This window comes from Corvus hawaiiensis, chromosome 13, assembly GCF_020740725.1.
Source record: "Corvus hawaiiensis isolate bCorHaw1 chromosome 13, bCorHaw1.pri.cur, whole genome shotgun sequence".
NCBI lineage: Eukaryota > Metazoa > Chordata > Aves > Passeriformes > Corvidae > Corvus > Corvus hawaiiensis.
In genome coordinates this window covers 10,885,341-11,436,802 of record NC_063225.1, presented here as the reverse complement: position 1 = coordinate 11,436,802, position 551,462 = coordinate 10,885,341, and the positions used below count along the sequence as shown (strand labels likewise).

The window sequence follows — 551,462 nt, the reverse complement described above, 5'->3', positions numbered from 1 at the left end:
TGACGCGCGGCGCCGCCATCTGCCATTGGCCGGCGCGCAGCGCGCGCCCCGCCCCGCTCCCACCCCGGCGTGCCCGTGAATGAACGGCAGCCCCGGGGCCGCGCGGTCCCAGCGCCCGCCGCCGCCACCGCGGGGCCGCGAACGGGGACCGGGGGGAGCGGGCACCGGCCCGAGGGCATCGGCAGCGCCGCCGGCAGCGGAGGGAGCGGTGGCCTCGTGTCCCACCCCACGCGGCCACGGCGACAGGGTGCCTGTGGGGAGCGGGTTCCTCCTTGTCGTCCCCCCCCCCAAAGAATCCTTCCCCAAATACAGAATAAATAAATAAACTCCTTTAAAACAGCGATTCCCGCCCCCCGCGCGCAAATCCCGCGGGCACAGCATCCCCGGGACACGTGCCTGGAGAATCGAATCCGGGGGTTCGGAGCTGGGGGGCTTTGCCCATCCTCACTCCAGCCCCAGGGAGACAGGGAAGTTTCCCCCACCCTTGGATGGATCGGTGGGAACCTGCTGGAGAAAAAGCTTGGGACCAGCTTAAGGACCTCACTAATGAGCAAAAATTAATCTGGGCAGTTAATCCCCCAGAAGTTGGGCAGTTAAGGGAAAAACACCCTAAACCAAACCAATGAAATTATTTCAGCCAACAAACCCTGTGCAACCTGAATGTTCATAGTTTTGCTCTTAGAATCTTTTGGGTGGCTTTTTCCGTACCTGAAGGCTTCTGTCCAAATTTCTGTCCACGTTTACCCAAACCTCCCCTAATCCACTCAAGAACATAATTTAAATGCACTGGATAAAGACAGTACCATTGTTTTACGGCAAACTTAATCAGTGTAACATCAAATACTCCATTTAAAATCCATAGGTGTGTGCCACCGACGTTTGCACCAATACAAACACAGAATGTTTTGATTTTGGGTCGCTTTTGACCTGTAGGACCAGGGGCAAAGCTCCTTGTCCCCTGCCATTTTGAGGTGGGGTTTAGGAAATGTGCAGCTTGCCTGGTTAAAAATATAAAAACTCATATAAAACCTGTGAGGGACCTGCTGCCTCTGACACTGCTCAGCTCTCAGCCACCTGCAAGCAGCTGCGTTTCACACCTGTACCATGGTTTGGACTAAAGTCACCCAACACCCCAATGTGGTAGGGAAATGCCTTTTTTTCACAGTGAAAAGGCACAAAAGGCACCAAAAAAAAAAAAATTCAGCTTCAGACATGGAAGTAGCAACTGGGATTTCCTGGATCTCATGGAATCATGGAATGGTTTGGGTTGGAAGGGACCTTAAAGCCCATTTGGGTTCACCCCTGCCATGGGCAGGGACACCTTCCACTATCCCAGGTTGCTCCAAGCCCTGTCCAGCCTGGCCTTGGACACTTCCAGGGATGGGTCTCCAACCCTGGTGGGATCCCTGCCCATCCTGAGGCTGCTCCAGAGAGGTTCCGACGCTTGTTTAAAGTCCACATGGATCACCCTGTCCTGCATGACCCCAAGATTCACCTCCCTCAACACAGCTGATGCTTTTCTTTCCAACACTGCCTTTCCAAACTGTCACCCAAATTACAATATGTCCCAAATGTGCAATTACCAACATTTAAATATATATAAATCTTAAATATAGCACTGCTAAAGCTAAGAATAGGTTATTATCCCAACAAGCAACGTCTCACCGCTTATCCAACGCTCTATAATCATGGAGTGTGCAATATGGCAGGAAGAACAATGGGGCTTTCATGGGATCTGGAGCAGCCGAGCATCTCCACGGGCACAGGTATGCAGGAACAGCCCCGATTCCACCCGGAATGCCATCCATCCCAGCTCCTGCAACAACAGCACATTGTTCCTGCCCTAACATGGGCAGCAAAAACAGAGCCCTCAATTGTGCTTGTCACAATGCACATATAATTTATAGTAATGTTGGTTATTAAAGGATTTCTAGTGATTAACAGCAATGTGCTCTTTCACTGCCTCCCCCCCCCACCTTTTTTTTTTTTTGTCAGTCATAATAACAAACATTCCTGGGAGATGCTCTGGAACACATCCTATAGGTCTTGGCAGAAAAGCTGGAGAGAAGCTTTTGAAAGCCTGCCAGTGTTATCTGACATGGATCTCCCAGGTATGATAGAAAGCCAAATCCTCCTGGGTCCAAGAGGACTGTGGGTGGCCAGGAGGGCACCAACCTCTTCCCAAAGCCAAACTAGAGCTGGGATGGGGAAAAAAGGGGGAGAGGGACCAGCCCTGCCATTGCAGCACCCTCAAAGGCATTAGTAGAGCCCAAAACCAGACTGTGGCACTCCAGGTGTTCAGTAAAGGAAATTAATCTCATCGTTTTCTGCTTTTTTTCTGATCTCTAGTATTTGATACATTCCTGGTAAAAAAGAAGAATGCAGGGGTAAAAATCACAAAAGGAATAATTGCCACTTAAATAATGCTGTAAGAGCTCAACTTGTAGGTTATTTCAATGCCTTGAAAATGGGGGGGAAATGGGGACCCCCAAGGGGTGGTGGGGGCTGGGGGACACATTGCATCTCCTTTTCCCCCCAGAAATGGGGGCTCGGAGTGTCTGAGCACAACCAGAGAAACCACCACAAACCTGCTGCTCCAGAGCCAGGGGCTCTGCCAAAAACTAAAATGCCTCATAAAATCCTGCTGGTTTTGCTGGAAGCTGATTTTGAAAGGAACCAGAGAAAAAAGGTTTTGACAACATCAGAATGTCCCGTTTCCTTTGTTTTCATGACATTGCCATGATTTTCCAGTTCAAACTGACTTTTCATTTTACTCTTGCAAATGTTATACCCTGAGTGGTAACACACTGTGATAGGACCTTGGACCCTCTTCGAAATGGAAAAAGCTAAAATCAGAATGAGGCATTTTGATAAATCCACAGTATAAAAAAAAATTATGTTTCAAGAATTTTCTTCCATGGAGAATTTCCCAACTGTTGGACTCCGCACTCCCAGACCTCCTTGGCATCTTGAAACCTTTTGGGGCAGAGATGTGATCTCACCTCAGGATCTCAGCCTGTGCTCCCATCCTGGAGGAGCTGCAGCCTTGGCAAAAACCACCCTTCCCATGGGATGTAACCACATTTTGCCAACTCTCCTGGGGCATAAAATTGTACGTTTGGGTTGGAAGGAACCTTAAAGTTCATCTCATTCCAGCCCTGCCATGGGCAGGGACACCTTCCACTATCCCAGGGTGCTCCAAGCCCTGTCCGACCTGGCCTTGGACACTGCCAGGGATCCAGGGGCAGCCACAGCTTCTCTGGGCACCCTGTGCCAGGGCCTCCCCACCCTCCCAGGGAACAATTCCTTCCCAATATCCCATCTATCCCTGCCCTCTGGCACTGGGAAGCCATTCCCTGTGTCTTGTCCTTCCATTCCTGGTCCCAAATCCCTCTCCAGCTCTCCTGGAGCCCCTTTAGGCCCTGGAAGGGGCTCTGAGGTTTCCTTGGAGCCTTCTCCTCTCCAGGTGAACAACCCCAGCCCTGTCCTGCTCAGGGCAGTCCCAGTGTGTGACAACCCTGCAGAGAACCTGGGACATCAGTGCAGGACCTTCTGCCTTGCCAGGGGATGCCCAGGTCAGTGCATTTACATCCCAGCCCAGTGGTCACTTTTGCACTTTCTTCCAATTGGGATCAAAGTTTCACCATCCTTTGATCCCACCCAAATCCCACCGGATCCAGTGGCACCATGGTGAGGCTGCACCTGCTGCCCCTGGGGCTCAGGGGTGGGGGGCAAATCGGGGCCACAGCAGCCAAATTGCTTACGGATGGATTGAAATTAAATATCCTCCAAAATTTATCATAGTCGGGAAGGAGAAAAAAAGAAGCAAAATCCAACAGAAATTCACCAAATACTGCATTTCACCAGAAATAATTGTGAATGGGTTAATGGAAACTCCGCAAGGCAGGAGCTGCTGAGTTTCCAGGCTTTTCAAGGCCCTTCCCACGAGTATCTGCTGTGGGTGGGGACAAGCTGACTCACAATTTCCAGGGCTGTAGTAACATTTCAACACCCCGGCACTCCAGCCTTGGGGACTGATGGCAAAGAGCACGTTCCCAGCAGAGTGGTTGGGAAGCTTTTTGACAAAATGTTTTCTTGGGTCAGAAAATGTCACTTCGGCAAAACCAGAATTTTTTGGGTTTTTTTTTTGCTTTTTTGGTGGCAAACTACCAGTTTCCACGAAATGTTGCTTGGAAAAGTTTTCTGGGAGCAAGCCTGGATTTCTAGTCAAACCCACAGAGGTAAAATCATCTCCCCAGAGGTCCTCGGGGTGGGTGATGGCACCCATCTGTGGTGGTACCCATCCCAGAAAGGTCCCTTGCTTGGAGCAGGTACATGGACTTCTTTAAATCCCTTCTGGGTGGAGCTGGGCCAATTTGTGAAAAATAATTAAGCAGTTACACAAGGAGAAGGAGATCTGAGATAGGGAGTGTTGGATTCAGTTCCCTGGCTTGGCTCTGGACAAACAAGGATTGAACCACAAGTCAGGCCAGTGCCACGAGTACAGGATTATCCCCTGTGCTGCTGCTTTCATTTTTTAGGAAAACAAACTCAAGCCATCCCAGAAAAGCCCTGCTGCAATCCAAGGAAAGCACTGGTGTCTCATGTTTTGTAGGACAGGAAGAGTGCCTTCATCCAAACACAATGCCAGCCTCCATGGAGAGAAAAATGGGCCTTTTCTCCTGAAGGAAAGATTAATTTCCATTTTTCCCATGGCAGAACAAGCCAGATGCACACCTTGGCTCTTGCTCAGTCACAGGGTGAAACATGAAGCAGGAGAAGCATCTTCTCCTGTAATTCCCAGTGGTGCTGAAAATCCCATCTGGGAAGACCAATTCTCTCCAAGCAGCCTCGGATACCTTCAGAAAATGCAGAGTCAGCTCAGCAAAGCAGAAAAGGATGAAGGGCCCCAGGAAGTGTGCCCAGGCTTCCCTTTGCCGGTGGCATGGGAAGGTGATCTGTGAGCATGTGCCACTGGCACGGGGCTGCTGTCAGACCTGCCCCTGTCCCTCCTGCTGCCGCTGACTGGGGCTCTCTGAGGCCTTTTGAATGGATGAGAAAATGAGGCATGTGGGTGGAGAGGATGGAGACCTTGATTGCTGAGCCTCAATCTAGTGCTTTATCCAGGAGGACTTCCTGCCTCGTGGTGCATTGGAATGTCCAGAGAATCCCACAGTGGTGTGAGCACAGGGATTGCTCCTGGGATTCACATGAGGAGGGGACAGTGCAAGATCCTCCCAGTACCTGCAGGGAGCCTACAGGAAAGATGGAGAGGGACTTCTTACAGGGACCTGGAGCGACAGGACAAGGGGAAACGGATTCAAACTGACAGTGAGTAGGGTTAGATGGGATATTAGGAGGAAGTTCTTTGCTGTCAGGGTGGGGAGGCCCTGGCACAGGGTGCCCAGAGAAGCTGTGGCTGCCCCTGGATCCCTGGAAGTGTCCGAGGCCAGATTGGACAGGGCTTGGAGCAGCCTGGGATAGTGGAAAGTGTCCCTGCCCATGGCAGGTGGTGGAACAAGATAAGATCCATTCCAACCCAAACCATTCTGGGATTCTGTAAGATGAAGAAGGGGATGGGGAAGAAACGTCACCTTCAGCCACTCCAAAAATGATGCAGCCTCTGAGGCTCCTGCAGGAGAGAGATGCACATGCTGAGTCCAGCCACTGCTCGCATGGCATTTTGGGAATTTGTCCCATCTACCTCAGCCTCAATCCTTCCTTCCCCAGCCTCAGAAGGACCAGCAGCCCCTAAACCTTTCCTGTCCTCCTCCGGCTACAGGACCCCAGTTCTGTCACATGAACCAGCTGCTCTCCTCACATGGGAAAGGAATTACAACCAGAGGACTCATCTAGAAATCACACCCCCGTAACAAACACACAGGAGTTTGTCCTTTTATCAGCATTTATTCAGCAGCCTGTGGAGACAGTCTGCCTTTCTGGAGTCTTTTCCAAGCAGATAACACCCAGTCCTGAAACTGCCCTTTATGTTCTTGTTGGCTTGGCTTTGGTGAATTGTCATTTTCGAGCTGGAAAGGGACTATTTGAGTAAGAAAAACAGCTCTGTTTGCTGCCACCATGCTGATCCAGCAACAAACTGTGTAACATGCCAAGCCCAGTGTCCTTAAAAAAAAATAAATCTACCCCTCTCCATGTTTACCCACACAATTTGCAAACACAAAACTGCAAGTTCCCCAGGGGGTAGGATTAAAAAAAGGATTATTCTATTTGGAGCTGGTCCAGAAAGCAAAGGGAGTATATATAAATGTATATGTTTATGTCCAAAATGGATTTTAATTGAGGTTTGTTGTGTCCAGTGGTGCTCTGCTAGAAGCAGGAGCTAAAAACACAGTGGGGCTGGAGGAGAAGGAAGTTTGAGGAAGACATCAAAGCAGATCTGAGAAAGGTCATCCCTAAATGGCAACCTGTCCATTTCTGCAATAGTTTGCTCTCCTATTTATGATGGTATTTTCTGGGAAGAGCTGGTCAGAGCCAACTAGGGCAGGCTTGTAAAAAGATAATTTTTCTCCCTTAGAAAACACAAAGACAGACAGACTGGGCTGCTGGCTTTTCTCCCTGCCCAAGATCTGCTGCCCTGGGCAATTTGTTCTGTTGCAGCAGCTCTTTGCTGGAGTGAGTGGCGTCTGGGCAGCTTCAGAGCAGACGCCAGTCACTCCAGTAAAGAGCTGCTTACCACAGCTTTGGTAAATATTTTCTGCAGTGGTGCAGCAGTGTCTCACAGAGCAGCACTGTTATTTCGTAGGCATCTCCAATAATAACTCCGAGAGAAGCAGCCACAAGACATTAGCAAAAGCTGCTGCCACTGACCAAAACTTTGGAGAAGCAGGAACAGAAGTGGGCAGAGAATAGAAATAGGGACTGAGTCACTGGCTGGAGAGACAGCAAGGGAAAATTGGAAAAGGCAGGCTTCAAAAGCTGGTCCTGGGACACAGCTGCAGGATCAGCACACACTGGGCTGATGCTTCCCCAAATTTCTCACAACCTCTAAATGGGGATATGAAAATCATTATGGGAAAAAGAGAATATTGTCTTCCCTGTTTTGAATCTGGACCAAAGGTAGCCAGAGGCACTCATTGCTGAAGTACCAAAGCTACATCTCTTTTTGTGTTGAAACAGCATTTTGAGTGTCCCTGCTGGCAGCTGGCTGTGGGATCTCCAGGGCTGCTTTTCCAATAGAAAGCAGGATTTGAGAGGAAAGGAGTTGACCCTGAAGTCATTGGCACCGCTGGGTGTTACTGAGAGCAAATCACCCTTAAATAGACACCAGGACACAGCAGGACGCAGTTTAGTCCAGCAGCGGCACAGTTGCTTCTTAAACACCCAGCACAGGAGCAGGCTGTGCTGAGAGGGCAGATGGTGGTTGGAAGCCAGTCAGGTCTCCAGGGGATCTTCTCCATCCCATGGAATGAGAAAACCCCTCCCTGGCTGGCAACCCCCAGGGTTAGTCCTTCTGTTCCTCAAACTGTGCTGGGAGCCCACCTCTGTCCAGGAAAACGCTGGCTCTGACATCCCAGGCTGTTGGGAGATGATCAGGAGCAGCAGCTCCTTCCCCAAGGCTCTGTGGGTGCCAGCAGCACCTCTTCCTGCTGCACAGGGATCCTGGCTACCAGCACGGCCACTCACAGGCATGTCAGGCAGCTCTGGGGTGCACGTGCCCTCTGCAGACCCCTTTCCATCCTCTTGGAGCCACGACTGGGGTTTTCCAGAGCTGGACATGCATTTCTGACACTAAACCCTTTCACTGGTGTTTTGGTGAGCCAAACCCCCAGAGGGCGTGAGCTGGTGCAGCTGTCACCTTCCCCAGACAGGTCCCAGCCAAATTCTGACCTTTATTTACCTTCTGAGGTGGGCTACGGCCTGGAACACCTCACTGCCCAGCCTGACCCGGCACGCTTGCTCCTGCCCACCTTTCCTGAAATCCAGGGATGCAAAACTGACCTGCTGTCTGCAAACAGCTTCCCACGGCCCACCAGGGCATCCTGGGATGAGAACGAGAGGATGGAGCACTGACTGGAGAAGGGACTCAATAGAAAACAAATTTTAGGGAAATGAGTGGGGTTTAGCTCCCAGCCTCTTCTCATTCAGCTGGTAAATGATTGATGCACAGTGACCAGATGTGGTGAACCGAGACCAAAACAGCAACGAGAGAAGAGGAGTGTGGAAGAGCTCGGCAGAGGGATTGGGTGCTGGATCTGCAGGAACCAAATCCCAGCAATTCTTGTCCCACTTTTCATGGGACCATCCCTTTCTTCACTGAGCTTCACCCAGCCCTGGGGTATGCACAGCAGCTGGTCAGCACCCGCTCAGGACAAGGGAGAAAAGACGACTCTCAAAGCCATGTTAGGAGAAAATTTTTGGCTGCAAGACCTGCCAACACCTCCCGAAGCCACCCTCAGCTGAGAGCTGTGCCTGTGACAGTGACAATGACCCAGCTCCCACTGCCACCCCCATTCCTGTACTCTCCAAGCAGGTGGGATGTGCAGGAGGACAGATGGACATCGGCCATCCCAACAGGAGCTGTTGCCATCATCACTACCCAGACAACAAACGCTCCTCATGTGGCCATAAAGCCAGGGTGGCATTTTTATTAGCTGAGGTTTCCTCTTTTTTTTTTTTTTTTCTCCTTTTTTATGGCCTTATCCACAAATGCCGAGAGCCAGAGGGAATTATTTGTTACTTACATTAAAGCAAGAAGCCCTCAGACCACAGTGCTACAACCACTCCCCATATCATTATTTTCTTCTTTTTGGATTTATATGAAGCTCATTATTAAACCTGAGCTAACACAGACATCCTAACAAGGCACCCAGTGCTAATAACTGCTAAACAGCATTATTAATTATTGTAATTACAGCATTTAATTGATGATATTAAAGAGAATACTTGCCTACTTTTCCAACCCCCAAAAAATCCACAAATGTAGCTTATTAACACTAATTCTATTCTTATTGGTAAAACTATTGTTAGATTTCAAAGACAGCAAGTTTGGCCCCTAAAAAAATGGCTCATGCTGGGATGGTGGGGCATGTTCCCAGACTCTGGTGTCACTTAGCTGGGATGGAGTGAGTTCAGCAAAATGAGGAATTCTGTCCCTGAAACCTGACAGCAGCAGTGCCAGGGGCCTTTAGGAGGGGCACAAATCTGTATACCCACTTAAAAGTTACATCTCTCCTCACATCCCCTCTCAATTTGATTGCAGGGGTGCAGGCGGGTCCATAAAGGCTTGGGGAGCCAGGATCCCCTCTCCAAAGGGTGGTTCTGTGCAGTAAGTGGGAATGGGAATGTCAGGAAGCAGGGCTCCCCTGTGGTGAGTTGTGGGTGCAATATAGGGCTGGGATCCTGTGACAGCCTCTCTCCTCACTGCCCCTTGTAACGTTCAGTGGAATTATTCATGCTGAGCCCAGTCACCCAAACGGCCGCATAAACACCGAGCTGCACTTTAATTAAAGATGAGCCGAGATAAAAAGCTACACAAACCAATTTTAAACAATTAAAAATAATATTAGAGGCGTTTGTCTCCCCAGTCTGCATGTGTCCTGAGCAGCTAGGGAGCCTTGCTGCGTTTTTACCGTTGTCAGGACTTTTTGCAGCGATTCCCTGAGCAAGGATGAGCCTGCGTCCAGACGTCTCTTTGCTCCAAAGAGTTAAGATTTCGCTTGTCAGGCTGTTTTTGTTTCTATTCACATGTCAGTGCCTGTCATTTATTTAGTCAATGGGACATGTCCAAGGGATGGAGACAGACTGGGTTAGTCATTCTGACCGTGGGTCGCCAGTCACTGCGAACTGCCTGAGGTCATTTCCAAAAGCGTCAGGAACAATGAGAGGGAAGCTGGGCCCGGGAGACCTGCAGGAAACGCCGCGGAGATTAAAGACAGAGATAGTCCTTTGCAAAAGTACACTGGAGGAATGTTCCCTATGTTCTGTCAACAGAGTTTCTTCCTCGCTCAAGACTGTCTATTTTAAGTCTGAGCTCGCACCAAAAATGGAAATCCTTGCTCAATGGCTATCAGTGGATCTTGGGTTTCTGGGGCTGCCTCAGCCGAGGAAATGAACCCTCCAGCTCGGCTGGAGCAGCTTCAAACGATCCCTCCTTGCAGCAGCTCCGTGTCTGGCTGAAGGATGGAGCTGGAGCCATGGTACTGCCCTATTGTCCATGAGCATCATCCCGATGGGGTCCCCACAGTGTCCAGAATCACAGAATGGGTCAGGTTGGAAGGGATCCCCCTCATCTGGTCCAACATCCCTGCTCAAGCAGGGTCATCCCAGAGCACCTGGCCGAGGACTGCATCCAGAGCTGGGGCACATGGGTGCTGGGAATTGCATCCCAGCCCTCATGGCAGCATTGAGCCAAGCAGGACTGGCAGGGCCACAGCTCAGGCTCCATCCACGCCTCTAGGATACTCTCCTGCTTTAGGGAAGGGACTGGAAAAGAAGCACTGAAACACAACCATAAATATTTGCTGCAGCATCTTGGGCTGAACTCAAGCCCCGTGACTGCAGATTTGGGGGAACGGGAAATTCCTCTGGCAGCCAGCTGGGCCTCAGTGCAGGGCTGAAACACAAGAGCAGTTTGAGGTGCAGAGATGCACTTTTTGCTTTTTAAGCAGAATAGGCCAGGCCACCCTTACTTAACACATAAGATTCCTCTGGGTGTTTTGGAAAACACTAACAACAACCACATGATTGGTGTAAAACGCTGCCTTTTCCGTCCAGACACACTATTGTTTGCAGATAAATACATTCCATCGAGCTTTTTTTCTATCCTGACTTTCTGCATGTGGTTTCTGCATCTCAGGAAGATGGGAATGGGGCTTTGACCATGGTGGTGGCCCAGGAGGAGCCACCACAACCTGCTGGCCTGGGAATTGGTGATGGGGACTCAACCCTGCCCTCAGTGAGGGTACAACAGCCAGAGCTATGGGAGAGGGATGGAAGGAAGGGTCAGGGAAAGGAGCTGCACAGTAGATCTGAGCTGCTCTGCAGAGATAGGGGAAAGCAGAAAATGTATTTTTTAGAATACAAACATCCCTCCCGGACACACAAACATGAGAAAATCCAAATTCCTCAGCATGGTATTTATGAAGCCAGTCAGAGACATGATACAGGCCAGCTCCGGTAGATTTCTCCACGTGTCGTTAAAGATTCAAATTACAGAGTAATTTTCAGCCTTTGAAGGCATTGGAGTGGGTATGGTGAGCCCGAGGGCTGCTCGGGGCAGGGTCTGTCTGTGCTGCAGACGGAGATAACGCAGAGCCACCGGTGCAGCGAGCCCGGAGTCAGGAGCCAGCCAGGAATGACAGAGGCACTGAGGGAATTGGCTCTGCCTGCAGATAAGGGAAGCATCCTGCTTGAAGCATGGGGTAAACAACTTTTCATACACAAGTGACTTATCTGGAGAGTCCCACAGGAGGAAGCGGCTCTGGCCGAGGCTCTGCAGGCACATCTGTGCGGTGTGACATGGTGGGGATGGCGGCCCAGCCATGGCCCGACCCACCCAGGGGTTTTGGGGAGCCCAGGGGATTTGGGGAGCCTGGCTGTTCATGGGTGCTGGGGGTAAGGCTCAACCAGCTTGCAGAAGGGAATGCAGATTGATGGATTTGTCTCCAGGAGGGGGACCAGGGCCCCTGGTCCAGAGGTGGCCTCATGGTTGCACAGGTATGGATTGAGCCACCCAAATGAAAAATCATAGAACAGCTGGGCAAAATCAGAAAGACTTCAAAAAGAGACTTAAATGCTCTTTTTAAGTACAAAGCCAACACCAATCGTTGTCCCCACTAATGACACAGAATACTGGATAAAATTCAGGTGTGTTTTCATTGATAAGGCCAGGAAAGCACTCTCAAGCTGGAGACAACAATCCCCAGTTGTTTCATCACAGCTGAAGAAGGCCGGTTGTTTCATCATGGCAGGATAAGATTTGAGAGAAAGAAGGAGATCACAGCCACTCCCTCGTGCTCCCTGTGTAGCTGCAGGGTTCATCTCTGAGCTCTGACACCTTGCTGAGCATCATTCCCACGTGGCACCCGGGGGGAGCCGGCCACAACCTCAGCCCTTTGTGTTTTTTTGGGGAGAGGAGATGGAGCCAGGAGGGAGCAGGAGGAGCTGCTCTCCAGTTCAGAGCCTGATTTATGGCTGAGGCCTCAGGCAAATCCCTTACTGGCTTTGTGGTTTCATTTCCCCATCTCTACAGTCTCTTTCACGGGTCATGTGTGAGGGGGAATTAACAGTCAAACTTTGTTTTTAATAAATATTTGAAGGTTTGTCTCGTGTTTTATGAATATTTCTGAATGATCTTCCTGCCCTTGCATAAGGGTCTCTCCCTGCCAGCTCTTTAATCCCAGCTCCTCTCCCTGGCGTGGAGCGATGCCTCTGCTGCAGATTTGGGCTTTCATTGAGCGACAATTAAGCTGCCTCAGTTAAATGTAAAGGCATGTGAAGAAAGTTTTCTGCTGCCAGTTAAGTGCTGGGTGCCAGCAGCAACCACCTAACTTAAGGGTTCCTCTGCAAAAACTCAGCCAAAGCAGCACCCAGCACCCAGCACCGAGCTTTGAGTGACCCTCAGCACTCCAAAATTCCCCATTTATGTGTGAAGCATGAGTAAAACTCTGTTTTCATCAACACAGCATGATTTGGAAGTGAAAGCATGGGTTTGAAGCTCCTCTGAGCTGAGGCCAGTGGAAATTCAGTGTGGGTTTGACCCCAGCACTGTGCACGCTTTAGTCTCTGCCTGTTTATTGTTAAACTCATTAAAACCATCAGGGTTTTTGCATCTTAAAAGTGTTTTCTGACTTCATAAAATATGTGAATGCTTAAGAAAGAATCTGTGTGCAACTGTGTAAATAGTGACTAAGGAGGAGGAATTCTGTGGTGTTCAAAGGGAGTGAAAGGAGCTGACGAGCCTGTGGTGTAATGAGTTAATTTGCCTCCAGCCTACCTGGTGCCCAGCTCAGCCTCCCTCAGATGTGGCTGCTGATGGGCCTCGTGCTCCTCCACCCAGATGAGTGATTTTAAGCTAAAGATTCAAAATTAGCTGTCTCTGACGTGCCCCAGCCCAAGGTCAGTCACTTCCTTTCAATATGGATGTGGAATTTCCATGAGAAGAAATTTGAAGAATTTCAGAATGAAGCGTTTTGACTCTTGAGTTGAAATCATCTCCATTTCTAACCAACACTTCATTCTAATTTTAAAGTGCTGTAAAGTTTGGAAAGCAACTCCAGCCATGCATTCAACCAACATTTTTGTTCAAGTCCTCATTTCCCAGAAAATAGTTTGGTTTATTCAGAACTAGAACAAAAATTTGCAACTGCCAATAAACCATTTCCATCCCAGATTTAATGTAATAAACTTTCTGGAACTGCTGGAAGTTGAAGATGTCATTAAATGGATACCTTGTACTGTCACCAAGATTCATGGAATTCCCCAAACTCATCCCAGGCTTCAGCAGAGCTGTTCAAGGGATGTTTACAGCTTATTCTCCTCTTGTAGGAAAATGATCCCAAGCTCTAAACCTGATGGGAGCCACCTTGCTGTCTGCCATGTTGAAATATGGCAGTGAAAAAAGCCAGCAACGCTCAAACCACTGCAGAATCCCAGTGGAACGAGACAGATGAGGAATATTTTATATTTAGGAGGAGGAGAGGGAAGGCAGGAGCTGTATGATGCTGGGTTTTTCATGATAAAGAACATTTCTCCCTGCCATGGGAAAAGTTCCATGTTTTATTTTCCTGAGGAACAATGGTCTCCTGTGTTTCCCACCAGGTTGCTTACGATGCAGAGCTGGAGCAATCCTACTTCCCCTCTCCATGTCCTTTTCAGCCCATGTGGCTTTATTTGCCAGGATGGGAAGAAGACTTGGAAAGCACAAACAAAAATCCCACAACATCAGTTGCAAGAAGAAACAACTGAGTTAAGGACTGTATTCAATGATTGGACTTTATATTGGATATTGAGAAGGAATTCTCCCCTGTGAGGGTGCTGAGGACCTGGCACAGGGTGCCCAGAGAAGCCATGGCTGCCTCTGGATCCCTGGAAGTGTCCAAGGCCAGGTTGGACAGGGCTTGGAGCACCCTGGGATAGTGGAAGGTGTCCCTGCCCATGGCAGGGCTGGAATGGGATGAGCTTTAAGGTCCCTTCCAACCCAAACCATTCTGGGATTCTCTGATCTTAAAGGTCTTTTCCAGTCTGAACGATTCTATGATTCCAACGTCATCCTCCTGAGCTCTCCCGAGCTAAGAGGTCTCCTTTAATCTTCACAGTCCCTGGAAGAAGAGCTATCTGCCTGCCTGTTCTTTGGCTGTTGTCTTCACCTGGATCTTCTGTCCCTCCTCTGCCCCCTGCTCCACCGTCTCCCCATGTCTGAAGCACCTGAGCACTGTGTGAGGTGAGGAACCACCAGTGCTGATCAAACCAACGGCAGAGGGCTGGAAAAGGAGTGCGCTGCGTCCCAAATGGAGGAGTCTCACAAAACCTCAGGTTTAAGACACAGGGAAATGTTCCACTGCACTGCTGTACCTGGGGCAAGTCTCAGTGCCCAGCACACACCTGGCCAGCAATGATGGGAATTCAGGGATCCCACTGCCTACTGAGGGAATGAGCACTTGGAACCCAACAAATAACAGACTGTGATGCTGCCTGGGAAGTTCCCCCTTTGATTCTCTTGCTGAATCCTTAAACCAGTGACTTGGCCAGGAACAGAGTCGTTTTCAGCAGTCAGTCACATTTTGTCCCCAAATGCTCTCTCTGGCCTTGGGTTTGACCTCACCACCCTCCTCCTGCCAGGGCTGCTCTGTCCTGGGTCTCCTCTGCTTCGTGTGAGAAGGTGGAACAATGCAGCTCTCTGAGCACCCCTCCAGCATGGAAGAGTTGGACATTGTTTTCTTTTCCTGTTTTGTTTTGCATGGAATAACTCCCCTCTATGGAGTCACTTCGGCTCCAGAAACAGACTATTAATAAACTTAACTGCCTTGGGGAGCCCAAGCCAAACACTGGCCTTAGAGGGGAAAAAATAAAATCTACAATTGCACAGAGCCTTTTCATCCCTGTGAACCTTCTGAGGGACATGTAATGATTATCCACCACATCACCATGTCAGTGGTGGCTCTGGGAGCCACTGCAGCCCAGCCTGCCTGTGCTGGCCCTGGGCTAAATGAACTCTGTAGGCACAGCAGAGGCTTTCTCTAAGTTGGAGCTGTTTGGTAGCTTCCATCAGCTTGTTCTTGGTTCACAAATAAATGGTGCTATCAAAGGGGACAAGGGGTGGCCCTGTGTTAAGGCACAGAGCTGAAGTCATGGACCTTGTCAGGAGGTTGAGACACAGCTTTGGTATCAAGGTTTTTTCTCTGCTGGCCCCATCACGTTCTGCAGAACATAAACTTTAGGTTTTAAAAAGAAAAACAGCTCCATTATTTGGGAGTCCAAGGTCCAATTCAAGCAGCCAATGGGGATGAAAAAACAGTTGAAGTCTGTGCTCCCCATTCAATGTTAAATCTTACTGCAGGCACAGGATCAGACTCTCAGGCTGAAGCCGCTTTGGACCAAGGGTGTCCAGCAGCAGGAAACTGCCAGGGATCACAGGAAGAGGCTGAGACTTACTTTGGTAGTGGGTGAGATGGTCTTTAGAATATATGAGTACAACATCCAGCCTAGAGATGGGACCATGGAAACACAAATGGAAGAAGACCATGTGCCAGATCTTGCTCCAAGTGATACTTGAAGCCAATGGAGTTGCTCTGGATCTGTGTTAGAGAAGCCAAAACCAGATTTTAGCACCAATTCTGGAACGGGATGCATGCAAAACTGACATGGTTGTAAGACTGACAGAGAAGGCTGAACACCAAGTCCATGTGCCATTCTGGTATGGACCTCCCAAAGAACACAGGGGTTTAATTATTTTCCTTTCAAAAAATTATAAAATTAATAGAGATCTGAAACGAGAAAAAACACAAGCCAAGCGTTCAACTTGGACTCACAAACCACAAACCAGCACCTGCCCCTTGCCCAACTCCCAAAATAAACTTGAGCCTTAAATTCAGTAATTTTTGAAACAACGTGTTTTTCACTCAAAGTCCCCAAGTAACTACAGGTTTCACTTTCTTCCATCATCTCCAGCATCAAGAAAGCCTGGCAGCGTCCCTTCCATGTAACAACTGCCTCTCCTTGGCATTAACCTGCCCCCAGACAACACTGAGGTGGGTCACCTCTATTTTCCTGCCTATCCTTCATTGAAATCACTGCTTGCCCAGGACGAGGGCTGGTGCCTTCCCCATGATCACTTGTACTTGCTCCTGGCCTTGAGAACACCTTGTTCATGTGCTTCCCCTGACAGACTGGGAGCATGTTCCCCTCTCTCCCCGTGGATGAGGCTTTGCCTCTTCCACCAGCTTCATGTACCTGATGTGCAGGGACTTGCTTTGGCACCATCTCATTAGCTGCTGTTAGCATCACTTATCCTGCTGGAGTTTCTTCCCACTGAGCAATGAAACATTCCGAATCCAGGCAGATTAAAGAGAAACACATTTCATCATCCACCCCTCAGCTTCAACCACTCCATTAGAAGGCAAAAGGCGTTTGGATTTGGGAATTGCTCACGGCTCCATCGGAGTGGAGATGGAGACACAGCTTGACAGATCTCAGCTCCATGCGGATGTTTGGCTGTGAAAATGATTTTCATGGTGCTTTACCTCAACCTGCTGCAGATGTTTTGTACCCTGGGAGAGCCCAGCCTAAAGTGCTGCTGCTTCCAGACACTTCCCAAGGCTTTCCATGCCAGGTCAGCTGGACCCACAGCTGCTGTCCAGCCTCCTCCCCCAGCTCAGTCTGGGACACCAGGAAATCATACCCAGCATGGCCTTATCCAGAACACACTTCTCATGTGCTAACCTGGTCTTTTAAGCTTGTGTAGCTGCTCTCAGTGGATGTGACCATGTGCACACATTTGCCAGCCATGGCAGGGGCTTTTAAAGTCACCACCTAATTTAGTTGTGCCACAGGTGAGGGGCTCCATGAACATTCCAGCTGGGAGGAGAGCAGCCTCTGGGCACACTGCTGGGGAAGGATCAAACTACAGCCCAGAAGATGTGACACCAAAGAATTTACTGGCAGGATGTAAATACTCTGTCAGAAGAAGCTGGAATTAGAAGTTGCTTTTTTGTTGTCACCCAGAAATCCCATCACAAGGTGAAAATAGGGAGGAAACCAGAGTTTCAGTATTTCCGCTGCTCATGGGGCAAGTTATTTTTATTATCACAATAAAAAAAGATTCTGCCTTGAGAGGTTTGGGGAGGTACCGCTGGCTTTCTAAAACCTCTCTCTGGAAAAGGTAGTGACCACTAACCCCAGGTAAAACATATCAGTCTCCCTCCAGCCTTGATCTCTCCCCAGATTTTCCCATATCCCTTGCTTTGCCTGATCCCTGGATCCTCTTGGAGCAGGGGCTCTCGTGTGCCTGCCTGGGACACTGCCAGCTCCTGAGCTCCAGAGGACCCTGCTATAAACCATAAATAGTGTCAATGAAGTTCCCACTTTCCTGAGACATGGCTGGACACAACAAAGCAAGAACAGAGGCAGAAGCACGAAGGAGCCCGTCCGTGCTGCTCCTCTCTGCCACGACAGTGAGAACCAATTTAGATTCAAACTGAGCATTTCACTTGCCACCAAAATAAGCAACTTATGGAATTGCTATGCTCCCCAAACCACAGGGTTGTTTTAATGACCTTCCATTTAAGCATTAAGGAGTGAAATGTCTAATCCTGTTGAGTGTGTAAAAACGTGACTCATTCCCCCAGCACTGTGAGCTGCCTCCTTTTTGGCAGCTGCTCCGTACGGCAACGAGAGCAGCCTTCAAAATGGCAGGGCTTGGATCTGCTCACCTGGAATGAGAAAGAAACTCTAACTGCAGGTAAAACCTCATTTAATGTGTGTGTGCAATATTAATCCAGTTGCCAAGCAGCGAACAGGAGGTGCAGTAAAGGAAAGAGAGAAATCCCTGTGAATACGGATGTGCTCTCAGAATCATGGAATCCTGGAAGGGTTTGGGTTGGAAGGGAACTTAAAGCTCATCTTGTCCCCATGGGTAGGGACTACTACTACTACTACTACTACTACTACTACTACTACTACTACTACTGCTACTTCCACTATCCCAGGGTGCTCTAAGCCCTGTCCAACCTGGCCTTGGACACTTCCAGGGATGGGGCAGCCACAGCTTCATTCCTTCATACAGGACCATGCTCTTGCTGGGTTTATCAGATCTTGCCCAGTGGTTAAGACCAAGATCTGCCCTGTCTGAATAAAGAGAGAAAGGTGATGATTTGGAGTAAAACTGGATTCAAACTTCATAGAAATCCCCGAGTGTCCTGCCACTGGCAGCCCTGAGTTTCCCACCAGGCTGAAGGTGGACAATGTGATGGGAGAAAATGTATCACTGTGCCTGTGATCATCCCCCATGTGGGTCGGTTCTGCTGTTGGAAAAGGTGATGGCCTTCAAGTCAGTTCCTTAAACTGACCTGTGATATAAACAGTGAACAAACAAGCAGCAACAACCCATGGCTGTGTGTCCAACTACATCTGTCATTCATGTAACCACTTGTTTGCCCATGTTGCAAGATGCTACTGGGGCAATTAACGGGGTGAACTTGCCCCTAATGGGTTTTTTCATCAGCAGAACCCAAACCACTGAGCCCTCGCAATTCTCCAAGCAACACAGTTGCTGCCTTAGTCTTTCAGTTGAAAAGGGATAATTGTAGTGTCAAGGAGAGCTCTCAAGATCTCCCACGAGATGTTCTGGAGCTCGCAGGATCAGGTCCTAAGCATGCATGATTCACTGAAATAAACAGTGGTCTGCGTGTTTAAACTTGGCTTTCAAACTGGCTCCCAGAAAAGAAGGGCCCACACTCCCTGCAGCAGCAGCATCCGACAGGATGTCCCTAATAGAGGTGGTTGGAATCTCCTTCAAAATGAAAGTTTAGAATTTCAACTTGCTTCTAAAGCCTGGCTAACACACACAGAAACGCAGATCCCAGCAGGCATGCAAGAAATGCATTCGTATTTCTTTTTCCTTTCTCTTTTGGCTCTTCCCTGGCTGGAGGAGGTGATGCCCAGACCCAGCCAGCCATGCATGGGATGTTGGAGCTACTGCCACGGATCAGTCCCACAAAATCAAGCTCCTTTCCTTTTTATATTAAGCAATGCACTGCACCTGAGTTGTACACACTCAAGAACCCACTCAAACACCTCCAGCTTCACACACTTTGTTAAACTGGCAGCTCAAAGAAATCAGAAACAAACCTAATGTGAAAACTCACAGTTACCTCACTGCAAAATTGCTGGCATAGTTACTCCATGGAAAAGACATGAAAATCAAGACACTTTTAAAAAGAGACAGAGGAAGTACAAAGCATGAGAAAAACAAAACAATCCCCAAATAAATGCACTGCAATGAGCCCAGGGATGTCATTTACTGAGTGCAACGTTTGTTGCAAATGTCACTCCTGTTTTTCTTTTCTTTTTGAAGATCAGTTCAGTTAAACTGAATTTCACACTTACTCCATGCAACATCTGACTGTGTGTCTTGTCCAGCCTTCCAGGTGCCAGACAGGAGACCTCTGGCACCCCTGCCCTAGCTGCCAATAAAGGCCTGACACCTGGATTTAGGGATTTAAGGCTAAGGATTTTCTGTAGGAGGCTCTTCCATGCCGATAGTTATGAATCTCCAGGGTTGCATAGACATTTCTATCAGTGCTGGCCATCACTCAAATCCTTGCAAACAATGACTAACAGGAGCCCACACATGGCTCTGAGGGAGCTGTGCTCTCCAGCCTGGCTGTGTCACACGTGTGGGGTCGAGAGACCTTTGGGATCTTTGGGAGGATGCACATGGTTCCTTCAAAACCAAGTAACTCCCATTCTGGTCTGTAGGACCAGCTACAAGTGTCACCTACTGCTTGGCACACATGTGGGAATCCACTCTGCCGTGGGAACACTGTTTGGGGCACCCAAGCTGAAAAGTCCAGAGCAAACTTGGGTCAACGTCCCCACAGTCTGGTCACGCCGCTGATAGCAGCTCTGACAGCCTGTGAGTCACCCAGAAAAGATTAGAGGAAAGTTCCCCTCTGTTTTAATGAATGAATAAGCTCTAAGGTTTTTCTAGGGTGTGGAAAAAGATAAGGCTTAAGGAGGAAATGCAATTGTCTGTGGAGCCTTCAGGTCTACCAAGAGCTTCCAGCACGTTCCTAGAGACAGATGGCATTTGATCCTATAAGTCATAGGTGCCTTTGAATCATGTTCTGGACTAACTGGAACCAGTGTACCTGAAATCCTGGTTGCAGTGCATTTCACTGGGGAGGGTTTATAGGTTTTATGAAGGTCATCACCCACTGCCAAGTGCTGAAAGACTTTAAAAGGATCATTCATTTGAGCTACAGCATGCAGGGAAGCTAATGGTGGAAAAAACTCTGCTGAGCCTACCTAGATCCCTGCAGAGATGGCTGTGGCACCAGGAGCATCTCCCATATGCCCAAGTAAATGGCAGAGACGGGCTGTGAGCCCTATTCCCCTATTCCAGCTCCCCAGCAACAGCAGAAAGCAGCAGTGGCCACACAGGTTGAGGCAGCTGATTTTGCTGGCTTACCTGTCTAGAGGTTTGGATGTTATAGGGTGGGAGGCCCATGGAAGGGCATCTCTTTGGGTCTGTGCAATAGGTTTGTGGACCAAACCCACCAGCACTACACAAAGCCTCAGGTGAGCAAGAACCTGCTCTACTCCCACCACAGAGCTCAGAGCTCAAACTGGAGCAGCCTGGAGCTCCATAATGTCCATGCTGACGCCACCTTCATTGTGCCCTGCAGAGGCCTTGGAGGGCTCAGCCCACCAGTGACTGGGGCTGCTGACCTGTCAGGGCAGCGCTGGCACCGATCTCCCATGGGAACCCTGGCGGTGCCCTTGTGGAGCATCCCTGAGTGGGTCCTTCACTGCAGGTCATTTTCATCTATTTCTGTCTCTACTGTGAGCATGGGGTTTGAAGTGGCTTATCCCATGGGGTGTGCTGTGGCCAGGCAGGCTCCCACCCTGAGGAGCCTGGAACACCAGCACCATCCAAGGTCTTCTGCTGGCATCGTGTCTAGAACCGCACAGGAGAAGGTTCCAGCCTGGGCAGGCACCAGGAGCTGTGTGTGGCTGCCACAGGATCCCTCACACTGAACTTTCGGACTCCTTGCAGTATGAAACTATAAATTATCCCTGCTCTGGCCCCTCAAGATGCCTGTGAAAGATGCAGCCAGGAATGCTCAAGTTCACCCAATGGGGAAACGTCGTGTTACGTGAAGATTGCAGCCTCCCCCCTTATCTGCGAGGCAGTTGATGAAGGGCCTGGCGTCAGTCTGGCAACTCTGATGGCTCCCATTTAGCACCACGAGAGAGCTGCCTATCAGCAGGACGCTGGGGCAGATAGCAGACAGGACTATCTAATCACATACCTTTTGCATTAGTGCTGCCATATATTCCTTCCATTTACAATCAGGAGACTGGGCTGCACTGAATTTTCACAGGAATGAACTGTCAACAACCCCATCCTTCCCAAGGCCTAAAAATGGGAGCTTTATCACAGAGGCCAGTAGACTTCTTTTCTTAGACTTCCAGGCAATGGCCGGAGCAGACTTGGAGCCCCCACGAGCGAGACATTAAGGAGACCTTTTTGAGATAACAGCAGTTCATTTGGCTCTCTCAAGAATGCCTCATGGCTGTTCCTTTTCAAAGCAGAAGTAAGGAAACCAGCTCAATTAGAGCATATCAAGAAACTTTGTGTCTCCTGGTTTGTTTACCTTTTATCAGTACTCTTAATATGCTTTCCTGCTTTTCCAAGGGGAGTAGGAGGGCTTTGCTTTGGAAGATCACATTAGAAAAATCAACTAAGAGGCAGTTTTTTAAAGTAACAAATCAGAGTTATTAACATGAGGGCAAAGTTTCTGCTAACTTGATGTTTCACTGCTTCTGGGTGCATGATTAAGTTTCATTTTACAGAAGGAGATAGTTGTGCTCAGCACATGTTGCCAACCTATAATCTCTCAGGTCATGTTTAAATAGTCTGTGCAACCATTAGTTCTTCTGTGAGCCAAATACACATTAGGACTTGTCCTAAATGAAGTGCCTGGTGAAACATCCTCTCCAAGAATGGCATCTCACAACATTTTTCCAAACCAAGCCCTGACTCGGCAGCAGACTCAAGTTCAGCAGCTCTCGGAGCCTACATTATGCCATTAATTGAGGGCATAATTAATGATGGCCAAATCTCACAAAAGTGCCAAATTAGATTTCACTTGAGACAAGCAGATGTATTTTGGATGACTGGAGCAGGCCAAACCCTGCCTGCCACTGAAGCCTGGAAGTCTGGTCACAGACGGAGAATCAGATTTGCAGCCTTCACATGACTCAGCTCTCCAAGCTGGAATCAGAGGCTCAAATCCCCCTGACCAGAGATCTGGACACACAGTTCCCTGCAGTGCTTCTGAAAATAAAGGTTTTCTTTTGGAAGTTGGTTGGTTGATCCTACATTTACATAAAAGCTTTTGTGTCTCCTGCACCTCTCACCTTCTGCAGGTGAGGTAGAACCCTGCCAGTGCCCTGCACTGCCACACAGATCATTCTTGTGCTGAGAAGGGAAAATGATAACAGGAAAAGGAGACAAATCCTTCATTAAAATCTGACTTTAATCCACTGAAAACCTTGGATAAATGTTCAGAGGATTTTTTATATTGCAGTGATTTAGTTCCCATCTGCTGCATCCCAGCACCACCCTGAGCTGTCCAAACCTTGCTTTGTGTCCTCTGCTTACCTCCACCGTATTTGAAACTTTACTGGTTCACTTCGGGATGGTTTAGGAAAGGGGAAACACAAAGTTTGGCCAGTGAAGTCCGGCTTCCAGCTATCTCCATGTGTAACTTAGGGGTTGGGCTATTAAACATCCAGCCTCACCCTATCCCTCCAGAAAACTAATTTTATTCATTTCCCACTGGGAGATAAAATGCAGGTCTGCTCCCATTCCAGAGTTCTTTGGCTGGGACACAAATAGCTTTGGAAACACTCTTATCTGTACTCAAACATCCTTTCAGAAAATGTATCAGCCTGCAAAGGGCTGTCCTGGTACCACAAAGCCTCTTCATACGAAAAATGGGAGCTCAGCCCACAACCAGACCTTGTCAAGGAGATTTGCTTTCCTCTTAACACCAATATCCCACAAACCCAGAGGGAGGAACATCCTTGTGCAGGAGAAGCTTTTTACAAACCATCCACCCTGGAAGGAACCTGCCCACACACTTTGGGGGATCCTTAGTGGGATGTCCCTGAGGGTTGTGTCCTGCCCGTGGTCACAGTGAGGTGATACTGCACCCCCCAGCACAGCCCCAGTTTATCTCCTGCCTGGAGTGCTCCTGTTACCCAAGACAGCTTCCCTGAGACTCCTTGTTTTTCATATGCTTGACATTTTTTATGGTTCCTCTAACCCAGGCACAGCCTCAGCTGAAAACAAGCCAGGCTTGTATCAATTGCTGGGAGCAGGAGCGGTTCGGAAACATGGGCAAGTTGAAACCTGAGCTGGAACAGCTCAGGGCTGGCTGGGACATCCTTGGGCTGGAGCCCCCATGCTCTGACAGTTTCCTGAACCTGACCTCCCTCTCACGGCGGTGACACTTGGCTCATGTGGGTTTGGATTTCACAACCAAAGCTTTGGCACTGCTCCTGTTATGGTGCCAGAGAGGAACCATCACTAACTCCTGACACATCTGTTGCCCAAGGACACTCAAACCTGGGTGCCTAAAGCATTATATATATTTCTGAGGGAAAAAGAAGAGTTTGGCTTTGCATAGCAGTAACAGTGAAATCCCAGCACACCTCTCCGCTCCTTCCCTCTGTGCCAGCCAACCCTGCTCCTCACACCTCTGCAAAGGGGCTCTGGGGCTGGGCAGGGACGGCTGCCAGCTGCCAGCTGGGTTTGGGTGACTGTCTCACCAGGACAGGCTTGGTGTGAGCTGCTGACTTAGGCTTTGGAGCCTGTCTTGGCTCCTGTCTCAGTGAACCCCAGGATTTCCTCTCCTGGTATTGGAGGAGAGGGAGTGATGGGAGCACGGGGGCTGCCTGTGGCTTGGTGAGCCCCCATCCTCACCTGCTTCTCGCAGGCTCATCCCTAGCCTGTCCCAGGCTTATTCGCATGGCAAAGAAGCAAGCAGGGCCACCACAGTGCAAAAGAGAGGCCTGCAGGGTGGATAAGTGGATAAGAGGAGAGGCAGAGGCTCCTCATGTCCCTTGCCCAGTCTTGTAACGGGGACTGTTCATGGTGCAGATGCTGCCACCCAAGGGAACAACTTGTTCCCGGTGGCTCCCAATCCCTCTTCCTCATGGTTTGTCTGATGGCTCTCAAATCTCCTGTGCTGTGGAGCATCAGGAGCCCCTTGCAGACAGACCATCTCCAGATGAGCTGCAGGCTCCTTCCCATGGCCTCAGGGTCAGCGGCACTGCCATTTGGGAGCCACAGCTCTGGTGTTGTGAGGATGTATTTCCACTACCCTGCACTCCACACTGGTGTCTTTAAAGGCTGACACTTTGCAAGAGAAGAACAAAATGTTTGCAGCACACTATCAAACCTCAGTGGCTTCATTTTTCCCCTCAGGACTGGTGCAAATGGTCATACAGATAGCAGGGAGCCCGGCCCACTGCCCTTGGCCCGGAGCCCAGAGAGCGTTTTCCATCAGCTCTGTTTATGAATTGTCTCCCCCCAACACTCCATCTGCCTTTGTCCTTTGACAAAAAGCCCCTCTCCTGGTATTCCTGAGGTTAATCACTCCAGAGACGGCATTCTCTGGTGAGACAGTTGTTGCTGTCACCTTGCTCTGACCCACAGGAATGCAGCGGTGCTACGGCGCAGCGGCTGCAGTTTGCAGCCCTAAATGTCCAATAATCCCTTAAAATCTATGGGATTTCATAAGGAAACAGCAGATCTTTTTTCTTCTTTCATTTAATAACATGGACAAACTTGTCTGGATCACCCACTGCTCTGAGATATTTAGAGAAGTTCTATTTATTGACAGGTACCTCTTGCACACCCTTACTGCACATCCTCCTTGTCTCCTCACATGTTTATATCCCCCAAAAATAGAAGGGGATAAAAAAGCCCCTGCCTTACATGAAACCCATCATTTCACTCACTTAATGGAACACATTTTCACATGCCTTCACCCCAGCTCTGAAGCTGGAGGCTGCTTTTGCTTGGCCATATTTTTCAGGCACTTCGTTTCCTTATCGCACCATATAATTTTCAGATGAATGAAAATCTGGGCTTTCACTTGCACTTGGGCTTGCACTTGGACATGAAAATCTGGTCACTGCCAACTCTTACAAACATACCCTCGTAGCTGATGGGGTTTGTAAGGCCTTGGTCCTTGGAGACCCGTGAATGTACCAGAATCTCAACTTTCCTCTTTTTTTCAGGAGTCATTTTCTGGCCTTGATGGTTCCAGAGAAAAGCAAAAACCCCAGGAACCCAAATAATGCCAAAGGTAGAAGGCAGAGAAAAGAACTCCCTTGTTACAGTTTAAAAGTATATGCATTTGCTGGAGTTTTAAGGGAATCTTGTGAGTTGGGGTTGGCAGAAGTTTGGGAACACAGCACGGGACCCTGCTCCAGCACCTCCTTTGGAAATGGGGTCCAGTGCAACAACCTGCTGGGGGCTCTCACCCCAGGAAGGCCTTCACCAAGGACTCAGCATCACTCTTTCCAGGCTGCTTTTCAACTTGTTGCAAAAACTAAAGATGCATTGTATGTACTGACTGCCTCTGCCAAGAAAAATAAACTCAGAGATGCCTTTTTCTCCAGGCACTCACAGTCAAACCAACGCAAATGTTAACAATCACTATGTTAGACCCAAACTCCTGTGAAATAATAAAAGAAGGTGACACTGTAACCCTGGGCCTCAAATCATGTCTGTAATGCACTCCTGTCTATCTGCTGCTTTCCATCCAAAAGCAATTAATAGATAAGTGATAAAACAGAAAGTAATAATTCCAGGAAGTAGGACAATTAATTTTCATGAAGGAATGAGGTACTGTTTGCTTCTTCTGGTGGCAAAAAATTCATTGCTGGTGGTGGCAGTGGGAATTAAAGGTCAGCAGTCCCTCTGTTGCAGACCTGTTGCAGCCCATGGGAAAAGTGCTGTGGAGGGTGCAGGATGCAGAACTCAGGGTATCTGTCCATCCATCGGTGCATCTCCATCCACAGTGGACAGATCAGCATCACACTGTGCCAGTTTCTAAAATAAAGCACTTCACAGGTGTGCTGGTCTCAAGGATCTGTCCCTGGCTTTACAACTTTGCTCAGCTTTTCCTCAAACGAAAAGCAGAACCAAGGAGATCAGAACATCAGGGGGTCAGCACATCCATATTCCAGCCTCTATCTCCACACACAAAAACCCCAGAAAGTCCCCTTCCTGCTGCCACACAGCTCGATGGGAGCAGAATCTGCTTGCTCAACTCCTGGAGAGTAATTGCAGGCTAATAACATGCACTGGCATGTGGGCTGGGATGTGAAGTATGTGTGTAGGTGCCTCTGGAAATATGTCACTTGGAAAACACCCCTTTAGCCCACAGAAGCACTGTTCAACAACAGGAATTCCTTCAGATCCATATCCATTCAGACTCTGAAGCCACTTCTTGTTGCTCTGCCAGGCAATAAAGCAGCAATAAATGAAGGAATTTACATATCAGACATCTCAGATTCCTCTGCCTCCTTTCCCAGGAGCAGGACGAGGGGACAGTTAATGATCCTAGTTTATGGTACAAATATTTTGACAGAATATATTTTGACACCATAAATTTTACCAGTTCTGGCTGTTTTTAAACTCTGTTAATTCCCCAAGAATCTGTGTAAAGTAATAATATCTGAAGTGTTTTTTAAGGAGCATAACCTGTCCCTAGGAAAATATTCTCCTTCCTTTAAAATAATTTCGCTTTACCTGACAAAGGAAGTCCAAATATCTGGAATTACAGAGCATTCAGGACTCAAAGCTCTATTTTTCCGTCTTTAGTTGAGGTCTCTATATCTGTGTAGGATCCCTTGCTCAAATAACATTCCAGGGGGGCTCCTTTTACCATCTGCCTCTGAATACCACTGATCCCAGCAAAGCACTTTCAGATCAGCACAGAGAGAGGAGGGAAAGCTGTTCCCAGAGAGCCCATGGCATAACTGGGAATATCTATAGGGAACCAGCTTTCACCTCTCCTGCCAAAGAAACCATCACCCTGCTGGGCCACTTGCAAGGCTCTTGGTCCCTCCTGGCTCACCTGCTGAGCCAAATTTCCAACGCTGAGAGGAACAGAGACCTTGAGACCCCAAATTTCACAGCAGCTGTCCTGTGGTGGGACAAGACAGGGATTTGTTCCCCCAAAAAGGTGACCAGGGGCACTTGGGCAGTGACCAGCACCTTCCACTGCTGTCTCATGCAAGCAACAGGGACTGAGATGGGCAAGCCTTGGGAAATCATCCAGATGGGATTATTATAGGGCCAGAGACTACAAATCCCAACAAAACCAAGCTTTGTTAGTGCCATTTCTTAATGAACAACCGGTTTAATTACACAGTCCAAAAGGAACCAGTTTAGAACAACTTTCCAATATGCTTCCTGGGTGTCATTACACCCAAATAGCTGCTAATGGGATGAATTTCAAGCAGAAGTTTCGCTTGATTTTGGGATTTAGAGTGTGCTGGGACACGCTTCCCACAGCAGAGCTGGAATTCTCTGCAAACATACAATTAAAATTCTCAGATTGCACTAAAAACTGCTGCAGCTTCATCTTCTGCAGCAATTTCTGATGGCCACATTTTTCTCTTTCCTAGGGAAAAACCTTGATATGTACAAATAACAGGGCCTGTGTCAATCTCCAGACATGCCATCTCAGAGTTGAGAACAAGATAGGCAGAAAAATGTTGCTGGGACAAGGCTCTGGCCGTATCTGCTTCCAAACTTTCCCAGGCACAGAAATGAAATGTGGACCCCGGCACCTCGGTGTCTGGCTCCAGCTCTAAAGTGGTTTCCACTGGTTATAGAACATGCTGACAGCCTCTTCAGATAAGTAGGGCAAGGCAAGGGCACTCGGGCACTTGGCAGCCGGAGGCTCCCAAGTCCTGCCTGCATGGCTTCAGGAGCAGCTTCTGAACCCCAGGCCTGTGAACAATTCCTCCACCAAAGGCACCTGACCCATAAATCCCTTTGGTAATTTAAAGCTCATTAAAATCTCCAATCAATAGTGCAGGACACTTGGAAGCCTTCAAATCCATTACTCTAAGTGGAAGAGGAATGGGAAGGCAGTCACTGTTGAATGTGAGCTGACTTCCACGTCTGATCCCAAATGTAAAAGGATTTTGAGCTGTTTGTCCATTTTAGGTTTTTACAGTGTGGTGCCTAAACCTCTTTCCCATATCAGAGATCCCAAACCTTTAATGGCATTCATGGAATTCCTGTTCTTTTCCTCTTTTAAGGATATAATTTCACTGGGATCTGGAGCTCTCACAGGGTGATTTTTTTCAAGTGAGTTCAAATAATTCCAATTAAATCTATTTAAACACCCACTTAACGATGCTCTTTCAAGGAGGTGGGGGAGGCAGAGATTTTGAGATGGCTCGGATTTGGAGTCAGATGTAATTTTGCCTCTCGCCTGCTTGCACAACTGACCATTAGCAAAATTGTTGGTGGCGTCAGGATGGTTGTTCCTGTGTTTTCAGGTCTCTCTTACACCATTACAGAACTTTTATTTCTCAACTGACGCGTCACTTTTGAAAGGGCAGAAATTGCTTTATAGCACTATAAAGCTCTGCTTGAGATAATGGGTCATTTTTATCAAGGAGACTCACTTTTCTCATGAGGATATTTCAGGGAAGCTGGTGGATGCTGGGAATTCCAGCAACATTCCTGCCCCAAGACTCACCAATGTCCCTGATGGTGTGGTGTGTTTGAGTGGTCAAGGGACACAACGACACTTTTTGGAGAGAAATGAGAAGAAAAGTATCCAAAGCCTTCACCAAGTTAAGGCTCTGGCAGGGCAGTGCCCACAAAAGGGGTTTGATGTGTGAGTTTGGGGCAGGAGCTGCTTTTTGGGATGGTTTTCCCATCCACTTAGGACACGTTTGCTCTGTGTTGCTCAGCCAGGAGTCTCTCCTGAACAAACACCCCCAAACGTGTCCGTGAGCAGGGAGAGAGGCTGTCACAGAGTATTACTTCCATCCTTGTAATGTTGCTGAAACAGAAGTAGAGGCTCCTTCACACACACAAATTATGCTGTAGCGTAAACATCGCCTGGAGGAGCCCACTCGGATTTCAAAGCTCCATGGCACAGCCTGGCAGCCTCATACAGGATTTTACCCTTACACACACAGAGGGGTTTAATGACAATGAAAAAACCCTTCTGTCTCAACAACAACCCCGAGTCGATAAGCGCTGCTCTGCCTCTTCTCCAAGTAATCTCTCCCTAATCAGCCGGACAGCCTGAAAAGGAGGCGGAGAGCAGAGCATGGGGCGACGTCTTTCCTATGAAAAATTCCCCTGACCTTCCAAGCAGTGGAAGGCGCTTGCCGAGCGTCAGCCCTGGCCCTGGTGTGTCCTGCGGGCAGCCCCAGAACTCTGCTGACGTGAGCCATGTGCCATCACCAAGGCTGGAATGATGGCAAAGCCTCTGCTGTGCTCCTGGCTCTTGGAGATGAAGGTCAGGACCAGCACCAAGCCCAGCTGCTCAGCACAGGCTGCAGTGGAGATTTACCCCGGGTTACAGATTTATCCAGTTTTCAGCATTCCACCAGGCCAGGTTGGATGGGGCTTGGAGCACCCTGGGATAGTGGAAGGTGTCCCTGCCCATGGAAGGGGTGGAGTGAGATGAGCTATAAGGTCCCTTCCAACCCAAACCATTCTATGATTCATCTACCTCTTACCCAGTTTCAGGAATATGATTCAAACCAGCAGTCTAATATCTTCAGAAAGCTCAAATTAGCCCGAGACAGCTCGGTTTCCGGCAGATTGGGGATAATTGCCACTGGCTGATCACCCAGACTTCTCTGCTTCGAACTCTCTTTTCAGTTGCTCATTCATTTCCCTCAGACTGTCTCGGGCTTACGACACGGCGCAGTTTGGACAGGAAAGGAGCAGGTCCTGAACTGCCAGCACCTCCCTGAGCTCACAAACCCCACATCTCCACGTTATCCTAGACCACACCATGGAGGGGCTGCCGTGACAGAGCGTTTATTGCTGGAGCACCAGAGTAAACAGAATCCCGCATCAGTCAGGGCCGTTTAAAAAGTTTATTGCATTTCACGGCTGCCATAATTGACAGCAGGGCCCTCAGGTTTGGAAAGCTTTTCTATTTTCTTTTAGGTCCCTGTGTAAGGGCTTTGCACATTGTTAAGGAGGGTCTCCTCACGGTTCAATTTGCCCTCTGTTTGAGATGAAACTTTCCAAATTTCCCTGGTGTGAGCCGAAGAGAAGAGGTGTTAATGAGAGCAAAGCAAAGGAATGAATTGCAGCCAGCCCAGGGAGCCTGTTCTTGGGCTGTGTGTAAAGAACTTAATGTTCGTGGGGAAGTGGCTGAACTGGTTTCTTTCTCTGAAAAAAGCCCTAAGAAGAGCTGGAAATGTTTTTGTAGAGCAAATGTCAACAATGCAGGACTCTCCCCCTCGTCTCCTTCAGCAGAGACCCAAAGCAAATCCGGGGAGAGGCACGTAAGGCAGGATTCAAAGCAGGCTATTTAAATCTCAATTCACAATTACACTCGTATCAAGGAAACTTAATTATCTGTATTTTACCATCTTATCTCCAATATGATTTCTCCAAACAAACAGCAGTCTGGAAACAGCCCGTAGATAATCCATCCAATCTCTGATATCGCAGTCAGGAAAGTCAGCGCCTGGGGCAGCGGAAAGAGATTGTGGGGGGAGCCAGGAACACCAGATTCCCAAACGGATCTGCTGGATGCTTGCCTGGGCATGGGCTCTGCTGAGCCCAGGCAGGGCTGGAGGAGCTGCTGGGTCTGGAAGGGCTCTGGTTGTAGGGGCAGAGCTTTGGGGCTAAGCAAGAGCAGGGAAGGAGGCTCCAGAAGGCCAGCATCAAAGCCAGCAGCACAGGGCACTGCTGTGCCAGCCAGATGTGCACAGCTGTGGGCTGAGATGCTCCTCTGTGTGTTATCAATATGATAACACCCTAAATTCATAAGGGAGACATCACATGTGAGTAAGCACTTGTGGAAATGGGGAACATCTGGGAAATCATACTGTTTTCAGCATTCCTTTGAAGGTGAATGTTCTCTCTGGATTTTGTGTTTGCCAACCAAGAGCTGGGCAACAAATTCCCATTCCAATCACTCAGCAAAAATAAAGATGGATCCTGGATCCAGCATCCCTTGTCCTTCAGTAAAGATGGGCTCTGGGACACTCCGATAAGGTCATCAAATTCCCTAAAAGAAGTTTGGGGATTCATGAATTCCCCCAGGTAAAGCGGTTTCCAGACAATAATTTTCACAGGCTGCATCCCAAACACATCCACCATCCTACAAAGACATGGGAAGTGCTGACCTAACTCAGGCTCCAAGGCCTGGTCCATCACTGGCCAAACTCCTTGTGGTAATGACAGTGCTAATGACTAATCCTGATAATAATTAAATGTCAAGGAGAACTTTCCATCCAAAATGATACCACAAGTACTAGGAAACATTCTGAGACAGAGGGAACAAAGTGTGTGGAAGTTCATCCGTGTGTAATATTTCCTATTTTCACACTTGCCAGAGGGATCCTGAGTGGGATGGATAAAAGTTATGGTCCCTGGTACCATCTGCAGAACTCAGAGCATGCAGTGAGTCCTGAGCCAAGACTGAACCTACCCTACACAGACATTTCACAACCCTCTCAGTCTGGTCACCTCAGGCTCCCTCCACAGCACATGGAGAGCTCTTTGCATCTCCAGTGGGCACTGCTTAAGACCTTAATTACTCCCTAAGATCTTAATTAATCCCTGGAGGTGTTCACCTGCATTCCTCCACTACAGAGGGAACCAAGTTCTACTTCAGGCATCCCATGCAGTGAAATGACTAAAGAAGTGTGGGATGAATCCACAGAAGCACAGAACTCTGCAATGAATTTTGTGTGTTGCCCAAGTCTGGAGTCTTTCCCCGTTGGACTTCTCATGGCAGTTCTCTCAGCAGAAAAGTAGCACTGAAGCCATGACACTCCCTGGCAGAGCACACATTCACTTAGGGTTTACCCCTCTGAAACAGTTCTCTTGCTCCAAACCAGCAGATTGACCCTTTCCATCATATTGGGATGGCACGGAGGACAAAATCCAAACACAATTCCCTGGCACAGGGTCTGAGCTGCCACAGAATCAATTGGAAACAGGGGAAAGTCAAATGCTTAATAAGCTCATTAAATTTTCTGCAACCGCCATGTCCCAGTGCCAGACCCTCCAGTGATGGCTGCAGGATCTCAAGACCATTCCCACCATCCTTTGCCCATTCCAGCCATGCTGGCCCTCCTTACCACCCACTGCTGATTCAGTCAGACCTGGCTGAGACCACAGAATCGTTTAGGTTGGAAAAGACCTCCAAGATCATCAAGCTTTGGCTGATCAACCAGGTCAGCTATTCCCCCAACAAAATGTCTCTGAACTTGATCTTCTACTCCTTTTATCCTACGAGATCTTTGTGTTCCCTCCTCCATCCTGTGGATGAGATCCAGCTGGGTGCTGAGCTCCCCTGAACCCACTGGAAACCATTCCCAGCCCAGCGTCTCCCAGGGACTGGGCAGATCTGGGCTTTTGGGCTATCCCAGGTATTCCGTGTCCATGTGAGCCTTTTGGTGGGATTGCTGTGCCACGGGAATTGCTGTGCTCTGCTCTACCTGGGGGATGGCGGGCCGCCACGGTCAGAAGTTCCTCCTCACTGAACTGTTCATCCCATCTCCAAGGAAAATACCCTTTTTATGTGTTAAACCCAGCATCTCCTTCCAAATGTAACAAATTAAAGTGTATGGAAGTTTGAAAATACCTTAAATGCTAGGATAAGCAAAACTATAAAAAGCTGAATGCCACAAATCAGGGACTATGCTGGAATAGGAGACTTTAAGGGAACCTGCAAAATCTGGGATTGTCTGGGTGAGGGGATCGTGATTCCTTCAGGTCATACTCCCTGGCATTAATTCATGATCTGGGAACAAGCACGAGTAGCTTCTGATTTCTGCTGTTGTTGATAGAGTTAGGCTTGGTTTTTGCTGGCTTTTTTTTTTTGGTTCCTCTGGGTTCTGTATTCCCAGAATGCATTTTAAAATAGTCCCTGCCATGAAAATGTTCTTCAGGACTTCCAAAAAAGTTCATTATAGTGAATTCAGGTTGTTTGCTTCTTCACTGCTCACCCAAAGTCCTTTTTTTCTGGTGTGTTTGCTCAGAGCTGGTGCCAAAATGATCTGCAGAGTTTGCCACTAAAAACGCAGACTCCTGAATCTCAGACTGCAGTTTGCACAGTAATTTATGTTTGGGTGGAAAGCACATTTTCCCATGCAGAGAGGGACAAAGGAACATCTTTACAAAATACTGAGTGTGTTTGTGTGTGTGAGAGAGAGGCACAGAACTGCTTCCTTAGCATTCCTGCTGGGATTCATGGCCCAGGGATCCAAACCACTGCAACTTGTCTTTGTGATGGGCCCACAGCACGTCAGTCCTCACTAAATATTGCTCCTATTTCATCCTATCTGCAGACTGTTGATTTTTCACTTCTTTCACATGGTCTTGAAGTTCTGTTGTACAATTCCTGACAAAACCGCCCAAGTTTGTCACAGGAATCAGCAAAACTATAAAAGCTGCACCATTACTGCCTCTGGTTTTCCACAAAACTTCTGAGTACCCTGTACCCACAGCCAGCATTGGAGATTCTGAACAACCCTCCAAGTTCAACCTCTTTATCCCCAACAATAAATTTACTGAATATTCCCTGTTTGAAATCCTATTCTATACAAAACAAGAATGTTGTGTGAAATGAGTCATAAACTGATAATTAAAAACTTAAGATTTTATCATGGAATAGTTTGGGTTGGAAGGGACCTTAAAGACAACCTTGTTGCAACCCCCAAGGTCTGGGGGATGTTTTGTTCCTTTACAGAGTTGCCTCTTTTCTGTGCAACACCTGGCACAGAGATCAACCCTGAGAAGCACCAAGTGAATAAGTGATACCTGCAGAGCCCCAGGTCTCAACCTCTCCTCTGTTTCATGGCTTGAAAGACCTTTAAAACCATCCAATGCACTCAACAGCAACCGGAGTGTCCAGGAAGGAACTTGTGTTTCTTCTCCAGCTTTGTCTCTAGTTTAAGAATCATGGAATGGTTTAGGTTGGAAAAGACCTCAAGATCATCCAGTCCAACCATCGACCAGCTCCACCACCATGTTCACCACTAAACCATGTCCTCAAGTGCCACATCCACACGTGTTTTGAACACTTCCAGGGATTTTGAGTCCACCGCTGCCCTGGCAGCCTGTGCCAGGGCTGGGAAACCCTTTCTGTGAAGAAATTTTTCCCAATATCCACTCTAAACCTCCCCTGGAACAACTTGAGGCCGTTTCCTCTCCTCCTGTCCCTGTTCCCTGGGAGCAGAGCCCGACCCCCCCGGCTGCCCCCTCCTGTCAGGGAGTTGTGCAGAGCCAGAAGGTTCCCCTGAGCCTCCTTTTCTCCAGGCTGAGCCCCCCAGCTTCCTCAGCTCCTCCTCCTTCATGTCATGAGCTCCCTCTGCAAAGAAGGATCTCCAGGTAAAATTTAGTTAATGAGACAGGGAAATATTGAGCTTGTCTCGGAAGCAAGAGAGGAGAACCAAGCATTGCACAGGGAACACATCAGAAGGAGAGAGGCACCAAATTACTGTGTCCTCAAATGCTTTCATTAGATATCATTTGGTAATTGGTGCCAGGAACATAAAACTAGAACAACTGGGGAAGCATAAAAGAAAAAAAAAATAACAGAACAAAAACCCAAAGGGAAAATCAGAAGTCGGAATTTTAAACAGGAAAAGCATGGCGTCGGAACGGGCGGAAGATAACAGAGGGCTCTGCTGAACACACAAACAAACAAAAAATAACAGAGGCAAACTGGCAAAACATTCCTCTGGCTGACTTAACCACTGCTCTGCTCACTCACAGGTCTCCAACCAACGCTGTCACTGCTCCAGCATCCTTCCCTGCAGATAAATCCGAGGGGAGGGGATCTCTCTGCTCTTGCAGGGCTCGGTAACCACAGAGCAACGAGAGTAATGTCAAGAGCAAAATGAGTAACAGTTCCCCTCCCGCTAAATGAGGATAACACCTCTGACCTCCACCTGAGGTACTCTCAAGCTGATTAGTAAAGGTTCTAGATAAGCGTAGGACACACTGCTGTTCCTGCTGCCCGTACCTGCTCCCACGGAGCCAGGCTTTCCCTTTAAACCCACAGCCAAACTGGGATACAAACAAACGAGATGGCTGATCCCTTCCAGGCTGGAAGGCCAACTCCAGCAGGGCTCCCTCCCCTCCCAGCCCTGCTGCACGGGCCAAGGAGCCAAATGCCACGAGGGAGAATCCACAGCCCTGTCCCGGCTCCTCGCATTATCCCTGCCATGCTCCCTGCCAGCACAGCACATGTGGGGCCGTGCCCCCAAAGGCTCTTCCTGCCCCTTAAATGCTCCTGCTCCCCCATCCCGGATTGTTCAAGAGACCTCCCAGCTCTTCCCCCAGCACAGCTCAGCAATGGCACTCACAACTTCTGGGGAACTGACAGACGCCAGGGAAAGAGCTGATGGCCATGACTGTGCATATAATTAAAGTCTGGGTTCTTTAAAACACTAAAATCATCTGGAGACCTCAGCAAATCGCTCTGGAGACATGAATAGCAACCTTCAGATCCACAGCCCTACTGACAGCCCTCAAGCAGGGATGGGGACAGGGTCCATGATCTCCTGGGGAATGTGAAGTTTATTCCAGTTGCTCTAATTGTTCCTCACACTCTTTCCCAAATAGCACTGCATTCTCAGAAGATGAGGAGAGGATGGCTGTTTATACCCTTCGATAACTAAACAGTGCTGGAGAATTATCTTATCTTCCCATCAGGATTCAAATGCGGAGGGTTCCTTTGTAAAGCCCAAATGAGCCCCCTGGAAGTTTTCCCACACATTGTTTTACACATTATTTTATCCAAGGAAGTTAAAGGTCTCTCTTCAAAGAGTGGGAAATGGATCACTTTTTTCTCTTCAGATCTCTGTGAGAAATCATCCCAAGTGGAGAAATCAGTGGAGAGCTGAGGGGCCTCTCTCCTGTACAAGGGGTGCAGAGAGGGTGTGAAGTCAAAACCTGGAGCAGGGAGAGAGGGTCAACCTGTCCTTGGTGTGGCAAAGCCTTGGCTGATGGTACCTGAGCAAAGTTCTCCTCCAAGACCTCTGCTCCACATTTCCATTTTATCCCTTTGCCTTCCCTCCAAGACTGTTCATCGTATTAATTTGAGAAAAAAATTAAGAGTATCTAGGAAGAACCATAAAGGAACTGAGACTTTAAAAGGGTGATGGATAATTATTAGGAATAAATAGTCTCTGCCCTAGATACAGCACATTAAAACAGCAGCTCACCAAGTCCTTTCAGTATCCTGTAATTTTCTTACCTCCATATTGTAGGTAGGGAAGAGATGCCTGGAGAGATGTCATCCCCTGCTCAATATCATACAAAAACCTGTTTGAGTGTGGGGAACCAGAGTTTTTGGGAGAATCCAACCTCTATCCAACTGAACCATCACCAGGGAACATCATGCAAAAAATTGGGGCTCCCTTTTTTTAATAAAAAAAGGATAACAATAACAGAAAAATGACTACTGCCATCAACTTCTCCAGAGTTCTGAGGGGACAAATTTTTCCAGAGTGGCAATAATTGACCTGTGTGCATGCTACTGCTTTTCCACAGACTCTTATCCTTACTGCCATCAAGCACCTTAGAAAACTGAATCTTTTCTTGATGTCTCTCAGAAGGACTTAGAAACGTGGAAAAAAAAAAAAAAAGAAAGGAAAAAGCATAACTATAATGATGAAGAAACAGGAAAAGCCATTATATACAGCAATAAAAAGACTACTTCCCCCCCTGTTCAAAACATGATCATATTATCTTAGCAACCAGCACAGCCAAGCAGATTTTACCACAGGAATTGTATAACCATTCCTAAAGAAACGGGAAGGGGAAAACATTTATTCCTTTCTACATTTTATGACGTGAGAGCTGATAGGATTTGCTGAAGCAGAGGCTGCACATATAGAGCCAGAGTGGGTTTCACACTCATTGTTTTTGCTTTTTGCTGCCCATACGCCGCAGGGCGAGGTAGTTTCCTACTGCTGGTGTTGGAAGGGCCTGGAACCATAATAGTCTCTCTGTAACATTCCCAAAAGTTGACATGTTTGGTGCCTGTTTTGTCAAGCAAACCTTTGCAATCTCCTTCAGAGCTGTCTAGGGTGCACTAAATTAGTCAGTTGTTCTTGCACTCAGTATTTGCTGCCCGTGTTAATAAAAAGTCCTCCAGGAGAAATATATATGCATTAAAAAAAAAAGCTCCCAGAAAAGTCTTTCTTGCGATATAAAGAGTGCACTCAGATCCAACCCCTTAGAAATGCTCTGTGGCGCTCACATTCCATAACCTGGGAAGGGTTAAGTTGGATTTACAACCCTTCGGAGCAATTACCCAGCGCTGCAATTTAATGGTAATTCCAGAAAGAGCATCTCTGAACAAGACAGGCATGTTGGGAGAGCCACGCACAGGAAGCTCTTCAGGCAAAACATTACATAGGCTCTTAATTAGGGTCATTGACTCCTCTGTGGAACGATCTTATCACAGCTGGAGAGGCAGAGTCAGCACTCTGCCACCCTGCCCTGGAAGGATGGGGTGGGATGGAGATCCAGCAGGGCTGGGTGATGCTGCGTGGAGAACCACTGGGCAGTGCAGACAGCTTTGCTCTTGCCTGTGAACTCCAGCAGGCTGCTGAAATGCTCAAGTGATAAATGTGGCAGGAGGAGCTTTCAGCCTGAACAAAACCCTGTTTTCATTGCAGTTTTGCCCTTTTATTTCCCTACAAGATTTCTCTTCATGTAGGTCTTCATAAAACATCACCACACAGCTGAAATGTGGGGCCCAGGGTACCTGACAGTTCTCAAGCAAGTCTAAGCCCTAATTGCAGGGACTGGCCTGCTGAATGCTTAAAATCTGAATAATGAATTACTTATCTTTGCTGTTGAGGCAGAAATGTATTAGGCATTACTAGCTCCAGCCTCAGATTCCTTGACTGGGTTCCAGCTGTAAACATTCAACAGGAAGAGGTTAATTTTTTGATTCAGTTAATATAAATACTGAAAGGTTCCTTACTTCACTGTTCCACATCACTGCAACATACATTCTGTAATTAGAAGCATATTTTTGTGATTTCAAGGTATATTTTGCCAAACCAACAAAAAAGCATCAAACTCCGACATTTCTGCCAAAAATACCCACTGTATAATTTATGCCAAATCAACAAAAGTCTTCTTTTGTCCTTCCCAAACCACACTAAAGAACAGTCTGTTAAGGAGTCCAAATGTTAAAGTTCAAAAAAAGCCCTCTATTATACAGGGTGCAAGACAGGGAGGAACAACAAACCCATGGAAGGAGCATCTCTGTCTGCCAGGAACGGGATCTCCTTAACTCTGTTTATTCCCCCTCCGCCCCATGCACACTTCTCCCTCTTTTTTTCTCTCCCCCCCCCCCCCCCACTTTCCTAAAGCCTTCTTAGCATCTGGAATGTGTAGGCAGCCATCCATGTGTTTGCAGTAAACTTTGAAAGCAGAGCCAACAAGGACCACATGGGCAGGTAGCCTGCAAAGCCAACCTGGCTTTTGGGGCCGCTTGGCCAGGAATGCAAGATGTCCCCAAAACTATGGGACACAGCTAAATTATGAACAACGACAGGAGAAAGGAGAAAAAAAAATAATAAAAGAAAGAAAGAAAAAGGGAGGGTTTTGGTGGTAATTAAGCTTTTCCTTTCCCTGACTCAAAAAAAAAAAATTAATTAGAAGTTCAAGCATTTGGTTTTAATTCAGCCTGATGCACAAATGGTTTATTTCCACACAGCATATTTTCATAGGCTATGGAGCAGCCTCCAACTAGGAAGCCATTACAGCCCCTGATTACAGCTTTTACATGCACTTAGAGCACTTTGGGAAATCGTGGCAGAATGGATTCACTCACATTTCTCCCTGTGCATGAGGGTGGATCCATGTGCGATTAATTAGACAGTCTTGGTACAGACAATTAACAAACTTTTTTTTCTTAAACAGAGAAATCCAGTAGTCTTTACATATTCAGCATCAATATTGGAACGTGGCACCTTGCCAGGGTGCACAGCTCAGAGCAGAATTTACTTTAGACCATCTGCTGAGTCTTTAAGTGACTGCACCATGACTGGAAGTTGTTTGGATGAATGTTGGACAATAATGCTCAGTCTGGCCCCAGCAGAGACCCAACCATTCATTGCCATAGAAACCACTAATGCAAAGGGTCCCTGAAATAATAATTCCTTATTTATAGACGCATCAAGGATGCTCCAGTGCTGCTTGAAACTGGCCAAAAACCCAACAGCCTTTTCCACTGTGAATGCAAACCTCGGGTTTCTGATGTGTGCTGATGGCTGGAAGTCACTCAGAGGCATCAAATCCCAGGGTCTGGGTGTTCATCAGTCCACCAAAGCCCCTGGCCCCATCCCACCCCCATGGCAAAGGGCACAGTGCCAGCAAGGTTCACCTGGCAGCAGAAGATGGGGGCTCCAGAGGCCCTGCAGGGTGTAAATCTCACTGAAATGTGGAAATCATATTCTTCGGAGAATTTCTTATGCTGAGTCAATTGGGTGTGAAGAAGAGCTCTGTGTGTAACTGCATTCAGTCAGGTTTTGCATGGAAGTATGAATAGATATGGAATACTCCGGCAGGAATAGCACATTCAGCACCATCAGCTGACAGTGCCCAGAGAAGCTGTGGCTGCCCCTGGATCCCTGGAAGTGTCCAAGGCCAGGCTGGATGGGGTTTCGAGCAACCTGGGATAATGGAAGGTGTCCCTGCCCATGGCAGGGGGTGGAATGGGGTTGGCTTTAAGGCCTCTTCCAACCCAAAACATTCCAGGATTCTGTGATTCTCTGATTTTGGAACCAAGTAAAAAATGACAGGGATTTTGGAAATTGGTTTTTTATCCATTACAAAGGATCTTCAGTGAAATAGTCCACGAGGTGGCATCTGGGGAGAGAGGCTTATCATCTTTCCAGCCATTTCTGCAAAAATTTCTAATTCCTTTCCTGCTAGCTACTGTCAGAGAGAGGGTACAGGACTAGCTGGGCCACATCCCAGATCCCATCTGTGTTCCTACATACTCAGCTTATCTCTCTGTGTCATGGAGCTGTGATTACATAGCTCAAGCAGCTAAAAGTATTGCCAAAACCTTGAAAAAGAGAGGCACAGTTTTGGTTCTTTGGTTCTTTAACTTCCTTTAAATGGAAATGACTGGACAAATGGGCATTGGGGTGACAGAAAATCCAATGGGACCCCACTGCTGCCTGACACGGGTCCAAAAGGTGCCAGGGTGCCTTTTACCTGCGTGTTGAGATGAGAGAGGCTGCTGGGAGAAGCACCAGAGCCACTAGAGTGAACTTCTTTTGGTGACCATTTATCAAAGCTGGATCTCTTTAGGCCTGGCATGCGCTAGCTTTGCTCTCCAGCATGGCTTTAGCAGCAAATTTCATTGGAATGCCAGAGTCTGATTTGGGGGCACAGTTACCTGGCTGCAAGCCCTTGGCACAGCCAAGTGGGGGCACCTCCATGGCTACAAGGGTGACTGAGTGGCCACGTGCCCCAGCTCTCTCCCGGGCATTGAGGAGCTGAGGGCAAGCACAGTCCCTGAACCAGCTCCATCCTGGGATCTGACTGCCAGGGATTTCAGTAGCTGCCTGGGGGGGTCAGGCACAGGGCACTTGGCACAGGAGGTGGGAAAGAAGCCAGGGTAAGACCTCTGAGCAAGTGGAACGGTGTGGGGGCGAGCCAGGGACACACACAGGGATGGGTAACACACAGGGCTGCAAAGGGAATGGAGTGAGGAATCCAGGGGAGAACCTCAGCCCTTCACCAAGGAACCAGGTGAGAGCCCTGAGAACTTCACTGGGGAACCTGGCAAGAGCCCTGAGCCATTCACCAAAGAACATGGTGAGAGCCCTGAGACAGGTGAGATCCCTAAACCATTCCCCAACCCAGCAGGGCAAGGAAAAGCAGGGGCTGCTGTTGCCCTATCACAAACCCCACCAGGAGCCAGGAGCCCATTCCGAGCTGCAACAGCAATCGGAGCTCTGGCAGCACTAAACTGCTGAACTCCACCAGCAGTGACCTTCCATGTTACCTCCAGGACTATTTAGACTGGCTGGGCTCCCCTGGCCTAGCAGCAATCCCACAGACTCCATCTGCCTGCTCCAAAGGAGAGTTATAGCCTGTGCTGCTGATGCAGTCTCTTGGGTTTGTTTTTTTTCTTGCAATCTTGACTTCATCCCAGCAAGGGCTCCTGTCTCTAAATGGCCGCTGTCAAAACAACTCCAGCGGGGAGATAACGGAGAGAAGACTTTGAAGAAGCTCCTTCCTGCAAGCTGCTCACTATCTCCCCAAGACATTTGTCAGCATCCCCTAGGAAGGGCAGCAGACTTGGGGAAGCCAGGAACCATTCCCCCTCCTAAGCCCCCAGTCACATCACAACACAGTATTTAAAATGGCTCGTGAACCCCAGATAAAAAGCAGGCGATTAGTGTCTAGAAGCAACCTCTGTTTTCTATCACCAGATGTGGCCATTTCCCAGCAGGACAGATATTCATTCATGGAAGGACAAATATTTCTGTCCGTTTTTCCCAGCTTTCTTGCTTCTCTGCTCTTCACAGCCACCTTTCTCCTGATTTAAATTAGGCTGTGGCTTTGGAGCATGCCCAAATCCACCCCCAAGAGAAAATAAGATTAGAAAAGGGATGTGATTCATTTGGTAGTTTCCCTTTTCTTACATCTTGCTTTGAGTGAAGCATCATCATATGAAAGCTGCCCCTCCATGACAATCTGCTTCTTCACAAGAGGACACGATGCAGGGCTGCTTCTGCCCGTGTGGTTGGCCACTGCTGCCTCCATGGCACAGCATGGATGAAATTCCCTCTCTTCCCCATCCCACAGACCAGCTGGGCTCTGCAGGCCAACACAACTCCCTTCATCTGATAAGGGAATCATGCCCAGACTGAACCAGTTGCTGCCATCAGGGAGAAATTCTCCCTTTGGCTGGGCCAGGTGGGTCATTGCTGCCTCTTGGCTGTTGTTCGGAGCATTAATCAATGGCTCTGAGCTTGCAACTGACTGAGGGTTTGGGTGGGTTTTTTGTAGCAGCAAACCACACACTTTGAGCAACAATTTCCAAGTTTAACCCTGTGAAAGAAGGGGATTTGGAAATATTTCCATCCCAGTTTTCTGGGTAGCAGATGAGGAGCATGAACCCACAAACAGTGCTGAACTCCATGCTCTCAGTCTCTCCTCGCTGTTGGATTATTTGACAGGCTTTGGCTGCAAAGTCTCCTTTTACACTTGCTCCAAGATGGGGTAACAACAGTGCTGGCAAGCCATGTTCCCTTGGGAAAATCAGCGTCTTTTCCAAGGACTCCCTGCTGAGAAGGTTCCCTTGGACCACCGAACCTCCCCCACGACCAGCAGCTCCCCAGCCCAGCCCCAGCCTGCAACCCCAACACCAGCACCATCCAGAAGCCCCCTGCACAGAGCAAACCCCAAACACATTTTCTGCTCTAGTGGAAGGTGTCCCTGCCCATGGCGGGGGGCTGGAACATGATGATCCCTCAAGTCCCTTCCAACTCAAACCATGCTGGGATTCTGGGAAGCTCATGGAACAGAACTGTGCCGCAGCCTTTTGGGATGCCTGGCTGGAAGCTCAGCAGATCCTGCCCAGAGCGGCCCTGGGGTGGGTCAGGGTGAGCCGCGGCAGCGAGTGGTGACCAGGGACAGGATGGAGGGGTCGCAGCTCCCCAGCCCAGCCCGGCTCCGCAGCCCCGCGCCGGCGTTTCCTGCAGCGGCGCTTCCCTGGGAGCCGCTCAGCCCCCAGCAGAACCATCTCTAAGGTCTTATTCTAAAACGGACCAACAAAACACAGGAGTTCGAGCTATCAAAAAAATTCCTGATGTCTCCAAAGCAAAAGGGCTCCAGCACAGAGCGACTTTCTCTGCCCAGCCCATTGTTAGCGGAGGCGGCTGTCCCTTTCCCATGCCAGAGAGATTTGCCTGGTGCCGGCCAGTTCTTTATCCCACTGCGCAATTAATACAGCTTCCCCCAGATAAACAGCAGCTTGTTTAACTATGTCTCTTGATAGGTCCCAGTAAGGCTTGATAACATGGATGGTCGGATGTTGTCAGGACGAAGGAGTCAGACATGCTGGCAGCAACCTTTTCCCTTTCAAAGCACACATGTTTAGAAAAGAAAGGGCTGCGCCTGTTCACGGCACAGCCACTGAAATCTCGCTGTGGCATCAAACGAGGCAGGGGCAGGGCTGGGAGCTGCTGCCTGCCAGGAGCCAGCCTGCTCCCGGCACTGGCAGCCAGCTCCCGCAGTGTCAAGACCCCTCCTCAGGCCGTTCCCATTATGATGTGTTAAAATCCACGACTTAAAATTCTCATGTTATGATTTCTACTATCACTAACAGCAGCAGCAGAATAAAAACCAAAAATAATCGTTGTTTTTAATTTCCTTTCTAGTTTCACCCCCAGCACGCTTTTGTCAGCTCTCCAACGGTCTGTGCTGATCACAAGCCCCAGCTTCTTAATTTAGCAACTTTTAAACTTTATCTTAAAGACCTTTGATTTGATTGTGCAAGAATCTCAGAACTCATTAAAAGTAAACTAATTATGTTTGGTGAGACTGGGGATCAGGACAGCGACAATGCCACAGTAGTGGTAACACTCACTTGGAAATGATCCCTTTATGGATCAGGGCTGTGCCCACATTCCTGGTTTTCGAGGTGCTCCCTGCCCCCCTGGCTCCCCCAAGAGATGGATTTGGGGGTGCTGAGGGTCACCCCTGCACGATGCTTGTCCCACTGCAAAAGGACGGCATGGAGACATCTGGCCAGGACTTTCAGTGGGAATTTCCAGGACGACAAATGACAAAAGGGATTTGAGGGCACTTCACTGGTGCTGCTTTGGGGCTTTTCTATGCAGCCACCCCACTCCAGAGGTCCCGTACTCCTCTGAGATTCTGCCAGGCCAGAGGCTGGGTTATGTCCACTGCTCCAAGCACTCCTATCTCCCAGTTCATCCTCTTCCTTTCTGAAAAAATCCTTTCCTTTCCCATCTCTCTCTTGGAAACGACCCTGTTCTTTCCATATTCCCCCTTTCCTTCCTTCCTGCTGAGCTGCAGACAGTGTTCCCCAAAGTATCAGTCCCTTATCTGGGGCAGGATGCAGGGGGAATGCAGCCCTTGTGCTGCCATGATTAGATGCTCCCTTCCTCCCACCCTGGCCCATCCTGAGCCTCCCTCATCTGCCCACTGCTCTCCCAGCTCTCCCAACCACACTGGGACATGTTTTGAAGTGGGCAGCCCCCATGTGGCAGCTCCCTGCTGCTCACGTGGGAGAAGGACCCCTGGTGCTGATGGGATCCAGGGATGGTGCAGTGACACCCACGTGGGGTCACCTGAGCCTGCACAGGGGGAGCAGAGCAGCACCTGGGGTCAGCTCAGGTCTTCAGCATGTGAGGGAGCTCCAGGCATCCCTCAAGCAGCAGCATAGCACAAAACCCTCCCAAACCACCCCAGACCCCAATTACAGGGGTAGGGCTTGCTTCAAACTGGCCTTAGGCAAATCCAGGCAGGTTTATTAAAATAATAAACCCCCTGTGTCTCACGCAGCAAAGTATAGGGCAGCAGGATCAGATAAAAGGGGAGGTCTGTCCAGGGACCAGGCAAGCCAAAGGAAGGCTCCAAGCCCTCCCTGTGGAAAGATCAGTCCATGGCACCAGGAGTTAATCCTGGGACAGGTTCCTTTCCATTGTGGTCACAGTTGTGCTGGCACCTTTCCCCTCAGCCAGCAGTTTGGGTCTGTGTTGTTTCAAAATCTCCACTTAATAGGCAGATTAAACAGGTTCACGCTTGCAGTTTGCAAACCACAGGGGCAGCAGCACAAGTAATGAAATTTGGTACTTTCTGAATGAAACACCAAGTGACCTTTATGGGATGGTGTTCTCTGATGGAAAAACAGTGCAGGAATGGCACTGCTTTGCAGACAGCACAAGTGACTGCACCCATTCTGGCCCAAGGGGATCACTTCCCATTTATTTAAAAAGATACTGATCCTTCAGAGGCAGTTAGGGGCAGGTTTGGAGAGGAAATGGCATCAGGAAGGCTGACACGCCTTAAACCAACTTGTATTGATTTTTTTCCTTAGCTCTATTCTGTGACAAACCACTGAGGCGTCTTTGGGGCAGATCAGGGCTGCAAAAGAGGCAGCATGACTACGTCCAGCTGACATCAGGGGACACTGGGATCTCCAAGTGTTATCCCTGGAGGCAGATCAGCAGGGCAGGTCAGCTTTCCCTGAGTTCCCGCCGAACACAAAACCTGCTGCTGCCAAATGCACTTTGCCCTTTCCTTCTATCTAGAGCAAACTGGACCATAAACAGACTGCTCAGAAATTACAGCAGTGCTTTTGGAAGGTAAGAGATAAGATCTGTGACCCAGAACTCCAGGAGTAAGTTAGTCATTGGCCTGGTAATGTTTTTTGGGAAGAGCACAGCTGCAAGACTGGGAAGGGCTTTGGAGCTGGGTTGTTTGGGTGGACCATGACAACCTACACAGATATTGAGGGGGCTGATCTGCTCACACCAGACCTACAAAGTCACAGCTTTTCTAGACCAGAAAAGCTCTCCCTTTCCACACCATCACCCACTGCTGCGAAGGTGGAGACACCTGAGAGCAGCATCCACAGAGGAACATTTAGAATCACATCCAATTTTCCTTCATGCTCTGCCCCTTGCTATGGAACTCATCATTCATTTTTCAGGAGGTTCTTGCACAATCAGTATCTGCCCAGAGCCTCCTGCCACACTGCATGGATAGAGTGGAGCATTACTTGAGCAAAGAGGAAATTATAAATTGACTGTTGCTGGCTTTCCCAAACGGCCAGCATGCACACAGCAATGTTTGGCATTCCGTGGCGTCAGCCAAGCAATCCATGCTGTGCCTGCCAGGCGGCCTCGCCTCAGCCTCACTCCACAGCTCGAGAGCAGACAGAGGACCACGTACAGAGAGAAGAGCCAGGGTGACAAACAGACCTGCCCAAAGTGCCCTCACCCAGATCATGCTGACATCTGAAATGACGTGGAGAGAGCCTTTGATTCCCTAGAAACCTGAGGGATGAATTGAGATTCCCTTTTGTGGCACAGCAAAGATACAGCAGAGTTGATCCAGGATATTTAATGCCATAGGATTCATTCAAAGCCCCTGCCAAACCCCCAGCCTGCCTTCCCTGGGCTGACCATCACTTCACAGAGCTGACCATCCACAGGCATTGGTATTGTAAATATGACACAGAAATTGCAAATCATCCCAAGCACCTGGGCCGTGTTCTCCCTCCCTACAGAAACTGCTGCAGTCACACCTTCCCCTTCTGCTCTGCTCACCCCAAAGAGCAAAATATCTCTTAATGAGGCCCTGAGCTACCCCTGAAATATCTTCAGTGGAGGACTGAAGCTGGGTCAATGGAGACTGGCACGAGGCATCCTCCTCCTCCAAGGGAGCGTATTTACGAGGAAGTCATTACGAGAGAGGCAGGGAAGAGGGGCTGGGGACGCTGAGAGAGTCCTTTCATTGATCAGATTATTTTTAGAAAACAAATTTCCCTTAATGGGTTTATGGTTTCAGTGAGAAGAGCAGCTGGTGCCAATGTTTACAACTCTGAGTCACGTCACAGAATGTCAAGGCAGTGGAAAGTCTTATGAGCCCCGGACAATGGTCCCACTGAGCAGAGCTTGCCGTGCTGTCTGGGCACGCTGCATTGTCCAGCTGAGCTCCAGGGAGCCAAACCCTCCAGTAAACAGCATCAGCCATCCCAGCTCTGGCTGGACACTGGGGAGCAGGCACTGGAGGAGCTGGAGCTACACACCTCTAACACCCCCTGATCACAGGCAGAGAGGATGGGAGAGAGGGACAGTGATATTCCAAGAGCTGATGTGCTCCTAGAGGCAAGCTCATGTTTTTCTGATGATGTAAATTCCATTTTCATGTCACAGTAAGTTATTTTTTCACCTTGGCCATGCTGGGATGTTTTCTGTAAATGTTTTTATGTCTTGCAGCAACATAAAACCCAAGAGCTGCCTGCATGGAGCTGTGGGCTCTGGGGACACAGCTGCCTCTGTGTCCTGCAAGAAGGAGGACGGGAGAGCAAGCAGGGATGTCCTGCAGTGCTCTTTTACCTACAGAGTGCATTTCTGAAGAAATCCCCAGTTCTTTCCCACTGCCACATGTGGTTTGCCTGTGAGGGCAGTCTGTAGATGTGTGAACACAAGTGAGCCCCAAATTCTGCGTCAGGTGGGCAGCAGAAGAGGCTGTGAGGATCTGCCCTGCTCTTCTGTGTTTTTCCCCATATTCTCATCTTCCCCTCTAAACTCAAGGAAGTCCAGGATGGAAAAAAACCACCGTGGTTTTACACATCAGAACCCTTCCTGCACTAAACCCAAGCTGAGTCATCTCATCCAGCTCCAGGGGAGTCTGGTCCTACCTCCACATCCTGCTGGCTCCTTCCTCCTCCCCAGCAGAGCACGGACAGGGCAGGGACAGCTCAGCCCTGCCAGAGCCAGGCTGATTCCCCAGGGATGCAGGGAAGCACCAGGGTCCCTCCCCTGCATGTCACACATGTCCCCAACTGTGGGGCTGCTGTTCCCTGCCACTCAAACACTCCCCTGACACAGATCTGTTCCCAGGGCAGGCCCAACAACCCTGAGGGTCTCCAGGCTGCCACATCCCTGCCTGCACAGTAGCAGAGGGGCACAGGTAGGTCCAAAGCCACATGGCCATCGAGTGGCTTCTTCCCATGGAGCCTGCAGTGCCCTGACCTGCTCCAAACCCCATTTCCATCAAGGACCAGGCCCCAGAAGCCCAGGTCAGCCTGGTTTGGAGGACATGGAGCACACTTTGGCCCTCTCCCATGTTTGTTTTTCTCCTGCTGAGCATCTCCTATGAGATCTCCATTCACCAAGCACCCAGTAATCAACATTCAAGCAGTAAAAATTGAAGAAGCAGTTCTAAAAAGTATTAAAATCAGCCTTGCAAAGCTTTGGTTGGGTTTGGTTTTTTTTCAGCACATGAATTTGGCCAAAGCTTCATGCAATGTGCAGGGCCCGTGGCTCTGCTGGCCTTTGGTTTGGAAACAGGGGTTAGATTTTGGAACATCTTCCGAGGGCATCATTCCACTGGAAAACGTGGGCTGGTCACACCCAGTCATCTTGCAGGATTAGGTCAACAGATACTCATTTTTTAATTGTGAAGAAAGTCAGCCTTCAGGGAGAAGTATTCCTAAAAGATTGTTCAACAAGTATGTGGGATTAACAGAAAAATCAAGAAAGACAGTTTGGGATAGGTCAGTCATTCCTTAGAAAAACCAGAAAGACAAAAAGGATGCTGGTCATTATGGAATATTGCCCTGTAATGGCACAGGGTGAGGCACTTTCAGTGGGGTTTTGCATTTTTGGGCAAGTTGAGGATCTGAGTCAGAGCTTTCCAAATCCTTCTGCTCACCCCAGTTGATGAGGGCATACAAAATCCCTGAATGGACCCAAATGTCCTTAGAATCAACATCTGGCTCCAATAAGCAGCCCGATGGTCATGCTTTAACAATGTTTGTTCCAAACTAAATCTTTAACTAAACATTTTCTGAAAAGGGGTTTTGATAGCAGAGTTGCAATAGTGAAGAGGCTGCCCGTGTTTGTTTTTACTAGAGATCCCAGTTCCCTGGGGTTTAACTCATCCTCACACATTCTTTTGGGGCTGGAGCTTGGTGAAGCAGGAGGGATTTGTGCCATTATTGCCAGATTTTATCACGGCACCACTCTGGGGATTTTAACCTGCAAACTCCAACCTGGCACAGCAGCAGGGTAGATGCTCATGTTTGGGTTCTCCCTCCTCTGTGTCCAGGATAGGAAGGACAAAGATAACCACAGCAAGGAAGATTCAGGATAGATATCAGGACAATTATAGAAAGGATTATAAGGGTTAGGTAGAATTTCCATCGTGGGATGGAAATTCACAGATGCCACCTGGTCTAGTGGGTGGCATCCCTGCCCATGGTGGTGGGCGGAATAAGATGATCTTTAAGGTCCCTTTCAACCCAAACCATTCCATGTTTAGGAAATATCAGACCCACACCTGCCAGACAATGATTGTGCCCCATGACAGGGAGGGATGAGTGGACATTCCAAGGTACTCTTAGCCCCCTCTGTGAGGCTGCCCTGAGGACAAGAGCAGAGCCACATCACCTGTGCAGGGATCACCTCCAGCTCATGCCATCACCTGCACAGGGCCAGGAGCTGGAGATTTGAGGCCTCTCCAGAGGAGACTTCCAGTCACCTTCACCCCCATGGCTCCAAGCCACAGCCAAGACCAGACTCACCCATCACCAGGCTGTAAAGTCTGAGCACGAGGCCAAGCTCTCCTCTGGACAACTCCTGGTGGCACAGGAGAGGCAACCGCAGCTCCAGCCCCTCTCAGCCAGGAGTGTGGCTGGGAAACACTCGGATCCAGGCTCAGAGCCTCCTCCTGAGCCCCTCGGAGCAGGAAGGGCTGTCCAGGGAGAAGGGGAGCATGCAGGTACACACACCCAGCTAGCCCCGGAGTCAGGGTCAGCAGGATCCATGTCTGGCTCTGGCGGTGACTCAGCCGGCTCCGCGATCCCAGCCCGCTGCTCCTCTCTGTGTTATGGGATACAAATGCTTCCCTTGCTTCCTAAAGCACTGCCAAATAGACTAAAAACATAAAACAATGGCTAATTCTAAAGCAGCTGCTAGAAGTCCTGTCTTTGCCTGCATCTGCTGTCATCAAAATACATAGAAACAAATCCTGAGTGCAGGGCAGGCTTGGAGCCCGGATGGTACATGGCTTCTCATTTGTCCTGCTCCATTCCCATCAGCTTTGGGATGCTCAGGCTGGTGGCACCTGGGCACCTCCTCCTCCTGGCATCACTGTTTTAGCCATCATAGCTGAACCAAGCGAGGAAGAGGCAGCAAATCACACTGATAGCCTAAATTTACTAAAATTGAAAGCCACAAAAACTCCTTTTAGGATGCTCCAGTACCCATTCAACCTCCCACATTCCATATTCCGCTCCCTCCAGCTACCAAATGCAATCCTAAAGCTAAAACTGGGTTAAAGACCTCCTGTGTTTTACACCTCAGCCCCTGTGCAAGGGGATCCAGGGTGAGATCCCGGGGATCCAGCCAGGACAGTACCCACAGGTAACACCACATGCGCCCTCCGGCCCTGCCGACCTTGATCTGCAATTTTTTTGTGTTTAATTGTCCCTTTCCCATTCAAGAGCTGTTTCCTGGCTTTGCTGGCAGAAAGGAAGGACACTGGAAAGCGCAGCAGTGGAGTCTGATTCCCATTTAGGACTGAGGGCCTCTTTACCCAGCTCCAGCTCCGCAGAAAGGCTTAAATGTAAATGGGAACCAGGCCCTTGGGGGGCTGACTTTGAACAGGTTATATTCTTACCACTTTAAACAAACTTTTAAGAGAGGGGAGCAACTGAGCTTTAACCAGTACAATATGGCAGGGACTGATAGCTTAGGCCTGATCTTTTCCTTGTCCCAGCCTTCCCGACACCCTGGGCACTGCTGGAGAAGAGCTGAAGGGTCAGGGTCAGGCAGCCAACTGCAGCAAAACAGAAACCTTTCTTTCACTGAATAAATATAAAGATACTGTATATGAACAAAAAATGAAGCATGTCCCACAGAGGATTTTAAAGCTTCCAAAAATATTCCCTCAGCCCTTGCCAAAGGTAATACAGCCAGACTTTCCATGGAAAGCATCATTGTGCACGGTGAGGTTCAAGGAGGTCGCTCTGCTTGAAGTGCACAAACAGCCAGCGCCCTGTCCTGTCCCTCCTCTCCACACACACACTCTGCCACCAGGAACAAGTGCCCTCTTTTTTTAAAAAAAAAAAAATAGGAAAGAAAACAACTTTCTTCCCTCAAAGGTGGTATAGAACTCACCCTCGCTGTGCAGCAGTAGCAGCTACAGCTTGTATTTACAAGCAGCCCCCTTAAGAGGACTTGAATGGCTGTTTATAGAACACCCCGACACCAACAGGTTTGCTCAGGGGGTTCTGTATTTTTGGAGGCTTTTCTAAGCCCTGCTTTCTTCCCCATCCCCAAAGCAGTGGCTGTAACAGATCCTGCACTAAGGAGGTGGGAACCTGGCTGCTGAGAGGTTCCTGTAACACAGGCATTACTCCACACTTCTTGGAGGGCTGGAAAATAACCCTCTTTTCTACAGTTGCTGCCTTCCACCTAATTATCCCCAAAGCTTTGACTTGTAAACACCTGACCTAATTCTTTCCACAGGCAGGTTTTAATAACAGAAATTCTTCAAAAGTGTCTTTATGATGCATCACACCATGGTACCTTGTAAATAAGCTGTGGGCCAGGCGAGCCTTTCACGGGGAAACAAGGCAAAGACACTTAGTCACTGAATATTCAGTTTTAGGGAGAGGCACCACAGTGAGGTCAGCCCAGCTCAGTCCGCAGCATTGGAGCTGGATGATCCCGTGGGTCCCTTCCAGCTCAAGGTGTTATGTGATTCTGTGATCTGAAATTCCACATCTGAGCTCTGCAGAGGAAGGAAGGTCCTTAGATCTTGTCCTAAGAACAACACCGTGTCCATGCAGATTTCCTTTCACTTTGGGATCACAGAACTTTCTATAAATGTGTATCAATGAAGCTGCAGAATTTACTCAACACTTAAGTACAGAGGGGTATGTAAAGAGAAGATCATTGCTTCCTGAGCTTCCTTTTCTCAGCACCACCAGTACCCTGTGCTGGGCACTGGGCACATCACAGCATAGAATCAGCTGTTCCTGGGCACTTGTACAAGTGGCAAAACCCAGGAGCCACTCCAGGAGATTAGCAGGTTCCCCTGGAGCAGGACCACGTGGCAAGGGAAAAGTTGGGAGAGGAACCCTGATCTCCTCAGTTCCCCATCTCATACTCCATCCCGTGCCTTCTCCTGGCACTCTGGAGCAGAGCTCATTTTGCAAATCCTCCCTATTTGCATTTTGGATTTGTATATATTTGTATACGGCCGTGCCCAAACCTGAAGTTGTTTTGGCAGCAGAAATACACCTAAATTTGTGATACACCTAAATCTGTGATACACCCAAATTTGTGAATACCCCTAAATCTGTGAATACCCCTAAATCTTTGAATACCCCATGTTCAGCTGGGCTGAGCCTTGGACCAGTGACCTTTGGGGTGACCCAGCAGAGGGGTAGGGTCCTGGGAAGACTGAGGGGCAGGGAAGGGAGTGGGAGAGATTCCTGCTGGCTGGAGGGAGGGAGTTAAGGAACAGGCCTGGAGAAAGAGTTGCCGAAAGCATTGCAACACGAGAGAAGCTCTGCAGGCCTCTGATCTCGGAGCTGTTCTTGAACTGTCACTTTAATGATGTGTCAAAGACTAAAAAGAGTTGAGATTAAGAATACTGGAGCCTAGGGAGAGGAGAAGGCCATTTTAAGCCTGCTGGGTCTAAGCTGGGTTTCTGGAAGCTTTTAGACCCTTGCTGCACACTGTGCACCAGCACAGAGCTGAAAAACAGGTCACATTTTGGAAGTCCTGCGCCATGGTTTGCCTTATAAAAAGCCTGTGTGCTCCCTGCACGGACAAATCCCTGCCTGCTCCAGACGTGCACGTGCACGCTCTGCTCCAGCAAGTTCTCTGCACAAAAGGCTCGAGTGAGTTGTTTTCCCGAGTTTCCCTGTGGAATGCTGTCTCCCCTTTACGGTGTGTCCCTAAAGCAATGCCATGGCTGAGATGCAGGGCCGGGTAGTGGCGGGAAAAGGGACAGATCTTCATAAAAGAGCCCCAAGTGCAGGAAACACGGGCAGTTTTATCAGCCCGTGGCTGGCAGGACATTTGGGCTCTCTGCAACTGCATATATTTCATTAATATCCCAGCCAGCTTTCATGGCATTACCATCAGGTTAATCTACTTTAGATTAATGAACCTCAGTTTCAGCCAGGCAAGCTAATTAAGATGATTTTCTTTGAACTTGTTCTAATGAATGTATTAATATCATCCAGGGCTTCTTTTGGAGCTACAAGCATGGCCATGTTATTCCTGAGAAGAGGCCAAACATTTTTTATTAGGGAATCATGTGCTGTGCAGAGTCTGGGACTGCCTTGCCTTTGTTTTCCCTGTGCTGCACCTTTACAGTGGCTGCAGAGAGAGCAGCCCTTTGCTTTGCAGATTTTGCTGTGGCTCCACAAGTCAGGAAAAGTTCAGGAGTGCTCTGCACATGCTCACATGCTCAGGATCTGGTAAAAAAGCTAGGAAAATTTACTATCAATTAGCTCTTGTTCTTAGAAAACATTTAGATTTATTTAACTACTCCCCCACCTCTATTCCAACAGAGAGAGATTTAAATACAGAATCATTTGGGTGGGAAGGGACCTCAAAGCTCATCTCATTCCACCCAGCAGTGTCTTTTCCCCAGGTAACAAGAGATGGAACAGGAAGGAATGGGAAATGGCCTCCAGTGGAGCTGGGGGAGGTTCAGGTTGGATATCAGGAAAAATTTCTTCACTGAGCAGGTGGTCAGGCATTGGCACAGGCTTCCCAGGGCAGTGGTAGAGTCGCCGTTCCCGGAGGGATTGAAAAGATGTGACACCTGGGGACACGGGTTAGTGGTGGCCTTGGCAGTGTTGGGGGGACGATGATCTCAGAGGGCTTTTCCAGCCTCAGTGACTCTGACTCCGTGGTGTGAGGCTGGGGAGGCAGCAAAGAGGGGAAAGGTCTCCAGGGCAGGAGCTGTGCAGAGGTCCAAGGGGGAGAAGATGGGAAGGAGCCCATCTGTGGGGGTCTCTGGTGTGCACACCTGGGCTAGGTTGGCAGGGCCCTGGTCCCTCACCAGGGCACAGCCCAGGTGCTGCTGAACCACACAAAGAGGGATTTTCTAGGTGATCCTGTGCAGCTTCCCATGTGGGTCAGGCTGCAGGACCAGGCTCAAGGCCAGAGTTCAAAGGAGGGAGAAATAACTCAAAACTTGGCTTCATTACAAACTGCCTTACACTGGCCACTGCTCTGGGAATCACCTGGGCTGGTGTTCTGATCAAACAGAAGGAATGCACAGGGATAAACACCATGCGGCTGGTCAGCCTCTGGCACTGACAGCCCTGTGGGTCCCATGTCCCTCGGGGAGCCACTGGAGACAGTCTGGTGAATGACCCCTTTCTCCAGCCCCAAAAACACCCCACTTCCCTCAGCTCCACCGTTCCAGCCCAAGGCTTGGGAGCAGCTTCCAAACCCTAGTCCCTGGACATGCACAGAGACATCGTTCCATGGATCTGGCTTAAATAAGCTCCTTAATGAATTGTTACTCTCATGAAATGAGAAAACCACAGGTCCCATCTCTCACAGTCACAATCCCTCAACATAAATAAAATAAACAGTCTGGAAACAGTTCTATAAAATTATATTGCCACACAGGTATCCTTCAATATTGGGGAGTATGGTTCCTTTTTTTTTTTATTTCCCTAAGTAACCAGCCTGCAATCAATGTGCCAGGCCAAGGTGGAGTTAATTTATAAATGCACGTTTATGATGAATCATTGGAGGAAATGCAGGCAGACTGGAGACAAAAGTCTGCAGTTGCTAAACCAAATAGGAAATGCTCTTTACATCTGCCTCTTCAGTTGGCATCCACTTCCCCTCCCAGTCTCCTTTCTGCTGGGTAGGCCTGTTTATTTTTGGGCTACTTTTGTTTCCAAAGCCAAACAGAGCTTCTGATTTTTTGTATTTATCTTTTTTTAAATTTGTAAACAGCACTTCTCACTTATTCAAGCCCCAGATTATTAACAGTGGAAATCAGGGCACCTTCCTGCACAGAGTTGTTTACTCTCTTCAGGGAAAGCAAAGTCGCAGAGTGGAAATAGGGTAGAAAAACAGCCTTGTTAAAATGATATAAAAATAAGGACAGTGCTGGAACTACCCTGCCAACTATGGAAGAATTGCCATCTCTTTTCTATTAGGTTTATTTTAAATATTACTAAATTGAAATGAATAAATTGGTACAAATCACTAAATGAGTATTATGTGTATTTCAGGCCAGGCTGGATGGGGCCCTGAGCAGCCTGATCCAGTGAATGGCATGCCTGCCCATGGCCCTGCTTGGAACTAGGTGAGCTTTAAGGTCCCTTCCAACTCAAACCATTCCATGATTCTCTGTCTCTAGGAAGTTTCCAAGTGACAGGACACTACTCTGTGACACTTCCATTCATTTTCACTTCTTTTTCCTCAAACTGGCCCTAGCAAAGCACCTCCCACTAAAGGAACAGGCATCTCATGTTTTGTGGATCTCCAAGGGGACATCACCGTGTCCATGGAGATCTTCACGCCTCCAAGCAATGAGGAATCAGCAGAGCTGCAGGAGAACCCATGTCCTTCCAAGGTACCCATCCCTCATGCCGGACATGGGGACCTCACCCACGTCACCCTGCAGGTTTTAGAGCTCTGCTGCTGCAGTGAAATATTTACTCTGCTGGAATATGAGCTGATGTCAGATAAGGAACAAGCTCTGGTTCATAAACCTGTTGTTTCTCCCAGGGCTGGTATTCCTTTTGTGTGTGTGTGTGTGTGTGCATATCAAACGTGCACATCAGCTATTTGATCACCACTGCTCATTGCAGAATTTTAATGCAGAAAGCTGGCATGGCCTTTCTTTCCTCCAGGAGACTTTAAAATCCTTCCAGCCCCACTGGAGAGAGAATTCACACTGCCAATTTTTCTTTTTTTTTTCCAAAGGTTTTATAGAATGTGCTATGCGTGCAAAACGCAGCCTTTAACTGCTAGAAAAATACAGGCATTTGAAATGCGAGCAACAGAAATAGAGGCACACAAAAACAGAAACAAAGAGGGCTGATTTGATCCACTTCAGAGCCACTGGAGGAAGAAGCACCCTGGTAACGGTGATCAATGGTAAACACGGATTCTTATTTAGGGAGGCCAGAGCAGCGCCTCTTGTTTCTGCTCGCTTTTTATAGCAGGTTAAAAAATAACAATATTGCTGTGGAAAGATGACGCGAGCAATAACTTCCCGCTGTCCGAACAATTGGAGCAGTCAAGGCAAGCCCAAGGAACAAAGTGAGGGACAAAAGCTCTCCCTCACTTGGGCTGAGGGACTGCTGGAGTCTGTGGTTTGTCGGCGCTGGAGGGGCAGTACTCATACTTCTGCAATCTTGGGACTGTGGAATGCTCTGCCTCCCCCTGACCTTCGGAGCATGGATCTGGCCGGGCTGAAGCAGCACTTCAGCAGCCTGACTGCTCTCAGGAGCTGTTTGGTCCTTCGACCCCCTTCACTGGCCCTTGGAAAGTTGTGGGAGTCTTCCTATTTATTTTACTGCCCTCAGGAGCAAGGCTTTGTTTGGGAAGGCAGCCTGGAGCAGGTTTAGGGACTTTACACTCTCAAAAGCAATCCCCCAGCCTTTCCCCTGCCTGTGTTTTTATAAAGAAGGACTTTTCCTAAGCAGCACCAATGGCCAAACCCCTCACATCAGCTCCTGTCTGATCTGAAGGGCCGCGGCCGCTCCTCCTGCCAGGTTTGGCCCCAGGAATGGACCTTTGAGCGGGGTCACGGCTCCTGCCTGCCAGCACAGCTCCCCGTGCCAGGGCTTCCAGAGGCACTCCAGAGCTTTCCAAACTGCACAGGCATATGTTTGAATAGCAGCCTGCTTCCAAAATTAAGAAGAGCTGTATTATGGCTCCTGCCAGAAATAATGTAAACGAATGTTACTCTAAGAATGGGGCTGGGGTGACCACTTTCAGTGCCATTTTCAGGACACTGAGGGAACTGCCGTTCTTTAAAAAAAAAATAGCTCGACTAATGAAAAACCGATAAGAAAATCATTCAAATGCCAAAAATTCTCTCACACACAAACCAAACACTAATTCTTGAGATACTATATATATATTTATTGGTTAAAAGCACATACCAGCCTGTCTAAATCTGTGATTGGTGCCTAGTTTATAACACCTTTGTGGCTTTTAGTTTCTCACCAAGACACATCAAAGCAGGGGACACTTAGCCAAGGAAAACTTTATTGTTAGTATTAACTCACTCCAAGAAAAAGATTTTTGGAAGTTTGAGAATTTTTCACTTCATGGCAATTGTTGATTAATGAACCTCCATGGACTACAGCCTAAAAGAGGACTTTGTTAATAAAAAATGCTAAACAGTGCAGGCAGAGTAAGGAGATACTTTCTTTGAACCTAATTGATATAAAGGTGTACACAAAGACAGGACCTGTGAAGATGGATTTATTCAGTGTGATCCTGTTTGCTTTCCAGTTCCGCCTCAGGCTATTTCTACTTGCAAAAAAACCCCCAGTTACTGAGGAGAGGAGGAGAAATCAGAGAATCACAATATAGCTGGAAAGATTAGAGCACTTGGGAGATACTTAACAATGATATTTAGGACAGGCAGAGCTTTGTCCCTCTTGGCTACCCCAGCACGGCTGTTGGAGCAGGGCACCACCAGGGGCCAGGGTAGTGACATCTTCAAGCAGGAATGAGAGCACCAGGATCCTGAGGGACTCTTCCTGGCCCTCTCATGGTTTTGTTTGGAGAAGTCATCTAAGATCTCTGAAGCAAAATGTATTAGTCTGAAAGCAGGGTTAATGAAAATGACTCATTACACTGGGATGATCCAGTTAATTCCTGTTTACACACTGGTTTAGGCTTCCCAGCAGAGAGGTACCACGTGGAAATGCAGTTTTTTTGCTGTGAGCAGATGGTGCCGATGCTGCTCAAGTTAAACACCCAAACCAGTGCAGACTGGGACTGAGGGACCTGCACACACAAACCAAGCTCGTGCTGGAGGCAGCAGCATCCCTTCCAACCCTCACCATCCTGTGACCATCAGTCACCACAACTGTGAGATTCCAGACTTTCTCTCACAGTTCTCAGGACTGGGAGGAAGGGTTCTGAGCAGAGTTTTGTTCAGCAAGAGAGTTTGTGAGGAAGCAGCAAAGCCCAGCAGGCAGAGCATGAGGTCAGGGTGACCTCAGCCGTGTCCTTCCTCTGATCACAGAATCCCAGACTGGTTTGGGTTAGAAGGGACCTTAAAGCTCAGCTCGTCCCACCCCCTGCTATGGGCAGGGACACCTTCGATGAAACCAGGTTGCTCCAGCCCCTGTCCAACCTCAGCGTGGACAATTCCAGGGATGAGGCAGCCACAGCTGTGACCCAGACCTCACTTTCCTCACTCATTTATGAGTTTGTTGATGTGACTGAGAACTGTGATCAATGAAACACCCAGGCAGCCCTGGACAGAGATCAGTTCATGGAGCCCATGTGAGGATGAGGAGCCCATCTGGGTCTGTTCCAGCCAGAATGTGTGTGTGGGTCTGGAGTGCCCACTGCCAGAACCCTGATCCTTTCCTTTGGGGCTCTGGAGAGCCAAGTCTTTGTGTGTTATTTTGAGGTGCCTGTCGCAGACAGGGGGAGTGGGAACGTAACATTATGGTACCAGGCTGTGTATTTAGGGAGGCTGCATTACAGTCAGAGGAAAGGGCTGTATTATGGAAATTATATGGGGAGAGATAGGCCCAGGCAGTGCTGGCTGTGCTCTGCAGTCTCAAATCTCTGTGTCAGGGGTGGTTAGATGATGGGAAGAGGCTGCTGTTTACTGTGGAATGTCCTTTCTGTCTATATGTTTCTGAGAAAGAAATGAGAATTGTATTCCTTTATTACAGTCAGTATTTGTATCCTGCCTCTGTGACAAGGAGCAGTCTATAAATCATGGAATAAAACAGCTGTAAATCATCACCCAAGCTATTAAAGCCTCTTGGGTCTTTAACAGATTTTCTACCCCCACTAGTTCATAAACACAATCCAAAATGTCACTGAGACACTTCTTCCCAAGGCCTGACTTTTTATTTTGGGTTGAGAGTCTGAATTCACAACGGATCCAAGGCAACATTTATCCCGGATAGGTGTTCCATATCTCACTGCTGTGTTTGTGCTCTCCCTTTACCCTTCAGCTCTCTCAGCAACACCACACATGGGCAGACCATTTTCCCTCCAGCTTAGATCATTGATTTCCTTAGACCAAATACAGAGAGGGGTTGTGATTGTAGTAACTGAATATTGGCAATTTTTTGCCTTATCTAGAACACAGATTTGAACCAGCCTAACCAGATCTCTTACAGAGTAGTTTCCAAGAATTGGATGTGACCTTGCACATTATAAGGCCCTTAAACAGAAAAGATCCTTTCTGTACCACTCAATGGGAAAAAAAAAATCCTCAATCCCTCTCCCTCAAAGCGTCCACAGAGCAGCAGGACACCAGTCAAAACAGTTAAATCTCCATTACCAGACATGTTGGAGAACCCAACTTCCCAGGCAGAGCAGTGGGATGAAGCGCTGCCCCTACTATGCAAAGAATGCTCTCCTTAGACAGGTTGAGAGAACAGGATAAGTTGGAAGAAAAAGAAGTATCTTTGGCAAACCCAGTTCCAAGGGTTTTACTGTCAAGATGTTGAGTAAATGAAATAAATAACAGGGAGACTGCAGAACATCCCCAGCTGTCTTTCTCTGTGGAAGGAAGATGCACTTTATCCTCTGGGAACACCCCTAATATCTGCAGATTCCCATCCAAATCCACCCATGTCTTAACTTTGTGGAATGAATGCTTTGACGCTGAACTAAATTCTCTGGTGTTTCAGCAGGGAACAGGAATATTTGAAGGGCAGAATCAGAGCAGAGGGTGGCAATGGGACAAAGTTCATCTGAATGACCACTTGCACCTCTCTGTTCCTATTGCAGATGAACAAAGCCAGGGATGTTGAAGGTAAGAAGAGCTGGCTGAGTATCCAATTCCTTCTTTTGCCAGCATGCAGCCTGCCTGCTGCCAATTCCAGGTGTTCAACAATAATGCAACAGTTACTCCCAAGTAACACCTATAATTTGAGTCACTGGGACATTTCCTCTGGCATTTCAAAGCATATGGAAAGGAATGTGAAAACCCTTCATTAGCCACAGGCAGGCGGCCACTGACAGAATCTCTCAGAAGTGCCCTAAAAGTTTTCCAGAAAGCATATCCATGTCTCCAAGCTGCTGGGCACCAGACACCACTGGAGACCACGGATGTGAGCAAAGCTGTGATTTCTCCATACAGGAACAACCTCTCCTGCCCTCTGGAAGGGTTTCAACACCAGAACATGATGTTCAAATCACTAATCCTCATAAAGAATCACCTGTGCTGTCTTAGGGAAGACAGATTCCCTTGCCCCCGGGAATGACAGCTCCTTTCCCCAGGAAGGGCATGTAGGGTCAGAGCTGCAGGAGGTTTCTATTCTGCTGTTCTGTCCCTGCCTTTTGTGGAAAACCTGCAGCCTTTCCTGCTCCTGTGATGCACAGAGTTGCAAGTCTCTGTCCACATTCCATGGGATGGGTATAACTTGCCAGATTTTCTGTTTACTACGGAATTTATACACAGATTCAGGAACCCCTATATTTTATAAGAAAACAGAGTGGCATATAAAAACATTCTTAGTGCTGGTTTATTTATACAATTAATGGTCAACAGAATAAAACGTACTTTTATGCACTCCACCTCCCTGCCCCAAAAGCCAGTTTGTTTGACAGACAGCTTTGTTCCACACTCTCATGGGGTGCATTAACCTCTGCAAAGTCCATGGGTGAGTTCAGAACTGGCATCATCCCTCCTGCTCCTGCAAAGAAAATCAAGCAAGCTCAACACTGAGCCTCTCTGTCCCACCAGAAGGGAATCACTGAGCTTCTCTTTCCCACTAGAAGGGATTCTTTCAGTCTCATCCCTTGGTCCCACCCTGAAGCTCTGTGGCAGTTTGAGGCTGCTGAGTTATGCCAAGTGGGAATGCTGCCTGTCCAAGGGCCAGCAGCAGCTCCTGGAACTGGGAATTCCCACTTGGGAGCACAAAGTCTTTCTCAATGGGCCAGTAACTGATGTTCTTTGCAGGGCAGCACTGAAGATGAAGTTCTGTGGGCAGGTTTTACCAGCCCTGTGCTGCTCGCGGATCTGCAGCTCCTCATGTGCTGTGAATCTGCCATGGATCCAACTGTGTTGTGGATTCCAGCCTGGAAACCTCACAGAACCATGTGCCTGAACTCAGGACACTCAGTGTTCATCCTTGAGCCATTTCAAGACCCAGTTTAAAAAAAGATATCGGAATCTACAGGGGTTTCACAGGAACCTCTTTTACTCCTGGTTTGCTCCTGGTTGTACAGTGCATGACTGGGATGCCCATCCTCCTCCTCCTCCTCCTCCTCCTCCTCCTCCTCCTCCTCCTCCTCCTTCTCCTTCTCCTCCTCCTTCTCCTCCTCCTCCTCCTCCTCCTCCTTCTCCTTCTCCTTCTCCTTCTCCTTCTCCTTCTCCTTCTCCTTCTCCTTCTCCTTCCTGGAGCCATGTGCTCCAATCCAAGGCCAGTTAATGGTGCCCAAAGTCACCAAAAATCCAGAGTTAAAGAAGCACAAACATGAGATTTACAAGAAGTTAAAGAAGCAAGATATGGAGAACAAACCTAGAAAGTGAAATTAGGTCTGTAAATGGCAACCAACTCCCATTTGAGGAGTTCCTGGGCATTTTGTCCCTAACGCATCCCAGATAAACTGGTTTAAGAATGGATAAAACAAATATGAAGATGTCTACACTGAGGCTGTCTAGGAGTTTAACTAGATCAATTTGAAACTGATTTCATTAAACCAGTGAATGTTTCATAATATGGACCAGACTTTGAATTTCAAGCACTTCAAACCTCATTACATGTATCCTTTATTATAACAGTGCTTCTCTCGATGCTCTCATGGCAGATTCCTGCCTCCTGAGGTTTGGGCTGGAATGCCAACAATTTATTTTAATGCAGTTCAGACATTTTAAAGCTTTGCTGAGCTATCCCCAAAATAACCACTGATAGTAGGTGGCAAGCACCCTGAAATGATTAGGGTCTTTCTTGTTGAGGAAAAAAAGATATTTGATGGAGAAAAAAAAGAAAGAAAAACTGATGAGAACAGGATAAGCATTAATGGAGAAAAGGCATGTGTTGGAGTGCAAACTGGTTGAACTCAAATACTCAACATGAGTTACATTAAAAAATATCTTTCCAGAATAATGGTCACTGGGTGTGTTATGTCAGGGGTTGACTTAATTCAGCTGCTTAAGAGTTGGAACCCCGTTTCCCCTTTCTTATTTCCATGTCCCCACTGCACTTTACTCCATCCCAGTTTTCCTTCCCATCCCCTTGTTGGGCTCACGCTCCCAAAACGCTGGCCACTGGCTGGCACTGTCCCTGGGCAGTGTTTGATCCTTCCTGGTCCTGAGTCAATAAAATGGCTTTTGCTAAATTGCTGCAGACTGGAGCGGGCTGGCAGCAAGGAACAGCAGTGTGTGGTTAACCTGGGAATGGGATGGCGTGCCATGCTTGGCTGACTCAGCCTTTTGAAGCCATGCACTGATACCAGGGCTGGTGTCTTGTGGTGATTAATCAGCTCTGGGAAGTGACAGCTCATTTTGAAGAACACGAATGAGCTCTCTCTCCATAGAGTGAACAGCTCTAAACTGAAACAGGCACTGCCCCAAACAGAAATAATCCAAACAAGGCCTCTCCTTCTCCATGGCTGCTTCAAAGTGTCACTTCTTTACCTTTGTGGGAGAGAGAGAGCTGCACTTAGTGAGAAATGAAAAACCTGAGGAACAAAAGGATCTCATTCAGGAACTCCAGTCCCAATCCACAGCACTTTTTAAAGCGGAGCATCCCTGTATTTAAGTCACAACCAGCATTAAAGTCAGAAAACACTAAAACTTCCAACCATTAAATGACCTTTTTCCTGCTCTAGTTATCCAAGTTCCCTGTATTATAACATGAGACTTTCACCAAGTAGGAATAAATATGAATCTTGTGACCCTCCAGATTTTACCAGCCTCGCAGAGCTTCTATGAAACCCGATGCATGGCCACAATCCTGTTTAGATTTTTAAATAGATCCCTCTACAGCTTCCAAGAAATAAAGTCAAGAGAGGACTTCAGTGGGGTCTCTTTGTGGGATGCCTGGGAATGGCAGGAACAGCAGGGAGGATGTGGATATACTATCTTACTCCAGAAGGGACTAGTGGGGAAAAATCCTCCTTGCTGCATTTGTGCCTGAACAGCCCAGAAGTTGGTGGGAAATTTTTGGGCCAGGAGAAAGCAAGAACAGGAGCAACTCAGGTGTTGGAAAAGCAGCCTCTAAGTGTGGCTGAAGAGGTACAGAAGATGCCACCAGAGGCTGGGAAGATGCTGGCACTGCCCAGGGCAGAATGGAGAGACAGGGGCTGGAGGGAGATGGGCAGAGAGCTGGGAGCCAGCGGCTTCAGGGGAGGCTGAGGAGGGAAGGAGGGAGCTGTTTGCTTTGGATTTTGTGCCTGTGTTTTTCCTGCAACGCCCCAGGAAGACACAGCAGGGAGTGAACTGACCAGTCTGGTGAACTTTTTATATTCCTTTTGGCCTTTTAATACCCTGAGAAGTGGAGGATCTTTTATTTTTAAACATAGCTGAAGGGCTAAATTAGCATTTTGGCAAGGGAAGCAAGCCTGGAAGGCAGCAGTGAGGGAAGCAACTGTTACCTGGTGCCAAAACTGAATGGAAACTCAGGCAGAAATCCCACCAGTGCTGGAATCCCATCCCTACTGAAGAAGGTGAGGGGCCCAAGAGAAAAACCTGCCCGAGCCGTTGCAGCATTCCCTGCTGATGAAGCCCTGGCAGTGGGACACACCTCACTCAGATGGATTTTTCCCATGCAGGGCAGAAGCTCTTCTCTCCTGTATCCATCACCCAGCAAGCTGGAGGCCTCCAAACCCACCCCACAGTGGGCTGAGGGCTAGACCTGCAAATTGGGTGATGCCAGGTATGTCCATGGAGCATCTGGGCACCACCTTTGTGCACCCTGGTTGGAGCACCCCATTAAACACAAACTCAACCACCTGTTTCAGCAGGAAAGCAGAGTGGCACCACACACAAGGAATTCAGCTGAAAAATGGTCACATGGAATCAGAGAATCCCAGGATGGTTTGGGTTGGAAGGGACCTTAAATCTCCTGATTCCAGCCCCCTTCCATGGTTCTCCCTCCGTGTGCTCATGCCAGGAGGCAGCACTCAGGTCACTCAACACCTCCACACTGTTGCAGACACCCTCCTCATTCCCAGCACAGGCCATGCCTGGGATTAACGTTGCCAAATCCCACCTGACACCCGTGCCAGAGGTCATGCACACAAACACTGCACAGGTCTTTTCCTGAGAGGAGCAGCTCATCCCAACCTGCAGCATGCTCAGCTTTCCAGAGTCTGTGGTCAGACAGGAGCAGAGCAACTCCCTGGAGATGAAGTTACTGGGAATACCCTGCATCCCATTCCTGTGCTGCTGCTCACCTCTCCTTTAGTTCCATGGGTCTGTGGAGTGGTGCTTTGGGGTCAGGTGTATTTTAGAGGTATCTCAACGCTGGAGGGGATTCTCCCTGTGACCACCCCCTCACCCCCCTGTGAGGCAGGGCCAGCCCTCAGCAATGCCTCCAAACAGAGTTATTAAGCTGCATAAAAATCCCCTTGTTTATATATGGATGTGAGACAATACTGATACCCAGTGGCTGATTAAGTTAATTACAGTTGAATAAATAACCCCCACGGTCACCCCCAGCACGGCACCCCAAGGTTGGCTCCAATCAGCAGCCTGTAAGCAATGGGATATTCAGTTCCCACTCATTTCTGGCATCCTTCGAGACAGTATTGCTGCTAGAAACTGTTTTTGACTGAGAATCAAGTGCAAGGTATACTTATTTTGCAGAGTTAAAACATTAGCTAAGGCAAGGGCTGAAGCCTTTAATCATTCCAGCATGTGATTTGCATTTACCTTGGCTAACAAATGCCAAAGAGGCATTACCAAAACCAAAGCTCAGTGCTGCTGAGGTCATGTTATGCTTTTTTCACAGCAATGTGCTGCACCTGGATATCAGTTTTTAAATGCAAACAGGTATGTTTTATCAATTTGTAGCAGGAAAACCTACGGTTTCACGAGGCTGGAAAAACTTGGCTTAGTGTGAATCAAGATTCCAAGGCAGAACGCACTGCAGCCCTCAGTGAGAAAGTTGCTCTTTATTTCTCCATCAATATTTTTCCTTCCCAAGTACATTTAATGTGAAAGAATTAATGAACAGCATAACAAATCCCTCTACACCACAAACATTAGGCAGCACACCGACCAATCCTTCCCAAGGTAAGCCAGCGGGTGAAGTTTGGAATTTATCAAAACATGACAAAATAAACTACTTAATTATGTTGGGGTGATTGCCAGCATCCAACAATCCTCAGAGCAAAGAGCTTCTCAAACCAGCCTGAGGGCAGTGGTAGTTTAGAATTTGCTGTTAAGCATGGATTTCAGAAGTTTCCTGAATCTCATTAAGTCTGTGGACTCGCGCCTGTTTTCCTGCTGACATTGATGAGCTTGGAGGACACAGTCCCAGAGCAGTGGCAGGTCTGAAGGGCTGCCAGAGCTTATCCCAGTGTCTCTCTTTGGTCACAAGCTGCCTTTTGATATTAGAACAAACCCCAAAGTGCCCCAGAATACAGGTCTAAGCTCTAGGGCCACCAAATTGTCCTATTTCAAGGAAATGTGGACCCCAAACCAAAGGCAAGGCTCTGTGAGGAGTGAGCCAACAGGAAAGGGAGGGCTGGAGGAGACCTGGTCCTTCGGGAACACCAAGAGCTCTCCCATCCCACCAAACACCACATTCCTACAGCACCCACCTCCCCAAAGGATGTGCATTCCTGCAGTTGTGCCAGGCTTGAGGTCACCAGGACCTGGACTCTGCTGCCTCACTCTGGGTTTTAACTGGGCTCCAGCTTTGTCCCTTTCCTTGCCCATCCCTCACTCAGCTGGTTGTGACCTGATGCACTGACTGAGGAATGACATCTCCTCAGTTTTGGATTGTAAGTCCCTTTTTCAGGCATTTAGAATGATCCCATGTTCCATCCCTGAACCTGCCCATGAAACTTAACACCAAAGATTAAGGGTCTTACTTAATTACAGGAGATTTTTCCCCCCCCCCCAGCATAAACTGGGGAAAGGTGATTTCCACAGCTGCATTATTTACCTCAGACTTTACTAAAGCTGCTTTTATAGCAGTGCTAGAGGTTAAATCCTCTGTTATTTCCTACCCAACCTGACTTTACTGTAAGTTACAGTGCACAGGAGTCAATTAATCCAAGCAATAAAAGATAGACCAGCAGCACAGTTTTCCAAAAGAGGACCTTAAATAAAAACAATAAATTAAATGTTAAAAAAGTAACGAAAGAAAAAGAGAGATGATGAGCTTTACTTGAAGTTGGGGAAAGCTTCTCCCCCACCATGATGGGATCAATACATCTCTGACACACACCAAGGCTGGTGGTTCCCACCATGGATTCACCTCCTGCAGCACCCTGTGGTTCCTGCTCCCTTTCTGCAAATCTTCCTTCCCTCCAGCTGAGCCCTGAGGTGTCTCCTCCTGGGTAACACCACCCCAGCCCTGTGGTGCCAGTGTACCAAGGGGGAGAGAGACACCTCCAAAGCGCTGCCTGCTCCCTACTTGGACTCAATGACCTTAGAGGTCTTTTCCAGCCTCAATGATTCTATTTGACTTCCACCCTCCTTCCCACTGCTAGAGCTACTCATCCACAGCCAGTTTCCCTTCCAGTGGGAGAGTGGGTGTTCCCAGACTTGGCAGCATCCCTACTTTGACAATTGATCAGGAATTTTGCTGGTGGAAAAGCAAGCAGAGCCCCCTTGAACTATGCATGCAGGAATGAGCTGCACATCCCTCGTGCCTCTTGGCCAGCCATGGACGGTGGTTCCCAGGGCTGGTTCAGTATAAATAGATACAGAATATCTGTATGGAAAAGCAGCCTTTGCTCTGGCCTGGCAAGGGTTCTAATGAGATCTCCCACAAACTGCGTCAGAATGTCAAGAGGATTTTATTCCCTGTAATTGAACTGTGTTCTTGCCTGTGTTCTCTGTCCCGCCCTTCAGTGCTCTCCTCTCTGAAAATTCCTTTGTTCAGCCTAAAGAGACATTTCATTAAATAAGAAATAATTTCTGGGAGTGGTAATTACAGCCTTTTTTTCAGATGGTTGATATGTAGCTGTTCTGTTTTCCTTTCTGTTAGCAAAAACAAAGAGAATCCCAGTGCCTTTCATTAGGTGTCAGCTCCAGCCACCCAAACTCCAAGATGTCAGTTTTGATCAGGTTGAATTTGTTCTTTGGAATGACTGAAGCTGGAAGCAAAGATAAATGTGGCAACACTCGTTGGCTGCAGGATGATCCATTCTGCCTCCCTGAACTCTGCTACCCTTTGGAAGAACTTTTTTGCACTGGTTCAGGTTGATCCTCTTTTAATTTTCTTCACTGTGAGCTCAGCGCATGGGAAGGAAAAGGCACAAGGCTGAGAGAGGCAGGGAGAAGAGCCAGAGCCTGGATCCCCTCCTGCGCTGTGGCAGCTCCTTGGCAGTGGAATTACACCCTAATAAAGCACCAGCAGCACAAACCTGAATCTGCTCCAAGGTGTGCTCTGACCATCTGTTTATTCCCTATTGGCGAGGACATTATAACCAGCCTTCTACATGGGTGGGGGTGGGTAATGCCCGAAATTTCTGCCTTTTTAGTTAATGAGACACTTCATCAAGGTCTGTTTTTCATCTGTGTTCCTCCTGCTTTGCCGAGCCCCTCGCTTTCCAAATCAGGGCAATTAGCAGGGCTGCTAACAAAACCTAACAGGTACAGAGCCCACAGACGCCGCTGTGCCCATGGATGCTCCCAGACTCCACAGGCAAACTCCCACTCCACAGGGAGCTTCCTGGCCAGCCTTTCCCAGAGGTATCTGCTTCCCTGCTCTAAGGCCAAGACACGTTCTTGGCACCTGCCTCTTCAAGCTTGCAGAAGCAAACACAGCAGCAGCAGCAGCAAGACTTGGATCTGCTCAAAGTGTCAAAGGCAGCTATGCCTGATTTTAGGCCTCTGAGGATTTGGGTTTAGCCAAACCAGGCACTTCTCTACAATCCAGAAGCCAGTGTGAAAATCCCTGGCACAGCACAGAACCATAACCAGAGACTTCCCAAACAGCATCAGCACTTTGAAGAAGGTGCCACCAGTGTGTCCCAGTATCTGCCAGTGGGTGACATTCTCCCAGGAAGAGACTCTCAGCCTGTGTCTTCTCTTTGGGACTGGTTTGCCACAAATGTTGCTGGGAATCACCCTTGGCACTGCTCTGACTCTTGGATGCAGCACCAGCATCCCTGTGCCCGCTGCGCCACAGCTTCCTATTTAACCTGGGTGCATTCCCAGGCTCACACTCTGAAATGGCCAAACTCAGCAGCCTCAGAGAGATTAAATTCTTCAAGTTCCATGAAAACAGGCTGCCAGGTAAAGAAAACAGGGGATTTTTGTTTCCCCTTTGGAAGAGAGAGAGGCTGAGCATGGGCTCACAACTCTTCCACCACTGGAGATTCTCACAGGTGCTTCCCTGAGGATCCCAAAGTTCAGGGGTGTTTTGAGAATCACTTGTTATGAACCCCGGCCCTTCCTCAGAGACAACATCCCTTAATCTGGCCAGAAGCTCTCTGGGAAGTCAGAAAAACTGAGATATAGGTCTTTTCCCCAGCAGATTTCCTGTGTGACCTGGGCAAGTCGCTTATAATCATGTGAGATCTAAGAAGTGCAAAACATCTTAAATTCCTTTAAGTAGAGGGGTAACCTAAAGGTTTCAGAATAAGATTTGCTCATTTGGAATTCAGCCAAGCCTTTGGGTTTAATACCCCTACATTTGCAAAAAGCTGTCGGAGATCCTTAATGCCCTCCAGAGCTCACAAGCTTGGGTTTAGGTTTCATCTGGAAGCCAATAAACAACCAAAAAGAGCAAAACAGCCACTTTTGTGTGAATCTGAAGGATAGTATTTCCAACAAGCAACATGGAAGTGTCATTAGGGTTGCCTACAAACTCCCTACAACATGAAATAAAATGACCTGAGTGCTTTAGCAGTGAGGACGAGGAGACAAACTTAGCATGGCTCCTTCTAGATTCCCCTTTCCCAAACTTTTCCAATAACCCCCCCAGTCACGCTCGCTACACTGCTCTCACTACACCTAGGCAAATAAAACAGGAGTAAGCAGATATGCCCAACTTGTTTAAACTCAAGGAGCAAATTCCAGCTGGCAGCTTCCAAGCCGTGTCTTTGATTTATTGGCATTTCAAAATGTTTTACAGAACCACGGTCCACTGGCACCAGAGCCTTGTTACACTCAGCAGAGAGAGGAATAACACAAAGCACAAAGCTCTTTATAAAGGTGCCAGGTCCTCAACATCCTTTTGGGGGGACACTTACAGCACAATTCAAGTGTATTTTCTGCCCAAACAGAAAAAAGGCTGAAAAGGAGCCTGGAGCCAAGTGAGCCTGGTCAGACCTGAGTTCCTTGAGGTGTGTTTCAGCTGTGAGGTACAAGGCACACAAGTGAGCTCCAGAACAGCCCTGGTCCCAGAAAATCTGTCCCAGCAAACCCCGTCCCAGCAAACCCCATCCCAGTAGGATCATCTAACGCCCTGAAGCCTCTATGATATATTAATATAACAACATCTGAGAGCACAGGGACTTTAATGATGGCAAACCTCTGAAATGAAAGAAATTTCATGGTGCTAACTAAGGGAAAGCCCAGGAAAACCTGGAGCAATCATGCACAAGCAGGTGAAGTGGCTGGAGTCAAACTGGGAAGAGAATTCACCTGCAGTCCTCGGCAGGAAGGGAAGAAGGGAGCACACATGGAGCCCCAGTGCTCTCCCCTCAGCCCCAGGTTGTGCCTGGGGGACCTGTGGCATACATGGGTTTTACTACAAGAAAAGGCATCTCTGAACCTTCTTATGAAGCCAAAGCTGGACAAACAGGTTTCCCATCTTCAGCCCAGACAGCTAAAGGCTGTGGTGTGAGGCAGTGCAGTTCTTCCTTTCACTCTTTCGTCCTTGTCCCATTTAAATCCCACAGCTGCTGATGTGCCTCTGAAAGTCGTGTCCTGAGTACCCCTGGGAAGGAGAGGACAGAGCTTTTGAGCTGTGGGTTACTTCCTGAGACCTTCCACTTCTATTTTATAGAAACTGGAAATTAGTGCCGCTCTGCATCCCCCTCAGAGAGGCACAGATGTAACTGGGAAGGAGCGAATTTTTAGCTGTTGGAAAGGCTGACATGGAGTCAAATAGGAACACCCCCACAGCATCCATCACCCCCTCCCTCCTCCTGCCTGGCCCATTCCAGTCTCCTCCAGTTGTCAGGAAATCCCACACCAGTAACAGGCAGCACTGCCACTGTCTCAGCAAGCAAAGGCTCCGTGCTCCAGAGCTTGGGGTATTTATGCAATCCTGGCTGGCTCGGGGCCCACACGAGCTTTATTTATCTAATGTCTGCACTGCAGGCGATGAATTCAGAGAGAAGGGATTATTAGAAGACAACACACAGAAAGGGGAGGAAAAGAGTAAGTGAGAAGTCCAGTGGAGCGAGGCTTTGCTGCGCTCCCAGCTCGGAGAAGTCGAGCCGGGAGAGCCACGCGCAGCCCCGAGCTGGAAGGGTCCCGGGCAGGGTCCCTGTCACAGCCTTGTGGAGACCCTTCCCAGCAAAGCAGGAGATAGCAGTAAATTCCAGTAATTGCCTGAACCCAATTAGTTATGCAAGAAAAGATGTAAAATTAAAATTAATTCCATGAAACCGGTCCACAAAAATTATCCTGGAACCTTAAATCAGCATTTCCGCAACAATTAGAAGTTCCCTAGGACCCTTTTAATGTGGGAAGGAGTCTTGAGTCACTGTTTCATGTCATGTTGTCAGAAAAAAGCTGTTTCCTAGAGAGAAAACCACCTACAGAGACTTCATAGTTGGCGAAAAGGATTTAAATTTCCAACATGTACCTAGCAGGGAAATACATCCCCCACAACGGCTATCCCAAAACTGCCTGTGCATTAAGGAGATAATAAACCTGTGGGATCACAACCCTTTAGGGATGGAAATGTCAGAGCATAATAAACCTCTGTATTCTGTTTTCTATTTCTATTGCTATTTTCCCCTTTTCTATTTCTGCCTTTGGATTCAGGACTCAAAATCCCAGTAAGTCTCATGCTTTAATCACCAAAAATCTCCCATGGCTGCAAATCTGAAGAGAGATGGCATTTTCCTACCTCTAATTTTGACATCTGAAAGGGGGAAGGGGCTGTTTTGTTTTGTTTATGGGTAAGTTTAGGAGATGTTTGCTTTTGTGTTTAATTCCAGAAGTTTTTATCCAGCTCTTAAGAAAAATAAGAAAAGCATCAGCTAAAGCAATGGGTGAAATTCTGCCCATGAGCATCCCTGAGTGGGCATTATCTGGTAAGTGTTGCTTGCCACTATGCACAAACTGCCAAAGAAAACTCCTTTTGTTCCACCCGAATATTATCTCCAGCCTACAAAAAATCCAGTTCTCACACAAACCTAGATGGTTGTTTAAAACCAAGCTACCTCTACACTTGTGTTGCTTTAGGGGCAAAATGCTCACTCCTACAGCAGATGCAGGATTTGAGTCATGCCTTGTTTCCTTAGTACACTTGGTTTTCTCCCTCTTTTTCTTCCTGTGAGCTCTAGACAGGGGGAAAAGTGCAATGTAAGGAACTCACATTGCTGGGGCCTCAGTAATATCCGTCAGTAAACCTGTAATTAGATAGGGAGTCCTATTAATCTTGTGCATTGCCTGAGGGGCATTGCCAGCATCCAGCAAAACCTCTATTGATGAGGAAGGATTCCAAGCATGCCTGTATGAAAAATGAAAGAGATGAAGTATTTACTTACTTTACCCTTCCCTCAACCACTCATTCCCAACCAAGGGATACTCCAGACCCCAAGAGACTGAATTTCATCCTAGCATCAATGCCTGAACACAAAATGCTCAGCCTTTGGGTTTCTCCTTGAGTGCCTGTTATAACAAGTATTTCAAAGAAACCTCAAAGTGTGACATTTTCAGATGTAGCAATTTTTAATTTAAAATGTGTTAATGGAATGAGAACAGTTAATGCAAACAAAGATGTTGGTCAGTTGTGATAATGGAAGGCAGAGCCTGCTCATCCTTCCGCATGATTCATAGCTCACATCTCATTCATCTGGCATCAAAGACGTGATTTATAGATGTTCTTTTTCTGCACGCTCCACCCTTGTTTCCTGGAGGAGTGGGAATAAACTGCTTTATACAGAGGTAGGAATTTTTTTCAAGTGAGTCTGTAGGGTGAGGGATTATTCTGGCCTATTACATACAGCTGAAACACCCCAAAAAAGAGTTTTCTTATTGGGAAGGCATTTAATAAAACTGGCATTGTTTCTATTACACCTAACTGCCAACTTCATCACTTCCCATCTTCCTATGACTAGTTTTCTTTTTTTCCTTGGTTTCTTTTTTGCATTCATCTGCCTTATTAGAATTACTTGAATATTGGAAATAGAAAAGAGGCCAATAGATGGAAACTACCCATTCATAGGTGTTAAATACATTCAACAGAAAACAGTTGCGGCATTTTTTTACAAATGTGGAGAGCAGAACTGAGACAACTTTGCATTTTGACCTTTGAGGCTTCTTATTTTATTTCTCAGCCAATTGCAGTATCCTTGTGAAAAGCATCCCCTGGCAGCTGCTATTCCCCTGGTTAGCTTTTTTTTAGAGAGAAGGAAAATCATGGAATCACAGAATGGTTTGGGTTGGAATGGACCTTAAAGCTCATCTCATCTCATCTCATTCCACCCTCCTGTCCAAGGCAGGGACACCTTCCACTAGACCAGGTTGCTCATTCATTGATTGAATCCTGGATTTTGACCTGAATAGAACCAGGACTTGACCCCACTGCAGTGAATTAACACTGCCAAGGCTCATAATTATAAAATGTGAGGAGTCAGACAACATGAGCTACCAAAGGAAACGAGGCACCAGCTCCAGGGTCTTACACATCAGGGCTTAATCCTGGTAAGAATTGCAGTGTACACTTAGCATTAAACTGTTTTGATAGAAATGAGACCATATAAAGATAATTATCATTAATTATGCATCCAAGTGTTTTGCATATCTAGGCCAAACTGCTCTGCAGTTGAAGGTTGGGGACCGCAGGCTCAGAGCTCTGCAAAATTCCTTCCTCACATGTGGCCACCGAACTGACAGTGGATTGTGCAGCTCCGTGGACATTACTCAGAACTAATTTTCAAACTCTAACAAGTGTGAATGCCATATCTGTTAGGACTCCAAGGAGAAATCCAACCTGCCTGCTATATTTTCCCTGTGGGAATCCCACCCACTATGTCACAACCATCATTTTCAGTATTTAACTTCTTATTTAAAAAAAAAAAAAAAAAAAAGAAGAAGTAGCTGCCACAGCAATGAATGGAGCCCAATGTGTCCCCGTGTGTACCCGCCAGACCATGAGGAAGTGAACTCTCCAGCTGAAGCATGTATGTGATTTCAGCACAGGACTTGCTGAAAGTTGAATCAAAATGGTCCAATCTAATATTCTGTAGCAAATATTTTCCCTCTAAGGAAGTGGCAGGTTCTGAAATCTGCCCATTGTGGCAGTGAGTCAGGGAAGCTCATTAAAGCAGTTCTCAGGAGAGCAGCCTGGATGAGTTAAGCCAGAAAATTGCAAACTCCATTTGCCAGCCACTTTGCCAACACTTACATTTTCAACCCAGGGCTTTACACTCTGGTGCCCAAAGCCCTTCAACCAAAGTGCTGAACCACTGCACTATTGACTGAAACTGCTCTTCCCAACATGACCAAACAGTCTGGGAATGGGGATATTTTATCATTATATGGTTTTATTTCATGCTGAGCCTGTGTGAAGGAACTCTGCTCTACGAGGGTGCAAAGTCAACCAGGAAATATCTGAGTATTTCCTACCCATTCCTTGACATTTCAAATACACCCTCCAAGCCTTCCTTCCTTCCTTGGACATGCCTGAACCCGGTGCTGGGCTCCATCTACAAAACAAACTGCAAAATCTGGTCACCCATGAAGTAATAGAGTTCCTAGGACCTTTTTCTGTTGGATGGTAAATTCCAGCAGCAAGTACCTCTCAATTTTAGTCCAGCAGATTTGTGTTCCAGAGGATTTTCTCTATGGGAAGAGCATTAGCTTAGGCATCCCTGATAAACTCTGCATATAAATCTTTATTAGTGACACAGCCAGACAGATTATTAGAATCAAACATTTGTGCTCAAAGAGTTTGGTTTCTATAAACATAATTCAAAAAGCCTTTGGGCCCTTTAAAATGCCATATGTTCTCCTATGATTAAGGGCTTCATCTCCCTGGAGGCAGCAAAGCAAGGACTAAAAATTGATCATATTATTTAAAGCCTTGGATAACCAACTTTGCTGTCCCAGGAGGTTCTTCGGGGAATCTCACATGAAATCCATTCTTATCCAGCTTAGGGTTTGGGCATTTGTAGGCTCCCCACAGGAGTTCAGCCCCCTCAAAGCCACCAACATCTCGCAGGGGGGTGTTGACCAAAAGGGAATCCTGTGATCCAGGTCCACAGAACTCCTGGAGAATGCACAGTACAGCAAATACAACTGATCAGTTCTGGGATTTCATGGAGCACATCTGTGATGAGCAAAACTAACACAGGCTCATTTTCCACTTGTCTGATTCCCAATTTTTCTTCACCTCCTTTCCCTGTGTGAATCTCTGGTGCTTAATGGAAGGTGAGCTTGGCCTCCTCCCTCAGTGAGGTGCTACCAGGGGCTCTCCTATTCATTCCCCTGCCACCTGTTTTCCCCCAACATGTAGGAACAGATCCCTCTTTGAGATCTTCACCCTTTTCTAAATCTGGTTGGAATTGGCCAGTGAATTTAAAAGCTATTAGACACACACATATACCCCCAGAGGCAGTGTGATCACACAAGGTTCATTTCCTTAGGATATTAGGTAAAAATGCCTATTTGAAAGCTGTTTGATGTTGGATGCACCTTTCTCCATTTCCTCGTTCTGCATGAAATGCCAGGGAGAACCAAAGACACCACAAGTAAAAGCCCATCCCCAGCAGACTGTTATTAGCCTTGTTTCTAGGGCAACTCTTGGCTGGATATCAAAACAGAACCTCCTCTCCCCTCTGGGGTTTGCTCACCCCATGCAGATCTGTGGGTGGCATCTCCTGAGGATCCTTCTCTGCAGATCCTGCTAGCAATACCAGGGTTTAGTAGAAATAAAATGTATTTATAAAAATATCCTATAAATACTAGTTTTTAGCTCACTGTTTGAGTCAGGATGTTAGTGTTGTTGCTCGTATCACTGTCACTGACTCTTAAGTGAGCCTGGTCATCAGGAGGGACATTCCACTGATGGAAATCATTCCAGATGGACAAACCAGTTGCAAACAGCCACTCTCAGCCTCTGAGATAAATCAGAGGCTTGAACTAAATCAGACACTTAAAGTTATTTAGAGGAAATGATGGAAAGTAAAACAGTCTTTCTGAGAATTTAGCATAGTTTGTATAAATACTGGCAGGATTTGGTTGCTCCAGTTGCTCTTCCAGCCACAGGTGAAATCCTGCAGGTGAAACACAGCCCTGGCGGCACGGGATGGAAAGAGAAATGAAAGGCAAAAGGATGAATGAGCCACTTGGGGTTTATTCTGGGAATCAGAGGGATGAGGAAGGAAGCAGAGAAGTGCTGCTGCTGGTCTAGCATGACTCCATTTGGAATCATTGTCTGTGCAGGGGCTGTTATTGAGGGGTTATTCCAGACAACTTCCACTTGTGGTCAGCCCTTAGGCAGACTCTGATGAAGGTGGATCCCTGCTGTAAGGCATGTCTTCAACATTCAGCTCTAAGGTAGCAAAACTCTAAGCCTGCTCATAGCAGAATTATTTTAAGCCCTTGACCCCCGAGTCATGAACCAAACATTGATCCCAAAACCATACCCTCAACTCATCCCGCATTCAAATCCCTCCTTCTGTTCTCACTCCCTTCAGTGAGAGTCGAGGCTGCTTAGCACAATACAGGATCAGACCTGTAGGGAGGAAAAACTGCTCTAGTACCTGAAGAACCAGCTTTAAAAGAGGAGCAGAGCCTGGGTCTGAGCTGGGAGCTGAATCCAAAGAGGGAGGCAACAGATCCATGCTCCAGTTAATTATATTAAACAACACCTTCTCGTAGATACCCGGATCTCTCTCCCTAGCCTACTGCCACCTTGGTGTCAATTATGCTAACAATGGGTTTCTTTTCAAAGGAAGAAGGAAAAAATAACATTCAGTTGAAGCTGCAGGAAGATACTTCAGTGGGCAGAGGGTAATTATCCAAGCTGGAATCCAACTGGGGGACTGGAGAGAAGGACCCCTGCTCTGTCTGGGAGGGATGAGGGGAGCATTAAACCCATGGTGAGCTGGCCTGGAGCTCTGTGAGTTGTCTGAAGGCAACAGCTCTTTCAGCACAGTATTTTCAGCACAGTCTTTGTTTTCCCATTCTCTGTCTTCCTGAAGAGACAGAACTGTGTTTTTCAGATAACCACACCGCAAATGGAGAACTATGAAACCACAGAGATCTATTTTAAATTAACATTAGCCATGTAGATGAAACCCACAAACCAAGGCAATGCTCTCCCCATCATAACTCAGGGCACATGGCATGTGAGATAAGAGAGCTGCAGCTTTATTTGGTAAATTTAAAACCCACCTCTCGGGCGACCTCTCAGTATCTCCTGCAGCTGCAGCACAGACAGCCCAGGTGGGTGGGTACAACCACAAACCCGAAATTTCCCAGCTTTCATTTGAAATTCAGTTCCTTAAAGTTCTTGGAGGGAAGGGAAGGGATGAGCTTCAGGGTTGGGTTTGGGTGGTTGGTGGTTTGTTGGCTTTTTTTTTTTTTTTTGGTTTCTCTGCCAATTTAAACTCCATTTTATTATGTTCAGTGCTATGTTTAGGCCTCTTTCCAAAGACAGTCTCCCAAAAATTAAGAGACAATTTTATTACTACACAGAGGAACTTCAAAAAGGGATCTGATAGTGGGGGACTTTTCAACCTTGCTTAATGAGATCTAATGACTGGAACTTGCAACTAGACATATTCGACCTTGTATTAAGATGTAATCTCGTAGCTGGCAGGGTAATGACATACTGGAACGACTTCTCATGAAAGGTAGCTGCACTATTGCTCAGAAATCTTACCCCAAAATCAGATATCATTCTAGAAAACAGCATCTCATTTGGGGCTGGGTGAAGGTCTAGGGGCTGGAAGCAGACGGAAGGGAAAGGGGATGAGATCAAGCTGGATGTTTACCTGGGGTTTAGGGCTGGGAAAGTCTCTATCACCCCGGGTATCGCTGTCCTTCCCTGGCCCCAGGAGAAGGCAACTGCCCCACATTGCTCTCTGTGCTCTGCAACCCCATCCCCTGCTCCCCCAGCTTCCACAAAAGGCACAAAGCAGTATTTGCTCTGATAGCAGCTTCAGGGGGAAGAGATTCCTTCTGGAAATGTCTAACTGGAGTGCCCCTTACTGCCTGGTTGTAACCAAAATCTCTTTTGCAGAAATCATCTTAGCCTCAAACCATCTCCACTGCTACAGAAATGAAGTGTTTATGGCTTAATTTAGAAATATTTTCCATTGAAAGGTCACAAATCATGGAGTTTTCTCTCAGGATTTCCATCTTTCCTCCCATTTGGTCAGAGGCCTGGTTGTGAGCAAAACTCTTCTTGCTCTTTTCGGAGAACAGGCTGTCAGTGACCACCTGAGCTCACCCTGTGGTCACCAGGCAAGGGAGTGGGGACAAATGGGAACAAAACCTGCCAGGGCAGGGAGCGCATGGCACACACTGAGGGGGGCAGGTAGCTCTGGCCCATGTCACTGTCACCTGATGGGCACACACCACATGGGCATGAGGGACCAGCAAAGGCTCTGGTTTGCTAACCCACACAGTAATGTGTATATCTATAGGGGAAGGATTCAAAATAGGAGGAGGCAAAATATCCCTGCTGATGAGAAACACATTATTCCTGTTAAAAGGCCTTGCAGGGTTGTGTTATCCAGCAGGGAACAGCTTTGGGATGGGCAGTCGGTACCTCTGGGTACACTCGCGCCATGTGCTGCACTCACTGGAGTGCTTCCCAAAAGAGCCGCTGCGTTAAACTCCGAAATGGCCGGGCTCAGGTTACAGGATCTCTCCAGGCTGCTCCCACAGACCCTCCACCCTCCCCCAGATCCCGGCCTCCCGCTTTTCCCTCCCGACTGGAGCCGCTGCTTCTCCCTCCCCACACTCCAGCTGGCCTTAGGATGCTGTGCTCCTTCCAAATATTTAAACTGCTTAATTAGGTTTTTTACCAGCTACAGCCCTGCAAACAGAATGATTTTGGGTGGGATTCCTATCAGCAGGACTTCTGTAGGGGCAGAGCTAAACCAAAGTGAGCACAGAAGGCAGGGAGGGATAAAAACCAAATGGAACTGTTTTAATCAACGGAGCGGACATCTGAAAACTTCGTGGAATAGGGAGGGAATGGTGCTTGGGTTGGGACTTCTGATGGTATTTGTAGAGCAAAGAGGCCCTGATGGTTTGGCTTGTTCCTGAAGGATGCTGCAGCTTTTGCTCTTCTGGTTTTAACCTAAAATTTGTCTCATATACTCTGTTCTCCTAGAAAAGATCAGGGATGTGTGAACAACTGTCAGGATAACCACACTGGGGATTCCGAGCACTGGAAAGGGGTAATGGGCAGCTGGGGACTCCACCTGGGGAGACCCAGACCTCACCTCTCTGCCTCTCCAGAAGTCCCAGTCCTGGAGAGGAGCCCTTGGATCATCAAATGTGGACACCAGCTCTTCTGGCAGAAATCCCCACAACTGAGCCCAAACTGCCCACTCCTGGGATTTGGGCCAGTTCTTCCAGCCAATGTGCAAAGTAAGGGGAAACAGCGTAAGGTGGGGTTTTGGTTGTCCAATTTGTAACTATGAAATACATACAAAATACATAAAAGGCTCAGAATTCTCTGCGAAGGAAATTGCCCTTGTGTGGATTTATGAATTGTTTTAAACATGAAAAAATGCAAACCAGCAGCATAAAACAAGCTAAGAGCAAAAATCAGGGAAAAAGAAAAAAGTCTTGGGTGAATAATGAGAAAAGGAAATATGACAACAGCCCTCAGATCCAGCAATTCTTCAGAACTCTTTCCACTGCCCATATTACCACCTATATTTGGGATATATTTTAGAAATATGAAGAGAATCTCTAAAATATTTACACATAAGCACCATTTCTACCAAAATATCAGAATCTGCTGCTATTCTGAAAGCCCCGAATTTGATTTTGTAGAAATTTGTGGAGAAGAGTCAGAATAACTAGGAAATGTAAATAGTACATGTTATAAAGAAGTGAAAATAAATGTCTGAGATGTTTCACACACTCAGGTCATTCCTGCAGAATTTTTCAAGTCTGGTGCTGCTCAAACCAGCTCAGTCAGGAGTAACTTGCAGGTGCTCAGAGGTGACACTTTATATCTGCAAGTGGAGGACAAGCATCACTTGTGGCATTTTGGTGAGACAGCTCCACTGATTCCCATTGTTCTGGTGGATGAGAAGCCTTTAATTCCCACCAGGTCTCACTTTTCTGGCTATTTCCACTGCTTTGCTGGATGTGGAAAGACTCTCATAAATTTTAAAGAAATTTAAAAAAAAGGAATAGGAAAGTGAGGAATGGTCACGGAAGCTTCACAAATCACACAGAGCCTCAGCATATGAGGACATGTCATGATTTTATGGACTGCCTAAAATCCAGTTACAATTCCTGGTGTTGTGAGAAAGGAAAGGGCTGGTTCAGGATCCTTCCCTAAAGGAAGAAAAAAGACGAGCTGGAAGCAGGCAGGAATGTCTTCCAGTAACAAATGCCTTTAGAAGGATCCGATAAATCTTGGCCTGGATTTATTTGAAAAGGAAAATTCACATAAAGACACTCCCTTGATCAACATAGCTTGAGTGGCTTATCTTTAAATCAAACCCAAAAGCTCCAAGGCACACATCTTTGAAATCTGAGCTTTAATGGCATTAAGAGACTCAGAGACCACCAGCTTCAGACTCAGATCCTGAAAAGCAAGACTTGAACCAAACTGGTTGATTGTATCCAGAACAGCATTTTTGTTTTCAGCTCGGGGGAGGCCAGAGAGCGAAGGGTCAAGCAGGACTGAGATTTATTTACTGGCACTGAAAAGTAAACACTAGGCATTACCCTGATAACAACCTGGCCCTGACAAAGGCCATTGGCAAGGCACATTCTTGAGGAGGAAGAGTTTGGGTTGCTGCATTTCTGCTTTGCTAAGGGGATAGGCAGCGAAGCAATTACATTCTTGAGTACAGATGAGGCTGGGAGAGCTGCCCTGTGTTGGCAGGAGGTGCCTGCAGGGGAAGGTGAGAGAAGGACAGTGCTGCAGAGGCAGGATCAGGGCTCAGGACTTTGCCCACCCCCCTTTATTTCCCTGCTGGACATAAACAGAATGACAAAACCCACCAGAGAAAAGAAATGACTCATTAGAGTGCTGATGGCCTCGCTGCAGAGTTTCTGTGTGAGGCTTTGGTTCTCACCTACATTTACGCTGTTACACTCATGCATCCATCCCACTGGCACCAGTGGGAAAGAAGCTTACTCCAGGAAAACCCCTTCTGGGTAGGCTTAGAGCAAAAACATGGGAAGGATTCTGCCAGGAAAAGGAAATACTACTGAAAATCCTTGTATCAGGAGGCTTGGGAAGAGCAGCACAGACCTTGGACCAGTAAGAAAGGCCTCCTATGCCTGGCAGGCTGATCTATAGCATCTTCACACTCTGCATTTCATTTTTCCACTATGTTTAATTCTGACTATTTCTTAATTGCATATTAAAGAACACTTAATTTAAGCAATAATTAACTTATTGAAGAAGAGTTTCCAAAGTCAGAAGATTCAGTAACTTTCTGAATGCCCTCAGTTAGACACAAACACTGGGGACACCAGAGATCTGAGCTCCAAAGGGGAAGATTAGGAGTGTCCCAAAGCACTGCACCAAGATTCTGGCAGGAAGCAGGGTGAGCAGCCCAAAGCACACAAAACACAGCTGCAGAAAGTCCTCCAGCCTGAAAACAGAGTTTCTTATTCTAATACACGTGCTTTTCTCAGGTGCAGAATAACTGCTGGGGGGTGGGAGCTGCAGCCACAGTCCTGCTGAGGAAGGGCACAGCCACGTGTAGAAAACCGAGAAATTACTATTTTAAGCATGCAGCTGTAGAGAGATTTCACGTTTTTCTCCCAGTCTGCTTCTCTTTACTTGTGGATTTACTTGTTTACATCAGAACATTTTCTGAACGAAAATACTGAGAGGTTTTAAATGCTTCATTGCCCTGAACCAGGGCTCACTGAAAGCCCTTTGTTGTCACAATCTCTTTATCTGCCTCATAGTCCTGATTTTCTTCATTTTAAGGGACCTTAATGTATAGCACAGCTTGATAAACTTATGTCTCAAATTACTCAAAGAATAAGCACAATTTAATACTTTGTATATTATTTGCAGATTTGATTAACATTTGATGACAATGTGCCTTGGCTGGGAGCCCAGAATGCACAATGCACCTGTCAAAAATGAAGAGGCCTTTATACCCATTGCTTTCCCTGTGACGTTCACATTAATCATCACAATTTGCTGGGGTTTTTTTACCAAAAAGAAACCTAAATAGTGGGGTTGGACTGAGTGCTGCTGAAGTTGTTTATGGGATAGAGGGAACTGCTGGCCATCCCAGTGGACTTTAATCTATGAATTGGGTTGGCCAGTCTCACCAGGGCCTTACTGCAGTTTTCCACCCTTTTTTTCCGGATGAAAAAGCAGGAGAATTTAGCTTGTCAGAGCAAAACACCCAGGAAAAAACAACAGAGCATTTGTGATACTCAGTTTTGCATGGAGAAGCATCTCTCCTGGCTGCTGATCTCCATGGCTGCGCTTCGCAATTCCGTTTTTATACATTTGGGGCACAGGCGTCTTCAGGTTCAAAAACATCAGTTAGTTGGTAAAGTTCCTGCCTGCAAACCCAAAATACATCCCATTTTTTTCTAGTGACAGCAATTTGGGCTACCACATAGCCAGATTCAGCTGCACTGATGGACTGGATGTGGCAAAAACAGCTGAAAGAACTTCCTGCCAGAGCAGGTGAGTTCCCACCTTCCAGTACTTGCTTCATTTTATTTGTTGGGGGGCAACTCTGCAGAAATCTAAACCTGTCATAGAATCATTAAGGCTGGAAAAGACCTCCAAGATCATTAAAATCCAACCTTTGACCAATATCCTCGATCCCACTAAACCATATCCCAAAGGGCCACATCTGCTGGGTTTTTGAACACTTCCAGGGATGATGACTCTGTCACCAGTCCTGCACTGAGCCTGTGAGCCAGGCAGAGGCACAGCTGGGGTCTGAGGCACAGGGAGACCATCCCAGCCACAGTCTGCTTCTATCTGAAGGCAGGTTGCTGTAGATGGAACAGAGAAAGCAGCAGTAAGTAAAACCTGTGATATTTCAACATATTTTTGGCTACAAAGACCACACTGCGATGTCTGCTGATATGGAAACACCTCAAGGCAGGTTTTTTCCCCCTGGCTTCTCCAATATAATAAAGATACTGTTGACAGGTGACAGACTGTGGTCTTCCAAACTGAAAGATGAAGGAGAAAAATAAAGCTGTTGATCCATGCTGTGCCTCCTTCAGAGCGGGGAGCTGAAGGAGCAAGAGCACTCCCACAAAAGGCCAACACAAAACAGGGACTCTCTCTGTTTAACCACACAATTGCACTTTATGATTTATTAATATGCACTTTATGATGTATTTTGATGTTTCTTTTTGATCATTTATGATCATTTTTATTATTAAAAAATACAAAGCTCAGAGTTCCTCCTGTAAGCTGTCAGCATAGAAGAGCCACTTCTATTTGCTTTAGCCAGCAGCAAGTGGGGATTCAATGTATTATTAATTAATGTTTCATATTTTGATCCTGAAAAACTCAAGAAGCAGCTGAGGGTATGGAGAGCTCAACTTCAACGTCTCTCTGTAACTTAATATGAGGTACCTGTGCTGGTACAAATGGTTTGTGCTGCTGCCAGACCAGAAAGGTGAATTTTTACCCTCACTCCACACTCCTGCAGATACCACCAGAAAAGGTGCTTCTGGTAACAGAAAATCTCAGATCTGTCCTTCATCTACTTTCCAGTTCTCCCACAGAGAGGATTTTAACTCATCTGTATTCCCTGTAACACGTGGGGTAACAGGGAGCAGCGCTCCCTCCTTCCCTCTCTGGCTTTTCCCTGCTCATCTCCTTTTCTTTTAACATTTTCTTTTATTTACACAAAGGCCTCCTGATTACTTTTAATCTTTCTGGCCACTGCTGAATTATGTTCTGTAAAGATGTTTAAGGAACTCTCAGCTCTGTTTATATACATACATAGAACAAAATGCAGTAGGTAGTGCAAAATAAACTTTCCCATAATCCTTATAAATCTGTCTTGTTTCAGAAAATTGTTCTGCGTGGGAGAATGGTGAGGTCACTCTAAAGGCCTAATTGCCAAACTCCTTTGGCAATCTTTCCCACCTTGTTCTTGTCCTCACCCCTCTGCTCCCCTTCCCCACTCCATTCTGTCATCATTCCCGTTGTTCCTTTATTCATTTTAATACCAATTCCAGTGCACTTGGAAGGAAACACACGTGAGGGCAACTTCAACAGCAATAATGAAGACCTCAGAGAAAAGCACATGGCAAGACTGAGCAGTAAAGAATGCCAGAATCGCAGAGTGGTTCGGATTAGAAGGACCTTAATGCCCATCCCATTTCACCCCTGCCATGGGCAGGGATACCTTCCACTATCCCAGGTTGCTTCAAGCCCCGTCCAACCTGGCCTTGGACATTTCCAGGGATGGGGCAGCCACAGTTTCTCTGGGCACCCTGTGCCAGGGCCTCACCACCCTCACAAGGGGGAATTCCTTCCCAATATCTCACCTAACCCTGCCCTCTGGCAGTGGAAAACCATTCCCTGTGTCCTGTGCCTCCATCCCTTGTACAACAGAGCCCTGCTTGTAGCTCCAGGTGCATTTTGTCCTGAGCAGGGACCATTCCTCACTTGGCAGCACAACTGAGGTCACATCCTGATATCCAGGAGCAGTTGCACTGTAAAAAAATAAGAATATCCAGCAGCTCCTTCTTAGCAGGTTTCCATTCTTAAGCCCTTTCTAGAATCTGGAAGAGCTCAAGGCCTGCTCTGAGTAAATCCCACTGGATAAATAACTTAGCTGAAAGCACAACCAACGCTCTGCTGTGCTATCAGGCTACAGAGCCAATAAACTAAAACAACACTCATGAAATCACTTAACCAAGAGGAGCTTTCCCAGTCTTGTTTCATGGGAAGAATGGCATCCAGTCCTGATCCCCAAAAGCAGCAATCATGCTACAGGATTAATAAACCCAACTTCAGCAGATGCGGCTCCACACAAAAACACGCACTGAGGTTCTCTTAAAAAAATTCCCCAGCTAGCAGTGTAAGGAAAAATATGTGTAATGCCCTGATACAACTGACAAGAAAAACAGAGAATAAGATTTATAGAGTAAATTCATTAAGCTTTCAACTCACATTCCATCCTTCTGGAGTCCAACTCAAATTACTGTATGAAAGCTCTTTCTCATGGAACTAGATGAAATTTAAGATTACTTTTAATTACAAAGGGTGTGGGAGAATGTTTTCATGGGAGACAAATACCTCTACACCTCTTACCAGTGTGGATTTAAGAGGTTCACAACAAACAGAAACTGATTTATGAGCATTGGGGCATCATTGTGTCAGGCTGCAGCATGGGCTGAGACTTAATTTCTTTACTTTTACTGCCACATATATATCTTTTGCAAGTTCTAATTGGAAATTAAAATGGCAGAAATTTTACAGGAGGAAAGTTTATTACTACTAATGGTTTTCAAAACTAGGCTACAGAAAAATATTAACTGTGATGATGTGTTCTTTTTAATTTAAATTTAGTTGTGCTTTCAATACCTTTTTACATAAATCACTGTTCTGCCAAGTTGTTTCTCTGGTTAATCAAATGTATCCTGTTTATTGAATAAATAGTGGTCTCTGCCTTGCTTTTATTTGGGAATGAACAGTTGTGTAGGAGCTATTAGCTCACATGCAGTTTGCAACCCTTCTTTTTATCAAGATTGCCCAAGTTTGCCAAAAAGAAACCCTTTTTACAATTTCCTGTCACCCTGCCAAACTAACCATTCCTGCTGAAGCTTTCCGTGCTAAGTACTGGATTGGTTTTTTTTTTTTCCTAACCAAATGGTTCAGCAACTTCAGAGGAAAAGGGTTAAAACAAAGGAATAAACCCGCCTGGTAACCTGTCATTAAAGACAGATAACACAATACATGTGCCAGGGGGTCAGCTGAAGGTGAACTGTGACAGTTCTGAGCAGCCAAGCACTTGACTTTGCAGAAAAATAACCTTTTAGGGCAGCTCATGTCTGGATGTCAGAGAAAACAAGCACATCCCTGGGTGCTGAGCATCCGTTTGCACACATTCACACCCAGCTGAAATGGATACAAGAATAAATTAAACCCACCAAAACGCAAAGACACTGCTTGTGCACACACAGGCACAGAGCATCTCTGTGAGATGTGGACTCTCTGGATGGAAGCAAGAGGAAGAGGTTGATGTGTTATCAATTGATGTACAATTTAAGCCTTAAATTATTTTCTTTTTTTGATGGCTTCTACATAAGGGTGTGAGCTATGACTGCACTCCAGTCTGGGAGGCCTGGAATGGAATTATTGCCCCACAGAAAGGTAAAAGCAGCTCTGTGAGACAGGTACTTCTCCAGCTCTGAAAGGCTGCTTGTAGTGAGGGTTTGGAGGGTTAGGAGAACATAAACCTCAACATAAAAATTGCCTGTTGATTATTGCTTTTTCAAATTCAACAGGAACAAAAGAGAACAAAATTCAAGTGTGACTTGGGCTGTCCTGACCCTCAGCTGGCCACAGCACACGAGTTCTTATCTCTGCATTAAACATCTTCTATCACTGGGGCGGGTAAATACAGTACCCACACAAAACTCTGTACACAACCTTTTTGCTCTCTGCCTTCCGTCCTATTTTCAACTTTTACAAAGGGGTGGAGAAAAGTTGTAGAAAACACGAGGATGCAATTGCAGGGTCATTAATTCCAGCATAAGTCACTGCTGGCACTGTGTCCTCCTCATCCCTGCTTGCTTTGCTGCCTGCCCTGTTGCCAGCATCACAGTCCTGGGCTGAGCTGTGATCCAAAGCAGGGAACTGATCCAGCTGAATAACAACCGAACCGATGAAAAGGTGATGTCAGCACAGGAGAGGAGTTGGGATGAAGAGGAACGGCAGGCAGGAGGATGGAACCACCCTTCTGCACTGCCAGATTAAAGGAACCATACAAACACAGTTTTAGAGTTGTTAGATCACACCAAGCTGCTGCAAAGAATTCCTTTATAAATGTACACTTGGATTGGCTTTGCGGGTCCATCCCAAGTTCTGTGGTTTCGCTGCTGTGACTCCAAAGGCATCCAGACAGGATGAAAGACTTTGCTCCTTCAAAACATTCGCAAAAGCTAATTATAACTTCTGTGCTGTCCTTCAAAAAAGAACTAACAGGATCACGTGCAGAGGCACAGGTTCTTCAGGTTAAGGGTTGTTTTATAACCCTGCACTATCAGGGGACTGGATCTTGCTTTCAAGAAAATGCATTTCATGCCGTTGTACTTCTAAAGGGAGTATCCACTTGTTTATGGCAGGAATTTCAGGCAGGAACCCAGGCTCTGCTATTCACAGATATGGGATTCAGAACTCACATCCTTACTTAAGAAATTAAATGAACAGAAATTATTTATACAACCCAAGTTGAACTGATGTCCAGGTGAACAATGGAGGTGAACACATGGAATTTTTACTCTGTTTCCAAGATGATTTTTTGCTTTGAACGGAGATGATGAAGTTGTTTTGATTTTAGGTCATTTTCCAGACCTGCTTTAGTATCAACTGCATCTTAGCTGGTACTTCTTGTGGCACAGTACTCTCTGCCAAGTCTCAGTTTTAGAGTGATTAATGGCATCTTTCATGTGTCAGCACCTCCATGAAAATGCCAAGTACACCTGCAAAGAGTCTGTGGAAGCTCACAAGTTAAAATTCCCTTATTCCCTGGTATTTCCTTTGTTAGAAGTTGAGCTCCTACCTTGAAATACTTGAAATCAAGGAAAGGTGTCTTTATCACAGTCACAGCACGTTTTGATGGTGACCCCAACCTGATCTGCAGAAGGGAGCTTGCATCAGGGGAAGGATAAACTCCTACCTGAATTCCATGGGTGGGGAACAATGCTCACAGAGAAAGCTCACAGGGGTTTTTTGTTGCCATTCTTGCACATTTTCCTCTCTATTTTGTGTTGCTGTAGACAGTTCTACTGTCCCATCAACAACTTTTAATAATTTTCCTTATTTTCCTTCATCAGCCATCTTTATCTCATAAATACTGGTAATTCCCATCCTCATTATCAGTTTCCTATTTCTCCTTTATTTCCATTCCCGCACTCAAATATATGCAAGTGCCTGTTTTCATACACATGTTCACACAGCAGCTTCCATTTCCCTTCTCTGCTGGGCTGAGGGAGGGGAAGGAGGTGTTTGGTTCACATTGACAAAATCCTCTTCCACAACTGCAAAACTGTGACTTCTACAGCATCTGCTGAAGTTTTCTTAAACCATTCCCCGTTATCATCCACATTGTTTGCTTTCGGGTGTTTTTTTTTTTCTTCTCAAACCACTTTGCTCATAATTGCTTTAATCTTTGGAAAAACAGCCCTTTTAAAAAATCCAGTATATCCATTATACAATTAATGACTCCCAGTGGTCTTTCCTAGCGTGAGATGCCTTGACAGAAGGGAAGTGGAGCAGATTTATTTGCAATGGCACTTCGCAAGATCTTGTTTCAATTTCTTGGCCATGCTGCTTTCTGGGACAAGTAGGTCACAGCACATAAACAGACAGCACTGCCATCAAGCTTTCCTTATCTTCCTCAATTTAACAGTGGGATGTGAAAAATTAAGAGAAAAACTAAATTATCATTCCTGGTTTTATAATGTTTTAACACTCCTGTTAGTGCACGCTGTGTCCTACAGATGTGATAAACAAGCAACGGTGAAAACAAACACTGTAAAAGGGAAGGGTGGAAGAAAGGAAATAGGATTATTCCCATTTTACCAAAGGAGAATTGAAGCACTGAAAGATTAAACAACTCTCCCATAGTCGCACAGGGAAATGGAAGAAGAATCTGGGACTGAACTCAGATCTCCCACAACACAGTCCAGGACTTTAACCACAAATCATTCTTCATCCATAATGAATAGCTCCTGGCGTGCACATACCAGCAACCAGCCAGGGAAAGGGACATGTCTAGTCAGGAGAATATTAACACTTAGCTGCAAAATGGTCACTGGACCGTCCCTTGGACTGCAGCATTCAACCCAAGTGTTTGATGAGATGATGAAGCTATTCAACCGTTAACTCGAGATTGATTCGTCGGATAAAAAGGGCAATGATGTAAACTCGGGACAGAGGCTGAGACTCTCATTTTCTGGAAGAAACACATTTGATTCATATGCTGATTTAGTTTAAAAAATGGAGCTCATTTAAAATGGGGTGAAGCTTTTGGCATTCTCCAGTCAATAGTTCATGTAACGTACCATACCAGAAGATCTTCATGTTCCTGCCAAACTTGCAGCCAGCAGAATCCTTTACTGGTCATAGTTGAACATTGCAGCCCTGTGAGAAAGCAGGCATTTCCCATGATATATGGGGAATCATTTTCTTATTGGCAAGGTCATTGGAAAATTGCAAAATATTTTGCCTAAAACAGAGGGAGTTTCATCCTACTTTTTGCAGGAATGCGTAAAGAAAAAAAAAAAAGAGATAGAAGGCAGTTCTGCAGTTTCCAGGGGATTCTGTTAAAAGATAGGAAAAACAGGCTTTTTGTTTGAAGTGGAAGTGTGAGGTTATCGAGCCTGTGATGTGTTACGCCTCCTTAGAGGTACCATGAATGGAACAGCCTGAACCACTCTTGGTTTGTCTCCTTGAGCTCATTCCTGAGGCGCAGCTTCCCACCCCAAAGCTCGCAGGCTTTCACGTGGAGCAGGGACGCATTCCCTGAATCACTGCTGGCTCCCAAAGCACAGCTCAGGACTGATCCCAGGGGCTGCACCGCCAGAGCCATCAGGAGTGGCTGCGCAGAGGTGGCTCAGTGACAGGCTCTGTCCTGTGCGTCTTCACATCTGTGTCAAACCAAGCACTGAGATGCCTCTAATTTACATCAGATGCCAAACAAGCTGCAAGCAAAAGCAAAGAGCAGCAGTGAAGCCTGGCACAGAGAATTCCAGCTAAAACCTCTTTCTAGAGAGTTCAAGCAACCAGCACTTCTGCTTTCTGCCACAGGAAGGTCATCTTGGATATGATCACGAACCTGCTGAGAGTTCTCAGCATTTGAGAAAAATGTGCTGCTGCTGAACAGCAAAACCAGCAAAGCCACACCTTGGCATTTGGCCTGTGACCAAACAGAAATTTGGACACAAGATGGAAAATTTATTGTCAGGCTCTTGCATTAAAGCCTTGCTCTGTTCAGAGATAGGCCAGAGCCCCAGCAGAGGAGCCCCACAGTTTTAGGGATGAGGTAAAGGACAGGAGGCAGAAATCCTGCCTGAACAACCCTGAGAAAGTGTTTCACTAAGTGTGACAATCACAATGTCAAACAGCTCCTCAACATTTTCTCTTCTCTCAGAGCTTTACTGGCTGAAAGAGAGGGCTAGAAAGGAGAGCGGTAAAAGTGGCCACGTGTCCAGGCCTGTGTGTGCCACATGCGACGTGTTCTCTTGCCCCTGCCTCCCACCTGGGAGCTGCTCTGCTTCCCTGGTGCACCTGGGGCACAGAGGGAGCTGTTACTCACACCCACTGCAGCAGGTCAGCACGACCTGGATCCACCAACAAGCTCTGTCTTGTGCTCAGTAGCTGCTCACACTAAATTAGGCTATGATTACTAAGTCTCCAGGAGTATCACCAAAACTGAATGAAGGCTATTACCCATGTTATATCTGCCAAAGGTAGCTCAGCTAAGGTATGGCTGTATCTCCTTTTCTGGTTTATGAGCTCAGGGTGTGTAACAAAACCCTGATGTAATTTGCAATATCAGGAGTTGGAGTCCCTGAAGCTCCTAATGGCAAAGGGGTATTCAAACTCCCTCCAGGCAGGGACCAAATTTCCAATGCCAAAGCAGTGTAGATCTGAGGATGGGTTCTGCCCACCATGGAAATGAATGTCAGCTCAGAACTGGCTCTCAAGGGGAGAAGGATGGTTCCCCAAAGCCCAAGGCTGTGGAGTTATGTTTTCATTAGGAAGGTTCCCAAGTCCACATCCTCATCCAAAAAAATTTGTAAAACTGATAGATGACAGCTCTGTCCCCTTTGTGACAATGCCAAGCAGCCATCCGTGGGAGGAATTCCAGCCACTGCAGCCGCACCTGCATCCCAGCACAGCCCTTTTACTGCAGTGGGGAGGGAGGGGACATGCACTGCAGTGATGCTGTCACAGGAATCATCTGTCACCACCCCAGCTCACTAGCAGCCCTTAAAACTGTCTGGCTGCAGTGTGAAATTGCATCTGGAATGGGGATGCTCACAGAGGGAACTTCCTGGAAAAACACATTAGAAAACACTTTTTCTTTTCAAATACAGGACTCGGAGCTCAGAGCAAAGTTTGCAGCTAAACCCAGCATGCTCAGGCTGTAAATTTTGTTGGTGCAGAACCAAGTCTTCGTCCTGTCTCAGCAGAACATCTTAGATTATATGGTGGCATTTGCTGCAGGTTTAGGACCAGTTTATGTAAATTTCCCCTTGGCTCCCAACTTGTCAAATATTTCCTCCCTTTCCTCCCAGATCTGAATCTGCACAGAACCCCAGGTAATAAAGGTCATCTGTTCCAAATTACCCGGCAGGATGCAGCACTGAGGCTCCGTGGCTCGAGGCATGAATGTAGCTTATGAATCTCCAAATATTTGCCTGAAAATGCTCACTTTGGATCAGTTTTTCTGACATTTGCTGCAAGAGTTTTCTAGAAACAGCCACCCAGAGTGAGCTATTGTGCTGTGCAGGGAGCCATGCTGCTGACATTCTGGACTGGGAACTCTCCATGATTTCTCCTTTGCAGGGAGAATTCTCAGTCAGGCTGGTACCAACTGCCAGCAAAACTCCCCATGCCTGCAGGTTCACAGCTTCAAGGAACCCAGAATCCAGCTGCTTGCCTCATGCAATTCCCATTACTGGGAATGGTGAGCACAGGATGCCTCTTCCCTTTCTTTCCTCCCCACACAGAAAAGCAAACACCTACATTTATTTTTTTCATCTAAGGCAGTCCAGTGGCCTTTTCCATTTTGAGAGCGCTTAGCACTCCCTCTAGGCACCTGCAGGGAAGGCAATGGGAGCTATTCCATTATCCCTCAAGGAAGAAAGAGGGATCTTTCTTTTCTTTGTTCATCTTTGCCTCTCTGCCTTTGCTGCAAGGTCCATTTTCAGTTTGATCTTTCTCTCCCCTCAAGCTGAGTTTATCTCTGTGTTACATTTCTACTGCAAGGATGCAGAACTGAAGCAACTGCTTGGATCTGCTCTGCACAACCTCAGTTCACCCAGGAATGGATTTGGGGAGAAGGAAGAGGGATTACCTCATCCTTATCTTGAAGCTGCTACTTTTTCTTGACGGTATCATTTCCCTGACATCCCATATGCACCAAGTCCACTGAACACCACTGAACTGGACAGGTGCCAGTCCAGTATTTATCCAGGCTCCTTGTTAACTCCAGTGTTTCACAAACCACGGTGTAGGAACTAATGAGAAATCAGAATCTGGCGCCATGGCTGGACTGAAATCAAACCATGAAGCTCCTTCCCGACCTATTATAAAAATTACAGTGTGGAAAGTGAATTTAATGGTGCAGAGTGCTTAATTGTAATATCAGTAAAGGCTTTGATCTGGGTGACTCTTGACATCACAGAATGAGGAAACTCCCTTAATGATTTGAAAAACCACATGAACGGTTGGAGAAGGAAATTTGGTTTATGTGTATATATTAAAAATGTTACTAAGTCTCGGGAAGAATTTTGTTTTGGCAGGGGTGAGGATTGTTGGAAAAGGGATCTGTATCACAAAGGGAAACAGAGGCTGGCCTAAAAAAACAATTCCATTTTTAGTGCAATGTAATCACACTTGCCTGGTACAATGTTGCCGAGGATTAAAAAATGTGATATTCTTAGCAGGGCCTGTGCTAAGTGTGGGGTGTCATCCTTTAGCCCAGAAGCTGCACCTCAGGTGTCTCAGAGCTCCTCAGGGCTGAAGGGTGAATCTCTGCCTCCTTAGCCCGTGGATGATGCAAGACAGATCCTTCTCCAAAGCAGGAGAGCTTTGGAGAAGGATCTGTCTGAGCTGACTCCAGTTGTTATGTTGGAAAAAGAGACATGGCTCCACTGACCCTTCCAAGTGAAAGCTCGGGAGTTTTCTCTGACAGAGGCTGGCTGCAAGGCCCAGGCAGAGGCAGAGAGGAGGGAACTTCACCCTAGGAATCAAACATCAGTGCCTCTCCCATCCTCCCTCCCAAGCCAGAAGTCTAAACACCTCAGGAATGCACTCAGCAAGAGGTCCTACCTCTTGCTGGAATAACCACAGGCCTAAAAGCTCTGTCCCACTTCTACTGGATCTTCTGCATCTACCTTAACGTCAGAGATGACATTTCACTGAGCAAGGTCTCCCAAAAGGAAGAATTTCCTGTACCTTAGGTTGCTGACAGCTGCCAGAGTTGATCTGGCAAGACTTTTTCATAGTCTGATGTGAAAACCAGAACTTTCAAAGATGCCAAGGCACAAGAGTGTGATATGTGGCTTAGGAGGGGAGAGGAAAAAATACAAATATTGGTACGACTACAGAAAAACAAGTTGGGATGACTCATGAGGTGTCTACGACCTTTCAAGGAGAATTCTCAGGTACCTGGTTTCCACTGCAGTGCTCAGGCTGCCTCAGCTAAGCTTCCAAAGCCATCTGCCTTGGTGGGAAAAGTCTAATTTTGAAGGATTAAAACTTAGAGCTCCATCCTGTGGGGTGTTGTCCTTGCTCAGCCTCACAGGAAATCTGGAAAACCTGCCTTGGCCTGATGTTGGGTGGAAGCTGGTGGGGATGCAGCCAGGAGAACCCTGCCATGTCCCCTGCCTGGGGATAGACATCCTCCCACAGAGCGACTTCCATCCTTCTGTGGGGACTCAATTTTCACAGAGTCAGGATCTGGCACAAGACAATTCAAGCGAAAACTGCATTAGGTGGGATGCCCAGTCAGTTCCTGCATTGAAATGCTTCAGTCCTTGCAAGAAAGCTGTAGGAGAACAACTATAAAACTGGAATATTTTATCTGAGCTAAAAAATGGGTGCATGTCAGGTAAGAAAGTGTTAATGTAAAATTTAAATGCTACTTGCAATGTCACCTTTCAGGCACTCCAGAAATTCCCATGACATTCAGACCCTGGCACATAAAGCTGGACCAGTACAACTGTGAACAGACCAAAGGTCACCCCACCTATGAGCATTTCCAGCAAGCACCTTTAGCTACCCTTTGCCTCGTGCCATTTCTCCATGCTCCTATTTCCTTTCCCAGCCTTTTTTTCTGCTTTGCCTGTTGTAGACTGGAATGTCTTTGGGGGCAGGCACCTCCCAAGGCTGGGACCCCTCAGGTACAGCCATCTGCAAACACCACAAGATAAATGCCTCTCCTGCAAAGTGTTTTAAGTGCAGGGAATTTACTTTTCCCCAGCGGCTGCCCACTGATACAGGAAATCTAATCCTAAATCTCATTAGGTTCTACAAACAATTCAGCCTCTTTCCCCAACAAAGTCACCATCCTGGACTGCTGAATGTTTATATTTTATTTCTCAACTCCTTTTTTTTCCCTCCATTCCCCCGCCCTTGTGATTTTCCTTTTGGTAAATATTTCTACATTGGAGAAGTCTAGCCAAAAGAGATTTAAAAAAGAAAGTGAGCAGGAGAGACAGAGTATCAGTCATTTACCTTCAGTTCCTCTGGGAAGAGGTGGGGAGGAAGAACAGCAAGGTAAAAAGTTAAAAACGACAGAACCACAGCAGAGTTCTTTGAAGAGCATCCAGATCTATTTCTTCCAATGTTAAGCCCCTTGCAACAAGTGTCAGGACTTGGAAGGCAAAAAAACCCCACCTAATTCACTTCCAAAAATGTATTTTTCAGCATCAAGCCAAACTACTCAATGTTAATTTGGTTATTTGGCAAAAAATAACAATAATACTAGTACCTGAACTGATGCCATCTGCATCTAAAGATTCTGGCCAGCCCATTTCCCAGGCCAAGAATTACAGTAGATACCCCTGACTATTAAAAAAATAGTTTGCTATTTTAAATGTCTATTGTATAACAAAGTGTTGCATAGTGTTGGGAATGGAATGACAGAGTATCTTGTACACAAACGGGATGAGGTAAGAAAAAGTGATATAGCAATTGTATAAACACTTCAGAGGTCAAATATTGGCTCCCATTTCCTGCCATAAATGCACAGCTTTAATTAAACACTCAGAAAAGTGCTGGTAAAGTGACTTATTTTCCTTTGTTACCCACAAGATGAAATGTCAGAGTGTCCTCAGATGCCACATGTGGGAATGCCTTGAATGTGCAGGAAAAGGAACACGGCTGCTCCCAAAGAACAGCTACTGGCATCTCCTGGAGTGAGCCATGGGACAATCCCAATGAGACTACCACAGCCTTTTCTCCAGAAAAAGCAGCAAGATATGGAGCTTGCAGAAAGTGTTCTAGCCAGAGCCACGGCGGGGTCAGGGAGAGGGATGGGCAGCAGCCAGGGAAGGACAGGGATGGAGGGGCAGCAGCCAGGGAAGGAGGGAGCACAGAAGAGCAGCACTGGGCCAGGCTGATCCTGTTTTGCCTGCAGCCAGGAAGGAGCCCCAGGGAGTTGCTGGTCTGAAGAAAGAGCTGAGGGAGAAAGGAAGGGAAAATAAGGCAGAGGTCTCTGCTCGCTGCCCACGGACACCTCAGGGAGCTGCTCCAACCCCACTCCCAGCACCAGGCTGGAGACAGGGTGGAGCCAGCGCTCATCCTGTGCCTCAGTCATGTCCCTTAGTCACTTTTCCCACCTTGCAGAGAGCCAGAGGGTCAGACACAGGACCCAGGCCCCCTCCCAGGCTGGTCCAGCCTGTTGGGCATGGGCCGCTGGGACACCCATGGGAGAGTTCCACTGAGCTGCCTCTTTAAGATAGAGCAGGGAGACTCCCTCCTTCCCCTCCCAGGGAATGCATTGCATTGTCATTAATTATGTTTTGGATGAGTCCTGAAAATCATGCCTTCAAATAATTGGACAGTGGTTTAATTCAAGGCCTGATAAAAAACACATTGAAAGCCGAAGGAAGGGTGCTGCTGGAATGTTTGTTTGTGCAGGGCTCTTTTTATGGAGAGTCAATCCTCTGTTTAAAGCTTCCACTAATGGGCCAGGCTGCTTGGAAATTTTCCTGCTGATTTAAATACTCACACCACAGACCTTTGCTCTCACACACAGGACCTTTGAGACCTCAGAGAGGACCAGGATCTCACTGGGCTCCTTCTCTCTAGACCATCTAGACCATCATTGCATGGTCATGATGCAGCCAGCTTGGCCTAGAAAATAGCGATAAAGATTGTGAAATACATCACAAATTTTCTTGAATTATCCTTTTCTCTTATGAAAGCCCTTCATACTCAGGAAATGCCGGGGGATTAACCTATCCTTCAAAGAAGGGAAAAGCTTGCAATTAAGAGGAACTCCCTGTGTACTTGCCCCTTATCTCAGCCCCTCCCATGGAAAGGCCAAGCAATCTCCATAAAAAATAGCTTCAGGAGCAGAAATCTGGCAAATATGGGCCTTGTGGGCTGGCAGTGACATAGCTGTGAACCGGCAGGACCAACCAGTGCCTGGGGCCCAGACTAAAAATCTTTGTCCCAATGACACCGAGGGTCAGGATTGATATAAACACAATGGAATTTGTACTGATTAAGGCCTTTCCTCCCCACACTGGATATAGGATTTCCTGTACTGAAGTATGTTTGAGTATATTATTTCTATGCCAGGCAAGGGAAAACACTCTTACACACCGAAAAGAGAAAAACACATCTCATGGGGTGAGGAAAAGATACAAAGCAAAGAATCCCAGCTGAACAACACAAACGCTGGGGACTTGCATTACTACTGACCATCCTCTTCCCCAAAGCTTTTTGGGAAGGAAAGAAAACTCCGAACCCGCAGCCATGAGGAAGAGGGAGAGAGGGGAAAGAGTATCAAGCATTTACAGTATTAACGCTCTAATTCATGTTCTGAAGTAACTGGATAACCCCATGGGATTCTTCTGCCCCAAAACCATAGGAATTTGGAGATGATGATCAGCAGGTTGACATAAACACACTGACCAGGGCAGTTCCTTTAAGTGGAACTTGTTTTTTACGACTGAAGATATTTTCCTGCACCAGCCCACACAGTTCAAACTGAAAATGCAACAGTGAAGCAGAATTTCTACACCACCAGGAACATGAAGCAACAACAAAACTGGTCTTCACCGACATGTATTCCAACGGTAAAATGCAATAAATGGGTGATGAGCTCAGTCCACCACAGAGTTACTCATTCGGTACCACTGGGAGTACATCAAACCTCCCAAGCGAACTTCTGCCTCATAAAAATTCCCCTATGCAGGACACGTCCTGCCACTCATGTGCTATTTGCAAGAGGCTTGGAAGAATGAAAGCACTTTGTGGTGCTAAGATGATAAAACAGATCTCCAGGACATCTTTCAGCAGCGCAAGCAAAATAGTCCTGGGACTGTTAGTGATCCTGGGGAAAATAAACACAGGGACCCCAGCAATCCTGGGATTGTTCGAGAGGCTCTGTGGGTGGCTTGCATTGCATTAAGGGTAACAAGGTTTCTTTTTCAAAGGACGTTTTGCCGTTTAAAAAAGAAGTGAAAGAAATAGGCATTACAACAAGTGGTCATTCCAGGAGATGCATGAACTCAGGACTGACTGCATGGAAAAAGGCATCAATACCTCAGCTGCTCATCCATCACAAGGATCACACTTTGCTTTGTGCTGTTACAGTTAGGGAAAATGCAGATGCCTTCCAGAGGGTTCCTTCACTCCAAGCTTTTCACTCCTCAGGACGTTCTCCAGCGGGCAAGCCCTGAGCAGTGGGGCTGTGAGGAGCGAGACCCACGCCAAGGAATGTTTCCAGAGCTAAACTGCACAAGTTGTCTGAATACAGCATTCACAGGGGAGGCTGAAACAGGCATGGAGACCTCCAACAACAAAGCAGTCCAGAAAAAAAAAAAAAAGCCAGAGGAAAAACAAACAAAGGGCTTGGAGAGTTTTCAGAGGAAAGCAGGAGTAACCCTTGAAAGGACTGCACAACCGCTGGCAAATCTGTGGCTGTGAAGGGATCAGTAATCCAGCATTGCCTCAAGCCCGGGGGAATATGGAAAACACCGATATAATCCTGCTGTGCTCCCAGTCCACATGCAGCACAAACCATCACTCCTTCACAGGAACCACAGAGGTCTTGCTAAGGGCCCTGGAAGGACACAGCTTCACAGCTACACAAATTGTGCTGAAAATGAAAAGTCACGAGAAGCCAAGTGCCACTAATTTGTGTTTTTGGCCTGGCCCAATGCAAATCAAATTCAGCAGATAGTTTATCTGGAATATATGGACCAGATCAATACTGGGCATCCATTCCTTGTCACTTCCTTCCTCCAGTCCTTCCACATTCAAAACTCAGCATAGAGACAATTCTGCCTCTCTCCATGCTGAATTACAGATCCAGTTCCTCATCCTCTCCCCCTGAAAGGCAGGCTGGATGCTATCTCCAGGGAAACGATGCCTGTTACAACTAAATTTTCATTTATATTCACCAATTTGTAATTTGATCAAGTAGTTGATGGCCAGAAGGAGATGTTTAAATGATCAAACCAGCAAATTCAAAAGAGTTTAGAAAATCCCATCTGAATACAAAAAGTTAAGCAAAACACTGTCATGAAAACATTTCTGATTCCCATCCAAAAAAGCCTACCATTTATTATGAAGCCTTTAAAATTGACAATGAGGGAATTCTTCACTGTGGTCTCGCCCTCACTTTCACCCTACAAAGCAATGCTATATGGAGGCAGAGTAAACACTCCATGCTGTATTTTCCTAAATAAAGCGAAGGAAAAAAACAGATCAATGTCTATTCTGCTGCCAGCAGATATGGAGTCAATTAAAAAACTAAAATATACAATAACTTAACTCTTTGCACAGAGCTCCAAACATATCAATACAGTGAGCAGAAAATTGTTTTCCATAGAAGCACTGAAACACCCTGGGCTGAAGCACACTCTCAGTTTTTAAATTTTGAAGGTGAATTTGTTACTCCAAAATCAAAGGATCAGCATGCAGCCCCCAGGCAGCTCTCACAGCCACTTTAAGTTTTTTCCTTGACCAGTTCTGCCAAGGATGTTCCCCAAGTTCATCTTTTCCCAGGACATGTGCCAGGTATGGCCACCCTGGCACAGGGAAGATGCAGAGGTGGCTTTAGCCTTTTTCCAGGCTCCAGCTTTGGGAACAAGGACAGCAGGCAGTGCTCACCCTCCTGCTGGGCAGATGCAAGTGGCTCTGATGCTCATGACAAGCTATTAACAGTCAACAATCTTAATTTTTGAAGTGCAATTTTTGTCCTTCTCTTGTTTTTACACTTCCAGAGCTGCCTCAAAAACATTCACCTCATCTTTTCCGCCGGTACCAAACCAAAATCCTCAGATCAACTCCTGAACATGAGAATGTTCTGAAGGTGAATCCACTTCCAGAACACAAAGCTGGGACTGGGCAGCAGCTCTCCCATCCTCTGTGTGCTGTGTTGTGCCTTCCACTATCCCAGGAATTCTGCAGGCCTGGCTAGGAGAGCCAGTGTCTTGTATTTTTCTCTAGGACAGGATTCCAGGTGCCACATCCCCACATGATGCCATTACATGCTGCTGGAGCCAAGCAAAATGTTTCCTTGCAAATTTTGGCTCTTCCCTCCAGCTTAGCCCTTACTTAGACAAATTCTCCTGCCTTCAGATTTTTAATTCCCATTAGCATCAGTGTTTTCCTGAGTAAAAACTTTTCAAAATGGGCAAAGTCCAGGAGACTCTGTTAGAACAGCTGCACTGCTCATGCATTACAGCTCCTTTTCCAAACGTTTTCAACAATGTGGCACAACCTGAGAAGCTGACGTACATAAAAAACCACCTTGACCTGAAGAAGGCACAGTGTGTAGTCAAGATACTGGGAACCACCACAGCTGCAGGCTGGTGTGACTGTCACAGCAAGGACAGCCACCAAAGAGGTGCACAATTCCCACAGCTGCTTTTTGGGCACATTGCAATAGCTTGGAGGCAGGTGGGATGTTGTTGTGCCCTCATTCCTCTCAGTGGTACCTGTTGGCATGGCAGGCACTCTCCCCCCTCTGCCTTCAGCTCGACTTCTTGGCTAGAAATATCAACTCCTGCCAGTGCTGTGCTGAGGCAGCCATGGTATTTCTCCAGCCCCATGAAATAATTTCTTCAGTACTGTCGAACCTGATCTTTAAGGTAACTTTTGTTCTCCCAGCATCTGGTAAACATCGATCTCGAGCCCCTGTGCTGCCCTGGAGAGGGAGCAGCTCCAAGCTCTGAAATGCCTGAGGCCGGGACTGGAGCAGCAAACACCCCCAAATCAGGTGGGCCAAACTCCCCCAGGCCATGGCATTTCAGAGCCAGGTCCAGATAAAAGCTATTTACTGCCTTCATCTGCTCCAGGCACAGTAACTTCTGGAATGCTGGAGGAATTCTCGGGCTGGAGGGATGCACAGTCCGAGCAGGACCAAAGCTCCTGCCTGGGCTATTCCCAGGGGTTCTGTGAGCCCACTGAACCACAGCTAAGATCAGCCTGGATCCAGGACTCTCTTTGCCCATGTGGCTTAAGTTTGTCTGAGAATTTCACCCACTTAAGAGGATTTAAAGTAACCCCCAAGTTTTGGTATCCAGCAGCAGGTCTGGCCACCTCTCCCAGATGTGCCCAATGAGCACATCCCTCCCCTGGGCCCTGCCTACAGCAAGGATGGCTGCCAGGCCAAGCCAGGCCTGAAGAAAACCAGACTTTAATGTCGTTTAAGAGTCACACTCTTGCATTCTTTGAGAGTTAAATAACCAGTAGAATAATCATGAAGTGATTGAGCTGCAGCTCTTCTCTTTTCTTTTTATGCCCATACATTCATCCACATGCCCCATATGTGTCTGTGCCTACACAGATATGTTTATATAAAGCTTTTTCTGCTCCCCTTGCAGTGCTGCTCACAGAGCAAGGGGCAGCAGAGCTGGGGAAGCAGATGGACCTTCCGGAGCCGATCCAGCACTGCCACTCGGACCATGGGCTGAGAGGGATGGGCTCAGTGAGGATCCAGCCTTGGACACTTCTGTGACTTCTACAAGGTGCAGGCTGGATGAACTGCTCATCAAAAAGTATTTTTAGTTCCTCCAAGTCAGAGAAATTGTAGTATTCACTTGTAGCCATCCCTAGAGCCTGCTACTAGCATTGCTTGTCTTGTAAAATACTATTTCCTACTAATTATTCTTTGATTACTCTCAACATTTGGGTTGTGATCTTCCAAGCAAGTGTCTGTTTCTAGCTGAATTGCTTACAGTAATTTAAACCCCACTTGTTCTTGAAAGGAATATAAAGTTAAACACTGCATTAAAGTGTTTGATGACAGGAATTCCAAAAATTCAGATTCTAGCTGTTTCAGACTAGGAATCCTTATTCACTTGGGTTATTTTAAAATGTATTAATTCTACAAAACAATCTTGAGCTACCTCTAAATGATGGTAAAAACCCATCCTTCTTGATTGGAGACATTGGAAAAAGCCACTCATCTTAGTGAAGCATTCAGGTGAAAAACGGGTGAAAACCATGCAAACACATGAGAAATGAATTATTTCATCTCCAGATTAGAGTTTTCGCATCTTGCTGCAAGGATGACCTTGCCCATGTGGAGGATAAAGAGGAAGAATTAATATCCTGAAAACACAGCTATTTAAATGAGCAGTTCTTTGCCATGCGGGGTGGCCTCCCTTCCAAGGATGGCCACGTGGACACACAGGTAGGACGACGCTGCAGAGCTCCTGCAGCCCTCCTGAGCTCACAGGTAAGCACAGGATGCTCCCATGTGGAGTCAGAACCACTTCAGATGACAGCCCAGAAACGCTTCCTGTCCCTCCCTGCTTCCAGTGATCCCTGTGCTGTTCTCCCCAGTTTTGGAAGCTTCCCTGCACACCCAGAAGGTGCAAATCTTCCTTTGAGGCTTTGTTTACTTGTTTTTAAATGGGAAACCGCCAAAATTCAGCAACTGTTTTGTAATTTGAACATTTTTATTTTCCATGGGGGAAAAGCAAATCCCACAACACAAGTAATTGCCATTCAATCTCTACCCTGGGTTAGAGTTCCCAGTTGGTTTCTCATCTTCCAGGGCTGAAAGGAAAGATTTCCCCTAGGAGCTGCAAATGATCCCTCCATTATGTGGAGGCCATGCGTGCGCATTCACGGGATCACAAATCTGAGTTTTCTTGAGTGACTTTGGCATGGCTGCCATGAATCCATATTAAGCTATTCCCCAATATTTATTGTCAGCAGCATTAGAGGATGCCTTGCCTCCTGTTTCAGAACTTAATGGCCCATTGACCACACTTCCTGCAAAGCACAAACTGTGTCCCACGACACTAAATCTGTGCCGCGCTAATGAAAAGCCCTTTTTATTTCAGGCCAGTATCCAGAGTGGAAATGATTTAGATCACAGTCACCGGGTGTTTTAACTCACTAACTCACTATTTCTTTAGTAATTAGAGATGAGGTCCATGGCAATGCCAAGTTGTAGGCTGACCCAAACATGCCTATCTATTCTGGATACTCTCCTGGAGATTTTTATTTAACACATTTCAAATTAGAGCTGAGGTGGGAATGAAAAATTCTTTGGCACAAGGGAGGGACGCAGATGAGTGCATTTTCCACTTGGTTTTTTGGTCCTTAACACAGCAGTATTTTACTTCATGTTAAAGACACCCAGATGAGATGTTACAACAGGGACAAGCTGGATTCCAGCAGGGTCCTGCTTAGGAGTACAAAAGCAGAATGATTTCCCCTCAGCACCTTTGGGCTTGTCCTGCAGGGTGACTCGGGCAGAGTCACTCACACAGACTGGCAATCACTTTCCTCCTCGTTTTATGTTTGTTATTTTTCTAACCTCTTCAATCTCACTTTGCCGAAGCAGAGGAAATGAGGTAAATTGGTCCTAACACAGGCCAGGAATTGCTGTCCTACTCCTGACGTGGGGTTTAAAGGCACTGTGGGAGTGGAACAGTAAATCTCTGGAGCACAAATTTCTTGTGATAACACTAAATTTACCCAAATTTTATTGCTAAGATACAAAGTGTTATGGCAACACGAAGGAAAACAAGTTCTAAGGTTTTCCTTTAAGGCATAAAGATCCACAAAACTCCACATACTGCTGCCTACACTTCAGCAAAGACATGGTGAGATTTCAATAACAACTGTGCATTAACATGCTATTTTTCAGTCCTGTGACATCAGACTTTGGGTTTCCTTGCTCAGCAAGCACATCTATAAAGCTGCTATATGGATTAGGATACTCTGAGATCCCTTCAGAGTCATCTGCTTTAGCATTGCCTCTTTATCTCCAAAGAGAAGCCCGGGAACACTGCATGCACAGGTGGGTGGTGGTAGGTGGAGTACAGGAGGGTTTGGAGTGAAACTGGAGTATTTTTCTGCAAGTTAGCAAGAAACGTATGAAACTGTGTAACTCAGAGACCCTCCCAAGCATATTAAATAAACCTGAGGATGAGACTAACAACACAAAGGTCAGTGTTTCCAAAAATGTAACCTATGAGAAGCATTATTAATTACATATACAGGCACAAATACACACACAGAGGAGCCCACGCTTATTATAAGATAGTTTTTGACCTACAATCCTCTACTTGATGTGAAAGCATCACCTTGATTCTACATGGATAAACCAACCCCTGCAGCCTTTGTCTCCATCTTATTTTTTATAAGATATTTCTATTGTGTATCTTAGGTTAAGTATTAACTTACATGAGAAACAGATGTTTCCCTTCTGCAAGGAAAAGCACCTTTTGAGGGTCATCAGTGGGAGAGGACTTCCAGGATTTACACAAGGTAGTGGCAGTTCTGGCCACTGTCCCTTCTGCTTTTAAGATCTTTTCCATTTGGCTTTAACTCTACCCAGTTTTAAAAAAGTTCTTTCATCCCACTACCTGGTAAAAGATATTTTCCATACTTCCATTGCAACCAGATTCATTCATTGGGCCGTCCCTAAAACCACAAAGGATATTTTGTTGAATAAATCCAATCCCTGTGTCATTCCTAAACATAACTCAAAATATTTCAACAGCACCTCCCCTCCTTTAGATGTTTTAATATTGGATAGGGAGATTTGCAGGATATAAGCTTTACAGCCTGTGAAGTTTTCACATCTCCAGGTGGAATTGCTTAACAGTTACAAAAAAAGAAAACTTAAAAAAAAAGAAGAAGAAAAAAGAGGGAGAGAAGACTTGAACCCGCTGGTCCACAAAAGAGAAGCTAATAAACCACAAAGAACTGTGAAGCGATAATAAAGTTTTCCTCACTGGTTAAACACAATGGAATTAATGATCTGAGTTTCAGGGATATCTAAAGGCTGTATTGCATTACTTTGTAAAAGGAATAAACTGTCCCTGTCCCCTTCCAGTATTTCACCCTCTTCAGCAGGATGAGGAAGAACTTTCATAAATAATAATGCATAAATATGCAGATGTGCAAAGATAAACAGCACATAGACCAACAGCAGAGCAGAGAATAGCTCAGCCCAAAATTAGCATCAGCACCCAGAGAATTAATAGAATTTCATGCGCAATCCTTGATCTCAGCACATGAATAAATCAGGATGGAGGAAAAGGCAGATCTAAACTGAGATTCTCAACCTGGATCTGTTAACCCAGTGTGTGACTAAGGGCAGGGAGTAACAACCCAATCCTTTACACCACCAGCTATGGGAATCATAAATTGAATGAGGAGACTGAGGAGCTGTGAATGGAGAAAGCACTCTCCCTTCTTCCTTTCCAGCAGCCTGAGCTCATCTGAACTCCCAGAAAGCCTTGCACTGTTCCTGGAAGACTTCACACCTGGAAGGTGGCACAGTCCCAGTATCACAAGGACTTAGATCAACCCCTGCTCTTGCTTATTGATTTTTTTTCCCAAAGCACAAGCTGTCCCCAAGGTTCCCAGCCCCAGCTGGCCATGCCCTGTGCTGAGGCGAGGGAGCAACACCCCCAGCCCATAGGGGATGTGGTCCCTGCCTGCCCTGCCAACACCCACGAACCTCCCAGAGCAGAGCAGGAGCACTCCAGGGAAGGGCAGAGCGACGCCAAACCACAGGGCGGGGCGAGGACAGTGTCTGCAGGAATTCTGCAGCTCTGGGACAGATAGCATCAGTGACTAATGATTCAGGATCACACGCATTTGGAATTATCAGCAAGTCACCCCTAAGGAGCTCACGAACCCCAGTGCACAGCCCTGCACTGGCTTGGGCTGCTCTTGAGGCCTTTTTACGCTTTAAATAAACAGAATCAAAGTCCAAGAGTTAAAACTCGACTTCAACTCCTATAAACTGCCAGTTTCTGAAATTACACAAGCAAACAATACTAAAATAAACAAAACCTACAGGCGAACCCTTTCTAAGAGCCCACAGCATTGTTAATGTCAGTACCAGAGAGCATTTGTCTTCTGTAAAGTTATATGAAGTCTTGGTTTGGCTGAACTCACGTTGTCTGGTCACTTCTCCCTTCCCTGGAGAGAATATGAATGGTTTCTATTTCGAGGAGGTTACAGGTAGCCATAAATTATCACCTAAGTGTGGGCTGCCTCAGCCCCAGCACCTTGCCAGCTCTTCAGAGCACTGGATGGCTTTGGCACTGAAACCTGCCAAATCTTGGGCCACGTCAACTCAGTTTTTGACATGTGTTATGTGGATCATAGGGAACCATTGCAGAGACCTCGTTATGGAAGAATGAAGCATTTTTTCCCCATCTATCATAGGTACTTTTCAGATGACTGCATTCCTGCAGGACTAAATCATCTTTTTAAAAAAATTTCAGGACCTCACTGCCCATCCCTAAAATATCAGCCATGACCAGGTAGCTCAGATTGTCACTGAACAAATTTAATTATCACCTGCACATTGCTAATTGTGGAGCTTTGTCTTTCAGGCACTAAAAGAAATTAATTACTACGTTGAAGTTTCTGACTCAAAAAGTGAGTTGACATAAAATCCTGCCATGAGTAGAGATGCACACAAAGGCCTTTTCCAAAGTACACATTCCCGTAATGCTCTTGGAATAAAGCTATTTATATGTAATGCATGTGATACGTGTTAGCTCACTGATCTTTTGTAGTGTATGAAGGGATGTACTTTAAAGGCAGAGTTTAATTAAGTTTCTTAACACTCCTCTGTGGGGATAAAATAATCATTCCTGTTTTGCAGGCAAATGCTAAAAAGTTAATTAAATTACAAGATCCAGACAGTGACTTAGAGGCAGAGGCAGAAAAAGAGGTTGGAGGACTCAGTTCCAGTCCCAGCTGACAGGAAACTCTCCCCAATGAATGTTCTCGATCAAGACAAATTTCGCCTGACTTCAGATCACGCCACAAACCTCAAATTTTACTGAAGAGACAACCTGAACTGTGAGAGATGTTGCTATCCTATAGAAAGCATAAAATAATTTGGGTATTGCAAAATGCTAACAATGATGGATTCCAAATCTCAAAAACTCAGGGAAAAACCCCCAAAATTAAAACTTTAAACAAAACTGCAAGAACCTGAAAGAAGGCAATGCAACACCTGATTTGTTTGGATTCTGAAGCTTCTGAAGGGTTCTGCCCTATTTGCTTCCTTCATCAAGTCCAAAATAATCTGAATTAAATGAACAAATAGTTATTTCTGGATGCAACGTTGCTGTTTGAAAGAAAAAGTGAGCTGGAGGGCAATCATTAAAATGATCCAGGTAGAAGGTCTGCTGATTTACATAGAAATGATTTGTTATTATTGTATTAATGATGTCATTTCTTTATCAAGTCACGATACAAACCAAGTTAAGTGCTTGGCAGGGGACTAAAGGAAAGCTGTAACCCAAGTGAACATGTACAGCTTCATTCTTCTAGAAGAAAGCTTGAATATTCAGTTCATTGTGCAATCACTCCTTTGATTGGGCTAATTAAGTCAATTATGTAAAAATATTCTGGCTTGCCAGGGTAGGCAAGACTTGAGGAACAGTGGAAAAGAACAGAGAGAAGGAGGCTGCCCCAAAACTCTTGAGGAGCAACAATCGAAAAGGCAGACGGGTGAAAGTAAACCCCGTAATTTGGGAACACTGGAATTAGGGAAACCTGGATGGAGTTTAGTTTATGACACAGCCTGTGGTCAAGACATGGTGATGCCTCAGTCCCATGTGGATTCTGGGATGTCTAGCAAGGTGTGAGAGCTTGTCAAAGCCAAAATATTCATGGCATCTCCCTCGTCAGGGCAGCTTCTCTGTATCACAGAACTTGGGGAGTGTTAAGTTCCTTTGGGTGCACAGCTTTAGTTGTACCTGTCTGTAGGTACACAGACAAACAAAACAACTTTTCCTTGGAAAACCAGCTCCCAAACACACAGAGCATCAGAGAACAGGTGCCATGACTGTGAAGGGACCGTGCATCTCCCAGCCACCACCGGAATGGCTGGGAAAGCAGCAAGGCTCTGGAGACAGGTGCCACCTGGATTTAGGGCTATGGGGAGACACTCAGGGTATTTTGCTACTTTCAGAGAAGACCCTGCAGCACTTCCTCTGAATTCAGCAAGTCACACAGCCTGACCTGATTTCCTGCTGCCTCTGACATCACTCAGCTCAAAATGCCTTGCAAAAAGGGAGCAGATAAGAAAGCAGATTGGTCCTTATCACGGGTCAGCTTTCTGTTCTATAGGGACAACAGTCATGACTTTGCCTTTCATTGCTTAGAAGGGTGCAGAAAGTAAGTTTTACTTGATGAAAAGTAAATGCATTCTTGTTTTTCTTGAAAGGTTATTCTGATTTAAAATGTATCAACTAATTTTAACACAACAAAAACATGACTGTGAAAACCCTGCTTGGGCCAAAAAGTCCCTTCTTGTCATTACCAAAGCCGCCCTGATCTGGTTGTTATCATGTCTGAGCGCCTGCTGCCCTTCCCTGCAGAAAAGCTCCTGTCTTGTCCCTGCTGTGACCGGGACTCCCCGTGTACAGGTGGAGATGTGGGCAGGTAACAGAGCTTGGGCACCCCCATGGCAGCACATAACAGAGTCACACTGCTGGAACACGAGGTTTGTCCTGGAGACATGGGGACACACCAGGGACTTTTCCCCTTTGCCCAGCACACCTCAGTCCATTTGGGCAGGCAGACCTCGCTCTGGGCAGTGCTGGACAGCCTGAGCAGCGGACAAACCCAAACCAGACCTCAAAGCACGTCAAAGCACGACGGTGCCCCTGCCCTGAACTCATGCACTGCACACACTGAACCAGCCAGGAGCAGCAGCTCTCTGCTGGCTCGGGCTCTCTGCTGGCCTCCAGTGCTCCCCAGGTGCAGAGGTGAGCATGAGGTAATCACACCTCCTGAATGTGAGGTTTAGTCTATAGGAAACCAGCGGAATTTATGTAATTCTGGCACGCAGGGTGTTTCTTCTCTGTAAATTTAGCAGCCAGTAGCACACTCGGCTCCAGAACAGTGTGTGCACTATGTTACACAGGGATCCCCCAATCCAGTGCTCTGTGTCAGGGCAGAGCCTCAGCCAGGGCAAGGGGGCTGTGACCTTGGGCAGCAGCCGTCACACCCTCCTCACATCCTTCTCAGCAGTCCCAGCTCAGCTGGGACACCTCACTGTGGCCTCCCCATCCCTGGAAGTGTCCAAGGCCAGGTTGGAACCTGGTCTAGTGGAAGGCGACCCTGTCCATGGCAGGGATGGAAGGAGATGAGCTTTAAGGTCTCTTCCAACTTAAACCATTCTGGGATCTACAATTCACACTGATAAAAGGGTTTTGAACAGAAACTGTATGTTTGCTCCTAGAATCTAAACTCTGTGTTAGGGGGCCCAAATGATGCAGCAGGTTGCTGCATTTTCAGCTTTTTTTATTGCAAAATGTTTTTTGTAGACACAGATCCTTTACCAAGTTTAAAGTTTGAATTCCAGTTTGACTCCTAACGCCCTGCCTTAGCAATGAGCAGAGTCCTTTCAATGGATCAAAGGTTTGAACTTGAAGGAACAAAACATATTGTTCTAAAGGTAAAAACATTTCAGCTTATTAGTTATTCATCCTCACACTCTCAGACAATGAGTTTTTAAGGTTTTTCAAAATCATTGAGCTGTCCTGTTATTAGACTTTTAAAATGGATTAGGCTCCTCATTAGGTGGCCACACTGTGCTATGACACATGTACTGTATTAGAAGCTGTGAACTTCTGCATGCCAGTGCTTCTGGGTTCTTTATTTTGTTTTACCAATGAGAAACATTTTATATGAATACAGGACTTTATTGTAAAAAAAAAAAAAAATTGTATTTCCCCAGTGTCTTTTTGTGTCAACAAAGGACTTTCCTGGAGAGTAATGAGTTTGCACTAAGCAGGCAAACACAAATAAATGAAGTCTGTGTGGATAACCAAGGGTGGTATATATATATATTGTATCTCCAAGGATTTAAAAACCCAACAGCACAAGGAATCTGCTCCTTTTGGAAAACAATAGTCATTTATGAAACATTTTTGCCAATTAAATTGCCAGAGAAAAATTAACCCTTTTTATTTTGGGCATTCCCAAACAGATTCTAAATAGCCACTCTGCACCTTGCAGAGGGAAGAAAGTCTGGAGCTGCCTTGGGCTCCTGCACTTGGCCTTTCAGTGGCTGCAATGCTGGAATTCCCAAAGCCATTAAGAGATTTAGGTGCAGACATCCCACTGATTTCAATGGAGACAAAGGGTTAAACTTCTCCCAAAGTTTAAAAAACCCAGCAGAGACTAGGACTGGCTTCACCACCACTGCACTGGAACTTGGCAGTGGGTTAAGAGGACACATCAGCACTAAACAACAGTTTGGAACAGGAAGAGAAGATGAATATCTAATCCGATTGAAACTCCAGAGGAAATATCACACAGGCTGGCTGGAATGGACCCAGCAGGCTCAGCCTAATGGCTCTGGGCTTAGGAAAAGCTCTGCTCGGGGTCTCACTACCAGCCATCCCTACCCCACGTCAGCAGCTGGAAGCAGTGCTGGATTTGGAGTAGCCAGAGCCTCCCTCTTAGAGTAGAACTGAAAAATCAGTCATGTATCTTTTAAAATCCAAACCAGTCCATTAATATGGATGTACCAATGGTCAGGCATGTCTGGGAGGAGACTGAGATTCACATTCAGCCTTGTGTTTCTTTTATACAGAATATATGAAAAAAAGAGTCTTCCAAAATGTAAATACTTCCTACTTAGGATACAAGCAGGAGGAGCATTGCCCTGTTGCTTCAAATGGAAAAATAAATAAATACCTAAACTCTTTCCACCCAGGAAGTCCCAGGAGACTCCAAATTTCCTGGTTATCTAGGAAAAGCCATTTACACAAGTGCTGTTTCCCAACACACGAGCCATAAACCTCTGCACAGGGACATCCCAAGAACTGAAACTCCAGAGAGCTGGGACGGCAGCCAGAGCCTTCGGGAGCAGCCACTCGGGGTTCCCACACTGGAGCTGTTACAGATGAAGCCTGTGGTGTCTCGAGTTCTTCCTGAAGGCTGTTCTCATGCAGATCCAGAAGAATGTGAAGGAACCTGTCTCTCCCAGCCTGAGCCCAGGAAAAAAATGCTAAGCAGGGCAGCTCCCATGTGGAGGAACCGCTCCAGTGAGTGGCTGCACACAGGGACTGCGGACACTCACCTTGGCAAAGGGACCAGTACAGGGAGCAGGTCCTTTGAGGGAAAGAAGTCAGACTTCCTGTGATTCATTCCTTAGCATGGCTCCTTTCTGGATCTTCATGGGCAAATTTTAAAGGTTTTGTCCTGCTGCAAGTTGCAGAGGCACTTCAGCCTGGCCTAAAGCCAAGTTGGGGACTTCTTTATTTATTTATAGCCTGGCTAGTTCTTAGCTGGATCAGTTTTCTGGTCCAGGCCATGGCCCTGAAGACTGATGCTGGAGCAAGGGAGGCAGCAGCAACAAACATCTGGAAGATGAAGAGAGTGGGCTGGGATTTCTGGATCACTTAACTCAGGATGAGGTGACCATCTAACAGCAGCCTCACTTGCTTTTGGGAACAACTTCTGGACACTCTACCACCAACTGCACTCTGGGAATTTTACTCCTTTTCCAAAGCAATACATCTTTCTAAGAAAGAGAAGATTCCAAAAGAGAAATGGATTAACATAAGAAATCTGGGGATTCAAAAGAAGATGATTGTTGGTGTTCAGGAGTGCTTGGTTCTACAGAATACCCCTGTATTCCTTTCTCTCAGATTCCCACTGGTTCACTGTGCTACATGAGCTCATGCTGCACTTTAAAAATCCCATTTAAACCTCATGAATGGTTTTTCAGGATGAAGCAGGGAACAAAGCCTTGGCAGCACTCAGACGCAGGCACAGTTCAGTGACATTGCCACTCACTGCTGGACGGCTCCCCCTCGTGCCTTTCCCGACAGGAGGTGAGATTCCCTCACACCCCATACAGATGCACTGGACACGTGTTCAGAGTCTCTAATGTACAAATCCACTTTTTGCCTAACCCACTTTCTCCTCAAGTCAAAAATCCCACTTGGAAACACTTTGAACTGGACACCTGCTAATTAACAGCCCCACAGAAATTTGAATAACTGAACATCTGCAAAACTGAAGCATCTAAAATGAAATATAAAAAGTCCTGTCTTTGAAAGATCCTCAGTCCTTGGATCCAGCTTTACTACCAAAACCTGCCACACACAAGAAAACAGTTGAAATAAAGGAAGAAATAAGGATATTGCAGCCTAATTCACTTTTTAAACATGGCCATTGGTATTATTTAATGAAGTTTTGTAGAGGATTTAACTTTTCCCTAGGTCTCTATCAGCACTTTTTCAAGTAATGACAAATCTGATTTGTTACAGGAAAAAGCTGAGTGTATCTTAACCCCCGAAGTACAGCTTAGGACTGAAGAACATTGACTTCCCAGCTTCCAGATCCCTTTGGAAACACTGAATCCATTGTACAGGACTTTTTCACTTCCACTGCACGAGCCTGTGGAGGCTGAAATGGGCTCAGTGGGATTTGTGATGGAATCCTGACTGCCCTGAGGTGAGAGAGACTTGTGTCAGGGATGTCAGGGAAGCTGTATTTCACTGCTGGAATGTTCCTTGTCTCCAGGTACATGCACAGGGCCCTTCCATTGGCTCCCACGGGATGGGCCCTCCACAGCCATGGTTTTAAAAAGTTTTGATGTCTTTAATTGCGACTTTATTACACATATTTCACCATTTAACCAGAATTTCTCATTTCACCCTGTTTGGTAGATTTACAGAAGTGAACCAGTACAATTGGTTTGAATATAATGTTGTAGCTCCCCTTATTCCAAATGGTTCAGGATTTTATTTGCCATTGCACACAGGCTCCAGAAGGTATGGATTGCATCCTGTGTGTGTGTTAATACAGGGCTGTATCCTTGGGAAATTCAGAATTCAAGAAACACAGAGTCATCCTCTGCACCAGTCACCAGGTTCACAGACTGCAAACACAGGAAGCCCAGTTAAGGAAAGATCTGAAGGCATGTGGGACTCCTCACGAAGGTACTGACAGTGTGTTTAACCCCAGAACCCTCACAGGGACTTAAAAGTGAAACTAATAGGAAAGGCAAAACACCTTTTTCCATTAAATTTTCCCAGGGAATCTAATCTTTCTGGTTTTAACCCACTCAAATTGCTCAGCTGCTGCAGAAGGATTTAGTTCCTTTGCTATACTTTGGACACCAGCACTGAAAGGAGAATTTGACTTTCTGGATGGAAAGAATGCCACCAACCACGCTCAGCCCCAGACCCTAAAGGGAGAATATTTCCTCCCTCTGCTCTCCTCAGTAGAACCTGTAGCTGGTGTCTGTTTTCCCAGTGAGGTGGGGAATCCTCTCTGGAGAAAAAAGCCTTTTTCCTTACAAGGGAAAACACCAGGAGATAAAGATCTGATGGGTTTAAGCTGCCCTGGTGTGCAAACTAATATCTGAAACAGAACTTCTGCTGCCAGTCTCCATCCTGCTTCTCCTGGCTGTTGTCACTTTCTTGTACAACACACTGACACTTCTCCCCATAAAGATGCAGCCTGCTCATCAGGAGGGCAACCAGAAGGACACGGGAGACACAGGTGACTCCATGACCACCACTAAATTGTCAGGATAAAACCAGCCCTCACTAATTCCATGAGACATAAAGCAGCCCAGACCTCACCCAGGGATTTTAGGTGGCGCCTGAGTGCAAATGACAATAATGGCCATTGGCACTTTTCTGATGGGCAGAGCCCCTATTCCCATTTCCTTGAATGAGATGATGATTATGGACATGAGCCTGCAAAGGGCCTTTTTTGCCAGAACTATTCTGTTTCCTCACTCCAAGTCAGATGGTGGGAGATTTTTTTTGAGTGCCCCTACTGTAAATTGCCAAGAATAACTGTTGCCTCCCCTAAAATGGGAGTGAAAACAGCCCTGTGGGTTCCCTCTGAAGTGACAGCAGCTCTGACCAACTTCAAAGGCGACGGGAGGTTTTTAGTGAGGGCTGTTTGTTGATTTTTTCTCCAGTGAAATGATATTACATGGCATTTCCAACCCTCAATCCTATTAAGTGACAGAACTACCTAATAGCACTCATTAAATAACATAACTTGGTGTCAGAAATTCACTGACAGGCTCTTGCAATTGAAGTGGTAGATTTATGCCCTAAAACAATACAGGTTTGGTGTTACTGTGATGGGGGTTTTTTAATAAATGTCATTTATTTTAACAGGTGAAAGTGTAAGAGCCAGGACAGTTCATGAAAAGGTTATCACAGCTGAGAAGTTGGTGCCTGAACTTTACATTTAGAGGGAAGAAAGAACTAAGAAAATGTTCATTGCTGCTGAACCCCTCCAGCTCTGGGAGATCATTTCTTGGGTGACACCACCCTACTCTGCAGTGTTGTCACAGGACACTCAAATGTTCCAGCAGTATTCAGGAACTTTCCATCCTTCTGTCCAAGGAGATACTCAGAGTTAAGTACAGGTGAAGTATAAAACAAATTACAGCCTGAAGCTCTCAAAGGGCAAAGCCAGAATTCAGAAAAAACTCTGTTATCAACATTACAGCTCAAGGATCGTGTCCATATATCCTGCACAGGGACAAGTGAGGTTTGACACAGCCAAGCCCATTTTCAGTCAGCACAGTGACAGAGCTGAGCTGGTCTAAGAGCTGATGCTGCTGGAAGGTCTGTCCCAACCTTCTCTCCCTTCTCTTTTCCACCAGCACTTCCCATCACACAATCCTACTGCTCCTTTGCACTTTCACCAGCCCTTCACTGCTAACTGCACAAATCCTCAGGTCTTTTGCTTCAGTTTTCTGCAGGTGCAGTGAGATGAATCTGCTCAGACAGGAGTCCAAGTGCCAGAGCAGCACAGGGAACTTCCAGGACCATGAAATAATTTAGGATTAAAGGGATCTCTGGAGGTCTCCAAGTCCAGGACAGTGAATCATTGTCTTGACTCTGCTGGATCAGGGAAATCATCCTGCAGCCTTCTGGATCTGACACCAAAATCCCAACTCTCACAATGTCCAATGAGATTTTAAGTATTTTTCTTTTCATGCAACATGAATGTTGTTGCAAAAACTACTTCTTTTTGTACTCTAAAAGAACAATTACAAAAAAAAAAATCTTCCTGGAAATAACAATTACCAGTTAAATCCCTGACTCTAACATTTTGACCAAAGGCAGAATGCTCTAAGGAATAACAAAACAATGCCACGAATATTTGTGCAGCAGGAAGAGTTTGGAGGTGTTTGTTTATCATAGCTTGTTCCTACTAGACAGAAAGGTTCCTAAAGAAACCCATATAAAGAGCTCTGCTTATTAATAGAATCATGAAATGGTATTTCTAACCTGTTTATAAATGGTTTAAAGGAAATCACAAATATATAAAAACAAAACCAAGTTTACAGTAAAAGGGCAGAGAACTAAATTGGTTATTCCAGTAAGCAATATGTTATATGGAACTGAGCTGAGCATGTCTGCCACCATTCTACCTGGAAAAAAATCAAAGTGGGGAGAGGAGAAAAGATTTTTAGTTTGCCAGTTTTTTTGCAGAAACCAAACAGAAGGGAAAAGCCCATATATTGTATTACCCTACTGTACATATGGACAAGTAGTTTGAGTAACGCACACGATGATTTCACAACGTACTTTGAAAAGATTCAATAATGGCTTTGGAAATATGGGAAAGTAATTTTTAACACCACATTAAAAAGTGATAGAGGGCCCAATCCTGTCACCACTAATTTAAACTGGGGAGAGTTGAACTTGCAGGATCTTCTGGTGGATTTAGAACATTTTTCAACAGCCTAGTTTGGATATTAGCAAAGCCCAGCCTGGCTGGCTCCGATCACATCCCCATTTGCTAAATTACTCCCCATCTCCATTATAATTTAAAACAAAAATATTTTTAATGTCTTGAGTACTTGTGTATTTGGACAGTGCCTGCCTTTCCCTGTCACTCTGACAGCCCTGAGCATCACTCTGGTCAGCAGCTGCCTGAGCATGGAGAGCTGCAGCCCAGCCAGACTCACCAAGGCAGAGCTGCCCACTCTCAACAGCAGCCCTGAAATCACCAGAGTCTGGTGAAGTTCTGATTTTCTGCATAATACTGCCACAAAAACCAATGTCTCCCACCCAGTCAGAGGGAAATCGAGTTCAGTTTCCAGAGATCTTTAGGTTTGAAAGAAACAGTTTAATGTCTACACAGTAAGAAAAATGCCAAGGACGAATGTAGGAACTGAGAGGTTGTGTTAGGGACCAGCCATCCTCCCCATCCATAACAACAGGATATGGGATATTTCACAACCTGAGCCTGCACCCAAGAGCCCTTCCCTTCCTCACCCATCCCTGCTGCAGTTTGAGGTGGTGCTGGAAATACCAAAGCTCTGCACGTGGCATGTGAGATTTCAACCATTGTCTTGCAAACCTGTTGCACTTCCCAAGATGCTGCTGGCTCAGACCAAAACTCTGATAGAATTTCTGTTAAAAGGGGAAAAAACCCAGACAAATGAATAATTAGTTACTCTTTCCCATGCAATCTCACTGGCCAAGTCTGTGCTACAGGGCTCATCCATTTTTGCCTCCTCTGGCTCCCACCTCGGACACACTCAGCACGCTGTGATCCAACAGCACCATGTCACGCACTAGGGAGTTAAATGCAGTAAATACAAGGGCAATGACCCAGAGTTCTCATTCATCCTCTGCTTGTCTCACAGTGTTTCCAGTAGAATTTCTGCTTTAAGCATCTAAAACCTTTCAGTTTCTGTCAACTGATCCAACATGTGAACTGAAACCTTGAAGCTGCACAAACACAGAAGAGCTCTGCCCACAACACACACCCGGACTCAGGAGTCCTCTGGGCTGCCTCAGAGCCAACTTCCCCTTCACTACCAATGTGTTAAACCCTACCATTCAGCCCCAAATAAACCACAGACTCTAAAAGATCCAGTGGTTCCTTCTGGTCTCCTAGTTCGGGTTTAAATGCAGTGCTGGCTCTAAGTTCAGCTCTACTGCAAATGCCTCTATCAGTGCCTGGAAGTTCTTCACATTTCCAAGACAACTCATCAGATTAATCCAGGCTGTTTCATCTCTTCCTTCCAGTTTGGTGTTACCCACAAACAATAAAACTTTTCCTATTCAATTCTCTTGCTGCTCTTGAAGGGCTGAAACAACGTGGTAAAAAAGTTCTACCACAGTAAAGTTGGTCTTGAGGAGGAAAGTTTATTTCTTGTGCTTTTTATGACCTTGCTGACATTTCCTAGCCATAATCTGGAAATGTTAAATGATAAAAAATACAATATTAATCAACCAATTTTCAGTTCTAATTTTGGATAGAAAACTGGACAGAGAAATAATCAAAGACTTACCAAAAAAGCAGATGGCTGGAGAGTGCTTCTGGCAGTCATGCTACTCGCACATGGGACCACTTGAGTTTAACAAATTGGACAACAGAGAGAGAACTGAAATGGAAATTGGGGCTCTACTCCATTCAAATTCTTCAGAATGTTTGTTTTGGATTTTTACCTCTGCTGCAATTTACAACTCTAGATTAGATATAGCAAGAATAATATTCTTGACTAGAAGGAAAACAGAATGGCTGAACTGTTTGCCAGCTCACACACATTGTCTCCCTGTGTACAAATAATACCAACATATAAATGGGTCTAAGTAAAACCCAGTACTAAACGTGTCTTCCTACACAGCAATAAAGTTGCACAAGACATTTCCGTGAGTCAAACTGCAAGGTCCATATCAGCATGGAAACAGGATGGAAGGAAAACCCAGAGCAACCTGAGATATCACAGCTATTTCCATGCAGCAGAGACCTCCTATTGCAACAGGGAATGCATCCCAAAACACACTGCTCAGGAATTAAAGAGGCATTTGTTTCCAACATGAACCAGTTTTGAGACACAAGGCATAGTTCAATGCTTCTTAATTGATCAGAAAGGTAAAAAAACACAAAACCAATGTCAGCTGTATCAATACCAAGGCACACAGGTAGCAGATGATACCAAAAAGGAAGAAAAAAAGACTTATTCTGTCAGTCTTCCTGCAAGAAATCAGTTGCCTCAGTGTTTAACAGGAAAACATGAAGGTCTTTCTCAGTGAGATGCCAGTTGCAGCTTAAGGAAAGGTATGGCCAAATATGACATCACCTACCACAACCAAAAATTAAGATGAAAGTTGTGCTGGTCTCAGGGACCAGTCACTCACCAGGGAACCGGTGGTTTTATGTGCACGCCTTCCTGAAGAATCCAAAAATAACATTTTTCCATGGAGCAGAAATTCCTGCAGCCTTCACGCTTTTCCTTTCAGCAATGTTGCAATCCAATGTGCCAGCCCTGTGTAATGAGGTCATCCGACAGTGTAATTTGTAGTATTTTAGTCTGTCAGAATTGATCTTAGAGTTTCTATGGCAACTAGATCCAAACAAAAGATGGAGCAGACAGAATTCGTCTGTCCCTGCCACCACCCAGATTTTTATATAAATATATATGAGCATATATATAAAGCATTACACTTATATAAAGTTAATGTTCATGATTCATCATTAAGCAATGCTAGAAAGCTGGCACTGGAGAAATAGCACACAGGGCCAACATTTTAAAAAAAGGTAATAAATGTGTAAACTGACATCAATAAAATACATTAAAAAAAGGTAATTCTTCAATTCTCAAACACCTGGGAACAGAGCATGCTTTTCCCCTAAAACCCAGTCAGGAAAAGGTATTATCCATTTCTGGTTGGGATAGATGGAAGGGAATCCTGGTTTTGTTGCCATGAGGTGAAGAACATGACACCTTCCCCCCTGAAAAAATCACCCTCCAACAATTACTGCTAACAGGTTCATGCTTAGGAAAGCTTGACTGTCACTCAGCTTCCTAAGCTTGGGTTTGGAAGCTCTTATGCAAGTCTTGCATGTCTGTCAATTTATTTTAGTGCCCTTGCAGGACCTGAGCTGAGTCCAGTTGCTGGATGGAAAACTCTGGTTGTGAAACCCAAAGCCATTTCCAGTCAAATAATATGATTAACATCAACACCAGCCAGCCCCTTCCTTTTGAAATAAATTGGTGGGATAAGCTTGATTTTCCTACAGATAGCTTCTCCTTGACGCTTGGAGGAGCTTCTGAGCACTCCTCAGGAGATTTCACTTGGGTCCTTAACACAGATTGCCAGCTACACACTGTGTTCCTAAAACAATTCCTGACATTCCATGCAAATCCCAGAACAGCCACATGGGTCCTGACTTGGGCTTTAAGGAGAGGATGAACCTTCTCTATCAGGTGACATGTACCTGCCTCCAGAAATCTGTGTGGAGTCCATGAACGATTTTCTGACTGCTGTATAGTGCCACTTTACAGCCTCTGGTGTAAAAAGATGGGACAGTTTTAGCAGATCCCTAAAAAGGGTGGGAGGGAATTTCTGAGGGTGGTGTGCAGGTTGGCAAGAGGGTGATACACTCACTTTTGTCGTGCTGTGTCACTGCAGGTCCTGTGGGTTTGCTGCTGGCTGCCATCTCTGGAGGTCACCATGTGCCTGATTCCCAAGGTACTGGATCAGCCACGGGATGGGATTGTGGCTGGAGGGCAGTTTGTCCTCTAGGCCAACTGCTACTGTTAAGAAAAAGAGAGAATGTTGAGTTAGACAAATATTGGCTATTTAAAAGAAACAAATACTCTCAAAAGCAGGATATTTCTCTGATTCCAAACTCTCCTCCTGGAAAACAGAATTCTCCCATCAGTTTAGGTCTGATGGATGAAAAATTTATGGTGAATATAGGAATAAAATGGTGTGCACACATAGTTTGAAGCACAGGAATGTTTCCACAGCTTACCCTCCTAAAATTAAACACACTCAAGTCTTTCACCTGAGCAAAGACCCTGACCCCACAAAACATATTCACTTGATGTAATGACAGTGAAGAATCCAACCCTGGCAGAAACTGAACTATGTCTTGTACTGAATTACAGATGCTTCTTAACAACTTCTGTCTATACAGAATATTGGCATTTCACAGCTTATCTGACAGCTGACCCGGACCTTGGCATGTCTTCAGATGAATATATTTATAAAAATGTACACAATGAGCTGTTACCTCTTTTGAACTTCGAAACATCACTGCTCTGCTACTGTAGCAGGAGACGCAAAATGCTTGTTTAGGTAGGAGTGTTTAAGAAGTATAAAAAGAAATGAAACTGTGGATTTCATCCTAATTATCACTGGTTTGTGTCTGTCAGAGAAGATGTACCTTTTCTGTGTGAAACCCCTCATTACCCCCTCCATCCAATAAAGGCAATCAACATTGAACCTATAAGTTCCTGTCTGCATCCAGTTTACAGGCCTCACCACCCTGCCCTTTGAAACGGAGTCGTGTACGAGGCACATCAGAAAAACTGGAGGAAATTGGAGATAAAAAAGATTTTAAAATAAAAACAGTATTTATGTCTCCCAAATGGGAAGTTTGGATCAGCAAGGGCAGGAAACGGGTCGGTATTTAAGCTGATTACCCAACCAAAGTCCTCTGCCTTTTCAGCAGAGCCACAGTCCCTCAGTAAAACCATTTAAATTAATTGGAGTTTGGGGCAGGGGGAGCAGGGGGAAGATGTCAAATTTTATCTGGAGTGTTAGTGATGGCTGGCTGGAGAGGGCCTTTCAGGGCTGCTAATTGGGCCCGTTTACTGCAACGCCACAACGGGTTTCCCTGACGGGCCCTAACGAGGCCTGGGCGCAGGTGGCCGCGGTGGCCGCGCTGTCGTAGCCACTCAGGGCCCGCTCGGCTGCACTGGCGGCTCGGGGCCCGCCAGGCATCGGCCCAAAGGTCCTTCCTGGAGAGGGGGCGAGATCCTTCACGTTTGTACCAGAAATTCACACAAATAAAAGTCTTTTTGGCCACGCTGGCCCTATGGACATGGATCTTATTATGCGTTTTACCTAATTATCAAGTGGGCTTTTCTCCTCGTGGAGCCCCGTCCCCTCAGGCTGTGCTTCCATGGGTGTTTGCACACATGTAAAAACTACATCTCCTCATTCACACTTGCACATAACTGACGAGACAAATAATATTATCCTAGTGGGAAGAGCCAGAATTAGAAAGGAAATACTGCAACGTTTAGATTTAATCTGGTGAGCGTTAGATCATGATTCACTCTGACATAAAAGCTCAAGAGCACATTTAGCCAGGGCAAAACGCATTACTGTGTTTTACATGAGAAGGAAATAAGTCTGATGTTTCATGGGCTGCATTATTTGCTGTTGAAATCCTAATGACTGCCCATGCTCTACACCTACGTTGTACTTAATGAATTGGGTTTAAATTTCAGAAAGCTCCAGCAACAAATTCGACGATCGTATTTGCTTCTGGCTCTCCACTATAGAAGAGTTTTTTAGTAGAAGAGAACAGAAAACGGACAATAAATTAAAAAAAAAAAAGGTTTCAAATGTAACATTTCATTTATCTTCACCACATTTCACTGCAGTGTTTTTAAAATAAGCATCTTTTTGATAAAATATTTTTTCAAACAGGTAACTACTCAAACACCATAAGCAGGATTGGAATCACTGGTTTTCAATACGCACAGTTAAATATACTGCTCAAGGCTCAGGAAATTTTGCTTTATCAAATAAAACACTGACTTAATGCTCCATATGAAACAGTGGCTGAATCAACACCAGTTTTACAACTGCCTTAACCCAACCTTCTGCTTTCTTCTCACCCTCATCCACAAGATTCCATTGCTTCCCTCCCATCATTTCCTGCTTTTTGGTGGCCATAGGAAAGAACAAATCCCTGCAGCCTCCTCCCTGCTCATTCTCACTCACACCAGTGAAAGAGCAGTCACTTTGGATGGCAGCACAGTCCTGCTCTGGTTTAACACAGCCCAGGACTGGCAGGCTCCAGGATAGACCTTTTTCCTGGTATATATCCAGGCCCAGCTGTGTTTTCCAAGCAGAGATCTCCATCAGCATTCCCAGAACTCTCTCAACAGGACAGAATAGACTCCATTTCATAGAATCATGGAATAGGTTGAATTGGAATGTACTTTCTAAAGGCCATGAGCAGAGGCACCTTCTACTAATTCCCATCCAACCTGGCCTTGGACACTTCGAGGGATGGGGCATCCACCACCCCTCTGGGCAACCTGTGCCAGTGTTTTACCACCCCCATTGTAAAAACTCCTTTCTTGTATCTAATCTAAGAATTTCGCCCCTTGTGCTGTTCATGGAAGGAATTTATAGTTGAGATGTGAGCCACAATGTGTGTCAGTGCCTTCCTCAGCCCAGGGCATCCCAATAAAACCCCCATGTCTGGGTTTCCAGTGTAATCCAGGTTTTACTTAGACTTGTGTTCATCTCAGCACATTTCCTTCATGTAGCAACAGGAATGAGTATATCTAAAACATCCAGATACACAGAACAAGCTGCTGACTCTTTCTCGCAGATGCCAGTTCCCAGAAGCTGCTGTGACTCCATGAACATGGTTCTCCTACAAACCCAGACGAGGGTTGCAGGGCTCTCTAAGTATCAGCAATTTCAAGGCAGATAAATGTTATGTAAACTCAAAATTTGCAACTTTATTGCTGTGTATTATTTCATGCCAAGTTGTGCTTTACATAGAAGGCAAATATCATTGAATTTATTTTCTGTAAAAAACAAAATAACGTTTACAGTTCTGCCTGGCCTCAAGTTTGTTTATAAACACAGGAGCAGACTGGCCTTATTACAATGGGGATGGCAGAAGAAAACCTTCTTCAAGCTGAACATGAGCCAAGAGTGCTCTCAGCAAGTGAGGGCTTCATCTGAGCATGGCCTTGGCCTCTTGGGCCTGATGAGGAGATGGTAGATTTAATAACAGGTTATATAAGAGGAGATAGTAACAACTCCCTCACTTGGAGGGAAATTATAGTGATGACAGAGCCAAAATTCTCCTTCGAGACAGATACTGGAACAAGGGGCAACATCAAAAACTGTGCCTTGGCAGGCCCAGATCAGAGATTAGGAAAAAGGTTTTTCAGCAGAAGGGTGATGCAGCCCCTAGACAGGTGCCCAGAGAGGTGCAGGATGGTGATCCTTGGAGATATTTCATGCTAAACACATGCCTTTGGACACTTCTGATAAAATACGTTACAAAAAAGTTCTTGAGGTATTGGAGGAACCACAGATGTTTGGCACTTCTCAAAAGCACCTGTCCCTCTTTTTTTAATAAACAAATGCCTTCAAAAGCCTTATCATAAAATGCCTTATGACTGTGGCTCCATGCCTGTATCCCCACAACACCAGACCATTTGGGGATTCCATGCAAACCCTTGTTCTGATGGACCTTTCCCTACAAACACAGACTTAGGAGGAACAGTGCAGGATCTGTTCATGCAAGTTGTGTCACAAGAGCAAACTCCACATATTTGAAAAGATTATCAGTCAACTACAGTTCTTTCCACTGTAGAAACAGTTACTCAGTTAAGATAAACAAAGAAATTCCCATGCACTGAAAAGGAAAACCTATTAACTGATTAAACATGTGAATCAGTTGATAAACTGGTTATCAAAGTTCTGAAAACATTTTTAACAATGACCCTTCCTGCCATGTTTAACAATGACCCATAAAAGCTAGAATAATTCAGCCCTTTACAGGAAACCAGCTGGATAGAAAACAGAAAGTATTTCTGATCTAAGAAGCTGCAGCTATGCCATATGAGCTGACAAATTTAGACGCTAATTATGAGTAAAGTAGTGATAAACATTTCAAATGCCAATTAAAAGCTTTGCACAAAGTTTTTTCAAAGGTTTCTAACTCTTTTCAGCGCACAGAATAAATTCCCAGCTTTATCCCATCTGATGGATGTTTGTAACTCATTCCTCATTTCAGGCTTTTCATGTAACTATAAAAATACTTATTAAAAAACCAAACCAAAACACTCCTTAATTTTCAGGACAAGTTGAAGATCTACAAGCAGAGCAGGAATGTAAATACTTATGTTTTTCTTACAACTGATCATGCAAATCCCATCTCAGCAAAAATTCCACCTCAGAACTACTTGCAGACATGCAAAAGCAGAATGTAGCATGGACTAATAATGAGATTTCACATGATAGAGAACATGGTTTTACTTCTCAGTACATTTTAAAAAAAGGTACATTGAAAAAACTGTTAGATCTGGCCCTAGGGATAGCTGAAGGATCCTTTTAGACAAGCCCAGATCCACAGAAGAGCAAAAATTTGCGTGCCAGATAAAGGTCACAGCTAACCGACAACACCACAACTGTTCACATGCAAAGCATGGACAGAACCTGCTGTATTTAAAGAAAATGCCCCTCATGAACTTCAGGTGGAGATTTATGTTTTCCCAAAATTCAGAGAAATATTCAGACCTAGGGTACTTTTCAGAGCATTCTATACCAAGGCTTGAATCTATTCCTCTTCCTCCTAAACTTTGTATTAGCCATCTTAACCAAAACATACCCAAATCCTACTTCTGCATGGCTTCATGGCAAGCAAATTACCTATAGGTTTATTTTTCATTATAAGAAAAATCTGTCCAGCTAAAAGGCAACATCACAAATCAGAGAAACCCCAGACTACAAGATATTCTCACCAGGGTCTTGTACGGCAAGTTAGCCAAGACTTCATCATAAAACCTTTCAATCAACTAAGAACTTTTTAAGAAGTCACAGAAAAAAGATTCAGGCTTTCTACCAATTACTGCAGAGTATTGGAAGTAAGTTAAAACAGTCAGTATTTAAACATTTGGCTTTACAATGATCTTAAAACACTCTCTTTAAAAAAAAAACATCTCCCAGCCTTCTCCTAAGCTGAAATAATAACACATACAGAATTAAATGCCAGTATTCTATTTTCATTCCAGAAACACAACATTTAAAAGCAATCAAATGAGGCATTTTTTAACGGAGCAGCATAAATAAAAAGAAAATATCCAGAGGTTTTCAATTTTGAAAAGTCTGCTACCATTTCTGGGAACATTAGATCTCAAATGTGGGGCTTGCTCACTATATAGAAAGACCATATTTATTTGGCTACAGCCCTGTTCTCAGTAAGCACTGATGGCTCTGCTTTTGGAAGAGGAAGAAAACAAGAAGTTCAGAGTGTTGTTTTGAAGTGTATTCCAAGACTATAATGGATTTGGAATACATCTGAGCCCCATGCAGACCCGGGATGTGGAAGGAGCATCTCTCTGTGAAGAGTTCCTCAGTTCATCAAATCTAAAAAGAGATGAATACACCAAGGATTTGAGAGTTTCAGTTCTGTAATTTGAAAAAGATGTCAAAACTGCCCAGTTCATATAATTAAGGTCATGCTGCACTTCTTTGGTGTCCAGAAACAAAGCAGGAGCAGAACAGTCCATTCTCCCCATCATCTCCCTCTCAACAGTGGGAAGCTCCCACTGGGAGCTGCTGCTTTGCAGAGGTTTAATGGTGTGTGAACAGAAAGTCAGAACAAGTTTCCCCATAACCCCTGGCTCAGGCAGCTCCTCCTCCTCTGCCTCAGAGCAGGACTCCACGTGGACTTTGCATAAAGCAGAAATGCATTTTCCCCATTGACAATGATTCCTTCAAATGAGATTAAGCAGAAAAAATTACAGCCAGTTTTCCAACCTTTCCTTTCTCCTGCTTATCCCTCGCTCTGGAGCAGCCACTCTGACCTCAGCACTGCCATCTTATAAAACCAAACCCTACACTTTTAAAGAAATTGATTGATTTCAAATGTTTCAGTTACTGGGTGCTCAGCTTGGATACCTTGAAGAATTTTTAAATTTTCAGGTGATGAGAACACAAAACTTTCAAGTCACTTTTCTCCAGACAGCCTGGAACCACAGAGCCCACAGTGATCATCAAACTTTTCCAGTGTCTGTTGCAGAAACTTGGTTACCTATAAATACATTTACAGCTATAGCTACTTCATACATCCCAGTTGTGTCAGCATTCAATTAAATGGTTTTTCTTATTCTACTTAAATGTTTTTGCAGTTACACGTGACACACAATCTTTGCTCTTCTTCTAGGGATGAAATTTGAGTTGTAAAAGCATAACAAAGTGATGCTGAGATTCATGGTTCTTGCTTTCAAAGAAATCTCCTTTAGAACCCGTGATGCAACGGAGCATCATTTTCAAAACCAGGCTTCGAGCTCTGCAGATGAAGGCAAAAGTGTCAGACAAATACCACTCAGGTCTGGTCCTTGCTGCAGCTCAAACGAGATCAAAGGCAGCAGGTCTGGTGTGCCAGACTTCCTGAAGCTCCTCTTTGCAACTGGGAATTCCTGCCAGCTCCAGGGAATGTGTTTTATGGCTCACACACAGCCTGACTCATCGCTTGCAGCTCGATGCTGCATCAGGCATCCCTGGGACTGTCTCAAAATGGCAACTGGGGGTGTGTTCCCACAGACTGCTGGGATGTGTGGGCACATCACCATGTCCCATGGGTGGGGATATGCTCAAGTACCACCAGGTTCAGCCCATTTTGTGCCTTCCCTAAGTGGGAGGATTAAGGAAAGGGAAGTCCTTTGGGCAGGGATCATTCCTTGGCTGCCAGCCAGTGTTTTCCATGTCAGAACCCCATCCCTGACATGGATGCTCCCTCCTGTCACAGGAGAACAAGTGTGTGCCACTCATTTCCAGCTCCAGAGGGGAGCATGATGGAAGCAGGCTGGACCAGAAATTAAAATAAAGTATTTCCTGATGCAAACCGTGACTGCAAATCCTCAGTTAGAACAAGCAAATCACTACAGTAACAATACAAGGTGTCTGAGCAATCTCCAGAGTAGTGCAGCCCTGGCCAGGCAGGAACTGTGTTTGGTGGAGGGAATGACAGCAAAACTTCTTCAGTTCACTATGAAATATTTCAACCCTCTGCACTGTTGAGGCAATTTTTCAAATTGAGTAATTCAATGAAATTGCCACAGACTGATAAAACAAAACAACTGTGTCAAATCTGCAGTTTCCCTGAAAGACCTGAGGCGGAAAAAGAGTTAACAATGACCCTGAAGGTCTTTATTTCAAAATAAACTACATGTTACAGAAAGAAAGACAGAAAGAAAGACAGAAAGACAGAAAGACAGAAAGAAAGAAAGGAAAAAAAAATCACTGTCTGTAACATTATAGTTTTCAAAGACTGTGCAGCCAGGAATTACAGATAAGCCCTCTTAAAACCATAAAGAAAAATCTTTTGATAGTGTTCAGCTTATTGAACTGGCTCCTCCGTGTATTTGCAGCAATAAAGCTGTCAGGCAGACAGAAAAGGAGAACTAAGTGTTTCAAGACTCAGCCACATGAACTCCTATTAACCTGCATTAACATGCAATTGTTGCTGTGAGCACAGTGTTCCCTGTGTCAAGTGCTTGTAAAGGACACAGGGAAATCCTTCAGTGACAGACAAGGTAACTGCTGCTCTGTCCCACGGACCTTTGAGCACACAGTCTGCTTGGCAAGCACCACACCGATAGCTGTGAATTATTCCTGGAAATTTCCCATCTGCTTAGCAAATTTCAGGATGGGAAGAGATGTTATTTCACTTTAGTAACTTTCACATTTTACATCCCACCAAGCAGTTGGTGGTTTGCTGGAGCCTGAGGACTGAATGAACCGTTCCTGTCTGATTGCACATGGAACAGCCTCGGGAAGACAGCGGGGGCTGGGGAGGATGTGCTTCAAAGCTCTGAGACACCCTGACAAATCCAAGGTGATAAGACAGGAGGACATTCTGGATACAACTTCAACATTTTCATCTTCACTCCAGCTGCTGTGTCTGAGCTGGATGGGAACACACCAAGATCTCCCCTGGACACAAACCCAAGCTATGAAGCACAGACAGCTTTTTGGAACTGGCTGCAAAGCACATTCCCCTTCACCTGGAACCAGTAGCTTGGAATTCTCTGCACCACTCTCTCAGGCACTGCAAAGATGCGCCTTTAGGATGCACCAGAAGTGAGGCTGAGAGAGGCACACAGGGCTCTGCAGATAAATCAGAAGGGCAATCAGCAGGAAGAAGTCATCCCATCTGAAGGAAAACACTTGCACAACAAGCAGTGGCTATAAGCCAGAGCTTAATAAATTTCTGCTAGAAATGAGAAAAAGGTGCAGAAATATTCTGGCACAGCCTTCCAACAGGATGGGAGAAACCACACAAAAAATGTTACAGTGGTTTAAAATGGTTGTTTATAAATTCATAGAGAAGATGAGAGGCTGGAGTGACCTGTGACTGCAGGGACTGGACTTTCTCAGTTCTTACCTTGGATTTGTGCTTCGTGTTCTCCCAAATTCCCCTCCTTTCCAGCCAGGGCAACATCCTGGCATTTGTTTAATGCTTGTAAGCTTCAAGGGTATCCCTAGAAAGGTGATGTGGGAGTATTCTCAGAGATCAAGGTATGATTGCAGAGAGATAGATATGCTTGTACTGGGCTGATGGTTTGTTGTGGGCATTGCTGGTGCAGGTGACGAGGTTGCTGTGTCCATTAGGCTGCTCACCAAGGCCTCTGCCCATTTCTCAAGCCTTACCAGACTCATTTACAAGCAACATTACAGATGCCCTCATTGATACCACTACGGCCAATGGGAGAAGGAAGGGTGCTAACCCTCATCCAGTGCAGGGGCTGCCAGAATAGGGGCAGTTTACTGGGGTAACAGACTGGTGATAACATCACTGCACTGCCCTACTGAAATATTTTCTAGAATTGCTTCTGTGAGTCCTGCTGTGCTTCCTTGAAGAGGTTGCTCCTGGACAGGCTGCTCTGATTAAACTTCAGTGTCTGGAAAGGAAAGGCAGCACACCAGCATACGCTGAGCAGGTAATTATGAAGCTGACTCTGTAGGTTTCATAAAAGCACAGAGGAAGTTTAAGGTGTGTTTACTCCCTTGGGTTTCATTCCAGGCATTGCAATGTGCCTCCCTCACCTGTCACCATCTTACTTCAACAAATGTAGCCCGGGGGGATTTCAGAGCCTGGATCCTCAACCCAGGTTAAAGTGGCTGCTGCTGACAGACGGAGCTGAGCAGCACATGCAGAACCTGAGCTCACAGGCAAGGAGCATGTAGCTAAATTTTGCCAAATTACTTCAGAAAAGCCTGGTCGAAAGGGATCTTCATTGTAAAATGATGAAAGACACAAACACACATGGAAACCCCTGAAACCAGTGAATTGCACAGACAGATGGCAGGAAGCAGCCTGGGATTTCTGACTCTCACTCACTTTCAGCAGATGACCACATCGGATTAAGGCATTCCAGAGACAATGCCCGTCACACACTATCCAACCCAAGGCCAGTCTAATTTTCACTGTAGCTAAATGGGCTGGAGAGCCGTTTAGAGTTGGAGGAAGCTCAGGTCTGCTGAAACCTATGCAAGGAGTGCCCATGGAATTACATTGAATCTCTTACGCTCTCCCACTTTTTCTCCTGTCTAAGCACAGCTGCTGAACAGAGATTCACTCATCAGGCCTCTAACTCTGGCTCTCTACAGATCTCCCATTTCCTGCTTCATACCATCCTCGTCATGGGAAACTTCTCCTGGAGATGCTCTGGGGACGTGGCTAACAAAAAATAAATAAAACACACATCTCCCCAATCCAGCTCCAGCAAGGGGAGCAGGATTCTCCTCAAGGCACCGGCAAGCTGGGACCTGTGGCATCTTCCTGCTCTCCCAGCAGCCACAGTAACCACCAAACATTTTGTAAGAGATTCACACTCCTGCCTCTGTCAAATGCAGATCTAGGTGCCTTTTCCACTCTAATTCCAGCATCCCACTGAGTGAGAGCTGCAGGAGCCTCAGCTGTGCACACAGGACATGGACCACGTTGAGTGATGTTCACCCAACTGGTTTCACCTTCATTCCCAAGACATATTTCAGCCTGACTGACCTATTTCTTCAAATCCTCTGAGAAAAAAGCCAGAGCAGTGCTCCTTCCACACAGTAGCCACTTGAATTCACCACCTAACAGTTCTCTTTAGTAATGCAAGAGCTGTAACCACCAACAGAAACCACGATTTAGGATAAGACAGAATTCACCAACCATTTCATTGAATTGAATGAGTATGAGCAGCAAAAGGAAACATCAACAAATTCCAGATGAAGAATGTAATTATGTTTGGATGGCAGAATGTTTCATATTGTTTTCTATAGGAAAAAAAAAAAAGTCATCATTAAAGCAGTGGAATTTCAGTAAACTATGTTTTGGGTTACAGCCCAGAATAGTTCCACTTGGCAGTTCAGAGGCATGGGTAAAATATTCCAAGGTTCATAAATCCTTGACTTTAATTTGCAGATATAGGTTACAGCTTTAGTATCACTGCAAGGGGGTAAATCATGCTCCCACCTCAGCAGTTGCCAAAGGGCACCGGACCAAGCCTTCGGCTCGACTGGGCAGTGTTTAGGAAAACCACACATCAATGTCTTTCCCGTTCCCATGGCACTCAGATCCTCTGTGCTCCCAGAAGGTTCCTTGGCTGGAACAGGCTCTCCAGCACCTATTTTTAATTCACACTTTAGATGGTGGTGTCCTGTGAGGGAAAATGGTACCTGGAGGTGGGCTGGAGATGGACAAGGTGATTCCTCTCTGACAACAGTTTATATCAAGTATCTCAGTCCTGCAGGCAGTTTGGAACTGGGAGGGATTAATCCGTAAACCCAAAAATCCATCAGCATTCAGCAGCCAATAAATAATTGCATTTAATTTGCATTCTCTGAAACAGGTTAAAGAGTTCCAGAAGTATTAGTTTCTTCAAAACATTTGAAGTGGCACCTGTGTTAACCTGGCTCTCACACAGTTCCAAATTCTGCAGAAAGGGAGTCCCGTATAATCTGGCCAGACTTGCTTTGTTCTTTGAAATCCTGCTCACCCACAGCAGCTCTACAAATACAGTCTGAGGTTGAGCCAGACTCCTCCAAGCCATCAGTCCTACCATTGTCCCAAAGAGCACCAGGAATTTGGGTGGCTCACCCAGAGACTTTGTCTCCTTGCTGCTTATTTTCCCTGGCAGCCTCCTATTAAACTACAGCAACATGTCCACACAGCAAACATTCAATAATCAGGTCACCATCTAACATCCAGAAATTAGAGAGCAGCTCCACTTCCACTGCCAAGCCAAACCCCAAAATGAAGTGCTGGCCCAGATTAAAAATTCTTCCAGAAAGGGAGAAAATTGTGGCCTCGTGTCTTAGAGTCTCGCCGTGGCTCCATTTTGGAGGCTTGTACTGTGTCAGACAGTAAATCTTCAGTGGAGACAATCCTGCTTCTCTAGAGAGATCTCCTCTCCTGAAAACAAACCCCAGTTGTCCTGCGTCCCAGCCTTGCCTCCCAGGCCAAATGCATCTTCTCCAATAAATGTTCCGAAAGAAGTTGAAAAATAAGTAAAGACATTTCCCATAAATCCAGATTTATATATAATATATTTTAAACAGCAGATGCCAGAGGAATGTAAAATGCTTTGCTAATGGAAGAATTTAAGGAAAAAGCCAGAGTTTTAACATGCAAAGAACGCAAATATCCTGCAAAGTCTGCAGATCCATGGCCTGAGGAGTGGACAACCCCAACTGGGTGTGTAAAGGACGTGTGGCAACCCAAGAGCTGTTTGTACTTTTATGTTGCTGACTCCCTCAGTGACTATAATGTCTCACTCTTTGGGTTCTCCCAGACCCAGATTCTCCAACATATTCAAATCTGGGAGGCTTGGGACTCATCTTGATGATGCACAGCGTCTCTGGTCATAAACCAGGCACTGAAACTGCGCTTTCCAAAATGACAGCTCTGGCTACAAAACCTGTGTTTGGAACAGGAAAAGAGATGGATATAAACACTCAGGAGAAGGCAAGGGAATGCTTCCAGCTCAGGAGGATGGGCAATTTTGGCAACTCAACTTTATAAACCCAAGCCAACCAAGTCCACAAGCCAACAGGAGCTGAGCCAGGGACCTCTGAGATCACCCCATAGCACCATCCCGAGAAAGTGGCCCAGCTTCAGCTGTCGTGACGATATTCCCAGAATTACAGAGTGCTTTGGGTTGGAAGGGACCTCACAGACCTTGTCACTCCTCACCCTGCCAAGGGCAGGAACACCCTCCACTACCCCGGATTGCTCCAAGCCCTGTCCAACCTAGCTCTGGACACTTTCAGGGACGGGGCAGCCACAGCTGCTCTGGATATTCAACAACCATGAAGAGTCAAGCAAAACTCATACACAACATGACAAGGGAGGTTTGAGTGACTGTGCCTGCAAATCCAGGCAGGCATTTGCACAAGCAAAGGTCAAAACCAGGACACAAAGCTCTGGAAAAGGTCTGTGCATCCCAGTTCACATCCGGCCTATAACAATTTCTTTTTTGTGTTTTATTTACATCTTCATCTGAATAGAAACACAGTAAATGAGGTTAAGTTAAAATGGTAAACAAGAATTTCAGCTTTAAGCTTTGATTTAGATGATCTGTTTTCTGATAGTGCTGATGTGAATTGTGCCCCTCAGTTATTTCTGGAGGCAGAGTTTATAAACAGGTAACCTACAACAATGTTTCTTAATCCCACCACCCGCTTAATAAAGTGGAGGATCACCTAAATATAAAACAATATATTTAAAACACCAAGAACCATTTCCTGGAGTGTTGCCTAGTTTGTTTCAAACTTTTTTTTAACAAAAATAAAAGAGGAGTCCAAGCTGTGAATGTTTGTTTATTGCTTTTATGTTTTGATTGTACTTATTTCTGTGCCTGTACAAGTGGAAGCACATAACTTTTATTTTTACAGCAGCCCTTTTAAAAAAGGAAGTCACTTCTGCTCCTAATTGTATTTTCAACTAAGGACCATAAGATATGAGAAAGTGGACAACAGAATGATAACAAAGATTAATCTTAAAGGGTTTTTTGATATACTATAATGAGTAACTTACAACCGTGTTTAGATATGCTTGATTGTGGGAAGCACATGATGCCCGTTCCAATTTTTTTTACAATTTCAGACTTCCCTAAATTCTTAAATTCCCTAATCTAAATGTCTGGAGAGTTTAGAGTCTCCCTCCCACAGCTTCCCCAGGGATATTTCCTAAAGCACTGAGAATGGAAAGATAAGCATTCCTCAGTGTTCACACTGCTGCATTGTTTCATTTCCCCCCAATTTTCAAAGAAATCTATATGATAATGGCAGTGCTGCTCTCTCAGGGAGAACCCCTGTTCCCATGGCCATAGATGACAAAACAAGCCAGGAAATGATTCCTGGGGTATCCGTGCAGGGCTGGGAGTTGGTCTCTGGTGATCCTTGTGGGCCCCTTCCAGCTCAGGATATTCTGATTCCATCACAGCACTCATTCCATTCCCAAATCACAGCACTCCAAAACTGTATTGAGTGCAGTCCTAAGCATTATGATTTTAAAAATATTTACAGTTTACTGCCTAAAATGGAACCCCAAAAATTTAAGTGAGTTTCTGCCATACCTTCACCTAAGAGTGAAATGATTTTTAAAGGTTTACCTTTTGGATTTAAAGGTAACAGATGCAAAGCTGCGCTATGGAATAAGGAGGAGAGCAACAGGGATTGTCTCTCCCTTGTGATTCCTTCAGCAGATGTTCCTTCCCTGGCATGGAGGACTCTGTGCTAAGCTCCATGAAGACCCTCCTTCCTTTAAAAGCTGTCAAAAAGCAGCTGTGGTTGGGCCACCTCTACCATGAGATTGACCCCCTGCCCCTGCCCTGCCTGCTCTATCCAGGCTCCATTCCCCAGGGACATGCAGGGCAGGGTAGAGTTTCCCGGCTGCCATTCCAAAGCAAAAGCCAGAAATCCAGGAGTCTTTGCCTAATAAATAAAATTCCAGCACTATTCACGGCACTGGTGGCTCAGTTTACAGGGACAGTTGACAGAGTTTTCTTCTTGCTTGGGCTCGAGTGAGTTACGGCGATGAAGGAAGACCCAAGAATGTTGATTAATAGATACGGTAAACTCCAAAAAGGGGGCCCAAAATCCACGGCCCTTCCAGCCGTCGGGAAAAGCAGGAGGGCAGGGCTAAGAGGCAACCAGAACTTGAGCAATGTGGGGCATCAGAGACACTCTGCCCAGATCAAGTAACACTTTGTTCTTTGCAAATCCAGGAATGACTCATGGCAGAAAAATTCTAAATATCAGCATTTCCAAGTGCACAGAGACAACTTCCAACTGCACACACTGCCGGGCACGTGCCGGATTTGAGGCACTGAGCAGAAGCAAGATGGAAATTACTTATTGTTCCATATTTTTTCTCTCAAACCCATTGGCAGAAGCACTAGTTAGGCTTCTCGTGGGTTTGGTTCCAGAGTCTCAGGGCTAAAATAGAAAAGAAGATGAAAATTCTGCTGGCTGCCAGGAATCTGCTGGAGTCCTTGGGACACTGGGTGAAAGGCTAGTTTGATCCAGCTGGGGAGACCTTGAGCTGTAACCATGGGAGGTTTGAGAATGGACAAACAACTGTCAAAAGTGATGTTGGTGTGGGTGATCATGTCAAGGGACTGGCAGATTTTCTGAGGAACTTCCCAACCTTCTCTTCCAGTTCCAAAGCACTTTCACATCACCAGCTGTGTTGTCAAGCACTGCAAAAAACTGCCCAGGGAAGTGGTGGAAGGGGTACTTGAAGACTCAGTTTAATGGTGGACATGGGGGTGGTGCTGGGTGACAGACTCAATGATCTTAAAGGTCTTTTCCAACATTTATGATTCTGTGATTAATTTGATTCTTATTCTTACCTAATTTTGCAACAACAAATATATATCCAACATTCTCAATTTCCCTGATTACTGACACTCTTGCTAATAGATCTTCTAAAGTCTAGGTCTCTTTCAGCTGACACTCCCAATGAAGAAAGAGCAGGACATGCATCTAACCCTGTCAGAAATCAGCTGTCAGCCTCAGCCAGCCCAGCAGAGCATCCAGCTCATGGCTATCACAGATCACTCTCCAGAAACTCAGACAGGAGTATGAGGAGCAGTTTTACGAATTCCAGACAAACAGCTCGTTCTGGCATCATGACAATGCAATAAACACACATTTCAAAGCCACTTTCGTCAGGTTCCTCTGTTGTTCACTGGACAGTTGCCAGAAGGAATGAAAATGTTACCCAGGGGTGAGCTCTCCAAAGGCATCAGGGCTGGAGCTGAACTGCACTGATGGATCTTGCAGAATCTCAGTTAGAATCTCCAGCATATATTCTGGATATTCTAAATTCCATGTTAGATTTATGGAAAACAAGGTGATACTTTTTTTTTTAATTTTACTAGATAAAGTAAAACACAATTAATGCTTCAATACTGTGATAGGAGATTTCTTAAAAGGAAAAGAAAAAGGACCAGAACTAAACCAAACCCCACGCTCACAGGGAAGAAAGCAACCGTCAGTCAGCTGTTAAATGAAACCTGTTCTTTCTTTCAGATTAGCTACTGTCTAGTGGTCCATAATTAATACTGATTTGAAGGCAGTCTGCCCAAGGGATCCAGCACAAGTGAGTGCAGCACATGCTGACAAATGAAATATCATAATGGTCACTTTGCAGCACGCCTTGAATGAGTATCAGTAGGAGGGGGTCTTCCCCCCTCAGACTTGGAAAAGGCAAAATTCTAATTTGACCAGATTTCAGACACTGGAAAATAGAAATGATACTTGAGGAAACTGGAAAGTGCTGTTCTATTTTTTCAGCTACTTTAATCAGTTTTTCATGTCAAGCCCAGACTATGTGTCTCGGGAAAGGAATTCCTCAGTGAAAGTCCATGGACTAAACGATGGCATTAAAACCTGCATTCCTGGGTGGGTTTTGTGTGAGTGTTCCGTGAGCAGAGACCTCCCCAAGCAGCTAGGGGAAGGAGGGCGAGAGGTCAGGCTGTAACCCAGGATTTTAGCAACCTGAATTTCCTTTCTTGCCCTGACACAGACTTTCTATGAAATGGAGCAATTCTTTTTTTTGGGTTTACTTTCATACCTGTGAAAAGGGGGTAACAGCATCACCTCACAGAGGCACAGAAAGGATAAAAACTGAAGAGCTGAGAAAAAATAGGTTCTGATAAAAGTGTGATTGCCCAAATATTTAGAAGACCATAACCTTCTGCAGCCAGTGTTGTCTGACACAATCACTCTTAGAAACACAGTGGAGGAACCGAACTTCAACAAACTGAGGGGTTTAAAGAGGCGTTTTGCTTCATAAATGCAAACAGTAATCTCCTCAGAGGTAAAACATGAGAAGGGAAAAAAGGGCTATGAAGTCTCCTCCCTCAGAGCCACACCAAGTGGACTCTGGTGGGAAGAAGGAGCGAGTCCTCCTTGCTGCCGTCTGTCCCTCTCCAACTGGAGGGTTCCAGGGAAAGTAGGAATGTGCTTGGGTTGAGAGCAGCCTAAAGTGATAATTAAAAGGATAAACCAAAAATTGCTTGCACAAGGAAAGCAGCTGCTGTGCGAGAGACTTATTTACACCTTGCACCGGGCTTTCTTTCATCTCTCTAATGACATATGCAAGGAGCAGAGCTCAGGGCAATTCCTACCCATACCAGAATATCAACTCCCGATGTGCAGCTACTCTAAGGATGCAAGAGAGACTGCTAAAGCAGACAGTAACATTACATAATTCAGTAAAAGCTGCGCTCATGACCAGGACAGGAGCTGGAAAGATTTCCCATGTTTCCATAAAATATCCTATTTCCCTCTATACAATCCTACCTCAGGAAACAAACACAACAAAATAAAATCTATTAATTCTAGGTTCTAAGACTAAAGAAGGAAATGACAAGTTATATTAAGAAAAACAGAGTGTCACTTTAAAAGAAAAACCAAGATGTCCCCAGTTACTAAAAGCAGATGTATGTCCCCTTTGGTACTGAAGTAAAACTGAAACAATTCTAGGACTACTCCTTTTTCTTCGATTTATTTTTAAACAAGCATGCTGAATGATAGACTTATCTCAATTTAAAAAAAAGGAATAATCCCAGAAATCACTAATATATTTCAGTAAGATTTTTTAAACTCCTTAAACTGTTTGTTTCCAAGTCCAAAACAGTTCAAAGCTCACTGTGTAAATACTGGGCTTCTGAGCATCCTACTGAATTCAACAGCACAGAAAGTCTTCGGCACCATTAGAAATAACACATTGTTCGCATTTTTCATAAAGACATCAAGTGTATTTCATCCCTCTGAAACACGATCTCCCCCAGGGAATTATGGACGAGCAAAACCAGAACAAGTGGAAGTTTAATTTTTTTTTAAATGCCAAGAAGCCAATGGGTTAAGCTCTCAATTTATCTTTGTTTCTCCAAAGATACAACACTCTCGCAGAGACATTACGAGCAAGACCACACCTGTGTTTCTTTAGCGGTGGCCTGCTGAAAATATTTGTCAGGCATTGTGTCAGAAGCCAGAGCACATTCCTTCACTTTATGATTGACCTTTGGAGAGATTACGTTGGGAAAAGGCTCAAAGTGACATTCAGAGTGAATTAACGGCGCTCAGGCTCAAGGCTCTGCCCTTGAAGCTGCCGGTACGATTCAAACAAAGCCTAAGTCAGACATGGAGTGAGTGTCCAGAGGAAACAGAATCCCCAGTCGAGTGTTGAAAACAAGCCAGGGACGTTTTGATATTTGGGCACTGGTAAACTCAATACTCCATAGGAAAAAAAAAAAAAGACAGATGCGAGAAACCTGACCCTTCTAATCAGATCTGGTCACAGGGACGAGCAGATCAGCTTCAATGGAATAAAACCTGACCAGAACCTGGGCTCACGCTGTGAGCAGATCCCTCCTTCCCTCATGCCACACCACCCCAAACATCTGTAACAGGTCCTGCCATCTCTGCTGGGCTTGGCACTGCTCCGAACAGTTCCTCCTGACTGGGTTTGCTCCCTGGATCCGTGTCAGCTGGGGCAACTCCAGCCTTGTTTCATTGAGAGTTTATCTCGAGACTAAAGCAAAAGTCAGAGGCTGCCTAAATCTGGGCACTCAGCCAAATCTCCAAAGACAAAGAACTTTGTCCAGCACAATGCTAATAAATGATTACACCCTCCTTTTACAAAACATTAATTCACTTGACTCAGGGCACAGGATCCCTTTCCCAAGTGTACAGTAGGGGTTTAAAGAAAAAACATACCCACGGCAAAGCAACAGCAACAAGCCCTGACCAAACGGATTTTCCCACTGTACGTTGACCAGACTCCCTCGTTCCACACCAGCGATTTGAACAAGAAATGAGGTGGCAGGAGTGATACAGAAGTGAATGTAATCCGGGTGTTTTGGAGAAGGTGTCAGGAGCACAAGGCAAAGGCTGCGCCGCATTCCCCAATCCCGGCGTGTCCATGCTCACTGCGGTGGCAGCCAGGAAAAGGGGGATCCCTCAACACCCAGCTTCTATTATTCTGCTTAGGCACCGCTTGGGGACTGTCCTGTCTCAGCACTCTGCCTTGGACCTTTGCCCAAGCCACATGTTTTTTCCTTTAAACCCTGGATGCAGAATTACACCAAATGCTTCCAGAACAGCCAGCCCGGCTCTGCACTGCCCGGAGGTGACAGAGCTGCTGAGTGACCGGGCTGGAACCAGCGGCCATCTGAGTGCAGCCCTCCAAAGCTATGAGAGGAGAACATTCCATGTTGTTGAGCACCCTCTGGTGGTACCTTGGCCACGGACACACGGGCAGCCACCTCCACCTGAGGCTCCTCTTCCAAGGAGGACAGGAGTTCCCTTACCCCACCAACTGCTGATCTTGCTATCTTCCCTTTTAATTTTTAGTTATTCTTACAACAGTGCTCCAATGTCAGAGCCTGACATGGTTTTTCAGGGTGGGTGGAGTTGGTAACAGTGTTTCTGCATTGGTTAATACCTGTCTGAATCCAGCTTCACCTTTATTTGAAATTTATTCCATCAGCTACAAGTCCATCATTTGAGGATGAACATTTAGCAGCCTAATCTCACACACAAAACGGATGATGCCCCTCCTGAGAGCAAGGACTGCCCTAAAAACTCCTGGCAAAGGACTTCAGGAAAACCAGAGGATGTATGGTTTCATCTCCATCCCTCTGTATAATTCCTGTTGCTTCCTCATGAAAGGCATGAGGAGGACAGGGAAAATTGTACAGTTCACTACAGTAAATTTTAAATACTTTGATGTAAGCTTTTTTTGTGTGATTGAGAATAATTCCCTGTCTTAAATTATTAAAAGACCTGGGACAGGGATTAGTTTGAGTGCTCCAGACTCTGCAGAGTCCCAGTCCCTCCCAGTGTGCTCCCATTTTCCATACTGCTCCACAGCAGTTTGCTTCTGCCCTTGGAATGCAGTGAGCTGGCAGCTATGTCCATGCATTCATCAGGAGTCTGTAAACTCGAGATGGGAGCACGGGATTAATCCCTGCCTATTCCTAAAGCATCTGATATTCAGGAGCATCTGGGATTTCCGTAGTGTCCCACAGTGCAGACCTTTCCTACCAAAGCAGAAAACTCAGCTTTCCCAGCTGGAAGAGAAATAGCTGGGACACTGGGTCTCTCCCTAAAACCCAAGGGTGACCCTGGAAGTTGTGGGGTTTTGGTTAATCAGAAAGACTTGATATCAAGTAAATAGCGGAGTTTACAGACATTCTTTCCTTGTGGAGTGACTTCTCAATACTTGGACTTTGAGATTGTTTCTGTCAACATCAAGGATTTCTGTTTTTTTTCTTTTTTTAATAAATTCCAAAAATCCTTGAAAAACACTAAGACAAAGGCATGACTCACATTCAGAATTTCCTGTTGATTTTTTTTAAATGACCAGGATGTCATTGGACAGCTTGTCCTAAAATAAACTGATTAAAACGACTTTAAGAGACATGGGATGTAGAAGGTTTAAAAGCAGCAATTCTGCCTTTTGGGCCCCTCTTACCAGCAGTGCTGTGAGTGGAGGCCCCAGGGCAGTCTCTGGGACTTTTGCAGGTACAACATTCCCAGAAATGGGCTTTAGAGGTCCAGTTCTCACCAAAGGCTGACAAAGCTCTTCCTGCAAACTGAGACTCAACAGAAACCAAATCCAAAGCCATCTCCAAAATCAGAAATGCGCTTCTAGGTTTGTCCTCCTGTGGGATATTGACACAGCCTTACACGGTGGGAGGCTGATAGGGACACCAAGGGCAGATACATTCCTCTTCCCCTGGACCAGGCACGCTGGAAATGGGGAGGAATGACCAGTCTGGATCACTTTTCCCCATGCTCCAGGTCAGAGACAGCTCTGCCATCCAACACCACATCCCTGTCTCCATTAGCAGCATGAGCTGCTTTTCTCTCCTGGGCTGCCAGTGGCAGGGAGATGAAGATAAATGGGAAGGAAGGACACTAGCAAAATATTAAACAGAGAGGAAGTGGTTTGGGATGGCACTTGGAAGTGCCTCAGGAGCACAAGGCTTGCAGTGCATTCCACTGGAGCCCTGCAGAAGCTGAGGTGATACAACAGGCATATTAACCAGAGAGGGGGATTTTTGGGTTTTTCTCAGGCTCTCACATTCATCCAAAGCATTGCTCTCTTGGAAAAGCATTCTGCTTGTTCATTAGATGTGGGGGATTTCTGCTGACCAGAAAGTCTGGGTTTGAATGCCATATACTCCATAAATCCAGCCCAATAGCACTGATGACCTGTGAGTTATTTCATTAGCATTATGCAACTCCAAAGGGGGAGAGGCCACATTAAACCCCATAAAGCTTTTTGAATCCTGTGGAGGAGGGGTGATGGAGAGAGAAGGAGACTCTCATAATCCAAATAACACATTATGAAACTGAGTTTTGGTCAGGCTGACAGGGTTTGCTGGTGAGCAAAGCTTTCACACATACAGATTTTGCAACTGCAGAGGAAAGCCTTGGTACAAATTACAGAAGGTTAGAAGGCAAGAGAGGCTGTTCCTTGATCCATTCTGAAGTGGTGCTGATCCCAGAGCACAAATCACGGAGCCAGCTGAACATGGGGTGCTCAAAGGCAGGAGCAGGCTCTCGCTTTGCACCGCTCTTGATGTGAGAGCAACAACAAACCAGGGCAGGAGGTGGTGAAGCCCTGACTTGGGAGCACAGCCTGCATGAGTCATTCCTCAAAAAGCATCTTTGAAAGTCTCACAGCTGAGAAGCAGCCAGCCAAGAGACTCTTGCTATTCAGAAATTCAGTATACAAGGAATAAAAATTTGTTATGGAGTTACATATGGCACTACATCTGCAAATATTTTACATTTTCAAATGTTTAGAGAATTACAGAAATACTAACTCCTCCAGCCTCCCTGTAAACGTTCTGAACACATTTTATAGGAGCAGCAGAGGCAGGAAAGTAGCTTTCTCCAAAGCCAATCAGTAGCAGTTTTATTCTTACAGTTTGAGGATCATTAAAAATTTTAATTTAAATTCCATCACATATTTATGGAAAAGAGACTGGTGGCACCTCCACCTATCATAAAGCAAACAAAAGAGAACCCCTTAGTTAATTTTAGATCCTTACTATCTCTGCACACATTTAATGATATTAATGAATGTTGATAATTAATGTTATGTCGACAAAACCAGGGACTATGTGAAGGATTGATAATGAAACATCCAGAGCAAAGATTCCTTTTGAAATCCTAACTTAACTCTTTCTACTTATAAATTCCCAGTCAGCCTTTCAGGACACAGAATCACCACCGGAGAGTTTAGTTGCTCAATCAAGTACTGCACATGCAAAATGATGAAAGAAAGAGAAAGCAAAAAAGTTTAGGAACATCTTATGGGCTCAAATCTGCTCCCAGGAAATCAGTCCTGCACAGATGATACAAGTGAACCAACAAAAATGAAATTCTGGTTAAAAACAATCTATAAAGAGGAGAAAAAGTCAGTAAATTACTGACTGCAGGCTCTGCTCAGGAGCTCCTGGCTCCCATTCACTAGCTCTGTCTCCTAAACCACATTGGTTTGTGCCGCACAAACTCCAGCTGGAAAAGGCTCAGCTTTGGGTGTCCTGGTTAAACAAAAGGCTGCAGCCCAGGGACTGGCAACATTCCAGCTAGGGATTTTGGCATCCACAGCGTGCAGCTCTCTCCTCCCTGTGCTCAGGCGTGTGCACACCCCCATTAATAAATATGGGCTGTTCCCTCCAGGGAATAGGCAGAAAACTCCAAAGTGGTGACCTGCTGTTACTGTAGCCGAAGATGTGGTGGACCTTTCCTCCTCCTCCCTTTCACTCTCCTCATGCACGCTGAGCCCAGATGGCCAAACCCAGGCATGGTTTTAGGGACTTCCACTCTGCACTCCGATGTAAGCCAATGTTTGTCTGTTTGCAAAGGACACAGGAACTGATACAACACATCTGCTCCCACAACACTATTTCTTTCATCTGTTGGAGTTTTGGCTTCTCAGAGAGGAAGTAATTGGCTGTTAATTATGGGGGCTGAGAACTGGTCACATCACAGAACTGTGTTTGCAAGCATGATTCATGACAGCATCATTTCTCAGCAGCTGTCAGCAGTAAAGGCTCAGCACTTACAAGAAACTATTATAATATTATACCAGCAAAGGATGAAGACAAATGCTGTGCACAGCTGAGAAAGCAGCAAACAAAATATTTTTCTTAAACCTTTATTCAATGGAGAATCAACTTGAAACATGCTGTTTCTCAAGAGAGATAAACAACAATCCTGCCAGCACAGCTTCCCAGACCGTGAAACTGAAATCCAAACTCTTCAGATGTCCTCCCCAGAGCTGGATGAAAAATGAAAGACCTTTTCTCATTAATAGCTGGAAATTTTAAACTTGTTCTTAATACTCCCCAGACTGTCTCTGTTCCTGCGTCTTTCTTGTCTTGTGCTTAAATTGTTTGCTCCTTGGGGAAGACATTTTGATTTGTTATCTTCATATAGGCCCTAGGAGATCTGGCCAAAATCCAGCCCTAAAGTATTTAAAAGCAGGAAAACAATCAACCTGCATCAGATCAGAAGTCCATATAGAACGGCATCCTGTCTCCAGTGACTCCCGGTAGCAAACACTTTGGGGGAGAAAATGCAAATATCAGAGCATTGTGGACTGAACTTCTTCCTGACTGTGTTTTCCCTGCTCCCTGCAGCTTAGTAAGAAACAAATAATAGGAGATAAAATGGGCGTTATGGCCTTGGTGCACAACAGAGAGATCTTAATGCCATTTATTGTTGCTGTCCCTGTGGATTCTTTCTGAGGGAGCTTTGCCAAGCCAGGGGAAGTTTGACAAGTGTTACCTCATCCTTGCTGATCCCATCACCTGAGGCAGCTCCAGACCCTGGGAGAGGTGGGCTGTACTCATCCCATTTTATAGCCCTTGCAATGATAAACTGAAGTCAGTGGCAGTTCAGGTGAAAATGTTGGGCTGTAGACTGACGTGATTAGGGAATGCCTTCCACAGTGTCCCATCAGCCATCCCTGCTAAATCTGCCCACACACGGCACACAAACACTTTTATCATTTTAAACAAAGTCTGCTCGTGAAAGAATTTCTTTCTAGAAACCAAACTTTAGTGCACTGGTCACTGGAAGGGAGAGTTGCACACAAACAGTTGTCATAACCTCAGTTTTAGGTTGGGTTTCCACAGCATAAAGAAAAATGAGAAACTCTACAGAAGCTGCAGAGAGCTCTTTTCTCCTCACCAACAGCCATAGATCTCCTATTTGCCAGAGCAACCACCATGAGGAAGAGGACAGTAAAATGGGCAGCACCTCTGCCCCAATGTAGTCATCAGACATGGTGAAAAACAAGGTGGCCCAAAGAGAACACACACTGAGGAACAGGGGCTTTTATGAGAAATTCGAATACTTTTGTATGGGCTTCAAACTTTTTGGTGTGCTTTTACATCCGCAGTTCCCTTCCGGATAATTGATGCTGGGGAAAAGTCTGGTTTGCAGTAGGCAGGAAAAACGAAGGCTTTATGTTGTTTGTGGGCTAAACCAAAATACCAGAACTTGTATGTAAAACACAAATGAGAAGAAAGGAAAAACAATGTTATAAAAATCCCTCAAAATAGTTTTAAAAGAGCTGACAGTTAATGACATCTCCACAAAGCAGTGCCTGAGCCTTTTTCCCACTGAATTCCTGAGACTCTGGAGCAAACTGAGCAAAACATTTGTTTCTTAATACTCAGGAAACTTTCAGTTCAGGACTACTTATATCAGGAAAAGGGGAGCTCTAGGAATTTGAAGATGATGATATACTGTCCTCAAAAGTCTGATTTTCACATCAGAGAAAAGACATTTCCTTAATTTTATGAAAACAGGCTCTCCCTGGAATTAGAAACAAAATGTTACTGTTTTAGTGATGGGCAAGTGACTGCCAGAGAACAAATCCTTTGCCCAAGAACCAGAAAATGAATATCAATAAGAATTTCTTAAATATCTTTTAAGGTTACACAGGGGCAGAGCTGTGGTGTCACAGTACCACAGCTGTACTGCTGTTGGATGTACAGCCCACAGGAACATGGGCAGGTCTATAGTTCAGGTTTTGTCTCTTGGTGAGCATGAGCTAGGAAAACCAAAGGTGCAGTGCTCTGAGCCCCAAAGAGTCAGGTCTTATGCTCTAACACCCTCTGACTGAGCTTAATGCAACTGTGACTAGTTCCTAATTCATAAATCCCTGTGTAACTCTTCAGGTTGAGTAACTTAACTCCAAACCCAGTCCCTCAGCACCAGATTCACGTCCATGAGTCTAGCCAAGACACTGAGCACAGACACAGAAAGAAATAAAAAAAACCCCTCAGACACCCTTGTCCTCACACCTGTTCAACATTCCTAATCCCAAGATAAATTAACCCAGGCCCTCTTGCCAACGTTAACAAAAGTTATTCAAAGAAAAACAGTGGGTAAGTCCTGAATCTGGAAGCTTGGAGGGCACCAGCCTCTGTTTCTGCAAGTTTTGCAGAGAAGACAAATAGTTCTGATGATAGTTGAGAATTTAGTCTGCAATAAATGTGCCACAGACCATAGAGCACAAGCATCCCAAGAGTTAAAGGTGGTGTTACCTTACTGATCAAAAGCCGAGTTGTGAAGCACTTCAAAATCTACATACTTATTCAGGTTGTCTTCATAATTCCTGGACCTTAGAGACATCCTGAACAGCATGAACTACCCAAAATTTCTCACCCACACAAAAGGTTCTAAGGTACTTCTGCCACCTGATAGAAGCTCATCAGGTCTTTAAACGTTTTCAGGTGGTACCTATAGAATAATAAAGGTTCTGCCCAGATAGGCATCACCTGTGAGGATTTGACTCCCAGCCTGCTCCCTCATTGGTGAAACTCAAACCCATGTGCTCCAAAATATGCTGGGTGTAAGAGCTGAGCACGAGCAGAAGCTGCCCAGCCAAGAAAACACAGCTGTGCATGGCTGCTGATCCTCTCACAGGGTCCCTCCCAAGCACTGGGAGAGTTGGTGGCTTTTGTTCCATGACCACAACTGGAGCCATTCACCCTCATGTGACTGGAATCACAGAGCCAAAAATCCGCCTGAGAACAGCCCTGTCTTAGAGAGTTCACAATCCCGGCCAAAATCCGATGCCGGTGGTCAGTGCCAAGAGGTTCTTATCCAGTGGGGAGTGTGAGAACTGCACCAGCCACCCCCAGGAACAGAGCAGGTAGCTCTGAAGGTGACGCACAGGCAAACCAGTTTATTCCCTAAGTCATTCCTTAGATGTTCTCCTTGGAAAGTGGCCCTGGTTGGGACACCCTGAGCTGGCTTTGCCACTCCAGAGTGAGGATTTAAGGATTGCAGTCAGAAGGGTGCACTTGGTATCCTGGACAGCCTTGGAGGCACTGCCTGCCCATCCAATGTCCATTTCCAATCAACTTCTGGAGTAATGTTGAAGATTCACCTAAAAACTAAACATCTCAGCTGGATAATATTTAACCGATTCATCACAAAGAAAAACAGCATCTTTTGCAGAACTCGGAGGAAATGTGGACAGTTCCCTTCTGCACAGATTTATTGGAAAGGTTTTAATAAACACAGATGTTGGGAACGGATGGCTACTGTGTAATCATGTGTAGAAAAAGCCAAAGGACAAAATATCCCTTAATGAAGACCCACATACTATGCAATATTCCAAAACAAGGGAGGAAGAAATATGGGTGGTGTTACAAATAGACAAATTGCAAGAATCTAGATGCCAATATTTATTTTTTTAAAAAATTATTTATTCTCCCACCCTATTTGTAAGCAAAAGAGCCCAAAAAGACCTTGCTCTGAGCAACAGACAAGGCAGCTAAAGAGACCTATGTAGCATTTGAGTCAGTTTTTGGAGAATTAAGCCCAGTTTTAAACAACAGTATTGAGATGGGAGATGACTCTCACTATTACTGATGTCCTGATTTAATGCTTGCAAGGACTGCACACACATTTTTATTGACATTTCAATGTCACAATTTATTTGAAGAGCTTTTACTGGGTTTTATAGAATCACAGAATGTCTTGGGTTAGGAGGGTTAAAGATTATCTCATTCCACCCCTGCCATGGGCAGGGACACCTTCCACTATCCCAGGCTGCTCCAAGCCCCATCCAACCTGGCCTTGGACACTTCCAGGGATCCAGGGGCAGCCACAGCTTCTCTGGGCAACTTAAGATTTTTCTCTTCTGTTTCAGTTTTTAGAGGTATAAAACAGATAAAAAACTCTTCATGAAAATATTTGAGGCAATGAACCCACTGTCCTCTGCAATTCCCAGTGGCAACACTGATTCTGCTGTGACCAAGAAAAATCCTGGATTAGCACAAATGTGTTCACCTTTTCCAAAGAATAGAAGAAAAGGACACTGAAGCAAATGAAAAGCCAAAATCTATGGCTTTTAGCAGTTATTAGTGCAAAAATCTGTATTTTAATTTTTCTGGAACTGAGAATATAATAAATTGGCAGAATATCTCCATAGCAGTTTTAGGGAATTTCACTCTCCCTTCCCCCTCCTTCATTTGTGACTTTTATTCACTAATCACAGCAAAATAATATCCAAGGAGAAAAAGTTATTTTAGCTAGTCCAATATCCCTCTTATTCCAGTGAACTTTGCTGAAGAACCCCAAACTCAGGCAACTTAAGAATATATTTGTAATATTCAACAAAATAATAAATTCTGCACATGACACAGGAAATAATAATCAGATGATCTCAGCCTCAGAAGTATTTCAGTGCTGTGGAAATGCCAGGTTGGAGAGTTCATGTGGAAAAGGAAAAGCCTTGTAACTTCTCCAAACATCAGTCATCACTTCCAGATACCTCTAAATACAGCCATTCATTTCACACTGCAGGATATTGTATTGAAAAGCAAGGCAGGGCCAACGCAGCACCTTCTACCACTAAATATGCACTGCACAAACCTTAGCTAAGTGTGTTTTTCCTATTTGGAATAGGGCTCTTTCATTTCCAAAAAAGAGCTGCATGCTTCTCGCAGAGCAAAATATTTATAGCCGCATGAAAAAAAAAAAAAAAAAAAAAAAAAAGAAAGAAACACAAAAGAGCTTGAAAAGGCAAATCCAGAGGTATTCCAAGATAGCTCCGTGTCAAATATAGAGTGACTCATGCACTTCTTTCAATGAAAATGTTCATCCCAGATAGATCAAAGGCCCTGAGTACACCAAGCCCTTTTTGCTAAACCTGGCAGGAGAGTAAAAAGGTTTTCAATCAGCAGCCACTTGGTGGGAGGTCTGGGAACAAATGAAAGCCAGAAGACGCTGGCATTTGAGAGAGACCATCCCCTACAATGCACAATAGGGACAATGTATATAATGTAAGCACAGTTTGCAAGGAATAGAGGAAAGCCCGGCTGGATGTTTTTGTGCAGCTCTACCAGATGGATCTGATATGAGCAGTTCTGCCTTATTTTTGTGTAGACTTCCAAAGGTCCTCCCCAGTGCCTATCACCCACGTGCTTTCACAGGCACGGCTTTGAAGGCTGGGCTCTTTATTGAGGATTTATTTGGAGTCTGGATGGATCCTGCCAGGCTGCCCAGGTCTGTGTATGCTGTGGAATAAAGGAGCCTCTGCAAACCGTGATATTCCTGTTAGCTCCCATTTTACTGCTTGGGCTTCCACCTCTTCCGCCACCCCCACAAAGATTGGGCTGCGGGGGAAGGGAAACCACAAAACACAGGAAAGCAAAATGTCAAAGTCTAATTTAAAATAACCCTGACCTGCTGCAGCGACTGCTTGCAGTGGTAGAACACAAGGCTAAAGATTATCTTGCACAGTCGCGTTTTGTGTTGCGCTGCGGCCGCAGCCTCTCCCTCCGGCCGTCCCGGCAAGGCAGCGGCTCCCCCGGCCCCGGGAAGGTCCCGGTTCCCTCGGCAGCTCCGGGATGGTCCCGGATCCTCCAGCCCCGGCGTTCCCCGCTTCCCCCGGGATGGTCCCGGCTCCCCCGATGCCGGGGGTTCACTGGTCCCCTCGGGACGGTCCCGGCTCCCGCGGCCACAGCGCCGATCCCACGCTGCCATCGTGCGGTCGCTGCCGGCTCCTCGCACCGCTCGCTCCTCCGAGCCAGAATCGCGGAATGGTTTGAGCTGGAAGAGACCTCAAAGATCATCTCGTTCCACTCCACGGGCAGGGACACCTTCCACTATTCCAGACTGCTCCACGCCCCGTCCAACCTGGCCTTGAACACCTGCAGGGATGCGGCAGCCACAGCTTCTGTGGGCATCCTGTGCCAGGGCCTCCCTACCCTCCCAGGGAAGAATTTCTTTCCAACATCCCATCTAACCCTGCCCTCTGGCAGTTTAAAGTCATGATCCCGTCTGTCAAGCACTGCTGGGGTTTGGGCAGACCCGACTTCCTCAAGACTAATTTTGGGGACTGTGAGCTCTCACAGTCATGCAGGACACAAGGGGCCCCTCCTGTGAGGGTTAAATAAGAATGAACATTTCTGGTATGTTCTATCCCCAAAGGTTCAGCACCTCTGTGCAGTAAAAAGCCATCATCCCATATTCCTCTCACTGAACACTTTACCTCGCTGTTTGTGGGAAATGGAGAGAACTGTATCCTGTAAATGTTCCTTAACTCCTTCCCCATTTCCTTTGTCCTCCTGCTTTGCTGGCTGTTGTTTACCACTTTCAGCAGCAGAGACAGCAGGCCAGGAGACCTATTTACATCCTGCAGTGTGGCTCATCCATAGCCAACAAATGGCCAGAGGGACCGGGAATACACAGGCTGCCCGAATCATCCCCGGGGAAGGCAGTACTGCCAGACCACAAGGCACAGCCTCCAGCTCGCTCCACACTGGGATACTCAGAGCACAAGGAGAGGGATGACACAGACTTGTATTAACACCACACTGACCAGGGCATGGTTTACTCCAACTGCCTCAACAGTTCCATACACAGCTGCCTCACCTTTCCATACAGAGGCATCATCTGGGCCACAATGCTCCAGCCCTGCCTCTGCAGCTGAACACAGTTTTTAGGAAGTCATTACAGTGAGAAAAGCTAACTTGCAAGTTTCTTGAGTGTTTTTGCTATATTTTTGTAACTCATTTAAAATATTAACTGTGCAGAATTGACGATTCCTACAGAAGGGAAAGTCCTGACACTAATATGCTTCTCAGTCATAAAGAATTCATGCATTTTACCCTGTTTTGAAACTCATTAACCAAGCTTCTGGAAGCAATTTTTCCATGACCCAAAGTAACAAACAGTTTGAAAATTTCTCTGGGTAACAGTTGCCTACAAAGCACTTAAAATTTATAAACTTCTCATCCAGTTTGTGCCATTTATCATTGCTAAAGTAAATGGAAGCAGTGGAATCGACTATGCATCATGAGTAATATAATGCAATATTAAAGGACACCCAGTGGAGCACTTTGGAGGCTGAAGGATCTAAATCATACACTCAGTGCTGGGAAACCATAAGGAAAACGCGCAGCACCATTTGTTGGTGGCTGGAGCTGTCAGTGCTCAGTGTTCTGTGAGCACAGGGTTACAGGACTGACAGCAGGGATTTACTGTTTGTGTGAATGGGAAGAGAAAGGAACAGAGGAAAGAATTCCTAAGGAGTGATTGCAAGCGTTTCCATGCCGCCCAAGCTACACAAAAACTTGCAGGGAGATGAGAAGATGGGTTCAGTGAAAGGAAAAGCCCAACTCGTGCCACTGCTGCTGGGGTTCCCAGATGGGAAGCCTGGAGCAGCCCAGCTCTTTTAGAGTGTCCTTCTAAACTCTTTCCTAGAGAAGGACAGGTAACACACCTGATAACACACCCGATAACACACCTGACAACAGACCTGCTCAGCGGCACAGATGAAATCGGAAGGAGATTCCCATCTTCATCTCTTCTTCCCACCTTCTTCCCCACTCCTTCACTGCTTCTTAGCTATATCCCAGGAGAATGTATAGATTTTAGCACAATAATCATCTACTGGAATTACACTTTGGAATTACTTTTTTTGTCCTCTGTTTTTCAATATATTTTGGTTTTTAATCTTGTATTCCTTTTCTTTCCCTCTTTTTGCCTTTTCTCTCAGTCCCACTGAAGATGCACAGAATCATGACGTAAGAAATAAGTCACCCTTCCCATTCCTCTGTTCCTCCTCCAATAATCTGCAAATCCCATCAGCTGAAGGATGTGGGACAGGGATGGATCAGGGCAGACAGGGAGGCACAGACACAAATCCTGCCTGGTGCAGGGCTGTGCTGATACAGGGGAAGAGTTGTAGCAGAAGGATCGGGACAAACCCTTATCATGTTACAGAAATTGTGATATGAAAATGGAAGTTTAAATTCCTTGAGTATTTATCTTAATTTGTCATTTTTCGGCTCTTAAGATGGACACGTAGACATTACCACCCCCAGACAAATTATGAGAGGATTTATGAAAGATGAAGCAGTATGAACTTCATCTCAAAAGTCTCAAAATGCTACTAAATTTGTGTTTGTGTCTTTAATATCAAAATGTACACTATTTTTCTGGTACGATGGTCAAATTGCTCTTCTGGAATAATTACATGCATTATTAGCAAATGAGCAGCTTCTGAAATCATGAAAGTGATTTTCAGAGTGCTCTGTTTTCAAGTTTTTAATACAAAGCTTCTCTCCATCACAATTGCAGAATAAAAGTTTGGAAGAAAATAGATAAAAATATTCCACTTACTCAGAAACACCCAGGAAATAATGAATTTTGAAAGCATACCTATCAGCTTTAAGCTTATGGTCTTTAACAAAATCTCCGGACTTTGGAGAGCATTTTTGTTTTTTGAAAGCTAGCACTTGGATATATAAAGCTGCTCTTCACAGCCATTTCCTTCGAATCTTTGCAGAAGACATCTGGGACTGACATAGAGCAAACAAGGCAGCAGGAGTCACATCAGCACGAGTGCCTCCTGCTTCCCTGGCTTGATATTTTTATGGCAGAAGTACCTTTACATGTAACCCCAGGAATGTTTTATCAGTTACTCAATAACAGAGATCATACCATGCAACCAGTGAGCAAATCTGCCCCAGGAGAACATGGAGATTCCATGTGGTTGGAATGATTATTTACACCCAGGAGTCCATGGAATCTTGGCCTCCAGTGACAGCTGGGCCTAGCTGGGCTGAGGGGCTCCAGTGCATACTTCCCAAGCAGGATGAATGTGCCAAGAGGACATCACTCCTTCCAGGACATTTTCCAGTCTCCCACTTACTCAGATTGATGCTACCAAGAGTAAACTTGAGCTGGGGACATGTGGCACCCTCACCAACATCACCAATTTAGTCTGAAGGAAGGGTTTCCCATTCCAAGCTCTACCTGACATCCTGGTCAGCTCATCTCCACCTCCAGACTCAAGAAAGCACCACTGCAATGTCCTTCCGTAAAACCCCCACCTTGTCCTATATGGGGAGCTCATGGAATGGTAAATTAGGCTCTGAGCTTCTTGAGGATGCTTTGGGAAAGCATTAAAAAGGAGGCCCCATTCATATTCTAATATTCCAGCTATATTCAGTGAAATATCAAAGTCTAGTCCCCATGGCTCTGATTTCCAAAATGCCAAGTCCCTGCAGGACACACACACACACTTCAGAAACAAAACACCATAAAAAGATCAAAGATCCCTCTGGGAATACATTCTCTGCACTCTTCAAAGCCAAATGTCCCCTCACTTGCCCCCTTGTAAACTGATTAATTTCAGTGGGAAGAGTGCTCACAAAATCAGCAAATCCATGCAGGGAGGATAAGTGTTTGTACATGTTAACTCTGCAAGCAAAACTCTCTGTATTTTTCCCTGCTCGACAGAAATAACAGGATTTACACTAATTCTCATTTCCAAGCTGCAGTTGGTGTTTAATCTGTTACCAGGCAGCTTTTCCTTGAGTCGTTTTGCACATGGATGGGATGCAGCCCCTCTCCCTGAATGAAGGAGTAAATGAGAGCACCATCTGGCCAGGCCCTGCCTGATCCAGCCCAGCGCCTGCGGTGCAATTCCAAAATGTGAGGAATGCTCACCCAGAAGACTCAGTTCACATCCTCCCTCCTATTGACTAAAGCTGCTCTGTCCCTTCTGGGCCGCTTTAGAGAAGAATTTGGTGGGAAGATGAGGGCTCTGAAATACAAACCATCTTCAAATGTGCCTGTGTGTGGTCTGAGCCAGCAGCTTATGCAATGAGAAATGGGAAGCCACTAAAATGATTCTGCTTCTAAATATTTTGACCTTTATTGACATTTATAAGTAGCAGGCAGCTTAATTACCAATTAAAGGAAGTTATTAGCTACAAAAGGAGCCTGTTCTTTTTTTTTTCTCTCATGGCTCCTTTCCCAAGCCGGGGCTGTTAGATGAGATTTCTGTGGCAGGACAAGGCAGAGGAGCCCAGGAGACCTCAGCTACTTTATGGCAAATCTGTACAGAAATCCTTAAGAAGTCAAAAACCTTCATAAAAGGGATACTCCAGAGGCAGCCCATGCAGAACAACAGACTCTCCATTGCTGTTGGGGTTCAAGCCTTGGATTACAGCACTGTCCCATTTTCCTACATGGAATTGCTTGGTGGACATTATTCCTGGCTGACTTTCTTTCAAGCACACCCATAAAAAGGCCTTCCCAAAGTGGTTTTGTGGGGTTTTTTTTCCTTTCTTTTTTTTCTTCACAATAGGCATTTAGAAGCTGGCCTGAGGAGCTGAGAATATACAGGACTTGGCTGCTAATCCTGACACACACTGTTAAAACTGGAAGTTCTGCCCCAGAGATGCATGAATTCCTAGAGCAAACAAAGCAGCTCCTTTAAAATCACCCAACTCTTCATACAGGATTGCAAGGTCTGGGAGTTCTACACATATTTATTGTCCCACTAGAGCATTGGGATTGTTTGCTGGCTGAGGCACTCATGAGAACGTCTTAATTAAAAAATATATACTGGAAAGATCAATGCTCTCCCATAATTTTAGAGTATCTTTCAATAAAAATTAAGTACAACACATACCAAAAATGCAGGATGAGCAGAGCTCTGATACTGACAAATGCAGGTATGATATTTAGACTAAATTAGAGTTAATATGAATTAAAAAGCAGCCTCATGAAAGAATTACCCTACACTTATATTATTTTCAATTCTATAGCACACATTAATGTTGTTTTAAGAGCCTTTATGTATGAAGGGAGATGCAATGTAGAGAAGACATGGAAACCCAAAGATACTTAAACCCTTATTTCCTACCTGGGTGAATAACACCAAGGTATGACTTCCCCAGTAGCTGGGAAGGTGGATGAGTGATCCAGACCTCATTTTGGAATATGATATGGAAGATAGGGAAGTTCCAGGCACAGTAATTTAGCTTTTCCTCAATTCTTCTCCTGCTTATATCCCAAGAGTCCTTTCCACCAACCTCAGCTTCTGAATTTCTGACAAATTTCTGGACTCTCAAGCAAGACTTTTAATGCTATTTTTTTCTTTCCCTGAATTTTTACCCCAGATCTTCATGGCTTCTTGTGCTCTGTATTCTTTACACCTTTTTTACCAAGTTGGTTATTCACCCTCACTTTCAGAGGGGAAAAAAAATTTGCTTTCAACATATTTGAAACTTAGAGTTTGATCCTGCAATCACTAAAGTTAAAGGCAGCAAGGGTGTTCTGTTCAGAGGGAGCAGAATAGCCCCAGATACTCTGTTCAGAGGGAGCAGAATAGCCCCAGGTATCTGGACAGTGTGTTTTCAATCAGGGAGCCTTCACAGTTAAAAGGAAATCATTTGCATGGTGTTAATATTCATTGTCCACATACACAGGATGGGAAATTTGCTGGACAAGAAGGTTAAATGTGCTGATGACAGGAGGGCAGAGCTGCTCTCAGCTGTACCTGATGCAGGAGATGACATCAAACCCCTCTGCACTCACAGCTCAGGGGAGCCAGACCTGGTTCTTATATACATGGAAGGTCAGCTGAGATCCCTGTGTGGGGATTTCATCCCAGGAACAAAACCAAAACTAAAGCTCCAGGGAAAGAAGGTACCACAAGCTGCAGCCCATCTGACAGAGACATCCAGTTATCAAATGTCTGAGAAGAAATTCTATTCAGATATATTTTCCTGCAGTTTAATAACAAGAAAACCTGTGCAAATATCAGCTGCAAAGACTTGGAAAAGCAAATCAAATCCAAGCTTTCAACAGTGAACAGGTATCAGTAATAATGAAATAATTGCCTGGATTTTGACAGCCTTGAACAATTCAGTAAATCCCAGCACTCCACGTACACAGCCTGATAGGAGTCAGGCAGCTGCGCTGCCCTTGAGAACTGGGCAGTGGGTTCTGGAAGGAAGGAAATAGCTGCCACATGCAGTAAATAAAAATAAGTTTAAAAAAAAAAGTACACCCAGAGTTCTGCTGCAGAATCATTCCATTGAGCCTGGCTAGAAACATAGGCAGCTACAAACCAATCATTCTTCTCCAACATAAACACAGATTGGGTTCGACTTGCAGTAACATAGGTTGAGATTTTTAGTAGATGACATAAATAAATGTATTTTTATATTTCCTGACCACATTAAGCTTGAAATCAGGAGTTCTAAAATGTGAGCCACACACTGCAAGGCTTCTAATAGCCAATAAATTCAGACAGTCACACTGAAGCAATGTTTTCTCCTTAAAGGTACATTTTGCTGCAGTGTATATAAATACAAGGGGACTTGTTTTTTTATGGATTTGTAATTATATGTAGCTGAACATGATCATTCAATAAAGGTTAAAGTTCTCTTAGGAGGACAGCAAGATGGAAACCACTTCAGAAGGCACAATCTCAGGTCCCAAATATTATTTCTACATGGAAATACATCAGTAAGGTGATGGGGGAAGGTTGAGGAAAATGACTTTCTCCAAAAAAAAAGACCAAGCCAGGAAAGGTAAAACATTCTGGCTCAAGAATATCAATGTATTCCTGTGTTCCTGCCCCACCTCTGCTACACTAAGAAAGCACAAAACCAGTTCTTATCCTGCCCAGTGCGTCTACTTCCCATGTGTAAAGTAGGGATTAGAGTGCTGGAATTCCTTCAGGTGGTGTTAAAGGAATGAATGATCCTAGAGAATCACCAGTAATACTTAAGAGCTAAAATACTCCCTAATCAAAGGTCATTTTTCATCTCCAGCCCTTACAGCACTTCAAAGTGGAGCTCAGCATTATCCCCATGATATCCCACACTGGGAAATGGAATACAACAGAGCAAGGGATTTTTCAGCTTCTCAGAAAGGGCCGGTAGCAATGTCAGGAGTGATTGTCAGGTGGCAGAAAAGGTGTGTGAGATGCACAAAGGCTGATGCCTATCAGTCAGAGAGCTCAGGGCCAGGGATCACACGGCTGAATTTCAGCTTTTCTCCCCACACAAGCTGTGGCCGAGGGACACAGTCACTATCCAGGCTTGGAAGGCAAATCCCTCACCACAAATGAGGCTGTTTGGTTTTTGGACCCACCACTTTCAGTGGGTCTCTCACAGAGACGTGTTCCCAGTGGGGGAGCCATAAAGAGTCAGTGTGTGCTGGCTCCAGAGCCCCTTATTGCCTGGATGTGCTGGAAAAACCAAATGGAAATGTCTGAGTGCTGATGTCACTGCAGTACAATTGCTTTGGAGGCTGCTCAGCTTTCCTTGGGGTGCCCATTCCTTGCAGGAGCCTCACTGAGCTTTGTCTCATGGCTGGAGGTTTATGAGCAGAGAGAAGTGAAGATGGCAGCTGAGAGCCTCACTTCACAATGAGTCAAATAATCTTTTTAAGGGAGAATTTGTCATTCCCAACCCAGTTTAAAAACCAGCAGCTGAGACTTAGTAAATGGAATGGACAAGCAGAACAAATTTAAAATCACCAACTGCTTTCAAGGGGAATTGACCTGCATGTGACAAAATTAATAAGAACCTCCCCAACCCACCTATATTAAGGTTGTAAAGTCAAGTGTTCAAGGGCTGGAAACACCAGAGTTAAGGCTGCCATGTGTAGTCCTAATTCACTTGTGATACAATTCCTGCGTGATACAATTAAAAGCTATTTTCCCCCATGGCCTCACCCCATTTAGTGGGCAGGATGAACAGAGCTATTCAGTATTTCTGGTTGTTTTTTTTTTTTACCTTTTTGAGTCAATGTGTGGCCTTGGCTTTATTTATAGCATGCCATTTAAACTCCTCACCAAAAACAGGATTATTCATATCCTTGTGGGTTTTAATATAACACTTATCACAGAAATATTTGCTTCAAAAACATAACAAATGTCTCATGACAAAACCCCTGCCAGTGAGGGAGGATGGTAGCACAGTCCCTTGAGCCCAAATGCTTAATCACAATCAGAGGTCCCACAAGATTGTTTTGCTTAGGATGAGATCATCTGAATGTAATACAGTGTATAATATATTCTTGGGTTTTAGCAAACCAATAGTAACAAAAACCCCATTTCTCTGGGAGAGAGCTCCAAAACTTCCAGTGCCCTGAGTTCTGGGTTTGGGAAAGCATCTGTTTCCTTTCAGCAGTGGCCACAGCATTTGCAAACCTTGTTCTCTGTGGTTTAAAGCACCTTCTTCGAAGACCTCAGGGCAAACAAGCAAGGTTTGATCCGAAGTAAAGTAACGTAGCAGAGTAAGGCTGGAGTGAAATTATTCCTGGCTCACTTGGTTCTGGGGGATTCACACTGAAATTTGCAATTTAAAAGGCAATAGAATTACTCCTACCTCTGTTTGCAGGCCTCTGTATGTGCATGTGGTTATGTAATACACCTAAACCCAAAAAAGTTGTCATATCTGATTGCAAAACACCTGAAACATCTTTAAATGTGTAGCAAACAACAGTGCTAATGTTCTTTTTCAGCAGTTAATCAACCATCAGGAAAGGTTTAACAGACTTCAGCTCAGGCACTACACAATCATTCTTCTCACAGACAATTCACATCCACCCTTTTGATTTGGATCTAGGTTACAAATCAAGTAACTTTTCTTTTGAGACATGATCTCTGTAGAAAAAAATGTTGCTCCAGGTTCTTCCACAAGTATGAAACCATTTGATAAATACAATTTTCAAGTTTATACAAGCCTGCAGTCCCACCTGCACATCCTGTCAGGGAAATCAATCCATGATTCCCTGTCATGCTGCTTGTTTTACAGCACAGTCTCAGAGAAAAGCACTTGTTAGAAACATTTTTAAAAACGTGTACTTACTGTTCTGACAGCCCTCAGGATCTCTTCTTCTTCTGGTCTGTCTTGCTTATCTCCCACTGTTCCTTACTGATGCTGTCTTTAGAGGCCAGCTGAAAGAAAAATGCACATTGCCAACAGTTTATATCCACCAGACTGGAAATCTGGCATGTCTGGAGCATTGTTATTATTACTATAATTACAAATATGTTTGGGAATTTGTATTTTTGGCATAATGGGAAGATTCATTCTAAAGAATGCAGCTTAGCTTTATAAAAATATGTTAAATCAGCTTGGATCATATCAAATTCAAGTATTGCAGAGATGACTGGGACTAAGATTCTTTCTTGATTTGATGTAGCAAAAAGAAAGTTCGCAAATACAATCTTAAGTATCACTTAGCAGCATTTTAAAAATGATACTATTATTAAATACAGCCTGTGCTAAGGCTGTAACCCTTCCCAGGACAAAGTGACAGAGCCTCTCAGAACTCACTAAGCCAGGCTGTAATTTGCCACAATTTTAACTGATTTACCTTCAGCTCAGTCCCCAGAATAATAAGGAAGCTGTGATGGAGTAGAGCACTGGGGCAGATATTTCACATTAGGAACACATTAAATCTCCAGTGGCATCACTTGGTTTTTGACTTGAGCTGAAGTGCTAAGGAGCATTAGTGAGGCCTTGTCTCTCAATTTATCCCTGAAAAAGCAAAAGTAAAAGCTTTTTTTTTTCTTTTCGCTGGTTTTGTTTGTTTGATTTAATAAATAAGGTAGAAGAAGGTCAGGCCATGGCACCAAAGAACTGTCACTATAAGAGCTGTGAAAGAATTGAGATTATCCCAGTTCATATTCAGTTTCTCCATGAAACTTTAAATTTTACCTAGGGAATAATGAGCCTGGCAGTTCAGAAAGGAGTTTTCTCAGTCTGTGCTTATGTGAGTAAAGTCCTCCTGTCCCTGGCAGCCCTGACACTGCAGCCCCACTGACAGCTCCTGAGGCTGCACAGAACCGTCTGCATCCCTTTGCTGCCCTTTCCCACCTGCCCTGCCCAGGCAGACATAGATCCCTGAATGTTCAGCCAGAGATCACAGGTTCCCGGCTCACTGGCGCCCTGTGCAGCACCTTTCACTGGCGTTTTTCAAACTCCTCTCAGGTGAAGGGCTGAGGAAGCCAGTCTGGGTCAGGCTGGCACTGCCCAGGCTGTCCCCAAGCTCCCAGTGCTGTGCAATGCTGCCTCTCCCTGGAGCACAGCTCTGTGCTCTGCAAAACTCCAAACTTTCCTCTCCAGCCTAAACCTTCAGCCCTGGACAGAAGCAAAATTAGTCTGAATGTCTCTAGTTATCAAAGTGTTCTATCTGTCCACTTCCTGACAATTTGTGCCTGTCTGATGCATGAGAAAGGGCCCTTCTAGGGCAAAACCACAGATAAAATGCATTTTAAAACTGAATTGAAAGCCCTGGATGTGGATGTTTTATAATCTAAGTTGAATATCCATAGAAAGAACAATAGTATGTTTTTAGTAATGACCTAATTCAACTAATTCAATAATGAACTAATTCAACCCCTTCCAAAACAATTCATGAACTCTTACTCATTATCAACTGACAGTGCTTGGGGACCTTCACTAATTACCACTATTCTTTGGTTCTGGATATATTTGTGTTATGGGTGCAGGGTAAAGATGGACATAGAAAGAAAATAAAACTGTGTCTTTTTGTTCCTACTCACAAACAGTGATGGGAAAACCTCCAAAAGCTGTCTCGCTGTTTTGTGGTTGTCAGGACACTTCATTTTCTCTCATTCCCAAGCTTCAGAAGCTTCCTCTTTGTGATTGCAAACAGATGATGGCAGAGCCAGCAATTAGACTAATCCAAGTAAATTCCAATCGCTGGTAGCCTGCAGCAGCTTGCAGTGCTCACATCAAATGGAGGCCCACCCTTAGCACGAAGCTGTCAGCCGGAAAAGAGAAATTAAAATTGATTTTTTGAAGCAAACTTCTGTGACCTTCCTCATTGCACCCAGGAGTACCTATAACATCTGTCATTTATTATATATCATGGTTGGGATTTTTAACCAACCACTGAGCTTGGGCATTCCAAATCCAGTGTGCACCTTTGACTGTATCAGTGCAAAGCCTCAGGAGTTTTCACCATTTGGGAGTTCCACAAAAGGAGGAGGTGTCTGCACCTCTCTGCATGCACCAACAAACACTAAAAATATAAAATTTAGGAGCTTGTTTGAAAATGACATCTTTAAAATTGGAGTTTTCAGTACAACCAGAATAGATTCTGCAGGTTTATCCTGTCCCTGCCAATCTTTTTGATCTTTCTTTGGCAAACAGCGATGGCAGGTTCTCAAACAGTTTAATTTTTTAAAAAATGACCCAAATAAAACCAGTGGTTAGTGATAACAGCTACTCAGTGAGCTCAATGGGCATAAAATATGAGAGTAGTGTCTTTCATAATAGTGGAGGAGCTGCTAAGAAAATTTGGTGTAAGTTTCAGAGTCACTCATCTCCACCTTTTCTCTGGAATCCCAGTTCAAACACTAGATCTCCCAGACTCTGGAGGTTTTCTTGCAATGGAGACTGTCTCCAGAAGCTGCCTACAGATTTCCCAGGATACCAGACTGGTGTTCCCCACAGTGAGAGGCCAGCAGAGGTGGGTACCAAACAGTAAAGCAAAGCATCCTCATTTCACTTCCTTCCAATATTCTTCCATAATTCCAATGTTTTCTCTGAAAAGCAAGGCCAGGCCGTAAGCCCTGTTGAGCTTTAGACAAAAAGTTTCCAAAAGCAGCAAATATAATGCAAGGAAAGTAATTTTGTAACACAGAAAAATACAAGCTCAGTTATACAAGTGTTCTCGTTCCAAGAACAATTGTAAGTGGGTTTTGTTTTGATTTGGAAAAAACTCCAATATCTCAGTGTATTTGCAGCGGACCACACACTGGAAAAACTATGTGGTTTTCTGGTGGCTGTATAATAAGAAAGGATTTTCTCTCTGAGACAGAAAAGGCCTATTCAAGGTTGGAAAGGGAGTGTAGCTCGGAAGAATGAAGAATCAGGAAGCTGGGGAGATAGGTCAGAATTGTGTGAGGATGATGTGGTCTCATTGTCTGAACAGCTGCCAGGGAATTAGGAAAGACAGCTTCTCCTTTTTCATCAAAACATAAGGGCTAAAAGCAAAAATCCAATAAAGAGCAGTTTTGGGGTGTTTGCTGTTAGGGGTGACTCCATCCCTGGTGTCTATCTGGAGAGAAGAGGTTTTGCAGCACAAAGTGTGGCACAGATAGAAAATAAAGTGGGAGGACAATGGACTTTGTGCCAAAGTTTTTGTGATATGCTAACACAGAACTCTGCAGCAAGAGAAGCCATAAATATCTACAGCGTTTATGGATGAAGAACCACTCCAGGCTGGAGATAAGTGAACAGCAGATAAAGCACTCACAAAGTACTGTCTTCACACTCATGTAGTGAGCCCATTGCATAAGCTGCTTTCCAGGTTATGTTACTGCATTTTACTTCATTGGGCAATTTTGGATGGACTCCAACAAGTAGATTTTTTTTAAACATTCTTTTTACCAGTAAAACACAATAAAAGATTTTATAGCCTTGATGTGTTTCTGGCACAGTTTAAAAACTGCTGCTAATAAAACTTTTCCAAGAGGAAAAAATGACCAAGCTGTCACAATGTAAATATGATTTTTAATTTTTTTTTTTAAGTTGGGGTTTTATGCAGGAAACTGGGAAACAACATCACAGGAAAAGATTATGTTGAGAGAAGAAAACCTATGCAAGCACGACTTAGAGTGGAACAGTGTCATGTTCCTGGCAGCCCATGTTAAATGCACTTGGAAAGAATTGTGTTTTCATGCACACCAAGGGCTGGCTCCTCCTGACCACTGAGTCAGTGACAATTCACCAAGTGACTTCAGCAATGCCCTAAAGCAGCAGCCTGACTTATAAATATGGCACCAGGCAGCCAGACAAGAGCTCTGAGCTCAGTCCTGGCCTGATCCAAGCTCCTGGTGTGAGATCCATCCAGCTTCTCACATGGAAAGAAGGGTGATCTGTCAGTCTGCTCACCCTGCCAGCTCTCTGAAGTCCCAGCCTCTCCTGGCATGCCAAAGCCTTTGTTCTTGGGGTGTTTTTAGGTGCAATTATGATTTAACGAGGAATGAGTGATGCCATGAAGATCTTTTGCCTTTTCTTTTATACCCGTTATACTTTTTTTACAACTTCTGTATTCTTAGTGCTTTTTGCCTACATTCTTGGGCTTGTTTGTCAAGCTGAGAGACTAAACATTTTAGAAGCTTTGTAGCTAGGGATCAGTGTGCCCCAGACCCCAAGGTCCTCTCCAGAACACATTCTGTAAGCTCAGATAGAACCATCCAGGTGAAGGTTCCTTGGGGAGGGGGGCTCACTCGAGCCTCTTATTGAGGAATTTCTGATAGATATGCTAATTAGTAAAACCTATAATGTTATACCCGTTCTTTTGGGGGGGGCATTTTTGCAGGGTGCATTTTTGTGCATTTCACTTGGACGTGATGCATCTAAGGATCCTTAAAATAAGTACCAAGGTAAAATCCCTTTTCCCCTTCTAACCGTTTTTGACTGTTGATTTCAAGGCATTATGAGTAATGCCCACCCTTCACCATCACAACTCTGGCATCGTTCAGTGTTGCAGTGACTCTGGTTCACTGCCCTACCAGGTTCTGCAGGAGATAAAATGAGCCAAATGCCAAAAAAGTGACAAAAACGTGCCTTCAGCACCCAAGTCCCCTACAGCAGGCTGACGTGTGTATACAGCACTGCCTTTTGTGTGCACCACAACTGTAGGAGCTACTGGATTTTTAAGGATCGTTCCCTCTGTCCCTGAAAATGGTCCTTCCTGAGGAGCAGGAGGGCAGGCAAGGGTACTGAGAGACCTGCAGGGATGAACAGCGAGCTCCCGGTGATATTTCTGCTCTCATTCCAATGCACTTTTTGCTTCTGAGATCAGAGGCTCTGTAAGAACTGCAATGTTGTTACGTATTTTATGCCGCCAGGCAACATTTTCAGTTATGAAATTGGCCACGCGAGGGCACCAGCACTGCTCGGGGAAATGAAAGGCCAAAACAGACAAAACTGCGTAGCCAAAGGAATAAAGAGGAGTTTGTTTACAAACTGTACAGCTGCAAAAGCACAAGATAGCAGGTTCCACGCAGGAGTCACCAACCCAGAGCGTCCAGCAGCTCTGGGGGTGCACAGCAGGGAGGAGGAAATCCCCCACCATCAGGAGCTGAGCTGCTCCCGCTGCCCCTGCCGGGCTCCCCTTGCTCAGAGATCCCTTTCCTCAGCGTGGGTGTGGGAAAGGCTCCCACACCTTGCTGTATTCAGTGCCCAGAGCCTCCCTCTGTCCTGGCTCAGGCCTCTGGCACAGGGGCAGCAGTGACCTCCAGGCTCTTCCCCTTCTCCCTCAGCCCAGAAAGGTTTTCTCACCTGAGAGCCAGGTGAGCAGAGATGTCTGAAACTACATTTTCAGCCCAGCAGTGGTTACCTCCTTTCATGGCCTTTTCAATGCACATTATCTCTGAGAGAGGCTGAATGGTAACTCCAGAGCTAAAAGAAATGAGGTGCTGTAGCTTGAGTTGAACACCCAGACTGGACAAGTTGTTTTTTCCACAAAGATATCACCATAAGGAATTCCTTTAGAAAGAAAAGAAAAAAGCATATTATTTTTCAACCTGCATCTTAATGATCTGATTTTAAATGATGCCATGTAAAAACAAAGCTCTCAGCCTCACAAAATCTGTCACTGAGTTCTCCCTGCCAAACACCATCCAGGATACAGATATTTGCACCAAAAGAAAATCATAGAATTCAGTATCCCAGAATGGTTCGAGTTGGAAGGGACATCAAAGATTACCTGATTCCACCCCTTGCCATAGGCAGGGACACCTTCCACTATCCCAGGCCGCTCCAAGCCCCATCCAACCTGGCCTTGGACACTTCCAGAGATGGGGTAGCCACAGCTTCTCTGGGTAACACATTCCAGGGCCTCCCCACCCTCACAGGAAGAATGTCTTCCACACATCTCACCTAAATTTCCCCTCTTTCAGTTTGAACCCATCCTTGGCCCATCACTGCAATTCCTAATGAAAAGTATCTACACACCCCCTGTTCAAGAGCCAGTTCTGTATGAATGTATGGATGAGTGCAAAGCTAATTTTGCTTACAAAGGAAAACCCTCATTGCTAACAGATTCCTGTGGTTAAGCTAAAGCTCGTCCTGCAGCATTGACTGTGGATACAAAAGGATTGTTCTTCTTTGTTTTGACTGTAAGTGAACAAAATGCTGTTTGCAACTAGATGTTTCTCCCGAGGTTTTGTGATAGCCTGGATTAATTCCATGCAATTATTCTGGGAAAGTAAATTTATTCTGAATGCCCTGGTAGGTTTGTGGCAGTTCAGAGGAATCTCCCAGATAGGACACATCTGTTGTGAAGAACACCAGGTAAGGCAGGAATGGGGGGAAATTAAAATAACTCCAGCTATAATCAGGGTAGAAGGGACCACAGCTTTCACCCAGACAAAAAGGGGTGAAAAGGGTTTTACAGGACCATCGTTACAGTCTGAACTTAGTAAATCTTTTTGCACAATTTGAAAAGCTGTTTCTTCTGCTGTGTTTGTAAAGGTACATGCCAGAAAACCAGAGCAATGAAGTGTTCCAAAATGCATCTATGAATTTGAAAAGTAATTGACTGAAAATTTCACAATAGACTGTGCATAAGATTGTTCTATTCAATACAGAGTGCTGTAAAATCATGAAGTGTTTTATTGTGCTTGAGCAGTTCTTGAGGTACTGAAATTATTTCAAATTCTACTAAGAATAATCAAGCCAAATGTGAAAAATACATTGATTTTGTTTAATTATCCCTAAATACAAATGAGTTCCTAGCTCCCAAAATATGAATCAGATAAGTTACAAATGTCTCAAACCATAACAAACACCCTACAATGTTCTGCTCTGACTCTGGAAAGGAATTAGCAGCATCCTATAAAACCACAGAGCCCTACTGCCCTGGGGCAGTGCCTCAGCTGCAGAAACTGGGGACAGATCCCACGGAACATTTCCTGCTCTCCTGGCTTCTTTTCGTGGGACTGTTGGTCAGTGCTAATGAAAAGATGAAGGGCAATGCTGAATTTAAAGGTACTGAATAAGCCAGAGAGCTACATTTGACTGTCAATGTCTAAGTTAATATCACATGTACTTGCAACGTTTTATATTTAAAATAAAAGTAAATCTAGAGTATTTAGACCTGGTTTAAAATGTTTTTAGTCTGCTACAAACTTTTCCCCCCCTGCAATCTAAAGGTTCCCATTTGAAATGCAGAGGTGGAGATATTTTTAATCCAGGACTAAAGCCTTTGATGTTGAAGTAGTTACCTTTTCCCAAGCCAGCTGTGCAGTCCCTGCGTTAATTAGGAGATATGGGATGATCATTAATAAACACAGAGGAACAGGAGGCCTCTGAGGTTGTACATTTACTACATGTTCTGAAAAGCGGGTCAGTCCTTTGCCTTTCGCCAGACTGGGGGTTTCATTTTGGTCAGAAGCCAACCTGCAAAGCAGCACAGATACTCCAATGCAAAACATGATTATTTTAAATAAAGTATTTGTTCTACTTTTCCTCATGTTCCAACCCCATCTTCAGATTCATCAACAGATGCTTAGGAATGTAAAACATCCTTTGGGGACTGTATCAATTTGGGGAAAATAGTACTTTACTAAAAAGCTCTTCTGAAACTTTATTTAACACAGTTAAAATGGGTCTCTCTAATAGTTTAACTTGATGTCGCAGTTTAAAATTGATGATGGGACTGGAAAAGAGGAACATCATCAAGATAAAAGCTGCAATTAATTAAAACTGCAATAATCGCAAGTATTAGTTTCCCTTTTCAACTTCCACAGGGCTTGTTGCCATGACATATTTAGGTGGAAAGATGCTACCAGCATAATCGCTCCTTTCTTGCCCCTTTTTGCAGGGTTTTACTTACTGGTATTTGTGGAACAGTTTGAAATCCAGAACAAAATAGGTACCAACAAAGAGAGCTTTAGGATGAAGATAAGTAACATTATAGAAAATATGCAGCTTCTAATAATTATAATTTTACACCCCATTCTTCCCTCATTTTCCTCACCCTGCCAGAAGTTTAACTGCACCTTCCACTCAGCCCAAGCTTCCAGGCTTCAATTAAAGTAGTTCCCATCCAGCAGAAAAAAACCTTTTCCCTTTTGACCCCCCACGCCCATTTGTGGAGCAGCAACACCTGACAGAGCTCTTGTGTTTTCCCAGGTGGGCCCTGGCAGAGAGCAGCTGGCAGGGATGAGGAGGGACATCCTGAGATCCTGGGCTGTGCTTGTGGCAGTGATGGGGCTGAGCGCAGCCGAGGACTTCCCGTGGACCAAGAACAATCCAGGCTCCTTCTACTACGGCACTTTTCCGGCTGGTACCTTCCAACCCCACTTGGTTTGGGGGTTGGAATATTCTACACCTGCTCCTGTGTTTGCACAAGGAAGCAACCCAAAGGTTTTCCTTGTCCTTCCAGGGAAATGGCGGAAGCAGAAATCGAGGTTGTTGCAGAATGCAGGAACACCTTTGGGATCTGGTCCTGGGAGTACAGGGATCCCCATAACCCTGCACTCCACAGGGCCACTTAAAACAGGAAATACAGAGGAAAGACTCACAGATTAACAGTTCATATCCACATCTCCCTGATTAAAATGCAGTGTAACAAGTCACACCTGAGAACTCTTCTCCTTTTTTATAAATTATCTACAATTAATGAAATAAACTAAAAATACCCTTTGTTAAGCAGCTAACTTAAGAACTGAGTGAAATAACTGTGCTGGGTTTGTTTCAAGCTGTTCAGTATTATCCAATGCACTCTCCAGTAGGGATTGATGAACCTTATTCTTTCTTCAGCACATATATAAATACATTTCATCCAAGCAAAATCAAAACTAGAAAGATATAGGCACTGATTGGTTTTCATGCTCAAGTTTTTAAGTAATTTATGAATTGGTATTTTGTGTAACAATAGGGAAATAATCCAGAATATTTCTATATATTTTATGTAACATCTAAACTTGTAGTTGCTAAAACCACTATAAACCAGCAGGAAGAAATTATGTGAAAATCTAGTTTGTTTTTTACAGTAACATATTTCTGCCACACTATCAATGCCCTACCTCATCACTGTAAAATACAGACTTTACAGATTTAATAAATGAAAGGATTTGATTCCTTGCTCAGTGCATCAGAACACAACACCTTCAGTCCCATTTTCACTCACTTTTTAGGCACAGATACATTTTCACCTAGAAAACCTTGGCCTCTCCAGCAGTGCTTACTTTCAGTTTCAGTTCCTTTATCCTATGAACATTTAGCAAGACCAACTAGCAGGAAAAGATTCCAATAACTCCCCTGTTTTTACCTTTAGGTTTCTTATGGGGTGTTGGAAGTTCTGCCTACCAGACTGAAGGGGCCTGGGACAAGGATGGGAAAGGACCAAGCATCTGGGATGCTTTCACTCACAAGAAAGGGAAAGTGTTTAGGAATGAGACGGGAGATTCCACGTGTGATGGCTACTACAAAGTTAAGGTATTGTTCAAGAGGAATGAATTGCACCTCTGCAAATGTTCTGGGGCCATTCCATGATCCCGGTTTCCCATTTTGAAGGAACAGCTTTAGCTGCTCTAAAGGCTCATTTAACTTAGGAATCCAAGGGCTGGTATTTTAAATTAGTACAGTAAAATCTTCTTTCCTTATAATCTCATAGAACCAATCATACCACAGTATTTCCCAAATACATCTCAGCCTTTCAGGATTTTTGTGTCCAAAGAAATATTCTGGAAGTCCAAATGCTTAGTTAGAAATACAAGAAACACATTTGAGGGTTAAATAAAACTAACATCTTTTTGTGTGAGCCTGTATGAGGTTTTCTATGTGTTTTTAAGAGGCTTTAAAAATCAGTCTGAATATTCCCCATTTTTTGAAATGATAACAAACAAACAATCAATGCAGCTCTGTTCACAACATGCTTCCAAGCCTAATACCATCAAAACCAATTTTCAAATTACTGCGCTGGAAGAAAGACAGATACACAGCAAGAGGAATCCAAATTACTGTGAGAAGCCAGGGTTATGTAATTGGAATTGCAACTAATTTAATAAAAGTTATATTCCACTGAGGTTTCTCCACATACATGAAGTTCAAGGGAGAGCCAGAGGTCTCAGCAAGAACTAAGAGAAAAGAAACTATGCCTTCCTCTCCTAAAATGGGAAAATGCAGGAGAGGTTTCATTTGAACTCTCAAACCAGCAGAAGTTTGAAAGAACAGCTTAATAAAAAAATTTAGAGAAGCTGGGACTCTGAGCCTCACTGGGCTGTGGTACCAGAAGACATTGACACAGAGATGATTTGGGCACTCACTACACTGGGTTTGTATTTAGAAATACTTTCTAAAACTTGTTTGTGTTAGTCCAGTTACATGATCCTCTTTATATCAAAGCACTCTTTGCCTTTATCATCAGAATTCTCTTTGCATTGGCTCAAATACCACAAATTTCTAATTTCATTTAACACTGAAGAGGTACAATTTCTTAGAAAAAGAACATATGTTCATATGGAATTAAGGGGGTTTTCTCATTCCAGTATAAGACAGTAAATGAAAGTCCAAGTAATTATGTTTTTGAGCCTAATGTTTGAGGTCAAGATTTACAGGCTTCTACTATTTTCTAGAACATGCACATTACAAATTCTGACATGAATGTAATTGTGTTGCAGAACCTTAGCTCATTTTTCTGTAGTGCAAACATTCAGTTTTCATAGTTACACAAAACATTACAGGATTTCCTTGGATTGTCCAAAAAAAAGTGGTTAAAGAAAAAGGGTTCAAACGGAACAAGCCATCACCTCAAAGATCAGAAAATAACTGCTGGAATTCTCTTTTGTGCAACTCTTCCATAGATTTTCTGCATTCAGTGTTATTTAAGACAGATCAGTAACTGAAGTTATTCTGCTCAGCCTCAGGATGTGTTAATTGGATTTTCTTCTCACAGGATGACATTCAGTTACTGAAGGAGCTGAAGGTGAATCACTACCTCTTGTCTATCTCATGGCCAAGAATTATGCCCACAGGCATCAAAGGTAAGCACAATTTCACCACATTCTTACCAATATTCTTACCTGTAAGGAATTTTACTCCAGGGTAACCCACAGTTGTTCAGCGTTCCTGTTAAACAGATCTGTTTCTCTGCAGAACAGAGTTTAACCATTACAGAATTCCCAGCGCTATAATGTAAAATTCCTTGGTCAATAGTTTTAGATTTCTGTTCTTCCAGTTATTTGGGAACTAATCCAGGTAATTCCTTGTCTGTGCTTTTCATCAGCTGAGCAACTGAATGAGAAGGGAATACAGTTCTACAATGATACAATTAACAGTCTTCTGGAAAACAATATCACCCCTATTGTGAGCCTCTACCACTGGGATCTGCCACAGGTCAGACAATATTTAAATTAGTCAAACACCTCAAATAAAGGCTTCTGATAGAAATAATTTTCTATGGTTAAGAACTAAGGGTACTTAAAATTAGAGAAGTCTGCATGATTTTAAGAACTTGTAAGTATTTCCTATTCATTTGCATTTTATATGCATTGAAGTTTTGAAAAATCTTTCTGAGCTAGAAACAGAATGAAATAGAAATAAAAGTCTTTTTTATGCAGCAGCTGACATTCAAGTACAATTAGTGACTCCTGAAATTCTTATTTCCAAAGGTTCTCCAAGAAAAGTATGGTGGCTGGCAGAATATAAGCATGATAAATTATTTTAATGATTATGCAAATCTGTGCTTTGAGAAGTTTGGCGATCGTGTGAAACACTGGATTACGTTCAGCAATCCTTGGGTAAATCATCAGTGTTTTCCTTCCAATCACTCTGATTCCACAGTTCTGTTCCCAAAATTATGTGGAAGTGACACTAGAGGAGAGTAGGTTAAGAAAATGGAGAGGGAAGAGGGAAGAGGAAAGATTTAAACCATTAATCTTTGTGGCCAAAAATGTCAGCGGGCAGATTTTGCACAAGGGCAGAGATTTAAGACACGAAATTCCAGGAAAATTTTGAAAACTCCTCAGCTGGAGAGACACAGGAATTGGAAAGGCAGCTGTTATTTACCCTTTCCCATTCCATCAGCTCACTCCTCACCAATGTTCCCAACAAGCCACAGCACAGTACCAACCAGGCAGCGGGGGAGGAAATGCGAGCCAAGGGGAAGGGAAAAGGGGACTGGAGACGGACAGCCCAGGCAGGAGAGCACAGGATCCACAGGAGGGAGCACATTCCCTGGCTCTGGTGCCCAGAGAAGGGCTGACTCTCTGTGTTTGCAGGCAGTGGCTGAGAAGGGCTATGAAACAGGAGAACACGCGCCAGGACTGAAGCTCGGCGGCTGCGGCGCCTACAAGGCTGCTCATCACATCATTAAAGTAAAAAAACCTCCTGAACACGTGCTTGAAATTACGTGCCAATTAAGGATTTTTATCAGATTTCACTCTTTAAACAGGAATAGTTTCACAACCATGTCATTTCCAACTAGGACTCTGAAATTACCATCTGGCTTTAAAACTCCAGTGCATAATCCAAGGCAGTCCCAATGTTAGGTGCTTCATTTAACACTGTTGCAACAACTTGAATTTTTCTTATATTATAGATGTCTCTAATAGTTTGTTTGAAGCTGGTTGAAAAAGAAAATATCCAGGTTAGTCTAGAAACAAGCAGTAACATCCTGGCCTGTTGAAATGAACCTGAATGCTGCAAGTGACTTCAGAAGACTCTGGTAAAAATTAACTTTCCTCTGAATAAATTAGGGAAAGATATCCAAAGAGCAGAGCCATGGAACAGAACCCTGTCCTGAGGGCTGTGTGTCACTGCCATGTGGATCTCCTCCAATTTAGGGAAGGAAGCTTGCATAAAGGCTCTTGTGATGTCTTACATGAAATGAAAGTTTCTGTAATAAACACAAAAGAAATTCTGTGATATTTTCAGACTGACCTCAGTGCAAAAAGTGCTCACCAGCTTTCCATAGTGCCCATGGCATAAGAGAGGAAAATGTGCACATGATTTATTCTATTTGTACTTTTTTTTACAGACTCACGCCAAGGTTTGGCACTCCTACAACAACACCTGGCGCAGGGAGCAGAGAGGTAATCTGGATTCATTCTGTGACTGTGCTGCTGTTTATATTAAGGGCTTAAAGAACTGCAGAATTGTCCCTTTGTTTTAAGGGATGGTTGGAATTTCCCTAACGAGTGGCTGGGGGGAACCTGTTGATCCACACAGCCAAACAGACAGAGATGCTGCCGAAAGGTACATCCAGTTCCACCTGGGATGGTTTGCAAATCCCATTTACAGAGGGGACTACCCAGAAGTTATGAAGAATTATGTAGGTAAGTCCCAGTAACTGACTAACACATGAATAAATCCACACTTCCAGCACATTACAAGGGAGTAATTCCTGGCCAATGTGTGCTTTAGTCAAGTGAGGGCGCAGGTGAGACACAGCAAAGCAACCGAAGGCCCCCAGGCTGGACATGGCTCCTGAGCACTTTGGGGACGACACACCAGGACACTTTAGATCACTGTTTCCCCATGTATTGTACCCAGCGTCTCCAAACCAAAAGGATCAAAGATAATCTCTTCTTTAAAAAGCAGTCAAACTCAAGTGTCCTTGACATTAGCACTAAATTAAGGAAAACCATATTTGGCCCTGGCAGAGGCTGCCCAGAGAAGCTGTGGCTGCCCCTGGATCCCTGGAAGTGTTCAAGGCCAGGGTGGACGGGACTTGGAGCAGCCTGGGATAGTGGAAGATGTCCCTGCCCATGGCAGGGGGTGGAATGAGATGATCTTCAAGGTCCCTTTCAACCCAAACCATCCAGGATTTTATGATTCTATGATTTATTTTTGGTGAGATAAAGAAAACCAATTTCCATGCTCCTCAGAAGTGCATTTCCTGTAATTATTTTGATAGGTAGGAAGAGTGCCCAGCAGGGCCTGGGGACATCAAGATTACCAACTTTCTCAGTGCAAGAGAAAACCTATATTAAAGGCACCTCGGATTTCCTGGGAATAGGTCATTTTACAACTCGTTATGTTCTGCAGAAGAACTTTCCCTTTCTCCAAGTGTCCAGTTACCACACTGACCGTGACCTGGCTGAATTGGTGGACCCAAACTGGCCAGCTCCAGGCCCTAAGTGGCTCTACTCTGTGCCCTGGGGGTTCAGACGATTACTCAATTTCATCAAGGTGAGTAGAACAGATCTTTAATTATAAAGGAAGCACCAAAATGCCTGGAGGAGCTGCACTTACACTGGTTTAGATTTAGATTTTCAACAGTTCCGTCTATTTGTCTTGTCATATTGGCAATTTTCTTTGTAAAAAAAAAGTGCCTTAATTTCAGCTCAGAAAACTACAGAATTCAGTCTTTTAAAATAAACCCCATAGTTAAAATCCTACTACACATTTTTCTTACCTTAAGTAAATCTAGAAAATTTCTCCTAATGCACTTTGCTAAATCACATTTTCTGTCAAAATAAAATGATTTTATGTGAATCAATCTAAACATTTCTGTTTGCAGACCCAGTATGGGAACCCCCTGATTTATGTGACAGAGAATGGAGTGTCTGAAACCGTGCAGTGCCCTCAGCTGTGTGACGAGTGGAGGATACAGTATCTCAAGGGATACATCAATGAGATACTGAAAGGTCACTTAGAAACAGCTTTATAGGATTTGACTTTTGGAGTGTTTTCACCTTGTCTATTTGTTCTTTACATCATAAATATTCACAAGTCAAAATGGGCAGCAAACCAGACTAATAAATTTTCAACAAAATGACAACCTAAGCAAACACATTAATACTAATAAATACAATAACCTACATGAGATTTAAAACTGCAATGGATCACCAGTTGCCACTTTCAGAAAGGAGAAATTACCATGCCCATAGAGCTCTAGTACCTCTAAGCTAAAGGTATCAACTTCAAAGAATCTAAATTAAATTACTTTGGCCTTCATTTTTCTGTCCTCCTCCCCATCTCTTCCTGCTATAAACCAAAACATTTACAGAACCATATTTTAAGGACAAAAACCACCTTTACCAGAGTGATTTGTGTTCTGTTTACAGCTCTAAATGATGGTGTTAATGTCAAAGGTTACACTGCCTGGTCACTGCTGGATAAATTTGAATGGAACAAAGGCTTCTCCGAAAGATTTGGGCTTTATCACATTGACTTCAAAAACAAGAACAAACCACGGTACCCAAAGGCATCTGTTGACTACTATAAAAAGATTATCAGTGCAAATGGATTCCCAAATCCAAGAGAGGTGATGTCAGCTGCTGATTTTGATCTTTTTTCCTTTTTCTTTGATTTATGTGCAAATATCACACTGAATTTCAGGAAACACCTTGCATGAATATGGTACAGAAGTGACACTTTGGTTCTGTAAATTAGGGATCTGTTTAGTACAGAGATATTCAGACACTGAAAGTGGGAACAGCCTCAATTACTATTTTCAAACCATTCAACAAACTACCTGGACTTACTGATGCAGTCAAAAATTGTCAATCAGAAATTGTTTAGCAATGCTGTCAGATTTCTAGGCAGAAAACTGCACATATGTACTGCCCTACTGGAAAATAACATGGAATGTATTATGTGCTGTTAAAAATTTTATTGAACAATTAACTTTGAGAAATTCACTGCAATAAAACCCATGAAGAGACAAAGAAACTTTCAGAAAATCATGTGTTGGTAGAATAAAATAGTTTCAAGTTAATTGTAGGGACAAGTGTTGAGAGACAGGGAGGAAGGTGCTGGGAATGAGGAGGATGCTGCAGTCTAACAGAACTGTCACCCTTCCCCAGGTGGAAAACTGGCATCGGAAGGCCATGGACACCTGCTCTGCCACACACCAACACCTTGCTGCAGGTAATGATGGCTCTGTTTTGTTCTATAAAAGCAGATTCTGTAACTCTCAGACATTAAATTGCTCTCTGAATATGGATAAAAGGTATTTTCTCCCCAAAAGCACAAGATTCTAAAGAAAAATGCCTTTATTTACTGTCTCAAACTAAAATCACTGTAGCTAAATGGATCAGTTTTGGATGTTACTGAAATACAGGAACTGGAAGAGCTAATACTTAAAACGGAGGTTGGGGATGACAGCATTCTCCTTAAAAAGCATTCTCCTTAAAATAAAAGTGCTAAATGCCTTTTCAAACACAAACCAAACCCAGACAAATCAAGACAACCACACAGACAGAAAATCTCTAAATGTCTGACTTCTACACAAAGTGGAACTATAAATAAAAGGGCTAAGGACTGGCCTAAGATTGAGTTTGGTCTCTGATGCTCCTGGTAACAAAGAAACAGCAACACAACTGGGAGCAGCTGCTTGAGGACACAGAACACTCTGCCCACAGCTCCCACAGTGCCAGGCTGATCCAGGATACATAAAAACTTCCTGGTGTAATTCAGGACCTTTCAGAATTCCTGAAGTAGGAATTTTTAAAAGAAAGATCAAGTAAATACTATAGATTCTTACAAGAAGATGAGATAAATTCCACATGGTAGCAAACATCCCAGCAGTCAGCCTAAGTTTATCCTGCTCAGCCTCCACTTTCAAGTCACGTTCAGTGTGAATGAACTGGGTTTACTGAACTCTTCCAGGCTTTTCGGTGGAATAAAGTTCTACAAAATAAAAACCATTTAATTTTTCATCCGGTTACAGAACAATCATAAAAAGGCTAAAGTGCTTCCCAAGGATTTCTCTTTGACAATTTTCTTTTCTACCCTTTCCCCTTGGGGTGGGGGGAATAAAAGTCAAAAGACAGTAAAATATTGTTAATGCACTGCAGCTAATTCATAGCAAGCACAATTTTTGCAGCCCTTTGAGCACTGACATGTCTTCAGAAATTTAACTGAAAAAGAGAGAGAGAAAACCATCATGGATTTGTTCCAGCTTTGGCAGACTTAGGAAATTCTGTTTGCTTTGTTTGCTGTTTATCCAATGTCAGCATTTTTATGCTCAAAACAATCTTATGTTACCTCTAAGTTTGGTATGAGTGTACTCCAGAGGATTAAATCTCTTATATATTACTCGTTTCTCAAATTTTAGATTCCCTGATTACTCACATGGAAATGGTGACAGAGATTGTTCTTCCAACAGTTTTCACACTCTGCATACTCATCAGTATTGTCCTCCTCATATTCTACCTTCGAAACCACAGCTAAAATTACTGTTTGCACACATCTTCATTTGCCAAAAGGACTAAGCTGCAACTGTTTTATTTGATAGCTAAAATTTACCACAGATGCCTCTTTTTATACCCCTGTAATGAAATATTATTTATCAATCCACCTAGAGCTTTTATAGTTTTTCTATTCAATTCCCAAAACATTTTTCTGTTTTTACCAAAATCCAAAATACCTTCTCTTTCCACATTACTCTCCACTGATTCTAAGTAACAGATTTTACAATCCTTATTATTTTGGAAACTATTACACATTTTGTTCACCAGAAAAATAGTTAAGATTAAAGAGATTCAAATCTTGACAGTACAAATTTCAAGTGACTAAAAGCTGCTTGCAAATTCTGATTTCAGTCTGTTCATCAACAGAATTTTGATGACCATGTAATTGCTATTTGAAGAAAGACACATGATTTTAAAATATAAAAGGACTTAAATGTTCCAAGAGCACTGCTTAAGTATGAACTTATGCATATCTAAAAGTTAGGATAATATATACCTTGCTATTTAGGTGTGGAGAAGAGTTGTTTGAAGTGAGTAAACCAAGATGACAACTTCTGAATCAGATTTAAACTACATCTCTCCAGTTTAGTTTACAGGAACTAGACTCCCCTTATACAACTTCATAATATATTACACACAAATGTGGACTATAAGTAATCCAAGCACTTCCAAAATGCAATATTCCACCTTAAATTCCCTTCTACTGCTGTAGAAACAAGTACTATAAAAACTTGGTTCCAGAACACAGCTGGCTGTACTGAGCTGCTGTGCTTGAAACCAGAAATGACAGAAATTTATAATAATAATCTATAATTTATAGTTTTTAAAAGCATGAATATTGGGGTTTTCTTTATTCTTACTTACCAACAGCTAAGTTCTTAATGCAAAATATTTTTGTCTCAAATTATTTAGTCAGCATATACAAGATTATGGAATTATTTAAATTAGACCACCAAAATGTTACTTCACTGACTAATCAACATAACACAGGCAACTGCCAAAATATTTAAATTATTATACCCAGCCAATGATACTGATTTTTTTTTTCAAAAAAATACGCAAAACATAAAAGAAACACTGTTAAAATAACTCACTTCACATTGAAGGAATCAAATAATTTGAAGAGGAGAGAGAAGTATATCCAAGAATACTCCAAAATTTAAATACAGGGACAAAGGAACCCAGACTGGCTGAAGATCCCAAGGCCCTGGATGAAGAGCTTTCCAAATTCTTCACGATGATGAAGCATCACTTGCTACCAGGAGAACGTGACAATATTGCTTGGTTTGTTGGTTAAGATAATTCACACTTTGAACAGTGTCTGATTGCATTCTTAATGATCAAAAATAAAATACAAAACCCCAAATTGCACAACTTTATTGAATGCTTGTAAATATATAAAAAATATCCACCATATTTACAAAATATTTATACTGTACAGTCATAATTGCACTACATTTTTAACAAATGAGGTGCCTACAGGTGAACTGTGGCTGTGGAGGTTCCACTTAAGTGTAATAAAGCAAATAAATCAGTAAAGATTAACTGTTTGAAGCCCAGAGTGTTTCTAAAAGTTCTGTTGGGACGGAAAACATTGAACTTTCCCCCTTTCTGTACCTTTGCTGTCCTGCCTGCTCAGTAACATCAATTTATGTGAACTGCACCTGACTGCACTGAGTTGTTGTAATAAAATACAGCCTTTCTTCACTGCTTCCATTTACTGTGGAGTCAGAAAAGAGACCTGCAAGGACAAAGGAAAAAGTTGGGATTAGCCACTCTTGTTAGAAATGGTAGAGATTAGCTCATGGAGCAGCTTCAAGAACTGTTTTCAAAGCTGCCGTTTTACTGAAGCATTTCCTGACAAAAATCAATAATAAGAGGAAAGATTTACCAAATCCTCAAACCAAACCTCATCCCAAAAAGGCAAATCATTTCTATACCAGTCTCCCTGCTTAATTCTTCCCCTTTCTGATGCTTTTCCACTTGTTCTACATTTGCTGGCAGCAAGGCAGGTCTCCTCCCCTTTGCACCTTCTCTGACTGGAGACCAGCATTAACAACAGGGAAATTTCTCTTCAAAACTCTTCTCAGATTCATTGGCAAACATTCTAGAAATAAGACGCAAGATTTCGTGGATATCAATCATCTCCTATTTGGAACTATTCTGTCAATTTAACTCAAAACATAACTCAGCCAAGGTGAGAAGGCAAGAAGTCACCACTTTCTGAATATCTTCAGTTCTACAAATACCACCTCATTCTTTTAATAGAAGGCAAAATATCATTTTACTCTTGTTAAAAAGTAAATATAAAGCTCAGACCCACTGAACTCAGGATAAAAACTGAATTTGTTTGAAGTTTGTACTTTGATTATTTCATTTCAGCACCAACATTCCCTACCTGAATTGTTTGCTGTCCCATGTTCAACTGGAGCATTGGTACTGACTTGCCACGTTGTTTTAACCTCCTTCTGTCCATGCCCACTGCTTATCTCCACCTTCCAGATTTCAGGGTTATCACTGAGAGGATAATCAAAAAACATCAAAATTGAGTCAGGTATTCAGTCACATCTGAATTTTATGCTGTGAACACTGAAGTTTCTCTTACTTTTGATAGAATTTCTTCACAAGAGCTGGTCTGATGGGCATCTGAAACACATGCTTCTCATTCAGAGGGTTTTCCTTGTAATACTGCATGCAAATCCTGTAAGAGATATCAAGTTACTTTCTTTAAAGAAATGCTTGTACAACAGAGTATAAACCTTGTGCAAAATTAACTATACTCTCACGTTTTATTATTTCCTTTAGTTCTCATTTTTAGTCACAAAGAAAAATTTGGCAGGAAGATCCAACTGCTCCTTCTGAAGTCTCACTATCATCAATAGGTGTTTCTTTAAACTGCCAAACAAACTCTATTTGTGATTGTCATTTAAAGAGCAAAAGTAAAAATGAAATAATTACTGTGTCAAAGGGAAGAGATTCTCATGTCTGAACTGGAGTAAGCCTGTACAGCTGACAATTATTTCCAGCATGTGGTGAAGCTTTTGAACACGATGGACTTGTTCTTGGAGATCCACTGATGTGGAAATGAAGTAATCCTGGAAGAGCAAAGAGCTTCTGCTCTTACCTGAGCACTCTATTTCTACAGACACACAACACACCCTCAGTAAATAAAATAATCTTCCTGCTTCTTTGGAGAAGCCAACATTTTTAGAGTGGCCCAGCAGACTCAGAACAAAGTCCCATCAAAGTGTGAAAAAGGTTCACTGCCTTGACAGTGACCCAGATCAGATATCAAGGGAATTTTCTGTGAATAAGGAAATAAAACAATGACATTTCTGCAGTGTGTTGTTTCAGCCTCATCATCTGCAGTTCAATTCCTCAGCTTACATTATTTGCATCCCACCACCAGCTAAGCATGCTCTACTTTCTCGTGCTTTCAGAGTTTCAAAATAAAAATAAAGCATCTCACCAAGTAGGTTACTGTTGCAAGTTCCTGGCCTGTAAAATGAAAAGGAGAAAATAAAAATTAAACTTTAATACATGGTATCAGATGAAATATAAGCGACACTTGAACAGGGATCAAATGGAGTTCTACCAAAGAATAGCACAAAGTCACCAGGAGTGTGATGTTATTTATTGACATGATCGTTCATTCCAAACAAGAAAAGCCCTGTAAAGTGGCATGGTCAAAGCATGATTTTATTTATCAGCAAGGCTGCACAATGAAGAAAACCCACCATGTACTTTGAGACAACCACCCTCCTAAGGACATGCAAGTTTACAAGTAGTGAAAATAACATAGCAAACGAAACAAAGAATGAAAGCAGGATGACAGAGCAAAAAAGAAATGAAGGGATAACAACAACGGCAAAACACAGAGCTCTAAGTTCTTTTGAAACAAATGAGTTTTTTAAATTTTGAAATTTAAAAGCTGAAAAGTTCCATTATTAAGGAACCTGGAAACTGCACTTCAGCAGATGGGAAGGAAGAGAGACTGAGGTTACCAAAAAGTTCATTGTTTCCTGCATGGAAAACCTTTTCTCTTGAATTTCTAGTCCTGTTACCAAGTGTCAGGCTCACCTATGAAAAAACTGACATAATCCTTCTTCATCTTCTCCAAGCCAATCTCCAGGAGCATCTGAATGGGAGTGATGTCACTGAGAAGAACATCCTCCATCTTTCCATGATAGGACTGTTGAATCAATTGACTTAAGAAACTGCTACTCCCTTGATGAATCTAAAAATGAAAGAAGTCTTCTTGTGATGTAACTGCGCATGAAACATCATAAACATTGTCCAGAAGCTCAACAGCAGGGAAACAAACTGTGACACATGAAAGCAATTTAAAAACAACACAAATGAGGGGCAGTGAAGGGACAAGAACTTTATTTTACTTGAAACTATGCTAAATTTTAACATCTATTGTGAAATACAAATACGTACCCATGGCTGTATCTCACCAAGTTCCAGGGATTTTATGACCAATGTGAAACAGTCTATTAACTCCTGATAGGAACTGACACCTGGAAAGAAAAAAACAGAATATTTTAATTACCAATCCAGGCTGTTTCTCTGGTTGTTAAGTCAGTAACAACAGGCCAACACACCCTTGCAAGAACAAACCCCCACAATTAAAGAATGAGAGTTGAAATTACAGACTGCACTGCTTTTTGGCAGCTTTGTCATATGATGACTTTAAAAAAGGTTACTCTAAAAACCAATGACCAACAGAGACCACTGAAATCTACATACACTGAAAATTTTCCTTCAGACCTAGAGAAAAGAGAAGTATAAAGTTTTCCGGTTTAGAGCAGATGAGTTTTGCCTTAGAGAAACTACTAATGGCTTAGTACCTTTTGCAGTCAAATAAAATGAAATTATCTCCTGCTAGATGCTGGTCTGCTGTTGGAAGGTTCTAAGAAAATACATCATCCTACGTACCTGAAATGGGCTCTTTTAGAAAGAGACTGCTGCTACCAATTTCCTGAAGAGCTGACGAGTTCTTAAAACTCAGAAATGGACATGAATTTCTCTGAGAAAGCAATACTGTCTAGCAGATAGACAAGAAAATGAAAGGAAAACAGATGAGGCACAATACACTCACCTTTCATTTTGCACCATAATTGCTCAGTAAAATCCAGGTCTTCTCGCCCACCGAAGATTGATTTTATGCAACTGTCCACAGCAGCTGTGTCACATTTGATTTTCTGAAAGAATTTATTGGTCTTCAATGAAAAATGGTGCCTGAGATCCAAAAACCTTCCAATTCTGAATTTGTCCAGAGATCAAAACTGGGTATATCACTAATTTTCCCCATTTTCCAGGGAAACTACCACACAGTAATTTGGAAGTATATTTTTATTTAAACGTGAGTTTAATTCTTTCCAGAATTATCACACTGGATAACTGCTAGCCTTGGACCAGGAAACAAAACCCACTGTCAGAGAGACTTTAGATCTCAGCCAGGTATTGTCTGTGTACCCATCAGTGCCCTGGGAGGCCAAAATCCAGACACATAAATTCTCAAAATAGAGAGCTACTTCCCTGTAATCCTGATACAGAATATTTCTGTTGACACAGAAATCAATATATTCTTAGATTATCAAGTAAATGCTGCTTCTCTCGTAACAGAAAATAGACGTAAACCTTTCCTTGTAGGCTGAGAGGGGAAAAAAATCTTAATACAACCAAACGCATTTTTTATAATTTGAATTTGCCCATTGCTTTACAATATCATAAACCTCTAGATAAATAAGACACATATTCGGCTGATACTATTAAATTGGCCTCAAATCACTAAATTAGGAAAGAAAAGCAAATTAATGATAGACTGCAATGGCACAAAGGTCAGAATTCCTGGAAAAAATCAGACCTTCTCCCATTATTTTTACACAGCAGAAGCAGAAAGGAAGAGATCCATCTTTCTTTACACCTTTACATCTATGTATTTACACATATAAATAACATACAAGAAATAGTCAAAATCTGAAATAACTACAGTTGTGAGGAAAGTGAAATGACAAAGCAGCTGTTAGGAAATTGCACGCACCTCTCTTTCACTCTTGTTTCCAGATATACAATCTCCATCCAGCTTCTTCTTTAAATCTAGTAGAGTTAAAAAAATAAGTTCCATCACTATGAAAAGCATCATCAAACCAATCATATTAATCCCCAGGCACATCATAACTAACAAATACACGGAAAAATATAATTTATTAATTTAAAAATGCTTTTAGGGGGTAAGAATACAGTCTGAAAAGACTTTTTAAAATATTTTTTATTCTTTTTACTTTGATCCACGATATTAGGACAAAGAAAAATGACAAATATGTATTAACCTATTTAACTACTCTGTGCATGGTTACAGCACAGAAATGAACATTTCTAGTTCTAATGCTTTAAAAGCTGTATGTGGAATTCCCTTTTACTCCTGTGAAGTGCTACACCCCCTCCCTCCCCACAGAACAAGCAGCAATTACCAGTCAGAAATTCCTGGACCAGTTTAAGAGCTGATTCAGACTCTGATGGCTCAGGCCACTCAGTCACACCTGTCTTCAGACCTTCAGCCAAAGCCTAAAGTCAGCAGGAAAATCACAACAGAAATCAGTTCTTCTTGGGAGTCCTGCACGTGTCATATATCACAGATAACTTCACCAAGGATCACAAATCTCTGCACAGCTAACCAGGAGTTACAAATTTCCAGAATTTCCTGGATGATTTGTCCTCTTTGCATTCAAGATTCCTAAAACTGAACTCAAAGTTTCAGCTAAAACAAACGCTTGAAGTTATATTTGAAACATCAGATTAAGTTTTAAATAAAGCAAATTATTACCACATAAAATCCCCACTCCTTGCAAATGTGAAATTGGAATTTCTCCCCCATACTCACCAAGAGGAACTGCAGCTCTCGGTACAGCTGGAACACAGGACTTCTGGGGTCCCCCGACTCCAGGACAATGTTCTGAAAGTTCCATAAGTTTATCTCAGTTTCAAACTTTAGAAATCAAGTGTCCTAAAATTTTCATTAGTGAAGTGTCTTAGCATAACTTATAATTTATATTACGAACAGGCTGTGTTGTTTCTATTTTCTATCCTTGAAACTACTCATGACGTAAGTGGTGCCAAGAGCTTGCATTTGTTTGCTTTTTCCATCCTGACTTACAAGGGTGGCAGCGGAGACCAGTGGGGGAGTCTCCAGAATCTTCTCCACACCATTCCATGTAATATCTACACAGATATTGCTTTCAGATTCTGCAGTGGTGTCCTCTATTGCAGCTGCTGCAATCAGCTCATACCGAGCAAATCCTTTTGTTGTCACCTAGAAAGAACAGATTTCAAAGATAAAACCAACAAAACTGCCACAGGCAAAGTCATTTTAAAAGCATTTCACAAACACACAAAAAAGGGTTAATATCAGATAAATGCATTATAAACATGACCTGAAATCAGACTGTTACACCATAGAATCATACTAAGGTGAGTTTCTATAGAAGATCTATAAAGCTTCCCCAAACCAGCATCATAAATCCCAAAAGAGAGTTTTTAAACTTAAGCTGAAGCCATGACAGAGCATAAAAACCTACAACAGATGAATGATGTCTTATTTTATGTTCCTTTTTGAGCTCTTCCAGGTTTGCAAAACGGGTTTTATCAGCTGTAGGACCTAGGAAAGGAAAAAAGTGAAAATCAAAAAACCCCATTTGACACAATTCAAATTTAGCACTTCAAATTCGTTCCCAAACACTCCATTTGGTGAAGCATGACTCATGCTGTCCTTTAGAAAGCAGGAATTCTCCCTGCATGTCTCCTATTGATTATAGGAGCTGGTATGAGCATATATAAATGTTCAGAATGAGTCAGTGGTTATGTAAGATGCTGAATGGCACCAGTTTAAATTTGCTGTTACTGCACCTGGGTACAGGTAGGCCTGCACAGCTCCAGGTGCTTCAAGTAGATAAAAAAGCTATTTCCCCCACACAGCATTGGTTAAAAACATCTTTTCTCTTATTTTAATCCCTTCTTGTTCACTAAAACCAGGAATATAGAGCATTTCCAAGCCAGTACCACACAAAGAACAAAGATGCCATCATGACATCAGCATTCCCACATTTTTTAGCCATCCTCATTTATTTTCTGTGCACCATGATCACATTACCATCACATGAAACCATGTAGATATTGACCCCTGTGACTTTGTTTCCAGCCTTGAGAGGCTCAGCTCCAATCCAGCAGGTGTGCTGAGGATCAGAACCATCACACCTGACCCAGAGGAGAGGAAGCACAGCCAGGTCACTTTTGCCCAGGTAGGTCATGTTTGGATTTTGCACCATTGTATACAAGGAAATCAACTGCCTAGAAATAGGAACAGGGAGAAAATTAGATGCCAGCAAATAACACATTACATTAATGTAGACTGAAGATTCTAAAATCATAATTGAATTTTACATTTTAAGCACTTTAATTAAAAGAATACATCTGTTAGGTAAACCACATTTTGGTACCATGCCTTAGTATTTTAACACCAAAGACCCATATCAGATTTTTAGGGCTTTTTTTAATAGAAGCCTTACTAAAAAAACAAGCACTGAAGTCTTAGTGAGCTTTTTTTGCTCATCTACACCCAGGGAATTCCATTAACTCAACAGCTCAGCTCAGAAGTGCTTTTCCAGTGCCTGGATTTTATCTACTTTTTAAAGCACTTTTAAAAAAAGGGAGGCCCTTTTGCAGGATGGAAAACAGTCACAACTCCTCATCAACTAATGAGTAATTTTATTTTGGGGATTGAAAATACAGGTTCTGAATATTAGAAGAAGACACAAAATTACAAAAGAAAACTCCCTCAAAAGGGGAGAGAAGGCTTTCACACTTACTTTGCTCTTCCAACAGAAAGAGCCAGCGGTCCAGGACTCGCCTTTGGCAAAAGCTCAGGGGCATAAACAGCATCATCTGTTCTTGATTCTTCCATTGAATCACTTTCTTCATTGTGTGTCTTTAAGAGAAATGTGTAGGTAAATCAAAAACTGCAAGGTGTGTGAAAAAAATCTGATGGGAATTCAAAAGTCTGGATTACATTTAAAAAAATGAACATCTACCATGCACACTTACTGCTTTCTGCAAAATATACATTGCACTGCTTCCATTCCAAAAGCTTTCAATGGGACTTTTGCAACTGCCACTGACCAATGAGATCTCTACATCAGTCTGCAAAAAAAATTAATCAAAACTTCTTAATGCACCGTATAGAGACTGCATTTCAGAATTTTTTTACACCAGAAATTGCAAAATCAAACAATTCCACAAAGTGTTTCCTAATCCTATTGCATCCATTCATGACCTAATTGCAGCCTTCCAGTATCTGAAGGGAGCCTACAGGAAAGATGGAGAGAGACTATTTACAAGAGCATGGAGTGACAGGACAAGGTATCAGCTTCATGCTGACAGAGTAGCTTTAGACTGGAAATTAGGAAGAAATCCTTCCTGTGAGGGTGTGGATGCCCTGGCAGAGGCTGCCCATGGATCCCTGCAAGTGTCCAAGGCCAGGTTGACCGGGGCTTGGAGCAGCCTGGGATAGTAGAAGGTGTCCCTGCCCGTGGCAGGGGATGGGATGAGATGATCTTCAAGGTCCCTTCCAACCCAAACCGGTTTATGATTTTACCTCGTAAAGATACGGATGTTCAGGGATACTGTCCTTTCCTTCTTCACGTACTCTGAAAGAAAAGAAAACGCTGAGATGCACGACTTTCCCCCTCAGCATTCCTCATTAAACAGCAACATTACCCACATACATTAAACACTCCAAGGCTACAACCGGAGCCTCAGCAGGCTCCCCACAAGCCAAGGCCATACAGCCCTCAGCAGAACAGCGGAGACCCCCGGGCAGTGACCCCAACGCCCACCGGAGCAGGACTCCGGACAGCCCCGAGAGCAGCCCCGATCCCCACCGTAGCAGGAGCCCGCTCAGGCCGCAGCCTGCCCGGCGCCGCCGCTCCGCCGCCATCGCCGCCCGCCACAATCAAACCTCCCACCCGCCGGCGCTACGCGACGTCTGTGAGGGGAGGGTGACGCGTCATGCTGGATCCCTCCGCCGGAAGAGAGTCCCCTGCTTTGGCGGAGGACTGAGAAGGACAGAGGTGCCCGGACGGCTCAGGATGGGCGCGACGGGGCCGAAGAGACTTGGACCGGGACTGGGACCAGGGCTGGAACTACGTCCGGAACTTGGACTAGGGTCGGGGGTTGACCGGCCGGCGCGACAGAAGCGGCAGGCACGGAGCGGAGGGACATCGACGTAGTGAGGAGGCGGTGACGAGTCCTTCCTTTTCCGGTCGGGGCGCGGCGCAGACAGGCGGCCGCACGAGCAGCTCCGCCGCCATGGTGAGGGGAGCGTCAGGCCTAGCCCGGGGGTGTGGGGGGCCGGGGGTAGTGGGGCGGGTAGTGGCCTCGGGCCGGGGGAGCCGGGGCTGGCGGGCAGGGCAATACCGTGGGCGGCTCAGGGGCCGCGCTGGCGGCGTGGGGCGCGCGGCCGCCATTTTGGGCCCGTCAGTGCTCGGCGGCCGCGTGGAGCCCGTGAGTGACCGAGTGGAGCCGGGCCGGGCCAGGCCGGGCTGGGGAGGCCGCGGGCGGGAGCTCGACGTTGTCCGCCCGAAGTCCTCTTTCCTTGGGGCAGTAAGGGAGATAGGTCCCCATCGCCATCTGGCAGTACTTTGTAGATTCTTCATGTATTTATTTAAAGCAAAACAGGCCCCATGGGAGCGTTTGCGCTCATCTAGAGTGGGAAGAACGGCTTCTAAAAATCTATTTTTTTAACCATTTTTGTTGCAAAATAGGCTTTAAGGGGTCTTGGTCTATAATCAGGTTGCAAATGAACAACTTTTCTTGCCAGTACAGCTGAGATTGTGCTCTGATGCCTTCACCGCGATCAAGTTTGTTGCTGGTGTTGAGGTCTCTGGGTTAACACCTGGGCCAGAGCCTTGCTCGTGACCAGTGTCACATATACAGGTGGCCCTTCCATTGTTATTAGCTGGTTAGTTTTGAGTTCTGGAATACTTTTAATGAACTGCAGAGGGGGAAGGGAAGGAAGATGCTTTGCCTGTACTGTTACCGTGAAATTAATTAACAACCAGTACAATATAATGCTAAAAAATTGGTTTTTAAAAGGTGCTGTTCAGCCTCTGGCTATTTTTGGGCATCCTTTCACCTTTTTGCCAGGCAGCTGGGGCTGAGAGCAGCTTAATTTTTCACTTCCCTTCAGATTTTAAAGCATCAGGGATTGTTCAGGGGGTCCAGACTTCACTCTGACAGTGTTTGCTGAGCTGCAGTCATTGCAGCATTTCCTAATTTAAATGCAACCTAATGGTTACAGCATTTCCTAGTTTAAATTACAAGTTTTTGGTTAACACAAAGGTCAGTTTTTTATGGGCTTTTTTAATAGTAGATGGGAAATAGTTTTGAAGGAGGTTATTAAAGAGCCCAGAGGCTGAATTCTAGAAATGCCTTGGAAATGCAAGTGTAGTTTTCTGGGCATGGGCTGTGCTGTGTTCACAACTTTGAGTGAAATATTGCTGTGATGACGTAATTTGCGTCTTATCCAGTGCTCAGTGACAGTTGCCTGCTGTCAGCGTGCTGGCACTGCTGAGCTGACGACTCCTTTGTTCTGAGCAATATTTGAGGAGTTGCAGTGACAGAAGTTGACTTTACCTGCACTTAAGGGTTTGTGCTTCCCCAGGCTTGCGCTCGGCCGCTGATCTCCGTGTACTCCGAGAAGGGGGAGGCATCAGGCAAGAACGTGACGCTGCCCGCGGTGTTCAAGGCGCCCATCCGGCCCGACGTGGTGAACTTCGTGCACACCAACCTGCGCAAGAACAACCGGCAGCCCTACGCCGTCAGCGAGCTCGCGGGTACAGCTGGCACAGGAACCAGCCCAGGGCTTCAGTACAGGGGGGTTCACGTGCAAATAAAGCTGGAGTGGAGATAAGAGAAGTACTTGTCAATGGGGTTTGTATAGAAGGCGAGGCCAGTTATTAACAGCCTGATTTGAAATTGTTTGAAATACAGCGGTTTTATTATTCTGAGGAGCATCAAGGTGTTGTTTTGGGGTATTCTGGGGTCTTACCTGAAGTGCATATTGCTGAAAGTATCATAGTGCCAAGGTCCTCAGGTAGAATCTTCATTATTTGTGGGAAAAACATAAAATGTCTGAAAGTGTTTCAGGTGAAAACCCCTGCTCCACATTGACCTCGTGAGACTTGCCAAGGAGCAACTCCTGAAAATGGGCATTTGTTAGAGTTGCTTCTGTTGTTGGTGCAGATAATTTCTGCTTCCCAAGAAATTTGTGCCAGGAACATGCCTTTTTAACTTTACTTCTAAGTTTCATATAAACATTTTAACTTGATAGGTATAGTAATGCCAAGTCAGACCTCCAGATTGAGGATCAAGCTTAAAATGAGTGTCTTAAAGCCCTTAGGTCAGAATCGAGTACATTAATAGACTAGGATTAAGTTTTGCTGATCAAGATTTGTTTTGCTGAAATGATGAGATTCCACTTCATTGGTCCGTGTTTCTGAAACCCATGATTGTGTGGAAGTTCTGATTGGTGCCCTGAGTTCAGCATCCCTCTGACCTTGGGAGAATTGCAGTGATGTCACTCTCTGAATGAACGTCTCTCTCTGTTGCAGGTCACCAGACCAGCGCCGAATCATGGGGTACTGGGAGAGCCGTTGCTCGAATCCCGCGAGTCCGGGGTGGTGGCACTCACCGCTCTGGCCAGGGTGCCTTTGGCAATGTATCCTTCCATGGCTGTGCTGGCTTCAGGGGCACTGGACTCAGCCAGCAGAAAAGTTTTTAATTATCTAAATGTGGGTTGGAATCTTCTTCTTGAGGTAATGGCTGCAACTCAGACTTGATTTGACGTGATTCCCACTCCCAAACCACATGACCCGTTCTGTCTTGCCATGATGTCGTAATTTGCGCCTTACCCCGTGCCCAGGGACAGTTGCCTGCTGTCAGAGTCCTGGCACAGGTGGTTGACGACCCATTAATGCTGAGCAAGCAATAAAGCTGTTTGGGATGAGAAGACTCTAAAACAACAAAAAGTTGTTCTTAACTGCAGCTCCCAGATGTGTCGCGGCGGCCGCATGTTCGCCCCGACCAAGACCTGGCGGCGCTGGCACCGCAGAGTGAACATCATGCAGAAGCGTTATGCCATCTGTTCTGCTCTGGCTGCCTCTGCCCTCCCAGCTCTGGTTATGTCTAAAGGTGGGAATTCTGGCTCTGGAATTGTTTGTCTGAGCCCATATTGGTTACTTTGTGGTGACTTAAATGGAGTCTTGCAGTGTAGTTTGATTTCTGTTCATGGAGGCAAAGATTTGCTCAATACTCAGGTACACAAAGTTCTGTGTGAGACAGACCGGTAGGACTCCACTGAAACGTCACTGCTCTGGTTTCTGTGTCTGACTTTATTGCATTAATTTCTATCATGAATTTAATTTATCATGTATCATTTATGAATATACAAAGCAGTAACCATGAGGAATGGGGTCTAGCCACGGTCAGTGAGCAACATGGTGTCTTGTGAAATCCTCTCTAGGCCACCGCATTGAGGAGATTCCAGAACTTCCTCTGGTTGTTGAGGACAAGGTTGAGGGCTACAAGAAAACCAAGGAAGCTGTTCTTCTCCTGAAGAAGCTTAAAGCTTGGAATGACATCAAAAAGGTGAGTTGGGAAGGTGTGATCTGAAGGGCAAAACAGAGGTGATTTGACTCTGCTGTTTAATTAGAGTAGGAATTCCAAATAGTTCTAGATTTTGACTCTCAAGAATGATGAACTTCTCACTGGTCCGTGTTGCAGATCCGCAGTGATGATGGTGAAGTTCTGACTGAAGCAGTTCATTGTGTCTCACAGGTGGGCTGTGGGCTGTTGGGATATTCACAGTTCGTGCTTTTCCCAGGTTTACGCCTCCCAGCGCATGCGGGCTGGGAAGGGTAAGATGAGGAATCGCCGCCGCATCCAGCGCAGGGGACCCTGCATCATCTACAATGAGGACAACGGCATCATCAGAGCTTTCCGGAATATCCCAGGTAACTGCCTTGGGACACACTCACTCTTCTGTTGGGAGACTGCCTGGAATGATGAGATTCCACTTCATTGGTCCGTGTTTCTGAAACACATGATTGTGTGGAAGTTCTGACTTGCTGCAGTAGCTGATACGTTCTTTGTTCGTTGTACGATCACCTGTTCTGGTGATACTGAGGGTGTTTGTGACAAGAGTTGTAGCTGTTCCCAACCCTGAACTATGTTTGGGGCAGTTAAAAATGAGGCTGCTGAGTTTGCCACTGGAAAAAGGCTGCTTATTATTATTAATTTTAAAATTCAATAGATTTTCATAGAGAGGTGTGTGTAGCTCTGTAGTGTCAAAGCCAAAAAGCCCCAGTCTCTTTCTGCATCTTGTCTATTGCTTAGTTTCGTGTTCCTCAATTTGAAGTACAAACTAAAGGGATTGGCTTGCCTGGTTTCCTCCAGGAATCACTCTGCTCAACGTGAACAAGCTGAACCTGCTGCGCCTTGCTCCTGGGGGCCATGTGGGGCGTTTCTGCATCTGGACAGAGAGCGCTTTCCGCAGGCTGGATGATCTGTACGGCACCTGGCGCAAGGCTGCCACGCTCAAGAGCGACTACAAGTGGGTGCAGCCAGCCAGGCAGGCTGGGAGAGCAGCCCCCTTTTTCCCAGGAAAAGGGATACTGTGACTTGCTCCTAAATACCTGGTTTGGTGAATTAGCCATGGTTTTCTCACCCACTCACACTCTGAACATTGGTTTCACAGCCTGCCAATGCACAAGATGACCAATACAGATATTGGAAGAATCATGAGAAGCCAGGAAATCCAGAAGGCCCTGCGTGCTCCAAAGTAAGTGATTTTATCTAATGAACAAAAGCCTTGCTAGGGAAGTCAAAATCTGTTTCAGGCTGGGATTTCTTAATCTCTGGGTGTAAACACGAGGAATTGCAGTTGTCCACATTTCAGGGAGAATTTAGCACAACTGGTACTGTGAAATATGCTGATGATACAACATGTCTGTACTTTCCAGGAAGAAGATTCAGCGCAGGGTCCTGAAAAAGAACCCACTGAAGAACCTGAGAATCATGATCAAGTTGAACCCGTATGCCAAAACCATGCGGCGCAACACCATCCTGCGGCACGCCCAGAACGTGAGTGGAGCTGGGACAGGCAGGGCTGCCTCTCGTGATTCAGATGTTGCACTGACTGATGATCTCTTTGTCTGTTTTAGCACAAACTTAAGGAAGAGAAGAAAGCCAAGGCCCAGGCCAAGCTGCCAGCCAAGGCCCCTGCTGCACCCAAGGCAGAACCCGCTGCCAAGAAGGCCAAGACGGCCAAGCCCGCAGCGAAGGCCAAGGCTGAGGCGTAACCGTGGCAGTGCTGCCCCGGGGTCCCCGCGGGCGCTGTGCCCGGGGTTTGTCCCTAATAAACGCTGTTGGAACAGAGAAAGCCGTGTCGGGTGTGGGTGTCTGAGCCGGCGTTCGAACGGAAACTCTTCCGGGAGGAGGAGAGGAGGGAGGTGGCGGGAGGTGTGGCTGAGCCCGCGGCAGCCGGGAGTGCGCGGTTCCCCCTGCAGGCGCCGCGGGTGCCGTGCCCGGCTGTGGCCGCGCGGTGGCGGCCGCCCCGCGCTGCTGCGCCGTGGGTGTGACGTCACGCAGGGGGCAGGTGACGCGCGGGGCGGGGCGCGGCGGTTCCTCCCCGCCGGCGGGGGCGCTGCGGGCGGACGATGCTGAGCCGGCTGCAGGAGCTGCGCAGGGAGGAGGAGACGCTGCTGCGGGTCAAGGCGGCGCTGCACGATCAGCTCCGCCGGCTGCGGGTGCGCGGGGACATCCCGGGGACCGCCCGGGACCGGGGATGGGGATGGGGATGGGGTCGGGAGCGGCGCGAGCGCAGCGGCGCGGCCGGGCCTGCCCCTCAGCCCTGCCCGCGCTCCGCGGCCACGCTCCGCCACAGGACCGGCCCTCCGCCGCTTTGGCTCAGCGAAAGGGAGAGCAGGGAATTGCTGCGGGGTTTCACGTGGTCTGTGGAAGTGCGATCCATCTACGGTACTCTTGAGAGGTAGGGTACAGCTCTGAGAGGTAAATGTAGTTGTGATGCGTGTAGGATACGTTACAAGATAAATGTGAGTGTATGTAGCATATATTTTTAAGAGGTATCTGTAATTGTGAGTCTGTGTATACATTAAGAGGTAAATGTAATTGTGAGCATGTAGGATACACCTCTAAGAGGTAAATGTGAGTGTATGGTTTGTCTTAGCTGATGGATGGAGAAGGGATAGTTTGAGGTAGTGGAGCTAAAGACCACTTGGGTTTAGAGGTTCATGGGTATTAAAATAAAGGAGCTTAGAACAGAGTTTCAGAAGATTTAACAAAGCTTTTCCAAGACTGACGGGTAAAACCCCCAAAATTCTGAGTCAAAAATGTTGAGTGTCAGATAGCCCGGGCTGAGTGCCGGGGGTGGCAGGTCTGATGTTTTAATGGAGTGCGAGGAGTGACCAGTGCCGCTCCCTGCAGGTGGAGGAGCTGGCGCTGCAGTCCATGATCAGGTCCAGCGAGGAGAACGTCCCTGTCCCCCTGTCAGCCTTGGCCGAGGACACTCAGCAGGTAAGGGGGGCCCCATGCCTGGGTGTCAGTATGAGCAGAGCTGGGCTGTGCGTGGTTTTCCTGTACAGTTCCTAGTGTCACGTCATTTATGTTTCTCCTCACTGCAAAGCTCAGCTGTAAAATGTCTGATTTGTTGCTGGTTTCACCTTTTCCCAAAAGCAGCACCGTGTTTCCAGGGGGGTTGGGAAATACCTGTTTGGTGTAGCTTCAGTTCACCATTTATGAAATGTGTTGTCTAACACTTGTGATACTGGGGTAGCACTGGTGCTACAGCTTTTCGCTCAATACGTGGCCAGCCTGACCCAGGTGCAGTTTTCCCCTGGAGATCAGGGACTTCTTGCTGTGATGGGTTCTCAGTCAGCAGTTCTGAGATCTTTAATTAACAGTGACTGCACAGCTTTAACAGTGATTTGAGGAGCATTTGGTATCTGTGTTGGGTTTGGTAATCAGCTCTTTTCTCATGACAGACTCTTGGGCAGATGGACAATGAGGCTGCCATCAATCAAACCGAGTTACACCTCAGTCTTCAGGATGATAAAGAGGAAGAGGAGGAGGAATCTGATTCTTGAGAGAAAAAAAATCAGAGATGGTTTTTAATACAGACTCAGGAATTTCTTCTTCATTCATTTAAAACCCACCGATTTCCATTTTGTGCTGTGTGTGGATATGAACTATTTGATATATCAGAGTCGAGGGCAGTGACACTCAACACATGAATGTCACAGGCTGGGCACATCTTGACTCAGATGTTGAAAGGATGAAAATCTGCTGCACAAATATGTAGCATAATCCATTCCACATTTCAAACCTAATGTAGCTCTTACAATGTCTTTGTATGTGGAAGGAAGAAGTAATTGATCAACCAGACTAATTTAACACATGCACTAAAAGCAATAACTTGTCTGTTCTCACTTCCTGATGTGAGAAACAAATCCAGGTCCTGGAGGGTGGTGCTGAACCAGTGATTGCATTATAACCTCATTTGCCTAAACTGGGAATTGAAGATACAGGGTGAGAAAAGATGTGTCCAGGGCTGTCTCCAGCCTTCAGCTGCTGTGTTGTCAGTTACCTGGAAAGCTGGAGTTACTCCCAGAGTCCTCTCAGTGTCAGCCCAATTCTGAGCACAGCAGGGAGGTCTCTCTGTACCCCTGGTGCTCTTCAGTTCTGTCAGTCTGTCCCAGAGAAGGACTTTCTACTTCAGCTCTTTCAGAGTAGCAGCCAAGGAGCCTTTTATTTGTCCACAAATTGTAGAGCAAGAAATGATCCGTGGTGCTTGTAATAAGGAGCTAATACCCTTAAATTGGTGTTATTTTCCTTTTCTCTCATTGTAACCTCATAAATCAAGGCAAGGCCACCTGCTTTCATGTGATCTTCAAGGAGGAGCATGAGGAATTTAAGAACTTAGTTATAAATGGCAAGTGATGTGAAATTTCCACAACTTTTGCATTTGGAAAAGGGTCTGGTATCCTGGGGCTGGTCAGAAGACACCATCCAGCCTCCAGTGAGTTCCTGCCACTGTTTAATGAGTGTTAATTTGGCTCTTGTTTGGTTTGTACCAATGGAAACTAGTGGGGTGTAAATGTGGCTTCATCCTGTACTAGAGACTAATGGGGCTTTGAGGATCCTGGATGTCTTAATGAAGGAACTTAGAACAGGAAGGAAGATTCTGTTTAACAAAGCTTTTCCAAGCCTGACAGGTAAAACAACTCCAAAAGTCTGAGCCAAAATGTTACAGTCAAATAAGCCCTTGCAGTGATGTGTGTGAAGAGCTGGTTTGGGAGGAGCTCAGGAGCCATCCTGGCCTTTCTTGGCGTATTTCAACTCCAAAGGCTAATTCTGACTGTTGAAAAATGTTACTTGTGCCCAGCATGGTCCAGAGTAGTTTCATGGATAGAATTCCTGCTGCTTTTGTGAACAAGTCCCTTGCTTTTGGAACAGCCCAGTTCTAGTGCATGTTGCAATAAAGTTCTTTTCCTGCTGTCCTTACACAGAACTGTGTTTGCAGTGTCCAAATTATTGCTGTCTGGGGGGACAACCCAAAGTGGGAGTTAAACCTCCAAAACCTTGCTGTGTATTTCTTTTAGCAAACAGTAAAAGGTTCTGGTGTGGTTCTGTTTACTGGGTGGAGGTAAAGCTCAGGGAAGAGTTCAATTTCCATCCTCCCAGCTGTCACTCCAGGTCTCATTGGAGCCATGACAAGCTGGAGGAAGCCTTGGACGTGTCAATGAGACATTTCCTGCCGCTGCTGGGCCCAGGGCTGTGCCAGCCCTTTGATACCCGAGCCTGTTGGCCATGTGGAAGTTCATGTCCCACTGATGGGGATTCCTTCTGGAGAAGAATTTCAGGCATTTCCTCATCCAAAGTATCCTTTCAAGGAGCTGGAATTTGTAGCGCAGTGACCAGATTAAAGCCTTGGTTACATTTTAAAAAAAGCTTCAAGAAGTTACTTGATAATATATTTATTAAGAGAACCCATTGCTAAACATCTGAGAGAATAAAACAATAAAGGATTTTCATACACTTTTAGACACTAAACACAGTTGTCATGAATCTTTAGGTTAAAAGAAAGCAAAGTGCTTGGATCATTGTCTTGATTCCATAGGACACTTCCAAGAACTAACTTTTAAAAATCAATTAGAAAGACATACATCACTAAATCCAAGGATGATGATATGTTTGAAAAATAAATATAGAAATATGAACAAGTCTACAATTAGAATATTGCTCTGTGCATTCCAAGAAATGCAGAGCTCTTGCCTTCTTCACCTGCAAAGAGAGAGATCTCTAGACAACTGCAAAATTGGAGCCAGGAGGCCTAACTTTCGGGTACAGCTGGGCAGCAGCAAAGCATGCTCACAGACAGGCTCGGAGCATCCCGATCCCGAGCCTGGGGAGCTCAGGGAAAGCATGATTGAAGTACCAACGATTTACAGAGAGTCTTGATAAAGTTCAAACAAGCCAGGGGCCAACCTCCCCCAGTGATATTTTCATTAAGAAAGAATATCCATAATCACCTAAAATCAGCAAGCACTGGAACTTACACAGCTTACATTTGGTCAGTGAACAACAGAACCCGGTACGATACCAATTAGTTTAGGACAAGATTTAAAACCGTTTGGCACATGCTATCAAGACATTCTTCCTTAAGAGGTGAAATACATGTTTGAACAGGTACAAAAGCTGAGGAAAGAGGACCAGAAGAGCATCGTTGTCACCAGAGGTACAGTCCAGGAGCTGCTCCCAGGCTCAGACGCCGGCAGCGTGTGTGGGGGTGCTGGGCTGGTTAAGGCCGATGGTGGAGCAGAGCCACCCCGCAAAATCCACCTCCTCCGCCTCGGATCTCTTAATGAAAGCATGGATCTGGGCACAGGAGAAACGGGGTCAGTGTGCCAGCACTCAGTCCGCTCAGGAACAGCCCTCAGGAACACCCAACACAATAAATCCACTTAGAGCAATCAAGCTGTAAAACTTTATAAACCACGTGGAGAGTTTGCCACAGAATTGCAGAAGCAACCAGCACGTGCCAAAGTATCCCAGAGGAATCCTGCCACAGTGCCTGCTGCAGAGCACTTACACCACATGAATGATAAGGATGTGACTCAGCCACTCAAGATGATACTCTGGAAAATGTCTGCCCGGGCACTGAAAGGCTTTTTGTAATAGAAAGAGTCTCTTTGCATTTTGCACCATTATTGTACAGCAGGATCAGGGCAGGGAAAATCTGATTTTCTGCAGTACAACTGAAGTCCTGGCATTGCACTTAAAACTAAAAAGATTCATTGAGACTGATACAGTTATTTCATACAGGGAAAAATGCAGGATTTCTGTTGAGTTCTACAGATTTTGCAAGACAAAGCTGGTAAAAACCAGAAATTTTGTGTTTCACAACAGATGATAAAAAATATTTAATTAGTCCATATGGTATGCGGAGCTTTGTTCTTTTGTCCTCCTAAAAGTATTAATCAGTACTTTATTATTAACTAATAAACTCAAGAGAGAATTCTTTTGTTAATTAAGTCACCCATTGTGATTATCAAATGGCAGACTGACAACCCACCAGTTTTAGTCTCCTTGACAGTCCCTTTTGTAGGAAGGTGTGAAATCTGCAGCCCCTTGACCTCTAGCTCAGGAAAGCTGTTCCTCCTCAAGCTGAGCTACCCCTGAGGCCACGTGCTCTGATCTGCTCTGGACCAGCTGAGGAAGCCAATCTGCCTGGAAAGTGCTCTTAGATCAAATTAAAAACCTTCACTTACCATCAGCTGCTTCAAGTCGGCTCTCTCAGCAGGATTTTTAATTAAACTAGGAAAACACAAAGCATTACACAAGTTGCACTCTATTATGTTTTAAAATAAGGCTCAAGTTGTGTCATGTTGGTTGTACTGCTCTGGTCTGGTGACAGCACTTGATAAAAGCATCAGGTGCCTCTCAAACAGAGATGGGAGCCTGCAATTCCCTTGTGTGGGTTCCACAGCTCTAGGTCAGAAATCCTGAGTTGTCTGTGACTGATGAGTGTCTAAACCAAGCTAGAGAGAGAAATCCCGTTTCAACTAAAACAACATGAGCCACTTTATCCCTCATGTTTCTTTCCCCCAAGTCTCTTCAAGCTCAGTATCACGCAGAGCTATTGCATTACTGTCCTTCCTTCTGGAAGCTGTAAATAAACATATTTACTAAATAAATGAACTTTTGAAACTGCAGTGAGCTGCCTCCCTTAGCACTGCTTTGGTGCTGGCATCACTGAGGTGCAACTGGAAAAGCAGAGATGGGGGAATGGCTGCTGGGCTTAAGGTGTTGGTTCCTGGGGAAGAAAGAAACACCTGGAGCCTGCAAGATTCTGCACCCCACAGCACAGCCACTGCAAGATGATGTGCCTGAGCCTTGGAGAAGCTGTCTGCGGGTCACTCCCTGAGGCTGGGAAAGGACTACTCTGAGCTGCACACAGCAGCAGAAATTCTACAAGAATTTCGAAATTCTAAAGAAGGGAACATCTCTGAGCCTTGGGGTTCCTCTGGATGCACGAGTTGCCTGTAAGATGAACTTCAGGCACATTAACACCCAAAGAGGATTATGCTGATTGCAGTGCCCTTGCATTTGCCCTGGCCTGGAGCAGGGACTCTGATTGCCAAGTGCCTGATAGACAAAGACAGCAGGGCTGACCCCAGTGTGTCCGTCTGCCACTCAGCCACAGAGAAAATACAGAGACAATACTCACCATTTGTTAACAAAATCTTGAAATTCAGAACCAAAGACACCATTGGGCAGTTTTGGAGGTGGCTATAAATAAATCAATAAATTTTAAAAATCAGCAATCATTCAGCATAACTAACACATGATGATGCACAACCTACCCAGGGATCTACCAGTTACATGTCCCACATCTGAGCAAAGCTGTAAAACCCTGGCTGATTTGGATTATTACTCCCAGCTGCAGGATTTCAGGTGTTTCAGTAATGAATCAGAATTTCCCTGGTATGGGGTGGGTTTTGGTCAGTTGGTTATTTTCTCCCCACACACCTGAATGGGGTGAGCACAGCCTCAGCTCTCATTAAAGAAGGCTCAGAGCACTAATGAGCACCCTGTCATTCTCTGCACTGCTAAGGGAAGATGCCCTGCCCATCATTACTTCCATAATCCTTTTGATCTAAATTTTCTGTCCCTGGGAATGAGTTTGTTCAGGCTCTGAATTAAAAAAGAATTCTGACAAATAAAGAAGGGGGACTACATTAACCTGCACGTTATTGCCTTGTCCTCCAGGACATTGCCACAGGATCAGGGTTAAGTTTTCATCCTTGCACGGAATTACTTTTATGTACAGAGCAGAGACAAGGCCTGCACTCACTCTCTGGTGCACAGCCTGTGTTGGAGGCAGCAGATCCTGCTGAAGACGTTTGTGCTAAATCAGAGGTGGCACAAGATAATCTTGCCAAACTCTCAACTACTGCAGCTTTTCAGCCCAAACTGACCCCCTCAGGGATGCTGCAAGAGCAGGACCACAGCAGCTGAAGTAATTCAGTGCTAACTCTATTCCCAGAGTTAGTGCTGGCAGATTGGGGTGTTATATAATATGCAAAATAGCTTTGTAATCTGAGAGCATTGTGCAAGCAGATGAGTTACAGAAGCAATTTATCAATTTATCAGGGGCACACGCAATGCAGGGACCCAGACATCAACTGTGCCTTTTAAATGGGCGAGTTGGACAGTTTTCAATAATTCATCCAGCTGGAACAATTGTTATCCAGCTGCTACAAATGACAGCTAACATGAGCGTGCTTTGTTTTTTTAGAAGAACAGAAGCCGTGGAGTCACACAAGTTTCAGTGGTACGTGTGAAAATACTGGAAACAATCCATTCTAAAATATCAATCTCTAACTAGCCTTGGAGCTTAGCTATTTGAAAGATAGGAGAATTGTGAATTAGGTTGGCTAAACCAAACTAAATAGCACTAATCCCACAGTCCCCCAAATTCCAGGATGCTTTAAAAATTTACAGTTGTAAAGTGCAGGTTTTTAAGTTTATAAATTACCTCATTGACAATGTAATCCAGAAGTTCAAAGATTGCCATTGGCGGTCTGCTGTCTGATCCATAGGCTGGGAAGAAATGGGAGAAGTGGAATCACAGTGTTACTCTCCCTCCATAGCAAGAGTGCTTCAGGAAGCCCAAGTTGACACTGTTGGCACCTGACACCCAGCAGATTTACAGGAAAAGGTGCAACAGCAACAGGGTAATGCTTTCATGCAAGGAGTCATTTCTGGGTCTGATCCAAAGCACTCACTTCACTGGGAATCATCCTGCTGCATTTGGATCAGCATCTTGGAGAGACCAAGAGCAACAGACTGGGATCCCAGTAACGGGGCTGTTCACAAGAACCACCAACAAAAGGGTCTTGGTGCTCTGTTCTCACATGGCTCCTCACAGTGAAGCTGAGCCAGGTGCCCAATGCAACCCTGATTTTTAGAAGTTTAAAGCCCCACTCTGCAGACCAAGATCAGATAAGAAAGACCTTGAAGCTGACAGAGAAGTGTATTGGAAATGAATTTAACAGTGCTGTAACTCACAGCTCATCGGTCGGCCAGGCGCCCTTTGCCTGGGAGAGGTCTCTGTGACTGGAGAATCCCCCTCCACGGGGCAGCCAAACATCAATTCCAGCTCCTTGGAGTCAGGAGGGGGAATGGGGTACCTGCCAATGGCCATTTCCACCAGGGACAGCCCCATGCTCCAGATATCCGACTGCACTGAGTAGTGAGTGCCCTGCAGCCTCTCTGGCTGCAAAACAAAGGGGAGGGGAGGAGACACAGGTTTGTAACAAAAAAGTTTTTTTAAAAATTACATTCAGCAATACCCTGGATAAAGTAAAGGATGAAGCCCCAACTTCTTAGTACAGCATGCTCAAATGAGTGACGTATTGGTGTTTTCCTGGAAATCTGTCCTCGGAACTTCCTGAAATTCCCCAAACATTCCGTCACTGCAAACAATGTGAGACTTCTCAGAAATGGTATTCTGATGTACTGTTTTATTTCTTTAGCACAAATCTAATGGAAGTATTACACAAGGCTCTGCAGGCAAGATCAGACTCAACCAAAAATATATTTTGTACTGTCTTTAGGAGATTTACACACTGTAAAGATATTTAAGTATGGGATTTTTTTTGGTCAGTTGAATGATGATCAGAAGTGAATCTGGCTATTCCAGTCCCACTGCTTCACAGACCCTCAGTTTTGAGCAGTGTGATCCTCCACCTGCTTCTGCCAAAGCCAAAAGATGAGTGCTGCACTAACTCCTTTTGCTTAATTTTTGCACCTGCTTTGTCAGTCTATGTTCAGTGCTGAATATGGTTCCTGAAATTATTAATACATTGATGTACTTCACTCGTAGATCCATTTTTACTAAGAATTCTCAAAGAAAATGTTCACTTTTCTGTACTTTTTAAAATCAAGCTCATATTTTACCAAAATGGTGCAGATTCTTCTCTGATTACATGCACATATTGGAAAAATACATATGTAATTTGAAACTTCCTCTCAGAGAATATGAGAATGCAGTAAAGCCTCTTCCTTCTGCCATAAGGGGGTGATAGTTTTGTTAAATTAGTTTTGTAGGAGTTACTGAGATTATATTTGAGTTTTCTCCAGTGTCCCACCCCAGTCAGTTCCAAAGCCATCTGGACAAACTACCCAACTGCTGGACAACAATGGAGATGCCCAAAACCCAAGATTTTCATAAAACATAAGTGTAAAGGAAGGTGGGTGGATATAATTAAAACCTAGAAACTGTTTCAAGTTAAACACTGTGTTTTTACACACCTCCATGCAGTAGAAAGAGATGTTTGGTAGGTAATAATTCTGTATGTTTAGAAGTGTGCAAAGGGAGCTACTGCAAGAGAAGATCCTTCAAACACTACTAAAACAAAATCCCCCTCATGGCTTGGTCTGTGATGCCAGAGAGCAAAGCCAAACCTCAGTTTGTACAAACAGTAAATTGAAGAAAACTGAAGGCAGACAGCACTTGGCTCTCATCCCTTCTGAAAGAGACAGGGAAAGGCAGGAGTGTGGATGAGCTGGAGCTGTGGATTTGGTTTTGCTCATTAGCAACAGCCCCCAGATGTGAGAACTTAAACCCCAGCTCGATTTCAAGCGTGTCCCCAAGATGAAATGACACAAAGACAATGCAGGTCTCATGCTGAACAGAGGCAGCATTAAAGCTTTTTTCCCCTTTAAGTCTAAGCCCACACAGTTTTAATCCTACAGCCAGAGCTGGGAACAACTGCACCAGTTAATTGTGTGCTGAACAAGGTGTGTGAGAATAAAAGAGCTGTTATTTCCGTTAGCTGGGGCTTGCACATCACACAGAGAGCTCATCTGGAGAGAAGTTCCAAGGTGTTCCTAATCCACAGGAACACAGAACACCCTGGAAACAGTCCCAGATGAACTCCTTGCCCACACCTGCCACTCCCAGGATTTCTCCTGTTGCGGCAGCCATGCTGGGATCTGGGAGCAGACACACCAGGAGCTGGTGAGGCAGCACTTTGCCTACAGAGTGACCCCAGTGAATGCTGGAGTGGGAAGAGAACCACACTTCCTAAGGAAAACAAACCATAAACACTGGGCTTTTCTGGGAGACACACGTGTACAACCCCCAAATGCAAAACCTGACTGGATTCTGCAGTGTAGACACAGTCCCATCTCTTCTGGAATGTTATAAATATTCCAAGTGCTTGGCTTTTCCTGCAACACTTCTTCCCCCCCACACATAATCTGATATGACACTGGAATATTCCTGGAATGCAGGAAGAGCTGAACCATGAACAGCAGCAGGAACAGCAACAGGTGGTTCTTGTTTGATCACCAGAACTGGGACAACTCAACCCTAACAAACTCAGAGCTGTAAAATCTGTACTTAAATCTGTACTTACAGACATGTAGGAGCGTGTGCCAACAAAGGAGTTTGCCATAGAATCTATCAGCTGTCCACTGACACCAAAGTCACAAAGCTTGATTTCACCTCTAGAGTTTACCAAAATGTTGGATGGTTTAACATCTGGAAGAAAAATGAATGGATGATTTAAGACATAAAACAGGAAATCCGACAATGCAAGGTGGTAATTCTCATGTGCCTCCCTTTGCTTCCATTCTCTGGGAATAATCACAGATTTGGGTCCCTCCCAGGCCCATTTCACAAACTCTCTATTTAACTACAGATAAATAAAAAGAAATATTTGAAATTACACATGCATAAAAGGTTGTCAGCTTTTTGATTTCGCCCTATTTCCTGGCTTTTAAATATGAGATTTGAGCATCCACATCCTCCTCGCAGATAAATGATCTCCTTTGAGATAAGTAAGTGTACAACAGCATAACTCCTCTTGAATGATGATCCTTTGCCTAGAAATGATCAATAAAGAGGCCCTACATATTTATTTTACAAAGGTCAATGAATTACAGCAACCACACTCATTCCTCCATATCTACATAGGCATAAATCATCCTTTGCCCAAACACTTCCTGGAGTGGGTTCTTGTTTTCTGGGTTTGGTTGGGGTTTTTTCGGGTGGTGGTCTTGGGTTTGTTTGTTGGTTTAGATTTGGGTTGTTGGTTTTTTTTAAAAGCTCTTAAAAAATAATTTCCCTATTATTGAAAATAGGTATTTAAAATACTTTGAGGTTGTTTTTCCTTTGAGAGAACCCCCTCATGATTTTGAATTCATCACTTTTCCTAAATGGAAATTTAATAAGGGTCACTGGTAGCTTAGCAACTAATAACAGCTCTTTGTGAATGCAAAGGTACAGGGAACAAGTGTTTAGTGTTTCTTTTATAGCTGTAAGGAGGTTTTTCAGTGTATCTCACTGCTTAGCTGGTCATTACCAACCCATTATCAAAATAAGCAACCAACAGCCCACATTGGCAGAGTAATGCTGCAGAAAAAAGGGACCTGGAAATTTGTTTTGAAGAAAGAGAATCATTAATTTCACTTCAGAGCAGACCCAGAAGTCCATAGGCTGTCACATATTTTCATTTGCTTTTCACTTTTAAGCACAGATATATTCCAAGAGCTGCCCTTTGATTGGGATGCCCAGGGGATGTCCCTGGGAAGAGGACACTGATGTGACTTCTCCCCACTGGAGAAAGATCTCCATGCAGGATGTTTATGCCTCACTGAACAAGGTCCATGGGGAGGGCAAAATAAAACAAAACTGTATTTCAGCTGTTCCTCCTCCAGCTCCCTTTTGAGGAATAACACAAAGTTTGGATAATTATCTACTTTTGGAAATTGTGGCTCCATTTTCTTGTCCCTGAAATCCCCTTCCAGGAAACTGAAACTGTTCAGGCACACCGGGAGCAGTGTCCTGGCTGATCTGTGTACAAAAAATCCAGGCAGGTATTTTGCATGTGCTGCTTTCAATTCCCCACTCCTAGGAGAGGATCAGGGCTGCTGGGCACACAGCTGGACATTCTGCAAGCTCTGTCTCCTTCTTGCTGAGAGACCTCACTACAGGGACACTCCACTGTGGAAAGGAAGAATCCAGTCTGGGAGCTTGACCTACCGCTTTAAAATGCCAGCAGGAGCTAAAAAACAACCAAACTCAAACCCAAAGCAGCCGGAGCAGGGAAGCAGGGAGCAGAGATTAGAGATTCCCACCTGCACAGGAATCTGCACCCAAAGCTCTGTGCAAAAGCAAGGTGGAAAAAACAGTGTTTGCAAAATACACTGGAAGCACAGCAGAGCCTGAACAAATCACAGATACCCAGATTTGTGCTGCTCATCAATGCACAGCTAAAAATTCAACTCAGAACAAAGATGTAAATCCTCACTTTAGTGTCTAGAGTTCATTCATACTTCATAATTAAATGGCAAAGAAAAAATCGTTACCATTCCACTGTCAGTGCCCCAAACAAAGTTTTCTTTATGAGCATCTTAAAGTTTTAGAATCCCCCTGGTCTTTCGAAGGCTTCACTTTTCCCTTCAGTGTTTTTGCAGGTGGCAATGCCACATTGCACCTCTCAGACCAGCACAGCAACCACGCCTCCTCACTGGATTTCTGCACAAAGCTTCTCTTCCCTGGAGTATTTTCATTTTCCACACAAGGCACCCCCATGTGATCATAGTGATGTTTGGAAGGCTGCTGCCTTTCCACCCCTCTAAATGTAGCACCTATTCTATTTTCACTCCAGAGCCTCTGAACACTTCAGCAGTTTCTCTGGAAACCAGAGATTTGTATTGCCAGAGGAACAGGAATGCCAAGGCATCCTGCAAAATGTATGCTGGAACTTGCAAGGAACAGACAAAAGGAACACAAAGTGTGTTATGGAAGTGTTTCTGTTTTAAAGAAAGTGGAAGGTATTTTATACACCACCCCAGACAAGCCAGGAAGAGAATTATAGAGAAGTCCTTTGCCAGGGGGATGGATATATGACACTGCAAAGGGAGCTGGCAATACAGAGAAGTTTCCAGAACACTTGATAATCTCTGTCAGAGGTTCCCTCCTCTGCTCTGCCCCACAAGTTCATTCTGAAAGGTGGCCCTGGATGTTGCCATAACACCTTCAGACCAGAATTCACTCTGCACCAGTTACTGAGCAGTCAGATGTGAGGACATACACCAGAGACGTGTCTTGCAGCACATTATTGAGATCTTCCAATCAATTCCCATTTCCCAAAGCAGGATCTCATGAGAATCCTCTGGAACTGCCACCCTGGAACAGACCATTGACACTTCCCTGCTGGGTGGCACCTCCTGCCCTGGGGCTGCTGCCTCCAGCTGGGGTTCAAAACCTTACAAAGCAGCTTCTATGCAAAGAGAGACTTTCCAGAGAGGATTAAGCTTCACACCGGACCAGAGATGTCTTTATTTAACAGAAGATATTATTAGAATGTCTAGCACAGTGATGCTCCTTGGCCCTTCCTTTCCTGTGCCTTGTATCCCACCAGTTTATCTTCCACAGGTTTCGTGATTTCATTCCTGTCTGTTCAGAGAGGACCAGAACCCAGCTCCAGAAGAGCAGTAAAAGGACTGTATTTTCCTCTATAAAAGGACTGTATTTTCCATTCCTGCTCTAGTAAGCCCCAATAACTTCTTTCTTGAGCTGTCTGGAATGACAAATGAACACTTTTCCCCAGAATTAGTCCAGGACACACCTGTGCACGAAAACAGTTTAAGCTCAATATTCCAAACTTGCTGATGCTGCCACACAGGTAATAAAACACAGCAGTGGAATAAATTCCTTCCTGCAAATGAGTTCTCACAAGCCTTGCTGTCTTTAGATTTAAGAACAGATTTTTTGGCCCTTTGTTGCTATGTTCTCATGTTTAACAGTGATGTCTCTTAATTTTTAAGTCACCCACTCTCCCCACAACACAACTCCTATAAATCCTACTGAAAACAAGCCCACCAAGTGCACACATTTTCCCCAGGGACGGATGAGTGAGAACAAACAGCCCATGTGAGATGTTGTTCACACCTTGTCAGTGCAGTGCTATAGCAAACTACAGGGGCTAGAGAAAGCAAAGCACAGAAATCTCCAATTATCAGAGCTGTGTATAAAATAATGCTGACACAGTTACAGGAAGAGAAAAGTGCTTTTACCAGCACTGTTTATTTCAGCTGGGATTCAAGGAAGAGGCAGTTTGGAAAAACTGCCAGAAGCAGCTTCACCTGCACTCCAACCTTCATAAGGGGTGTCCAAATAATGCACGAAGTCTGTGGCACAGACAGACCCGTGGACAGCATCGAGGACAGGAGCTGCAAGTTTGGCTCATGATGGCCAGAGATGGGAAAACCAGTCCCTGTTCTGACTGGTTTTCCTTTTAGCTGCCAGCACTGGCCATGATCAACTCCCAAAACATCACTTTGGCTCCCTCTTTATCAGACATCACAGATGTGATGTGATCACAGAACAGCTCCTGCAAGAAGTGCACAAGGTCATGAATTCTTGCTGCTGTCAGAGCACACAGGATGGAAACTGAGCTGAAAAATAAAAACCACAATGTGGACATGCAATTTTACACTGCAGGGCAATCCAGTAAAACTGGAAGCAATGGGGAGAAGGAACTTTTCTTGGTCCATGAACCTGAAGTGCAGTCTCTGATGTAGCAAATACTGTGAGGTTAACTGCACTTAAATGAGATCAGGAAGGCTTCATTTTGGATTTATCAGATTTACAGACTGTAAAACTGAAAATAAATAAATGAAAACTGCTGTCTCAGCTGAGCAAGAACAACCTAAAAAAAAACCACCAAGCAACCAACGTAGTAACAACCCACTGCTGTGGCTGACTTGAGAACAAGAAGATGCAGCAGTTACTCTTCCAGGATGCCCTAAAATAAGGTGATCTCTTTCCCTGGAGTCCTTATGCTCTGAACAGAGACAAATGACTTTGCAACTATCACCAGAAATGTTTTAGAGTCTCTCTCCAACCCCCTTGCTCCACAAGAGAGCTATATTTGTTTAAAAAAACCACAAGCCAGAAATGTGTGATAAACACAAGTTCATGTTGTAGGTGATCCTACAACAGCTTGTGCAAGCTGGGATTGCTAATTCCTCTTTTTGGTCTGGGCAACAAATGTAAACTCAAGACACATATTAATGTCTGAAGATTCTCCTACGGTCCAAAGCTCCCCCAGCAGCTGCTGTGGGCTGCACACAGGGCACCACCACTGCTCCAACAGCCACACAGGAACATGGACTGCTCCAGCTCCACCTTCACATCCACAGCAGCAATAATGGATTTATTACTGTACCAAGGGTTCTTTTTCTTTAACGGAACATGCAACAGATTAATGGAAGAGCTGGATTTTAAAAAGGGCAACTAAAAGCAGAAAATAATCCAATACATTTATTCTAAAATAACTAAAGACCCAGGAGAAGCAACACTCCCATTTTACACAGCTTCACCGTGGTTTTTTAATTGTTTAAAGTATAAAAACGATGCAGTTCTGCATGACAAATGTCAGTAAACAGCATGTGAATGTAAGACAGATGGGAAAAATAGTGACTTTCTTGAAAAAGTTTTAATGGCCATGACTGTTGAACAGTCAAATGAAATCTACATCAGAGATTTCAACTGCAATCAGTCTCAAACACAGACAAGTTCTGTGTGCACATATAATGCAAGAACAGCAGGTTCAAGCATGGATTATAAACCCAGATAAGCTGCAGGAAGACAGAAGTTGAAGACACCTGATAGTCATGGTAAGAGATTTAGATTTAAAACAGAAAGTTTGCCTTACACTGCCCAAGAAAAACCCTTTGAACCAAAGGCATATGGAACCATGATGAACCAATCATAGAGAAAAAGAGGTATTTTAATGTGAATAAAAATTATATTCAAGAAAAGTTACAACACAAACTTTTATCTCACCTCTGTGCATTATTTTATGCTTTTCTCTCAGATATGTGAGTCCTTTTATTACCTAGAGACAAATGAAAAAGAAATTCATTTAGGAAGCAGAAGAGAGAGTTGGATGTTTTGTCTGTACAAGAATTCCATCTGAAAGCAGCTTAACAGAAATCCCAAAATGTAATCACTGCCAATCAACACTGAGTTTTAATTTATACCTCCGCCTCAGAAAAACAAAGTCATCCAAGCCCTTCCTGGAAGTTCTGCATACAGAGCTTTTTGCAGAATGGAGATGAAAAGGTAATATTGAAAAATAAGGAAGTGTTAATTCAGCTCTTATCCAGAAGCATCAACTGATCCAAAAGCAGCAACTCCAAGCACACACACCAGAATGTGTTACTCATTCCAGTGCCCACAGTTACCACGTACAAAGATGCTTTAGAAGAGAAAGCAACAGACTGCAAAATCTGGGAATATTCCCTTCTCCCTCATCCCTCAGTCCTGGATGTGGCACTGCCCAACCAAGCCCCAGAGGTGCCCATTCCCATGGACCCACTCACCGCAATGCTAACTTTGCCCAGGATCTGCTCTGGAATTCTCCCAGCCTTTTTCAGCACTTGATCCAAAGAGCCGCCATCCTAATAAGAAATATTTGAATAGTTGAACTTGAATCAAATTGCTCTAAAATATTTCAAACAGGGCTGTAAACTGAAGCCTAAATTTGTTTTTAAAAAAAACCCACAAAAAACAAAGTTGCTTTTCATGTCTGCTTTAACACTGTTGTAGTGCAAATCTGAAACAAATAAATCGCTCCTCAGGAGGAATCAGTCAGGTTTATGTTTATTTTAAACAAACATTTGGCCACTAACAACATCTACTCAAATAAACATTGCACACAATGCTCTTCCAGAGCAGCATTTCCATGGTTTGGATCTCCTTAAGGAAGCACAGTCCACAAACAGTGACAAGCAAGAAGGAAGGATTTCACAGGTTTCTGTAATTTTCAGTCCAATGCAATTTTTCTTGTCACAGCCATCCATGATAATCCTCCTCTTCCAAGGACAGAAAGAAACGACTTTACTGATCCTGATTATGGGGCTGAAAACTCATCATACTGGAAAAGACAGAGCTTTCTGCTTGAAAATCCCAGAATGATGGGGTTGGAAGGGACCTTTAAGTCAGCTCCTTCCACCCCCTGCCATGGGCAGGGACACCTTCCACTAGCTCAGGGTGCTCCAAGCCCCGTCCAACCTGGTCTTGGACACTTCCAGGGATCCAGGGGCAGCCACAGCTTCTCTGAGCACCTGTGCCAGTGGCACCCCATGATCACAAGAGAACCCAGATCCCTGTTCCACTCCTCTCCCGGAGCAGATCCTACACACAGGAGAAGGTGCCTCTGTCAGTTCTGCAGGTCCAGGGTGACTCTTCCAAGGATGGAAGGTTGGTTTGGCACAGAAAGAACCAAAATAGGGAGAAATGTTTTTAAGGTTCCCTGGTAAGCCATGACCTTGTTTATTAGATTAAATAAACTGCCTGCATGCACACACACCCCCAGCAAAGGCAAATATATCCCACTGTTGCTAAGAGCTTTTCAAAAGGAAAACTGGGAAAAATGCTGTTTATTTTTAGCAACTGATTCAACAATAGACTTGTGCATAAGGTCTAGATTCTCTGGAGCAGAGAATATACAACCAAAGAAGAAACTGAAAAGTTATTTTTCAAATTTAAAACCATACCCGATTGTCTGGATCAGCACTGGATCACTCACAGTTATTAATATTTTTTTGACATAAAAATCCAACTGGAGTAATTAATTGCCTTCTGCCTTAACCTCCACTTTGGAAGTTTTCATCAACATTTACACATGGTGAAAGTAAAAAAACTGGAACACAAAGGTTTATTATTTGAGGACTAAAATCTGTAACTCTTATGAGAAGGGAAGTATATAAATACTTATTTGATCATGTATTTTTGTAAAAAACACACCCACATACTCCAAACTTGATTAAAAATACACCAGCAGAAAAAAAATATCTCCAGAAATCGCCTGTAAAACCAGTCTGAATTTCTAGACAGCTGTCTCTGCTGAGACACTGGTAAATTAACCATAATTTTGTACAGAAAAAAACACTTTTTTTCCCTTCCCTGAGGACCAGCCTTGATCCTAGACAAGGCTGAACACAATTCAGCTGCCTCGTGTTGGCTGCAGCCTTCAGTGTCTTGCAGGAGCTGCCTCCAGTCCTTTTGCCTGTTAAATACCTGCTGCTAAGCAAAGTTAGGCATTGATCTTGAATTTAGGTACCTAAAAATATCAAACACTCAAGTTCCATTCCTGTTCCACCTCCAACTTTTTGTTCATAATCCTACTTAGGTTTTGTAACCCACTGCTAAAAATAAGATTTCTGAGTGGTAACAACTGAAGAAAAAAGACCGCAATGGAGACTTTCATCTAATCTTTTATCCAAAAGGAGATCAAAAACTACCAATGATCCACATTAAGCTTAATGATAAATTAAGACTATAATTTAAATAATCCACCTCTCTTCTGATTTCATAACTTATTGATCAGTTGTTCTATATGTGAAACACTGTATCCAGTCTGGCTTGGACCAGATTCAGCACTGAGCCACCAGATTTCATCCTGCCTTCTCTTAAATTGAAAACATTTGCTGTCAGACATAATATTCCTGTCAGATACATTATTCCCTGCTTAGGAACCTCCAAACCCTGACTGCTGCTGGTGATTTTCTCATTGACAAATAAATTGAGGCTCCTTAGGCCTTTTATTTCTCCATATGATCTCCTGGACCACCATCTCTCTCTAGAATGTGATAACACACAAGCTCCTTTAGCAACTGCAGCTGTGCACATCTGTGACATTTAATATAATCTCAAACAATGCCCAGACAGTGCTTTTTAACACCTACTTTCCTCTTTTTCACTCTTCCCTTCAATTTTGAGAGCTTAACTTTCAAATTCCCAGCAGGAATTTGTATTTTGGGGGATGCACACCTTCCCTTTGGCTCTCACATGCCTGAAACCCGGATCGTGAGCGCTCGTTCCTAAGCAACCATCGATTCCTTCTAAAAATTCTGAGGGACCAGAGAAGCATTAAAACAATCACATGCACTTTCCAGAAAAAAATACAGCTTCTCTCCAAAGAAACAGTTCTTCTCAGGGAAAAAATAAAGAGGTCTTCAGCTGTATTGTGTTTCATATTGTTAAAAACCTCTACCAAGTGAGGAAACAAATTTGACTGTCCTTTAATTACAGAAAATTTACTTTTCATGTTTTGAGTCCATATGGCTGGAGAAAGGCAAACAGATGTCGAAAAGAATGTGTACTTTGTATTAAAATGAAACACAGCTAAAAATATTTTTTGGCATTAAAAGAGTTGTGTAAGATCCCTCTGGGCTTGTTCACTTTTCTTCATGTTTGCATTTTCTGTAAAACTTGGAAAAGGGACAAAACATGGATTCATATAAATAAGAAAAAATTAGAATCTGCATAGCTGCAGTATCAGAGTGATCTGGTCCATTCTGCAGAAAAAACAAAGCTGAACCCCAATCAGAACAAGTGTTTAAGTAGCAGGATTGGGTAAATATTTTGAAATACAGCAAAAGGATAAAAGAGAAGCAATTGGGAGGCCACATTTGTACAGGGCAGACACTGGAGAAGGCGATAAAACAGCTCCTATCAATCCCAACCTCGGATTTGCAGAGTAAATCCAAACCACATCTTTAGTCGAGCAGTGAACTTTGCCAACTGCAGTGCTGGTGGCACTGAGGGCTTGCAGGAAGGCTCAGTGAATAATCCCCAGTAAATATGCCATTTCTGAGCACTCACCATGTGCTCCATGCAGATGGAGATCTCCCCGTCGCTGTAGAAGGCTCCATAGAAGCCCACGATGTAGGGGGAGTTGCACTCGTGCAGCACCTGCAGCTCCCGGATGATCTGGTTGCGGATGGCTGGCTTGATCTCCAGGTGGATTAACTGCAAAAGAAGCCACTCTTCAGGATTTACTTGTGCCATTCAGAGAGGTTTTCAATACCTGGCAGGCCCTGAGCCTGCTCTGATCTCAGAGCTGACTCTGCTTTGAGCATCTCAGGACCTCCAGAGGCCCCTTCCAACCTGAATTATTCTACAATTTATCTGTAAAATAATCCATCCTTGTTTTCTTAGTGGCCAAGGCAAAACACTAAAACACAGCACTCATGAAAACGCAGGAATTTCATCCTCTTTCCACAAAATCCTTCTCCAGCAGAAACTTTTTGTTTCAGCACATTTCCTTAGGGAAATGTGTCAAAGGTGCACTGACTCAGAGGCAGCTGCTGAAAAATATCTGTACAGGTGTTTGTAAAGCATTAGTGGAAGGAATGAGCTGAACCTCCAATTAAAAACTCCCCAGTGCTTTTTCCCCACTAGACTGTTTATCCCATACAATACAAGTGTATTTCTCTTGTGAAAGGAAAGATTATGGAAAGAGAATTTCAGTTAATAGATGAAAGAAAAATTGCAATTCAGCAAACATCTCAGTTACATCAAATATTAACGAATTGGGCAAAATTTCCGGTTAAACCCACAGTAGGTGAAAAACAAAAAATCAATTAGATTGATTTAGTTCAAGAAAACCTCAGTGATTTGTGTATTTTTTAACTCTCACACCTCAGAATTGGGCGTTTTCCTTTGCTTCTCCCCAAACTGCCAGTGTCCTGAGCATAGTTTATTCTTAGTCAGCACATGCACATTTTCCTTTAGTTTTGCTGAAGATAACACTGTCCTCTTCTTAAAAAGAAATATCTTAAGTCTCCAACTTCTCAATCAAAAAAAATGGAAGCACCCACTGTAGTAAAACCATGGGACCTGGGATGAGTGTTCTGTTCCCAGGGATACTGAGAGGAAGTGAAAGCCTCTCATGTAAACAAAATGAGAATTAAAACATCAAGCTATTTCAGTTAAAAAAAAATCTCAGTTCTCTTGCAAACTAGGTCACAACTGCCCCAGGTTGTAAAGCATGAAAAATACTCTCACAGAAGGACAATCCCCTCCTGCACAGAAACTGCACCCCAGGATGCAATTACAGAACAGGAGATGTCACTGAACTCCAGGGCATTCCCTCATTCCCATTTCTTTGAGTTCTTTTCTTCTCCAGTCTCATCCAGAGGCCCTTTTCTGGTCTGTGCCTGTGTGAAGGAAGCTCTTAAGAGAGGTGATACCTTTTCCATTCATCTAAACTTATTGGCCAGAACACAGAATATTGCCACTTTTCCCTAACTTCCAGTAACTTCTTTTAGGCCTTCTACTCCTCAGCGAGAGGGAAAAGGGAGGAACAAATGCCCATCCTTTCATTACTAACATGTGTGACACTATTTCTGAAAAACTGGGAAGCTTATGTAGGATAAGGAAGTGCAGCCTTTCCTACATTTGGAAACACATCCTCTTCTCTGAAAGTTTGCATTAAATAGTAATTTTTGTGTACCAACACGAATTATTTCTCTAAATAAAGTCACTGTATTTCAGAGACAATGTCCTTAATAAACATAATCCCCCAGCTGCTCTTTTTGAGCCCCTCACCTTTCTTGCCATTATGAGGCCAGAGGGTTTGTGAGACACTTTGAAGACCACACCACCGTTCCCTGCTCCCAGCTCACTGATCTTCTCAAAGTCATCGTCCTTCAGCTCTCCAACTTTCTGCTTCTGGGTGAGGAATGCTTCCAGGCGCTTTCGCTGCTGCTCATCCAGCTCCAGCTCTTCCAGCTTCTTCTGAAGCGCTTCCAAATTTGTCCTGCACAAGAAAGAAGAGCAGCATTGAGCAGTGCTGTGAGAGGAAGAGTGAGGGAACAGAGGTCAGAGTTAAATCACTCCATTTTTGCACCTGCACACGTTATTTAGAAGGACCCAGCCTGCGCAGTCACCCCCATGAGATGTGTCACTGCAACTCTGATTTAAGTAAACTGTGTTTTATTTCAGATAAAACAATGGCAAACACATGATACCCAGCTTCCCCATCCGTGAGGTCTTGCCCAAATCCATGCATGTTGAGTTTCACCACCTCCAGGAGTGGCTTAATGACTCTGCATTTCTGGTCAGAGAGAGTTCCTGAATTACAGCACAGCACTCCACGCTATTTTTAGTTGTGTGTTTTCAAGGTTGTGTTGTAATTTCCTACAGAGTTTGCCTAAATGTTTTATTGACTGATTTTCACATAACTGTATAACCAATAATTCATTCAGAAGTTTCTTATTTTGGTATCACTACAAAGTCATCAAGCCCAGCCAAACACACATTCAAAACACAGTCACTGGAAATATAAGTCTTTGGCCCAAAGGTTTTAAGCTTATTTTTAATTTTGTTTAAGGACACATCTTCTGGAAACCTCGTCTTAACATCTTTAAGCAACAAAAAATAGAAAAACAAAACTTTATACAGTAGTTAAGTTTGGAACTACAGACACAAGTTCAGTTTTCCAGGAACATTTTAATAACTTCAGTTCCTATGGAAACACTTCATTCCAATATGACAACTTAAAAGCTCCTTTAAAATTTCCTGCTTCCAACTGCAACTATACGTTGCTGCAAGAGTAAATATTTAACAGCAAATACCTGTTTTGCTTTGCCAAATATAATGCAATGTTCCCAGGCAATAGTGTTGCTAGGATGAAGAATTTGAGGAAAAGAATCTATTTCTTCAGGAAGTATGAAGAATGGAACTACTTTCCATTAAAAAAATTAATTAAATTTCACCAGTAATCAAAACTATTTCTATTCATCACTTTGTAAAATGTTCACTTTGAAAATATGTTGTACAAAGGGACATCCTCACACCCAGTGAGGAGCTGGTCAGCAGAGAGGATGTGAGGCTGATGCTCCAAGAAACAATGACAAACAAGCAACAAACTCAGCTGAAAGACAGAGTGATGGGATAAAAACCCCTCAACTCACTCATTAGAGAGCCTGCACTCCCAGGCAGGGAAACAACCTTGGCTGGACTGTGTGCAAGGTTCAACTGAGGCAATTATTTTACGAAAACGAAATATTCCCAGCTCTTCCTTACTCCACGATCCCGGGAAAGGTTTAAGCGCCGCCGCTCCGACTCCGTTACTCAGTGCAAATCCAAGGGACAGGATGTCATTGCCACACTCACTTAGGAAGTGATTGAGCAAAACAGAGGAAACAGAATGAGACCTTTGATGGAAAGTTCTGCTCAGTGAGTTAATGTGACATTTATCACTCCAAGCATAAGATGACCAGGGCACACTGGTGAGCAAGTTCCACAAAACTCTCACTCTGGGCAAATGCAATTTGGCAAAGCTGCTCCAATCCTCAGCAGTCTGACAGAGGAAATTCTCGTGTACTTACTGTGCTGCAGTCATACTACCACAGCTGTCTCTATCTTAGCTTAAAAATGAAGTATCTGCACCCAAATGAAATGATTTTTATACTCTCTTTTAAAGAGAAGCATTATTTCTGTCCTCATACCATATTTGATACCTGTATAATCAAACACCAATAATCCTGGAGTATCCCCACTAAAGAATCCCCATAAGCATGGCATCCAAGTTAATCTGTTTTACTGACCCTGTTTTAAAGGCTAATCGTTAAGAAAGAAACACATTTTTTGAAATTCAGAAATTCAAAACTGAATAATTTATCACCAGATTATTTTTCCCCCTCAAATGCACCCAGTGAAGCAAACAAATCCCAGCCTGAAGTCAAAGTGAGGTGTGTCTTTCCTAGAACATGCCTGAACCAGCTCTTCTTACACTGTGATCACAAGAGAAAAACTGAACCAAAGTTAAGCACCCCTTACTTTCCTACAATAAAATCCAGAGCAATGAATGCTGGACACAAACTCCATGTTCTACCCTGGAAAATCACTGTTGTGAGAAGACAGAACTCATGCCTTCGTTATAATTTACAAGTTTTGAGAAGAAACTTGCTGTCATTTTAAGGATTGCTGAATAAGGCAGGGCTGTCCATTTGGAAAAAAAAACCAAAACAAACAAAAAAAAAAAAAAAAGAAACACAGAAAAAGGATGCAACAAGGCTTTCCTTGCTGTGCTTTGAAGGAAACAATTATTCAGTTTTTTTCTCAGGCAGAAGGGGGTTTTTGGCTTTGGAGACAACACAGAGATGCTCGAGCACATGACTTGGAGCAGACAGAATGCTGGTGTGATGGAACAAACAACTGTCATGCTGATGCTTTAGGAACAAAAAAATTGCTAGGATAGCATTTATCACATCTATTTAGTCTAATGTTTGTCTGGATGAAGTTCTTTTTTATAAGTTGCCTGTTTCAACCTAAATAAACTTGGCATTCACTTAAAACAGGCATTTCCTTGCTTGAAACTATGAATTATTGCTTGGGTTCCTGCTTGAATACAAGTCAAGAGATTCCAAAGGCTCTCACAGATGGGAAAGTATTGATCTCATGAATTTCAGCACCTCAGGTTTCTCCACTGACTGTGACCACCAGTAAAAATCACCAGATCATTCTAAGTTCTAATGGTAAAACCTTCATTACTTGCAGTGACGAGCAATAAAGTTCTCAGATTTTTAGGACCAATTCCCTAACTATAAAGTGAATTAATCTGAAAGATATGAACCCAATAAATTGTCAGAATCACTATTCAGAATGTAACTACCAACATCTGCAGTTAGTTTTATGATAAGAACAGAACCATAATTAGTTTTATGGTAACTGAATATCAGGCATCAGGAAAGAACTGATTTATTTCATTCTGGTCCTTTGCTTGAAGGACCAGACATTAATCAATTAAAAATGCAAATAGGTAAATAAGAGTATTTTTGTCATCAAAACTGGTGGTGGTAAACTACTCTGAGCATTTCCAGGAGGCAGGACTTTGGTAGTTTCAGTTTTTAACTCCAACTACTGTAAGAACACTCCCCTAATTGGTAACTGAGACTGTTACCTGGACCCTCCCCAGATAAAAGCATCACAGCAAGCTGCAAAGCACAGAGAAACAGGTGGAAAAGTAAATCATTACACAGAAGTTTTACAAATTGAATGAAACCAGCACATACAGAACACAGAAGAGGGAATACTTCAGACACTTCATCACCAGGCACCATGAAAATATTAAGGAACTTTGGCAGCTAAAGTCTCCAGGAGCACTAGTAGTTACTTAATCTTACATAAAACTTTTATTCAGAGACAAAGATTCCTATTAAAATTCATCACCATTACCTGCTGCAGTCTTGGAGTTGTGTTTTTCACTGTCAAGGCACTACGCCTTTGCCAGGCATCCATCAAAGCAGGAAATCATCAAATCAGCTCAGGGCTCCACGGTGCCAAGCACTACTCTAAAGCAATAGGTTATCATTTAATTTATTGCTAGCAGTTTGAAAGCCAAGCACATACTAAACTGCACCAGGGATGGGATCCAGCTTCCACAGGGTGATCCCTGGGATGAAGCCACAGAGAGGTCAGTGCTGCTTCCTCCATTTGTTAAAGAAACAGCGTAATTCCAGGGAACACCATCAGTAAACACCTTCCTACTCAGCTGGCAGGAAGGATAAATATCCTGCACAGCCAGCAGACAACACCTCTGCACACAGTGCAGTGTCTTCACAATTATTGCAAGATCTCTCTCTTCCTGACTAAATGGAAAGTTAAAAAAATACATGTTCAGGGCAAGTTTTTGAGACAGCTGGTTGTTTCTTTCTCTCTTCCAAGGGTGGCACAAGGTACCAAGTGCCCTAGAGGAGGAATTCTCTCCACCCACATTTGATCAGAGAGGATCTTTCCTGTTAAGTCACATTACTTCCTCCTTTCTGTACTCAAGGAAGTATTCTGACAGTGCAGCATCCCCCTGGCCACGTGGCACTTCTGTAACCTCCCAAGTTTGAAAAGGACGCAGAGAACTCAGAGCACACAAACGCAGCCCACCTTCCCCAAGCAACAACCCCTGATGGGTGTGGAGAAACCTCAGCTCTCTCCCTGTCCATCTGAGATTCTGGGGGAAGCCACATCCAGCCCTTCTGCTGCCATGTTGTGCAGGTGAGAAAGGTTTTCCAAGGAGAATCACACCGTGGGGATGTGGGAGTTTTTCAGACTCAGGAACACCTTACCCTGGGCAAGCTCATCTGGGATCTTTAACTTCTCACCTCCCCCCAGTCCCTCACCTTCTGACAATGGCCAAAAGTTTGTGCTTGGGTAAAAGAATCCTGGCTGGACACAACAAGCCCAAATAAATGTACAGCAACACCTCGAGTCACTGCTGCACTGAACATCCTGTTCTCTGCTTCCCAGACATGCACATGGTCTTATCCACAAATCCCTGGACAGACAAGGTGTGTCACAAACACCATCCCATCACCAGATCACTTTTTGAGCCCATCACACTATTCCTTTAAGGGCTGGTTGTAGATTTTTTTTTCAGATTTTCTTTTTAAACATCCAACCCCCCATGATTTATAACCACTGCAAACATGTGCACATCACACACAGCTGGGCACTGCAGGGACAGAGCAGTGAGTTAGGGACAATGAGCAAACCTGTATTTCCTACATGCAGGTTGGGCAGGGAGGAGTAACAGATTGTGCAGAGTGAGAGCACTCAGCACACAAAGATGGACAGAAGGCATGAGGAGATTCTCAGTTCCTGGCTTTGTGGACAGCCACCTCAGCACTGAGGAAAGCGCTCCTGGAGGAGATGCATTAACATTTTAGAACACACTTGTTCTCTTGGAAGCAGTAATAGGAAGAGAAATGCTGCCTTTAGTCTGCTAGCACATAATGGCGTAACAAAAAACAGAAAATAAGTCTTTAATTAACACTGGTACTCCAAATCCCTGGGAGCTTTTTTTTAAATTCATGTTAGTGCTAAGTTGATCATACACTCAACCCTAAAGGCTACAGTTAAGCTGTTACTCAACTCTAAAGTCTAGTTCAAAGAGAGAAGAAAAAAATGTAGCAGGGGGAAAAGAAAAAAAGTCAGAGTCTTTACCAGTAATTTGTCAAATATCTGTTCAAAGGCATTACTATCAGTGCTGCAAGCTGAACAATTAGCATAAGTAAAAGCATCAAAAAGTACTTTCACTTTCAGATCTCCTGTCGCATGAGGATACAAAGCTTGGGGGTTGTTTTCCAGAACAATGACATTAATGCTTTCCCCAAGCCCACACAACTGTCAATTTAGAGAAGAAAGTAGGCAGTTCACTACAAAATTTCCATGAACAACCTCAATCAGGGAGCTGAAATTAAATATTAGGAACATGAAGACATTCTGTGGTTTTGAGAAGACAGACTACTATGTTGTGTGACTCTGCCAAACCCGGGCAACAAGACAAATTCTTATTAAACTTTTCCTTTAACAAAGAGCAGTTCACAGAATAACATGGAAGATAAACGTAATTCCAGAAGTCTCCCAGCTTAGAGTACAGGTGTCTGTCTGGGCTAACTCCAGTGCAGTCTCATAAAACTTGCAGTTAGAGCAACAACTCAAAAAAATCCAAATTCCCTATAAATGCAAAGGAGTCTGTTTTGGAAAAATACACTGGTTTTCAACCCCTGCTTATTTTCAATCCTTGCAACATGTTAGAGGATCTTTAAAAATTTCCCATGTATTTAGGTGGGATTTCTAAGTGAATTTATCACTGAACATCACAGACTGGTTTCTTAAAGCTCATCCAGTCCCACCCCCTGCCATGGGCAGGGTCACCTTTCCCTATTCCAGGGCGCTCCAAGCCCCGTCCAGCCTGGCCTTGGACACTTCCAGGGATCCAGGGACAGCCACAGCTGCTCTGGGCAGCCTGTGCCAGGGCCTCTCCACCCTCACAGGGAGGAATTTTTCCCTAATATCTAACATACTATCCACTTCCACACTGCAGTGACATAGCAGGGCATGGGGTGAAGTTTAATACTGCCAGGAAAAAAAAAAATACCCAGTAAGAGGCAGACATTCAATTAAAATCTATTTCTCAGTAAAAGGCATGTAAAACAAAACTATTAGAAAACCATTGCTCTGTCCAGAAGAGCATCCTGCTACCCTAATTTAACGTAAATTCTCATTTTTCTAAGGCTGAAAGGCATGTGTTTTAAAGAAGAAAACAGGTGACACAACTTCAAGTCTCCTGTTGAGTCTCCAACCAACAGGACAGCTGAACTTCCAAAGCTCCCTCTAGGCTGAGCTGTTGGGGGGGAATCTTTGCTTTAAGCCTCCTTCTCCTTCTCTTCAGCCTCACCACTATCCCATGAAACATTGCATTTTTCTCAACTAAGGCAAAGCACGTCAATTGACACATGTGAGCTGAAGGCAGAGCTCACCAGACAGAGAAGCCTCTGCTGCCAGCAGTGGCACAAGAGATTCCAAATTCATGCCCTGGGTGCCTCTTCCCACCAGATTTTTTGCAGCTGTTCCCAGCCATCCCTTCGTGTTCCAGCCCTTTGTCCTGAGTGGCAGCAGGAGCTGCCAGCAAGCCTCAGGCACCCCTTTGGCATATTGAGCTATGTGGCTAAACAATGCCACAGAGGGGGAGTTTGGGGTTTTTTTCTGAGTTAAGAGGCTTCCTCAGGACTTACTGTAGAGCTGCATTCAAAATATGCCCTAAATCAACTTTGTAATCTCAAGTCAAGAAATTCTACAGCCAAACCTTCAGAACCAGAAATCCAAGCTCTCCATCTCCCTTTCATATGCCTCTGCATCACTGATTTTTCCCAGCCAACACTACACATCAACAGGATAAAGGAACCACAGGGCAATTAACACTTCCTTATGGACAGAAAAATGAATTTCTTCACTGGATATTTAAAGCACAACACAGAGGATACACAGAACTGTAAATTCTGAACATCAGCTGACACACATATTTGCCCAAGTCGTGCATTTCCATTGTTTCATGTCTCTGAAGTACAAGTTAAATATAATGATAAAAACAAACGATGAACACATGCAGTAATTACAGTAACAGTATCTTCCCAACTCTCTCATGTGGTAGCTACACAGCCTTTGAGGGACACTACAATAATAAAAAAGATGAAGTTACAAGATCAGTTTACAAGGCTCATGAAAAGGCCAGGATTAGAATTGAGACTCCTCCATGCAAGGGCTGAGCCCGCAGCACAGCAGGACAAATTCCATCCAGACCCACAGTTACCACACCAGGGACCAGGAAAAGAAACTGCCAAAAACTGTCTGAAAACAGACAAAACCCCCCATAACTGGGATTCTGAGGAAGCCAGGGATGGAAGGTTTGCCTGTATTTCAAATGGATGGATTGCATAACACTGAACATTTGTCAGCATGGCCATTTAGCAAAAGAAATTGGTAACTTTTACTTAATATATGAATAGACTGTACCAATACATACAGAAATAGTCACATATCTATATCCAAAGAGAACATTTTTTTCCCAAAAGAATGCATTCTGCAATCTGCTGACTCATCTTCCCACCAACACAGAAAAAAGTTCTGGAAAAGCACAGAACAATGCTGAGTTGTACAGAACCCTGCAAGAAAGGGAGAAGAGTTGCCAGGAAGTTTCAAGGGTTTGCTTTAAAAACCCTTAAGGAGGTTTTTAAGAAGATACTTGTTCATCCAAAGAATCCCACACTGTTGGAATATCTCCATCCTGGTGCTCAGGATGCAAAGTAAAATAATCTGCTTCCATCCTTATTCCTTTTGCATCCCCAGTCAGGGACACCACTTGATACTTCCTGCTGCTGGATGCCTGTGGGGAGGCTGGATCCAGGTGGAGATCCCATCCTCAGCTGTCAGCAGAACTTCTCCCTGCTGGAATGCACTCTCCTCCTGCTCAGGCAAGACTCAGGATGACAAAGGCTCCTCGACAGATGTTTGCCAAGAGATGCTGAGCACTGAATGAGCCTTTCCCAGTTGTTCCCTTGCCGTGGGCAGGAAGCCTTGCACTTTTGTTCCAAAGTGTAACCACGACTTTGTCTGAGTAATACTGAGCATGTATCAAAGCAGGAATCATCTGATTACTAATTTCTAGCAACACAAGTTTAGAAATTAGTTTAGAAAAAGAGACCCACTGCTTCCTCAAAAAAAAAAAATTAAATTAAGAAGTCTTTGGAAGAAAGAACATGATCCCCAAATATTCAGTTTCGCCAGCTCACACTGCTTCCTCCAAGAGACATTCTGGTGTTCTGGCAGTGGAATTTCCACACTTTACACAGTCCAGTCAACCCCCAGGGCAATGCTGGGAGAACAAATACAGCTGTAAAAAGGGCAACATAGGCAAAAAGGGGGAGGAGCTTTTTTACTGGAAAATTTAGAACTTAGTAATTGAAAGGGAATAAACTACCTAAAAGTAAGATGGAAAGGTTTATCAGACCTCATAGAAAATTCCTTTCTCAGCTCATTTCAGAATGTTTCTCCTGTATACAGTGAAATACATAGTCAAAATCCACTCTAAAAACTGGCTGGTGTATTTTCTGCCTCATGTAAATTCCCCACAGTTTGCATGTTTGGTTTTTTTTAAGTTGGTGCTAATGCAAAACCCCTTTTTCCAGGTTAACAACAGCAGCACAGTTGTTATACCAGTAAATAATTCAACTACGTGTTGGGTTCACGCCAACCGTCTCAATCCCTGTTTTTGGCTACGAGATAACACCGGAAGGTCTCACAGGTGATTTGTTCCTCTTGAGACAGAGACCTGAGACTACTCAATTAAAAGATGTGCTACTCTGAAATTGTTGTAATTACTGAATTCCAGCATCTCTCAGTAGTCCCTCTCAGGCTCCCAGTGCTGTGTCACTTGATCCTGCCAAGGCCTGGGCTCCTGCCAGGGGAGGTGATGGTCCCATTCTGCCCCAAGCCACTCATTCCCAAGTAACCCATTTACAAATTAACTGAAAATACCGCACATTTTCAGCGGGATTATTTCCCTGGGCAAGCCGACCGTGTAGCCACCCCAATGCTGGTGGAGAGAGCTCTGAAAACTCCTCTGGGCTCCTCTGGTGGGTGAGCTCTCAGCCAGAGCAGCAGCACCAGGCAGACTCGGGCACAGCCAGGAGAGGAGAGACTTCTGGAGAAGGAGCAGGATCTTGCACAAGCTCTGTTGTGAAATCACACCTCTGTGACTGGCTGCAGACTCAGTTTAAAGGACAAGAAAAGCAGCTGGATCCATGAGTACAGCTGCACTTCCCTCACCACCCATTCTCCTCACATTTCCTCAACAACATTTACTTTTACACCCAGTTTTTAAACTCCCCTAAACCAATTTAAGCTTTTTGAAAAAGACGTATCTTAGAAACTAAATATTCCTCCATTACCATCATTATGCTTAAAACTGACTGAACATAACAAGACAGTATTAAATGTCTTAAAATCCTTCCTACATCCATAATTGTCAACAAAAAGCTGACTATAACCAGAAAGAGCTGCACAGGTCAACGTGCCCCATACATTAATTTCTGTACTACTGGTGTGCACTCAGTCATAATTTTTTTCAGCACATGTATCCAGAAATAATAGAAGTCCATGAGGTGCTGCAGGCTCTGCCTTTTCGTTATTTTATTATAACCGATCATGTGTTCTATTAGTATATTTAAGTAACATTAAAATGGCATTTCTAATTCAGTGAAGGACTATGCCAGGCTCAAGCACATTAAAAGAGAAAGCCATGCATGAATATATTTTAATCTAAAATGCACTCTCTCATATCACATGTATTTGGAAGCTTTATTAATCCTTCATTAGTAGGGGATTTTAAAAAAAGTTTCTCTTTATCTTTTTTTTTTTCCCCCCTAATATTTACAAGCTTGCAGTAATTCTACATGTATATTGAATGCAACTGCAATCCAACCAGATCAGTCATAAAATTCTAGGGTCTAATCTTCCAGAACACTACACACAGGCACAAAGCTCCCCTGAAGTCCAAGGAATTCCAAAGGGGAAAAAAAACTAAATAAAAAATCCCCCCCAGAGGAAGGCAGAAATGACCCTGCAAGCATTAAAGTGAACAACTCTGTGAAAATCTTCCTTTCCTTTTATCTAATCGCGCATCCAAGAAAACTGATTAAAAAAACTACTCCATGGAGGACAAATCCTCTTGGAATAGGATGCACTGGGAAAGAGTCCACAATGGAAACTTAAAGCCCAAAACCCCAAACCTAAAGTCCCACAACCCCATACCTCTGATGGGACACAGCCTGCCCTTCTACTCCTAAAAAACCCAAATTGAAGCTCCCTTGAGAAAGATACTGAAAAACATGAAAATGGCAGGATATACAGTAAGTGAGCAATTGTGTATTGCAAACTGTAATATAAATTGAAGTGCAAACCAGTTCTGCATAACCCCTAAACTTTTCTTTGCCAAGCAAATACAGGGAGTTGCACTCAGAGGTCTCACCAGCCATTCAGAGACTTCCTTAAATGCAATTTAACCAGAATAAACAGCAACAACAAGAAAAGGCTGATGAATTAATACTCAACCTATGACTGGAATTTGCAGTCACCCATTTTTGCAAAATTACTCTCTGGCTTGAACAGTTCTAAGGCACAGATTTACTACAATTAAGGCTTTAAAAAGAGAAAACCCCGAAAAACCACATTGTGCCTGATGACCTGGTTTCACTCACAGTTTGCTTTAGATTTTCTTTCTTTTTTAAAAAAAATACAGTTCCTAAGGTGGTAAAAACCTATGGACAGCATCTTAAATTCCTCTCAAGGAACCATTTCTATTCAGCATATTCAGAGAAGATGCAAATTCTGTTGTCTACTTTTTTTGCTAACAGTTTTATCTAATTATACACAAACCTCCTATTGTAGGTGCCACTTCACATCTGAGATTTGCAGACATCACAGCTCAGGCTTGATTTGGGAGACACAAATTGTTGCTAAAACAGACACACAGTTATATTTTGAAAAGAAAAAAAGATACACTTCAATCCCACCATGTCAAAGCTCATAAAATACATAAAAGTCAGTGGCGCTCAATTTTTAAAAAGAATTGTTTCCATTTTTGTATTTAATCAAATCCCAGGCACTTTTGGAAAGTTTATGTTTTAACACCCAAGCTGGGAAAGTTGTTTTGATTTACTGAGACAAGGTAAAATGTAATGCTTCAGAGCAGTTAGTTTGACCCTTCTCTCTGACTTTTTTTTTTATTTTAAAGATGCAATTAAAGAACTTCAAGAAGTACCTTTCTTTTCATGTGAACAAAAAACTTATTCTAATACAGAAAGCGGCATTATCTCAAAACCTGCTTTTTTTTCTACTTCATGTTCTGGGGCTGGGTTGGCTTTAGCGAAAAAAAGATTGGGTGAAAACTGTCAGATATTCAAAGCAACAGGGAGTCAGAAGTTTGAAAGAAACATAAATACATAAATTGGAGATTTGTTCTTGTTTCTTTTGGCTATTAAGACACTAAACTATCCCAGATCATTCAGCCAAAAGAGTTTTCTTTCTATTAATTTTCATTCAGGTTTGGTTAGGTTTTTTTTCCTTTCTCTGCAGAAGCTTCGCACAATTATATCTGTGCAGCTCTGAAGGCAGCAGAATGAAATTAGACTGCAGCTGGCCAGTGTCATCTTGGTTTCAGTGTGAGAAGCTCAGGCAGCACAGAGCTCAGAGCAGCAGAAAGGTTCAGCCCTCTCTGTGCAACCGCAACTCTGCGGGAAGTGTCAGAAACAGAAGTGAAGCTCAGGGCACAGGAAAACCTTTCAAGAAGTTGTCTCTATTGTCCAACTGGGCAGAGCCAGGGATTGGGAAGGCCCGCGAGAAAAATTATTTGTACAGGATGTTGTAGTTAAGTAATTGCTACAAGTACCAAAATCTACTGTTGGAGAGAAACATTGTGAAATTTTCATTAAAATATTTGGGATACACGTATTTAATTTTAAGTGCCCTAACTCCCTTTTATACTACCTTGCCAAGAAAACAAGGGAGAAAAAAGAGAAAAAGAAAGGCAAAAAGATAAAAGAGTCATGCACATGAGACTTGGGCCTCCTGCATACTCTTAAAGCCCTACACCACATGCTATAAGCTTTCCCTTGCTTCAGTCAATGAGTTCCCATCACCAAATAAGGATGAAAACAGAGGACAAGACACACATGTGAAGCAGGACATCCTGAATCATCCAGCCCCTTCTTTCATTTCCTCCCTTTCCCCTTCCTTTCTGCCAGGAAGTCACAGTATCAGAAGTGCTCATTCCTAAAAGCATTAATAAGTCACAGAACCTTCCCCCTCTGACAGTGAGAAAGTCTCGGAATTCCAGCACACAACTCCCCAGGGCCCATGCACATCCGTTTGGTTTTGTGCCAAAATTGCCTTTGGGCCTAAATAACTTCCTTCCTTCTGGATGCTTGGGTCCTTCATGCACTTATAGACAGGAATCTCATCGCCTCGCTTGGAATCTTCCCTTTTGCTTTGCCAAGTCATTTGAGCTCCTTCCATGCTTTCCCGTCTCTGAAGAGCAGGGAGGCATTTGGAGAAGGACAGGTTTGTGTATGTAACGAGTAAATGGAGCCTCATTATAGCCAAAATTCCATGACAGCAGGCTCAGAGCTTTAGAAAGTGTTAATATGGCAGTGCAGGGACGCACGGCATACTTGGAACGCCTGGCGATGCACAACAGCCTCACAAACACCTTACTGAGGAATTCAGCCAGTGACCAAAGGGGGAAAAAACCCAGAGCAGAAGAGGGGAGAAAAATAAACAACCTTACAGATTAAGGAAATGAAAAACAAAACTGTTTTCAACTTAATTTCAAAAACATTTCCAAATTATGATGCAACTGCTCTTTGCTATTTGAAATCTTTCACAATGAGGGCTTAAAATTAGCAGGATGAGGGGATATTTCCATGATTAATTAATCCTGGCTGTATATAGGACAACTGGTTGCTGAATTTACTTTCATTAAGCTACTTCTTTTAAAAATACTAGACACCTCTAAGCCTGGCAAAAGCTGGGCATAAGGTCTTGTGTGTGACACACATCAGAAGTCTGGGGAACACACACACAGACCCCAGCCAAATCAACACACAGTGCAGAAAATGAAGCAAGGCAGTTCATCAGTGCAAACAAGACTCAGCACTCCCAGGAGTCTCCAAAGGCTTCCAACAAGTAAATTAGTACCATACACATAAAAGCAATTTAAAATTAATGACACTTCTTGAGGGAAGAGATACGATATTGAGTATATCAGGAGCAAGGTGATTTACATCAGGTACTACAAGCAGCAAATGATTGGTGTATCAGATTTATTCTGTAGAACAAGACTAAAATGCAAAGAGATCCCTGAAGACTAAATCAACATATTCCCAACTGCCTTGAGAAAATCGACTGGAAAGTGCTACCCAAGCAAATTTTAAAAAAACAGTATTTTCCCCCTCTCAATCCAGAACAAAAGCTGTGTAATATTCATATCATAATGCTTAGATACAATCAGTAACTTCTGCCAAAGAACAGTTTTTAAACAGCTCATCTCTCAGTTAATCATCAAAAGAGTTTACTAGAAATGTCACAGCTGGAGCTGCTAGATGCTGAATGTTTTATTTTTCGGGAGGTATTTACTTGGTTTTGGGGTTACAGTTCTTTTGTGGTTGATCTGGTTTCGGTTGTTTGATTATTTTTTAGATGTTTGGGTGGTTAAACGAGATCTGAGCCTGTCTGAAAATGTGGCACTGATGAATACAGAGCACTTTAAAGCCCAAGACTTGCACATGTCACTGCAAGCCTGCCTCACATCCTCTCTGTCACCGTGGTACAACAGCACATCGCAGCTCAGTTTACATCTCCCAGAGAGGACCGAACTGACCATACAGGGGCAGGAATGTGCTCCTCCAGGACGCACCTTTGTTTCAAGGCTCACTGAAGAGCCAGCCTAACACCTTTGTCTAAAAATCAAGGTGTGAACAGCGATCCGTGAACCTCAAATGAAAACCTTCTGTAACATTTCATCACTTCGAGGTGCTGGTGTTGTGTCTGCCTGACTGAGGCCACCCTGCCCACCCACATCCGTGAGAAACGTGCAACAGAGGCTTCATCAGCAACATGCAACCATCCAATATTCAGTATTTTTTCCCCCAGAAGTGTCCCCGTGATTAGCTCAGCCCTTCCCACATTTACAGTGTCATGCTTGTGTTGCACACAGAGGAGCTCCGAAGCTGTTTCTGCCGTACCCAGCACAACATGTCAATTAGTGAAGAACAGATTTACTCAAACTAACGATTGTTTGGGTTAAAGCCAAGGACGAGGCAAAACAAAACGAAACACCTTTTCTACAAACCTGCGGGTTCCAGCATAAATTCTCACACACACACGTTTATGAAATATGCCATCGGAAACATGTAATTGGGGATTACTAGGTAATTATATAAGCTAAGAACCCAGCAGACACCATCATGGACTATGAGAAAGGAGTTATACAAGTTTCCCCCTGTTTTTTCACCAGGTTTTTTTTCCCTCGCGTATGTGACAGAAGTTTGTTTATTGCCGAAGGCTCCATCCACTTACTCCGCGGAGGAGACTCTGAGTATCTCCCACCCTGGGGTACCCCGGGAATCCCCGCCTGTGATGTTTGTGGCAGCCGGGCCGGGCGGGTGCGGGGCAGGACGGGCTCGGGAGCACCGCACCCCGCGGACAGCGCTCGGCCCGGGCCGGCCCGCACCCCCCGCCCCCGGCTCCACTCACTCTGCAGAGCTGGTCCCGTTTACGGCGGATCCATCCGGAGCGGGGTTCAGCTGGATCGGCCCGGGCTTCTTCTTCGGCATCTTCGCCCGCACACGGCGCGCAGGGGAGCGGACGGAGCGGCCGCGGCCCCACTTCGGACAGGTCCGAGGGACTTCCTGTGGCGCGGCAAACTCGGGGGGGAGCTCCCCTGTCTTGCGGTGCCCCCGCGGGCTGCGGGCAGGTGACCGGGAGACTCCCAGACACCGCTCCGAGCGCTCCGAGCTCCGGTGGGCACTGCCCGGGATCGGGATGTGCCCGGCCGGGACCGCGCCGGCGCGCGCCGCCCGCACCGGCCGCGCGCATGCGCGGGGAGCGCGCGCACGCGCACGGCGGGGAGCGAGGCCGGGGGGGAAGCTCTGCCCTCACAGCGCTGCTGCCCTGACCCAGCCCTGTCCGCGGATCAGGGGCGATATCGGGAATAATCCTTCCCTGTGACGGTGGGGAGGCCCTGGCACAGGCTGCACAGAGGAGCTGTGGCTGCCCCATCCCTGGAAGTGTCCAAGGCCAGGTCGGACGGGTCTTGGGCAACCTGGGATAGTGGAAGGTGTCCCTGCCCATGGCAGGGGGTGGAATGGGATGGGCTTTAATGTCCCTTCCAACCCAACCTATTCTATGATGACTTAAACAGAGCACTGCCTTGCTTTAACATCAACTTGCTTCCACAAATCGATAAAGACCTGGTTGTTTTTTTTTTTTAATTATGCTACTTAATACTAAAGGGCGTGTGAACTGCAGTATTACAAGCATTGGAAGCAGAGGGATCCCAGAGGAGAAGCAACAGCAAACAAGCAGGACAATGGTGTCCTGTGACAGCTCGGCTGGACCTGGGCAGCTGGAACAGTGCTGGTCAGTCAGCCCAGGACACGTGGGGCCTGTCACCAGCCAGGGCTGGCTCACGGGCCAGCAGGGCACGTCACCCCTTGGACAGGACGACTGGGCGTCCTTGCTCCAGTGGGCTCTTCTGGGGTAGCAAAATTGCTTTGAGATCAATATATATCCTTGCTACAGTCAGTAGAATGTGTTCTTCCATGTCAATTCTCTTTCCAAGAGGGAGAATTTAAACATAAAGATTCTGTTGTTTAGTTGTGGATCTTGCAGGGGGCGAGGGGCAGGATATGGAATATTAAAGCACCTAATGGCCCTGTTTGGATAAGAAAACCAATCTGGACACACACATGCATTAACTATGACACATACGTTAATAATATGATAAGATTCAGGAGGTAAAAGGAGTTCCGGGCATTTGACTTCCGTGAACAGAGTGACGTTACAATCCTGACTCTACTTCTGAGATCTGTAAAGAACTTTGCTAAAGTTTGAGTTGCTTTATAAGATTAATTTCTCATTGTCTGAATCCAGCAGAAGTCAGCTGAAAACTCTTTTAAGGCCTGTAGGAGTTACACAGTGAGAAGGGCTTGCGGAATTCTTCTGATTTCTGACACAGCTGAGAAATTCTTTCTGCTGCTACTGTACATTTCTGTACCACACAGTGCTCCATCTGTCCACAAACCTAACACATTGAGCAGAAAAGACTCTGCAGTTACTCATAAATTTGCTTAAGTAATAAATGAAACCTCTCACAGACACACGTGAGGCAAGAAGTGAAGCAGCACCAAGTAGCTCAGCACTAAGGTGGAGGTAATGGCTTGGTATGGGTAAAAGAGTGAAAAAGCAGTTTCTTTAGCAGTTCTGTTTTTTTCCTGAGATTTCCTAATAGTCTTTTTCATATACAAGACGTGAATACACCACTTGAATGAATAATATCTTTCCAGCAGTGGACAGGTTTTATACTCCAATGAGTTGATTCAGACACAAAAAGAAGTGCAGAGTAAATTTCATAACAAAATTTATACTGTAAATACTTTGGATAAAGAACCAGCCTGAATTCTGTGTAATTTAAATTTTTTGTGGTTTGCAAAAGTAAAATTATATTTTAATCAAAGTAATCATTAATGTTTTTACAGAAACTGAAATGATGAACAAATTTCCCCATGTATAATGCAAAAATGCTAAATATTTCCTATCATCTTACCCATTTCTAAAGTATAACAAAAAAAAGATTAAATTATTTTTTTCACAGCTTTGCCAATAAAAACATATTCCCTCCATCCAATTCCAGATATTAAGGGACAGCTCCCTCCTCTGGAGCGCTTTATCCTTGCACTGAGAACACTGGACTGTGGAATTACCGATTTCATTAATCTCTTTTAAAATCCCTTTGACCAAAGCACAAAAACCAAACATATCTTGGATTGACTGTATCTAGAAATAAATTCACAGGCATATGGATTGATGCCACTGCAGAAATAATTTCTGTGCTGTCCTCTGTAAAACAAATAAGTTTAACTTCAGGGCATTTGTAACTAAAAATTAAGTACATTTCCCCAGCCAAAACAGAACACATGTTTTGGGAATTTGAATATTCTCCATGGAAGGAACTGTGTTTTTCTCTACAAACAGGTGTTTCTGGAGGTGAATCACATAGGAAAAGATGAAGAAAAAATAGAAGCCACTGTAATTTCAGTGAGAGGCTTCTGTGCAGGGAGACTTTCTGATTTATTGATTCTACCACAGCTTGGAAAAATAGAAATAATTCGTCTCTGTAAATAGAAGGGGAACAAAGAAGCTTGTCTTCATTACCACTTTTTTCCTCTTACAGAAACCGAAATTTTGCCTAATTTCTTGCATGAAAAGAAAACCACAATTACTATATAGATCAATTGCATCTAAATTAAACCAACTTTTCAAACTCAGTTGTCACATAAAGCTGCATATTTTACTGCCAAAACATAGGCACACAAACTTCTATTTGCAAGATTTAATACTTAATCAATTTAGTGGTTAGCACAGCAAGTTAGGGAAATAATTAGTCCCATAAAGCAATGGAATTTAAGAAGTCTGGTTTGAATTTGATTGAAATTGGCCAACAGGATCAGAAATTATTTGAAGGGAGCTGACAGACAGCCTGACAGAAATCACAACCTGCCTTGCACCTTATTTTCCTCAAGAAACAGGGATTTAAAAGAGCACTGTGCATCAGAACACAATTTAAATGCTTTGTGATATACTAAAAGCCTATAAATTAGTGTTTAAAGTGTCCGCATAATATAAACTTTAGATTAGATTAGCAAGGTATAAATATAAATAAGTATAAATCACAAATATCTGAAATTTGCTTAATCCTTAAGATGTGATTTCCCACTAATACAGATACAATGGGAGCAGTTATGCTGGAGGTTTATGGCATGAACAGCTTTGCCAACATAGTATTTGGAGGTTTTCTTGCCGAGCAAATGCTGCTCCCTTAGGAATAAACCCCTTCAAGCGTGGAAGCAGGCAATTATCCATTTGACAGATTTGCTTTGCTGTATATTACGTGTAACAAAGCAGGAAATGAGACTGAAATATAAAATAAGGTGCTAATTTTCTGCAGTTTTTCTAATGAAATTACAGGAATCAAACAGAAACAAGCAGTAGTATTTCCTTTTCACCTAAACTAGAAACCAGAAGTGTTTTCTAGAATAGAGGCAACCTGTGGGGGGTTTTTTGTTTGTTTTTTCCTGACTTATTATTTTAGCAGCATGTGGCTGGTTATTCATTTCCTGAGGAAAAACCAATAATCAATGCCTGCCAGCATTTGCTTTTTATTTAATTAGGAACATAGGACTGGAAAGAACCACCTAAGTCATCAGGTCCAGTTTCTAATTAAACACTCTTCAAAAATATTGATTCATCAAAGTTGCATAAATATGGTGGGTTTTATAACCCTGCATCTTCTGCAGAGATTGTAAGTGATCTTCTGCTTTTTTTGTTTGTAAGGACTTTTAGTACAAAGAGTGACTATTATTTTCAATACAAAGAGCTCATTGTGGAGATATTTGATTTTCAGTAATTTCATATGACACAATTACAATATTTTGTGCTGGAAATTAGCAGCACTTGATCTAACATTATTATTAAATCTCTGTGTTAATTTTCATACTTCAACTGCCTCAGTCGATTGAAGAAATTTTCCATATCTAAAAAGATAAGATAAATGGATTCAGTGCTAAAAAATCCATTAGTATGTTCTCCCTATATTTAATGTATTCTTGATGCTGCAGCAATGGGGAATACACATTTTAAACATTAACTGTTAAAATAATTTTAACCAGAAAGTAACTCCAATTGATTTTGTCATATTAGAAGGAATACATTAAATTATCAGAAACATTGTATGTCAAATTTGAATTTATAGAGAAATAAGGGGAAACCAATTCCTTTAATGGATTAATATTTTACATTAATTTATATAGTTTTGTTTAAGTGAAGAGACTATAATTTAAGTCAGATACATTTCTATGGACTGAGCTGTAAAAATATGAGAACAATTTACAGCTCCAACTGCATTGGAGACGGGAGCCTCTCCTGTTGTTCCTGCAGCCCAGATCCTTACATGGCATTTTATGTGCACAGCTGCCAAACCTCTGAGGGCTCTGCATGTTTATTCCAGCCTGGACAACTGCAAACTGTTCAGTTTTAAATTACCAGAAGGGTCTGTCTGGAGATGAGCTCGGGATCACTCCCTGTCCTGGTCCTTTCCTTTGAGACGGGGTGAGAATCCCTGACCTGGACTGGGAATTGTGTGGCCACAGGAATAGAGCAGCAATTCTGGCCCTGTGCTGGGCACTGGGGAGGAGCACCTCGAGTGCTGTGCCCGGCCCCTCAGTTCAGGGAGGACACTGAGGGGCTGGAGCGTGTCCAGTGAAGGGAACGGAGCTGGGGAAGGGTCTGGAGCCCCAGGAGGGAGCTGGGAGGGGGGCTCAGCCTGGAGAAAAGGAGGGTCAGGGGAACCTTCTGGCTCTGCACAACTCCCTGACAGGAGGGGGCAGCCGGGGGGGTCGGGCTCTGCTCCCAGGGAACAGGGACAGAATGAGGACATCGTCTTAAGCTGCACCAGGGGAGGTTCAGGTTGGACATCAGCAGGAATTTCCTCACAGAAAGGGTAGTCAGACTTTGCAAGGGGCTGTCCAGGGAGGTTTTGAGTCCTCATCCCTGGGGGTGTCCAAGGAACATCTGGACATGGTACTCAGTGCTCCGGGCTGGTGATAAGGTGGGCATTGGGCACAGGTTGGACTTGATGGTCTTGGAGGTCTTTTCCAACCTCAGTGATTCTGTGATTCTCTGAAGCGACAGGGGGCTCAACAGGCACTATTTTAAATCCCGTTTCTGGGGGTGACTCATCATGGGGCTTTGTAACATTGGATACTTCAAATTAAACGCTAATCCCCAGCACGTTTTCCCTGACAAGGCAACACTGCAGGGGGCTGGAGGTGCTGGTGGATGAGACATTGGACGTGCCCCAGTCATGTGCAGTGGCAGCCCAGAAAGCCAAGTGTATCCTGGGCAGATCCCACGGGAAGGGCAGCAGGTGAGGGGGAATTCTGCCCCTCTGCCCTGCTTAGGTGAGATCCCACCTGCAGAGCTGCCCTGGCCCTCGGGCCCGGCACAGGAAGGGGAGTGAGTCCAGAGGGACCTAAATAATCAGAAGGATGGTGCACCTCGCCTATTGGGAAAGACTGAGAGAATTGTGATTGTTCAGCCTGGAGAAGAGAAGCTCTGGGGTTACCTAATTGTGGCCTTCCAGTACATGAAGGGAATTTACAGGAAGGATGGAGAGGGACTATTTACAGGGGTCTGGAGAGACAGGACAAGGGGGAATGGCTTCAAACTGACAGTAGGTTTAGATGGTTAGGATGAAATTCCTCCTTGTGAGGGTGGTGAGGTCCTGGCACAGGCTGCCTAATGAAGCTGTTCCCTCCCTGGAAGTATCTAAGGCCAGGCTGGACAGAACTTGGACCAATCTGGTCTAGTGGAAGATATCCCTGCCGACAGCAAGCGGGCTGGAACGGGAATGAGATAATCTGCCATGTCCCTTCCCACCCAGACCATTCTCAGGTCCCACGCCCAAGCCCTGGGATCGCCTCAGCCGCCCCGCCCCGCCCACTGCGTTTTGGCGCCAAAACCCCTGAGCCGCCGCGGCCGGGAGCTCGCGAGACACGGGACTCTCGCGGGACTTGGCGCGCACGGGGGTGGCTCCGGCCCCTCAGCCCGCCCCGCGCTCCCGCACGGCCGGAGCCGCTCGGAGCCGCCCGAGAAAGGGCTCTCGAAAGAGTGCTCTTGCTGGTATCGGCTCAGCCCAGCCCCGCTCCGGACGAGGTCTCTGGAATTAGCTTCACTTGAGGAGCCGGAAAAGGGGAATCCTCCTCCAGGCGGTGTTTCGAAGTGGGTGAGCTGTAAATTTGGCGAATTGCCACCTCGAAGCCTTTGGTCAGGGATGTGAGTAGCACGCGGCTCCATGGATAAGCGCTGTGGTCAGAAATCCCTTTATTTTGGTTTATTCCTGCCACACCCAAGTGATTTTGACGAGTTGAAGTATGACTAGCCCTTATTTTATTCGGCTCAGCGAGGGTGGGTTGTGTTATCCTCTGTATGGTATCTGCTGATTAATTTGCAGGATGATCTGGCTGGCAAATCTTTTTCTGAAAAACCTTAAAATACTATCTATAATTGACGTTTATCTGCCTCTGTGGAAGCCTCGCTTCTCTTTAAATGCTTTTGCTGTTTTCTGCAGGAGGGCAAAAAAGGCTTCTGTGGCAATGATAGATCCTTTAGAGAACAACTTGTTTGATCTTCCTGATTATGATAACACTGAAGATGAAACGTTCCCACCTCTTCCACCTCCTGCCTCTCCGGGAAGAGACGATGCTGAATGGGCTCAAGCTAATGGAGGTGAACACCGGTGACCCCTAAAAATCCCATTTGAATGCTGTGCAATCGAAATTATTGGTGTTGAACTTCACTGCATTGAGTTCACTGCATAAAAATAGGCAGAAAACAAACTGTAAACTTACATAGTTAATCATGCGATGCTTTCCAGCTAGTGGGAAAAGTTTATTTTTGTAGATTCCATGAAAATATGTGCACAAAGGAATCTTTATAAAATTCAAGCTCTTCTGACAAAATGTTGGTAGAGGTAATTATACAGCAATGATCTATTACTCTTTGTGACTTGGCTTCTAGGAGAGATAAGAGTATTGGATGCACTATCAATGCACTTATCAGAAATACAAGTAGAAACTTAAAATGTACGCAGTGCAATTCTAGGTGATGGCAATTGCATTGAATGCTTAAATTATGTCATTTTTTCCCCTGGATCCAGATGGAAACCAGCAGTCCCAAACAAAGGATTCTGCTGTGACCACACAGAAAGCAGTTAAAAGACCAAGGCCTAGATTAGATGCCCAAAGGTAACTTTATACAGAATATTTCTTTGTGTGATGAGTTTGGTGTAGGGCTGTGGGAGAATGATTAAGGTACCTCTAAAACTGGTCTAAGTTCTTTATAATCAACAGAAAGAATCCAAGCTTTAGTCTGTTTCAAGGAATGTGAGCGTTTTTTCTTTGTTTGGGTTTTTTTACTTGTTAGTTGAAAGAAAGAAGTGTGGGTTTCAAATAACTTTGCCCATTTCCTATTCTCAGGTTAATTTCAGAAAGAGGGCTCCCAGCCCTGAGACACATGTTTGACAACGTGAAGTTCAAGGGTAAAGGGCACGAGGTAAGACCTGGTGAGCTTTTGTTTTGTTTCCTGGGAGGTTAATGTAGATTTGATAGAGTGCTGCCCATCTGATACGGGGAGAAAGCTGGTTAGCCAGCTTTCCAGCAGTATCTGAACAAACTTGAATGCTTTAAGAAAACCCATCTTTGATCATAAAATTCTTTTCCTCAACTCTAAAAGTAGAACATCCCATCTGTGACTCTTGTATTGTCCATAGAAGTAGGGTTTTGAATTTCAAGGTTTCAAAAAAAAAAAAAAAGTGACATGCCACTTGAGCAAAGAAAAATCAGGACTTTCACTACAAGCTTTCTTATTGTTTTGGAGGCGCTTAAACTTGCAGAGCTTATTTTCCTTTACATGTCATTATAGAGTTCGTTGTAGACAGGTGAGGGTCAGTTTCTTCTTCCAAGTAACAAGCAATAGGACAAGAGCAAACAGCCTCAAGTTGTGCCAGGGGAGGTTTAGATCAGTTATTAGGAAGAATTTCTTCACCAAGAGTGTTGTCTGGCTCTGGGCAGCCTGTGCTGTGGACTCATCATCCCTGGGGGGATTTCAAAGACATGCAGATGTGGCACTTGGGGACATGGTTTAGTGATGGCCTTGGCAGTGCTGGGGGAGTGCTTGGACTCTGTGATCTTAGGACTTTTCCAACCCAAACAGTTCCATGATTCTCCTGACACACTTGCAAGGAGACCTGTGCATCTCTGGTTTTTGGAGAGCATTCATGGTATAAATGTTCTCCTTACCACTGGAGGCACAAAGAAACTGGGCAGTAGTGCTGAAAGGTACAAAAATCTTTCCTAGATCAGGTTATTTTGATGTATCTGCATTCTAAACATAAGAATCAATGCCAGCTGTGCCCCTGTGGATTTATTTCAGCCTGGGTTCAGCCCTGATTGTTTAAGGACAATGCTTCAGGACCTGGCAGATGTTTTACAGGATATGCAAATACTCCCCTGAACTTGTATCACTGCTGTTCTCATAGCCTGAGATTATGCTTACACTGGGTTGTGGGAGGAGGAAGGAAAGGTTACCCACACATTCATACTGCTTACATTTTCCAGAGACTGTCAATCTGCAGATGCTTCATGTTTTCAGGATTTAGTGTCCTGTTTACCTCCGCAGTCTCCTGACTTTGTCAGGTTTAGTAGCTGGGTGTTGTCTTTCTTGCTCTAGGCAGAGGACCTGAAGACACTGATACAACATATGGAGCATTGGGCTCACAGACTGTTCCCAAAACTGCAGTTTGAGGATTTTATTGACAGAGTGGAGTCTTTGGGAAACAAAAAGGAAGTTCAGGTATGAATTGTTTCTGTCAGTTTCTCTTCATGCTGTTTGGAATAGTGCAAGTGGTACGTTTAGGAGATCAATTATGCAGCAAAAGAAGACTTAGGTTGTGCATACTGCTAAGAAGTATAATGTTATTTAAATTAATTTCTCTCAGTTTAGAGCTTTGTCTGGTATTTAAGTTTAGATACAACCTTTATGTATTTGAAATAATACTTTGGAGAATGCTTCAGCATTTTCAGGACATCTTTAACCACAGAAAGTTGCTTAAGAGTGCTGGAACTGGGTGGGTTTGGGGGTTTTGTTTGGTTGTTTTTTAATGTTTGAACCTGCAAAAGACGACTGGTAAAGAATTCAGCTTCACCTGGCTGGGTGATAGATGCAGGACTGGGAAGATGATCCACAGCATTGAAGGTGTGTGTCTCAAATGGACATTGAATGAAAGGAGTATTTTCTTCAGAGTAATACAGCATAAAATGAAATTGCTGTGGTTTTCCCATACTCCCAAAGTTGAACATAAAAACTTGCTACAGATGAAGTACCAGTGTTTTAATCTCCCATTTGCAGACCTGCCTAAAGCGGATTAGACTTGATCTTCCTATTTTACATGAAGACTTCAAAAATAATGAAGGTATGCTCTCTCTGCTGTTTGTTCAGTACTTCAGTGCTTAAGGTTATTTACTTCCCTTGCACTGACCAGAAGTGAATGGTCATGATACGCTTTTCTCATGCAGAAGAAGTTGCTGAGAGGTCTCTCCTTTAAAACCAGGCTTCTGTGAATCTTATGATGACAAAACTGAACTGGTACATAAGTATGCACATACTTGCACATAAGTATGTGAAAATAAATAAAATTGTATGGTCTGCTGAAAGGAAATGGAAAATGGGTATTAACCAGCATTGTTAGAAATATTCTTCAAAAAACCCTCCAGAAATGCAGTTATTGAGCACACAGGTTTGTGTTGCACTCTCACATGAGTGCAGTCTGGAGAACTCTTGGATCTTACAGAAGGAGGAATCATAAACATCCTCCAGGGAGTTGCAGTGCAGTCAGGGTGTGGTGCCCTTCATAGGCAAAGTACCTGCTAATGTGGGGGGCACTGTTATGTCTGTCAGTTCTGGCACACAGCTGCTGGGAGCATTCCTTCTTCCAGGATCAAAACCCAGCATTTACTGAGGACATAAGTCAAGAGTCTCTTCCAATCAGATAGAAATTAGACATAAACAATTTTTTAATTAAAAGAGGAAGCTTCATGTGATAGTTAGAAACTTTAGCAGCAGAAAGGAGGGAATTTCATTGTCATTCCTAAGGACCTTGTGCAGGTTTTCATACCTTCACTGTGAGTGTGATAGTCTTGAGAGTGTTATCTACCCCTTGTCCCGTTTGTCTTCATGTGAACCTCAGCCAGTGCCTGGGAATGGTGTTTTGGTGGATGAGTTCATGAGTGGTAAGATCTGACCTCAGCTTGGGGCAGTTGGTGACACGTGGCTGTCTTCACTGCTGCTGCATTGGTGAGAACTGCACTGCAGCCAGAAGCAGCCACGGACAGCAACACGAGTGGTTCCTGCCGACAGGGTCTGTAGAGTGATCAGATGTTCTGTGCGATGGTTCCATACACTGGGCTTTAAATGTGTTGTTGAGCTGCTCCTGAACTGTGTGACTGAGTGCACTGCTACAGCTGCCCAGCCTTCAGGGGAAAAGCTACAGCAGGCATCTCACAAGTGTGAAATAAAAATTCAAGCTGGGGCATTGTATGAACAACCCAACCCTTTTGTCAGCTCACCTTTCTATTCACAGGCTTAAAGTGGTGCAGAGGCCTTGGGCACTCTTTCGAGAGTGCTCTGCTGCTCTCTGGGTGGTGAAGCTTGTCTAACTGAACTGCCTCCACCTTGCACATTTCAGTGCTGGCAGATGAATAAATATCTCTGTAATAGAGCACACTGAATTCAGAACAGTATTCAGTGTGTGTGTTCAAACCTCTGCTTCACAGAATGCTGGAAGGGTTTGGGTGGGAAGGGACCTTAAAACCCACCCTGTTCCATCCCCTGCCATGGGCAGGGACAGCTTCCATTGGTGCCATCCAGCCTGGCCTTGAAAGGTTGGAATTCCTGTAGCTACTCCTGCCACTTCCTTAAGGAGAGTGTTTTATTAGTAGGGTTGGGAGGAAAATTACCTGGCCCTAAAGATTGCCTGGAGTTCCTGTCCCTTTTGACCCTTCAAGCACAGCTCCTGTTGCAAACTCAGTGTGCTGTGCCTCTTTACACTCAGGCATTGATTATTCTGTGTGTGTGAGCTCTGAGCACTTGTTGTGTCCTTTGAATATTGGAGATGTGGGCCTAGGCAGAAAATTGCCCATTAAAATTATATTATACAATGATCTTCAGCTGTCAATACAAAATGTAGATCATAGAAATGGTTTCAGAATATTCTCTTGACTGACATGTAGTCAATCTCTATGGGTTAAAGGTGTTGATTCTGCTCTTCTTCCCCCTGCCAACCCTTGTTTTTAACCAGAAGGAGAAGGGGAAAGCAATGGACTGGATCCAGCTGCTGAAGATGCACATTCCCGCTCTGGAAATGCAGAAGAACTGAATTCCCTGCCTGGTACAACTCTGACGGAGGAGCAGCAGGAGCGGATGAAGAAGAACCGGCAGCTGGCCCTGGAGCGGAGGCAGGCGCGGCTGCAGGGCCACAGCCAGTCCCAGCACCAGGGTAAGGACCCCAGTTTCAGTGAGGGCAGTGGCCTGAGCTGCTGGGTCATGGCTCTGATGGCTTTTCTAGTAAGTGCTGGAATGTGTAACTCTCATATTTTAACAGTTTTCCTGTAGTTAAACTCCAGAGCCGTCACTGCTCCCCTGCTTGTTGTGCCAAGCTGTGACAGTTTTGTCTTGGTGAAATGCAGCTCACCCTGTTACCTTTGAGCTGCCTTTGCCACAGACTGGCATTCTGGTGATGGAACCATCAGTTAAACACAGCAAGTGTCTGCTTATGGTTTTTCTTTCTCTCCTCAATAGAGCTCCCCAGTAGTTACTCAGAAGAGGAGTTTGACAGCCCAGTTATTCAGGATCCCACTGACCTTATTGAAGACACTCAGGTTCCTGCAGCCAAGGATGCTCCCACAGATGAAGAACTGGAATGTGCCAGGGAAGAGCAGTAACTTCCCCACACTGTGAATGCCTTTCTTGACCAAAAGACCCTCCTGCTTTAAGTACTGTCATTATACTGAAATGTTGCTGGCTCTTGGCACTCCAGAAGCTTCAGGGAAGTCTTTCCCATGGCATCACTGCAGGACAGAACTCTTCCCTGGAAGCTGCAGAGGAGCAGTTCCGTACACCAGCAAACAGAACAAAGTTCTTCAGTTGCACTTGAGCCTTCTTTTCCACCTCCCAAAATGGTTTTTTTAGGAAATGTTTATGAGTTTTTGGACCTACTTTGAATATAGTTTATAATTTATGTCAAACTGAATTAACTGGGATGTTGATGGATTAAGTTGCTATTAAAGTTGTGGGTTTGGGGTTTTTTTAACAGGGATACTGGATTTTTTTTAAACTGCTTATCCATTACTTATATATTTTTCTTATAAAATGGAAGCTATTAAATTTCAGAAGTCAAACCTGAAATTCTTGTATGAGGCTCTTACAAGGCCAGGCCTCCCACACTTCCCCATCCCTTGGGTCAGACATCTCTCCCCAGACAAGTACCTCCCCTCAGGGAACAAGACTGTCCTTACCTGATCCTGCTCTCTGCTTGAAGCTCTGCTTCATCCTCTTCTTAGAGTCTTGTTTTTCCTTACACAACAGCTTTTCCCTTTTGTGGAATGAAGGGGAATCACCCCTTCCAATAGTAAAAAGTACTGAATTTCTAGACACTGAATTAAGCCACTACCCTCAGGGTACCAGGTGTTATTTTATGAAGGAATTTGCTTTTTATATCCTTGTAGGGAAGAAGGAGGTATTTAGGTTTTAAGAACCTAATTTATGGACAACATGAGCAAAGTAATTTTTTGAATGATACTTAAAATAATTCACAGCCCAGTGTCTTTAGTCTGAAATACGAGCTTTATCAGGTAAAAAATCTTTTCATAACTTACCCATACCCATAATCAGATAAAAATAATTCTTATTTAAAATAGACATTGAGCTTAGTAAAAGAACACTTGAATATTTAAATAAACTGCTTTTTAAAAAATCCCCCAACCACTTGTGCACAGTGAACAGGAGCAGGACAGCCCCAGGCAGCCGGTGGCAGGTCCCAGTTCACATCGTGATGTCCTCTGTCACATCCAGCAGTGCCAGCTCCCGGATCTCCTCCAGCAGCTGGTACAGGCTGGGCCCCTTGGTCTGGCAGAACTCCTGGGACTCCTCATCCATCACTTCCACCCTGGCTCTCTCTTGGGCACGCTGGGTTTCCTCTGCAGACTGGCTGACTTCTTTCACCAAGTCAGATTTCACCACATGGAAACTCTTCTGGGCGGCCTCTGTGTCCGCAGCGTGGTGCGGTGCGTTCCTGATGATTTCCAGCTTGATAGTGTCAGCGTGGCAGCGGGAAGTCTGCACAAGGATTCTCACCTGGAAAGCAATATTTTGTTTATATTTCTGATGGTGCTATTTCCTTTTCCTCCTCTCTGATGAGATACTCACTGTGATGTGATCGAAAAGGCTCAAGGTCACTGAGTCTCCAGTAGTTGTAGTGGAGGTGATTTTATGCTGAGAGCGATGGAGGGACCCAGGCTTCCACTGGCAGTTCCCAGCCCCTTGACAGGAGATGACCAAGCCCTCTTTGTTTTTCATGTAGGCAGCACCTTTGATTCCATATCTACAAAAAAGCAGAGAAGCTGTTCTAACCGTTTTCAGCCTTTTCAGGTGTCTTAATTTTGAAACCCACAGGCTGGCTGGGATTGTAGAAAAGCAACAGGAAGGGGTGGGCACGGCAGCCTGATAATCCTGCTCCAGGGATGCTGATAGGTGGTGTCACAGAAACCCAGATTTGAAAACAGCGTGGAGACAGTGACTGAAGTGTTCTGAGAGCAGTAAAGCAAAAGTGAAATAGTCAGTGATCCATTATCTTAGTGCTGGGTGGGGCCTGGAATGGCTCAGTGATGGGAAAAGAGCAGCTTTACAGGTTTTTCTGGACAGACAGTGAGGAGACAAGTTCTCCATTAAAAAAAAGCTACTTGAAGAGCAGCAGCATGTTTGCCCTGGGCTCTCTCTAAGGCAGCCTTTCCTGGCTGGGGAGCTTCTGGCTCTTGAGCCTCACAGCCAACCCTCTGGAATGCTGGAGACGACACATCTGCATTGAGCTGGTTTATACCCAGGCTGTGCCCTCCCAGCATTCCAGTAACACTAGGTATTATTTCCCAGCCCATTCCCAGCTGTGCCAGGCTCACCGGGGGACGAAGACGAGCACGCCGTTGGTGCGGATGGAGTAGACGACCCCGTCGGCCACGCAGCGCTCGTCGCTCTCGGCGCTCCTGTCTCGGAAGTACATGCACTGGAAGAGCTCTGTGGACTGCTTCTGAGCACGCTGCGCTGCCTGTGAGCACCCCGCACACAAAGAGAGACAAAAACCTACGTAAGTATTCCAACAGGCGTCTTTGGCTTTGATTTCCACAGCTGCTTTTTTTCCCATTATTTACTCCCTTACCTGTCCCCTAGAAAAATTACAGCTAAAAGAAAATCTTACATGAAGTACAAGTGAAATATGAAGGCACTTTTACAACCACTCTCAGAAGAAAACTGATATTTAAAAAAACCTCAATGCACTACAAATAAAAATAAAAGTAAAGTGATACTCTTAGTTCCCAAAAGCACAGTTGGGACTAGTATCCCATTCCCTAGGGCACCATGGAGACTCCCACAAGGACCCCCTTACCCGATTCCTGTTATTAATGTGTCTGGACAACTCCTCAAGATACTTGTTACTGATTATGTTATCCTTAACATCCCCTGTGGTTCCCTTCAGGGTCGCTGCTATCAAGAGCCTGTGCACAACAATGTCAGCGTATCTCCTGATGGGAGAAGTGAAGTGAGTGTATTTCTCTAGGGCCAGCCCTGCCAAGAGAAAGGAAGAGAGGTTAGCAATCAAAGCCATCATGTGTCTCCTGCAAGAGTCCAGAAATCACAGCAAAGGCAGAAGAATGACCAGGTACCATAATGATGAAACTGCTCCTCGGGACAAGAACCAGTTGAGAAGTATAGGGCGTTGGACATGGCGTGGGTGGCCATGGAGCGCAGCAGTTTGTTCACAATGGGATCCGAGGAGTCGTTTGCTCTGTCCAGAGACTCAGCCAAAGCTTTGTTAGACCTGTCGAGAAGGTCATAATGGCTTATAGGTAACAACAGCATAAAACCCACATAGAAGTTAATAGTTACTCATAAAAAAATGGCAAGCACAATGATATTGAAACTTTCAATGCAGTTTAATAACAGCTCTGCTCTAGGAAAATGTTTAGAAAAAACCCAGTTTTCACCCAGTTATCTGCTGCAACCTGGAGAACCAGGGACTGGAGCAAAACCCCTTCCTATGCAGTACAAAAGAGAGAGCTGGTCCAAAACCTTTGTGTCCAGCACAAATGGGACAAGGTGACACCCAGGTCACAGAGGCTCTACTGATGCCTTTCACCATGGCCTTCTCATGTTATCTTGACCAAGTAATTCTGAATTATTTTGAGTCATTTAAAATTACTACACTGCACAGAATTAACCTAATTTAAACCAGTACTCTCTTACCCAGGAAATACAGTGCAAACAAGGCCACTGCAAGAGCTTGACCACTGCACAGTGACTGAACAAATGCTTTATCTGAATATGTCTAAAATTATTCAGCCACTGCCACTTGCAGTACAGCCAGCAGAATGCAGGCAGCTTCCCCTAGTCAGAACATCATCAGAAAGGTTCTGATAAAATTTGTTTCAAGAACTGCTATGCAGTGTCTCTTAACATTGATACTTGGAGCTGGAATTGTTTGTAATGATAATATGGCCAAGTAGTTAACTGCTTAACTTTAATTACAGAACTTTAGTAATAAAAGCTACCGTGTGTCTATTGAGAAGCCTTTGGCACTGGCACATTCTCGAAGCTCAGTGAAGAATTCCTGTCGTGGTGGAGGGTGTTGCCGCAGCAGAGCTTGGTGGGGAAAATCCTCGGAAATTCTTTTCGCCACCCAGTGGTTGGCCAGGATCATGCATTCCGCCACGGTCTCGTGCACTTCCAGCGGCTGCTTGGGAATGAGGTCATGGATATTCCGTCTGTCATCCAGCTGCACTCGGATCTCGATCCCTTCCAGCTCCAGCGCGCCGCACCTGTCCCGCTTAGCTCGGATGTGTCGTGCTATGTCGGTGAGCTTGGATATGGCCCAAACCAGCTCAGCCAGCTTCTTCTGCCTCATTCCTTCATCCAGGCTTTTCAGTTCCAGGATATCCCCCACCACACTCGTGTCTCCATCCAACAATCCCTGTGCTGTCTCATACTCCAGCTTGTAGGCAGAGCGGATGAGAGTTTTGGTGTATTGAACCCTCAGCGTCTCGTACGATTCCTTCTCCAGCTCCCACAAGACGCTCACAGCGTATCTGAAAGACAACACCACAGTTCTGACATAGTTCTGGTAGACTTAAACTCCCATTTCAAGCACATTCAACTCTTTTATAGACTTAATTATGGTTGTGGAAGCATCTTTTTCTTCATGAAACCAGTGCTCAGCAACACCACTAAATAACGCACTTGCCTTTCAGTCTCATGCATCACAACTTAAATGAGGACCAGCTACACAGCAGTATTTTCAGTTCATCTGCTGAAGCAGAGTACCCCTAAGGTATAAGGTCTCCTTTGTGTTAAAGCAGAGCTACACTGTGATAGTTATTTTTATCCATTTTTATTTTATTAGTCAGATGCATTCACAATGAACACCTCTGCACCCTGCATATCCTCATGCCAGCAGCCAACTGAGCCTGTAAATTGATATAAACTGGTCTATAAAATTCAGCCTACCTGTGGTAGAACTGAAAGGTAATTTCTAATGTACACAATTCTTCCAGTTGATGATTTAGTAATAATGCAAAATGACTTGTAAAAGTCTCCCTGCTCAGAACAATTCCAAACCCTTACCTGTCCACTCCGCTGAGGAGGGAGCACACGTCAGCACTGAGGACAGAGGGCAGCATGTCATAGCGCCGATCGGCTAAGTAATACGTGGTAGCCCTGAGGAACAAAACACAGTTGCTGTTCTTCTCACCAGGACTCCTGGGTCTGGGGTGTAAGCATTGCTTCATAGTCTGATTTTAAAAGGTTATTTCTACAGAACACTCACAGGTGCAATACCAAAGTAAAATTATTTAAATAGCTATTTGTACAGTAAAACCCTAATTTTGCCTTCCTTGGTATTTCAGCTGCCATTAAGGGCAGAACCAGGGCTGGACAAAATATGCTCACTGAAGAAGAGGTGATTTAATGGGTACATCAAACATCTCTGCTGCCTACAGTTTATACTTCTTTGCATCTACAAACAATACAGTTCATGAAGTGATTCAGCAGTTTAAGTCCAAATAGCGACAATAAAAGAAAAAAGGGAATGAAATATTTGGACATTAAAAGACAAGATTGAATATTAAAACATAAGCCTGACAAATACCTCTGGAATTAAATTAATGTGAGACTTAATTCCATTTTGTGGGTGTTCATCTCCCTTGGAATACAAACGAGTGGTTTTCAAAAATACTTCAAGTCACAGATGTTAAATTAGACTCTAAAGCAAAGAGGAGTGATGAGGGAAAAATAACCTTATACTATAACTTTCTGGAAAATGTGTCCAAATAAAAGCAGAATGTAATTAGTTATATAATAGTTTAATTAGCTTTAACAAGTCTTTAGTAGGACATGAAAGGTGGAAGCATGTTTCTTTCCTTCCAAAGTTTCCTAAAGGTAGCATCACAAACTTCTGAGCTTCATGAATTTTCTAATTTTCAGAAAATAACTTACCTTGCTCTGGCCTCAACATCAGTGTAGGAATTTGCTGCCACAAAGTGAGTCACATCTGCAATGTGCACCCCCAGCTCGAGATTGCCATTGGGCAGAGTCCTGACAGAGAGAGCATCATCCACATCCTCGCAGCCCTTGGGGTCAATGCTGAATATCAAGTGGGTATCTCTCAAGTCAAGGCGTTTTTTTTCCTCCTCTGGACTCACTTTCCATGGATTCTTCGGAGAACTCACAGGCATTTCACTCATCTGTACAGAAATATTGTTGAACATAAATTTATATTTTCTACAAAAAGATACCAACTAATTAGATTTAATTAGTTTTTCAAATTCTTCTTGTGTTTAATTTTCCAAGTCCATTACATTTACTTTATGGAAAGTATGGAAAAAATTGAAAAGAATTCTATGTGCATTAGTAACCAGTGTTATTACTGTGGTGATACTGCAGCTCTGGCAAATATAACCACTACATATTGGTTTTTTACAGTCTTTTTCTTTCAGTTAATTGTAGGTATAATCAAAATAGTTACCTGAGAAAGCTGGATCCTCTCCCAGTTGAAAACAAAGTATTTAATACAGTAGGAGGAGGACTTTAGGATAAGTAGCATAACCACACACTAAAGACAGAAACATCTTAAAAGCCTAGCTCAAATTTGAATTAAGAGTTTGTAATCTTTCCTCACAGCAAATGGATTCCATTAAAATCGCTCTTGACTTGAAAATCCATAGTATCAATAGAACCACTGATCCAAAAGATTCCAGAAAAATAAACTAAAATAATAATAAATTTTCAGCTTTCAGAATGGGCTTTCAAAAACCCACTGGCAACAAAGATGTTCGGCTGTAAAAGGGTCCCTCTCTTTGAGAAACAAGGCCCTGGAAATGAACAGAAAAGACTGGATCTGATCACAAAGACAAACCTGGATTTCTGAGAAAGGGGCAGCAGAAATGCTGTTCTCCACCAGAATTGCTGCGATTTCCCCCTCGAGATCTCCAATTCTCCCCAGAACTCTCACAAAGTGTCCGTTTGGATAGAGGGAAGTTGACTCCCAGGAATCGATGCGCACGACAACTCTGTACTCCTGCAGCAAGGCAGCTCTGTTAGAACAGCACTGTGCCCCTTAAAAGTACAATTTGTATACCCCTAACAGGACCTTTCATTTATCAGAAAAAACCCAAAGCAAGTGGTATGTAAGCGTGGCCAAATTCAGAACTCAAATAAGCGTCTTAACCTGAAGTGGTTCTGACAGGAATTGAACACAATCCTTCGAGGCAGAAATTGAACCCTCACAGACTTCACTTTAATAGTTTTACCATGTTTTTGTCAAAGAAAACATCATTAGAGCATATAACACCCACACAGCTTTGTAAGAACACAGAACAGAGAAACACTTCAGTTAAATTACCTGTAATGCTTCAGCCTGCTGAGTGCTGATCCGGATTTTGGGAATTCGGTAATCCCAAGGTGTTACAAGGACTTTCTGAGCATTTCTGCCCTGGGACTGGCTCTCTTCTTTAGAAGGGAAAGTGACCACATAATCCCTCCAGTTCTTTTGGATGATTCCAACTACTTTACCTTTAAATAAGGAACATTGTGCATTAAAGAGTTTAACAGGACCAAGAAAGCAAATATGTGGGAGGTACAGGAGATTCATTGCTTCGTAAAATGAACTGATGTGTCCCCAAATCTGTGTCACAATTGCCAACAACATATGGTGTGCAGACAATACAAGTGTGTCATAAACTATTGTTGGCACAGGCAGATTTTAATGAGCTTTTATTTATATGGAGACTAACTCAATGTATAGATTTCAATTGATACAGGACATAAATTATTCTCACTGCTGCTGAAACGTGGCCAATTCTAGTAATACAGAAAACTTTTAACAGCAAAGAGCAAAACAAAATATCATTTCCCTACAAAAAGAGAATTAACCTCTTAAAACTTCTAGCTCTGACCTCAACAAAAATTTAAGATGCAGCTATAGCTGCAGAGTAATAATTTCAAACAAGACTCTAAGTTCCCAAGGTACCCAGGCATGTCACACTGGGATACTTCTTCACCTAACAATTTTTTTTTTCGTTATTTATCAGCAGGGAATTAAAAGGATGCTTCTCCTTACCTGTGGGCATAGGGTCACCTGTGGTGTCTGCAGGTGCTTTGTCCTCAGTCTCATTTTCACAGAGGGCAACAGTCCTTCCTTTCCATTCATGCACAGGGAGCAACTCAACCACCACCACATCCCCGTGGATTGCACGATTCCGAGACTTGGCCCCATAAATAAGGATGTCACTTTGGAGTTCTGTATTTAAAATAAACAGAACTATAATCTGCTACAAAAATTCAAATCCCTCCATTCTTGGCAGCATTCTGCTGAAATAACAGAAAATTACTTTTCCAATATGATTTCTTCCAAAAAGGACTACTGGTAAGTAATTAATATTGCAAGGAAAGGAAAACCTTTTCCTCTTTTTTTTTTCTTTAAGGACCTATTAAGGAATTCTATAAGTGAACTTTTGGATAAAAAGCAGCATAGGCTGGGAGCAGTTCATTGTTCTTAGGCAGCAGCTTTAAAAACACACAGCATAGTTAAATTGGGAAAGCCACTGCCACAGGATTCTGGGCAGGGTTCAGAATAAAACAAGCTTTTAAAAAATAATGAGTATATTGAGCACTGGTTTGACTGCAGGGTCTGTCACAGGAACATTTGAAAGTAGTTATTAGTGAGAGCTGGGCCAATGTGTCTGTGCAAGGGTAATGGACTGCTCCTTCAAAGGTGTTGATTAGTAACTCATGCCAGAGAGATAATCCTGGATCAGCTTGATCCAAAAGGCAATTTTCCAATTATGTTCACGAAGACCAGCTTCCTAATCCTGCCAACATCTATGCAAACTCTTATTGCAGTCAAAGGAGTGGTCACCTGAGGTTGGAGCAAAGCACAGGGACAACAATTTGCATCAGCATTTCACATTTCGCTTCAGAGATGCAGGGAAACAGGACAAGAGGCCAAAATATGGCCAAAGGTGCTAAGAAAGAGGAAGCAGTTTTCCTCCCAAGTTCCACCCTCTGGTTAATTTTCAGCCTCATTTCTGGCCCATGAAAACCACACAAGCACTGCAGTGTCTCGGCCTTCATCTTGATTGATAACTGAAAACCGGCTCCTCACCTGTGTCTTTGCTGCCAAACCCCTGAAGCCGAACAAAAGCTTCCAGCTGTGCTCGGTGCTTATTGACATTCAGTGTACCCTGAAAGAGACCAACAAACCAATCAACAGAATGGAACAGTCACCCTAAAAATGGACAACTTTAAAGGATAAAAATTTGGGGTTTGCAATTTTTTTTTACGTGACTTAGTTTTTATTGATCCATAGGTTATTTTGAACACAATTATTCTCTCTATAGGGGGGAATGCAGGATGTAGAACTTTTAAATCCTGAATTTATTTGTAAGACGGTAGACGACATTTTATTCCAACCACAGGCAATGTAAGATTACCTTTGCTGCCTGCTTTAGCACAGAATCTGGCATTATTCCAACAAGAAAGAAAAACCTCCGTCTTTCTGTTCATATTTTATTCCTGCCTCGCTGCTGGAATTGCCAAGAAAGGAACAAATTACTGGCTCTAATTCTTTAAATTATTTTTGAAGGAAGGACACTTGTCTACCAACAATCTATATTAAGGCCCTGAACAGCCATAAACCAGTAAATTAATTTCATTGACTGAAAGATGTCTGTGCAAATGAAGTTAGAACTGCTGCCTTTGTGCAGCACTATTTATATTTAAGAATGAGGTCTCACTGCTTCAAATCACACTTGGTCTCTCGATTTACATGTACATCACATATCAACCTGACAAAAATCCATAGCACATTTCACAACCTCAATAGCCAATTCTTATTTTAACTTCTCCAAGGAAAAAAAAACCCCAAAGCAAACAAACAAACAACAACAAAAACAAATCCACGTGTCACAAAAAAGTGTAGGGGAAATATTTTGAGAATCCTAAGAATCCTGATCCCTTCCATCCTCTTGCTTTTTGTTTCCTTTCCCTCTTCCCACCATAGCCGTATTTCTTTCTCTAATCACTCTAATTCAGGCAACTAAAGGGACCAAGTACAAGACTGCATTGTTCTGTGTACGTTCTCTGCACAAAAATACCTGCAGGTATCTTCCGGATTTGATCCCAGACTCCAATATTTCCACAGGTAAGTGCTCAGGATATTCTTTTCCATGGTTCTCTTGGCTTTCGCTCTCCCGCTCACGCCGAGCTTGGGCTATGGAGTCAAAGAGTTCATGGGCAGCCTTTAGGTCAGGCCAGAAGTTATCCAAGTAATTCTGTATGCACAAATACAAATAAACAGGAAAGTATTTAGAGACCTCTGTTCTTTTAATAATGCATTTGGAAAGCCCATAATGGACAAGAGCTATCTCACACTACACTCAAATAGCACTTCCAAATGGTTATGATGAGTCTGCTCTAAACCCCACAGATCTGTCCCAGGTTCAGCCTAATCCACTGTTAAATGAAGTAAAGGTAAATCAGTTTGGTGCTGTTTTTATTCAACATCCTTTCACAGCTGAACATAAACATCCCATCCCCACATCCCACTGAATACAAGTGGTATCAGAGATGGACACCAAAATGAAGAATGAATTATCTTCTCAGGCTTCACTGTATCCTCAGCAGTCCAAGCAAAGTAACGGGCAGAACATTGCTGATGGATATTTAGGCTACAGCTGCTTATGGACTGCTTGCACTCCAGATTTAGACAGCTGGCTGAGGGAACTGATCACTGCTCATAAATGCCAAATTCCTTAAAAACAAGGAAAACAAGGAAAACAAGGAAAAGGTCTCCTAAGAAAGATGGCCTCTATCCTCAGAGCTGCTTTTTATCTTTCCAACTCTCTGCTTTGCTCACTGCCACTGGTTATTCCAACATTCTCATAAGTGACATACTTGCTTGCTTTGATAAATGGAGACATGAGTTACCATCACAGCTTTCTTGAATGTAAACTCTGACATGATTTGCAATATACTTTAATGCACTTGCTTCATCATTTTGATGGGACGTAAAGGAAACCTTTTATTTTTCTGGCGTGTTACCTTGAAGGAAATCACAAACACTCCTTCTGTTTCATTTCCGTACTGCCTGATAGCATCTTCATCTTCTGTTACCATAACAACTGGCATCTGACCCAGGCAGTGATTGTAGTACCAGGCTGCTGCACTGTAAATATTCCTAGAAAAGCAAAGTTTGAAATAAGATTTCTGGCACAGCTCATTTGTTACTTGCAAGATTTTGCTGGCTTTGTATAAACAAGATTTTGATTTAACACCCAGACTTTTAAAAGACATACACCGAGCTACAGGAACATTTTTCTGCAAAAACGTTTATGTGCCATTCTTAAGCACCATGAGAAGAGAGGAAAATAGAATGTTTCCTCCCCGACATATCCACTTGTGCCCTAGCTGCAACACTATAACAAAAAGTTCCTCTGAGTCAAAGCTTGTAAAAAGCCGTGCTGAGACTCCAGTGCTACGGTGTAACTTCAAACTGATCCAGCTTTTTCCTTAGCATTATGGCATTTAATTTAGTACACTTTGTCTAGTTCCCTAAGAAAACAATGTTGATACTTTTGTAACTATTAAAGCACAACGCAGACTTTCTGTGGCTGTGAACTGTTGCAAAGCTAAGCAGAACAAGAGCATGAACTCTCAGTACCCACTGCATGCTCATACTCCTAAATACAAAGTCATGATGCTATGCAGTGTGGCACTGCAGAGGTTCAAACAAACCTGGTCTGCCACTTCTCCATGGATTCTCCCTTCTCCCTTGGCAGGTAGCAGTGCTGGTGGAATTCATTAGCAAACACAGTACAGTCATGACGGGGATCCTTCAATAGATTCCGTAATTTGTTGTACTGTCTGGAATGAAAAAAGATAAATATATTCTTGTGCTTTCTTTTGATAATGCTGTTTTAACTCCATGTGAAAATACAGCTGAAAAACTCGAGGAAAATTACTGTCATGCACAGAGAAATGTATTCATTACATTACAACACTGATGATAAATCCTGAACCATCACCCACAAGCAAGTTTTTTATGCTTCTGATTTTAAACATACTTGTTTTCCAGTGAGCCCCACAAAATATCCTAAGTGTTCAGGAACTTATTTGTTTGTCACTTTTGAGACAAGGGCTATTTCTTCAAAGGCATTTGTGCTTTAGAAATATAGGATGGCCTTGAGAGCAAATTTTACTCTGAAATGCTACGGCAATGCCCAGGTTAATGTCTGGTGAGGTAAGCACCATACAACAATATTAATTGCTCCCCAAAGAGAAGTGCTCAGGCACCAATACAGCAAACCAAAACCTGTCCATAATCAAGCTGTGGGCACATGATAGATCATTACTGCAAAGTCTCATTAATTCTTGTCACTGTCCATTTGATTAGCTAATAATGATACAGGTTTCATACCTCTCCTATTGAGTGAAAACTATGCCAGGCATTGATGTCCACGGATCACAAAGGATCCCAGTCCTTGCCCTTCTGTAAAACTACATTAAGACACTTGAAACAAATTATACATTTTACAAATCAGTATTTTTACGTCAATCTTAATAAAAAATAAGTTCTTATGGGGTAAGTACCTGCGTCCTTTCTGATGTTGCACAGCCTGACAAGCTGTTTGCATGAAAATAATTCCTTTCAGCTCCGGAAATTCCAGAATCTCCAGGTACTCCTGAACAACCTTGCAGTCGGGGACAACGTAGTGTGTGACATCATCTGATAACAATTTGCCGTCTAAAAGATAATTCAGAGTTTAAAGGATAAACTTTCAGTTGCAATATTGGTTTCTTGAAAATACTTTCCAATGTAAGAATTAGAGTTGTGTCTTCTCAAATGGGTATATTTCTTTTCCTGATAAACAATATTATGGATATTATGGTACAATCCTGTGGTACAGTCCATAAATCTGTGACAAAACCCTTTTGCATCCACTGATGCCAAAATTTAGTGCAAATTCTATCCAAAGGAGAGAAAAATAATCCACTTTCATTATGAAAAAGCTATAACTTAAAAGAGTGAAGGTTACAGTTCTTTCTTCTCTGCTTCCATATGAAAAGAGGGGCTATATATCTGGCACAGAAAATCTTTTCATGGAATTTCCAAAGGCTGTAGAATTATGAGCAGTTCCTTTACCCTGCTCCCACAGCTCTCTGCTCAAACACACCATTTACAGCAGGCTCTTTACATAAAAGAGCACAGGTAAGGGTACATGTAGAGAAAGCCACTGCTACTGCAAAGAGAAGAGGTTTTTAAACTATTAACCATCGGTGTTAATTTTCTTTATGGAGACTCTCTCCCTTAGGAATATGCCATCAAAATACTACAGCAAAAACATCACAGACGACATCTTAAAATGCACCTCAAAATTAATGAATTTAATTGCTTTTGGTATTTCAAAGATTCCCCAATAGCTTTCAGATGGGAGGGGATTTCCACTGTATTTTCTCTTAATACCTATTTATTCTTTATCATAAATACTGAACTGCTGAACTCACCACAGTGCAGGCAAATTATATAGAACAAAGTATATAGGTATTGACAAGTAAGGTTATTTTCATGTATTTCCTAGAAGCTGACATGGGACAAACTTTGAGCTGCGACCACAAGAAGTGAATCCAGCTAGCACAACTGTGCTCACAGTAACTTGGCCTCATCTCACACTGAAGGCTTATAATGGATGATGGCAGAACACATACAAGAAAGCTAATATTTATTAATAATTCAGAAGAGCATTAAAAGTGAAATGTCACTGGAAGATTTATGAGACCTGCCTATGCGAAGCTATCCTTGCCTAACCCATACATCTAGAAGAGAACGACTTCTAGGCAGCCACAGCTCACCCTTACAAGCACCTGCAGATGTGATTTTTGCAGGCAGTCTCTCACAGGGCAGGAAATAGATTTGCTGAGCACACTGTGTAGAGTCAGGAAGGAAAACAAATATTTTGTTCACATCTGGGTTACCTTGAATAATTACATAGGGACATATTCTGACAGACACCTGTAGCACAATCTACATTTAAGTGCAAAAGAGGGGAAGTAAGGCACAGCAGGAGAGGTTTTTTCTGATATGTGCCTTTAAGTTATCCTTGAGGAATTCATAACCAAATGCAGTATTTTAAGGAGCAGTAACTATCACTAGTCCTGATCTCCTAGATAGCAGTAATACAGTATAATAATATAATCTAAGTAATACACCTTTTGCCCTCTGTTGCAACAGGAACCTAAATTAAAAGTGAAAATATCTATGTCAATCACAGTTCCAAAGGGGAAAAAAAAAAAAAGAGTTACAATTCGCAACCTTTTCTTTTAAGCAAGCAAGTCATTTGGTCAATTTAAACAGGTTGGATATTATGTTTGTTATTTGCCAGTCACTTTCCTGCATCAAATAAATTGTGGTATTGAACAACAACAACAACCCCAACTGAAATATCAAAGCTCAGGTGATGATCTATGATGCACATAACAGCACCACAGTATGTAAAAACAACAACAAATGCAGACATCAGAGCCTGGCAGCCTTCCCGTGTCTGAAATGCCCCGATATAACATAGGCAATTACATTTAATTACTGAACAGGAATAGCTGCTGATGCAGAATTACAATAGCTTCAAGATAATAGCTTGGCCCCATTGTAATACTTAACAGATATGTATAGCATTTAATTCATGCTATAAACCACCACCCTTCAGAAATTAATGCATTTTAAAGGATCTTTTAAAACAGGAGAAGTGTAAAAATTGAACAATCCTTTAGCCTTTTATCACTGCCAGTAAACTGTTCACAGTTAAACCCTCTAACAATCAGCTCCTCGATTCCTTCCGCTCTTAACGCCTCGTTGATTTCTAGAGGATCTTACTTTAAAGGAAAACTATTGCTATAGAGGCGAATTGTTCAGCACCGTCCGGACACCCCAGCCCGGGGATCATCCCCCCCGCTTCAGGGATCACCCCAGCCCGGGGATCACTCCCCACTCAGGCATCACCCCAGCCCAGGAGTCACCCCCTGCCCAAGGATCACCGCCAGCTCAGGGATCACCCCTCGCTCAGGCATCACCCCCGCTCAGGGATCACTCCCTCCTCAGGGATCACTGCACCCGGCTCTGCCCCCCGCGACCCGCGGCCCCGGGGGACGCTGCCCACCGCCCCAGCCCGGCCCGCGGGCGATCTCGACTCTGTCAGCGCGCACCCCCGGCTCCCCCCAGACCCTCACCGCGGGCACATGCGGCGCGGCACTGGGCGCTGCGGCACAGGGCGCTGCGGCACGGCACGTCGGGGCGCAGGTAGTGCTCCCGCACCACCCGCACGGCGCGGCCCTGCTGCCCCCGCAGCTGCAGAACCTTCTCCGTGCGGAGCATCGGGGCGGCGAGGACCGGCCGGGAATGGCGGGGACCGGCGGGGACCGGCGGCCCCGAGGCCGCGACTGCCGGGGCGCCTGCGCGGGGCGGGGCGCGGGGTCACCGCGCGGGGAACGGCCTCAACCGAGGGGCGGGAAGAGAGCGGGAGGGGCGGGCTGAGGGAACCGGGTGGGGACGAGCTGAGGGAACCGGGGCGGGCTAAGGGGCCTCGAGCTGAGGGAACCGGGGCGGCTGAGGGACGAGCGGGAGCGAGTTGAGGGAGGTGGAACTGGAGCTGAGGGGCAGCGGGAACGAGCTCAGGGCACCGGGGCGGGCTGAGGGAACCGGGGCGGCTGAGGGCCGGGCGGGAGCGAGTTGAGGGAGGTGGAACTGGAGCTGTGGGGCAGCGGGAACGAGCTCAGGGCACCGAGGCGGGCTGAGGGAACCGGGGCGGGCTGAGGGAACCGGGGCGGGCTGAGGGAACCGGGGCGGCTGAGGGCCGGGCGGGAGCGAGCTGAGTGAACTGGAGCTGAGGGACAAGCGGGAACGAGCTCAGGGAACCGGGGCGGCCCTGAGGGACGGGCGGGAGCGAGCTGAGGGAGCCGGGGCGGGCTGAGGGAATCGACAGGGCTCTGAGGGGTCGGTGAGGTGAGGGCTGAGGAGGAGCCCGACCAGTGCAGGCGCTGAGCCCCGAGGGAGCCCACGCTTGTGAGGTTGGGTGAACACAGAGGGCAGATTCCCTTAAAGTGAGGGATGCAGTTGTGTGACCCCCCATGGTCTTTCACAGCACCTTCCAGGAGAAATTCCAGGTCCGTTCCTCACCCCTGATTTTGTGAGATCGCACGCCGGAGCACTCGGGGAGTTGAGGTAGAGATCAGGGCAAGGCTGCGTGAGGAGAGCAGGCAAGCCCTAATGACAGCTAATTTTACAGTAATCACCAGTATAGCCCTTCACATTTACGGGGGGGGAAGATAAAGGCACTGACAGATGAAGTCTAGTCAGGAGTCCAAAGTAGTGTCTCTGGGTCTGAGTCACTGCTCTGTGTCTGTAATGCTGCATGTGTGGCATTTTGGGGGTTATTGTTTTGACTCTTAAAAAAGCATTCATACTTTCTCAAATAATAATTGCCTACACCATAACTTCACTTGAACGTAAATACATGGTGAGAGCTGTGTAGTGTTTGTCCTTAGGAGGGAAAAAACCTCTGGAAAAGAGCCGAGGCAGTATGTCACTGTATGTTCCTGTTTATTCTGTGTCTTATTTTTCACATGTTTTATAAAATGTGTATCTCCAATGACTAATACTTCTAAGTAACCAATTTGTGCCAGTAAATGGAAGCACCATCTGTAAGAAGCTGATTTGCAGAAGCCAAGTTCTCAAACATCTGAGGAGGAGGAGGTGTTATAACTTAGTGAGAGACAACCAAAGGGTAGACTTGGTTTGGGAGTCAGGATGATATTAGATGTATTATGTAAGAAGGATGTGAGAGGAAAAGGGAAATGGAGACCAAAATGATGGAGCTCTTGTTCTGCGGGAACAAAGATGAAGTAACCCATGCTGATAGAAAGGGTAAGAAAAACTCAACATTTGGGAAAAAAAGACATTTAATTGAGTTTGAAATGTAGCAGATGCTGATTGCTGACACAGTGAGGAACATAGACCAGTGTGCTTACTCAGTGACATTCAGTGACTGTAATAAAATGAAGGTTAATTAAATAAAAGTAGCTGAGATCACTGCTCTCATTTGTTCACTGTTTCACAGAGGAAAATGGAAGATCTTTGGGCCAAGTTCATGCCTTGCTGATACTGTTGAGTAGCTGCATATGTATTTCTAACATTGTAGTTGGAACAGTTTTATCATTCTGAGTTTCCCCACTTCCTTCCTTTTTTTGGAAGAAAACTCAAATGATTGCAAAAGGCCAAGCTGGAGTCACTAGAGCCAAAGAGAACTCTTGACACTTTATCTGACAGCTGAGTTTGTCCCTGTGAGATCAGAGATGAACTTTCATCATCTGGTACTTCATGCATCTGGTAATTGTCTTTACACAGGGCAAGAAGTTGGTACAGGCACACCCAAAACTAGCAGGATAATGTGTGCATGTTTAATTGTTTTAAAATGAAATTTGCAAAAATGTTAGAGTACCACTATTAGAAGATCTTACCAAATGTTGAAGAATAAAGATGAAGTACAGTCTGCCTGCAGAACTATGGGACATACATTCCTGCATACAGCTTCACTTCATAAAGTACTTGTAAAGAAAAAAATCATGGTAGAATACAAAGACATCAGTACAAGTATTATTTTTATGGAGTATTCCTCACTTTGTGCAATGCTCCCATGGATAACACCAGCAAGTGCTAGAGAAGCTTTTATTTTACATGGGCAATAGAAGTCTTTAAAGTTCAATCCCATATTTGTGCTTGCCTGGGATGGGAAGTGGGAGCCTCTCGGGAGCTCTCCCTGCCTGGAGAAGCCTGTCAGGAGATGCAGTACAGAATTTCAGTGTGTTACCTTTTGATACAAGTTTGATAGAAGTGTTTGGGGGAAGAAATTTGAGGTCACTGGAGAATACCAGCAATTGGCTCAAGTTTCCCAAGCCTGACTCATCTGACAAATGCCACAAACAAGAGGCAGAGAATTAATCTAGGATCCACAGAGTCATGGAATCAATAGAAATTGTATCTTTCCACTTGAAAAAGGCCTTTTTATTTTTTTTTTTCTCCAAGTACTCTGTCACTGAGGTAGAGGATGCAAGATTTGATTATCTCATAGCATATTTTTGAAGTGGTTCTTCCATTCTTAAAGCAATTGTGGAGCAATTGGCAATTCAACATCTCCTTCTAACTCATACTAAACTGGATAAATGCTGTCTTCTCTTGGAGATTCCTTCTCCTGGATTGCTGGCTCAGTAAAAGCCAAGTATTTTAAAAATTGCACCCACATCTGGGAAGGTCTCAGGATTAATGTGACATTCCTTGCACTCATAAAAAAGAAATATATCAGATTATTTTTAAAACGTCTGGTTTATGTAATCTAGTGTCCACTGGCATTAATTATGTCACCCTCCTTTAATTATTTTTGTCAGATCCCATATTAATTAGATTCTGTAATTTTGCTTGGGATTGCCCTTTGACCGATGATTATCTCATTTATCCTTTAAAATCATTTATACAGCATTACAAAGAGAATGCTAATGTTATTTTAGCGAAAAGAGAATGATTTTGTATTCGTGCATTTTTGGGCTTCCGAATTTTCACCGTGGATTTCAGTTCGTCAAGCCCACCTTAGCCCTTTGCGTTTGCAATACCGGACACCCCCGCTGTGGGACGCTCTGTAATCGATTTTGGGTTGAAATCGGAACGTTTGCTTCCCTGCCCGTGTCTAATGGGCTGAAATTCCACCTTTCAGCTTCCGTGAACAAACTGCTTGGAGTTGTTTATAGCATAAAGACACAATTTTCTCCACAAAATAAACTGGAAAGCGATGCAGCTCTATAATAAAATAATAAAAGAAAAAAGACTTGCAGATTTCTTCAAGCATGTCAGGAATATGAAACTACACGATGTTTACAATTATTGGAAGCATAAAAGGAATTTATCACAATACCTGATATTTACTATAGCATGCATTTGATCTTCTTTCCACCACCCTTTTCTTCCATGGATGCAGTTCAAAAGTTTACAGCACAGGAATGCAAAGCCGTGTACTATTTAGTTTCACTTGTTTTCTGTGCCTTTATTTACTTTATCCCAGGATTTTCACTATATTTACTGATGAGAGATCCTAAATATTATTTAAAGGAAAAACTCCTTTATGCTGACATAATTAGAATGTTACACTTTATTTCATCAGGGAGCTCTAGGCTATTTGCAGCTGACAATAACTTGGTGTATTCCAGAATTTCTGCTTTCATAAAACATGTTTATATTTGTTATGCTAGAAATTATGAAAACAATTTGGTTCAAAGGAGAAGGCTACCATATCAATCTTTTTGTCATCAAAATGCATTTGATTTAGTGGGAGCCTTTGCACTGAAATGATGCTCAGGGGTGCCTTGGCCTCTGGAGTAGCTCCTGCAGGGTTCAAAGGATAATGGTGGTCAGAGATGGAAAGACCCAACAGGTCAGCTTTTCCACCCCCGTCCAAATTGGGAGTGCTTCTTGTGGTATATCTTGCTCAAGTCTGGGGTCAGTGCTGCACAATATCATGCTGTAAGGTTTATTTATTTATATACCCCAGTAAATAGAAAACAGAATAGCAAGGGTGGCTTTTTACCTCTCCCTGCTTTCAAAATAACAAGAAGTTTCTGGGTGAAGCTGATTAATTCCCTCTTAGGCTCCTATCATCAGAAATTAAATGGGGTTGACTCATGGGGAACTCTGCAGTTGTGATTTGCTCTAAAAATGAGATATAAGAGGTTTTCCTTGAGAGCTCAATGATGAATAAAAGGAAACTAAAGGAAGATGTATCACACTGCATTTCTGGGCTGCAGCTGTGCATCTTAGGTGCTTTAAATTCTTCTTACTAAAAGCCCTTGAGCAAAGATTTTATACCCATAACTACTCTATCCTCTGGCAAATCATACTGCCTGGCAGGGCTGGGTAAATAACAGGTACTCTTAAAAAAAAAAACAAACTACAGAGGAAAAAATACAAGATTTCAAGATACATTCTTTTGTCATAATTATTGTCAAGAACTAAGTCTCAGCCAGCAAGTAATTCAGGAATACCTAATTGTATATAGTAATACTTTAGCCTATGCTGCTCAGTTCTGTATATAGTGATATTTTTGGGTTTCCTTGATGTCTCTGTGTGACAACTGACCGACAGTGAATAGTTTTAATTTAGTGTAAAAGTCATAAAATAACATATGTAGTGCTAATCACTTATTGTGCAATTGGAGGTTTTCATTTGGCAAATGTTCAAGCTTAAAATGTGTTTTTCTTGATTATTCCCCTTATTAAAGCTCATTTGCTATTCATGGAAAGTGAGCACAAAAGAGATGTGAACAGTCAGAGAAACACATTTAAAAATTCAAGTGAATATCCAAGGGAAATGGATTTCAGTGTTTGCCCAACTCTACTGGGACACTCAGCTGCTGAACGTCTTCTTAATGGGTGCCTTTGTCATTGTCCTCAAGGCTTCCATCACGAATGCTGGATGGTTCCTTATGACATCATATTGCAGTCATTACACAAAATTCATTCTTGATATGGTTAAAGTGGTTCATTAGAGAGAGGCAAGGTGAGAGTGCATTCACTATGTGTCTGTTGCTTTTACAAATGAGGTGAAAACTAATTTGTTGTGATACTGAGCACTGAGTTTAGTGTGGAGTCAAAGAAGCTCAGGTCTTTGGCCCTTGCTAAAAGATGAGACATCCAATGGCCTTGCTCATGCTGGCCTCAGGGACTCCAGTTATCCCTCTCTATATCCTAGTGATGAGAAGAATCTGGATTATCAGCTGTGGGAACAAAAAGCAGTTGCTGATGTTTATTTTCTACTTAGGCTGAGCTCCTGCAAGCTAAATTACACCTTTATTCTTCACTTGCTTTCCTGGCAGCAGGATCCACATGCAAGGCTCTTTCCTCTCCACCTCTTTCATCCACAAGGCCTAATTGAAGTAAGTCAGGTGGTCAAGAATTGTCCTCTAGGTCCCAAACACTTGATAGAACCACCAAAGTGCTTCTTGTTACTACCTCAATAAATGGTATCATTCCCTACTATGCTGAAAATACAAAGTTATGTGAACAACCACATAGTTTCTAAGGATAAATAACTGAAAAAAAAAAAGTTGCATCATTCAGCCTGAGAATTTGGAGGTGCATTTACTCATGCAAGCTGAGATCAAAGGCTGGTGCTTTTCAGAAAATTCTTGCTTCTTAGCCAAATTTATAACCGCTTCAATTAAAGAAGATCAAGTTATTTGCCTAGGGTCACATGGCAACTCAGTGGCTCAAGCACAGTTTGAGCCAAAGATCCATTCTCTTGGTTCATCACCCTTGAATGTAAATAGGAGATTTAATTCTGTTTTATGAAGATATTAAGCAGGTTTTGTAAGTTTTATAAGTTCCTGAAAGAAATCGAGCTGCCATTATAATGAGGAAATAGTCTAACGGGTAATAAAATTTAAGAAAAACAAGATAAAAAAAAGTATTTCCGGAAGAAGAAATTAAACCTTGAACTAGTAGTTTGTGGCAGCTGATAAGATGTGGAACTTTCTGGGGACATTAAGGGCTTTAGAATGCCAATCAAATACCAAAATGCTCATTTAATTTAGTGGATACTGACTGATTTTTTTACATTGCTGCTTATTTTAGATATTTTTCCACTCTTTCCCCAGTTGCACATTGCAGAATGCAGTGTGTGGAGGAGGTGCACAGCACCAGTGTGAGCAGGTGTCCCAAACATTGGATGAGCCGGTGCAGCTGCAGGTAAGGGAAAGAAAGGTAAGGAAAAGCCAAAGAGCAGCCCCAGCTGTGGGACAGAACAGTTCTGGATTTACAGTCAGCTGCCAAGAATACTCTTACAGATATGGCAACCCATACACTTAAAAGCAGGGAAGAAGAGGAGGGACAGTTTCAGATAATTTCAGTCTAAAATTTTTGCTTAAAGTTGAGTTCACCGTGTTATTTTCCAGCTTATCTCACCACCCTTCCTTTTTTTTTTATTTTCCTTCTAGAATGTCCCATCCCTTCAAGTTTCGTTTTTTGGAATTTAATATCTCCTGTTGATGATTTCTGTTCCTTATCTTCTTTTGATCCGTTCTGCTTCTCTTTTAGATCCTGTCTCCTTCAGTCTCCAACTAATGTCTCCCCATATGTCAGATTAAAAAAAAAAAAATTACAAGATGCTGGGCTGTGAAAGGAACTAGGGAATGTTTATGTGGTTGCAGCAGGCTGACCATTAAAGTTACTTTATTTCTACAGCATTTCAGATGCTGGGCTTGACAGTTTCATTTCCGAAACTATTTATACTCACAAAAGTCTGTAACAGCATTTCCATTATTTCCTTATAGGATTTTTTTGCCTATATTTTATCAAATTATCTTCTTCTATTCAGGCCTGATTTCAGACAATAGGAATACAAAGTGCAAAAATCCTTTCTAAAAGAGACTGTAGCTTTTTATCTATTAAAGCATCTTTCTGTGTCCCAACACATTTTTATCTCAGCCTACTTTTCAGCTTCTCCTGTTGATTTGATCCAATGGACTGACATGCAGGGGAGACTTAGATGAAAGTTATACCTGAAGAGGGTGTGTGCTCAGAGCTGAGGAACCTTATTAAAGCTGCCTTCCTCATTATCCACCAAAGTCCTCTTGCAGCTCTGGATCCTGATTCCAGAGTGCCATATTAGAGCAAAGGCCAGCTATAGCTGTTGCCTCCCACTGAAAACACAGAGGGAGGGGATATTTTACTAAACTATCACCACTGGGCATCACAGCAGGCTAGGAGGGATAAAAATTATAGATTTTATATTCTTGATTTTCTAAATATAATGCTGTCCAAGCCTTTATATATGTGATGTTCAATTTTTTCTTCATTTCAAGAAAAAAACCAACTAAACCACAATTTGCAGTTTTGAAAAGGAAACTAAAGCTAGCATTAAATATTCTTGAACAACATCAGTGTATTAAATTCTGGCACAGTTTGCATAAAGAGGCTCTGTGGCAATTTGTAAGAACATGTGGAATAAACTTGTTAAGAGTAGTCTAGGTGTAACTTGTTCCTTGCTACAGTAGTAAAATCAGGTGTTCTGGTGATTCCCAGGCTTTCTGGTCTGGCAAACCCTTGTCAGCCCTCAAGTATCCTGCACAGACCACCACACCCCCTCAGTGTCAGTGGCTGTTGCAAACAGAATAAAGACAATGCTCGTTATGATTTCACAAATGGAGTTTGGAAACCACTAGACATAATGATGGCTTTGGTTCCCTCCAGCTCTACACTTCTGTGGCTCTGGACTGTCGCTGGCATTCTAGGGAATGGTAGGGTAAGTTTGTGATGGGATATGATGGTAACAACAGTCTGAGCTACTGAGTACAGCCCCTTTTTCTTGCCTTGGAGAGACGCTCTCCCAGGAAGGTCAGCAGGTTGTTTGCTTCCTGCTGAGCTAATTGGCAGGGTGACAGCCACTTCCTGCCAGACACATGCATTTGTTTAATCTCTGCTGGTTGGGGATAAAAACCACCAACAGACAAAAGAGGCCTTCTTTAAAAGAGCTGATTTAGAGCTGGGTGAAGATGGGTCCTCCCCTTAAACCCCGAAGTGTCAGTAGTAGCTGCTGTGGATGTGCACAAGTAACACACACCCAAGCTCAGTTTGGATCCCTTTTTTTCCCCTGACAGTGCAGTAGGAATAGAGGGGAATTATTGATCTTGGTATAACATGAAAAGTTACCAGAATCAGGTAGATTTGGCATCTATAGTTACGTATTTAAAAGATGATGCCCATTGCAAAGGCAAGATTGAATAGATTGTAGGAGAGATAAGGAGCTGCCTGAACTGATTTGAGATGCACGAAGCTGCTGTATAAAGGACATGTGCAAGGCCCAAGGGAGTCAGTGCAAAGAATCTTGTTAATGTTTATGGGCTTTTGATCAAGTCCTAAAGACAGGCTCAAGAGTTGAGATGTTTTGACTTTGAAACAAAGGCTCTGGTGCAATTACATAATTTCTATTATTCTCTTTATACTGGTGTGTGTTATTCATCATTCTGATCAGAATATGCTTAGCATCACTGTCCTATTTCTGGTTTGATGATTGTGATAAACTTAGTAACCTTTTGCAGGCTGTGAAGTTGTACACTTTCTTCAGATACTCTGTTTGGCTTGTGAAAGTGCTTTTTGAGTTTTAAAGGACAAAATTTATGTTTGTTTTTCCAGTTAGGGATTACCGGGGGCTAATAATCTAAAACTGTAGGAATGATTGTGATAAACCTAGTGACCCTTTTCAGCCTGTGAAGCTGTACACTCCTTCATTTAGATTGTAAAAGTGCTTTTTAAGTTTTAAAGGACAGACTTTATGAGTTTTTTTATTTCATCAATTAGAGATTATTAGGATCTAGTGGTATTCTAAAAATATAACTTCTAGTACAGCTTCATCTTTGCCTCTTTCAGAGATTTGCATCCTCTCCATTTGTATGGAATGTACCTGTTGCTGCCATCTCCCTATAACAGAGGGCTATCTCTTTGGTATCCTCAGAATTTGCAGGTTTTAATTAGAATGGATTTATGTTGATTAGAGTTGATGGGATTGAAATGCCATGTAGTTATTAATTTCCTAGTTTTAATTTTGCTACTTAGTCATACGTTACCAAAAATATCTTGGAAATGTGTTTTTTTCCCTTGTAAAGTGGCAAACCAGAGAAATAAATGCATCATGGCAGGCTGTCATTTTGAGTACAACTCCTGTTAGATCCTGACTTAGAATTCTGAGAATGACTATGGAGCTGGATGAAAATGAAAAGACAGATTTGCAGCCAAGTTTTCTTAGATTTTTTTTGAAAACAAAAATGAACTTTTGGGAATTTCTGCTAGGATTTGATTAATTTCTTTTTTACATGTAAAAAGGAATTATGTTCATTGACATGAACATAATTCCTTGAACTTCCAAAATTTTAAAATGTCCATTTTAATTTTCATCTCTGTAGCAAATGCAGGACAAACACAGTTTCTGGGCAGAAGTCAATATTATCCAGCACATGGAATGTTGTTTCCACTTTTGCAGGTAGGAAAGTGAGGCATAAAATAATGTGTGGTCCCATCTAACAGTCCTTACAATCAATCTAAGGTGCATCTTCAGATCTCACTGAGACAGGATAAGGTGTTGTGTAGGTGGACTGGCTTTGCAGGCTGCTTATCTCTGCAGTGATGAATAAAAGCAGTAACAAAATTTCCAGAGCAGATAAAAATTCAAATGATCCTCTTTCCAAAAGTCTCATGTGGAGCCCATTGCAGCTGAAAGGAGGAGACCAGACTGACATGCACAAGTGGCAGAGTTTTGGACTGGGAATGAGGAATCTGGGTTTTGCAGAAAACGGGTTCAGTTCAGAGAATGTTTATATTCAGTGTTGGCATTCAACTAGTTCCTGAAACTTCAGGGTAAAAATTCCTGCAAAAATTGATCCTAAAGACGGATTCACAGCTTCTTTCAGCTTCTCTCTTCTTTCTGTAATCAAACCCGTTCCTCACTGAGTACAAGAGCAGTGAATCAAAATTTCTTTTGATAAAAGCATAGCTGAGCATATGTGTCCAAATATGTGCCCAAATAATGCCAGTTGCTATAATAGTACATTTCCTGCAGATTTAAGTTCTCCTTAATATTCTGTCTATCTGGAGACAGCTGTTTGAAGAAAACAGCTAAGCTTGATCATAAATTTGCCCCGGCATATTTAGAAGTATTTGTAAATATGGTCTAAATGAATGTATCCTATGGACGTCTTTCAGAATACCAACCACCAACTTTGGTCTGCTTCAGTCCTTATTTTGAGTCTATTTCTGGTTTGCCATCACTTGGAAGTTTGGTCAGCCTTCTCCAAATGAGAATTTCCTAAGAAAGAGCAGCCTTTGGGTTTCTTTGTGAAGGAGCAGAACTTTGGGGAACCTCACTGCATTGGTGTAGGCAGACAGAGAGAATCAGGATTCTTCTTTATCTCCTAGGTCAATGCCCCTTTTTTGGTCTGTGCTTGCTCATGGCTGTTCCAGCCTTTGGGTTTAGGTGTAGGTGAAAGATAAATTCAAAGAGATACAAACTCAGGAGGTTGGGAATATTCAAATAATTAACTTAATTACAAATACAGTTGATAATGTTCAACCCGTAAATGCCTGTTTTGTGTTGGAGAGTTGGGAACTGGTCAGGTTTCTCCCATAGCCTTGATTCCATCTCAGGCAGTTATAGGAGGGATGTCCTGTAGACACACAGGAACATGACAGGTAAATTGTCCTTCAGCTCTCAGAACCAGAAGGTGAAGATGTGGTTGGAAGCAATTGGTTTCTTGCTTCAGTTGCAGTGTGAATTTCCTGGATAAAAGAAAAAAATCTCTTCTTGCAGTTATCCACATAGGAATTTGCACTAAAAAGCCAACAGTTGCAGTCTGACCTATATGACATTGCTGCTAATTATGCATTATATATGCTGCTTTTCCCATTTTTCCATTGTGAGGGGCCTCTTCGTTTCTCAGTTCATATGCATTACTCTCATTAACATTAACAAGAATGTAGGTGTTGTAGAGTGATTGTCAATCGGTTTTGATATCATTCCTCAATACTTACCAGGGTCATGTGCTCTAAATAAAGGCAGAATGTCATTCTGGATGCCAGGGTGTACTTGGGATCCTGTTTCCTACAGAATTACACCCTGAAGCTCCTGAGAGCCAATTGTAGATTCCATGGAGCTCTTTTACCTTCTCAGGCCATTCTGATCCATCCAAAGATCTGATCTGTTCATACAACAAAGCTGTCACAGCTATCCTGCAGCACAGAATTCCACTCATCCATGCTGTGGAAGGCTGGTCTCTTATCCAGTTTCCTTTATAATAAGAGTAATAGCTGTGTACAACTGAATTTCTTTGCTATTTTTTTAGGGGATCAAATTCCTCCCTCAAGTAACCAGCTACAGTTCAGCTCAATGAAGGCTAAGTCTTCATTTGCATCATTGCATAATTATTTTCTTCAGCCTTACCAAATCCTTTGTTTATTTTTAAATTTACATCATACTAAGCAGTGCAGAAACCATGATTAAGAGAAATAGCAGACACTAAGTATGATGATCATACACACAGGATTAAGAGCTGAATTTGACCTCCTATATGTTAAGATTTACACAAACCACTTGGTCACTGGCCAGTTCTTAACTCATTTTGAGTGTCCTTTATATTATGATTGAGGAGTAGAATTAAAAACTTTGTTAATGAAAAAAACAACTGACATGATTGAACCAGGCCTTAAATGCTTAGTGTCTGTTTGAATTAGATGAACAATTTCTGTATATTTTGCTACTGTAATGCAGGATTAATATTTTCTGATCATATTTTCATTACTTGTTCACTAAGAGCACTGGGACAACTTGAGTGAATCTTTGTATTTGTAATGGGTCCATTATGTGGGAAAAGATAAATTAATGTGATTCTTGCTATCCTTATTTGGAGAGATCAGGGATGGATTGGGAAAGTCAAACAAAACCTGTGCAGAACTGGCTCTAGTTCAGACTGTATTTTCTACACTGCCTACAACTGTTTGTATTTGATTTGGACACTTTGTATTGGTAGAAGGGAGTCAGGCATAAATGAGGCCAACGCTATTATTCAGTGTTATTAATGATGTTGTCTACTCTTAGTTCCTCAAAAACTAGAAAACTAATAAATTTTACATATTGGAAAAAAATCACAGATAAATCAAACAAATATATAAATTCTTTAAAGTATTTAATATGTGTTAAGAGGACAGGATGATGAATTCAATATTGAAAACCAATATCAAGTTTACAATTATGTACCATTTATCATCACTGATTGCACAAACAGAGTATTATTGCGGGGAGCAGAATGATGCATAAACTAAAACCCTGATTGGTTTTCTAAAAAAAACCAAGTTAAAATTCATGTTATGTCTGAAAAGCTTTGTTTTTTCTTTTTCAAGCATTATTTTCAGTAGTAATTGTTCATTCAGACACAAATGATGCATATTTAATTTCTTGAGCTTTAATATTAACAGTATAATATTTTTCCAATGTGGATAACTTGTGCTTTTACAAACAACAGCAGGATTCACTTTGCTCTTGTTTTTTGAGGCCCAATTTCCCCTTTAAGCAAAAAGAACATATGGAAAATGAAAAAGTGGAGAGGAACTAGTTTTGAATTGGACATGTAGGAGCAAGCAAATGAAAGCAGCAAAATGCTCTTGAAAGGTGAATGGACTTTGAAGAGAAAACATGTACAAGTGGCTGTTTTTATGCAGCAGGTCTTTTCAAAAGGTAAAATTCTGCCTCCCCAAAAGTCAGCGGCAAAGCTCGCAGTGACTTCAGTGTTTTCAAACTGCTGTTGTCTGTGTGAAGGACATACCTGCTCACCTTTACGAAAGAGCTGCTCTTCTTTAAACTCTTGTCACCCCAGCTGAGCCCTGGGAGAGGGAAATGAATTCTTCTCTGGCTCGCACTTTATCAGCAGAATTATTAAGCAGTTTTCTGTGCAGAGTCACTCTTGTAATGCACTCTTGTTTTTTTGGTTTTTTTTGGGTTTTTTTTTTGTTTTGTTTTGTTTTTTTTCTTTTTCTTTTTCTTTTTTCTTTTTTTCTTTTTTTTTTCAAATTCCTTTCTCATTTTCATGTTGGTGTTCAGGTTTCCTGGGGATAACCAGATATCATTTCACCAAACTGAGGCTGTGCACTCATAACTGAGAGTTATTTTGTCCTTCAGAATTTCAACAACTCATTCTGATTTATGAAAGAATCTGGCTAGGCTTGAAGATTCAGCTGGAGTTTACAGAGTTATAACTCTAGTCTAGACTCATTGAGTCAACAATAATAAGAAAGAAGCCAAACTGTCTTTTTATATCTTTTTCTGTAAACTACACATTTTAAAAACAGAAGCACTGAACTAGAACCAGTGTGCTGCAATTCAGTGCTGTTTGTACTGAATGTCTTTTTAGAAAGGGGTTGCATTTAAATAGAGACCAAGAAGAAATGAATATTTCAGTAGTCACCCTCAAATGAAGAAACATCCATAGCCAGGTTCATTGGCATTTACTGACATCTACAACCCTGCAAACAGACAACCATAGTGCAGAGAATGCCAGAACTTTCCATGGGAAATTACTGAGCTGGATGGGATTTTATACAGGCAAGAAGAGTGGGGCTGAATGCTTTGTCTCAAATATCTGTCAAAAGTCATACAACAGAATGTAATATCTTAGGTTTCATTGATGTCCAGAGCACTCACAGTTTGACAGGCCACTTCTTTGGAAAGTTTTACAAAGAACACTGAAAGACAAAGAAAAAAAATTGTCGCAGCAGGCTTGCCTAATTCATTTTAAGCAGTCTGGTTTAGTCTCTGTGCATTTCTTACCATTTAAAAAGAAAAATCAGGGATGCTGAATAGTTCCCCAAATGGTGACAAAACTGAGTGCTAAACAACGCCATCAGTATAGGGCAACTGGTGGTTTTTAATATTCTTAGACAAACAACAAAACCTAATTATCTTTATTTATTCAATAAATCAAGTTCAAATTTGATCTATTGAATTGTACTAAATATTGAAAATAATTTAATAAATAATCATAATTGCTAATTTATTATTGATAGTCATCCTTAGAATTTTTTGTAAAAAAGAATTAAAAACAGGGGGGGAAAGATAGGGAAGAATTCACCTCAGGCACCAGTAGTGCTGCAGAACCTGCTTAGGTTGCCTTAGCCATAGGTAATGAAGAAAAATAGCTTGTGGAGCCAGGGAGGGAGCAGAACTGGGCTTGGAAAAGAGAATGGAAAGCAGGAATCTCTCCAGCAGCCACTCCAGCACACAGGGTTGCTCCACTGCCCCATGCTGCTGCCTCAGGTGGCTGGTGCAAGGTCTCAGGAATGCTACAAACCAGCACAGCACAGCAAGGCAAGGTTGGAAATGTGGAGGCATGAAGGCAGTGGTGGAGTGAAGTTTTTTGGGAGGCTGGGAGATTGCAGGAAGTCCTTTACGGAGGCAGTGTACCAATCCTGGCCCAAACGACGTCCTTTTTGAAACATTGCCATCACCTGCAGTCATGCACTGGCACATGACCAAGAAACACACAGTGCAGGACAAAGGAGTTTGGCAGCCTCATATGGACATAAAATACTGTACAAGGTGGGGATTCATCGTGTGGCTACGGTGACAAAAAAAAGTTCTATTAATCATTTTGCTCTATTATCAAAAAGGGACTTGGTCTTGTGTTTCTTACATACTGAGATGTTAAAAAAGCAGGATCACAGCCAACATTGTAATTCTAATTAGAATATAATCAGTAATAGTACATAACACAAGTAGAGCATTTAATCTTGAAAAGCCTGTGCAAGCGTAAGATTGCTGGCTAAGAGCTAAGTTAGTGCAGCTGTTCAAATCACCTGTCATAAGCCTTTTGGTCTAATAATTTTAATCATTATACATTTGTAACTTCAGGTACATCTTTCAGGAAGAAAATGACAACCGTGGGGTGCGATTCGTTCCTTGGCTGGTGCCTCTCTGAGCATGCAGTGGCACTGAGCCACCCGAAAGCAGCAGTGATGCAGTCGATGTGACAGTGCAAGGGCAGATGCTCTGGACGGTAGAGGATGCTAGAGAAGAGGTAAATTTTCCACCGCGCTTTTCCCCATTAGCATCCCCCGAACCTCGCCTGGTATCAGCTCGAGCCAGCTTCTCCCCATGCAGGGGCTGCTTTAGGCACTGCGAGCTGCGTGTGCCTGCCTGTGTGTGCCCGCTCCTCCAGCTGTGTGCGTGCCTCTAATTGCAAACCCAGCACCTCGAAATGGGTCCAGAAGTTTGCCTGATTTCCCTCTAAGCACATCCGCGGAGTCTGAGAGGTCTCTGCTTAAGAGATCCCGGGTTTTCGCCGCAGAAGGCAGGCAGTCGTGCTTTCCCCCCCATCTCCTGCCTCTGCTGAGCCACCAAGTGTTTCTGCCTCGGCTATAGTTTGCTTCCTCATTCCCACATGCACTGTTCGGGCGGCAACCTTTAGATGCCGGGATGGCGGTCTTTGTCCTTCTAGTCTATTTAATGTATTTTAATTGAATCGAGCAGAGAAAAAACCCCAAAACACATACCCAAAGCCCAGGGCATCAGGACTAGATACCCCTTCCCCCAAACAACAAACGGTTAAATAAATAACGAGATGCTAAACCAACCATCACCAAACGAATAAGCCAAAAATCAGCGTCAGCGCCGCAGGAAACGGGAAAGTTTCTGCGCCCTGAAGCTGGCACCGCACGTCAAAGCGAGAATCCAGGGGGAGGGGAGCGGAGCGCGGCCCCAGCCCAGTGCCTGCGAGATCCAGGGATGCGCTGGTGCGCCCAGCCCTGCATCCCGGAGCGACTGCCCGAGAGATGCTGCTGTGACTTGGTTCTGCGCCGGGAAAAGAACGTCTCCGAGCCCCCACCCCCGTCTCCTCCCTCCCTCCTCTTCCTTCCCCCTCCCCCGGGTCCTGCGGGGAGGCGGGTTTAAGGTGGGTCGTGTGGCCGCGGTAACTTTCCTAACAGAGCCAAAGAGGTGCCCGGAGTCCCCCGCAGCAGCACCGCCTGCCCGTCCTGGGCAGCGGCACCGGCGCGGTGCCACCGTGCGAGCGGCCCCGGCTCGGCCGAGGCTGCCCGGGCTCCGCTCGCCGCCTCCCGCCGCCGCTTCCCGCCGCCTCTCGCCGCAGCCCCGCGGAGCCGGCCCCGGGTCCCGCCGAGGTAGGTGCGAGTCGGGACAAGTGCTGGGCGCTGCCAGGGACGCGGCCCCGGAGCCCCGTGTCCGCAGCTGCGGCCCCCCGCGCCCCGTTTGTTCCTGGCGCTGCTGCGGGGCAAGGACCTTCCTCTGAACACCCCCCGGCTGCGAGGGAGGAAGCCCCTGCCCTGCTCCTCCGGGAACTGCCCAGGCATCCAGGACGAGCCGGGGGGAGGCAGTCTCTCTCCAGTCCCTTCCCTCAATCTTTGCATTCTCGTTGGTGCTTTTGGAAGTGCTGAGCTAGGAGATGTGTGCGTGGGTGCGATCTTACGGCTTTATTAGGACTCTCCCCTATCAGCGCTTCTCTCAGAAGCCGCTTCCTCCCCCCGCGTGGTTTATTGGGCTGTTGTATCGGCACGAACTTTATTCTGGTTGCAGGAGAAGGATTTGGTCCCCTCGTGTCCCCGCGTGTCCCCGTCCTCGGGCTGCTGCGCTGCTCGGGCAGGTGGACTCGGGCTGGCGCCTCGCTGCTCGGATTGTAGCGGCTTCCCTTGTCGGGTACCTGCCGGGGCTCCTGGTGGGAGAGGGAGTAGGGAGAGGCACAGGGAGAAGTTGTAGGATGCAGTGTGTAAGCGACACCTGCATTTCTAAAGCCTGGGAAGTGGGTGGAATCTCACTCTCACTGGTGCTACTCGCTGCTGCCAAACATTGCCTTCTTTTGCCTAGGCAGGACTCTGGCCACCCTGCCAGCTGGTTCCTAACAAAGAGAGAAGTTTAGGAGTGTCAGGACATCAGCTCCCAAATCCAGTGCTCAGCTGAGATCCGCAGTGACAGTACACAGTGCTGGTGACCGTGTTTATCTGATGCCGCTTACTCAGCTGCAAGCACGGGGCACCTGATTGATCCAGAGAGGTGGACAGAGCATCAATAGTTGTGAAACCAAGGAGCCATCGCTCCTCGTTATTTAAATCTCCAGCCTCTGTGATCACTGCATGCTGGGCTTAGCCCGTCCTCCCCCCCAGCAGGGAGAAAGTCCGGAGTTAACTAAAAGGAAGTCTACAGTTCATGTCTTTATTACCTCCTGATTTAGAACATAAGTATGTAACACAAAAATTAACTAGAATGGAGCAGCTTGTCTACCTTCCACGACTTGTCAGATGGGGGAGATCCCGCCCCCTGTCCTGCTCAGTCCTGTATTTTGGCAACAGAAATCTCAAGTTAGGTGGCTGGACATTATGTCTCTTAATTTTGCATCATGGGGCTAAGTAATTCTGAGAAGATTTATCCTGGGATATTCAAGTCTCAGTCAGAATCCTTTCCATGCTTAGACTTCTCTTAGAGTCCATCCAGAGCTTTGCTGTCCCTCTTGCTGTTTGGACCTTCCTTCCATGTCCACTTTGTTATTAAATCCCACAGATTTTCCATCTCAGAGTTTTGCCTGCTGAATGGATTCTTCTCGGTGTATTGCCTTGGTTATAGTACTGCTAAATAAAGGTGACCGAACTGACTTAACAGTCTCATCATAGGATTGGAATTTAGGTGATCTTTAACAGACCGAGGATCTGGTCTTGTTTATGAACAAGTTGACATTCATGGGACCTGCTCTGCAGTCTGTTAAAGTTGGTGTGGGACACATGAAATTGTCTTTGATGAGGTTAATAAATTCTAATAAGCATGTGTGATATATGTTTGCAAAATTGGTTTCAAGGCAAGTGCATGAGTTCTTCTTTGTCAGTAACAGCCTCTGGAGGCTTCTTCGATGTTCAAATTCTTGAGCTTAGTTTTATTCCTGCTTCCTGTCGATACCTGAGTAAATTTGTTACAGAATTGCAAAAGTTTTACAGTAAAAGTGTTTCAACATATAAAACATTGAAAATGGTCATGTGGCCATGATCTGTTTTTCAAAACAGGATCTCAGTGTTGTCTTTATTTCCAGTCACTCCCAGTCATTTACTTTCTAAAATTTCGTACTTTTAGTTAAAAAACCCAAATTGGCTGATGTTAAATACACAATATTAGGCTACATTACGTTGCTCCAGCTTTTTGCTTATGAGAAAGGACTAATTGGATCTCTTGTTTTTAAAAATTAAATATAAACTAATAGTCCAAAGTATCAAACAGAAGCCAACACTCCCTGTTAAGAAGTCCCGTGTTTACTGTGAATGGAGCACTCAGCCATTTTCACTTTGAACAATCCATCGTGCTTTAAACACCAGGCAGGAGAATTAATATTTAAGCAAATGCATATGGCAAAACTATAAATCACTGGAAACAGTTAATTATATTGGAACTGTGAAAATACCTTCGAGTACAGCCTGCATAAACTATTTCTCTGTAGCGTGATCACAATTCTTGCAAACCTTTTATCCTTGTATGTGAAATCATTTCTAATTCTGAGTTCCTGCAAAGCATGTGCTTGGTTATTGTTTTCAAAACCATGTGGTTTGGGTTACTATTTAAATATAATATTTATGATAGTACTTTGGTTGTTCAGCTTAAAAAGGGAAGTGCTGCATACCATTGCATATTAAAAAGCTTCTATGTAATTACTACTTTTTGCAATACTGCTGTGCAAATCTCTGGGTCGGAAATTTAAATGGAGACTTTACAGAGTTCACAGTTACTTTATATAAAAACCATAAGTCTTTTTCTCGAAACGTGGGGGCTGAAGGCATTGGGGAGTGTAGAGTATGATGCCTGCACTGGTTTTTACCTTTTTGTTATTGCAGCATGTATGCTTGCCATTGGCCTTTGTGTACTCCCAGGTGCATAGAGTGTGGTGGGCTCCCCCAAACCATCGTCCATTGGTCCCCTTTGGGTCTGAATGACCTATTTACGCATTTATTGTTGTATTGTCATCTTATGCAAATATGTCCATTCTGGTTGCATCTTGCAGAGGAGTGCTGGGAGGCACAGGAGGCACTTCCACTGCCCCTCTCTCCCTTGCCTATCCATGCAAAGGAACCTGTGAGGCTGCAAGAGGAAGAGTCTGGTGCCAATTCAAAGCCAAAGTCCCTGGGAATTTCTGCAGGGATGGTGATGGACTTAAGACCATTCTGTAGATGCCCGTAAGAGTCAGGTCTCGCAACCTCCTTGTGTACCTCAGGGTATCCTGGCTGGTCTTCTAGTTGCTGCTCCACCAGACTTCCATTGCCCTGGGAGATATACACTGGATCTGGTGCCCAATGCAGATATCTTGGTTTTCCTCCTGTGTCTCAAATAGCACTTGAGATACCTGTAAGGCTACAGCATCCTGCTATGACCATCTCACGTGTAACAAAAAATGGCTAATATGTAAAACCTGGGATCAAAGAAATAGTTACAACTACCATGGTGAATAAATGAGTTACCCCCAGAAAGGGTTGTTCAGACGTTCATGGAAAAGATGGAAAAAATTCCCCTTCATTGTTCTGTGCTGTGCAGACTGACCATGCTTGCCAGAGCCACCCGTATGTTCCTTTGCACAAAACTGATTGAAACCTCAGTGGAGAAGTTCTGTATGTTAAGGAGAGAGAGATGACAAAGCTTGTAGAAAATTAAAAGAGCCACTCTCAGAGGAAACAAATCCCAGATAGAATGTTTTAGACTGCCAGAAGAATTCAGCCATATGATACTTCTCTGTGAATCCTGTGAGTGATGTATAATCGGTGTGTGCATGTAGAGGGGAGGAATTTTGTTTAAGAGTTTGTAGAATGTGACCCTTACCTTATGAATTACAGATAAAGTACCAAATTAATGAAGCGACAACATCCCACACGTTGTGAAGATCAGACTCAGTAGCTGTGAGAGTGGGCTGCTGCCCAGAGAATCTGAGGCATTCAGTTAAGATGACCAAAGACAAGTGCAGAATTCTCCAGCATGAGTGTGTTTACAAACACTTTTATCTGACCAGTAGTGCTCAGCCCTCCAGGCAGTTTCTCTTGTCTGGCTGCTGCTCCAAAGGAAAACTATTGAAATTTGTATGAAAGGTTCTTTCTGAGTGAGGCAGAGAGGTACAAGATGAAGGTCACCACTTAGCGTGCTCACTGAAATGCAGCAGGAATGAAGAGCACACCCAACTCACACCAGATTGCAAACAAGAGCAGAACTTTAGAGCTCACTTTTCCCTCTGCAGTAAGAACTGACATTGAGAATTTCTCCTGGTACCAGCCTGAGAACAAAGGCTAATGAATGAATGAATAGGCACGAGGCTGAAATGAGATTCACTGCTAAACATGTGCTCTGCTTGAAGAAGGAGTAGCTGAGTGAAAATAGTTCTGTGCACTAACTTCACATACTCAATTCTCATTTTTTTCACCCAAAAACATTTTATAAGCGCTAATAGTCACTCTGAAAAATATTTTGAAGGGTCAGAAAGGCACATAGAATGTGCCAGAATATGACAGCTGAAAGGTTGCCCAAGTGAGGAATTTGTGAACAGGTTTGTGTTGGGTTTTTTTTGCTCGGTTTGTTTTGGTTTTTATTCTTTTGGTATTTAACTGGCAGATGTGAATGGAGATAGGTCCAGGTTTTCCTAAGCTCAGATATGCAGCTGAAGTTTTATTTAGCCTTTTATCTTGGATTCCTTGTTAAGATCTAGACTTTTGCTAACCTCCTGTTTTATCACAAGTCTTACAGTACATAATTTTTTGCAAAGTTTATGGAGTGTTGTGAACAAGTGAAAATCTGATTTCCCTGGAACAAAGACAGTAGGAAAAAGCTATAGAGAAATGATCAGGTGGAGTATTGGAATTCACAGTGGTCTCCTAAAGGGCCCAAACCAGCAAGGTAAATTAAAGAGCTTTAAAGCTCTTTAGTTAAAGGATATAACCTATTTCCATAGATTGTAGGGATGGATAAGGTGTTCTGGGAGCATATCCTACTTTTTTATAGAGTTTGAGTCTTTAACACTCGCATCTGGTTTTGAGACAATTACTTGAACAGTAAAAACTACTGTTCGGACATTACTGTTTTAAGAGCCTTTAAAGCTTTGCAGAGGTTTTGGTACAAATATTTTTTTAACCAGTATAAAATGTGGAGGTGCCCTGATATAAATCCAGTGTAAGCATGAGGAGAATCAAGTTCTTTATCATGCTTTTAAAATCTACCAAGTGAGGGAAGCATGGATGATTTGTAAGTAGTCAACTGGCATATGGTACCATTATGATAACATCATGTTCACAGCACTTTCCAGATTGATATACAACCTTTCTAAAATAAGCTCTGCAGAAAAACAAAGAAGAATGTAAAGTCTTTTAGCAGCCAACACACTGTTGGCACAGCACAGGACACTGGGAGGTGACTTCTCTGACACTCAGCGTGTCACATGAGTTGTGCATCACAGTCTAGTACCTACTGATAGGCAGTGACTCCACAAAAGTGCCACTGCCCCCTGTGCATTGGGGCTGATTCCTGCTCTCTTAATGCACTGGGAAATGCTGCTTTCATTTTTATTCCACACAGCCCAGGCCAAGTCATGGGGTTAGCACAAGGTATGGAATTTGTTTCTCAGGAGGAAGTCCAGTAGTAAGCCCTTTGTTAGCAGTGGAAAGAGAGAGGCTGGGGTTACCTGGGGATGGAGACTGAATTATACTCTAGTTCTGGATGGAAGTATCCAGACTGAGATGGAACTGCCTCACTGACCTGCTGTGTCATTTATGGTTCTTGAGGAACAGGAAAATCATAAATATTCCTAGAAGCAGGAGCCTTGACAAGACAAACTGCAGCAATGTTTCACTATTCAAAGGGCTTTTATCTACTTGCCACAGCTAGCTTAATTCTATTAAAGAATTAAAACAGTGATACTTTATTATAGCATAAATTTTACTTTTGTTTGCCTTCATTTAAATGCACAAGCTGTAAATATAATTTTAAAGAAGTGCTGGCTGATTAATTTGAACTTGTATTAACTTCTGTGTGTTCAAATGAATATGGCAAATCAAAACCATTAAAGTCATAACACCTACCATTCCTCAAGGTGAGGAAAAATGTCTGATGTAGTAAGGTTCTTCACCCCTTCTCCTCTTCTAATTTCCTTTTCCCTGCATATTCCACGTAGGCATTTTATCAACCAAACGGGACCAGTCACTTATTTTTTAGATACAATTCAAGCATCAGAAAATGTACTTCTTGGTGTTATTATGCAATGTTTTCTCCAAACACCATGTGACCAGTCATGCCCTGAAACTCCAAGGAGAGAGGAGTTCTATACCCATGTTTATTTGAAAAGGATTGGGCTTTTGGAGGCTTGTTTTGGCACAGGATATCTCCTTTAGGATGAGTTGCCTTCTGGTTATAATGTCTGCCCACTTCCTCCATGGAGTTCAAGGCAGTCCTTGTCAGTCTGCTAGTCCTGACCAGACCAGGCCAGGCATCCAACTTTTGTACTTCAGTTTGGTGAGATGGATCCCATCCTTTTATAATAATGCCTAGTGTTCTTTGGTGGTGGTGACTGTAAATTACCTCAGGAAGTCCTTTTGAGTTGGATTCTTTAGTGTCATTTATAGTGTCTTAAATTATGTATTATGTGTTGGACAGGAAAGACATCAGTAGCCTATAGGATATGTTAATAGTAATTGAGGATTGATTAGATGGAGTCTCTGCAGTGACAGCTACTGGGACTGTCACCAAAATGACAAGGGTGGTGAATTATATTTACAAAATATTCATTTATATTAAATACTGGTGGTCAAATATACAGAAAGATTTGTGAGCTGCAAGTGGAAGGAGACCCATTTGCACTGCCTGTTGCAGGAGAGGATCCATCCACTTGTTACGCAGCACCGGATTATGAATTCTGCAGGGCAGAAATTGTGATTTATGGAAACAGAGGTCTGTGCAATGACAAAATACCATCTGCTGCTTGTGGTCAGAAGGTAGCAAATTAGTGAATGCAGTAGATGTTCTTAACAGTAGAGGCAGATGCTACATCCAATCCAATCCACAGGAATCTGGAAAAGTTTTATTTTTCTTACTCTATTTTGATTTATATTGTGCCGCTTTGGCTCATGAAGATGTAAGTGAAATTTATTTCTCAAAATATGTTCCGTGGGCTTGTTTGTGGATGATCTGAGCTCAGCCTGGAAACTGAGCTTGTTCCTCTTGCTCTGATCTGTAAGACGCAAAAAATGTGGGAACTCTAAATAAGGGGCAAACGATGTTAAACAGAAAGGCAACGGGAAATATCTTGGCAGGCAGAGGTGTGTGGGTAGGAAGGACATAGAAAGTCACTTATATATAGAAAAAAGTGAGAAAAAAAAGACAATTAAGAAAATAAACAAGAAGGGACAAAGAGACAACTAAATAAAATTCAGCAACAGGTTAAAGGCTCACTTAGAAATTACTGAGTTGAGAATGTAAAGTGAGGAATCAGATCTGTGTGTGGTGTGCAAAAGCCTTTTGCTCAACAGAAAGAGAGATAAATAATTAGCAGGATGCTGTTTCACTGATTAGTGTCCAGTATCTAACACTGATGGTTTCTAGATAATCCAGGCATCCTCCCAATATTTTGTAGCAGATGGGTTTTTTTCCCTGTTCTCCTACTGTCCTGCAGGTCTTTTGCCTTATCCTCCCCAGCCTTCTTTTAGGCTTTCTCAAGGATTAAGTTTCCCACTTGAGGGACAGCTTGGTAGAGCATTAAGCAGAGGACAATTTTAGGGTCTCTGCTCCCCTTGTAGTACAGAGCTAAGGTTGGGGTTTTCTTTTGCATGCAGGCATTGAAAGGAAGGAGATCGACTTCAAATAATGTGCACTGGAAGCTGAATATAAACTTGTAGTTCGGTTGACTTTTGTAAGAGAAACATGTTTGCACAGGTACTCTAAATGAAATAGGCTCTGGTATTAACACACAGCCCAGCAATGAACAGACTGCTGAAGGGGAAGGGGAATATCCTGAGCTTGCAGAAGTGCTGCTGGGATGTAAATGTTGGTAATATCGCCTGGTGTATTTAGCCAAAGGGATATGGAAATGTTGGGCTCCGATTGTTCAGTGCTGCTGAACTGTGCTTGAAGTAGCACCCAGAGAGGGAGGGACTGGTGTGTCCGTGCTGCTTTTCACTTGCTGATGGAACATGGGCTCAGTTTGGCCATTGCTTGGTTTTGCCATTGCCAACAGGGAGCATGATGCAGCTGTTAATGCTGGATTTACTTCAGTGAACCCATTTGGGAGCCATGGAATCATAGAATATCCTGAATTGGAAGGGACCCACAAGGATCATCAAAGTCTGACTCCCTGCCCTGCACAGGACACCCCAAAAATCCCCCCATGTTCCTGAGAGCATTAACTCTCTTTACAGAAAAGTTACTTTCTTAAATTTAAAAGCATCTTCTTCCCATATTCCATGGTGCTTTGAATACCACTTATATGTTGTATTGGATGACAAAAATAAAAAGTGCTGTGAAGTCTTAGCTCCTGCATTAGAGCTCTGGAGAAGAAATGGTGAAAGTCAGTGTGCATAAAAATAGCCCTGTTAGGAGGGAGGGATGAGCTTGACTTGTGTGTGAGGGTGAGGACATCTGCTCTCCTGAATCATCCTGGTGAGCAGTGTGAGGAATGTAGCCTCTAAAAGTTATGTTGCTTCAGGTAAACGCTCCAGCCACAGGGAGAAAGATGTTTGAGCAGATGTGGTCTCTGACCCATCCAGGAGAGAGCAGTGCTGGAGTGTTTGCATTTCACACTGAATCCCCAGCTGCCAGACAGACTCTATTCCCAGCTAAAATCTTGGACATCTGTGTAGGAATTAAAAGAAGTCTTGCGTTGCATGTTACCTGTCACAAAGAAAAAAATACTTTGATACAAGTGTTTTCTTTTATTAGCACAGCAGCTTGTCATTCATTATGCAGGAATTAATAAGGAACAAAGAATTCTTCTTGTCTAGCTAAAGCTAATTATTCCAAGGCATGGGAAGCTGAGGAGTTTGGAAATAGGATAAGGTGATCTTCATGCCATTCCTCTTCATACTGTAATATTTTCTATTGCACACAAGACTTCAATCTGTCTGTTGTAAGCCAACAATATACCCCGTGTTTTGCTCACTGGTGTGCTTAACATACCTTGTAAATTTGCTGTGTGAAGAACAGCATTTTTGATTGTTTAAAGCCTGTCTCAAACTGAGTTCCAAACCAAGTCCATGATGATGGAAATTGCTGGCAGCTGAGATATTTAACTACACTGAAGCCTTGTGTTCTTTGAAGATGAGACTTTCATCAGAGATATGTAGGACAGTGTGGACACACAGTTAAGGACACACAATTTCTTTGGGTGTCTTTACATAATATATAGAGAACTTCATTCTGCTTGAGACCCTTAAGCACTTTAGTAAATTTGATATTAAGTAATAAATGTTATGGCAAATGTTGTTTATTTGATAAATCTACTGCCAGAAGAAGTGATGTGTTATAGCATCAGGAAAGGAGAAGCCTTTCTTGGCTTTGTCAAAGGCTGCCTCCTATATCAATACCTTATATTTTCTGGGCATACTAATGCTCCTGATATTTTTTAAAATATCAACGTATTTGTAGAGTGTTCCAAGATCCTGTGCAAAGTTCTTGGGAGCACTGTAGGCATCCCTAGGCAAATTAGTCGTGCATTAGCTATAGATCAGTCTGCTCTGCTCATTTCTCTTAATTTTATGGAGGTGACTACTGCCAGTTGCTGCTAAGTACAAAGCCAAGTAGTTCTGTTCCAGTTTGTTGCTGTATTTTGTGCAATTGGATTATCATAGTTTCATTCCAGAAGATCTGATTGTTTTCTCAGCTATCTGAAGTCTGCTTGAAAACAGAACTGGATATCTAAACAAACTTTTCTTCTCTGATAAAATCATATTGTATTTCCCTTCTAATCAAGCAGAACCTTTTCTAAAAAAATTTTGTGAGCAGGAGAAACACTGTTACAAGAAACTATTTAGTGTTAGGTCATCTGTGGCAGCATTGATTCTACCCAAAATGCCGCAGAAGATGAACACAAACACAAAATAATTTTAATTATTCAAAATATTGCTTGCTGTGACAGAATTGGGAAATACACATATCTCTTTTCTTCAGCTGGGACAGGATCTAGTTTTGAACCAGTGTTTGATATCCGCTGTCCAGGTGTCCTTTGCTTCAGCTTTTCTAGCATTTGTGAGTAATTAATAGCCTCACTGAAAACCAGCTGAAGTTAACAAGTGTATTTCAAAGGACTCCGAATTTGCACCCAAATAAAGAGGCCCTATGCTGGTAAATACTACTGATAGTGTAATTAAAATACATTTAAATTAAATAAGATTCGGTTGCCTAATTTAAAAACTGAAACAAAACCCAAACTATCCCTGCAAAATGAAACAACTTGTTATAAAAAGCAGCATATAATGGAATTCCTAAATGCATTTCTAAATATGTAAATTCTGTTAAAGTCACATTTATGTTCTCTTAGTCAAGCCACTTCCTTGTGATATGTGCTGAGATAATCAATATCCAAATAGAAAGAAATTGAACTTGCAAATTATGAGGCACTCCTTGGGTTTCTCCACTTACTCCCTAAAGCTTCATGTCAAACACAGTAGACAAATCTTCACATCTAAATAATTCATCTGCAAATGGTGGGAACAAGAGGAGAGGGAAAAAAAGACAACGTTGTTCCATGCTAAAATACAATAATGCATTAAAATTAATCAATTTCCTCCTGCTGGGGAACAATCATTTAGAAAACATTTTAATTACCAAAACTGAATAATGGGATCAGTGTTTTTGAGAAGGTTGGATTCACCCTACTGAGCACTGGAGAATCCTCTTCGCAGGAGCCCATAAAAATATTGCTGTTTTCAAGTTGGTGCTTTCAATCATGATACTTCTGGGGAGAAATCAGATTTTTTCACAGCAGCTTTTAAGGAAAATGTGGAGTGGACAACAGGCCTGTGTTAACTGTTCTGTGCCCAGAGCTTGCCTTGCATGTGCTCCTGTACTTGTCTTTCTTTTGGATGAGAATTTATTGTGCATTACTTAATGCACATCTAAAGTCAAACGTTCAAGCCAAAGTGTTTGGCTGCAACAACAGACTATGTTGTAAAGTTGTAGAAATAACATTCTTTTATCTGTGTTCAGCCTCACAAGGAATGGAAATGTGCAGAAATCAACAAGCCCAGTCCCTTGTCTTGGCTGGAAGTGGTGTTCCAGGAGAATGGTCATGGCTATTCCATTAGGGATAATGATTTGTCTTTCAGAATTTGCCATGGAATAACCTGCTTTTCCCTCTGATGCAGGAGGGTCTTGGTCTCCAGCTCTGATTTCCTGGGCATTTTTCAGAGATCTGAATGTTAATGAGAGACGTGAGTCACTAATTTCAGAACATATGGTGACTCCCAAGGAATAGCCACTACCTGGCCATCTGGGAAAGTTGGAAGAGACTGAAACACAAAAAAATGTGTTTGTAGCAGTAGTTTCTGCCCATAGATGTGATATATTTTTGTCTAAAACAGTTTATGTCACGTATTTTTTTTCTCCTGTCAAACTGGAAGTTTTGCTTTTCCATGGCCTGGGAGGCACAGAGCCACGTTTACTAAAAGGCTACTCAGAGAAGCTGTGGTAGCCCCATTCCTGGAAGTGTCTGAGGCCAGGTTGGACAGGGCTTGGAGCAACCTGGGATAGTGGGAGGTGTCCCTGCCCATGGCACGGGGTGGGATGGGATGGCCTCTAAGGTCCCAACAAACCATTCCAGGATTCTCTGACATGATTCTATGAAGTCCCAGAACTGAGGTGAAGAGAAGGGTCTCCTTAGGAATCCATTTCACAGGAAGATGACAGAAAATTTTGCATGGAGTGTTTGTACTGAGAGCACGTGAGAACTGGGATTAGAGTGTCAGTTGTGGGAGGGGCACAGGGATTGGCAGGGATGTCCTGGAGCTTTTCTTCCACAATTGAGGACATTGGTCAGCAAAATGATTAAATAAAGGGTACCTGGGTGCATGCTGAAGACTGAGTCACCTGAAAGATGAGTTTGCTGAAGTTGCCCTGCATGAATTCCAGGAACATTTCCACTGACTGGGGTCTTCAATGTGTGCTCAGGGCAAGCTTCTATCTCCATACTTTGCTGAATCAGGATATTAAGTTTGCAAAGAAAATTAAAATAGATTCACTGAGAATGATGTAAATCTTTATGTTCACAGTAGGGCACAGAAGCAAAGTGAATATCCTGGTAATGAAAGTACCTTGTAACTCGTGGAATGAACAAAGTTCCCAAAATGGTTATTACATGCTGTATTTTCTGTTTTGGATTATTGAAATAGAATTACTGAGAATTAAATTGTATAAAAGGCATTTTCTTTTTTATTTTCATAATTATTCTTTCATCCACATAAAACTTTTTTCTATCTTGTAATAGTCTTGGTTGGTACTGAAAATTGCTGTAGCATAAGTAAAACCAGTCTAATTGAGATTCATAAATCCACTTTTTAACAAGTACAATTAGGAATAGTTATTAGAGACCAGCTGGAAAACATTAGGGATGAAAATTTACCATAGGAGCTTTTTTATATGTTTGAGACATTGTTTGATACCAAAACCTAAATTACATAACCAGAGAAATGAACCTGCTCTTTGAAATCTAATTTGTACACAGAAAGTTAATTCTGAATATTCCTATTAATAAAAATTTTATTATTAGGTCTTGTTAAACTGCCTGTTTTTAATGGAAGTCTGACTTTCACAATGCTTTTCCTATAATTAAAATATGAGAAGTAGCAACTTGATTATATTGAGTGCATTTGTGTCCAGTGGCTGTGTAATAAACTTTGGTGCAAGTCAATTCTATTATCTATTATGATTTTTGAAAGTAGAGAAGTTTATTTGGCCTAATTCCAACCCAACTCAATTCAAACAAATTGTTCAGTTGGTATGGCTGGGATGAATATTTTAGAACCTAAGCACGGGTTTTAAACATATTCACGTACAACCACTTCAGTATGTAAGACTCTCATTTTAAAAGTCTGTTAAATAAAAGAGATTTTGAGAAAATATATTTATTTATTAAGAATTTAACAAATAATTTATGTTGACTACGTGTAATGCTCAATCACAATCAATAGAGGAAATTACAGAAAATCCATTCTCAACTTTTGGTTGAGTTTTCACTTTACTCCTGTTGCAATTCAGGTTTTATTTGGAAAGTGCTGTTGCAACAAAGAGAGTGCTTTTAGCCTAATTGAACTGAGTGTCTTAGAACAACTTCTCATCAGTCAGCTTTAAGGGTTTTTTTCTTATTTGTGGTTAATGGTACTTCCCTCCTGGAAAATTGGACAAGTCAATGTAAATGAAAGAAGATAATTATTAATGTTTTAGGATAAATAGGTAAGCCATGTTAGCTATAATAAGGCATCTGTGAACAATCCAAATCAAGGACGTAAATTCACTGCAGTCAAATGTTTTACACCATTGATAAATTTGACACGTTTATTACACATCTAATTAAATTGAGCATGCAGAGCAGGCAGGAACCAACAATGTATGCAGATGTCGCATGGATATTTAGTACACTGCTGATTAAGATCAGCTCGTTTACATCACACTGGGCTGATTTGTTATGATCAAACAAAACATGTTCAACAGAAAAGAAAATGATTGAGCCAAATTCCATTCTCTGGAGGTTTGAGACTCAGTGGCTTTACCAGGATCACGTGGGTGAAATTAGCAGGAAAAGAGGGCAGGAGTTGCCAGATGTTCTCTTGCAGCATTTGTTTGGCTGGGAATGCTCTGGGAGCACACAGGGGGTGTGTACCTGTGGGACACCCTACACTGGCTTGGGGACAGTTCCTGCACAGATGTAGTGGCGTTGTGGCCACAGTGTCCCCGGATTTGGGAGATGAGAGCTCAGGGAAGCTGGTGAGGGAGGCCGAACTGTCCATGAATTAAGTGACACTTCATGTTTAAATATCTTTGTAGCAACAAATGCATTGAGACAGACAGCAGGACTCCTTCAGTTCCCGTGTTATTTGCACAGATCCCAGGCCCCACTGCCTCATAGTTCACCTGCTCTTCCAGTACCTGCAGCAACAATCAAATCAGTCCCTTAGCAGTAGGAATTGGGCTTTCCCTTTTTGTCAGCCCTCTCCTACAACCCATTCCATTGTAAGGTACAAGTGAAGGGAAGGACCATCTCTTTGCCTCCTCCTTGAAAAGCACAAGGCTTCCAAGGTTTGCTGGCAGCAAAGGGAGGCCAAGGTGGGCGTTCTTTAGCTGGGTTTTGTCTCTGCCTGTATAACTCAGCTCAGGCTGTGGCCTGAGTGATATCCAGCTCTCAGGGAAGAAGAGTGCAACACAGCAAGGACTTCGTAATCAATATTTTTCTGCACAACTTTATGAACTGGGTTATCACCTCAGAAGGTGATTTTATTTGTTAGGTAATCAAACTGGCTTGTACTCAGTCCAGAGCCATTTATATCGGGCAATTAATTACCACTTTTTATTCCTTCTAAATTTACTTTTTAAACAATTGCACTGCCAGGGGCTGTCTATTTCTGGCAGACTAGAGTGTGCCAGGATTGGGGTACACACATCCATATGTGTCAAATCCCTGCAGTAGCCTGCTTGCTTAATCATGGAATCCTGTGAAGGCAGTTAGCACAAGGATAAATACCAGGGAAAACCTGTGCTTGCCAGTAATGGAAAGCAGAGACGCAAAGACTTCGCTCATCATCTGGCTGGAAATCCAGAAAGAGGAATTCTAAATGTGGAGATTTTCTGATTCCCAGCCCTTGAGTCTCTGTGGTTTTTGGCACTGCCTGAATCAGAAGAGAGAGTTTGAGACCTGAACTGGGACTGTTGAGGGTTTGTAACACAAAAAGCGGCATTTGGGAATTCCACGTGTAAATGGGCAGATCCAAGGTGCTTTATAGGGATCTTTTAGCCCAGAACCAACAGGCCAGAAAATAGGATGGAAACAATCTAGATGACTGATCTATATTTAAGAAAAATAATCACACGTTTCAGAACATTTGGAGATAAAAGCAATCATTTCTAGGGACTTTTTTGTTTCCTACTTTCAGAACTATCAAGGAATCTAGTAGGACTTCAGGCCTTTTATTACTTTGAGCTTTGACTTCTTGAGAGTGTAGGGGTCTGCTTGGTTCACTGGACTGTGTCTAAAACAAGTATCTTTGTTTCTGGCCCTGCAGCCAAGAGGAGACAAGGAGATTGCTGATAAGAAGTTGATAATGCTTTAGTTTATACTAATATGTTCTTTTAGAGCTAAAAAGCTGATGTAATTCAGCAGAGACACCATTAACTTCAGCAAATTTAAAGCACTTCTGTAAGAGAGCATGAAACTCATCCCATGATTTGATTTTGCTGCTGTATTTTCAATCTGGTTAGGAGATAACTCAATAACATTTTCCAGTCAGCTCCAAATTAAATGCAAAATCTTTGTTCTTCAACTGAATAACTTCTAACTTAGAAATAGCCAGAAATATCCTTCTCTGAACATCCTGTACCTGGAGGAAATGTTGTGCCTCATGTAAGGACCACGTTTTGGGCCACTGGTAAAAGAATATCCTATGGCTTTGTCTCAGAAAATTCACTCATTTTAATCTGAAACTCTGCCATTACCCCTCATAATTCACTTCCTTACAGAACTTGAAAAGCACTTTAGGTGTTTCTAGTTTTTAGCTTGTATTTTAGTCTCTTTTTAGTACAAATTCCCAGCCTATTACTGTAAGTTTGTCAAAAGAAGTTGTACAGATTCCTATACTCTTTGTGTTTCCAGGTACTCCTCCTTCCTTGTGTCCCACACACTCTGACCCTTCCCAGGCTTTACAGTGCTCTTTAAAATTTAGATTTTGTTCTGGTCTACTTTGATGATTTTATTACCTCACTGAATTCTCCAGTGGTGCAGAGGAAATGAGCATTTAGGACAAAAATAAGGAAGGGACCTTAAAGAGACCACTCCAGTTGCTTCAGGTGTAAGGTGGAAACATGTAATCACTGAAGGTCTTCTTCTTCTTTGGAGTTGCATTTTTTTTCCCCTGACACTGCTTTCATTTTATTACAAACTTTATCTCAATAGTCAAATCCAGCCCAGTATAAGATATGAGGTCTCTTCTTGCTGTGGCCAAGTTCACATGCATAATTCCTTTTAATACAGCAGCACATCAAGAGGAAAATGCACCACTTGGTGTTCTCAAAACCTCAGCTTCAATATTAAAAAACACATTCCTGGAACAGCTGTACATGGATCTGTCTGGTGTCAGAACATGGAAAAGCACATTTTTCAGTCATTTAAAATACATCAGTCAAACCATCTGAGTGTACCTGCTGGCTTCATTGATCTTCCTGTTTTTAAGAAACAACTGGTTATTTGGATATAAATGTAGAACTGACTGACAAGGTGAGCACTTCAGATTTACATCATTTACACTTTCTTTTGAAAATGAGCACATACTTTGTAGGGATAATTGACAGTGAATTATCTTTGAACCATCCGCTGGAACCTTGGAATACTTTGAGTGATGCTTTTCTGGTCATCATTAAGAACTATTTCAAATTGAAATCCTCCATTATGGAAGAGAAATCTTCAGGGAAATTACATTCTTGTAAGTTCTTCATGTAATTAGAAGGACTGTTCTCAGATCTGAGCAGGGGAGAAAATAGGAGATAGATACACACCTACATTTATATATATATATAAAAGAAACTCCGTGTGTGTGTATATATATATAAAAATTTGATTAATCAATATATTTTATTTTCTGGAGTATTGGTTCTGTGGTATTTCCTTTATTTGGTTAAAGAAACGCCATTTTTTCCATATTTCTGACAATACTGCTCATAGCAGGTGTGTATTTAGGTATAGATGGTGCAATGCACATGACAGCAATTGGAATATCAGCAGCTTCCTGTAGATTTTGGGGTCAGTATTCAGTTGTAGAATTAATGTAAAATCATGTCTATTTTCTAAGCACATAACATAGTAAAACTCCAAACTACAGCAGTACCTGAACGTTTTAATTACCCCATAAGACCTTACTATAAACAGTAGGAATTTTCTGGGTTTTGCAGGCTTCTAAACTTCTCTGTGAGGAGCTGATGACCTTTGCAGTGTGCTTTTCTCAAGCAGCAGAGAAAGGTAAATTTGCCCATGACAACTTTAAGTCATTTCAGATCACAGGGAGAGTATTTCTGAAATTTATGTGACAAAGCTGTGCTAAAATCTTGAAAATGTTTCTTTGGTTACCAAAAGCTCCTTGCTTGCAGCTGCAATTGGTGCTGTGTTAAAGTCTCAAGTTCTCTCTCAGTGACCCCTCCACCCCCAGGAGGTCTTGCAGAGCCCTCAAACATTTCCATGAAGAATGTGACAGCCAGGGCTGCACAGACACAGCTCAGGGGAACTCTCTGGAACTCTTCATATTCAGCTGATGGTCTTGCATTATTCCAAGCTAGAGGAAGCTGCCACCTCCTCCTCCTTCTCTTTCTCCTCCTCTGATAATCACCACAAGATGTTTGGTGCTTCCCAAGAAGGCTGAGTTGCGCTGCCTGCTTCAGTCAGTTCTTTGCTTCTTGTGCTCTTGATGGAATGTCATTCAAGTATCAGATCTCAATTCAGTTCATTGCACAGCAAAGATTGCACTGTGTTGTTTGGAAGCATCTTTTTTTCCTGGGGCAAATGCACCACATTGTGCAGGATTGGCAAAAGCTCCTGTTTTGTGTCTCTCTCTAGCTTGCAGGCATGGCTCATCCCACCCTCTGCTGCTTTCCAGTCTGTCAGAGGCACCGTTGTCCCATTTTTAACCATGGGAGCCACCTCAAAATGCCTTTGACAAAGCCATGTGTCTGTGTTAGAGCAGGCTGGATGCACTATAAACCTCTGAGATTGGGATGAGACTTCAGGTAGGATGTCTCATGAGGTTTTTTTATAATGGAACAAGGATAGAAGAAAATTAGTGGATCTTTGTTTACATTGGGGCAAAACTTGTACTGAGGCAGCAGCTCCGGGGAAGGAGTGTAACTGAGAAAAACCAGAGGAAACGGAGCTGGTGTCTTTTTTGTTTTATCTTCTTCAGCAGATGTTCTCAGCCTTATTCCCCATTTCAAAATGGGGAATATTTTACATTATTTATAACTTCTATATTATTCCCCATTCCGAAATGGGGAATACTCAGTGACTCCTAGATTAGTCCATACAGGTTCTGCACAGGGTCCAGTCTGAGTGAATAAAACAGGACTGTGGACTCTGACAAAGGGGCTCTCCTGGGGTGGATTCTTGGCAATACTTTGCAATTTGTACCTCTACAGGAAAGCACTTAAATATATGTCTATTTTTAATAGATCCATAAATCCGTTAATGTCAAAGGGAAAGTGTTGTAAATTGGTGAACTCCTGAACTGAACTCTGATCCACACAGAATCTGCCTTGAGAGAGATCTTTGCAAACTGAGCCGTCCAAAAAACATAAAAAAATCCCAAAACCACAAAAAAGGTTTGCAAAAGATGTAACTTTAAAATCACGATGTCTTAATCTTAACTGAATGATTGCAACTGCATCACCAAGCTGCTTGGAGTTTCTTTATCCTTTGTTTCACATGCCCTATCCAAAAAACATGTGCTCAGGATCTGATCTACCCTTGGCTTGTCTCAGCACAATATGATAAAAAAGGAGCTTCCTGCAAAATCTCTCCATCTCTCTATGTCAAAAGGACATTAATTTATGAGTTCCCATTCTTCTTACTGTGACACATTCCCTGCTTTGTGCCTTGGACAGAGAGGAGCTGTGGAGAGCTCCTCTCCATCCTACATACGCCCAGCCTGGAGGCAGCAACTCCCCAGGACTCTCCAGCAGGGAATTCTGGAGCCTTTACTCCAGGTAAGGAGGCAGGTTGGGACTGAGATAATCCATGGACACTAAAGAAATTAATCCTGAACTTATGCACCGAGTGATCCTAGACCAAAGCCTTTCTGTTCCATGCCTTATAATGGTTTGAATGATCAGAATATAAAGGAAACTCTGTGATATGTTTATTAATATCTTCCCCATAATTAATTCCTTTAAAATATTACTACCTCCCTTTTTTCAGGCCTGCTGTTTGTGAATGACCTTGTCTTTCTTTTTTTCAGCTGTGCCCATACACATCACTTGTCGCTTCCCACTGTAGAGCTATAAATCCGCAGCACCACTTGCAGACAAGAACAGATGATTCAGTCCTATCTGTTGCATTAATGTACAATCAAGCAGAACTTAAACCACAAAGGAAGCCTTGTTGATTGTGTCATCCCAAGGCATGAGGCAGGAAGTGGAGAGACAATACTGGGCATTTACTTCACAGATGAACAACTTTTGATCTTGCAAATCTTTATACGTTTGCTTTTATGTAATTCTTACATAAAATCTTGCATGGCTGCCGCACCATCACTGAGTTGCTCTGTATGCAGTACATCCTCTTTCTATGTTCCCTGTTTAGAAAGCTAAGACAGCCTTCATGGGATATTTGGATGAGCTTCAGTGACTCCTGTGCACCATGAATTTGCTACTTTTTCAGCCTGTATTTTAAGGTGAAATTCAGGAGAAAGTATCTTCTTCTTTTATGTGCTCTGTGGTGCTACCTTCAAACCGTCTGTAACTGGCCTGTGGAAAAGGATCTAGAAGTTTGCCAGACACAAAACTTTTCCTCACCCAATTTCTTTTTGTATTTATTGATGATTTATTATGCTGCAAAATGACCTCATTTGCACCCTGAAATACTCTCCTCCCTTCTCATAAAAAGAAAAATCTTCAAGAGCAGTTTTTAAATTTTTAAGTGGAGGAAAGCCTGAGACTTGTGGGGAACAGGATTTGTACAGTAAATCAGTGTCAAGTGACAAGCAGGACCACTCTAATCCACTAGAATCAGTCCAGATCATTAGTTTATTACAAACACTCTTTAAAGAAATAAGCAGGACATTTTTCCTTCAGTTCTTTGCTCTGCGATAGCTTATATTTTATTGAGAACATCCAGCTCGATGAAACCATGTGCTTTTAGTGGATGTTCCTGGCATAGAAATATGTTGTCAATGCTCTATTGATCTACCTGCACAAGCCAGTCCAACAATGCAGGGTAACTTTAATTTCTTTTGATAGTTTGCTCTTTCTTGACTGGCTCTGAATCTTCAGAGACCCAGTCTCCATGCCTGATTAGTATTGTAATTCTTACATTATCTTTCCATATGATGGAAAGTTCAGATACTTGTTAGAGAAACTATATAAAATCTTTATCTCCCCCCTCTTCCCCTCCATTCCCACAGATTTGACCAATGCAAAACCTTAACACCTTTTAAATCCGTTCTTAAAAGCATTATTTACCTTCTCCATGGTCCTTCCAATACAGGAACTGTGGGGATTTCAGGCTGTATCGAATTGACAGAGTTTATGCAAGGGCAGTGTACCTGCAAAGCAACTTTGCAGTCCATTCATTAAACTTTTGTCTTTTTTTGTCTCATGTCCATGTAACAAATAGTTGCCATTTGTTTTTCAAGAGAGCAGATGGTTAAAATAAAAGCCAGTGAAGATCAATGCATAATTTTTGGTGTAAGTTAACATCCTGGCCTAAATGGTGGTTTTGTCTCCTGACACAGCACTTCTTTTATTTCATTTCCTCTGAATATTATATCATAACAAATGTGATGCTTCTTGCCCCATGCTTTAATGTGGAAATCCCAGTGTTAAAAATCAATGAAGTTAATTAGTAGTGATGAATGAGCACACATTAATTGCCAGACTGGCCATTAGGATTGCGGGCGGTCAAAGCCGTCAGAGGGGTTTAACTGCTCAGCCTCAATTCAGATTGTTTGTTGCACTGTAGGCAGTTTGGTTAGTTTTATCATAATGCTAATTAAATGCCTTAAATAGAAACTATTAATGAAGGATGTAAGTTATATATCATCAGATCTGCAAAAATATATCAGGGTATCTTTTCTCTTTGTTAAATTAGCACTGCAATTGTCCCACCCTGTGTGATGATGGGTCAGTCTGGAGCAGCACAGTTGACTTCATTAGAATTATTTGAATTTACCACAGTGTGACTGAAATAAAAAACCTGTCAGCTGTGATTTATTTGCTGACTTGCTGTGCCTCAGATTCTTCTTACTATTCACTGAGTAACTCTACAGAGTAAACAACCAGGGTATGAAAGTGACTTTTCCCCTGCTCCAGTACCACAAGCAATGAGGCAGAGCTGTGCAGTTATTTGTACACGGGGATGGAACAGATCCTGGCTCTATGAGCAATTAATACTGATTTTTTCATTATCATTTCCTGTCTCTCCTTAGCATCAGTGATGCACAGGGCTTTCACACAGTGTGACTGTGGCAAAGTTTGATAATGTCACAGAGCTTTAAAAGGCACCCCTTCCCTTTCATTATGTCATGAAAGAAGAAGAATGCCCGATCCCAAAGAAAACCCTTTTCTTCTTGCATGACATAACCTCTTTCGTATTTGAAAGTGTAGTGCCAGAAGTTGAATTGCTTGCTATTTAATCTTTACTAGAAGCAGCACAATTTAGCCTTTGGAGGGGAGGAATTGAAGAACAGAAACAAACAGAAATACATGACTGTCTTTCTGGTACAGATAGCTATTAATGGACTCTGAGGCAGGCCAAGCTCTTGCTCAGAGCACAGCAGTTTTTTATAAACCAACAGAGGGCTTTTGGTCTTTGTGGCATTACGCTTTCCTGCTTCTAAACAAAAAAGAAATAAAGCTTGTGTTCAGTTGATGAAATGTAAACTGACTTTCTCTAAAAGGAAAACTCTTGCCCTCACAGTGGATTGTGCAGTTACTTTCCAAACTGAGTCAAAGTTACCAAATTTTAAGAGTCAGACAAATTATCAAATATTCTGAGAATTCTGATTTATACTTTTTTTCCTTATATCTGCCTGATGTTTTCCAGCCAATATATTTGAGTAGAAGGACATATTTATACTCTGTAAATGAACCTTTCCCATGTCAGCAGTTGGACTGGGTGGGCTGTGACTCAGAGGCAGAATTAAGTGTTTGTTCTGAGAAGCCCAGCTCAGTGTGGTCAGGTCACAGCTGGAGCACGAAAATTCTAATGCAAAAATTATAGCTTATTCTCGTGGCCTAAATTATTTGGCAAAGTATTTGAAAATTAAGAAATCAACATGCTTCAGTTACTTGCTGAGTTTGGAAACCTTTCTCTAGCTACCACCTGTGTCCAAACTCCCACCTCACGGAAGAGCTGTCCTTCCACAGCCTGGATAAACAGGGAAAACCCTAGCCAGGTTTTCCCATCAGGCTGAAAAAAAGAAGGTTATGAGCTGAGATTTCAGAGATCTCTCATCTTTCCCTTTCCTTGTTTAAAAAAGATAACAAAGGAGAAAGTTAAATATAAAAAAAGTTCACATAATACTAAGAGCAAAGAAAATTAGGATTGGGAAATAAAAAAGTTAAACCTATTTCTTGTGTTAAAACTGCATGATCTTTGAGGTCCCTTCCAACTCAAGCCTTTCTGTGATGATTTCTATGATTCTGATTTTTAATTTCTGATTCTGATTTTAATTTCCATTCTCTACAAATGGGTGTATCCAGCCTCCTGGCCACTGCAAGTGAATGACATTTAATCCTTGGTGCACAAGAGCTTGTCTGAAGCTGTCCTATAAGTATTATAATAAATTAATTTGAGTAGACATTTTAAAAACAATCAATTTTGATGTAATTAACATGTTGGTGTTCATTACTCAGTGGACAGAACAATGAATCCTGAACAGGTTTTATTTATATCAAATGCCAATATCTTAAAATAGATTCTCTGAGCAGCAGAAAGGTTCTTCCTGTGGTTTCCTTTTGCATGGGGAATTATCTTGGGACGAGCTTTGTTCAGTTCCTTTTGGGCTGGAAGTGCACCAGGCCCAGCACTGGCTGTGACAGCAAAGAGGGGACCAAGGAGACCCTGCCAGGTGTGAGAAGTGCTGTGAACTTCTTCCTTCTTCTCCTCCTGAAGGCAAAATCCCACTTCTTTGGTCCTTGACACTCAGCTCTTCTGCTAATACTGCCACACGCTCATTTTGGTTTGGATGACCTGGTAGCCACACATGTACAACATGAAAGGACCAGGAAAAACGTTTGGGAGATGGTAAAACCACCTCAGTGTGTTGTGTGTAAGAACAGGGCTTGAAAAGATCAATTTCCAGGTTTAGGTCTCGGAGCAAATCTTTGTTTTGGATGTGTTTGGCTTTAGGCTTGTGCCACACAGATCTCAGGGAACAGAGACAGCAAATTCCTGACCCCGCCATGGTCTCTGGCTGCAGGAGGGATTACATGGAGCACATCTCTGCAGTGGCCAAAATGCAGATTTACTGCAGCTGCGCTACATCTTGTCCTGCAAAATCAGTCAGTCAGTGGGGCCTTATTTCCTCTACAGTTCTTTGATCTGTTCCTGTACTGGGAAGGAACATGAAATCAGGGGTTTAGCGCAGACCAGTGGAGGGAACAGCTTGCTGAGCTTTGTCTGGAGTGTCTCAGGCACAAGGACAAGCAGGTGTGCTCTGTGCCCAAAGAGGATCAGCCCGGATGTCCCCAGTACTTTTTGCATTTTGCTTTCCCTTATACACAGAAACTGCCTCAAATGTTGATCACCCACCAGTGTGAACCAAAGGGGAAATTGTCATAGATTTCAGTAGGGGTGGACAACACTCCTAATATCCAGTATTTTTCACCTCCAAGCTTTGGAAACATGGGATGGTTTTATGGAGCTGTTTTGTCTAATGGCAGCTGGCCAGACTTGCTCAGAAAAAGTTACAGATTCTAAGTTTCTCAGCAGTGAATTGTGCTGACATAAGTAGGCAGTGTCAAAACACGTGAAAGACAAGGCTTTGCTTCTTTTTTCTTTTTTCCTCCCAAGACTGGAGAAAAAACTACAAAAGGATTTCCTACTGCCCTGAGCTAATCTGGGTACTGTGGGTCCTGTGCTGGCTGAGTTGCTGCCCAGAGTTCTCCATCTGTCCCATTGGAAGTCTACCTGAAAGAAATGAAAGGAGCTATGAAGGACACAGGAAAGAAAAGCAACCAAGGAGCAATAAAAAGAAAAAAGGGAAGTCTGACATTATGATAAGAAATATTTTGTCAACTCCCATGTGAAAATCTATTCAATGATTTTTTTATTAGGCATCTAATTAATATATTTTTAATTTAGAGGATTAGCATGTTGCTATACAGCAAGATTTTGAATAATTTAGGTTTAAAATATGATTTTGCTGGTCAGTAATGAACAGAAAGCAGGCCACATGATCAGAAGAATATATTTCCTGAGCAAAGGTCCATGTTTCTCACTCTCAGGATGGTCGAGCAGTGCACAATCAGAGACATAATTCCAATAATGAACTGCCAATGGAGCTCACACCATGTGGACATTACAGTGTGCTGATGCCTTGGTAAAGCCCTCAGAGGAGAGAACAGGTTAAAATTTCAGATTGCGACATTTCACTGGGAAACTTAATTTTTTTTTTCCCCAGAAAAAAGACTTGTTCTTTTTGGTTTGTGTTATCACCCCAGGTTTGCATTGAGCAGAGCAAACAGTTGGATGGGTTAACAGCGGCCACAGCTTTGTTCTCTTTTGCTGGGCTGCAACAGAGAGCAGGTGCTGGGTGATAGCGCTGGAGGTTCAGCTTTTCTTGTGTGCTACCCCTGTTACCTTTTCTCCACATCAGCCAGCTGTTCATGAGTCTCATCCTTCACGGTGGTCATGTCCTTATGAACTCTCCCAAACAGAGCTCTGGAATGGGGCCTTTGTTGAGGCGCAGTTTGGATAAATGGCTTAGGGACAAGGGTGTCAGTGCACTTCCCTCAGCTGACTGATGGCTTCCACTTAGGTCAGGCCCTGGAGACACTTTCTAGATGTGGTTAATGTACCTGAGCATGTCACAGCTCTAAGACACTGCGTCCCCTCAGAAGAACTGGATGAATTACTACTTTTTAGTGTTAACTTAGTATTAACTCTACAGAAAGTTGGACCGCCTCGCTGGTGTTTTAGTTAGTTTTAGTTTTGCAGTCAAGCAGATAAAGACACTCACCTGTTCCATTTGCCTGATTCCATCAATTAGGCAGTGATTGGCAGGTGAGGAAGTCACAAAAACAACTTCTTCTGCCTCCTCATTACTGCAGTGTGAAATCGTTCACTAGAATGTGTCATTCCTCCTGTGGGGACTCCGGGAAGGATTCTTTCCACACCATGCTATACTGGGTATTTGAATATTCTTACACATTTGGCTTAAAATGATGGATAATAAAAAAATGGCTAAGAAGTGTTTTTTGCTTTAAAGCAGCTCCTAATCAATAAGATTTTGTTTTGCCAAGTGATTTAATGTTCAAATAGCATTATTGCAAAAAACACACCACTTGCTTGCAGTAAGTGCCTGTTCCTTGTCGTGTCGAGTACCTCCTGGACATTTGTTTTGATCCTTTTCTTAGTAAAATGTACTTCTGCTGCTACAGATTCTGCTTTTACACATACAATACTTCAATGAAATATTCCATGAGGTAGAAAAGACATCTGTCCATGTAGATTTGAAAGGAGACAAGGTTGCACCTTAAACTTACAGAAGCTAAACACCATAATTAAATTACAGCGTCTGTGCCGTGGAAATATAGATTTATGATAACAGCAGTAAAGTCTTTTCTTCTGGAAAGTAATCCATTTAAAGAGCTCACTCATCTCATCTGGAACAATACTTATTGAAAGATTTGGACCTCAGTTCATACATCATCCTTAATGTATTCTTATCTAAACTCTGCCACATTCTGTGGGATAAGGACCGGGAGAATTTGAATACACGATGCTTAAACAAGGATTTGGGTTTACCTGGGACTCATCACCCACCTGAGCTCCTGATTACAGATGTGTTGTCTGAAGAGCATTATAATGGCAGCAGAGGAGCAGAATTGAGGAGCACATGGGATGTGCCAGAGAAGAAAGAAAAATAGAAAAAATATTCTTAATATTCAGGAGTCTGAAGAATCAAAGAAATTTTTGGAGCAGATTTCACATCAGACAAGCTCTCCTAGAAAGCATTAAAAATGTATGATTGAAAACTGGAATGTCAAATAATGAGTCTGTTTACAGCAGGGGAGGAACAAAGCCTGACAAGGAAAGTTCATGAGTCAGCACTTGCTGATAGTCCACGAGGGGCTTTGGGAACCAAATTTTCCAGGACTGAGGGACCAATGTTGTCATCCCTGATGCAGCAGAGCAGTGCTGACACTTTGAGGGTGGGTAACAAAGACACCAGAAAGGCTGATTCAGGTTCCTGCTCTGTACTTTGAAGGGCAAAATGGCTTTTTTTTCAGGACTCTTTTAAAACTCAGATTTTGCAGACAGTGGTGAACAGGGTGATAAAATCCCACCACCAGATAATCATTTATGGATCAGGGAATGATTTTTTCTTGTTCTCTATTGACATTTTTCCACTTAAGGGAGGCCAGGCACTTCTGTTCAATAGTGATACCCCCAGTGTGGCTGTCAGTGTTGTTTTATAAGCAAGGGAAGGAGTGAAGGCTCCATTTACAAAAACCTGCATGGAAGTTCCTTGGCACCTTTGCTGGCAGCAAAAATTACTTGATCAGCCATGTGCATTCTGAAAAGGAGCAAATTAATATCTGGATTTTACTCTTGTAGGGAGTTTTGTGCTACTGACAGATAGTATTAAAATTATATTTTTACATAATGATTTTTAAGTGCCAACTTTTTTATTTGTTTCTTTGGAGAAGTTTTTTGGAAAGCCTTGTGCACCATTTGAAGCTGCTACATGAGTTAAGGGCTGAGATCCTGGAGGTTTTGCTTCTGAGGGAATTTTAATTTAACTAAAATTTAATTTTGTGATGCTATAGTTTTGATAATAATTTACAATGAAACTTTAATCTTACAAAGCACTAATAAAATGCACCTTTTTATCCCAGAAAGCTTTATTTCTATATGCTACAGTCCAATTACATACTTTAGCTGTGAATGTATATTTCCTTGCTGTGTCTTAGAGTGCAAAAATAAATGTAATTAAATTTTAGTCAGTCAAATAAGCTTAACTAGAGCATCTTCCAGCAGCATGCTGTAGAATTTAGTTTTCCAAATAAACTCAGTGTGTCATTGATGTCCAGAGAGGATCGACAGAATGGAAATTGCAGTTTGCCTCAAAGTGCTGCCATGTTTTATTGCTCATCCATTTCCAACCAGTCCCCTTTTTCCTGCCAGACCGGGCCCATGGCCATGCCAAGTGCACGGAATACAGGGAAACAGAGAGGGAATATCTACAAATAATGCACAGTTCACATGCCCTTTCTTTTCTGTGTTTCCCATCCCATTCTGTCAAGGTCCCTGAGCTGCTTTGTCTCCCCAGGAAGCAGGAATTTCCCTAAGGGTGCTCAGTGTTGGGAAGGTTTGGACTTGAACTTTGCAAGTGTCGCTCAACCAATATTGTGGAAGCAGAGGAGTTGTGTTCATCTTCAAGAGGTTGTGATATCATCCACAGCCCTGCAGTCTGTGACTGGTGCTGTTTGCTGGGAAAAGGCAGGGATAGAATTCCTGGGGGAATGGGGGAAATGCCCTGGCACTGCTGGACCAGGTATGGGATTTGTTGGCTTGTCCACTGGATTAATCACATTTCTTTAAGCTTCAAGTTGTGGCCCAGAAGCTCAAGAGCTAACCTTGAAGCATTATCTGAATATTTGTGTGTATTTCTCACCTAGTAATGATGCCAAGCTCACCCTCAGCCGGTTTTGGCACAAGGATGAGGAGTTAAATCCGGAGAAGCAGCTGGCAGGAGGCTGCTCTGTGGCAGCACAAGCTGCAGAGGAGGGGGTGGATGGGCCCAGACAACCACTTTGGGACTGCAGTCTCTTTTTGGAGTGGTATTACTTGATTTCACATTAATGAGAGCAACTTGTGTGCATGAAACACAGATTAGACTTTACAAATGCATTTGCTGTCTCTCCAGCTTTCCCTCCCCCAGGTCATATTCCATATGCTAGGAGTATTTTGTTTGATTTGTCCCCACACAAACGGAGTGGAGCAATCTCTGCAAGGCCAAGGCCAGCGGGGCTGTGCTCATTTGAGGCTTGGTTTCTGGTCTAAAGCAAGTGGATCACATTGCCGAGGCTCTCAGGGTATTCAAAGGGTGTTAATGATTTCACATGAAGTTCAATGCAGTCTGAGGGGAGACTGGCCTGTAATTGTTCGATCCCTGCCCAGATACATACTGAGTACTGTACCAAACCCAGGGAAACCTTCCACTGCTGTTATCTCCTCTATTTAGTCTAGATTAATTTGGAGTTAAAGTCATTGCCAAGATTTGAGTTCACTGGAGTTTTTCCCAAACAGAATGAAAATTAAGCCAAACACACAGAAACTCTTTTTTCCCAAGGCCTGTATTTATCACGCATTTTTCCAGGTTCCCCACTGCTGTTGTTGAGATCCAAGTTCTTTCACCTGCCATCTGCAGTGACTTGTCAGAAGAGCAGATTCCTGAGCCTTTACCTACTCCTTACTTTCAATCTGACATGTATTTATTTCTCGTTTGGTATTGATAGACTTTGGCTTCTCCTTCTAATGAATATTGGATAGGCGGTGGTATATATTATACACCCTTCTGTTTGTTCCAAATTGGGGCCATCTCTTGTGTACTCTGGTGAAAAGAATCCTCCCCTTGCATTGTAAGGAATGAGAGTCCCACTGGAAACTCTCCCTAGCTTGGATCTTCCAACCCCTATTGTGATTCATTGTGGAACAGCAGCACAGAGGAAAACTGCAAATTCCTGTGGCATATTGTGGGTCAAATCTATCTGGAACTTTCCAGAGACCAGGATACATTTTTATGTTCTGAATTTCTTCTGCTCCTTGTGAGACTTCTTCCTCAGCTGTTGAAAATTACTTCAGGATTTTGGGAAGGGAAGTTGGTGTGCTCTGTGTCCTGGCTCTAAGAGCTCCACACCAGCCCTCAGACCTGAGCTGGGAACCTGACAGGACATCCCTCCAGTGATGGGGAATCACACTTATCAAAAAGCATTTTAAGTGTTAGGAATAGGTGAGTGTAGAGGGGGAGAGGCTGCCAGCCAGCACTGTCCTCATTTTTTATGCTGACCAGTGTTTGCATTTTTCATTCAGGAAGAAGGGAAATGTTTAATCAAGTACTGTGCACATGCTTTCCCCCACTTTTTCTCTGTATCTCTGAAAGAGTATGAAAAATGCATAAGTTGGACAGTGATGTTTGACAGATTATTTCTTGTATCCCTTGGGAATGAAGAGATTTTGCAGTTGGGCTTCCTGACGTGTTATTTAGCAGAACAGACAGACCTTGAGTCTTTGGTTCCAGGCTCCTGGAGTACAATTGAAGTACATGCTGGAGTGACATCGTTCTCCTATACATGGGAAAAAGCATTATCAGATAAATAGACTGTGTCATGAAGATGTAATAAAAATCCTTAGGAAATTAATTAATGCACATGTACAATAGCTACTTTACACTACAACATTTTAGCCATTTAAAATGAGGTTCTTTTTAAATAGCAAAAGCAATTAGTCTGCTCGGACTGATTGCTGGCCAATTTTTGTAATGCAAGACTTTTTTGATTTATGGGAGTAAAAAAATTGAGAAGGGGAAGGGTAAAATTCCATTGTGTCTGCTCTTAGCAAGAAAACTATCGAGCTCTGTAGCTGTTTTTTTTCTGAGCTGCAGCTATCTCTTGCTTCCTGCAGTCCTGAGTTCAAAACTTTCAATGCATTATCTTCACAAGTATTAGCTCACTGGTGCAATAATGTTTACTAATATCTGCTATGTTCAGATACGGAGTTGGATGGTATTTTTTATGTTAAATCTCTTCCTCCTTAAGGAAAAATTATTCGGACTGAAATATCCATGTTCTTTTTGGCGGCATCTTGGCTTTTGAAATAAAACCTCCTCTAAAGTCCCTGGTGCCATAACCTTTGCTTTAATAACAATAAGCCAGAATATCAGCAGTGAAAGTAAAGCAGGAAATGCAGCGTGTTCCTGGAATGGCCACAACCTCCAGGGCTGAAATGGAATTTCTGCTCTTGGGCTGGGTGCAGCATAGATCTCCTTCTCCATGCCTGACTTAAAACAGGTCCATTGGTTCTGCTGAAGAGCTTGTACTTGGGCATGTGTTTAAGCATCTGATTGAATCCCAGCTCATCTTGGCAGTCAGGAAGTACTTACAATGTTTTTTGAGGCTACAAATAACTATGAAAGTTTCCTGCATCAGGTCCTATCTCTCCACAGGTTGGTCTTGCAGCGAGACCTTCAGGAGCTGAAGGGAGCTGTGGAAACATATCAGGCAGAATTTTAGGCATGTGAGGAGTAGTGAATGCATCATAACTTTGATGATAGTGTCAGCTCATTCCCCTGCAAATTCTCTCCCACTCACAGCCCATCATGATTTCCCCTGTCCCTCTCTCCATGGGTGCTTGCCTGGGTTTCTTCAGGAGAGGACACATTTACTTGGCTTCCCACTTCTCTGCCTGCATGGCCCAGAGTAAGATTAGGGCTTCACATGCCTTTCCTTTGGTAGAAAGGGAAAAATACTGAGTAAGTGACACAGAAGAGGAATTGCTACGCATATTAAGCAGAGAGTGATTGCTGACAGCATGCATTATGTAAAAGGAGAACCTGCACAAAATGAAATACAAACCTTGCTGCAATTTGCCTCTTAATTTAATGTATATTACAGGATTTTCAGGTATTACGTTGTCTAGGGACTACCCAGCTTAAATTTTCTTGCAGTTCCCATGATGTACTTGTGGTCTTTCTATTTCAGCTGCACGTTAGAGTGACTTTTTAAGAGCATGTAATGACAGGACAAGGGGGAATGGCTTCAAACTGGATGAGAGTAGGCTTAGATGAGATATTAGGAAGAAATTCTTCCCTTTGAGGGTGGGTGAGGCCCTGGCACAGGTTGCCAGAGCATCTGTGGCTGCCCCATCCCTGAAAGTGTCCAAGGCCAGGTTGGATGGGGCTTGGAGCAACCTGGGATAGTGGAAGGTGTCCCTGCCCATGTCAGGGGGTGGAACTGGATGGGCTTTAAGGTCCTTTCCAAACCAAACCCTTCATGGGTTGAGAGAGAATTATTCCAGAAAAAATATTTACCCCTTTTTCAAGAAAAACATGATCAGCCTTGTGAATTCTGTGGTTTTCTCTCAGTCTCAGGTTTTCTCACTGCTTGTGAAAAGCTCCCGAGCTGCTCTGTCATAGCATGTGGCAGGCTGAACTGCTCAGGTCTCTGTAATTTACACACTCTTGGAGAACTGTGTTTGATGAAGTTTATTAATGCTTTCTGTGCCCACACTGTGCTCAGCAGTGAACAAGCGCAAGTCCTGCCTCAGTGCCTGATTCCCAGTGCTTCCCTGGGGAAGGGAAGGCGGAGTCCTTGGGCAGTGCAGGGCTGGTGTACAGGAGCCTTTGCATGACAGAGCACTGAGAAAATACTGTGTTCCAGAAAACAAAAAATGTGTCTGGTTTTCTGGAAGGTTAACGAGTCAAAGAGGCTGCGAGGCAGGGAGCAGAACACTGAGCCAGGCCCGGGAAACCAAAAATGGGAAATAACAGGAAACGAGAAGAGAGATGGAGGCAGAAGCTGTTCTGTGAGAGGGTGAAAAGGAACAGGTTCTCTGAGTCCCCTGATCTGTGTTATATCAGAGAAACTTGAGATTTACATCACTGCAGAGCATTATGACTGTGACTTGATAGATCTTGGTGTTCCCTATCTGTTATTGTGAAGTCTCCTATGTGTCACTTTGGTAACAGAGGGGCTTATTCAGCAGGAACACTTGACCCAAAATCGATGGCTCGGACTTGCGATTGTAAATTAAACAGCTTTTGACCAGAGCTGAAGATTTTGTACTGCACAAGTGAAAATTCAGATAATGGCTATTCTACGAATAATATAAAAGCCAGATGTCAACACACGAGCTAGGATGGAGGAAACACAGTGATCATTTCACTATCGCTCCATGACATTCACAGGTACTTGGTTGTGGTGCCTGTCAAGTGGGATATTCCCTGAACACTTTTAGTTGGACATTAACATTGTATATTAGAATTGCTAACAGGGGTGGTACAACATGTTTAAAAAAAAAAAAAAGATTGTTTTTTTAGTCTGTGTGGTTGAGGTGAAGCCAAAGGAAGCTGCTGACATATTTGCTGCTATGGATTTTGACAGAAAATTTGCAGGTTCACAGTCTTGGAAAGTGTTAAGTACTCAGATTGTCTCAGCTCCATGAATCTTCCCAGGAACTCAGTGTGTAGCAAGACAACTGTAAACAGCTTCAAGAAAACTTCAAGCCCTCAGTTGGGGCATGTTTGAAGCCACATGGTGTTTTTTAAAATATTGTTTAGTGATGCCAAAATTTAAAAGGCTTTAATCAGTAATTTAGCTGTAATATTTCACCTGGTGTAGCTCTGTTATGACCCATTGGGGAATATCCCACAGAATGAAGGTATTGGTTGCTTATATGAGCTCTTAAAGAATGTCCCTTTTGTATGCTGGGCTTTTCACAGTTATCCTTAGGGTTTGGTTGAAATCCGTTAAACTCCAGGAGTGATCACCACAGGTTGCTGGAGATGTGCATAACCCTTTAGAAGCAGCAGAAAGCTTCCTAACCTGTGCTCCACCTGTATCCCACCTTGGAGCATGGCACAGTTCTTCACAGTGCCTGCCAATCCATGCCTGAAACTGCTGGGATTAAACTGCAAAGCTCTGTGAGAAGCAGAGGGTGAACAGCTCCAGTGCTCTGTCTACCAGGATATTCTTTCCTAAGTCTCTTCTTCCAAGAGAAATTCACATTCTATCAAAATAAGGGTGGATTTGTCTGCTTAATGCCACTGTCCTACTGTTTCTACTGGGTAAAAGAAAACTCTTTCCTCACACCCTAAATACGAGCCTGGATCTTTGGCCTATAAAGGTTGTCTTCCTCTTGATCTCAAATGATGGATAATGATGTATCTTCAAAGTGTGCCAGCTTCATGTTTTCCTTTTTCCCCTCTCAATAGTGTCTAGATATTATTTAAACCTTCAAAAATATTTCCATAAAGAAAAAACCCCCACCTATTTCCCTCCCCACCCCCATACAGAGAAGTAGGAGGCTTCATTTTGGTGACAAAGCTCCCTTGTTTTAGGAGTTATTTGCCAGATTCTGAGCTTTCAGGGCAAACTGCCAACCCCACGGTTTCTGCAGGCAGCTGGGAGGTCACTGAACTGGTTTATAAAGAGTTATCATATAGTGATTACTTAGATGGCTTGTGGTAATGCTATAATGGCAGTTCAATTAATATGATAAGATCTTAATTGGTTGTGTAGAATATTGTCTTTTAATCTATGCAAAGAGCCAAGGGTACAGCAGAGGTGCATATAAATCTGACTAAAACCAGAATGCTTGTGCCTCTCACTCGCTTAACCCCAGCCTTTAGACCACTGCAGGCAGAAGAGTCATGTAGAACACTAGTTTTTCCCGGTGATGATAATATTGTCGGTGAAAACTCCGCCCACAAAAGGGATATAGAAAAGACTTGTCTCCAAAAACAGGGGCCTCAGCTCCTACTCAGGGAAAGGAGATGCTTGATCAACAAAGGAGTGTCTGACAGGCATATCAAAGGCCGAAAGAGTGACCTGTGGGCTGAAAAACATTTCATGAGTTTCAGCTAAAAAATTGGGCTTTTTATATAGAAACTTTAACAAATCTGCATTATTGAGCTCAGTTTGCGGCTCCTGGTCATGTTCAGATTTAGGTATGGCTCTCTGTATAGCAAATATAAGTCAATTGCCAGCAGGCTTGTTTTTCTCACTTACCTTTCACTGGCCCATTAGAAGTGTCTTCAGCCCCTGAGAATTCCCAGACCATTTTCAAATTTGGGAAGTGGGCACAGAGAGGCTCCTGTCATGGAAACTGGTTAGGGGCCTTCCTAGCCCTATTGTACACAAATTCACTTGGACTAACAAAAGGCACAAGTCCTCATCTGTACCAAAGTGGTGTTATTGTAGGAACTTGGCATTAAATAAGACTTGGTTGCCTAGTTTAGATTATAATTATTTCCATTTAAGTTTGTATCATCTGAATGCAATGGGGCATGGGAATGTCTTATCCAGCAGGGCTGTCAAATCTGAGTTTTTCAGTCCATATTCACAGAATCTTTTAGGCTGGAAAAGGCCTCTAAGGCCATTGGGTCCAACCATTCCCCCAACACTGCCAAGGGACACTGACCATGTCCCCAAGTGCCACATCCACAGGGCTTTAAATCCCTCCAGGGATGGGGACTTCAACACTGCCAGGGCTTGACAACCTTTTTGTTAAAGAAATTTTTCCCCATATGGAACCTAAACTTGGAGCTTTTCTTTGCTACTACAGATTAATGTTTTAAAGGAGCTGTGGTAGAAAACTTCCTGCAGGATCTGGGAGGGAGTGGCTTTGGGCATCAGTTGTGACAGTTTTACACAGGGGAACAATATGGAGGAACTGCAAAGAGGTGCCTGTGGTTAAGGTGAACAAATGGGACATGGATGATGTGGAGATGGGAACCCACAGGGATAAAACGAGCAGAAACTGCTTGATTCAGACCCTGAAGGCAAGAACAACCTTCCTGTGCTGAGAGGAGGGGACGGGTGCGAAGACTCAAAGGTTTGGACATGGTTTAATAATTCAGAGTTTCTTGACTCTGAAAATCAAACATTTCTTCAGTGGGAGCCAGAACCAGCCTGTCCTTAATGAAATGAGTTCCACAGTTCCAGTGCAGGCTGGAGGGGACGTGATCTCTCCAGCACATCCAGGGCTATCACAGTAGGATTTCTTGCCCTTCTGAGTAATTCTCCTGTGCAAAAAGGAGGTGCTGAGCTTAGGCAGATGTTTTGCTGTTCTTCCTCTTCAGTGGTGAGGTTGTTCATTCCCCACCTTGCACGTGGGCTATCAATAAACAGCAGCCTGCAGTTCTCAGAGAGCAAGGAAGCATTTACTCAATCGTTTTGAGCACATGTTCCATCAGCTAGAGAAACGTTCTGTCTTTATTCTGTTTTTCACCTCTGCCTTTTTATTAGAAAAGAGGACTGCTGCATCTTTAATGCACTACTTTACAACCTTTTATGTAGAAAGATTAACAAAAAGGAACCACACTTAATTTAAGATGACAACTTAGGTTTGCCTCTGGATTCTTTTTTGGCAGACGTTCTCTCAGTAAATTACATTTGACAACCTGAAATAAATTCAAACCAAAATTTATGTCTGCATTTGCTCACAGGGCTGTGGTTCATCAGAGTGTGTGGTTAAAAAGCTATGAAAAGTAACAACTAATTTAAAAATTTATTTTTAGACAACCTACACGGGCTACCAATGCCAAAACTTTGTGTAAGTAAAATCAGGTTTCTAAACATGTGGAGGTAATTTTTCAGCTGATAATAGAGTTAGTTATAGATGTTTGTGCAAGAAAAAAGAAAACAACATTACAGAACAAGAAGAAATGAGTCATAATGATACACTTTCAGTTGCAGTTTAACACAAAAAAGGTTTTAGAAACATAACCAAGGACACGGCATCATTGAAAATTTTCCCAAAGGAGAAGTCAATGTTACCCGAGATTGCCAGAATTTACTTTAGCTATTACTATGGATGAATAATTATGCTCAATTCAGCCAGTGATATGGGTTCACAGCAGGTTAATTGGTAATAATGGGTTTCATTCCAAACAGTGAGGAATGATTTTTCAACAAAAAAAAGTGCTCTCATTGAGAGCTGAAGATGTCCTTGCTTTCTGTGCTCCACAGTCACAGTAGAACATGTAGGACACCAGGGCTCTTGGTTCATGGAGCTGCCCTCAGTTGCTCGTGGCTATTGACAGGGGATGGAACAGGCTGAAGCATCATCTCAGCTGGGCAACCTTGTCCTGCTTTTTAAAATTATTTTCCTTCCCCCTGGCTAAAACTTGTGGCTGGACCAAGGAGAACAGAACGATCTTGTTAAATTCCCTGATGCAGACAGACCTTTATCTCTGTTGCTGATGCAGACAGACCTTTATCTCTGTTGCAGAGGTGTAAACACAGAGTGAGTCATTTGAAGTAAAACAATGTGATAGAAACTGGTCTAAGAAGAATTTTCTGTGCTTGTGCCTACGGAATAGCACAGGAGTTCTCCATCACTTGCTCACCACACCATATAAATAATAATGAAGCAGGAATAAGTCGATTGATTGTGAGCTGGCTCAGAACAGGATCTGAGCCTCTCAATTCAGAATCTTCTCTGCCTTCAGCACCTTCCCCCAAGACAGGGCTGTCATCTGTCATGTACACACATGCCCAGGAATGAGGAATATCAGTGTGTAGGACAGGAGAAGATATAAACACAGTTCACCCTGGATAAGCCTCCTCACCTGGGTTACACCCCAAGCCATCTCTCTTGAAGTGTTTTATCAAATTCTTATATCCTTCACCTTCTATGGATGATTCCTGTCTCAGCATTCAAGTCCTTGTTTTCCCTTTGCTTCCTAAATTGTGTTTTCTGCATCTGAGGATCCCAGTGACTCTATCGGAAGCTCTCCAGACAGCAGGGAGTAAATCTCAATTTAAAAAAGAAAAAAGAAAACCCTCAATATTTAGTCCTTTCATTAGTTCAAAAAGAAGGAAAAAACCCCAAACCTCTGTATGCATGTTCAGAAGCTGCTGTGTCTAGTCCTGTTGGATTTGTATGCAAGTCATTCCATACAAAGAGAAGCTGGAAATACATTAATAGGACACTTCCAAGGTTGAAATATTTGGGCTGTTATTTTCTACTCTGCCCTAACTGATGTTTCTTTGTAAAGGTCCTCAGAGAGAAAAATGCTATTATAGTGCTTGGATTCTTCCACACTTTGATGAGTCAATGCCCCACACTATGCCTTGGGATCTGTTAGAACTGTAGCGCATGGAGAGTCCATGGATATGAGCACTGAATGAATGTTTCCCTCTCAGCCCCCTGAAGTTGGAATCACAGGGCTGTGTGACTGAGCAGTCCCCAGCCAGGCTGGCCTCGCCACTCAGCTCTGCCCATCAGCCCTTCCTGCCAAAATATCCAACAAGTTCAGCATATTTCCCATGAGCAGTGTCTGCAGCAAAGCATGGGAACAGAGATACAAATGTCCAAATTCAGGATGTTTAGACATAGTAAGGGAATCATCAATGGATCAGTGGATTGTTTGATGGGAAATGGAACACACACCTGTGCTCTCTCTGGTGCTGTGGGTAATCAGCTCAGCTGGGATTCTCAGTGTCCTTCCAAACACGAGTTTTAGACAGGAGGGAAAGGAGGTTGTGGGCTTGATCCCCATGTGGGCCATTCACTTAAAAGCTGGACTCAATGATCCTTCTGGGTCTCTCCCAAGTGAGACCATTCTGTGATTCTGTGATTATCCAACTGGACTTTTATGCACAGGGAGGGCCTCTTCTCTGCTGAGCTTTCTACTGTTCTCTCTTTTGACTATGCTGCTTATATTATATTAACTTTCCATACATTTTGTAGATTGTTGAAAAGTTTCCACTGGTTTGTTTTTTTTTTTAATTTCTTCCTGATTTAGTCCTGTGTGATCCTTTACCTTCCTTGTTGTTTGAGACCTTCAAGCAGAAGGAGGTTTATGTTAGCTGTCCTGAGGAAAGCTGGAGCCTGTGCTAAAAGTCAACCCCATTTATGTCAACACAAGTAACCCTGAAATACTGACCAGCACTTGCCCCTTCCACTCTCCAGAGGTACTGACTGCTTTGCCTACCATTAATTACACCACCTGCACTCTCACCTTGGACTTTTAAAACCTTATGTGGTGTTTTTACCCCAAAATTTTCTCAGATACAAATTGCAGGTAATTATCTACATCCATCATCTTTCCCTGTGTTTCATTAAACATGGAATGGTTCTGCACTGCTGTCTTAACTTCTCTGTTCCATTTCCCTCTCTGCCCATCAGTGTCATTAAGGAAGTTTTGCTTCCAAGGTCTTCAAAGGGCAGGTAGGATGAGGTCTCAGGAATTGGAACACCACATATTAGAACACCACTGCATCTCCCCAAAAATAATAAAACATCCAGCATATGTCTTGGGTAGAATAACCTTTTGCTTCAGGCTTTCTCACTCCTGGGAGCTGTATTTTACCCTGAGGAAATATTTTACTGCTTTTGTTCCCTGAGTCTGCCACCAGAGTGATATATGTATATGTATTTAATATGCTCTCCATGCAAAATCCGCGGTGACCTATCCATCCTCCACTCAGATTCAGGAGGCTGGCTCTGATTTTACTAACCAGGAAGGACCTCTCTTCCAGTCAGGGAGGTTATTCCAGTCTGAAGTTGGTGAAAGTAATGAATTAAACCATGAGATTGTTCTGTGACTAGAGCAGTGGAGCTTTTTCAAGTGCTTTCCCTGCAATGTAAATCACTTGGATTCAGATCCCGAGCTTAACTGAATCAGTCATTCCACTGAAGCTTTGAAACAATCCAAGGAATCTGCTCACTTCCCTAGGCAAATGAGAAGGATATCATGTGATGCTCTGATTTAGGAGCAGATCTAACACTTTAAAAAGTCCAATTAGAATCACAAAATTCTTTGCATTTGAGTGAATTTTGAACAACACAATTTATATAAGAAATAAATTTATTTTTCAAATAAAGATTCGAAATGTTGCTGCTCTAGCAGCTGAATGAGTTTTACAGATGTGACAGGAATGCTTTGAAATGCAGCAAAATGCTTTTTAGCCTGTTGAAGAGCTAGAAATTGCTCACATTAAAATAGAAATGGATAGTAAATTTATATAATAAATGATGAGCAGTCCGGAGTGCGTGGATCAAACATTCAAATTTGTTTGTCTCCTAACTTCAATGATATTTGAGTTACACAAGGATGAAAAGGAAAGATGTGAAGCAGCACTTGACAAAGGTGCAAGGTCCTGCACCTGGGTCAGGGAATGGGAACCTCCAAGGTTAGGTTGGACAGGGCTTGGAGCAACTTGGGATAGTGGAAGGTGTACCTGCGCCTGGCAGGGGTGGGACTGGATGGGCTTTAAGATCCCTTGCAACCCAGACCATTCTGGGATTCTGTGAATATCTCAGAGGTGAGATTCAGTGGGATGCTGTGAATACTTCATTTGGCATAATTCATATGAAAAATCAGGCATTCATACAAATGACAAAAATTATCCACTGTTTGCTAGTCCAGGATCACTTGCATGCCTCTAGCATGTGAATAGTAAGGAATCTGAACTACTTGGACTGCTGTTTTGACTAAATGTAGCATTTTTTGAATCTCCTTTTATTTCTATAGTATTTTCAACTTTACAGGTGCTCTGAACCAGCTGTGTTAGTGACAATATGGTGATTGTATCATCTGAAGCAGTGCTCCAGTTCTCCTGCATTTCTCTATCAGGATGTGAATTCCTTCAACCATAAGCCCAAGTCCTAATTATTTATATATTGATTTTATATATATATATATATATATATAAATTCTTTCCGACCCACACTCTAGGAGATTTATTGGTGTAAAATCCACTTGTTGATTTTTATGCTCTAGGTGGTAGGAATTGTTTTGATTTATCTCCCACAATGATATTAATGATATTGTTTGTATATTTTACTGATTGTAACTCAGATAAATGAGGATATAGAACTGCAATGCCAACATATTAATTTTGTAGTAGTACAAACATCTATTTTTTGTTAATGCAACTTTTATGTTCCCTTTTAATTTCTTCAGCTGATCCTTGTGTTAGTGTGCAGGAGCAGGCAGAAGCAGCTCTGGAGTTATCCATCACAATTTATAAAAACTTTTTAGCAGTGTGTGGGTTGTCTCACACTTCCAGAGAGGATATAATTCACTGGCTGTTTTCTGCTGCTGAGGAGACAGAGCCTTTCTCTGAGAGCAGCAGGAACTGGGCTTTATTTAAGTGTTCTTTTACCTCCTGATGATCACAGAATCCATGGAATGGTGTGGGATGGAAGCGACCTTCAACACCATCTTGTTCCAATCACAGTTTCCTCTAGAGTAGGTTACTCCAAGCTCCATCCAGCCTGGCCTTGATCGTCATATCCCTTCACTGTGAGAGTACAGCACAGCCTTATCTCACAAGGGAAGTTTAAGTTATTTTCCCTCACCAATAAACAGATTTCTGGAAATATTTCTGAGTGAAACAGGTCAGAATAGAAAAGGTTCAGTTACAGTCAGTGCCTTTCCATTAAAACAATTGTGTGTCAGTGAGGTTCTTTGTCATCTTCCCAAGTAAATAACTGGCCCAGTTGAAAAATTCCACTGATGTCAATCAGAAGCAAGTGGTTTTTTCATGCTCATGTTTATGTTTATACGTTACATGTGTGTACAATGTTCATATAATGCTGTACAGTCAAAGTTGGAAGGTCCAGATCTAAAACCAAATTTCAGTGTCTTCCACTGCTACCAAGTAGAAATCATTGAAGCAGAACCACAAGGAAAATAAAAAACAAACTAGAACATGGAGGTATTTTACTGGTACAAGTGTTGTTGATGGACATTCAGGTGTATCCTGTATAGCTCTGAAAAAAATCAATACCTCACTTCCTTCAGTGCTGCTTGAAAAATTGTACAGCGACTTACACAGTGACTGGTTCACAAACAGCTTTGGAGGGCTGTGAGTCCGTGTGTGCTGCTGATTTAGAGCTGTGGGCTCATTTTTTAGAAGTTACTGGACAGAAAGCAATCAGTGAATTAGATTGTCAAAAAGTAAAAGGTTTGCAGTTCGTTTGCTGCAAAACTCTCCTTGGTCCTGATTTACCAACCTTCCTAAATTCTTGTGAGGTCTCTGTATCAGCTGTTCCTATGGAGTAGACACTTGAGCCAGCAATAAGAGCAGACACTTTTGTGATAGGATGCTGTTAATCAGAAAACAGTTTTGGCCTTTTGGAAAAACCAAGTCCCCTGTGCTGTCAGTTGGGCAGTGGCTGCAGGGGGGTGTGAACCGTAAGGTGAAACCCTTGGGAATTGCTGCTGGATCTTTCAATCCTCAGACATGGCTCCAAAGAATTCAATTTTAAGGGGGTAATGGTTTAGGAGTTTTTAAACCCAGAGCTTTTATACATACTGCAATATAATAAATTATAACTTACTTTGAAATAGCTGATAAAATAATTGGTCATTACTTGCATTCATCTTCTTGGTACTAGTTAAGTAAATGAGCATGAAAGATCCCACTGTTGCCATACAAAAGAAGCAGGAGATGAATACTTGTTGAAAAAGAAATCAAATTGGTGGTTTAAGAACCATTGATCTGTAAAAATTAAATTTAAATTATATTCTAGTGCATATTTCACATTCAAGACATGAAAAACATATCTGCTACATTTCCAGTATCTGGCAGTTATTTGTGCCATTAAACCTTGTAGGAACTTTCATCCAGGGAACACTAGGCCATATCCTTCACTGGAAAAAATCAGTTTTAACCCAGTAATGACTTTGTTAAATACAGTGTACAATGCTCTTGCACAGAAATCCTCCTTTTATCCAAAGGTCTCAGAACTTGATAGCCCTGCCCATTAAAAAAGTAAACAAAACTTTAACCTTCCTTCAGAGATTCATCAGAAAGGTCAGTGCTCAGTTCCCTCCAATTTCCCAGGCTCAGCTGGGAGCTGATTAAAGCTGCCAGCTACAACTTGTCAGTTTTGTCAGAGACAACTTTATAAACCCTTTGTTATTCACTTTGCTGTGTGTTATAAATATATTTATCTTCCTCTGTCAGGTGTGGACTGGACAGGTGCTAAAGGAGCAGTTAAGATCTAACATTAATCTCTCTAACAATGTCAGTACTTATTAACTCAAACCAAAAACATGGGCAGAATATTCAGGAACATTCTCTAGTTCTTCTTGCTCTTCTGACTGGAGTGGCTGGAGGAAAAATGTTTGTTATTCCAGGGGTTTCCAGCAGATGTATGTCTGTAAAATCGGAATATGTGGCTGGCTGTTATTTTGTATCTCTGGGGCAATGTTTCTGAGATTACTTGGGTGTATTCATAGAAATATTACCTGAAATCAGCTCTTTCACTATCTTTTTGTAGTTGCTGAGGCTTGCCAGGCATCTCCTACTGAACACAGGATCACATTCTGCAGCTACAGGTTTAGGCATAATACTGTTAATCCTGGCATTTTCCAAATCAAGTAGAATTTGTGAGTAAAACCAGGCTGTATAAAGTTAATTTAGTCTAAGTAGAATCGTTCAGCTGTTGAATGTCTTCAGTGAGGTTCTGCAAACCTGGTTGTTTTTCCTTTGAGTTTGGTCTGAGAGTCTTTTTACTTACAGGGCTATAGATAAAGCAATAAAAGGCCATATAATATGACCTGCAAAATGCAAGAGCAGCTCCAGAATGGATTGTGCTGTGCAGGTTTCTCTGGGAGCACACACAACCCAGTGTCACCCTGACACTGCAGCTCTGAGCAGGGCTCACAGCAATCAGAGTGAGGGCTGGCTGAGCACAAGTAGCAGTGAGCACAGACAATTGGCAGTGCTTCCTTAATCATGAGATATCAAACATGAAGTTGTCTTTGTCAGAGTTTCTTGTGTACTGCCTTTGAGAAGGGAGAATTCCTGGTCAAGGGAGAAGGGCTGTTAATCTCCAACTGCCAGCATTTGGAAGAGAGCTGACTCAGTTTCACAGGCCTGTTCTTAGTCTAGGCCAGGGGGTTGAGCTTCTGCCTCTCTAAATGAGTTTAGGGGCTACAGTATGACAGAAACTATTATATAGAGGTGTGTGGTAAAGCATTCACTGTTACTTCTCCTCTGAATTAATTTCAAATCTTTGACATCTTGAGAACTTTCTCAAGGAATTGAAACTACATATTGCCTTTCTCTAATACTGATGAGTTTCAAAATGTGCCATCGATGTGAGTCTGTAACGGACAAAAGAGCAAAGGGCAGAGTGTGGCCCAGGTGGGCAGATGTGGAGAAGTGGCAGAGGGTCACTTTTAGAATTTTCCATCCATTAATTTCCCATTCCTGCTTTGCAGTCTAACGCATTGTGACTGCGTGTCACTTGTTTCTTTTATTTCTCAAGGGTCATGAACAAACAGCACCATTTTAGGATTTTCACAGTGTTTCTGGCAAATTCTCTGACTTTTGGACTTGACTGGAATATTATTTCAAACTTCAATAAATTGAACTGTGTGTTGATATGCACTTCCTCAGAGGCTTTATTGTGTTCTGCTCTCAGAGTTGGAAGATGTGTCTTTTGGTTATACTTAGCATCACAGGCAATGTAAATTTAGTGATTTAACAAATTCCCTTCTGGACTTTTCATCACAAAACTGATGTTTGTAAGTTTGAACATGCTGCTCTCTCTAAGACAGTGTGTTCAGGAATCAGGATGAAGAAAGACAAACAGAGGATTTCTTCCGGGTCATGTCTGAGTGATAGAGTTAATGTGAACATGCTTGTAGTAGACTGTAGTTTCTAGTTATAATCAATACTTGACATATTTTTCCCATGATTAAATTAAAGCTGGGAAGGTGAGATTTCCCTGAGGAGAAAACAAGTGGCAAAAGAGTTCATTGGTGATCTGCACCTAATCGAAATAAGTGCTATAATTACCTCTACTCCCATTCATTTCTCTGTCCCTCCCCCTGGCCTGGTGCCCAATAACTTTCTGGCTTATCACCCACATGAGAGAGAAGCAGTTCATACATGTGGACTTGGTTTTGAGGTACTGCAGGATTCCTTAGGAGTAAGGTTAAAGAAAACTGTATTGGAGCTGTGTTTCTTCTGCATAATATTTTGGAACAAAATGAAGAGGCACTAAGCACCCTTAAGGTTCCATGTCAGGATTCCCACGGAGTGAGCATGTTTTCCTCGTCAGGAATGAGGACAGCCAGAGACTGGGTTCCTACCAGCACAGCCATGGGACTCTTTAGGCTCCTGGAAGGATATTTTTTTCCCCTAGAGGTTGGATTGGCAGTTGGTGCTTTCTTTCCCTTGTGTTCCTCAGTGTTTTTGCTAAGGGCTGGATTTCACCCCACTGGGCTTGAGCAAGGTGTGGGATGTGGATGTTCACCACACACCTGCGCTGACACCTGCAGAGCGGTCAGCTCCTCATGAGTCCTCTTCCTGCACATCCATCCCTAATTGGGCACTGGGATTGTTGGTGTCAGGGACTGACTCTCTTGGTTCTTTAGGGCAGTTCCAGGAAAATAAAAACAGGAGTCAAATAGCTTGAAGAAAGACATCAAATAGAAAAATGTGACTGGAACCATTTAAAGAGTATTTTCTAGAAAATTGTACTCAAGCCTTATCTTCCCCACACCAGCGGTTTGATTAGATTCTGAATGAGCCTTTTCAGAGTCCTCCTGGCAGGTCAGCCAGAACTCACCTGCCTCTGGGAGCCAGCTGTAGCCTTATTTCTTTGTTTCTAGGAATAGAACTCAGCAATTGCTCTACCATTAATGATTTCTGCATCCTGAGTCTTTTTCCCTGTGGCATTTTGAAGGATTAGCCACTGGGAACAAATTATTCTTTTATACCTCATTTTTTTCTAAGATTTCTTTTAGACCATGAAAATAATTAAACTGGTTTGAATCTGGAAAATTGATATATTAAAAAAGTTGTCTGGGTTTTTATTTTGAAATTAAACTTTCTTTGTGCACTGGTACTGAACTGGGAAAATCCTTTAACAATACCTGACAAATACAGGTACAGATGTTTACTCAGTTTTTCCTGTGAAAAGTGTAAGAATGTTATAATTTCTGCTACATTCCTGAGGTACCTGGTAACAGACTGTAAGATTATGTTCCCATGCAAACTGAAAATTATGGTGGCACTAAATTAAAATTAAGAACTCAATCTTTATGACATTAAGTCAGAGGCAGTCTAATGTTATCCTGTCTACAGTTATTTACAACCGAGATGTTTACAGAAAATGAACCAAGCTCTTTATTTTTATTTTTTTTTATGGAACTACTGTCTCCTCATTAAGTCCATCCTCGGCTCTGGCCCACGTGGCTCTTTGAGGCAAACATTGTTTATGACACAACTCCAAGCTGATTCAGAGCTGAGCAGAGAGAAACTGGGAATAATTCCACTGCAAAAATAAGCAGTAGTTCAGGTGTTCAACTACCAAGGCAGAAAATTGCTCTGACAGTTATGATGTTGTTCCATCTTTTCCTAAGACTTAAACATCATTTCCTTCCAAGGCGTTACCGCCGCTGTGGTTCCCAGCACTCACCAGCCTGTCCTGTACTGGTCATTCTGGTCATACTGGTTGTGCTGGGCACTGAGCACAAGGACCCACTGCAGACCGGGCCAAAAAACTTCTCTAAAAATTTACACAAATTATTTACCAAGCAGGAGTTCTCCCCTGTTGTTTATGCTTGTGCAACTTACACTGAAGCAAAATGCAAATAATAAAATACAAGGAGCAAGTTTGTCAAGCTGACTTTCACTTTTATATATTGAATTATGAGCATGCAGCTATTTCTTAATGAAATTCTCTTTAGCCTCTAATTAATATGAATGCAGAACCCAGAGGTTGTATTTATATTTTGTAGATGTAAAGTTTTGGTGATAAAAGACGATTTGATGGGATTAAGAACAATTTGGTAACTTGAATGCTTGAATCTAGAATCCTTTGTATATTTTTCCTTATGTATTATGTTATGGGGGTTTCAGCTGGGAAAGCTGAGGTATCAGAGTTCTTGCCTGTTCCTTGCTAGAATGGCACTCCATGTTTAATGTGGGGGACTAATGAGTGTCTCAGTACCAGGGTGGGTTTTAATAGAGGAGGAACTGGATGACCTTGTGCAGTGTAATAACAGCAGGAAATTTCATAAAACAAATACAAAGATTAACTGAAACTAACTAACAATGTGACTCTTTGCTGTAAGGTAGAGGCTCATCATTTGGATGTGACAGAGAAGAGAGATGTGGTTGCAGTCAGGGTTTCCAGGACTGATTCAATGAGGTTTTTGCGCAGAGATGGAAAATTGTCAGAACCTTTGTACAAGGCAGAGTTCCTACAGGGTAGTGTGGGGATGGGAGAGGTCATGAGTGAGCAGAAGAATAAATCTGGCAGAAAGAAATAGAAACCTCTCTCATGTGCAAACTTGTTTATTCATGAACACCATAAAGGCCATAATTTTTTGGAGCCCATTCACGGTGCCAAAAATGGCAGCACGAGGAGCAATGTGGCCAAGAACAAGCATCAGATGTGAGGCTGTGTGATGTCATAGAATCATTCTGTCACTCAATGCCAATGATTTCCAGGGCTGATTGCAAGCAATCATTAATCACTTTGTATTGAGCAGCCAGCAGCTCCTTCACATCTGGGGCAAGAACAAGTGGCACCTATTTAGCCAATGTTCTGCTCTCAGCAATTTCACACGTTGTCTTTCAAAATAAACCAAACTGCCAGAGATTATTATTTTTTCCCCAGGAATTTAGATCACTGAAAACCTTAGTTTACTTCTAAATTCAGTGTTCCCCACTCACACTGACAAGAGTGTGCCAGTGAACAACAGGGAATGTCCTATGTGGAATTAATGGAGCTGCTGTAAGAATATTGACAATAATATTGAATAATATTATGCTACTCTGTATGGTTATTAGAGAGAAGAGTGAGCTCATATGACAGCTGTTTCTTTTTTACTCACCTGCATTGGAAAAGGCTGTTGCAAGTCAGGCATGTATTTAAGATTATGGGATTAGAATAATCTCACCAGGGGTCAGTTACTATACATGGCTGATATGAAGCAAGAGCATTAGGATTTATATTTCCCAGTTGTTATATATTTATTCCCCAAAGCCAAAATGTCTTGGGAAATGGGGGCTAATTGACATGACATATTAACCATGGAATCTGCCCTATGGTGTAAACACAATATATTTATTCCATCCTTCCTTTCTAGTTTCGAACCAAGTTTATTAAACCAGGTACAATGTTTCTGGTGAATCCCACAGTGTTTCATAATAATGTAAAATTTCCCTTTGCCTTTCTCCAGTGCCTGACAGTCATGTGAAGTTACTTAGACATGTTACATCAAATTGGAATATTTTTAAATGCAAATGTTTCTCAGTAGCTGGGGTCTCAGGCAGTCAAAGTGAGGGGTAGCAAAGTGTTGCATTTCTGTGAGTTAATGAAATACTTTGCCTTTCTGTAATCATTGTTCCCTAAGGATTGCTGTTGTTCCTTTGAAATCCTGCTTAATCTCCACAGTTATTTATTTTGTCAGTACCTTCAGTCATGGTGGTTTGCTGTCAATCATCCGTTGTCAAAAGAGAAGTGAATTTCATAAAATATTCTGTAGGTTCTGTCCCAGAGCTGAGGAAGGATTTACCTGCAGCCCTTGGTATTGCAAATGAGACAAAGCTCATGAATGACGTGGCTCATCTGCTCTAAGTGGCTCTGTAAGGCAGGAGAAAGTGGAGCTAAAGATAACTCATAATCCCAACGTCTTCTTAGAGTGTCCTAAACAATAGTCATTGAAATAAACATGAATTGCAGTTATTACAGACTTCATTTTTTTATGGTACATAATTAGATAATTCTCCAAAGAACTTTTTATCACATGCATTTTCATTAATTAATATTAAATGTCATTAGCAGTCAACTCAGCTTGATCAAAGGCAGATAAGTTGCAGCAAGATTCTGAGAAATAATATACCATTTACTAATTATATTATTGATTTTCTGGTCTGAAGAATCCTCATTACAAGTGATCCAAAGTGGACCTCGCTGAGCCTGCTGGGGGTGCTTTGAACATGAGGAGTCGCTGGCAGTTCTGAGCCTCCTGCTTGCATAAATCACTCCTGGGCCTGCTTGTGCATCTGTTTTCAAAGGTGATGTTTTAATGGACTCTGAAAGCTGCAAAAGTGTGTTCTATGTGGCTCCACATGAAAGAGGAAAGAGATTTGGGATTTTTTTATTCCTGATTTTAATTATTCGGAAAAGATTTTAGATCTGTAGGCAGATACTTTTGAACAGTGGAAATAATGTGGCACAGTTGATTTTAATTAGTGGGCCGGCCTAAGACAGAATTTCCCATTGCTCCCTATGACTTTTTTTTTTTAAATGAGTTTTTAGTACTTTTTTCAAAGCTAATGATACATTCAGATTTTCCAAATTTTAATTTCGTGTGAAGTCAAAAACTGAAAAAAATTCAAAAAACAAGCCACGTGGTGAATATTTGATTAGAGCAAATGTGGATCTGAGCAACAGGAACAACCTCAGATGTGTCTTATGTAAGTTTAGTGCTTTCATAGGAAAATAAAAAGGAATTGAGATCAATGACATAATTATGAAATGTTACTCTTACCCTTAATTGCTTATACTTAAGAACATGAAAAGCCTAGATTTTAAAGTATGTGCCTGTGTATGTGATTAGCCTATTCAGTTGCATGAAATTTCAATATAGTCTCAGTTCATGATAATAAGGTGAGGCATTACTAGTAAATATTTTGTCTAAATTGTGAAGTTTGAAAGTCTTTTAGAGCTAAACCACTATCCAGATTTCCAGCTGGCCTTTTTGTGCCTGTTTTCATTGAGGTGTTAAAGGTTTGAGGGGGTCATTTTGACTAAATCCTTCAGAGGAGTAACTTACAGACAGATAAAAATCTCTGGCAGAGTATTTTAAAAGAATGAGAAGTTTACTGTAATTTTTTTAAAATCAGCTTCCAATTTTTGATTTTTAAGCTCTTAGAATAACATTCTAAAAACTTCTGACTGCTCTGGCTCCCACCTACTCATTCCTACTCCTACCTTCTGTTTGACTTCCTAGCTAGCAAATCAAAGAATTGAAACAGGCTGAGAAATGAATGTCTGGGCTGGTGGGTGGGCTCCAAGCTTAAACAAATAAACAGACGAGGAAAACACATCCTATCCTTGTATCCATTTGTGTCTGTGTCTGCTTTGGCAGAGGATGAGGGGTTTCATTCCTCAGCAGATGAGGAGGACACACTGTGGCATCTTTTCCGCTTGGTAGAAAATCCAAAGGATATTTCAAGGTATATTAACAACACATTCCTCAAAAATCAGTGTAAGGAGCAATTCAGGAGTTCTTTGAATAGCCTAGGTTATAAACCAGTAATCAATGTTTTATTCAGATATTTTGCTGCTGTGTTTTTCTATTACCCCTGTGACAGTTTTTTAATTGGACAGTGATTTCTCTGGCTCATACACACCTGTTAAACATTTCCAGCTTTGTGTGGCCCAGCTATAACAGCAGTAAATCATGGAAAGTGTTGGGTTAGGAGGAGATCATCTGGAGTTTAACTTCTCCATATCTGAAGAAAGGAATTCCGTGAAAGGATGCAATGCCATGGAAAAAGGAAGGAGGAGGAAGAGGTGGTAAGACACAAGAGTGGTGTGCAGCCTCCTGAGATTCTAATGAGTGGCCAGAAGAGAGTTTACAATCACCAGTCCTGCTTCCACTCAGACATCTTCATGCACAGAGACAACTTGTTTTGTTCTGTGGCAAAGGAGGGATCGCTAAATTACGTGATCTTGACCCTTTACCCTGCAGCTCGTGGCACTCCTGGAGTCCCAGCAGGTGCTGGAATTCATACCCAAGAGCACAGAAACTGCACAGGTTCCCTTGGAGACCAACTGAGTTGGGTTGAAGTTTAAATAAATAGAGATACAATTTCCTGTAGTGAGTTCTGTAAAGGGGATGTGGCAAGTGACTCTTGATCCTGGGAAGGAGTTCCCACAGAATTCTGAGTGGAATTCTCCAGAGGGGTTTTGGACAGCAGTGTGTGAGATAACAGCATCTAGAAGATGATGGTCAGAAAAATGGCTGAGGAGGGGAACAGAACTCATAGCATGTACCTGAAGAACTGGAACAGGTGGAAGGAGGAGAGTAATCTGTGGGGAGCTTGGAAACCCTTCATTACTGCTGTGCTCTGCAAGGGAGACCAACATCAGCTCACACTTACAAGTTTTCCACAGGAGTGGTGCTAACAAAAACAAAAGCCTTAAGGCTTGTGCCTTTTTTTTCTAACTGTGCTGAAGCTGGTATCTGATGGGAGAGGAGAGGAAAATGGGGAGCTCCTTTGTTTCCTGCCAGCCAGCCCCTCATGTATCCACTTTGTGGAGAGGAGGATTTGGGTTTGGTTTTGTTTAGCAGGACATGTGATGTTTGCTCAGAGAACCTCAACACAGACTGAGCTGTGTTCAGCTTACGTTACACTAAGTTCAAAAATATATAAGCAACTTTTAGGCTCCAATTTTTTGGCCTCTGCAGAGAGATTGATAAAGGGCTGGTAGTGAAGTGTTGTCCTTGATCATCTCAGAGTAGTGGAGCTGAGAACAAGCTATGGAGAGGGCTCAGTAAGAGAACTCAGCAGATGGTGCATACATGATGTGAAAAGAACACAGAGAAAACTGTGCTTGTCTTACCTGGTAGAAAAAAACCTTAATTAGTGCATCTAAAAATGAAGGAAATGAAGTCCTACAATTACCCCATAAACTGTCTCTTTTATAATTTTCATTAACCTTTTTTCTCAAAGCAGTTAAATAAGTTTTTAGTAACAAATTTAGGAAGAGGGGGAAGAGGAAGCCAAGATAGTTGCATGCACCAGTTGTTCAGGTCTGGTTTTGTCCATAGTGGTTTTCCCAGCTCCAGTCTTCCTGCCAGAAAATAGACTCTGGCTCTAACCTGAGTAGCTCCAGTGCCATCTGCATCAGACTGAGCTGGCACTTCCAAATTCTCCCCAGATTCAAACTGGCACAGTGAACTCAATGGACTTCAGCCATTTACACCAGTAGAGACTATGGCCCTTGCATCTTCTTTTCCTTTCTTCTACCTAAGATACTCCCTTGCAATCCCACAGTTCTTTGTGGGTTTGCTCTTTCTGATGTATTTATGAGTGTTCCTCCCTTGACTTTTTGACAGGCATTTTGCACAGTGCCCTGTTACTGTAAGCCAGGTGCTTTTATCGCTAATGAACAGTTTCCTGGAAAAAGAAAAAAAGAGAAATAAACAATAGATAAAGTAGGTCATGGAGACAGCAGAGTCAAGAGCTTTGCATAGTGATGTAAAATTAAATAAGGCTGGGGTCATGTTCTCGTTTATCTCTCCAGTTACTGCTCTAACATTGTTCCTGGAAAGGTGAGGATATTTTGGAGGACTGTTTAGATCTGCTGGGAGTTTTGGGCACAGTCTCTTTGTTTCTCTGCTCTACACAGAGGAGAAAGCAGACACAGAACACTAAGACCTGGATGTTATCAGAGAGTACTTGCAGCTGCTGCTGTTGTCCATCTCAACCCACGGAGACCCTTCTTGGTGAAGGTGCAGCCGCTGCACTGAGACTGATCAGGGGCCTCTGTGGTGGTGTAGCCTGAGGGCTCACCCTCAGCGCTGGGTGGTTGAGAGATCCAAGTTTAAGTCTGGATGGCAGGGACATTTCACTTCTTGCAGAGACCTTCCCCAGCCCAGATCCAGCCCCTGAGTGCCCTCATTCCTCTTTCCTGGTTCACAGGGGAATCAAGCAGAGATTGCAAAGATCTTCTTCACACACCTTCTCCATGTCTCCAACAGCTTTGTGTCCTAGAGAAGGGCACATCTGTTCAGCCTGTTTTCCATGTTGGATGCCTGACTGTGGGAGTTAATAGCCAGGCACCTGAGTAACCAGCCAGATTCTCAGACAGAGATTTCTGTGTGCTCTGAAAATCAGATAGATTTTGTGGACCTCTAACTTGAGGCTTTGATTGAACCAAATACCAAGCCTCCAGTGTTGACCGTGTTCCAGATGTGTCTGTAAGAAACACAGGAAAGCACAAAGGATTATTGCGGCTTCTGAGGAAACCTCTTGTATTTCAAGTAAAATTGGCAGTTTTTACTTGGCCACTCTAATTCTTAAGCCATTAGAAATCTAAAAATTGATTGAACATTTATCTTACATTTAGCAGACATTCACAGAAAAAGTATGTTCTGTCTGGGCTGTCAATGTCTTTAATAGCTATGAAATTAAAAACTCTTAGTTTAAGGTTTCAAGAGGCTGAGAGGGGAACAGAATGCAGGAAGAGGAAACCTGCGTGCTGTTGTAACAGGGAATACCAGGGAGGATAAAGCTCTGGGAAAAGCCCCAGGACAACAGCTGAGGATAATGTGCTGTTGGACCAATGGGGTCAGTAAAGGTGGAGATGCAGAGGCAGCAAACATAATTTCCTTACTGCCTGGTGAAGATACTTAAGATAAAAAGCTTTGCCTTGTCTGCAGCATTTTTTAAAAATAAATGTTTACTTTCAGTGTTCGTTTTATTCCAGTGTTTGGTTTCATTTTAGTTGGATTGGTACCTTGAAAGTCCAAGGAATTCACCAACTTTAAAGCCAAATTGGAAAACCTGAATCTGGATTCTCAGTGCAGCTCCAAGGCTTGCAAATCAGCCTTCTCCCATAAATACTGCACTGTTTCTGGAAAAAAAAGAGATGGGTCTTTAAATGAAATATGAGCTGTAGCATTGGGATGTGATGGTACTGCTGTAGATCAACAGCCATCAATCTGTATTACTTAATTTGTCCCTGGCTCAGCTGTTCACTGTACTTGGGACTTTTTTGCTGTTTGTTTCATTTTCTTTTCTTCCGAGATAAATGAAGACAAAAAGGGTCAATTGTTCTTGACAAATAGAAGTAATTTTTAAAAATATATAACCATAAAGGATATTTTACATTTTCAAACTGCTTCTTTTTTTTTTTTTTTTCCTGACTTTCACAGCACTTTCACAGATCACAGTTAATTTATTTCACTGTATGTCTATTGAACATCCTTTTATTTTATTGTTTGTTACTCTCATTTTCAGGTCAACTCTATGTGCACTCTTTAAATGCTGTAAAAAAGTCTGTTATAATAAATAGTTGAGAGTTTTAAACTAAATATTTAGAAACATTATTCCTCATCTGGGCATGGCTGTAACACTTGGGTTGCTTTATTTATCCTGGGTATTCTGGGGATTCGAGGCCTTTGTTGCTCTAAGTGTCTAAGGAAGCATATGCTATAATTGTTTGCCATCTTGCACATGGGTTGGGTGGGTGGCTGTGTGTGAGCTCAATTCAAGCTCATTTGGCTTCTAAGAGATGAGCCTTTTGATGAGTGTCAGCCACTTTCTCTCCTGATGGAATGTCTGTGGAGGCATCTCTGAAAATGCATGAGATGGGGAATATAAATACACTGTTCAATCAGGAGCCAGTGTGACTCCCCACATAGTTTCCAGCAGCTTTAACATTTCACTAAGTGAGAGTTCTGGGAGCAGGGGAGGGGACGCTGAGCCTGGCTCCTTCTTTGGCCATCCCTGTGGCAGCGCTCAGGTGGAGGGAGCAGCCAAAGGCACAAAGTGCCTCTTCCTGACTTTCCTTGTTTACCATGTTTTCATGGAGAGGGTTCAGAGAAAGCTGCCCCAGGAGAGTCTCCCAGCCTGCAGGACATTGTCTGTATTGAAATCCTTCAGGGACCAGGATTTTGCCTTCATAGCCTCCCAGCACCAAGTTGCTTTTGGCAGAAGGTGCTGATGGAACGTCAGCCGTGCCCCTGTTCCGACTGTCAGGGCTTGGAAAAACAGCTCAGGCTTAGGCACCACCAGGAACACAAATGTTTCAGTGGGCTTGGGTTTGAATTAATAATTTCAAGGGCCAAGTGTTCAAAGGGCTGGCTTCCAGTTTTACGCTGGTAGTCGAGTACAAGTACAATATTATGGGCAGAAAATCACAGAAAATCTTTTTCCAAGTTGACCTTTCTGAAAAGGAGCCAGCAGTTATGTGGATTTGGGCACTGGTTCAGCAATGTTTTTAGGTGTTGTTAATGCAATATTTTCATTATATTTTGCTGGACTATTGATTAACTGTTCAATTATTTAAGAAAAAGAAGTTTTGTACTGTAGTGAATAATAGCTTTTTGGATGGGTAGTTGTGCTTTGCACAAGTGTTTATGCAGTTTGTGTAAGAACTGACAAAATCAAGTCTGCACCTCTTTGTATGTTCTGATAATTTCATGGAGTGAATGGAGAATGCCAAACATGTTTGCACATTGCTGCTTCAGTGTATTAACACTTTTCACTTTGTAACAAGCTTATTTTCGAAGCACCTGGCAGGCTGACCAGTCCTCTTCCCCTGGGGAAGATACTGAGACTATGAGAATTTGCATGTCCTTAATTCCACCTGAAGTTCCAGAGCCCAGTGCTGTGTGTGGCTGTGTCCGTGGGCTCAGATGGAAAACACTGGATGCAGAACTTGGGGGGATCTTGAGCCACCTCAGTCCAGCCCGCTCTGCTAAGCCAGTGCCAGGCCTGAAATCTTTGCCAGTGTGATTTAAACAGAGGCCCAGACACATCTGCCAGCCTTTGTCTTGATAAACATATTTCATTAGCCATAACTGAAGTAATTGCCCAGATTCCTTGCCTAGTGACACGTCTACAGTATTTTGACCCAGTTTTCCTCTGAGAGCACTGAAGGAACAACCCTGATCTTCCAAAAATAGCATTTGATAGATCAAGAAGCACTTAATTCATTATTTATTCTCACTTAGCTGTGGCCAAGCTCCTGATGACTCCAGAAGTCAGCTCATAGAGTGTTAGCACCAAAGCAGATCTTCAGACATCATAAGTTATCCCTGGAACTGAAGCAATGTTCACTGTAATAATTACAACTCACACTCATGTATTTTAGAGCTTAGAAATGTAAAGCGATTTAAGAGTTTTGGATGTTCAGATCCCATTGAAATCAGCCCCTCACCCAGTTTTGGAAAACTGAGCAACTGTGGTTCAGAAAATATAAGGGAGAGTCATGAGGGCACTCCAGCAGTTATGACCCTGGTGTGTTTATTCAGGCTTTAAAATAGAGCCTCTAAAATGAGATATTGGGAAATGGAATTGGTTCCTTTGTTGGTACTGAACAGCACCCACTTCACGGGATGATGTAGCAGAGGTGGTGGCTGCTGAGACTGAGCACACAGGACTCAGGATACACTCTTTGTATTTTTCCTTGATGCCTGCCCCATAAAAGGAAGAAATCTCAGACTTTTGTTTTTATTCTTTCATTTCCCAAGTCATGTTAATTACATGTTAATTCTTGTCTCCTGTCTCCTGCATTAATCGTGCAAGGTGCCAGTGGAGGAACACCATAGCCCAGGGCACAGTCTGCTGTTTCTGCTGCTTCTTCCATGACTTGAATTTCTCTGTGCTCAAATGATAAGAATCACATTGTCAGTGCTTTTGTATTCAGTACCTGATCCTTCCTGGAAGTGTTTATCTGTTTAAAACAGCTTTAAATTTTCATTAAAAAACAAACAAAACCACAACCTGTCACTGGCAATATTTCTGTTGGTCATGACAACAACTTTTTAGAGGTGACTGGTGAGGTTGAATGGATTTGTTCTTGACTGGCCAGATTAAAACAAGCTGTTCTGAGCAGGTATCCTGAGCTCTGCGAATCATCCAGTTCTTTCATGGTATCTCAAGTTATTAATCATAAATGGAGGCATCCAAAAAACCCTGATCAGTTTTGAAACTCATGGCCTCATTTAGCTTTCATAACAGCTTGTTTCAAACAAAATCTGATGTGGAGCCAAATGAAGTGTGTGTTTAAATGATCCCTTGCCTAAATGATCATGAAAATTTCAGATGGGATGAGAAGAAGGAATGCCACCAAGGGCAGCTTGTTGGAAGCTTGCTACTACTTAGAGACTAAAATAGTGTAATCGGCAAACACTCCGTCACTTTAATGCTTCTCCAGTGAGATCCAGCTTTTTGTTTCCTGGCTTAACTACTCTCTTGCATTTTCCTCAATTGCTCCCTCACAAATACTAGGTTCCATTTTAATTTTGGCATACCTCATTTTCCAATTTGGTAGAAACTAGAGTTAAGAACAGAATTATTTATCTTGATAAATATAATACCTTTATGAAGAATCAACATGGCTTTTTAAAGGCTCCTTACCTTGTGAAAGCTCTTTGAAGCAAACATGTGCATCAAAAAGGTGCAGTTAGATTTCCGGAAGGCTTTTGCAAGATCTCGCATCAAACTTCCTGAAAGAAACTGGACTTTCTTGTTAGGATATTAAAGAAGGAAAAGTCTATATGGGAACACAAGTAGGTAGGAAATGACAGGAAACAAATTTCTGGAGGCTGGGAGGGTGTAAGAGGGATGTGTTATGTCCCCCATGTTCTTCCACTCTTTCCAAGTCCTCTGCTCTTGCCTGAAAGCAGGATAGTGGTATTGGTCTGAAATAGCACAATTATGTCAAGTTATCTAATTATTTAGAATGTTTTGTCGTATTTCTGCCTTGGTTTGTTTCCACACCCCCAAACACATTTCCTGTGACCCAGTTTTCTGGTTTTCCTGATCACTTATAGGGCCAAGCAACTTCCCAAGAGCTTTCTCCTGCTCTCCTGTTGATGTGCCGTGTGTCTCCATGTGCTGGGGATCTGTAGAAACAGGATCCACTGGGAATTTTTAGCACTTTAAGGTAAGATTTTTAAACATGGCTCTTTGCTAAATGCATCACTTGGAAATTGGTGGGAAAAATTCAGCCTAGGTTAACTGACTGTATAAACATTTTCGACATCATGATCTTCGAAAGTACATAAGGATTTAAGAACGTTGTGTGCTAGTGAAAGACACCTCTGCTTACAGCTAGACACAAAATTAGGGGGATTTTTTGCTTGGTTTAGAGCTTACTTCATCCCAAATTGAGAGAAAAGCATTCAATTTAGAACTCTGTCATGGACTGGAAACTCTGTTTGAATTTCATGTCAAAGTCATGTTATGAAATATTTTATGACGGAGATGTCAAAATGAAATGTTTCAACACTACTGGCCCTGAACAGGAAAGTCTCTAATGGTCATTTTTAGTTAGATTTTCTAGCCTGTCAGCCAAGGAAGCAGAGGAGAAATTGAACCTGTGGTTTTGGGTTTCTTTTTTTTCCCTTGGCCATTTGAAGTATACACTGGTCTTTTTTTCACAAGAATGTTACCAAAACCAGGTCCTTGACATCTAGAAAAAGCTTTATGGGATATTTATTTCACCCAGCGAGGATTCTTTGAGGTCTTATTTTCTTTGCAGGTAGGTCCTACCCTTGGGGGGGGGTGCTGTTGCACAAACTGCAGGAGAGTATCAGACCTGCTTTTTCCACACTCTCATGTTCATCCACTTTAAAGGGCCATTAGCATCTCGTGGTCTCTTTGCAAACCCCAGCACAGTTTCCTCAAAGAAGGTTTTTGTACAGAGACTCCACCAACAAATAAATTAATGATTTGCCACCTACTAGCTTTTCTGTAGCTAAGATTTGGAGCTTTCCTTTCTTTTGTGATGGAACCACTGACTTGTATCAACATTGTAAGTGAAATACTGGATTTTTACAAAAAGGAGGAAGATATGAGAAAATGGCCTAATAAGTACCAGATACCTAATCAGTTATAATTAACAGAGTGAGACACTTGTGAAAAACCACCAGGTTGTCCTTTGGATTGAAAGACTCTTGTCGAATTTTACCTAAATTCACTTCTTTCACTCCTGGAAAGAAAAATCAGTCCTGGAAAGAAAAAAGAGTTAAGAGTCCATGGAGGGATTGCCCAGAGAACCTTTCCATCATTTATTTTGGTGTTCAGCTCCCAAGGCTGCCTGTCCTGGGAGAGTGGCAGACACTGGAAATGTTTGTATAATTTGGCTGTAGCTTTAATGAAGTTACAGGCATTGTTCCCCTCAGGGCTGGTGCTGCCTCCTTGGAGAATCTGTCCCAAACACTGAATTCAAGGCAGGAATTTCCTATGTGCTGTGGTGAGCAGTGAAAGCTGAAAGCCCAGTATTAAATGTCATTACTGGATTCTTTTTTGATGTTGGTTTTTAATATATGTGCTCCTATTTTTAGAGTTTTATTCTGACTCCTGTAATAGCAACCATTCCATTTTCTATTAACAGTGATCAAAGTGAAATATTTCATTTGAGTTACAAAAAGAGACACTTGAGATGAATGAGGTTCTGCTGGACTTGGGGAGTTGGATGGTTCTGATCTTCAATCTGACTTAAAAAGTTAGGAAATTAATGGCACAACGCAGCTCCTTTAAAAACAGATAATAAAATAACATTAGCATTAAAAGTTTAGAAAACTATTTGGAACCTCTTTCTAATACACTGGAAAGAAATATTCTGTGTGCTATTAGGACTTATAAATAATTCTCTGACACTTGTTTGGTTTAAAAACTAATCTGAGGCATCATTTTCTTAAGAACAAATTGAGGTCTGAGAACTACAGAATTCAAATATGGGGCTGCTTTAGACCTCATTCTCTTTAGAGTGAGTGAGGCAGCAGGGCTCTATTCTTATTTATTTTTATTTTTTAGGGAGTACTTTAATATAAAGGATATATAAAATTCAATATAAAGAATGGGTAATTTTCAGCAAGAATGAGTGATCTTAAGAGCCTCTTTCTTAGCATCCGGTGTATTCTAAGCAAATCTTTCTTGAAAGTTTGCTTTCTCCTGAACTCAAGCGCACTGGCTTCAGTCGGTACCGAAGGAGAAGAAATTGGAGTGGAGGAGAAGTTTGATTTCTACCTTGAATTAATTATTATTTACCTTTCAGTTTCTGATAACTGATGGAAAGCAAATGCAGGCAATAAATTACTGGTTTAAAGTCAGGCTGCCTTTCTGCCTATAATTAATGTAGCACAGACTCAGGCTGTTGATGCTCTCCAGAAGTTAACAAACTGAGCACAGAGCTATATTTAGATTTAAACCCTCTCTGAAGATGTGCATTTCCTGGAGCGGGTTTGCCTTGCTCCCACTTTCACCACATCTGTCCATCAGAAGGAGCTTTCCTTTAGCCCCATTTGGTCAGCCCTGCCCTGTACCAAAGGTGCAGAGGTTGAAGAAGGAGGGTAAATTACAATCTGGAAATACAGTGCCAAGGAAAACTTGTCCCCTGTGCTTTGGCATTATTGCAGTGCTGCCCAGTGTCACAGTTAAAGGCATTTTTGGGAGGGATTTGTGCTAAAGGGCTGCCAGTTTGTGGACCCTCATCCTTGGGTAGTTCACATCCAGTGGTCCATGCTGTGCTCAGGGAAAGTTCAGCTCTGCTCTCCCACAGCTCTGACTGTTTGAACACTGGGACTTTTGGCAGCTCAGCCCTTGCAGACACTTTTCCTCCATGGAGAAGCTGTGCCTAGGACAAGGATAGGCAGTGGCTTTTCCATAAATACATCCTTGCCTTGTTAGCCCTCTCGATTTCCAGACTAAGCTTTTGCATTGTTGCTGTGGGACTTTGGAAAAGCCCACAGGTAAAAAATGGCCACTCCTTGACTTAAATCCATTTCATGAGGAACATTAGCATTAAATCATGTTAATTAACATTAATATGACTTACATGGCTTAAGACCTATCTTTGGGTTTAGCAGAGCTCTAGGAATAATTTAAAAGATGAGCTATTGCTCCCATTGGGATTTTGACTTGAATTCACTAAAGGCAATGGGTGTCCTTGAACTGGCTAAGAAGGCTTTGGGTCAGGAGGTAATTTCTGAGCAGTTTTCCTGGCTCTTCATTCTGCTTTGTGATGGCTTCTTTATGCTGGGCTGTATATCAGGGCCCTGCAGAGCAAACCTCTTAACATCCCTTTGCTGTTCTGGACCCTGAGGCAATGAGCCATGTGTTTTTTGATGATCATATGAAGATTCAATCTATTTTTAGGGCAATCTTGTTGCCAGGAGTAATTTCTAGGACTTCTGATTTGAATGGTGAATTATGTGTCCGTGTAAATGCCTGAAATGGATATTTAAAAATACTTTTTACTGAATTAATGTTTTACAGATTAACACCTCTAATGCTGTTACCAAAAAAAAGCAATTTTATTTTCTATCTATTTTGAACTTCTGACTGGTGTCGTTGGAGGCTTCTAGGCTGACACCACAACTTTGGTTTCAAAGTCCCAAGCTGGTGTAAGCCACTACATTTAATAGATGAACAGTAAGGAAGAGATCACACCCAGTGAATTTTGTACAACCTCTTTCCAGCTTCAATGCAAATGTTTTTATTTCATGTTCAGTGTTCTGTGTAATGTGCCCCAGTGCATTGACCTCTGTAATTCTCAGTGATTCCCCACCCAAGACTTGAGGAGTGCACTGATTTTCCTTCCATCATGCAATAAGCACAAGTCTCACATCCAGCCCATATTGACACCTGTAAACCCCATTTAAATAAATCAAAGGGGGCATTTGGGTATTCTCCCACTTGCCTGTAGGTTGATTGAAGAATGGATTGCTTTAGTATCTCAGTGATTTATTTGTCAGTACAGACAGCCTGTCATAAAAACAATCAGTATCAGAAATGTTCTTTGGAAGAATCATTGTGACTATCAATATCTTAGGTGGGTTAATCATCAAATTCATTGGTTTTATTATATATAAATTCCTATTCAAATGGATTTGAAATTTTAAAGAATTTTACTGTTCAGTTGATTGCTTTTTCAAGTATTTCAGTTTCTGAATAGCTCCACAGTATTTGGATTTGCACAAAGGCAAGGAGGAAAAGGCCTAGAAGGATATTTTTGTCAAAATTGTCTTTAATGGCTCTACTTTCTTCCCTTTATCTAGGTACAACAATGGTGGCACATGTGCTGTTCCAGTGGATTCTGAGAGGACTTATTCTGACTTTTCTGCTCAAAACTACTCTGTCCCTAAATCCAGATGATCCAAATGTTTGTAGTCACTGGGAAAGGTAATCTGTCACCTGCCAATTCTTATTTTTTTTTACTATCCTTTTCAGATTTTTACATTTAGAAAGCAAGCTGAGAGCTATAATTTGCTAAATACCACCCTCCTTCAGAAAAGAGCACAGATTTGCTTTACATAAATAGTACTTTTGAATGCCTTGGAGGGTTTGGATCATCCCAAGGAATTGGTTCTAAGGCTACAGCTATTGACCACATCCCCCTGAACCCTTTGGGAAGCTCCTCCAGAGTCTGAGTGACTGAAGTGCACTGAAGTGTTTGCATTTATCATGGAGAGACCTACAGAAATGCTGGCCTTGTTCTGTCTTGCTTTTTTTTGGTTGTTGTCCAGCAAGAAAGTTTGAAGCCCTTCCTGCTGCAGCATTGAGGCTCTTCCTGCCAAATTTGTGTCGGCATCAAAGAGTGAATGAAAGCACTGAACATGAAAGGCCCTGGAATTTCTTGTTCTCTCTATTGTTCCAGTGTCCTGGTCCTAAAAGTGGATCTGAGCAGGCCAGTTCCTGTGAGCACAGAGAAACCCACAGCCTTTGATGGGGTTCACACTTATGCAGGGGCTGTTTGCAGAGGCTAAAGGTCCCGTACTTCTCAGTTTAACTTGCTAAATTTCCATTTCTGTTCTCTGGTTCAATTCCACACAAATCTGAATTGCTGTACACTTCAGCAAAACAAACCCCTTAACAAAGGTAAAAATAGAATCATATTTTAATGACTATGTTTTGAGGCCTTAATTAGAGAATTAACTGTTTGTAGATAATGCAACTGCAAAGCAAAGACTGTACAGGAAAAGGATTTTGCAGTCTGCGTGCTGGAAGTGCATTCAGAGCACAGGAATAAAATATTGATTTTGTCTGAAGAAAGTCAGCAACCTAGAGACCCAATCAAGGAGAAACAAAAATTAAATACCAAAATTGATTGGTTGTACTGACCAAGATGACTTTGTTAGTTAGATGTTAATAAATCAAAGGGAAAAGATTGTTAGGGCTATTGCTGGATAATAAATGGACTCGTAAAATAATAATTGAGATTTGCAAGTGTTACTGTCTTACATTAATAATGAGCAATGTAAATATTTTATATTTTGGCATTAGCAGAAGTAAAAACAGTGACAGAGGGCAAAGCAACATCCAGGGGAATCTTGGCTTGTCTAGAAGGGACATGACAAGCAGGGCAGGAACAGCCCAATCTTCGATTTCAAGCCAATCAGACCCTCCAAGCAAATATCTTGGTATTACCTTGTGGGTACAATCTCCCAGGGCTTAATCACATCAGCAGTCCTGCTGATGAGAGGGAAATCAGCTGCAGAATTAAGACAATCGATATAGTGAGCAACCTAAAGGATCTAATTCTTGGGTCATGACCTGCCTAGGATGATTTGAGTATTGTTCTCTGAATATATTGTAGATCTGATAGTGGGGCCTGTGTCCAAATCAGAACCTGAGACAGGAGTCCCTTGAGCAGTGCACACACCTACTATGGGGCTATGCAATGCTCTGGCATGACTGACCCCAACATGAGATTTGGGTTCCTGTATCACGTGAGAGGCCCAAACAATAATGAACATAGAACCTATTGCATGACTAAGTAGTGTTTTGGGAAGGAGACTGTTGAATTCTTGCTATTGTTGGAGCTCTGTGATTTCTCATCAAATTGCTCAGTTTTTGTCCATATCCATTCACCCTTTCACCTTCTAAACTACCACAAATTTTCACGACATTTGGTGTTTTTCCCAAAAGGAGTGGTTTATTGTTCACACTGATATCTCTATGCCTATATCAGTCATGGAGCCCAAGTTAGAAACATTTCCAAACTTTTCAGGAAGACCTGTAGCTGAAGGAAGCCCTTTTCTGCTCTTTGATAAAGTTTCTAAGATTCTTGATGTAAATATGTTTCACACTGGAGTTCCATGAGCAGCAAATACAGAGAACTGAACCTTTCCATGTGGCACCAAACAGCCTCTCACTTCCTTCCTTCTCCACTCCCAGCTACGCTGTGACTGTGCAGGAATCCTACGCTCATCCTTTTGACCAGATCTATTACACACGATGCACAGACATCCTGAACTGGTTCAAGTGCACCAGGCACAGGTAAGAGCTAATCCTCAGAAATCTCAGTATCATTCTGCCTTTTTATCTCCTCACATACCTCTTGTTTATCCAAATGTTCGTGGTGCTCCAATATAGATGCACACAAAGATGTGTTTTAGGACAGGGTGTTTGGAATTACAGGGCGTTGATGAAAGTACAGAGATTTTTGCCTGAGGTTTGAGTGAGACCAGTGATAGTCAGTCCCTCATGGGGCCATCCAGGAGAATATATCCTTCCATTGGCCCTGCCATGGGATTGGAAGTGTTTATTCCCTGACCAGACATGACCAACTCTCTTTTCCAAGTGATTGGTACATGTCCAGGTTTGTAAAAGGAAGTCCATGCACCTCCTAAATTGTGAAGAAAGAGGCATTTGAGGGTTAGTGATAATTAGAAATGGATCTGTGTTAGAATTAGTGCACCCAAATCTGCACTGAAAATCAGAAAAAATGAAGATGGGTCCATTTCCAGCACTGAATGGAAACTGGTACCAAAGGGTTAATTTTTCCCATTCTGCAAGTTATTGCTGTTACATTCATTCTGATTCCAAACTATCCTAATAAATATCCACTAATAGTCACAATCTTTCAAGGGGATTTTAGCAGCCAATTGGTATCCTAACTCCTGCACTCAGTTGCAAATAGGCTCCATCAGCACCATCCCAGTGTGAGTGTTGGACTTGGCTTTTTAGCTCCTGTGTTACAATGTTTGGAAGTGAACAGAGCTGCAGAGCTTTCTGGAATATTGTATAGATTGGAATGCAGCAGAGTAAATTCGATCAGTTTATCTAACATGAGGGACAATAGATTTTGTTCAATCTACGTAATTTCTATAAACTAGCAAGACTGTTTTGAAGTGTTTGCTGTTAAATATGAAGTTAAATATTACCTTTGTAATGTGGTATCCTTGCTAATGCTATGAGTAAGTGTAGGAGTGCTACAGAATGCTAAACACTTTTTAATTTCTGTGGACTACAGTATTGTGGTGGGGAAAACAGGCTTTAAATACTGAACTGGGACTATGTCGTCACTTTGCAAGGTATGAGTGCCTTGGAAGGGTTAGCAAGCAGGAACAAATCACTTGGGGTTAACTTCTCAAGCTGTGTATTGAGAGCAGTTCCCATTGTGGGAGTTTTTGTGTAGCAGCTGACACAGTGGTCTCTGCAGAAGATTCTGTTCCTTCCATTGATGAGAGCTGACCTTGCTGATGCGCAAAAATAAACCATTTATTCTTGAAGAAACTCCTTGCCCTTGCAGTAGGACTGGGAAAATGTTTTAAGACAGCAGCTGCCCCAGGAAGAGCTCCAGTGACTGACTGTCACAAGCACTGTGTTTATAACACAAGTCATATTTCAAGCTTCAAAACAAGTATCGATTTCTTCCTTATTGTGGCTTTTATTACCAAAAGCTTTCATGCATTTAAAAATAATTATTGAATGCTACCCTTATTATAATTTAACACAAATATCATTCCAGCAGGAGGCATTGATTTTCAATAGTGTCCAATGGTTTTGTGTCTTGTGGTGCAGGATCAGCTACAAAACTGCCTATCGCAGGGGGCTGCGCACGATGTACCGGCGACGCTCCCAGTGCTGCCCCGGCTACTACGAGAGTGGGGACTACTGCATACGTATGTACACACGGCACATGGCACAGTTAAAAGTAGTTTTTGGAGCAGCTGTAGATAAATTAAAGTCATGTTGCACTAGGGTTGATTTTCAGAGCTTTCAGCTCGTGCTGATTGCAGGCAGAACTGCAGGTACAGAATATTTCGGGTCGTTTCAGGTATGTGCATCTCAAGTAAGCAAGTAAAATTTGGCTGAAGTCATTGGGGAGGGAGTTAATGAAGTTCCTTAGTGCTTTCTTGTATCAGAGCTTACTCTGGAGAGTAATTAATGCAAGTATTCACCAATATTAAGGAATTAGGGGAACTGAGAACGCTCAGGAATAAACTATCACATAATTTAAGCAGCAGTGTAAAGTTTCTGCCTCTTACCTTTGACAGTTCTTACTTCAAGAGTTAAATGAGTTAAAATCTTGGGTTTTTTCACAATGGTTCCCATCAACAGTTTAACTTTTTGAAGCTTCTCCAATGTCAGAAGAACTTTCTCCCAACTGCACTGTATAAATAAATACAGAGCTCTGGAGTGTTTTAGGTCTATATGAGGGGGGACAAAAATCAAAATGGATCTTTCAGCAATGCCTAAGAGCTTTGTTAATTAAAAATACCCTGTACATTAGTGTCACTTGTTTTTAGTATTGCAGCTTTCTAAGTGTTCTGCATGTGCTAAAAAGGAGAGTGGAGCTGGGATCTCTTGTCTAGGTCTTGTGTTGTGGGATTGTGACACAAGAAAACACAAAGAGGTTTTGATCAGCATCAGAATCCAAATTTTATTAACAGGTTTAGAATGCCATGGAATAAATGTGAAAATGATACAATTATCCAGCTAACTTCAAATATCTTGACCCTGTGCTTTACAGCTATTTCTTTCTAGCTCTGTTGATGTTTTTATCTGAGTTCCTGTGTTGGACTCATATTGTAATACATGAACAGCTGAAAAACATGAATGGACCCTGATCTCATTTTCAATGACCTTTACACCAAAGAGTTACATTAAAGAGGCTTTGGACTGTGAAAAATCACCAACCCTTTGAGATAAGGCATTAGAATTATTTTACAGAAAGTGTAATAATTTGATCTCTTGAAGCGAAAAATGCTGTTAGTCAAGTCCTGAAAAACATTGATTGCAACTTATTGTCTTTGCTGGAATCCTTCCTATGGTAAGTACGTACTTACCTTCAAATATCTCAGGTGTCAATACCATGTCAGCAGTTGTTCCACATACTTTTATTACAGTCTTGGATTTCATGACTCAGAATCCTGTCTAGCACAGAGCATATTTATTATCACTTTTCTGCCTGCAACCTATTGATTTTTTTTTTTAATTGCCATACTGTCGCAACAATAACTCTCTCCAGACTTTCTGATTCTTTGAGGATATTAACATTTGTTCTGAAGTGGTTTGTGGGGTTTTGTTAATACTCAGTGTTCTGCTTCTGCCAGGCAAATTTTATCTTTCTGTGGTGGAGAAAGAACAGCATACACCGAAATTTTGCTAATGCAGAGCAGGCAGCAGGTATCTGGTCAGACCAAAAGCCTCATGTTTGACACAGAGCAGATAATAGTTACACTCTCTCTGCTGTTTACATGTGCAGGAGTCAGGTTCTTGTATTTCATTATCAGCCTGATGTGTGCTCAGGGACATCTGCTGTCCATCCTTCCCGGAGATCGGAGCAGCAACAGCAGCCAAGAGGGAAATGATGTCAGGGAAGAAGTTCTCCATCATGATGGATTCCAGATGCTTGGACTTATTATTTGCTACCACAAGTAGCCACATAGCAAAAAAACCCAAAAGCAAACAGAAAACCTCATTGAAATTCTCTGAGCCCTCAAGCAACCGTTTGAAGGCACAATATTTAGCTAATGGGATCCTTTTCATGTCACCCCTTTTGTTTGTAACACATCAAGGCCTGATCCCATTTGTTTTGTTTTGTTTTGTTTTTCCACAATATGTTCCTGTACCAACAAGCAAATTCTCTCATTCATCATTCTTTGCAGTCAGCATTTTCATTCCTGGAGGCACTTCTCTGCTTTTGCCTTTTTCCATCCCATTTCTTACTTCTCTTTAAACTGGTATTTTTTTGCTGTTTCCTAACAAGGCAGTCCAGTACTCCTGTCCCATGTTCCTCTAGACACATTCAATGCTACTCCTCTAAAGACAGCTGCTCCAAGAGTGGTCAGGACACAAAATTCCACTTTCCTGAGCTGCACCTGGCAGGAAGGGAGGGAAGCTTCAGCCCTGCAGAGAGGGTTCTCCCCGCTCAGTCAGCCCTTTAAAATCTATTCCATTAGCAATCATGGAACCACTACAACATGGGGAGGAGGGATACATCCTGCAGTGAGTCTGATGATCAGAAGAAAGTTTGATTAAAAAACAGTGTGTAGATTAAAGGCTAATTGGTTCTTCTTTCATTAATAGCAGTCTTTATTTCTTGCAAAAGTTAAATAGCTTTGTAATTAACAGTGACATGTTTAGACTAGAGAGGGCTGAGTTTAAATCTCTATTAATGACTGTTTCTTGGATTTTAAAGCAGAAGTGAAGGCTTTCAGCTACTGTTTTGATCTCTTCCCTTCTCATTTACTAATTTTTAAAAGAATGTCAGATATACGGTTTTATCTTTGTCCTCCTGTTGGCTTACTAAATAGATTAAGTCTAATAAAATCTACCCTCAGTTCTAAATAGTCATGTTGATCCAGAGCTTCTTGCTCTGCCACTTCTCTGGTGTCTTCTCTGCCTTTTCGGCATCTGTCTGTGCTGCTGCCCCATAAAATGTGGAATTCAGGCACAAGGTCCAATAATTTAAGTGGCTGCCTGGTAAGTTATACAACTGGCCAGCCCATTAGTACTTAGGCTAAACAGTTTTGGGGTATGAAATTGTCTCTGTGCCTCCAAAAGGCTTGAAATACTTTGGGGTTGCAATGGTAGTCAAAAAAATCCTCCCTGAAAAATGCTGAAGATGCATATCTGCATTTTTTTTCCCCTCACTGATATCTTAGAAATGGTTGTTACCATTGTGGGAGCTTTGCAAGATGATTCCCCTTCTCTGAATGTTCTTACACTTGACAGAGCTTTTCCCTGAGCTGTCCCTGAAAACAAACAGCACAGTCTGGGCAGTAAATCAGAGCAGCTGTGATTTACTGTACTTTGTATGCTAAGGTAAGCTTTTGGCAGAGCAAATGCATAAACTACAGAAAATCTTTTTTTAAACAACCTCAGGGTTCAACTGTCCTTCAAGGTTTTTGTAAGGATGTTTTAAAATTATATTGCCTAGATTAGTATCTGTGGCAGATAAAGCAGCTCTGAATACTTTGCTGCTCAAAAAAAAAAAAAAAAAAAAAAAGAAAAAGAATATTACATGGCTCTTTTGTGCTCTTTAGGCTGTGAGGAGATGGTAATTGAATAGTTCCCTTTAAGAATACGTCAGGTGGAAAGATGCCCTGTGTGCTAGATGGATGAATTTTTGTCTGAGAGACCAACGCTTTGTTCAGTCTGTCCATTTTAATCTTATTCTTGCACAACAGATTTGTACAGAGGAGACACTTCTTGTGGGGAACAAAGGGTCAGAGACCTGACATCAGAGGGAGGGCAGATAGGACTCTGAGCAGCAGCTACTGCCAGCTGACTTTTGGGCAGAATAGCACCAACCATGAAACAAAAAGTTGGGAATTCACCTTTTCTTCACAGATTGAGCTGAGCTTTTAAGTGTTTTCTTCACTCTCCTACCTTACACTCTTTTTCTAAAGTCTAAATCTATGCAATGTGACAGGATGTAATAATGATAGGATTAGTGATTTAACAATCTGACTTGCTGCCATTTATCTGTCTTTCAAACCTGCCAAAATTCAGTAGAGTTATAGATTGACCATTTCATGGTGCTTTCCTTTCTTGGCCAAGATATTATTGATCTCAGATTGTTTCTCAACATTCAGCTTTCCACATTACAATTGTCACAATCAGCAGGGCTCCCTGACTTTGACAAATCTTTTTCTAGAGAAATTGTTGGTCTCACTGGTTGAATCTCAGTTTGTTACCTACAGAGGTATTTCCCTCAGGCCAAAGGTTGGGGACATTATTGTATTTGCATGTATTTATTTACCCATCTTTTCAACTCACCTTTGTTTGATGCCTTTAATGAATTTCAAAAACAAATGAGGAATGTTCTTTTAATAGCTGACTCAGGGAAATTATGCAAATTTGGGGGCTGATTGTTTTCAGGAGTTTAAATAATGTTTCATAAATTCTGTAATTCCAATAGCCATGCCAACTTCCTAGTGTGATGTTCCCATTTATAGTGTAGCCATATGAACATTCCCACCTCAGGACTGCATTCCCATTTACAGGGCTCTGTGTCTAGTGCAGTTTTTGTATTCTTTGACAAGTCTGTCTTATTGGAGCCATATGGTTGGACTGTTAAACATCTGTACCATAGGAGTAACAATTCCAGAGCTTCCTGCCATCTGGATGAATTACAATCCCTGCAATTCCACGCATATGTTCCAGCAGCACACCGACACCACAGTCGAGTGTACTCATGATGAGAAGAAAAAGAATGGTTTGTGTGATCAGTGCAAAAGTTGTACACTCCTAGAAAATGTTGAATCAGTGGCTTAAACTTCCTGAATATTCATAATGTTTGTTCATATGTCAGATTTGTTGATTTTTTTTCACTTTATAAGGCAGTAGCTCATTAGCATTTTAGAAGAAATGTTGCCTCCCCTTCTCACCTCAATTTTAAATTCCTTGCAGTGAGCATTCCTGTAACTTGAAAATATATTGTTTGAAAGCTGCCGGACTTTTAAAATACATTTTTCTTATCTTTATAGACACACATTAAAGCTGGTGCTGGTGCTTTCTATGAGAGCCTTACTGTTACATTATTCAAGTAAGGGTTCTGTACATCAATAATGCAACTTAAATTAGGGGAAATGCTATAGCAGGACATAGATACTTCCTATCAGGAGACATTCTTTATCTCTGTCTGATTTGGGATGTATGACAAAGAGAAAATGGTGTGGAAGGCCTTTCTGCATATAGTTATTAATTATAGAATTGAAATGACAGTAGGAGACACTTTGAAATTTCTCCCTTTATATGCATTGGAGATGACGCCATACATCTTTTCCCAGTGAAGAACATAGGGAAAATTATTTGAATCCTTTGTTCCCATCTAAAGGGAAACTGAGAGAAAATGGGCCTTTGCTTGTTCATTCAGAGCCTCTTGGGACACAGGAGTGTGTGGGCAGAGGGACACCAGCCTCAAAAGCAGGTTAGTTCAGCTGGTGACACGGATGAAGCCAGTGGGTGACTACTTAGCCTAAAGACACTGGAGAGACCCCCTGGATGGGAAGGTGGAAAGGTCAGTTCTCATCTCCCATCCATCATTTTATGTTTGCAGTCAGCCTCTGGATGCTGGTGGGGAGCAGTAATGAAATAAGGGAAGGACTTCTGGAAGCAGTGCAGGAGAAGGAGGAGAAACAAAATGTTCATATAAAGTAATGAAAATAGCATAAAGTTAAAAAGGAGGGAATGCTAAAGCTATATAATGTCTCAAGGGGCTTAATAAATATCAGAGGAAAAATTATGCAGGCATTATGGTTGGAAAAAGATTTAGGCTATTGCTAGTGTAGCAGAAAAGGCTTTTCTGGCTGCTTTAGGCAGTCTCTGTTGGATCAGTATAAAAGCACACTGGGATTGCAGACACAGAAGGAGGCACTGGATCCAGAGCTCCTCGTGGTGTTCATGCTAATGGCCTGGACGGCTGGGAGCTTCAGCAGGATCAGAAAAAAGCACAAGAACCATAGATGTGATTCATTGTTGAGTTCAAAGAAAGAGCCATGCAAAGTTTAGTCCATTAATCTGCACTCTTTTAGCAAAGTCAGGCTGGTCCCCAGCTGCTCTAAATCAGCACAGATCCACCAGGATGTGTCTGGATGCCCTTTCAAATCCTCCTCCTGCTGGGATGCACCTCAGAGTGGTTCATGCCAGTCTGCACTGATCCTACATGGCCTGGAGGGCACCAGAGCTATTCCATAATGTCTTTGTCACTCAACTGTGATGCTGGGATCCATTCACCTTGCACAGAATAATAACAGGGTACTGTGCACCCCAGGTATGAATGAACTGGTTCCAAGGACGTGGACATGCAGAGCATTTGCCACTTATGGAATTATGAAGACACAAAATTCTAGAAGGTGTTCCCCTCCAAAATAGCTTGCAGATCATGAGTAGTCCAGATGTGTGTGGAGCTGGGTTAATTTATGGAAATCAATAGGGTCAGAAAGAAGACAGATGTATGAAATGGTACAAGTTTAAAATTGAAATTGGAATCATAGAATGGTTTGGGTTGGAAGGGACCTTAAAGGTCAGCTTAGTCCAACCCATAGTTGTTTTCTTGATCACTCCTTTACATCCTTCTCCCATTAATAGTTTTCTCTTGTGCTCTGGAGAAGTTTAAAAGCCTAGGAGAAAAGGAAGGAAAGGTAGAGAGAGGAAAAGAAGTTTCCTAAATTGAGATAGCCTTTAGAAAGAGCTCCTGATGTATACAAAATCTGCGGTGGCATTGCTTTCTGCTTCTTCTCTCTATCCCCCTGGCTGTGACCTTCCCTGACCAGTTCCCACATGAACTCTGGATGTCTGGGAAGCCACCAGTCAGATGTGGGGGACCATTATCAGGCAGAGTCCTTCTTGCCTACAAAAAAGAGCTACTGCAACCTCCTGCCAGGTGTTAGTGCCAGTGGCTCCCTTCCTCATTTCTAGGCATCTTATAGACTGAAAATGTAAATAAAACCGAATCACTGTCACTGCTGAAGTGCTACAATAGAATGATAACACGTGATAACGTGATAAAACATGATAACATGTGATAACATATGGTAACACATGATAACATGATGACACATGATGACACAATAATATAAGACACATATTAACATATGAATAAGGTATGATAACATATGATGACATATGATAACACAGCAGGGGTATGGGTTAACCCCGTGCCTCCTCCCTCACCGACCCACACAGCCTCTCCCGTTCCCTTTGTCTGATGGGATGGGAGAAGAGGAAAGAAGACCCAAAGAAAAAAAACTTGTGGATTGAGACAAAACAAATGTGAATGATCCTCAGGAACAGAGAAAGCCTTGGTGCTGTGCCAGCACTGTTCAGCAGTAGCTGAAATGTCAGCATGGTCAGCATTGGTTTGGTCACCAACCTAAACCACAGCATGACCCAAGCTGAGAGGAGAGTTAACCCCATCCCAGCCAGCCCAGTACAGCCAGCCATGCTGCAGATAATAAAACACTCATCAATATGATCCTCAGGAAATCTCCTTATGGTTTTTCTTTGTCTTTCCACCTCTTGGTTTCAGTAGTGGCAGGGGAGCACTTTGGAAGCTGGAGTGAACCACTCTTTTCAAATGTTTTTCACTCTGTTCAAAACATTGGGAAGGGCGAGCTGTGCTGGCTGTCTGGGCTGGCTGAGCGTTTGTGGGCCTTGCTCTTGCCACCCTCTGCTCTCACAGCCTTTTATAGCAACAGCCATGGATGACCTAAATACGGCAACCTGGGCAAGCAGGAGGAGGCATTTGGCTACCTGGGTCCACTTACTTACAGCTCAGCTACTCCCCATCTCCTCTAGCACAGGAATGAGAGTGGCTGGAAGCATATGGCAGATGGAATTTGGCCCAGAGAATACAGTGCTTTCAGCATCTTCCTGTGCATAATGTGCATTTCTTTTATGTGAACTTTTGGAATGCCTGTCTGTAATTATTCCATCCTTTTAGCAGTGCCTCTGAACAATACCAATGGCATTCACGCAGGGAATACCACGTGAGCCTGACATAAGGAATACCATTCCAGGCACATGGTGTGATCCTGTGCAGGGCCAGGAGCTGGAATTCAATGATCCTTGTGGACCCTTTCCAGCTCTGAGCTTCTGTGATTCTATGATTCTGCTAATCTACTTGTGTTTATCGATGTTGGTTTCTCAAATGCTGGGTAATTCCTGGGAGGAGGTTTGCTGGGTGGGAATTTAAATTTTTAAATGTCATTCCCTTTGTTCCAAATTAACTTTGGGTTTTGTGGCACATATTCCACATCCCACAGCAGGATAAAGATATATTGTTCCATGGATTTTTTGCAACTGCATCCATTTCTGATAGAGACGTGATAGACTATAAAAATAAGGCAATTACTCTGGAGTTTAATGCAAACTGACAGTGCTCTTATGGAAGAAGTCTTGAAAATTTGTAGAAAGCAATCACTTATGTTAAAATATAAAATACTTACAACTCTGAAGCATAAATCATTTAGACCAAAATGTAAAAATATTAAGATGCCAAATTGTGCAGAAAATCACTCTGAGACTTTGGAAAAGAAGTAATTTCTTCCTATTGAACCCACAACTTTGCAGCAGGAGCCTGGATATCAAACAGGCTGAGTGCTCCAATTTCCATCACCTTGGCTGGGAATTGTGGCTGTGCCCCATCTCTGAGTGGTGTTAACACCCCACAGTAATAAATGATCTGCAGATTGAGTTCATGGGATCCTGGAATGCTTTGGGTTGGAAGGGACCTTTAAGTTCATCCCATTTCACCCCTGCCACAGGCAGGGACACCTTCCGCTATCCCAGGGTGCTCCAAGCCCCTTCCAACCTGGCCTTAGACGCTTCCACGGCTGGGGTAGCCACAGTTGCTCTGGGCAGCCTGTGCCAGGGCCTCACCACCCTCACAGGAAAGAATTCCTTCCCAATATCCCATCTATCCCTGCCCTCTGGCAGTTTGTGTGTTCATATGGAAGCACTAATTCTTTTTGTAGCTTTACAAAGCAAAGCACCTTCCCCAGACATTTGCATGAGTTTCTTCAGTGAAGTGGCTGATAGTGGAGTGAAATTCTCCTTGGGACAAGGGAAACAAAAGAGTGTGGGAGGGCAGAATGGGAAGTAAGAGTGAACTAAAGGTGCCCAGAGGGCACACTGGAAATTTTATGTTTGCAATAGAGTCAGTTGGCAAATCAGTTTTCATTTCAGGTTCCCTAATTGTTCAGAGGGAAAGAAGATGATGTTGGCTGGAAAAGCATCTATTAAACTCAGTACAGGGAAAGGGATTAATCAGATGTCAAAAAGGCTAATCAGGGACAGAGCTCTTCTAAGCAGCCATGGAGCCTTCCTTTAGAACCTGATGTGTTTGGAACTGTGTCTACAGACATTCCCTTTTCTTCTATGTGTCAGGATTACAGCATTCCCCTTCAGATCTTGTGTTGTTGCACTTACTTTCCATTTTAATAGAGGGGTTTTAAGGTTCCCAAGGGAGATTTTTCATGAAACTTCAGTCCATTTCAGGTTTGATCACAAAATATTTTTGAATCGTTTATCTTAAGCTCAGTATTTCTAACATAGGTATTCACTTTTGGAAACCTCACTTTCTCTGATGCAGTAAGTCAAAAACAACTATTTAATCAATCTATCTAACCCCAAAGCTTTCCTTCTTTTTATCAAGATTTTTCCTTTCTGAATGCTATGATTTGCTTTCATTACTCTGATGTCTAGAAATCCACATGCAAAACTAGATGGCCTTACTTCAAAAAGCTTACACTGTAAATATGTAAATTGAGTCAAATAAAGAAATATTTTACTGATTAAAATAAAAAAACATGTATGAAACACGTTATAAGGAGACTGGTAAAGAAATTGAACCTTTTCAGGTACAGCAGTGCTGTGCACAGGAGCTCTGCTGAAGCAGGTCTCTGGTACAGATCTTGGATCTGATGTCACCACACCTGCATTCATGGGTGTCATGTTCTGAGAAATGTCCAGTTTAAATAGAATTCCTTTTAAAAGCATTACTAAAAGCATCTAAAATTATCTTTTCATCAAATACTGCCAATGCTATGCCATATTTATCTTATAATAAAGGGTAGCCCTCTTCAGTAGTTTCTGATAATGTAGGGAAAAGTTTTTGTTTCCAGCTCCCATCATCTGTCTCCAGGCCACAGTGTGAATCCCAGGAACTGGAAAGTACATTTTACTGTGTGTCATTAATAGAAAGTTTCTCTGGACACTCAACATACAGAAATTGGGCTTGATCCTAAATCAGCTGAACTTCTTCAATCTGGACAGGTGACAGGAAGTTTAAAGAAGTGGCTTGAGATGAGAATCAGCCCCCATCACTACATAAAAAGTTTCCTGTGTTGTCTTTTTTGCAGTTCTTTTCAGAAAGCTGCTGTAAAACACATTGCTGTGATTCCTTTTGAAATGTGAGAAAAGTGAAAGGAGAAAATATTCTATCCCCAGGAATGTTAGTGTAGCTTATACATGAGCATGATCTTCAAATAGAGCATGGTCTGTCCTTGATTTCAGCAGGGTCACCTTCACTTGCATTGTGGGCCTTGATTTGAAATGAAATCTGAAATGTGTTGGCTCTCTGGGGCCCGTGCCTGGCCTCAAGGACAGGTTTGCCTTTAGAAATTTGTCCATATTCATCCTGTTTTGGAGAGAAACAAAGAAAGGATTGTTAGATTGACTTGAAAAATTTTGGAATAAGAATGAAGAAAGATTTTGTTTGAAACATCGATAGTTTATTCAATTTTCTACAGGACTAAAAGTTTTCTAGGAGCATCTGTGTAATTTGGTTTTATTAAGTGTTGCATTGCCTAGCCAAGACAGCCAGAAGTGTCATACAGTCCAGATGTCTTCATCCATCTACTTTTGATCTTTTAGGAACAGCATTTTTGATGCCCCCATCCTCACTAACACACAGCACACACTCCGTACCTATGAAAATCAATCAGCAGTGGAGTTGTGTCATTTGCTGTCAGAAAATAGAATTTTCTTGGCATGAGACCCACAATTCAGGGCAAGTCAGTAATCAGAGAACTACGGACATGTATCAAGGCTACCAGATTTAAAAATAAATATATCACAGACTGATGGAATTTGTACACAAAGAAATTCACTCAATGCCCTGAGTGGGTAACCTGTAGCGAAATGTGCAAGTGCTGTGATTTTGAGGTGATTTCCAGAATAAATGTTTCCAATTATGAATGTGTGAGGGTTTTCTTCTGATAATGGCTCATTTTCTTTGACATTTTCCCATGTGCTTCCCATCTCACTGTTTAAATCAAACAGCTCCTCAGCCAGTGCTGGAACCTGTAAATTCCTGGTCTCTTGGAGTGCCATAGTCACAGGAGTATAGCAGAGGTGGCTGTGGCATGAAGCAAAGCAGTCATAATGTACTGGCAGAGTTTCTATAGTGAGGCTGAAAATATCCCCCGGCAGTTGAGTTTCACCCAGCTTTGCCACACTTCTCACCTGTCCATCTGTCATTTACTTCTCACTTTCCTCACCTGCAGGGCACTGCTTGTTCCTCCAGTCTTTCTATGATGGAAATGCTTGTGATTTACCACTTTCAGCTAATTTTCAGCTCTGTACTTCACACCTGGCTGCTCATTTTCCATTCCAGCACAACTCCCAGGAGAGCTCAGACTGCAGGCAAAGATACCCAGGAGTGGAGAACAGGCATTCCTGCCTCTGTGCTGAGTGTTGTTTGGTACCATCTGCCCTCACAGGTAGTTTGGTAGGCCAGCTTATGCTTTCTCTCCTTCTGGTAGATTTGGCTGCTGCTCCACAGGCTGGCAGGAAAGCTGGAAGGACAAGGATCTTAGTTAGGTACAAGCTTCTCCTCTATTCCCAACCTGTCAAGAACCTAATTTCCTCAGGCAACAACAAAAAAATCCCCTGAAGTTAAGAACGGAATGACTGGGGAAAACTTTCACTGGTTTTGGCACTTCTGTCCTCAGAAAACCTGGAGCTTCCTGCAGGCAAATCCTATTTGACTGAATTTGGTTTTGTTGGAGTGAGGTTTCCTAGGTCATGTACAGAGAGAATGAAGGAGCATGCCAAGAGTAAATGTTAATATTTCTGCATTGCTTAGAAAAAGATAGTGCTTCTGCTTTTCGAAATTGTGCCACTTAGAGCACAATTTGCAGACAAATTAAGTTTGTTGGTTGGATGAATCAAGTTCCAGTGGAAAATTAAGAAGTGAATATGTATTTTCTACAAATTGCTGGGAAGAGTTGGTCAATTTACCAAAATGGAAGGAGTAGACTGAGGGCACAGGAGGGGAAAAGCTTTCCAGGGTCATAGATTCTGCTCTGCTGATTCAGGATCTCCCTTAACCTCATTAACGGTTTGAACTAGTGGTAATGATTGTTTTGAACCCTGAGTGAGGCAATGGGAAATCATTTACCAGAAAATGTTAAATGCTGAAATTGTCCCACAGAATAATATTGTATTAGAACATTGATCAGCAGAATTGATCTCCATGTAACTCTTCCCCCTCAACATGGCAGAATGCAACGATTACTTCTACTTGAAGCAATGACAGAAAATGCATAAAATCGGTTGCAGGCCTTAAAAGATCAAGAATCATCAATATTTAGCTGATCCCTGATGAGTTCCCTCTGGGCTCCAATTCACTTTCTGTGAAGGCAATGGGAAAAACTGAGCCTTAAAACTGTGTCTTGGTTTGAAAGACAGGTGTCTGCCAAGCAAGGTGGGAGCCTCCCTCGGAATGGAGAACATGACCCCCTTCTCTCTGAATTATTATAACTTTGAAATTAAGGGGCTTTCAGGCAAAGCTATAGGGAAAAGGAATAACATTTCTTTACTAGTATGTATAACAAGGCAAACAAACAACAACGGCAGCAACAACAAACAGAACCAGAACCCAGCGGCAGCCTTCTCTCAGCCGCGGGCCCTTTCCCCTCGGTGCAGTTCCGCTCACGGCCGGCAGGGGCGCTGGTGGCTCCCGGCTGGGCAGGGCGGGTGCGATGATTCCCCCGGGCCTGCAGGGGGCGCTGTGGCGCCAGCTTTGCTGCGCCTCCCTCACGTGGTAATGGCGGGCGGGCCAGATGGCGAAATGGGCTGCGGCAGGAACGTCAGAGCAGCAGCTGGGACCGCAGGGGTGAGCAGACTCTGGAGTAGCAAACTAAATGGATCAGAAACTCTGCAGCTGTACCAGGAGCCGCAGGGCATCCAGGCAGGCAGGGACTCTGGGGCTACAGTGTAGCAAAAGAAAACCATAGAGCAGTGGCAGGAAAATAGCGGGGCTGGGCAGTGGCAGCCTGGCTGCCTCTGAGCACTGCCACGAGGGGCTCCCTTGGAGGGGCTCGGGGTCCCAGGTTTTTCCCTGAGGCACCCAAGTAGAAGGTGAAGGGTCCTTTTTCAGTGAGGTCAGGTGTTAATAATGTCCCAGTGCTATGCCCAGCCCCTTCCCCCAGCCCAAAATCTGTGGAATCTCTGCCCTTCCAAAGAAAATAAAACCCAAGTAAGAGTAGCCAGCTGCATCCTTCCCCCACCTTGGCCATTTTTTTTGTCTCTCTTAAGTACTGGTCGTTATTTTCTCTTAGCAACAGATGGGACAGAATTCCACAAGAGAAAGAAACAAAAATCCTAGCCCCCAACAAACTGGTAAAGGATTTGGGAGTGTGACTCACCTTAGAGGGTCAGGATTTCACCTGAAGGAGGAATTTCTCTCTTTGCCACAAGGTAAAGCCTAGGCTCTGGTGTGTCCTGATCCCTCCAGAGTCCTGGGGCTGAGCAGCAGTCCCTGTGTGGATGTCTCTGACCTTGGCCTGAAGTGTGAGTTGGGATTAGGCACTGCACAGAGGCTTTGCCTTTCTTGCAGGTTTTGCCTCCTTTGTACACTTAACCGATTCCTGCCTTTGCACCCATTCCGTTGTCCAGAGCTGAGCTGTGACTATATCTCCAGACTAAGGGATTAGTGCTGCTCTTACCCAGCCCTGTAACCTGTCCACTTTGCAGGGCAGATGCACTTGAGTGCTCAGAGTCTCTCAGTGCCTTCCCACCATCCCTTTTTGTGCCTTCAACTCCTGCACTTGTTATTAACACAGCCAAAGGTACAATAGAGTTCAGCTTCCTGACCCCAGTCCTGCTCTCTGACATTTGCTGCTATGAGGAGGCTGCTCTGCAGCTCTCACTCAGACATCATTAAGTGGTGAGTGCTATCTCCTATTCCCTCTCTCCACCAGAGCAGATGAAACCAATGGGGCATCAAAATGCCACAAAGAGTGTTAAATGTGTGGTTCCCCTGGCCTCCCCTTTTGCAGGCTCTAAACTTCCCTGTCACTGTCACTGTCACTGTCACTATTTTATGGTCAGTGATGCGATGCCATTCCTGTCTCAGGGATGTGCTGCTCCAGGTCAGCTTTTCCTCAGAACCAACCAGACTGGGATTCCAAACTGTGCTGCACCAGCCTTGCATTTCTCAGGGCACACAGAGCAAGTGACAGTCTTGTCCCTACCCTGCCCTTCCCCTGGCACAGTTTACTTCCCTATCCACGCCCTAGAGTAAGGCCTAAAGCAACAGATTGCAACATGGATTAAAGGAGGTTCTCATCAGTGCCAGTTCCTCTGGTGGCAGTAAACTGTGAGCGTTCCTCCTGAAGGGCCCTTGGAGTCTCAAACTTTGAGATCTGGCTGGAATTATTCCAGGACCCCTAAACTAGTCCATGCCACAAGCCTGGGACACTCAAGAATGTGGAAGGCTCTGTGTTCACCTCTTTAGTGATCAGAACCCCAGGCTGGCATTTACCTGCTGATAGAAAGGGTAAAAAACTACCATAGAGTTTATGCTTATTAACAAATCTTCATGTCGCAGCAAAAGGATACAGGGATTTACTGAGCTATTGTCAGTGATGGCACTGACACATGTCAGATTCTGCTCTTGGGAAAAGACAAAATCCTCAAAATGTATCTCCACAGTTCTTTTACTTCAGACATTCACAAGTCATGTCTGGCATAGCCTAATCCCTGAGCTTTGGCCTGATGTCAAGACTGAGGATAACACAACCCAGAACAGATCAATACCTCACTGAGGCAATGGTCAGAGATCCCCATGTCCCAGACAACAAAAAGACCATTGATTCTGTTCTGATGGCATTGATGCAGAGTCAGTAATTCTAAGTCTGCAAAAGAAGTGGTGGAATTGCACCTACAGGAAAAAGGAGCTGATCTTGTGACCTGTTGCTGTTATCTGCTCTGCATCAGTCTCATCTTTCCTTTGCTCACATTGATCTCCTTGGGTTTGTATTTTTCACTGGTGCTTTCATGGGAAGATGAAAAAGAAGGATTGCCATGCACTGAAACAATAAATTCCTCAAAGCCTGAGCAGGCTTTGAGATCTCTTCATCTTTGGAAGTTGCTAAACCTTGCATGAAAGTGCTTTCCAAGGTGATAAATTAATGGATGTATCCTGAGTGATGACCACAGAAATAGACGTTAAGCAATGCGAAGAGCTATTATCCCACTTCATTGAAACAATTATCCAGGAAACCATCAAATCAGCTTGATTCCTGATGGAAAGTCAGTGGTTTAGAGAGGAAATCATCCATTCCACAAATAAGCAGTAATTTAAGAATGAGGAAAACCTACCTGGATGCATTAGCTGTAGTCATCTTTCATCTGCTATCAAATCTCCCTTTCCTGAGCACAGTCAAAGAGAATCCAGCCAAATGCTGACTACAGGCTTATCTAATGAACCTGATATTGTAGACTCAGCACAACCTGGACCCAGGCCAGTACATTTAGATGGAAGCACCAGAGAGGCCCTGAGTGAATAGATTCCTAATGGATAAGGAGCAAGAATCTTTTTCATCTGTTTTCATCTACTTTGAACTTGTTACATTATCTGAAACCACTGGCCATAAGATAACACCTATTTCACCTGACAAAATCATTCTTTACTCTAAAAGTGGCACGAGGGAATGGAGGAACGTGCTAAAATGACCCAAATTGTTTCAGGGACACATATGAAATATTGAAGGAAAACATCACTTTCTCTGTTAAATTTCTGCTTTGTTTAGTCCAACAACTATCTAGCATGGGGCAAACTGGTTAAATAATCTGGCATTAAAATACAAGCAATATAAAAGAAAAAAATGCAGGTTTACCCTTGGTTCACAGAAAATAAATGAAACTGGTCAGAGTTTGGGCGAGATCAGTGTATAGTGAAGAAAAACTGGCAGAGGTAGGACAGAGAAAAGAAGATATTTTGAGGCAATGACCTTGTGTCTCGTGTGCAGTCCAAATAAACCAGTTCATTCTGTGCAGTTCCAGGCGAGTGCCTGAATTTCTCATTGTGTCTCATGGCAGCATCCATATCTCCATTTAGCAATGTTTTCCATTATCATAATGTAGCTACAATTATTTATGCTTTCTGTCACCTCCTGGCTGCTCTATGATCCTGGGCAGGAATCCCACAGAGCCCAGGAAACTTCAGCATGTACGGAATGCTCCGGCATGGCTCTCCAGCATCACACTCTGCCATGAGCAAGCACAGCTCATGGAGCCCGATTTCTCTTCTGCTCTGGGTTCTTCACACTTTATAATTATCCTGCTCTTTGTTTTGGAGATATTTTGCTTGTCTGGCACGGCAAAGTGGGACAATGGCAGATGGAAGTTGCTGGGTTGGTGGCTGTGAACTCCCACATGTTCCAAGGACCACCACAAATGTTACCACACTTTAGTGCAAGCACAAATTAGGTTGGTTGTGACTCTGTCTTTTGTGAAATAAATGCATAGGTTATACTTTTGGACAAGGTAATGAAACTTTTTCAAGCTAAATCACTCCATACTAGTTCTCCTAGGATGAAACTCTTCCCTAAATGCACTTTGACCTCTGGGAAAGAGGCTGATTTTGGCAGCTCAGTTGATGCCAGCCATCAGTGGGTTGATGATGTGGTGATGAGCAGGGTGTCACAGTGTGTGTAACAACGAAGTTAAACCCTGCAACATCATGGTTTGGGTCCATACAGACGAATGCAGCACCAAGGTAGACAGAGCAGTTCTTCGTCCCTGCTTTTGTCTGGGATAAACTCCCTGTGGTGCCCCTTAGCTGAAGGAATTCTGCAGTGGAAGTATTCTCCTGTCTGCTCCACTGAGCTCTTCTCCTCATTGCAATATTCTGGCCACTTCATACCTTTGTGGAGAGGAGACAAACCATTTATCATATCTGAATTCAAATTCTGGACAACAGTTAAAGAATAAGCACTAGTGTTAGAGGAATCCATTTCTCTAACATCCATTCCTCAGTACAGCCATTTCAGGTGTGAAAAGAGCTTAATCTTTAGGTCTATTTCCCTGAGGATTGACCTTATATGTTAAAAAAAGCCCAGTCTGTAATTATAAAGTAAGTGATAAGCATCAAATGGATTGTTACAGAACCCTTTTGTTGCCTTTATTGCATGATAAGGAGCAGTTGCTGCGTAACCTTGAATGTGGGCAAATAACTCATGCTAAACACATTGCGACAAAGATGGCATTTTGGCAGGGCTTTGATGTAGGTCATTTTATTACCGGGCTGAATCAAACTACAAACTGATGTCAAACTCATGCCAAGAATGCTAATAATACACTGATCAATGGGGTGCTGGATTGCTCAAGTGAAGTGGTCGAGGGAAAATGCAGACATAAAAAGTCTGGAATTCCAAAGGTTGAAGTGCTTGGGCTATTATATTGGGAGGAATTATATTCCTTGCATTAGGACAAGTTTTCTTTACTCCAGGGGCCTTTAGCTGAGTATTGAACAGGACAGTGTCAGAAAGTATATACTTATCTTTATTTTTCTTGACCTTTATGTGCAAGTAATTTTTATAGTTCCATTAACTAGTAAGATCATTTGCAAACCACTGTACAAAGTGTATTATGAAGAATGCCTTGGGGACCATTGTATCCTATAATGTTGAATGTTAATAGAATGAAAAATTAATTTAAACTCTAAAGACTTGAGCATGGCAAGACTTCCCTTTTATAGGAGAAATTCAAAATTTTATTTGCTACGGTAAAACTTTAGAGCTGTACCCTAATATGACCTTTATAAGCCTGATTTGAATCAGTCAGTGCAGGAGTCTGATTGTTTGCCACTTAATATAAAATTACTTCTAACAAAGCTTCTCTGTTTAAAAATGGGGGTTTTCTGTGACCCCCACATATGGGATTAGTCACTAGTGAGCTCTGAGCTCACAGCTACTTGTTTAGCAATTAATCAACTAGAGACGAGAGAACCCACAGTTCCAAGAAGCATCTTCACCTTACTTAAATCTTTAATTGCTTATTAAACATTGTCATCTTCAGCGATGTGGGACTTCAGAACACCTGAAAACAAGGATACAGTTCTTCATAATGTATTTTTTATTATTTTTCATGTGACTGAGTGCTTTAGAATGAGGAATTCTCTTTTGAGTCTTGCTGCTAAGTCTCACATGGCACTCTTCCCATGGGAATGCAGCTAGACAAGTGATTAAGGAAACTTTATTGCTTAATTAGTTACTATGATGTCGTATTTATGTTAACATAGTTAAGGTGTGATAAATTTGTGTGGAAATCAACTAAATTTAGACCAGTAATGTGCAGGAGTTTTGTTATTTGGAAGAGTAAAGAACTAGTCCCCCATCAGCCTTCTTGCTCACAACATTTGCCTTGAGCTGAGAACGTGGTCCAGTTAAAATGTGTAAAAAATGCTACACATTTTGCATGTTAGAGTGATTTATTGTTGTAAATGTCCAGACAGGCAACAGCAAAATCTCAGTTTTGACTTCCGCATCTCTTACAAAACTAGGATGTCACATCAATGAGAAATGTACTCTCAGCTAAAGCTGTGCAGGGCACAATTCCCAAGGTATCTCTATGCCAGCATATCCTACCTCTTTTAGCACACTGTAGTTTGAATAAGAACTTCTAAGTTTGTGACTGTTCTATATATGGCCTTCTCCTTGTTCTGGATAACCAGCAATTTTCAAATGACTGCATGAAGGTGTATATATTTCTATTGGAAAATCCTGTTTATCTAATATCCTCTCCTGAATTTCAGCCTACAGTGGTGAAGCAGGATGCCTCACTTGTCTCCAGAAAGCCTAACTCAAGTAAAATAAATGCACAAAAGATTAGGACAATTAGTGACTAGAGATTAGCTATGAATATTTCATGCCCACTGCAATACTGTCTAAACACAAGATATGGAATAAGAATAAATTGCATTTTTGACATGCAGCAAACGTAGAAAGGAAATGATTAATTTAGAAAGATCTTGCAGTCATTTTAATGAGGCAACCTTCTAATCACTGGTCACGTGGGATCTGCTGGATAAAAGAGCAGGAAAGTTTGTCCCACAGGATTATTTTAAGTTCACCTGCATTTTGAAGTTGGATTTAAATGTTTTGTGAACAGCTCAGTGGGTTTGTTCTGCAATGACCCAGCCACAGAATAGGCAGAAAAATGTTTCCATAAGCTTTGATGGCAGCCTGACTGTGGGTCCAAGGTGTGATCCAGTCTGGGAGTCCAACCGGAATGTCAGTTGTAGCAGGAATCATTCAAAGCTACAAAGCAGTGGTGGTGAACTTTTGGCCCAGGAGGTATCTGGGAACTGAAAGGTTTCCAGCTTTCATTTCACCTGCAGGTCAGGGAAGCTTCCAGAAAGTTTGCTGGCTGATTTCAAAGGAATTGGGTAGTTCAGCCTCATTTTCAGTACATCAACCCAAAGCTATTTCCCAAATCAGCTTTGCTGGCCTTGGTTTAGACAGGAAGGAATTAACTTTGTCTTGGGATAAGTCTTTTGTAGTCCAGCTTCAGCCAGTTTTTGGTAAAGTAAGCTCAAATACCCACATTTCCCATCTGATATAAAAACACAGGATATACAGCCATAGGTTATGTATGATCTAAATAATGTATATTATAGATATGTATACAGTGACTTCATTGCCACTGCATCATATTTATTGATAGCTCATACATGTTGGTCTAGATGGAAATTATGTGTTCCAACTTAACCATCCAGTTTGAATCTTTGACACACACAGATTTTGGCAGTGTCCTAAGTGGTAAAATGGACACAAGGCAGTAAGCAGTAAAGTTCAGCCTTTAAAGCAGTTATTCAGTGCTCTCCAAGTTCTTTAGTATGTGATGGGCACACACTGGAAACTGTCAGACACTGAAACAGCACAGGAGAAGAGAATCCTAAAAACTATGAGCTGTTCCTCAGCCAACCAGTTTGTCTTGGTTTGAACTTGAGGATATTGAATTTCCAATATTCCACCAGTGAGGACTGTAGTTATGGAAAACTGGCTGACCTTGAAAAGACACGACTGCACTTACAGCCACTGCATCATGGAGTAAAATTATTTATTTTCCTAGGGCTGTTTTTTACAAATCTGTTTTGGATCTTAATACACTTTCAAGACTGAGCTCCATTTTGTCTTATGAGCAGTTGCAATTTGAGTGCAATATAAGATGCTGCTGTTCTGTAATATAATAATAATAAATGTCAGTTTGGTAAAAACTTTATTACCAAGCAAAACTGCTAACCAAAGGAATTTCTGGTGTGCAAATTTTTCATTACAGAGCTGAAGTGACAAATGAGTTTATCGCTGTCAAGAGACCTATATTTTATTTTGGTCACTTAGCAATAATTAAATCTTGCAAGTAATTATTTTTTTGTGTGTTTACTTTGTTTAATATTTCTAAACAAAATATTGCTCTCTAAGGCATTGTTTAGGGTGTGTTTAGCAACCACTTAATATGTTTACGATGCTGTGTGTTGTTTCCTCTTAACAGCACTGTGCACAGAGGAGTGTGTGCATGGAAGATGTGTCTCTCCTGACACGTGTCACTGTGAACCAGGCTGGGGAGGCACTGATTGCTCAAGTGGTGAGTAAAGATTACCAAAATAGGATAAAAGTCTATGTTGCTATTAAAAACCAGGCCTTGTAAAGCAGTGACCTTAGAACTTGGATGCTTTGAATGGAAAAATGAATGTTGTCTGCTGGTTATTTTGTAAGAATTCATGTCATTGAGGGGATTGAAACAAAATGACCTTTAAGGTCCCTTCCAACCCAAACCATTCTGTGGATCCATGAATATGTGAGCATACCCTTTCCTAGGATAATGACATTGGACTTTTTGGGTTGTGTTTTGCAAAGAAATGTGAAATGCAGTGGAGGATGCTGTTAATCTTTTGGTACTGTTATTAGGATACCATACAGATAATAGAGCTCTATGAAGATTTTTTCCTCCCTCAAATCTTTAATACAGCACATTCTTCATGAAATACTCTTTGGAGTATTGGAGTTGTTTGGAAAGCACCCTCTCCAGATAGAGTTCATATCCTGTTCAAGCCAGTGGGAGTTTTGCCATTGACTTTTCAGGCAGCCCAGATTCTCTCCTCTGACTTACAATCCATTCCTTAAATCCATATCGCCAAAGTTAGGGAAATGGGAGTTGGGAGTTCTGCACCTTTTGCTAGGGAATTAATCCACACTTGAGGCTTTTAATTCTTTCAGTTGGCAAAGCTGTGTTTGTTAAACTCTTTTAATTGGGAAGAGTGAGTTTAAGTGGTTGGTTCATGCTGGAATGGAACAGGCAGCACAAACATCCAAGTGTGATGTAACACAGGCCTGAGACATTATTGACATAACAGGAATAAGCTTGTTAAATGAAGGCTATTTGTGCACCAGGCAAGTAAATAAAGCTGCATGGAGAGAGATGCTGTGAAATGAAACTGAATGGACATTTCATTTTGTGTTGGCTTCCTCCCTTTCTCCCATATTGATTGGGATCTTAAGAAAGAAGCATCGCTACCAGGCAAGAAGGTAGCAGAGAAGGGATCTATAGAGGGAGGTGTTAGAAGGGAATGGGAGGTAAATGTGCCTGAGGGTGAAGGGAAAGGGAAGTAATTGTGCCTGAGGGTGAACACAACCAGAGGCTGAAGGCAGCGGGGAAGATTCCTGGACAGGTTCCTGGGGTTTTGTCTTCAGCTCCGCTGAATGTCCCCCTGCAGAAAAGGGAAGAGGGAGGGAGCAGGGAGGAAGGACTTTAATCCAGAGGGGATGTGGATGCTCCGACCCAGGGAGTGTTCAAGGCCAGGTTGGATGGGACCCCGAGCAACCTGGTTGTGGGGGTGGCATCCCTGCCCATGGCAGGGGTTGGAATGAGATAATCTGTAAGGTCCCTTCCAACCCAAACCATTCTGGGATTATATGATTGCAAGGATGCAAACAAAGAAAATACTATGGGATTTGAAGCAACATTTTGGGATTACCTGGAATGTAGGCAAGGGAAAAACTGGGCAGCATAACATATTGAATGTCTATCTTTAACAATATTTTAAAAAAGAAAAATAATACCATAAATTGAGAGGTATTGTATAGATTCTCAGGAACTCATTTTATCTTTTGATTATTCTTAGTACTAGATTTAGTTCAACCTAACAGTGAGTATGCGTGCAGTGCATGTGCACTAACAGAAGTTAAAAATAATAATAATAAAAAAGACTATGCCAATAAGGACATGAAGATATAGATTATACATTTATACACATGCACACACAGAGTAACAAGCACTTCATTCTGTGTAAAAATGGCCAGGAAAGGATAAGATGTCAAAGTACAGAATGGTCTTGTGGACTAAAACTACCCAGTGACTCTTATTAAATTGCTCTAATCTTGCAAGTGGAGATAAAAGAAAAAGAAGGTTTTTCCTATATTGAATATTTAGCTTTTTAAAGTAATTAGGAATATTAAAGCACTGACAATGATTGAGATAGAAACATTATTCATAACTTTTATTTCCGCACTGGGCAAGGATCCAGTATATTTCATTTATGAGGTTTCGGCGGTGGAAAGAGAAGCGTTAGCCAATTCCTAAATTAAATATGCCCTGTTAACTTTTATAAATGATAGCCCAGGATTAGCTTCAAAACTTAAGCTTTCATTTTATTAATATAATTAGTGTGTTTGCTGGCCTATAGTGCTCACTGTCTTTCATTCCACTTGTTATATGCTGGGTAACACGTGTTCCTGTCCCAAGGTCTGATCCCACAAGCTCTGCCCAGTGGAATGCTCCTAGGAGGGAAAGTTAGTTTTACTGCACCTGAGAGCTGCTGACCTTTGTGCTTGACACTAGAACTTTTGGTGACTGGACTCTTCATTGTTAGGAGACTTTGTTTAAATCCAAAGGTTTAACTGAAAATATCTTGGCTGAATACAGCATATTGTTACTCTCAATATTTCCAAGAAAGAGAAGCTGGAAGCTTTGCCTAACTGAGGTTAACCAGGTATTTCAGATTCATGATTCACTGTTATCCAGTCATAATGTGGAAAACAATTTTCACTTCTACTGGAATACTGTGTCACCTGTACCTACTTTCTTCCTGTTCCTTCATGACTATTGGGTACCCAGTGAAGGTCACGCATTTGCAGTGACAAAGGCTGTTTGGGGTGTTTGTGCAGGGCTGTTCTCTGGAGAAACCAAGGCTGGTGGCTGAATGGTGCCATCCCAAACCTGTGGGGCTTGAGAACTTCCCAATGCATTCCTCAGGATCAGGGATTTTATGCAGTCACAGGCATATTGCTTTTCATGTTGGCTGTTTGAAGTGCTTTCACTGGGAGAGGGATCGCCAGCCAAAACACTCCCTTTAAATTTAGCAAATCTCCCAGGAGCTGGAATGGTTTCCTGAATGATGTCTCCTGAAAGCACTGCTGAGAAGTGGAACCTCCCTGACACTGGGGGTTGTGTGTTATCATTTACTTGGGGAAGATCTAAGACACTCACTCTTTCTGAGATACAATTTCAACACCCTGCAGACACAGCCATTATAACTTTCTAAAAGTTATTTCTAACTTTCACTTGATTTGATGGGTGAAATTCAACCATAAGCAGAGCTCCAGCACAAGGTCCAAGTGTCACTTCAGAACCAGAAGTGAGATCCAAATGTTTTGCTTTTTTGATGTGTCTATGCCTGGAGAGGATCTGAATTCTGACACTGAGCCCCAATTTCCTATGGAGAGGCAAAGTTTTGGTGTAAAATGCAGTTCCCCAGCGTTACCATTCTCCCTTGGCTAAAATATTCTCAATTAAATGTTTTGAATAGTTACAGCTGCAGCCTGTAGTCATGCAAACAATTTAATCATCTTGCTCAGACTTGGTTTCATGCTTTCCTAGAACCCAGCCTGTAAGACAACAGTTACAAAGCTTGCTTTTCAGTGTAAGCTTTCCAGTGACTGAGCATGGTACATGTTAGAGTTCATCTGTTGTCAAGGTTAAAATAACTTCAGATGAATTGCTAAACAATTATAAAAAACCCCAGTGCCGTATTCAGCTCTGCATGTCTCTGTACCTGTGTTTTACTGCATGCTGTTGTACATCTGTCCATGCCCAGAGGCCTAGCCTTGATTTCATGCTATAAAGCTGCAATATATTAAGGCTTGATTACCATAACAATAAAAAGAGAAGTAATGAGGTATTAACTAAAGAAGCTCTTGAATAAAATGTTTTCAGCATTTTAATGATGCTAAAAATTAAAAGGAAAATAATTTAAAAAAAAAACACTGCATACCTTTCCCTTCCCTTTTAACTCGTTTTATTAAATCATGCCTGTTTTGTCATTGCAATCTGGACTGCTGGTTTTTTAAATACAAAGCAAGGTTGCAAATGCTCTGTGTGAACTTACCTGCTCACCTTTCCAATTATTTCAAAGCAATTAGCTTCAAACGGTATGATATACTGGCTTGAAGTTCTGGGGGGTATATAATTGCCTGTTGGTGGTTACCTGGCCTCTTCTGGGTCTTGCTAACAGCCATCTGTATTTGCAAGCCCTTTAGGCCCCCATCCAGCAAAGAATTTAAGCTTATCCTTACACAAGTAGGACTTTTCATCTGCTTTAAGTATTTAGGTGGTTGTTGAGTTTGTTTTGAAGAAACATCTAAAAAGACTTCAGTGAAATCTATACAAAACTCTCATTGAAATCATCAGGCCTGTGAGGAATAAGGTGGTCTTTCTTTCAAGATGGTAATCAGGTAATTGTATTGAAGACCATTTTGACTCTGATCAGCATTATTTATTGTGAGGAAGACCAAAGAAATCTTTCTGGTTACTAGGGGATTCTCAAAGCAGGGGTCAACAGGTAGGAAAAAGTAAGTTCAGGGCAAGAACCCCAAGTTAAAAGCAAAAATCTTCCAAAATTGTGTGTGCCAGATTGAGAAATTTCCAAGTAAACAAAACACAGAGGTTGTAGTGAAAAAATAAAGTGGTTTTCAAAGTGTTTGATTTGTAATTAGTTTTGAGAGAAAATACAGTATTTGCCCAAAGTGTAATTAAAGACATGTTGGCATAATAATGCCAAACCATCTTTCTTGCTGTGTCACCTGGGGGAGAGTGATTGTAGTGCTGCTGTCTGGCATAGCCTGATCCACGCTGTATACATATGGATAGCATAGTTTTCCTTGGAAAGGATGTTTTGCACAAGCTGCCATTAGGAACAAGAACCTATTTCATCTTTATCTCTTTGTCAAAAATAGCCAAGGTCATAACAGCAAGCAGTTGTAACATCACAGCAAGACCACTTTTAAGGGTATAGCCCTGGAGCAGCTGGAGTGCCTCAGTCCTGTGACTCGTGATGAATGGGAACAGCAGATCCTGTGCTAAATCTGAACGAGGTTGTTTGACAAGTCATGGAAAGCAACAGCAGAACTCTCAGGAGAAAAATGAAGTGTAAATTTAAAGTGAGGCTGTGGTGGTTTTCAGGCTTGATTTTAGCATACATGTTCTCCAACTGCTTTGAACTATTTCTGAAGAGGAAATGAAGTTCAAAGGAAAGATCCCTGGTTCATGAATTCAGGCTCAAACAAAATTCATGTGGGAGGCTGATCTGCTAGAATCATTAGCTGATTTTTCATCCTCAGATTTTTAGGATAGGATTGACCAGGAAACCACCAGAGTCCACCAAAGAGGGGCAGAAGTGCAGGACCTCAGCTCTTCTAAGCTGTTAGTGGGCTACTGCTTAGATCCAGAGCCTGTCCTTGAGGGACACTGTCCATGGCTCTTGTTGGGAAATTTGTCTGTGAGGGGTTTGTACCTCAGTGCCTGTTGTATCCAAGTGCCAGATGAGGTCACAGAACCAGGTACAATGTTCCTGTTTCTACCACAGCCCAAGTGTTTCATTTGCCATTCCAGCTGTTGGGTTTAGAGGCAGTTTCTAAAGATCTGTTTGAAGAATTAAACTTCAGTTGCAATCCAGTCTTAATTATAGCTGAAATGGGATTTCATATCCATAGCATGTGGACTTCAAAGTTTTAACACACTTTTCATTTAAGCCAAGCTCAAATTACAGCTTAATTTTGATATGATATGCAGACTCAGTGACAGCTGCGTCATGCAAAGAGCTGCAAATGTACAAAATCAAACTCCAGTGAGGCTCATACAAGGATCTTTCCATAGCAATTACAGAGTGGAATTGATTTCTGTCTCTCAGTTCTAACAATTTGCTCTTCCTTAAGCTTAAAAAAACACCCATCTCCCTTCAATCACTGCTGAAGTGGTGTAATCAGGTAAACAGCTTGTGTTTAATTTTTGCCTCTGCTGGATGTTGGGCCCACGCACTGGGGCTCAGGCCCCGGGTTTCATGTGTTCCCAGGCTCTGTGGCAGCAGCTCTTCCCGGGCCCAGCCCACGCAGGACAGCCTGTGACAGGGAATGAGATGTAAACACAAGCTGCTGTGAAGTGCCGTTGGTGGCACAGCAGCATGTCCTGCGTGTATTTTTACACAGATAATTTGGCTGCATTAAACCAGGCTAATCCATCACTTTTCATTTGGTGGGAATATTTTGTCTATTGCCGAAGCTGTTGGTATCTGCCCAGTCGTTTGTGGCAGTTTCTCCCCACTTTGTGAGGGATGTGTATCCTCTCAGCTTCCATGAATTAACCACTTGGGAGGTGCTGCAAGCTTATGGAAAGGTACTGGAGTCATATGAGCCTGGGCTTCTCTCAGTTACAGGGCTGAGCAAAGGGCAAGGGTTGATTCTGGAAAAGGAAAAGTAGATCCAAGATTTACTCTGGGAACAAACTGCTTTCTGTACTTCTGTGTGATTCATTGGTGAATAGATCAGCTGCCAGTTGTTCCAAGTCTTGTACTAGAGTGAAAAATAGAAATTCAGCATCCTGTGTCCTTTTACTTTTCACCTTCATCTTCCCTGTCAGAGTCTGGGAGAGTTCTTCCTTCCCTAAATCAGCTGGTTGTGTCTAAAGCCAAGGTACTGACAGATCATTTCCCCAGCACTCCCAGCCCTCCTCTGAGACTCCCTCTTTTGGATGATTTGAAGAGTCAATTGAGCTGACCTAACTCTGTCTATTCCAGTCCCCGGAGTTCTGTCTTCCAGCTAGTGCCTTGCTCTCAAGGCTTGATCCAGCCTTGTACTTCATACATATGAATAGTCCTTTTAAAGTCAGTAAGGAACAATCTTAACTTCTTTAAGTTAGATAAATGCTTAAGCCATTACCAGAATGGGAACTTGTGAGATGAGGTGGAAATCAGGTAGGTGAGGATCTCTTTTACAGGGACCAAGAGTTACTGAGTGTCATCCAGGATGAGCAAGGGCACAAACATTGCTCAGGTCTCACAGCTGACAAATGGGATGTGAGCAAGATGGAAATTCTGTGTTCCATGGAACAAAACTGCACTTATTTATGCTGGATATCTCTGGAAAAATCACTCTGAATCCAACACTGAATTCCTGCTGAAAACCAAAAAGGGAAGCTGTGAGCAAATCTTCTTCTGTAAAGCCTTACTGATTGCCTGTCAGTAGGGCAGTATGTCAGGGACTGGTGCTTCCAAAAGGGAGTGAGAAAAGGCATTTAGGTTTTGGAGCAGAATGCTGGGTGTGAAGCTTTGGGAGCAGGCAGGGTTATCCGGGGAAGTTCTGTCCCAGAGCATCCTACAGTGTTGCTGAGCTGTTTGTAACAGAGCAACAGTGGAGCCCTCCCAAAGCACAGCCCCTCTGAACCTGGGGCACAACTGAACTCTGTGGATGCTCTCTGATCTGGAAAATGTCTTGATGATTGACTAAAACTTTGAATTTTCAGTATAACTTTCAGTAAATGAAACCATGGTTACAAGCACTGAATGGGCTAAACGCATTCCCGTGCAGGTTTGTGTGGTTATGCAAGAGGGAATTTGGCTCCCATACATCTTTCCTTGGCTGCCAAACTGGCGAGAGCAGAGCAGACTTCGCAGAGAGGCAGCGTATGTGTGACGAGTTGTTAATTTTATTAATTTGACTGAGGCTTTTCTCACTTTAGACAGAGTAATAGCTATAAAAGAAAGAACCTACTAAAATATCCTCTTTAATGAACTGAATTGCTAATACCGAATTTCATTGCTGGAGCATCTTACAATAATGTGGCTTTAAATGTGCACTACACAAATGAACAGACTTTAGATCAATTTAAAAGTACCATTGGTATAATTTTATGGCCTGGTCACTAGCAGCTGTCACTTGGGGAAAAGAGCAAAATTTCCTTTTGCAAAGCATAGGCAAAAATCTCAGCTGTGGACACCCACTCAAAAGTATTCTTGGGGTTTTTGCTTGCTAAAAAACACACACAAAAAAGTGCAGTGGTCCTTGGGAAAGCTTCTAAATCACTTTTCCCTTTGTTAGATGTGGCAAGGTATTTCAGGGCATGCTTGGAGAGGGCAGAGCTCCGCTCACTGTCCAACACTAAGGTATTGGAAAATCCCCCAGGGGCTATTTCAGGCACCTGAACCTGGAGGAGCCTCAGGCCTCTTCTGACTTTTTCTGGGTTATGAATTACTGTCCCCAAAAACAAGTGCTACAGCTGGGAAAGGCCCTACTCCTCCATCCAGTGCTCTTAGGATTTTTCAAAAGCTGCTTTTCTTTCTAGTTAAAATACTATTTTCTGGGTAGTCTTTAAGGGTTGAAATCAAAAAGGGAAACCAAAGGTTTCATTCAAAAGTTAGACTTGAAATTTACCTCGGGCCTCCAGCAGCTAAAATTTGCTAGAAAATGGCAGATATCCATCACCCAGTCTTAGACACCAGCCTGCCTGTGTGTGGATACCCGAGAGTGGAGGCACAGCCAGTAAATCATTCCAAGAGCACCAGGGAGTATGCCCAGGCATGGGAGGCAGGCACATAAACATACAGCTTTCCATGGTACTGAGGGTTTCTTTGTTTAGGCTTAAATTTCAGGGTCTCCATACAAAGATACTAAAATCCTTTATTTCAGGAAACAGCAGCTTGGTGTATTTTAGCTGCTCTTTGGCTGCTGCACTGAACAGTCCCCATCGTCCATGTCCCCTCCCACTGACCTGGTGTTCAACGTGGGCAGTGTCTGCTCCAAGGGAAAGTGTTACATGCTGAGATTTGTCCTCAGGCGTCACCCTAATTTTGTGTGACTTAACTCAGCCTCCACAGGGCGTGGAGTCCTCATTTCTCCTTGATTTCCGTGGGAGTTGAGTATATTTGTCGTCTGGATTGACTGGGCCCATGTTGGAGCTGAAAAGGGATGGCTGTGGTGGGGTAGGAAGAGCTCAGCCACCAGTTAATAGCTGTGCTAAAGAGGAGGGAGGCTCTGATGTACAGCTGGCCTTGGTGTCTTGGGTGGGTTGCATTTAAAATACAGCCTGGAGGCAGCTTTGCTAACTTTAGAGATGTGTGATGATCGGAGCTGCAGGAGACTACGCAGAAGTGATGCAACACGACAGTTTAAAGTGAGAGAGTGATAGCACTGAGCTCCTCCATTGCCTAATGGGGACGTGGCAGCAGAATGGATCATTCTGCTATTTATTGGTTTTAAAGTTCTTTCCATGTCAATAAAATATTTTGTTGGAATAAGAGACCTCCTTTGGAGCAAAAGTTAGAGATGTATCTGCCATTGCACAGGTGACACTCGTTGGAATTTCTCTTTGGCCTTAAAATCACTTGCATTTCTAGTAGCTTCTCCATGCAGCAGCAGGCCATGGTGATCTTAAATCACTCTGCATAAAATGGGAAATTTTCAGGGAGTCTTCTTTGTTTTACCCAGTATTTGTGCTATTGTGAGTTTGATAGTAAGATTCTGAGGTGAAATATTTTCTGCAGTTTTTCTGAAAAATCCTGTTCTCCTAAATTACACTCACAAAAATTCCTCTTAGGCCCGTCAAATAGTACTCTGATACTTATTTTTAATCCTTACAAAACCCTGAAATAGTGTTTGCTATAGGAGCAGATATCTTGTGTCCCCAATGAAATGAATGTTTGTTGACAGCTTGTCTGCCTTGGTGTTGTAGAGAGAAATAATGAGATAGCAGAGGACTTTAACAAGTGCAAATGTGCCTGTATTCCAAGGGCTGGCAGATCAGAGCCCTCGCAGGCCGCTCGCAGGTGAGCGTTTTGTTCTTGCCGCTAATCAAGCTCGGGCAGGGAGTGGAGCAGGCCCACAGCCCTCCAGAAGGAAAACCACAGAAAATGAGGGAATGTGTCGTGACCTAAGGAAATAAATGAGCAGATGGTGCACCAGCATCATACCTGACACTCCAGAGGAGGTGGTTGTAGCATAACTACCGACTGCAAACAGAGTTGTGAACAGATCCCAAAGCCAAGAAAAGCAGGGGGAAGGTGATATGCATGGATGCATGGAATACAAAAGCAGGGCGAAATAGAGACTGAGACATGACAGAGAAGGAATTCGGGGGAAAAGTTGGAAAAATAAGCAAGATGAGACAACAGGCAGAAGCAGGTGGGGATAGAAAAGGAGGTCAGTGTACAGATAACTGACTTGAGACAATACATAGCTGAATTTGGATGTTTTACAAATGAACACTGTGATGCATGTGAGGTACCTACAATTTCAGTCTTGTGAGCAGACAGTTACTGGCTGATTCTACTGAGGAGAAATTACAGATTTTGTCAAAATAAGAAAGTGAAGTGGGAGAGAATAGAATAGTGATGGGAGATGCCACAGACAGGTTAACAAGGGTGAAGATTTTTCTGGTTCCAGCTGGAATAGAGTTCTTTTTCTTCCTAGCCACTGATCCAGTTCTGTGGTTTGGATTTAGGATGAGAATAATATTGATCACACACTGATGTTTAGTTGTTGCTCAGAAGTGCTCACCCTAAGTCAAGGACTTTCCATTTTCCCCTGCTCTGCCAGGGAGGAGCTGCACAAGAAACCAGGAGGGACCACAGCCAGGACAGCTGACCTGAACTGGGCAACGAGATATTCCATACCATGGAATATTGTGCTTAGTGAATAAATTAGAAGGCACCAATTGCTGCCTGGGGACAGACTGGGCATCTGTCAGTGGGTGGTGAGCAAGTGTGTTGTGCAACGATTATCCTTTTTTGGCTTTGTTCCTCTCTTTCTTCTTCCTCTTCCTCTTTTTCTTCTTTTTATATTATTATTATTATTACTGTTCTTATCTCATCCAGTGGGTTTTGTTTTACCCTTTTCCTATTGTCCTCCCCATCCCACTGGTGAGCAGAGTGAGCATCTCTGTGGGACTTAGCTGCCATCTGGGCTTAAACCAGGACAAGAATCTGAACCAGGTGATACCCAGACAGAAGAAGGATTTAGAGATGAAGTGCTCACGTTTAAGTGGCATTTGTCTTTTTTTGGTGCTGGCAAAGAAATGTTGAAGTGTTTATGAAGGGATGTAAACGTGTGTTCTACAGCACTATGGCTTCAATAAACACTATGTAATGTTTAAACACAATGTATTGAAGTGGGATGCTGGAAGTTATAGTGCATTCAACTGCCAAAAATGCCTTTTCTTGGCCTGGAAGGATCATGCAAGCAAAGAAAGTGCAGTTTTCAATAGTCAGGGTTTATTTTGTTACTGACAAAAGTGGAGGTGAAATGCCAGGAGTTTTGCACATTAGGGAAAATTTATACAGTCAAAAGTTCACTTGTATTTCTGTACTCACAGAAATACTTTATACCTTTAGTCTTGACCCTTCTTTACACCATTTGATTGCCTTAAATGTGTGGTATATAACAAGCACATCTCCCAGTCATTTCATTACAGCTCCAAAAGACCTGATTCAGTGCAGAGAAACTGCAGGATTTTATTTATTAAACATGCCTGTGTTATCCCAGCAGAATATCTGGATATTTGGGAGTGAAAATGAGAGTTCTAAAGACCTCAATCTTGTCCAAGAAAGCCCAGTGAAGGCCATTTGTCAGGGAAGCTGGGAAGAGACCCAAGTGTCACAGATATGGGTGTCACTGTCTGTAATGACAAGAACTCATGAAATATGATCAGTGACCTGAAGGATGAGTAAAGTCAGAGAATAACAATGCACGATGAGTTTCTGTGTTGTGGACTGAAATCAAAAGGGACCTACTGCTACACAGAGACTTCTGATCAAAGAATACAGGGAAGAAAGGTGGAAAAGGGAAAGACAGTGTGTGAGAAAGGTTCCCATCTGCTACTATTTTGTAGCAGTAGGTTTTATCCACTTTCATGTCTTTCGGGTGTACTGTGCAAGAAGGATTTAGACCCCATTAGGAATAACAGTAAATGCCAGATGGAAATAATGTGTGTATTGTTACTGAGATTATTTTATATCAGGGAGAGCTTTATGGGCATCAACCAGAAAGACGAGAGATAAAACACTCATTCTTTGATCTTGGAGGGTGGTCATTCAACATGAAAAGTCTCTGCTGTTTATCATTTTCATTTTCCATAGCTTTTCTGCCTATCACACAGTGCCTGTTCATGTGAAGGCCAGAGGCTGCCAGGTTTTATAGCCCTGACCAGGATGCTTAAAAATATGTGCATAAAATTCAGGGTAGAGGGTGAAATTCAGGGTGAAATTAGCCAGCAAAATTCAAATTTTAACAGAAGCACCTAAAAAATAAAACAGCAGACATTTGAGGTGCTTTAGAGGTAAGGGTTTCTCACCCTTCCTACTGCCTGCTTAAATCTCACCTTTCTGAACTCCATGTACAGAGCTGCAGTGTTCTAATTATGCAGTAGTGTGAGTAAATCATGAAAATTGATTAGAGGAGAGTTTTTAGCCAAGGCCCAAAGTCTGATGCCCTCTCTGACTTATCAACATTGCAGTGATAATTTCCTAAATAAAGATGAAAGCCTGGAAACAAACTGCAGAAGGAGGCAAGTTTGCAGAAAGGCATGAGGATTCATATGGACTTTGAATTTTCACATAGAGATTGCACACTTAGCTGCCAGGGTGGGAGGTAGGGAGACATAGCTGGAAGCTTGAGGAATTTTTTGGGAATCCAGAATAACCTTTGCTTCATCATCTACTTTAGCCTGTCTGTTAGTGCTTCCCAATTACATGGCATCTACTTCAGTTGGGATAGCAATAAGAAAATACATGCATTTCTGAAAATATTATCTCCTTCTTCTAGGACAAACTCTAGCCACTGGAATTCCCCAGACTCCAGTTTGGGAATACCTGCTGAGTGTGGTACCTCTCCCTTGCAGATTTGGTGGGGCTATGTGCCATAGGAGCTTAAGGACAGAGCCCAGTGAATTTGTTTTCAACATCAGGTGAAGGATTACTTTGTCAGAGCTTATTCAGAAATCTGTAGGGAAGAGGGTGTTGTTATTTAGCCCATTTGTGAAATCTGATGGTGGCAGCCCAGTTCTGGGTTTCTTGGGAACCACCCCTCCATGACACTGGTAAGAGTCTCACCATCTTTCCTCCTCAGCTTGGAAGAGCCCCCTGGCTCCAGGGCTCTTCAGAACGCTCAGGTTCACATCTTAGAGCTCAATCAAATACAAGAAGTGCCATTTAGGCATTAAAAACTCTTCTTAAGGGTGATTTAAGACTGGAATAGGCTGCTCAAAGACATTATGGAGTCTGTCCTTGGAGATACTCAAAATTCAACTGGATACAGTCTTTAACAACTTGGACTAGATGATCTCCAGGGGTCCTTTCTACCTCAGCTATTCTACAATTCTATGATTCTATGAATTATTTTATTCCTGTAACTTTAGTGATCTCTGAATCAGAGCAGGAGGCTTAGTGAATTGCTGGATATGGTGGAAAGCGTAGAATATCTTAAGCAGCAGGTCAGAGCATTCTGAAAGCCCCTGTGAATCTCCTGTGTCTGAGAGCAGAACTCTATTATGGTGAGCCTGTCCAAAGAACTATGTGGTTATTCTCACTCCAAAATCCTGAAATGCCATGGAAATTCTTATGACAGGATGTATTTTCATCAGTGAATTCAACAGTACTAGAATTCCTTGCTCATATTCAGGAATTCAGGCTCTGTTTCTGACTCTATTTCTGGACTGCTGCTTCATTCTGGACACTTCCTTTTCCTCTGTATTTCATTTTCTGGTTTATGGAATGGTGAGCCTGACCACGTTTGGGTGGGATACTGGAGTTTCTAGATGAAAACTGCTACAGAAGAAATAGATGTTTCTCCTCAAAGTAGTGAGATCCATTGTTGTGTGTTGTGTGGGGAATGCATGTGTTCTATCTGACAGCAAGAAATGATGTTAATTAATTACTCTGACATGCAGTCATGATATTGCAGTCAGTATCCGAGATGTCCAGATGTTGGGTTGCTCTTCCAGGATGCAGCATGTTGGAATGCATTAGGAGGTGCATTTTTGCTCTGTGGATGACTATGACAAATTAAGGCACAGCCAAGCCATTAAGTTGCTCCCAGGCATCTTTCACGCTTCATCCATTCCATGAGTGATAGATGGTATTAAACCTCTCCCTTCTTTTTGTGGGGAAAAACACATTGTGGATAATGGAAAGGAAATCATCAGCACTAATATTTATCCCAACTTTGTTTTGTATCTGCAAGATCAATGTTTTTTTAATTCACTTTTCATTCTCTTTTGCTTCATTTGCTTTGTTGTTGTAAAGAACATGTTGGATCTCGGGATCACATTTGAAGCACAGTTTTATTAAGACAGAGCTACACAAGTGGAATTGTTCTGGGTCCACAGAAATGACAACAGAAACTCAGCCACTGTCAGGTGTTTAAACTCAATATTTAACATTTCTTAGTGGCTTCTTTATAGCAGCTACAGCTCCTCTCACCTGAAATTCTTTCTGGGCTGATTAGAGAAGGAGACTTAGGTAAACTCCACATGTGGCCTTTGGGGGTTAAATATCCCAGGAAAGGTCTGTTAATCCTGAGCAGGTGTGAAAGGGACAAGAGGAACAGCAGATATTGAGGAATGAAATTGCAGGAATTGTCTGGGTTGGGCTGGTATTGCCATAACAGGACAGCAGGGAAACACAACCCAGACCTCTCTGGAGGGAAACATTATGCTCCATTAAGTAAACTAAAATGTGTATTTCAATTCTGGTTCTCAGGATCTTTGCAAATGCCATTTCATCTGCATTTTGGAAATCCCAGTAATGGGACTGTGGCCAGTGGGCTGCTGAACAAGGAGGCTGCTTCCCCTCCAAGTTACATGGTTTTTCTAGTATTTTGTTTTCTAATGCAGATCAAAATCCAAATTCTCCCTTTTCTGTAAGTCTTTCACACGTTAAAAACCAGCAATAACAGTACAGCATGTTAAAGTAAAACAGAAATGATGGAGCTGTGTGTCAGAGCAGGGTCTGGTCTTGATCTGTTCTGACTCTGTCAGTACCAGTTTCCATGATGTCTCCTGTGCTTCTCGCACAACACAAACTCTCCCCATTTCTTTACTGAAATTGAATAGTTTCTTTAATAAAATAAGCAATGATCAGCACTGGTACATGGGTCATGCTGCTTGTATAGGAAATTGAGTCTTTCAAGAACATTCAGGAAAGACAAGTTAAAATTCTAGTAAATTAGGTTAACAGTCCTCTTTTTCTTAATAACTGAGAATTTCTTCTTATACTTCCATTACAATGGGATTCAGGAGGGAACAAAGTTTTTAAGTTTTCTTTTTGGGATAAGGCACATTTGTGACAAAATTCCTTTCTCAGTGGAAGTCTGTCCACTGAGCAGTCACAGTGCTGATCACCCCTCTTTGAGGAGAATGCCGAAGTTCCCGTGCCACTTACATTTCAGTGAAGATCTCAGATCCAGCTCCTATCCATCCTAAAGGGGATTTAAGGAGTTAATTGATCTGGTGGGAACTCTCTGCACAGAAACTGAGCTTTTCTTTCCCTGGACACTGCGTAAGAAACCCGTTCATCACCATCCCCAACTCCATGACTGATTAGCTTATATTTTCTTCTCTCAGTGTCTTCCTCTAGAGCCACATTTTTTCCTGGTTTCAATACAGAAATGGAAATTAAATGTCAAACTAGGCTCTGATATTTCAAAAGAGACAGACTTGAAAAACAGAAACATGACCAGAAGAAATGTTTAAAATTTTATCATGGCCCAGTCCTCAGATATCCAGCAGCGGATCCGATCTGAGCAGGGGCTGTGTAATTGCATTTTAAGGAAGTGAACAGACCAGCCTCAGTTGCAGGATTGTTTGGTTTACTGTAATTAGATAAATTAATCAGTACATTAACTTCTAATGCAGAGCCCAGTTCTGAAATGAGTTGCAGATATTTGCTATTTTGTTAGGATTTAAAGAACAAACCCTTCCGTGACGGGTCAGTGTCAAGATAGCTAGGCTACCAGAGCTCTGTGAGTGTGTAAAAGGTTTTAAAGTCCATAAAGTATAGCACAGAGAAAGTTACCATTGGGTTATTTGATATTTTTAAGAGAAAGAAACAGGTTTGTTTGAGTTAATTATTGCACTTCCATCTACATTTGTAAACATCAATTCATAACTAGCCTTGGCCTCACCTATAGATAGTGTGAAACTATATTTCATAGACAGGAAGCAAAGGACGTCCTCCCCATCCTTTGGTTGTAGTGCTTCCACTGATATCACCTGTATGGTCCCAGAAATTGGTTTTCCATGTAGCTGGGATGGTTTCTTGTTCTGCATAAGGGACAACTTGTGAAACACCTGGATGATGGTGCTGCCAGACTTTTCAAGGTCCAAAATTTCCTTGACCAGAGCACTTTATACACAACCCCCCGTTAACAAAGGGACATCTGACAGGTTATAGTGAATATAAACCAGCACATTAAATGAGGCTTTCTGCTGTCTCTTCACTCATCCACACTTTTATGTCAGGCTTTCAACACAGGGATTCTCTGGATACATTAAACATGAATAATTTCTTTTGGTTTGGTAGTTGAGTGCAGTCCTGTATTGTATTAAAAAGCTCACTCACAGTGAACAATGTCACATTACTAAAACATGTTTATCTCTCAAATAAATACAGCCAGAAAGCAGGTACAGGTTTTTCCTTATTGGAGAAGAAGCCAGGATTCATATTGAGGCATGGCTGGCATCACCGGTTCCTAGAACACCCTGGTCATGAGATGCTACTGCCACAGCAGCCTGAAGTGAAGTGATGGTTCTTTGTGCTGGACCCAGACCTGAGGCTGTTTGTCCCCATGTCCCCCCTTCTCTCTCTTATCATCTCCCTCCTATGTAATTTTGCTCTTGCTTTCTGCTTTTATCCATTCTTTTCCTGTGTTCCCCTCCCTTGTTGCCCTTAATTCCTCCTTGTTCCTGGGTGGGAAGGGCTCAGATCCCCCTGCTGCCTCCAGCACTCAGAATCCACAGGCTGGGCTGCGTTGGGGCCTCCTGAGCTGCAGCTCCCCTTGGCGCCATCCTGATTGCCTTCTCCAGCAGGCAGGGAGTAAAGTGGGATTCAAGGAGCTGCCTATGGCTTCACCCCCAGTGAGACATTGGAACAGAGCAAGGAAATGGCTCTCAAGCAGAGCAGTGGCAGGATTTTAGTGCTTTAAGTTCTCTGTTATTCCTTGGCTTCCCTAGATTGCCCTGATGCTGCTTGGGTAGCCTGGCTAAGAGTCTACAACACCATTTTGTATCACAGAAAGATCCCTTTAATGTGTTTCAAAATGCCAGCCTGCCTTTTCAGCCAAATACCAATATTCTGTATGGTTACTGTCTTAGCCCAGTCACTCTTTTAAGTGGAAACTGCCAAGTGTGCCACTGATAGCACATTGGGGTCTCCCTCTCACAAACAGAGACAGGCAATCAGAAACGCTTATTTAATGTAATTTGTGATTCTGTGAATTCAACGTTTGCAGAAGCTGCCAGGCTGCCACCCTAGGGGACTTCAGCAGTGTAGTTCTATATTTGAACTTTAAGTGGGGGGAGGAGAAAGAGGAATAAAAAGAGACACATATAAAGCCTTATGAGGCATTTTCTAAAGTTTAGGAAATAAGAGTCCGTAAAACACATGAGGATTTGGATTCACTTTAGTTCTAGTAATGGGGACGGAATTGTTTCTGCAAAATCAGTGATTCCTCCTGAAAAGCATCAGAGTCACCTTCTAAGCCTGCTCTCAGATGGCTTTTCAGTTCAGATGTCCCGGCTCCAAAAGTCTAATTAGAATGAACAGAGTCTCCATCTCTTCAGAAATTGAACCCAAACCAATCTCAGATGCTGGCAGGTTTGGAGAGCAGGTGGGCATGATTAGATTTCTGACTCTGACCAGACCCTGCACTGAGTCTCCTGGCACATGGCACCTACCTCGTGTCTTTTGTTTGCTTATGATCATTAAAAAGTAATTAGTGAAATTAAGGAGTTCTGACTGTAATGCACTGTCTGTTTGAGAACAAGATGGATTTTGGTGAAGAATCTCAATTTAGTTCCTGGCACAGCAGTTTATGTTCCATGCCAGGGATCAAAATATGCATGGACAGGTCTCTGTGTTTGTCTCTAGGTTTGTGCCTTGGGGAAGGAAGAGCCTGTGGCTTCTCAACCTACTTTGTGTAGCACTGCAGGGTGTGGAGGGGCTGTTCTCTCTGCCCTTTCAGGACACAAACGTTTATTTCATAAATCACAGCCACTCTCAGGCAGCTCTGACTATTGTGCAGCTGCGGGAGAGGTTGCAACTGCCCAAGACCACCAGGGTGTTCTTTGTGTCGGTGAGAAGTCCCAGGGAGCCTGGATGGCAGCAGCAGCTTCTTTTGATATAATTTCTTTCCTACCAGCCCAAAAGATCCTAACCAGATACTGGTCTCTGACTGAAACGTCTGGAATTGTTGAAGGGCACTGCTTAAATTGCTGTTCCAAGGTCGTGTGTGATGTTTTGGCTGTGCTCACCACCTTCACTTTAATCTGTGAGTAAAATGCTAATGCACTTGTGCATCCACTCTGGTAAAAATGACCATCAAACCACCCCCCCAACCTATCCAAAGCGAGATCCTTACCTGTGGCTGAAGAGAGGGTGAATATGTAAATACTCTTTCTAGTTGTAGGGAGTTGAATTATTTGTATTCCACATAATTTTTTAACGCATCCCTTTTGTTCAGCAATTAATATTTAACATTCTCAAAACTGTCAAACAATATGGTTTTCACAATACAGTTTTAAAATATCTACCAATCCTTCATCCTCTATTATAATAAAACACCAGAATGGCTAATGTGAGTAGTAATTTAATTTGGTTATGTTAGTACAAAGATGAGCTTTAATATTCCTCTTTATTTCATTCGGAAACATAAAATCATAGAATTATTTGGATTGGAAAGGACCTTATAGGCCATCCAGTTCCAACCCCCTGCCATGGGTCAGGATGCCATTCACTACCCAGGTTGCTCCAAGCCCCATCCAGCCTGGCCTTGGACACTTCCAGGGATGGAACAGCCACAGCTTCTCTGGGCTCCTTATTTCCCACAAGAGTTTGTGTTTGTGGGCGCAAAAGAAAAGCAAGAAAATGTGAGTGCACGGGGACATTGGTGATTGTCAGGTGTCCATTAGGTGACTTTTCTCTTCCACCCATTTCTAGGCTGCCTGGAAATTTATCTCAACTTAATTCTCTGGTTATAAGCCATTTGCAACTTGAGCAATAATCCTCATAACCTTTGCTACAGTTGTGTCCTTGATGTAATAGGGAAGGTAACGCATTAGTAGGCACATGCTGAGCTCGGGCTGTACCTGAGATTTAATGATATTTAACTCTGGACCTAATTTCAGTTTACAAGCGATTACATGCTGTCCTCTGGGACATTGCTGCAAAGAATTTTCAAATAAGTTGCAAAATAGTGACGAATTAACTTGTAGTCGTGTCAAAATCAATTATCTTACATGACAGCTCAACTACACTTTTCTGTTTGCTGCACTGCAGCATGCTAAACATCAGCCTAAGCATAAAGTCCTTGTATGTCAGACTCTGGAGCAGATTGATCCTGTATTTCATGGGCATGCAAATCTCCCAGAGGCTCAGTGGAAATGTTTTGCTTACATTCACAAAATCAGAATATCCTTTCCTGCCATGTTTATAAACTGTTGCATTATGAAATCATATAAATTTGACATAGTTTGATCAAAACATTCTTGTAGATGTCCTGGGTTGATCCAAGTTAAAAACCTCCTCTCAGATCAGTTCTGCCAAGGCAGTGCCACATAAATCCCCAGCCAGGTTCTTTCTGCAAACTCTTGCTGCAAGGGGTGGCTGTGCACCCCTCAGGTGAATGGGGGTATGCCCTGCTGTGGTGGGGCTGCCTTCACAATGGTGATGTGATCAGTCCCAGTCAGGAGAGGTAACAGGGGAAATGAGCACAGGATCTTTAGGAAAAATGTCAACAACCAGTCAGATCCAGCCATCCCCCATGCAACACCTGGTAGAATTTGGAGAGGAAAAGGGAAGCTGGAAGAATCCAGAGAGTCAAAATCAATTTTTTGGTGTTGAGACATTGAGAGTTAAATTTTCCATCCTGGAAAATCTGCTGTAATTCAGCTGCACCCACAGATCTGATTGGTCCCTTCTGTTTCTGAGACACTCACTCTGCACAGAGCTGGTGTTTCAAGTCGTAAACATTTATGAAGGCAAAACTTCTCAGTTTGTAGCTGTAGAGGTTTCATCACGTGCTGTGTGCAAAGAGATGTTATCTGTGAAAGCATAAACTCCTGTACAAAATCCTGTAATTATATGATTATAAAAATGCACGGAGCCACTTTATCATGGTTTATGTATAAAAGACACTTAAGCTGACAGAGTAGCATTATTCTGTAGGGTTGTGATCAGCTTAAGAGAAATAAAAGATAGTAAAGATACATCAACATCTGCTTAGGTCAGAATCACTGCGGGAGAGGCTGCTAAAGGTTTGGCGTGGTGTAGTGCTAGAAATCTGTTTTGCAGGTTTAGCACTTGAGTTGGCTCCATGTAGAGGCCTGTCAAATGTTACTACAGAGAGAAATACGTCGAGGATTTGTATTGCTTCCAAGCTTTAATTCCTCTGATATATTTTGGAGAACAAGTGTTACTGAAATAGTAGATATTCCTGCCAACAGATTACTGAAGCAGGAAAATACTATTTCAGATGTAGTATTGTAGGTAATGAAGATAGAATAAATGACCTGGACGTAGAAAATAACATCAGTCATTCATGAATTGCACAGCTATAAAACAAACATTCAAAACTAAGGAAATCCATTTGGAATGTGTTTTGGCTTGGAACACCCAGGAAATTTTGTATGATAAATACCCCAAAGTCCAGGTTCTAAGAAAACTGTCAGGAATCAGCAATTTAAGAGGCAGAAACTTGTAGCTGGAGACGTTAGAGCCATTTTCATGTTAGTTATCAAAAGGGAAGATAGTTGAAATAAGTAGAGTACAGATAAGTAGTAAGGCATAGAAAGAGGAACTGAACAGCAGACAAAACTATTTTGACTTAGAAGTCAAAATACATTAGAGATAAAGTGAAATCGGCCAAAAGTCAAGCTATGCCTATTAACAAAACTAGCAGCTGTGTGAGTAAAAAGAGACAAGAAAAGGATGGGGGAGTCCTGCTTTAGGGGACATGGATCAGGACAGTGGTGTCACCAAAACCAGACAGATGTTTCTGCAGCCTTCTGCAAGGGTGATGAATGTGGGGTCAAAAAGATGATGAGTAAAGGGGAAAGAAACAACCATGACTGAGGCAGGAGCCCAATCTGAAGGCATTAATAAGCTCCTGGAAGAGAAGGCTGCAGGCTGTGCTCTGAAACAATGGCATAGGAAATGTGACCTGGTAGCAGGGATTGGTTAACAAATCTTGCCAAGGTGAAAGGGGGACTTGTCAGAGCCCAGAATGTGCTGACCAGGTTCTTGCAAGTGTTGCACATGGAGGAGGTTAGTGCCTCATACAAAGTTTACTTATTTGAAGTTATTCAGGGTCGGAATTTAGCAGAGTTAGGCAGCAGCGCACATAAACTACATACAAATCACACTCAGCAGAGTGTAAACACAGTTACACAGCTGAATCACATTCATTTCACTCCTGCTCTCTGTAAATGTGTTCGCCATCCTGACACCCTGTGTCCCAGGTGCTGGGAGGGACCTGGTGGATTGAAACCCACTCAAGCCCACTGCTCTCTTCAAATTACCTTCTTTATCCATATTTTACATTCCATGTTGGGCTGAGGCAGGTTTACACTCCCCATGCTGGTCTAGAGAGCTCAGAAAAGCAGATATTCTTTTCTTGGCCACAGTATTGTGTAGCTGAAGAAAATATAGTTGCTACGCTTAACAGGGTGGGAAAATAATGTACATAGCTAGAGACCTGTTTTTCCAGTCCCAGTAATATAAACATCATGGAATACATTTTGAAGGAACTAAGAGAATCAATTGCCTAGAAGTAAATGAAAAATGGATTAAAATAGAACACATATTTATCTAAGGTAGATAGTACAAAAGGCAGCTAATAGCTTTCTTTGATAACATAACCAATTTTCCAGGCAAAGGAAACAATGCAAAATGCTTTGTAAACATAAACAAGTGGAGGCAAATTGCTGGCTGATGGGTTCCCTGTAAACGTTGCCTTGCCAGGAGTTCTGTAGCTTGTGTGAAGTCAGGGAAAAAAGATGTGTGAAAATACCAACATGAAGCAGGTAACATTTACCTGGAATCCTGTGTGCTGTATCAGAGCTGCCTCCTCCTTGCCAAGTTTGGGATCCATGGCCAGCGTGGGGTCTACATCACTGCACCCCAGACACCAAGTGCCAGGGAGGAACCCTCATTCTTGCGCTGTGGGACTGGCACTGGAGTGAACCTGACCCCTCTCCCAGGATTCCATTGTCCAGCTTGGCTGCTCTGGAGTTAATGAACTGCAGGTGTCTGGTTGGGAGCTCTGGGGCAGGGCAGAGGTGCTGCTGGGGCGGGGGAATGTGTGTATTTAACTGTGGAGAGCAGGACAGAGCCTTTAGTCTTCCTCAGAGGATATTGCAGAAGTTTGAAACGTGCCATTGGCACAGAATTTGTGAAAGAACATTTGTTTCCTGATGAAAGCCCCTATTTAGGAGTTCACAGTTACTTTTTAACCGTTAGGTCAGGCACAGAGTTGACCTCTCTGGGCAGTTTGAGAGCCTGCAGCTCACAGCCAGGAGGGCCCATTGAGAAACCTCTTCGCATGAATGTAAAGATTGTTTTCCTACCGGCTGCATCCAATATCTCATCTTGTTGACAGTTCCCCAGTTGCCCTCATAGGCCTCCCTGTCAGACAACATTTCAGCTTAAAATCCTCTCCTGTTGACCCCTGCATGTTGGATAAAACAGTTTCCAGCTGGTGCAGGTAGAGAACACTCTTTTATTAAAGCAGAAATGTATCTTTGTGTAAAATTGAATTTGGCTATTAGCCTTATAAAACATCTCATTATTTTTTGTAGCTGGTGTCAGTGGGAGGGATGCTCCAGCAAGATAAGAACTGACTTTTGACAGCCATTTAGATATTTGGAGTGGCCCATGGAAGTGTCTGGATGCTCTAATCCTGATGTAAATACCTGACCAGAAGAATAAATTCCCGTGATTTTTTAAGGATCCTGGGACCCTGAAATGTGGCATGATACACCTGTGGACACCAAATTGGAGCATGGAATGGAACCAATGGAATCTCTGCCATCAGAGTTCATGTCTGACTTCAACACTCCTCTGGTTTCCAGGCACTTTCCATCATTCTCCTTTGGTATTTTTTGCCTTGGAAAGAGTCTGAGCATTTCCTCCATTGAGCTCCCTTTGCTGACTCCGTTTTTCACTCTTATTTAATAAGCAGCAGGAAAGGGATTACTTAACACACTGCATTAAAGGAAGGGTGACATTCTAGTCCTGGAAGGCAAAGGGAGCTTTGGAATTGACTTCAGTGGGGTTAGGATTTTATGCACAGTATTCATTTCCTTTTTCAGGAATACTCACGTCTGCTCTAATGTAAATAAATATTACCATGGAAAGTTATCCAACTGCAATTACTTTTTGCATTACATCCTAAATATCTACTTGTACATGACATTTACTAAAGAAAAACACTTGCAAATTACATGTTTGATTAACATTACATCTTTCCCAGTTTAAAAAGGGTATGGTAATTGAAAGCTGCATTACTTAGAAACCATGAACTTTATTTGAGCTCTTCTCTAACTGCAAATCTTCCCTTTTTTATTGAATATTTCACTGAACATTTATAATAGGTGGAAGGAAAGTCCTGTTAAAGCAAACATCCCAGAACATGAAGGTAAAGAACAGTTCCTGCTTTGTCACTGAACAAACAAAGGTGCACATGAAAGGAGAGTTGTGTACAACAAGGGCTCAGGTTTTGCACTTTGGTCCCTTCCACAACCTCCTTTGGCTCTCTTGGCTCTCTCCCCTGTGCCACTGAGAGAAGTTCCCAGCAGCTCCCACCACCGTGCTGGGAGTGCACATTTTGGCATCTGCCCACTGTGAAAACAGATGTTGCCTTTGAGAACAGGCACTCTTGAAATGAGGTAATGCTAAAATTCTCTCCTTGCGAAATTCTTCACAAGCAGAACAATGTCCTGTGGAGTTACTGCAAAATGCCATTTGGAATGTTCTTCTTCCAGCCCTGGTGTCCGGATCCCACACTGGTGCTGTTCCAAGGAGCTCAGCAATGTATTGTTGATCCCCTCTCAGAGTCAGTGGTGGTTTCTGTCGGTGCTGTTGGATGAAGTCCGTTGTGTGAAGCTGAAAGGAGATGTCACATGTGGTGCATTTGAATTAGAAACAAGCTCCTGTTTTGGGGAGTGAATATTTTGGGACTGTAGTGGTGTTCCCGGGGTAATTTATTTGTGCTGTTTCCCACTTCTGTATCAACTCTAAGCCCAAAGTTAGTCAGACAGTTCCAGTGCAATTCCTGTTTTTCTTGATGGGAATGTCAGGTCCTTGGGCTGTTGGGAAGCAAAGCTGATGACTCTTAGGGGAAGAGGATTAGTGGGAAAATGAATATAAAGAACACCGGCTCTAAACCTAAATAAATTTTACCTGTGCTCTTTTGTTGCCTTTTTATGATGCATGTATGATATAAATTCTCAAAATCTATTTTTATGCTATTGCCAGCAGCCTACAAGTCAAGTAAATAAGAATTATGGCTGTCATAATGGCATCGCTTATGAGGAAATAAAGGAAAAGGCAAACATGTCCATACAGTACTTATAAATCTGTTATAAACTGTGGTCTGTTCTTTGCTGCAACATTGTTAATTTAATCTCCCTCGCAGTGTACAGTTGATACAGTAAAGAAAATTTATTGTGTGTGGAACTTGAGAACCTATTAACTCGCCTAAATACCGGAGTCAATTCTTGTATGTGTGTGTGTGTATATACAAACCTCCGGGAGCTTTGGGATATGTGATGGTCTTGTAGGGATGAAATCAGTTGGCTGCTAATTTGAAAATGTTGTTCATCTCCAATTGCAGCTGTTGTTTAGAGATGTTCTTCCCCAGCAGGTGAGGCAGGGCCATGTTCCAGCACTGGTTATACATCACACCTTGAGACCAATGTTGGAGACAATCCCTGCCCTGGTGTGCGCCTCATGGCAGGAACAGTCACTTGTCCTGCTCAAGGCATGGTGTGGTCCTAAAATCAAGTCATGCATGGGCAGGCACAGCCCAAGTTGTTTGCTTGTGAGTTAAATGTCCTGTCATGGGGTCATTTCACCACATGGGCCAGTTAAGTGCAGCCCCATGTGAGGGATTCATCCCATCTCATCCAGTTTGCTGCTCTGGGAATTGTAATTCCTTGCCAGCCCTCTCAGAGATAGAACTGGACAGTGTTTTGATGAGCACGGAATTCCCTTTTTGGCTGTGCCTCCTCCCTGCATCTCATTTGGGAGGCTCTGGGGTTTTGCTTCCACCCTTCCCTCTGGCATATGGCATGTCCTGGGATGTTGCTCTAGAAAAGATCTAAGTAGAAGCCAAAACTGAATGAAATGAAAACAGGAGTTCTGTGAGAACTCCTTTAAAACATGAACACACCGTGAAGCTGATGCCATGAAGATTTTTTGCCTTTTCTTTTATACCCCTGTTATACCTTTTTTACAACTTCTGTATTCTTAGTGCTTTTTGCCTACATTCTTGGGCTTGTTTGTCAAGCTGAGAGACTAAACATTTTAGAAGCTTTGTAGCTAGGGATCAGTGTGCCCCAGACCCCAAGGTCCTCTCCAGAACACATTCTGTAAGCTCAGATAGACCTATCCAGGTGAAGGTTCCTTGGGGAGGGGGGCTCATTCAAGCATCTCATTGAGGAATTTTTGATAGATATGCTAATTAGTAAAACCTATAATGTTATACCCATTCTTTTGGGTGGGGGCATTGTGGTGTGCATTAAGGTGCATTCAACCTGGACGTAGTGCACCTAAGGATGCTTAAAATAAATACAAAGGTAAAATCCCTTTTTCCCTTCTAAGCGTGTTTGACTCTTGATTTTAAGACCAGGAAAAGGCATCAAAGTCCTGTGGAAGTTTCCCCTCTCAGCCAGGGGTTTATGTTTCTTTAACCCCTCAGGCCACCCAACTACATTCATTTTACCTTCTCATCTCATTATTCAGAGGTTGGCCACACTGCTCCCAGTGGCATTCCTAGAAATGTCATGACTTTTTTCCTTTCCTTGGGGCTTGGCCCTGTGCAGAATGCTCATTTTCAGTAAGCTGTGCTGATTAATAACTGTATTTCTCTCCATTTTATTTCTGAAATGCCCTTTGCATTCGCTGGAGCAGCCAGGTCACCAAGCAGGAGAATGAAAACTGAAAGGAACCACAGTCTAAGCACTCAGTTGGAAAACAAATAAATAAATATCACACACCCTTTTTATGGAAAACATTAAATAAACTGAATGTAAGGAAGACACTGCACTTGCACTACTCAGACCTTTGAAGTACAGGTCTATAATGTATTATTTGTTGTGCATCTGCCACTGCTGCAATATCAGCTAATGGGGGAAAGATGCTTTAGATGTCACTTTAGAGTGTAAAAGCACAAGACTCAGTGAGTCATGGGCTGCAGGAGGGGCTGGTTTGCTGCTCCCTCTGTGGCTGCAGGTAGCAGAACTCCTTGCTTTTCCTGACAAATGGTGATGGAGTGCATCCTGTTCATGGAGGGAGGGCAGGACTGAAGCCAAGGGGCTTTCTGTAGGTGAGTTAACAGCTATGAGAAAGGGATCCACGAGTTGGTGGGGAAACACCCACCTCCCTCATCAACCATCCTGATGCATCCTGGGAAAGGCCAGCTGGGTGTCCACTCACAGCTGCTTTGAGGGGCTAGATAGATGGGCAGCTCTGGGACCCTGATCCACAGGGCACAGGCAAGAGTGTTATTCCCGCTGAGATCCCTGGGAGGTGGACTTTGGCTGCTATTCCATCCCTCTTCCCAGCCTGCTCCACAAATGCCCCTTTGCAGGGACAGGAGGCATTGGCTGTATCACATTTGCATCTCCTGGTGTCTTCACTCATCAGAAAGTATCTGGTAGGGATCTTCAAGAGTTTTTCATTCCGATTGTTCCAACAGAGCTGTAACTGGGGAGTAGGTCAAAGAGAAAAATCCACCTTTTAGCTCTGCTTCTAATCAGCATCCCAAGAAGGAATCAGACATGACTTTCCTGTGATGATCCAGGGCTGCTCTCCTTCATGTTTGATGGACAAGATGTGAGTCCTGAGGAACTTCCACACAGTGCCTTGGTTTGGGAGGGAATGTCTCTGGTAGTTGGAGCAAATGAATGACTCCCACAGCTGGGACAAAGCCCCTCCACTCCAGCAGCTCGTTCCTGCCATGGACCTGGTGTGGGACCAGTGGCTGTTTAATACACTCAGTCTCCTCACTCAAATAATGGAGACAAAAAAAGTCCATGTAAGATTTAATCCTAAAGCAGCTCATGTTTTTCCAAAAGGAAGTCTGGTCTGAGGGGAAAGAACCACTGTATCTCTCCAACACATGGCTCAGCTGAAATTGGTTTAAATATCTGTAAAAAACATTTCCTTAGAAGTTGCATAAGCTCCCACTTACTACTGTACATGAATTAGAGAGGATTCTGTTTCAGTGTTACTGTACTTCTCATATTTGCCACTGACAGCCTATCTACATCACATAAATAATCTCTAGAGCACCTAATTTAGTACTATTACAGTCCAGATGAAATGTTTATGTAATTTCCCTTCTTTTGAGATAAACTTCAGATACACAGAGAAAATTGACTGTAAAAATGACATTGTAGGACTCTATATTTATCTTCTCTCAGTGATTTCCATAGCAAATTTACTCCATTTACCATTTGAAGGCTTTTTTTTTCCTGTTGCCTTATTGTAAGCATGGCAAACTGAGCATGAAATTGTGCCATCATGGTGTGTTTCTCCAAATCACACTTGTCACACTTGTAATCTCAGTAGAGGCAAAAGACAGACTTGGTGTCTGGGCTGCACTTGTAGCAGTGATCCCTCTGTAATTACAAAAAGGCTGTTTTATTAAATACCACACCTCTGCTATTCCTAGGCTGGAGATAGAGAGGGACATGTTTGGATTAATATTTACAGTGGTGTTTTGCAGCCCCAGCCAGGAGCAGCATTTTGGTGTGATAGGCATTGTCAGGAGACGAAATTTAAAAGCCTTTGCCTCCAACTGATTAGTCCCATATGCATCCTTTGATGCTTAAAAAAAAGGGTTCTTTTCCTCAGGGCAGTAATAAAATCATCCTCTTTTGTCTCATTGTCTAACTGCAGAACAGCCAGAGAACTGCAGTATTTTTGGATATTCTACCAGTCTGCCAAAGGCTGTTGGTGGGTTAAAACAAGTTCCTAGTGAGGAGGGGGAGACAGTCAGGCAGGAACAGACACACAGAGACAAGATAAATCTTATTTAAAGCAGGAAACAAAAGGGATCTTTTACACCAGATCTTTACTTTTTTTTTCTTTGCTTTTTCCTTTCCAGATCTTTTTACTTTTACATCTTGCATTAGTAGTGCCTTCAATCCAGTATCTTTTCAGCTCAGATTCTTGTCTGAATGCCCAGGGTCTTTAGTCAAACAAGGTAAAACTTGCTAGAATTGTAGAAAGTGAGTCAAACCTGTGATGTCAGTCAAAGTCAGGAAAACATCAGCAAATCCACTGAAACCAGAGAGCAAACTGTCATAACTTCCGACCCCACAGGATCTAACATTGGAGTACACCTAAGGAAGTGGGTGTTTGTGTGGAGAGAGATCATGGAGCAAGGGATCTGATGGATAAGGAGTTGTGTAGTGTAGATGCATTTAAATATCACATAGATTTCATGAGGCTCAGAGTATGTGCTTGAGCTGAGATTAGGCAGCATATGGTCCTGGTAGCTGTGACTGTCAACACATCCCTTCTCCCTTCATCCAGAGAAAACTGTCTTCAAGAGGTAACCTGCTGGTGGGAAAAAATCACTTATTTATTGGCAGTCTACTCAAAAAGCCAAACTTAAAAAGGAAGAGTGACATATTAGAAAATACTAAAAATCCAAGATTAATTTCAATTAAATATCCTTGTGAAATGTTTTGATAGAGGGCTATATTTAAAGGGAATGGCAGTCATTTTGGATAAAAAGCAGTGCCCTTCAGTGGTTCTGTTTTGTCCACAGAGGCACAGGTGACTTTCAGTGAGAATCTAACTCCTAACCTTTGAACTGTTCCATCCACTACGGTCTTAATGCCAAAGGAAATTCAGTGTTCGGCTTTCCCTTGCTTTGGATGGGGGAGGGAGTTTCTGACTAACATCCATTTTTGATGTGCAACAAAAATGCCATATGGAGTCAAATTGGTGATCACGGCTGCTTCAAATAGAGTGTTGTTTCTTATTTGTGACATCTTAACAAAAAAAGCCCTTCAAGCTTGTCTTTTAGTGCTGAGCTCTCACATGTTATTGGCCAAGTTCTTGATGAAAACAGGGAACGATCTGGAGAAGTTGATTTTACACAGGCATTTTTCTGTGTTTTATTTCAAAGGCTCCTATTATTAATAAATTGTAAAGAACATTCTTTTAATCTACTGCTGTACCTTCTCATTAACATGAATTCATTTCCTGTGATGATCATGGGAACACAAAGGGTGGCTCTGTAAATTCAGGGTTGTGCAGCAAGACCTGACAGTGCAGGGTCCCTGCAGCACAAGGCGTGGAGTGTTCCCAACTCCCAGTTTCGGGTGGCAATTAGCTCCCTAATGCTCCCAACCTTCCCACCTCCTCCCTCCTCTCACTGGGGATAATATTGACATTTAGAAGCTGCAGACAAATGCTGCAGTAAGGAAGGGAATGCTTTTTTAATGGAGGCTTCTGCTGCCATAGCTGGGAGAGAGCAAGTGTATGTACACAATTTGCATGCATTTCAATATGTATCTCCTGATGAATTTCAGGGCACTGTTTGTTTCAGGGGGGAAAATAGCTGATACAGTCACCATAATTGAATGAAGTCTATTTTAAATATTCTAATGTGGGAGAAAATTATTCTCTGCAGAAGGCCAAAGTGAGACTGTGTACCTATGAAATCACATTTCAGTCCTCAAAATAGTCCTGGAGTAATACATAGACCTTTTGTTTGCTCCTGGCATAGAGAAAAGGCCCTCAAAAAGCTTGATGACAGTGATGGATCCAGGACACTGCTAAGCCTGTCACTGACTGGGACATCTCCTTGGTCCCTTTTCTCCTTTGGCTTTAGCCATCATTGGCTCCTGCCTTAGCCCGAGCTCTGGCTGCCCTAGAGCCCATGGGTGACAGGTATGGACCTGCACCTCAGCACTTCTCACTGGACCTGCAGGCTTTCGGCACAAACTGCATGAACCCACCGAGGACTCTGGCTAAATATCAGGTGCAGCAGTGCTGTTGATACCTAAATTTTGGGACCTCACTTGTACAGATTAGGGCAGGTTGCCCTCACAGCTTGGGGCCACAACTTGGCTCCGTAGTCACCCCTGTCGCTCTCTGGTGCCGTGATCAGCCCAGTGATAGGAGAACACAACCAATGATGAGGTGCAATTCCTCTGACAAGCTGCTCCCCACCTTACCCTTTCCTTGGTTAGTGACTTGGACTCTCAGCATTTCTTTGACTTTGCATCTCAAGACTTTGAACAAAGTCTTATCTAGCCCAAGCCAAATATTCTCCCCATATTCTGTTACAAACGCAGCTTTAACTCTGTCTTTTCCTTCAGTAACTTTGTTTTCAGGGTAAAGAATATAGAAGAGGTTTAGGAAATTGAATACAGTCATGTTCCATCCCGTGAATACAGCAGACACAGCTTCTAGTCTATACATGTGTTTAGTTACTCCTCATGGTCTTGGGTTGAAGACTTCCAGCAAAAATTATCCAGCATCTTCCAAATTTGACATTGGGGATGGTCCTGTGCAGTGCTAGGAGTTGGACTCGGCAGTCCTTGTGGGTCCCTGCCGACTCAGCATATTCTGTGATTCTATATACATCTATATCCATAATATATAATTTTATATATTCATAAGATTTTTAAAAAAATTGTTCTTTGCCCTTTTTTTGGGGTATGAGGCGGGAAGTTTTTTGTGTAGTGGAACTTGATTTTTAGAGAACTCAAGACACCCAGGAAAATGGCAGAACTGGTGCAGTGTGGAGCAGAGGCAGGAAGGCAGCAGGGATTCCTAGAACACAGCAGCTGGAATAATAACACAGCAGATTTGGCACTGAGCTTCCCTCTATTTGTACCATGGCACTGATAACTCTTTGAGGTGAATTAGGGAATGATGGAAATAGGAACCCACATAAAACATGCATTATTATCCATCCTTTACCCATGACAAATTTTACAAAAGTGACAAATTCAATTTATTTTCATTAAATCTTTGAATTGCCTGGAATACCAGGAAACAATGTGATCCACCTGGATTTTTTGCCTTGTCTCAGACCTGAAAGGAAATCTCTAGTCCACAAATGATCAAGATTAGTATTTGCTTTGCTTTCATGAAAGGTTACCTGTAGAGTGCCTCACATTCATTGGGAAATTTATTTCCTGATGAATCCAATTTACATTAATGTGGGCTCATTAAAAGATAATTATTGTGCTGAGAAGAGGACCACAGCATCCATCAATAGAACATCTGTAATTGTTTTAGTCGTATGATAAAGAGATAATTCTGAGTTCAGCTTTTCATAATGCCACTCTTATAAATGTCAAAACTGGATCCTTATTGTAGCAGCTACGGCAAAACTTAATTACTCTGATAATTATTATCAAGAAGCAGATGTCTCGCACCAGCTCACCTTCTCTCCATTAGCATAGTATAGAAACCTTTAATGTTTTAACAATCAGAACTTTGAAAGAGACTACAAGGGTCATAAATGTTAAAATATCTGGGTCAGCCAAGCTTGGCTTAGAGGAAATTAGCACTTTTGAAGGCAGCATTTGGAAAACTGTTAAACAGTGGTCCAGCTGCAAAACTCTTCTAAACAATTTCCCAACACTGGAATAGATTAGTGAAGATACTAAAGAGAAAATTTGGTTTTATCTGATGAATTTTGCTCCATGTGTGAAAGCACACACTAGAGTTTTGGTTGTGTTAGCAGGCTCCACCTCTAATTTGCATTATATAATAATAAAAGATACTTGCATTTACAGAGCTCTGTATCTTTGTGTTCGAAGGATTTCATAAAGTAACTGATTAAGCATCAGAGCACCTGCATAAACTGGGAAGATGCCCTGTACAATAAAGTACATGTTTTTTAGCCTTGATAATTTCTTCTTGGTGTAGGCAAACACACACTTGATAACAGGGAGGAGAGAATAAAGGAAATGAAGAGTCAGGAAGAAGCAGAAGGGCAGATAAAGGATCCAGTCCAGTGCTGGAAATCAGTGAAATGATGTGTGGGGTGGTGGGGATGTCCATGTGTGCTACTGGTAGAACAGTTAATTCTCTTACCTGTCAGGAAGCATGTAACAGTCATCCAGTAGAAAATTCACTACTAAGGATGCCCTGGGGTCTGCAATTTCATAGCTGGGAGTGGAACTAAAGGGACCAACAGACCTTGTACTGTCCCTTCCACCAAGCCATCCTGGGATTCTGTGACGTCACATGAGTGCCTCAGTGGCAGCAGCAGCTCTGCCATTCCATGTGCATCTCTCTAGTGAGCATTGGGTAAAACACTTTGCTTTGCTGGAAAACTTATACAGGAAAAAACCGTTTACTGGTGCCTCTGACAGTCAGAAAACCCAAATGGTCAAGAGTGAATTAATAAAAAAAACTGATTTGAGAGGCTCTAAATGTCCAGCAAAAACAGAGAACTAAAAAGAAGATAAAAAATTCAGCACCATTTGATTCAAAGAATATGCATTAAATTCTCATTCCTAAGGTTTCCTTTCTAGTTTGTACTTGCAGAAGGCACTTGCAATTGTAAGGACATTTTTCAGCCTGAAACTTTGCTCATCTGTTTGAAGAACACCCTCTCTAGGAACCGAGTCACGTGCCCAGGTTTGGAGTAGCAGCTGCAATCTACCACTTTGATTAAAAAGTCTCATTTAAAATTACAAATGTAGTTTTCAAACCATTCTTTCAGCTCTATAAATGCTGAGATTCTTTGTGAAGTGTAATACAGTTACTTTTATGTAGTAATACAGTTCTCAGTGTGTCTCAGATAACATCAGGCTCTTACATATTCTGACTAGGCAATGAATTTCAGTTAATAATGATGTTTGGGACATTAGCACCTTTCATCTGGAAATACTGAAGAAATACAAAAACAATACAGAAACCTCAGGGCAGGATTTCTGATGGGCTGACCAAGGCATGGAATGTGGGCTGTAATTCATGTCTCACAGTGGGTCAGGCTCTTCTCTTTCCACCCCAGGCTCTCAGATCATTCCCTGTACAATGGGCTCGGAGCCAGATCTAACATTGTATTTTTATGGCACTGCAAAGCACAAACCACCTCCCACTGCTTTTTACATTTCACAAAGGTGGGAATATGACTGTGATCTGGCTCCAACTCAGGAGTTCATCCATATTTAGAAAGGCATTTAGCACATCCCAGGCCAAGTTTACATATGCATATGCATGGTTGAAGCAAAGCAAACGCTGTAATACCAAACCCAGCTCGTATGAGGGAACATCCAGTGCTGTGACACGGCTGCAAGACTGAACAGGGTGAGTCTGGCATGAAACCCAGGCCTCTGGCTGCCCCAGCTGAGTGCTTTCACAGTTCCCTGCAGTTCTGCCCCACAGCCTCCCTGTACCACATGCTTTCCAGAAAAACTGCCTCCCAAAGATATTCCAAAGACACACAGCATCATTTTACTGGAATTACTACAGAGACCAAAGTTGTCATGAGTCCACCAGTGCAGATCACTGAGATAGCTTCTACATAAGGTTTTTTATCTTGAATCATCCCATGATTAGAAGAAAGTTCTGTATATCACAATGAGAAGCGGGGATTCTTGAGTTCCCTCCAATATTTTTAAAAGCTATCACTACCACAGATAGGGTAGAGGAAATGTACCTGTCTTTGGAAATTTAGATGGAAATAGATACAGACTGTACCTGCAGCTGAAATAATGACTGAAGGAGCTGTCTTCAGATGAAGAGCACACTTCTGAAATACCCCATCGCAGAGCATTTTTTTCTGAAGTTAAACATAGACAGAATCTCTCCTAGGAATAGGGAAAATTGATTTGCTTACTGAATTGCTCACAGGAAAAGCTGATCTTGAAAGTTAAAGTAATTACAAAGAATAGAAAACAATTGGGTCCAAATCAGAAGGTTTTTTTAAATTACTGCTCCTGCCTTTGACTTAGGCAGTAGTGAAGGGGTCGGCTTCCATCACAGTGAGGATTTGGAATGCATAAAGACATGAGCATTCATTGAGCATATGCAGTAATGTCTGAAAAACAGATCTATAATTTATTTCTTCTCCCTCTTGCTTGGTTTACCAAGGTGTCCCTGGGGTGCTCATTGTTAAACATACTCATAAAAGTCCTCCAACTCCAAGAGAAGTGAAAGATACAGAGAAAAATCCTGTTTTGGGTTAGAGCTGAGCAGCACCAGTAGAATTTGCCAGTGGCTGAGCTCCTCCCTCGGTGTAAATTAGCACTTACAACTCCAAATGGAGTTTTGTAGTTTACACCAGCTTGTTCTGCTTGCAGCATTGCAAGTGGCAGCTGAGTTTGGCTTGTCCTGCTAGAACAAATAGGAAAGGGAGAGAACAAAATATTCTTTGCCAGCACTTTCCAGATGATCTTTCTTTGTGATAGAAGTGTTTCTATTTTAATAAGTGCCTTTTTCGCACAATCCAGCTGCTTTTTCTTGAGCCTACAGAGGGATGACACAAGCAGATCCTCAGTGGGGGCCAACTGATGGAGCCTCAGCAGTGCAATGGGCAAATTCTTACAGCACAAACTTGTAACTCCTCACCTGTAGCCAACAGTGTTGTTTCTGTGAGGTGAGGCTGGTGGAGCAGCTGTGAAAGGCACCTGAATTATGCAGTGATCTGACACAGACTGGAACTTTCCCACCGAGGAAGTCCCTACTTGCTGTAGTGGTGATTATGCAAAGCCAGCTCGGGTTTGTTGCTCTTTCCTTTCCCTGTGTTTGAAAATAATATGTGTACTCTGCAAATCTGCACTTTCCTGATGAAATCTCCATCTTATGCTTTTAAATCTATATTATATGAAATGTCAATCTGTCCACCTTTGTGACTCTGAATACAATAAGTATCAGGTTAATAACAATGACTGGTAGAAAACCAGCTCCATGGGAATTGGGTTGGGTTAGCTGAAAAACTCCATTGATTGAAAAAGAGTTAAAAGCCGTGTCATCCTGTCACCTTGCAGTGTGACAGTGCTCCCTGCTCAGCCTTCATTTCCCTTCCATCTCAACATCAGCTGCTGCTCTGACAGTTCCCAATACTGATCCAAAGGCTGGAGAGGGCTTGGCTATTGCTGTATCCCGCAGCCGTAGGGAGGAGAGGAGAGAGATCCAGCAGGCAGGAATTGTGCAGCAAGATTGATTTATTTAATTATTTTACAAACTCTTTTATAGACTTTTTTCTTCATAGTCTAATTGGACAAAGGATCAGCCGCCCCCTGGGGTGATTGGCTAAAATCCTAAAACATCCATTGTCAAAATATTTTTCTACTATACCATAAACACAGCTTTGCAAGGTCGCAGGTGTTCATAGTTTATAGAACTCTGCTACTATCTTCCGTGAGAGAGAAAAGTATCTCACGGCACTGGAAAGAAGCAAGAGAAATTCTTGCTAGCTGTATTTTTGTATCCACACTTGGCCAGACAGCTCATCTCTGTTCCTGGAGCTGCAGCACATGGGGGGCCAGCACATGCCCACTTTTGCTGATCTGGAACATTCTCCTTAGGAATCTCTGCCTGAAAGAGACTCACCAGACCCAAATAAGCAAGCAGAAATATCAGTGCTATTTTTAAAATGCCTCTAACCTTCTGTTGTCCTCATCATTGATTTGTGATTGGAAAAAAAAGAGAAGAGTAGGATTTGATAGGTGACCTCTGACATGAAAGAATACAGCTGTGCACAGCCAGAAAAGGAAAGAAAGAGGGGAAAAAAGATAAAGAAGAAAGTTTTAGGTACCTATAATGCATCACATGCACGTATATGACTGATAAAGTATAAGAAACCATATGTTTCTTATTCCAATTGTCCTCTGCACCCTTCTCTCCGAAGAAGGGATAGTAATGAAGTTTTATTACACATAAAATTAGCTTCTCTAAGTGCTACCATTAACTAGATAATAAAAAGAGTTGCCTGAATCTTGCAAAAGAATTGTTTTTTAAAATGTCAGTTAATTGCTAAATGACTCCAGCTCCTTTCCAACTACTTTATCTTTGCAACAGTGAAGACTTTAGCAACTGACTGAAAGGTTTTATGTCCCTCTTCTTCATTCCCTGCAAGGAAAGGCAAGAGACAGAGGGAGCCTCTTACACACTGCAGCAACTTGATGTTGGAGCATGCATTCTGTCCCTGGCCCCTTTGGTGTCACCAGGACAGACTGACCCACCAAGTAACCACTCCTTGGGGTGTTCAGGGATTTCCCAGGCCCTGGCTCAGCCCTGGTGTCATCTGGGTGTTCCGGAAGGAAAAGTTACCCAAAAAAATTATCACAAACATGCTTTCAAGCATAACTGAACATCAAAAGGAGTCTTCCTTGGATTGGTGGGGAAGGGTCTATAAGCCCTGAGCTGGGGTTTAAAGCTGTTTTGGGTGAGGTGTTCTTTCCTGGAGCCAGGGATGAGCCATCAGTGAACAAACAAAGGAAGTGGGATAAGGCAGAGATGAGGGGAAGATTCACACCAACAGGAGCAAAGCCCTTTTTGGATCCCCTTTAAGACATGTTCGTTGCTTGTTATTGAGCACAGTCTGTGTTAAGCTGGGATCCCATTCCCGCAGTCCCCGGGACCTGACTCTGCTTGGCTTTGCCCGGTTCCAGCTCTGTGGATTCCTGTATATCTGCTCTCCTTGCTCGTGGTATCTTCTTATTTAAACCTAGTTCAACAAAGCTTTTGAGAATGGGTTTAAAATTAATCTCATGCTTTGTTGAATAGAAGTGGTTTCAGTTGAAGCCTATGGGTAAGTGTCTGGCTGGAGTACGTGCTGCTGTTGTGAGCAGCTTTGGAAAAGCCAATCATTTGTGTGCCTAATGCCTGAGCATCCTCATGCAGGGCACTCTTATTTGGGAGCAAAAGATCCCAGAGACATAGGCAGAAGGCTTTCTGGGCTTTCTGGCTCTATCCACAGCCTAAATCATCATCAGTAATAGAGAACTGCATCACTGTCTCTTCCATGTCTCTTTATCCTTCAAGAGTTCTGTTTAGATTATTGTATAAATCAGTATGAATCAATTTTGACTTTGTTTTTATCCAAGCTCTTCTCATACCGTACAGAAAAAACACTCCTTGCCACCAAATCCTGTCATCTTTATCCAGTTCTTCTTGGATGAAATGTCTGTACGACTCAAATATCAAGGTTAGTTCCCGTTTTCTTAGAAACAGAATCTCATATCAAATAGGTGGTATTTTCTCCAGCAAAAAGGCCACCTCTAGGTGGTATTTTCTCCAGGAAAAAGGCCACCTCTAGGCTGCAGCCAAACTCTGCACCAAGTTTTAATAGGGAGCTCAGGAAATTAATTAGGTATGTAAAAATTGTTGGCAGTAATGGGAATTCATGTCCATCACCAAAGCCATAACCTGTAGTTGAAGAAATGAATTGCTTGGGAACACATCCAGCACTGATTGTTTCATGTGAGGTCCCAGTGACTTCAGTGAGAATTCCTACATGGAAAGTCAGTGGAATATGGCACCCTGGTCATTGGTCCTTAAGAGACTCTAATGACTTCAATGATTTCTGTGACTTCAGCTGCCCCACAAGACAAGGGAGGTGGTCTGAAGGTTTTACGTGATGTGGTTCTGAGATGAATATGTGGGTGATGCAGGAAAGCCAGGTGAGAATTAAGAGGGTTGTATGAAGTGCTTGTGAATAAACTCCTCACCCTACACTGTCAAATTGTCTCCTAGATAGATCCACAGAAAAAAAATATTTGACTCAAGTTTTCAGAGTTATATTCCTGAGACAATTTTCCATATCCTGGCACATAAAAATGTAAATTTTCTTTAGGTGTGCTGATGGTCCTGAAGAGAGATCAGAGGAATCTTAAATGTCTTTAAGCAAATTAGGCTCTCCAGATATGATTGTGCTTTTGCATATGCAAAATATCATGACTGGAAGGTCTTTTAGCCAGGAGTCTCTGAGCTGATGTTGTTCAGGCCGTTGACAATTCCAGTTTCTCTTCCCACAGTGCAGATGTTCACAGTTCTGAAATACTATTTATGAGTGAAGAAAGATGCTATTACAATACTCTGGTAATGAAGGGAGAGTTCTGTGGTTTCATTGCTTCTTTGTTAAATACAAAACCCAATAAAGGGATTTGGAAGATGTCTGGGAGGGATAACTAACAGAGAGTGAAAAAATAGGGAATAGGAGAGACTGGTTGAATGGTATGGATGAGAACACACACAGGCAATTCCCTCTAGTTTATATTCTGATCACACAACAGTGTTACTCTGGAGTAACTCCTTGAAGCTAATAGTTTATAAAGCAAAATTAGTCTGGAGAGAAAAGCAGGTATTACAAGTTTGTAAAAGGGGAAGAGGAATTTGACCTCATCGAGAGACATTAGTGAGGAATAACTGGGGAGGGAGGTTCTCAAAAGTCTTAAATTGCACTTTGAAAATGGATGGAGGATCTGTGTACCTGTGATCATAGAACATGCACAAGTACAAGGAGCTTTGTGAAGCTGCTCCTCGAGGGGCCTGGCAGCCAGAGCTGGGTTTGTCGATGCCCTGTGTGTGCTCCAGCAAAGCCAGAATGACCTCAGACAGCACAGAGAAATCTGATGCCACATCAATAGTTTACACACCTAAACCCAGTTACACTTCAGCTTTTAAACTTTCTATCACTTCTGAAAGTAAGATTTAGATTCCTGATATGAAGAGCTTTTAAAGATTTTCTTCTGCAGCAGAAGCAAGTCAGGGATTTCTGTTTCCTGGGTTATGTGGATCTCACCTTTGGCTGCTGGGGCCAGTTTAAAAAGTGGCAGTCACTGCACTGGGTTTGCATGGCCAGGTTTTGGTAGTGGGGGACTGCAGGGGTGAGAAGATTCTGTGAGAAGCTGCCAGAAGTTCCTCCATGTCCCATGGAGCCAATGCCAGCCAGCTCCAAGATGGGCCCAACACTGGCCAAGGCTGAACCTATCAGGGGTTTACTGAAATAACAGAGTTAAGATGGGGAAAACCCCAAAAATGTGCATTTGCAGCTGGTGGGAGGAGTGAGAACGTGTGAGAGGAACAGCTCTGCAGACCCCAAGGTTGTATTTTCTGTCCCCTGTTCTTCTGAGGGGATGGAGGTTGGTACAGAGTGGCTTTTGAGGGCACCCAGTGCCACCAGGGACACCCCACACAGGCACTGCCAAGGAAGCATGTTTGGACTCTCTGTTTGCCAAGCTGTCGTGTTAGTGTGGGCTCTGGAATGATTGGTGATTTCAGGATGTTGTTTTCTAAAGAAATTAGAAATGCTGGGAAATGAACTCCTAAAATAACCTGTAACGTGTGTAACTCTTTTGAAAAGTGTTTTGGAGTATTCGCTCTTTGAGGAGGTGAGCACTGTGCATATTAAAATGATGCCTTTTCAGAGCTCTGAGCTGTTGCTAAAATGTTACAATAAAAAAGTCATTCCCTCCCAAACACATTACCCGTTAATGCAAACACAGAATTTTTTAAAAAGCCATTCCATTCCTTGGTGCTGAGAGCAAGGGAACAATCCAGAGGCAGCAGCCTCATGCCAGTGACCTATGTGATTCAGTGTTCCTCTGGAGAAGACCATCACGCTGGGCCTGTGACTCTAATTAGGGGACAATAGACAGGAAGAGCTCCAGAACTTTTGAATGGGGTCAAGAATACCTTTTGATTAACTAATAGAGGCATCTTAGGATGAAAGTCATGAATGTTAAAAGCCATTTCAAAACAGCATTGGAATAGGATAAGCAACACTTCAAGCACCTGAGATCAAATAAGCAATTGTTTTGTGGAAATTCTTGATCAAAGAGACAGCAGTTCCCTGCCTGGTGCATCACCAGGCTGTGAGAGGGGAAAATAAGCACCAAAATTCAGGTGTATCTCAGCTTAAAACACTGTACAGACCTGGGCAGCTGTGCTGTGCTGGAGCTGAGGATACGTCCCTACCTTCAGCACCACAGGAAACAACAGAAGTATTTTCCTACTTGAGTTCCAGATGTAGGGAGAAAAAAGGATGTTACCAAGGGGAAAATGCAATATGCTGACCATCTGGTGAGGCACTTGCAGGCAGGGTGAGATCTCAGCTACAGGAATGGATCCCCCACATCTCTCTTAGCCAGACTGCCAGGCAGCAGTCGAGATGCAGAAAAGATTTGGCTATTAAGAGGTGCTGTGAAATACCATGGTACTTGAGAGGATTAACATAACCAAGTGCAGGCTTCAGTTGCTTGACTCTTTATATGTGTTGCACTTATGTAACATAATGTAGTAATAAATAATGTAGTATTGCATTAGACCATATGTTGAACATTAGCAGGAGTGATGTCACACACTAATTACCATGAACCAATGACCTATGATTTCAAATCCATTTATTTCAGAAATGTGTAAATTTAACCCTGTTTTAAGTGAGAAGGACCAAGCAGGTCCTTGGTGAGGAGGCTGGTGTGAGGTCAGGCTGGGATCTCAGTCCATAGGATGAGGATCAGCAGGGTTCCTGGGCAGGCAGAGGCCTGGCTGGGACAGAGCTGGAGACAAACACAGCTCCAGCTTAGCTCAGGCAGGGGCTGAGGGTCCAGGGCTGAGCTGAAATGCAGCCTCTGGGTCCTTGGGCTGTGAGTGGTGGTCCAAAGGGAGGCTGGGCAGGGTTGTCAAGGCCCACCAATGCACCCAGGACCCTGAGAGAACAGCCCAGTACAGAGAGCAGGAGTGGAATGGCACTTTCTCGGGGTTCCCTCCAGTGATGCACTTCCATGTTGCCCAGGAATAGCTTTGGAAGTCATTTCCAGCTGTGCTAACTCTCTTCAGAGGGTCTGGTGTGTCAGGTCATGCACAGAATCAGTGTTGGAAGAGACCCATGAGATCATCCAGTTCAACTGTGTAGCATTGTTTCAGTTTGACCAGATTTGACTTTTGCTTACCAAATGTAACATCCTTTCCAAGCTAACTTTTTAACTATCCCATCTTTGAGAACCTTCCTCAGAAGGATGGGTCAAATTTGGAACACACTGTCAGTGCCAAATTATCTCCTTTGTGCAATGCAGAGGTTACTTTAGTGTTCAGCCTTTAGATTCTGAAAGTTGTGTAACAAACCACTGTTTACAGACTATCATTCCTTATTTCTCTCCTTAGAATCAAGCACAGCATAGATATTTTTGATAAATTATTTAATATATCCACCAGGTAGTCAGGTTGAGCAGTGTTCATCCTAAAGGCTCAAAAAAACCACTTTGCAAGTGCAGTTTTTACTTATTATGCAAGACTTCTTCTGCAAGCAGAAGTGAAGAGTGGGAGAGGTGGAGATACAATCCCATGTGTTGATGGAGTGATTACTTCAGGAATTCATTTATGTTTGCTAAAAAACTTTATGCAGATTTGTCCAGGTCATTTGGAGCTCTGCTTCTCAACTGTGCACATGCTGAGGATTATGAAACCCCACTGAGTTCTCATCTTCTGAATTCCTTTTATCGTGTTTTCACTTTGGACTGCATCATGCTGAAATTTAGTGGGAATATGTTACTTCCCTAACTGCAGAGTTACCATAATGCATTTAACATGGCCTGCATATCAATTACATTCCTATAATCATGGATTAAAGAGCCTGGAATGGCACATATAAAGAAATCAAGAATTTAGTTAGGTTTTATAGGTGTGGGCTCAGAGTCAGTGAGAAATAAAAATGCATGCAGACTTGGTTTTCCTTCTCTTCCCTTCCTTGGGCAGCTGCCCAAATGTTGCATCTCTGAGTTAGAAAAAGGAGTTGGGTTTGGCTCCTGTACAGATTCCACATTCACCGAGCTGCTTTCTTCATTTAGTGAGCGCTCTCTCTGAGCTACACTGGCCACATTCATCTTTATTAGGCTGTAATGGGAGTCACTGCATGGGAAGCCTTGATCCTGAGCTCTGCATAAAACTGCAGCTTGCAGATGCTCTAATCCTACCAGCTATTAGCACAATAAATTTATAATTGATATATAGGTGTAAGTCTTCCACATCACCTACCTGAAAGCAGGAGTTATGAAATTTAATAAACTGCCTGTGTCCTTCTAGCTGTGATCTCCCTTCATTGAGTAGAACAAAATGTCCATCAGTGCTCCTGACAATTATTAGAATTGTTGTTAATGTACTATGTACTATGAGGAGTAATTCACCATCAGGGCAAGCTCTGAGACACAGTTGGCAAATTTAAAATATTTTATTGTGCTAATATTACAGTTACAAGTGATATTTTAAAGCAATTTGCCATGATAATGTCAATGCAGTGCTAAGACAAGTAGTTCCTTTTAATGCTGCTCACTGAACAGATATCAGAAGCTGATATCCACACAGATGTAGCAAAGCTTCTGAAAGACTGGCTTAATAAAAGGGAAAAAGCAAAATCAGTGTGATACAGCACAGTTGTGAGGAGAAAGATGCTCGGTGGGTTTCTGGAAGGGTGTGAGTGCCTGAGATGAAGCAGTGTTGAGTAACAGATTGCAGCCAGGACACACCAGTGACTCCACCCTGGAACTGGTGCAGTACAATTTACATCTTTTTCTTTCTAAGAGAAACAGAAACGCTATAAACATATGCAAAAATAGTTGACTGTTACCTCCAAGGCACTATTTCACCACATTTCAAGGATATTAAGGCAAACTAATCATGTCTATAATAAAGAAATGCTGTTTTTCCTCAGCAGTATACAAGGGAAGCCGCATCTTCCTGGAGGTGTATATTTGATGAACTGCAGCACTGATTATTTGATTGATTTAACTATCAGAGAGGTTATAATAATAATAAACCAATTCAAGACATCATTAACTAGCAGAGCATTTGAAATAATACAAATGAGACAATGATTCATGGGCATGTTCAGATTTATTTTTATGGACTCTTGGGGTCCTTAGGTGTTTAGCACCAGTTTACACATAATTATGGACACTTACGTAATGCTGTTTTCTAAGAGAATTTCTTGATTATAACTAGTTTGGAACCAAGCAGAAAACAAAAAGAGCATCTAGAACATCAAAAGGAAAGAAACAATATTGCCAGAAGGAGTTAGAATAATGCAAAAGTTTACAGAGAGCTCAGCATGGGTAAGAGTGGGAACTACCTCCAGCCACCAAATATTGGGCAATTAGTTACCTCAACTTTGGTTTGGAAGGCTTTGGAAAATAAATGATTCTTTGTTACGTTTCTGGTTTTGCTCCTTCACCTATGGATGTTTTTAATTATGCAAATGTGTGCCTTAATGCAACTGTGCCTTTTGTGTAGACAAATATTGGTGATATTTGTGAGTGCTTTGGATGCCCAGGGTAAAGGCTGACTTTTGAGACACATGTGAGGCTGCCACAGGATTAAAGAAATGTAATTTATAAATGCATTCATTTGATTGGTGAAACATCTGAGTTTCCATTGCAGCCTCCTGTAGTCCATATGAGTTTGTATCTGCACACTGAGGATTTGAGGATCTTTAGCATAAGCAAAGACTTTGTAATAATGGCTTCCCCATCTCTCCTTCCTTCTGACACTGTGCACATCCTTTATATCCAATGGGAAAAACTGATCTCCTGCAGAGACTTTGGAAGCCACAAAAGAGGCTCCTCTTCCTCTCCTGAGCCTCACCAGAGACCAGGTGGCCGTAATGTGGCTATTGGAGGTTTCATTCATATTTTCTACAGTTCCTCTTTTTGCTGCAACAAAGGACTTTCTTTAACTAGGCCACCCATTAATGATCAGATACTTTTATCCTTTCTTGCCAGACACAAACTCTTTTCTCCTATCCATAATATTCTTTGCCTGTTTCTGCTTCATAATCAATGTAGGCAGTTTTATTAGTTTCAGGATCTAATTTAACATCAAAAGAATCAGACCACCTCTCTGGTGTGTGAATGACTGGCAGACCAGATTCAGAGAAGACATGAGACACGTTTAGTATTTTATAGAATTAGGTTTTCTGTCTGCCAGCACTGCTGCCTTAAATGCAGGGAGAGCTAAGGGAAACCATGGTGGGTACAAAAGCAGCAGTAAAGAGTTTTTTGTGCCAGATCCCCAAAGTGTGCCTGTAAAAATATTTCCTAAGGCAGCTCTCCATCACTGCTCGTGTTAAACCTTTTAAGTCCATGTGTAATCTGGTAAATCTTATTCATCCAGATAGATGGATTTGAATGAGAACTCACCCTGGGAGGAAAGACTGGCCTGGAGAAGATAACAGTTCTTATTTGTCATCCTCTGTTATTGTAACCATATTACAGGGGATAATGAAGTGCAAGGGACAGCAATTAGTCGGTGGCAGCACAAATGATAAGCACAGCACCAGGACTTTCATATACTGTGGTGTGCAACGCAGCCTATTGATTTAACAGCAGCTTTTCTCCCTTTCACTCTCTAGTAAAAAACAGCACTGAGATTTATGTGAGCAGGACTGCTTTGGAATACAGATCAGGCTGGAGAAATGCTGGTGTGAATCTTTGGATGCTCACAGTTTAAAAAACCCCAGCCTAGGTTAATTCATAAAGTGCTTTCCAAACAGGCTGGATGCCGTGTGGTCCTCAATAGGGCTCCTTGGCTTTGTTCCTCACACCTGACTGCCAATTAATCTGCCTTTTAACTGTGCCTGCATGGAGCCCACATGCTTGGAGCCACCAGCAATGTGTGTCTCTCCAGGCCTCACCAAACTGGGTCACCCTTCAGCTATTGGTTAGTGGTAAATTATTCCCTTTGAGATTCCCAAGCCACTCCGTGGGGCTTATTGTCATGTTCTGGCACTGAGATTTTAGAACAGATTATGGGCAATCTGTCAGTTCAGGCTGTTGAAGGAGAGATGAAAAATCAGACACGTGTTGCTCTCACACACTGAGAAATTCGAACAAAGACAACAGAAAAACTATTTTTCTTCATTTATTATTCCATTATGATTTCCTATTACAATATGGCAAGTAAACCATGAAGTGCACCTTGAATAAAGGGCTCTAATGATGTATGGCACTTGGCATTATCAGAACGTTTGTGTGGATCTCAATGGAGAATAATTTCAGGTGTCTTGAGTTGGTTTTGATGTTCAGCAGCTTCTACAGACCCCAAAAATCACCTTTGTTTGGATCTAAGAACACACTTCACTTGTCAGGGTTGAGGCCAATCGGCTACAGGGTGATGATGCATTTAGATTAGTTTGTAATTAATGTTTCCTGGTACAATTTTAAACTTGAAAACGAGAATCCAGAAGAATTTACTGTTGATCTTGGAGGGGATTTTAAGTTCAGTTGAAATCATGGCCTTTGAATACAACTAGGCCACAAACATTGTAGGAATTCTTGTATGGACTTCCAGAAGTGTCCAAGGCCAGGTTGCACGGGGCTTGGAGCAACCTGGTCTAGTGGAAGGTGGAATGAGATGGTCTTGAAGGTCCCTTCCCATCCAAAGCATTCTCTATTCCTCACTCTCTAATGTTGAATTATGTAACATAATGAGTTGCAGGCTCTGCCTTGAGTAGGGTATGGCTTTTTTTGGCTTTGTCTCTGATAAATAATCATCTGCCAGTGAACATGTTTAATATTTTCACCTAATATTGTAGGTTAAAAAGAGAATTGCGTTGGAAATTTCATTCTGATAAACAAGCAGTGAGATGATAAATGCCACGAAAAACAGCTCCAGTCACTGCAATGCTTAATGTTTTCTAGTCTTGGTTTTACATCAGCTTCCAATTACAGCTACAAAGGCAGAACCCCAATGTTGATGTAATTAGAAGACCTATAAGCAAATTAAGAATTGAACACATATTTCAGAGCTTAGAATAAACAATCCTAATAACCTTTTTAGCCATTAAAGAGGCATCTTTTTTTGTTCTAAATAAAGGACGCCATTCTGGCAATGGCTGAACAAGAATGAGGAAGTTGTGGGGAGTTTGAGTTGGTGGGAGGATTTACTGTGGGGCAAGAATTCCCTCCCAGCCCTGGCCCTGGTTTAGATGGTTTCTCGTGCTGTCTGTTGGCCAGGGCAGTCACTGGATGCATCCTCAGCTCTTGGATAAAAACAGAAAACAGCCCCATGGATGCTGCACCCCCTGTGCCCTCAGGCAAGTTGCAGGAGTAATGATCCAAAAGGGTTTAGGAGTTTTATTGCAGCAGGGAGGCAGCAGGGGTCAAACCTGCACCAGAAAACCTATAACTAAGTCTGTAATTCTTTTATGGGGAAAGCTGCAGGGATTTCTGCTTGATTAAGGATTGCATGATTGAGGCCAGTGACATTAACAGGCACAATGTCCCCTCTGCATCTAAAATAGTGATCAAACTGACAGGAAAAGCCATGTGATAGCAAAATCCCAACGCTTTCTTGCTGGTAAGAGTGGCTGCAAGTTTCCCATGCTTCCCAGGCCTATAAATGGGATTTGTTTCTCTGGATTTTTTTCTGCTATTAAAAGCAGTTTTTGGAACTTCCCTGTTGTATTTAATGCATATCTTTTGCCTCTCCAGGCTCTGCACCCCCCCCAGTTTTGTTTTGAGGCTACATGATCAATAAATGTCACTGCTGAAATGCTTTGCCAGTTCAGGTATCAGAAATGAAAATAGAAGCTCCAGCTCTCTTTACTGGTCATGACAAATTGATTCTTTTTGGTCTACCTTGCATTTCTCTCACTTCATGTGTTTGAAGAGAGGGGGATTTCTCACAGCACCTGCTCCTGGGCCAGCCTGAATTACAAGACCCTTGAAAGATTTGTTATTAAATTTGTCTTGTGCTCATGTAAAATGGGAACTGGTGGGATTCTTCTAATTTGAAACCATTTGTGTTTTGGTAATTAGAAATAGTAAAACAGGGACTGTCCATGCAGAATGAACATGCATTTGTAATTACAATTTGTCCAGGAGTACTCAGGGCTGTGCAATTAGGGAGGAATTATGTTCTTAAAGGACCACTTGGGCACTTTATGGCCAAATAAAAACGTAACTATTCATAAGTACAGGTGCATATATGTTTGCTTAAAAAGAAACAACAAACAATTATTAGATCCCCAGTGGAACCATTTATTCCCTTCCCCAGGAAATAAAAGGACTGACTTGTGCTGAAGGAAGAATTTTTGTCCTTGCTGCACGAAACCTTACCAGGATTGTTTTCCAATTACTGTTTTGAGCAACAGCACAGGTTCAGGAATGGATTAATCTGAAACTTTACTTGTAGCTCCCTAAAATACATCCACAGTTTACTCTATTTTGCAGCCAGTTTTGCTGAGACACAGAAGTGCAGAGACCTTTGCCACTTGGTTTAGCTTTTTTCCCCCCAAAAGTCCATTAACAAACACTTACTGTTCTTAAGAGTTTGTGACATATATGAAATGTAGAACTTATATTTTGTCAGAGTCAGTTAATGAACTGAGTGTACATTGCTGTCTGCTGGAATCTGTCCCTTAGATTTCCAATTCCTTTCGCTTAATTTCTGCATTCTGGAAGTTTTAAAACTGTCAGAAAAGATGTTTTACCAGTCTTCACATTACGGCAGGAGCTGACCCCTACTTTCATTAAGGGGTGGAAATGGACGTCAGTTGGACTTTTTTTTCCCTCAGATCCTGTAGGAGGAGGTATGGGTGAGCAAAAGCTACCACTGCAAAAAAAAGAGAGCAGGTAAAATATATACCCACTGGAAAAAAATTAGAAGAGTTTTAGTCATCTATGCAGAACACATACAACACCTAATTAAATCAGGTTTAATTGAAATTAAAATAAACGGCCTGAATTAAGGAATGCAGCTTGTGAGGAACATTCAGCTCCCATTGTGCAGGCAGACTTTACATGAGGCATTTTTGATAAGACATTTTGGGGAGCAGAAGCTGTCACTGCGTGTTTGTACCATGAAGAAGGGCAGAGGACAGGACAGAGGTCTCCGCTCTGGCACCTGGACGTGTCCCAGCTCCTCTGCATCCCTGCTGGGTGACCTTTGGCAAGTCACATCTCATTTCTGACAGTCTCTGAAAGCATTTTGTAGTCTCCTCAGGAGTAGCAATATTTAGGAACAAAGCATTATTGTCCCAGTAATGTGTGATTTGCATGCTGCTTTATTCCACAGGATGGGGCTTAAACAAAATTTATGGGAAATGCTGTTTTGTGCTGGATCTCTGCACAGGAGTGAATCTTACCCAAGATCAATAGAGTCATTCCCCAGTCCTGTGGGTTTTATGAGTGCCACAGAATAAAGGAATCAGGTCCTTCCCCAACAAAAGCACTATGCCTCTGCACAATTGCTAAGCTTGGGAATTGGATAAAAACTAAATTCTGTTTTTCCAGTGTTTTCCGCTTCTTTGTAACCATTAATGAAATTACAGCCCTGCTAATAACAAGGTGGCATCCTGGCCATGGTAAAGGTATGTGGGAATTGTCAGCACATGCAAGTTTGAGTGAAAAAGGTGCAAGTCCTCACCTGTCGTTGTCCTGCTGACTTCATCAAGGTTATACGGTGTTTTCAGGAATGCACGGGAAGTGGTATTTTTCAAGTTATTATTTTGATTTTCCATAAGATTTGGCCACCTCTGATGGGCTGGGGGAGTCCAGCACCACTTCGGCAGAGACTGGTGGGAACAGCAACTACAACAGTGAGTGGTTTCCAACAAATCCAATGGCTCATGTAGGGTGGTGGGATCTGAGGGAGCTGCTTCCAGCCTGTCCCTGTGTATGGTTTCTCTCTTGAATGGCACATAATCCTTTGGACCCCAAACCTGAGGGATGCTGAGCCAGAAACTCAAGGGAATGAAGTAGTTTCATACAGTGTTTCAGTTATACTGGGTTGGATTTTTAAACTCATCCCAAACCTGTGCTTTAGGCAGCTGGATGGATGCAATTTATAGTTCCATGTCCTTAAATGCTGCGCATTGCGCCGCAGGTCTGCCTGGTGCTCACCTGGGCTGTTTGACACTTCCAAAACACTCACTGGAGACATGAAAATCCTTCTGCTTCTCCCTTAATGTGGTATTCCTGAGGTTAAAGAGATGTTCAAGCCTCTTCTGATCACTAAAGAGCTTGTGGAGTTTCACATAAACCAGATCTAGGTCAGTATGTCCTGGCCACATTTCAACCTGGGTAAACTACAGGGCACAGGATTGGATGTTCTCACTCATTTTCTGCTTCATCCCATTCATTCTGATGTTATCAGTAACACTCTGAGGACCAAATCTTCTGGTATCAGCTGCCTATGGTGGAACTGCATCCACTTCTACCCAAAACCAATTTGATCTCACTTCCTTATGCAAAACCTCTATTGAGAGCTCTCAATGCAGGCAAGGAAAAGAGAACCTCGACTGTGTCAGTATTTGCTCCTGTAATATATTTTGGGATGTGTGTGGGTTTATTTACAAAGCACGTGTAGTTAAATGTCATTGAAAAATATAATTAAAAATCAATTAAGAGACCATTTTAAAAATAAGAGGTTGTAAAAATGGAATTTACAATAATAACCAGACTAAGCATTTGGCATTTACATGTCTGCACCAAATAGCAATTCCCTTGTTAGTTGTGCTTGAGTGACAAGGTACTCACTTATCTCCTGGATATAAATTCCAATATTCTTGTTATTGCTAGGAAAAATAAATACCTGCATAAAGACTTCTTGCATTGCCAAGTAACACCAACTGATTAAATTCAGACAATTGTTTTTTTGTTCTTGTCTGGGCCCAGTGCCAAAATTATCCCATTGTATGAATGGCCGGATTTTGCACTCAGCTTATGCTCAGTTAATGCAAGGTAAATACTGTGCTACCAATACAAATCTAAGCACAGAGAGACATTCTGAAATGTTTTAATTTCCTAAATAAAACCTGAACATGCAGAACACATAGAAGCAAAAATGGAGGAGTATTTAGCCTATAACACAACATGATGGTGAAGGCAATTGCTGTGACTAGACCTCTCTAAAGGGGTGGACACGAGCTGTCCTTGGACCCTGTGAGGTACAGAAGTCCCTGTGATACATTTTGGCTTTCAGAACAATAACTGTCAATGTCTCCAAAAAGCCATTGGGGTGCCTATATGTACCTGTGGAATTCATGCCCACACACTCTGGATCTGGCTTTAAATGGTAGGAATTCAAGGACTGTCTTGCTGTGGGATCAAATATCCCAGATTTATAACCAAGCCTGAAGTCTTTTTCTTCGTTAATACTCATCCCCTTCCTCTTCCGTCTTCCTTGTGAACAGTTCGGGGTATTCCTGAAGTTCTTGTAAAAGAAACTGAGATTAAATATATATAAAGCATTTTAAACACCATGAGCCCATAGGAAATGCTGGAATCAGTGATGATGTTTATCTGTGATGGTTCCATGTTGAAGGGGATGGGGCAGGGTTACCCTCTGAAAGTTCTCTGCCCGTGCCTGTGTCCGCATCTCTTCTCTTCCTGGAAATTCTGAAGTGAGCGATTGGCTCTTCCCGAGCTTTGGAGTCAGCCTGGAGAGCAGGAATTCATGGCAGAGAGCAATGTGCCTCTTCCTGGGGGGGCTGGAAGGTCAGTGGTAGTTGCTTCATTGGGCCATTTCTCTCAGGTGATGGATTAAAGTGATCTGTGAAACATCCTGCACCCTCCTGTTTGATTCCATGCTGATTGGGTTCTCTCCTGTGCCTGGCTTTGGTTTCCACAATTTAGCTCTCATTCCTTGTTACATGCACAGACCAAAAAGAATCAAAGCCTCTTGAAAATCTGACATTGCAGCCCTTTAGGATTTGGATGATATGGAGAGTCTGTTTCCCCTATTTATGACTAATCAGGGGTCTCATATGTGCCACCCTGTGCTCTCATCAGTTCAAGATGCAGAAATCAGCTCCTTTCTTTCTACCATTGCATCTTTCTTTGTCTCTGAAGATCACCATTAAAATCTTACTGTAATACTCAATCTGCATTTTTCCCAGTTTTCAGATCCATGGATACACTGCAATAACACACTTACATTTGTTTTATGCGGAGAGCATACTGCAAGTATTTCATTCCATTAAGGATTTCTTCCCTCATTTTTTGGTCCCACGTTCAGCCCATTCGCAGGGGTCGTTGCCTGTGCCATCCCTGCACCCCTCCAAGCAGGCAGCACCCTGGTGTATCCCTCTCCAGATATCTTCCCTCTGATCCAGGCGATTTGTGCTCAGACTTGGAGGGAACATGGGTTTTTTGTGTTCGCATATGAACATCTGCTTTAAATTCCCAAGCCAAGAAAGACAAGAAGCAAATTAAACTATTTGTTCTTCTTTCTCTCTCTTTAATATCAAAGTCATTCCTTACATGCTCCTTAAGCTTCCACTTTTGATCAGGAGATATTAAAAATGGATCTAAACAACTCACATCTTAATCATATTCCTTTGTGAGCTGGGTAAGAGTGAAGGGAGCAGGGGAGAGAAGCCAAAGCTGCTTTGCTGCTCATGCTCAGTATCCAACCAGTATTCAACACTTAATTCCCTGCCCTGCCCTGGGAGCAGAGGGGAATCCCTGTCCCTCCTGAGCTGCCCAGTGCAGAGCACGAGGCCTCTGGAACATCCTGCAGCTTGAAATCAATCTCTGCCTGCGCTGGAGCAGCCTGGGAACAATTCCCTGCTGCTCTCTAATTTTTGCTGGAGATGTGGAAAAGGGAGTTTCGAGGATGATTCAGATATTCCTTCTTCCCCCTGGGCTTTCTTGCTATGCCAGCCCAGAAGCCAAGTCACTCTTCTGGGTGCCTCGGTTGCAAGTTCTCAAAAATCTCTTTTAGAAAATTCTATAAAATATCTTTTAGGAAAAACCAAAGAGAAGCTTGCATGTTTTCACAATCCTGCAGAGATTTTGGAAAAGATGTCCTTCACTTCAGGAGGAAAACCAATATGTTATGGTGCTATTTGGATTCAATCAGTGAAAAAATCAAAAGATAATAAAATAAGGTTTAGCATTTCACAAGAAATTGTTCATTCTACACAAACCTGATTTCATTCTGTGATGAGATCACAGATTTAGTTGCAAGTTCTATTAGAGTAGCTGTGCAAATAAAATAAATTTTTGTGACATGTTTGATTCAGTACTGCAGGATATTCTGATTAAAAAATCAGCACTATACAATTATCAACAACATGCATTAATAATTGAATACAAACTAAATGGCAGATCTCAAAAAGCAGCTGTCAATGTGGAATAAACATAAAATGTATTTCTGGTGGGTTTCTGCTATTCCACTTACTCCTATCAATATTTACATTACTGATCTAAGAGTAAATATGGAATCACTGCAGCAAAAATTTGTGAATGACAGAAGAACTGGCAGAGTGGTGGGTGCTGATGGGCACAGAGTGTTCACACAGAGCCATCTAAACCAGCTGACAAATTATTTTAGCATTTCTAGAGGAAGGTTGAAATTTGTCTCCATATTATTGGCAGCCCTGCCCATGGTAGGGGGGTTGGAATGAGAAGATGTTTAAGGTCCCTATGAACCCAAACCATTCTGTCCTTTCCAGCCCAAGGCTTTCTATAATTTCTGGGATTCTCTTATTCCCTACAAGGAGTTGTGCTTGTTTTTGTAGGCAGTGAAGGCTCTGGGGACTGAAAGATCCACATGTCAGGCAGGAGATGACAGAGTTTGCCAAGCAAAGGGATCCAAGGAAATGGGAGCTTTGTCCTTGGGCCAGGTGATTTTCTGCCCCTGAGGTTAACTGGCACAGCCTGAGCCCTGCCCATGTCCCTGAAATCCAGTGCCCCCCACACTCCAGGCTGTGCCCAGTCTCCTGCTGGGATGAGCCCTGTGTGACACCAGAGTGCTTGGGGCAGTCCCAGGCTGACCCTGGCCCCGTTCCCCGGGAGTTTTCCCACTGTAGCTGGAACTAATGAGGCCGAGGAGGCAGGAGGAGGGATGATGAGAGCAGCACTCCACACACCTGCTGTCTCCCCGCTGCCAAGAGCCTCTGCTGCTGCAGCAGAGCAGATTTCTGAGGAGAGAAGAGAGGTAGAAAAAATGTGATCCCTTTTCTGCTGATGAGGTATCTCACAGGTGAGAGGGCAGCATGAGAGGAGACTCAAATGCTTGAAGACCCCAGAAGTGCAGAAAGGAGCCCTGGATGATTTCCAGAAAAAAAAAGAATTGGCACCTCATTTCCATGTATCTGAATTCAGTTCAGTGTTCCGGTTTTAACAGAGTCAGCTTAGGTCAGTGGGAAGATTTGATTTATTTAGTGAGGTTTATAATGGGCTTTGCAATCCTGCTTGCCACAAACCCTTCCTTCTCCTGTGGCTTAAGGACACTGAGGAATGGAGACCATCATCCTTCAGGGAGACACAATTCTGAGGATTTTTTATACTTCTCCTTGTGCCAGCTCAAACTTCATGGATAAGTTAAGAGCTGCTCTTCCTTGTGCTCTCAGTTGGCCATCTATCGCTTACACTAAAAACCCTTGGAACAGGAATATTACAAAGGTTTGGGAAAGATCTCACCATGCCCTTAAAGGGGTGTAAGGTTTACTGGGCTGGAGGGGTTTTCAGCGGGCAGCCATAGAAATGGCTTTGCTTTATGGACTTCACACTCTATAAAAAGGCAACTTGCTACGCACAGTCTTAATTAGAGTGCTCTGGACTATTAAGAGGGATGTGGGAGCTTTGTCCAAGCCAGGCAGAAATCAGCCAGTGTGAATCTTACCTAGGATGCAGTTTTGGGAATAAAGTCTCTCTATTTGGACATTGTATCCAAAAAACATCTATTTGCAGTAAAGTATCAAAACAAGACATTTCAAGTCTCACACATGGCTCATACCTTTTCAGAATAGTGCAGATCTGGGAGCCTTTGAGCTCCCACAGGAGCTCAAATATCAAATAATGATATTTACGGTCATTTGTAAAGCCATTCCCTTGGATGTGTGACAGGAATGAGCCTCACATCTCTTACAGCACAAACTTCCTAAGTGAGGAACGAAGGAAGTTCACATCTTCTCGTGATTTATACACTGATTTCTGATTCCAGAGTCACATTGCTGTAGCTTGCAAGCCAGGGCATCATGACAGCAGTTCAGGCCTCCTCTTTCTGAGGACTCTGTGGGCACCTAATGAATTCACTGTGAATTTCCCGCTGTCTGTTTAAGTTTTGACCCTATATGGCAAGATTAGTCTTTGTCTCTTCTTCTACTGAGGGAGCTTAAAGCAAAGTTCCCCTGACTACTGAGGACTAAAATAGCTGAACAGGGTAAAGAAACCTTCCTCAGTGAGCTCTCTGACATCCATCCCCTCTTCACAGGTACTCTGCAGGTCAATAAAACCTCCATGAACCCAGAAACCAACCTGCCAGACAGCTTCATCCTTACATCACCTACATCCCACATTGCCTTTTGGTTTTTGATTGCTGTGGTTCCAGTCAGTCTCTCTCTAATAGGCAGACATGAAGTTGTCATCTAGAAGAAGAGGGGTTATGGGGAAAATCTGCATCTTCGAGTCACACGAACCCATCCAAATCTTTCCAAGCTCAGCCACTTCCAGTGTTAATGAGCTGCTGTGTGACACCTCACTGGCACTGTACAACATCCCATAATATGAGGAGAAAAACCTCCTTCAGCCCAGGAAAGGCCCCTGGGACCAGGCAGATAGGACCTGCTCAGCCTGTGAACCACAGCAGGACTGCAGAGGCTGCAGTTCCACCTTGCCTTGTAATATTGTAAGATTTATTTTCAGATCTTACCAGCAATTCACTGTGGGCTGTTCTCTGCTGAGCAAAATTCATCCATCAATCTCCTGGTATGGCCACATTCCAGCCTACACCGAGGTGATAGTTCACTTGTGCTAATGATCAGCCTCACATCCACATCCACATTCCGCCTTGGTCTGATTCTTCTTCTCTTATGATAATTTAATTGATTGAGCACACTGGCTTCTAGTCAAGAAGCTCTTCTCAGCTTAACTCTTGGTTTAAAAAAATCACTGCTCAACATCTCTATAATTAGAGTTGGTTGCTAAACCCTGTATCCAGGTGATTACTGGTATATGAGAGGGACATATCTTGAACTGATCAAATCAGGAATTTAAGCAAAATGCCCTTGATCCATGTTTCACAATTCATTAATATCTTCTACTTTGGGTATTTTTCCCCTTTTTTAGTGTTAAATATAGCTGGGTTAGGAAGGTTCATGTAGAATCAGGACAGTTAGGGGTAATTTTTTATTCATAACCCTGTTATTGTTTGGGGAAGCTCAGTAGGGTTCATTAATATTGCATTTCCAATGAAAAGGCACTCAAAAGCCAAACAGTTCAATTATATTCTGAGGCTGCAATGCGATATAAAAATGAGCAGTGCAGTGATGCTGTCGTGGTTTAAACCAACTGCTCCTGTCCGTAGTCAACAGCACCACTCTCCCCTTCATTCCACAGGGCAGCTGCTCCACAGTACAAACCAAATCCAAATGACTTTTTTTGAGGGGTTCATCTGGGGTTTTGTACTTGAGTCAGGTTCACTGAGAGGCTCAAGAAACAAAAGAAATCCTGAGAGTGACAGAGTCTGAATGATCCTATGTGCTGACCCTACTTCTATAAAGGTGCTTATTTGCAGGAAAGTTCCCACTGCAGGGATGGAACTGCAGCCGCTGAAGTGGGGGAGGATGTGCCAAACTCCCTGTTCTGCTTTGCATTTGCTTAATCCAGTAGGAGCATCCAGAATGTGATAATCTGCATCCAGAATATGATAATCTGCATCCAGAACTACACAGAATTATGAATTATCCCCTTCCAAATCTGACTGTTCCCCTTCAGCCTGGAGAGGAGAAGGTTCTGGGGAGATGCCATTGCAGCCTTAAAGAGGGTTATAAAAAATAGGGAAAGTCAGTTTTTACACAGTCAGATGGTGATAGGACAAGGGAGAATAGTTTTAAACTAAAAATAAAAGAGATTTAGATCAGGTGTTAAGAAGGAATTGTTCCCTGTGAAGGTGGTGAGGCCCTGGCACAGGGTGCCCAGAGAATATGTTGCTGCCCCTGGATCCCTGAAATGTCCAAGGCCAGGTTGGACACTGGGGTTTGGAGCACCGTGGGATAGTGGAAGGTGTCCCTGCCCATGGCAGGGGGTGGAAAAAGATGAGCTTTAAGGTCCCTTCCAACCCAAGCCATTTGTGATTCTGTGAGTATCCCCTACTTCTCTGAAAGAGAGTGAGAACTTGTGATTGATTCCAGTGAAAGTGAGATCATGCTTTATATGCAGAGGCCTCTGATTTTCATGATGCAATGGATCTGGTTGCTAGAAATGATGATATATAAAAATTTAATGTTTTGGAAGTTTTATTATTTTTCCTTATAGGAAACACTGACGTAAAATTTGATTTTTCTGGATTTATGGCTTGATCACTCACCCTATTAAGGTAATGATTCCAGTCTCTGACCTTGTAGGGCACCAGCTATGAAATTTGAGATGATGTCCCAAATATTTTTGCAATACAACTCTTGGCTAGTGCATGACAGGCTATTGACTGAAATACTGTCAATGCACAAATGAGATTATAACCAGAGAAGGTCTTGATTGCTTTGGTCTGTTATTCAATACCCTCCTCTCTTATAAGCAGCTGCTTGGCATTTTTTTCAGGCTAACGTAGACCTTCCTTCCCTGACAAATGACACATTACTTGATTGTATAGACAGAAGTCTTTGCTGCAGTTTTTTTTATCTTCAGAAGACTTATCTCTAACAGGACTCTTGCACTTGATGTTTGCACTGCTCGAGTCCTGTGCTCTGTAAGAGAGTCTGATCTGACCGTGATGGAAAGAGCAGGAGCAGCCTCACATCCTGCTGGGGCAGTGTTCCAAGGCTGGAGAGGGAAAGGATGGCTGGAGATCTCAGCTTTCATTTCATTTAAATGAGCAGAATTGCTTTACTTCCCCCCTAGGTATAACAATTATTAAGAATTTATATTGCTATTCATGCTGTATAATAATGAACAGAAACTGGGTTTGCACTCTTAACCTTTGCTGTTAGGTCGAAATAGAGAAGCAGCAACAGTGACTCTTATGAGACCAGATATATCTGCACCATCACACTCACTGCCTCCTTTTACAATTTGGGAGACAGTGAGTTTGTGCTGTATCATCTTCAGATGTCCCCACTGTGCAAAATGACTAGTTAATGTATTTTTTACTTTCTTCCATATGTTTCCAAAATAAATCTATTCATCACTTAAACCGACCCACCCAGCATTCCTCATGTATTCTGATTTTTCAGTTAAATATTGTTTGTATTTAAATATAAATATTGCTCAAAATGTAGCATTAATATTTTGCCTACTGAAATGCAGTTCTGTATCTTATTAAGATTTAAACAGCCATTATGTACATTAAAGTTTTTTTGTTGTAGTTTGCAAGGTGCTATAACAATAATTACCCGAGTGCATCAATCATTTTTCATTGCCTCATTTGTATCACGGGGATAAGTAGCTCCAATTAAAATCCCATTTTACATAAATAGATATGGTTTGACTCAAACCACAGTCTGTTTCCACTTCTGAAATGCTGGCCATAGGATATCTTTTTCATTATTCAAAGTGTATGATGTGTACTGCTTATCTTTTTGTGCTTAAAAAGACATAAGTCTGCAGGCAGACATGCCTTAGTGCAGGTTTGGCAGGGAACAAATAGCTGTTACTGTAATTATCTATCAATTTTACTGTTCCAAATATTTTAGCCAAAAAGCTAACTAGTATAATCTCGTGTTTATTCCTGACACATTATAGTTGGAGTAAGCAGAACTGAAAATGTTAAATATGAATTAACAGCTTCAGGAAAAATTATAATTTTTCTATTACTTGTGATTTCCCCTCCACCACAGCAGCTTTTCTGTTAAATGTGCTCGTATTGTCAGGTATTGTGGAAAACCAAACGAGGGGAAACTTGGGGAATTATCTTCTGCTCCACTGTGATTAACTCTGCAAGGAAATAAATCAGACTTTCCCTTTCACACCTCTCACAGGGGCTGGTTCTAATCCCAGGCTACACCTCAGGTAAAGGAATGCTTTGCTCTCTGCTCCCTCTGGCAATGGTGGGATGTCTCTGCCTTCCCAGACTGAGATAGTACCATCCACCTTGGATTTTCTTCTCCCCTCCATACTGGTGTTTGGCCCAGCCTTCAAATCTCATCATTTTTCCTTCCACACCTGGGAACATCTTGGTTCCAGAGGGTCAGTTCAAACCCACCTTTTGTTGCAAAGCCTTTGTACGCTTTGAAAGTCGGAGTGTTCAAATTGCAAATGGCTCAAAATTCTCGGTGCTGCTCCAAGGGGCTTTTAATATAATTTCTGCAGAATTTGGAACTCGATGAGCAGAAAATTGCAGGAATCTCAATGACTCCAGCAAAAGGGCTCAACAGTAGTTTGGGTCACACTGCACCTTCTCTGTAAATTGCCTTTCCTTTCTCAGCCCAGTGCTGTGCTTCTGGAGAAGCTGGGGACGGCAGTGACATTTGAGAGAGCTCAGGCTGTACCAGGTGTCAATGGCATGGACATTCTACAGCCTCTGGGAGCACTGTCAGAGGGAAGCTATGGAGAAAAAATAGGGAAAAAACTGAAACAAGATTGGAAATTCAAACTGAGAGAAGGTTTAGATCAGATATTAGGAGGAAGTTGTTCCGTGGGAGAGTGGTGAGGCCCTGGCACAGGGTGCACAGAGAAGCTGTGGCTGCCCCTGAATCCCTGGAAGTGTCCAAGGGCAGGTTGGATGGGGCTTGGAGCACCCTGGGATAGTGGAATGTGTCCCTGCCCATGGCAGGGGTGGTACAAGATGATCTTTAAGGTCTCTTCCTATCCCATTCTCCGATTCTGTGATTCTACAAATAAATGTGAGACTCAGGCTCAAAAATATCTTGAAGTCTTTATCATGGATATTTAAGCATGTGCTTAAAGAGATGTTTTGGAGCTGTCCAAAATGAGGACAAATTAGGAATTTACACCAAATAACTTAGCTCAGTTTTACAAGGACTTTTCTAACTGCTGCCTTTTTGCCTCAGATCAGTGTCTCCCATCTTCACGTTCCTGCTGCTACTGCTATGACTAAACCTCTTATTTGTGCCATACCTTAATCATCAAATTCCTCCTCTGGAGTGCTGAAGCAGTAGATAATGTCTCTGTTTTTATTTGTCGGGTCAGGAGCACCAATTCATAGCTCAGGGATCATCAACACCGTGAGCTGACACCAGAGTCTGTCCAGCTGCTGTTTTCTTACAGTCACACAACAGAAAATCAATGGTGTCAGGAACACTGGGATAATTCTACTGTTACAATCAATACATGCTGATTAAACCAGTTGTGTCTGTTGGGTAAATTTGCTGCATCATAATTAGAATTATTAATTAAAAATAGGAAATCAATTGACACAAATTAAGCAAAAAAAGAAATTTGCTTTATTTCTTTGACATTCTCTCCAGAGGCCTCAATAACTGTGACAACAGGGACGTGACCGAGTGGCATTTGTCAGTTTTTCAATGCTGTCCTGAGTTTTAAAAATTGACTTATAAACCCTGCTAATGCAGCTCCCAGGAAATCAGACAGGAGATGTCGTGTGTGCAAGAAGCAGCTATTTATGTTATTACAGTTAGTCATTATTCCCTGCCTATCCAGGAGTAAAAAGCAGGAGTCATGTGCGTGGCACCGGGGAGGGGAAGCAGCTGGGGAACGAAAGCCTTGGGGAGCAAGAGGAGCCCATCCTCTTCCCACTTTGTTTTCTGTTTTCAGATAACAAGGATAAACAAATTGATTGTTTCTGTGCTGGTTGTAATGGGCTTCTCATTGCTGGCTACTTCCTATGATGTGCTGGTGACCTTCATTATTTTCAGGGATATAATATGTGGGACACTAAGGCAGGGACAGCAGGAATGCACATGGTCTTTCATTCAGCTCTTTATTTTCCTCTCTGGTTTTTTTTGGATTTTATGGAGTTGGGTTTTTTTTTTTCCTTCTTTTAACCTATCTCAGTGTTCTTTTCTTACACTTTCTCCTTGTTTCCTCCTACTCTTAGTGATTTTCCTTTTTCTGTATAATACTTTCCATGCCTTGTTTTCTTCCCCCTTTTCTGTTTGCACACATGAAAGCAGGAAAGTGTGGGAATACTCTGGATTTTCATACTCCTGTGCTTTGCTCACCACAGCCAAATTTCTTCTCTGAGCTTTCACACTTACGAAAGATGTGAGGGCAGAAAGGACTGGTTTGGGTAAACCTGTGATTTGTCACTTCTGGTGCTGGTTAATACAATGTTCTTTTACTAATTCTTGGTGGTAAACTGGAGTTTGGGTTGTTCACCTGGAGAAGAGAAGGCTCCAAGGAGAGCTCAGAGCCCCTTCCAGGGCCTAAAGGGGCTCCAGGAGAGCTGGAGAGGGACTGGGGACAAGGGATGGAGGGACAGGACACAGGGAATGGCTTTAAAGTGCCAGAGGGCAGGGATGGATGGGATATTGGGAAGGAATTTTCCCTGTGAGGGTGGGGAGGCCCTGGCACAGGGTGCCCAGAGAAGCTGTGGCTGCCCCTGGGTCCCTGGAAGTGTCCAAGGCCAGGTTGGCCGGGGCTTGGAGCAGCCTGGGATAGTGGAAGGGGTCCCTGCTCATGGCAGGGGGTGGGGCTGGATGATCTTTAAGGTCCCTTCCAACCCAAACCATTCCAGGATTTTATGATCTCATTCATAAAGAATTCTAGTCATTCTTTTCTAGTCCTAAACCTGTTCTTTAAGGTGTTTTACAATAACAGTATTTCATTGACGTGTATTTCCAAGACCAGTCAAAAGCAAGAGTAAATAAAAACGTCTTTAGTTTAAAAGCCAAGACAGATTGAGTGGTTTGCACAAGAATCAGGAAAAGCAGAGTTTTTAAAAGTCCCAATTCCAAAGACTTATGGCCATGTCTCAGGCGGGCTGAGCAAGCTGCCAGTTCGGACCTCCCTGACAATGGAGAACATATGGAAGCAGGAGGATCTATCCACTATATCTGAGCACAACTGTTGAGTACTTTAAAATTAAGCTGTAAAACCTGGGCATCAATAAAGAACTTTACAGCACTCGTGTAAATAGTGTAAAATAAGGTGGATGTACTCAAGCAGTCAGAACCTGCGAGGGGGAATTCTGGCAGCTACGCTCGGGGTGAGTTGTGCTCCCAATGGGAAGTAATAAAGAGCTCCCACGAGGAAAATAGTCCCATAATTGAGACTTGAGAAAACAAGGACTTGGATTGACAGCTTCAAATCTTTTTTACTAAGATTCCACCTGGCAGTATTTTGTGGGCAGCAGCTCGACACTCTGCTGCCAGAACAAATCTGAGGATAAATTGGGTTATAAGGCTACACTGGGAAAACAAGTGGTGTCTTTTGCTTTCCTTTCAGTGGGCAGTGGATCGGGGCTGTAATTAGAGTCTCTGCTTTATGAATCTTTGTCGCAGCATTTGTCACACGTCATGGCTGTGGCTCTGCTCCACCATGGGTCCTGTTGCCGTAAGTGAGATGTAAACAGTCATCAGTGGTTCCTCTGTAACTGGAGGGCAGGCAGGAGTAAGAAAAAGGTTATCTCTCGAGGTGTAGCCATGATGAGCTACAATTACTGTTTTTTCAGAAGCTTTGAAGATGGAATTAGTCAGCTTATGCATAAAAGTGCTTGTTGTTGCTTGGCAGTCAAGTGGTGTTTTGATTTTTAATGAAATTCACAGTATTTGCATTATGAGGTTATATTATTTTTAAGTCCACGGGTCTAAGAATTAGACTGAAGTCTTTTGGCTGATACAAGGAAAACTAACACCTAGAAATGTGTTCACCTCTGACATGCTTAAAAACTTGAAAAAAAATACTGTTATCACCTGTAAATTGTTGACTGTAGAGCCCTGCTTTTAAAAATGTACAGAAACTGATACCAAAGTTGGAAAAATTGAATCCTTTCCCAGACTGCTGTTAAAAAGTTGGCTTTAGCTCTTTACACAGCTCCTCTTGCATTCCTAGGAAAGAACAGGGAACAGGACATTGGTTTCAACAATGACCGCTGGTGGCCAGAGCCACCATGGCAGGGAATTGAGAGATTTTTTTATCCAGTTGCTAAAAAACTGGTGCTGTGTTGCTTCCAGCTCCATTCAGCTGCTGCACTGCTGCTGCCAAGGAGTCATTCCATGATCCACTGACCTGCTGGGTCCAGGAATCACAAAGTTGTGAGATAGACTCTGGAAGGAGCTGATTGAATTGCCATGTTTACTGCAGTTTCTCAACAACTTCCTTGCTTTGCAAGCAAATTTAAATGGTTAAAAATGCAGATTTTTTAAATTATGTGCACCTGTGTTCTCAAGTCTCAGTGGGAAGTCACCTTCTTCAGCTTTTAAGAGCACAGACCCAATAATTTGCACTACCTTGATCCTGATCCCCCAGTTTAATTTTCTGTGTGCCTTTCAAGAGTCGAGGATAATTTTTGGCCTCATAATGTTGCTTTCAAGTCTTCCTTCTCTCAGATCTGCCTAGGAATGAGTGAAATGAGTCAACAGTAGAGGTTTTTTTAAGCCTTCTTCAAGTTTTACACCAGCTCCCTGACAGAAAATGACAGAATTCTTTTAGTTTGACAGAAATTAAGGATGTGCCAAATGGAGGAGTCTGCATAGATGGGAGTTACAGAACAATAAAGAATTTACATTTGCTGGCTGTGAGGTCTCTATAAGGGCAAGTCCTTCTGGTGCAATATGAACTTAATTCATTTACTTGTAACAATTTTAATTTACAAATACTTGAAGAAGCTCCAGCAGTCTCTGTCTGTGGAGTTTTACTGCCTTTTGGATCACTTGCCTTGCAAAATTGCAATTGTGCAACCCTGGCAATCAGCAGGGAAACAAAACCTACCAGGTCCCAGCAGTCTGTGGAAAATTTGGCAGCAAATATTGTGTAACTTGGATTTGGTTTGTTAGAGGCCAAGTGAGGGGGAAGATCAGCACAGGTCTGTAAGAAACAATATCAGGGTTAACAGGGATGGAAGCAAATGGAGAGAAACAAACCTGGAGACTCCCAGCTTTCCTTAAAGAGAGTGGTGGAGCTGGGACCTGGAAAACCAGGAGGGAGAATTCCAGCAAGTGTCACTTGGTGTCACAGCACTGACTGAGCAGGGTGGAGGGGCTGTTCCTGGCTGGGTCCCTTTCCCAGGATGTTCAAGTCCTGCCCCAGCCACATCCCACTGCAGTTTGGATCCCAGTGAGGCTGTTTGTACCAACTTTCCACTTTTTAAACACTGTTATTGATGAGAGACAGGAAAATATTTTATGAATCGATCTCTGTATACATTAAAGAGTCATTTCTTGTTTATTTAATTCAGCACAGGATTATAAATGTAGGAAAAAATATACTATAAGGTACTTACAGCATAAATTTACACTTTAGATCTTGGAGCTGTCCTATCTCAGTGCTATCACTTCCTTTCTGGGGAGTTTTGTAGTTTAATGTAATTTGACTCAGTTTCCCTTCTGTGAACTGGTGATTAAATACATTTTCCAGCTCATAGATGGATCCTGAGAATTAATCAGTGTTTGTATGGAACTCTGATGATGGGGGCAATTCTATTAAATGTGCAAAACCTTTTTTACATACCTACAGATCCTACACATTCTGTTCTTATTGCACAGTTTAGAATGCAAATTGTTGCATTTGTCACTTTTTTGTTATACTAGCATACTTTGAATTTCTTTTAGTACTGTACTCTGAATAATTAATCATTCAACTAATAATTATCCATTCCAAATAAAACAACTTGATTACTAAGCCTGATGAGGAAAATCCAGTCAGGAAAGAACCCTTTCAAAAACAACAACATTCTGCAGATATCCTTAATATTTAAAGAGTGAGCTATATTTAGTAAATTCTTCTGAAGCAGGGGGAGAGGAACGGATGCTAATTTCCTGTGTCATCAGATTTGTGCATGTGTGTCAGCAGCATTCCTAAATCACCACCTACCACACAATCACCATCCTGACAGGCATCAGGAATATCCAGCATTTCCCTGGGTGGTTCCTGTTGTGGGCTCGTGCCTCCTTCTGCTCATCGATTATTTAACATTTGGGGGGTTCGGTGTTTGCTCTGCTCAGATGTTCTGTAGGGAGCAGGGCACCTTTCTTAGTCATGGAAACAGCAAAGTTGTGGAATCAGTGTCATTTTCCAGATGGCACTCACTTAACCCACGGAGGCCAGCTCTTATCAAAGATGATTACAGATGATGGAAAGAAATTCCCTGGCTGGAAAGGGCACTGGGGTGAGCCTGAGGTGATTCTGATGGCACTGTGCAGCATGGCCAGTGACAATTTAGGTGATGGTCTCATCAGACAACCTCTTTTTCGCTGTGATTTTTTAAAGATATATCTCTGCAGCCACTAGGAAAATGTAGAGATCTGAACCTTAAAGGGAATCTGGCATTTAAAACCTTTAATGCACAGGTGCTGTGCTCTCCTCCAGCAAAATCCTGTTCATTTCCCAGCTGCCATCCAGCCAGGAAGTCATGTATGTCTGTTTTGCTTTTTCCTTGTCAGTGGCAGTTGTCACCAAAAAAGAGAGAAATTAAATTAATCCAGGGGGAAGCTGGTCCACAGTTCCTTGGACTGAACCTCCAGGAACTGATACCCAGTGTCTGGGAAGTGGAGCTGCTGTGTGGATTTTCCTGGTTTCTGTGAGGCTGACCCATGGATAATGCTGGAGGCATGAACAGGTTGTTTGTAAACAATGAGGAAAAAACATGTGGAGTGATGATTTAGTGTTTCTGCCTGCCTGACACTTGATGGCTTAATGCAGGAATCTACAATGGGGAAACTGTTCCGAAAGTACCGGCTTCCATATGGCTGCGATTTTGTCAAAACATTTCAGCTCAGTACACCCGTAACTGATTGTGAGCATGAACAGTTTTGATCAGCCTGTTTTTCAGAATGTAAAACAGTTTAAGAATTGTCTGTTTTTAACATCATAACAAAAAAGTTTCACTTCCCAGTTTAGAGCAACTTCTGCTTTAGAAATTGGCATTAATTTACGCTTTTGTGAACAACATTGGAACATGTTGGGAAGTCAAAATAAAATATCAAGGTTTAGACATCCAATCTCAATAATTTATGAGACAAGACTTTCTCCTCCTGCCTGGCTCTCCAGAAGGAGACCGAAGCCCCACTGGTGGGCAGAGGAAGCTGTAGGGACACAGGCAGAGATGCCTGAACGTTCTGCTGGCTTGGGGCTGGTGCTTTGCTTGCTGAGGCTGCTCTGCTCTCTCAGCATTTGCATCCTAAAGAAGTGGTGCAGGAGAGCTGCAGCAGTGGTGCAGTCTAAGGAGCTGCTCTAGGGACACTGGAATTTTTCTGGCATAAACCTCTCCTGATGCTGGGCTCTGTGTCCTCTGCCTTTCCCAACACACCCAGGGACACCCAGGCTTTGGCTCCTGGTATTTTAGCTATGCAGTATTTGTCTGCCTCATGTTTATCTCTTTATTAAAAGCACGTTCTACATCTCCATGCCTGAGTGATGTGAGAAGAGGGTGTAATATTCTAGTATTTTTGTATTTTTGCTTTTTTTCACCCCCAGTAGTTTCAGATTTGCTATTTTCTGTTGGTAAATACAAGAAAGGTTTTGCAGAGACTGTGCTGAGTCTTGCAATGTGTTTTGATGACTGAACGTTCTAGTTTTTACTGGGTCACACAGGGCAAGACTTTTTTACAAAACTGTTTCTTTTTCTGTGCCTGAAAGGGACATTACTATTAATGGTTTATAAGAGAAAGACAGCAGTGTATTTAAGATATCTTGAAGACATTAGGTAACATTAAAGAGCCATGTGAAGGTTCAAGTATGCCTGGAAGAAAAGAGATCAAGTAGCTGGTGTGGATACCTGCACACCATTTTTGCAAGCCTTTGAACTGTTTTAGATATAAAAGACACCCCTTTTTCAAAGGCCACTGGGCTTTCTGCTGCTCTAATTCTCTCTGAATGTCTGTGAGTAACAGAATTCACACTGGTAAAGGTAAGATTTTTCCTGCATTCACTTGCTAGGGCAGAACATCCTTTAAGCTGATATTGTTTGGCTGCAGAGCAGTGCACAGGTGACCCAGTGATAGGACAAGGGGGAGAGATTTTAAACTAAAAGAGGAGAGATTTAGCTTAGATGATAGGAAGGAATTCTTGGCTGTGAGGGTGGGGAGGCCCTGTCACAGGGTGCCCAGAGAAGCTGTGGCTGCTCCTGGATCCCTGGAAGTGTCCAAGGCCAGGTTGGACAGGGCTTGGAGCACCGTGGGATAGTGGAGGGTGTCCCTGCCCAGGCAGGGGGTGCAACAGGATCTTTAAGGTCCCTTCCTACCCAAACCATCCCAGGATTCTGTGATTAGGCATTAAGAGGGAATTGTAGCAAAAGAAAGAAGTGGTTCTTTTTACTCTCCAGCTACACTGTTGGAAATAAAAGCAAATACCACAATCCACAGTGTTTACTTCATTTTTCAGTATCAACACAATAAAATAAATTGCTTATTGACCATCTTAAAAATGACTGATGAGTCAGGACTACGAGTTATGTTATGCATGAAGGATGTGTTTATCCATCTCCTTGAAAGGGAAACTTTATGGCACAATTTGAAGCTGGTGAGGTGGATACAGCATTTCTTCCATATGCATGTCTTGATTTTCCCCACTGCTCAGCCAATCCTGCTCCCTTTGCTCAGCAGCTATAGGAGAAGGGACACATCCCTGCATGGGAATGACAAGGAGAAGGAACATCCTCTACCCCTTGTTGTAGTGACAAGGAGTTGTTTCTCCTTTAAGCTTTATTTTTGCTTTAACTGCAAATAAAGGCATATTGCCTATTTGGCAAAACATCAGCAGAGTGACCTTCGACAAGGCCGGGTTTATGTGCTGTGAAAAACAAGGAGCTGAGCACGTCTCTGAGAGCTTGGCCAGGCAGGGTGGGTCCTGCTCGATGCTCTGCAGTCATGGAGGGTGGAAAGGTGACTCCAGTGGTTGGATCACATTGCTTTCCACATGCTGGATTCCCCAGGTGAAGGATGAAGTTGTCCTGCCCAGCTGCAGGAGCTGGGTGAGGATGTGACTGAAGAGCAGCCAGCATGGGCAGCCTCCTGCAGCTCCCAGACTGGCCCTGTGGGTCTGCTCCAAACTGCATCAAAGTCAGATGGAATTACTGAACTGAGAGAGGATTTGTTTCTGCTCTCACAACTGCCTTGCTGAGCACTCAAATAAAGATTATTTAGAGTAGCAAGAAGTCCATGTGGATATTGCACACGGCTTTTTCACACGAAGCACAGCTGTGGGATCAGCAGCTCCAAATCTCCAGGGACAGAGGCCTCTCTGAGCAGCTCTGCTGCCAGCACTCCTGAGCCCCTCCAGCACTGGTTTCTTGAAGGATGCATCTCCTTCCTGTCCTTGTCCTGCAGTGTTTTAGGCATATCCAGTGCATTTCTACCCCTTCTTGAAGGCAAAACTGATTTTACTTCTGTGCAGAGGCATTACCAGAAAATTTCATTACCTAGTCAATGAAAACATCTAAAGTCCATTACAGATGTTGAGAGAGAAAATGTTTTACCCAGTTGGAAGACAGAATTTGGAAGTAAGTTACTTGCAGATATTATTATTACAAGCCTGTCCTAGACAATAATAATGAAGTATTGATGGAAGTTCTGCAAGAGCAAAGACTGCTGGGTTTCATACAGAGGAAAGATAGTATCTTCATTTAGTTTTATTAGACTCTTGATACTCTGCCCATGTATTTTTTAATTCACCACAGTAAAATTCTAATTAAAGAACAGACTTTGCCTCCAATTAATATGACACTAAAAAAAAAAACATTTTAAAGAATGCAGCATCTTCTTCACAAAAATTATAATGAGAAGACAAGCTGCCAGTGTTGTATAGAATGTTGTCGCTCCCTTATGAAGCGTTTCATGGTTTTAAACTCCTTGTAAGATCCAGAGTGTCAGTAGAGTTAAAGGCTCATTAAACAGAGCGGTAATTTCTACAAAAAGAAATAGGAAATATTCTCAGGTTTTTTTAATGTTCTAATTTTCACTTCTTTTGAAGCGTCTGTCAAAATAGCTCATAGTAGAAATTCTGAAAGCACCACACTTTGATATCTGTCAGGAGTAGAAGTTGTTTCTTCCTTTTTGCTGCTTCCAAAATATATTGGGATTATTACAGGATTTGATGAGGCTGACATTCAAATACATAACTTGGAGTGATTTTGTTTTCATTTATCCAAAATACAAACCTCCAGCTAGGTAACTGTTGTGAGCATTCTACAGAATACCATAGGAATGTTCTTTAAACAAGAATTACTTTGGAAAGAAAATGTTTCCTCACAGGATACTAAATAAACTGCAGGGCCGCTAGAGTGCTGGGACTGAGTGAGGTACCACATGTTGGAGAGTCAGTGACTAATGAGATCATCATCCAAGATCAAATCAGGGCCCAAATCAGCCACATATTCCATATCTGATTCAGAGAACCTCAGGAACTTCAGGGAGAATCAGCAAAATCTTTCTTGGAGGATGAAAATCTGTTTTCATGTCCTTAAGAAAGGAAAAAAAACCGAACACAAAATGAGATTGATTTCCTTCTGTGAGTAATAATTTATTAATTTTTGGAAAAATCAGCCGATGTTCCCTTCCCAACTTTCTATTTCTACCTGATGAAGCCTGATCCATAAACTGGGAGGATGAGACTGACGGCAAGTCCTGCCAGCCTCGGATTAACCCCAGGGGTTTTCCCCTTGGGTGGGTACACAAATGCATATTTACATATGCAAAATATATTCTCTGGGCAGCCTTAGAGTTGTAAACATTGAGACTGGCATTTTCTTCATTCTAATTGTATGAGCTGTGACTGAAAGCCTGGCTTTGGAGATAAAGGGAATCCAGGTTTGGGAACCTTAAGGCTGCAAAGCTACAAGCTCAGAAGTCAGCAAGTGCCAGGGTACTCTGTGCTCACATAATTAAAGAAAATATCATAATTCATAGGCTCACGTACTGAATTACTGCTGTATTTCCAACCTTTAATCTGACATTTTATTTTTGTGACACCAACTCCATAAGTCAAATGTCTTATTTACATGGGTTGCTCCCTGTTTGGTTTGGTTTTCCTTAAAAAGCAAATAGAGAATAGCAAAAATCTCTCCAAGAGTGTCATCAGGCTGATGTTCAGGTGGTTCATCAGCAGGGACAGAGCAGAGCCCTGGCATGTGAGTCGCATGGACTGAGAGCACAGGGCTGTCACCCTCCCCAGGGGCCACTTACTGCATGGAGATTAAACAGCCAGTGGCCCGTGGCTGCTCCCAGGAAAAATTGTAACAGGAATCCTGCTAAGGCCCTGAAGTCTTTAATTTCAGATTGCTTTTAATACGGTTGGAATCTTTGAGAAATGTAGGTAACGAGTTATTCAGGGGTGGCACTGAGTGTCTGCAAATTGCATTTTTATAGTTTGAGTACATGTGGATTTTCACTGGGGACGCCTGAGCACACCCCTGGGTGTGGGACAGTGCTCAGAACATGGAAGGTGTCCCAGCTGGTGAAATCATGGAATTATTATGTTGGTCTCTAAGCATTTGGAAGAACATTTTTGAAGGGCACTTCTGAAAATCTGGGTTGAGTGTTATTAACGTGTTAGATGTTACAGGGGTGATCAGTCTTAAGAGAGCGTTTTTTTGGGTTAGAATCAAGCAGATCAGCGAGTGGCTTTTCAGTGACTTGGCTCATGCCTTTAGCAGTGTGTTGGTGTCACTTGAGGGACTCAGCGCTGCTCAGAGCCAACACAAAGTGCTGGGACGTGTCATTGTAAGGGAATTCCCTCTTCAAGGACCTTGTTTCAAACCTATTGCTTGGCTTTTGTTTGCAAAGGCGTTGAACTGTCCCAAAAGGAGTCATGGTTGTGCAGGGAGCAGACACAGCTCAATGCAGGGCTGTAATTCTCCCACTGGATAAAGTGCAGGGAATAAAAAGTTATTGATTATTTTAAATTTTCATTCATTACATTCAGGCACATGTTTTACCTTTTGCAGTTTCTTTGCCTGCTTTACATTAGCTAGGTCAACCATCTGGTTCCAAAACTGAATTAGACAAAAAAAAACTGCACTCAAAGTTACATCCACATTTCACCTCAATTTGTATGCATAGAATCATTCTACAACAGTACAGTTACATTAAGAGGAGAACCTAGTCCTAATTTCAAAGTAAATTCTAAAATAATCTCTCTTAAACCATGTCCTCCTAGATTTAATAAGTTAATTTTATTTCCTGTTTGCATTTTTAAGGGCTAGTATCTCATTTAAACATTACAAACTGGATTTGGAAATATTCCAGAATATTGATTATTGAATATGAACACATTCTGGGCTTTAGCAAATTTGTAGAAAGCTGCTTTAAAGTGTGGATTAATTGAAGCTCCCCATCAGCCCAATATGGTCCTGAGTCCCTGGGCCAGGGAAATCAGACACTGGGCTTTTTCTGCTGTGCCTTGTGCAGGATGTTTGTGAATATCTCACTGACTTTTCAGACCTGGCATACAGAACTGGTCCCTGGCTACAAAAGAGACACAGGGAGGTTGATGCTCATGAGAACAGAATAAACTCAGATCTTGAGACCACAGGTTGTGCTGCTGTTGTGATAGAAGATGCTATTTTCATATTGATAGTGTGTCTGTGCAGGGATGGAAAAGCTCTGGAATAGCACTTTTGACTCTCTCTCATCGGGATAAGCCACTCCATAAATGTCACCCCTTCCTTGGGACTCCTTTTATTTATCTGTTACCTTTTCAGCTTCCTGTGTTTGCTTCATTGTGTCTGACTTGTGCTGCTGCGCTGGGTATGGGGTGTCTCTATTGACCCAGAACGCAGCAATTCCCTAATCATTCCTAGAGGGATAAACAGCCCTTGGGGAGTGAAACGGCACTTCCTGTGTGTCCTCGATGTGTATTTACCAGGACAGCACTGCTAACAGGATGCCATGCATGACCACAGCAGAAAAATTTCTTCACTGAAGGAGTGGTTAAGCACTGGAACAGGCTCTCCAGGGAAGTGGTGGAGTCACCATCCCTGGAAGGATTCAAAAACAAGCAGATGTGGCATTTTGTGTTATGGTTTAGTGGGCATGGGGGTGTTTGGTTGAAGGTTGGACTTGATGATCTGGAGGTCTTTTCCAGCCTTAAGGATTCTATGATTTGATGATTCTACATTCAGAGCCTGCAGGAGCCCTCACTTCAGGAAGTAACTGAGGTTTCAGTGTGGGAGTGGGGATGGCACAAGGAGGAAAACTTTTGGTGCTGCTTTGAGCAGTCTCCACCGAGGGGTCAATCCCTCCCCTGTCACAGCACCCAGTGCACACCACTGTGATTGTACTTAGGCACCCAGCCTCATCCCTTACAGAGCCACATTCATTTTTACTGGTGATGGTTAATCTCCAGCCATATTTCCAAAGGTGCAAAAGGGAGGAAGTTAGCACATTTTCCAGGGAATGTGTGCACGTGACCTGAAATATGGCAGCTCACTTTAATGTAGCATCTCCCAAGAGAACGGTGGCTGTTTCAGACTCATCCCTCGCGGTATTGACATCCCCACATGCAGCTAAGGGGAGCATTTGTACCTCCCTGACATCACCTCTCTCAGGTTGCTTTCCTTATTTATGGTCTGGTTAAAGTCTCATCATTTTGACATTTTTAATGGCATCTGCATTTACAGCAGAGCGCTCGTGTGAGCTTTAATCAGCTCTCTGTTCACATGTTGTTGCTGTTATTATTTATTACAGTAACACACTGAGGCAATCAACAAGAGCAGGATCAGACTGTGCTGGGCTGGGATTGGAGTTTAAAATTGTCTCTCTTTGCCCATGGGAGGAGGGGTGCTGTCAATCCCAAAGTGCAGCCTGCTCTGCTCTCTGTCTCAGAACCTGGAGTCACTGTCACACACCAGCCAGGATTTGCCACACTGATCTGTAGAGACAAAATACCTTTTGGTTGCTGAAGTCTTTGGTTTCTTCTGTTTTATAATTTTCTAGAAGGAGCTACTAGACTCCAACACGTAGCCAGTTACACACTCGAGTAGTCTCACACCTGAGTGAGCCTGTTGATCTCAGTGAGGTTAATTGTAAGAATAAGTACTTGGATTTTAGCTTATCATCCCTGTATCTACCTTTGTAAAGGTAGTGAAGTTCCCACAGTGCAGATCTTGGAATTATCATTGTATCGTTATATAAATGGCACATCATGTTCCAACAAAATGACTCTACGGTCTGCCACTGCAATATGGGACTTAGGGAAAGGCATGTTAGGGACAGAGTCCGGAGAGCTGGCCGGATAAACGACACGTACACCAATTCGATTAAGCATCGTTCTCCCTTTATTGTACAGCTATGCAAGCTTATATCTACTTTTGCAGAGATTCACGCCCAGTGCCTCTAGACAGCCTCTAATCAGCGGGGAAGATGACCAGTGTATAACTTTGCCAAGGACTCTGAGGGCTGCCTGCAGCCAGGTGCTTTCCAGACCTGCCTGCAGCCAGGGGCCTGTTCAGGGGCTTTTCCTCAGCAACCCTCAGTTGTCCAATCTTTCCAGGGGTATCATATGCCCCTGTTCCATAAGGAATCCCTCTACAAAGGGGAAAAGAAAACTAACAGGAATTGATAAACTTTGAGCAGTAAAGATCTTATTTTCATGTGAGGTTACTGCAGTGTAAAATCAGGTGAGGATGAAATTCCTTTATCCCAGATTTTACACTAACACATGGCTAACAAATTTCACTCAATTCCCTTTGGTGAGATTGTGGGGTGAAATTTGCTACAGGAAGAAAGCAAGCATGCGACCAAATACTGATTGCAAATAACTGTTCAAACAAGATGGACTCAGAAAAGGAGCTGTGTTTGAGGCAGGCACTGTACAGGTAAAACAAGATGCTTGAACTAATGAAGGGAAATTATTTTTCCTTCCTATAAATGGTTTTCTTTTCCCTTCACTTTCTTTCAAAGTGAAAAACACCAATCCAGCAGACAAATCAGATGCTTGGAGCACCCACCTGAGATGTGAAACAGCAAGGATAGAATCATATCTTCTAATGAGTGTTATTTATTCATATTAGGGAAATTAATTGCAACTGGAGCTGTATCAGCTCGGAACAAGCCACAGTCTGCAGTTGGGGCTCTGATGTGAGGTGTGGGAAGGCAGGAATCAATCCCCAGAGCCGGCAAGGTGCAGTTTGATCCCTGCACTCCACTTCCCTATGCAGAGGGACATCAGCTGTGCCTATGTGGTTCGGATTTGTATCCTTTGTGGAGGTGCAGAACTGCATCCCTTGATGTTCAAGTTCTGCAGCAAACAAATCAGTGTTTCTGGAATGGAAATTGCTGGGGAACTCCAGCAGCTCCAGCAGCTTTGCTCCCTGCCCCAGAAGGCTCACAGAGCCTTAGCAAGTGTCTATGTGAAATAAAGATAGATCATCGCTTCCCACAGATTCTCAGTAATAATTTAAGTCTTATAAAGAGTAAGATTTTGTTTGTTTGGCTCCCAGTGGTGTTAGAGAGGAACTATCATCCCTGTTTACAGCTGTGCAAGAAGTGAGGCAAAGCAATAAATGATCTGGGGTGAGGCATGACCGGGATTGTGCACAGGGGTACATGGTGTGCTCTGCTCCCTGCAGGACATGAAACCTCCGCACCTGTGTCCTCTAAGACCCTGCAGATCTTTTGGAGACCTTGGAATTATTTTCTGTGTGTTTATTTCAGCTTTTAACACTTGCTCAAGAAACACAAGTTTGTAAACTGGTAATCCGCAGTGCAAATTATGTAAGAGCTGACTTCTTTTCCTGCTGGATATCCTCACACTGACCAGTCAGTATCTCCTTCTCAAAATGAAGGATAATAAATAGAAATATTGCCAAAATTAACTGATAGCTGCAGTTTTCCAGTGTGGGTTTATAGCCAAGCACTGTAGAAGGAGAGGGCTGTGAAATTTCTAGGACAAAAGCATCAAGCTTAAGTGAGCTTTACATTTACCTCGCTAATCCTGGAACCAGATCCGGGGCTGAGAGGCAGCGTGTATCACCTGAGATTAGTTTCCATGTTTGCAAATAAAAGAGTTTGTGAAAACAGCCCTGTTGTTGAGATTCCACTCTCCTCTCCTGCCTGGCAGTGGGATCTACACCACTCGCAGGAGGATTGTTGGTGAAATTGAAACCAGCTCCGAGCACAACCAGCTGTACCTGGAAAGTGATCAGGAGCTGTGCCCTTCCCAGTTGCCTGTTCTTAATAGGATGAGAATTTTCTTCACCCTTGCCATAGCTATGGTGAAAGGCTGCTAAGTGGAGGGTAGGACTGCTGAAGAAATCCTTGTTTTCCTGCTTTTTGCTGAGGAAACCTTGACCTCAGGTCAAGGTTTGCTTTGAGCTCTGTTCAGTGCATGCAGCTCAAAGAGGTGTTGTGCAGGTGCTGTTTCAATAGCAAATCAGGACAAACTGTTCCCGTAAGGCTGACTTCCCTCTCCCATCCTTCACATGGTCCTCAAAAGAGTAGAAGGGATCAGGCAGGATTGTCACATGAAGGGCTCTCACTGTGCCTTAATGCATTCCATAGGGAACCTCCTCTCTGTATCAGCGGCCAGAGGGTTTAGGGTCCTTCTGTGTTGCTGTTATTAGCCCAGGAATTATCTGACATACTCATTCCACACCTTCATCCCTGAGTCTGGGCAGCCTCATGACATCCTGTCTCCAGTGTTATTTTCTTCCCTCTCACTATTTAGTCCAAGCAAAAATAAATAAATATACAGATTAATAAGAAAACAAACAAACAAACACCACCAAGGAGAAGGCCTTCTCTAGATTATCGTGTATGTTATCTTATGGGAACGTAGCAAAAAACCAATATTTGATGACATTATTAAATCGACAGGATTTGCTTGGCAACACCACCTGCCATTAAGTGCACTGCAGGCAGGATGTGACCCTCTGCATCTAATTCCACTATAAATTCATTCCTTCCAGCAATCTAAAAGCACTAAGAAACAGGATATTAAAAGATTTCGGGCCTGATCCAATAAGTTGTTAAACAAGTCCTCAACTCTAGGTATGACAGTGGTGCCGTTGTATGCTTGCACCCTAAAGCTGGGTCGGGGGGGCAGATGCGGAAGCTGGGGCGGGGTGGGGGCAGATGTTAAAGCCGGCTCGGGGGAGCAGTTTGGGAGCGGGGGTTTCTTTAGAAGACTCTGGCTGAGGTGCACGTGGGGCTGTGGGGTGAGGCAGCCCCGTGTCCCCGCGTGGGTAACTCGGTGTGTGTTCGCAGGCTGTGACAGCGAGCACTGGGGGCCCCACTGCAGCAACCGGTGCCAGTGCCAGAATGAAGCACTCTGCAACCCCATCACGGGCGCCTGCGTGTGCGCCGACGGCTTCCGCGGCTGGCGCTGCGAGGAGCTCTGCGAGCCGGGCACCTACGGCAAGGGCTGCCACTTCCAGTGCCAGTGCCAGCACGGGGCCACCTGTGACCACCAGACCGGCGAGTGCCACTGCGCGCCTGGATACACCGGGGTGTTGTAAGTGCAGCAAGAGCTGGGGACTCCCTTGAGCTGATTTGGTTCGGCCGCGTTTAACGCGACGAGTAATTGCTGAATTTACACGCTGTTATACACTGGCCTTTGTAGAAATCAGGGAACGGGATTTCAGAGAGACTGAAGAAAGGGAACCTCTGTTCTTGCTGCTGATTATACCTGTGACCGTGAAGGGAGCCTTCAAGAGAGCTGGAGGGGGACTTAGGACAAGGGTATGTAGTGATAGAACAAAGGGGAATGGCTTTAAAGTGCCAGAGGACAGGGTTAGATGGGTTATTGGGAAAGAATTCTTCCCTGTGAGGGTGGGGAGGCCCTGGCACAGGGTGCCCAGAGAAGCTGTGGCTGCCCCTGGATCCCTGGAAGTGTCCAAGGCCAGGCTGGACGGGGCTTGGAGCAGCCTGGGATAGTGGAAGGTGTCCCTGCCCATGGCAGCAAGTTGGATCTGGCTTCAATGACTCTTCCAACCCAAACCATTCCGGAATTCTATGATTCCATGCTATTAAAATAAAATATAGTGCTAAAATAAGCTGTAAAAGAATTTATATTTTCCAACTTGTGCAACAACTTTACCTGTTCCTAATTTCAGAATGTGAATACAATCCAAATGACAGTGGAGTTTTGATAAGCAGTTGGACTCTCTCCTTATTAGCAGTCCAGTGCAGCATCAAATGGGAATTTTCCATCCCCAGTTTATTTGACTTTCAATCTAACTGAGAAAGCATCGCTGTTAACTATATCAGCTTAGTATCTAGGGGGTAAATTTTAAGCATAGAGAGCAGGGATTTAGCGGTGTGACTCCTATTAACTTTAACGAGAATCATGTAGCTAAATCTCTATCCACCACACGGAAAGTTTACCAGTAGGATTCACAAAATGTGCATATTAATTTTAGGACAGCAAGCAATAGTTTCTTGTTTAAAATTGCCCACAGTGTAACATCAGTTCTCATTAGAGATCTTTCAGTAGTTTCAGAAGTAATTATGTTTTTCAGAATTATTTAAGGGGAAAAGAGAATTTAGTCACTGAATTTGGTTGGAGATCTATTGCAGGTGAGTTAACACTTTTGCAGTCTATTATTATTTGTTGACCTGCATGAAGGGGAAAGTAAAAAATAAGTGCAGTGTTAACCCTCATAAATAAGTGATAGGTCTTTTGAATATTTTATTTAGTACCTGATTTCCTCCTAGACTTGTGACCTCAGTCGTGGAAGCACTCACTGCTAAGGACTCTGCTTTCTCTTGGGAGTGCTCCCCTTGACATCAGTGTGTCAGTTCTCAGCAGGGCCGGCCCCTGATATGTTGTAGGCACATCCTCATCAGAGGACAGTCGGTTAGGGGGAGAACATCCTGTAGTTTCAAAACCTTGATGCTGAAAGCTCTGATGTGCAGGTGTAGGAGACACTGGGCTTTCCAGGGATTAGCCTCACATTGCCCCTCCACAAGTACTGAGAGGGACTCAATGAGCTTAAATAGCCTTTAAATGATGTTGAGTCCTTGCCAGTCCATTATACACCGCAAATGTTAACATTCAGTAGTGACTGGAGAAATTTCAAGCGTTTTAATCCCATCTTTTTATTCTGTTTTCAGCTTCTTTTATTGCCATGTCATATAATTCACATTGAGGGCTTCATCCTGCAACTCGTATTTTCCTGGGCTATTTTAATGGTTATGAGTTGTCCTGTTGAGATAGGTGGGATTTGGTACATGCATGAAGGTTACACACATGCGTCAGCCTTACAGGGCTGGATCCATGGCATGTAAACAACCCCAGCAGAAATTAAAGGAATCTCAGCTAATTGGCAATGCCAGCTGAGCCTGAGGTTTTGTCATTTGCATAAGGACTCCCATGATGACCTGTGTTGTGGGTTTTCCTCATTTACTGTTTCCTGTAGGTTCTTTAAAATGATCTCTTTGTTTTCTGTTGTTCTCTCTCCCCAAAGCTGTGAGGAGCTGTGTCCCCCTGGCAGCCACGGAGCCCAGTGTGAGCTGCGCTGCCCCTGCCAGAACGGGGGAGTTTGTCACCACATCACCGGGGAGTGCTCCTGTCCTGCTGGATGGATGGTGGGTACTGCTCATCCTCGTTTAGGGCTTGGAATTGGATGGTAATTGTTCACTGTCTCAGCTGACGTGGATCTGCCAGGCTCTAACAATTCCCAATTTGGGACTGCCTTTGTTGGGTGTGCACAGCACCTACACAGACAGGCCACCAGTCTGGGACTTGCCACCATGCCTGGAAGCGTTCAAAAACCATGTGGATGTGGCACCTGGGGGCATGGGTTAGTGGTGGGCTTGGCAGTGCAGGGAGAATGTTTGGACATGATCATCTTGGAGGGCTTTTCCGGCCTCGGTGGTTCTGTGATTCTGCCGTCACAGAGTTTAAAAAGAGCAGCATGCCAAGAGACAAAAGAGTTGTCTGTGAGTTCTAGTTACTTGGAATATTCCCTGCAGCCTTAGACGCTGCCCTCATACAGGACAGAGAGCTCAAAGCCCAGCTTGACATTGTCAAAGGCACAAAGTGTCATGTTCCCCTCCAGGGGAGAGGGAGAAGCCAGGGGGAATCCAGTGGGTCAGGCAGGCAGCAAAGCAGGATGAGCCCAGGACACAGAGGCCAGTTCAGTGTCATGTCCTTGCTCAGGCACCACTGCCATTGATCGCCAGAGATTTGCTTATGTCAGGGCTTGCACTGCAAAGAGATAACTGCCCTAACCTTTAATCCTTTGTGTCAAGAAAGCAAGGCCAAGCATTTTAAAAGTCCTCAACTTTACCAATAATGTAATAATGAACTCTCTTGGGGTGTGCCAAGTCTCACAGGCTTTCATCCCATTTAGCTGTACTAAACTTCCTGGCATTTTTCCTGTGTCTGACAATTAGTCTCTTGGCAAAGTTGCTGGATTTTAAAGCATACAAGTACTCTGATTTTTTATTTTTACATGGAAGACCCTGCAGATCATCACACAGCTGTGACTGCTGATAGGGACCCTCTACCTGTTCAAACATATAAAAGCTGAGAACAATGTTTATGTTCCTTTGCATTTGTACGTCAAATGCTTTGCGTTCAAAAGTACCAACCATGAGATGTTGCTGTATAGCGGCAAAATGGGAGAATATTGCTGTCCATAAGTTTTGGTGGAAAATCTCTCTCTAACTGGAGGACAGGAATCTCTAACACCACCAGTCATGGCAAAGGTGATGATGAGGTTATTCCATTTCAAATGACAAAGGCAAAACTTGTCAGAAGTATGAATATGGCACCTTGCCCTCACCTGGCAATCAGTGGAGGCAAAGAAAAGGTTCTTTCCTTGAGTGCTGGAGCTAAAGCGTTAGGAAAGCAATTCACATATTTTTGAGGGCCTATCAGTCCATTCTGGCACTACCTCCTAAGAAGTGATCAATAAAGTGATTCTCATGAAAATATTACTTTTTTCATCTCTCCTCCTGCATGCCAAGATTTCTCAGGATCTGAGTTGTTTTGCTGTATTCTTCTTACTTGTATTTTATCAGGAGTTTTCTTTTCAAAGTTAAAACATCACTAAACAAATAAGGGTATCAGAATAGAACAGCAAGTTTTAGATGTCATTTAGGATGCAGCACAGACCCTAAGAAGAGCCACAGCACTGGGGCTGCTGCACAGCAGCTGTGGTTGTATTCTGGCCCAGTCCTACCCAATTCCTTACAGCCTGGAGTTCCTTTTACACATTTTTAGGAGCCCAGAGAGACTTTTCTGAAAACTGTGTTGTTGGCTGCTCTGTCCCCAGAGGAACCCTAGAGTTAACAATTGATGTTTGAAACAAGCATAACTGAAAATTCTGAAGAGAGAGATCAAGTATTCTGCAGAAAGAAACGAAAATTATAAGTAAAAGTGCTCAGCTTGTAAATGTTGAGATTTTAAGTATAAAGGGTCTCTCCAGGGTTTTAATGAAAAGCTGGTAATTCAATGTACAGAGAGGGATAAAAAGTATGTTTTCATGCTCTATTTTTAACTCTTGGTGGTTGGAATGGTTTGGGAAGTGAGACATGAGGGGGCTGTAAACGAGCAGGCGAGATGGGATTGCTAGACAGCATTCATTTTATTTCACACCACAGGTTTCTGTGACACCAGGAATTTTACTTGCTGATTTTGAGGCTTGAGACTGCACGTATATATTGAATCTACCATCATTTTGGAAGGAGAGAATTCTCCCTAGATTTGTACAAGTGCAAATCCACTTGGACTTTATTGCTGCTGGATGAGCTGCAACTTTCATCCTTTCCTAGGCTGGCTTATTAACAGGAGCTCAGGTCCCTTCGGGGTTTGGTGGGATAGGGAAGGGCAGGCAGTGACTTTAAAAGGAGGACGTTCTGGGGTTCTGAGGTTTTTCATTGGATCTACCATCTTCAGAGCCTGGTTCTTTCATGACTTGTAATTTCTTTCCTCCCACCAGTGCAGAATCTCCCAGCAGCACAAGTTCTATTGGCAGAGTCCTGTGGGATTTTACTGCCCCATGGGTTCTTCACCAGGAGAATGGTGGCCAACAGCCTCTATTGTTGAACAGTCAACAGAACGTGGCTTCCAGCATCCCACAATGTTGGGCTTTTTCAACTTTTGTGCCTTTGTGGCTGTGGAGTTTAGTGGGTGGCTGCTTTAGGGCCTCATTAACAATTTACATGTTTAATTCCATACATCATTCTCATTTGCAGTATTAAATTCTCCAAACACTCTCAGGAAGTGGGGAGAGAAGTTAGTTTAGCATTTACAACACTTCTCAGAAGCCGTTTTCAAGGACTAGATCTCTGTGCTTAGGAAAGCAGCAATATTTCCTGACATGACAGAACATTTGTCACTGGCAACGCCCCCTGTTTGGCCCCAGACCCCCTTCCCAAGGCATCGTGGTGCCATGGTAATAGAACACATTCTGCTCATCACTTCTCTCTTATTGATTCTGGGCTTTGTGAAGCATCATTTGTATTTTTGTCTATTTTTCTTTCTGTTGTGGATTTTAAACATGGGGGTGTCTGAGAAAATGGAGCAGAAAAAAATCTTTTCTGTCCTACAAAATACAGCAAACAATGTCAAAAGCAGAAGCTGATGAGATCAGGGCCTTTAAAAAGGTGCTGATGGGGTGAACTTTGCTGATTAGATGTATAAGCAGCAGGAAATGTTGGTCTGACATTTGATCCTCTAGAGAGGGATGTTTTGAATTCCCTTAGTACATATTAATGCAAAAAGTACAGCTAAAGATTCTCTTGGCTCCAGGGGGATGCATCCCAGAGTATTGCTTTCTCATCATTTGTTGATAGAAATCCTGTTCCTTTTGAGGCATGAAGGGAAAAAGTATTTATTATCAAGATAAATGGACACTTAGGTCTTCAGATATATAGTGTTGTGTATTACTCAAGCCCAGAGACACCAGTTTTTAACACTGTAATCTGAAAGTTCTTGAACTGAGGCCAACCTGTCTGTTTTACAGCCAAGGAGCCACATAGCCCTGGTTGGGAAAGGCTCAAAGTATCTGTTTTATGGTGACATTGAAGAGCAGCCTCTTCACTTTGGTTGTTGATACAGCTAAACTTCCCAAGCCCGGAGGAGTGAAAGCAGCTATTATATTCCTGGTTTATATTTTGAATAAGTTGTGTCTGATACGTGCTTTGTTCAAAACTCAGAGCCCCCTGGGCTTGGTTAGGGAAACAAGAGAAATTAAACCCAAATAATCCTGTGGCCAGGCACTGTTTCTGTTTCACACTGGGCACTGTGATGGCACTGGCAGCAGCACCATTTGCTGCAGATGCCAAACATTTTCCATTATAGGACCACAACTTCAGATCCCAGCACTGCCAGACTTGTTTTGGCTGAAGTTCCTCAGCTGGATGCCAGCCTCAGGCTTTGTATGTGCTCGCAGGGAGAAAAACATTCATACAACTTCTAAGAAGTTCTGGGGAAATCCTTGTAAGGCCTTGATACTTGGTGGGGACATTGTGGGATACCTGGGGGGAAACCACCTGAGTTTGACAGGTAAATTCTCCAAAGACACGACCCCACATGAGGGTGAGCGTTCCCTGCCTTGGGGCTGAACAGCTGGAGCAGGGATTGCCTGGGAGCTGCTTTTCCTTGTGAGCAGTGCCAGGGTGCACAGCAGGGACTGTCTGGCTTTGCTTCACTCCCAAGGCTGATTAAGCAGGGACAGGAAGGAGGAAACATCTCAGAGATGAGGATTTGGGTCTGGATGAAGGAGAGGACTAAAAGAGAGGCTGTAACAAGGATTCAGAATAGACTGGAATAAAGAGGCAGGAAAGCAGAGGGCTGGGAGCATAAAATAGGGAAGGGAGATCGCCACCAAGATGTGAAGTTGAGGCAGGTCAGGGACTGAGATGTGGCTCCAAGGTTGGGGATAAGGAGCTGGGAGGATGCTGGATGATGCATCCTGTCACTGTGTAGGGATTAGGCAGATCTTCCACTGCATAATTCCCTCTTCTGGCCAGAAGGCTGCTGTAGTGCTGATATGGGCAGTCATGTTGTTTCTGTGCCATCTCTGGGGGCTTTCTGCAGCTATCCTAATCCTCATTCCCATCCTGCCCCTCCATGGCTTACCCAAAGGTATGGCAGATCCATTCTGTGCTGCTTTGAAAGATGGATGTGGGGGTGGAGAGAACAGAGGGAGTAAGTGTAGGATGTGAAGGGCAGTAGACGACTTCTCCAGCAGCTGTGTTTGGTTGGATGAATGAGACTGGCTGAACAGGAGAGATCATCACAGACCATCAAAACCAGCAGAGCTACACCCTCCCAGTGTAACCTTCTCAACAATCCCTTCCTTCCCAAACCTTCTCTGCACAGGGTATGTCCAACAACTTGTCAGACTCTCCATTTCACAAAAACCCCAGGAGCACACAAGCAGCTTTGTAGACTTCTCTGGTTGCCTTTAACTTCTCCCACATCTTCGTGTGGCTGTTCAAGGGGCAGTGAATATCCTGCCAGCCCAGCTGCAGTGTGTGGGGGAGATCCAAGGAAGAGAATTATCCATGAGTGTGCAGTGGTGAGAAAAATCTCTTCTGGAGTCAGGCCAGGCAGGCATTTACTGTGGTAGTGGAGTTTTCAGACTGTCTTTAGCACATCTTATGCAGATAAAATATTGCTGCTACACTTACATCTAGTTTTAGCAAGAGGGACAATAAAATTCCAAGCTGCATAGAGAAATTTATTGCATTATGAATGTTGACTGAAATATTGCTCTTTATGCAACCTTACCAGGGGCTGGTGTGTGCACAGCCATGTCCTCCTGGAACCTTTGGAATTAACTGCAGCCAGGACTGTCCATGCCACAACGGAGGACACTGTGACCCTGTGACAGGAAAATGCCTCTGTACAGCTGGCTATATAGGAGACAGGTAAAAATCAACCCCCAAAGCCTTTCATTTTAACCATGGACTGTCAATATTTATATCCCTTCTAGGACTTCTTTCCTGAAAAATGGTGTTATGTTTCTATTGCTCCAATTAGGTTCATCCTTCTGAAGCACTTCAAGCAATATAAATGTGGCAATGTTATTACTTTTTATTGGCAATGCTCTCCATTTACAGGGGGTTTTAATATAACTTTTAAAATTTAATGGATTAAATTTAATTTAGATATTTACAGTGATAAATTTAATAGAGAGCATTACATGTTTACAAGATATGTAAATGAACTATCTTTATACAAATTAATATCCTCAAGAGTAAGCAATGCAGCAGTTTAATGTCTCCTTCATTCCTCTGTACTGCTGTAGCACTGAGCCATCTCAGCCACCAGCAAAAGGTGATAAATCCTCAAAATTTATAAACAAGAGCCTTCACCCATGAATCGATCAGAGCAGATGATAATATTGTTTTACCAAGGTGTCATGGATTCAGCAAAATGACTACACAGCAAAGTCAATGAGGGATTGCAACACGTGCTGGCTTAGCCTCCAGCTAATCCTGGCTAACAAAGGTTGGGAAGCGCAGTTAAAGCAGCTCTCAGGAGTGACTTTTCGCTGGGGCTGTGGCACCACGATTTGCAGAGATGCTAAAGCACTTTCTCCTCTATGTTCCCTTTTTTATTCGGTCTATACTGACATATGCTACAATTATATTTTTATGCAACAAAGCTCATTGGAATTTCTCATTTCTGCCTTTACTGTATAATCAGCAGGTCGCTGTAGCACAAACATCCAACCGTCAGCCTGGGGGAGGGTCAGAAGGCTGCTCCTTCCCGTTAAATGTGGAGCTTCCCTGTTTCCATTTTATGGACAGTTATAATTGGAGGGCGCTCTGGAGTTTATGTCAGGATTTGCATGAGGTTGAACATGGAGGAAATACTAATTATTTCCAAGTAATTTGGAGGAAAAACATCAGTGTGCCTCTCCTCCCCATTCTCCATCTGGAGACAGTGCTTCCACATATGTGATACCATATAATTCCTGTTTCTCTTTGTCTCCTTGTGGAGACTTTTTCACTAAAGGAGGCAACTGTGCAGCCTGGACCTTTATACTCGTGACCACACTTGAATCTCAAGCCATTTCCAGTGCTGGCCATGCTGGGGAAGGCTGACAGAGCCTCTCTTGCTCTCCTCATTTGGTTGTTGCACATCCTGATAGATTCCTGGCTGTAGATGAATCAATCTAATCAAATGTTGGAGCTGTTGGGAGCTCCCAGCCAGCAGCCTGCATCCCTGTTGGGGATGAGGAAAGGAGATGGGAAGAGGATTTTACTGCTGATTGCCTTTGGAGAGGGGCTGGAGAAGGCATCTCAGGGAAGACATAGCAGGAGCTCACAGGGATTGTCCTTGAGCAAAGGGAGTGCAGACTCATGAGATCTGTACTTGGAGAAAAATAAGAGAGATTTGGACTCCAGAGAGAGATGTAACTTGGGAAGGGAGACAATAAAAAAATAAGGCAGAATTAGTTGGGAGAAGTGGAAAAGAAGGGAGGGAAGGTCACGTTCTGGACCTGCATCCAAGCAAAACCCTGGGGAATTACTCACCTTCCCTATCCTGGAGCAGGGAAGTAAAAGACACTGAGAGGAGAGGCAGGAGAGCAGAAATGCAAGTGTGTGAAAGGATGAATGGCAATAGGATTAAAAAGGTAAACGGGCAGTTAGGAAAGCTCTGCTGCTGAAGGGTAAAACTGAATTAGCCTAGAAATTCCCACCTTTCCAACGAGTTCCTGGAAGATTAAAACATGTTCATCTATCAGCCTTTAATCCCCCTTCCATAAGGGAAGGGAAACCTTAGGCCTGTTGTATCCAGCTGCAGTTCTGCCGCTCACTTGGCCTGGGCAGCACAGGTTTGTAGTGGCTGTACTGGTTTGTTCTGAGCACACACCTTCCCTTACCTGGCTGGGGGCCCATTGATTTCAGTGAGGGACGAGGTCTTCAAAGAGTCTGAACGGCTTTCCTTGGTTTTGTGCTCACACCACAGGGGCAATGGGACAGACCAGGCAGCTCCAGTTTAGCTCAGAGTCTGTTTTACCCTCTGCATCTCCTGCAGCTGTTGCAGTGTCACAGCAAAAAGGAGAGCAGGAGAATCTGCTACACAACAAAACACTGTTTGCTTTAACATTTTACAAGGCATTGAAAAAAGTCTTCTTAATAATGACAGATACTGTGAATAACAGCAATAAAGAAATAAATACACTTTACCTACTATCATCTTAAAATTGTCAATAAGTACTATATAATGCTACAGTTCATCATCATGTGCAGAAGATAATAACATAGAGTTAGATAAATATCTGTGGAGATGAAATGGTCATAAAGGTCTGTGTGAGTGTAATTGCCACACTTTTGTTCCTTACCTGTTTTCCAAGAGTGGCACTGCGCTAAATCTCTGGGAAATTGGCAGCACTGTTAATAACTGCAGGATGCTTTGTGCTCACTGAAATGACTGGATCTGTCATGGAAATGTGTGTTTTACAAACTGGAAAGGAATAATAGCAGAGGCACAGTTAGAAGCTGAGAATGGAGTGTTTCAGAATTCAGTGGCTTACGGGAAAAGTGAACATGCTGGTTTTGCTTTGTTTTCCATATTGCCCTTAAATCTAAAGATTGAATCATAACAGAATAAATCTCACATTTATTAGAACTATATGGGCAGATTTACTCTCCTGTTGTTGTGTTCGTACCTGTATCTCTTATCTCCAGGTTAGTGCATTTTGGGTGGCTTTTCATATTTGTCTGTGCTACATAAATATGATCACTGTTTCAAAACAAAGAGAACAGCCTAAAAAACTTTGCAGCATTATACCTTAAGAAAAGGAAATTGTGGGAAAAAGTGTAGGTGCATGTACTAAGTTCATCTGTTAAGCAGGCTGTCTTCTGTTTAATATTTTGTGAAATTGCTTCCATTAATTCTACAGGTGACAGCCATATTACCCTATCCCAACCCAAATAATTATAGTACATATTAAAGTTCAGTGGATATTATAATACGAATCTCCCCAGATAGGCAGAAAGCAATGTAAATTAAACAAGAAACATAACTAGGGCTTAGCAGCTCATTTTGTAATTTAATTGAACAATGTATCTGGTTGTTAATGGTGCTATGGACACATTAGATTGATATGTTGCAAAGGAAAGATGTTTAAGTAGAAAGCTAATTCCTGCTGTGATTATTCTCATGTTCCAGAGGAGTCATTATTAGTATTCTTTGTATAAAATTCATTAGCGGTAGCTGCTTGATCTCCAAATAAATAAGTTGGTTAAATTGTTAGTAGAAAAAGGCTAATTATGTAAATGGATTAGGTCGTCAATATTTCATTTCCAGATGCTTTTCTCCCTGCTAGGTAATGCTTCATCTTCTATAAATATAGAATGATACAGTGCACTGTTGACTAAGAATTCATCCCGTGGAGCACAGAGCTCTCCTGCTCACTCCAGGGTCTGTGCAGCAGTGGAGACATGAGGAGCTTCACTGTTCCTCCTTGCATTTCATTTGCTGTAAGTGTTCCAGCCCTACTGCTCCTATTCTTTGCTGGCTCTTTCATTTGCAGCTGAGCCCCCTGAGAGCAGCAGGGCTCTCTCTCCCTGGTGCTTCTCCAGACTCTTTCCCTCTTTGTCCCAAACTACTCTCACTTTGGGTCTTATATGAACTCCTCAACTCGGATTTGCAACCAGCAACTGTGTTGGTACCTGCTGGAATTAAATCACCAGCCAGGCCCTTTGCTGTGTTCATTTATTTTTAGTAAAACATGATAATCTCAAGCTGCAAAAGTAATACCCTTCTTATATACTGCCTGTGTTCATTGCAGTTTTGCCTGGCTTGCATCACACATTAATCTTTTATTACTGATCATTATATTAACTCTCACCTGCCAGCTGTGAAATGACCTGCAGAAAGACATTTAACAATTGCCTCCATCCACTGAGTTTACAGTATACACTTTAATCAATGCTCAGGCTTAAATTAATGCTGATAGGCAATTTCCAATGCCTGGCATCCATGTGATAAGGGAATTGGGCTTTTCTGGGCTTCTTTTTCTGTTTTTATTAATGGAAAAGGCCTATCTGTATTTCACGGTGGATCATGTAAACTGTGGTACTATCTCATTGCAGAATTTTGAAACCACTGAATTGTGTCAAGCACAGAATCAGTTGCTTTCTTCAGGACCTTAGGTGAGCTTTTCCAAGTAGAAAATAGTCTCTTAAATTGCTTGTGTAGGACAAGGAAGCAGACTTTTTTGGCAGATCTCAGAATGTACCCAAGTAGGGAGATATTTTTAACAGTGCATGGAAGGTGCAATTTAAAACAACCCATATGAAGTGTTTGCAGGTTCCAATTTTATGTGCATCAAATATTAAAAATGCTGGCAATTTTTAAGAAGATTTTCCACTAAGGAGCATGAAAGTGATTTTTTTGAGATTTTATACTACTGAGCTACCCTGGAGTAGGAGAAGAAAAGCAAATTTAAGCTTTTAGTTACTCAGAACATGCACAAAACACAAAGGGGTTTCTTTTCTCCTTGTTGATATAAAACTGGTGCAATGACAGCACTAAAACATTGCTGGAGAACATTTTGCTCAATATTGCTAAATACACTTTCCCTTTTAACCCTCCTCTTCGCTGAAAGGGCCATGTGCTTTCAAGGGAGGTACACAGTCCTTCTGTGATAAAGAGAAGTCAAACAGGTGAGGAGTTCTATAGTAAAATATTTTATTGCCTATCAGAGTCTTACGATTGATGAACGCAATTGTCAGGGTCCAGGAAAGAAGAACACACTTTTAAATGAAGGTAATATTAACTAATGCAAATTTAGCAGGATATAATTGGGCATGGATTAATGCAGTTTCTCTTAGCAGCAATTTGCAAGCCCAGGATATCCCATCACTCCGGTGATACCATCAGTTCGCAGTACATTACTTAAATAAATGAGCAATGATTTTGTATTTAATTCATTAACAAAAAGGTTCCTGTGTAAAAGCCATGTCCTGATGAGATTGTGCCTGTGACTGGATCCTATTTCCCCCATCCCATGGCAGGTGTCAGGAGGAGTGTCCCATCGGCACCTATGGCTTCCAGTGCACACAGACCTGCGACTGCCAGAACGGGGCCAAGTGCTACCACGTCAACGGAGCCTGCATATGTGACCCTGGATTCAAAGGCATTCACTGCCAGGAAAGAATGTGTCCAGAAGGGTTTTATAGCCTCAAATGCAACAAGAGATGCCCTTGCAATATTACCAACACCCTCAGGTAGGTACATCATGTAATATTCTAGTGCAGGGACTGGTCAAATTAAAGCATTGGGAAAAAAATCAGTTTAACTACAGCTACTGTCCTTTTCTCTGTAGTTTTTAAGTACAATCACAGCGTGTTTCTCTGGATTGCAAAACTTTGATTTAAATGACCTCAGGTTTGGAACCATAAGCCTCAATGCAGCCAGATACTAAGCACATATCTGTTAACAACTCCGGTTACACCTGAAACAGCCTGACTTAAAGCTTTATCCTGTAAGTCTTCTAGGCATAAGAACCACCAGATGATGCCCATATGTGTGGATAATAACCCACTGAAGTTTAAAAAATAGATACATGTTTACGGAAGTCCATGACTTTGCCTCTTTTTATGACATGGGTTTTCTTATTAGATCTATAGACAGCAAGGGGACTTTCAACATGAAACCTAATTTGCTTCAGCTGATGTCTCGTGGCAAATTACCTTGTTGGAAACACTTGAGGCAGATGTATAAATAGACTGAAATCAATATCCCTGAGCCAGTCTGTGGAACTATAACATGGTCAACATTGTCAAAACAGACTCCTCACGTGAGATTATTTTTGCTCTTCGTTCTCTATGTGTATGTGGGAAATATTCAGGAAAATAAATATCAGGGAATTATACCTACAGTGGAATGAGCCTCGCTTAAAAGGTCAGGGTTCGATGTTTTATTCCCTTTTTTGCTTTAAGATCTGATTCTTGAGGTTCTCTTTACTATGATACAGAGTCACAAACAGACTTGAGCACTTTGAATTTACTTTCCTGTTGCAGGTTTGAGTAAGTTTTCCAAACCTTGAAAAGAAGGAAGAATTTAAGATTCTTCCCTATTACCCTCTTTGTTACCTTTAGTAACTCCTTGCCTTGTTTACTGACTGCTGGAATTGCTGTTTGGAGAATCTTCACTCCCTGTCTTGCATTAAAGGAAGCCTGCACAGCCAAACCCCCTGGCCTGAGCTGTCTGATGTTCTGGGGCCACAATTCCTCACCTGCACGATGCTGAGCCGCTCAGCTTCCACTGGATTCCCTCCTTTTTCTGCCCATTTCTGTTCAGCAGGCAGAGCCAATTTAGGGTTATGTAGTCTTCAGGGAGAGGTGGAGATAATTGATGCCCAAGCAAACATGCCCTTGATACAGACATTCTTCAATTTCCAACCAGACGGGTGGGGACCTGACTGTCCTGCTGATGATGACAAACCCACCTTGCCATGTTGCTGCTGCTAAAATATAAACACACTCAATTATGTATGCAAGAAATAACACCTCATTTGTGTGCACACACAGACACACACAAACACTTCAGGCAAATCTGTCTGTGCACTTGAGATAGACCCTATTTGTCTCAGTCTTGGAAATAAACAGGTGATTTTCCTTGTGAATTCAGCTCTGAGTTGTGAGGCTTTGCTTAACTGAAAGTGAGAGCTCACAATGGATTATTTAAAAACTTGTAATTGTGGTGATACAACTCCTGTGCAGCAAGAGAGCTCCAGCACAACTGGGTTTGACAGCCAGCATCCAAACAGTTTGAGGCTCCCAGGGAGCTCTGTACAAGAGGCTCCCATCGCTTCTGATTATGTTGTGTATCATGAAATCATTGCAAAAAATACCATCCCTGAGGCATGAGCAGCACATCATACACAAAAGATTAGTGCTGTGTTGTACTGAGGATGGGGGATGCCTCAGGAATTACTGCAGAGTGAGCTGAGGGATAAACTCCTATGTGTCACTCCTGCCAGCGAGTGTGGCTCCAGCCTGTGGTAAATCCAAGCTGAATTGCTCCTCAGTGTAAACTCTTCAGGTGTACAGGAGGGTGAGAATATGCTCGTGCTCAGCAGCTGACACGTGTGTCTTCACCCCCCCCGAGCCTGCAGAAACCTGTTTTTTGTGTGCCTGTATTCCAGAAAGGTGGAAATTGAGTGGAGGGACTGCAGGCCACAGGCAAGGCTGAGCTTGGCTGCTGTTTCTCAGCTCCATGCTCAATTCATTAAGAGTCTTTTAGGTGGAGTAAGACTGTGGTTTTGAGGGTGCAAGAATTCACCCTGTGTTACTCAGAACTACCTGTGAGGTGCTCTGAGAGTTTGCCAGAGGATCTTTTCTGAAAAGACAGGCTTGTATCATCCAGCTGTGAGGAAAGAAGAGGTCTCAGAGAGGTTTGAGAGAGCTCAGAAAGGGGGAGGATTGAATCCTCTCCCAGCTCTTTTCTGGGCGTGTGGTCATTCCCACACACCCTGCCTGTGCCTGGTTGCTGTCTGATGGGAACATTTTATTCCTTCTCTCTCAACACTGCTCCGTCAGCTTCCCTTGCAGCATCCTCTGCTGAGATGGTATCTCTGGTTCCTTAATAAATGAGTCTGGTCTTTCTATTGATAAAATCTCCCTTTTTCCTACATCTTATCACTGCTGTTATGGAACAAAGAGATATCAGCAAGCTGTAGATGGGTAAATGTTCTTTCATTCATCCATGGGATTTCAGCTCTCCACTTTTCCACCAGCTCTGCAGAGTGCTGTCAATTGCTGAGCCAAGGAGCATCAGAGCTGATGGAAAATGACCTTTTCCAAAGGCACTCTGTATTCTGAACAAATCTTTGTGGTGATTGTTTAAGCAGTCCCATACAGTGCACTTCTCTTCACACCCACCTCTTCCCATTCCTCCCTGAGTGTTTGTCCTTGCTGAAACAGGCCTCTTCCAAAGTGACTCGTTTACCCACAGCCATCTATTTTCCCCAGGAGCAGTTTAAGCTCTTGTGGTCCCCAAGTTGTAGGATAATTATATAAACACTTGTAGAAGGGAACCTGTCCCAGGTTTTGTCTCATTTGATCTGGTTATTGGAGAGTTGACTGGAACAGAAAGTTCTGAGGGCTTTGAGGAGTAGCTGAGGAGGAACAGCAGGAAACACACAATCAGCTTTTCCATTTCCATAGATCTATCTATTTTAATGCCTGAAGAGATTGGTGTGATCATCTAGTCTAACCTCCAGCATGGTAATGACTGAAGGACACCATCCAATAATTTCTGCATCAAAGCACACTGAAAGGCACTTTGTACAGGACTTTGAACAACCCCACAATTAGGTGATTTAGAATGTGGTGGTGACTTGGACTGTCCTTCCACAGGAAAGGGTACACCTGTAAAAATCTCCCTTCTGCAAAAAGCCCATGTTGAGACAGCCTACAGTGGCTGGAAAGGAATAATGCTGGCTTGTTTTTTCTGTCAGGCAGGGAGGGAAATGAACAGCTGGAATAGTCCTGGCCGCCCACCCTTCCTGAGCAATGGGGGGAAGGCAGCCTGGGGAGCCATATGCCCTTGGTAATGTCTTTCCTAGGTCAGAGACGTGAGAAGGGAAGGAAGACACTGGGACAAAGTCAAATGGAATGGACAGATCTCCAGAGGCTCCAGTTACTGCCTCAACACCGGCAAGTTGGGGAGGACCAAACCCCATGGAGCTTTCAGGAAGTTCTGCCTTGATCTGACTCAGTAATGTGCTGGACAAGGCCGGCTTTGAAGACGTGCTGAACTGAAGCAGTGGCCCTGCAGTCTCACTGTGGCCACTGCTTTAAAGCAAGAGGCGTTTCAGCAAAGGAGAATGAACGTAGTGTGGACACCATAAAACAGGATGTTTTAACCTAATCCTAATAAGGATTAGGCTGTTGTTAATGAAAATGAGATGACTGGTGCTGCTGTACAAACAGAAAGTCAGGAAATTCAACGAGAAGGTGTTGCTTTGACTGAAAGATGTGTGGAGAACAAATTCAGAATTTGGAACAGGATGTGCTGTCTAAAACATTTCTTTTTCAAATTTGCCTTGAGAAATTTACCTGGTTTCCACAGATTTCCTCATAATTAGATGCTTAAAAAATTTAAAGGTCAAAAATGCCTTTATGCTTTTCAGTTCAGCTAATAAAATTTTTTAAAATTAACCTTTTATTGCTGTTAATGTGGCTCAAAAGCCAGGGATTGTACAGTAGCTTTCAAAGTGCAGCAGGAGCCCTGGAACCCTTTCCTTTTCAGCGCTGTTATGTGCTGTGGACAGCTCTGTTCCACCTCTGCTTGGCCTGGAGCCACAGGAACACTTGGCTGCCTGCGTTCACTCCTGGTTTCTACCCTGCTTCTTCCTGTGATGCAGGAGAGTTGAAGAAATAAAAGTTGTTAAGATTCAATGCAAACTGCAAAGCATAACACTGCCAAAGTCTTTGGAGAGTGAAAGGTTCCCTTGCTGCTCCCAGCAAGGGTTGGAAAACAGATGGTGGTGGGTTTGCCTTTGGGTTCCATTTGGAACCCTCCCTTCTCTCTTCCATCCTTTCAGTGATCCTTCTGCAGAGGAATTGTTTGTGCTCATTCATTTCAGTTTATTGGGGGCTGGAGAAGTGCTTCACATGCACTGTGACCCCTGCTGGCAAAATCTTACATGGACATACACAACAGGAAGGTGCGTTCAGAACAGGAGGGGAGGAATTATACAGGTATTTATACAAATTTCTAGCTGTATTTGCTATTCAAGCTTTATTCTACCTCAAACTTTTCAACATCAGTCCAAATATCATGTAACTCACTGGGCAGTCTGGGTGCATGGATGTTTGGATGGGTGATAGATGAATTTCCAGGCTCTGTTAGATATCTAACTATGTAATTTGACCAGAATGTAGTCGTACAAAATGCCAGCAGAAGAGAAACCTTCCTAACACACACATATATCCACACATGCACTATTTCTGCATCATGAGCTGCAATATATTTTGCATGTAACTCTGCTCACTTTAATTACTGGAATAGTTCATACAAACCAGAGAGAAAAAAGAATTAATATAAAAACTTTGTACTGTTTAGTGATATCAGCTGCAGATCTTGAAAGGGTTTCCAAAGAAAGAAAGGCATCATTTTAGAAATGGGAAAAATGAAGGCAGAAGAATCAGTTAGGTGGCCAAGATTCCCTGGCAGGATTGGAAGAGAACAGCTGCCTTCTGCAGTTTGGGAAACCATCTAAATCTCAACCCTCCTCAAGTTAATGCTGCATCAGGCACCTTGATTGTCAAACAAGTGCTTTTGAGTTAGGAGAAAAACAAGACCCTGATCTGCTCAGGCTGATAACAAAATTATCCTTTCTTCAATGGGAAGATTATACGGATGGAGGGACACAAACATCTGCATCAGATTTTCCTGGCTCACAGTCCCATGAAGCATGGGCAAGGCTTTATTGGGGCAGAATATGCTCTCAGACTTCTTCTGGCCCTTGTTTTGGGTCCAAGTTCCCTGTCTTCAGGGAGGAGAAAGGAAAGCCTGTTTGGTTTTGATTCTTGTTTTAGTGTGTGTCAGGATGAGTTTTAGTCCTTATCCATAGCTTGTATCCCACGTAAAAAAAGCTGTCCCTGCTGATGAAGGAGCCAACCTCGGAGTAAAAATTCTTAGTGAGTGTAGTATTTTCTGCTGAATTGTCATAGACTGATTCAAATTGCCCTGGTCATACATTACCTTTGAAAGATTTAATTTAGCTAACAGATGCAGTTCTCATGGAAGCACATGATACCTGTAGTAGTAGTGGAAACAGAGAAACACAAAATTCAGTTCAAAATCCCTCTTTAATGTTGAGCTTTCTGCTGCTGTTAGGTAATGATTAATAGACACAGGGGGGAAACCCGAGCTTTTATTATTTTCATCTAAATGTTAAGAGGGGCTTTGTGAAAAACCATAATTTCAGGGACTGCTTTGTCAGAAGAATTTCATGGATGGTAGTTTGTTAGGCTGATGAATTGTTTTAATTAGTCAGTAAAACACTATTTATGATGAAACATTTGACACTTAGAAAATTTGATCCTTTTTATTTGCAACACTATATGACCAACCTCTCCTACCAGTAATTGCCTGAAACGTACTTGGAAATTACGTTTTATGAGGTTACCTTGAAAATTAACATATACAATATTAATTTTATAGGTGTAAAGAAACCTATTCAGTCATGTCGACAATCTTAAACTGTAGCAATAAATAATCATAAAGGAAAAGAAATTGTTCCTGTGATGCAAAAAAACCAGGAGACCGGCCCAGAGAGAGATCCCACCTTGCAGAAGTCTATTCTTCTTATTCTGAGAGTAAAGACAACTAGATTTCTGGCAATATTATTTCTCATCTCTCTCACTGAGGACTGAACAGTGCCATTACTGTGCAGTGCTGTGGTGCAGAGGCCCCAGAGCATCTTGAGCTCTCAGGTGCAGCCTCACACTCCCAGCTGGCCTTAGACAACATCCCCCAGAAACCTCCATCCCTTCAAACCAGGAGTTAACACATCTTCAGCCTTCCCCTCCTCTCCCAGTCCCAGCCCCAGCCTCCTGCTGTGGGAAGGTGGTGCCCTAAGGAAACCTCAAGGAGGAAAAATGCCAAATAAAGATAAACTGTTTCATGCAGGAGGAACAGAGGGGTGAGTGTTCCACCTACAGATGGAGAAGTACCAGGCATTGTCCAGTGTTCTGGGCTCGATTCTCCTTTCTCCTTTTCTCTCCATGTGCTCTCACTACAGTGTTGAATTGGCTGAATAGAAATGAAAGCCAGAGGATTAATGTTGTTCATTATCCAGCAAAAAGGAACTTGACTCATTTCCCTGCACAGCTGTGACTTAGTCCCAAGGCTCCTGTTAACTCCTGTCCTGAGTAAATCCCAAGGCTTCAGGTACTGATCAGTTCTGGTCACCACGGCTGAATATTCCCTGCAAAATTCTTCATCCAAGGAGAGTTTTCCCTTCCAAAGCACTTTCCTTTCTACCTGTGCCTACAGGAAAGTTCTGCTGAGGTGGCACTTGCTTTTAAAACACAAATGGCAGTGCGATGGGATGGGATGGGATGGGATGGGATGGGATGAGATGGGATGGAATAGAATAGAATAGAATAGAATAGAATAGAATAGAATAGAATAGGAATATTGTGCCCCAGAACTAAGGTTCATTTTCACAGCTCTCTTGATTGCATTCCTTCACCCACTATAATTTCTCCTATCCCTGAACATTCTTAGCTGGCTGTATTACAGCCAAATAGTACAGCACATACCTGCCCTATAGCTGTAAGGATTAATGGTGTGGTTGATGTCAGTAATCCAAGTCACATTGACTTGAAAATGGAAGAGCATAGACTTCAAGGTGTAAACTACCCAGTGCTGTGGCAGTTCCCAGATGGTAAGAAGTGCTGTGCTATTTAGCACCAGATTCCCTATTCACCACCCAAGTTATACAGCTGCTCATGTCCACAACCCTAAAGAGTTTCCAGGCTTGTGCTGTTCTTAGTGTGACATGTGAAATGTTCTGGGCTGTATTTTTCCTTCCTGCCCACATTTCATTAACATCTGTCTCTTCATTAGTTGCCATCCTCTGTCTGGGGAGTGCAGCTGCAAGGCTGGCTGGGCTGGGCTCTACTGCAATGAGACGTGTCCCGTGGGCTACTACGGCGAGGGCTGCCAAGTGCCCTGTCCCTGCCACAATGGGGCCGACTGTGACAGCATCACTGGCAGCTGCACCTGCGCCCCAGGGTTCATGGTGAGTGGGGCTGGCCATGGGGAGGGGGTTCATAAAATGGCTGCAAAAATAAAAGAGGTTTTTAACCTTGTTTGAAATAATATTTGCATAAAAGCAGCTAAATGCAGGTGATTTTCACCCATTTTGTGCTAAGTCCACATCACTGTCCTTTGAGCGGTGTCAATGTATGGCTGCTGGTTATTTACTTAACATCACTGTTCAAAGTTTATTACTATTATAAAGATAAAGGTATGGTTTCCCATAGTATATTCTAAGTCAAGACATAACAGAAAAGGTGTCAGATTATTGTCTGCCTGGAAGAGCAGAGAAAGAATTCTCATGGCCTTTCAGCATGTTCCTTGTCAGTCACACTGTGATTTTAATAGATGAAGATATTTTAAAATGTTACAAATGATAGAGCAATTTATGTCTTTTCTGAGCCTGTGTGGCAGGTGTCTTTTACCTGAGCATCAGAAAGAGCTTCAAACATTCTGAGGTAAACAAGCATGACATTTTATAGGTGAGATATAAAATGGCTGAAGAAACCAGCGAAGATGAAAACATCAAGAATTCAGAGTTAAAAATTGCCAAGCTGCAACAGAAAGTATTGGGACATGGATCCCGGTGTCCAGTCCTGCTAGGGCTGGGCAGAATGGAATTCTTGCAAGCAAGTTCCCTGCTTATCTATATATGAAGCCACTCCTCTTCAGGAACACACCGTGGAGGAGAAGTGCAGGCTGTGTTTAAGAAATGATACTTCCTAAAGGAAGAAAAATACTTTAAAGAGAGAATTCCACCAAACTTCATGAGCAGTTGGCTTTCTGTGTCTTTCATTTTACATGATCTGTCCCCACAGGCCTATCTATGTTTTCTATACTATTGTAACAACTATGAGTTATAATACTAAGTTTACTAGAAATCAAGGGACAGGCTGCACAGCTGTGACAGATCTATAGTGTGGAGGTCCTGTATGAGATTAGTGAGATGCCAAAGACTTTTTAGCCTCCTTTCTTTCTAGTTCCACACCTGAGCTTGTGATCCCCAACTAGCATCTGCAGGGCTGTGCAGCTGGAGTTATGGCTTGAAGACACCTTTGTTCTCTGCCTCGTGTCAGCAGCTGAACCTGAAAGTTGGAGCTTCCACTGATTTCCAAGGGTTGTTTCAATGCCAGATATTGCCAGATTTATTTAGGTGTGAGGGGCTGTACTCAAACGCATGCGTACAAGATAACAGTACTTAGAGATGGGGGAAAAAAAAGAAGAAAAGGTCTTTGAGGTTTGATTCCCAAGTCCACAAACAGAAAACAAGAATTTATCTTCTCTATACAGTACTTGATGCACAAGTGGAGGAAGGATGAAGGCAGCAGCATGTCAGTAACAACTACAAAATAAAAAGATGCCAAGATCCTCCTTCTTAACAGGAATGCTGTCCAAATTTGCAGCACAAAAGCATTTAGGGACCCTTTACTGTACACATTTTTAAAAAGCATACATTGTCCAATATACATTGCCCCAAGGCAGCATTAGTGCAGGCAGAAAGCCTGGGAAGTTCCTATTGCGTTGCTTCAAAATAATATTTAATTTCATAATAAAGAGCTTTCTTGCATTGACATTTAAACAGCTTGGTTATTGAGGATAGCTCTATAATCACTGAAGCATATTTAGGCATTAGTATCATTGCTCTCACATAATATACTATAATCTCTGGCAATTAGTCCATGAGGGGAAGTAAAGCCTTGAAATTGCTAATTTATTGCCTCTGAAGCATATTTGTCATTCGTGTGCATGCCAGATGAACTGCAATGGTTCTTTCAAGTGCTGCAGAACACAGGCTGTGCTGAAAAGTTGCTGGGAACCTTTTCCTCCCACCCCAGGGTGGTGTCCTGCTGGGATGCTGCGGGCAGGGAGGAGGTGAGCTGGAAAAGGCTGTGGGGCCAGAACCAGGCTGGAAGTGCCTTATCCCAATGACACACTCCAAGCCAGGCTTTCCCTTCAGATATTCCTGCCTGGCTCTTGCTGAGGCAGCAGGGGAGCTTTGCCTGGGGATAGAGTTTTGCCCTTGAATTGGGCGAGTCTGCGAGCACCTGTTCCGAGTTCAGGATGTGTCCTCTGGCAGAGCTGGCAGTGGAGTGGTGCTAATGCAGAGCTGGGCAGAGCTAATTATTCACAAAAGCCATAATGAATCCCTCTTGCTTTTTCAAGCATGAGGCTTGGCTGAGGCAGCCACACGGGCAGGAATTTTGCCATATAATTGTAAAGAATAAAACCAGGAGCAACATCTTATATTTTACAGCAATATTTGATCTACACAAGATCCTAGGGCAGAGCAGGCTGAGGGGCTTCTAAGACAGGGAGAAGGAAGAGAATATGCTGGGAGATGGGATATAACTGCAGAATTTTATCTGCAAAGGCAGAGAGGTTGGACCCACAGGACTTTGGGATTACTGGCCACCCAGAATATGCAGTGCCCAACGTAGGACAGTGTTTTCCTGACAAAGCACTCCTCCAGCCCACTCTTCCAGCACAGATGGTGGGTTTTTAGCTCACCCTGCCTGTGTCAGGGCAGCTGGGCTGGGTTTCAGGATGAATCATCTGCTCTCGCAGCCAAAACAGGGACATTTTGTTGGGATGCAGAACAAGCCATTAAACACACAAAGCATCTGGTCACCTTTATTAAATGTATTAAGTGAAAAGGCAGCCATCCCATAGGCTGCCATGTACGTGAGCAGAGCACTTAATTTTTGGAAATTTAAGAAGATTTAAGTTGTAAAATAAAAATGTATATGGTAGCTTAAAGAAAATACATTATTTATTAGCTGTGACATTTCCAAAAATTAAAATGCCAAAGCTAAATAGTGGTGAGCTTGCAGTTTAGGGTAGAATTTCAAAACATTTTTTGTCTTATTTTTTCAATGAATATTTTGTGTCAGACTCAAGAGCCAGATTTGCACGTGTCTGGCTCTAAACCCAAATGACAATGTTGTAAAGCTGTTACTGGGTACCAGTACAGGGTATTTGTATGAGGTGCTGCTGTGACTGTGCTCACACGAAGGGATGGGTCTGTTTTACCTCTGTGGGTTCTGAACCACAGTGCAGAACTGGGTGTGGATTTGACTGAGGGGTCCACAACCCAGACAGGCAGCATACAGGACAATAAAAACAGGATAATAGGAGCAGAGGAGACACAACCAAATCATCTTCCCCAAAATCACAGAGCTGCTCCCCATTGCTCCACAGGCCTGTTGGGAATGCTTTGCTTCCTGCATCCCACTTGTAAAGGAGGAAATGGCTGTATCAGTTTAACTCAGATGATTGCAAGGAATCACCATTACAAGCATGCTAAGAGGGCATTTCCCTGCATCTGGGACTTTTAACATATTTGAGGGTTTCCCCGTAGCACTGATGTGATGAATTGCCAGAATGCTCTTCTGAAGAATGGTTTTGTAAAGCTGTTCTGCTGCCATCTCGTTTGTGACCAGAAGGAACCTGGCAAACACATGCAGGGAGTGCACAGATTAGCCCTAAAAAGCACCCAGGGAGAGTCTTGACTGGTAGAAATTGGATCCTCACTGCCACATGGAAATGGTTGCTGCTTGCAATAAATTACCTGGATGCTATTATGGGGATGGCGAGAGGGGTTGTACTAACTTGTACCTCCCTTCCTTCCAAATTCTGCTCCAACATGTTCTCCTACAAGTCCACTAAACTCAGGTGTGCAGGAGAGACGTAAAAGAAATCAGGACTTGCTGTGTCCTCTCTATCTTCTTTTGGTTTTGGTTCATTGAATTTTATTCCTGTAATTCAATAAATATGGTGGAGAAGGCCAGAGGATATGAATTAAATATGACAGGAGACCACAGGAATCCTGACCTTGTGTCTCACAAGAAAATCTTGAAACCAACCCCCTGCACATACCTATCAGCATTTTAGCTGCTGAAATCATTATAAATGCTATTGAAATACAACTAAGTTCACCTTCTCCATTGCACAGCTAATTGCAGCTTCCCTGAAACCAGTGGCTATCTAGAGACCTCATCCCGGGCTATGCCTTTGTTTCTTTATGGATGCTTTGTTTTCTTCTTTTGAAAAATGAGTTTAACTTCAAATGCTTTCATTCTGTGTGTTGTGGCAAGGAGAGACGTAGTTAAAACATTTCTCAGCCCAAGACACTCCGAGAAAACTTTTAACACTTCTCTGTGGAATGTGCGGTCAGCTTTTACTTCGGCAGGCACTTAGGTCTATATTTCACATCCAGATGACAGAACTTATATTACTTTAAAGAATTCATCTATTTATGCTGCTATTTTTTGAAGACCTGTCTGCTTTTATTGAACCCTGCGTGCTGGCAAGCAGAGCAAGCACTTCATCACCAAAATGAAAGAATCCATTTTGACATTTCTCTATTCACTGTATTGGTAGATCCCACACAAGCCAATCACATTCAGCAAAGCATGGAAACTACAGCAGTGGTGATCTCTTACTAGAAGATTTTTCAGCTTTTGGAATGACTCTTGGATTCCCTAAAGCTTCGCAAGATTTATCCCAGTACTGTTCATCTATAGCTATTTGCATCTCCTGTTGGCATTGCATCAAAATTGCATTTTAAAAGCACAATTAATGCCTTTCAAATATATCCTGATAGAGGTGCTTATGTGTATGGATCTCTGGCTGGGCTCAGTGGGAATCTGGGCACTTAAGCGCTGAAACACAGGCTTCATTTCGATCTGTAAGTCCATAATTTTGTCTGGCATGCCTGAATTTCTCAACATAATGCTTTCTCTACCACAGGGGTAAAAATTGCTCCCAGAGTTTACATCAGAGTAAAACTTTACAACCTACCTGCACATTGAGTAAGAATCAGCCCTTGTAACACACAAAGAACAGTAGCTCGAGCACTTAGTAAAAATAAGTAGAAATTATAGTGCTCTAAAGCTATTCAAATGCACAGCAAATGCACACCAAATTTTGTAATGGATAATCTCTTGGTCAGTACAAACACCCACACACAGACTCAGACCAGTCTTAGTCTGCTCTGTGCCTACTCAGTGAGTAAAATGACCAATTTACTTTTCCATAGAATGAGGAGGACCATGATTATGGTTTTTAGAGGTCATAAGGACTTAGAGGTCCAGTCCAGTATTCCAGCCATAACTGGCTTCCTTCTGGCACATACCACATCTCTTGTTCCCTGAAAAAAACATACAGGAGAGAAAAAAACACTCTTTATATTAAGAAAAGTGGAAGCCTGTCCTCCTGTCCTACATCTTTAAAATTCTCTCTGTTGTCTAAAAGAAAAAAACAGAATAAATAGAGAGGAGCACCTTATCTTATCTTCAATTGAATTTTCCCTGAAGGACCCAAGTCCCAGGTAGGTCTGGAGAAATTTGAAGCATCGTTGCCTGTAGGTGTTTTCTAAACACACAAGGTACAAATTTATCAGAGTATTCCCTCTCTTCTACATATTAACTTTCATCTTTATTCTAAATGTATCATTCTTCACCACTGCAGAAGGAACCAGGGAAAAAATGAATGAGACTTCTTTGTGTTATAAGCCCGTGGTTCGGTAGTAAAATTATTTTCTAAATTTCACAAAATTCTTAATATAAAAAATGAACGTAAGGTTGAAGATAGTAGATCTGGTTTGGGGGCTTTAACTCATTTAAATGATCCATTTCTCTTTGAGATAATTCCAAAAGTACTTCAGTGGAAGCTCATTGCAGAGCAACAGGGCATCTCATCAAAAGGTTTAAAAAGAAAAGACCAGGGGAAAAAATCTTCAATAGAGCCTGTGTCCTTTTATCCTTGATTTACCGAACATATCAGTTACCCCCCTTTGTTAAGAGCTCTTTTCATTTTTAGGTATAAAATAAATTCAACCATTTTATCAAGATGTTCTTGTTACCAGCCACCAGTATAAATTTTACTTGCTGTAGGTGGGGGAGAGGTTTTCTGGCACAGCAGTTGTCCAATTAACTGGAGTATCACAGGCAGCAGGAATGGTTTGCAGGGTCTCATTTCATGAATTACCTGGGTGCAGGGGGAAGATGCATTTTCTTCTCACTGGTTTCCCATTTGTGTCCATGACCCAATGTCTCAAACCCACGGAGAAGGGAGAGGAGCAGAGGCAGAGGGGATGAGGAGAGGCACCCTCACTGTGCAGGTGAGTCTGAGCGTGGGCTGCTGCTGGCAGGGCATGAATTATTCATTGATAATAAAAGTAAAACAAGTTGTCTTAGAAGCTGTGGAGCTACAAGAGTCTTGTTTGCCACAGATTTCTATCCTTAGTCCTCCAGCCTCTCCTGCCCAGCTGCAGTAACGCTTTCAGGTCTCCTTTGACACTTTACCAGGCAAGGGACGCTCAGGTGGGCTCATGGACCTCAGACTCACTTAATCTCTCTCTGCGTAACCAGGTTAAAAGTACCATGGATCACATTCCCTAAAAAAGGAAAGAGTTTTGCCTGAGCAAAGGCTGGGTATTAAGTCAAGACATAGAAGAAATTGATTCCCATTCTCCCAGCTTTTGAACTCTTTCCTGGTTATTGTTTTTTCCTTTGTTTCACCTCAGTTATCCAAAAGTTCTTAGTAGAGTTAATTTTAAGAAATTTGGGAATATCCCACTGTAGCCCTGAATAATTCCTCAGCTACCCCTGAAGTAAAGAGACATAGACAGAGGAAAGGCCAAGCCAGCCCAGGAGGACTGTCCTGGTGATCCCAGAAGCAGCTCAAGAGAGGAAGTCCCTGCTTGGATACAGGGAACAGTGAGATGCAGCTGAAGAATCACCAAAAGATCTGGAAGATTCAAAGTGTTCAGAGCAGGTTTGAGAGGCTCATTTTGTCGAAGCCAGCAAGAAGGAAATGCAGTCTCTGATAACAGATATCAGTATCAGTTTTAGGTCTGGAGGTGATGTGAAAGGCAGAGATACGGAAAATTCAACTAAAATAACTTTAAAAAATGGAAGATGTAGCTGTGCCCTGGGACACCATGATGGAAGTCAAAAATTACATTCACCTGGTGTTTAAAAAGTGGATAAAGATAAAAATCAGTCTGTCACAACGACACAACTAGGCCCCCTACACTCACTATGGCTGCATCCCAGATCCCTCTTTTGGGGTTTTGGTCTCTGAGGAATGCACTCTCCTTTGAACTTGCATTTTCTTGGTGTCTTCTAGATAGAGACAAGTCTGAAAGCTCAGCGGATAGTTTTTTGAAGCTTACAAATTACTTCACAAGTGGATGTGGAACAAGAAGTGGATCTCAAGCAGGCAACAAAACCCTCTCTGTTCCATACAGCCCAAGAGTGAGCTGGGAAAATGTTTTTGAAATGAAGGAATTGATATTTTCCCATTGGACAGAACTTTTCCTGTCAGCTGGGCTGCAAGTTGGAAGGTCTGAGTTTATAAACAGAAATCAGAACACCTCACACCCAATGTTTTGGTACATTTTCCACATAAATAGAACTGATCGCAGATCATTTGCACTTATCAAGATTTTTGTGCAGTCATAGACCAGATGAAAACTGCCTCTGAATCACATCTTGATGTCCCTTTTTATTGTTGACATCTTGAGTTTTCTTACTCACTTCTCAATGCATACAAAAGAACATATTTGAGTGTATGCAATGGCTGTGCTTTGATTTTTCTGTTGTCCATTGGGGCTAATAACAGTCTATAAAATTTTTCATCCCAAAGCTACTCGGTGTGATCACTAGAGACTGTGAATGATCTTCCCTTGTCTGTGCAGCACCCTGCATGGAATGACTTGGTCTCAGTCCAGCTCCCTGTGGATCAGTGTGTACATCACAATCCCTATTTCCATCAGGAGCCACCAGCAAATTTGCTGGAACATTGAGCCTTTTTACCATTTCCCTTCACAAACCATTGCTTCAGGTCAAGCCTGGTGATGTGGCTGTGTGATCCATCTCGAGGTCCCTGTAGGGCTTTTTTTGGACACACAGAGCACAGGTACCGAGAGCTTTTGGAGCAGCACCCCTCATGAGCACTGTGGGCCACCCAGCTTGTCCTTCACCCTTCCCAAATGGCAGGTGAAGCTGGAAAATCAGTCCAGCTGTGGGGTGACACTGCCACACGTCATTCAGGGAACAATGGACATCACCTCAGTGCAACGGAGCTGGATGTGAGCTAAGCCAGGATTTCAGAAACTCACAAATGGATTCTTCTGGCTCTGCTGAATTACAGGAGGAGATAATCTCCATTCCAGTGCCAACAGGGAAGATCATTATGGGGAGGCCACCTGTGTATTCCAGGCTTTCAGACCAAGCCGCTCCCCTATTGATTTTGATATCAGTGTTTTATATCAGTTTTATATAGGTTTTTTATATCAGTGCTGTCAGTCAGGCCTGGTGCTGTTCTCTCCCAAGCTTCTCTGGACCAATTAGAGATTTCTGCGGGAGCACCGGCGGCCGCAGAGCTCGGGAGCCTGTGTTTTCCCAAAGCCTGGCAGTGCCCCTGTCAGCATCCGGCTGCAGGAGCAGGAACAAAGGCTCTGCTCCCACCTCAAGGCATTTGGTGAATGCTTTTGAGCAGGTGAACTATTGTACCGCAGTGTTTAACAAGGTCACTGAATGCACAGGACACAGTGGCTCCTGCTCAGCTGTGCAAACTGCAGCCCTTTCTTTGAATTCAGTGGAACTTTTCAGAGCCTTTTATGAGCTATTCCATTTCATTTTCTCTCCTCACTCTCTTGTCAGTGCACAAGCTGCAGAAATTGTCTGTGACAGCTCAAATTCTACTTTGTCAGTTTACCTGAACACAACTGCTGCCTTCAGTGGGATTGTCCCAGATACACAAGAGGGGGGTTTGCCTCATTGTCTACTTCTACTAATGAGACTTACTCACTCACACATGGAGTTTGTAATTTGATAAGAACTCTGAGCAAGTCCCAGGTCTTGTCTTTCTTCTCATATTTACTTTTACTGGGCTCTGCTGCAGTTTTATTTACCCAAATAACTCCAAAGTGTTTGTAAGTGGGTCCAAAGGAACCAACTTGGTAGAGAAAGCCTGAAAGCCCCTGCCTTTGTTGCTAGTTGACATATTTCGTGTGTTTTATCCTTAATTGGCAATGTGGCTGTGTCAAATTGCATCTCCCTTCCTGTAGCCTCATTCAGAACCAGTTGAGCTCAATATTCTGCTCAGACTGAATATTTGATCTGAATTTTGCAGAGGGATGAACTGCTTGCCAATAGCAGTGTCTCCTGTCATCTACTAGGCTTCCAAATGCATATATCTTTATCCACACTATCTGTGGATCTATGCATGAAAGCATTGGTAGCTGACTCTCCTGGTAGTTCAAATTGCAAACTAACTTGATTAAAACTTCCTAAGGACAGGATTTAAATAATTTGCACTTTATTTTCTGTGCAACTGTAATGTCAAAGACTTTGTCCTTTACAATCACACATGTATAAATGAAAAATCCTGATTTTGTTTTCTTCAGCCAAAGAGCAACTGAAATTTTACCAGATCTCGAACTCTTTTGCCATGGGGTTTTGGATTTAGGAGTATCTGTGAGAGTTTGGAGGAGATATCTGTCTGTGTGTGGTCACCCAGTTATTTACCAGCTTTTCAGAATTACATCACAAAGCCCATTACTTTAGAGTTTACATCTTTTCTTTTTTAGATGCTTCTTATTTGCTTTGATCCTCTCACCTGTGGATCCTGCAGCTCAGCACCAAGGTCCACCACAGCTGTTCACATCATCAACCCTGTTCCTTTGTGTTTTCCGTCCACATTGCTGCTTCCATGGCTCCAGTGCTCATAGCAAGGGGCCAGCTGAGAATTTCTGCTGTGTCCAGCACTTTTGGCTCCTCCTGGACTCAGTTTTTTGGTGTGTGGACAAGAGTTCAAGTGTGCACTGATGGACTGATTTGAGACTGTGCTTGCACATTGTCCTTAATTTTACAGTGCAGCTGTGGAAGAATTCTAAAAGAAAGTTTGCAAATAATGCAAAACTATTGGGATTGTCAAGGCAGTAGCAAATCTGGGGAAAGGTTCCTATTCCTGAATGACTGGGTATGTTGAAATTCAGTGTTTAACAATGCAGAGTAATAGATGATAGAGAAATAATGTTAAGTAAATACACAAAAGATGAGTTCTAATTTAATTCCTGCTATTCAGGGAAAGAGATCAGGCAATCACTGTGGGTAGTTTTCTGAAAAACTCAACCCCTCAATGAGTCTGAAAAATTCAGATGAATCCAGAGTGCCTGATGGAATAGTTAGAATGATCAGGATGAGAATAAAACAGGATGGAAAAGCCATATTTTTGGTATTGTGTAAACCCATAATATATCCAATTCTCAAATTACTGCACACAGCTTGGCTGATTCCTGCTTACAAAGGATAGAATGGAAATGGGGACAAAGATCATCTTTTATATGGAATGATTTCTATAGAGTCACTTGATAAGCGGGAACTCGGCTCCGAAAACAGATGGCTGAGGAGGGATCCGATAGAGATCCGTGGAACTGGGGATGGTGCACAGAACATGAACAAGGAATGGTTATTTACTATTTCTAATAACACAGGAACAAGGGCCAACCAATTAAATGATTGCACAGCAGGTTAAAAACAAAGAGAGTGCTTTTCACTGAATGCGTAATTAAGTTGTGAAATGGCTCCCATAAAATGGGAATAACAGTAGGATGATTTTGCTTAGAGAAGGGGTCATCGAGGGTAGGGATGTGAGAGGTCTCACTCCATGGGGGAAGGGGAAGAAGGAATGCATTCTTGCTACTTATCACAGTATAAGAAGGTTCCCAATTAAAAATCAGGCAGTGGGTTTGAAGCAAGCAGATAAAGATGTTTCTTCTCCTTTGTATTTATAATTAAACTGTGGATCTTCTTGCCAGAAAACATCAGGGAGGATGAAGGTATAAATGATACCTTTTATTTCCAGTTTTAGCTGATGTCCTTTTGCAGAACTGTTCAGACTCGACAGCCAGAGCCCACATTTATTATTGCAAAAAAGTCAGGAGGCCACAGCTGTTTTACAAGGTGGATCTTGAACTGTGCCACTCAGGCTCTGTGGATAGAGCAGAAACCATCTCAAATATCCAGGCAAAGGTGCTTCTGTAAAACAGCTGGGGCAGAATTGTCACAGGCAGCTCTGGGTTCCCACTCTGAAGGTCACTGCCTAGCACTGAAATTCTAGTCTGTATTTCCAAATGGCTCCTGTTAGCCACTGGTCTGTGCTGCCCAAATCTGGGAAAGGAAATGATGGAAGTGCACAGAGTGTGTCAAAATCTTCACTTTGCTACAGTGGTAACCCCAATTTTGATGCCTCTGTTTAGAAAAGGCAAAAAAAAGAGCTTTTTTAAAAATCTTCACCAGTATATTCAAGGACTGTGGTTTGGTATTTTGACATTTAGCCACCTTCTATCCCCAGTTTGGACATGAGTGGCTTGTTGGGCACATCATGGAGAACACATGTGCCAGGGATATACTTCTCAGGGGTGTAAATAATTCCCACTGACTTGGAATAACTCATGTGGTGACTGAGCTGTTTTACCTTTGGGGATATTTAATTGTGATCTGGCCATGGGTTTTGGAGCATTTTAAAACAGCAGCTGATCAAAGCTGGTTATAGTGACAGCAATGAGCCGCCAAGATGTCTGTGTCTTTACAGCTTCCCTAGGGTTAAGTTTAAAATATTCTGAGAGTTTGCTCCCTGCCTCACCTGTATAAATCTGCAGTGGCCCTATTCCAGGTTTAAATTCCAGGTTTTGATTGCTTTAACTAGAGGGGACTTGGTTTCCCAGCTTGGCCCCACATTGGACATGAGTAATCCCTCTGGAACTGACATGATTTATCTGCCTTGATAATCTACCTGGTTTACCCAGTCTAAATCCAATCTGCTGTTTTTGGAGAGGTCCCTCCTGGATAAATGTGTTTTGTGATATTCTATTAGGTGAAAAGTGCTGACTGCATAAAAAAATATTCTTGTTCAGAGGTTGATGATCATCTTTTGTACTCTCCACACTACTTTCCTTCTGAATACATTTAATTATATGATGCTGTATTCATTGCCTCCCTGACGCTAAAGGGCTCTGCAGTTAAGCCTAAATACTAAACCAGGCAGATATTCAAGTGCTGTAAAGTCAGTTTAGATTTTTTTTTGCCAGCAAGTGCTGCCCTGATTTACGGGATGCGGGAGGGAGGGCGCACTCCCTTACCTGCTTTCTTTATTGAATTCTCTTTCCTTTTTTTAATAACCATGTTTAGGTAACTGGCACTTTAGGAATGGATTTTTTTAATTGCAGATAACTGACTGGTATTGGGCATACTTTTAGTGCAAACTAGAAAACTGTTCCCTGGTGGTGAGGGAGATTATAATGCTCACTGACAGAAATCCAGCTCAGGTTTGCTGACTTTTAGTACGCAAAATCCAGTTTTTTTAATGAAGGTTTTAGTTGTGTTTGTTTTCACTGGATTTCATGGAGGGGAAAAAACCCTTCCAAAGCTAGGATTTGCTGCCTTTATTCATCAGTTTTATAGTGCCAGACCATTGTTCCTTTTGGCTCTATGGAGCACGTTGGAGCCAAGCTGCTGGAGGGCAGGAGAGTGGTGAGATTCTGTGCACCCTCCACTTGAAAAGATGAATTTCTAGTGAAGTCCCAGTGTGAGAGGACCCTGAGCCAACATACAGTGCCTGACTCCTGAGATGCACAGATCCTTGCATCCTGCTCAGTAAATCCCTCATGGCTGGGATTTGCTGGGCTGGAAACCATGAGCTCTGTCCAGTTAATTCCAGTTCTCCACATGCACAGTGTCCAGACTGGGGGGCTGCACAAGTTCTCCCATCTTGATAGGCACAAATTATTCCCCAGGCAGCCAAATCCTATCCAAAGGCTCTCCTAAGCTGTGACAAAGGATTTCCAGGGTGCCTGGGCAATGGGTTGGGAAAGGTCCCTTTTGGGAGGATGGATGGATAATTGTTGCTCTGAAACCCATTGTAACCCTGGAACCATAGGCTGAGTGCTGCCATTTATTCTTCTTTAATAAAAGTAACCCAAATATACTGTTAATGTATCTCAGATCAGTTTTGAGGCTGTGCAGTGGGAAACAGAACAACCCAGATGGAGAGTGAGAGGTTCTGGGGACCGAGACACCAGAAATGAGAACATGGTCCTGGTTCTTCTGTGGCCTTAATGAAGGAGTAATGTGAGTTATGACAGTAACAGGCCACAAATATATTTGGATTTATGAAATAGGAATCCATGAAATTTAACCAGATTTTGTACAAAGAGTTTGGAAAATAACAACCACAGTTACTTTGTGGTAACTTTTACTCCCCTGTCACTCAGAGCTCACAGCTTTGCTAGCAAAGACTGTAATCAGTAAAATAAAATTAAATTGTATCTGATAAAGTACTGTGAGTTCTTAGACCTGACATTATTTATAATATTTTGCTTACTCTCTCTATAACAAATGAAGTTTCCATTTTGTTTGTGTGCATGTTCTGCTGAATACTTCTGATCCATCATCAAATTTAAGAATTAATATCAGGCTGACTAATTCTGAACTTGGCATTTACTGTGAAATTTACTGTATGAATTAGCATATTAGCACAAATTCAGAGGTGAAATAAAATGCTGACATCCATTTGTAAAGGTTTGTAAATCCATGTAAGGTTACGAGAAGCAAAGGGGAAGTTCTGCTCATTCCCAAAGGGATCCGTGCTTGGCATGTCCATGTTTTGCTCAGAGAACTGTGGTGTCACTGAGGTGCAGATTGGGGACAGCTTTGCAGATGGCTCTTGGAGAGGTTGATGATTTCATGAAAGACTCTGGCATTCAGGCTGCCAATGGTTCTGTCTTTGGATGAGTCATGAGCTGTAAAGTCACTTTTTTAAGTGTAAGAAAACTCTTTCCCATCCTTTCCCTCTTACCCTGCCTTTCCCATGAAAAGGACACGGGGAAAGGCAGACTGAATAAGGTCATTGGTGGTTTCATTTTGTCCTTTTAGATCTGTATCAAACCCCAGCACAGCTACCTCTCATCATGTTACAAGGTGGGTAAAGGAACTTTTGTCAGTGCTCAGTCACAGCAATCACCTGCACACAGAACACTTGGCACGGGTGCCTTCCCCAGGCTTTTTACTGCATTTTATCATTAGCGCCAATAATAGCCTCTGCAGGGAGTAATTAGTAACACCCAGAGGGGAAAGGAATTCTGCCAGAGGACATCATTATGTCTGGAAAGCTAAAGATGCTGTGTAGTAAGGTCATGAATAAATTGTTTGAGTCCAGGGTGGAGGACAAGCCCCGTACAAGTACAAAGTTTCCCCCTGCTGCTGATCTGCTGATGAAGAGCACAGTAATTTCCACTGAACAACATTAAGGAAATTAGTTTGTTCTGACAGTTTGTGTTGCTGGATACCATATGTTTACCTTGAGGGAATGTTTGTGGAGAACCACTTCGGGTTAATTGTAAATGTCACAATTAAATAAGTAAATAAACAGAAGTGTATCTGTGATGTGCATCAGTGCACAGACACCGTGTCCCAGCACACCGCTGTCCCACATGCTGTGTGTACATAGAAATACACTTTTGTAGGTGCTAATCCATACTGATCAGCTTATCTGGACACACAGGCCTCAGCTACAAACAGCAGCAGCATTTGGTCTCCCTGATCTGTGGATCAGCACACACAGGAGGCTCTGCACTGTGCCCTCCTTTCCACTCAATGCTCTGGGCACCGAGCGTGGAGCATCCCTGGGCTGGTGCCAGGGTCTGCCTGCACAACCTGACGAGGAGGGGGCAAGTGAGGGGATCAGATGCTGTGCTAGGAGTCTCTGATTAGTTGGAATCCCACTGCAGATTACCAAAGGTTCCAATATTTTGCCTTTCAGTGCTGTCAGTTGCCCCCAGTAACCTGTGGGAGTTGAGGAATTTCAACACCTCGGCAGATTAAACCTCAAGAGCAAAGCTGTCACCCAGGTCTTTGTCATGCAGACTTGAGGTCAGGTTCAATAACATCCTGTTCCTCTTCTGCATTGCAGAAGCTTTGAAAAATTGATTTTCTGTTTTGCCACTGAGTTCAGTGGAACCAGACTTTAGCCCTCCAAGGGAATTGTATTCCTGTAGATGGTAGCTACTTCAAATAGCCTTAATTCCACATCCTTAAATAGTCAAACTTTGTGACAGACCAGGTGTGGGTGCAGACTTTGCTGGGTGTTGTTGACCACTGCTGGGTTATTAACTCCCTTTATGGTCCCTTTATTTAACTCCCTTTTTTTTCCTTTCAAAATGCATTTCGCAGGCTTAAAGGCCTGATCCAAAATGCACAGGAAGAAATACAAATTTGTGTATTGATCACCAGAAAGGGATTTTTAAGGGAGTTAATTGCTGCTTATAGCAGGAATGTATTTTTAAAAGAAACAAGAAATGTAATCTGTTAGGGTAACATTAATCCAGGGAAAACACTTTCTGGAGCAGCCAGAGCTTGTTAACACAGACAACACCTAAGGCAGCACGGTGTCTTTAAGCTCTACTAATATTGAACAATAATAATTTTGGTCGAAGGAAATCTTCCCCTCTCCCTGAACAGAAACAAGACATATTATTGACTGCCATCCCAAAAGATGGATGCTCTGGCCCTCGGAGTCTATTAATATTTGATGCTGATGGATGTGAGCTGGCAGCCTGAGTTATTAATGGAGTTTGGTTCCTTGGACCTCACCCTCAATCCATTGGGGAGAATTAACCGTAACAAGAACTGGATGCCCAAAGTTCTCGGGGTGCTGGGAAGAGCTGTCAGTTCCAGCAAAAAAGGGTGTTTCTGAAGTACTTAGAGGTGTGGAAAGTCACAGGTGGGGCTACTTAGGTCACTGCCACCGTTCGTTCTGATTTAAAGGGGACTTCTAGGGTCCCAGGGAATGCAGATCCCCTTGTCTATCTTAGCCATGTTGGGGTGCTCCCATCAGGTCTGGATTTCAAACAAGAAGAGGCTCAGTGGTGTTAATTTCTGAGCAGGGGTGGAGGTGTGCGACATCCCTTCCTTGGTGGTGCTGAGGTGGCCTCGCCTAGGTTGGGAGGGGGCGATGCAGAGTAGAGGGCAGGAATGTGCTGCTTCACACAGAGCAGGGCATTTCTCACAGCTGGCCCTGGCCCCACATCCCCTAAAGAGAGTTTTTCCATTGTTTATGTTAAGGTCAGATTTGACCCCTGAAATAGAAATATTCCAGGGATAGATTTTGGAGGTATATTTTGATAAGCTGGGTCTTCTAAGTGAAAATACTGAAAATGAAGCACTTTTGAAAGTTTGTGATGTCCATGTGGGTCATTCTGATTTGGAACATAGAGATGGAAAATACCAAGTTATTTATAGCCCAATTTTTTAATATAGCTTTAGCATTTCCAGGGGTATATGTTTGATGGAATTAACTACTCCTTCCTAGCATGGATACCACATCCAGGCATTGCACTATCCTCATTAACCTCCCGATCTTAATAGAAAAAAAAGAATAATCAACATAAGGAGCACAGCTGTTGATTAATTTTACTTAATAGGCTAGAAATATAAAGTACCATATTGCAAGAGTGAAGATTCAATACACACAATTTGAAATGAGTTTATTAGAATATATAACTCATTAACATAACATTGGATACATATACTGCAGCATTATCCACTCGGGCAGGTGGTGAGAGAGAGGTGGAATTTACATATCTTTAACAGTACCTGAATGCATTTAATTTCAGAGGTCATTCTCCCAAATCAAGTTCAAAATGTTAATAACAAGGTGTGCATTTATAATTAATAAAATCTTAGAGCCAGTGCTATAGTTCAAGTGCATTTTCCTCTTATGTAATTAAGAAGTTAAGTGTATTTGGCAGTTGTCACTCAGAGAGCTCTGAAGGTCTCGCTTGTCAAACCTGGGAATAGAAATCTCATTAAACCAGGGGGGTTTTTTTCCGTTAAGGTTTGTTTGCAAAGTACATGTGTGGATGGTGGGCAGCCAGAATGCCCAGCCTCTGTCAGTCCATAAAGCCAAGTACATTAAAGTAAATGCCAAAATTCAAAGGCTTGGAATAAACAGCCTGATGTTCAGCTTGTGAGAATCACAGAATCTTTAAGGTTGGAAAAGGCTTCTAAGACCACCAAGTCCAACCATTAACCAGCACCACCACTGTGTTCACCACTAAATCATGTCCTCAGGTGACACATCCACGTGTTTTTTGAAGACTTCGGGAATGGTGATTCCACCACTTCCTTGGCAGTCTGTTCTAATTCTGGACAGCCCTTCCTGTGAAGAAAGTTTTCCTAATACCCAATCTAAACCTCCCCTGGAGCAACTTGAGACCATTTCCTCACCTTATTGTCCTGTCACTTGTTACCTGGGAGGAGAGACTGACATCCACCTCACCACAACCCCCTTTCAAGGTAGTTGTATCCCTTTTCTTTGGCATAATCCAAAGTGATTACAGAAAACCAGTGAATCCACGCCAGTTGAACCTGGCCAGGGAGCACTGACCCCCAACAGGAGCTGCTCTGTGGTCACAGAACGTTAACTGAGACATTGGAAATCCTCCTGCTGCCTCCAGCCCTGGCCCAGATGGTGTTTTAGAGGTGTCTGGATGTGGTTTCCCCACTTGGGGATGTGGTTTTAGGGTGATTGAATGGTTGGACTGGATGATCTTGAAGGTCTCTCCTAACCCTGATGATTCTGTGGTTCTGTGGTTGGTTAATGGGATTCCCAAAGGGGGATTTTAACTCCACATCACTGTACTCCCCTTTCCTTTTCAAAGGAATTTTCTTTTCCTTCTGGATCACTAGTTCAAATCCAGATAAGGTCAGTTGTCATAGAAATTATTAGCAGTACCAGCAGTTCTGTGTAGTACATGAAATGAGTTGGGAGTTTCATTCACACACGATAAGGGTTCCTAAGTGGCACTAATTGGCTGTCTAATTGTCACACATAGGAGAAAGGCAGAGGATTGATTAGGCGTGGAGACTGAATGCCCCTCTGCCAGCCCAAGTTCCTGGAGCTCATTCCGTAGGCATGCTGGCAGGGTAATGAGGGGCAGCGTGCTTTGGATTTTCTGGCTGTCAAGACAGCATCTTTTCCTGCCAGGCCTTTTCAAGGGAACTTGTTTTACTCCACCAAGGTCAAAGATAGCATCTTTTACAAACAGTGCCTTCGCTCAAAAATCAGGGACTTGCAGGATTTACTTGTGAGCAATATATTTTAACCATTTCCTTTCCTTCCCCCTGAAACAAAGTTTTTGGTCTAAAATAGGCTGAGTCACACTGGTGTGAGGCAGAACTGCTCCAGCAAAGCAGATGGGGGTTTATGGTGCTCAGAAATCTGTTCATATTTCCTTGTGCTGTCTGGGTGTCTGATGTGTGATATACAGGCTCCTGGAGGTACTTGTCACAGCATAGGGAGGCTGACATGGTGCACATTTCTCTCCTGATAGATGGATCCTCCTATCAAACAGTGAAGCCTCTCACCTGCAAAAATACATTTTGACCAGTATCTTTTCCCCTGAGCTATGGCACAGGTCACACCATGCAATGGAGTTACTTTTTAACTTGTAGTGAGTTCACTTTCCCTGGCATAGAGCTAAATTATTTAATTTTGACTTACTGAAGTAATAAATTTAGGAGCTAATTTGCAATGTGAAAGTCAGGATTACACACAGAGGAAAAGGAAGCAGAAATACCTTGTATATGTTAATGTGTAGACCTAGCTATGGGACTCAGTAAGTTTACTGAGGCTTAAACCTCAATTACTGAGGTTAAACCACAACTGCTTTAAACCTTATTGTGCTCACATTTTAATTCCCTTGTTGTATCAGATGAACAGTATTAACAAGAACTGCATCTCTCCTTTCAACCACACAAGCTGATCAGTGCATACAGCACACCAGAATGTCATGTTAGAGCATTCTATATTTCTGTAAAGTATAAGTATTTATTCTCTTTTCCCTCCCTTTGGCCACACACCTAGAGCAGAAATAGGACAGAGACCATGTTTCCGTGTTCTGCTGTGTGCCTCCTGTCTCTGACATACACATCACTCCTGTTCTGCCTTCTTCCTAAAGTCACAATCTCATGCAAATTAATTGAAAACAAATGCAGGTACCAACTACACATCAGAAAGGTCTGATGCACCTGCCATGTCGTTTTCCTCTCTGCCAATCTGTGGAAGATGAGCACATACGAGATCCTTTAGGTTTTTAACAACCCTATTCTTAGAATATATTTCCAAGAAACGCAGAGCGATCTCGGCACAATTTCAGACTGTATATTTTGTGATTAGTGTTTCGTAAGTGATGTTTTGCTTAATGATCTAACATCTGTTCTAGGAGGTTTGTTTTTGTAACTTCCCCACCTCCTGCTGAATGAATGCCAGAAACTTGTCCCTTTCCTCCAAGTCAATCAAAGCACTAATTGCATCATAATCATGGGAAGCAGCAGTGACTGCTCAAGTGCTGAAGACTGAGCAATCAACTCAGAACACTCCGCTCACTGTTCAGAGAGAGAAAGCCTCCCTACGCCTAGCTGGGAATTTCCTGTATGCCAGATTTCTTTAGCTGACTCTGACTTTTCTGGGTTGCAGGGAGACGACTGCACCATTCCCTGCATGGCAGGAACCTACGGAACCAATTGCTCGTCTGTTTGTAATTGCAAGAACGATGGCGCTTGTTCCCCTGTGGATGGGCTGTGCTACTGCAAAGAAGGTAAACAAAATTCACATTTAACAAGTTCCTGCCATTTGGCATCAATGCCTGTTCCCTTTTTAAGTGCACAGCCATGCAGTCAGGAACTCCACTATTTTCTTGTTCTCCCGAGTATCCCAACACAACAGGGGCTGGACTGTAAGTTCAGTCTTTGCCCAGAACAGAGGCCAGACTTCTCTGCTTTGCTGCAGAAACGTGTCACAGAACTAAGTGTGGGGGCAGAGACACTACTCCTCTCCAGAAGAAATGCAACACAATCCCCGGGCTTCTGGGTTTTTATCCCTTTGCTGCCCTGTTTCTCCTGGATTCCAAGGCCACTGGGCATGGGAGTGGAGGCAGCTTCCTGCCTGTCTGTCCCGCAGCCCCTGGCACTGGGCTGTGCCTGGCCTTGGTCATCCCCACCAGCCCTGACCTGACTCTTGCCTGCCCATGTCCACCTTGGGCTGGTCTCATTCCTGCTGCCCTGGGCTCCTGGCTCATCCCAGCTGCCAGCCCTGCCCTGCCCTTGGGTTCTGTGAGGTAGGCCTTGGCTCTCTGCCCTTGCTGCCATCCTCAGCTGCCCATCCTCCTGTACCCTGATGCTGTGACACCCCAGCAGTGTGCAGCTGTCCTCTGTCTCCTGAGCCAGCATGGGATTGCAGGATGTGGCTCTCATTTATTCGGGGAAATAAGAAATCTTGCCTGCTCCAGAGTGGCTGACATCTTTTCTTCCCACACACGTGTCCCTAATTCCCTCCTGTATGTGGTGGTGAGCACATCCCATGTATCCAGTAATCACCTGAGAATTCCTCTACTGCTCCATGGCACAGTGGCTCTTCTGTTCCCCCAAAATCCCAAAATGAGCTATGCCTGTATGACATACATAAGCCCTAAAACAGAAGGGAGGCAAATAACAATAAAATCTGGCATTTCAAACATGAATTAATGGATCGCTGTAGAACCCCATTTAATGAGGGTGTATAAACCATGAGTTACTGCTCAACTCCATTACATAGAGCTGCAGTGTAATGAAAGTCATTGTGCTCCTGGTAGTTAAGATTTGAGCCTTAATGGCTAGAAATGATGGCCTTGGTCTTTTTTTAGGTGTAATAGCTGCTTTATATTAAATAGCATTCTCAAAAAAAAAAAAAAAAAAAAGGGGGTAAGAGACAGGCAGCATCAAATGAAAAGTTCTTGCAGTCCTGTGGGTCAAGTCTCCAGCCTGACAGACAGGGACTGTCCCAGAAGTTCCCAGAAAGGCATCAGACACCTAAATCTGGCTACAGCCAACACAGTGATACCTCCATCTGTGTGTGGAGATGCTGGGAGATGGAGGTGGGAGGTCACAATGAAAGGGTCAGTCTTTGACCCCAAGTTGGTCTTAATTTACACCAAGAAACTGGTCCTAGAAACAAAGAGCTGCAACTTGCCAGCCTTTCTTGTTGTTTTCATGAAAACATCCCAGATGCTGTTTCTCTCCCCTGTTTCCTTAGGGTGGCAAGGAGTGGATTGTTCTATTCCGTGTTCTAGTGGAAGTTGGGGTCTCAACTGTAACCAGACGTGTTCCTGCAGCAATGGAGCGTCCTGCAGGCCAGCTGATGGCTTCTGCCTCTGCTCCCCGGGATGGCAGGGGGAGTTCTGTGACCAGCCTTGTCCTGTGAGTGCAAATAACAATTTGGGGTGGTCTTCCACCCCCTTTAAATCACAGTCCCCATAGCTCTGCTGAACAAGGAGCAGGGCAGTATCTCATTTTGTCTGTGATGTCTGAAGGAAATAATGTGTAAATAACAGATTGGGGTTCTAGCAGTCAACTGGATGTATTATACTTTGCATTGTATTTTATCAGAGCTATTGCTGTGTTATCTGCATTTTCTTGAACATCATTTTTTAAAGTGATTCCTCATTTGGTTCCATATAGAAACATGAGGCACTGAGTTTCTGTCTTCTCTGTATGTTAATTTAAAAAATGCAACTCAGCATTAAGAGGGACATGATAGATGATTTTGCACATTTCAGAATAAAAAGCTGATCACTTAGAGGTTTTTTTATTTATATTTTTGAAGGATGGAACATATGGCCTTAATTGCAGTGAGCGTTGTGACTGTAACCACGCAGATGGGTGTGATCCTGTCACTGGGTACTGCTGCTGCCTTGCAGGCTGGACAGGTAAAATCAGCAATTACCTTTGTAAACCTTGGGGTTTTGGTTGATTTGGGGGTTTGGGGGGTTTTGTTGGTTTGTTTTGCTTTGCTATGGCATCAGTTATAGCCCTGGACTTGTGACTGCAAATGTCTAAATAATAGACTGGGACAAGATCAGCTGAACTTGCCCATATTTAAATCACTCTTGATGGTGACAATAATTGGCATTCATTAAATTTGTATTCAGATGAGTTAAAGATGGCTCCAAACCTGCAGCCAGATGTTAGCCTTCTGCATCTCAGGAGAGATGCAGATCATCCATAATCCTGCAGAGTTTTTCTCCTTGAAGCGCCCTTTCCACAGGGGTGCAGTTGTGGGACAGTGAATCCCGGGACCGTCACACCTGGGATGCAGACAGGGCATTTCTGATGAGTCATTACAGCTGCTCCATCATACAAAACCCAGATTTTTCCCATTTTCCAATGGTTCTTGTCATAGGATAGTTGCAGAGAGCATATTAATGCTGGTTTGACAGAGCTCTTGTGATTACACAGTGACAGAGAGGAATATTCAGTGAAGTTGGAAAGTCCAGGCTGGAGTCCTCAGTACAATTAGACCTGCACTTGACTCCACACTGATGTTCTCTTTGCCAGCTTTTGACAGCAGTAGGGGGCAAGTTATTGACCCAACCATTTCACACTTTGCTGCCTAAAATGGTGGTTAATCTCTCTCTGCTCTCTGTCGAGGCCCTGGGTGGAAATAAAGTTATATCCCATATACTGCAGGACCACCAGTGGCACTGACAGTCAAAATGCATTTATATTAACAGCAAGTCATTTGGAAAATTTAATTGTTTTTCAAACAAGTACAAGTTGGAAGGATGCATGGAGCAAGGCAGGGTGATCAGGCAGCCAACATTTGGGATACGGTCACCTTTCCCACTGATTTATGTATTAAACCAGCACATGCCTTCTGTTTCTGATGGAGAGGACATCCCACAGCAGCCCAGCTCCCAGGAGCATGAAGCAAAAGCAATGAAATTATGCCTAAAATATACAATGGAAATAATCTTCAAAGAATTAAATAAAATGTAAAAATAGTAAGTTGTACACACTGTGTACAACAAAGCTACTTTTCAAAGATACTGGGCATGTATCCCAGGAAAGGACATTTTTCCCCCAAGAAAATCCATTTTATAAGCTCACTTGTGTCCCTTCCTTCATTCTCTTGCCTTCCTCACTGGTTGGGCTGCATTTTTCTTTCTCTGAGCCTCTTTGCCATCAATATATCCATCCATCTATCAGGCTTTAAACTCCACTGTGCATTACTGATGATCAGCAGGGAAACAGCTGGTGGGTTTTCCTGTAGTCATTGTGAGCTTCTTCAAGGGAAAAAATGGCATTTAAAAGTACAGTAATTTGAAGAGAGATATTTATGCACACATACTCTAAAAGATTATTTCACGTCTTCTGGATGTCGCATTCCAGAGAAAACTGCAGGGACTGAACTTTGCAGGCAACACAGACTGAAGCTGTGGCTTTTTCTCAAAGGCATTTGCAACAAATACTTTGTGCTTACTCCCATGCACATCTGTAAATGGCCATCAAATGCAGGTACTAATTAATTAAAGTTAAGAATAATTTCTGATTCCTTCTTTGATTTCTATATTGGGCAAGGTAAGTGCATATTAACTTGCATAGGACTTGCTGCAGCCTAAGCACTTTATCCTTCAATGAGTTCCTGCAGTTCTGGAATTCTTCTCTTCAGGATCACATTTCAGGGAGGAAAATATTATATCCATATTTGAGACCAGGTTGGAGTTGAGATGTTGACAGGGCCCTGTAAGGTGGAAATGTTGATAGACAGAACCAACATGTGTTTTGTCGATTCTGTTCCAATGTTTTTTCCACTTGGCTTGGCACCAGACACAAGGATAAATTCTGCTCATACCAGTTTGAAAGTATGTAATTTAAGAAACTCTTCAGCTAGATAATTATATTTTCATATTAAGGAGTATGGCATCAGTGAAAGATTAATCTTATCTGCAGTTGTTGTGAACTGGGCCATGATGTGTATTGCGGTGCATTTTATAAATATGAGGTGATAAATAATTCAGGCTGAAATTTTTGCTTTCTGATTTTGGTACTAATTAGACATGGCCTGAAAAAGATCAGAAAAGTTCAGGATCATGGAACTTCTGAAGGTTTTCCTGCCCACTCATACCAAGCAGAGAATTCACGTGGCTTTCTGATGCTAATAGCCACAAAACTTCATCTGAAACAGCTTATTCTGTATGTTCACCCCAGACGTGGGACTCCCTGTTGATGTCTGTGTTTTATGTAAAGATCAAGGGGAAGTTTGAACCCATTTTCTTTAAAGTGGTTTCAAGATGTTACTGATATAAACCTTCAGGGACTGATAGATGGTAAGAGTGCGGAGGAGGACTGGAAAAAGAAGGAAAAAGGCATGTCAAGAGTAGCATACAATGTAAGTTAATAGCACTCTGCCATCCTTTTATTATGTCATGACTGCCATCCATCAAGACTATTATTCAGGACAATGACCTTCCATGGATACCAGCTGGGGGAAGGTAATTTTCAGGAGCTGAGTGTTCCTGGCAGATGGGAAGATGATGAAGAGATCCCCACGTCTCAACCAGGAGATCACAAAGCTGTGCAAACCAGCTGGATGCATAAATAAGCACACAGGCAACAAGCTGCTCCGAGACGTGCACATTCCCTTCCCGTCAGGTTCCGTGGGGAATTGTACATGTGCAGCCAAAGGCAGAAGTTAGATCAGGTCTGGAGATGTTTGTACCTGGTGTTACTGCTGCAAATCACCCAGCCAAGTACTTGGGCACGTGGTACCACCAATGGCTTTGGAGATAGCACAGCTAGCACAGAAGCCCAAAACCACACTGGCAAAATGCTCTCACGTGCTGCAAGCAAAGTGAAACTTGTGGAAATGTTGGCCAAAATCAGGTCTGTGACCTGCTGATGCCATGCAGAGCTGAATTTCCCTCCACAGGAAGGGAATGTTGGATGCAGTGACACTGAGGGCTCAGCCTTGCACTGGATGGAGTTCTCCAGGTTGCACATGTGTAACTTCATGTATACAGATAGTACCCTGGAAACCCAAACAAGAGGTGCTCATATCTAGTGCTGGGTTAAAAAGGAAAAGTCTTACTCTTAGAGGATCAAATCTTGACTGCTAAGGCTGTTTTCTAAGGATTAATAAGGATCTCTTTCTCCACCTTTGCTGTGCATTTTAGGTGCAGACACTTCTGTGCTTGCAGCTCTGTGTGTGCACAGGTCCCTTAGAGCTCCCAACACACCAGGCATTTTATGTACATTCAGGTTGAAATGAAAATGCTCAGTGCTCATTACATTTGGTTAATTAGGGATCCTGCACACACTGAATTCACAGAGGGAATGGAAACACAGAAATGCTACATCGTGGAGCAGCTCCTGGAAGTCCTTTGCAAGCAACCAGGTCCTCAAGAAGCACAGACTAGTCTCATCTGTGCCAGGTGCAACCTCCTCTCCTGAATGCTCAAGTGACAATGACAAAGTCATACATTTCAATTAGGCTCCTCTGACTTAATAAATACCCTGAACCTGAACAAGAAAGGACCAGCTGCCCTGGTGGCCTTGCTGGGTGAGCAGGGTGACAGTGCTCCTGTGCCAGGTGCGGTGCTGGGGTTCTGGGGATGACAGCTCCAGCCAAGCCCTGTGGGGATGCAGGATGAACTGCAAACCCCCTCAGCTTGGTCCCTGCTCAGGCAGCTGCTGGCAGCAGATTTTGTACCAGAAATGGCTTCCTCACCGATTCCAACTGGCTAAAACTACAGAGCCTTTAGCTGCTTCCCTCAGTAACCCCTCAATAATTAAATTAGAGCTGCTGGCCTGTCCTCTAATTTCTGGAGGTTCTTGACCAGAGCCAGGTTAGACTCCCTGGGGAAGCCAGGCCCAGGTATTGCCCATCCTGCCCCCAAGACCTGAGTCCATCCGTTTTCCCGATCAGATATCCCTCTCCCAGACAGATCACAGAAGGAAAGCCACAGGCCTGGCTGCTCCTCCTGCCAAGCTCTGCTCCTCCCTGTGATGAGCCAACATGCTCCAGGTTAATTGTGGCAGTGTGTGTTTTGTTACCCTTTCAGCTCTTACACTGGGATTAAATGGGAAGTGATCTGCAGGGGGATGTATTCCATTCCCCTAAATGCTAAAGTCAGTTAAAATCCTGTTTGTCTGAATTCCTTTAATCTGAAATACTGTCTTATCTGCATCTTGTTCTGCCTCTTTTTTGTGTGGTGCTCTGCTTTTGCAGGCTGCTGTGGTGATGGTATCTCGGTTCCCCACTGAGCTGGGGTACCCAGAGGCTTCTCTTGATATCCAAAGTTTATTCACTTTTTAACATCCCAAAGATATGTGGGGAAAATTAGACTGGTCCTGTAGATATGAGATGGAAAACATAAAAGTATGCATCCCACAGTTAATTATAAAAGAAGCCCATATAGATTTTCCTTAATTAATCAGGATGGCAAACACAGGTATGCAAATGATGCATGCTGCTGAGGAACAAACATCTTGTTATTACCTTGGTGCTTTACACCTTCAGTCTTCGTTCCTGTCTCATAAGAGCAGCCTCCCTCTCTGCTGGTACAAAGGAAATCAAAATACACATTTCACTGTCCTTTACAACCTCAGTAACTTTCACCCATCGCCAGAAACACAAACCCTGATTGTCTCTCATTGTGTCCAGAGCTCCAGCACAGTGGCTGTGGGAGTCTGAAGCTGTAGGATTTCCACGTGTGGGGTCTGAGGGACGGATGAGGTCAGGAGGTGTCGCTGGGCACAGACCAGGGGAGCTCCAAGGGATGAGGCTGCAGGGTCGGGAGCATTTGCAGACTGGCAGTGACATCTGCACTGTCACTCAAACACAGAAACATGTTTCTTGCCTCCTGTGGACACATTAATTCAGGAAAACTGATAAGCCCATTACTCAAGGGAAGGACCTTTTGAATTTTAAAGGAACAGTGACCACTTTGACGGGGAGCTCTAAGGTATTTTTAACTTCGCTTTCTCTGAGTTCTTTGCAAGAAAGTGAAAAATCCTTGAAGTAAAAAACCCACCCTTTCCATAAAATGCATTTTCTTTTACTAGTATGACTTTTCTTCCATTGCAGCTGTATCCAATTTATAATCTTAGGGCCAGATCCTGTTCCCAGCTGTACTGGGTTGATGCCTAAATAATTCTCTTGTCATTAGTAGATCAACCCCACCTGTGTGATGATTAAATTGGGAGCTGGTTTTCCATGCCTGTTTAAAACCAGAAAAAAAAAATCTAGGACTTGTTTCATGCACCTGCAGCTTTTTAGCTAAAGATCCAGAGTGTTTTAGAATTCACAATGTTGTGAGTTGACTTTTTTTTTTCCATCAGGGTGTTTCATACCATTGGTTTGTAAGACAGAGCCTAAAATATCAGAATGGAGCAATAGTAAGTTCCTATTAAATACGCATTTTCTAGATGTCTAATCCCATTATCTACACCATATTTTGTATTTATCACTTCTGGCAGTCTTATCCCAGATTTTGAAATTAATAATTTATTTCTGTGATTATTCTGTATCCTTACATTAGCTTTAAACAGACAGGAAAACTATAAATTTCTAGAGTCAGTCTAAAATGGTGCATTTAGCCTCTCTCCTGGTCTCTGCCTTTCCAGTGTGAAAATCTTTTCCATATGAAAGGTGTGCTTATTCTCTGGAGTCGACAAGTGCCCTTTAGTCTATGAATGTAAGATAAGCTTATTAGAAATTAGCTTTAATTTTTCATTGACTTAATTTCAAGTGAGTTGATAAGATTTTAATGTCAGGCTGTGCTTAAAAATTCTCTCTTTGACAGAACCTTTAAGGATGGTTCCTGCTGATATAGGGCTAATTTTCAAAAATATGAATTATGAAGTTGTATCAAAGATTTCATTGATATCCTGACATTAATTATATCTGTATCTTCCTTGGCAGGTATGGGGGGGCTGCTGATTTTCATCTGAGTGTGGTGTAGTTGTGTTTGTCCTGTGCCAGATTTTGTATATATTTCACCTTTTGTGAAATCAGTTGGATTTTTGCTACTCCTTCAGTGGGAGTTGGATCAGACCCTCAGACTATAATTAGCAGCTGCAGTAAGGCTACTGCTAAACTTCAGCATGTATGCAAATCATTGCAGTAATAGACCTATAAACACAGAAGATACACAAGTTTGTTTATCTTTGTATTTGTTTGGGGGTTTAATTTTGCTTAATAAAGGACAGCTTTTAAATTTCTGAGAGAAGATGGAGCTTGGATGGCATCCTGGGTGATGCTAATTGAATGGGGTCTAAAAACATGAGACTTGACGCTAGAGGTACCCAACCCTTTTCCATTTTAATATGGAGATATTCTATATTTAAGCTTGACTGTGTGTACAATAGTCACCTATAAATAAATGTGGGCGAGAAGCGGAGAAAAATTATTTGTGCACATTTCAGCAGACTAAATCCTGGCTGCTGGCATATGCCGGGTGTGAAAGGAGGAGAGGGAAAGAGTGCTCAGCAAACAGCCTGCAAGCTAAAATGGGGGTGGGGGGCATGTATAAATATGTATTTATATAGTGGGGAGATACTATTTACAAGAGCCTATAGCGACAGGTCAAGGCGGAATGGCTTCTGCTGCCAGAAAGTAGGGTTAGATTGGATATTAGAAAAAATAGAAATATTCTTTATACTCCCTTCCCTGTGAGGGTGGTGAGGCCCTGGCACAGGTTGCCCAGAGAAGCTGTGGCTGCCCCATCCCTGGAAGTGTCCAAGGCCAGGTTGGATGGGGCTTGGAGCAACCTGGGATAGTGGAAGGTGTCCCTGCCCACGGCAGGGGTGGAATGAGATGGGATTTAAGGTCCCTTCCTACTCAAACCACTCCATGGTTCTAGGATTCCATGATATATGTGTTATTGGTGAAAGTGTCTGCAGTGAAAAATGTTGTAAGCATATTCCTTCGCCTTCCACACCAAGGAGAAAAGGTGGAATTTCAACATCATTGACCACAAAAGGCTTTGGTTGTGACCCAGCTCTTGTTCAGCTGTTCTTCACTCATGGTTTAGTTCAGGGGCTTGAACATTTCCACCAGGAAAACAATCCAGGTGTTACCAGTTCCTCCTGTTTGCCTGCTCATGGTCTGCTTGGATCTTTCCCAGGTTTCTCATCCCTCCTGGCCTGAAACTTCCCAGCATTTGAGAAATAGGAAAGCTCTGAAGATGAAGCAGGGCTGTGTAGGGCTTGACTCCTTTTAGCACCATTTTCTGCAAGTCTGCCCTGCCTGCTCAGGGCAACTCTTCCCCTGCAATAGTGCACTCTGGAGAATACCCTGGAGCAAAGGGAACCAGATCATCCTTAATTTTAGCAAACATTTTGACTTACTTCATTTCTTGTGAGGTAGGTCTCTTGCATCAAAAGCTTTTATTGCATAAATTCCCTGGGTTGGGTGATTCATACCTGGAGATTTCTCTAGATAATTAAAAATAGGGGTAGGATTAGAGCTCCACAGAGGTGCATTAGGCTCTAAGTGCATTACTTGCAGAAAAACAGTTACATTAATGGGTGCATAAATCGCCCCTGCACAGATGAGAGAAGGGACAATTTAGAATTTTTCACTGGCTGCAGGGAAGGGCTTATTCTTCATTATTTAGGACCGGATCATGGAGCTTTCATTTAGACTGATGGGCTGTTACACTCAGGAGTTGCCCCTCCAAATCCACAGGTGAACGATGCTCAGCAAGAGAAGAAAGGGCTCCATGGCTCCAATTTGGAAAAAAAGAAATCAGTGAAAAAAAGTATTTGAGAACACTACAGAAGTTCATAGATAATGTGAGTGTGGCTGCTGTTCTCTCTGCTGAGTAGTTTCACTATATAAAAACAAAAATAGCTTATTTGCAGACTAGATGAGCAGCCATCAATTCTTAATGTTTCCATTTAATTTTATGAGAGATCCCTTTATGTTTTCTTCTATCTGCTGCCCTCCCCACACTGATTTTCTCATTCTTCAGCATTCTTCTTAAATGCTGAGCTATCAGGAATTGTGCTGTGGTGCTTCTGACTGGCTCTGAGTCAAATACTTCAGGGTTTGCCTCAGGTAGGAATAAATATAAAGATGCAAAAAGTGATAGAAAAGCATCAAGAATTCTTTGTGAACTCTTGTTCGTGCTCTGTGATAGCCCTTCTGAGCAGCTGATCCACAGCTTGAGCAGTTCTTTCTTCTGTTCTTAGTGAATTGTCTTTTACCTTTTAGAGACTGAAGCAGCGAAAGAGTCTCTGCTTAGGAAAACACATGGACCTAATCTCCAATACAATTGAAATAGAATTTATAGGGACAAGAGAAGTGTAACAGCAATAAGAGTAACAGGGAAAGAGAAGAGACTAGGGTTAAAGAAAACATGAATGTGTGATTATAGAAATCATTATCAGAAATAAATGTACAAATTAGGAGGTCAAGGCAGGATTCAGGGTGACCTTGGTGACCTCTGGCTCTGCCCCTGGGACAGCCACCTGGGCTGGGTGGGAGTTGGGATGCTGCCAATGGGATCACTGCAGGTGGGACAGTCCTGTGGGACAGAGACCAGAGGGAGGGTGTCCATGAGGGAGCAGCCCATTCCAGCGATCACATCCAGTGAGACATTCCCAGACCTGTTTCCAGTACCTTCAACTGCCTGCTGGCCTTCCTCACACCCACCCACCCAAACCAGCCTTGCAGCATCACCTGGAGGGTATTTGCTCGGTTGTGGGGCACCCTGTCAGCAGATACAAACCACCACTAAGGATTTATCCTGCCAGAGACACAAGCCACCAGCATTCCACATCAAAGCCAAGCATGACTCACCGAACCTCAGGCCTCCATGGCATTGCCTGCATAAATCCAGTGCCTATTTTTGCATAAAAAGCAGTTCTTTCCAAAGCTATTCAAATGCCAGAAATAAGAGATTATTATGACTTCACGTCATGTTGAAAGACAGGTGGAGGAGAGCACAATGTTTGTGTTGGATTCAAATGTCTGCTGAAATCATTCCTGTCATTCCTAATTGATGTTGCATCTGTCTTTAGACTGGGACTATTGAGGGGGAAAAAAAAAGCTGAAGATCTTATTCAGAGAAATAATTACAGTTATACACTGGTAGATGTAAAATTAAAGTACATGGGGGGGAAGGGAACTACATCCTATAATTTATCAAATTCCTATGTCCCTGAAAAATAATTAGATGCTGGGCAGCATGCAGGCACTGCTGCAGAGGCTACTGTCAGGGGGATTGCAGTGGTCAAAACTAGGCCGCTGGTTCTCATTTATTCCATCCATTTTTGCACTTCTATTGTGTTTGGAGTATTAGTTTCCAACTATCCAGAGACACAGCAGAGAAACAATGGCAGCTTTATTAGGAGCCAGAGATGTAATCCCCAAGCATAAGTGCAATTGCAGAAGCTGGAGAGGGGAAAAAAGGGAATTCTACTTCTGTCTGGCTTTTAGGAATTTCACCCTCCAAAGTCCTTCAGTGTGATGTAGTTACAGGCAGCACTAAATCTGCATTACTTTGACAAACTTTCTTGAAGCCAGTGAAGATTATTAATGGAAGCAGCCTGGGAAGGAGCTCTTCAATAGATGCCTCCCATCCCAGTTGTATGGCTTGGGGGGTTTTTTCCTCTACTTTTTCTTGCTCCTTTTCCTGATGCTTTTGTGGATGTTGGATTAATCCATCACAGTTTGATTTGTAAATTTGAATACAAAGAACTGACTTCATCTGGCAAAACTTGAAGCTGCTCCATGTAAGCCAGACACAGGTTTCTATCAACAGGTTCCCACTGACAGAGGGCAGGGTTAGATGGGATATTAGGAAGACATTTTTGGCTGTGAGGGTGGGGAGGCCCTGGCACAGGGTGCCCAGAGGAGCTGGGGCTGCCCTATCTGTGAAAGTGTCCAAGGCCAGGTTGGACAGGGCTTGGAGCAGCCTGGGATAGTGGAAGGTGTCCCTGCCCATGGCAGGGGTTGCAACAAGATGGGCTTTAAGGTCCCTTCCCATCCAAGCCATTCTGGGATTCTGTGATTCTCTTCCTCCTCTACCTCTCTCCCTGCTGCTTTCCTTTATCAAGATTATCTGCAGTTCCATGTTGGAAGATCCCTGCCCAACCCAATGGCTTCACCCTTGGGAAGTCTGGGCTGAGTTTCCCCAGATATTCCCCATGTCCCAAGCAGCAGCTGCTTAGCCACTTGGTCCTGGAGGGGCCCATGAGGAGCGTGAATTTTGAGTAGCTCTCCTGTGTGGTTGTCCCTTAGAACAGTGCAGTTGTGACTGCTCTGGTGGGCTGAGTTCAGCCCAGTTTGTGTTTTCCATAGCAATTCAGGCCCTTAGGGCTGGTTTTCCTCCCCAGTGTGTGTGCAAAGGAGGTTGGTGTGGGGAAAAGGGAGTGAAGCCGTTCCTGGGACTGTCAACTAAATGCCATGTACAGAGCAGTCCAAAGGGAATCCCACTGGAGAGCAGCCAGTGTTTGCAGAAATCCAATACCCCAAACCCGTGCTGCGCAATGGAGGTTTTGTGGCTGCTGTTTCACAGACTGAATTAAAGCCACAGTGGGCTCTGCATTTACCTGGGCTCTGCTTTACTGCAAGAGAGTGCAAATCTTTTGCCCACGTCCAGTAGATAACTACAATTTTATATAAGCTATGTGGATTTCGTTTACAATTCACCCCCAGAATATTGTTTAAAAAGGTCTTGGAAGTGTAATTTTATACCAGTGTCTGCAATTGTGAACCACAGCCTCGGGCTGGCAGATAATTCCCTGGTATCCGGGCAATAGAGTTTATGTATAGAACTGCTTCCTGCAGCTTCAAGGACTTCTTCTGATAGTTGTCTTTCTAATTTCTACACCATGCATGGGAAACCAGGACTTTGTTCATAAATTAAGAATCTGTGATTGTAACACAAGGTAATACAGGGGTGTGTCAACTTCAGCAATTTTTGTAGTTCTGGAAATTGAAAACTAATTGCTTATCAGAAAGGTTCATCAGCAAGTTCCTAAATAAATATTAAAGTTTTACATTACAGAATCTTGCTGCTTTACTGTCTCGGACTGTAAAGTAGCTGGGAGGGATGGACTCCCCCTTCACACACCGTCAAGTTAGGGAATTGTAAATTTAAGGTGCTTTTTCCAGCACAATTCCATAAGACTTGCATGTCCAGATGCAATTTTGACTTCTCATTTATATTTGAAATTCAATGTGTGTAGGAGCCTTCAAAAATGAAGTCTTCCATGAGAATTAACTTAGAGTAATAAGAAGTAGTAAAACCTGATTGCAGCACCATCTCGGTTGTCTTGTGGAAATGTATAAATAAATAAGGGCTGTAATGGGTGACAGTGGCTTCTGGAAAGTTTCCTTTTCTGCCTTTATATTTTGCTACAACAATCAGCTCCACAATGACTCATTGCCTTCGTTAGGAGAGGGAAGACATCCCTCATTACTCATTACCAAAGGAAGGACTTCGCTGCTGCAAGGAACAGCCCTGGCATTCTAATTCAGATACCTTCTACCGGAAAGGAGTCAGTGTCATTCTTACCCAAACTTTGTCAAAAGAGACAAGAAACAATGCTGTTTAATTGTCCCCGTTTGTAAATAGCCCATCCACAATGACAGAATTGTGATTTGAATGCTGCAATCGGGAGGAAAAATGCATATTTTTCTGTATTTGTGTCTGAATTTCAGTTCAGGGAGCTCACACAGAGACTCAAAGCTATAAATGATCATATCTGTGTATTTATAAATACAAACCACATTTATTTACTTACAATTTATTGCCTGGCTTTTTAATTACAGAGCACTGCAGATATATTACATAAATGCACACACAAAGCACTTGTTGTTTAAGTAATCCAAGAATATATTTGATTTCAAAGGGAGTGGGGAAGACTGTTTAAAATAATTGTTTTTCTTGATTTTACTAATACAAATATTCCTTGTCTCTTTTCACAGTCCCTTTTTCCAGATTTATTTACTTGAATATGAAGGAATTGAGCTTGTATTAAGTTTTTACTGTATTTTAATGTGGTTTTTATTAAGCTGTACAGAATGGTCTGTGCCTCTTTATAAATAAAGCTAAGATCATGTATTACTAGAAATCACATTTCAAACTGTACTTTTGCCAGACTTGGTTAAGATTTTCTAGGAAGGGACATTATAATTGTGTGATTAATCTTCAGAAAAGGGAAATTTTGGCTCTGCAGTATTTCTTACAGTATTAACTTCAGAGATTTATAAAACCAACTTGAAACTGCACTGTGTTTATAATGACTTTTAGCTGATTTAATAATCCTCAAAGTTTGGTGACTGTACAGATCACAGTTCCCCAAATGCAGTGCATTACCTGCAGCATCCAGATGAAGTTATCAGAGTTGGAGGGAATTACTTGGGATTGTGTTTCTCCAGAGTGCTGCATTAATCCAACCCCTGGCTGCGGATGGGGCTCCTGGAGCCCTGGGCTGCTTTGATCCCATTGTGCAGCGGGACATGTGCATGGATGATAAAGAACATCTCAGGGTTGGAAGCCCAGCTGGGATGTGTGGGTATCCCCCAATCTCAGGGCGAGGCTCCCGCTGGGGTCACATTTTTAGGAAAATATCCAAACCAGTCTCTGATTCATTTTTCCTGTTGTTGTCAGTGCTCCTGCCAGTGCCACTCCCTGCAGCTGGCACTGCTTAATGCCCCTCTTAGTTCATGATTCTGCAAACCCATCCAAGAAGCCCTTGATCATGCAAATAGCCCTGCTAATTGCAGGTATTGGTACTGCCTTATCCCAGAGGAGTGAGAGCCTCTCGGACACGGACACGGTGTGCAGGATCAGCAACTTCAATCACATTTGTATGTGACAAGCCATGGCACAAGGTTGTTTTTAAAAGTCATCAGTTTAAACAAAACCAGTTGAAACCATGCCAGAAGCTCCATGTTAAGTTTCCTGGCTGAGTGCTTCTTTTGGTGTTTCCAAGCTTTGCTTTTCATAATAATAAATATCAAACAACCACCCTGGGAACCACTGGAAGCTGGATTGGCAGGTCTCAGTCTCCATTTAATATGCAAATTCTCAGCCTGGGCTCACATATGGCCACTTGCTGGCTCAGAACTCCATTCATTCACACAGAGCTGGGGAGCTCTGGGTGGATGTGGGGTATGCGCACAAAACCCTAGAGCACTGTGCTTTAAGCCAGGAAGGGAACAGAACACAAAATAGAGCTGAATTTACTTGTGTTCAAGAATCCAAATACTGAACGTGTTTTTGCAAAATCCTGATTTTTCTTTTTATGGTCTTCCAATTCACAACAGGTAAGTAATCAGGCTTCAATCAACTGCCTATTTCCAGACCAGTTATTTGAGCTGTTTTGTGACTTTAAAGCAATTCCTGACCTTCATCTCTCAGATGACATGCAGAGTTTCTTTAGTGGTGCTGAGGACTGAACAGGCGCCCACTAACACCAACAGAATTCACCTCTCTGCCATTTTCTTAATTTTCACTTTATTAAGCAGATAAAAGAGGAGCTGTTTCCTTCCCAGACTCCCTCGCTGGCTCTGTGAGGCATCAGTCCAGCCAAGCATTTCTTTGATCAATGAGCAGAGTAAAAGTTGTGGGAAGCCTAACGTGTGGCTTTATGTCCTTAGGCATCCACTGTGACAACATCTGCACCCAGGGCCGCTGGGGACCCAACTGCTCCATCTCCTGCAGCTGTGAGAACGGGGGATCCTGCTCCCCAGAGGATGGGACCTGTGACTGTGCACCCGGATACAGAGGACCCCTGTGCCAGAGAAGTAAGATTTTCCATAGCTGGCAGAAGCAAGGCAGGTAGAAATGCTCCTTTATGACACCAGACAGACAAACCAACAATTTCTGAGCTGCTTTAGCTCATGACTTCCTAAGAGCAAAAGAGCCTAAAAAATGTTCCTTCATCAAGGAGTCAAGGCTCTCCTGCACTGAGTTGTGCCTTGTGTTTCTTCTTCTTATTTTTCACTGCACCTGGAGGTCACAGGTGACCTGAAAGGAGGAGCAACACCTTTACAAACCAAAGCTGGCAGGACAGAGGTTTTCAGTGAAGTCAGACCTATTAAACAGAGTCAGCCACCACTCATCACATAATGACAAGTGGATGAGCTTTGGCATCAAAATAACAAGGCAATGTTTTCTTACATGCCAGAAAAAGAAACATAGCAGCCCAAAATAGCTCCTATTTGATGCTCTGCTGCTACATAATAAAATGTACCAAGCAGATAAAAATCCTCTCATTTACTTTATCTGGAAAGCTGCATTTTCCCCATAGGGACCCTAATTCTCTGATCCAAACTACACCAGCCATCTTCCCATGTAAACAAGAAGTGAATTTGTCTTTCTTTTCTTCCCAGCATTTCTTCTTCCTGTAAGACATTCTGCATGCCCAGTTCATATATCCCCTTTGATTTCACTGGTTACACTTGACACCAGAACACACTCATCTCTAAAAATAATTTGTAGCTGACAGCTTTTATTTAAAGCCATTATAACGATGACCTCCAGCACTGTTGTAGTTAATGGCCTATAAGTATTTCCATTATAAACCCCAATTTCCAGGTGCTTCAGCATATCTGTGTAGCTGTAAAACCTCTCTCCAAGGCTAAAATGTGGTGCTCAGAGCTTCAGGGAGTTGGGGAAGAAAATGTTTTACAAATCTGAAACCTTAAGAGTGCAAAACTTCCAGAAGTTAATAGTTTCTGACCTTTCTGAGATGAAAAAAACCCAGCTTAGTTCTATCAGCTGTTGGCACAGAGGCTACAAGAGCAAACCTTGTCCCCCAAGCCCAGGAATCAGGCTGCTCCCTGAGGGTGTTTGCTAAGGATCTCTCCCCATTGGGAGAAATTTTCCTCCCCACTGGGGTGACAGCAGAGGGGTCCTGTGGATGCTTCTGGCGTTGCCTCTGTGAGCATATGGCCTGGGAATCCAGCTTGCTTCTACCTCTTCTGTGGGATTCAGGCTCAAGAATACCTGGTGAACAGGAGACCTTGCTAAGCTTGTTCTCAAAATCATCCGTATTTTTCTCTTGGAAATTCATTTAGAAACAGAATTTAGCTGTACAAGGCAGAGCTGAGGGTGATACTGAGGATGATACTCAGCCAACTTGTTCTGTCCATGTAATCAGGATTACATGAGACACTGGGATGGTTTAGTGCTTTTAAGTCTGCAGAAATGTCCCCAGGAATGATCCAGGTTGTTTTATAGCTACTGCATCATCAACCAACCTGTCAGCTAAGCTCCAGCTGGAAATGTGCAGTCGGGTAAGAGCCTGACACCCTCAGAGAACACACAATCCAAGAAAAAATTCTCATTTGCTGGAAAAACAGAACAGACATGATTTAGTAACCATTGAGCCAGAACTATAGAACAGAGAATCACAGGAGTAAAAATAAAAACACATAAAGTTATTTTTACTGCCACTTACTGCAATTTAACATTTCTTTGTGTTATCTATTGCAATGCATGTTTGGACAGTGGATGCTTTTTCACTCTACATGCTCTTAGAAGCAAAAATGTGCTTTTAGAAGAGATACTAAGCTGTAATCCTGACTCCATACCTGATGTACAAATTTTGTAATAATTTCAATCCAGATTTTAGGCAAAATAAGCACACAGCTCATGACAAGTTTACTCAGCTATCTGGGTTGATTACTGATGCAAATCAGATGATTTTGTGTGGTGTTACATAATTACAATTATTAGATTCTGTTCATCACTTGATGATTGTTGCTCCTGCCATGAAATGGATAAAATGACTGCCCTGGCTGAGCACAAGCATTGCACTAGATAGATTTGAAAATCAGCTTTTTTTTGTTTTGACATAAAATCTTGTTTCCTAATACACCTTCTCTGATTTCTTGGCTCAGTTTCACAATAGAATGGTGTTCTGAGTTTCTTGTTGTACGTGTGGGTGAGTGTTCCTTTTCCTTCCTATCCTAAAAGCTTTGGAATGTGTGTTATTAACCATATCTGCTGTGAGGTCTCAAACATCTTAAACTCCTGTTTTGTCAAAGAGTTCAGGTTAGAGAGACTCAAATGAGTGTCCTGAAAGAGAGAAGCTGCTGAGAACTCCGCTGTGGTATTAAACAGTCAAGGACTTCCATGAGGAAGGAAGGTGGGAATGTTTGAACACAGGAGCAGTTTTACCCAGAGCCTGCACTTTATTAGACATGGAACAACCCAACAGGCTTCATCATTTCAGCTGTCCACAAAACTGTGGTTGATAAATTAAGTAATACTGGTTTGGGATTAAGACAGAGAATTCTCAAGCTCTCAATGATGAGAAAACGTTGGAAAACCCATGACAGTTTGGTTTGTTCTGTTTTCAGTTTGCCCCCCTGGGTTTTATGGACACCACTGCAGCCAGCCCTGTCCCCAGTGCGTGCACAGCAATGGCCCCTGTCACCACGTGTCTGGACACTGCGACTGCTTGCCGGGATTCTCCGGCCCTCTCTGCAACCAAGGTACCACCCCCAGTGCCACTTCCCTTCCTGAGTGTCTGTAACTCTGCAGTGAGTCCCATCCCAAGATTCCTGCCTTTTTCCCTTGTTTCAGCAGTTTAGATCCCAAGAAAATCTTTACTCCGGAGGGAAAATGCAAACAGGTACTCAGTCACCCTCTTGTAAATACGATGTGCTCCTGGTTTCATAAATAAACCAGGTCTGCCACACTGGATTGAAATGACTGTGGAATGAGACACTTGCTGTAAATACATCAGCATCCAATGGGTATCCAATCATTTTTCTTGCTGCTCAGCCTGTCCTCACCTGATTGTTGATGGCACCTTCATGTGATCTTTGCAGCAGGATGTGGAGGTACCGGTTATGGTAAAGGCCAGCTCAGGTGCACAATCCCAAACACCCAGTTGTGCCAGAACCTCATTTACACTGTTCAGGACCTGGCTGGGAATAGCTAAAGCCATGGACACAAGTGCAGGAGGCAGGAAAGTTTGCAGTGAGGCAGAGAAGTGAGTTCATTTTCACAGGTGAGGAGGAAATTCAGCTCCCCCAAACGCCCATCACCTTTCTGTACCTTTGAAAGTTAGTCCACATTTAACTACAGATTTCATTTTCATCCTAAAAATACACACAAAATCATTCAGCCTTCTTCACTCTCAGTTGCTGCATACTGCAGTGGGTATTTTCTACACTTATTTAAAAGAGGTGATTCGTAGTGGCCACTGCCCCTGTGAAGTCACCATCCCTGCCAGAATTGAATGACACTTTCAATGACCTGCTTTTCAGTACATTGGGATTGCAGGCAGCACTTACCCAAAATCATTAAGCAGAGATTAAGTGTAACCATGTTTTCTTTTTCCTGTGCTGTACAGTCAACTAAACATTACACCAATTAATTTATTAAAATGAACATTTTTCAGTGAATTTGTCCATTTTATGTGAAATGTTAGCCAGATTTCAAAGCGTAAGCAAGTCTAATTATCCTCTTAAGAAAACTATTTTATTTTTGCTCAGATGTTCAGCACTTCTGGTTTTACTTTGAAATGTTGATCTATCCAGAAAATTAATTTTAAAATATTCATGTCCTAATTAAAATCAATTTGTGTTGCAGTTTGTCATAATGAGTTAGCATGTAACTTTATTTTGTAGAAAGAAAAATGCTAATTAATGTTTTCCATTAGAAAAACGTGAAATGAAGATTTCACTTTGGAATTTTCATCTCCTTGTGCCATTGGCAGCAGGAACATTCTTCCACCAGCAATATGTGCATGTGAGGAGCTGTGTAACCCCCAAAACTGCACAGGTTGACATGGTTGTGCCAAGGATTCCAAGTTGCAAACAACTAAACAGCTGTTTCATGAATGTCTTTCACAATCACAGAGCAAGATGGGTTGATAATAACTTGTTATCGCTGCTAGAACACACCTGACATCCCACAGGGACTTTGGGAGTCCCACTTCAGAGCTTTTCAAGCTAATTAACATCACAATCTGTGTTGTACAGTCAGGTTGCTCCTGAAGAAAGCAGCATTAAACCTTGTTTTACAGCTCTCTAAAAATGATTGAGACATTTAAAAAGTGCTTGGATTTGGATCTCACATCTTCACAAGAGTCACTCTGTCAGTCCACAACCAGGTTGTTTAAATTAGGGAGAACAACCATTTTGTCATCCCTCTGTGCTGACATTCCAGAGGGCATCATCCTATTTCCCAGAGACAAGAGGAGCTCCCAGGGGGGGATCCCCTCTGCCTGCTCTGCTTGTGTGCAACAAAGCACCAAAGTGTGACCTGGTTCCTTTGCCAGCAGATCTGCTTGGATCACAAATCTCGCACTGATCCATCAGTATTCCATATTGCAGTCCAAATCAGCTCCTCTTCTAAGGCCACCCTTCGAGAACCACATTTTTTGTACATATGAAACCCAGCCTTCGTCAAGGTGATGTTGCCTATCTCCATCTCAAAGATGCCATAAAACAGTGCCTGGAGCTGCTTTATACAGAGCATTGGAAGGGAATACTGGTGTGGCCTGTCCAAGAGCTGGGCTGACAGATCAGTTTTTGCTCTGGCTGTGATAGGAGGGCTCTGCTTTCCTTCTCTCTTTTGTGTATTTCTTCCATCATGACTGTGTATTGTGTTTAGTTTTATCTCTTTTCACGTAGGAACTGTTCTGTTTAGCACACAGTGTGAAAGCCAAACCCAACTCTATCCACTCCTACAGATAAGTCCACAGTCTACAGAAAGGCAAGCAGAAAACAATGCTCTGCTGTAGTAAGAGCAGAGTATGGCATATTATATAAAAGCCAATGAATCACAGCTCAGTATTTCAATCTGTGGCTGAGTCACAGTCTGGATAGATTGAGGTCACCTGCAGAGAATACTTTTGAGAAAGTGAGAGAGGCTGAAGTGCTAAAAGAGCTGCATAATTCAGGGAAGTGCGTTAATCACTTTTTTGACATTGCTATTATTTACCAGGATACAAGTCCAGTTCCATTTGTTACACTCTTTGCAAAGATGGACTGTATGTTTTATCTTGTTTTGAAAATACATCTGTTTTTGTCAAGGAACACAGCCAATAAGAGCCCAGAAACGAAACATTTCATTCGTTACTGAGCAGAGCTTTCCATCAACTTTAACGTTAAAGATTTCCAATAATTTGGTGGGAGGTTGAAGATCTACATGTCTATTAGTTTTCTGTCACTGTGCTTAGAATGTTAGAAGATGACTCTGGAAAAAAATTTAGAGTTTCTTTTCTTCCAGCTTCAGTTAGGGATAGGTGTTGATTTTGTTAGGGCGCAGCACACCTGTTTAATAGCTCTCAGTCAAACATGTATGTAACATATATATATATAAAAATCCTCAGGAACCAGATCAATTTCTTCCAGCCACGCATTTGTGGGTGCTACTCCTTGAATTCTCCTCAGCTTTCCTGTTCTCTTCCTCTCCCAATGATCCCTTTTCTCTGTTTTGTCTCTCCTCTTTTTATCCTTCCATACTGCCCTTCAATTTTTGCAATCTTATTACTATATTAGCTCCATTTTCCAGCAGAAAAATGGATTTTGATATGACTTTTTCCTATTGTTTTTATGCCTGGGATGCAAGCAAAATGGTCTTGAATACTTTCTGCCTGTTCCTGCTTTCTGGAGGAATTTTGCTTCATCAAAGAAAAATTTTGTAATTAATTTTATGTCTAATTGCTAAATGTTGAGTCCTGTGATTTCCTCCCAGTCCTTTTGAAGAGCCTGCAGTAAACTGCCTTGTGTTTTCAGTGTGTCCTAGTGGGAAATACGGGAAGAACTGTGCCGAGGTCTGTCAGTGCACCGAGAACGGGACCTGCAATCCCATTGATGGATCATGCCAGTGTTTCCCAGGCTGGATAGGGATGGACTGCTCCCAGAGTAAGCAAAGGGGTTTTTTCCACCTCTGCTTTCAAAGATTGTATTTTTGTGTTTGTTTAGTGCTTTCTGAAAGTTAAAGACAGATTCTGGGGAAATCCCTGTTGTATTACAGCCAGTGCCTTACTCTCTTTAGAGCTGATTTCTTTTAATTAATCTAAGTTAGCTTTGGATTGAATTAGTTTCTGCATTTGGAGTTTGCAGAAGCCAGGAAAGGGAGGTCACAAGCTCTTATCAGAAAAGAAAGCTCCATGCTCCCTTTTAATTTCTAGCTGGATTCCTTTTTATTTATTTTTTTGAAATCGTTTTCTTTCAGCTATTACATTTAGACATTATTAACCAGTAAATGTTTTCCTGTACTAAATCCCCAGAATTCAGAAATTAGGCAGCTGAAATACTTCTATTAAATGTAATTTAATTGTAAAAGTCAGTGTGGCCTTGTAGGGATGGAGGATTTCTTTCTGAAAATTGCCCAGGTAGAAGATTGGCATTTGCTGATCCCAAAGTGTCATTTCCTGCGAGCATCCCTTAATTGAAGCTAGATCACAGAGGGAGGCAATATCCGATCATTCAGAAATGTTACTTCATATTCAGGATACAACTAGCATATTAGACAGCATTCCAGAGTAAAATATATTAAACTCCAAGTGATAAAGCAGGAATCGGATAAAAACAGACGGCTGTAATTTTGCTTTTATTGTGTGTCTTCTGCAGGCAGAATATTGCTGTCAGTCAGAAACAGAAAAAAAAGAAAAGAAAAGACAAGACAGAAAGCTGCACATATTCCTCATTATATTTGGCCATGTAATTGAGAAAGGGCTGTTAGTGTCTGTTAACCTTGAAAAAAGACGGTTTTCCTTACAGAGCAAGGCAGGCCAGGTCAGCAGAACCAGTTTAGGAGGCAGGACCTGGCCGTGGCTCTGTGTTTTGGATGAGCAGAGGGGACGTGGCTGTTTGCTCAGTTACTCCTTGCACACAAAGTGAACCTCTCCCAAGGCGACCCCGTCCCACTCCAGGCTCCTGTGGGCACCTGGCCTCCCCTCCCGGGCTATTTCCATCCCTGGCTCCGGTTAACCTGGAATGACCCCAAGCCAGAGCTGCACAGGAGATAATTTTAGCTCTGACTCCAGACCAGTTCTGGATTCGCTAACAGCCCCTGCAGCTCTGCCTTAGACAGGCATTGGAAAAGTATTTCTAGTTGCTTATAGCACAAACACTTCAGGCCAAATCCTGCACAGCTTTACATTGTGTGAGTCCAGTGACCTTTTGTTTGATTTATGTCATGGCAGAGTTTCTTTGGCCGTTCATTCTGGCTTTAGAGGTGTCTGTCAAATGCCAGAAACTTCCATTTATCATCCATGAAGCCATTGGCATCCATGGAAATAGGCCGGGTATCTGTACTTTCAGGTTTCCTGGGAACTGTGCCTTATTAATTCATGTCTTTAGCAGGAAGCAATGGAAAGTGCTTTTTAAAGCAAAAATATAGTTGTTATATTGAAGGGCTATCATAATTTCAGATCTTTTAGTCTGGCACTAATAACTGTAACTTACTGCATTCCTTTTTGGAGGGAGGCTTAAAATAACTTTTTAAAATGTATTAATATTGTACTTGTTGAAATATAAAATAGACCCAGAGATTTTAATTTAATATTAGCCCCAACAACAAAAGCAATCTGAATTTGTGGATGGGAATTCATACTGGAAGAAGTTTTCTTTACATTTTTACATGATTGGAGTAGCACTCTGTGCTTCAAATGAATGTGGTAATTTTAGTGGTTGATTGCATAGCAAAGTAAACCTGAATAGCTGGGCGTTATTATGCAAGAATTCCAGAATGTCAAAAAGAAAATTAAATTACCTCCATATATTGCAACCCTGCCTAAATTGGCTTCACATATAATGCCAGAGAGGCAGGGAGAGTGGCCAGAGAACAGAGTGGGGTCGTATCAAGGGTCACTGGTTCTCAGTGCAGCAAAGACCTGATCCTGCTTCCTGCCCTACAGAGGGGATCATGGAATCACAGAATCCTGGGATGGTTTGGGTGGGAAGGAACCTTAAAGACCATCCAGCCCCACCCCCTGCCATGAGCAGGGACCCCTTCCACTATCCCAGGCTGCTCCAAGCCCCTGGCCTTGGACAATTCCAGGGATCCAGGGGCAGCCACAGCTTCTCTGGGCACCCTGTGCCAGGGCCTCACACCCTCACAGGGAGGAATTTCTTCCCAATATCCCATCTAACCCTTCCCACAGCGGGAAGCCATTCCCCTCTGTCCTGTCCCTCCATCCCTTGTCGCAAGTCCCTCTCCAGCTCTCCTGGAGCCCCTTTAGGCCCTGGAAGGGGCTCTAAGGTCTCCCTGGAGCCTTCTCTTCTCCAGGTGAGCACCCCCAGCTCTCCCAGTCAGGTTCCAGAGCCAAGGGGCTCCAGCCCCGGGAGCATCTCTGTGGCTTCCTCTGGACTCACTCCAGCAGCTACAAATCCTTCTGATGTTGTTCCCCAGGGCTGGAGGCAGCTCTGCAGGTGGGGTGTCACCTGAGTGAGGCAGAGGGGCAGAATCCCTCCATCGACCTGCTGGGAGAAATCCCTGTGCCAGGGCTTGACAGCATGGGAGAGGTTACAGGGTGGCACCAGGGTTTGCAGAGCAATTGGTGGTTTGGAAGGACCGGCCACTGTCCAGGAAGGATTGGTCACTGTCTGTGAAGGACCTGTCACTGTCTAGGAGTCAGCAGTGCGAGGTTCTGCTGGTGTCTCACAGGTTCTCCCTTTATTGTTGCTCCTCCACAGCATTAAAACAGTATCATGGCTTTTTTTTTTATTGTCAGCTGAAAAATGTGTTCTATTTTCATAGCTTGTCCCACTGGGTTTTGGGGCCCTGATTGCTTTCATTCGTGCAACTGCCACAACGGAGCACTGTGCAGCCCCTACGATGGAGAATGTAGATGTACCCATGGTTGGACGGGGCTCTACTGCACTCAGCGTAAGCCTTTCAGAGACAGGGAATCTGTCAAAGTATGTGCTGCTACCTCGTGTCTCTTTCAAGTATTGCAGTGTTCCCTGGAAAACCACATGCTCTTTCCTCCTGATAACCTCACATCACCCCAAAGAAAATAGTCCTGAAGCTTTCCAAGGTTTTTTATGCCTTTGGCGCTTGGTAAAGGAGGGGGAAATAATTTAGATTATTGATTCATTGTTAGAATTTGCACAGTCAGTGTCCCTGCTCGTTAATGCCCCAGTATTTGTGGTCTGATTTAGGAAAATGTTAGAGGTTTGTCACCTTAGTGCCAAATTACCAGTATGAAAGAGGAAATCTGGTGAGCCTTTTAAGAAGGTTCTTTCACTTGCAAGTAATTGATTGATCCTTGATCTTCCAGAGAGTTTCTGTTTAGCATCTTCTTTCACTTCCGGAAAATGTGGTTTGTATAGATGGGTCAAGTTTTCATTCTTCTGAAACACTTAAGAGGCAATTCTGTAAAGATGAGAAACATTACTTCAAGAAAATTGGCTGTCACTATCTCTGCATTTAGACCATCAAATAAATGTCATGAAACATACAGAGGCTGAAAATCCATAGATTTGTAAACCCACATACTTCGTGCTGATAACACATCTGAGTTTGGGTTTCAACTTATTTCTTACTCTTTCCTTGTTCTAATTGCTGAAAGGTTGCCCAGCTGCTTTTTATGGAAAGAACTGTGCCAATGTGTGCCAGTGTCAGAACGGAGCTGACTGTGACCACATCACTGGGCAGTGCACATGCAGGACGGGATTTACAGGCAAACAGTGTGAGCAGAGTAAGTACCAGTGACCTCAGTTCTCTCTTTCTCCAGAAAGGGGGGTGTATTTCAGAATTCTTGCACAAACAGGCTCTTAGATGAGGTGTTGATGTCAGGAGGATGGTGACTCCAGGCACCTTATGTAATCCATAGGGAAGAGAGGATGCCTCTGGAAAACTGGATGGTCTGAGCATAAAGAAATTCAGTGAATCCCTGCAAACTGGGCCTTTCATTCCCAGACTAAATTTAGGTGACAGAAGGCAAATCACTGCAGTCAGTGCTGATTAGATAGGGCCTTCCCAAACAATTTGTACCTAATTAATACAAAAGCAGCCCTAAAGCTGCCTCAGGCCTTGTTAGTGCTGTTGAGAGCAACAGCTCCAGGTTTCCCAATGCATGAAGACAGCCAGAAGGGTTAAAAGAAATAAGTCATTTCTGCTCTCTGCCTTCCAAGGAATACTGGGGATATGGGGCTTTCCCACAGAAGTTATGATGTAGACATGGGCCAAATAAAGATTCATCTTTACAATGAAAGCAGATCAAGGAAATCAAGGTTGCTTGCCATTTTGGGAAGGGTCTGTGTGTAGCTTGAGCAGTGAGCAAGTGTTTCTCAATGAACTTCAGTTACCTTGCAAGGGTTCTGGAATTTCTTGCTGGAATTGTTGTCCATATCCCACTGGAATATTTAGCAGGCTGTGCCAAATACCTTCTTTAAAGAACATGGAATGAGGGTCATGGAAACTGGATGTGCTGCAGCTGAACAATTACTTGTTTGTCCAGTGCAGTAATTCACAAGGAAAATTCTCACACACTTTCTGGGATTCTAAACACAGGTGATATTCATCTCACCTTCCCAAGGCATGAAGTCCACAGGGTTCCCTTCCTTTTTTTTGGCAGTAAGGTAGTTCAGTAATATTCCTGCTAGATTTGCAAGGGAAGGCTTTTTAACTGTAGCTTGCTATGTGGCTCTTTATGGAAGTATTTGTGCATGTAACTCAGTTCATAAATATGTTTTTGCACACACTTGCATTTAGCAAAGTGAGTATCTCAGGGCCAAATTTCTGTGCTCTGGGGGGTATTGCACACAGCACCACTGTAACTCTGTAAGTGGCAAAATTTCTGAAATTTGGGGACACCCTTTACTGCAGCCACAATCAAAATACGAAACTAAAGAGTCCCACGAAGAACTGCACAATAGCAGATTTTATATGAGGACCTGCTTTATAATTTGACCTCTGTACAAAGCCTGAGGCTTTCTTTTCTATCCAAACTACAAATGGATTTATTTACTTGTTCTTCTACTGTTTAATCTAAAAGAATCTCTTCATTAAGATTCCTTCCTTCTTCAAATCCTGCTGAATGGACAGTCACACTGCATTGCAGATGAAATGCCTAATTGCAGGCATCATTTCTGTGGTGCAATCCCAAAATTTAGGCCTTATTTATCTTAAGTAGGCTGCAGGCTAATATAAGAATGAGCATTAATTGTAATAATTTTGGTTTTTTCTTTGTTTGAGTACCAAGAGATTAAAGAAAGAGATAGAATTTTAACACAGGCTGCAAATCAAAAAACAGATACTGGCTATGGTTCTCTACTTAATATTAAATTTTGGCTCCCAGAAGCTACTTTGAGACTGACATTGGGGACGTGTTGTCATGCAATGAAAAACATTTGCACTGACACACAAGGAGTCACATCTTGAACAATATATTCCACAGGATCATAGCAAGTGTGCATGTTTTCAGTAATGCAGCTTCTCCATGGAAGTAAGTGGGATGTGACAGACATTGTTTGTTTCAATTTGTTATTGAATAGTGCTTCCAGAAGTACAGTAAGCTGCCTACAGATTTATTGTAATAGCCCATCATGGTAATTGTATGAATAAATTTCTCAGCTGGACATTCAGTCATTTTGTCTTTGATAGAGACACAAAGACAGGATAGAAATTCCTGCTCTGTTAAGAACCTGACATGGAAGCAGAGCAAATCAAACCATTCAGATGCTCAGTTCTGAAATTCCACCTGCAGTGTTCTGTTCACCTCCTGGCACTAGTAGGGATGAGTAGGAAAGCATGTGGCATTTGTTTGGTAAAAGCCATTGGGTTCATATAAAGGTTCATTAAAACTTTTCTTTGCAATTCCCCCCATGAAAAAAAAACAGGTGGGTTGGTGAAAAATGCTGAGCTCTGTTGTCTACAGCTTCTGAGCTCAAGCTCTGTTAAACTCTGAACATTTGTAATATATATAAAGTCTTCTAAAGCCTTTGTCCCTATCACTGATTTCATTGTATGAATTTTCCAGAAAATTACAGCTTAATAAGTAATAAACTGTACATGGAATACATTTAGCTTCTGCTTTCAAATAATAATAATTTCACATTAGGGTTTTATCCTAGAGATCCTAAAACCAGGGAGACTTCTCTACTGAATTTCCCATGGCAAGTGTTGTGCCCATTCCTGAAAACAGTAGAATTCTTTCCAGTGTTTTTCTTTGGCTCCCCAGAGTGCTCTCCAGGAACATTTGGTTATGGTTGCAAACAACTGTGTGAGTGCATGAACAATGCAACGTGTGACCATGTCACAGGCACTTGCTACTGCAGTCCAGGCTTCAAAGGAATCCGATGTGATCAAGGTACAGTGGATTCTAACTATAAAATCCCTCTCTCCCTCTCTCTCTCCCCTCTCCAATGATCTACTTGCCTTAAAAAAACAGTGTTTCAAAAATGAAATGCACGATTCAATTTACAGTGTGTTATGAATTACTTTTAACAGCGGCTCTTATGATGGAAGAATTAAACCCCTATACTAAAATTAGTCCTGCTCTTGGATCAGAGAGGCACTCAGTGGGAGCAATCATTGGAATTATTATTCTCCTTCTAATTATTATGGTCTTGCTGGCACTCTTTGTGTGGTATCGACGGAAACAGAAGGAGAAGGGCCATGACATGCCAAGTGTATCTTACACTCCAGCCATGAGGATGACTAATACAGATTACTCACTTTCTGGTAAGGGTCTTTTTATGTTAATCAAATCCGGACTGATATTCCTGTCTGTTGGGGAAATACAAGTTTCTGTGATGTGTAACGTGTATTATCGAGCCTCAAAAATAATGACACTTCCATTCTTCCCCAGAATACCGTGATCTTTAAACACATAAATGGGACAGGAAAGCAAATATAAAACTGATTTAAGCTGCTTTCTGTGTGGAAGTTGATATGGGATATACCTAGGCAGGAAATATGTTGCATGGAATTTTGAGTCATGTGCATTCCTGTTGCGGTGCAGAGATGTTTTCCCTTTGTGAAATCTTGGGAAGCCTTTATTTGTTTGAGGAATGGGACTGACTGGGTCAGTCATAAGGTTTTGGTTTTGTTTGTGTTGCAGTTTGTGATTTGAGGTGTCTATTTGTTGTCACTCTCTGCTGTGTGCGGACCAGTCCTTGTCATGTAGACAGCTGGTGGGAATCATCTTCCCAGGAACTGAGGAAAGCAGGACAGAGGAAGAAGAAGGGTCTTTGGCATCAAAGCATTATTTTCTGTCTATCCTCTGCTACTGCTGTGGAGGACGGCTTTTCTTGACAGATTGGCTAAATTTTGGAGGATGTGATCTCCTTTTCAACACTGTCATTCCTATTCATTCCTCTTTGGCCAATATCAGGGATGATGCCAGGCAGGAGATGGCTTTAATTCCTTCTGCTTTCCCCGCTGTCTCTAGTGGGGATCTTCTCAGGGTTTGCTGCCCTCTGACTTCTCTTCCCATTAAATGGCTGAAACTCCAAGTCCAAGTAAATACAAGCCCGTGGGACTGGCAGAGGTTGACCCAGCAGCTCTGCTTCCCCGGGCCCACAGTGCCTTTTTCTTTTTGCTTTCTACTCTAAATGCACAAGGCCCCTGGCTTCTCTGCTGTGTCAGGGGGACATGGCTGGAAGCTTTTTATGGACTCCCCTGCCAAGGATGTGCCTGGAGGGAGCCTCTCCCATTAAGCCAATGATAGTAATGCCTGGCTACACCTAGAATTTAATCACGGAGCTTCTCATGGCATGGTGACTTCAGTCCTTGTGTTGGGGACGTTTTCCTGCCATGGTGTGTCCCACATCAGGGGCTCTCTGCTGAACACCATTGACTAAATTCATATTTAGACCACTCAGTAGAGCATTCCTTCTTCTGATAGCTACAAACGGGGGGGGGGGAATTATCACAGATCTCCCCTCATTCCTTCTTTCTTTTAATTTTAGCTTTGCTGGCTCTTGCTTAAGCTGCCTATTTGGGTAAGAAATACATGTTCTTCACTTTTGTCTCAGGTGCAGCCACCTTTCCCAGAGCTTGTGATGCCATATGATACTTAAGCATGTGAGGAACAAAAGTATTTTGGAGATGGCTGAATTCCTGGATACATGCTAAATAGCTGAGGGATCACATCCCTCATCTGCACCAAACCTGGGATCTCTTTTGGTACCTGGGCTGGGAGTTTAATTCTGGCCCTCATGGCATTCCTGCTCTGTGTCAGCTCAGTTTCTAAAAACCCTCAATACCAGGTCCTTACAATCCCAAACAGCACCAGGTCTGTGGGGTGTCATAGGCTTCTCTAGAAAGAAAGTGGATAATGGTTCTCTCCTGTTCATCTCAGTCAGTGATGGGGATGCAGAGACTGGGCCTTTGCTTTCTTCTTTCTTTCTTTGTTCAGTCCTTGTAGCAATAGAAATTGTATCACTCAGGAAGCTGCAGCAGAGTGGGGTCAGGCATCTCTTTCTGGAGGTCACAAGGACAGTTTCCTTCCTCCCCCCCCTTGGAAAACTCTGCCGTTTGAGCTTGCAGAGGAAGATTAAGAAGTTAGAAACAAATTCAGCTCATTATAAATTGCCTGCAGGTACCAGCATTGTTTCAAATTTTTGTTTTTGCCCTTTTTAGAAGGGCATTTACAAATTCTAGACAAGACCTTCTGAAAACTCCCTGCCAAATCCTGACTGTCCTCCAGTACATTCCCCTACTGGGACTTTCAGTAACTGCCCAAACTTTGGCTTTACCAAGGCTGCTTCACTTCCAGAGACCAGAGAGGCAGGAAAAGGTGCTGATGTGCACCTTCCTCAGCAGAAAGTGGAGAGGTGGATACTGAGACAAGCTCACAGATAAGGAATATGTGGCTGGCAAGACAACACGGGTGTGTCTGAGGGCAGGTGTGCACGTGTGTGTTGTAGAGGATGCTGAAGGACAGCAGCAATATTGCAGAGAGGGAACAGGGATTCCAACCTTCACCTGGGTGTTTGCGTGTGGATTAAAGGCAGAATACCATGTAAAGGTACTTGTCCAATGAATATAATCCCATGTAAACCCATGTACTTTGGCAGGAATTCCACCTGGATGGCTGCAGCATCCAGCCCTCTGTGGGTTGTAACGTTATGGCTCTCCTGAATCAACAGTTGTTATTTTGCCTGTTTACTCTTATTTGAGTAATGGTGGTGTTGTTTCTGAATAGAGTCACATACACAGATCCCAAACTCCTGGACGCAGCAATTTCTTCCAGCACATTTATTTCTGGAGGATGTTTTTGGTCTTTACGCCCTCAGCTTTTGTGAGGCTGATAATCTGTGCATATGTGTGGGAGAGATTATGAGGAAGGAGAACCCCTTGGGCAGCCCTTGGACTCTTTTGCATTTGTGGATGAAGGTTGTGGCAGCAAAACACACACTTGGCCCAGCAGCCAGAGGACAAGAAAACCACCCATGCTGGGAGAGCTTATCCACAGCATATGGATCTGAGAGCAAACTTTCCCAAATAAGCCTGAAATCAAAACGGTGCTCCCCAGCATGAGAGCAGTGCACTACATCCAAAAAAGATTTTAAAGTGCAGGTTGTTTAGTTCAAGGAGATGGGGCCAGAAGGGAAAGCTGTGTGGTGGTGCTGGAGAGCAGCAGAGATTTCTTAGTGGGACTTCCACAAGGACTTGTCCATGGGCTGAAGTGATGTTTGAGGTCTTATCAAGGTCTTAGCAAACTTTCTGGTATGTGTGAATCCTCTGGTGAGAGCCAAGAGCCAAGCAAAGCTTGATACGAATAAAGCATTGTGGATCCTGAAGCCTAGACAAGACACTTCCAGAAATGATCTGCAGATGATGGGTGGTGGGAGGTGGCAGAATGAACCCTCCTGTTTGGAGCCTTCAGCCGTCTCACTGACACTGTGTGGGTGGAGAAGACCCACACAAAGAGAAGGAAGAAGTTCCATTTAGCAGTTAAGAACTCTGGGTCTATATTTACTGCAGAGTGCTCACTTAGTCCCTTTTCTGTGGCCGGGCTTGTGCCCAGTTTCCACAATACTGTCCTGCAGGATGGAGACTGATGCTCTCTGTGTCACCCCACAGCCCAGGCTCAGAGCAGGAGCTCAGTCTAATTCCCTTTCTTTTAGGCATTTAAGTGTTTCCTTATTGTTCAGACCAGAATAAAATTCTCACCTTTGAGAAGAGAGAGATTTTTTGTGGGTTGAGGGGTTTTTTTGGGTTTTTTGTTGTTGTTGTTGTTGGGTTTTTTTAAACAGGGACAGCATTAGATTTGAATTTGATGTATTTCCAGCCAGCAGTTACAAGAGCTTCATGAATAAATGCGTAGAAAATGGACTGTGCTATCAAGGTAAATCAGCCTGGGTGGCTACTCAAGTATCGACCAAAGGGAACTGTGTAGAAGGAGTAATTCTGAGTTCAGGGTGCTGCATGCAAGGTGGGGAAGAAAAGGATTTTGGGGATGTGTACAAGCTCAGGGTCATTAATTCAACACTAAGTAGTAGAGCAGTCTGGTAGAGTTTTATTTCAGCTCATTTTGGGTGCAAAAAACAAGCTACAGCCAGATAAGCTGGTTGAGAACTCGCATTGTCTCAGCTGGTTCCTGGTGGCACTGGTGTGTGCCTCGAATCCCCCAGAAGAGCCAGAGGGTCCTGGCTCTTTCTTCCAGCTGGTCCTTGCCCACAGCCAACAGATAAGGGAAGGGGGAAAGCAGAGCTGACTCCACCAACACTCACTTTCAGAGCAGAAAGGCACAGATCCAAGTGTCCGTGTTTAACTGGGACTGTGGGTTGTGGGGAGGGCGGACGAGCCCTTGAGCCAAGCCCCCTGAGCAGGCTCAAGGCTGTGTGAGCAGCTGTGTGGGTGGTGGGCACACACTGACACGAGGGGTGAGTTCCAGCCCCAGCTCTCACTGGCAGACCCCAAGAGAGGTGTGTTTCCTGTTAATTTGATTGCAAATGTCACAGATGTGTAGCTGGGGGAGATGGCAGAGCCCCGGAAGCCTGGCTGAAAGGTGTGCAATGCAAAGACTTTAGCTCTGGAATCACATCCTGAGCTGAGCTAATTTGCTAGCAGCAACTCTGGAAAACAGCTGGGACTCAAAGGCTCTGCACTTACCACAAAATAGAGCTGACCTCGAAAATCCCTTCGCATGTTTCAGCAGAAAATAAGTGCCCGGACAGAGCTGCACATACAGGAGCAGCTTCTCCCGAGCCCTGAGCCACAGCCCTTATGTAAGAGACACCCTGCAGATAAACCCACTTCTTAGAAACAGGATATTCTGCAGTAAATTAAGCTCAATCTAGATCTCCACAAGATGTCAGCAAAGCAAAGTGCATGTTCAGAGTAAGGCAAATACAGAGGGCAAGGAGAGGTGGGTGATGGTGGCTGGGGACCCCCTGTCCTTCCTCACCCATCGCTGCCAGCCTTCACTAAAGGTGGTGATGGGCTCAAGCAGCCACCCCAGCACTTCATTACGCTTTGACATGAAGGTGTTCCCCACAACCAACCTCTCTGCCTACAGTTTGAGCCCATGCTTTATTAAAACCCATTCATTTGCTCCTTACAGGGCTTTGCTGTTTAAATGATGTTGCTCCAGTTGAAGTTTTCCATCCCTTCTCCTGATGGTACTTTGAAATATGCATCAATTTGTTATGCAGCTGGAACCAGATTGGGATTGATGTTTTCATTAGAACTGCCAGTATAAATATGATGCCTTTCTTGGTAAATTATTCTGTTTGGTAAATGTGTTTATAACTTAAATTGAGGAAATAGATAAAATGTCACTGAGCATACAATATGACTGCCCAAGTTTGCCTTTCAGGGCTCCAGTTTTTGTTTTTAATAAGCCTTTGCACACAACGTAAAGCATTTGGGACTCCTTGGTACAGTTATAGCACCTTTGTTTCTAACATTACTCCGGATTATGTAACAAAAGGTTTCATTTGTTTCAACTGCAAGACTGCTCGGGAGCTCTTCCATAGGTTAAACTAAGGAGGCAGCTGTGTTGCAGCCCATCCATTTCCCAGGTTTTGCTTCCCTTCTCTCACCTGCAAAGCAGCTGGATTGTCAGGAATGACTTTATTAACATCTTCAAGAAGATAACACTGTATTATTTAAACATTTTGCTTTTTTCTCTTATGTTTAATGCTAATAGCCAAGAGCTTCACACTATAAAGCAGGATAGATTGCATCTGCAGATGTTTTAGAACACCCAGTACTCCAGTAAAGATTTCTAAACTAGATTGTCTCTACCATGTTTTCAGTTTCTTAAGAACTGTTGTGGCTTCCAAAGTATTTTGTGATGACTTGTTTTCTTCCCAGATATACCCCAAGGTAGCAGCAGTGTTCATTGTTTTTCCAATCCAAGCTACCACACTCTCTCATGTGGGGTGACTTCACGCTTCTTTCCCAGTAATCTGGATGGAAACAGCTCCTGTAAGGTAGATATTACCCCACCCCACTGTAGCAATGTTCTTATCAGTTCAAGGAAATCAACCAAAGCAATGTCTCTCGAGCCCTGTTGTCTGCCAGCATTATTTAAAACTCCAGGGTAGCATTCCTGACATCCCAGACACAGAAAGGTTGGCTTTCCCCTCCCTGTATCTTCCCAATCTCTGGGAATGGGAACTGGAGTCTCATGCCTGTCTGGCTTGGTGTCTTAGCAACTCTAAGGTATGTTTGCTTCTCAGAAGAGATAAATAACTCAACAAATATAATTATCCATTAACACAACACAAGTAAATCAATGAAGCATTAATCAGTAATCTCACTTTGCTGTTTCGTTGTTTCCCACATCAGTAGACACGCAAATTCCCTGCTGACACAGACAATCAGAAAGATGCAAGAAGGTCCCTGGGGTGCTTTTGAGGACTGTCCTGACTGATCCAGGGACACTTCTGGGAGCTCTGCTGTCACTCCTGGCTCTCCAGCAGAGCTATTCCAACCCTTTCGCTGGAACATCCAGGAGCACCTTCCTTATCATTTGTTGCAATTGATTCCCTCAGACCATTCATGAACAACACTGTGACTTAATTCAGCACTTTTGCAGTAAATTTAGATATGGCAAATGGTAAAACAGCACTTCTTTGGAGCCTTAATAAGCCCAGGTGGGGCAAAGCAGAGGGAGCAGGGGAAAAAGGAAATGCAGTTGATTTCATCAAGGTCGTCAGCTTCAAAAATGATGGTACTTCAGGCTGTGTCACCTTAATCCAAATGTAACTATTGACTGGAATGCCATAAGAACAAGATTAATGCAAAAAAAGACAGTATTGTACAGGACAGGCAAAAATATCTCTACATGTGCTCTTGTAAGTCATTTCTGGTTATTAAAAGAAAATCTCATTAAAATGTAATAAAAAGGCTGGCTCCAGAGATTTCTGAGAAATGTTTAGACAGATGTGTAAATATGTTTTTTGATGTAGATAGTCCCCTTGCATCCTGAATTTTTGCTCCCCAAATTGAAAGTGCAAACGCTCATAAATGTCAAATTTAGGATGAGTGTCCATCTGGACCACTAATCCTTTTGCAGAAATTTAAATGAATTCTAAAAAGGTCAAAGCCAGCACCTATCCTGGATTCCCAGCCTGCAGTGCCATCTTCTCACTGAACTACTTCAAAAATTAAGCTGCTGGAAAGGTTTAATCCCCAAGTGGTGCTTTGGGACTTGCCCGAAAGCTGCTCCCCCTGCTGCAGCTCTGGCCATTGTAGTCAGTCAGGTTGTCCTGATAGGCACTGAAAGACCAATAGAACTGGTATTTTCAGGGCATTTATCAAAATATATGGCTTGATATTTCCTTTAGATCTCCCACCATCTCACTTATTAATGAGAATGCTTTGCAGTGCTGAATAGCTGAGGATGGCCAAAAATACACTTTGTCTGTCTGCAGCTCTGCAGCCAAGTAAGACAAAGGAGCATATAAAGCCCTAATAGCTGCCTTAACGAGTTCATTTCCAAATCAGTTTGCCTGGTGCCATTCTCACTTTCTGCAGAGAAATGTGCACAAGTTGTACATGGAGGATTCATTTCTTATAGTGCCAGCTGGGGTCACAAAGGAACCAGCACAGAAGCAAAATGAAAAAAAATGGCAGAGTCTCTGATGTGCTGAGCCAGAGCCCAGGATGTGTTATCCTCCCTGTGCTCCGAGGAGATCAGGCCTGGAGGCGATGGGCTGGAGCCATTCCTCCCTCAGAGCTTGGGCAAAGCACAAAGGCAGGACAGCTGGGAGCCCTGCTCCAGTTTGAGGAGGGTTGAGAAGAGTTTTCTCTCCTGTGCTTCCCTGCCCTTCTCTCCTTCCTTTCTGTGGCTTTTGCCTTTTCTCCCCTCTTTTCTTGGTGATCTCTCCACTCTATTGTCTTTTTTTTTTCTCGTGTCCCTTTTCCTAGTCTCCTTTTTCCCCCAACTCTACATATATAATTCCTATTTCCTTCCTTCTCTCCTCTCCCATCCCTCTCACATCTCCAGAATCCTTGGCCGGGGCTCCCAGCCCTGTGTACTGACCCTGCTGCAGTTCTTAGGGTGGCACCTCTGGACGGAAGGGGGTGGGTGAGGATTTAGCAGGAGCTGGAGGGCCCAGCACTGCACTGGGGACAGTTTGTGACACGGGTCTGTCTGCACAGGACAGGAGCAGGGCCAAGCTTCAGCAGGGAGAAGGATCTCACCTCCTCATTCCCCCTCTGCCAGACAGACATTAGGCCACTGCTCAGGATCCTGAAGGTGAATCATTGAAGCTGCTGAGAGACAAGTAGCAGTGGAGGCATTAAACCCCCCACAGTGTGTTTGGGGCTGGGTGGTTGTGCCAGCAGAGCACAGCAGTCCCTGTGGAACATGGGCAGGAGGAAAACAAGGAGGAGGATAAGGGGGAGCCTATGAGAAGAGACTGAAAAAAGGCTTGGCTGCTTTTATCTGGCAAAATGAATGCTGAGGGGGAGCATGATTGCCATCTATAAATACAGCAAGGTAAACACGAGGAGGGAGGAGAGCTATTTAAGTGAGATGACAGAGCTGGCACAAGAACAAATGAGGATGAACTGGCCATGAATGCATTGAAGCTGGAAATTAGATTTCTACCATCAGATCAGTGAGATTTTGGAATAGCTTTCCAGGAAGACTAATGGGACAAAGAAACCTGATTACTGTTAAAATGGAGCTTGATCGGCTCTCTGAGGGATCATGTGCCTGGGTGTTTGCAGTAAAAGGCAGCTGGACACAGGGACTGGGTGATCCAAGCCCTTCCAGTCCTGTCCCCAGGCCTGTGCCAGGTGCCAGCAGGAGCTTGTAGGGCTGAGCTTCATCTCTGTGCAAGGTCCCCAAGAATGATCTGCAGCTCTGAGGTTCAGGAGGAGGCTCCAGCAGCTCAGGACAGGTTTTTAACTCCCAGCACTTTGCCCTTCCCATGAGATTGAGCTTGGCAAGTCACCTTGGGGGAAATGCTGGAGTCAAGAGATACCTTACTGTGAGTTTAAGTGAAGCCAAACATTGACCTTTCTTCTACAAGTAGGTTTGGCCTTTTTCTCATGACATGTGCAGCACCAACTAGTAATGCTGCTGCAAGTTACCAAGGAGTATCAGACATGAACTCAGGTGAACTTTTGCCACAGAATTACTGCACCAAAAATTTCCAAAGGACATAAACAGAGATTACTTACCTCCATACCCATGTCTTTACTTCAGAGCTCTCATTGCTGGAGCTACAGACCAGATTTCAGGACCTATTTTGCTCAAAGGGTGTTAGGCAGGACCACTCACAGAACCACTCTCGGGGCTTCAATGCCAGCTTTGTATTTGAGTTTTTGAGTTGTGCATGAAGTAAAAACATCTCACTTTTACCAAGTGCTGCAAAGTTTGTGAAGAATCCTCTGTGTAAAGGATGAGGCTGCTGCACTGGTCAAAAGCAAATGGAGGATTCTCACCTTGAGATTTTGCAAAGCACATAATTCCACCCTCACTCCCTTCCAGCATCGCAGCAAAAGTCCAGGTGTTGGTTTCTGCAGACGTCATAAAAATCAATTGCTATTAGATGTCCTGAATTTTTAAAGCCAGCAGTTTCACATCTATTAAAGGAAGTTCTAAATTCTACCAAAGACTTCACATAAAATTAGAAACTGCAAAACAGAGGTCACTGGAAATGGTCTGACTGGATGTCACCCAGCTAATAAAAAGGAATTCAGTACAGAAAGCGTCATTAAAGTACCTTTGACTAAAACTTGCCCAAGAAAAAGGAGGACTGAAAATACAGAATGGCTGCAGAATGTTCAGGATGGGCATCTAAAAGTGAGCAGCACAAGCTTGGACCAGGGAGATCTGAAGTCAGTAGTCGGGGAAATAAATGGCAAATTATTGATTGCTCTCCTGGAAGATAAAAGTATGATGGAATTCCTGCCAGCACTTCTTTGCCTAATCACCATGGACCTAAAAACCTGAGCAGTGACAAATGGCTGGTGGTGATCAAGTGGCCACTGTCATCTATCCAGCTATTTCAGACAGGCAGATAATGACTTTGCTTTATTCAGGCTGGTATCTCGTTGATCTTAAAGGAAAAGTTGCCAGATATGAGGTAGTTTTAACCAAATTGCTAAAATTACCAGCCTGGAATTTTAATGGATAAATTTACTATGAAGGATTTCTTCCTCCAGAAAATCAATTTTGCTTCACAGTAAAAATTGAAGTATTTTCTATCTTAAAAAAAAAAAAGTTAACAAATTACAGTGTGTTAAGAAATTATAGTAGCACAAAGAGACAGCTATAATCACATTTCTTCCTAATTGCTGCATTCAGAAAAACTTAGAAATGTCCCCAAATCATTTCATTTTAAAAAATCAATTCTAGCCCATAGGTCTTCATGCCAAATTTTAGGTTTGTGAGCTGATTTATAAATCCTGCAAACCCACAGCTTTTAATAGAAACCCCGACTTTAATAAATGTGCTCTAAGTGGTGCAGCTGGGTTGAAAAATCAGCATTTGTGTTCTGGCTGTAAGTTTTGAAGAGAAGACTGAAGCCATGGGCTCTGCTGAGGAGAACTGATGGTGTCAAGGGTTGAATTCCTCCCAGTGACCACATTCCAAACATATCTGCTCTTCATCCCCCTGCCACAGGGACAACATCGGGATGCTGCATCCCGAGATTGGGTGGCAGTGGCACTGAGGGCTGTTGGATAGGGCTGTGGAGGGGTGAAAATGCCTTTAGAATGTCGCTGTAGGTGCTGAGTGCCAGCTGGGGTTTAATATCCCAATAGGCTTCAATACCTCAGTGGGTTTTTGGTTCCAGGTCTAAAAAACCATTGAGACAGCTAAGCAAAAATTAATGAGATATCATGAAAAATGAAATGTGGTAATTTTGAATGCTCTCTTTTAATTTTAACCTCATTTTTGTTAAGCATTTTCTTGTAAATACAGTAAAATAGCAGAGCTGAATGCTCCCAAACACAGCAGGAGCCTTCCCAGTCTGAAAGGGCAATGATGACACAGGAGGGCAATGATGGCTTCATAACTCTTCAGAAACAAGGTTGGGATTTGCTCTTGAATTGACACTTCCTAAGGACCAGCTGTATTCCAGCAGGTGTGGCTTTCAAGAGAATAATGCTAGGTGGAAAACTCAGCAGTTTTAACACCTACAGCAATTCTCAGACCCTCCCTGCAGGGCTCAGCTGGTGACCACTCAACTGTGGAGCCCTTTTTGCTTGTCCCAGCCCAGTGGGGCCGTGGACCCCCAAAGTAGAGGCCCCTCTCTTTCCACTGCATGCTCTGGGAGATGCTGTCCCAGCAGCAGCACCTGGAGGGCAGCCCTGGACTCTCCTCTTCGCTGGCAGATCCACACAGGCCTTTGTACTCTGTTATTGCCAAAGTTATTTTCCTTGAACTGAGAGAACTCATGTCCCCCTTGCATCTCTTGTCACTGAACCCACAGCTGTCTCAGCAGATCCTGTAGCTCCAAGCAGCCCCTGTCTGCATGCTGGTGTAGGGGGTTTGATCCATCCATCCCCATGGGTTATTTTGGAGCGTGTCACTCCATGTCCACAGGCATCCAGGTCATGGTTCCAAAGGAGATCCTGTGTTTTCCAGCATGTTTGTGTTCATGGCTTGGTGAAGTGACTTTCCTTTGTGATTTTCCCTAATGCTAGTGAACAACTGTCCAGCTCACACAGATAAAGGGCTGAGATGGTGAGGCCAAGGCAGGAGTCACCTCCCATTTTTATTCTGGACATCCTTGGGCTGTAGTCTGGGGTGGGAACTGTCTGTCTCTTCCAGTATTAACCCATTATCATACTCTTTGAACAGCTCAGTAACAAAATCCTTGACAGAGAAACTGCAGACTGGAGACCCTACAGCTATCTGAATGAACTAGGTCAGTAATTTTTAAACACTTTAATCACTTTAGTAGACTTTTGAGCAATTCCAAATCCAAATCAGCCCTTCATAAAGGCATTAACAATAATGAGGAATATTGGTGTTGTCTTTATTTCACAACCAGAATTGCCAGTAGTGAAAGATGGAGAATTAAAAATTGTTTCCTTTACCACAAACCACAGACTGGGAAAGCAGAGTCAATATTCATTTTAGTCTCCCATCCAAGGCTGCTCTGTCGAATCACTATCATCTAATCTATAAATGTTTTTTTAAGGACAAACTCAGGACATTAAAAATTCAAAATTGGCATTATTTTTTTTCCTTTCATGCTTAATAAAGCTTAGCACTAAATACTGGCATCTTGATGAAGGTGTGTAGCCTTTGTGGGAGCTGGGGTGTGCAATGCTCTGTTATCTCTCAGTAAATCATTCCATGGCAATTCTGAACCACCAGCCAGTGCAACCAAGCCAAGAGTGAAGTTTAATTGCCTGTTCTGAGTTCATTCTCCCTGGCTTGAGTTTTAACAGGGTTTTTAGCAGCTCTTAGCTCAAATCCTGCCCAGATTTAGTGCTTTGGATGTTATTTGTTTTCCTATCTGAGCACTTGGAGTTTGGCTTGTCAGTGGCCAAAAGCATTTGCCCTGTCCTTTACTGAGATTAGTAATATCTCACTGAAAATATGCAGGAGGAGGGAAAGTGCAGCATTAAGGAGTATTACAGGATTTTTAAGGTCAACTATCTCACAGCTCACACGGCAAAGGAATGAACATAGGGCAGCACCAGGCATCACACCCTGCCACTGCCCCTGGTCCCACACCATGCCTCACTCCAAAGATAACTCTTCCCTGCATCAGGAAAATCACAAACCTGTCAAGCTTCAGTGCAAAATCTCTTCATCCTTAAAACCATCAATGTTTTCTGTGTAACAAGCTGCAGAACCACTGTTGTGCTTATCTGTATGTGACATGGAGGGGGCTGTGTGGGAGGGTTTCCAAATGCTACTCAAACCAAGTTAATTTTCCTTTTACCATTTTGCTGCTTTTTGTACACACTATTTGCTTTATTTGTGTTTAAGTGTGCTGTCCTGAGCTCCCCATGTGCCACATCTGTCCTGCATTCATGCATTTTATTTTACCAGCAGAAACGATGCTAAATGCCTCTGCAGCAAGAATGATCTAGAAGTGATAAATACTTTAGCTAAGTGGCCTCCAGCAAAATACTCAATTTTTTCCTACAGCATTTTGCATCCAAGATAACTTTTACTTTCTTTTTTCAAACTAATTGATGAAATCAGATTTCTTTCTTTCTAGTTCCAGAATTAATGCCTGCTCATGCTAACTTTCATAATGTTGAATCCTTGCTCAGATCAAGGCCATTTTTACATGAAAATAAAAAGTTTTCATTTCTTGCTATTGCTGTTGTGCAATAAAAGCTGCAGGTTCCTCTTGTGCAAATTTCAGAAGAAAGTGAAAATTTTCAACTTGGAATTATAAACATAAAATAAAAGTTAAGATTAATAAAGCCACACAGGGAATCTTGACCTTCAAACTGCATCACACATGGAAGTACTACAGTTAAAAACATGTTCCATCTTCTCATCCCATGATCAGCCTTAGTTTTATGACACAGATGCTCCAACTCGTGTTGGAAGAGCAGCCAAGCCTTGGGCAGGGCTAGATTCAATTAAAAAGTTAAAATAGCAGTGGACAACTGCCCAACTCCTGTGACCCTGTGAAGAGTCATGGAGAGCAGATGTGTGAGTGAGACAAAGGTGGGGAAGAGAAAGGGAAATGGAGGAGAAATTGAGGAGAAATTGGGAAGGGATGGAAACTCTCCACTGGTTCCTCAGCCAGCGAGTACCCTGGCTGCAGCAGCAATCCCAAAGGATGGGACCCAGCAGATGAGGAGCACCAGGCTCCCAGAAATGCCTGTACCCTGTTAGAAACTGCAAGTGGCCTAAATATGAATTATAGCTGGGGAACGGAAATTATAAGAATATCCACGTCAAAATTAACCCGAACACTCATCTCCTAAAACCTGCAGTGATAAGGATTTTCTTAATTGCAGTGGATCTCACCAGACTCCAGGTGTTTTACCTGTTTTGCAGGACTTTTTTTGCCAGGTTTGTGTTCTTTCCAAGCGGGAGATGCAAGGACAAAGCATGTATTTTTACTGCTGCACATTTGCTTGTGAGCTTCAAATAGCAGGCTTTATCAGAGAGCTGATTGTGTCTGTTCAATGGAGTCTAGGGAGGAGTACAGGTTGTTCCCATGGATGTGGGCTTCGGACATCAGAGTCCGGGGACTCTGTGGTGCCAAGAAGAGGTGACTTTGTTACCCTTCTGTGTGTCACTGCCTGCCCAAGGCAGCCTAGTCCTTGTTTCAGGGAATGGCTTGTCCTTGCATTTTCTCTGTCTCGTGTTGCAGAACTGGAATTATTTGCCCTGTGAGTAATCCCTCTTGCTCTAGTCCAGTCTGCACTGAGCAGTGGCAGAGCCCAGCTTCCAGCTCCCATCCCAAGCAGGTCAAAGCTCCTAAACCACTGACCTGAGCTCAGGAAAGGTTCTTGTCTCATTAGCTGGAGCAGCCGCAAGCAGGGGTGGGTTTATCTGGAATGTTTTTTCAACAGCAGTCCTGGATGCAGAGACTAAAGTAGGATTTGCAGCACAACGGAGTGACTCAAAGCTGCGTTTATTCCAGAGGACCAAAGGCTATAAGTTTGATTCACAGCTGACCTCACTTTTTTCTCAAAGCCAAAAGGTGTGGAAAACTATTTCCAGCTGAGATTCTGATTTCACCCCAGCAGATAATTTAGCTTCAAACTTAAACCTGGACTTCCCTGAAGTGCCAGATCCCTGGCCTGTTTAGGACTTTTTCACATTAACTACTACTGCAGTTTAAAAAATAACGTATCCATTATTCATTTCACCTCCCGAGGAACTCAGTGAATACAAAAAAATGGGTCATAAACCCGCAGTATTGTAACAGATAAAAGAGAAAACTAAAGGTAGAATTACAGGGAATAGGTTGGGAAAGGCTTTGAGGGGCTGTGTGTCCCTCCCAAGGGCAATGCACCTTCCCATGGGTCAGCCTGGGTCCCCTTTGTTCCCTGTCACTGCCTCTCCATGGGTACAGCCCCTTCCCCCTGGGACCCCAGCTGAGAGCTCTCCAGCTGCTCCTCCCAGCCTTGCTCCATGGGGTGAGCCCCAGATACTGCTTGGACACTGCTGCCCTTGGAGATTTGCTCAGCCCTGGCAGGGGGAGGACGTGTGATCCCCAGGGATGGCCTTGGGGAGCTCCACTGCTGGGACAGGGAGCCCCAGCCCTGTGGCTGTCGGCCAAGGAATGAATTCACTCCATCCTCCTCGCTCCAACTCTGCCCGAGCAGAACACAGGAGGGAAAAAGCACAGAGCTAATCCTGCTCTGGGACAGAGCTGCCCAAACCTCCCAGTCTGCCTTGCCCTCTGCACCAGGGTGAGTCTGGGAATTGTCTCAGCACCAGGGCTGCAAAACAAAGCAGAAGGTGCTCGAATGGACTGGGGGGGTCACTCGTGGCCAGAAGAGCCCCATCACAGAGAGCCAGTCAGGTCCCACCAGCCCCTTTCCTGTGCTCAGGGATGGGCACGGAGAACCAGAGCAAAGGCTTGGTTTGTCTTTGATGTGCCGGGAGCACATTTAATGTCTAATTTAGTCATTTCCCTTATTTAGCGAAAAAAAAAATGAAGCTGTCATGAAAAAGGGGCTGGTACAGCATTGCCCATGGCCATGACAACTTTTCTGCATAGACCAGAGGACACACAAGGACAAATAACTTGGAGACCTCTGGGATACACTGTTTGTGGGGCTCTTTTCCCAGTGTAACTGAGTTGCTTGACTGGGAATCCCATAAGCCACAAAGACATTTCTCAGTAACCAAATTTGTATTGATTGTCCCAGTCAATAGGAAATACGAAACTCTATAGCTAAAAATATTTAAAGGCTTACATTAGATTTTCCTTTTGATTGATATCTAGGGTAATTTGCGGGAGTGAAAATGTAAAAAGGTCCCCATTCCCTTCTGTCTCAGCTTCTGTGAGGAACAGCAAGTTCCTCTGGAGCTGCACAAAGCAGAATTGTTTGCTGTCAGCTCTGCTCCTGGGGCTGTGCTGTCAGAGCACAGTGGTCACTTAGGGACTGTTGTCACATCAGTTACTGAACTGTGCAAATTCATGAGCAAAGCTGTAGTAGGTAATTTAAGAAAATTGTACACGCCTTAGAGTCGAAGGCTGCGAGTTAATAATACACTCTCCACAAACAAAACAAAGCCTAAAATTAGTCACAGAGTGCTGCAACGCAACCTGCAGACTCAGATTTGAAAGGGCATGTTTTAGGCTTCTTTCACACCATTCCAGTAATGAATGTCTCAGCAGATGGTTTTTATCCTGATCTCCTGATGGATGGCTGTTCTTGGTAACCCTGCTGCAGAGAGCTCTCCCTTCCAGGGAGGCTCTTAAGCACATGCATAATTCCAGGCGTGCACAGACTCCCCGCTGGAGCTGAGTGTGTGCTTACAGCTGAGGATGTGCTTAAGAGCCTCCCTAAATGACGGCCTTGATGTACAATTTAGAGGGAAGAATATATGCTGCTCAGTAGTCAAAGCAATCCAATTTACATAAATATTTATTTGTTTTCCATTATATATCATTTTTATGCAGGTGCTTGTGGGATGGATAGACGTCAGAACACATACATAATGGAAAAAAGCTTCAAAGGTATGGTATCCAGAGCTGCAGAACCCTGCCCAGGTGTGAGGAGGGTGTCCTAGAAGAGGTGAGATAGGAGCCCGGGAGAGGCGGTGCAGGCAGGGAGGGACAGAGCCAGCACCCACACGAGCTGCCTGCCTGGCTCCCAGCACTCCTGGGCCATGAATTATGGATGCAAAGCTTCCCAGGGCCACGGGCTTTGCAGCACAAGGCGAAAGGGAGGGCTCAGCTCAGGGCAGGAGGGGCAGGTGGAGCTGGCCAGAGCACATTCCTTTAGGACCCACCGACCACCGACAAGGGCTCTGGGGGCAGCTGCTGGTGGCAGACTGGTGTTTCCCTGGTCTTGGCTCCTGGCCATCCTGAGCTTAAAGCAAGCCCCCAGGAAAGAAGCTGCCCCTGCTCGTGCCCTTTGCTGAGAGGGATTTAGAGCAGAGCTGGAGAAGAGCCCTCCTCGAGGTCGAGGTCCCCTCACTCTGGCATCAGCAGTTGTGGGCACTGACTCCAGGGCAGGTCTAAAACGGGATCTCAGATGAGTCACGAGCACAGGGCCAGTGGTTTTACATTTCACTTTCCCTCCAGGTTTACATTCAAAATACTCCAGTTACGTCTGGACCACGGGAGCACTTCGGCACAGCAGTTCCCAGAGCTCCTGGCAGATTGGGCTGGGGTTTAGCACACTGAGCTTGTGCTCCAGAAGATGGAGCAAGGAATCTGTCTCCTGGGGAACAGGCAGCTTTCAGGCTGAGGTCCTTGATCTGAATCCAAGGCTGTTATGTCTGGGAATGTCCCTCAGTGAGCCGAGGAGGGAAATACCACACAGCCTCTTCCTGTAATGCCCTTGGGCTGGTGTTGGCTGAGTCACCGGGACAGTTGGTGCTGTTGCCAGACTCCCACTGCCCTGCCATGGCTGAGGTGCTCCAGAGCCAGACCTCTGTCTCAACTAGCAAGGAATATCGAAAGCTATTCCACATAAAAAGCATTAATCGGCTTATAGCCAGGCCTAGAGATCAATAATCACTTTGTAGCTGCTGTTTTCAAAATACAAAGATGCAATATTTGCTAAAACATCACCTTACCACACAGAATCACCGAAGGAAACCAAGAAGCCATGACCAATCCTTTGTTGATAAAGCTAAAGTAAAAATATTGAATGGATTATGTATGTATATGATATATATATAATTCATGATATACAAAATACTCAATCCACTGGTTTCAGCTACTTCAATGATTCTCTTTTTCAAAAGAAAATTCTTACTGTAATAGAACTAGTTGTTCTCTTTACATGGAGCTATTAACTTCATTAGTTTAAACTAAATTACTGTGTTTACTAAGTTTAAAGGTGCTTTAAACACATGCAGCAGGAACTCCCATCCATAGGCACAGTCACACAGAGGGGGACCAGTGGGGTCAGAGAAAAAGAATCACAGTGACAGTGAACTGTGAAATGCATTTTCTGCTGCTACATATTTTGTTTAATTTTTAGGATCTGAACCATTTCCTTTACATGTTTATCTCCTTAAAAATTGAGAAATCAGGCTCAGAAGCCACAGCTGGAATTGTTTGTGGCTGCTCAGCTGTCTCAGACAGGCAGGGTTGGCACTGGCAGGGGCAGGGTGCCGGGACACAGGGACACACCTGCCTTCCCAGGGATGTTTGGGAGCTCACCTGCAGGCACTTAGGAGCTGAGGTCTCTCAGAAGCAGCTGCCTTTGGCTGGCTGAAGGTTCTCAAGGCCCCTCTGAAGGTCAGTTCCTGGGCTCAGGCAGCCCTGGGGCTCTGTAGCAGTGTGGGCACTGCCAGTCCCAGGGGAGTCTCCTCTCATGAGGAGCTGGGAATGTGCCCAACGCTCAGAGTGAGCTCTCCTTGCTCTGCCAGGCCCTGATTCACCACATTCCTTGGAAAAATAGAAAGAAAGAAACTCCCAGTCCCAAACAATTGGATTCTGTCAGCAAAAAGACTTGGCAGGTGGGTGCTTGGTTTTTATGTACTTTCATCCACTTTAAAACCATGTCTTCTCCCACCAGTGTGGTCTAACTGGGCACAGCCTGTCCTGCAGCTGGAAGTGGTCTCTAGTGCTCCTGGAGCAGATAGAACCCTGCAGGGAGAGGGCACAGGGGTCTTGAGGCTAAGGCCAGGCTGTAGTGAACCTGGGCCACCTCCTGCTTCCCCAGGTCTCTGAGAAGACTGGAGCTGGGGGCTGTGCCCAGAGCAGGGCACCAGCAGAGGGGGGTCCCCTATGCAGCCCAACACCAGGGGTGTGGTGGCTGAGCTGCTGTGGAGCTCCAGGGAGTCAGGCACAGAGGTGTGGGATTGCCAGGTGTCAAGCCCAGTGTCTGACAGCAGCAGAGAGCAGCTGGATGTCACAGTGCCAGCCCTGAGCCCTGGGGCACCCGGTGACAGGGGCTCAACAGGCATGAGGGTTTTCAGAGCAGGTTTCTGAGCAGTTTCTTTCCTGTGCATGGTGCTCAGTGATACCGTTCCCAAACTTTTCCTTTCAGCTGAGTCCTTTGGTTTTAGAGGTTTGTTTTTTAAATGAATACTGCTGCACTGATGGAATGATGTGACCTCAGGCACTACCATTTTAAGGGAAAAATACCCTATGCTTTGCGGAAGAGCCAGGAAAATCCCAGCAGAGAGAAGCACTGATCCCAGGGATGCAGGGCTCAGAGTGGTTCCCCTGGCTGTTGTACAGGATGTGCCCCCACTCCTGTGTCACTCTGAAAAGCAGTAATGGGTCCTCGCTGTGTCACTGTCCCTGCAGCAGCCAGGGCTGGCCAGGTTAGGGACAGCAGCCAGCACAGGCACTTCATCCCTAATGGGGTTAAATAGCAGGAGAGCACCTTGTACCTGTGTGCAGCAGCTCTTCTCAGCACTTCCACCTCAGCTGTGGGTTCCAAGGCTGGTCATCAAGATGCCAGGGGAAATTCAGAGCAGAAGAGAGGAACCCAGTCCATGAGAGGGACATTTCTAGTCCCTGCTAACAAAAATAAACCCTCCAAAGGTCTGGTGATCGGTATCCAGGCAACGCAGAAGGCAGGGACTTCAAAATCAGAGCGTATTCCCAATATTTCTCTGGAAGTCCAGCTGACTGAGTGCTTCCAGTGAGCCCCAGCACTGTGGGGCAGAGCTCGCACCTCCACAAGAGCTGGACCCTGTGACAGGGAGGGATGAGGAGGCAGCACAGCCAGGGCCTGCAGCACCATGGGCTGGGATCTCTAAATACGCTTGTTCTGCTTAAATTAATTCATGAAACAAAATTTGACAATTGATGCCAGACTTCTTAATTATCCCCAAATTACCTTAATAACAAAGTAACTCAGCAGTTCTACAGCCTTTAGAGTTAAATCCTCCCTGATCTTGCACATAATGTTTCTTGAGGGCTAATGACTCCCTGGTGCACCCAGAATCCCAAACATCCACTGGTGCTCCATAAAATATATTGCATCCAAAGCAAAGGTCTGATCCCAGCTAGACACAGAGCTCATGTTTACGTCAGCAGGAATGGGCTCTCAGGCACGTTGTTTCTCAGTATCTCCTGGGAAAAGGCAATTCCTGGGAGAGGCCAAACAAGTCTGGGCAGCCCGAGTGGTGTTCACTGGTCTCTTCCAACTGGTCCTGGGAAGGGAAGGGCTGAGGGACACCTTTCTGGGAGGTAATGTCAGTACAGGTGAATTTTAGCTTAGGGAGATAAAAGCAGCTGAGCTGGATGAAATAAAACAGCTGATGTGCTGGGATTTTTGCCTTTGCCAGCTCCAATGTGCCCAATTCCATAAACAAACGACACAGCTATTTACCTGCAGCTGCAGCTCTGCAGGAGCAGAAATTGTCACTCTGCCTTTCTTTGCTGTAGTAGCAGCAGTCCTTTATAATCAACATTTCCTGACTCTACACCCAGCTCTGGTTTGATTTGTTTCCTCCCAGCTGTGGTGCCGACAGAGAATGCTTTGCAGTGGGCTCTTGCGGCACAGAGGGAATCCTGACTTTCACCCTGTGAGCATCTGCTCAGCAGCACTGCTTGAAATGGAGAAGCAAGTTGGTGATAATCTTCATGTCCCCTCACCCCGAAATGCAGAGCTGGCTCATTAAAGGCTGCCCGGGCTCTCCTGATAAGCCCTATGTACCTGCAGTAGCCACCAGGAGCTGCAACTTGCTGGCAGGTGGAGCTGAGCCTTTTGTTTGTTTGTCTGTGGTTTCCTCACCTCTTAACACCAACAAATCCCAGACTCTGGCACCTGGATTTAAGTCACATACACAGCAAAAGCCAACACTGAGCTTACTCACGTGCAGAAGCCTTTGGTCTCACACGGTTGTTCCATCTCTCCGTAGAAGGATGGGATGGGGCAGTTTTCCACTGATCTGTACCGGGATGGAGTTGGTGACACTGGAGGGACAAACCCTGCAGCCAACAGCCAAGGGATGTCGGTGTTGCCTTGGTTCCCATCTCCTGTCATGTGCTAAACCAGGCACGTCTCACTTGGAAGCAAAGGCACTGCTCATCTCACCCAGGCTGATGTCAGACGAGGAGTTTCTAGGTTTTATAACTAAATAAACATTGCACTGGTGCCAGGCCTCTCTCTGCCAGTCTCCCCATCCCTGATGGTCCCAGCTGGTATGTGTGCAATGGAGCTTCCCAGCGAGCTGCTTTCACTGACGCTGGGAGCTGAGGGCTCTCCAGACTTGCTGAAATCAGAACCCAGAAAGGCAACCCCTGGCTGCAGGTGGCAGGCACGACCTGGCACCTCCCTCAGGGCTGAACCAGGACCAAGGGCACCAGGCCAGGGGTGATGGATACAGACACACATACAGACACAACCCCAGAGCTGAAGGAGGGACAATCACACACAGTGGAGAAAACCTGGCACGTGAGGGAGCAGGATGGGGCTGGCAGGCTCAGAGCTGAGGTTTGGAGCGGAGAAGCGATATCGTGTTGTCTGTCTATTTCTTAACCTGAATTTCTCTTTTTGTCTCCCATACTAGACAGCGGGGGCAGCTGGGATTGCAGCTATTTTGCAAGTCCCCCTATTTCACCGGGAGTATTTCATATATACCAGGATCTGCCTTTGTACTGTAACCCAGCACAAGAAAATGCCTCATCTTTCATTGCATCGCTCTAATTCTAAATTACTGGCACTGCCCAGCAGGATGCACACAGCAGCAATGGCACGTTCTTGAATGTCAATGTTAAGACCTATTTATTCTCTATTGTTTTTTATTTTTGAAGCAAGACTGGCACTGTACCTTGCAGCAGGCTGGCCTATCCCAACCAGGATCACTGACCAGGCAGGCCAGTGGTCACAGCTCTCATGCCAACCTTGTTGTCCCCATGTAGTGCCTCTGTCACCTCCTCTCCAGTCCAGGGAAGAGGAGCAGGAGATGTCTACAGCAAAGGGGGGAAAAAAAGCAGAGCAAAAGTGAGGCTCAGATGGAGGCTTGTCCCCCTCTGTGGAAACCCAAGCATTCCCTGTTTGTAGGATGCTGGATAACCCCAAAACCAGCAGGGACTGCACATGCAGAGGCTGCACTGGTGCAGTTCTGAGCCTGTGGCAATGTTGTGCACTCCAACACAGGGCACTAGATGTGACCAAGGCCCCAGGACTCACCCTGCAGCTGGCTGAGCACCCCAGGTCCCAGCAGAAGATCTGACTGCCCGTGGCCACGCCTGGGTCTGCAGGGCAGGTGGAGTGGGATGAATATGGCTCTGTAGGAATTAGGGGGAGGGAGGGAAAGGATTGCCACCTCAATTTAAGTATCACAATAAACGACAACTAGAACCTTTCACAGGAAAACCTTCAGTACTGAGCAGGTTTTCATTTCTTTCCTGCTAGTGAGTGGTGGATGCAATGGTCTGGAACACCCAGAGTACAAGCGCCGGGTGTCTGTGCTGGAGGCTTCAAGGATCTTCCTTATCCCCTGCCCCCTTGTCCCCCTCAGCCTTCCTGCAGAGGCTCAGTTGTAATTAACCTAATTGTGCTAACGACCCTAACAATCCCACTCCACTCTTGTTTTGCAGATTATATGAAAGAATCTGTGTGCAGCTCCAGCACTTGTTCCCTGAACAGCAGTGAAAACCCATACGCCACCATTAAAGACCCCCCCATTTTAACCTGCAAACACTCCGAGAGCAGCTACGTGGAAATGAAATCGCCTGGTCACAGGGAGTCCCCGTATTCCGAAATGCCAACTTCATCAACAGCCAATAAAAATATCTACGAAGTTGGTAAGCAGTGGGTGGCACAGCGGGGTTGGTGGAAATGCTGGTTTTCCCCTGTCCTGGCACAAGGAGCCTGGACTTGGCATGGAGCAGGGAGGCACTGGCAGGGGGGAAGGCCTGAGCATTGGTGTGTTGGTTTGGGGAGCTAAGAGCCACAATGGTAGATGTCCTGAGCTGGAAGAGACCCACAAGGATCAGGAGTTTTGGGACCACTGCTGGTCACCACAACCCAGTTTTCCTTGCTCCCCCAGAGCCCACTGTCAGCATAGTCCAAGACGCCCGCAGTCGAAGTGCCAGTTACCTCCAGAATCCATACGACCTGCCTAGGAACAGTCACATTCCTGGTCACTACGACCTGCTCCCCGTCCGGCACAGCCCGACACATGGGCCTTCTTGGGACAAGCAGTCTTAGAGGGATGGACTTCACTGGGCACTATGCTCCCAACACAGACTGTGAGGAAGCAGAGGAGAAGCCGTTCCTTCCTTTCCTATGCTGCTGAGGGACTGCGGACTGGCAAGGACCTAACACGACATCAGCTTGGGCCAACTGCTGCTGCATGATGTTATTTATAGACATTTTTATATGGGTACCTGGAACTAACGAGAGCCTCCTCCACGTGGGACTGGAGTACATCACCCCAGGAAGGTGTCTTCATGCTCCGTGGCGTGTGTTCTAACCCTGGCTTTGCTGTAAAATAAAACCACAAAAACATGCTAAGTAGAAGGGACTTCAAGATGTACATTTCTACCAACTGAATCAAGAAACCTTTTACTGTTAGGAACAAGGTGACTAGGAATACACTGGAATTTATTTTCATCTTTGTCATGGGAATGGACATTTTTCTGAACGCGAGCAGGGAAATTTGTCATTTCACTGTCTGGAAAGCTCATTTACTGCCATCCCCAAGTGCAACCTGTGCAGATCACGCTTGGTAATCAGCACTGAGATTGTCATCTCTATATTCAGCACCAGAGAATTTGAGTTGAGGATTATTAACACAGACACTTTCTGTGCAGTTCTTAAAATCTTTCCAAACGTCCCGATCTCTGCTAATGAATGGAGTTTCCACAATGAGTCTAACACCCATCTTACCACACTTCTAACTTTGATTGGCACAGGTAGGCTTTGATTTTCCGTACGCAGCTTCTCTTTTGGTAGCTAAATCCAGCAGATCTATCAGGCAGTTTAAACTGCTGCCCCTTCAATTCCTGCCCGGGACACTGCAGGTTTGCACAGACCAGCCCTGGTTTCATTTCCTTTCCCAAAGCTGAGCCACATCGGCTTCTCTCTCCCATCTTTCCAAACCATCTCCTCATGATTCACTGTCAGCATGCCACTGATGACACCGCTGAATCTGATGTGCATTACCATGTAGTGCAACTTTATCCATTGATGATTCTACCTGAAATGTCATTAAATGGAGCTGAAACTGGGTTTTCTTTTTCAGCAGCTGTTTGTGAAGTAATTATTAAGGGTCTGACCCATGGTAAAATTTTGGACTGAGCCACCATGATACTTGTTTTTTTAATTTATAACCTCTATTGACCTAGAAAAGTAGAGTACTTGCCGTTAGTTCCTTGTAGATTTTGAGCATGAAGTAGTATTGACTCTAAGTATGTAATTTTATTAGGCAAACGTGGAAATAGCAAGTTGATTGCCTTTTAAATATAAAAAATATTCTGTTGCGCATTCACCAGTGTGATGGAAGCAGAAGAGGACAACACCAGCCCCGTGGGTTTGCTCACAGCACAATCCCAGGTGTGACCTGCTGGGCTCTGGGACTGGCAAGAGGACCCCTCCAGCTCAGGGGCAGTGGCTGGATCCCGGCTCCAGGAATACTCCTGGATCACTCAGAGTACTATGGTGGGGCCCAGCCGTGTCCCCACATAGGGGCTCAGCCTCACACCTGGGATCAAAGCCCCCGGCCCTGGGCATCCTGCCCCAGGAGCTTTGTCCCTTGGAGCCAGGACTCTCCAGGTGGTCAGGCTGGCTCTGAACCCCCAACCTGAGCCTGGAAAGCCCCAGGCTCCCAGAGCAGCCACTGACCGAGCCACAAGATCCTGCCCACGAGGTTTCCCAAATGCTGCATGCGTGCATGGGGGCCGTGCCCAATCAGCAATAGCAATTTTGTTTTCCAGGAAAGCCTCATTTGAGATGTAAGGAAAGAATTATTTTGTAGGCCTAGTAGGAATATATTTTAAGTACATGAATGGAAAGACTTACCTCAAAAATATCAAGAGAAAGGCAGTTGGATAAGGAATACTCTCATTAAGACCCACCTCGGCACCCAGCACAAGCAGCCTCAGCTGCTGGCCTGACCCATGTTTGTGTGTTGCTGTAGTTTGCAATGAGACTCCAGAGAGCAGAGATGTGCTCAGCTGTTTGGCTTTTTTTCAAAGCAGGATTTTGAAACCAAATGCAACGATGTGCATAGAGCTTCACAGGAAAAAAAAACAAACAATAAAACCAACAAAAAAAAAAAGTACCTTCTTGTATATCAGCATTAGCTTAGGAAACAGGCACCAAAATGGCAATACTTTTTTAAGGCAAGACAGATTTGTAATATATTTGTTCACTGTGCAAAGGTATCCTACCTTGTACAAAATAAACTGAATTTCTCTCAATGTGTAGTTCTCCAACGTACTCATTTGCAGAGCAAAACTTCCTGCCCTGCACAGATCCAAGCTCTCCAGGCAATGTGGCTGCTCCCCTCAGCCAAAACCCCCCCAGGCACCAGGCTGGGATAGAACTGGCAGGATTGCTCAGAAAACCCAGTGCTGTCATTCCAAGTTGGAGTAAACCAAAGGTAAGTGGCTCTGCACACCCTTCTCCCAGTTCCTCGGCAGTTTGACCTCAGTGCTACTCCTGGGAACGCACAATCCCAGCTGGAAGAGCCCCTGCACACCCACTGTGTACTGACAGTGCCCTGGGCCACTCGCAGGTTCCCAGGCCTTCGGGTGGACGCCAGAGGACCCATGGTCACCCAGCAGTGATGGGACAGGACACAAGGCAGCCCAGCAGCTCCCAGGGAGCCCAGTCAATAAATCACAAGCACAGATTTGCAGCAGAAACACCTTCAGAATTAATGCATCCCAGGCAATGCAGCCCCTGCTACGTGCTGAAGCTTTTCAATATTTGTGCTTCATATTTCTAAAAATCTTGTTAACTAAAGCCCAGCATGTAATCTTCTTATTTGACAAGCCACACTCAATAACCTATTTAAGGCTGGAAATTCATCAGGTCTGAACTGATAGAATAAGTAATTCCAGCTTAATAAAAATGTCTTTAAATTAGAACAATTCCATGTCTTTTCTACTTAAGTCAGAAGCTCAACTCTCATCAAAGACAGGAACCACTGATGCTCGCTGAATAATTGTTAAAAGTTGAGGCTTTCAAATATGTAAATGACAGCAAAAGCTTTTAGCAAGCAAAGTCCATTTTGAAGCATTATATGGAATATCCAGAATCTCAGAAAGCTCCTTCCAGGACCCAAAGCAGTGTCTGTTACCATCAGTTGTCTCCCATTAGCAGGGAGGAGACACTTCAGTACACAAGTAGTGCCAATTATGGAACAGAATGATTAATCAGCAGCTGAACAGGACAATCCCCCATTGGAAAGCATTCAGATGGAATAATGACTTGCATTGTCTCTCCCAAAACACCTTGGGAAGCACCTTCCTGTCCCAGGAGTGTCACCCAGCCCAGGCCAGGAGCTGCTGCCAGGGCCCTGCAGTCCTTAGGAAAACACAGCACAGACCCCAGAACAGGAGGCAAAGGATTTCCCACGTAAGAAGTTCTCTCTCTGTACGGACCCCACTGGATTTTGCTTTAGAAGTCCTCAGCCTCCCACAGCAGTTTGTGCTCCCACCATCTGCACTGAAATTCCATCTGCTGCAGGAGGAAGAGTTTTGCCTAAAACCACACAAAATCCAGACTGATGTGAAGTCAAGTCACCTGCTTATAGAAATGAGAAAAGGAAGCAGAGTGAAACTCATCCTGCATTTCCAGCTGACAAATTTAGAACTTGGCTGCCACAGGAAATTGATTAATTCCAAAATCTGCTCCAGTCTAGGCAGAAAATGTACTGCAAGAACAGCTCCTGCAGTAAGCAAGGGCCTGGGCTCACACCCCACCCTCAGACCCATCCCCAGGGCCACCAGTGCTGCCCCGTTGGTGCTCATGGGCACCTCTTCATCAGGACACAGCAGAGGGATCCAAAGCTTGCATCATTTGCTGCAGAAGGCAGGAGTTTGTCACCCACTGGATTTTCTTCCTGGTGGCAACATGGGGAAAAAAACCAGGTTTGTAAAAGTTATTCAGACGTTTGAGTGGAATGAACCCCCAGAATTTTCTAAGCTTCAAAGCTTCCTGAAGCTGCCAAAGTGCCCTGGCTATAAACTGCAGCAGCCCCAGGAAGCTCAGAGCTGCTCTCAGGGAAGGCAACTGTGCTACACAACCTTTTCAGTTCCTTTTGCAGGGGCACTTCCACTTCAGTGCCTTCTCATTGCCTGTTGCAAGAAGCTCATAGGTAAAAACCTTCCGGTCAAATCCCAGTTCTCCCAAAAAGTGCACCCAACACCACAGTGAGTCGTCCCCTGTAATTCTTTATTAGAATCGTGGATTAATATATTTTAAATCAATCTAAAAAAATAATGAATCAAAGTACAGTACATGCATAAAATACAAAGTAATTTACAAACAGATCAAAATAGCATCTTCAGAACTAATACCAGGAGGAGAAACGGAGTAAAAAACAAGAAGTGACCGACTACAGCAATGCCTTCCGTGTGCCTCACACATCATGAGCACCGCGAGACAGAAAAGTTGGGAACAGAACGCAGCTGAAAGTGCCAACCACATCTGGATGTTCCAAGTGGGTCATATCAGAGTTTGAGAAACATCCTCTACAATCAATTGCTTCCCTGTAATTGCATAAATAACTGCAAGCATTTGCACAACAGAGAGTTCCTTTGAATCCTGTGGGAATGCAGTGGCTGTGGCCCCCAATGCCAGTGTCAGGTGTGTTTAGGAACAGCACAGAGCGAGTGACGTGCAGTGACAGAAGGCACAGTTCATGTATCCCTGAACAAGCAGATTGGACTGATTGGTATGGAGCAACAGACCACAGGAGGAACATCCAGTAAGAAAACTACTCCAGAGGGTTTTGTTGAAGAACAAACAGCAAATCACTGGAATAATTTAAAAATACTGGATCAACCAGAACTGAAAACTAAGGCCAGATAGTGGAAGTTATTTATTCATCAACTCAAGCACTTGAATATATTAATATATGTGGCATGCATGAATAGATGTGATATGTAATATCTGACAACACCCTTCAAGTCTGTGTCCCATGAAAGAAAAAAAAGGCATCCTCAAATCCTGATACCACCAGCACTGTGGAGGCCAAGCCTCACGCAGCACAAAGATGCTGCAAGTTCCAGAGCTGGAGTGACCCTTCCTCAGGGACGCAGCTCCTACGTTCACTTCCTTCACAAGGGGCACCTCCATGGAGTCCCAGCAGCTCTGCCTCACATCAACCTCCTCTGCAGCAGGTGCCAAACCACAGCACCTCACTCACAGGTAGCCAGAACCTGCTGCTTGTTTGCAAAAAATTCTCTTTTCTCCCCCGTAATATCCTATAAAACTTCACTTGACTATCTGAAGATGTAGCCAAAAACATTTAACTTACAATAAAATTGCACTTCTGAGCTTCGCCGAGCTTTAGATGCAGAATGCAACACCTTAAGACAAGGAAAGATTATCCTGCCCAGAGAGATTTTCCTCTGACAATAATTGCTTTGTGAGGAACAGGATAACGTCTTCAAGTGCTCTCCAAAGGTGTCAGTGCTCTGACTAGCGGGCATCATGTTGGGAAGGGATCAGTTGAGTTCCAAACAATTTACTGAGCCCAAACCGACAGGTCGGTGTTGGGAAAATACTGCAGCCACATCCAAGTAAGAGATTGATAAACACTGAAAACAAAGTGTTTAAGACATGGAGAAATTCATGGAGAAGGAATAAGTAGTAACTAAACACAAGAATGTAACCACGAGAATTACAAATATATTTAAATCTTGGACCTGGGGAATATACACAGCCTTTTAGGAAAGAATGGACAATTTATATATTCTGACAGCACTGCATCTTTGGTTTGTTTTCAGTGGTTGGAGGGACGTGGATGGGAACCACGTTGTTGCTTGGGGACATGTCATTCTCACGTCTGTCAGACATCTGCTTCTGGGAAACAATCCGATAGATCTCTGGAAGAGGAGAAAGAGCTGATCAATATGTGCACACCAGCAAAATGCCATCAAAGAGTTATACCTAGGGGAAACCAGGCATAGCTTTGGAATTACATAAGTAATGCAATGAAGCTTCCACACTAAGTTCAATTGTGGTGGTTTCTAGATACAGAAAATAAAATATATTTTTGAAACAGAAATTACTTTTTTAACAACTGTTTTACTTCCCTTGAGATAAGAGTCAGTAAATGGACAGAATTCATGAATCTCTATGCTATGAATGAGAAACTATGTGCCCCATCCATTCCTTTTGAAGGTTAAGGACAGTTGTCACATGTTTGCTGATGTATCCACAAACAACACCAGGATTAAAAGGAACCATTCCAGATTTCTCTCCCTGATAGGACTGCAAGGACAATTTCTTCTTGCTGAGCACACCCATCATGTCTATCATCCAAGCAGTGTTAAATCTTCAGAAAAGATTGATTTGGGCCCAAAAGGGGAGACTCCGCCCCTTCAGCAGCACAGAAATCCCTTACAAAATGTGCTGTGTGAGAAATATGGGCTCCAGATGAAGAGATTCCAAACAAAGAGGAATTAGAGAGCATGGGATAAACACCTGCACCGAGAGCCTTGCCCTGTTCCTGGGGCTTCTCATGGCTGATGGTGCTGCACGTAAACTCAGAGCAGCTACAGCAGCACTTCAGCTGCACAGAGAGAGTAGAGCATGTGTAACACTTCACCCCCAGAAAGGAAATACAGGACGCCAAAAATAGAACATGAGGAACTCACTTGCAAATCTGAATTTGAAAAACATTAAAAAAATAAAAGCTTACTAAAGCTCAGTTTTACAAAAAGCCCCTGCTCGGACTCAGACAGGACAAACTGTACATTAAAATGGGTTTTTCATACGCAGTAAGGTACAGATCAAGTCATTGAGGCAACCAAACAAGAGCTGAACAGGTAAAAGGATTTTCTGATTTCACCCTTTCTTGAGCTTGCTCTTCTTTCCAACCACCTTATACATAAACAACCTCACAAGTTACATGAAAACCATGAAACCAGACCTTTAAAGCCACCTGCAGCCCGGTGTGGGAATGTGCAGACTTGGCCCCGTGGCAGTGCTCAGCAGAGCCTGTGTGTGGGGTGGGAGGAGCAGAGAGGAGAGACCTGCTCTGCACCTTCAGGACAAGCTTCGTGCTCAGGGCTGACAGCCAGTTCACTTCCAGTGCAGAGCAATGCCTGTTCCCATCAACACGAAAAGGCTCTGCCCACCTTTGTTACTGGGAATTCTCTGGTAACACCTTCAGCAGCAGCAATTCCCAGTTTCCCAGAGAATTTCCTGAACAAGTTCATACAAGTCCCTGACATATCACATACTTCCTCCACCCCATCAGCCAGGACTCACACAGGGTGCCCTCTGTGTAACAGCCTCATCTGACAGCAAAGATCCTCGGCAAACAGCTCCAAAGCCTTAAAAATAATCTTAACAGCACCAATTCCCTTACTGATAATGAATCTACCCCTTCTGACTCTGGGAACATCTTCCCATGATTCCCATTTCCACGGCCTCCCCAGCAGTCCTGCAAGTGAATCCACTATCAGCAGTCCCAAGTTTGCTGCTCCCTGCTGCTTCTCCCCCCTTTGCAGAGTAAAGCTCAGTGCAGCCACAGCCTAAATGCTAAAATCTACCCTTCCCTGATGAGCTGCACACTCAGCACACAGGGCTGTGCTGCTGTGGCAGGGGAGGGGGAACAGCCTAAACCTGCTCTCACTGGGGCAAAATGCCCAGCAGCCAAGCCTGCACTGGAAGTGCTGTGCCCAGAGAACGCTGGGCTAATGAAGATGTACCCTTTTTAACGAAGACACAGCACTTTGGGCTCTGCTCAGGAGCTGAATGAGACCTTATTAAGGGCACATTCAGCAGAATGCATCACTACATAATGGGGAACTGTGCGAGACAGGCCTTGCACTGTGAGAGCTGGGAAAAAGTGACACTGCTGCCCTGGAGGAGCTGGGCCAGGCCTTGGCTGCTCAGCCTGCACTGGGGTTCCATTCATTTTCAGGTGTACAGAGACAAAAGAGGAAATCCCTCGATTTTTTCATGTTAATTCTCTGATGTTGTTTCCTTGGTGATGGGATTCCTTAGAGATGAAACCACAGCAGAATGTGGTGTGGGAACAGAGACAGCACAGAGCCAGGCAGGGAATGGAGGCAGACTCCAGTTTACTTTAGGATGCTTCATCCTGCTGTGAATGCTCAGGGTGGCTGGGATCATAATACCAGTCTCTCTTATTTGCCAGATGATACAAAGCAGCTTTGTGTGCACAACAATCAGCCCCGGCAGTCTAGACATCTTGGAACAGAAGGATTTGGATAGGGACCATTACTCTAAGTCACAGATGGGAAAGGTCCTCAAAACCTCATCTGGAATCCACAGCAGGACAGGAAGCCCACCACATGTATGATACACCCCCTCTAAAAGTCCTCTATAATATGGGAGAAGAAAGAAGAGCTTTTATCCCTTATTCCACCTGTAGCAACAGATCACAGGCTGTGCTAACTACACTGGATTCACATTTCCCACGGCCAAAGCCATCTATTCAAAGTGCTTACTCTGAGAGCCCAGGTGTGGATAAGCTTAACAGGGACCCAGCCACACCTCCAAGGGAAGCACCTTCACAAACTTCCAACACTGTCCCAACCAGATCAGCTTCAGAAGGGCTGGAAAGAAAGGGGGGCTGCTACAGACCTTGGTCCTGACACCCTGTTCAGGAGAGATCCCAGCAGCTAGGGGAAAGGCTCTGGAGCAGCCTGGGGTGTCTGGTCCAGTTCCCAGCACTGCAAATACCAGAAGGGCTGGTGCAGCAGCTCATCCTGCCCCTTCTGTCAGCCAGCTCTGCTCGCAGCCGCTGGCAACACCTGCTGGTTTCCCCAGCTTCCTGCTCCCAAGGACAGCCAGCATTCCATCCACAGGCACTGAGCTTGGAAGCAGCCTTGCCAAACACACACCAGCCAGGATTCTGCAGGGTGACTCCAAAAACCACATTCCTCAGATGACTGCTCTCCTCCTTCCTCCAAAGCAAGTCATCAAGAGAAAAAGCCAGCTGTGAAGTGAGCTCCAGAACAGCCCTCCTTAGCATGCCAGTCACAGCCCAGATGGAGCCAACCTGCTGCTCAGGCACTGTTTACCACACCTTTATCTCCCCCAAACAGGAGCTCCTGTCTGGAGAGAGCACATGCCCACTAAGCACAAGTGTTTCTTCCAGCACAGTTGAACTGACCCCTTCTGAACAAGGATCACAAGGATCCTGTCCAAGAGCTCTTTACCCTAAACACTGTCGCAGCAACATGCAGGCAACACTGACATCCATGGAAAAGCAACAGCCTTGAGAATCTGTCAGAGCCCACCAAGAGCAAGTTTTAATGGGCTGTTCACCCATTACAGACAGCTCTGCTTACAGACATATTAAACCAGAAAAAAAATCAAACCTCCATGGATTAGAATCCAAACTCACTTCTGGAATAAAAGGTACTGTGGGAAGCTTGTGAGGAGAGATAAAGAAAGCCCAGTCTATGTCCAAGAGGTGAAGCGCTTCCCATGGCAACAGAGTGTCACACAGCTCTGAAGGAAGCCAAGTGCACACAGGAAACATCCCACCTCTCCAGTGTCACTTAGAGAACACAGTGGGCCAGCAGGAGATGAGGACTGGGAGGTCACCAGTCTATACTGGCTATGACAGCCTGACAGCCACCTTGGGAGGGAATAAACACTGCCTGATATATTTGATGTTGTTTTATTAGTGCTGGTGTATGAAAGTGAATTAACTAACCTGCATCTGAGAGCCCTGAGCCCTCTGCAAACAGAGAGTGAGAGCAGCAAGGCTGCTTGTTCTACATGACACAAAGCACATCTGGCCAAATCTGACCTCAAAGTCAAGGTGTTCCTGAGAGAAGGGCTACCAAGGACATGGGCATAAAGGAAGAAGTCTCAGGTTTTAGCAGTTACAGGTGAGCAGTGTCTTTCTCCTGAAAAATCCATGCCCAAACTCCTGTGCATTTTTACAGGACTGCCTTCAGGTATGTGAAGAAAACAGGAAATGCAGCAAGCATCCCAACACCTATGCCTTCAGCCACTCCTTAGTCATCCACCCTCTGATGGCACAGGCAGTTTGTCATGTAGGGAATAAATGTGTAAGCTAACAGAACTTCTTTCTTTTTGAAAGAAATTTGTGCAGTATTGGAATTACAACCAAATGAATACATGCAAGTTAAAAGGAAACCACATGGTTTAATTAAAAAAGAAAAAAAGGTTTTTATTCACCTAGCACAAACACGCTTTTAGCTGGTATCGCACAGGAGCACTACTGCTTAGGAACCCACTGTAAAAACACAGTCAGAACTGTCAGAGGCCTCTTACAACTAAAGATGAAACAAGAAACAGATGGACACAGGCAGCTAATATCCCAGCAGCCTAACACCTCTCTCCACCGCCAGGCTGTCCATAAAGCATTTCAAACAACTGAAGAAATGCTACAGGATTTATACTTTTACTACAGTAAATAACCTCCTAGTTCTATCCTCACCTACATGTTCCACTATGGCTACCAGGACCTTTTTGGTGTGTTTTTAAAAGAATGTCTAAATTAGGTGGCAAAGAGGAAAACAAAATTCAGAACCAACTAGGTGTCAAGGTCACAGCAACAAGATCTGATTTACAGACAGTTTAGTAGTGGGGTCACTGCTTATACCAAGCACATCACGTAGCCTGGCACATGCTACAGCTGGGAAGGAGGGACTTTAAATTTGCAACTGCAAAACACGTTGGAGGCAGTTGGAGAAAACAAGAGACTGCCTGGCACACCTAGAACAGAGACACAGCAAACGGAGGAGTGTCTCAGATATCTGTTTTGAAAACTCAGACTAGAGCACTTGCCAAAGCTGGGAATGATGAAAGCTCCAAAACCAGAGGCCACAGTGTCCCATTGTGCCCTGACTACAGCTAACAGGGCACACAGAAATACAAAAGCCTCGTGACAGTGAGTGATTTCCACACCGATCTGTGAACTCCTACTCCACCTTTATAAGCCAGGGTTAAGTTAAGGTTCCCCAAATTGTTGTAGTTGAGTGTCTCAGCCTTAACAAGTTTTGCCTACCTAAACAAGGCTTTAAACAAACAGGAGGTACTTTATCCACAGAACATAAAAAATGCAGCACTGACTGCTGTCACAGGCCAAAAGTCCAGGCTACTAAATGCAATAGCAACTCCTGCAGCTCAGGAGTCACTGTGTCTCAAAGGAAGGATCTCTGCTCTTTCATCCCTTTTTCCTTGGCAACTGCTACGGTCACCATTAAAGATGGAAACAAACTGGACTGACTTCTCCTCTGATAAACAATGGCTGCTGTCACTTGATGCCAGCATGAGACAATTCCCTCGCCTGGGCACTCCCTGTAATGGAAGGCGGAAACTGAAACACAAACCAGGCTGACTACAGTCCTGGGGCAGATCAAAGTGAACAAGGATTCATTCCCCAGTTCAAGGCTGGCCTTTCAACTGTAACACTTTGACACTGGACTCCAAATCTTATTGCTAATGAAGAATGATTAAATAGCAACATTTTAAACACTTTATAGGCAAAGAGATGCCTATTTGCATCATATCTGAGCAGCCTTCTGCCCTTCCCCCTTGAAGCACAAAGCCCTGGATGACTCACCTGTCAGAATAGTCTGGAAAGCTGCTTCCACATTTGTAGAGTCTAAAGCAGATGTCTCAATAAATGACAAACCATTCTTCTCTGTGTGGACAGAAATACTATAATTAGAGAGGTACAGTACATATCTGTTTCCCATCTGGAAAAGCTTCTGTACCAGATAATATTTGTAGCATTCCTGATGCGACACCCAGGTATCAAGAGAAAGGAAAACAAAGTTGTGGGGTTTTCCCCCTTACTTGATCTGAAAGCGACACCACCCAACACCAACATTAGAATTTACACCCACTCCCAAGCACAGGGATCAGCCCAGTGCTGTGTTACTTTACTGCACAGGTTCGTGCATCACTGAAAGGGATAATCTGTTGCAGTTTCAAGAACTGCATGAGAAAGTTTCCTAGATTTTCTTTAACCTCATCAAGTTTCTCCACCTCCCACCTGCTAATACATCACAGAAGCTTATTTAATGGGGATGGAGCAGCAGGGGGAATGACACTCCTCCAGCTGCAGGCAGGGATCCTCACTGGCCATAAACTCTGCCAGTGGAGCTACAGCAAACTTTAATGCGAGGAACCCAGCTCCACTCCTGGATTAAAGAAACTGGGCCTAAAACAAGGCTTACAGAAACTAGAACTACTGTTCACAGATCTTAATTACATAACAAAACTCAGAAAGCCAGTTTAATGAAAGTGTTCAGCCACAGGCACCTGGGTAGGGCTGCAGATTAGTTGGGATACAGAAGGCAAAGCTACCACCACACAAGAAACTCAAACCTAAATCCAGAGGCAGTTTCTGCAACACAAACAGTGCCCAGGCAAGAGAATAAATCTGGCTTAAAATGTTCAGGTGCCTCTGGCTGGTTCTTGGAACGACATGTATGTTCTACAAGGTCTCCTTTCTGACTGAATGTGACATGTGACACTGAGGGGACATGAGCAGCAGCAGGTTTCTTCCTCCTACCCACACCCCCTCCAAGCAAGGTAGGCAAATCCCCGACAGCAGCAGGAAATTGCTCTGAGTTGCCCAACCTGCGAAAGCTCTGGCCTCGTCCGTGGGGACAGCTCTGAGGTGGCGCAGGTCGCTCTTGTTGCCCACGAGCATGATGACGATGTTGCTGTCGGCATGGTCCCGGAGCTCCTTCAGCCACCGCTCCACGTTCTCGTATGTGAGGTGCTTGGCAATGTCGTACACCAGCAGTGCCCCCACGGCTCCACGGTAGTACCTGGGGACAAGGGGACAGCCAGCCAGACACAGTGAGGATACAGGAGACTGTGCAATAGTCACCTTCCACCTCTGATCCACTCTTGAAAATTCTCCCCCACCCATCACTGTGGGTGCGGCAGGGGCACAGCCCAGAGTGATAAGGAGACTGTAGAGTGACTCACTGGGTCATAAAAATGTCAGCGTGATCTACTCCCTTTACAAAAGGCCCCAGCTGGTCTCCTTTCGAGTGAGAGCCACAGTAATGCATTCAAAAGGAAACAGGCTGTGTTCTCCCACCCCACAACTCCCTCCAGCTCCAGCTTTTGCTATGCTGGTTTTTAACAATTAAACAAGCACACAAGTGCGCAGTCTTTCCTGGCTGCTACAGGAAGGCTTCTGCTCTTAGGTTACTGCTGATAAAATGACCAGGAACACTGATATTCCTTTGTCATTCGCTTCCATGGAAATGAGTCTCTCAAAGTTCTTGCATTCTAAACTTGAAATGCCCCCAGTTACATGTCACGAGAGCACTGCAAAGTAAATAGGTCTGTGCAGGAACACATCAGATTGAGTTTCTGGGCTGAATAATATTTAACCTTCCCACCACCACATTATTGTGGGTATTACCTGACAAAACACAAACACCCCTGTTTGCAGTTGGTAAGGAATTGAAGGGGCCAAAACTGCCCTCCTCAGCCCAAGCTACTCCTCAGCCCAAGCTGGCTCCACTTACGCTGAGGTTATGGCTCGGTATCGCTCCTGCCCCGCTGTATCCCAGATTTGAGCTTTTATTGTCTTCCCATCGACCTGGATGCTCCTTGTTGCAAACTCCACACCAATGGTGCTCTTGCTTTCCAAGTTAAACTCATTGCGAGTGAATCGAGACAGAAGGTTGCTCTTCCCTACTCCAGAGTCTCCAATAAGTACAACTACAAGACAAAAATCATATCAGAATCAGACTCCAGAGGTAAATGACACACTGAAAATCACACACAAGAAATATTTCTTTGAAAGAATGAAGCATGAAGGAAAAAATGGCAACACCACCATCCTTGTCATGCATTTGCTGTCCAAGTCTCAATATTTCTGGAAAACCAGAGCTGCCACATTCACCAGTATTTTGAACAGATGTTAAGACTTGACTTTTATTGGTTATATTCCAATCTCCTTTGCCCAGTGTGGAAGAATATACATGGCTGTCACTGCAAACATTGGTGACCAGTTACATTTCCTTAAACAATACTAGAACTATAAACAAAAATAAAACCCTACAACCACATAACTGAAATCTGCTTTGCGGAAGAAGTGCAAAACACAGGGCAAGTAGCACACTCTGCTTTCACTTTACACTCCTCATGCCTTTGCAGAAGAGAGGTTCCCCACTGGGGCAGAAAAATTTGTGAATGAAAAGAGAACCAAACCAAAGAACCCCCAAGACCACCATCACCCCACCAGCCAGTTTGAAACATTTGCTGAGCCACAGCTCTCTGCCCTTCCACAGTCCCCCACTGCTGCTGTGGCTCCTGGACACATCAGGCCAGAGCTTGAAACTGCTCAAAAATGCTGCCAGGGGATCGCTGTGCCTCAGAATTGGATCCACCATTCCCTAGCTCAGCTTGACTCATACGAGCACCAGTGGCAAGCAAACTAATTGGAAGGATTCAGCTATTCTTGACGACAGAGTGATAGAAGGTTCAAAGTCCAGTTCCTGCAGGAAAAACAGCATCACGAGGATTCCCTGCAATATCCTGTAACGCTGAGTTGAAAAGTGCAAGTTTAAGTGTTACTTAAAAACTCAGTACCAAGAGGCAGAAATGTGTTCACAACCTGACTCACATGAACAGGAGCCTCTTGGGGTCATCCTATGGCCTTAGTGATGATAAGGCTCCAAACCAGTAATGAAGGAAAGGGAAGAAAAATATGATACAATCTTTGAGAAGAAAGGCCAATAATGAAGTTCAGCGGTGAATCAACACCAGTCCAAGCAAAAAAGTGCACGCTCAGGTGACAAAAAACATTGTGTCTTTGTTTTTTTAGAGAAAAACAATTACTTGCTAAACACACATCACTAACAATTAAGACACCAAAACACAGCATTAAAGATTCTGTGTGGTACAACAAAGCAATGAGAGCACCAAACACAGTCAGTGACACAAACCCCCCGTGGAGCTCAGTCTAGCAGCAGAAACATTCCCATCTGCTGCTGCAGCCCTCTGCAGCTTCTGTTTAAATAATGCAGAGCAATTCTGGCAGATGGGACTTTGCTCTGACTGGAAGGGCAGAGCAGCACCTTTTAAACTCCCTCCATAAATGAAAATTGCAGAAAACGTTGGCTTCAAACACAGCCTTGTGCAGAATACTTCATCAAAATAAACATCTTCCCAGCTGCCCGTGCCAGCTGACTCAGCACGCAGCTGGCCAAGCACACAAGTTGCAGAAAGCACCCTCTGTTAACCTCTTCTGTGTAGGAAGATCACAAGTGCAGGTAGGTGGCAAGGCCCCATGCTGACTGCAAACAGGAGTCTGCTTTACTACGTGCTAGGTCACTGCTGAACAGCTCTTCTGGCACAGAGATGCTACATCATGGTAAACCCAGTGCAGGGGACAGGGCACCAATTGCATCACCACCCCTGGCAAATGGCCACAGCTTTCCTCTGCTACTGGCAAGTCTCTTCTTCAACACTGTTTTGGCAGGTTTAGCCCATGGGTTTAGATGACATCATGTTTGTATTCACTGGGACACACAACAAGTTCCTAGGAGGGAAAAGCTGACAGCCCCCTTTGTATTGCTCAGTCCTGCTATCACCCAGCACTAACTCTGGCAGGGGCCAGAAGTTGCTCTAAGCAAGAAAAGCAATCCATATTCACCATTTCCTTTTCCCAACAGGATGCATCATATACGTCTTAAATATTGTCTCAAACCTACCTTTGTAGTTAGTGCAAAGCCCACCTTCAAGTCATTTAACAACAGAGGGATCCCTTTAATTCCTCTGCCAGGTTTTTTTCCTTACCTTGCCTGAATCCCACACTCCTTATGTTCTGAATGGTTTCCAGCACCAGAATAATGTGTCCCAATTATAAGGGGAAAATAATACCTTCCTCCTTGAAATCAGCTATTTCCTCTACTTAATTGGGCCACTGCAGCTCCTCTTGGACACAAGAACAGCTTGGAATGTCAGCAGGCACCTGAGACTCCTCACACCTTCAGCATTTCTGCCAGTCTGGGCAAGTATCACTCTTAAAATACAATTATGAACTGAAACAGCTTTAATAGCCACTCAGATTGTGGTTTTAATTTCAGTTTTGCTTTCCTTATCAAGCCACCATATTTTGATATTTTATACTACACAGTGCTCCCATGTATTACATTCTTAGCATAGAAATGTAGTAGGAATGACCCTGGATGGCCAAGTCCCATACTAAATATCCAAGGCAAACAGTTTCTGGGAGGGAAATGACATTATCTAGGCCATGATAAAGCTAAGTGTTCCTGCACATTGTCCCTTTCATTGGGCTTTTCTTCCAGAAATTCATTCCTAATGGTTAGAAATTGCCTTCTGATTTTCAGAAGGAATTAGTGGTCAGCTGATGGTGGTGTCCATGTGCCAGCATCCTCCATTAGCTTATTAGTGTCTTCTCCCAGCAGTGTTTACACTGGGGTATTTACAGAAAGCAACCACATCTTCTCTGGGCTTTGCTGTATTTGCTAAATACGCCAACTTGTCAAATGGTTCCGTATAAACACGTTCACTTCCCCAAACACCTTCCCTACAAGTTTTTCAATTTCTTTTCAGCACAGTGAGAACTGCATACATCATTCTAAGGGAGATCCCCCTGTGATGCAGACAAGAATTTTAGTATTTCCATCTCTACTAGGCACACCTGGAGCTGGAATTATTTCTCCTGACAGTTTCACCTTGACGGCTCCATCTGCCTGTCATCAGACCTAATTGTTCAGCTTCATGTTGGCAAACTTTTACTCTACCAGAGTCCAAGTCCCCAGGGATAAACCCTTACATCCCAAATACCAGCTCATCTGGAGGACCACAGTCCTCATCAGCACACAGCTCATTCAGTGCCATACTCCCACTTCCCCTGTCCCACCCAACTTGCATCATCCATAAATTCCATTTCTACATCAGCACTGGAAGGAGGAACGTCTGGAGGAAACATTTTAGCAAGTTCAGCCACAAGACTCAGTCCTGAAATCCATCAATAACCAGCTTTGGAGTAGGACCTCCCTCACAGGAGCAGCACCTTAGGAAGCTGCACAACCAAGGAAAATTGTACTGACACACCTGAAAGTCATGGAAATGATCTCCCAGCCCCAAGTGACTGATTCAGTGGTGGGACAGTTCAATACTTGCAACCACATGCTTTAAATTGATTCATTTGACTTTCTACAGCATTTACTACCCCAAACATTTAAGACAAGCATACAAGCATCTGGTGGAGAGAAAAAAAAAATTTAAAGAGAGAATGAAGTCCACAGTACTGTAAAAATTTCCCTCTCTAATTCCAGTTTTATTTCTGTAGAAGACCAAAATAAGAATTCAATTTCCTAAGATGCATGAGAAGCAATTTAGAGAACTATGTCAAGAAAGGGTTATTAATTTTTCACCAACATTCCAGCTCACTCACACAATTTTTGTTTCTGTAAAACCTCTTAGTTTAAATTTTCAGAAAATATTTTAATTATCTCATTAAATATGTTATTGGCAACCCAAACAGGTTGAAAATAAGAGTCCAGCAGCACTAGCTTGTGTTGTCTATGGTAAAAGTTATTGCACAAGTCACATATTACATGATTTAGGACCAGTACACCAGCACAAGAAAATCACAATGTCTAAAACTTGTTTCTGCACTGAATTCTGCTGTTAAGAGACATATCAATAAAAAGCTTGGACACGTCTTCATGACCCCCAGAAGAACCTGCTGACGAACACCTCTCCCTGCCCACTTCAGCTGGAATTTGAAGGGCATGTGAAAAAAATTACTCGATCCTATACCTTGTAGGTAGCTGGTCATAAACCCAACATGGTCATGACTTGTGTTAACCTCCCTCCTCAGCTGTGCCCTGTTTTATTCACTCATTTTCTGTCACAAAAAGAACTGGCACTCCAAAGGCCCTCTGGGGCAGGGGTTGCCTGTCCATACAATCAGTAACACCTCCCAACACCTCTGCAGTAAATGGCTGCACCAGCCAGTTTGTTGCAGCACCAAAGTGCCTCCACATCAGAGGCAATGAAAGCCAAGGGCTTCTACCAATGTCAAATCAATAGATGTCATACAACCACACATTTCTCTAAACACGCAAGTAAAAATCTGTCTTCTAAACCCCAAACGAGCAAGCTGGTTCAGTTTCAGAGCATTTCCTCAATATCAGAGGGAGAAGTTGGAGAAATGAATATGATGCAAAGAAGCAGAGAGCTGAAACTGGAGTTTTTCCTAACAAGAAGCTGAATGTCACCACAAGTCAGGTCCATGACATGAGTCTGCCCCCAGATCCAGAGTTCCAGATGGCCAAGGTGCAGACATAATCTTCCTGAGCTTTGTCCATAGAAAACATCTTCTGCAAGTGAGGGTTCCTTTGATAACTGCTCATCTACTGCAAGCACATTAAACAAAAAGAGCAAAAAGGCTCCTGTACTAAAGCCAGGCTTAATTTATTAAATAATAAAGTAATATCCTTATATCACCATTATATTTTCCTCCTATTAAAATGAGAACAAGACTTCTACAAACTGGACTTCATAGGCCTTGTGTTTCCTCAGGAGCCATTCTGGGAACCGCAGGCACTGCTCTCAGCCAGACCCCAAAACCATGGAAGAATACAAAGACTGGAATCTGGACAAGAAAAATTTAACAGAAACTGGTTTTTTCCAAGCGAGGCTTAGTCTTTCCCATATGCTGAAGTGTTGCAACATAGTCAGGGGAAGGGTATTTTGTAACAGGTCCCTGGATTTTATTGTCCAGAAGCACAGGTGGGCTCAGTTTACACCCAGCAGCAGAGTCAGCCAGATTTCAACACACATCTGCTGTCAGGGGCTGACAGGACAAAACCAGAAGTCTCACAAACAGAAACGTGGCAGTTCAACCCAGGAGCAGTAAAAGACAGCCAGACTAGAGAACATCACATGATTGTTTTAACCAGGTCAAATTCTGAACTCAGTCCTGAACTCATGTCCCTTCATAAACCCAGAAGTGTCCTGCTGGATAAAGTGTCCTGACAGACGAACACCCAGAGTCTGACTACAAACAACTGGCGTCCAAAAACCATGGTGTGTATAACAAACAGGCTAATCTCTGTCCTAGCCAGCCCCTGCATCTTCAAATAAGCAATGCCTTCAGACTTGCCATTGTAACCATCACACGGACGTGCCCCAAAACAAGATTTTTTTGCTTCTATGAATTCATGAAGGCTTTCAAACCCATTTATAATATGCATGGCAATGCACCACTCCAAAATTTGCATACCCACCTGAGGGACTTTGTCCTTTTGATTTCACCGGCTGCCCAATAAAAGAAGCATTACAGATATCCACAGAAATGATGACAAACAGGAGATACTTTCCCTATTTGCCCTTATCACTCACTGTTTAAATTTTGATCAAGTTGTACATCAATTCAGTATAAGGACTATGAATCCATTAAGTCTCTTTTCTGATTATTTTGATGCCCTTCTCCATCTTTTTAATTCTACAATCCCTTTAAAAATGGATATGTCTGTCATGCCTACATTTCCCCTCAATTCCCAAGATGCTCATGTCTCAAACTCAAACACTGACTTAACGTTTCCCCCGAGTCCCCATTTCCTTTTCCAAAAGATTTACCTACCCCTTGCCTTTTTGGCCAGTGCCTGGCAAGGAGACATTCGGTTCAGAGACCTACTTGCAATAATTTCCAGATCATTCCAGAGTGGTGACAGCTTGTTTAGAACCACCATCATCTCTGGGAAGTTACAAAAGTTTCCACAATTTGTACTACTCTGCATTTTTATGTTATTTCAGCTGCCACATTTACCCCACTTAAGTGACATTGCATCAACTTCCTGCAGTCCACTTTAGCCTGGCAAAACCCAAATCATTCATCTTCACAACAGCGTTTTCACAGCATTCCCTGCAATCCCAACAGTTTCTATAAACCAAGCTAAACAGAAAAAGCTTTAGCAAAGGCAATCTCAATTAAACCAGCTTTAGACTTCTCCCTATAAGTGGATCCCAGCTTTATTTTTTCCCAATTATAAAAGGAAGCAGGTCTAATGAAAGATAGCAGCTCTCCCAACAAACTCCATGTCACTGATAGTCCCAGGCCTTCACAGCTAAAACATTAATTACAAGCCCACTCACAGAACTGCATGAACAAGGGTAATTCAATGGTTTTGATAACCTGTACACAAGTACCTACAATAACATTGCCTAATGCCATTAAACCAGTGGTCAGCAAGGTCCTTGCCAGTGCTGCAAGCTGAGAAAAGATCCCATTCTGGAACTTCCTGATTTGATTTCCACAGCAGCACAGATGAGTGATTTATAGGTAGAAATAATGCCACTTTCCACACGCAATTGGATAAAACAGCCAACAATAAAAATAATGTAATTCCTCAAAGTTATTACAGGAGCTTAAGGATACAGGAAAAAACATCGATGTTTACCTTCGAGATGACAAGCACAGGGTCTCTAACCCTTACAACATAACAAGCAATGCTCTAAATCCTAAATTCAAATTTATAATACCACATCACAACAAACAACTACTTTTTTACACTACTTTGCTTGCTTTTTCAGTGGGGTTTATTTTAATATCACATTATGGGACAGTGAACTTTCAAAACATCAGCACTTCTGTACACATTTCACAGCGGGCTACACGAACCTTTCCAGCAGGCTGGTATTTTACGCTGCAGGGAGTGAAAATTGAGGATTTAACCACAACCTAGAACGTTTTAACTCAACTTGCTGCTGTATTGCAGACTGGACGGGCATCAGCCCTGGAAAACGAGGTATTCTTGCCCTTCCCTGTGGGAGCCAGGACAGATCAAGGCCAGGCTGGATGGGGCTTGGAGCAGCCTGGTCGAGTGGAAGGTGTCCCTGCCCATGGCAGGGGGTGGAATGCGATGATCTTTAAGGTCCCTTCCCACCCAAACCATTCCATGGTTCTATGAGGATTTTATGGTCTCTGGGTGTGGAACAGCAGGGACATTCCACTCCTCGCCAAGGGCTCTGAACACAGAAGGCAGCAAGTCGTACTACTTTATTAATTAGTGCATCATTTACCAATGCTGAGCATATCTCACCCACTCTATAGCTCTATTTAACAGCTGGAGAGGGTTGTTATCAACCTTGACGAGTCCTTATCAGCCCTGGGCATCCTTCCTGGCGATCTTTGCTCGCCACTCCGCAGACCGGCCGCCGCCTCAGCCTGTGCTCGGGGCAGCCTCGGACCAGCCCTGAGACCAAATGCCCAAATCCCCGCTGCCAAACCCTGCCCAGAGCTGACACTGTGGGGTGAGGGAGGGACACCCGAGCGGGGCCCGGCGATGCCCGGGGCGCTCCCCCCGCCCGCCGGGCCCCGCGTCAGGGAGCGGCCCCGGCCGCGCCCGCGGGTCCCGCCGCTCTCCCGCCCGCCCGCAGGGCCCTGCCCGCCTCACCTTTGAAGAGATAATCGTACTCGTCGTCGCGGGTGCCCATGGCGGGTGGCGGAGGAGCGGGACCGGGAGCGGAGCGGAGCCGAACCCTCCCTGCAGCCGCCGCAGCGCTTCCGCCCTCCACGCTCCGCCTGCCCGCCCACAGGCGCTTCCGGGGCAGCGGCGCCGCCGCACGACCGCGCCCGGGGCAGCGCTGCGGCCGCGCCCTCGCCGGGGTTAAAGCGAGAGGGGGTCCCGCCCGCCCCTCAGGGCCCCCGAGCACCGACACCCCCCGGCACCCCCTGGAGGGGGTGGCGCGCTGCGGCGGGAGTGCTATGAAAGGGACTAGGGGTGGCCGGGAGAGGCTGGTGACAGCGTGGTTCCATGGTGTAATGGTTAGCACTCTGGACTCTGAATCCAGCGATCCGAGTTCAAATCTCGGTGGAACCTGCATATTTTCTTTCCTTCTTTCGTTTTTTTCCTTTTCGACTCTTTGTGTCCAAACGATCCCCGGGCATTCTCTGAGCTGCCTGAGTCCCTGTGCCTAAATGGTGAATGGACACACTGAGCTCCCTGGACTCCTGTACCCAAACAATATCCAGGCATGTGCCATCCAAGCTCCCCAAGCCTCCTTTCCCAAGTGATGGATGGGCACACTCTGAGCTCTTTGGGCCTCTTCACACACAGTGTGATAACCTCACCTCACCTTTTGCCTGGTGCCCACCAACCTTAACCCTTGGCATGATGTGGGTGCCCTTCTCCTGCCTCCATGGGCAGGCACTGGCCTCACCCCAAAGGCACCCACAAGCACAGGAGAGCTCGGGGTGGGTTGGTGGGAAGCCCCCCCAAGGTCTCACAGATCCCTCCTGTGAACTGAGCTGAGAGGGGCATGTGAAACCAATGGAGCTTGTGGTGGAGGTATCAGAGATGCCAACAAGCCCTTTCAGCTCATGAGGTTCAGAGGCCATGAGCACAGGCCCCTTTCCCACTGCCATCCTTGCCTACCCTGCTTCTCTCTTCCCAAAAGATGGTCCAGTTCCCCTTGTCTGCTCCTGTGCCATGGGAGACACCAACTTTGTAGTCAGCTTCTCCTGGTGCAGGCTTGACATCTAAACAACTGAGGATAAAAATAGCACTTGTGTCCAGATGATTAAACCGAATCCCTTAAAACCTCTCTTTTCCCACCAGCCTGCCTTCAGCAGCAGTGTGTTTGCCATCACTGCAGTCAGTGGCTGTGTCATCATTCCTGTGTGTGAAAGTAACCCCCAGGCATCAACAGCAGTGCTGTGCATCAGTTACCGTCTGCTGGAACTGTAACGAGCCAGAACGTGATCCTCTGTGTTTAAAAATAAATAGTTCACGCTGCCTCAGAGCTTCTGAGTGAGGAAAACAAAACATTAATAACAAAGACACCTGATGTGCGACCACAGTGTGTCACGCCACAGGAGTACGGTGCTGCCGGCAGAGGCTCTCCAGGAGCATCGGGTGAGACTGGAGCATTGAGAGCATCATGGTCTGGGCTCACCCATATCCTGCTGCCAGCCTCTTATGTGCCCTGCACCTCCAGCTCCTCACAGGGGGTAGCTTAGTAGCAGGAGGTCTGTAGGAGTCTGTGTTGTCTTTGGATTCATTCTTTTTATCTCCAGAAAAACCCAGAACCCACAAAACCTTGAGCCTGAAAATGCTCATCCCGCTCCTGCCACCTTTCTTAATCCTCGGGCATTGACTAGTACATCAAATGGATAGCAGATACTTGTCTGTGTAGAGGCTGGGTATATTTATAATTCAGGAGCTCAGGTTTCCATCTCATGTCCTATTTGCACTTGCCCATCGAACTTTGTTGTTAAAAAGCTATTAATTTTCACTTGATGTTTCTCAGACCTGGTTTCATCCTCCAGAATTGCTATTAGCGCTAAAACATCTTAAAAGAACACAGATGAAGTATTTTTAGTTATCCTCCTGTAAGACCTGTTCTCCTTTTCACACTTTGGATTTTGTTTGTGAGCCTAGAAACACCCTTTATTTACATTTTTCATGTATGCAAGCTTTACTTCCTCTTGCACCTAATTGCAGACGTTCCTCATCTAGAACTGGCTTACCTTATGCAAGACTTTAGGGTACAGGGTGAGGACAGTGGCTCTTCTGACTGAGGTAAAAATCACAGTTCCCATATTGCTGCACCACTGTCATTTCTTGAACATCAGCCATTATAAAGCAGAGGCATTTTTACCAATGATTTTTACCAAAACATCAAAATTTGTGCAGATTGTCATGGAGTCGAGCAGCAGCAGGGACTACTTCTATCTAAGCCTGTTTAAATGCAATTGATCATTTCAAAACAGATTCTTCATGGTGAAAACTGAAACAGCAGAAAGAGGTCTGTGTCTAAACAGGAATCAAAAGAGCAGGACATGAGGAGACCGTTGAACTAGCAAGGAGCTCCAGAAATTAAAGTCTTACATCCTGTTCAGTCCTGGGTTAATTTTGTTGCTGTTCAAGCCCCAAATGAGAATATCCAAACCCTCAGGAAATTTCACTGTCAGCACAGTCTGGTTTGGGCTGCTCTGCTCTTTCTCTGTGTCCCCTCCCAGAGCAAGTTGCTGCAGTGATGGGATGGCCTAGGACACCGGCCGTGCACAGGAAACATGGCCAGAAAGCAGAGGTCAGGCCTGGAATAACAGAGACCGTGCGCTCTCCAAGTGACAGCTTTTAATGTGAGAACAGTCACTCGGCACTGGCATTTCTGCTGCATTAATTGCCATTAGTGTCATCCTTGCGGGAACACTAAATTCATGGCAAACCTTGAATTAGAGCGCTCTCATAATTCCTAACTTAGGCAGAACCATTTGCAGAGGCAGCACGTCTCAAGCAACTGGAGCAGAGACAAGGAATGATACTCAGCTGGGCCTTGGATGTTCAATTTAGCGAAGAAAAGAAGCAGAGGTCACACTCATAACTGCGTATTTATGGGTCTGTTCTGGAAAATCATAGAGCAGCTGCCAAAAAGGGCCCAGCACCATTAACGTGCAGATGTGTGTCAGGGCTCCCAGCTCTCAGCTGCCCAGCCCCAGGCAATGTGCATCAAGCTCTCCCTGCACCCAATCCTCATTTCATTCTCCACTTCCCTCCTTCCACCATTTCCTGAGATCCCCAAGAGTAATCCTGGCCTAATAAAGTAGAAAATTTACCACCATCTTTGAAGGTTGTGGCATTCCCACAACAAGGTCAAGGTGTCTTTGCAGAGTACACTGGTGGTATTTGACATGGAAATGGCAGAATATGAAACAGGGATGGCCATTATTTGCTGCTGGTCCCAGCTTTTCTGGCTCTGAAATCCCTGTTCACACTTTGCCAAGCCCATCTCCTTGCAAAGCTCAGAGAAGATTTGGAATTGGAAATCACAATAATTCAAAATTGTCCTTGAAGGGCCGTTGACCCAAATTCCTATTTCCCAGATAAAAGCAGGCCCTGGCTTCCCCAGGGCAGAAAACAGGAAGGACAAAAGCAGAGCCCCAGAACTCTGTTTCATCAGAGGAGAAATATTTCCTAAGGGGAAAACTCAATCAATACTTTGCAATTTCCTAACAATCCATGAATCATTGCAATTATGCAGAGATAATTCAAGCTTTCCAACCTAGCTGCTAAATTAGAGAAAAGCGTACTCCTAGCACGCGCTACCCCCAGTTTGACATGTCAGCAGAAAAAAACCCTTCGAATATAAAATCCATCCACTGAAATTAAAAAAAACAACCACTTTTTTAAAACCCTAGACCAATTTAAAGGGTCTACAATGTACAAGGATTCTATTTTTCAGGTAATTCTATGCCACAGGTAGGAATAATGGAAATACATGGAGTCAATAGGAATTTTTCTGTTGATGACTTATTTGCATTCCATCACTTGCTATGTCCTTTCTGATTTCTATAGCTCTAAGAAGAAAAGGTATAAGAAGAAATAGACCAAATCAAAATCAATTTCTAAATTAGCCTTTCCTTTTCTAACCTTGAAGTTGAAATAAAAAAAGGCCTGAATCTGAACACATTTTATATCCAAAATCGAATCTCAGTCTGGTTTTGCTGTTCTTCAGGGATCCCTGCAGCACTGCAGAAAGAGTGGGAAGGGAACAGAAAAATTAACCATCTTCTGGAGACATTTTTCACTAGGACAATATTATGGTAAGCAGAAAGGAAGGAAAGTTTTCAGTGTGTTTTGGGAACAGGAATTGAGTGCAAGACTCAATGACTTCGTGTTCCTTGTGATGACTGTCAAAATGAAGTCATCAGTTTCCTGAATGCATTTTGGACTCAACACTCATCTCTTTGTCTCTGCTGCCTCCAGAGACACACTAGCAAGATAACCATGGCAGCCCCAGGACAATTGCTGCCGAAGATATATAGAATCATCGTTCAAAATCTTCTTCCTCTTACACACTCTGCCAGAGGGGTTTATTTCCTATCTAGGGTCAAAATTTGCTTGATGTTGGAGTTGGTACCAGGCAAATGCAGAGACATCAGCGCAGGCGTTATCACGTGGCCCATCATCTTCTAATTTGGATTCAAAAGATCAGCCCTGGGGAATGAGGAAGCAGTTTGGGTTCTGTGGCCAAGTCATTCTCTGCTGAAACAACCGGCGGGGCTGGCTGGCTGTGCTCAGCATGGCCACGTTGTTGGGGAGATGCACAGTGGTACTGGGAGCCAAGCTGAGACTGTAAAACTTTTCTCATTAAGATCATTAGAGAGCTGTCAGATGGAACAACTGGGATGGCTTTGATCTGGCAGAATACCCTTCCTCCTGTTCCCAGACCTTGGGAACTATCCAGTTTTCCATAATTTTTTTTTTCAAGTCATTCAAACATACTCTTTGGGTTTTCTATAGGTTGCAATAACTTCTTCAGGCAAACTGGAGGCTGCAACAGCTATTACAATATTAATTTATTAAATAGAAACCCTGATATTTCAGTGATTCCTCTATAAATATATGCACAGTTGGTTTTGCCAAGAAAATGACAAAATGTTGCTGATCGTCCCAAAGATATTCCCTATAAATCCACTAGGTGTCCTACTGTTTTCAAGCAATTAGGATCAAGGTGTGCTTGGGTTTTTCCCTAGTTTTGCCAGTGAGGAATTAGTTTGAGGCTTTAGTGGAATTAGGTCTGGGTTTGCAGGTTGAAAAGATGTGTACGTGTGGTTTGTGTGACACAGCAGGACATCCGGCTCACAGCGGCAGCGCTTTTGGCAAATGCCATTAATGTTCCCCACAGAGACCAACTCAAGGTTACACGCTGGAAGAGAAAAAGGGAAAAGAATCTGCCTTCCTCTCTTGGGAATGCTAAACAAGATCCAGCCGAGCCAAATCCTCTTTTCAGTCAACTTTGGGCATCTATTTATAGGACTGCTAAAGCGAGGCCAATGCTGACCTCAAAGGTGGTGGCAACACACGTTAAGCTTCATCAGAGCTGCTCTGCACAGGCTGCAGTTGTGACATTCCTGGTCACTGTCCCCATCCCTGACGGGTGTCCCGCTGCTTGCCAGATCCTGTCACAGCACATGCTCACAAGGTGTCCTGTCACTCCCAACAGGGAGGGCATGTAAATACATACCAAGAAAAGCAAGCTGAAAAGCAACTAAAGGATAATTTTCTCATCTCAGAAAATACTTGGGGTGGAGTGTGGCCATTGGACAGTCTCCAGCTGCTTGGCTGCTCCTCCGTGGCGTGACCTGGAGCGCACACACCATATCAATTGTGCTATCCAGGACATCCCTCATCTGCCTCTTTGTTACTTGCACTGAGCCTCAGATATCTCCTAGGTATTGAAAAAGCATCTTTCATTATTCCAGTGGTTTTCAGTGCTCAGAAATGCAGTATTTCAGTGAGGGACAACTGCAGGTTGATTTTTATGGTCTTGTCACTGAAGCCCAAATCACATTCTGTGTAATCCTCCCAGCCTTGCCCTCCCAAACAGGGGCTGCTGCATTTGCAAATATCCCTCCTGTTCACTCTCATTTCACTGGGCTGCCCTATCTATGCAAGGCAAGTGAGGAGAAAATCAGTTTTTTTTCTATTTAACAAATGCCAGAGGCAGAGATGCTCTCAAACAACGAGATTGTCTCCTCTTCCAGTAGGTGCTTCATGGCCAGAAGTCCTGCCTGGGGCTATTGGCTGTGCAAATAGGCACTGGGCAAGGTGTCAGCACCAGTTTAATCACAAACTGCAAGGGGAAATCAGAGGGGAAACAAGAGCCTCCTGTCCTTGGCCCACCAGGACTCCTTGCCATCAGGCATTGCGCATCATGGGAAGTGCTGAGCATCTGTCCTCTGCCATGTGTTACTGCACTGCCTTTCTTCCCTGCTATCTGTGCTCAAGGTATGGCAGTCCTTTTCCTGACTACCTGCAGGAAGAAAAGGATACTCGGGTCTTCCAAGAGTGTATCTGTAGGTACCTGCTCCAGTCCCACCCCTGTGCAGGGTGTACTATATGCTGGCTGTGAGGGAATTTAACCTGGTCCGGCGCTTGTGTTTGCTGTGACACCCAACAAACACCTCGAGCCTTGCCATGATTCAGAGCATAATGTGTGGGAGCCATCTGGTCCCGTAGCTGAAGGAGCAAATGGAAAATCTGATGAAAACACAAACAGTCACAATGAGAGACTGAAAAGATGTGTTGATATTACAAGGAGAAGTCTCCTTTTGTGGGGGGTAATCTCATCACCCATTGCCTCTTTCCTGCTCCTTCCTCTGGAAACCTGCTGATAGCCAGGTTGCACTCAGCTCTGGGAGTACTCACACCTTTGGGATGCTAAAAATATGTTTCGTGCACTTGAGCAAACCACCCGAGACAAGAATTTGCTCAGCAGCCAGCTGTGCAGTGAGCAAGATGTGCAAGATGCTTGCAGAACAGCATATTTTACGGAGCTTGGATTGATCCAGAACTTTGGCTGGTTTAAGATGTGTTCTCGATTGGGATTAGTCACTAATATTGTCTCACTGCTGTGCAGAATTAAAGCTTGTGGCTGTGACAGACTGGAGTTTCACCTCAGCTTGCCTAGATATTCTCAGCCCTGGAATGGAGGTGTATTTGGGAGGGACTGGAGCATTAGGGGAGAAACAAGGAACTCAGTGCAGTGGATGGGGTAGAGCTTGGGATGGCTTGGATTTGGCAGAGTTTTTGTGTAACTTGTCCAGGACACTGGGTTAATAGAAGTTGTTTCATTGTATTTTGGAGTCAGTCTGGGTTTCCCTCATTCTAACCCTGATTTCTGATGTTTGGAGGACACAGGGAAGGCAGGGACACAGAAGATGCCTATTTTAGTACTTCTCTTCAGGGAATGCACGTTTCAGACAGGTACACATTTGTTTCCTCTAACACCAAATTAATGGGATTGATGTATTGACTCCACAATTCTTCTAAAAATTGCTTCAAGATTTGGCCTGCTTCCAGGCTGGTTAAATGCAATGTGCACACAGTTCAAGGCAGATATTTAATTATTCTAGTATTAATATAGTTTAAAAAATTCAGTTCCCTGTGAAATGCAGAAGGCAATAGTGTAGAGAGCAGCCCAGAAAGGCACCATATCCTGGGTTCATCCCACAGCAAGGGCAGCAGGTGAGGGGGAGATTCTGCCTCTCTGCCTCACTCAGGTGACACCCCACCTGCAGAGCTGCCTCCAGCCCTG

General features: G+C 43.7%; 9 protein-coding genes, 2 long non-coding RNA genes and 6 other non-coding genes across 34 annotated transcripts; 13 read left to right on the top strand and 4 right to left on the bottom strand.

The window, feature by feature from the left end:
• Positions 1-155,240: 155,240 nt before the first annotated feature.
• On the top strand, positions 155,241-162,923 carry LOC125332442. Its single transcript, XR_007206489.1, has 3 exons — positions 155,241-155,252; positions 159,363-159,364; positions 162,833-162,923. It is a non-coding gene; the product is annotated as an uncharacterized LOC125332442 (long non-coding RNA).
• A 5,866-nt stretch (positions 162,924-168,789) lies between these two features.
• Positions 168,790-174,436, top strand: LCTL (lactase like). 2 transcript variants are annotated; one of them, XM_048318219.1, is made up of 7 exons: positions 168,790-168,914; positions 169,395-169,490; positions 170,153-170,207; positions 170,289-170,450; positions 171,032-171,306; positions 171,638-171,764; positions 174,179-174,436. In XM_048318219.1, exons 1-7 carry the CDS (start codon positions 168,825-168,827, stop codon positions 174,292-174,294), a joined length of 921 nt encoding a protein of 306 aa, XP_048174176.1. In that variant the 5' UTR covers positions 168,790-168,824; the 3' UTR covers positions 174,295-174,436. The 2 variants fall into 2 exon arrangements, with proteins under 2 accessions (XP_048174176.1, XP_048174177.1); XM_048318220.1 differs by lacking the exon at positions 169,395-169,490.
• Positions 174,437-175,675: 1,239 nt separating this feature from the next.
• Positions 175,676-184,311, bottom strand: ZWILCH (zwilch kinetochore protein). The gene is made up of 18 exons (XM_048317392.1): positions 184,256-184,311; positions 183,970-184,021; positions 183,420-183,515; positions 183,185-183,303; positions 182,470-182,666; positions 181,898-181,977; positions 181,477-181,632; positions 181,204-181,275; positions 180,794-180,887; positions 180,364-180,419; positions 179,419-179,521; positions 178,758-178,837; positions 178,395-178,551; positions 177,784-177,812; positions 177,273-177,409; positions 176,920-177,015; positions 176,713-176,831; positions 175,676-176,055 (listed from the first exon to the last, which is right to left on the bottom strand). Exons 1-18 carry the CDS (start codon positions 184,309-184,311, stop codon positions 175,964-175,966), a joined length of 1,791 nt encoding a protein of 596 aa, XP_048173349.1. The 3' UTR covers positions 175,676-175,963.
• A 227-nt stretch (positions 184,312-184,538) lies between these two features.
• Positions 184,539-189,813, top strand: RPL4 (ribosomal protein L4). Its single transcript, XM_048317394.1, has 10 exons — positions 184,539-184,685; positions 186,037-186,208; positions 186,986-187,092; positions 187,427-187,565; positions 187,897-188,021; positions 188,257-188,386; positions 188,829-188,985; positions 189,130-189,213; positions 189,395-189,515; positions 189,596-189,813. Exons 1-10 carry the CDS (start codon positions 184,683-184,685, stop codon positions 189,731-189,733), a joined length of 1,176 nt encoding a protein of 391 aa, XP_048173351.1. The 5' UTR covers positions 184,539-184,682; the 3' UTR covers positions 189,734-189,813.
• On the top strand, positions 185,871-185,971 carry LOC125332958. Its single transcript, XR_007206699.1, has one exon. It is a non-coding gene; the product is annotated as a small nucleolar RNA SNORD16 (small nucleolar RNA).
• Positions 186,834-186,904, top strand: LOC125332955. The gene has a single exon (XR_007206696.1). It is a non-coding gene; the product is annotated as a small nucleolar RNA SNORD18 (small nucleolar RNA).
• LOC125332957 lies at positions 187,258-187,357 on the top strand. Its single transcript, XR_007206698.1, has one exon. It is a non-coding gene; the product is annotated as a small nucleolar RNA SNORD16 (small nucleolar RNA).
• On the top strand, positions 188,430-188,500 carry LOC125332956. Its single transcript, XR_007206697.1, has one exon. It is a non-coding gene; the product is annotated as a small nucleolar RNA SNORD18 (small nucleolar RNA).
• Positions 189,814-190,053: 240 nt separating the features above from the next.
• SNAPC5 (small nuclear RNA activating complex polypeptide 5) lies at positions 190,054-192,960 on the top strand. The gene is made up of 3 exons (XM_048317396.1): positions 190,054-190,180; positions 190,878-190,967; positions 191,435-192,960. Exons 1-3 carry the CDS (start codon positions 190,091-190,093, stop codon positions 191,534-191,536), a joined length of 282 nt encoding a protein of 93 aa, XP_048173353.1. The 5' UTR covers positions 190,054-190,090; the 3' UTR covers positions 191,537-192,960.
• A 450-nt stretch (positions 192,961-193,410) lies between these two features.
• Positions 193,411-226,735, bottom strand: MAP2K1 (mitogen-activated protein kinase kinase 1). Its single transcript, XM_048317393.1, has 11 exons — positions 226,414-226,735; positions 211,372-211,582; positions 209,644-209,790; positions 206,358-206,435; positions 205,819-205,870; positions 200,378-200,502; positions 198,024-198,231; positions 197,491-197,555; positions 196,180-196,241; positions 195,221-195,266; positions 193,411-194,327 (listed from the first exon to the last, which is right to left on the bottom strand). Exons 1-11 carry the CDS (start codon positions 226,491-226,493, stop codon positions 194,214-194,216), a joined length of 1,188 nt encoding a protein of 395 aa, XP_048173350.1. The 5' UTR covers positions 226,494-226,735; the 3' UTR covers positions 193,411-194,213.
• Positions 226,736-232,517: 5,782 nt separating this feature from the next.
• Positions 232,518-239,070, top strand: TIPIN (TIMELESS interacting protein). 2 transcript variants are annotated; one of them, XM_048317804.1, is made up of 8 exons: positions 232,518-232,716; positions 233,066-233,223; positions 233,654-233,741; positions 233,973-234,048; positions 235,225-235,347; positions 235,903-235,966; positions 237,851-238,048; positions 238,351-239,070. In XM_048317804.1, exons 2-8 carry the CDS (start codon positions 233,091-233,093, stop codon positions 238,491-238,493), a joined length of 825 nt encoding a protein of 274 aa, XP_048173761.1. In that variant the 5' UTR covers positions 232,518-232,716; positions 233,066-233,090; the 3' UTR covers positions 238,494-239,070. The 2 variants fall into 2 exon arrangements, with proteins under 2 accessions (XP_048173761.1, XP_048173760.1); XM_048317803.1 differs by having other exon boundaries at positions 232,518-232,720.
• Positions 236,821-236,955, top strand: LOC125332954. Its single transcript, XR_007206695.1, has one exon. It is a non-coding gene; the product is annotated as a small Cajal body-specific RNA 14 (non-coding RNA).
• A 305-nt stretch (positions 239,071-239,375) lies between the features above and the next one.
• DIS3L (DIS3 like exosome 3'-5' exoribonuclease) lies at positions 239,376-253,803 on the bottom strand. Of its 3 annotated transcripts, XM_048317799.1 has the most exons (17): positions 253,591-253,803; positions 250,960-251,113; positions 250,105-250,233; positions 249,412-249,547; positions 248,466-248,642; positions 247,475-247,553; positions 246,431-246,610; positions 245,714-245,883; positions 245,228-245,389; positions 244,309-244,556; positions 243,439-243,531; positions 242,370-242,903; positions 241,485-241,639; positions 241,208-241,386; positions 240,723-240,868; positions 239,977-240,151; positions 239,376-239,904 (listed from the first exon to the last, which is right to left on the bottom strand). In XM_048317799.1, exons 1-17 carry the CDS (start codon positions 253,733-253,735, stop codon positions 239,593-239,595), a joined length of 3,174 nt encoding a protein of 1,057 aa, XP_048173756.1. In that variant the 5' UTR covers positions 253,736-253,803; the 3' UTR covers positions 239,376-239,592. The 3 variants fall into 3 exon arrangements, with proteins under 3 accessions (XP_048173756.1, XP_048173759.1, XP_048173758.1); XM_048317801.1 differs by lacking the exon at positions 239,376-239,904 and having other exon boundaries at positions 240,126-240,151; positions 240,719-240,868; XM_048317802.1 differs by lacking the exons at positions 245,714-245,883; positions 247,475-247,553; positions 248,466-248,642; ... (2 more) ...; positions 250,960-251,113; positions 253,591-253,803 and having other exon boundaries at positions 246,431-246,484.
• On the top strand, positions 240,824-245,029 carry LOC125332662. Its single transcript, XR_007206575.1, has 3 exons — positions 240,824-240,907; positions 241,298-241,480; positions 242,349-245,029. It is a non-coding gene; the product is annotated as an uncharacterized LOC125332662 (long non-coding RNA).
• Positions 253,804-268,870: 15,067 nt separating the features above from the next.
• On the top strand, positions 268,871-524,629 carry MEGF11 (multiple EGF like domains 11). Of its 14 annotated transcripts, none has more exons than XM_048317360.1 (27): positions 268,871-269,012; positions 326,350-326,462; positions 330,580-330,703; positions 332,699-332,800; positions 334,328-334,428; positions 355,043-355,135; positions 403,747-403,821; positions 430,447-430,693; positions 432,648-432,768; positions 437,930-438,066; positions 443,173-443,385; positions 450,746-450,920; positions 470,483-470,603; positions 472,076-472,239; positions 472,646-472,748; positions 486,440-486,586; positions 489,149-489,283; positions 492,542-492,670; positions 495,513-495,641; positions 496,327-496,455; positions 498,940-499,068; positions 499,209-499,442; positions 505,029-505,147; positions 510,982-511,048; positions 515,744-515,800; positions 521,804-522,010; positions 522,256-524,629. In XM_048317360.1, the coding sequence occupies exons 3-27, from the start codon at positions 330,588-330,590 to the stop codon at positions 522,414-522,416; spliced, it is 3,411 nt and encodes a 1,136-aa protein (XP_048173317.1). In that variant the 5' UTR covers positions 268,871-269,012; positions 326,350-326,462; positions 330,580-330,587; the 3' UTR covers positions 522,417-524,629. The 14 variants fall into 14 exon arrangements, 13 of the variants coding, with proteins under 13 accessions (XP_048173317.1, XP_048173316.1, XP_048173315.1 ...); XM_048317359.1 differs by lacking the exon at positions 268,871-269,012 and adding an exon at positions 269,673-269,885; XM_048317358.1 differs by lacking the exon at positions 268,871-269,012 and adding an exon at positions 270,054-270,111.
• Positions 524,630-526,589: 1,960 nt separating this feature from the next.
• RAB11A (RAB11A, member RAS oncogene family) lies at positions 526,590-543,948 on the bottom strand. The gene is made up of 5 exons (XM_048317373.1): positions 543,815-543,948; positions 535,898-536,093; positions 534,990-535,183; positions 533,965-534,045; positions 526,590-528,268 (listed from the first exon to the last, which is right to left on the bottom strand). Exons 1-5 carry the CDS (start codon positions 543,852-543,854, stop codon positions 528,129-528,131), a joined length of 651 nt encoding a protein of 216 aa, XP_048173330.1. The 5' UTR covers positions 543,855-543,948; the 3' UTR covers positions 526,590-528,128.
• A 220-nt stretch (positions 543,949-544,168) lies between these two features.
• TRNAQ-CUG lies at positions 544,169-544,240 on the top strand. Its single transcript has one exon. It is a non-coding gene; the product is annotated as a tRNA-Gln (tRNA).
• Positions 544,241-551,462: the final 7,222 nt, after the last annotated feature.

Coding starts and splice junctions, on each gene's coding strand:
- LCTL (XM_048318219.1), top strand. CDS start 168,825: ATGATAAATTATTTTAATGATTATGCAAATCTGTGCTTTGAGAAGTTT. Junction 169,491..170,152: donor CTGCTCATCACATCATTAAA/GTAAAAAAACCT, acceptor TTTTTTTTACAG/ACTCACGCCAAGGTTTGGCA. Junction 170,451..171,031: donor AGTTATGAAGAATTATGTAG/GTAAGTCCCAGT, acceptor TTATTTTGATAG/GTAGGAAGAGTGCCCAGCAG.
- ZWILCH (XM_048317392.1), bottom strand. CDS start 184,311: ATGGCGGCGGAGCGGCGGCGCCGGGCAGGCTGCGGCCTGAGCGGGCTC. Junction 183,304..183,419: donor TGTATATTTTGCAGAAAGCA/GTAAGTGTGCAT, acceptor TTTCTCTTAAAG/ACACACAATGAAGAAAGTGA. Junction 177,410..177,783: donor TTGCAACAGTAACCTACTTG/GTGAGATGCTTT, acceptor TTGCTCTTCCAG/GATTACTTCATTTCCACATC.
- RPL4 (XM_048317394.1), top strand. Junction 187,093..187,426: donor GCCAGGGTGCCTTTGGCAAT/GTATCCTTCCAT, acceptor TGCAGCTCCCAG/ATGTGTCGCGGCGGCCGCAT. Junction 188,022..188,256: donor CTTGGAATGACATCAAAAAG/GTGAGTTGGGAA, acceptor TGCTTTTCCCAG/GTTTACGCCTCCCAGCGCAT.
- SNAPC5 (XM_048317396.1), top strand. CDS start 190,091: ATGCTGAGCCGGCTGCAGGAGCTGCGCAGGGAGGAGGAGACGCTGCTG. Junction 190,181..190,877: donor ATCAGCTCCGCCGGCTGCGG/GTGCGCGGGGAC, acceptor CGCTCCCTGCAG/GTGGAGGAGCTGGCGCTGCA. Junction 190,968..191,434: donor TGGCCGAGGACACTCAGCAG/GTAAGGGGGGCC, acceptor TTCTCATGACAG/ACTCTTGGGCAGATGGACAA.
- MAP2K1 (XM_048317393.1), bottom strand. CDS start 226,493: ATGCCGAAGAAGAAGCCCGGGCCGATCCAGCTGAACCCCGCTCCGGAT. Junction 196,242..197,490: donor TGGATTACATTGTCAATGAG/GTAATTTATAAA, acceptor ATTTATTTATAG/CCACCTCCAAAACTGCCCAA. Junction 194,328..195,220: donor CCGACTTGAAGCAGCTGATG/GTAAGTGAAGGT, acceptor TCCTGTGCCCAG/ATCCATGCTTTCATTAAGAG.
- TIPIN (XM_048317804.1), top strand. CDS start 233,091: ATGATAGATCCTTTAGAGAACAACTTGTTTGATCTTCCTGATTATGAT. Junction 234,049..235,224: donor TCAAGGGTAAAGGGCACGAG/GTAAGACCTGGT, acceptor TTCTTGCTCTAG/GCAGAGGACCTGAAGACACT. Junction 235,348..235,902: donor GAAACAAAAAGGAAGTTCAG/GTATGAATTGTT, acceptor TCCCATTTGCAG/ACCTGCCTAAAGCGGATTAG.
- DIS3L (XM_048317799.1), bottom strand. CDS start 253,735: ATGCTCCGCACGGAGAAGGTTCTGCAGCTGCGGGGGCAGCAGGGCCGC. Junction 249,548..250,104: donor ATGGAGAAGTGGCAGACCAG/GTTTGTTTGAAC, acceptor TTGCTTTTCTAG/GAATATTTACAGTGCAGCAG. Junction 243,532..244,308: donor GATGTTGAGGCCAGAGCAAG/GTAAGTTATTTT, acceptor TTTGTTCCTCAG/GGCTACCACGTATTACTTAG.
- MEGF11 (XM_048317360.1), top strand. CDS start 330,588: ATGGTGGCACATGTGCTGTTCCAGTGGATTCTGAGAGGACTTATTCTG. Junction 334,429..355,042: donor GAGTGGGGACTACTGCATAC/GTATGTACACAC, acceptor TCCTCTTAACAG/CACTGTGCACAGAGGAGTGT. Junction 470,604..472,075: donor GCTGTGCTACTGCAAAGAAG/GTAAACAAAATT, acceptor CTGTTTCCTTAG/GGTGGCAAGGAGTGGATTGT.
- RAB11A (XM_048317373.1), bottom strand. CDS start 543,854: ATGGGCACCCGCGACGACGAGTACGATTATCTCTTCAAAG. Junction 536,094..543,814: donor GTACGATTATCTCTTCAAAG/GTGAGGCGGGCA, acceptor TTTGTCTTGTAG/TTGTACTTATTGGAGACTCT. Junction 535,184..535,897: donor TACCGAGCCATAACCTCAGC/GTAAGTGGAGCC, acceptor CCTTGTCCCCAG/GTACTACCGTGGAGCCGTGG.